The sequence below is a fragment of the Typopeltis vanoorti genome, chromosome 17, assembly GCF_054136105.1.
Source record: "Typopeltis vanoorti isolate ZY-2024b chromosome 17, IOZ_Tvanoo_1.0, whole genome shotgun sequence".
NCBI classification, from domain to species: domain Eukaryota; kingdom Metazoa; phylum Arthropoda; class Arachnida; order Uropygi; family Thelyphonidae; genus Typopeltis; species Typopeltis vanoorti.
Genome location: NC_143565.1, coordinates 107,103,713 through 107,645,560, shown reverse-complemented (window position 1 = coordinate 107,645,560; position 541,848 = coordinate 107,103,713). Strand labels below are relative to the sequence as shown.

At 34.9% G+C, this 541,848-nt stretch overlaps 2 protein-coding genes across 10 annotated transcripts; both read right to left on the bottom strand.

Annotated features, from left to right (window-relative positions):
• Positions 1-60,626: 60,626 nt before the first annotated feature.
• Positions 60,627-355,514, bottom strand: LOC150097752 (RNA-binding protein 4-like). 6 transcript variants are annotated; one of them, XR_016549641.1, is made up of 12 exons: positions 355,364-355,514; positions 319,815-319,858; positions 303,124-303,246; positions 283,756-283,839; positions 264,153-264,232; positions 251,051-251,074; positions 227,336-227,656; positions 221,844-221,864; positions 192,107-192,289; positions 178,108-178,165; positions 108,581-108,689; positions 60,627-61,272 (listed from the first exon to the last, which is right to left on the bottom strand). XR_016549641.1 is itself a non-coding variant. In XM_090406763.1 (10 exons), the coding sequence occupies exons 2-9, from the start codon at positions 319,821-319,823 to the stop codon at positions 108,629-108,631; spliced, it is 723 nt and encodes a 240-aa protein (XP_090262889.1). In that variant the 5' UTR covers positions 319,824-319,858; positions 355,364-355,514; the 3' UTR covers positions 60,627-61,272; positions 108,581-108,628. The 6 variants fall into 6 exon arrangements, 4 of the variants coding, with proteins under 4 accessions (XP_090262889.1, XP_090262891.1, XP_090262890.1 ...); XR_016549642.1 differs by lacking the exon at positions 178,108-178,165; XM_090406763.1 differs by lacking the exons at positions 178,108-178,165; positions 192,107-192,289.
• A 16,087-nt stretch (positions 355,515-371,601) lies between these two features.
• Positions 371,602-503,784, bottom strand: LOC150097751 (RNA-binding protein 14-like). Of its 4 annotated transcripts, none has more exons than XM_090407581.1 (9): positions 503,716-503,784; positions 492,737-492,770; positions 485,757-485,876; positions 482,214-482,297; positions 480,195-480,259; positions 472,105-472,530; positions 466,019-466,051; positions 383,308-383,406; positions 371,602-372,031 (listed from the first exon to the last, which is right to left on the bottom strand). In XM_090407581.1, the coding sequence occupies exons 2-9, from the start codon at positions 492,743-492,745 to the stop codon at positions 371,992-371,994; spliced, it is 876 nt and encodes a 291-aa protein (XP_090263707.1). In that variant the 5' UTR covers positions 492,746-492,770; positions 503,716-503,784; the 3' UTR covers positions 371,602-371,991. The 4 variants fall into 4 exon arrangements, 3 of the variants coding, with proteins under 3 accessions (XP_090263707.1, XP_090263709.1, XP_090263708.1); XR_016549704.1 differs by having other exon boundaries at positions 372,012-372,031; positions 466,012-466,051; XM_090407583.1 differs by lacking the exons at positions 371,602-372,031; positions 383,308-383,406 and adding an exon at positions 461,494-462,024 and having other exon boundaries at positions 466,012-466,051.
• Between the last annotated feature and the right edge of the window lie 38,064 nt (positions 503,785-541,848).

The window sequence follows — 541,848 nt, the reverse complement described above, 5'->3', positions numbered from 1 at the left end:
AAGGAGATAGAAATGATTTGGGAAATTACAGAGGAAAAACTTTATTAAATACAAACGACAAAATTTACAATAAAATTCTGAATAATAGACAGAAATATTGCAAACAATCTACTCTCAAAAGAAGAAAATGGCTTCAGAGATGGAAGATCATGTATAGACAATATTTATATGCTAAAACAAATTATTGAAAAAAAGACGAGAATTTAATTTAGAGAGTTATCTGTCCTTTATAGTTTATGATAAAGCTTCTGATAAAATACATAGAGAAAAAGTATGGAATATAACGATAAAACAGTACCAAATGTAATGGGTGTCCATTATATTTGGTACAAGTCAATGGCGACTCGTGGCTTCAAATAGTGGGGGGAGGGGGGGGGGGGCTGCAACTTTCTAAATATACATACACACTATAAGTACAGTGTATACGTGTTGGGATAAAATATCAAAATTATGGTAAAAATTAAAAAAAATTAAATGAAACAATATTGTTTATTATCGATAAAATTATACAGTTTGGTATAATTCAAAATTACTTAAAAATAAAATCCATTATTATAACCCCAATAATGTTCTAAAATAAAAACTATAACAAATGTTGTCTTTAATTGTAATGTCCAAATATTTAAAGAGACGGAGTAAACACGATAAGCACTACGAACACTCTACTACTGGCGCAAACTGCATATACGCAACAGTGGAACTGCGCGACGGACAGTGCCGCAGTACGGTAATAGCTCGCATCTCACTATGACGTGCATATGCTTGCGCGCGTAGCAGTATGACACTGTGGTAAACACAGTGCTGCTTGCGTCCTTCGCCCTCCTAAGTGCTACAAGATGGATTTTTATTATGTTTTATACAAAATAAGAGAATTGTGTGGGATTGTTGATGATAAAATTAAATATTACAAGCAAATATAAATAAATTAATAAATATATTTATGTATCGAGAAAAATTAGGGGTGCTGCAGTTCCGCAGTGCCTATGCGCGAGCCGCCCCTGTATATATATATATATATATATATATAATAATATGTATTAAATATATATATATATATATATATATATATATATATATATATACAGGGTGTTCGGGATAAATTTGACAGTTTCGTAAGGAAAAAGAAAATCTTCTTTGTATCTATTAAATTTAATGAATTGACAAAAAAACATTACAGGCAGAGTTAATTACAATACTATCAACAAGATTTACTCAAAATAACCACCATTAGCATCGATCACAGCTTCAATTCTGCTTCGGAACCTCGAACAAGCTGATGCTACAGTCTCCCTGGGAAGGGCCGCAAAAACTGTTTTAATTTTATCCATTAACTGGGCTTTTGTATTACTGGAAGTGCGATTGGTGTCTTTTTCAACTGCGCCCCATACAAAATAATCCATGGGGTTAAGGTCTGGGGAGTTTGGAGGCCAAACATTTGGACTGGTGAAGTCGTAGAAATTTTCAGACAACCATTTTTGACTTTTCCCAGAGGTGTGGCAAGGGGCCGAATCCTGCTGCCATACATACGGCCTACCATTGGCTACCCTTGTTATCCAGGGCTTGACTACAGTTAGCAACTCCACGAACAAAGCCCGAATTCCAATGCCAGGGTTCTTCAACACCTGTTCCTGCAGATTTGCGAGGAATTCTGCTGTACGAACGCAATCAGATCGTCTGCTAGGGATCTTTCTTCTTGCTACATCCTCGTAGTCACCATTGCAAGTCTCTAGTTCATGCCTGATTGTTTTTACTGTATTCAGGGAGCATTGGGCAGCAGTCGTAATATCCTTATTTTGATGGCGGGCACGAATCATCATGATACAAGTTATTCTCTTCCATGATTCAGGTGGGTTCCAGCTATCCATCCTTTCTGACATCTTGTATATGAATGAAGAAGGGTCCAAACTTTTAAATGAAGAGAAGTGTGTGTTAATACATGTAACTTACGGAAAAATATAATTAATTATAAATATGTCAAATTTATCCCGAACACCCTGTATATATATATAATTTAATTACAAGACAATGAAGATGACCTTCAAAAATCAGTTAATGAATTAAACACAATTAACTAACAATATAATTTAGAAATGTCACGAAACCAAACAAAATTCATTCTATTGAAATGTCGAGATCATGTTAGATCAAAAATAGTTATAGAAAATAAAATAATAGAAGAGATTACACAGTTTAATTATTTAGGCTGCATAATAACATATCTAAAAGATAAAGATATAGCTGAAAAAATGTTAAAAAATGCAGAAAATCTGTGGAACAATTAAAAGAACTCTGAATTTTTTTTAAAAAAAGGACAGATGAGATTTTTATGAACAATTAAAGAATGCACAAAATTGAAACATACGAGAAATGAAGACATGAGAAAAGCATTAGATACTCACGACGTAAATGAAAAGATCAAGAATAGAGAGAGAGATGGGAAAAGCATCTATTTAGGATGGAAAGATATCGGCTACCAAAAGAGGTGGATAAATATAGACTATAGGGAAGGCGAGAGCGAGAGAGAGAGACCGGAAAGAGCAGTAAAGCAGAAACAGGTAAATGCCTAATCCTTGAGGAGACAAAAAAAAAAAAAAAAAAGGCCTTGCTACAATCCAGGAAGCTAAAATCTCAAATACTTAGGCTTGCAATATGCGATGGAACACACATATTAATTACGGGTATATACAAAAATCTGCGTATTACTCTTTAAATTTACTATTTAATCTCTACTTGCAAGAATATTATCTCCAAATACTGGAAAAATCATCTACAAATCCTTAGATTAGCCCGAACTGAGATATAGTATATCTTGCTACAAATCTGCACTAGAGTATTTAATGAAGCAACCAAACGCATTATAAAACAGGCTGTGGCAACGACATCCTAGAGTACCAAAATGGCACGTCTCTTTCCAATCATCAATATATGCAAATGAACAATCGACTTCTGACTTTATCAAATTACACTATCATGATAAGACTAATTTTCTAGAAAATATCGAACGACGATAATTGATCCATATCAAATTAGACCTCAGCATACATTACAAGTAATTATAATAATGCAAATGGTAAAACGATGCGGTAATTGTAGCTCCCAGATCTATTAAACAAATGTCTGTACAATATAAAACCTAACTTCACGTACTGCCGTAAAGAGAACTGTATGGTCCCTATACTCAACACACGGCAATAATAATGCCTCACATTATTAAAATATTAACTACGTGTTTAAAAAAAACTTCCGAGACTGGTAACCCTTATAATTTAAATAATAACACTCTATTTAATTAATGACGCACTTGAAATCCCTTCATATAAGGCAAACACTGTCTTCGAAAATTGTGAATAAAATAAACAATAAAGATACTGCTAATATTACTATTATTATTATTTTGCCAATCCTTGGGATCCTGTAAGACTAAATGTTAAGAAACAAACAGGGGTGGCTCGTGTATAGGCACCACGGAACTGCAGCACCCCCAATTTTTCTCGATATATAAATATATTTATTAATTTATTTACATTTGCTTATAATATTTCATTTCATCATCAACAATCCTATACAATTCGCTTATTTTGTATAAAAAATAATAAAAATCCATCTTGTAGCACTTAGGAGGGTGCTAGCAGCACTGTGTTTACCACAGTGCCATATTGCTACGTGCGCAACCATATGCAGGTCATAGTGAGATGCGAACTATTAGTGTAATGCGGCACTGTCCGTCGGGCAGTTCCACTGTTGTTTATATGCAGTTTGCGCCAGTAGTAGAGTGTTCGTAGTGCTTATCGTGTTTACTCCGTCTCTTTAAATATTTGGACATTACGATTAAAGACATAACATTTGTTATAGTAATTTTGAATTATACTAAACTATAATTTTATCGATAATAAACAATATTTTTTCATGTTTAATTTCTTTTTTTTTTGTTGTTGTTGTTGTTTACCATAATTTTGATATTTTATCCAAACACGTATACACTGTACTTACAGTTAGGGCCAACGTTACCATTTAGGCAACCGCCTAGGGTGTAAGCCATGAAGGGGCGCAAAACTTCAAGCTATGCTTCATCCATACTTTTCTAAAATATCAAAATTAAATAGTGATATATCATTTATGTATCGATTCTTTTTCCTTATCCCTCACACATCACATTATTTTTCTATTTAACTCTTGGTTCTTTTTTGTTCTTTACGTAAATGATTTGAACTTACCGGTATTTAAAATTCAGCTAAGATAAATATTTTAAAACGTTAACATTTTAAAATATTAAATTTCGGTATTTTATAACATTTTTTTGTAAATGAATTATAACAGAAAATTTTCAAATTAATTAAAAAAATTATATTTAAAATTTCGTTTAAAAAATATCCAACTTGTGAAATAAGGGGCGCACTTCTAAACTTTGCCAGGGGCGCAAAGTAACCTGGCAACGACAGTGCTTACAGTGTGTATTATATTTCGAAAGTTGCAGCATCCCCACGATTTGAAGCCACGAGCCGCCACTGGGAACAAATTATATAAACAACTAACAAAATAAATATCTATCAATATAAATATACTAAAATCACTATGAAGGGTAGAAAATCACCTTTAAACTAAAATTAAATATTTGCATCTTTAATGAATTATCCGGTTTTCAGGATCGTGTAAAAATAAATTTTAAAAAAAATTACAAAAAAAATGTATTTAATTGACAAAAATGGGAAGGGGATATGGGATAGAAGGATTTGCTCTTCAGAAGCGGTTTTTCTCTTCGCCCTTACAAAAACAATACAGTGTCATCAGTATTTTCGAAATAATCTTAAACAACCAACAACCACTGAAATGTTAATTTTGCTTCATTTTGTCAATACTTTTCAAATTCCTCTTTGGTTTAGGTTATTATGAAATTAAATGCGATTTTAACTTCTTCTAGCTTCCAGAAAGCCAGATTCGTTCGAATCACTTCGAGCACTCCTCCCTGCAATATAAACCATTAACGTTTCTAACAGCATATTGGTATTAAATCTTTTAAAGTTGTTTCAAAATTATGATGTCGAAAAATTTATGTCATTATACATAATTGCTGTAATATGTGATTGTCCAATGGGGTGTATGTCACGTGGTTCGGATCGCTTTCCTAAATGTCTTTATATGGCTATTGTTAGAATGACAGTTGATCCAGACATTGGTTTTAGAAGATGGATTGACAAACGGTAAAGGAGGATGAGAAACAAACTTATAATATTTATTTTCAAATTTTAATTCGTATTCCATAAAATAAAAAATAAAAACAGGTTTATATTTTGTTATTTAGCGGAAAATTCACAAATTTAGTGTATTTCTTCTGGGATAAGGAGGGTATCGTCCCTTTTGCCAAATTCGTCCATAACTTACTCTATTACTATACCATAATCAGTTTTAACATTCTTATAACAACCAATCTAACCAATCGTCATTCGTGTTTCTCTTCCACATCACCATTTTTATCTCAAATCTTGGGTGCTGTCGTGCTACTTCTCAATTCATTGCTAGTATGTGTGACAGTTACCATAGTAACGTGTCAAAGCTTACATAAACAGCGCACAGCATTCCTTTTTCCACAATCTGGATGTGCGGGACTATTCTGGCATCCATTAAACGCTTCCTATCAAATCTTGACGAAAGGGGAAGAAAAACAGAGTAATGCACTTTTGTTCCAGTTTTCCATTGCGCCTAGACGCCTAGCAAGCAATTTACTATTACAGTAAGGTCATCTGCCGTCTTGCCAAAACAGAAGGGAAAAAAAAAACAAAAAAAAACACTCCCATAACTAGGTCACTCAACATCCTTTGCATCAGAGATGACGTCGATATCTAGAGTAAGTATTGTTCCATCGAGGTCAAAACATGTTTTTACGAAGCAGTTGAAACATATTACTCATAATCCTGTCAACAAAAGGAAGAGTGTGTACCTAAATACAGTATACATATATACGTGAATTATTATGTGTGAAGAATTTATTGTTTTTGATTTAAAATACATATTTTTAAAATTTATGAAATAAATAATATAATTATTTTCCAGTAATGGAAATACTTCATTGAACACCAGAGGGAGTTTTGTTAAGAAATTTTCTAATAATGAGAATTATTATTCGCTATCAATAATATTAATATATATATATATACGGATAATTTAATAATAATAATAATAATAATAATAATAATAATAATAATAATAATAATAATAATAAATTGTGTTTTAATTGTGTCTATCTTTTTCAATATTTCATTTTTAAAGAAAATAAATTCGATACCAGAGGTCGCTTCCTTTTTAGATATAAATATAATAAACATAGCTTAATTACAAATTTCAGTAAATCCCATTTAAAAAAAGTTTAATATCATCGCCGAATATTTTAAAGTCAAGTGAATAAAAAAGCAGACGAAATAGAGTTTATGTATTTAAATCCGTGATCAATATTTCCGTTTTTTTTTTGCTCTTTTGAAAATGGCATACGATAAATGAGAAACTTGTCTTTGTCCAGACCTAGAAGGCGCCACTGTATCTCTTTACCTCGCAGCTACTGTGATCTATGATGTAAATGTCCCGGATGAAGTCAGCAGTAGAGTGAAATGTATAACAAACATTTCCTTTTCAGCGAGTATCACAAGCGTCAGCACGTGGACACAAAGCTAAGCTATTACGCGAGGATTATGAGCGAGACGTCAAAATTTGAAAGTCAATAAAAGAGTGAAGCCTGCAGAACACTTTTAATAAACCTTAGCTTTGCCTACGTGACTCGTACGTACAAACATTCGCGTAGTGAGGAGATTTAGGATTGTCATTATAGTTCTACTATCGAAGTCCGAAGCTTTTCAAGTAAATGTCTCTTTTTCTGCTTGGCAACAAACTACTAAGCTACAGAACTTCTTAGCGGGTCCACAACGAAACTAAACCTGCGGGTACGAGTTTTCAACTATGTTACACGTAAGCTGATTTAAGCTTTCCCAAAGTTACAACTGTTTCCTAAGATCCTTTAGCAGCTGTTACTAGGCGAGGGATTTAGGGTCTCATTTACATTTGAAGAGCTTTAAGATTAATGGAAAATTGAGGCCATAAGAGACCGATAAAAGCATGTTAATGTCCATAGTGATAAAACACCTAGGGACAAAAATCGTCCTTAATTCATAACATCTGCCTATTTATTTTCCTTAGCGGAGTTTATTCAGCGTGAAAAAGACCGACACGGTAGACGAGTGTTGTCACGTGATTATCCATAGCTGTGCTTTGTTTGATACAGAAAAAATTTGATACTTGGTTAACTTATCGTGCAGTTTTTACCGATTTTATTGTACTTGCATTTGTAGCTATAAAGTCATAGCTGGAGTACTTATTATTATTATTATTATTATTTTATTCACATAATTGATACACATTCAAAACAAGATATAATTTAAACAACAATTTGACTGGTGATTCAGAACAATTCAGATTCTGCCCAAGAATCTAAGAATAGTCCGTCAGGTAGCGTCGTAAAATATAGACTGTTCCAAGTAATGCTGTTTTTTGTAGGTCATATGGGGTCACTTCGTTGATGTTTAACTGCTGTAAATAGTGGGATAGCTTCTTTGAAGTTGCACCAATAACTATTGGAATGATTTTGGTGTGTTTAAGCCACAGTCGGCCAACTTCGATTGCCAGATCTCGATATTTAGTGATCATGGCGGTATTTATAGTCAGTTTGAGCTCTCGTGCTGCAGGCACTGATTAGATGTTCGACAGTCTCATCTTTCTGATCGCATAATCTGCATTTGCTGATATTATTGATGTTCAAAATTTTTGTTTTCATTGCGTTAGTTTGTGATGCCTGTTCTTGAGCTGATAGAATAAATCCTTCTGTTTCTTTTTTAATATATCAATATTGTAGCCATTATCACGTCTTGTTCACATCAATTTTGTCCTCAGTACCCGAAGAGAAAATCTTGTCATAGTTCCTTGATAGCAGTATTTATTTATCAAAACAAATTACATTGAATGGTAGTAGACTGTGTGTTCAAAAATTTCTTAATCAACGCGGGGACCCACACACACACACACACACACACGAAAAAAGAAAGAGAAAATAGGTCATTATCGAATACAAGGATAATATCTCAGTCTTTCGGACCGATTTTATTTTTTTATGGGACTCCCATCTGGTTGTAAACCCATAATACATTATTACAGTGACTGGGCTAAGGAGTTTTTTTTTTTCTGATTTTTTTTTTTCATAACTTTTGTGTGTTTTTGTTCATTCGTACATAGTCCAGAAACCTTGCTCTAGCGGAGTAATAGTCTCATACCACTCGATGAAATTCATCTACCACCATAAAAAGGAAAATAACCCCTCTTGCGCCACCCGGGAATCTTCCACGATACCAGCACACCAGGGTGCGCTTGTCAACAATCCTCTAAAGACACTGACTTGTGTATTGTCGAATTTTTCTTTTTCCTTTCTGATAATACAAATAATATGATGAGAAACTCAATGACTACGATAACTAAAACGAAATTGAATGACAAATCGCCAACGGGGAAGTGTAAACTTAGCTGCAAGCTATAGCATGACACAACAACTGTGGTGTCTATTTTATAATACAACTGTTTTTTTTTTTTTTTCTGTTACTGTTTTCCTCTTGTACTTTTTCTACATACGTTCGGATGGACAAACACTGACTGGCAACTAGCACTTGATTAAACACAAAATCAAGATGGACCCTAATTACGACAATATCATTGCCATAAAGTGTACAAAATGATGCAGAGCATCTCCAGGAATACTCCCTACCCCTCCACTCCACTCATGACTGACTGACTCGGACGGTTATTATTGAACTAGTGTGTGTGGGGATAATTGTTTTCTACAGGTTTTTTTTTTTTTCATTCATTAAAAATTAGGTATCTATAGGATATATTTTACCTGCTAATCATACGACCTACGACTGAGCATCTGCAGTGATCGCTAATTCATAAGTAGTATAGAAATAGAAGACACGACACAACATAAATAAAAAAATAATAAATTTTAATTAGGAAAAGATTTTTGGAAAATTTTCTAGTGTTTTTTCTTTTTCTTTGGGGATGCCCGGGCCCCTTTCCCCCCCCCCCCCGGGTGCGCCACTGCACACAAAGATCGCCCTATGCATATATTGACATAGAGCTAACCACCGCATCCTGGATACCGTTAGTAGCAAGTGTTTCAAGTGAACCTAACCAATGTGTTTTTAGTACTAACCTTTAAAAATAAATATAATAAATATAAGCCTTATAAACTCAAAGAGTTATACCAAATCATTCAGAACAACTTTTACAAGCACAAACTCGCAGCTTTTGAAGTAAGCAACCAGTGACGTTTACCAACTGGGCCACTAAAGCCAATTTCAGTTAGAGTTTACGATGCCGCATTCTTTGCTGTTGGTGTTGTAGTTGCCGAATTCTATACCAGAGGCGCTGTTGTGATCAATGTAATTTTATGGAAATTATCGGAATAAATTTCTTAAATCACACACATATTTGTACTGTTTATAATATAGTAGATTATAAACAGTAAAGCAATGTTTATATAATAAAAGAAAATAATATATATATATATGGGATAACTATACTATTTTTATTGATCAAACTCTTATTGTACCGGGGCGTTTTGGGTTATTTGTTATTGCTTCATTATGTGTCAAATTTTCAAGACATAAGTGAAAAAAAAAAAAAAAGGCAGTGATTATCCACCCCTGACTAAAACATCATCATTACAGTAACAATCACGAGCATCAATGATTAAACCAGGAGGGAACAAACGCCAAAATCCTCTATTTCCTATCTTCTACACATGCGCATCTACTTGCCAACAATCCAAACTCGGTCCATTGAGCTTACCCAGTGGAGTAACATTGCAGCTACTTAACTGAAAGGCGGAGCTATAACCTCGTGCTATTAAAACTCACTTGTCGTTCACTCCATCATGGCTAACGGCTTCCGGCCAGATAGTCTCATTAACGGGCTTACAAGTACCGCATACTAACCACCACTCGCCACGCACTTTTCTGTTGACCCCTGTTGGTATGACAACAGAGATAACACTTAATTCATGCAGGCACCCCCTACTGGAAGCTAACAGCCACGTGACACGTCACACACACATATACACATCGTTAAAGTGATGTCTTCAGTGTGTACCAACATAGCATGAAAGGCGTAGATGTAGCGAATCACATGGCCAGAACATATCCAATGATAGCATTTAGCCATGGAAATTGTTAAGTGAGATATTTAACTTCTTCTGAATGTTATAACTACAGGAATGAGAATGACAATAGATGGAATGAGGCCCTGATCCATTTCACATAAAATATTAAACTAGTGAAGGATGACCTAACCGGATTCGAACCTTCCTATTCTTCATAAGAACAATCTCTGTTGCCAACCGAATGCTGATAAAAGAATACCATAATCATCAATTTTAATTTAAAATTAATCAATGATGTAAGTGATAAAAGAGCCTACAGTTGAATTTTTCTTGGTTTTGGCCTCAGTCAAAAGCAGGGACAGATTTCGAAGCAACACGGTGTAGTTTTTGATGGGGGGGGGTTATTTTTTTCTTGCTGAATTGATTTTTTTATGAATTAATAACAGTATATGAGTATAAAATGACACACGATGGGGAATAAAAAAAATCGATTCTAATAAGTCAAGTTAATGCATAGAAAACACTTGGCTCTACCTTTAGGCAGAAATTTCTGGAGAGTGATACCGACAGAGTAGCTCGGGAACTTGTTCCACCTTTGCCACTAGTTGCCCCCAGCATGCACTATTATAATTAAAAGATTCGATCATGAGTAGCACGGCTGTATTTTGCCTTTTTTTTATAACATATATTAGAATTTTTAGCTTTTTTTTTTAATATGTACCCTGCACACGACATGTCACAAGACCTATATCATAACAGAGTAGTAAGGGCAAGTGTTAAAGGAGAAAAAAAAAAGAGATCTATTCACAGGTAATTGAAAAATCGGGGGTTTGATTCATTAGGAAAACAATATAGGGAACGCTGTACTAAGAAGTAGTGAATCAAGGAAAAAAATGAAAAGTTGGTTCGGTATGCTGGAGTTGAACTGTGTACGGATGTTGACATATATATATATATATATATATATATATATATATATATATATATATAAATCTTAGTATTTCTAGCCTAGCTCCCACTGATGAGACCTCAATAAAGGTCGAAACCGGTCTGGGTAGTGGCCCCTTGCCTTTAATACAAAACATCATACATCCCCTTCTTAGAGATGTGTTTTGGCATTAAGGGTAAATATTAAGATTAGTGATCGGAGCTTGTTCCACCTTTACCACGAGTTGCCCTGGTCTTGCACTACCTGTGGGATCAGTTAGGCTTGCATCAACTGAAGGCGCAAACTTGACTTTTAGTCTGTTTGCTTACTTGGGAAATGGAGTAAAACCAGGTTTAAAATTGCTTGGTATCCTTAACATATTTATACCCAAGGTAAAAATACTTTCTACATATATATATATATATATATATATATATATATATATATATATATAATGTATATATATATATATATATATATATATATATATAATGTATATATATATATATATATATATAATGTATATATATATATATATATATAATAGGATAACCAAGCAATTTTATATGCTTGGTTATTTTAGCACCTAATCCCAAGTATGCAAACAATTAAGTTTGCGCCTGAAACAAAGTTCAAGTCTAAAGATGGTACAACACCAGGGCAACTCATTGTAAAGGTGGGTAAAGCTTTGATCACTATTCTTAGTATTTTCCCATAATGTAAAGCACATCTCACTAGAAGATGTATACTGCAATGCATTATGGGTGGGGTCACTACCCAGACCTATTATCCTAATCCTATTATCCTATTATCCTAATATACAATATACCCAAGTTAAAAATTTATTCCCATATATATATAATGTATATATATATAATGTATATATATATATATATATATATATATAATGTATATATAATGTATATATAATGTATATATATCTATATATCTATATATATATATATATATATATATATATATATATATATATATATATATATATGTCAAGTTATTTGAAACTCAGGGTAGCCCCTGAGTTTTGACAAATAACAAATTGACAAATAACTTGATATATATATCAGGGGCGAATGCTGGTCTTGAAATTCACGCTTGCTCTTGTTATCATTCAGGGAGTGAGAAGTGTGATTGAGGTCTGATTAGTGGAATAATGAATTACTGACCATTTCAAACTATATATTTAGCTACTTGAATACAAATTCTACCCTACGGTTCTTCTTTATGAACTGGTCAATAACATCTCATAACAAGTTGGTTGTAACTTAATTTTCCCAAGCGACATGCGCACTTTTAAAGGCTGGCTGAAGCTCACTGGCTAGAGCTAAGTTGACTGCGTATGGCCTGCGTTTAAGCAACAGGGTGAGACGACGTAAAATGGCTATGCACGCGCATGAAATCACAGTGTTGCTGCGAGGACCTGGAAGCTCCTACAACCGAGCAAGCCAAGGTAGCTTTGAATAGACGAGCAAGCATCGGCCTTCGATACACAACGCAAATCTAAATTATTGCCGCGCAAGCTTAAGACGTCTTCTGTGTACAGAAATAAAAGCCTAAATGGAATGCTTATAAATGCATGCATTTATTAACAAATAAATATTATTTCTTTCTCAATAAGCTTGTGCAGCAAGCATAGCAAGCATGGAGAATTCGTCCCTGATATGCATATATATACTAGGGTGTTCTGTCCCCTGACGCCTACGGCTCCCAACCCCCGTGTTCCGGACTGATAGGCCGATTCTCCTTGAATTCTGATGACTCGAATTTTGAAGACTCGACACTCAGGGTAGCCCCTGAGTTTCAAATAACTTGACAAAAACGTTAAACAAAAACGTTACAGCCTACATCCGTTTCAAGCCTACGTCACATCCGTTTCCAATTTCAGTTTATCATTTTATAGTATAGAGTAGATATATATATATATATATTCTAGAATATATACTTATTCTAGTGACTCGTTTTCTCCATGCCGAGCATATCGAGAACAGATATCAGATCAAATGATATCCAGATCATGTGAAGAAAAAGAAAAAATGGCAAAAATAATTCAGAAGCTCAGAAAGCAAAAGAGTTCGTGTGAGGGTGTGATGACAGGATGAAAAAACGAAGATATACGAGGTGATCAAAAAGTTTTCATGTTGACCACTAGATAGCATTATTGCAGTTAACGCGAAGCTCCTCCACCAGATGCTGTCGAATCATTTAAGTCATTAGCAGGTTTTTTTTTTTTTTTTCAAACTTGTGATTGCGTTACTGAGAAAAATGCACCATGAAGTTGGCATACAGGAGACCGGTCTCCTCACCAGGGCATTAATCCTGCTGATTTTTTTGAAGTGAACAATTTTTCTAGTCAAAAAGGACGCGATTTTTAATAATCTTCATACTTCTTCAAAATATCTGGAAGCTTGCAATTTTTTTCTCTTTTCCAAACTTCCGTTGACCATCAGAGGGAAGTGTTGATGCAATTATGGCAAATCAGTGCATTTAAGGCTATGAAATATAGTTAACTGTATCATTATCCATAATGATATTTATGTTTGTGGCTTAATCTGTTCCAGTTGATGATCAATGGATAAGAATACGCTATTAGTGAACTCTACTGATTTCAGTCTGTTCATTTAGCGCATTTCGATCTTCTCTCATCTTGAGTTAGCTTTTAGAGGTGTAAAAAAATCAGCTAACGCCTTTTATTCCCCTTGTAGGGAGTAGCCGAGACCTTTATACCCTATCTAGCTTTTGGAGACTGAGTGGGCAGTTCAATCTCCACCGGTAGCCAATCAGAGATAGCTGGCCCATGTCTATCACTAATTACAGCAGCCACCGATGAAGAGGCTGGCAGACAAGTGCTGCCATCTCTTGGTACCTAACCCTAACAAGATATGTTACTGTCTGAAATAATGTGGGTACTACGGTCGATTTTCTTGAGTTTACGGGATAAAAAAAAAACCTAGTTTCAGGGAGAAAAAACCCACTTGCCCGTGCCAGAGATCGACTAACTCGGGAATCGGTCGCAGAAAGGCTTAGAAATGGTTCCTCCAGTCGGCGACTAGACTACAACTTAAGTCTGACTTCGAGCGACCAAGCGCAGAGGAAGCAAGCGCCACTTCCACTGAGACCATTGAGGTGGTTAGGAGTTTCGTTTGTCCTCAGAAACGATATTATCTTTTCAAGATTACACAATAATAGATTTGTGTAAAGTAGAGTAGAAATTAAGCGATATATATGTTTGTGTGTGCGTGTGTGGGTGCGCAGGGACACTCACTCATATGCATAGGAGTTTTCTTCAGCCATCTTGTGGTCCTAAACCCTTCGATATATATTACTGCATGAAATATTGATAAAATTCAAACTATTTCTAAACCTGACATAAAAAAGAAGTGAATACTAAAATTACTTTCGTTTGTCTTTTCAACTTGAAGTGTGAGGAGAAATTAGTATTTTATTATAATTTAGTGTTGTAGTAAAAATACGTCAGTAAAAAAAAAATCTAAAGTTCAATAAAACCCTGAGGAACTAAAAGATTATTTGAATTACTTGATTTATATTTTTCTGACCAGGAAAATAATGAGAGTTTAATTCGCAGATGGCGCTGGATACTGTTCTTCGCTTTTCAGCGCAATTTGCTTTTTTTCGTTAGGAGGAATTTGAATTTTTTTTTTTTTTTAACCCGTAAAAATGCTAATGCTACCATTGGTTAACACACAGTTAGCTCCATGACCAAAAGTTGGTTTTATGCGTTTTTGCAATAATAAGTGAGCACATCGGGATCGCTTCAACTACTTGCACTAATATACACAATAGACTATTGAGCATTGATTGTATTTAGTGCTAAACTATGTGGGTCGGGAAATTAAAAAAAAAGTATCAGAATTACGGGAGAAACACCTTTTTATGATTCTGGTATCGTTTTCAATTGCTTTTTTTTATAATTTTTTTATTTACTGCTTTTTATTTAAGCATTGTTCTTCCATCATTATCCATTCGCGGACAGTGCCCCACTTTCAACTTATCAGCTTTCTTCTGTGTAAGATAAAGTTTGAGTTTTTTTTTAACTTTCTGCATGTCGAACTTATCCGCTGAGCTCGGTATTTTCTTTAACTGACTGCATCGTATACTGTATTACAAACATGGAACAATGTTCTGTGAAAAAACTTAATTGATATTTAATTTGATGTGACACACACACACACACACACACACACACAGAGAGAGTCATAAACATTATGACTATCTAACTAGTAGCGTGTTAGACCACCTTTAGCTAAAATAACCGCTTGCATTCTGGCGATAACTTTACTAAACCACTTAGAAGATATCCTGAGATATTCTAAACTCTATAAGAAGACTCAGTGATGTTCATGAGAATAATTCCCAACTAGGACTGCTGACACCGTTATTATTATTATTATTATTATTATTATTATTATTTATTGAATTTCATCTCGTCTATTATCAGCAATTTTTTGATATTTCTTTAGACTAAGATGTATTCCTACAAAACGAAGTCTCAATGTTTTTCTTAACTTTGAGCTTCTTCCTTCCTTAGTTATTTTTCGTAATTATCACGAACTTGGAGGTTATCTCACGCTACCAGCATATTTCGCGCCAACTCTATCGAGCAAAAAAATACTTGTGGATTTTACACCAAACAGCTTCATGTACAGACATCTACTTTTAGGTTTTCATTGAAGTTTTATTGCTGCAATTCCACTGAAAGAGTTTTTTAATAGTTTGGCAAAACATTCTGACCTATTTCTTCTTCTCACTTCGCTGGAGTGTACGGCATTTACGTGTCCTAATTTGTAAAGTAACCATTAAGGCATTTGTAGAATTACTTTTGTTGTTCGTTTTGTTTCCCCATTTCTATTAGTGTCCTATTATTTGTTTTGGTGTATTCTATTTCACACGTAAAGTGGCTGTCAATGATCTGAATTGAATTATAGTTGTGACTCTATATAACATAGACGATAAAGTACAAAGATTCATATTTTTCAAGATTAAAACAACTAAATTAACAGAATGACGATAATTATTTAATTAAAAGTATTATATCTATCACTGATCACCAGGTGGCAGAAGTTACAATTTCATATTTGTGGTGATTTAAAATGAAATACACTACTCAGTACCAGCATGTCACCTCCAAGCGACAAATAGCTCTATCTGTTTGGCATTTCAGTGTTGCCATGACAACCAGCGTATCACACGCTGAAATGTTACAAGCATATGAATAGGCTGTAGTAAGACCAAAATTTTGCGCTTTTCTGCAACACCCGTACATTTCTTCGGTTTTCTTCCTGTCGTTTTAATTTGAATAATCAGAACATGAAAGCCTCTGCTGTTAAATCGATATTGACTTTTAAGAAAGTTTTTCCTGGTGTTTCCCATCCTACGTCAAGTTCGTCGGTCACAGGTGGAGAGTGAACGACTTTTTTTGGGGGGGGGGAGAGGGGGAACTTCGGTTTTTCTTTTACCTCCGTCCCCGACAGACAAAAAAAAAAAAAAAAAAGGCGTAGAACAAGGCTGTTATAGGCAGCGATTAGAATCTATCTACAACAGTCTAGTTGTCAGGATATCCAAGCACCTTTATATCAAAATAAATTGAAAATTGATGTAAATTATATTAATAAAATAAATAATGTCAAAACAAATCTAAGAATTATTTATCCATCACAGTTCACGTCTCTTAAAACTAAAGCAGGACCTGTCACTGCTGGGGAAATGCTTGCAATTTAATTACGACAAAGTAAACTCAAAATTAATGCTTAAAATTTTATTTAATTGATTCATTTAAGAACTGTTTTGGGAAGATACATTTATCTATTCAATTAGGGTAATTGCAAACGTACAAAATTACCAGAAACTTAGTTTAGTTAAAAAATAAAAAATAAAAATAAAAAAAAAAACATATTTCATAGGAAATTTGCATTTTGTTTTGTATTGATTCAAACGACGGCGCTGCAGTTCCACATACCATATAATTATGACGTCAGAGCATTGATTACAATTAGAAAAGCCATCGCGTTTGCAATGAACAGGAAAGAAATAATCATTAACCTAACACGTGATCGTTTACCCTATCAGCTAAAATACTGCAGAACGATATTAAATTTGGGCATTTCAGTAATTTTGTAATCTTCAGTAAAATGTCACATTTATGAGTCAAATAGATAAAAGCGAATATTTTTATTATGAAAAAGGTTTTTATTTACTTATTTATTATATAAATAATTTATTTATTTATTATATAAATGTATTATTTATTTATTTATTTATTATATAAATGTATTATTTATTTATTTATTATATAAATGTATTATTTATTAATTTCTTGCTAAAATATAATATTTAATCATGCAAATTGCAACACATCTTTATTTGCAATTATAAAAGTAATTATAATGTGAAATAAAGTGAAAATTGGTGTCAAAACAAATCTGAGAATTATTTGTCACGCCTCTTAAAACTGAAGCAACGTCTGCCAGTACTGCCAGGAAAATACTTATAATTTAATTGCGACTAAATAAGCTCAAAACTAAATTAAAAGAGACAAAATTTATTATCAACCTTTAAGGAAAGAAGGACGGGGAAAGACTTCTATCCATCGCCTGTTATATGAGATTATACTTTCAGGAACTCACTCCCCCCCCCCTCCCACTTCCCTTCAACGTAAGAAGTGTAAACTTTGATTAACAGAAGCTACTTTTTTTTTTATCCATTTTGTGTTATGAAGCAGAGACATGGACACTAATAAAAGAGATGTGTAATTATAATACAAGCAATGGAAATGAAATTTTTGAGGACAAACAATGTTGGCAAACACAAGAGAATAAAAAATTTGAAAGTTGGAAATATTTTGGGAATAGATAGCGTGAGTTCTCGCTTGAAATGGCATCTAATGACAATGAGAATGAATTGAGAAAAAATACCAAGAAGAATGCATGAAAGTCAAATTGGGGGTTGGGGGGAGAAGGTCAAGAGGAACAAGCGAAAACGTGAGAGAGAGAGAAGGGGATAAGGGAGATAAGAGATGTAGAAAAAAGAAACTTGAGTTGTAATAGTGTTCATGAAGAAAGAATTTGAGGAGATAGAAAGAAAAGGAAAGCTTTGATCGCCAGACCTGACAGTTTCTATTGGAGCAGTTGCTGGGGATCTGATCTAATCTATGACACTCCCCTTCAAAAAATACACCTCTCACAAAGTTAGAAAACTTCAGACTTGCCTCCTCGTATGATATATCACAGTTTGAAAAAAATGTAAATCATAGATTCTGCTTATAAAATTCTAAAATAATGTCATCCTTTTGAATATATAAAATAAATCAATGACTTGCTGGCTCTTGATAGCATACAAATAGTGAAATCGAAGTTTTTTTATGACTAAACAAACACACGTAATAACCACAGTAATAATTTTTAATAAGTAAATATTTCATCCTAAGTATCACAGGACATCGTCAGTACAGTTAATTCAAACAATACTACGAATTACATACAGTTAGGGCGCATGATTACAATGGAATCCCAATATGCGTGCAGTAGCGTGTTATATAATTAAATTAAAATATATCTGGAGGGGAAAAAAAGATTATAAGATAACTTATATAAAAAAATTATTTTACACAATTTTGTATGACAATTTCCCATACTTTAGGAATAGCAAGAACGTCATTACGGTTTAGATTTGGTCTGTGAAGTAGGGCTTCAGCACTTTATATAAACATTCGTGTTTAAATAAAGATCTATGTAGAAGTTTGGTCTTTTTCCAATGGATCCTGTGGTTTGGATTATCAACTTCGTGTTGAGCGAGGCCAGATCTCTGCGGTTTGATAAGACGGATGTGATCTTGATGTTCCGAAATGCGTTCATGAACAGATCTACCTGTCTGTCCATAGTAAGACAATTTACAGGAGCATGGAACCTCGTACACGCCAGGCAGCATCAGAGGTGAGAGAGGGTAAGGTAACAAGTTATAGATCTGGTTGATTGGTTTGTAGGTAATAGCAAGTTTATATTTCTTCATAATTTTTGAAAGACGTTCGGAGATGCTTTTGACATAAGGTATGGGAATCCTACGGGCTTGTTCTTGTCAGTACATATTGTTTTTATTGTCAGTATATTTTGTTATAATAAAATACAGAATCTGGACTTCATTTTTAATTCGCATTTTAACCCCTTTCTTGACTTATGGGCCACCCTGTGTAATAAAATACTTCTGTTGTAGGGTCACGTGTTCTCGAAGTCCTCCCTCAGCAGAATGTGACATCATTTAAGGCTGAATCCTTTTAAAACAAGAGCCTCTTTAGCTCTGTTGGTTTCAACGATTCTTTTTGGCTGCAAAGACCTGTTTTTCAAATCCCGTCTAGACCCCATTCATATACATCATGAAATCACAAACAATTTTATGCTTACAGTTTATCTTTATCAGTTATCCTTACCTACAATTCCAAAAAAAGAAAAAGAAAAAAAATTCAAAAGATTTTGCATACTTTTCACAATCAAATTAAGGCATATTTATCACTAACATGTTGTTTATCTTGGATGAAAAAAAAAATCGTTTAGTACTTGTAAAGTTACATAGATGGCACCACTATAAATATATTCATCAGTCTTCGATAAGTGAATGTACAATTGGAAATTAATCAACATGACGTAAATGTAAACTTATCTGTCTGATTTGTAACAATCTATAGTTAGTTATGCGTATTTAGGCCATTTATATACTGGTACTGTGAACTATAATTGCCAATAAAGATATATTTTATTCAATTTTTCTCTTAAATAGCGAAAATAGAGATTATTGCATATATGATAACAGTACATCGATCATTTTTATTTGCAATCTCTTTCCATGAAATACACATATCGTATATAAATCTATATAACCAACATATATGCTCGGATTTCACATTAACTACTATCTCCATCTATTGGTAAACACGTGAACTATTATTCGCACTGATTTTGCTGTAAGGAATATTTTGCGAAGTTTTTTATTATTTTATTGTTTTTTGTTAAATTCATCAATATATCGCGGCCAGCAATGGATCATTTTTTTGTTGTTTTGTTAACGCGGTAATATCACCGCGCACTTCGGTAACGTCTCATACTCATCCATCTAAATTAAATCGACCTGGATGCATCTGTCGGGAGGATTTCTACATATTAATTTGCAGCCAAGTTTTTTTTTAATTCATTTTTACTGCATCCATCTAGAAAGAGAAAGAAGGGGGAGGGAAAAGGACCTAGATAATCAATTAAGGAGATAATGCGGCGAAGGAAAGTAAGCCAAGGCATAAACACAAACTGCTCTCAATCAAGGCAGGAATTAAAAGTTAATTAACAAGTCTGAACACCCCGCTTTATTGATCTGACATGTCTTCTTAACGGAAGCATGATTTAATAATTTGGAATTCTATTGTTACTTTTTTTTTTTGCTTTATTATGTGTCATTAGGTTTTAATACTTTTTTTCCCTCGAAAATTCCTTTTTTTTTCTTTTTTTTTTTTTTCGATCCGTCCTTGATTATTAGGATTCGTCGTTTCTTGGCGGAGGGAATTATATTTAATTTATTATGAATTGATTGATCGTCCTATTCAGGCGTGTCGTATCAATAAATACAGAAATATGCGAAATCATGTGTTAATTATCATTCTTATTCTTCGTTTTTTACATGTATTCGTGAAAAATTTTAACTTAAATTTGTCTATTTCGAGGACTATAACAAAAAAATGTATTAAAGCAGCGCCATCTTTTTATATAGATGGCGCCGAGGCAAACAATTAAATATTGCCCTTGATGGATTACGAGATAAAAATATAAGAAAATCTACAATTGCTATTTTGTTTTTATTACAAGAGAAACATTAATGCAAAACGATTACATAATAATATTAATTAAATGTTTGCTCTACGGGGATATCGCACAATGAAACTGTTTATAAACTCTTCTAAATTTAAATTGTAAGCTATGTCCGCCTCTATCGATATAGTTGCTAGACCAACCAATCTTTCTTGGATCATTGCTGTTCGCAAATAATTTTTCATCAGTTTAAGCCTGAACAAACTTCTTTCCGCACTTGCTACGCTAACAATTCTTGTTAGCGTAGCAAGTGCGCAGTTTTTTTTTTTTTTTTTTTTTTTTTTTTATACGAAATTTCTGGAAGGAAAAGGTAAGAAATTTCTAGAAATTTCGTACTTTTTTTTTTTAATCTTCCCAAAATACACAAAATGGTCAGAGAACTGTATATTAAGATATAGTATACCAGCTTCTTAACTAACGAAATTTCAGGGATTCATGTCAGAATGTCTCATTTTGCTAAGTAGGTTAATTTGGAGTGCTGAACCAACTATGTTCTATATGCGGTTTGCCTATTCTGTGGGCTGAAAAACCCTGTTACCTCACCTTCATCTGAAAAACCTTGATAAAATTTCTTTCTTTGCGTCGTAGACTGATTGCGGAGATGGTATTGAGGAAACCAGAAAATGTAACTGTGACTAATGTGTTGCAACCGATAGAACAGATGAAGCCAAAATCAGCATCGTCTTCACGTTATTAAGTTTTTATCTAAGTATTTTACGCTCGCAAACATCGTCAATCAATTCACAGCTCTTTGATCTTGGGAGAATGGTAACTGCATTTCATGTAACACGACTCGATGCCATCTGAATCTTGACCTATGGGCTTGTTCAGTGGTAGCAGAATTTGTTTCCATTGGTCCAGTAGTATAGTATACTTGAAAATGAATTCCATTATTGATTTCATGCATATGATTACCTTAACATAAGCAAACAAGAAGTGTATGCTCATTAAACAACTTCCCGACGTCTTGGGAATAACTTGTGATGAAGTCAACTGCTTTTAGTATACAAACAGCAAGTTGAGAAGTCAGTTCTTGAACATTTTTATTTATTTTTTTTTATTACTATAATTAAGTTTATAAAATTGTGAGCAAATAAAATAGCATGTCCATTGTAAACTTAAAATAAACTTTAAAGAAATACTTTTTTTTTCTCTTATTATTTTTTATTCACTAATGAAATCAGAAAGTACAACACCCATTGATTTATCATTCTGGGTTCACTGCCATAAATGGTATTAATAATAATAGTAGGAGGAGGATTAATATAAAATTAAATATTGTTCGTCGTTGCTCAACACAGAAAAGTTCTGATGTAAAATAAAAAAAATTAAAAAAAAAAAAAAGCTGTCGAACTCACAGTACTTTCCCAGTTGAAAAGATCCGGGTTTTAATCCCATCAAAGATGCGAAAAAACTTTATAAGGGATCACACACATTACTTATTTGGTTGGATGAAAAACCAGAGTTTTCGCGAAGTCTTCAGATAAGTTTAAAACCTTATCTGAAGCGAAAGTAAGCTCCAGGCCTTTTTATGTAATGTAAAGCTAAGTCGTAACGTGTTTCTAGTAGCTTGGATTTTACTTCTCACTAAGATAGGCAAGCGGCTTTAAGCATACAGGCTTTTATGAACTTACCTAATAGGATCGCTGCTTCACATCCGTTGAGGTAATTTTAAATAACCAAATCTCGGGTTTCACTTACATCCAGGTCTGGTGAATCACATTTCATAAAGTAATCTATTAAGAAATTTCTTTTAATTCATAATTAAACTAGTTACAGCACTGTTAATATTACAACAGAATCTTGTATTTGTGCCATTCAAAAAAAAAAAAAAAAAGTTGTGCTTTTTTTAGTATCGTGTTAGGGTTTTGGTTTAAATCTCGGCGACATACTTTAAATAGCAGCCAGACGCCATTTCTCAAACTTGGCATCCAACTTCGCTAAGTGATGAGTGATAAATGAAAAGTCGATAACCTTGTCTAGCACCGTTTTGTTTCTTTTGGTTAGCGTTCTGCTAGTGACGTCAAGCTAATGCAGAAATACACGCTTCATTGTCTGTTCACATTGTGAATCTATTTTGTATTTGCCATTGTCATCGTCCAAATATAGCATTTCTACCAAAAACTACAAAATCAAATCAAGATGACGTCATCTTCGAATGAAGACTGATTTTTTTTTTTTTATTTATTTATTATTATTTTTTTTTTCAAAAGCATAAAAAAACTAGTAAATGCAAATTGAAAGGAACATAAAAACGTTGTAAACAATCTAGTAGCTAAGGTTACACGTTCGCGTGACAGAGACTGAACGGACTTATTGTTCTTATCATTATCACGCATGCGTGTTTGTTGTAAAACGCATAATGTGATTACTGGTTAGCTGTAGTTCAGATGGATTTAGAGAGAGGATCAGGTTTTTCCACGAACTGTTCAGAATAGTACCGTGATTTCTGTTGAGGTTTCCGCCGGTTATTAACACTACTGTGGCTTCTTTGAATAAACGATGTCTATAATCGTCGTCTAAATATGGCATGGAGCTATTTTGCCACTCTAGCGTGTGGTTAGACGTACAGAAATGATGTGCTAAGCCGGAAGAAATACTTCTGTTGTGGTTTACATCACCAACATGTTCTTTTTGTCTGATCTCTAAACTCTGTGAAGTTTGTCCGACGTAGGCAAGACCACAGGAGTAAGGAATGTAATATACTCCTGGATATGTGTAGAAAGGCACCTTCTCTTTTGGGGATCCTAAAACTTGTCTGATGCTGGTGGTTGGTTTGAAGACTACTCTGATATTGTAGGCTCTTGGTATTCTGGCTATTTGATAAGAAATTGACCTGATGAAAGGGATCACTACAGTAGAAATGTGCTGGGATCTTGATTCTTCTTGTCTGGGGTTGTCACCGTATAGATATTTTTTGATGATGTTCGGAGGATATCCATTTTGTGATAATGTGTTGGCTATTAGCGAGAGTTCAGTCTGTGTATCCTCCTCTTCGGATTTAAACTTTTTGGCCCTATATTTCAACATGTGGATAATGTTCAGTTTGTGTGTCCTGTGATGGTTTGAAGTATAATGAAGATATCTTCCAGTGTCTGTAGGCTTTCTGTAAATAGATAGTTTTGATACTATTTGATTGTCACTTTATCAAAATATCTAAAAAATGCAGTTGGTTGTTGTTTTCTACTTCCAGAGTGAATTTTATCTTGTTATGTATTGAGTGATTTTATTCACAAACGATTTTAGGTTTTCTAACCTGTCTTGCCATATAATAAAAATATCATCTACATATCTCCACAATCTCCTCTACACATAGATGGTGTAGAGGAGATTGTGGAGAGAATTTCTTTTTCAAGTTTTTCCATGAAAAGGTCTGCACAAAATGGTGATAGTGGGCTTCCCATTGCTAGACCTTCTAATTGCTGGTATATAGTGTTGTTAACCTTGAAGAAATTAGACTGAAGACAGTGTTTAAACATCTGTGTGATGTCTAGAGGAAAGAGATCTTGGATGATGTTTATTACCTCTTCTACTGGTACATTGGTGAAAAGGGATGCAACATCTAGACTAGCTAGCATGTCTGTCGATGCAATGTTAATGGCTTGGAGTTTATTTACAAAGTGCTGACTATTCTTGATATATGATTCTGTTGATCGTATTTTATTATTTAATAAGTTAGCAAGATGCTTGGCCAAAAGGTAAGTTGGGGATTACCTTCCATCAAGATGATATTTTCATTATATGGCAAGACAGCTTAGAAAACCTAAAATCGTTCGTTAATAAAATAAACTCAATACATAACAAGATAAAATTCACTCTGGATGTAGAAAACAACAGCTAACTGAATATTTTAGACATCTTGATAAAGCAACAATCAAATAGTGTCAAATTATCGATTTACAGAAAGCCTACAGACACCGGAAGATATCTTTATTATACTTCAAACCATCACAGGACACACAAACTGAACATTATCCACGTGTTGAAGAATAGAGCCAGAAAGTTTATATCCGAAGGCCAGTCAATTGCTGATATATGGTTTTATTCCATATAAAAAAGTTTGATGTTAAACAATGACGGAACATACAAGTAATATCTCGTGGGAGCAAACTTCCTAAAATGTTGATGACTTCCTCCACAGGGATGTTAGTGAATAGAGATGTAACATCTAGGCTGGCAAGTAGATCCGTATTGGAGATTGAGATGTTGTTCAGTTTGTGTACGAAATATTGCGAATTTCGTATATAAGTATCCGAATTATGGACGTGTGGGTTGAGAAGGCCAGCCTGGTGTTTAGATAACAGATGAGTGGGCGAATTGATGCCATCTACAATCGGGCGTAGTGGTATTCCATTTTTGTATACCTTAGGATCACCATATAGTCTTGGTGTTAGTGGATGCATAGATTTCAATCTTCGTTTTAAGTCTATAGGCCAGTTCACCATGTGACGTATTAAATCGTTGGTGTCATTGTGATTCTTTAGTGTTGGATCTGTGGCTAAGACACGGTAGGTTGATGTATCCGATAGTAAGCTGTTAATCTTATCTTCGTAATCACTGTGGAATAATTTCCCTTATCTGCCTTTAATATGATAATATCTTTCTTTTTCTTCAAACTATAAAATGTTCTTTTTCCGGAGGAGTGATGTTTTTGTTAGGAGTTCTGGAAGATGAGAGGATGATACTACTTTTTAATCTAATATCATTAGCTATGGGTTCGGGTAACGACGAGACTGCCTTTTCTATATTACAGATGATATCCACTTTAGGGACATGATCAGGTGTCATCGCAAAATTGAAACCTTTTTTTAAGTATACTGATCTCTGTATTTGTTAATACGTGATCCGATAAATTAAAAATAACTTTGTTATCTGGTAGAGAAGGTTTTGACTTAAAACGTTTTGTATAAAGATCGTTGAATTTTTTGATTTGGTTTCGTTTGCTTGTTGTAAAGGCTTTATCATAGCTATTATTGCCCATTCTGTCTAAAAGTGAACATATAGCTTGGTCTAAAGTACTAGAGATATCGTCATAAATCTTATAACATTCTAAATCTATTTGGCTTAAAAGAAATCTGGTATGCTGTATCCGTTCACGTAGAAGTGTCAAAGATGTTTTAAAATAAATATATTTCGGTCGTCTTGAATGGAATTGTTCTTGTAAAAATAGAAACTTTGGAATAATCTGGTTGTTCCAAAGAATAACAAGATTATTGTTGTTCTTTGGTGGAGATACGTGAACGATATTTTTATTGTTTGGAACTACACAAAAAAGGACCTGTTCGACTTTCTAAACAACATCAACTCTTCACACCACACAATCAGATTCACTCTAGAACTTGAAAAAGATAACCAATTACCATTTATGGACACTTTAATTAAGAAGCTAACGAATGGTGGTATCAACCTCTCAGTTTACCGCAAACCTACCAATACAGGACGTTATTCACATTTCACTTCCTCCCACCACATTTCTCAGAAACTTAGCATTGCACACATGCTGAAGAACCGTGCCTCTCTCCTTACAACAGATCAACAAGACATCGAGGAAGAACTATCCCTGATATCTAACAACCTTATCATGAATGAATTTCCTCGAAGACTCGTCCACAAGATACTTTTCTCTGACCCTCCCACAAAGACAACGAGATGACATACGTTATATTTCTACCATCGTCATTAGGGACAGTTTCGAATAAGATTGCAAGACTCCTTAAACCATATAAAATAAGAGTGGCCTTTAAACCTACAGAAACGATTAGGCAATTCTTGAGATCTCCAAAAGATAGCCATCCTTTCTTCAAATATGCTGGAGTTTACAACACACCCTGCTCGTGCGGCTTGAATTACATTGGCCAGACTTCAAGGAGCCTTGAAATTAGGCAAAAAGAACATATTGGTCACCAATGTCAATAATAACAGAGAAGAAAAATCGGGGTTAGCTTTTCACTTCTCAAGAACGAACCATATCATAGAGCGGGATCGAAGCACAATTCCTTACATAGAAGAGGACTTCCGCTCCCAAATTTTTAAAGAAGCCACAGCAGTTGCCTGCTGTATACAAGACCTTAACCAAGGACTGATCTTGCCCGTGATCTGGAAGACCCTTATCAGATCTCTTAACCCACCAGAACTGAATTAGAGTGCCAACTATAGAACGTTCCTAAATAACAACAAGTGAGATCATGCACGCTCTATGCATGTTTTGTACGCGCTCTGTTCTTTGTTTAATATAATTGGAATCGGTTGATTATAGTTTGTAACAGTTTTTTTACTTTTTAGTGCCTTACATCAGTTATGTACCCTGAAGATGCCAACAGACTTAGTTGGTGAAACTAGTTGGTATAACTTAGTTGTTTATTATATGCACTTGATCAATATAATCCCCATGAAAGTCATTCCAGAATATGTTTGTATGTTTAATTTTCAAACGACCAAATATGTTTAATTTAAACAGTTTGGCAGAAGAATTGTTATTATTAGCAGGGGCGGCTCGTTCATAGCTACTACGGAACTGTAGCACCTCCAATTTTTCTCGATATATAAATATATTATTACTTTATTGATATTTGCTTGTAATATTTAATTTTATCATCAACAATCCTATACAATTCGCTTATTTTGTATAAAAAATAATAAAAATCCATCTTGTGGCACTTAGGAGGGCAAAGGACGCTAGCAGCACTGTGTTTTCCACAGTGTCATATTGCTACGCACGCAAGCATATGAACGTCATAGTGAAATGCGAGCTATTAGCGTAATGCGGCACTGTCCGTCGCGCAGTTCCACTGTTGTTTATATGCAGTTTGCGCAGTAGTAGAGTGTTCGTAGTGCTTCTCGTGTTTACTCCGTCTCTTTAAATATTTGGACATTAATTTTTTTTTTAATTTATCCATAATTTCGATATTTTATCCAAACACGTCTACACTGTACTTACAGTGCGTATGCATATTTAGAAAGTTGCAGCATCCCACGATTTCAAGCCACGAGCCGTCACTGTTGAAGTGGCAGAAGAATTCTTATTATTAATATTATTTTGTTAACACAGAAATATCGCGATATCTGACTGAGTATTTCGTGGAAGAATTAAGAACTAATAATATGAAGGATTTTTACTACCAGACGACACCTGGATATATATTTTAATTCCAAATTGCGGGATATAATTGTGTAACAGGGTATGTTTAGAAATTATGGATTGTGATCATTCCATATTGGACCAGTTTTTGAATGCTAACGAAATGTTACTGGATAGGCTGATCATACGTATCGTTTTGAACGGGACAGTACCGTTTTTTTCATATTTACCGGCCATCCCGTCGTTTTTATAAAAATGTCAATTTTGTCCCTTTTTTAATAAATAACCTATAAATATACTTCAATATTGGTCAACCATAAATTATTGTTCATAACCTATAATTGTACATCAATATCATGGATACCAGTAATTTGATAACCATGGAGTCGCATTGTTCGATACCAAATATCGATATCTGCAGTGATTTATTTAAAAAAAAAAAAAAAATGCATGTTGGCAACACTTGCGCGTTTCGGACGCGGCGTCTGTTTTGCTGTAGTGTTAGTTTTTGTTTTTCCTGTAGGCTAAGTTGGCTTTGTTATTCAATGCCGGTGGTTTGATTTCTCATTTTTTAAAGTTTTAAGCCTATCCTTGCAATGTCCAAGAGGCGAAACTGCAGGCTTAATGACAATCTCCAGAAAGCATCGAAAATTATTAAACTGGACAAGCTGTGTAGCAATGGAACAAAAGTGGTATGCCAACATTGTATTGTTCATTTTTCCATTGCTCGTTGAGGCAGAAGCAACATCAAACAACATCCACGTAGCCAAAAACACAAGGATGCTGACAAGACTCTGAATTCAGTTAAAAACAATTGGGCGAAGTAATGGAGAATTTGAATAAAACAAGAAGAGCTTAAAGCTCAAACTTTTTTTCTAATGGTTGTGCGATACTTTTTGCCAAATTGTGGTGTTCAAGACAAAATTATAGACTTTATTTCCTTACCTGAAATACAGTCCCCCCCCCCCTCTACGTCTACCTAAATTTTTAAATTCACTTATAATTCAACGATAACCATAATAGCCATCTTTATTTATATCTACGAATTAAGGACAAAAAACTATTATTATCATTATTAGACCCTCCATGGGATCTGCAGACTCGGTGTGAGATTCACTCAAGTGATAACGTATTTATCATAGCTAATCTTAATATCTCAAAGGGAACATAATTTTTTCATTTGCATTTATAAATGTTTGGCCAGAATAGAGGTGGTTGAAGAACCATGCCCGTTCTATGGATAAAAATTTCAAATACAAAACATGGGAATACTTCCATTTCTTTGTTTCTTGTTTTTTTTTTTTTGCTTCATTTTTTGTTTCCACCTTCATGGAATAAAAAATGTACCTTCTATGCAGCTGTTTTTTTCCCTCCTCCCTTGACACTGTGTTCTGGAGGCATATTTTAATATGCCTCCAGAATAATATGCCAAGATGGAAAGCATGAAGGCGAAACAACACTTCAAGTCTTCCTTTTTATTTTTATTTTTTCCAAAAAGTTCTTAACAGTTGGCACTCTGTAGAGTTCGTTGACCTTTCGTGAGTGATAAGAATCCTATAATGCTACACCATTTTGGTTGGAATAGATAGCTATTGTTTTCGTTTATGATTCCAAGCATCTTACCGCAGGCTTTCTTATAAAGTCGATTTTAACAGAACGTTAATGAATATAAACATAAGTGGCATAGCATTAAATACATTTTTTTAATTATTACATATGTGAAATGCATTATAAGATTTCAAAATATATCAATAATGTTTATTTTAAATTTGTTATTAGCAGTATCTTACAGGATTTATTCTTAAATGATTTATGTTCTCGGATATTTTAGAGCCCTTTCTCGCCAGATACCACACAGTTTCGGACCTCTCTCATTCCCTATATCAGGGTTTTCCAAGGTGAATAAATGTTCGGCGAGAAGTTCTCCTGGAATTTGTGATTTTAGTTTTCTAAGCGTTTTTCATGAATAAATATGTTATAATGGAAATATTCTGAGGAGAATAATATTCGAGAATATGTCGAAAAACTCAGACTCAGAACGTCTAAATAACATCTGTGTAGCAAATGTTAGTGACCAAGCCGTGTATTTTTAAACGTGGAAATATTCATGAATTATCGTTAATTTTCACACATTTAAATCTTTCAACATTTGGGAAAGGGAATGCTGCTGTTTATGACCGGTCATAAAAATTGCCTGCAAGCGGGCGTATCCTCTGTTCTCAAAAGTGAACGAAATAACACCTGTATTGCAAATGTTAGTGACCAATCAGCAAGCAAGTATAAAGAAAACTTTTCCACTGAAATTAAAGATCAATAGGCCTACATATTTAAATTTTAATATGAATAAGAGACAAGGGACTTTGTTTAATTTTGGTATTAAGAAATCTCTCATTGAAGGTGTTTGTGACGGAACAGATAGTGAGTCATCCACCTCCAGTCTACAAAGCGATCTCCAGGATGTACAAAACTAGGGGGAAATTACCAGCACACAGGAGAAAAAGTCTGCATTCACTCATAAGTACTTATAATATTATTATAAATGTTTGGTGATCAGAATGGAATATGTCGATGAAAATCGGCACAAATTAATTTAATGATGTTGGCCTGAGGAAACTACAATATGCTACAAGATTTCATTAGTCTAGTGATTGATAACTGATTTAAATGTAATTTTATATTTGTCAACATGTCACACCGTATACATAAGTGTGCTAATACTCTTCATGAGTATGTCATAATTAATTATTAATTCTATAATGTATCAATAATTAATTATTTATTAATTAATAACAATAATCAATTATTAATTATTAATGGATAGTTAATTAATTATTAATACATTACAAAATAACTAAGGTGTTCCGTGAAAATTTCAGAATTTGTGAGGTATTCTGGCGTATGAAAAATGTCTCACATGATAATTACTATGTGTGTGTGTATATATATATATATGAAAAATAGATATTTGATGACTTTAAACCGAGATAAAATATTAAATTTTAATGAAAATAATACAACTAGTTTCAGCCTTTTATAGACTTCTTCAGGTATCCACTAAAGGTAAAACACAATAAAAAAATGAAGTTACAAAAAACTGAGAATTAGAGGCAAAAATGCAATACATAATTGACATAAAAACATTATTTTCTAAGTTGTTCTATCCAACGCGCCATTGTTTATAGCGTGCGTGCTTGTGAGTTCTCGTAAACGTCAGCATTGAACAACTGCAGCATGGCTATCAGGGATGTTGTAACTTAAATTGCTGTTGAAATGTTCAGGATTAAGGAGGATTTCTCTGGATTCCACAATTTTCCTTTCAAACTCATCACTGCAGCAAAAATGTTTTTAGATTTATCCCAGCAAACTGAGTGACTTTGGAGATCATTATGGGGATTGTTTGGAAAAAGAACATGATTGGATAGTGCAGATGCATGTGATCTTTTATAGGAGATGTCTCTCTTATGCTCTTCTATACGTAGTTATTAGTATGAGTGGCTTTTCTGTATACAGGAATTTTAAATCTATCAGAGCATCGTGTAAGAATTACATCCAGGAAAGGAAGGCAGTTATTTCGTTCTAGTTCAGCAGTGAATTTTATATTAGAATACTGGTTGTTAAGATTATGAAGAAAATCCATGAGAGATGTGTGCTCGTGACTCCATATTATAAAAATGTCGTCAACATAACGTCTCCAAAGTTTCGGCTTAAGTAAGAAGGATGATATGGCTTTCGTTTCAAAATCTTCCAGGAAAATGTTTGCTAGAACTGGGGATAAAGGGTTGCCTATTGCTAGGCCTTGGTTTTGTTTGTAAATGGAGTCCCTATATCTGAAGTAGCCAGATTGAATACAATGCTTTAATAAAGCAAATAACTTTTAAGACAATTTGTCCTTAAGTGATGTTAATACCTCCTCGGTAGGGACGTTAGTAAATAAAGATATAATGTCAAAACTTGCTATGGTATCATTTTCGCTGATGGAAATATTTTTGATATGAGAAACGAAATCTCTGGTGTTTTTTGATGAACGATAAAGATTTATTGGAGAAACACTTGAGGTATTTTGCAAGATGTTTCGAAAGCTTATAAGAGGCCATCAATTCTTTCCACAATTGGGCGAAGAGGGGTGTTTTCCTTGTGGATCTTCGGAACTCCATAAAATGCGTGGTATAAGAGGGTGTAGAGAGAATAAAGAAAGGCGAATATTGCGAGGAAGTTCAAATGCAGTCTTTAACAGATTGTTTGTGCGGTTTTGTAGTTCCCTTGTTGGATCATCCTGAAAAATTGAATATGTAATGCTGTCTTCAAGCAATTAAAACATTTTGCTGTGATAATCTTCAGAATTGAGGGCGACTGTGGCATTGCCTTTAGCTGCAGGTAAAATAATGATGTTTTTGTTCTTATTAAGATTCTTTAAGGCCTGTCTTTCTGCAGGAGAAAGATTATCTCTTGCAGATTTTGCATTATTGATAATGAAGACGGATTCAATACGGAGAAGATATGCCAAATGATTAGGAATAAGTGAACTGGCTTTTTCTATTTTAGTAAGTAGAGATTCTTTCGGAATAAACTTAGGTGAGGGAATGAAATTTAGACATTTGCTTAGAATATCTTTTTCTGCAACTGTTAAAACATGTGGCGAATTAATTAAAAACATTATTATTTTAAAAGAATTATTTTAAAAAAAAATGTGACGAATTGTTTACTACAACTCTGTCAGGATTAATACAGCTTTAGTAGGAACAGATGTGTTCTGTACTCTCTTAAGAATCTCAAATTTCTTGAAAAGATTAAGCTTATTATTGTTTTGTGTCCGTGTTGCTTGCGCTTCACTGTTAAAGATAAAATCATGAAAATTATCATTATCCATAACCTCTCCAAGTCTTTGAGTTAAAGACCTTTTTACGTTGAACAAAAAAGCAAGACAGCGTTTTCTATCTGAGATTCTTTCGCTGAGAAGATCTAACTTGGCTTTACGATAAATTCTTTTAGCGCGTTCTGTTGTTATTTTTTTTTTGGAACGATATGAAATTAGAAAAACTTGATTGAATTTACAAACGTTTGAGGAAAACTAACCTGATGATTCTCAGTCCTATTTTCTTCAATGTTTTTTATAATTTCTTATAAAGGAACACATGTCTGCACTATTCAGTCATGTTCTTTTCCCAAACAATCCTCATAATGATCTTCAAAGTCACTCAGTTTGCTGGGATAAATCCGAAAACATTTTTCGCTGCAGTGGTGAGTCTGAAAGGAAAATTGTGGAATCCAGGGAAATCCTCCTTAATCCTGAACATTTGAACAGCGATTTAAGTTACAATATCCCTGATAGCCATGCTGCAGTTGTTATTAAATATCTATTTTTTAAAATGTATCATAACAACCGAGTAGAAGCATAGGAATACACATTTATATATGTATAGAAGTCGGCATTCTGACGAAACTAGTTGTGTTCTAATTAAAGTTTTTATCTTCCCTTTTGTCATTTAAACGATACATATACAGTATATTTTAAAGAATAAGGGGTGCTTAAGGGTCAAAGCTGTATAACTGAGAAGAGACCTCCACATAGTCTTTAAAGGAATGCGGAGAACGACCAGAGCTTCTGACCTAATGTCCAATCCTCACCTTCTCGGGGTGCACCCTGTTGGATATCTACTTGGATACTGAACGGACGAGGATGGGCTGGCAATTTGGGATTTAGCCGACCAAATTGTATTCTTATTGGTTAAACCAAAATAAAAAATGATGGTACAACATGACAAAATTTCATGCCGGCTGGGGCGTCGCCCGGTTAAACAAGGCCCCCGTTGTTTTCGCCAGGTAACCAGGGCGAACAGCGAAAAGTCAGCTACTGGAACAAATCTGAAAACAAACCCCAACTCAACATCACCAGAGTTAAAGATCGGTATTATCAACGTAAGAAGCCTGAATGGCAAAGAAATGGAGCTAGCTGAGGAATTAGATAAGTACCAGATCGACATAATAGGGGTGACTGAAACAAAAAAGACAAAAACTGGTGAGATCTTTCTGAGCAATAAATACAAAATGTTATATTCAGGCAATGACAATCAAGGAAAAGAAGGAGTAGCCATAGTATTCGACACAAAATACGAGGCTAATCTTCTTGAATGGCAGTCAGTCTCAAGTAGAGTAATGTGGGCAAATATGAGAATGGGGAACAGGACAATGAGACTTATTTGTGCCTATGGTCCAACAGAAGGTGCTACTAAGGAAGAAGTGGAGGAATTTTTTGACGCTTTAGAAAAAGCAACTGACATAATGAAAAAGGAAAAGTTGGTCCTTGTTGGGGATCTAAATAACAGAGTAGGAAATGATTGTGAGACATACAAAAATATTTTGGGAAAATTTGCAGAAATGAGCAAAACTAATAAAAATGGCAAATATCTGTTGGATTTCTGCCCAGGACATGGACTGGTTATTAATAACACCATGTTCCAACATAAAAATGTGCACAAATTCGCATGGAGAGAAGAGGCTAGGAATACGAAAAGTCTCATTGACTATGTTATTGTTGATAGTGATGTTTTCTCCCTGGTGCAGGACACCAGAGTGTACAGAGGATTTGAAATTGGAAGTGATCACTATTTAGTCTTGAGCAGGATAAAATTGAATTTCATATTGAAAAGAATAACATGTAAGAAAGTTTTAAAGCGAATAAAAGTTGAGCAGCTCTCAGACGTGAACTGTAGACTAAAATACAGAAAGATTATTGAAAAGAAAGTGAAAGGGTTTGAGAACAGGAATGAAACCTTGGAGATTCAGTGGCAAACTCTGAAGAAAACATTGATTGATTCTGCCAGAGAGGCATGTGGTGAGGTTGTGTGCAAGGATAAAAAAATCAGAACTCCCTGGTGGACCAGGAAGTTAAAGAGGCAGTGAAGGAAAAGAAGAAAGCATATCAAAAGTTCCTGGCAAATAAGTCAGCTTTTACTCTTACAGAATACAGAGACAAATGTAAGAAAGCTAAACAGTATGTAAAACTAGCTAAACAAAAGTCATGGGAGGACTTTGGCAAGAAAATAGAAACTAAATATCAAGAAGGTGGCAAAATATTCTGGTGGTTGTTGAAGAAGCTTAGGAATGGGGGAAAGAGTGCTGTAAAAGGAGATAGAGATGATAAAGGTGACATGAAAACAGGAGAAAAAGATATCCTTGAAGTATGGAGTAATTACTTTGAAAAACTGCTAAATGAAACAAGCAGTGATGACAGCACAGTGATAAAAAACACTGACCAGGCATGCAGTCAGGAATACATATCCATACTTGAAGTAGAAAAATCCATCAAAGGCTTGAAATGTGGAAAGGCAGCAGGAGTAAATGATATTCGACCAGAAATGCTGAAGTATGGTGGTATAAGAGTCTTACAGTGGCTGCACTGCATAGTTCAGAAAGCCTGGACAGAGGGACGAATTCCGGATGATTGGAGTAGAGCTCTCATAGTACCCATATATAAAAAGGGAAATAAAACTGAATGTGAGAATTACAGAGGTATTTCCCTACTGAGTATTCCTGGCAAGATCTATGCAAGTATACTTGAGAAACGGTTGAGAAGAATTGTGGAAGAAAAGTTTGGCGAAGAACAAGCTGGATTCAGGCCAAACAGCATTATCCACAAAGAATTCGTTCCCGCTGGCCAAACTGTCAATGGTGAATTTTACCTTGAATTCGAGATAAAACTCACCATTGACTTCCTCGCGTACAGCATGAATATCATGATGCAGGCAGCTGGTCACTTTTGCACGAAAATGCACCATCTCATCGTTCGAACATTGTGAGAGTTTTTGAGCAAAAACCAAGTTTGTGTGTTGGATCACTCGCCGTATTCACCTGATTTAGCACCCTGTGACTTCTTTCTCTTCTCCGACTTATTTGCCGATGAAAGGAAAGCGATACGACACCACTGAAAACGTTCAAGCGGCAGTAACCACGACCCTCAACAGTGTCCCAAAAACCGACATAAAAAACTCATTTAACGAATTAATTGATAGTGCCAAACGCTGTATCGAAGCTGAGGGGAGTATATTGATTGAAATAAATGATTGGAATAATTATAATTGTCCTGTATTTTATTTTCTATCAAACTTGCGGGTTTTTTTTTTTTTTTTGGACGGAGGGTGTATTTTTATTCTAGCTTCAATTATTCTTTCGTTCCATGATTTATAATGTTTTAACAGTTTTGAAAGGGAATTATAAATCTAAATCATAACACCTGCTTGTGCTCTTTGGTGTCTGTCAACTCCACTATACAGGGTTAGCCTAAAAGAAATTGACAGTTTAAACGCTTTATAAATTGAAATTTGTTTGTTACATCAGAAAGTACTTAATACTGTTTTATGGAAAAAGTCCTCAAGTTTATGACTTCCACTTTTCGTTTGTCTTCGTGACGTCGGCATCACGTGAGCGCCTTTGACGTAAGTCGAGCAGTATGGCTGCTAGCCAGGTGGAGAAGGCTTTCTGCCTGATTGAATTTGCAAAACCAATTCTGTTACTGTCGCGCAGTGTTGTTTTAGAACACGGTATGGTACCATCCACAAGGCAGTCAATCTACGATTGCAACAAGAAATTTAAGGAAACTGTGCAAGGGGAAAAGACCTGGGAGACCACCTGTATCCCAGGAAACAGTGACTCATGTTCGTGAGACTCGCGCAGCCCGAAGAAGTCGACAACACGTGCAAGTTTATAACTTCAAGTTCCACAGAAGACTGTGCGGAACATCTTGTGTAAACAAGATGTTCCGATCTCATACGGAGGTAGCAGGGTTTTTTCTCCCGGAAACTCGGGTTTTTCATCCCGCATACATACAAATCGGCCCTTCAGAACACACGCAATTTACAGACAAAATTACTAGCTGTGGTGGTGTTGGAGGTGGGCGGTAGATGGCGTTGATTCGTAGTAGAGGTAAGGTGTAGAGATAGTTGAAGATGTCCTCCCGCGATGAGTCTTCTGACTCCTTGGAGGTATCAGGAATAATAATAATAATAATAATAATAATAACATTTACGAATGTTCCCTTACCGGTTGCAATTGTTGCAGAACCTCAATGAAAACGACAAAATCCTCCGTCACTCATTCTGTATGGACATGCAGCAACGGAGTGAAGAAAGTGATGATTTCTTTGACCGGCTAATTTCCGGTGACGAATCAACCTTCCACATTAGTGGTACAGTGAACACGCACAACGTTCGTATATGGGGAACTGGAAACCCGAGAGCTGTAGTGGAGCATGTGAGGGATTCACCCAAAGTGAACATTTTTTGCGCTCTATCCCGTAAAAAGGCGTATGGACCATTCTTTTTCCAGGAAAAAACAGTGCGTGGAATAACTTACCTAGACATGTTACGTGAGTGGCTGATGCCTCAACTACAAGAAGATAATGACAATTTCATATTTGTCCAAGATGGCGCTCAGCCGCACTGGCACCTTGAAGTTAGAAATTACCTGGATGAAAATTTGCCTTGGCGTGGATTGGACGTTCAACCGCCCAGAACATGGCTCATACATGTTGGCCACCAAGAAGTCCGGATTTAACACCCTGTGACTACTTCTTATGGGGCTACATAAAGGACAGAGTTTTTGTTCCTCCCCTCCCTACAAGTGCGGACGATTTTAAACTACGCATCACAGTAGCTGCTGCGAGTATTGACATGGACATGCTGAGAAGATTTTGGGAAGAACTGGACTATCGCATTGATATTTGTTGTGTTACGAAAGGGTCACACATAGAACATTATAAGTCACACTTGTAACTTACCCATGTAAACTTCAGGATGTACTCTTCAAACCATGTAAGTATTTCAGTCATGCTATTAAAACTCTTCTTTCTGTAAAACTTTGAATGTGTCTATTTCTTTTAGGCTAACCCTGTATAGTTCCTTTTAATTTATTTTTTGTTTTAGTAATTACGTCTATTTGCAAATTTCTTTCATTTAATATTTGGTCTAATTCTATTTCTTTATATGCTATTCCTCTTACGTTCCAGTTTGCTATATGTATTATATTTTGTCGGTTCCATTTTCGTTTTACCTTTTCCATAGATTCATTCTGATTACGTTTCTCTGTCGGCTTAAAAGTAGAATAATATTCTCCATGTCTGGTGACTAGCCTGGCGATGGATAGTCCAGTGATAGGGCTGCTACCTTAATGCTTCTGGACTAGCCTTCTTCTAAATTAAAACCTATAGGAAGAATAGGGTATATATTGAAGGGGGAATAGAGTGGATCAGTGTTTCTCAAACTTCAGATATCCGCGTACCCCTTGTTAAGTTTTCATTATTGCCAAGTACCCCCTAATTAATTAATTTTAAAAAAATAAATCAATTAATTAATTAAAAAAATAATTAATTAATTTAAATTAATAAATTAGTTTATAATATTAATTAAAATTAAATATCTATTTTATTTGAATTTATATGTTCATGTAAACAAAAAATATGATTTATTTTTAAATTTCTCTAGAGATGTCAGACGACACACTCATCAATTTCATTTGATCCAGATGCAATATCAACGTTTTCTTGTTGCTTACAGCTACTTGTATTTGATATATAGCTCTCTTTTGTGCTTTTTATAAATCCAATCTTTAACCAATGATCCATGCGTAAGAATTTGAAAGCTAAAAAAAAAAAAAAAAATACTGTATAACTCTAACTTTTTTCCCAAAATTAAAGCTAAAAAATTGTGTTGCGTGATACGTGCAGGGATTTTCGGAAACTAAAGTTTTTAGAAAAAAAAACTGAAAATGGTGTGACTTACCAAGAAGCTTCTACACGCTATCGCTACTTTTGGCATCGAGAACAGGATCTTTGTGTGCATCGTCAAAGTCATCTACCCAGATAGCTTCTTCTTTCCCATTATTTCAAGCAAAAATTACCAGTAATTTATAATACTTGAGATAAGTAGAGCAGCGACGAACTGCATATGATTGGTGCGGTATTAACAAATGATCGGGCGAACCAAAGACAAATTAGCATTTCAACAGTTGAGTTGAAATGCTAATTCCCTTCAACTGAATTCCATAATATCTGAAACACATTCACTATATATTTCTTAGTTTTAACACTTTAACAACGGGGATGGTGTCAAGCAAAACCACATGTTCCACCGGCAACACATGGTTTTGCTTGGCAGTTTCTGTTGGAGAGGGGATGTGATTCATTAGTTAGTGCCGTTTTATCTCGGTTGTCTCTAATTGCACTGTTTGTTGAAAAATATAATGACTCCTTTAATTATGCATAGCCAAAAATTGCCATACCCCTAACGACCTTTTGCGTACCCCCAGGGATACGCGTACCACTCTTTGAGAAACAATAGAGTAGATTATAGTAGAATAGAATAGAGTAGAATTATAGTAGAAATTTATACAGGGGACATTGATATAGGCCAGAGATGGAAATACCCTATGACCCTCGAGTACTTTAATAGCATAAGGGTCACAAAATAAGAAGAGTTGGTTGATAAGGCCTTATAGAAAAGTGAGTGTATCTTCCTCAAAGTAGAGGAAGAAGAGGATAGATCCAGTTAGGGGACCATGGGTGTGCCACTTCCCTTACGATCAAGATGATTGCCCCTTATAGCCCTGTTGGTTCACGGGTCGTTATTCAATATATTCGGACCACCCCACCATGTGTGGTGGGCTCCCCTATCTGCCACCCAGGGGGACGCACTCTCTAGAGGTTACAGGGGGTCTCCCGAAAGTCCAACAATCACGCCCCTTTCAAAGTCCTCTCTAGATTCTATTCTAACATGCAATAAACAGTGACAAGATCCGCTTTCCTTTATACACTCGTTCCTAGGAATGTCTGGAGTATATTTGCATATAGTTGCATCTGTGTTTGGTGAATCGAAGAGACGCTGCATCGTAACTACCGATAATATCACCCAATAGCTCAATGTCGCCATTTTTTGTACATTACCTATACATACGACCAGAAACGTCTACAGAAAAAATGACATTTCCACTTCGTTTTAGTGCATTGGATTGAAATTATTCAAAGATCACAAGAAACTATATTCCAAATGTGGATATCGAATGGCCAATGCTACTTGATACACAGAAGTGTCCACAGAGAAAATGATCCCTAATAATATTCCCTTTTAATCCGAATGGGCTGAATTTCTCAAGGAACCTTAAGAAACAAACTCGATCAAAATCGGTGAATAATGCGACTTGTACGACTCTCCGTGATGAAGGTTACCCCATAGGATCCCTTTCACTGGGATTAAGTAAACTTCTGAGAGATCTTATAACAAAAGAGAGATTAAATCCAAATTTGGTAGAAATAAATCGGTGTGTGATACAACTGGTAGAAATACGTGAGCAGGAGAAACAAGAATATTGACCACGTTATTTTCAAAGAGCTCTGCTTCTTTCTTTAAATTAAATCCTATTGAATAACTCTTAAATAAAAACTAGCATATCCATAACATTAGACTTGGCACTGCAATGACAACGGGTCGAATTTGAAGTTAACGTTCTTGTAACAAGAGCAGATATTGACGATCCAGTACTTAGATTAAAGTTTCTGCAGTGACTTTTGTTGAAAAGAATGATCTTTCTGAATTTCTGTGCTTCATTTTCTTGGTTGCATTTATCTTTATTTACGTGTTCTGATCAAATATTTGCAAGATCATTACCAAGAACTCATTCATTCATTCAGAGTTCAGTCATTCAATGAGTGAAAACTCGTTCAATTCCTGAACGAGTTGAAACTCTTTTTCTACTCCAAATTAAACTCGCGTTCTCTTAGATAAGCCTTGGTATATCTGAATCTACTATTTATGTCTCCTTTTAAAACTGGTTGTTATGCAGGTAGCGGGTGCAGAAGAGATCGTTCATCTAACAGGTCCACTTTGCTAAGAACTACACTGGATGACGTGGCTCAGGTGTATAACGGGGTACAAGAACTGTTGTATAAGCTAAACAAGAATTTGGCTATTTGTGTGTGTGTGTGTGGTGGAGGATTTTAGCATGAATGCCATGGTAGTGTCTAGCAGAATTGACTGTGCCCTTGACCTGGCTGTATAAGTCAAGTCTCAATACAGGGATAATTCCACAGGACTGGAGAGACGTATGATAATCTCGTTGAAGAAGAATGGTGCAAAGACTGATGTATCTGACTATCAACCTATCGGTATCTCCGGAGTGGTAGTGAAGATACTGAAAAAGTTGGTGATAGCTCACATACAGAAATGGACAGACAACCTGTACTTTACAATTAACATCATTGGTTTACTAAGGGAAATGTAAGCTTACATGTGATTAGACTTTTAATGGTATCTTTTTGGGGTTATAAGGCAATTTGACTCTTTATTAGGCCTTGATATTACTTCACTTGAACTTCTGTGCAGAAAGCTGGTCTCCTGGTTTGCAAGGCAATGCAGAAATAGCGCAAACTAGGCAGTATTAAAGATGTTATTGGAATTATGGAATGTATATTACTATGAGAGAGAGCGAATGTATGGATTGCAGATGGAAAATAGGAGAAAGAGGGAAGAATGATGTGATAGAGCTACGAACTTCTGAAATGATCATATAACATACCAGCAGCTGGCATTTTTCATTTTATACAAAGTGGCAGAAAAGACAGAGGACATCCTTGGAAGTTGAGTGTTTATGTTGTGGGAGATCTCTCTCTTATACAGTAATGAGCGATTGGAATGCCTTTTTCGAAATGGTGAGTACAGATAATCTGAATTCAATATAACTGCTGTGGGTGATGTGTCCTTCCTCAACGAGTTCCTAACTCCCTGGAAATTTCAAATATCTCCAATTTTGATAACTTGCCTAATACCATTTTGATGTGATCCATACAGACGATGGATAACAGTGGAGGTAACGTACACCACAGTCCCATATTTGATTTCACGTCAGATCATCATCTTCTGTACCTCCTTCAGTTTAACTATTGACTTACAATTGAAATACAGGCCATGTATTGCTCTGTATAAAGTCTCATTCAATGAGCAATACATGGCTATATAACCGTAGCGATTTAAACAGCTTTTCGTATGCCTTTTTCTAGATCTACAAAATGTAAATACAAATCCTTGTTATACTCCTCATGATTTCTTCGTTATTTGCCTTAAAATGAAAATCTGAGCTTGTTCTCTTCCACACTTTTTCTCAGCTCTTCCTCTTCTCAAGTATGTTAGCAGAAATCCTACAAGGAATACTCCAGTCGAATTCTCTAATCCTCACATTAATTTTATATTCCTTTTTTATAGACAGGTACTATGACATCTTTGCTGTTTAGTCACAAGAATTGGACCTTGTGACCAGGAAATTCCAATCACATGATGCCACCCTGAAAAACCCACTCCACTTTATCAATGTTATTAAAGAGTCAAGTTATGCACTTTGGCACAATCAAATTTCCAATAGCATATTACATTTATGAGCCTATGCTTCTAAGCATAATCTCATATGCTTCCGAGGAAAGGGTGCAAAAAGAGTTGCAAAGAACAGTTAAGAAACGGGTGACATAGTTTTCTCACAGAGAACTGAGTGGAACAGTTTGCCTGTTGAAGTGGTGAATGAGTTTAAGAATAGGTATGATAGCTGGTGTGAGCGAAGTGTGGTTTCCCTGAATGAGTCCTTGAATCCCTGGAGATCTCCATTGCGTATTTCTGATCAAATACCATCTACCACATACAATTATATGGTATGTTATTGTTATGGTTATATTTTCTTCTACTTTGTATATTCCTATCGTTGCTGTTGTCTTCGCCACTGTTTTCTACACTCTCCCATACAGTTACTTCCTTTCCGGCTTCTGTATGTTTTCTAATAAGTTAAATAAATCAGCTATCACTTTCTTTTTCTTAAACAAACCATGATTCAGGCCGCTCCCAAAATTTTGTCACGTGTAATCCTTTCATTCATTAGGGTTTTGTCTGTGTATGGGACAAGGCCCCAAATTTATGACCTTTGAGACAGTCCGCATGTTAAATATTGACGAATTTATTTTTATGCTGCGCCAGCCAATACAGAGGATAGATAAGACTCTTATCCAAGGATGCTGTCTCAGAATAATACACAGTAATAAAATTTCAAACTCTAATCTAACTGTTCTCACTTCTCCTTGTTTTACATGCAGTCGTGGCCTGAAAGATTAAACTACCTTCATATGTCCCTCCCGCTAGGCTCGTTAGTAATTTTATGAGTGGATATTTGAATTCATAAAATAGGCTGGATTCAGGCAGATGATATAAAACATATTTATTAAGGCTTAAGAGATATACAAGAAAAATATAAGGTACATGATTAACTTAATCACCTTCCTAGCAAAATTCTGATATCAATACTAACGCTATAATGCATAAATCATAACTTGGACCATAGAGCTCCTATAAACCTACAATTTTCCAGCTTAAATTATTTTATCATCAATCACCAAGGTCACTAATCATCTCTCACAATATATCAAAGTTATATCACATACAGATCCTTTCTAGGGAAAGATTTCTTCCAAACAGGGAGAGGTTACTGTCAAATGGGATAATCACTAAAGTTCTCTACAACTTGTCCATTCATAAATTAACCTACAGAGTTCACTCATATCTTTAATTGGAAATCAGATACTTTAATACTTCTACATTACCATCCCATGGAATGACTTTCTGTTCTGTCTTCAGCCTTGTCTGGACATCAAGGCACCTTTGTAGGCTACCGTTCTTCGGGTCACTTTTGATAACAGCACGAGCAGGTTCTCCGAGTCGATAAGGCGATGTGCCGTTCTGGTCTTTCTCTGGAACCGCAGGAACACATCTATATCATCGGTCACTCAATATAGCTCAGCTATTCTGTTATGAAGAGATAGCTAACTCTACCTCGCGAACCTCAATAAGCCTTTCATGACTTCTACGTCCAACCCGGAATCATCCCGTTGGCGGAGGTGGAGAGCCAACGTCCAAGAGCGCAGGAACCAAAAAAGCCCCGTGTGTGTGTGGGGGGGGGGGGGAGCTGTATCCTTATATTTTCCCTCTCTTTCTCGGAGATTCTCGCGCTTAATTATGTTGATCACCGCACGGCACTCATTCACTTGCTCGTGGCGTTCTTCCGAGAATGCGTTCTATCTTCGCTTTCCTTATAAATTCTCCTTCCCTCAGGCCATACGTTGTACTGGACGGTTAAAGTCTTGAACTTTAGCTTGAGTGTAAGCTCAAGTCCAAGGGTCACACAACTTGCTTTCACACAATACATAGAATGGGATACTCTAATTAAATAATAACCTTAAATAAATTCCTTCATTTGCCTCTGTACCAAACCGGTTAAGTCACACATTTCTTAGACTAGACATTTCTTCAGTTTGCCTTAAATTATAATGTACATTTCAATTTCCATGCCAAAAACACAACATCCTCTGCCTACAATTGAAGGTAGTTGTTCCTGAATACTTTAATTTTTTTTTTATTTTCAATTTTTGCTTATTCAAGACACAACAATGTGGACTGATTACTCAGTAATGTACTCAATGTAAGATGTTGATTTTTTAACATGGAACATTCCATACACTGAAGCATAATAGCCAGGATCCTGCGGTTGAGAATGCCCTCATTCAGTGATCCAATGCTGAAGTCAATCCGGAGCGTTAGCTTTAAAAAAAAAAAAAAAAAAAAGGGTCATAAGAATTTTAAGATAAATGGTTTTCTTGATGGAAATCTAGGCATGATATTATTAATATTCAAAACAACATATGGCAAGGGCAGTGCTGATGCTGTGCGCGCTGGATGGCGAAAATCCACAAAGTGGATTTTCACTTTCTGAACCATCTTGGTTCAGAAATTTGGCGGTGACACGTACAACGTCGATGAAATACTCGTAAGTATACATATCACACACACCAGATGCTTCTTCCTGACCTGCAGACATGAAACACTGCTAAGAGCAGAACACATTAGGAAATGATGTTAATGGAGGTTAATCTTTTACAAGCAGTAGTTTGTCACCGACTTTAAACAAGAAATAAGTAGCGAGCCCATCTAGAACTGCTTCGTTCGTTATGGATTTACGCGCTTAGAAGCCACATACGACCAACTTCAAAGAAAGCATTGGGTTGCATGAACACGTCAGGAACTGATAAACTGAAGTGTTGGTGATTGGGAAAACTACTAAGCCTCGATGTTTTAATGGGCTTAGAATTGCCAGTAATTCTCTACTCTGCTAACAAGAATGTATGTATAGAGTAGTTAATGAGATGGGACTTGGAACTACATTTGCATGAAGTAGTTAACGAGATGGGACTTGAAACTACAAGGGAAGTCAAAAGTTCTGCTGCTTCTTGACAACTTGATGTATCCTCAGATTGTCTGAAGAACGTCAATCTTGGATTTCTGCCTCTAAGACTACATCCTTAGTGCAGCTATCGGACATAGCAATCGTAAAAAATTATGACTTAGTTGAACTATATCCTTGAAGCAAGAAAACCTACTCACACCATCTTCAACAGCCAAGGAAATCAGTGCAGAGGTTAATCTTTTGGCAAGCAGTATAATTTGCCACCGATTATGAGCAAGAAATAAGTAGCAAGACCATACCGAACTGCCTCGTTCATTATGATTTTAAGCACTCAGGCTTAGAGGCTACATGCGACATTGAAACCATTTTGCAATTGTAGCGGATTCAGAAATTATGAAAGTTCTATGCATCGATAAAAAAGGTTAAATGTTAGACTGGAGGACCCAACTATTGAACAAACTGCAGCAAAACACCAAGAATTATCAGATCAGGAGAGCAGAGACTGACACACCTGAGCAAGAACGAGTGTCTTATGAGAATGGCCATGAAAGCAGTCTTTTATATACTAGATGTAAGCACTGATTTTATTCAATTGGATGTAGTCAATCAGAAGAAAATGGCAAGTACACTTGATAAAATTCCTCAACTATGATTCACTTTTAGAAATTATATACATGATTTACTGCATACACGAAACTGGAATTTTCACCATAAGTATATCTTTATAATCTGTGCCATTTGTTTAAAAATTCATTTTTGTAGTCCAGGAAATTATAGTTTATCGTTTTATACAATTTTTTAAGTAATTTCATAAAACTGCACATAATTGATACAGCTGCTTATTTGGGTCAGTGTTTTGTTCCTGAAATTATTCACTCATTATATTCATTAATTTATATAATAAAATGAATTAAAATGAAATAAAAATAAATAATTTTCTTCATCTAACTCTTAAAAATGCCTAAATCTCTTTTCAAGATCTGTTCTTGGGATTAAACTATCACCAAACCTCTCTTGGCATAAGCGCATTAGAACTATTCCTTCCCCAGCATTAAAAAAAAAAAAAAAAAAAATCAGCATTTCTTTCACTCAAGGCATTCCTTTATCTCCAAAGACCATTAACCACCTTACCAGCCATTATGGATTAAATACGCATACTGTCGGTGCCAGGTTATTTTGCACCCTAGCAAAGTTCACAAGTGCGCCCCTTATTTCATAAACTAAAATGTTTCTATCAAAAAAAAAAAAAAATCAGCTAACGCCTTTTTCTTCCCGTATACGGGAAGTAGGAGAGGCCATTTAGCCCTATCTAACTTTTGGAGACTGAGTGGGCAGTTCAATCTCCACTGGTACCCAATCAGAGATAGATGGCCCAAGGCTATCACTAATTAAGCGGTGCTCAGTGAAGAGAGACGGCTCAAATGTGCCGCCATCTCGTGGTCCCTAACCCTAACACAATATATTTAATGTCTGAAAAAATAATGTGGGTTCTACGGTCGATTTTCTTGAGTTTACAGGACGAAACCCGAGTTTTCGGGAGGAAAAACTTGCTTGCCCGTGCCAGAGATCGACTAACTCGGGAACCAGTGGAAAAAAGGCTTAGAAAAATTTCCTCTAGTCGCCGACTAGACTCGAAACCAAGTCTTCCTTCGTGCGGCCAAGCGCCGTGATTGGCAAACGCCACATCCACTGATCTACACATTTTCTAATTGACATTAAACAAAATAAAATTGTCTTCCAGGTTAAATTAATAGGTAAATTAAGAGGACTTTTTTTCTTTTCTTTTTTTTTTAATTTGAAAATTCTCGGTTATAATTCATTTACAAAAAAAAGTTATAACAAACAAATTTAATATTTTAAAATATAACATACCAAAATTTAATATTTTAAAATGTTCAACGTTTTAAAATATTTAACTTAACTGAATTTTAAATAGTAAGTTCAAATCATGTAGGTAAGGAACAAAAAAGAACCAAGAGTTAAATAGGAAAATAGTGTGATGTGTGAGGGATAAGGAAAAAGAATCGATACCTAAATCATATATCACTATTTAATTTTGATATTTTAGAAAAGTATGGATGAAGCATAGCTTGAAGTGTTGCGTCCCTTCATGTCTTGTACCCTAGGCGATTGCCTAAATGGTAGCGCCGGCCCTGAATACGCATCGGATCCATCATATATTTCAATGTAACATCAATGGTATTACAATTTTAATATGCACTTCGCATCCATGATAACCTTGACGTCTTGGCCAGTAGCGTGGTATATATATATATATATATATATATATATATATATATATATATATATATATATATATATTATACAAATCATCAGTCGACCCAATCATTAAATACTACTATTCACACATCTGGGGGTGGTATCCCTAGGAGCCCCCTAAAACACTCGACTCAATACAGAGGAGCCCAATTACATTGATTGACCTATCCCTCTCACACGTTCTCCACCTACTCTGAACATTGGCATTGTTTCTGTTGCTTGCATCTTATATATATATAAATACTTCAGTGATCAATGTTCACCCACTGTCAGCAATAATTCCTCCGCCCTCTTAAATCCACTGAAAATGCAGCACTTGTAGCAAGTACTGAACACCGCAGTTCAACTCCAAATTCACAAAACAAACTTCGCAGTCCTCATCCATGCATTCTACTACTGCTCTGGAATGGCTTCTCATCTTATGTAGTTCCATAGGAGTGCGATTCGCAGTTCATTGAACATAATGAAGTTCCTTCTTGTCCATCAGGGATTGTATGTGCTGTTAGTTGGCCCACCTTCTGTATATGATCCATGCTAAATGTTCATTTTTCAAAAATAACTGTTCCAAGTCCCCCAAAGTCTTCGTTGTACGTTTGTGGTATCGTTAACTTCATGAAGACTGTGTTTACAATAACATACAGGGTGTTTCGAAAGGGGATATACAACTTTGAATGACAATAGAAAGTAAACAGCAATAGTTGAATAATTTTTATTACCGTGCAAATGTAGTGTAACACTTGAAGCTTCAACACAGACAGAAAGTTTAGTGACTGCCTTCAGTAATTCTGCAGAGGTCCGGTGTGTATACAATTTCCTGCCACACGCGGCATATCTGCTGTAACTTCAGCACTGGCGGCAGTCATTCTGAAACACAGATCATCCAAATTTACTGGTAACGGCGATACAAACTCGAACATTCGCAAAAGCACCACAAGAAAAAATATATAACAGTGTAAGGTCGGGGGAACGCTGTGGAGCCCCCTTGCACCAATCTGACTGGAAAACGGGTGTCGAGGTACAATCTTAGTGAGGTAATGGGGGGCTACGTCTTGCTAGAAAAGTCCATCGTCGTCTAATTGTGGTATTTCAGCCACCCAAGTATCATATCCAGATGCACATCGTGTAACAGTAGCCTCCGAAAAAAATTAGGGTACACATTCTTCTTGCAATGGAGTGTTCATTTTTCGCTTCCCCAAATTCTGCAGTTACAAGTGTTTACTTGCCCACTTACGTGAAAAGTGGGCAAGTCACTGAAAACGATCGTGTCCAAAAAGTGCTCATTTTATTCTATCCTGGCGTATCCTCATTCTTTCTTCAAATGTTGTACGAGGGTAATTAAGCATTTTGTGTTTCATAACATTAAGCAATTTCCTTGGAAACTATGAATAGCAAATTAAGGTACCTGAGGTAAATAAGGCCCGTATATATATATATATATATATATATATATATATATATATATATATATATATATATATAAATCATATTTAGGGTAAGTTGCGCCAGTTTAGTTTCTTACACACACACACACACAGAGGATGCAATACATGGCAAATCAGTGGAGGCATATTATCTAGCGACTGTATTTTCAGTTTGACCTAGACCATTGTGGGAAGTGGGTCCCATTTAATATTACGCCGCAATAATTCATAAGTTTTAATTAAAAATATTCTTTTCGCATTGTTTTTATATTTAAATAGTTCTTTCAACATTGTTTTATGATAAAAAATGTTTTGATTTGAATGCATATTTTACGTGAAAATAGATGTTATCTAATCTAGTTCGCGGCGGCTAATAAGGCCCAGTAAATTTGTTGACGAGCCTTATAAAAACTGCTCTAATTTTATTTTTTGGTGATTGCTCATAATAGCTATTTTATTGCTAAAGGCCTCTGAAAATGTCAGAAGTTAAGAAGAAACGGGGTATTTAGACTGATGAAAGACTAAAAGCAGCTATGAAAGCTGTGCAGAGGACAACTATCACAATGTGCATCAAAACGCTATTGATTACCTAGAACATTGAGGAACCATTTAAAGACAGAGAAGATGACGAAAAGATTAGGAAGAAATACTGTGCAAACAAAAAAAGAAATAATAGTAGTTTGCTTCAATTGGCGTCCCTTTAACTTTAAAATCTACACGCAGGCAACTTTTATATTTTGAACAAAATGAAATTAGGAATAAGTTCAATAAAGAAAGTGGCCTCTGAGGAAAAGATTGGTTGAAGTTATTTTTAAAGAGAAACCCAACAATTTCTAAACGTAAAGCTCAATTTTTGAATCCTGCTTGAGCTGTAAGAACATGTCCTAATCTTCCATCTTGTGCTTCAGATAACTCCGATGAGGAGATTCCATTGGCAAATCTAAAAACAAAGAACTCTTTGAAGTCATCGTTTCAGGAGTTAATGCCAACGCCAAATTATGCAGTTGTAAAGGCAACACCACGAAGAAAAGCGTTTAAATTATAAGGGCCAGAGAGTGACTTTCAAAGAAAAGGCTAGTAAGAGTTGGTTGTGTTTTCAGAGAGCTCCCGAAAGCTAAGTACAATTTTGAGTAAAAATTAGAATATAGGTTAAAATCATAACGTAATATTGCCTAATTTTGGTAGCTTGTTGTGTCTGTGGGATTTTGGTGTGAATTCCGTTATTTAATTTAGTATATAACGTTACGTTTCATAGATTTGAATATGGCGCCAATGCGACGTAAGATAATGGCGTCCAAAAATACGACGCCATTGTTCAAAAACTATAATGTGAGAGAGTTTGTCCAATGTGATGTGTGTGGGATGTATGCATTCCCGAATGAGGCTGGAATTTGGATTGAAAGTGATAGTGCTGGGAGAATGTGCAGAAAGTGTAAGCAAAGTGAGGAGTTGAAGTATGTGTCAGGTTGTGAGATAGTTATGGTTGAAGAAAGCCAGAATTGTCAGAATGTGAGTGAAAATAGTGGCTTGATAGAGAATTGCGATGTACAAGATGGCAATGAGAGCGGTGATCTAAGAAAGAGTGAAAGCAACATACAGAGAGAGAAAATGGTTTAAATGATAAAAATGAGGAATTATTTGTAGGAAGTGAGATCGCTAGGTTGCGCGCAGTGATACAAAATGCGCAGCGGCAATTGGAGCACCTGCAAAACTCTTTCCAGAGTGATTCGGCTAACGTAAAAAAACAGTGTTAGAATGAGAGTTTCTGAAATAAAGGAAAGTGTTGTATGGTGACTCATTATTAAGAGGGGTGATAGATGGCAGTGTAACTAAATCGTACTTACCGGGGGCGAAATTTAAGGATGTAAGTGAGAGTATTAGAGTGCAAAAACAGAGAGTGAAAGAATTAATAATTGTGGCGGGTACGAATCAATTGAAAGGTGATAAATTTTTTATGAGAGAGGACTTGAAAGTATTGTTAAAGGTAGCGAAAGAAAAGAGTGACAGATTTAGAATGGTTAGTCTGTTGCCGCGGTATGACAGAGAGGAGTTTAGAAGGAGGGCCATAATCGCAAATGACATTATGCGTAGGTTATGCAGACGGTGCGGTGTGGAATTCGTGGATGTGTGGAATGAGTTTGAAGGGCGAAAGGACTTATACAAATGGATGGCCTGTATTTGAATGGACTTGGTGTGCGGAGACTGGAAAGAGTGTTGCTGAATGAAGTGAAAATGGATGTTGTGCAAAACCAGGGAAACTAGAACTACCAAGGAGGGGGGGGGGGAATGGATATGCAGACATCAGACAGATGAGTGTAAGAATGTATATAATGTACCCGAGCCAGCACTAAGGACAAAAAATGGGAATGGGTCATTTAGAATAACGTATCAATATAGGGGTGGGACTAAGGGATCACTGCATTTCATGCACACTAATGCCAGGAGTATTAGGAACAAGAAGGAAGAATTTTTGGCCTTGATTGGCTCTTCCTGGCCACAGGTTATTGGCATTAGTGAAACATGGCTGACGGAAGATGATATAGTTAGTGGGATAGAATGTGTAGGTTATAGTGTGTTTAGGAGGGACAGAGAGAATAAAATGGGGGAGGGGTATTATTGATGATAGCTGATGAACTGCAGCCAAGGAGAATTGAAGTTGTATCGCAGGATAGTGAAAGGAGCTCATTTGAGGCTATTTGGTGTGAGATTGAGACTGGCAGAATAAAATATACAGTTGGGTGCTGCTATAGACCAGGTGATGGAATAGATGGTGGAGATAGTATGCATAGGGAAATTGATGAAATGAGTGGAAGGAGGGTAATTATTATGGGGATTTCAACTATGGTAACATTGATTGGAAGGTGGAGAGGACACATGTGAGGAAGGAAATGGATTTTATTCAATTATTAAGGGATAACTATCTGAGACAGCATGTAATTGAAAATACCAGGGGTGTGAGAGTGCTTGACCTGGTAATAGCATCTGAGAATTTGATAATGAATATGACCATGTTACCACCTATTGGTGCGAGTGATCATAAGGTCTTGACCTGGGAGGTGGCTAAAGGTGTGGAATTTTCGATTAAGACAGGGTATATGTGGAATTACCGTGCTGGCAAGTATGACAAGCTTAGGAGATTGCTTGGATCAGTGCCATGGCATGTACAACTGCAAGGGCTGGACGTCGATAGAGCATGGGAAGTGGTCAGGGAGCATTTACAGGAGGTTATGGCTGATTGTATACCTAGGGTCCGAATAGTAAAACAAGTAGGGGTTAAATGGATGAATAACACCATTAAGCTTGAGCTGCAAAAAAAGAAACAACTGTGGAGGGAATTTAAAGAAAGGGGTGACCTGCAGGCACATGAACGGTATAAAGTGCAGGCCAGAAAGGTAACGAGCGTGGTAAAAAAAGCAAAAGCGGATTATGAAAGGAAACTAGCTTTGCAAGAAAAAGAGAATCCCAAACAGTTCTTTCAATATGCTGCAAGCAAGAAAAAACTGTACACGGCAAAATGATTTTAAGGAATGACGATGGTAAGGAGGTCACTGAATCAGTCGATATAGTGGAGTTATTGAGCGCGCACTTTGCAAAAGCATATCATCCAGGTGGTGACATTGAAAAAATGAAGGAACCATTAGTTTATACGGGAATAGTGATGAATGAAGTGGAGGTGACTAGTCTATTACAGAACCTTAATGTGAACACATCTGTGGGATTGGATGGTATACCGGCACGGCTCTTACATGAAGCGGCTAAAGAATTATCAGTGCCCTTGACCATGTTTAATCTGAGTCTCAGGTCTGGTTTAGTCCCGAAGGTGTGGAAAGAGGGGAAACTAGTTTCACTGCATAAAGGAGGATCCAAGACTACGGTTGCAAATTACCGACCGATCAGCATATCAGGAATCGTTGTCAAGGTCTTGGAGAAAGTAGTCAAGGGAAAAATACAGGAATGGATTGATGAAAACGAGATACTGTACAGGGGACAGCATGGCTTTGTGAAGGGTAGATCATGCTTCAGTAACTTGCTCAAGTTTTATAACAAGGTGACGGCTGAACTGGATAAGGGAAATGGGTTTAGTGATACTGCTGGACCTGGCAAAGGTGCTTGACAGGATACCACATGGAATACTAATCCGTAAACTACAACATATGGGAATGGATATAGGGTTTATGAGATGGATAGGTGGTTGGTTGATGGAGAGATATCAGAGTAGTTTATTCAGGAGTAGAGTCCAAAAGACGGCCTGTGACTAGTGGTGTGCCGCAGGGTTCTTTTCTTGGACCACTGCTGTTTAATCTGTTCATTAACGATATAGGGAAGGATCTAAGTGGAACAATTCCTTTGTTCGCTGATGATGCAAAGTTGGGTAGGGCAATAGTGAATGCAGATGTCAAAGTCTTGCAGGATGACTTAGATAGATTGGAGTTCTGGGCTAAGGAGAATGGATGTCAATTTAATGTGACAAAAAGTAAGGTTATGCATTTTGGGGTGAAACGATTAGCAGCAGTATACCACATTGGTGGAACTGTACTCCAAGAGATTAATGAGGCCAGGGACTTGGGAGTGTTGGTGGATAGGGAGATGAAGCTTAGGGCGCACATTGCAAAAGTAGCTAAATCAGCTCATCAACTCACTTGGTTGTTGGAAAATACCTTGACGAGCAGAGACAAGCAAGTTATTGTACCTCTGTACCAAGCCTTGATAAGACCTCATCTCGACTAGTGCCCAGATTTGGTCACCTCGGTTCCTTCTTGATGGGGAGTGGATAGGATCCAGAGGCAAGTGACTAAGATGATAACAGGTCTATGGAATGAACCATATGAGAACAGGTTGAAGATTTGTGGGTTGCAGAAACTAGTTGATAGGCGGAGGAGGGGAGATATGATTGAGACATTCAAATTGCTAAAGGGATTCTATAGGATTAATTCAGAGGATATTTTTGAGATCAGGACTGGTGGTGGGAGAACTAGGGGACACCTATGGAAGCTGGGCAAGAGTGTGGTTAGCAGGGATGTTAGAGCTGGGTTCTTTACTTTTAGAGTGGTAAATGAGTGGAATAAGCTGCCAGAGTCTGTTGTGGGTGCTATGACAGTGAACGAGTTCAAGGCAAGGTATGATGGATACTGTGAGAATTTAATCGCATAGTTGTGTGGACATGTTTAGGGCCTCCCTCGATGAGTCTAAGGACTCCTGGAGTTGCCCGAAATAATAATAATAAAAAAAAAGAGAAGGCTGCCACTAAAAAACAGGAAGAACCAAAAAAAATAAAAATAATATAATAAAGGAACAAAGAGTGTCAAAAGAGGGGTGGTATTGCCATGGATGCACACGGTCTTAAATGGTACAATGAAGAGTGTGTTGGTCTCACCAAAGAATGTGGTGTATTTGTATGCCCTTATGACTGTTCTTAAGCTAATAATTATGATTAAAAATAATTATATTCTTTAAATATTTAATTTTGTTCAAGGGCTTTATTATACTACTATGGTTTAAAAAGGCCCACTCAAGGTGTTTTTTAGATTTGGTTAAAATATAAATTACTGCAAGAATTGTTCTTGTTTTTTTTTTTTTTAATTAGTGATAATATAAACTTTAATATGAACACTGTTGTTTCAATTAATCTAAACAATTGTTTAACTTATTCAAATTTTAAATAAGGTGGGCCTTATTTGCCTCAGGTACTATATAACTTTAATAGTCTGCTCCAGCTTATTTGGGAAGCATCCATCTGGTTCACTATCCAGGGCTTCTCTGGAAACTTTCCCGAACTTCTTCCACAACAGCATCGGCCTTCCCGTTGACCTTGGATGACGCACAGAACAGCCTGTTTCCACAAAATCCTTGCCATGTATAGATTGTTCACCTGCTAGGTTTTTTGTCGTATTAAGTGCAGAAATTCCTCTGAACATGTGTTGCAGAGTTCGTTTTCTCAAACCAAAACATGTACTTGCTCTGCACCATTGAAAGTAACCATTTTCATATGGTGTGACATCTATTGATCATTTGGCAAGTTATGTGACCAAAAAATTGATGTTTCACATGATGACACTCAGACTTTGTGCATCTCCAGTTATTCTGTTCTGCAAAGTACACCCTTTTGAAACATCCTGTATGCATAAAAGTATTTTATTTTATATTAAAACGAGTGAAATCCTGTATTCTTACTCAACTGCCTTTGCTCTAATTTTTAAACGATTTTTATCTAATATTTTATTTAGTATACACTGTCAATAATTGTTAAGACACCCTCGTTGTTTTGAAGTTCTGGAACATTACAGAACTTCAAGAAAACTTACAAAACTAAAAAAAAAGGAACATTACAGGATTGTTAACTTAAAAACCAGTGTAGACAGTATTTCGTGACAGTTGAATGCGGGTGGTATGGTAACACGATGTGAACTCAGTGACTTCGAGAGGTGTCATCGTGGGCATATCCATACATCCATTGCCGCTCAACGTTTGGCGATGTGATCAATAAATAGAGACGTTCTGACATCACCCTGTCACTTTCGGTGGCTGTCAAATGTGAACTGGACAATTGACCACTGGAAAACAGTACTCTGGAGCAATGGATCAAGGTTCACTGGTTTCCAGTCTAATGGCAGGATGTGGAGGCAGCCTGATGAATACTTGTTAACAATGTGTTGTACCATACCCACAGTAAAGTTTGGTGGTGGAGGAGTAATGGTTGGGTGCATATAGCTGGTTTGGAGAGTGGGACTACTTGTCATTGTTCATGGCTCCATGAAAGCAGCTCAGTACCTTGATATTCTGGATAATCAGAATATCAATGCCCCATGCCACAAAGCTGCAACTGGTATGGAATGAAGAGATGGCTGTTAAACGACTGCCATGTCCTGCACAATTATGACCTCAAACCCATCCACCTTGTGTGATGATTTGGAGCGGCAACTGAAGTCCAGAGCAGCACATTGTCGATCTATCGCTGAACCCAGTGCTGCTTTGGAAGAATGGAGACAAATTCCACCCCTGATGTCTGCCAGACATTGATGGAAAGCATCCTCAAAGTGTGCAGGTGATCAAAACCAAAAGGTGGACATTGGCATTCATCTGATATCAGCTATAAATTGCTAGTGTATATTACAAAAAAATTTCTGAAATTTTATGAATCAAGTAGGAAGATCCATTAATATTTTAATATATCTATATCCAATCCCTATAAACACATACCAGCCACTGTATTAGAAACCTAATACCATGTTGGACCTACTTCAGCGACTGCAAATACTTATCCTCTTCAATTCCCTGGCCATAGTTCGTTGAGATATGGGTTTGGAACAGCCTTAATTAAATGCTACACAGGAAGTTGTCTGTACCAGCCTTCTCAGGTGATGGCAATCTTGTTCCTTTGACATGCAACAGGGATTATTTTCCACCGACTAAACACCCAGGATCTCACCTTTTGAGAAACTATTCAGCTGTTTTTTAAACCATTGCTCCAGCCAGACAGGCACCAACAACGTCCTTTATCTAACTACAAAATATCCCCCCACACCCCATTATGATCAACACTTGACGTTTATTTACTGACCAGTGGCATTCTTAAAGTTGCCTAGAACCCGTGACAAAGTAGTTTGCATATACGCTGCATAAATTACGTTTATGTATATCTGCATAAAAGTTTCTAATTCAGTGGTCAGTATGTCATAATAAATTCAAAACTGCTGATAATTTTGGATTACCAATGCAAAGTCCATATCCTTCTTTACCCATGATCTCTCTCCCTGGAAAACTGAAGTGCACTGTCTGGCACCAACTATAATTACACCAAAACCTACTACATGGTAGAGCTATGTCAGTTTGGAAGCACAACATTCACTTTACAACAGTTTCGTGTCTTAAATTTATTCAAAACTAATACATACATTTCACATCAGAATGAGAGATGTAGTGTGTATATTTGAACAGAAAGAATTCTTTCAACTGAACTTTTGAAGAAAAAGGCAGAAACTTCTTTTGGTCACACACAACACAGCATGTCAGAGGATTTTCTGCAAGCTTACCCATACTGAATGCTAAATTGATTTTTTCCTTTCATTATCCTTCCCAAAAACTGGATATAATCCCCATCTTAAAGCAGAAAATTATTTTTAAGAGTGGAGGCAAACATTTTTGTTCATAATGAAAACTAAAAAAAACACTCAAATATTTTCTAATAATCCTCCTTGCAAAATCAGGATTATTATTACATAACACCTCCAGGGAGTCCAAAGACTCATTGAGAGAGGGCCCTACTCTACAACTGTCTCCACCATTCAAATCCATCAACTAACGAATTACAACTACCATCATCTACACGAAAGCCATCTCCTGCCCACCACCACTAGTATTTTCAGACAATCACAAAAACATCCATACCCACAGTGAGATTCGAATCTGCAGCCTTTGGCTGGAAAGCAGATAAGTTAACCACTCAGCCAGTACAGGGATTAGATTTCTATCCCATACACTGGTAATCAAGACCAGAATTATAACATTCAAATAGCATTCAAGACAGTCCAAACATTTCTAAAAAGGCTACAATCTGCAAAGTTATGTTCCCTTTTACAAATATCCAAGTAGTTATAGTCTCATGTTCCTGTAGTCTAGCATCTATAGGACAGATTAGCCAAAGTTTTGAATTGAGCCCTGTGTCACTGTGTGTGTAAATAAGTATATAAAACAAAATAATCCACATTTTAAGCATGGTGAGGACAATTAAAGAATTGTTCAAAATGGCAGTTTGAGCAACCTTTGTAATTTGAGGTGTGTGTGTGTGTATGTGTGTGGGACAAGCTTTATGTATTGTACCCTGCCTGGACTTTGTAAGTAGTGTTGTCCTTATCAAAAATTTCAGTATCTTAGCAATAATTCAACCATTTGGTTTTGTTAGATATAAATATGATTTTTTTTTTTTTACCTTCTTTCATAAAACAGTAATACTGAAGTAACATTACTATAAAATAGTAACAAACACACCACTTCATGTTACACCCAGTAACCTGCTACAGACAAGTAATATTTGTATTAACCTAATTAATGTATGATAAGGCAAATAATTCTATCTATAGCATGTGTTATCTCTGACCAGGTATATTCTGTTTTTTTTTTTTTTTTTTTTTTTTTTTTTTAACAGTATGAAGAACCTGAGTGTTCAGGTGAAAGAAAACCCTGCCTCTATGTGGGACTGGCTAACTCATCTTCAGTTAAAAAGCTTCTACATCCTAGTTGAGATTCAAATCCAGCTCATTCCAATTAAAGGGTACTGTCAATGCCATCTGAGCTACAGACAATCTAGTACAATGTCATTAAAAATTATATTTACATTGTGAAACATTACAAAAAGCAGGAATAATATTTACATTAAGATTCAGATAGCTATTACTTCTGGTTTTAATTATAAGTATTATCATCAGCTGGAAGTCAATACAAATGATGTGAAGGAAAATTATTAATTCCAATGCATTGTGTAACATTTGCAAATGGTCAGACACTCTTATTTTATCAAGCATTAAGATTGGCAGGGGATGAAGATTTTTGGAAATGCTACAGATAAGGTCTAATATGACCTAATCTTTAGCACAGCACCAAAAACAAAATTTAAAGAAATCTAGTTCAGAGAATAAGGACCCTTGGTAAGTTTACAGATTCCAGATGAAGTAATTGTTACTTTATCTAGAAAATGAAGACCTTTATAATAATAATTTTAAAAAAAGAAAAAAAAAGAAAAGAAAAACATGCCTCATACTGACATACCACCTGGTTGGCCAAGATTGAGACTATGGAAACTTTAATTCATTAAAAACTTGGATTTTCTTCTTGATGGTATAGTTTTTGCAAACAAAACTTTTTTTTTTTTGCAATAAAAGTACATCCAAAGACCAGTTATAATTCTTTTTATATCTGTCATCTCTGTTCTTTCACTTTTAATAAAGGGAGTCAGTTCAATGGTCAAGTTCCATTAGCTTTCAAGCAAAGGTATGGTTCTTGTTTTCATTGATGTAGTGCAACATTGTCAACAGGAAGTAACCCGATTAATATAGCATACATAAGTTTTATTGAACTGAACTCTGATTTTGGTACTGATCAGATTACACAGTGATCTGAGCAGTACCAGCAGTGTTTTCATACTGGTAAGAAAACATCCTTGTGACTGATCAAAGAATAGTTTTGTTCTGGTAGAACCAAAATGTTGTAACTGCTGCCTAGACTATTTCAGATTATTAGAATGGCCAGCAATTCAAAATAAGCAATGCTCTGAATTTTCAATGGAAGAAACAGACCCCTTACTTTGAATTTTATCTGCCTGGGTTGAAGATTACTGCTGTTTAAGTAGACACTCCTAGGCTTAGAATAAAAGTTTAATGGAGTGAAAAAAATGTTTCCAGCACTTAAGCCTCAACACTCTCCTAGGTCTTTGAATAGATATAGGATTTTCACTGGTGTTTGCTAGTTGCATGTCATCACATTGGATTATGAAGGGTTATTTCATCAGCAAGGCAGTTGTCACCAGACCTGAGTTGTCAATTTCTAACTAAGCATTATTTCTAATTAATTTCTACCCATTGGCATTTCACACATTTAGAGATGCAATTAATGATACATGGCAGAACTATCTTTTCCAAAACAACAGGAAAATTAATTCATTAACAACTTTCTGCACTGGCCAGAAGCTCAATATATAATCAAAAACCACTGCTGTGAATTTCATTACATTTCTAAGAATTCTGAAAAATTCCGTGAAACGTTTTCATGACTACAACCTTTCCACTTTCACTATCCTTGTTTTTAGCTGTTTCTCAATCATAACTTCTTCAAAATAATTACAGAAATTCTTAAAAATATGAGTGGATAGATGTTTAGAAAACAGTTACACACAAAATAGTCTTTTAAAAAGTATAAGTGGCTTTTTCCAATTTTTTCTTCCTAGGATTTTGTCAATGATGATTTTTCCACATGATAAATGTGGAAAAATCATCATTGACAAAATTTTACATTCCCATGTGAAAATTACATTCACATGGAAATGCAATTTTCACATTCCCATGTGAAATCTTTTTTTTCTCTTCTCTCTAAGTTGATTGAAAACAGGATGACGACATTACTAAATGATGTGATCAATACTTCACAATTAAGTAAATACAGGACTTAAAATGACAACACTTATGAAAGAATGCCTTCACATCTGCATCACCACTTTCATTTCAAAATAACTGCCCTATCAATTAAAAAAAAATCAATATTTAATTAAATTTTTCAATGTATTTAGAATGCCTGATATATTTGACAACTTTGTAAGATAAGGCTACAGCTGTAGCCTTATGTTACAAAGATACACTTCCTCCAACACAAAATTCAATGAGTGCAAAAAATTGCCAAGTGAATATACAATTGATATGTATGCTCTATAAATTAAGTGGATAACTAACATGAATAAAAAAGCCCCTGTTGCTTAAATGGTTAATTGTCTGACTAATGATATCCTATATAACTTCTAAGGAAATGATAATGATCCAAAAAAGAAACACGAGAAATACTCTTAGGAAATATATGTTAAATTTGAATACTTACAATAAAATTGACATTCAGAACATCAGATACAATCATTTTATTATATAATGAGATAATGAAGAAGCAAAGGTTAAATAGCTATTTACTTGCTAGTAAGAAATAGCAAATAACCTTTTTCTTTTCTTTTTTTCTTAATCATGAAGCAAATATGATGCAGTTTAACTTCCAAGTCAAAAGTGAATCATTAACAATAATTTTTTTAGAAATCATAATTCTCAAAAGTACATAACAATCATCTTTATATCCATATCTATTTAAAAAAAAGATAAGCAACTAGGTGTAAAATTTAAAACCATTGCAGTTACAAACAGCACAATGATTCCCAATGGCACTTGGTAATTAGTATGTGGAATAAGTTTTTTTAAACTGAATTACCATTTTTTGAATTCAACAGTTACTACCATTTTGCTCATTTGTCCAAAATGGTTGTAAACAATAAAATGTTCTTTTGAGTAACAGAATGTTTATAAACAGAAGTCAGTGATGGTGTAAGATGTCTATTATGAAAAATGTGCTTAAAGAACAGAAGTATTCTAATTTAAGGTTTGCATCAAACAATTTAAAAAAAATGGGATGATGGTTCAATTAATGAATTTGATGCGAAGTTGACTCCTCAGCTACCACCATATTTTTCAAAGTTGGTCCTTTGATTCCACTTCAAAAAGGAACTAGAAAAAAAAAAGACCACTGATTAAAATTGATTAATTTTTTTTTATCAGTTTTAATGTATTACAGATTATTATTATTATTATTGCATAACACCTCCAGGGAGTCCAAAGACTCATCGAGGGAGGACACCTGCTCTACAACTCTGTCTCCAAAACTCCACTAACCACAACTGCCTTCATCATCTATGCCAGCAGCATCTACCGCTGATCACCGCTATTTTCACAGACAGTCACAAACATCCATGCCACAGCAGGATACGAACCAGCGACCTTTCTTTTAGCTGGAGAGCCGATAAGCTAACCACTTGGCCAATCAGGCCGGCATTATTAACATTACATTCCTTTCTGAAAGGCATTTCATAATTCTCGTTATACATTCCAATAATTTCCACAATCATTTGTTCATCTCTCTCTATCTAAAAAAAAAAATCCCAGAAAGATGTAGTTAATGTTTAGCTATTATTTAGACATTTTACACACTGAGTGTGAAGTACTTCATTTGCTGAACACAAAATGGTAGTAAATTAAAAATATATAAACTTTTTAGGATATCAAAAAAAGGTTACTGTAAGATTATAACATTTTAATATAAAGAAACAAAACAAATTAAAATATTCTAACTATGAAATTTGGTGGGAAAAGAGTCAGATAATCCAAGAACCCTGCTCTAGAGACCAAACACTGAACTTTGTCAAGCCAATTTAAGCCAAACTGGTTCATACCAGACAAAGAAAACCATCTATTACCTAAAGACATTCAACAAACACTCAGCGGGATTAAAACTCACAGCTTGTGGTTATTACAAATAGGAGCTACCATCCACTTGGGCCAAACAGGCTAGCATAACTATCACACAATATCATGTAGTCTTTCTGAAATAATAAGTGAACAACGTTCAAGTTTGAAATTATCTGCAATGACATGTATAGTTAAACAGCAATTTTATAACTCATGCTGGAGGCCTAATGAAATAAAACAGCACTGAAAAAGGATTAAACACGCTAAGTGTTCTAATATTTTGTCTCAATTGCAAACAGATTTACACACACAAAATACAAAAACTAAGTGAAACAGATGGATAAAAAACGAGTCCTAATTAAGTGGAATGCTGGCTGAAGGCCTCAGTTGTAATCTGGAATCTCAGAGGATTAATGTTTCCCATATTTTGGAAGCTTTACACATTAATATCTATTCGGATTAGACTGGTTTCTGAGGGCAATTACCTTAAACTTAATTGTAATGGAAGATGTCCATCCCCAAATTGATTCTAAGTGTAGCCTAAAGCACGAGAAGAAATTTGAGAATCCTTTCAAATCGAACTGGATCCCAAACACTCAACTATAAATCCTAGCTAGCCAAGTATGTAAGTGTGAATGCTCAAAACAGCATGATCCTATATAACTCTACAACAGTTACCATATTAATATATTACTGTGTCTATTAGTTTTCTTTTCTACACCTGAAGAAGTCTTATATATATATATATATATATATAAAAAAAAAAAACAATGTGTATTTCATTCAAGTGCAATTCTAGTTTAGAGCCTTATAAACTGTCACATTTATCTATATACCAGAAAAATTTACATTCAAATATATATATATATATATATATATATATATATATATATATATATATATAATGTATGTATTCATGAGCATTGACTCAGTTACTGTGATACATTTAAAAGATATTTAATGACTAACAAACCGAGAAAAAGTTAGAAAAGTTTAATGATACAACTAGTTTCAGCTTATTATGGCCTTCATCAGGTATCTTTGTAGGTAGAAGAAACAATAATAAAAGACTGAAGATATTAAGAAAACTAAGAAGCACAGGTTAATTGTATTAGATAATTAAAAATAAAAAACATATTAAAATTCCAGTTGTTCTATTTACGTTCCATTGTTTATTGTATGTGTGGTAGTAGACTCTCAAGAATGCCAGTATTGAACAACAGCAGTATGGCTCTCAGGGATGATATAGCTCAAATTACTGTTCAAATGCTCAGGATTAAGGACGATCTCGCAGGATTCCACTATCTTTCTTTCACATCCATCCTTGCAATGGATGGATATTTTCAGATCTATCCAGGAAACTGAGTGACGTTGAAAATTATCATGAGGATTGTTATAGAAGGGGTGCTTAAGGGTCAAAGCTGTATAACTGAGAGGAGACCTCCACATAGCCTTTCAAGGAATGCGGAGAACCGACCAGGGCTTCTGACCTAATGTTCAATCCTCACCTTCTCATGGTGCACCCTGTTGGGTATCTACTTTGATACTGAACGAACGAGGATGGGCTGGCAATTTGGGATTTAGCTGACCAAATTGTATTCTTATTGGTTAAACCAAAATAAAAAATAATGGTACAACATGAGAAAATTTCATACCGGCTGGGGCGTCGCCCGATTAAACAATGACCCCGTTGTTTTCGCAAGGGAACCAGGGCGAACAGCGAAAAGTCAGCTACTGGAACAAATCTGGAAACAAACCCCAACTAACATCACCAGAGTTAAAGATCGGTACTATCAACGTAAGAAGCCTGAATGGCAAAGAAATGGAGCTGAGGAATTAGATAAGTACCAGATCGACATAATAGGGGTGACTGAAACAAAAAAGACCAAAACTGGTGAGATCTTTCTGAGCAATAAATACAAAATGTTATATTCAGGCAATGACAATCAAGGAAAAGAAGGAGTAGCCATAGTATTCAACACAAAATACGAGGCTAATCTTCTTGAATGGCAGTCAGTCTCAAGTAGAGTAATGTGGGCAAATATGAGAATGGGGAACTGGACAATGAGACTTATTTGTGTCTATGGTTCCACAGAAGGTTCTACTAAGGTAAAAGTGGAGGAATTTTTTGAGGCTTTAGAAAAAGCAACTGACACAATGAAAAAGGATAAGTTGGTCCTTGTTGGGGATCTAAATAACAGAGTAGGAAATGATTGTGAGACATACAAAAATATTTTGGGAAAATTTGGAGAAAAGAGCAAAGCTAATAATAATGGCAAATATCTGTTGGATTTCTGCTCAGGACATGCACTGGCTATTACTAACACCACGTTCCAACATAAAAATGTGCACAAATTCACATGGAGAGAAGAGGCTAGGAATAAGAAAAGTCTCATTGACTATGTTATTGATAGTGATGTTTTCTCCCTTGTGCAGGACACCAGAGTGTACACAGGATTTGAAATTGGAAGCGATTAGTATTTAGTCTTGAGCAGGATAAAATTGAATTTCATATTGAAAAGAATAACATGTAAGAAAGTTTTAAAGCGAATCAAAGTTGAGTAGCTCTCAGATGTGAACTGTAGACTAAAATACAGAAAGATTATTGAAAAGAAAATGAAAGAGTTTGAGAACAGGAATCAAACATTGGAGATTCAGTGGCAAACTCTGAAGAAAACATTGATTGATTCTGCCAGAGAGGCATGTGGTGAGGTTGTGTGCAAGGATAAAAAAATCAGAACTCACTGGTGGACACAGAAAGTTAAAGAGGCAGTGAAGGAAAAGAAGAAAGCATATCAAAAGTTCCTGGCAAATAAGTCAGCTTTTACTCTTACAGAATACAGAGACAAATGTAAGAAAGCTAAACAGTGTGTAAAACTAGCTAAACAAAAGATATGGGAGGACTTTGGCAAGAATATAGAAAATAAATATCAAGAAGGTGGGCAAAATATTCTGGAGGTTGTTGAAGAAGCTTAGGAATGCAAGAAAGAGTGCTGTAAAAGGAGTTAGAGATGATAAAGGTGACATGAAAACGGTAGAAAAAGATATCCTTTAAGTATGGAGTAATTACTTTGAAAAACTGCTAAATGAAACAAGCAGTGATGACAGCACAGTGATAAAAAACACTGACCAGACATGCAGTCAGGAATACATATCCTTATTTGAAGTAGAAAAAGCCATCAAAGGCTTGAAATGTGGAAAGGCAGCAGGAGTAGATGATATTCGACCGGAAATGCTGAAGCATGGTGGTATAAAAGTCTTACAGTGGCTGCATTGCATAGTTCAGAAAGCCTGGACAGAGGGACGAATTCCCGATGATTGGAATAGTGCCTCTCATAGTACCCATATATAAAAAGGGAAATAAAACTGAATGTGAGAATTACAGAGGTATTTCCTTACTGAGTGTTCCTTGCAAGATCTATGCAAGTATACTTGAGAAACGGTTGAGAAGAATTGTGGAAGAAAAGCTTGGTGAAGAACAAGCTGGATTCAGGCCAAATAGAGGCTGTCAGGATCAGATCTTCACTTTACGACAAATAGTCGAGAAAGCATGGGAATATAACAAAGATCTGTATTTAAGTTTTGTCAATTTGGAAAAGGCATATGACAAGGTTCCAAGAGAGAAGCTATTCAATACGCTGCAGTTAAATGGTGTCAATGGGGCATTATATCAAGCAATACTTGGTCTTTATTTGAGTTGTAAGTCAGCAGTTAGAACTGAAGGAAGTACAGGAAGATGGTTTAATGTTAAATCTGGTGTGAGACAAGGATGTACATTATCCCCTCTGTTATTCATTATCTATATGGATCACATTATGAAGGAAAGTGGTATTAAACCTGATATCAAAATTGGAGATGTTAATGTCAGCTCTTTGCTTTATGCAGATGATGTTATACTTCTAAATAAATCTGCTACAAGTCTGCAAGATTCTCTGACTAAATTCAATTGCTGTTGTAATAGATATGGTATGAAGGTCAGCAATAAAAAGACAAAGACAATGAAAATAGGCAGAATCATTGAAAATGTCAACTGTGTTGTGAATGGACAACCTGTGGAACAAGTAAAACATTTCAGCTACTTAGGCACGATTTTTACTGAAGATGGTAAATTAAATATAGAAATAGACAACAGAATCAGCAAAGCTGGTATGGTGGGAAGTCAATTGAATAAATTCATATGGAATAAGAGAGAAATTAGTCGGAACACTAATTTAGCTGTATACAAGACAGTATTCAAACCAGTTTTAACTTATGGATCTGAGAGCTGGGTCAGAAGTAAAACGCTTGACCAAAGACTAGAGACCGCAGATATGAGAGTCTTGAGAAAGATTAGAGGCGTGAACAGATGGCATTAATGGCAATATCGTATTAAAAATGAGGATATTAGGAAAGAACTTGACATTGTCAGCATCCAGAAATGCGTCAGCAGAGCTAATCTCAAGTGGTATGGTCACTTAAATAGAATGGGAAAGGAAAGATTAGCAAAACAAGTGTTCTCTGCCAGGTTTGCAGCAAAACGACCCAGAGGAAGACCAAGATATAGGTGGATTGATACGGTACAAAGTGCCTTAGACGATAGAAATATAAGATCTGATAATGTTGGAGTCTTGACAAGTAACAGACTGATTTGGAGGAAAATTGTAGATAGGAAGTTAGTAATGATGTAATTTTTTCATGTAGTACTGTCATATCCTGTACACCCCTTGAGGGTACATGGCAGGAATTTGATGATGATGATGATTGTTATAGAAGAGAACATGGCTGGATAAGGCACTAGCATTTGATCTTTTATAGGAGATATCTCTTTTGTGCTCCTCCATGCGAAGTTCAACAGATTTATTAGTTTGACCGTAATAAGGAACATTACAGTCACACCATAGTTTATATACGTCAGGATATTTTAGATTATGATGCTTAGGTTTAGGATGACTTATAAGAGATCTGATTTTTGGAAGAGTGGTGAATAATGTGCTGATGTTGTACTTTTGAAGGACTTTTGCCAATTTTTGGGAGACCGGACTGATGTATGGGATTGAGATGTTACCTTTAAAATTGGTAGTTTCTGTATTGTGGTGCCTAGGAGGATCTATAAGAAATTTCTTAATTGTTCTTTTATGATATCCATTTTGTTTAAAAATATGAGAGGTGATTAATTTCTTTTTGAAGCTCATCTGGATCGTTTAAAATAGAGCGAGCTCTGTGTCCCAAAGTGGAAATAGTTCCGAGTTTCTGTGGTGGAAAATGATGAGAAAGACTGTGACGATATCTATTAGTATGTGTTGGTTTTCTGTACATAGAGATTCTAAATTTTCCAGAACAGCGCGAGAGTTTTATATCCAGGAAAGGAAGAGAGTTATCATGTTCTAGTTCTGCTGTGAATTTTATATTTGGATGCTGGTTATTTAGATGATGAAGAAAATTATATATATATATACACACACTGCTTGGAAAGAAGTCAACAGACATCCATGGCACCCACCTTAATAAAATGTAGGACCTCCTTTTGCTATGACTGCAGCAATCCTACAGGGCATACTTTTCAATGGGAATTTTGGACCATTCTTCCTGTAGACATATGAGGTCCTCGATTGTGTGGGGCAGATGTCCCTAGCCCACCTTCAATGCCCCAGTTTTTCCAACTCAATTTGTTGGGGGTGTGGTGACATTCATGTCCACAAACCATGTGGTTACAACAGCAGCCTTATGAGATGGTGTATTGTCTTGCTGAAAGAGCCAATGGTAAGTTCTGTACAAATGCCACAAAGTAGGAAGCATTGCATTGTTCAGAATGTTCAAATACCTCTGGGAGTTCTGTTTGTGGTGCCATGAACATTGAAGTCCAAAGCCAAACCAGGAAAAATAGGACAATACCATCACACCACCACCTCTGAATTTCATAGTTGTAGCCATGCACCCTGGAAAGAGATGTTCACCGAGCATCCACCATACCCATACATCTACTCATTAGAGGGCGTGGCATGATTCGTCGCCTCATAACATAGCTTTCCGAGCTGCGACGTTCCACTGTACACACTCAATGCACCACTGAAGACGATGAAGCATGTTTCTGGATAATGTGAGACTTGCATATTGCAGTCCTACCTACCTTTAAAATTCATGTTGTGAGCCACGGTTCTGAATGTTTTCATGCAGATTCGTGTTCCAGTCAATGCCTGGAACTCGCATTCAACATGTCAGCCAACAAATGGCGGTTTTAACATATTATCCTTTGTAACATCCTATATATAGCCATGTTCAGTGGACAACCCTGTGCTTCTATCTCAGTATGGTATCACTCGGGATGGACCAATTTTTAAATAATTTGCCAAACAGATAGGCCTGAAACATGACATCCTATCATAACACCTCTTTCAAAGTCCATCAGTTCCCTTCTTGCAGCTGTTTCACTGACCTGGGAGCATCATATCCCACCAATTTATACTGGTTACAAGCAACTCATTACATAAGATGCAACTTGCCCATGGAAGCATCCCTTGACTTTTTTCCAAGCAGAGTGTGTGTGTATTTTACATGATCCAGAAACCCTGCTCAAAAACTAAACATGAGAATTTTTTCAATCCTCTTTTGGGTTTCTATTGGAGCCCTGAGGAGAAGAAGCAGTGGTCTTATACCAGGTGATAATTTCATCTCCCACCTGAAGACAATCAGAAATATTCAAACTTATGGCCTGCTGGAGAGTAGAAATGCTGATCATTTTGACAACAACAGGTTGGTGATGCACAAACTTCAGACACACTTGGTAAATTTTATTTTACAAAAGTGCTACCACATGATCAAGTTCTTTAATTAACAGACAGGATAATTCTCACAAAATTACAGGCAAATCGAATTGGCTAAAGAACATACCATTTACAAATAAAAAATACTATTAGTGGACAGTAGATGGCATTGCATGTGGATTAAGAAGTGAACATGGTGAGTTATATGGTGATGCCATCCAGCAATGATTCCTTGGAGAGGTCACATAGTAATAATAATGGAAAATTAAAAATGCAGCTTCAAACAGATGAGTTATGTAAATAGTAATAATCTTAAGCCCAACATATATCTAACCCTAGTCATGTACAAATAAGTGATTTTAAAAAAAATTTTATTTTTTTAATTATGGGAAGGAGTCAAAAACTGTATATTGAATAAAGCTGCTGTGTTTGGAACTATCTCCCCCCCGGGCGACTGCAACACTTGTTCCAGTACACGCCTGTAATTCTCATTTGTGTTATCAGTTTGTGGTCTCACAGAATGTCTTTGCATTGCAGAACACTCTTGGTACATCGGAACCTCTCAATTAAGGCAATGATAACACCACTGCTTGGGGCACACTTATGGAAATGAACAGACTGCTCACAAACGTGTTGTAGGCTTGGACCATTTGCTCTACCCAACTATGTATGAATGAAAATAATGCTCATCAATAACCTTCTTTTCTTCTGACATAAACACCATTGCTACAGCTAAATGTAATGGCATAGACACGTACTATCCTATTAATGTGCATGCAGTCAAATGCCATATCTCATAGCACATGTATACTGAAAGGGATGTCAAAGTTCAGTACCTTTTTTGTGTGTGCCCATACTATAGAAAGAGGAATCAGGGAATCTCATGAACAGTTTCGAAATCTGGTATTCCAGATGCAACTATACGAAAATACAGTATATGAAATTATACACAGGATGGCCAAAATTAAACTTCCCCTATTCAGAGCTTTATGTAGTTCAATCTAACAACTGGGATGTCATCAAATTTGGTAGGGATAATAATCTAGACATGGAAAAAAAAAAATCATTAAAATGAATAACAAAGACTAAATTGAAATGAAAGATTACCTTTATGCATTCACTTATAACACAGAAATAAAACATATATCAATTAAATATAGCACAGTTAAAAAGGTATTAGTTACTGGAGAGAAAGTGTTCTCAAAAACCTGTTGCACAACTCAAGTACACTGAGCTCACCCATGCAAAAGGGGTCCTGGTTCAATGTGGCCACCATTCTCTTGGATCAGAAATTTCCTCGTATGATCTCATTTCCTCATATGATATCTTTTGGGAGTTTGGGCATGTTTGTTGTACATTAACGTGCATTATTTGTGCAGTGTGCTAATATGACTGCGAGCAGAAGGTATTATTTTAAATACGTTAAACTTAGGGTAAGTTTTCTATTATATAAATTTGTAAAAATGTTTCATTGTATGTCACATTATATTATGACTGCAATATTATTTTCCATTTTTATATGTAATGTAATCAAAAGTGATTACATTACAAATATATAATTTTTCTCTTTCAGATGAACTAATGGCATCAAGAAAATCCAGTGGTGCTGAATATAGAAGAAAATTGAGAAATGAAACAAATCAACAGTGTAATACAGTTGCAAAATTGGCTAGAAAAACCGAGCACTTCAAATACAAGCAGTTCACTAGAGACAATACCGGTCAAGGCTCAAGAAAAGAAGATTGAATTTGAAGAAAATGCTAACATTGAAGAACAAGAAAAGGAGGTATTTAATTCTATTCATTTCAACGATCTTCCGTCATGGCTGCCTATTATGGATAAAATTAGATGTGTTCTAATTGAACATGGACCAGAACAAGGAGAAGATGCAGATTTTAGAGAATCTGCTTCAGAGGATGGCAGGAGATTTTCAAAGGATTGTTTTTTAAAAAATGTTCCAATGGAGAGTGAGTCCATCGTAACTGGCTCATTTTTTCAAAAATATAATGTCGATATTTTGTTTTCCATGTATCCTTTTTGGTAAAGGAGGTAAAACGGATTCTGCCATATGCAATCAAAGACAAGGATTTAAAGATCGGAAAAATCTAAATCCAATTTCCGATCATGAAAATTCTGTATTTCATAACGATGCGTATCTCCATTGGAAATTATTAAATCTAATTGAATGGCTTAATTTATTCTAAAGCATTTCATTCAGGATTTAACTGAGTTACAAAATTTCAAAAGAAAAAATGCTTGTAAATAGGCAAGAATAGTAATTGTAAATATGCTAATAATAATTTTGGTAATTTTTTATGTATTATTTCATAAATGGTCCTATAAACAGCAGACAGGAAACAAAACATTGTTTAGATTGTGTTGTATTAGAAAGTCAGAGCAAAGTATAGATAAATGTAATCGAATTGTAAACATAACCCCAGGCGGTTGCTGTGCGAAGTTGGGACACGTGCGGGGCGCTATCGAACGGAGGTGCTATGTGCAGAAAAGGCTTAAGTGACATCTGCAAGCGCTGACGTAATAGGGAGAGCAGACGCGAGGAGTATAAAAGGCAGCGCGAGCAGAGCTCGCTCTCTCTCTAGTTTTTTTTTTTTAGAAGTTCGGGTTCAAGTGTGGGTTGTAGAGTGGGCGAAAATGGTCAGCACCAACGATATGGTCTAATAGCAGTTCTGTCCGAGAATTTTCTTCAATGCAACGAGATGACCAGCGAACACCAAAGTCAACGAAGCTCCAGCTGTACCTCTCCATTAGAAAAGTTCCGAGCACGAGAGGTTTAAGTGAATCGTGACAGTATGCACAGGAAAGTCGAAACGAAGGACAACCAATCTCAAGACAAGGCACCTACTCGAAGAAAGCCTGAAATAGGATCAGATAAGAGGAATCTCTTGAATGTCTAAGCTGGTTGGTAATGTTAAGTCTTTATATCCTTGTATTGTATTCTTAGGCCACTGTGAATGAAAGTGCTAAATTTCTAATAATCAGACCTGTTGATATATCTTAGGAGTTTAGAGATTAATCCTCCAGTAAGGAATTGTGTTAATTCTAGAAGTAAATTGTTCCTGATATTGTTAATAGTCAAATCTAGAGTGTCATATTTTAACATCTAAGAGGAGAGAAAGATAATGATCTACGAGGTTGAATTAAGTGAATGGGAGTAAGATTGCTTGTCTCTGCTAATGTCTTTCAACATAATATGCTGATTGTAAAATAGACTTTGTCTGCTTGTGTAGTATTGCATTTTTGGGACCAAGCATTTAGTTTGATTAACATGAGATAAGAACGGGCTACGACTGTAATCTAGTCTGAAACAAGTATAGTAAGGATTTATTTCATTTGTTAGATTTTGAAAACGTGAGTCTGTAAGTCAAATCTCTGACAAGAATTTTTCTCTTGCATAGGAATTAAGATGGCACAGCGAAACAAATAAATTTTCTTAATTCCGAAAAGGGTTTGACATTGGATTTTCAATCAGGGAGAATTTGGCTCTAACTCGAAGCATTCTCTTTGAGTTTTTCACGGGTTTCAAAAGTTTGAAGGATAGGCCACGGAAGATTATAGAAAAGGCGCAGTGAATAAGAATCTAATTTGAGTAGTAACAAGACAAGATTTTGATAGATAAGAATAATTAAGGAATAGAATAGAGTTGATCAATAAGTAACAACATATATATAGGAAACCAACGACATTACAAAATGCTTTGAAAAGAAACCTTAGAACTGGTGGTTTTATAGACGATTTGTTGCAAAAAGCAATACAGACAGAAAAGGAAAGATGGGGAAATATTTTATGCGTTGTGTTGGATGTAATTTTATTTTGTGCAAAGAATAATTTACCTCTTAGAGGTACGCAAGAAATTATTGGTAATCCGAATGCAAGGATTTTTCTAAACTTGATTGAATTAATAAGCCGATACAATATGACCATCGCAGAACATGTTGCTAATCATAAGAAGGGGTCTGTTTCATACTTATCTAATAAGATTCAAGAAGAATTTCTTTTACTGTCAGGGAACCATGTTTGAACTGAAATTCTTTCTAGAATTAAAGAATCGAAATACTTTTGACTGTACACCTGATGTATCGCATCACGAACAAATGTGCCAAATTATTCGATATGTAATTATTAGGAACGATTCTATTACGATTGAAGAAAGCTTTTATAGATTTTATAGCGATAAAAGAAAAAACTGGTAGCGGTTTAGCCTATGAAATTGTCAATAAATTAGAAAAAGATGGACTCGATATTCTAAACGTTAGAGGTCAAGGATATGACAATGGGGCGAACATATCGGGTGTTTATAATAGAGTATAAGCCATAATTTCTCAAAAAAATGAACAAGCTGTGTACATTCCTTGTGCGGCTCGCAGCCTTAATTTGGTTTGTAAAAATGATGCTTCTTCAAATGCTAACATGATCACATTTTTCGGAATTGTTCAGAGACTTTATACGCTTTTTGTGAATTCAACGACTAGATGGGATAAACTAATGTCTGTATTAAAAACAACTTTAAAAGGTCATACAGACACACGATGGGCCTCAAGAGCAAATGCCATCAAGGAATTGCACCAACAAATACCACAAGTGTATAAGATATTAACCACGATACCAGCCTGGACATATATATATACGTCCACATTACTATGGATGCGAAGTGCGTATTAAAATTTTAATACCATTGATATTACATTGAAATTGATGATGGATACGAAGCTTTTGAAGATGTGTATTTGATCTTTAATGGCCGGTAAGGTGGTTAATTTATTTGAAAAATGAGCAATCATTGCAATGCGCTGAAATTAAAAGCATATTGAAATAAATAAATTTTAAATTCTTATGTACATGGAATTTAATATTGCAAGAAGTTGATAAAATAAACAAAGCTTTGCAATCAAAAACGATAACTATAATTAAAGCTTCACATTTAATAGAAGGATTATCTAATTCCTTGCAGCAAATGAGAGACACCAAATGGGAAAATATTTTTTCTGAAAATTTGGCTTCAGAAATGGAATTGTCTACAGAGTTCGAAAACAAACGAAGCCAAATTATTAAATTAGATGATCAATCTCAGCAATCCGTTCCTTATAATGATAAATATTTATTTACAGTAGAAATGAAAAGAGTAATAGATATTTTAATAACACAACTTAGATGGAGATATGAAAAACTACATTGGATTTCGTCTGACTTCTAATTTTTAACAGGTGAAAAATTAAAGTTGATGGATACAAAAAAATTAAAAAAAAAACCAGCTTGTGATTTATCTCTTAAATATGTATAAAGAGGGTGTGAGTAGGGGAGTGAGAGGCAGGTTTTTTTTTGTGCAGAGTTGTGAGTGATTGGAATGCCTTGCCTGAGAGTGTGGTGTCTGCAAGGAGTTTGAATGTGTTTAAGACACGGTATGGTGAGATGTGTGAGATAAAAGGACCTCTAGATGAGTCTTTGACTCCATGAGGTCTTGTTTAATAATAATAATAATATACTGTCAGAGGTGGAGGAAATAAGAGATCTTGGGGTGATAGTGGATAAGGATCTGAAATTTAGAGGACACATCATTGCCAAAATTGTGAAGACAACACAAAGAATTCTGGGAATGATGAGGAGGACACTGACTTGTAGAAGTAGGGAGATTCTTGTTCCATTGTATAAGGCTTTGATTAGGCCATACATAAACTACTGAGCCCAGATTTGGTCACCTGATTTTCAGAAAGACGAAGAGAAGTTGGAAAGAGTTCAGAGGCAACTGACTAAGGTAGTTTCTGACCTCTGGAATGTTGAATATGAGAAAAGGTTGAGAAGATGCAATTTAGTGGATAGGAGGAAGAGGAGAGATATGATAGAGACCTACAAGTTAGTAAGGGGTTGTTACTGGATCAATGTTGGAGCGGTTCTACAGAAAACAGTGGGAGATCAGGGAGAACCAGAGGTCATCCCTGGAAGCTGTATAAAGTGAGTGTGAGCAGGGGTAGTGAGAAGCAGGTTTTTTGCATGCAGAGTTGTGAATGATTGGAATGCCTTGCCTGAGAGTATGGTGTCTGCAGAGAATTTGAGTGTGTTTAAAGCATGGTATGATGAGCTGTTTGTATGTATGTGATAAAAGGACCTCCTAGATGAGCCTGACTCCTTGGGGTCTTGGGTAGTAATAATAATATCCAAACGATATAAATTCTGTAGAATTATTATCAGATATAATCAGTTTCAAAAATCAGGCAATGGCGTTAATTCCAGACCTTTAAGTAGCCACAAGTTTAGATCTTTTAAAAACAATTCATGAATATAGTTTAGTTCAGTCCTATCCAAATTTAGAAGTTGCAGTGAGAATAGTCCTAACACCACCTGTTACTGTAGCTTCTGGTGAAAGAGGCTTCAGTAAACTAAAAATTATCAAAACATATTTAAGATCTTCACTTGCTCAGGAAAAATTGTCACATATGGCAATTTTATCAATCGAACAGCAATTTACAAAACAAATTAATTTTGATAAAATAATTGATGAATTGGCTTCACTAAAAGCAAGAAAAGTAAAACTTTAAAAAAAGATTTTATATTGGGCATTTATTTATATAAGTATTATTATTATTTTGTCTCTGTTATTAAATTACTGAAAAATTTGTAATATTCTAATTCATCTCATGTGTAATACTTTTGTTTTTCTTTTGTTTAAGGTTGGTGTGATTTTATTTTTAATATGTGTAATTTTATGTTCCTACTACTATTGTACTATTACTGCATTCTGTGATTTTATTTAATAATTAAATTTATTTTGTACTCAAAATCATTTATTTATTTATTTATTTTTATTTAATAAATATTAGAAATAAAAAACTATATATATAGGGGCAAAAATTTATCCTCCTGCTCCAAGTGAAAATACCTCTAGGCCCGGCTCTGATGATGAGCATATGGAATAGACTACCATTACGTACTGAGTGCATTTTCTGTGAATATATTGAAAGAGAATGGGTATCTAGGCATAGGATTCTTGATAAGTCCTTGGACTCTACTCTTTAGAGTAGCCATAAGAATTCTCAGAGCAACTGGACTTGGGTATTATGAAGAATGTGCAGCAAACATATTACATGAATACTTGGAAAGATAATTTTTAATTTTTTTCTATAGCATCACAACTGGCTACTGCAAATTACCTAACCAGTTGCCAGTAAGTGTTTTGAATTTTTTTAAGAACTTAAGTTAGAGTTAAAGAAAAACAAGTTTGCAGAGAGTAACACACGGTAATTAATATTGCCATATTCCTGCATGCTCAGTCATAGTTGACGATCTGTAAACTAGCCAACTTCCTATCTCATGTTCCTATTTACAATGCCCAATACAATTTTTCTTCACCTCTATCTAGACACTTCCAATATTCTAGGTCCTGACTGAGATCCTTAGATAATCCCCAAGCACATATCTAAATCCCCCCCCCCTCCATGTTAAGAACAACTCAACTCTTCATAATATAGGGCTAACAACTATGGAAAACCTGAAGTTAGTTAAGAAAAGGTTCAGAGTATTGAGAATATGTGGATTATCTGATATTCTAGTTGGTAGATGAACAAGTTGCTAGATCACTAACAAATATTTTGGCCTCCATCAAGCTTGATCTATGAAATGAGAGAAGAAAACTTAAGCCAACAAGTCTCCATGGAAAATGATCCGTTTCGATAAGACTAGACCAACCTTCGGAAATAAATCAGAATGGTAAAAACAGCAAATGAAAGCAACAAAATGAGACAAGGAAATCTTGAGCCAGAGCAGCAAAATCATAAATGAGCAATTCAAAGTTCATCAATTTCTAGTCTGGAATGTCAGATCTGACAAACGTGTAATATATACACTCCTTCTCATGGAAGTAATCATAAAGAATGTAGTTTGGATATCAGAGGTGGACAGTAGCTGGTGAAGGCACCAAGATGATATTTTAATGCATATAAGTGGTGGTGCATGTCATTAATGTTTATGTTGAAACCTCAAAGATTGGTAAAATGGATGTGGAGGCATTTTTCTTTTTTGCATGGAATGAGTTTGAGGGATATACTTGTCTTTTGTAAGTTTGTTATATTTGTATGTAGGATTTTTTTTCTAAAGCATGGTAGCTTATTTTTGATGGTTGATTTTGAAAGCTGTAGAGATGGCACACAGTGTGAGTGGGGGGGGGGGGGGAGAGAAGGTCATGCTCATAAGGTTCCTGTTGTGTGGTTTCAATGGCACCCCTGTGTACTTTTATACTTTTTTTTGGGGGGGAATCACACCCACAAAAGGTCAAACCCATACTACATTAGTACTATGGATGGTTAAATACCCCCCCCCCCCCCACACACACACCATTTGTATTAACTTTTATAATTTTTTAAATTCTTTTACATAATGAAAGCAACAAAATGAGATAAGGAAATCTTCAGCCAGAGCAGCAAAATCATACACAAGCAATTCAAAGTTTATCAATTTCTAGCCCAGAATGTCAAATCTGACAAACATGTAATATATACACGCCTTCTCATGGAAGGAATTTTATTATTCTCAAATGAAGACCATCTTGGCTCTTTACAATGTCATCAGAAAATAGAATGTTTGTACTGAATGTGTCAAATTTTCATCAATGTAAAGGCCTAACCAACTGCAATGTAATATGGGCACCAACATGGAGTCTATAGACTCAAGTGAAGCCCACTAACATTTCATCAAATACTAACCATCATTTGCACAATATCTGTCGTATTTCAGCTTTTCATTCATTCACTGACAAGCACTCATTTGCCACTGGCAACTCATACCACTTTCGAAGCAAAAAATTTAGTTTTACACTCTCACTCGATATCTGGGAATGAGTCCCAGTTCTCTCTACACTAGTACTGAAAAATTTCCTCTTATCAATTCTATAAAAACCTTTAAGAACTTATGTGCCATATCCCCCTACCCCCACATTTCTGCACATCAACCAATTTCTGTAACCCACAAATCTTCAATGTCTCATAAGGAGAATTCCATAGACCTCTGACCATCTTGGTTACTTGCCTCTGAATCCTCTTCACCTCTCTCTCACATCACCAAAAAACTCAAATCTGTATTATTACAGTCCTGAAGAAGCATAATAGGGTCCCTATGTCTGCTCATCAGTAACCAGGTTATCTTATGAGCTATTTTATCCAACTTTATAATATGACCTCAGAACTTTTAAATCACAATCCATCAGCACTCCCAAATCCCTAACCTCATTATTTCTTAATTTCCCGGTAATCCAGTTTTATCGATGTAGCACACAATGATCTTTTCATTCCAAAATGCATAACCCTACACTTTGCTACATCAAATTGATAGTCCATACTATTTATTGCTCATCCCAGTTTACATCAGCAAACTGAATAGAGCATTGGTTCAAATACAGAGCCCTGTAGCATTCTGCTAATCAAACAATCTTCTGGACTATTCCTCTATAAACTATCCATTAGCCACCCTCTTATTCACATCACCAGTTTCATATCCACATTTAAAATGAAATTTTATTTCAATTAATCTTGAGAGAGACAAACAGGATTGTATAATTTATTTGAGAAGTGTTGTCTTAAACTGTTATTTCACTAGAATAGCTAATTCATTAGAAATTTTGAAGTACCATCTTTGCAACTCTATTTTGTAACCGATTTAAACTACACATTTGTCTTGGTTGCCCTATTATTCACCCTATGATTTTTATTTTATTTTATTTTTTGCTTTATGTTCATTCAATCAGATATTACTTTTATCTTTGCTACTCCTCTAACTCTAGAATCCATTATGAATATTTATCAAATCTAGACCTCACTAACAAATATATTTTTTTTTATTAATTTTCATGATTCTTTTCTATAAATGCACAAACCACACTGACAGATGGCAGCATACAATCAATTCCAAATTGTTCTAATCCAGTAGCATTACATATATTAGATAAGCCAAGTAACATTTTCCTTTTCAGTAACCATTCTAAATCCTTGAATGGATTCAGTTGATCGGCTGAAAACATGACCTGCCAAGAGATATTGGGGAACCACTCTCCTAATCCTCGTGCAATTGATCATTAATGGATAAAATTCTTTCCACTTTTACAAAAAAATTATAGGAAGTATGGAACATTTTAAAAAATAAAGTGCTCCTGTCTATGATAACTACCTGTTACACACTGTTCAGTATGGCCAGTTAATGAAACAAAAATAAGTTATATGTTCCTTAAAACACTGTTATATTGCCTTTCAAATGATGTTTCTTTATATATTTAACTATTCACCTCCACACTACACTGAGTGGGTAAAACTTCCATCTTTTTTTTTTAATTATTATTTTGGACCCATATATGAGTGGTTGGTTGGTCAATGTACAGTACATTAGCACATATGGGAAGAGATTTTGGAAAGGAGGAACTTGTTCACTTTAGATTTGAAGGCCTGTTCATTGTATTCCTTGGGAAACTCTGAGAATATGGTTCTTTTTTGTGGGAAATAGGGCAGAACTGGATTTTACAGGTATTGAAAATGACAAGATTATTCAATAATAAGCTCATTTTATTTTTTCTGAAATCTTACGTTATCTGCAAATGGAATTGTTCTCAAAACACCCAAGCAAAGCAGTGATACATGCACTGATAACATGTTAACATCTACATTACATTTTAATGGTGAGATTCTAAATTGATGTAATATTTTTCCCAGCTGAACCTGCTATAAATGCAAAGTTAAGATTCTGTCATTCGCTAAGCATAATGAAATAAATCTGGATATTTTTCATTTGACTAGAATAAAGTCGCATATGTTATTTCATACATAGCATATGCATGAAATAATAAGGAGCATATTCACAGTAATAAAGCAAATCAGCAGGAGATAATGAATTCTTAATTTTTTTAATAAAATAGAAATGTCAAAAAATTCTAATAAAAATTACAAACATCAAAATTCATCAAGACATGGCAATCTCGAAGCTGACCATCTTATGCAAGCCACCTCCTAAAACTGCACTTTCACAGTTTCATTAGGCAGCATTTTAAGATGCTTAAGCTAAAGGAAATACATACCTAGTTTGAAAAATAAACTTTTTTTTTTTCTTAAATAAAAAACTAGCTGAATAATTCATATCTATTAATATTTCAATATACTCTCAATGAGTGTGTAGAGTACTGAGATGGAAAGCAAATTGCATGATAATTGCCTGTTCCCTTTTCTAAGCCAAGAGAACAAACAGAAGTAACAATTTGGAAAGAAATAAAGATAAAATACAAGATTGCTAGAATAGAAAGACAGCTATAATTTTTATTTTAGCTTCAAACTTAGCCATCCTATTCACAGATATCCACTTAATCAAATATGTTTGTGGTTGTTTTAAATGAAAGCTGAAGTGGTGTAGTTTTCTGTAAAATTAGATTAGCAAAAATTTCATCAAAGATTAAACGACCGTCTTGCTCATGAGTTTAATTAGAAATGTATACACATTTTGTTATTTAACTTTAGAATTAATTTAGTTACCCTTTCCTGTTTCATCTCAGACTTACACTGAAAAATTTCAATTAACTTCAATATAGTACTCTCACTACAGTACACTTTTAGGAACCACAAAAATTATTATAGTGGATTGCTATAATGAATTTTCTTTAGTACAGCATTGTTCTTAATAGGCTTTGGTCAGGAGTTTTCAGTAATAATGGCATTTGATAAAGCGAGTCAAATGTCATATTCGTGCTAGCGATTTACAATTATTATTATTATTATTATTTTTTTTTTTGGTAGAAAAATAATTGTTGCTGTCTTTATTTTTTAAAAAAATTAAAAACCCAGTAGTTGAGAGAGAAATAATATCCATCTGTGTAATTACAACATACAAAAATCACATTTTCTGATGCACGCCATCTACTGCATATCATGATCAACTCCACGCACTCCTAGTTATCAAGTTCCCTCCCACATTATTGCTGATGACCTACAGTAGATTATTCAATCTCAAAGGATATGGCCAACTTTATTTCTTAAAATCGTATAACAAATAATAAAATATATAACAAAATGACTTAAAAATTAAAACTGGCTTTAAGAGAGAAATTAATTTCTCAACAACAATTCTATAATGCAAATATTTCTAGCCAGAGTGACTATAACTAAGAGAAGATATCTATTAAATTGGTATTTCAGATCTCTGCCAATTTGTTGTTACATTTCAACTTTGATTAAACAGGGAAAAAAAAAAATTATAAGAAACAGTATAATATACTGCATTATGCTGAACTCTAAGATGGTTAGCAATATCTGCAAGTATATAATGTTTTTTTGTAATCAATATATTTGTACAGACTGCACTGCTGTCTAGTGATGACAAATTAAGACCATAAGGTACTACTACCATTCTTTGTGAGGCAATGACATGAAAGATCAAAATTAGGTATGAGATACACTTTTTTTAATAGTCGGTTCATTCCCTCAGTTTTTTTTTAATGTTTGGATATTTTAAATCAACATATAAACAAATTTTTTAAAAAAAATTTGTTTCTTTCATTTTGTTCAAGACAGTTTCTAATTTCATTTAATTTTTGTATCTCTCAAGGCAATGTGAATGAAGGCAATTTTATAGTTTCAAGCTAAAGTCAATCACAGGATTTGAACTCCTTGTTGAGCAGACATTTCCAATTAGGCCACAAAGATTGTCTAGACCAGCATTTGTCAAAGTACCAATTCTTGAAAACAATTACCAGTCCTCAGAATATATAAAAATTCAAATATGGCATGCGAGCTCTTGATTTTAAAAACTATTGATGATAATTTTTTAAAAATTAAAAAAAAAAATATAGGAAAGAAATGCATATGTAATTACTGTTTATGTAAATTTAATAACATAAGAATGCAAAAATAGAAAATACACTAGCCTAGGCCAGTTGCCTAACTCCTAAGATACCATGAAAAAAATAGATATTTTACTGGCATCACACAACACTACTCATTTAATCAGCAAACTATATACAACTATACATACATATATGTATGTATGTACATGTGCTGGGTCACAAAAGATTATAGGAGATAAATGTATGTATGTACATGTGCTGGGTCACAAAAGATTATAGGAGATAAAAAGTTCACAGCTATGTAAAGTTTCAAAATGCTGTTCTAGACATTTATTCAGTAATTTCCACCTCATATCTGAACTACTACTCAGCAGGATTGTTTAAGTCCAAGTACTTGGACTATGTATGTATAGAAATTTGGTTATATGTTAATTGTCACAAAAAAAAAATTCAATTTTGATGATTTTTACTATTGTATTTCTTCTTGGTTTTACTAATAATGCTTTGTTTAAAATCACATTTATAAATCAAATACTACATATAATATTGAATTTGAATTAAAAAAAATACAAGTAATGGACAAAAAAAATGGAAACACTAAGCTAGTGGGTCATGTTTTCAGTCTTTGCAATGCATCATCTACAATGCACCAAACACAGTTACAGTTGATATGCAAATGTATACTTCTGACATACCTAAGGACGTGTGTTAAAAGGCAAACGGAGGCCTGCTGCCATTTATTGCATATTAGAATGCAATCCATAGAGGACTTCAATGACCTTGAAAGGAATTGTTAGATCCAGGCTGGCAGGTGCATCTTTGATAAGAACAGATGAAATTGCACATGTTAGTTGAGGAACAGTCTCTAAGGTTATATCAGCATGGTAGCTGACAGGATAAATATTATCAGCAATAGCGAACGAAAGCTTACTGTTGAGAAATTGCATGAAAAATTCAACACCATTCAAGAGAAATCCATTTAAACAAAAACAATGCACTGGGAACTACACAGAGTTGGATTGCCTTACACTAGCCTTTGATCACTCCCATCAACGCACATAGTCACATTCAATAGTGCAAAGATCACAGACAGTAGACTACATAACAGTGGAGGGATGTGATATGGTCCAATGAATCCATGTTCACACTTTTTTGCTGAAAACAGTGAATACATGGGTGGTATCAGCCGAAGGAAATTTACCAGCCAGAGTGCTTATTTCTAACTGTGAAAATTTGATGGTTCCTTAATGGTCTGGAGCACATTCTCATGGAGTGGTTTGGATCCAACTGTTGTACTGGAAGGCAAAGTGGATGTTGCATGTTATCTTTCAATCATAAGTGATCATATTCATCACATGTTGACATACTTTTCTCCTAAGCAACCAGCCACATTTTCAACAGGATCATGTTCCCATTCATTGAGAATGTAGTCACCTAGTGGTTTGAGGAACATGACGGTGAGATGTGCTGTCTGCCATGGCCATTCCAATCACCAGACTTAAATCCTATAGAACATTTATGGGACATTTTGGAGTGAGCTCTCAGGCAATGTTTTCCACCTCCAAAGAACAAAGATGAACTGATTCAGTTTGACAGATGAATAGCGTAAAATTCCTCCTGTTGAGTTCAAAGCACTGGCAGAATCTCTCCTTAGAAGAATACAGACTTTACTAGATTCCCATGGCAGACCTATCCTATTCTATCTATTCCCTTCTGCCATACGGCTGGGATATTAAGGCTGTATCCTGTGTGTTCATGGAGCCGGTTTGCCTGCTTGCTGGATGAAAAACCTCAGAAACTGATGGGGAAAACCCTGCTGCACACGCATGGCTAACTTGTCTATGACTGAGGAAGATCCTTAAGCTCCTCATGTCGTCGACAAGAATCGAACCTAGGACACTCCCTCCCCAGGCATATGGTTGCAAAGTACATAGCCACTAGGTTAACTGAGCGAACTCATGGCAGACCAACGCATGTTAATCGAAACGTGTCACTGTTTTCATTCTTTTTGTCCATTAAATGTATCTAACTTTATTTTACTTTTTATATTTTAACATGATCATGATCAATGATTTAAAAAATTCATTGCCTGGGACTAACATTCAGTTAATAAAAATTATTAATTCCTTGAGATTTTTAATCAAAGTTAGCAAAATTAAGCTAATTCATATACATATATATATATATATATGTATAATCAGTGGAGTTTCGGTTTGGTGTGCTGTCATGTGGGTTATGCAACCCATGCTACAAATGTCACGTCAATTTGACCGTATGCATGGGCGTGCTTATGCAGAAAATTTTCGGGGGTGGGTGGGTGTCAAAACTTATTAAATTAAATAATTACATCGATAAACGTACTTTAGCTTTTTATATTTGATGTAATTATTTGTTGATGTAAACTACACCCTATGTCCAAAAAGAAATCGAACTTTTCGAAAATAGAAGAAACTAATGGCGCCACCTGTTGTATCTTTTTATGTTGTCGAAAGCGACAACCTTCATTAGTGTTGTGTCAACTGTTTATGCCATTTGTTTCATTAGAAGCCGAGTTATAGTGCAAAGAGTGACAGTATGTTTTGACGAACAGTTGGTGGTCACGACATTCATGCCATATGCAACGAATTCTCGTAATCAATTGCTTCAAAACTTTGAGATAAAACTCACCATTGACCATTGGCCAGGCGGAACGAATTCTTTGTAGATAATGGAATCGTAGAAACAAATCAGCATTGTCTTTACTTTTGACTTTTCCAAGCGACTTTTTTTTTGGATGCCCCTTCTTCTGGTGGTCTCCACTCAGCACTCTGTTTTGGGCTCATACCCAAAACACCACGTTTCGTCACCAGTAACGATCATTTCAAAGAAGTTTGAGTCCTCACGAGCAGTTTTAATGAGGTCTTTGCAGTGTTCAATTCGATACATTTTTTGGTAGTCGGTTAACTTGTGGGGAACAAACCACGAATTCAATTTACGAAGGTCCAAACTCTCGGTCAAAATGTTGCACACAGTTGATTTTGGAATCTCCAATTCATCTTCAATCAATCTCACGGACGATTTCAGGTTTGCTTTGATGAAATCACATACTTTTTTGATGTCAAGTTTGCTCACTCCAGATTTTGGATGGCCCAGCTTTTCATCGTCCTCAGGCATCTCACTTTGAAATCACTTAAACCACTCGTAAACTTGAGTACGGGATAAGCATTCATCGTTGTATGCTTTGCTTTTTGAAGCATTTGATGTGTTTCCGACCGTTCAAGACACTGTCACTCTTGGCATTATAACTCGGCTTCTAATGAAACAAATGTCATAAACTGTTGACACAACACTAATGAAGGTTGCTGCTTTGGACACCAAAAAGATACAACTGGTGGCACCAGTAGTTTTTTCTATTTTCGAAAAGTTTGGTTTGTTTTTGGACAGAGGGTGTATAAATACATTATGATCTTTAATTCTTGGTGAAAAAAAAAGTATTCAGAATTAATAGTTTTTAACACAATTTCATATATAAAAAAATTGACCAGCATATTTTATTAAAAATCAATTAATTAAACCTAAATTAAATTATTTCAGTTTAAAAGCCATAAAATCATAAAAATAACAAATAAATTACATACACTTACCTTTTAAAAATGTATTTTTCTGTTTAAATTTGTTTCACTATAAATTTACAATTTACATTTCACTCAGTGACTCACTAGTCTCGCTGTTCACAAATCAGAAAAAGATGAACCAAAAACAGGAACATGTGTTTTATTGCTGCAATAAAACATGTATTCTATGGCTACCCCACTGTGGGTCGAAACAAGCCAACTCGTAAGAAAATTTTAAGACGGACAAAGCTTTCCATGGTCGAGGAAATCACTTTTATGATTATAATTTGTGGAATTTTTTACAAGTTCAGAGGGGTGGGGGCCCCTTTTTCCCAAATTCATTTACAGATGCGCATGATTGCATTTTATCGAGGTATGAAAGTTTTGAGAGGGCATAGTGCATCAATCATTAATTAATGATTATGCCATAATTAATTATTATAATGTATTACTAATTAATTAATACATTATAATATTAATAATTAATTATGGCATAATCACAAAGAGTATGGGTACACTTATGTATACGGTGTGACATGTTGATAAATATAAAATTACATTTAAATCAGTTATCAATCACTGGACTAGTGAAATCTTGTAGCATATTGTAGTTTCCTCAGGCCAACATCATTAAATTAATTTGTGCTGATTTTCATTGACATATCCCATTCTGATCACCAAAAACTTATCATATTATTATAAGTACTTAAGGGTGAATGCAGACTTTTTCTCCTGTGCTAGTAGTTTTCACCTAATTTTGTACATCCTGGAGATGCTTTGTAGGCTGGAGGTGGATGAATCACTATCTGTTGCATCACAAACACCTTCAATAAGAGATTTCTTAACACCAAAATTAAACAAAGTGCCTCGTCTCTTATTCATATTAAAATTTAAATCTATAGGCCTATTACTTTTAAAAAATCATGGCACTACAGTTTTGAAAGAAGCATTTTCACCCTACAATATGAATTTGTGAAGCAAGTATTCAGTGAGAATTGGATAGAGACCACCTTGATCTTCAATTTCAGTGGAAAAATTTTCTTTATACTTCCTTGCTGATTGGTCACTAACATTTGCAAAACAGATGTTATTTCTATCAGTTTTGAGAACAGAGGATACACTGACCATTGTTGTAATCGGCTTGCAGGCAATTTTTATAACAGTGGTATTCCCTTTCCCGAATGTTGAAAGATTTCAATATGTGAAAATTAATGATAATTCATGAATATTTCCATGTTTAAAATTAAATATGCGGCTTTGTCACTGACATTTGCAACACAAATGTTATTTAGTCCAGTTTTGAGAACAGAGGATAGGCCGCCCATTGTTGTAATCAGCTTGCAGCCAATTTTTATGACCGGTCATAAACAGCGGTATTCCCTTTCCCAAATGTTGAAAGATTTCGATGTGTGAAAATTAACGATAATTCATGAATATTTCCATCATCATCAAATTCTGGCCAAGTACCTGCAAGGGGTGTACAGGATGATAGTACTACATGAAAAATTTACATCATTACTAACTTCCTATCTACAATTTTCTGCCAAATCAGTCTGTTACCTGTCAAGACTCTAACATTATCAAATCTTATATTTCTTTCTTCTAAGCTGCTTTTTACTGTATCAATCCACCTATATCTTGGTCTTCCTCTGTGTCTTTTTCCTGCCAACCTGGCAGGGAACATTTGTTTTGCTAATCTTTCCTCGCCCATTCTGTTTAAGTGACCATACCACCTGAGATTAGCTCCGCTAACTCATTCCTAAATGCGGACAATGACAATGTCAAGTTCACATTCCTAATATACTCGTTTTTAATATAATATTGCAATTGATGCTGTTCATGTGCTTGTAATCTTTCTCAGGAATCTCATATCTGCAGTCTCCAGTCTTTGGTCAAGTGTTTTACTTCTGACCAGCTCTCAGATGAATAAGTTAAAACTGGTTTGAACACTGTCTTGAATACAGCTAATTTAGTGTTATGACAAATTTCTCTCTTATTCCATATGAATTTATTCAATTGACCTCCTACCATACCAGCTTTGTTGATTCTGCTGTCTATTTCCATATTTAATTTACCATCTTCACTAAAAATTGTGCGTAAGTAGCTGAAATGTTTTACTTGTTCCACAGTTCTCCATTCACAAGGCAGTTGACATTTTCAGCCATTCTGCCTATTTTGATTGTCTTTGTCGTTTTATTGCTGACCTTCATACCATATCTATTACAACAGCTATTCAATTTAGTCAAGGAATTTTACAGACTTGTAGTGGATTTATTTAGAAGTATAACATCGTCTGCATAAAGCAAAGAGCTGACATTAACATCTCCAATTTTGATATCAGGTTTAATACTACTTTCCTTGATAATATGATCCATAAGGAGATCATGTACATCCTTGTCTGACACCAGATTTAACATTAAACCATTTCCTGTACTTCCTTCAATTCTAACTGTTGACTCACAATTCAAATAAAGACTAAGTCTTGCTCGATATACTGCCCCATTGACACCATATAACTATAGCATTTTGAATAGCTTCTCTCTTGGCACCTTGTCATTTGCCTTTTCCAGATCTACAAAACTTAAATACAGAGCTTTGTTATATTCCCATGCTTTCTCAACTATTTGTTGTAAAGTGAAGATCTGATCCTGACAGCCTTTATTTGGCCTGAATCCAGCTTGTTCTTCACTAAGCTTTTCTTCCACAATTCTTCTCAACTGTTTCTCGAGTATACTGGTATAAATTTTACCAGGAACACTCAGTATAGAAATACCTCTGTAATTCTCACAATCAGTTTTATTTCCCTTTTTATATGTGGGTACTATGAGAGCTCTACTCCAATCATCTGAAATTCATCCTTCTGTCCAGGCCTTCTGAACTATGCAGTGCAGCCACTGTAAAATGTATATACCACCATATGTCAGCATTTCTGGTCAAATATTATCTACTCCTGCTGCCTTTCCACATTTCAGACTTTTAATGGCTTTTTCTACTTCAAGTATGGATATCTATTCCGGAATGTATGCCTGTTGAGCATTTTTTACCAAAGTGCTATCACTGCTTGTCTCACCAACAATTTTTCAAAGTAATTACTCCATACTGCAAGGATATCTTTTTCTCTTGTTTTCATGTCACCTTTATCATCTTTAACTCCTTTTACAGCACTCTATCCTACATTCCTAAGCTTCTTCAACAACCTCCAGAATATTTTGCCACCTTCTTGATATTTATTTTCTATGTTCTTGCCAAAGTCCTCCCATGACTTTGGCTAGAACTTTTTTTTAGCTAGTTTTACACAGTGTTTAACTTACATTTGTCTCTGTATTCTCTAAGATCACAACTGACTTATTTGCCAGGAACTTTTGATATGCTTTCTTCTTTTTCTTCACTGCCTCTTTAACTTCCTGTGTCCACCATGGAGTTCTGATTTTTCTACCCTCGCAGACAACCTCACCACATGCCTCTCTGGCTGAACCAATCGGTTTTCTTCAAGGCTTGCCACTGAATCTCCAAGGTTTGTTTCGTGTTCTCAAACTCTTATATTTTTTCTTCAATAATCTTTGTGTATTTTTGTCTATGGCTGTGGGAATGGATGACATATCACCATGTATTCTTAAAGATTTTGAAAAGAGTTAGCCATGCTCTTGTCCTGGTTATTTAATGACAGTCTTGCAGTGGGGAAGGTCCTAAGGAGTTGAAATAAGGCCAAATAATACCTCTCCACAAACATGGTTTGAGAAAAGAAATTTCCAATTATAGACCTGCCTTTATATCTGCAGTTATGAACAAAGTGTTGGAAAAATTGCTGGTTATATATAGAATCCAGGATTGGGTTGAAGATCGTAAGATTGACTTCTGTCATAAATCACAGATTCTATTTTCCTAATGCATCTCCATCTCAAAAGTATCATATCAGAAAATTTTTAATGTCTAGATAAGAGAAATTTATAACTAGACCTGTGTAAAAGTTTGTTATTATTGCCCTGGATCTGGTTATTCTCATATTTGCCCACATCACTCGACTTGAGACTGCCTGCCATTCAAGATTAGCCTCGTATTTTGTGTTGAATACTATGGTTATTCCTTCTTTTCCTTGATTGTCATTACCTAAATATAACATTTTGTATTTATTGCTCAGGAAGATCTCACCAGTTTGTCTTTTTTGTTTTAGTCACCCCTATTATGTCGATCTGGTACTTATCCAATTCCTTAGCTAGCTCCATTTCTTTGCCATTCACGCTTCTTATGTTGATAGTACCAATCTTCAATTTTGGTGATACTGAGTCGGGGTGTGTTTTAGGATTTGTTCCAGTAGCTGACTTTTTGCTGTTCTCCCTGGTTCCCTGGTGAAAACAACAGGGCCTTGTTTAACCGGGCGACACCCCAGCCAGCATGGAATTCTGTCATGTTGTACCATCATTTTGTATTTTGGTTTAAGCCAATAAGAATACAATTTGGTTGGCTAAATCCCAAATTGCCAGCCCATCCTCATTCGTTCGGTATCCAGGTAGTTACCTAACAGGGTGCACCACAAGAAAGCGAGGATTGGACATTAGGTCAGAAGCCCTAGTTGGTTCTGCGCATTCCTTTAAAGGTGTGGAGATCTCCTCTCAGTTATACAGCTTTGACCCTTAAGCACCTCCATGAATATTTCCATGTTTAAAAATATGCGGCTTTGTCACTGACATTTCCAACACAGATATTATTTTGTTCAGTTTTGAGAACAGAGGATATGCCGTCCATTATTGTAATCAGTTTGCAGGCAATTTTTATCACTGGTCATAAACGGCAGTATTCCCTTTCCCGAATTACTTCCATGTTTTAAAAATACACGGCTTGGTCACTGACATCACGGAACACAATTTGGGAAATCCTGGTGTAGAGGCTCAAATCTATTAACAGTATTTGTACTAAATTACATAAAAGAGATAACAGCCATTGATATAATTACCATGCTATAAAACTCTGGCACTCACAAAGGGAGATAAAACTTTCCCCCTCACTTCTGGATACAAGATTCTTGCATCATAGAGAAAATCATACAATTATATTTGCATCACTGTGATACATTTGTCAAACTAAATATAATCAAATTTAACACTTAAGAATTTATATTTTGACAGTTACCAAACTAAAAGCAAAATGTTTCTTAAAAAACAAAGTAGAATTCCATTTGAGAACTGATACAAAAACTTCTGTTATAACAGTTGACTCTTGCCTGCTTGCCTTTGCTGGATATTAAATAATTATTCTTATGTAACTTCATTGAAATTAACTAATTACATAGATGCTATTCTAGGTTTTACTACTTGTGAAAGTATATATTGTCTGTCAAGGAAAAACAAATACAGAAATAAAATGAAATAATAAAAAAATAAATAAATAAATGTAGTTTTTCGAATAGATATTTTAAGTGTTTAGTACTTGCTTTGACTTCACTAAAATATTTTATTTTTATAAATAAAAACAAAATATTATCATCAATTCAAATTAATAAGAGTTTTAATACTGATTTTTAAATATTAATAATGTAAATGAAAAAAAATATTTTTTTTAATGCCTGAACATTGATCAAACTGGTCTGATAATGCATGAAAAGGATCAACCTCTCATAAAACCAATCATGCTTTAAATGAAATGAAAGAAACAGCAACCACTGTCATATGGCATCTCCTACATTACAAGTTTCGTCCAGCCTTTCACCAGTTTTCTTTTAACTCATGTTGAGGTTTAATGTACACCAGGGTCAGTTTTATCATCAGGCGAACCTAGTCAATCGCCTAGGGGCGATTATTTATTTTTATAAATATCCACATGTGTAGGTGTACGTGTGCTTGTGTGAGTATGACAAAATATATATAGAGAGATAATATATAGGGTGCCACAATTTTCTTTGCCTAGGGGGCATCAGATACTTTCGGACCAGCACAGAATTACCCACTTTTTTTTTTTTTTTAAACTGTTTTCTCTCCATTAAAAGTCAACACGAGCTTCAACTCTATCCAAGGCTATATACGCAATTTTCTTTCAAAATTAGTTCATCTTTTCATGCCATTTTTGCTTTAAAAATGGTAGCAAAAGACTAGCTTTCTGCTAATCTTTCCCTTCGATTTGTAATGATACCAATTCTTGTGTGCGTGTGTACACATGCACACACAAATGATACCACTTTCTAACATCATTTTTCACACAATTTAGAAGATTAAAATACTTGTTTTGATGTGGGTACCACCCACAAAAGGTTGTAAATTTAATATATATTTAGTACTCTACATATATGAAATGTAGAGTACTAAATGTACTCTACATGTGTATATTTCCAAGTTCCTATAAGCCACAATAAGGATGGTAGTCTCACAAAGGCAACAAAAATCATCTGTCAGCTAAAAACATTCATAAATGTTCATGTCATAATCTGATTCAAAACCACAGCCTGATGGTTGCAGAGCAACAGCCAAGACCAGTAGCTTTAATCTTACCACAAAAATGTGATTAAAAACACATTTCAGCATTTTTATTTCTCTTTTGCTCTTAATATATGCAAATATTTTTTAAAATCCTTGAAAAGGATAATTATTTCATTATCCTTATAATACAAGTCATGTATACTCTTTTTATAGAGTGCATGCTCTATAAAAATGACTCAACTGAGTCATATTTATAGAGCATGCAACCCAAACTGTAAATGATGTTCTCTTAGCTGTTATCATCCCCGAACATGTCTGTCTGATGTGAAAAGCTATATGATTCAAATCTCCTTAGAACTTTCCAGTCTATTGTCCAATTACATTCGGCTCTTCACTATGCATAAAATAGTGTTTTTTTAGGTGGTGGTGATGGTGGTTAGATGGTAAATAGCAAGCCTTCCATGGAGTTCAGTACATATTATTACTGGGGTCATAAGAGAGTTAAGGATAAGTTTTCATTCTCCTTTATAAAACTTTAATACAACCACATCTGGATTACTATGCTCAGATCTAGTCACTTGGGTTTCTTGGGGATGAGGAAGTGGAGAGGATCCAGAAGCAAATGACCAAGATTGTGAGTGGTGTGTAGAATGCTCTCTATGAGGATAGATTGAAGGTTTGTGGGTTGCAAAAGTTGGTTGATAGGTGAAACGGGGACGGGGGATATGATAGAAACATTTAAGTTGCTTAAAGGATTTTATACGAATACAAAGGGAAATATTCCGGCACATGACTAGAGAGGGGGGGGTGGAGAGAACAAGAGTTCATCCCTAGAAGTTGGATAAGAGAGAGAGTGGTTAGCAAGAACATGAGGATTAGATTTTTTTGCTTAGAGAGTGGTGAATGAATGAATGGGATGCCCAAGTCAGTTGTGAATGCTTTGTCTGTTAATGGTTTCAAGGCAAGGTACAATACATACTGTTGATAATTTGGGTCTCCCATAAATTTGTCATACTACTCTGTGGAGATGCCAATGCAATAATGATAATATCATAGTTGTGATACCCTGAACTCTCAGGGCAAGTACAAAAACATTATAAAAACAGGCCAAATACAAGAACGTTATTCTAAGGTTGAGCAGATTTTGGATATATAGTATTGGATTTGTGCCAGTCAATGCTAGTGGTGCATGTCAGCAAAGAGAAAAATCAGATCTCATAGAAGTATTAACAAGAAATGAAGTGAGTTCTGTCTTGCAAGACAAGATTGCATTTTGGTAACAGTGAGGATCACAAGAATGTTCTGATATCACTGCAAGGCAAGGGTATCAAAGTTTCAAAAGTTACTTGGAACAACAGACATCAAGTGAATACAGGTAACCTCAGTAGTAACAACAAATTATTTTAAAAGACTGCAGATATTTGGACTGAATCTTAATTTGTCTTCAATGTAAAAAAAAAAGGGAAATTTTGAAGTAAAAATCAAAAAGGAGAGAGATTCTATGTTTGATACCCTCAGACATATGATGTCAAGATCTGATGGATGTTACCCTTGCAACAGAAAAACTTGGGAAAGTGTTAAAAATAAAGGTCAGATTTAGATGTTGGTAAATGGTGGTGTATATTTTATGAAGGTATTAATGCAAGAATGTTGATGACATGGACTTTGATGGCAACTTTTTCACATTTGCTGTTTTTTGAGAGCTTTTTTTTTTTAATCTGATCAACAAAATATCCCGTATTCTTATGTTGTCTTCCACAGCTTATAAAAGAAAAGAGTGCAGGCATGAAAATGTATAGAATGAAATATATGTTACCTACAAAGATGTAATAAAAGGTTCATTATATTTAATTTATGAAATAAACTACCATTTGAGATGAACATCAAGACAAACACTTTGAAACTTTGAGATTACCTTTAATATATGTTTAACAATTTTAAAAATGGATATAATAAAAAGATAATAATATACTGGACTAATAGAAATTAGACTCAAGACATTAAGAGGCCACATAACAATAATTGGTGCATATGCACCAGAAGAGGGAAAAGAAGAAAACAGTAATATATTTTATAAAGAATTACAGAATGCCATAGATAAAACAAACAAAACTGACTATTTACTACTAGCAGGAGATTTAAATGCCAGAATAAGAAATAAAAAATACAAAACAAACATAGGTAAATTTGGCGAAGATACATGTAATCAAAATGGTATCAGATTGCACGATTTTGTCATTTATAATAATATGAGAATAATGAATTCAATGTTTAAACACAAGGAAATACGTAAATATACTTGGTCAGCCAGAGGATACAAATCAGTAATTGACTATGTTATCACAAATTTTAAATTAGCAGAGTTAATTTTAGACGTAAGAGCATATCGAGGCTTTGAATTAAACTCTGATCATTGTATGGTATCAGCAAAAATTCGTTTTAAACCACAGTGGCTAAAAACACATAGAATTGAAAATTCTTACCAGCCAAGCTACAAAATTTCTTCATTACAGGATCCTCAAGTTAGACAACATATCAAAAATGCACAAACTTAAAAACAGAAACCACACATGAATCAAGTGACATAGAAGATGAATGGGAAAATTTCAAACAAATTCTGACAAAAGCAGCAACAGAAACTATAGGAATAAAGCACAAATGGATTAGAAAAAGAGGACTACGAGACTGGAACAAAGAAATAGAAATTATAATAAAAACCAAAAAGGACAGTTACCAGAAATGGCTAAATTCCAAAACAACAGAAGCAGAAATAGAGTATAAAAGAAATAGTGCAATAGCAAAACGAGAAGTAGGAAAAAACATAGAGAAAGATGGAACAATTTCGTAACAGAACTAGAAAAGGATTTATTTAAGCCACAACCCAAAACTTATAAAGTAATAAAACACATGAATAAAGAAATAAAAGAAAAGATAAAAATACAAACAATAGATTTAGAAAAACGGGTGACCTATTTCCAAAATCTCTGGACAGATGAGAACAATGAAATAAAATTTTATGAGACAAAGAGTGCCGAATAGAAAATATCACAATGTTAGAACTGAAAAATATAATAAAGAAGATGAAAAATAGGAAAACACCAGGAGAAGACAATATAATATAGAAGTATACAAAAATGCAGGTGAAAAATTTAATGAAAGACTTCTGAAAATTTTTAATATGGTTTGGAAAAACCCCTAACTCTTGGAAAAAAGCACTGGTTATCCCAATCTATAAAAAAGGAAATAAAGACAATTGCAATAATTATAGGCGAATTAGCCTGCTAAATACAGGATATAAAATATATGCAGGAATATTAAAAGAGAAACTAAGCAGCATTGTAGAAACAAATTACTAGAAGAACAAAATGGTTTCCGAAAAGGACGATCGTGCATAGATCCAATTTTTACTTTAAAATTATTAATAGAAAAGAGAAGGGAATTTCAAAAATAAACACGTGGCATTTATTGATTATGAAAAAGCCTTTGATAAAATTAGTAGACAAAAATTGTTTAAAATATTAACCGATTTAAACATACCAAACCAACTTTTACAATCTATTCAAGAAATATATACAGGAAATAAAATAGCAGTTAAATTAGAACTGCATCTCAGAATGGAAAGATATATCAAGAGGAGTACGACAAGGATGTACCCTCTCACCTCTTCTTTTCAATATATATATATAAATAAAATTATAACAATCTGGAAACAGCATAACCCATTTGGTATACAAATGACCCCGCAAATGAAGATAAATACACTACTATTTGCAGATGATCAAATAGTATTAGCTACATCAGAAGATGACTTACAAAGATCATTAAAATCATTAAATGATATCTCAAAGCAATATAATATGACAATATCTAAAGAAAAAAACAAAAATAACATTCAAAGGAGAAAACCCAATAAGAAGTAAAATAGTGATAGATGATAAAATATTAGAACAAGTAAATACTTTCAGATACGCGGGATGTGATCTATCATACGAAGAAAAAAACAGACAGACACTAAAATATCAAACTTTGTCAAAGTAAATGGCATAATAAATAATATATTTAAGCCATCCCTAGTACAAAATCACACTAGAATCAGACTATATGATGTCTTGTCAAAATCAACTCTACTATACGGAAGTGAAACATGGACCATGAAAAGGAAAGAGGAAAAACGAATTCAAACAGCAGAAATGAAGTTGCTCAGAAAAACAGCTGGATATACCAAGTGGGACCACAAAACAGGAAATAAAGCTAAATACAGGATATATACCAAGTGGGACCACAAAACAAATGAAGAAAGCTTACAATCCCTGAAAATAAAATCAATTAATTACTACATAAGACAGTATAAATAAAAATGGCTAGAACATTTAAACAGAATGGACAACAGCAGACTACCAAAAATATTATCATCATCAAATTCCTGCCATGTACCCTCAAGGGGTGTACAGGATATGATAGTACTACATGAAAAAAATTACATCATTACTAACTTCCTATCTACAATTTCCCTTCAAATCAGTCTGTTACTTGTCAAGACTCCAACATTATCAGATCTTATATTTCTATCGTCTCAGGCACTTTGTACCCTATCAATCCACCTATATCTTGGTCTTCCTCTGGGTCGTTTTGCTGCCAACCTGGCAGAGAACTTGTTTTGCTAATCTTTCTTCGCCCATTCTGTTTAAGTGACCATACCACCTGAGATTAGCTCTGCTAACACATTCCTGGATGCTGACAATGTGAAGTTCTTTCTTAATATTCTAATTTTTAATATGATAATGCCACTGATGTCGTCTGTTTGTGTCCCTAATCTTTCTCAGGACTCTCATATCTGAGGTCTCTAGTCTTTGGTCAAGTGTTTTACTTATGAACTAGCTCTCAGATCCATACTGGTTGGAACACTCTTGTATACAGCTAATTTAGTGTTCCGATTAATTTCTCTCTTAGTCCATATGAATTTATTCAATTGACTTCCTACCATACCAGCTTTGTTGATTCTGTTGTCTATTTCAATATTTAATTTATCATCTTCATTAAAAATCTTGACTAAGTAGTTGAAATGTTTTACTCGTTCCACAGGTTCCCCACTCATAATGCAGTTGACGTTTTCATGATTTCTCAACTATTTGTCATAAAGTGAAGATCTGATCCTGACAGCCTCTATTTGGCCTGAATCCAGCTTGTTCTTCACCAAGCTTTTCTTCCACAATTCTTCTCAACCGTTTCTCAAGTATACTTGCAAATATCTTACCTGAAACACTCAGTAGGGAAATACCTCTGTAATTTTCACATTCAGTTTTATTTCCCTTTTTATATATGAGTACCATGAGAACTCTACTCCAATCATCGGGAATTCGTTCCTGTGTCCAGACCTTCTGAACTACGCAGTGCAGCCACTGTAAGACTTTCATACCTCCATACTTCAGCATTTCTGGTTGAATATCATCTACTCCTGCTGCCTTTTCACATTTCAAGCCTTTGATGGCTTTTTCTACTTCAAGTATGGATATTTATTCATGACTGTATGCCTGTTGAGTGTTTTTTTTTTTTACTACAGTGCTATCACTGTTTGTTTCAATTAGCAATTTTTCAAAGTAATTACTACATACTTCAAGGATATCTTTTTCTCCTGTTTTCATGTCACCTTTATCATCTCTAACTCCTTTTACAGCACGCTTTCCTCTATTCCTAAGCTTCTTCAACAACCTCCAGAATATTTTGCCACCTTCTTGATATTTATTTTCTATGTTCTTGCCAAAGTCCTCCCATGACTTTTGTTTAGCGAGTTTTACACAGTGTTTCACTTTCTTACATTTGTCTCTGTATTCTCTAAGAGCACTAGCTCACTTATTTGCCAGGAACTTTTGATGTGCTTTCTTCTTTTCCTTCACTGCCTCTTTAATTTCCTGTGTCCACCATGGAGTTTCGATTTTTCTATCCTTGCAGACAACCTCACCACATGCCTCTCTGACTGAATCAATCAGGGTTTTCTCCAAAGCTTGCCACTGAATCTCCGAGGTTCGGTTCCTGCTCTTTTATTTCTTTAACTCTTTTATTTTTTCTTTAATAATCTTTGTGTATTTTAGTCTACAATTCACATCTGAGAGCTGATCAACTTTTATTTGCTTTAAAACTTTCTTACATGTTCTTCTTTTCAAAATAAAATTCAATTTTATCCTCCTCAAGACTAAATAGTGATCACTTCCAATTTCAAATCCTCTGTACACTCTGGTGTCCTACACCAGGGAGAAAACATCACTATCAACAATAACATAGTCAATGAGACTTCTTATTCCTTGCCTCTTCTCTCCATGTGAATTTGTGCACATTTTTATGTTTGGACATGGTGTTAGTAAGAACCAGTCCATGTCGTGAGCAGAAATCCAACAGATATTTGCCATTATTATTAGCTTTGCTCTTTTCTCCAAATTTTCCCAAAATATTTTTGTATGTCTCACAATCATTTCCTACTCTGCTATTTAGATTCCCAACAAGGACCAACTTTTCCTTTTTCATTATGTCAGTCACTTTTTCTAAAGCATCACAAAATTCCTCCACGTCTACCTTAGTAGAACCTTCTGTAGGACCATAGGCACAAATAAGTCTCATTGTCCAGTTCCCCATTCTCATATTTGCCCACATAACTCTACTTGAGACTGCCTGCCATTCAAGAAGATTAGCCTCATATTTAGTATTGAATACTATGGTTACTCCTTTTCCTTGATTGTCATTGCCTGAGTATAACATTTTGTATTTATTGCTCAGATAGATCTCATCAGTTTTTGTCTTTTTTGTTTCAGTCACACCTATTATGTCCATCTGGTACTTATCTAATTCCTCAGCTAGTTCCTCTAATTCCTAGCTCCATTTCTTTGCAAGGCTTCTAATGTTGACAGTACTGATCTTTAACTCTGGTGATATTGAGTTGGGGTGTGCTTTCAGATTTGTTCCAGTAGATGACTTTTTGCTGTTCGCCCAGGTTCCCTGGTGAAAACAACAGGGGTCTTGTTTAACTGGGTGACACCCCCAGCCAGCATGGAATTCTATCATGTTGTACCATCATTTTGTATTTTAGTTTAAGCCAATAAGAATACAATTTGGTCGGCTAAATTCGAAATTGCCAGCCCATCCTCGTTCGTTTAGTATCCAGGTAGTTACCTCACAGGGTGCACCACGAGAAAGCGATGATTGGACATTAGGTCAGAAGCCCTGGTTGGTTCTCCACATTCCTTTAAAGGCTATGTGGAGGTCTCCTCTCTGTTATACAGCTTTGACCCTTAAGCACCCCCAAAAGGGGTTGAGTTCATTGCTTTATTGAATACAATGTGGCCTAAGATATTTGGCATTAGTGAAACCTGGCTATGAGAATCAGATGTGATAACTGGGAGTGAGTGTAATGGGTGTACTATTTTTAGGAAAGACAGAAGTGTGTGTGTGTGGGGGGGGGGGGTACTACTAATGATATCAGATGACTTAAGTCCAGTTAGGGTAGAAACACAAGAAAACAATGATCGTAACAATGTCCAATGTAGCAGTGAGTTTGAGGCTATCTGGTGTAAAGTGGAGGCTAACAGAATGAAATGGTGGGGTGTTGCTACAGACCCAGTGGTTCACTTGCAGGAGACAAAGAAATGCATCATTCATCACTTTAGCCTTGTGGGTACTAAACGAAAGAAGAAAAATCTCATGATAAGAATGAAGAGGAATCTATTGAATTGTTGCAAGGAAATGTTCTCAAGCAGCATATGAAAGAATAAAGTTGAGGTCAAAGAGTATTAGATTTGTTCATAGTGTCAGAAGGAGGTCTTCTGTTAAAAATAACTATTTCACCACCAGTTGTTGAGAGTGATCACGCTGCGTTTTCTAGGGAAGTATCTAATTATATTGATATTCCCATTAGGAGAGGTTACATGCTGAAATACAAAGCTGGAAATTATGATCTTTGGTTTCATGGTATCAGTTACTGAATGGGAAAAATGTCAGCAATGCATGGAAATCTTTGAAAAAGTGCTTAAATGAGGCAGTATATGATTGTATCCCTAATGTTCAAAGAATAAATAGGTTGGGAGTGAAATGGATGTGTAATTGTATTAAGCAAGAGATCCACAAGAAGATAGTGTGGAAAGAATATCGTGAGAATAAGAGCAAGAGGAATTATGAAATGTATGAAGGGCAGGCCAGAAAACGAGTATTGTGTGTATCGGAGTACAAAAAGAAATTGGCTATGCAGGCAATCCAAAAAACTTTTATCACTATGCTGCAAGCAAAATAAAGAATGAACACAAAAGAATAACTGTACTGAATAGATGGTACTCCAGTGTAAGAAGCTAATGAGATTATTCAATTAATGAGTGCTCACTATGCTAAGATATATCAACCAGGTATAAAAACTCGATTGTAGCTTAAATATTCTAAAGCACATTGCATTGATTTTTTACATAGGTCAAGTCCCATGAGAATGTTGTAAAAATAACTTGTTTGTCTCTGTATATTTTGTACTACATATTTTTGTAAATAACTCTTCAGAAATTAACTGTATATACTCCTTTAATAAGAATATTTCAGAGTGTTAAAAAACAAGGCAGAGTTTTGCTGCCGGAGCTGTATGTAATAGATTTACATGGCAGCATAAGAAAGGTTGTTTATGAAATTTTGTGTGTATGTGAAAGGCTTACAAGCTCTGCACGTAAACACCTCCGAAGTCTGTCAGAAAGGTTCAAACAACTTTCCAATGGCAGGCAACTTACAAAAAAAAAGAAAGCAGAGGAGAACAGAAAGCGGGCCGAACTTGAAACTTAAGATGAAAGAATCATACCGAATTCTTCGGGGGTTACAAACTTCGTGTGAGGTCTCAGAGAAGGATAATAAAAATGGACTGAGCCTAGCATAAAGGGCTTCCCAGATCCAGAGGTCGCTAGAGAGAAGAGGCTGCCCAGTTTCAGACATTGCCAGAGAGACAGAGAGCTTCCAGTCATTTCGGCGATCCCAAGCCAGAGGAGAAAAGCGGATGTAAATTCCCGAAGCAGAGTTGGCAGCAATTTCAGTTTTCGGAAGAGCTTCCAGTCGCCAGGAAGAAAAAGGGATCCCATTTGAGAGTCAAAAGAGACAGTTGGCGGCAATTACAGTTTCTTAAAGGCAGGAGTTCAAGCTACTTGAGACAGCAGTCATTCAGGTATTTTCAGCGAGCCAAAGCAGAGGAGAAAAGGCGATGTAAATTACACGAAGTAACTTCGCTTGGAAGATTTTCTTTTTCGCTGGTCGTAGTTCACAGCCCACTATTTTCCCATTGAGATATATTACTGAAGCCAGACATTCCTGAGGAAGCTCAAAATCTGAGAATGAAAGAAATGCCATAAGACTGTAGTGAAAGACTTTTGACTGAATGTGCGATGCAGTCTTTTGTAAGTTAAAACCTTTTGTATATTCCCTCTCATAGTAGGTTATAGATGAACTTTTAAGAGATAGTTCAATAGTAGTAAGAATTGTCATTAAGAGAATTGATTGACATATTGGAAGTTGATATAAAATTTGTAAAGATAACTTAACAGAGTTAGCTAACCTCTTTGCAAGTAAACTAGAAGTATAATAAGTTGAATTTGTAAGCAGAGAGTAAATAAGATTGTGAGTTAAAGAAGTACATTAGCATTAAAGTAAATAGGTTATAATTTATGCTAAAGATTTTATAAATGAATAGAGAAAGCAATCTCCCCTAATGTTTAAATTCATGTATATTTCATAGTAATGTAAATAAATTGTTTTGTTCTTTTTGTTAAAAGAGTGCTGCCTGTTTGTTTATTTTTACAACTGCACTGTTCCTAAATATATCGGACTTGTGAGCAGGAAACTAAGTGAGACAGCCAAAGCGTAAAGTTAAGTAAAAGAATAGACCACGACCGTTTGTGTAAAGTTTTATTGAAGGAATTTGTGTTAGCGAGAGAAATCTGCCTGCTGTATTATTGAGTTTTATGCTAATTAAATGATATTAGTGGTGCAGTCTAAATTAAATAAATTTTCTAGTATCTCAGGCATAAGACCCATAGTGCAAAGGGTAGATAAACATAGTACATGATAATATAAGCAAGAATGATTCAGAGAGAGAAAACGCACACAGCTAAATTAGAATAATGGCATATAAACATATAGATAATATAGAAAGTATAGAGCAAAAGACATTACAAGTAATAAATAAATAATAACAGCATATTATTACAATGCCGCAGCATACATTTACACAGGTATAGGTAACAGGTGTACAGTGCTTCTGTTATATATGATGAAGAATTAGAAATGCATGAAAATGAGGTTGAAGAGCTGTGGCATAAACTGGATAAGACTTTGTCAATAGAGACAGATGGAATATCAGCACATATGCCAAAGGAATGTTCAACAGAATTGGCTACACCGTTTCCATGTTTGTATAACTTAAGTCTTGGCTCAGGAATGATACCACATGAATGGAAGGAATGTATGATAGTTCCATTGTACAAGGGTGGTGCACAATTTAGCATATTTAACTACCAACCTATCAGTACATCTGGTGTGGTAGTGAAGATTTTCGAGAATCTTCTGTTCATACTTCTCTAAAATACAGAACTCTCATACAGAAATGGGTAGACAAACAAGCTATACTCTGCAAGGAGCAGTATGAGTTTACTAAATGAAATTCATACTTCTGAGCAATTTGCTCATATTTTATAACAATGTTACAGCTGAATAGGATAAAGGGAATGGATACACTATGATAATGTTGGATTTTTTAGCATATCACATGAAAGACTGTTGCATAAACTGGAGAATACAGAATTGGAATGGATCAGTGGATGGTGGTTGACAGACAGACACATCAAAAAGTGATATACAGTGGGTGTGAATATGCCAGATTTAAGGTGGCCAGTGGTGTACCTCAGGGTTCAGTCCCTGGGCCATTATCATTCAATCTATACATTAATGACATTAAGAAATGTCTAACAAGAGATGTGCAATTGTTTGCTGATGATGCAAAGATAGGCAGGGCAATCAGGGATGCTATTGATATCTAGCACTTACAAAATGATTTGCATAGGATGCAAATATGGGCAAATGACAATAGCTATTACTTGAATGTTAGTAAGTGTAAAGTTATACACTTTGGCATGATGAGATTTCCAGTGGCATATATTAGTGGGATTATGCTAAAAGAAACTGATTAGGCTAGAAATCTTGGTGTAATGGTGGATAGGAATTTAAGTTGATAGGAAGGTGGATATGAAGTTCAAAGTCACATAGCAGAAGTTGCAAATACAACTCAAAGGATAATTGCAATGTTGAAGCAAACCTTGACATATAAGGATAAGGAAGTTATTTTGCCTCTTTATAGGGCCTTCTGGATCATTGTGTGTAGATTTGGTCTCCTGGGTTCCAAGGAGATAAAGCTGTGGAAAGGGGTACAAAGAAAAGTTATAAAAATTATATCCAGATTATGGGATTTAGATCATGAGAACAGAATGTGAGCAAGTGGATTGCAGACTCTGATTAACAGAAGAAAGAGGAGTGATATATAATAGAGGTTTATAAACTTTTCAATGAGAGTCATAGGATATCGACTGATCATATTTTGTGCATCTAGACTAAATGAATTTACAGGAAGGTATGACAGCTGGTTTGGGTGATTCATAGTCTCTTGATGAGTCCTTGACTCCCTGGAGGTCTCAGATAATAATAATAGGCATCAGAACAAGCTTATAATTTGCTACTATTTCACTTTAACTTATCTTTTTGAGATATGTACTATACATCCCTGGTTGAAACTATTTTTCTATATTCAAAGCTAAAGTCAAATAAAATCAACATTCCTCGGCTTCCTAAATAATATTTAACATCAAATAATTGCTGAAGTATCGAATTTTAAACTAAAATGTCAGAATTAGTTATTAGAACTGATGAGTTTGAACAACCTAGTGATCATGAAAAATACAGTATTCGTATGAGAATTATTTTTTCTTTTTCACTATCACCACTTAATACAGTAGTCTTTCAACAATGTCTATAATAATGCATTCACAAGTTATCACAAATAAACTACATGATGTAGAAATCTTTTTCTTATTGGTTTTATAAAAATTTGGATTACATCTTTACAACTTAATTTCAAAATTTCATCTTAATTTTACCTAAAAGGCATGCATTTATTAAATGGCATTGCAAATTGTCTTAATCTCATATTTCTTGATTGGCTTGAACATTACTTGTTTTGCGAATCTTTCCTCGCCCATTCTGTTTAAATGACCATACACCTGAGATTAGCTCTGCTAATGCATTCATGGATGTGGACAATGTCAAGTTCTTTCCTAATATTCTTGTTTTTAATATGATATTGCCATTGATGCCATCTGTTTCATGCCTCTAATCTTTCTCAGGATTCTCATATCTGTGGTCTCTAGTCTTTGGTCAAGTGTTTTACTTCTGACCCAGCTCTCAGATCCATAAGTTAAAACTGGTTTGAACACTGTCTTGTATACAGCTAATTTAGTGTTCCGACTAATTTCTCTGTTATTCCATATGAATTTATTCAATTGACTTCCTACTATACCAGCTTTATTGATTCTGTTGTCTATTTCCATATTTAATTTACCATCTTCAGTAAAAATCGTGCCTAAGTAGGTGAAATGTTTTACTTGTTCCACAGGTTCTCCGTTCACAATGCAGTTGACAATTTCAGCCATTCTGCCTATTTTGATTGTCTTTGTCGTTTTATTGCTGACCTTCATACCATATCTATTACAACAGTTATTCAATTTAGTCAAGGAATCTTGCAGACTCGTTGAGAATTTATTGATAAGTATAACATCATCCGCATAAAGCAAAGAGCTGATATTAACATCTCCAATTTAATACTTTCCTTCATAATGTGATCCATATAGATAATGAATGACAGAGGTGATAATGTACATCCTTGTCTGACACCAGATTTAACATTAAATCTCCCTGTACTTCTTTTCAATCCTTGAGGGTACGAATAAGGAACTGGATGAAGATAATAAACATATCATTTTTTTGTCATTATCATACAATTAGTGCTCAGTTTTCAATCACTTGATAATGGATCCTTAAGTGAATTAATAGCAATGGAGTGGTATACTTTACTGATTTTTTTAAATAGCTGTTTTATTACAAACATCACTTCTATCAAGTGGCCTACGGTCATGGGTTCTGTGAAGGAAATATGCATCATCACTGCTGTGGATTGTTTTGAATAGACTGCCTCCTTTGTAGTGTAAATACAAACAATATAAATAGATCAAGGCAACAGTTGTGGGATCTCTCCTTTCCCCAACTCTAGCCAATTACTTTATGGGACATTTCGAACAACATATTCTGGACGATTTTTCACCTAAACCATCGGTTTGGTACAGATACGTTGATGATGTGTTTGCTGTATGGAACTCTTTTGTGTGATTTTCATGAATTAGAAAAATTAATTCAATTAACCAAAGAATCAAATTTACCCTAGAAGTAGAAGACAATTGTATTCCTTTTCTGGATGTTCTCATTTTACGTCAACCAAATGGCAGTTTAGAGTTTTGAGTATATAGAAAACCAACTCATTGATTCTAACTCTCATCATCACCCTTGTCAGAAATATGGTGTAATCAAATCCTTAGTTGACACAACTCATAAAATTTGTTCTACAAATTCTCTTCTAAACAAAAGAACTGTTTCTTATCAGAACTACCATTAGTGCAAATTGCTATAATGCAAAACTATTGAAAAAATAATCTTATAATTATGGCTGTTGTGCTAACTCTCCTCAAGAAGAAATTACCAGAATTTGTATTCCATATGTTAAGGTACTTTCTGGAAAAAAGATTACTTTTACAGATTAATGTACAAGTTGCTTTCCATCCAGTTTATAAACTTAATACATTCCTTATCTCACCAAAAGACAAATATCATCCTCTATCTTATCCTGGAGTTTATAGAATCCCCTGCTCTTGTGGCTTATGTTATTATGGACAAGATGGTCGATCTGCACAAATCTGCCTGCAAGAATATCAGAAATACATTTCTCTTAATGAACCCAACAAATCCAGTTTAACAAACCATGCTTTATCTACAAAACACAGGATTCAGTGGAACAAAATCGAAGTGTTACACAAAAATTACTTTCTTCTAGAAAGACACTACAAAGAAAACTGAAGTACACATTATTCACAACCCGAATCTGAACAAAAATGATTGTCTAAAAGTTTCTCAATTTTGGGAAGGTTATATTAACTAATACTCAACCATTCATGTGTCTATAATTGTAATTAAATTTTGTTTATAATTCGAAAATAAATTACAATAATCAATTTATTTTGAATATTTATTAATGCAGGTGAAGCTATTCTCCTACAGTCCATATTGCACATATCATCACGTGCTTTCAATTTCTTTGAGTTTTCCTACAACTGTATTGACAACGGCCATGAAACTTAGGTTTAATATTTTTATTGTAAAATTTTTGGCTAAGTGCTTCTTGTATTAATATTTTATGATGAATTATTCTGCTTACGTCTCAATTTTCAGATGAATACGTTCTTCTGGAAGGTTGCGAAATATGTGGCATTCTCTATCAAGAAAGGGTTTATATTGGACTATAAAACTAATAATTATGACAGATTTAGGAGGTATTGAGGAGCAAAGCCATAGCTTGATAAGCTACAAATGTCAGAAAAAATATTGTCAGTCATGAGTGGGTGGGGGGGGGGGGGGGGGGGGTCAGGGAATGTTTGACAGAAGCAGCATCAGACTACATACCCACAACCAGTAGGATAAACCAAGTAGTCATTAAGTGGATGATTAGGAATGCAAAGCAAGAGATGAAAAAAAAAAAAAAGGGGGGGGGGGGGGAAACAGAGGGAATATAAAGAAAAAGTGATCAGCATACTCATGGGCAGTACAAAGCACAAGCAAGACAGATTAAATCTGATTATGAGAGAAGTTTACCTAAAAAGGCCAAAGAAAATGAGTTTTTCATTATGTAGCAAGTAAGAGGAAGAAAGACTATTGAAATCAATGGTGATGGTAGAAAGGTGACTGTGAAAGGTAGGTGGTCATGCCTCATTAATTTGTTCACATTTTACAATAAGGTAACAGCAGAAATGAATAAAGGAAATGGCTACACCATGATACTTTCCAAAGGCATTTGACAGAATACCACTTAAAAAACTTACAAAAGATGGAGCAAATAGGAATGGATATGAAGCTGGTGGCATGGATAGAGGGATGACTGACAGACACCAGAGCGTAGTATATGGTAGAGTGGAATCTAGGAGATTAAAGGTGACTAGTGAAGTACCTTAGGATTCTATACTATAAGCTTCTCCCATGCACCTGTGAAGTGATCTAGGCACAGTGACCCCACAGTGAGAAGTTTTTTTAACTCTAATATATATGCAATATTTTGTGACATAAAAATTACTGATTAAAAAACCATGCTGATTCACTGATTAGAAATCATTTATACTAATTAAATGTTTTATTCTTGGTTGTATGCTATAACTTGTTCAGTCAGCAACCTTGGGTAAAAGGACACATCCTAATGCCTCACTTCTGTGGTCTGATTTCATACATTCGTAATAGAAAACTTTTATCAGTTGTAAAGCAAGTGCTCATAAAGCAGAGGTTTACAATATATACAAAATCATTCAATATACGGTTCATTATCTTCAATGAACTGATGACATTGGTAAGTTTTGGAGAAATTTGCAACTGTATTATTCCAATTTAAGGAATAGTTATCCTACAAGACCAGAGAATCATACTGGTATTATAGGCAGTCAGGGAACAATTAATTAAGAATAATATATTCATGGCATCCCTTAAAGTGATACTTCAGCTGCAGGTACAACGTTTAACGGGGGGGGGGGGGGATGAGAGATCTCGTTACTTTATATGACAATACCACAAGGGAAATAGACTAAGATAATGGCTATGATGAAGTTTATTTGTATTTCAGCAAAGTCCTTGATAGTATTCTAAAATAAGAACTTTCAGATTTAATATTTGCTAAATTGTTTTAATGATTGCATAGTGAGATAAATAAGCAATTGTTGACAAAGATGACATGAAGTGGGGTTTACCAGGATTATTCCTTATCAGGGTACTTAATAAAGCTGTTGTATAAACTGAACAAGAATTCAGCAATAGGGCAATTGGTGCAGATTTGGTCTGGTGCTTTCTGTGGTGATGCAAACACAGTGGAGATGATTCAGAGGAGAATGTTAATGACATCAGGACAATGGAGTGTAGATTATGAGGAAATTGAGAATTCGTGCAGACACAAACAGGAGAAAGAAGGGCAATATTATTAAGATCTACAAAATTTCAAAAAGGAACATAGTATACCAGTATATAGAGTTTTTCATTTCACAGAGGGTGAGGAGAGAAAAAGGGAGCTGAATTGAGAATGAATGCAATCAAGAAAGTGAGAATTAGATTTTACTCTCATAGAGAAGTGTGTGAATGGAAGAGATTGCTTTTTAAGGTCATGAGTGCAGGCAGCATGAATGAATTCAAGAAAAAAAGCATGAAAGACAGTGTGAGTGATATATGTGGCCTACCTAGATGAGTCTCTGACTTGCTGATGATCTCTCATAATAATTAATTGTGAAATGAATTAGGTTCAAATATTAAAATTTTGTGCTAATGAAGTTAAGCTGGTTAGTTAAAAGAAATATTTTTCTCAACTGAGCAAATAACAAGATGAGGAAATTATTGACATAAAAAATGATTTGGCAACAAAGAAGTATCAGCTTATGTAAATATGCCTGTATTAATCTGTATATTCGTAAAGGATAGTTCATTATATAAATGTAAAAATTATCATGCAAGAGAAAATGTAATGGAAAAATTAATTCAGAATCATGTCTAGGTTTTCCTGGGAGAAAAACTGTTGAGCAGGGAACAACATGATCTCAAACCAAATTTGTTCTTTAAACAAAGATGTGCTTTATTTTTTTATGACTACACACAAACATTACTTACCATGAAAGTAAAATGCCAATCAATCCTTTCTTGAAAAACTTTTAGTCTTCACTGGTACCCGCCCATTGCACTGTTAGCCATTCCTCTGCCCATGTAACTGTTCATGTATCTGTGCATTAATGAGAAAGAAAAAACAATTTCAAAGATCTCACTAATTAATTTAAAGCAATTAAACAGATTCAGATGCAAAACAGTTCAAAGTAATTAATCTTAAATATAAACTCATGTGATGTTTAAAGCAACAAGTCAATATGTTTGGGATTTGAGAATTGATTTTTTTTTTTTTCCATATGCTTCAGTTTATCCCTCAAAAAAACAAAACTAGTTTTGAAGGTTACATACGCTTAGATAAAGTTTAGTTTGGAACATGGCAGAAGTTTTGGTAATGTACAAAATTCACGAACAACTCTAAATGAACTTATGTCTCTTGGTGGAACAAATAAAATATACTTGGAGTACACGTTAATACTATATTTACTTGAATATAACTCACACTTTTTCCCCAAAAATTAAAGTTAAAAAATCGTGGTGCGAGACATATGCGGGGATTTTCAGAACCTAAAATTTTTCAGGAAAAAAATAAATCGACATTTATAATTAAATCCGCAGTATTTATAATTGCTTACATTTCTGAAATGAATGCATTTAAATTTTAATTATCAATGTTATTTATGCGATCAGCTGTTCACCTTCATGCGATATATTTGAATTGTTTAGCAACAATGCACCTGTAATTAAATTAATCATTTCCAGCAAAATAAGGAACCAAGTTATCAAAATCCAGTTACACAACAGTTCTAAAAATGGTCTTTTAACGGGGGGGGGGGGGGTGTTAAAATTCCCCACGCAATCCAAGATCAAATAGAAGTCAATGCTCTTACTCAATATTTCCTATACTGATTGCATCAATCTCTATGCATATGATTGGTATGGTATTAGTAAAAGAACATGCGACCAACAACAAAGGCAAGCCAATGATTCTTGAGTTGAAATGCTGATTCTCTTCAAATGAATTCCAAAATATCTAAAACTGCCATAATATTATTAAAACTTTTTTTGTGTGCAAACTATATGAGAAACTTTTTAATTTTTTTTGTCAAGTAAAATCAGGGATGCAAGATATACACGAGGACAAGTTATATTCAAGTAAATACGGTATACTGAATTCTAGTAGGATCTATGTAGTTTAGGTCAGATAAGTGGCTTCTCATCAAATTTCATTATACTGGTTTATGTGAGTGATCCTAGTTCAAAGACAAATCAACAGATTTGAAAAATGCACTATAAAATCTTAAAACCATATGGTTTTAAGATTTTATAGTGCATTTTATACTGTTTCATAAAAAAAAAAAAAAAAAAGATGAAACTAACTTTCACTTATGAAACAAAAATAAGGATTTTTTTTTTCTATCACAATGACAGCTGAATTTTCTAGTTCTATTCTTCCGTGTTTTATGAATCACCAAAACAAAGATTTCCTAGAGCTAAAGTCTTTCTGAAACTCCTGACTAAATGAACATGAAAATTCCCTTCAACTACCCAAATCAGTGACCAAAGAACATACCAAAATAAGACTTCTGGTTCCAGTGTTATTTCTCTAATGAAAAAAGTAACATGTGATGGGGCTAACTTAACAGTTAGCCCCATCACATGCTATTTTTTTCCTACATCCTATTTTAATGGATCACTGTACATTGAAAATAAATCTATATACAACTTAAGTCAAAAGCAAGAAGTAATGATAGCATTCAAACATAAAAAAACTTCTTATTTAGAAGGACATTTCAAGCAGAACTATAGAATCAAGTGAGTTGAAATGCTGATTTATTATGCAGATATTTCATTTTATGCATTGTAAGATGTCATTGTAATATAATAATCATAGCATTCAACACGAAAACCTTCTTGATTAAACTGCCATTTCAAGCAGAACTATAGAATCACACGTGTACCATGTTAAACATTCGATTTATTATGCAGATATCACTTTATGTATTGTAAGACATTTTCAGTACAAACAGTGAAAAACAATAAGGAATTTGAATAAAGAAACAGAGTGCATGTGTTAACCTGAAATCCCTCTATGCATACAGTTGTATGTTCATGGGTTAAAACTAATGAGCTGAAAATAAAATGATTACTTAAAATATTACAAATTTATTTAATACAGTTCAGGATAACAATTTCTCACATTGTTAGAACAGTAAAGCAGTCATTACAACTGATGTTAGGTCAAAGTAGTGCTTCAACACTTTCTTTTTTTTTTTTTTATATATAAACGTTCATGTCTATACATGGATATAAGTAGCAGCTTGGTGTTTGCCTTGAATCCTGTGGTTAATGTTTTCAATTCTATGCTGTGCCAGGCCAGATTTGTGGGGTTTGATAATCCAGATGTGGTCTTGATATTCAGAGATACGTTTACTGATAGATCTTGCTGTTTGTCCATAGTAAGACAAGTTGCAGAAACATGGTACTTTGTATATGCCAAGTAGTATCAGTGGCGAGAGTTAGTCTTTTGGAGAGGTAGTAAGTTAAGAATTTGATTGATTCGTTTATAAGATAGTGATGCATTTATATTTTTTTTTCACAATTTTCATTATTCATATAGAAATGCCTTTAATATATGGTATAGAGGTCCTGTGAGCTTCTTGTGTGAGTTGCTGTATAGAAGTCATAATTTAGGAATAAATTATGACTCTTCTAATTTAGGAAGGGTATTTCTTTGATAGTTTGTAGTTCTTGTTTTAGAGATTCTTCAGAAGAACAAATCTTGTGTGCTCTTGATACTAGAGATTTTATACAAAGCCAGGGCTGAATCCCTACCTTGACCTAACCTCAACCGTAATGACTATCTTGCTATTCCAAATGTGTGGGAAATTGTTATCATCAATTGTGTTGAAAGTTTTAATTCACTTGGTTATACTATAAACTAAAGATGCTAAGAAATTATATTCTTGGTTTCATCCTTTATCAAAGTGTAACCAAATAAAGTTTGCACATGAAGTAACTTCACAGCTGGGCCACATCAATTGCCTTAGTATCTCATAATGCAAAGCACATATCCTTACAGATAAGGATAATGCTATGCATTATGGGAAAGGCTACCCAGACCAGTTTTGACCTTTATTGAGGTCTCATCAGTGGGAGCCAGACCCCATAAGTGATACCAAGGTTGAAGTAATGCCGAAATCATATTTCCATATACAAGTAGTCAAAGGTGTCACACCTTATTACTAAAATACTCTGGATTAAAGAAAAATAGGCTCCCAGTGATGGTTCAAAACCAGCCTGGGTAGTGGCCCTTCCCACAATGGATAGCACTAAACTTGTCCATAAAGATGTGCTTTGCATTATGGGCCAGCCTAGTTGGCCGAGTGGTTAGCGTATCTGTTCTCCAGCCAAAAGGCTGCAGGTTCAAATCCCACCATGGGCATAGATATTTGTAATTGTCTGTGAAAATACTAGTGGTGGTGAAAAAGCAGATAGCATTGATGTAGATGATGTGGTTCGCTCGCTGCAGTTAGTGGATTGAGTGGTGGAGACAGTTGTTGAGTGTAGGTGCCCTCCCTCGAGTCTTTGGACTCCTTGGAGGTGTCATGTAATAATAATAATAAACAAACTGATGTGAAGTCATTAGCCTCTATATACAAGTAGTCCAGTTGTGAAGTTACTTCACACACAAACTCTGTTTGCTTACACTTGGATAAAGGATGAAACCAAGAATTTCTTGGCATCTTTAATTTATATCCTCAATATCTGCATAATAAATTTCATTTTTACTGTGGTACACATGTGATTCTATAGTTATGAATACTCCACAGATCTCATTCCTTCACGGGAGTCAACAGCAAAGGACAACTTACTAGGAAAGGTTCAATTTAAACAAGGTAAGTTGTGTGCCAGAATCTCATTTTTGAAGAAGTGTAGGCCTGCGTAACTAATACTTTCGCTAAGTTAAAGGAAATCATTAAATCGCCAAGAGCTCGTAAAATTTATCTGGACTATTCACTTCCGCTTAATCAGTTATGGTTTTCAAAAAAAGGAACTGGCATTAAATATCATAAAAACAACAGAATTTGAAACTGATCTGTCAAATACATTAAATCACATATGGTCATTAATATATCAAAAACATGCAGACTAAATCCTTTGAAAAAAAGTATCGTATATCTAAAAAAAATACTCAACCTTACTAGAATGATCATGGAAAAATACAACCAAATTACCTGTGGACAATTGGGATAACTTATACAGCCATCCTCTAACTGAAGATGAACTGAATGTACTAGCACAGGGCCACAAGATCGCGATTTACCCCAAATTAATTTCCTACTTATATTTCATGCACAATATTGAAAAGAACATCTGTCATCTCTCTAGTAATGATGCTATAAACTATGCTTTGAAGTAGCCAAGGTGATCTATGATGCAAAACCATCAGAACTGAATATCTCACTATCAGAATTAAAAGAACTGAAGTCCTTAAAAGAAAATAATAGTTATAAAAGCTGACAATACCAAACTATATGATTAAAAAATGAAATTACTTCATGATTGCAATACATACCCCAGCTTAATACAGATCCTACCAAAAACAGTAAACTGGCAGGTATACATGTTGGTAAGCTTTGACATTGTCTCTCTCTTCACAAATATCCCTCACAAAAAGACAATAAATTTTTAGCACAAAACTTTTCACTGGACATAATGGATTTATTCAAATTTACAATTAAATCTGGTTACCAGTTTTAATTGTAAATTTGAAAAGATGTGAAAAGATATAATACATAAACAAGAGGACTGAACGAGGAACTGCAATGGACTCATCTCCATCACCTAACCTAGACAATTTTTATTTTGAACACTTAGAAGAAAGAATCTTTCCACGTGACACAAAATCAACAATCTGACTGTGTACATTGAAGAAATCTTTGCAGATTTGAGTCACACTGAGTCAGAACTCCATTTCTACAAAAAATCAACACCCTACAAACTGATATTAACTCCACACTAGAAAAAGAAAAGGTGTTGCCTTTCTAGATGTACACATCCAACATACACAAGATGGATCCATTTCCATTTCAGTCAACCAAAACCAACTTTTACAGGTCATATGTACCATCAGGCTACCATTCAACTCAAATTAGGACATCATAAAATCCCTAGTACCAGGAGCACACATTTGTTCTTCTGAAGAATCTCTAAAACAAGAACTACAAACTATCAAAGAAACAGCCTTACTAAATTGCCATAATTCAAGAATAACTCAACAAATAATGACTCTCCTACAGGATCCCTATACCATATATTAAAGGCATCTCTGAATGGGCCATGAAAATTTTGAAAAAATGCGAAATCATCGCATCTATAAACTCATCAATCAAAATCATAACCTCCTACCTCTCCAAAAGACTAACTCTCACCACTGATACTATTTGGCATATACAAAGTACCATGTTTGTGCAACTTGTCTTACTATGGACAAACAGGAAGATCTGTCAATAAACATATCTCTGAATATCAAGACCATATCCGGATTATCAAATCCCACAAATCTGACCTAACCAACATGGAATTGAAAACATTAACCACAGGATCCAATGGGAAAACACCAAGCTGCTACATATATCCATATATAGACATGAACATTTATAAAAAGAAAGTGCTGATGCACTACTTCATTGACCTGGCATCAATTGTAACGACTGCCTTACTATCCCAAAAGTGTAGAAAATTGTTATCCTGGACTGTATTAAATAAATTTGTAATTTGTTATATTTAAGTTTTAACATCTATTTTAAATTATTTTCAGCCCAACAGTTTTATCAATAATTCCCTAATACTCTATATCCTAAAACTTTAGGATATAGAGTATTAGGGAATCTGAAGTTGGAAGTGATCATTACTTAATTTTAAACAGGATAAAAATACATAACACAATAAAAACAATACATAAAAAAAGTTTTAAAAAAATTCTTTACATAATAGAATTAAAGTTCAGCAGCTTTTACAGATAAAATGTAAACTCAACTATATAAACATTGAAGAAAAAATGAAACAGTTCAAAAACAAGAACAAAACTTTTGAGTGTCAGTGGCAAACTGAAGAAAACACTGATTCAGTTAGGGAGGCATGTGATGAAGTTATGTGCAAGGATAGAAAAATAAGAAAACCATGGTTGACACAATAAATTAAACAAGCAGTCCTAACAAAGAAGAAAGCATACCAAAAGTTCCTAGCAAATGACAGAGCAAAATGCAAGAGAGCTAAGGTATATGTAAAAGTAGCTAAACAAAAGTGATGGGAAGACTTAAGAATATAGATCATAAATATCAGAAATGTGGCAAAATGTTCTGGAGAAAAGAGTACTGTAAAAAAAAAAAAATAAAGATGAAAGATTGCTAAATGAAATAACCACTTAAAAAAAAGCTATCAAAAACCTGAAATGTAGAAAGACAGCTGAAATAGATAATATTCAATGAGAAATGCTCAAATATGGAGGTGTTTATATCAAGTTAGCTATGCCAGTTATGTTGTAATCAGCTGCGCCAATTATATTGATATCTCTCAATTTAGGTAAATTGAAAGATATCAAGATACAAGAGTTCAATTGATTGATGCAATGACTGACTTGACTAAATAAGAAAAAAAATATTTAATGGAGCTAAATAAAACTATATGCATGGTTAATGTAATTAAATATCCATAAAAACTATGTGGATTCAAGGCCCTCTAAATTAAAACTGTACTTTTGAGATCTCTATCTTTAGAGATTAAATTCATTCTCACAATGAATGATTTTGTTACTGGTTTAACATGTACTTAATCAGACTTCATACTGAGCATTTTGTTTTCACAACAAATTCCTTCAAATAAATAAATGTTCATTTTGAGTCAGTTCTTTAGCAAGGCTATTCTGAAAATCTATAAAATTTCTTAACTTCCTTGGGACTATGCAGTGTTTCCTTATTTAGCATACAATGCTCCAATCATCCTTTCTGTTCACTGATTTTAAATATTCTTACCTTAGACAATTTTATTACAAGAATCACAAATTATAAATTCTTTACCAACAATAAAATTATTACGATGATTGATGGCAAGCACATAAAATCTCAAATACTTCACATTATTTCTTTAAACATAAATCTCAATTTCTTATCAGGCACAGTGCAAGTAAAGATTATACATAACAAAATCAAAAGTAATAAAATATTAATGTAGAGAAACAACTATAAAAAAATTCATAATTATAAATTATGACTATTTTTACATTATATGTAAAAGTAGCTAAACAAAACTTATGGGAAAACTTCAGTAAGAATATAGAAGTGGTGGCAAAATGTTCTGGAGAAAAGAGTACTGCAAAGGAAAGAATCAAAGCTGATTAAAATGACACATTGCTAAATGAAACAAGTACTTAAAAAAAGCTATCAAAAGGCTGAGAGAAAGGCAGCTGAAATAGATGATATTCAATCAGAAATGCTCAAATATGGAGGTAGGTAAGATTCAGAGGGCCTGATGAAATGGGTGAATTCTAGATGATTGGACTTGAGCTCATAGTTCCCATGTATAAAAAGGGAAATAAAACTGAATGTCTGAATTAAAGAAATTTCTCTACTAAGTGTTCCAGGTAAGATTTATGCAAGCATACTTTAGAAAAAATTAAGAAGAGAAATTTGAAGAACAAGCTAGATTCATGCCAAATAGAAATTGTCAAGATGAGATTTTCACTTAAAAATAGTTGGGAAATCGTAGGAATATAAAAAATGATCTGAAATTAAGTATTAAAAATGCGACAAAGGCATATGACGAAGTGCCTAGAGAAAAGATTTTCAAAATGCTACAAATATATGGAGTAAAAAATCTTCCTTGTTGGTCAGCATTTTTCTTAGAATCAAAGGGTGATTGCAGCTGTAGAGAAGTATTTTTTATATTCTTTCAGAAGTTCTTTCTAGAATCTTACATGCTAGACATTACTAGATAACAATACACAGTCTATATTTAAGTTGTAAGTCAGCTGTTAGAATTGAAGGAAATACAGAAGATAGTTTGATATAAAATCAGATGCAAGACAAGAGTGCATGTTATCTCCAGTCTTATTCATCATCTATACAGATCACATTATAAAAGAACACGGCATTAAACCTGATATTAGAATCAGAGATATCAATGTTAGCTCTTCACTTTATGCAAATATATTCGAGAGTATATCTGCATAAAGCGAATCCTGGAGACTTGCACTGGATGTGCAAGTCTCCAGGATTCGCTAACTGACTAACCTATAACAAATTATGGCATGAAAATCAGTAATATAAAGACAAACTATAAAATAGGCAGGAACACAGAAAACTCCAGCAGCATTTTGAATGGAGAACCTACAGAATATAAAATATAAATAAAATAGAATATAAAATATTTCATTTATTTAGGCACAGTTTTTAGTCAAGACGGCAAATTAAATATGGAAACAGACAACAATAAATAAAGCTGATAAGGTGAGGAACCAGTTGAATAAATTTATATAGAATAAAAAGGAAATTAGCTGAAACACTAAACTAGCAGTATACAAGATTTCCAAATGATCAAATATTAGAGGCCACAGACATGAGAATTATGAGAAAAATTAGTTGTGAAACAGATAGCTTCAATGGAAAAATCATTAAAAATTAAGATAATAGAAAGGAACTTGACAAGAATGTGTGAGTAGAGCTAATCTAAGGTGCTATAGTCAATTAAAACAGAATGGGAGAGGAAAGGTTAACAAAACAGGTGTTTGATGTCAAGATGCCAAGGAAAAGATTCAGAGGAAGACCAAGATCCAAGGGGACTGATTTAGAAATTTGTTACAATACCAAATGCTACATGACAATATTGGAGTGCTAAGGAGAGCTGAGCAGAAGAGCGGTGATATTGAATGGCATAATAGCGAGAATGTATGACAAGAGAGGACTGGTATATGTGGATGCTTGGAGTGCGTTTAAGGAAAGAGGATTTGTATGCGAGAGGCCGTTTACATCTGAATGAGGAAGGACGTAGGCATCTGGAGAGATTGCTGTTCTGAATGAGTCAGTGTGTCCCAGGGAGGATGATAGCAGGGGTGGCCTCTTGTGGGAATGGATACTTGGGAGCAGGGAGATGATGTCAGGTAACAATGAGCCCAGTGGAGTCTAGAAGGGATAATGCTGGATATAGAAACAATGGCATTTATATGCTTTATACTAATGCCAGGAGTATCCGGAATAAGGGAGAGGAATTGGTGGCGCAGATAGCATCAGCCTGGCCAAAAATTATTGGGATCACTGAGACGTGGTTGACAGAAAGGGATATAACAACAGCAATAGAAGTCGCTGGGTATAGCATTTTTCGTCAGGATAGGAGGGGAAAGCGTGGTGGTGGGGTACTGTTTATGATAAGTGATGACCTATATCCTCTAAGAGGCTTTGGAAGGAAGTGAGACAAATGATTTTGAGAGCGTATGGTGTGAGGTAGAGGTAGGCAAGACAGGATATTTAGTGGGGTGTTCCTACAGACCCAGGAGCACAGAGGATGGGGAACAGGAGATGTTTAGACAGCTAAGTTTGGCAAGTGCAAGAAGAATGATTGTTATAGGAGATTTTAACTATAGTAGTATATAAATTGGAGAGAGGAAGATGCATGTAGCAATAGGGGAATGGAATTTCTAGAATTCTTGAGGGACAAATGTCTTAGGCAACATGTAACAGAGGGAACAAGAGGTTCAAGAGTTTTGGATTTGGTTATAGCATCAGAAGAGTTGAAAATAACTGAGATGACATCTCTCCCACCAGGGAGAGATGTCATCTCAGTTATTTTCTCAGTTATTTGGAGAGAGTGACCATATGGTTTTAACTTGGAAAATGAATAGACATGCAGGTGTATCAAAGAGACGGGAATTTATCTGGAATTATAATGCAGGTGATTATAATAGTCTTAGACGTCAACTTCGGGAAGTTTCATGGAGGAAGGAATTGGAAGGCCGGGATATCATTAGTGCGTGGGAAATTGTGAAAGAATATTTGTTAGCAGCAATGGTAAGTTGTATACCACGAGTGAAGAAGAGGACACAATTTGGAGTAAAGTGGATGACAAACAATATTAAACAGGAATTGCATGTGAAAAAGAGGCTATGGAAGAGATATAAAGAGACAGGTGAAGAGAAGATGCATGAAGAATATAAGACACAGGCCAGAAGAGTGACTAGTGTGGTAAAGAAAGCGAAACTGGAATATGAGAGGAGATTGGCCCTAAGATCCAAAGAAAATTCTAGGGAATTTTTTTAGCTATGTGGCCAACAGGAGGAGAAATGACTGTAGAGGAATGATATTGTGGGATAAAAATGGGAATAGAGTGACTGATGCAGAGGACATAGTGGAATTGTTCAATGAACACTTTATTGGAGTATTTCATCCTAGAGGAGTCAGTTTTAATGCTAGAGGGATAGGGCTGGTTCGAGGTTTAGAGGTACAGGAGGAGAGTGTGTTTCAGATACTGAGTACTCTGGATGTCAGTAAAGCTTTGGGACTGGATGGTATTTCACCACGAGTTTTGAGAGAATGTGCTAGGGAACTGACAGTGCCTTTAACCTGGCTTTTCAATGAAAGTCTGGCTTCGGCAAAGGTGCCCAGGGAATGGAAGGAAGGTAAGATAGTGCCATTGCATAAGGGTGGTAACAGACTGGAAGTGTCTAATTATAGGCCAGTCTGTGTGTCATCAGTAGTTGTTAAGATCTTGGAAAAAGTAGTGAGGGACCGTATACAGCATTGGGCAGATGAGGGTAATGTTATCTGTGAGAGCCAACATGGGTTTGTGAAAGGGCGCTCTTGTTTTAGCAATATGCTAGCCTTTTGTAATAAAGTTATAAGAACATTAGATGAGGGAAAGGCATATACTGCCATTTTCTTAGACTTAGCAAAGGCATTTGACAGGTTGCCACATGATAAGCTGATATTTAAGTTGTTGCACATGGGTCTGGATGTCAGATTGCTCAACTGGATTCAGGATTGGCTGTCTGATAGGTAACAGAGTTGTGTATGGTGGAGCAGTTTCAGGGAGGCAGAGGGTTACAAGTGGGGTCCCACAGGGCTCAGTACTAGGACCTATACTGTTTAACCTTTATATCAATGACACTGCAAGGGGATATTCAGTTGTTTGCAGATGTGGTAGCCCTGCAAGAGGATTTAGATAAGCTAGATAGATGGGCAAATGAATGGGGGTTTCAGTTTAATGCAGAAAAATGCAAGGTCTGGAGGTTTGGGAAACATCGATGGGATGCTGCATACTCTATGGGAGGAGTTATACTGGAGAGACAAGAGATCTGGGGTTGATGATTGATAGAAACCTGAAGTCTAGGGGACATATTGCAAAGGTGGTGAAGGTAACACAGAGGATTGCTACAATTATGAGAAGGACACTAACCTGCAGAGATAAGAGGGTTATCATTCCATTGTATAAGTCTCTGATCAGACCACAGTTGGACTATTGTTCACAGATTTGGTTCCCAGGATTTGAAGGGGATAAATTACCTGTGGAAAGGATACAGTCCTGAAACCAAAGATGGTTTCAGGCCTGAATAATAATAATAAGTAATAGACTAATTTGGAAGAAAACTGTTGATAGGAGATAGAACACTCATGTAAACTTAATCATGCAGTCCTGTCATTGAGGGTACATATCAAGAAGTTGATAATTATGATGAAACTTATGTTTAAAAAAAAAAAAAAAAAAAAGGTGGGATGGGGGGGGGGGGAACCGTAACAATACCATCTAATTATCAACCGACTGCTCATGCCATTAACCTTTCTAAAATAAGTTACAAAATTAACAGTCATCTTTGGCCCTTTCTGGAAGATGCTCCGCAAAAAATCTGACTTGCAAGTACCACAACTATATCTACTACAAAACAATTTTCACAGTTCTTGTGTTGCCTATCTTTCAGCAAATGGGGAAGATTTATAGAAAAAAACCAATGCTATGGCTCTTATTATTTTCAAGGCATTTAAAACTTCAAGGTTCTAATTCTGAAATGATCTTTCAGGCCCATGATGCCATACTCTTACATGCTACTAGAAGTACAGTTCCTTTTCCTTTTGTTAGTGATTACATGTAAAGATGCATGGCTTTTATTTCCAATATTTGATATTAATTTCAGAGCACCTCAAGATTCTCTTTATTTTCTCAAGGTGCTATTTTCTCCATGCAGAACTAATTCTCTTCAATGATATCATTCAAAGAACAACCTAGTGCTACAGTTCAAAGAAAATCCAAAGGAATTGTTATGTGACCGGTAGGAGGAGAAATAATTAGACGAATGACCTCGCACATAAATGGGATCAAGTGACCAATGCAAATGACAGAGTGGAGCTGTTCAATGATCACTTTATTGGAGTATTTCATCTCAGAAAACCAGATTTTATTCCAAGAGGAATGGTAAAGTTGAAGGTTTAGAAGTGGATGAGGAAGATGTGTTTCAAATACTAAGCATTCTGAAAGTGAATGAGGCAATAGAAGGGATTTCAATGCATATCTGAAGAGAATGTACTAGGAACTTATGGTTACAATGATTCTGGCAGTTCAATGAAAGTATAGCTACTGGGAAAGTGTCCAAAGAGTGAACAGAGTGAAAGATAGTGCTGCCATTGCATAAGGGAAGTAGTAATATTTCTTCTATGGTTGTTAAGATTTTGGAGAAATTAGTGAGAGATCATATAAGTGGCGGCTTGTATATAAGCACTGTGACACTGCAGCATCCACAAGGGAAAAAAATGAAAAAATTACATTTTGTGTGTTTATAAATAATAACAATGCTTACATTATATAAATGCAATACAACATGTTAAAGGTTATAGCTTATGTTTTGACATTGATTGAATAGTTAATAACTGGAATAGTTCACATAACGCTTTAGATTATGACACAAATGTACTGCGATCTAACACAGTGTCGGAATTATCATATTCGGTCAAGTGCAGCTAATCTCTCCGATATTCATTTGCGCTTATGATTGCACATTACAAGTGATTCCGACACTGCTTGTTTGTGCAGTGTATCATATGCTTGCACACATTGTTTCTGTGAGATACAAAACTTTTATTATTGGTGTTTGTTCGTGGTGAGGGTGAAATATTTTTCATAAAGCAATTCCTTTTAATATGTAAATAAATTGGTTACTGATTAGGAAAAAAAAAATTTTTTTTTTAAATTTTTATTTTGTATATGCAGCACCCCCACTTAAAACTTTCACTGGCCCTGGATCATATACAAAAAGTGAAATAAGATTAATATTATCAACAAAGGTCAGCATAGATTTGTTAAGGATACTCTTGTTTCAGTAATCTGCTTGCTTTTTATAATAAAGTGACAAGAGTAGTTGTTGACATGGAAAAGGCATATATTGCATTTTTTTTTTTGGCAGCGGAGATTTGAAATAGCATCTGACAGGATGTCACATAAGTTCATATTTAAGTTGCAACACATATCAGACTAGTAAATTGAATTGGAAATAAGTGATCTGATTGATGTCTACAGAGCTGTGTATAGGGAGAAGTATCAAAGAAAAAGGTCACAAGTGAGGGCCCACAGGGATGTTTGCTTTTTAAACTTATGTCAATAATATTGTCACTGGGCTGCAATGAGTATTGAATTATTTAAAGATTATGTGATGCTTGGAAAGGTTATTAGTAACAGTGCCAATGTGGTAGCCCTTCAGAGAAATTTGAATAGGCTGTCCAGGATGAGCAAATAAATGGGGATTTCAGTTTAGTACAAATAAATTTGAGATTCACTGATAAGATGCTGATATTCTGTTGGTTGAACTATTCTAAGCAAGTGGAGGTGGCAAGGAGTAGTAGTCAGTATTGCGAAGGTAGTAAAGGTAACCCAGATGATTGCTACAATACTAAGGACCGACCAGTAGAGATAAGAGTGGTGATTCCACTGTATAAAGCCCTGATCAAATTGAATCTGGAGAGACCAGTGCTAAGCTCTGATCACTGGGATTTTTGAAGAAATTAACCTTGGAAGGTACACAGAGGCAGATAAAAATGATATTAGGACTGTACAAATGTCAGTTATGAAGACAGAATGAAGGGCATACGAACTAGTCTGGTGGATAGAAGATGAAAAGGCAACATGACTAAGACGTTTAAACTATTGAAAGGCATTCAACAGGATTGATAATAGGAAAATTTTTCATACATTAGAACAACTGGAAGGAACAAAGAAAAGAGGCCATCAATGGAAGTCGCAAAAGGAAGTGCTGGGTAGGAGGGCAAGGTAAGAAATAGCTTGTGCACTGAGGGTGCATGGACCATAGAATTCATTGCCTAACAGTGGTGAACATACAGAAGGTGAATGGATTTAAGGAGTAATATGGTAGAATGCCTAAAAACTCCTGCAATGAGTCTTGTGATAATACTGAGGTCTAAATAATAATACTAATTATTTCAGAATCCTTACAATGTTCAAATAAACAAACCTTAAGAACATCAATACAAATAATTCAAGGATACATTTTTCTTTAATGCGAATCCCACATTAAAAAGGTGTTGATATTCATAAGGATATAGGGGGCATTGTGTGTTGGACTGAGGGGCATTTTCCTTGTTAGTTATTATTACGGGCGACTCCAGGGAGTCCTTAGACTCATCGAGGGAGACCCCTAAACATCATGTCCACACAACTATATGACATTCTCACAGTATCTATCATACCTTGCTTTGAACTCACTCACCGTCATAGCACCCACAACAGACTCTGGCAGTTTATCCCACTCGTTTAACATTCTAAAAGTAAAGAACCCAGCTCTAACACCCTTGCTAACCACACTCTTGCCCAGCTTCCATAGGTGTCCCCTAGTTCTCCCACCACAAGTCCTGATCTCAAAAACATCCTCTGATTAATCCTATAGAAACCCTTCAGCAATTTGAATGTCTCAATCATATCTCCCCTTTTCCGCCTATCAACCAATTTCTGCAACCCACAAATCTTCAACCTGTTCTCATAAGGTTCATTCCACAGACCTGGTATAATCTTGGTCACTCGCCTCTGGATCCTCTCCACCTCCTCCCCATCAAGAAGAAATCTAGGTGACCAAATCTAGGCACAGTATACGAGATGAGGTCTTATCAAGGCTCGGAACAATAACTTGCTTGTCTCTGCTCGTCAAAGTATTTTTCAACAACCAAGTGAGTTGATTTAGCCACTTTTGCAATGTGCCCCCTAAACTTCATCTCCCTATCCACCAACAGTCCCAAGTACCTGGCCTCATCAATCTCCTGGAGTACAGTTCCACCAATGTGGTATACTGCTGCTAATTTTTTCACCCCAAAATGCATAACCTTACATATTTTGTCACATTAAATTGACATCCATTCTCCTTAGTCCAAAACTCCAATCTATCCAAGTCTTTCTGCAAGATTTTGACATCTTCTGCATTCACTATTGCCCTATCCAACTTTGCATCACCAGCAAACAAATGAACTGTTCCTCTTAGATCTTTCCCTATATTGTTAATGAACAAATTAAACAGCAGTGGTCCAAGAACAGAACCCTGTGGCACACCACTAGTCACAGGCAGTCTTTTGGACTCTACTCCTGAATAAACTACTCTCTGATATCTCCATCAACCACCTACCTATCCATCTCATAAACCCTATATCCATTCCCATATGTTTTAGTTTAAGGATTAGAATTCCATGTGGTATCCTGTCAAATGCCTTAGCCAGGTCCAGCAGTATCACTATAAACCCATTACCCTTATCCAGTTCAGCCATCACTGTGTTATAAAACTTGAGCAAGTTACTGAGGCATGATCTACCCATCACAAAGCCATGCTGTCCCCCATACAGTATCTCATTTTCATCAATCCATTCCTGTATTTTTCCTTTGACTACTTTCTCCAAGACCTTGACGACTCCTGATATGCTGATCGGTCGGTAATTTGCAACAGTAGTCTTGATTATCCTTTATGCAGTTTAACTATTTGCCCTTCTTTCCACACCGTCAAGACTAAACCAGACCCGAGACTCAGATTAAACAACATGGTCAAGGGCACTGATAATTCTTTAGCCGCTTCACGTAAGACCCGTGCCGGTATACCATCCAATCCCAAAGATGTATTCACATTAAGGTTCTGAAATAGACTATTCACCTCCACTTCATTCACCACAATTCCCATATAAACTAATGGTTCCTTCATTCCTTCAACGTCACCACCTGGATGATATCTCTTCCAAAGTGCTCACTCAGTAATTTCACTATATCGACTGATTCAGTGACCTCCCTACCATTGGCGTTCCTTAAAATCATTCTGCCGTGTAGTTTTTCTTTTACTACCAGCATATTGAAAGAACTGTTTGAGATTCTCTTTAGCTTGCATGGCTAGTTTCCTTTCATAATCCGCTTTTGCTTTTTTTTTTTTTTATCACTCGTTACCCTTCTGGCCTGCGCTTTATTCCGTTTGTGTGCCTGCAGGTCACCTTTCTCTTTAAATTCCCTCCACAGTTGTTTCTTTTTTTGCAGCTAAAGCTTAATGGTGTTATTCATCCATTTAACCCCTACTTGTTTTACTATTCAAACCCTAGGTATACAATCAGCCATAACCTCCTGTAAATGCTCCTTGACCACTTCCCATGCTCTATTGACATCCAGCCCTTGCAGTTTTATATGCCATGCCACTGATCCAAGCAATTTCCTAAGCTTGTCATACTTGCCAGCACGGTAATTCCACATATACCGTCTTAATCGAAAATTCCACATCTTTAGCCACCTCGCAGGTCAAGAACTTATGATCACTCTCACCAATAGGTGGCAACATGGTCACATTCATTACAGTCAAATTCTCAGATGCTATTACCAGGTCAAGCACTCTCAAACCCCTAGAATTTTCAATTACATGCGTCTCAGATAGTTATCCCTTAATAATTGAATAAAATCCATTTCCTTCCTCACGTGTCCTCTCCCCTTTCCAATCAATGTTACCATAGTTGAAATCCCCCATAATAATTACCCTCCTCCCACTCATTTCATCAATTTGTTTATGCATACTATCACCACCATCTATTCCATCACCTGGTGTCTATAGCAGCACCCAATATCAATCTCACACCAAATAGCCTCAAATGAGCTCTTTTCACTATCTTGTGATACAACTTCAATTCTCCTTGGCTGCAGTTCATCAGCTATCATCAATAACACTCCTCCCCCCATTTTATTCTCTCTCCCTCCTAAAAACACTATAACCTACACATTCTATCCCACTAACTATATCATCTTTCATCAATCGCAGCTCTCTGTTTGCAATTCATTTTCTGACCGTTTGTCAAAACACACTATTACTCTTGGCACTATAACTCGGCAACCTGTGGCCAGGAAGAGCCAATTAAGGCCAAAAATTCTTTCTTCTTGTTCCTAATACTCCTGGCATCAGTATACATGAAATGTAGAGGTCCCTTTGTCCCACCCGTATCTTGATGCGTTATTCTAACTATCCCATTCCGATTTCTTGTCCTTAGTACTGGCTCAGGTACATTATATACATTCTTACACTCAACTGTCTCACTGATGTCTGCATATCCACTCCCCCCCCCCTCCTTGGTAGTTCTAGTTTTCCTGGTTCTGCACATCCATTTTCACTTCATTCAGCAACACTTTTTCCAGTCTCCGCACACCAAATCCATTCAAATGTAGGCCATCTATCTTGTATAAATCCTTTCGCCCATCAAACTAATTCCGCACCACACCGTCTGCATAACCTGCACATAAAGTCATTTGCGATTATGGCCCTCCTAAACTCCTCTCTGTCGTACTATGGCAACAGACTCACCATCCTAACTCTGTCACTCTTTTCTTTTGCTACCTTTAACAATACTTTAAAGTCCTCTCTCATAAAAAATGTATCTCCTTTCAATTCATTCGTACCCACCACACCTAGATGCATTGGATTATGTATGCATTGGAGGCAAAGTGAGAAACCAGAAGATTGGCTTTCTTTGTGGGTGATGCAATAGAACCATCTGGGTATGGGAGCAGGGGAATAGTGTTGGACAAAAGTTATGAGCAATTGCTTTGGTGAGAGACCTGAATGGTTGCTATTTGGACAAGATGCATGTTTCCTCTTTTTGCTCTTTCAAACTGTTTTGGAAGCATTCGGTTTTCTTGCAGCTATTGCAAGTTGAGTAATAACCGCTAAAGTAAGACTGGAGACCGAGTTCTTAATGTAAACCAATTGTGTGGTAAACCTGATTTTTTTTTTTTTTTTGTACAGCTTTGGCACATCTTTTGTAAAAGCAGGGCTTAGTCAGGGGACAGCAGTTCAGATAGTGTGGGGAATGTATGTTTCCATGCCAGTAAGGATTACTTCAGTGATACGTTCACTGCATACGTTTGAGTTGAAAGGGCAGAAATAATAGTCCAACCATGGGAATGAGGAACAGAAGTCACCGAGGCTGTCCCACATTGTCACATGTGTGTGTGTGTGGGGGGGGGGGGGGTTGAGCACTACATTGTGGCCAGAATTACCTAGGGGGCCCCACTACATTCACTGAGTATATTTGGAAGGATCACTTATGAGGAACAGATCTAGGGTATTTTGGGAGTTAGGATCATCCAGTATTCTTGTTGGCATGTGAACAACTTGTGTACGGTTGTTGGTGATGGCTAATGTTTCAGCATCTCTCCTGCTAGATCAGTACAATTGGAGGAGGGAAGCCAGTTGAAGCTGTGGACATTAAAATTGAGTGGGGAAGGGAGATTATCAACCCAAGAAGGTCAAAGTTTGGCAATTTTAGGTTGGATACTCTGTAAGGTATGTCAGAGCAGATATATATGTGCAGATGCTGCCACCCTTAGGTCAGAAGAGTGTGTATTTTGAAAAGTTGAGATGAATAGTGCTGGGAGGAGGTGAAATTTGAGTTTCTGCCAAAGAGTTGATAGGGTTTGATAGACTGGAGATGGTTGTGGACACTATTAACGTTGGAGTTGAGGCTATGGATGTTAGTGAAGTGGATATGCACAGTTCTGCAGGGCATATATTTGACCGCAAGGTTCTTGCATGTTTCCTATACAGTGCTTGCACACTGGTCTCAATGGTGCGTACTAGTGGTGTCACTTGATTTCTGCACTAATATTCCTTGTTTGCAGTCGATGACCCAACTGTGGTCTCCATTTTGGCATTTTTCTTCAAGTTGTTTTTGAACTTGATGTCCTTGTTCTCTCTCTCTGGGTGAAAGTTAAGTCTTGTTGAGCACTTGTGCACGATTGGGGACAAGCAACCTTGAATTTATTAATTGCTGTTATTTAGATGTGCTTGTTGGTGAGTCACAAGTCACTTTCACAAGGCATGGAAAGTTCGTTTCATCCTTTCTTTTATTTGCGGATCTGAAACCATGGCGCCTGATGATATTTCTAGAATGAAAGTTGCATTCTGCTACTAATTTGCTGATGTCATCTTTCAGTGATTTGCCACTTTCCATCCGAAAGTTCAGAATAATGGCATCGAATTTCTTTTTTCGGCCTCGATTGAGTCATGTACTGTTGAACTTATTATTGTGGAGTTCTTTGGCATTGTCAGGCAAGGGTGAACTTGCACTGCAGCACTGATTGTTGAGTATTTCAAGCTTAGTTTCCAGCATTTGGATTTTGGAGAAAATTTTGTTCATAGCATTAAGGTGCTGTTTGAGGTTTTCGAATCGTTTACCTAAATTCTGAAGCTGCTTTACAGAGGAGAGGCATGGCGAACAGAAGGGCTGGTTGAGGTCGATAAATAGCTTGTGCAATGATTCCTCTAGTTTGCACAGAAAGCATGTAGCCAGTGGCAACAGTTAGAATTCCAACACTGTTAGAATTAGAATAGAGTGATAAGTTTGTAGGCTTCAAAAATTAGCTGATAGGCAAAAAAGAGGAGACACATTAGAAGCATTAAGTTATTAAAGGGATTTTATAGGACTAAGACTGAAAACTTTTCAGTATATGGCAAGAAGAGGTCACCAGTGAAAGCTGTGTAAGAGTGTGGTTAGCAAGGGTGTTAAGACTAGATTTTTTGCTTGGAGGATGGTAAATGGATTGCCAGAGGTGGTTGTGGGTTTCATCAGTAATGAGTTTAAGGAGAGGTATACTGCCATCTATGCAATCTCTAAATCTTCACTGACTGTCACTCTTTCCAGTTTTGCATCATCATCAGCAAAGTGAATATTTCCCATCAAACGATTTCTTGTATGTACAAATTAAACATACCACGTACTGAACCCTGCAGTACACCACTAGTCACTTGCCTTCTCTTAGACCGAACTCCTCTAAACCACTACAACTATCTCTAATCCAGTGCATTTTAATAATAAGGTAACACACCTTTTATGTGGGAAATATGACTTCTACTTTAATTCAATCTTGGTATCTCTTCTGGGTCTGACGTCCACTTATGAAACCTCAATAAAGTTGAAAACCAGTTTGAGTAGTGGCCCTTCCATAATGCATGGCAATACATACTTCTGAAAGAGTGCTTTGCATTATGGGATACTAAGGCAACTGATGTGCAGGCATCAGTAACCATATACAAGTAGACTAGTTGTGAAGATAGTTCATGAACAGTTTGCTTACATTTGGCAAGTGTAATTTAATCCATCAGCCACCTACTAATCCAAATCACCAGCTTCATAGCGATCATTTGTTCAAATTTATAGAACTAACTTTCATGTGGAATCCTGTCAAATGCCTCTGCAAAACCAGCATTTAACTCATCTGCCATTTTATTATAAAAAGTAAATTGCTAATGCAAGACCTATCCTTCACAAAACCACATTGCCCCTTATAAATTATATTCCTATTCACCAAGTGATGCTGACTGGCCTTTAATTTGCTACTTTTGTCTCAGAATCGATCTTGAGGTGGGACTATTTTGCTCTCTTTCCACTCCACTTCACTGTGGCATATTCCCAGTACTCAGGCTTAAATTAAAAAACTTGGTCAGAGGACCTCATAATGCCCTTGCACATTCTTGTAGTGCATGGGCCAATATGCCATCTAATCTCACAGCAGTGCTCACATCAAGGTTCTGCAATATTTTAAGCACCTCCCATTTCTTCAACCTGTATTCTACCATCAGTCAATGTCACAACTTGTATTGCAACATCACTACCCAGATGGTACACCACTTCAAAATGCTCACTTAGTGATCCAGCTATTTAGTTTGCTTCTGTTACTTCCCTACCATCAGCACTTATTGAAGTCATCCTTCCATAGTCATTCCTCCTTTCATTTGCAATAATGAAAGAACTCTTTAGGATTTCTTTTGGCCTCTCAGATAGTTTTGTCTCATAATTAACTTTGGCCTTCCTTACCATACAGGTCATCTCATTCTTGCCTATGCCATGAGTATGCTCAGATTATGCAAAATTGAACGCATCACAAAAAATGTGAAGGAAAAGAAAATATTTCCTTTGTGTGAAAACCATTCCAAGAAGGAAAAGTCAAATAATTCAAATACAAAGAACAGTAAAAACAAAATTGATTTGGGGGGAAATATAATTTGTGCATCAGTTTTTGTTACTAGAATGGCCTTTTGTATTACACACATTCTTCTGCATTTATCAAGTTAAAAAAAAAAGATTGTTTAGAAATTACTTTCTATTAAATAAAAAAAATATTCTATTTTGTCCAGCCTGCAACTACTTACCAACTGATAAAATCACTCACCATGAACAAGTAGGCAAGCATATTTGTTGAGCCCTGAGTATGCTGATCTTTAAATTTATACTCCTTCCACAACTTTTTTTATGCAACATCTTGTTTAATCATGCTGTTGATCTAACTCCTGACACTGGGTATACAGTCCAATCCCGTTTTCTTCAAATGTCCCTTGACCACCTTCCATGCACCACAAACATCTCTTTCCACCAAATTCTTATGCCATGACACTAGTAAAAGCTAACTCCTCAGCTTGTCATAATCACAATTCTACATGTTTGGAAATCTACCAAATCAGGACTATGATCACTTTCCCCAGAGGTAGCATAGCTAGACTGGATACTGTTAAGTTCTCTGATGCTATAATCAGATCTAGCACTGCTGAACCTTAAGCTCCTTACATTTACCTGCTGTTTCAAGGTCATTATTTCTTTGCAGCTGTATAAATTCTATTTCCTTCCCTCCCTGTGACTATTCCTTCTCCCAATCTGTCCCCATAGTTGAAATCCCCCATAATGATGTGACCTCCAGTCATCATGCTAATTTGCTAATGCATGCCATCTACATTCTCCCTTATACCTCAAGGTTAAAGCAGATGGTCTTTACATCACACCAGATGGGCCACAAATGAAACTTATTCCTTTGCATCCCTGTTCTCCTGATGTACTTCTCTTTGGCTTCAATTCTTCTGCTATCATTAGCAAAGACCCTCTCACATTCTGTTTCCTTTGTCCTCTCTAAAAATACTATAATCCCTTACATTCTATTCCTATATAATTCTCAATCAACCAAATCACACTAATGCCTATAACTTTTTAACCATGTTGAGTTAATCAATGACAATTCCCATATTCCAAATACTTCTGGCATTAGTATACATAAACTGCAATATCCCTACCCCATTCATCATACAGCCTCCTTTACACTATGTTGATCACTTCAATAAAGTTAAAAACCTGGGAAGAGATATTTCACATCATGCGATCACGATCATTCATCCATTATGTCAATCCTTCTTTCCATCAAACTCACTCCACACCATTTTCCCGCACAACCTGTGCAACAATTTATTTGGAATCAGCTTTTTGCCTCAGCTTGCAACGTACTTTTTCCAACATACTGTTGGTTTAAGAGTAGAAGTACCTTGTGAAGTTTTTCAAATTTGCTGTTTTATTTTATATGCATATTTGAAAACCAGGTTCTTCTGCTCTTTAAGTTCAAGAGTATCAGTATCAACAAAAGTGAAGTTTGACTTTTTACCAGATTGGTAAAAAGAACAGGATAAATCAAACTATTTATTATGAATCAAGTAGGTTATGTATTTACATAAATAATATATGATATGAGTGAATTAAAAGTTTTTTCCCCACTTGATTAGACTATAATAAACTTAGTTTAATCCTTTATCCAAGTGTAAGCAAACAAAGTTTGTGCCTGAATTATCTTCAGGACTGAGGCAACTCGTGGTAAAGGTGGACCAAGCTCTCATCACTCCTTGCCTTAGTATCTCCCATAATGCAAAGCACATCTCCTTGCAGACATGTATAATGCTATTTCATTATCCTTCGCTTTTCTCTTTTACTATTTGGCCATTTTCTACTATTCTTTGGGGACTCGCCTTATGGCTCATCGCCACCTTTGCCGAGTGCATGCTCCTGTTGTAGGTCACTCCATCGACGAGACAAAAGTCTCAATCTCCTCCATCCTACAAGAGGACCTCTCCTCGAAGCCAGTAAAGGTTGGTCGATTGACGGAGCCTCTGCTACTAATGGCTCATGCAAAAAGTTAAGTAAATTTGAGAGCAGTTAGTGGTTGGAAGGGATTCAATCGTTCGATGCTGCTGGCACACTCTCCCTCAATGAGTCTTTGGACTCCCTGGAGGTGTTACATAATAATAATAATGCTATGCATTAAGGGAAAGGCCACTACTCAGACCGGCTTTGACTTTTATTGAGGTCTCGTCAGTGGGAGCCAGACCCAGAGGTGGTGATACTAAGGTGGAAGCAATGGAGAAGTCATATTTACCTATAGGAGTTGCTAAAAGGTGTCTCACCTAATTATTAAATTAGTCTGGATTTAGAGAAAGACGTTGAAAGTTTGTTTTTTTTCCTGACTCCCACTGACAAGACAAATAATAAATATGACATGTATTTGACAGTATATATGGTTGATGATAAGGGACACCAATTAACAAAGTTAATAATTCAGAATTAAGATCTAAGCTATGCTAGATTGTTTAGTAACTGGAATAATAACTATATAAAATAAACAGATCCTACTTCCTTTGAGAACAGCTTATATGGATTGGGTGAAATAAACAAAGATAAGTTTACCTGTTTTTAAACAGGAAAACTTATCTTTATGTGAATACTAGGAGTATGATTAATAAATATTGTGGATTTGAGTTAATGATCGATAGGAAACATAGATTAACAAACATGGTGTCATATTCAGGAATTGGACTTTGAATATGAAACTTTGCAACTTATGGCAATTAATGCAACTACTTAGTAATTTATGCCTAAGTAAATATACACATCGCTTGTAACACAAGAGAATCGACTTGAGAAAAGTTGTTATATTCTGTTATATCAAGCAAGAAAAGATGATCAAACCTTAGCTATGATGATGATTGCTTCATAGGTGACAAGGTGAATTTGTTATAACTAATGAATTTTATATTCCTTTCTTGAGTAAGAATGCTATAGTTTATTCATCAGAATAAACTAGGGCATTTTCACTCAAATTCCATGACTATAAGCTAGAATTTTTGGAATCAATATACAACTGACTGTAGGTATGAGAGGAATACCATTTATGGTAATTGTGATAACTGGCATGAAGTAAGATACAAAAACATCCATATGTTGTTGATAAAAAAAAAAAAAATTGAATTATGCAAGAACAGCACAAAAAAAAAAGGCTTAACGCCTCAACAGGCCCAAAAAAAAAAACTATTCAATATTACTATAAGCACTTTCTGACAGAAAAAAAAACTCAGTGCACATATATTCAAATGTATATTCAAGGTAGATATTATTCTGTCCTAGCAGTCTTCATCCATTCTCCATAGGATTATTTTATCCTCCTGAACATCATGTGGCATGGCATATAAAGTTCCATGCACCTTCAATTTGGTCCACTTAGAAAGACCAATGACATCTGCCATGAATGTAAAAACTATATTTGCAATGATCTCTATAACCAACCATGCTCTGGATTAAATGGAAGAAGACAACCACTGCAAAGTGACCGTCAGAATTTTTGGAATCAACATCAGTTGCAAAACACTTCCGTAACCTAAACATGCATTAATGTGCCAAAGATACGGCATAGTCATGCTAAAGCCACATTTAGCCTGACTTCTCCAAATTAACTTTTTAGATGGTCCCAAGAAAGAATTACCTTGATGAGATATTGACATTTTTGTGTTTCTACAAGCTTCTCAGTGGCAGGGATTCTTCTTAATGGGGGAAGTGGAGAGGATCCAGAGACGAGTGACCAAGATGATAGCAGGTCTATGGAATGAACCTTATGAGAACAGGTTGAAGATTTGTGGGTTGCAGATATTGGTTGATAGGCAGAAAAGGGGTGATATGATTGAGACATTCAAATTACTGAAGGGTTTCTATAAGATTAATTCAGAAGATATTTTTGAGAATAGGACTGGTGGTGGGAGGACTAGGGGCCATACATGGAAGCTGGCAAGAATGTGGTTAGCAATGGTGTTAGAGCTAGGTTTTACTTGGAGAGTGGTGAATGAGTGGAATAAGCTGCCAGAGTCTGTTGTGGGTGCCATGACTGTGAATGAGTTCAAGGAGAGGTATGATAGATACTGTCTAAGTGTCGAATAGTTGTCCTTGACATGATGTTAGGGCCTCCCTCGATGAGTCTGTCGACTCCTTGGAGTTGCCCATAATAATAATAATGCAATGCACATATCCTTATGGACATGTATAATGCTATGCATTATGGGAAGGGCCACAACCTAGACCAGTTTTGATTTTTGAGGTCTCATCAGTGGGAGCCAGACCCAGAAGATATAGCAAGGTTGAAGTAATGCAAAAGTCATATTTCCCATATACAAATAAGTTAAAAGATGTCAGATGCCAAGAAACATCTATATGGCATCCTTAATTCACTGCTGTTTTATTTTACCACAGTTGCAATTTGTACTCTGAAGATTCTAGTTAGAAATCCAGTGAAATATTAGCTCAATGAATTATTTTCTTCTGGCATTCTTTATACAATGAAGCAATGTTATGTAAAAGCACTTTATTTTAAACATGGTGTTTATGTTATGTTATGTTCAGATACAACACCAAATAATCTGGTTTCCCTCCATATGATATTCCTCAATAGTAACTCACTATGCCCTACAAAAACTATAAACAACGTAGACAGCAATCTTCCTTTCCCCCATTTGAAACTCAGCCAGCATTTTTTCAGTAAGAACAGTGCTAAACTTTGCAAACCTAAGAAAACTTACTGTAAAACTATTTACAGTAAGTTTCTCAGCTGCAAAAATTAATAAAACATAAAAACCATAAAACAAGACAATACATACAGTTAACCAGCACTGTAATTACATAATCACACAGCTTCCTGTTTAAAATCACTCAAAGAAATCAAGTCAGATTTCCTCTTTGGAAATCTGTCATCAGGCAAAATTTTGAAATATTTGTATTTACATTCCTATTAATACTCAAGTTCAAAAAATGTTTTAGATTTGAAAGCCTATGGTATGGCAGTTATTACCAGCACTAATTATTCATGGAAATTGTCTTGATGTAAGAAGTTGTCATGTGGAACTTGAATATAAGAAAAAACCAAATGAGCAAAAAAATAAGTTTGATTCATTCTTAGACGTGTGAAATAACTATTACTACATTATGTTGATATAGATGTTTTAATATCCTTGATCTTGACATGTTAGCAGAGCTAATCTCAGATGGTATGATCACTTAAACAGAATGGGAGAGGAAATATTAGCAAAACAAGCGTTCTTTGCCAGGCTGGCAGGGAAAAAGACCCAGAAGAAGACTAAGATGTAGGTCGATTGATATAGTAAAAAGTGCTTAGAAGACAGAAATACAAGATCTGATAATGTCGGAATGTTGAGAGAGATAAGATTAATTTGGAGGAAAATTAGAAGTTAGCAATGGCGTAACTTTCACACATAGTACTGTCATAATATCCTGTATATCCCCCCCAGGGGGGATACATATCAGGAATATGATGAAGATGAGATATTTTTAAAGAAACAAGCTAGAATTTCATACCTAACCTGCTCTGTGTGTGTGTGTGTGTGTGTGTGTGTGTGTGTGTGTACAATTAAACACAGTGTTTAACTTTTTTTTTTATTATGAAAAACAATTTATGTAGAATAAATGTTAGATACAATAACTAGCATTCTTATTTGTTCTATTTTCATTGAAGCTAAATTTATCATTCTTCCATATCATGAGATGTCAGCTTTATTAATGAAGTTAGTCTCTGCCCACAACCTAATAAAACAAGTAAGAATGCTTGTTTTATTAGGTTGTGGGCAGAGACTAACTTCATTAATAAAATGCTGATTCCACCTCTTTAAATTCAGAAACATCTGAATGTATTGAAAAAATTGCATCTAAATAACTGTTTTAAGCAGATGCATAATGTATACTTAATTTTTTGTAACTTTTCGTAAAAAAAACTGTGGTGAACTCATTTGTTATTTAAAGAAAATGAGATTCCTGTAACTGATAAGCTAGACAAGGCTAGCAAATTTGCTTCTCTCACACTGCAAAGCTACACACTAAAACTTTGAATCAGTACTGAAATTGATGGATAAGAGATGCACAGTTCTGCGATGAATACAATAAAGGAATCATTGCATTATGTCAAGCATAAGCATTCTCACATTGAAAAAAAAATAATAATTCCTCTCATCTCAGATAAGACTGAATCCTTAGCTACTTTCTAAGACTGTTAAAATGTCAAACCACTGCAGCATAAAATGAATCCACAAACTAAACAAATATTACTTCATCTGCTTAAACACATGTAATCAACTATTTACCAACCACTAACAAGCAGGCAGTTGTTGCTTATAAAGTTGTTTATAAAACAAAGAGGCTTATGTGGGATTTAACCCACAACCTGTTGACTGGAGAGTGGGTATATTAATCACTTGATGAACAATTATTCATGACTATCCCAATGGTTCCCAACCAGTATGCATGCTGCCATGCTCATATTAAAGTTCTGCGAGATTTTTTTTAAATATCAAATACAGATATACCTGATCTTGTAAAAAAGAATATAATGAAAAGATAAAACAAATTTCTGCCACTGAAGACACTTGGCATCATCCCACATCACTTACCAATCTGTGCAAATACTCTTTCATTTCCTTCTGTGTTTGTACTGTTATTTCAAATGGAGGAATGTTATTTTGCTGTTATATGTTAGAAGAGGGGTGGCATAAAATTTTTCAAAAATTCCTTTTCAAAATTTTCAAAAGTCCTTTTTCAAAAATCTCGAAAATGAGATTTTTGAAAAAGGCACTTCTTGGATTTGGATGAATTTTTTTCCCGCCCACAGTTACAAATCACATGCAAACACCACATTTTGTCACCACAATTTTGTTCCAAAACGATTCGCCTTCTGCCATTCTTAAAAGTTCTTGATGTGAAACAACCTGATCTTGTCTCTGCTCCCCACTCCATCAATTAAAAACCTTCACTCGCAAAATGCATATTAACAATTACCAAACACAGGCTACCTAATACTTATGATAGTCAAAGGTTCAACTACAAATATTTCAAGTGTCAGCCAACAGATAGTGCATACAATGCACTCATGATAATATTAGTCTCAAAATGTTTGACCACACCTTGTATTCTGCAGCACAAGGGTGAGATCCTTCTCCATTTACTCAGTCTTTTGCAACAATCTCTCTATCTCTCCCAGCTAACCAATCTTTCCATTTCCATTGTTCTTTGTCAATTAGTTAAACCCCTTCCCTTTTTTCTTTCCAGGATCCATGTCAAAGCTATCCTTAGAATTTTTGCTCTCTACCACAGGAATTTTCGCAGGTTTGTTTTTATTGAATTAGTTTTTGCCTAAAAAATATTAGACATCAGAAAAACCCTCTACATAAATAATCTATTATAACGAAAAGCATCTAAAGTCTAATGGTAGTTATTAAATTTCAAAAAAGTAATTAAACAAATTTATGATTCAGACATGTGATTGATACATTAATAATCATCATTTCACATCCAAAAGAAACAATTTATTCTGAAAACTTTATACCAGTTGTTACTGAGGCACTCAAGGTAGATCTACTTCAGTGTAATTAAAGGCACAATAAAGAAATAAGGGCAAGAAATAATCAAGTTAATATCCTTGCATCCTGATTCAGTTCTGCGTGAAGATGATCGAGTGCAGTTTTTGGCATAAGATAAAGCTCCCAAATTTTCCAACTGCTTGTTACAGCTAAATTTTTCTTCCACTTGGGAATCACCTTTGTATAATGTTGTGCCCCCCCCCATTATCAGTTCATGAAGTATTGAATACATGATTTACCTGCTTTTCTCTGTAACCATTCATAATTTAGTTTTGTTGTTCTCCAATTTTGCTGATTGTTTTTCAGATTGCTTAAAATAGACAACAATGAACATTCATACAGCATGCAGACTCAGACAGGACATCGAGTTAACTGTGCATCTTATCATTGTACTTGCAGCATTGGAATACAAGTGAATGCGAACACTAAGTACACACATTACTACTAGAGCATATTGTACATGTTGTATGGAAATTTAGAGTAACAGCAGATAATGAAATGTGGAATTTTTTCAATCAACCCAAGAAGTTGTAAGACTCCTAACAACATGTGTATGCAATTTGAACAAATTGTTCATATTGCTCTAGATATGTTCAATATATAGTTAAATAACTATATTGCACAGGCAATCTCAACATCCAAATGGAGCACCTTTGCTAAAACTTTCAGGTTATATCTGAAAATATACTTATGTATTATTTCAATGAAGAAATTCTAAATTTCAAACTTGATCTATTAATAACAAGAGAATATAAGAAAGATTAGAAAAAAATAAGACCTACCTCGAAACTGGAGATGAATAATGCTTGTCTGCATCATGACCATCTGTAGAAGCTAAGCATTAGGCTGACAAAAACATGAAAGGTTTATAACAACACAGAGAATAATAAGACAAAATGAAGAGAGTGGCAGACATTAAGTAAATTAAAGAAAAATTCCATAAAAGTATAATAAAGCAGTAAATATAATGAACAAATAAACCAAACCATAACAACATTCAAACAATAGGACGGAATAATCAGCAAAGGTAATTTGAAAATAGATTTGCCAATTTTTTGAAAGATGTCTAAAAGAACAGGCCAAGAAATAGTGATAGATTGGGATAAGAATAAAATACTGTTAAGGGCATTAAACAATGCATCTTTAACATGGAATGAGTGAATTAAATGAACAGAATAGTATATGGTACTTCTTATAGATGGTATTAAGGTTAAGACTTGCTGTAATTATTTGTCAATTTTGAATCTTCTTTTACATTTTTTTTTAATTGCCAATTTGTTATTACATATGGTCCATGGAACATTCATGGCTATGGAGTTGGTTTTTATTGCTAAAATTTCTGAAATGCATAACAGTTCATTACTCTGAAAATACATAATGGAATTTGATTCTTGGTGTGTGTTTCTGCTGTATAAAATGAACAGCAATTAATGCTTAAAAACCTTTTGAAAATGTTTCAGACAGAAGAGAATTGGAGTTGTAAAGATTAAAGGAACTAAGGAAATTTATGATTCAGATTTGATTCATGGTATAAAGAGATGTGGAAAATTGTGTTAATGAATTGAATAATACTTTTAATCAGTATGAGCATACACTTCATAGTATAAATATTTACTGTTTAATTTATAAATGTTGGTGTGTGCATATAGCAAGTATTAAGATTTAAAAAATTTACAGGTGTTATCTTTTTCAAGATAACATTCTTAAAGATCCAGTTAATGAAAAGTATAAGAGTATTATTGAAGCAATAAACATAATATCCAACAAGATTCTTGGAAACAGCAACAAAAAAGACTCGGAAAAATGGATTACCCCTGAAACTGAAAAATATATAGATCAAAGAAATAAAGCAAGGAAACTCTACCACTTAAACAGGAATGAAATAAATAAAGATAAACTAGACATTTTAAATAACAAGGTCAATGAACTAATGATCAGAGACAAAGAAAATCAAACAAATAAATATTGTGACAAACTTGAAAATTATAATAAAACTGGAATTAATAAATTTAGTTTAATCCTTTATCCAAGTGTAAGCAAACAAAGTTTGCGCCTGAAAATATCTTCAGGACTGGTGGTGCAACACCAGGCAACTCCCAGCAAAGGTGGACCAAGCTCTCATCACTCCTTGTTTCAGTATCTCCCATAATGCAAAGCACATCTCCTTGCAGACATGTATACTGCTATGCATTATGCATTAAGGGAAGGGCCACTACCCAGACAGGTTTCAATCTTTATTGACATCTCGTCAGTGGGAGACAGACCCAAACGTGGAGATACTAAGGCAGAAGCAATAGGAGAGGTCATATTTACCTATACGAGTTGCCACTTCCAATAATAAAACTGGGGATACTAGAAACACTTTTCAAATGATAAATTATATCTGTCACAATAAAACAAAAAGACATGAAATATTGTCACCCATGACAAAATCGGTACACAGCTATCAGTAAATTCGAACTTGATGAAAGAATGATGAAACTTTCAAGAATTACTGAATGTTGATAATCCCCAACATTCAAGTCAACTAGCAGACCTACATCTAACCACTGCTCTACCAATAAATTGTGAAGACTTCACTGAAAAGGAACTAAAAATAGCAATAGATCAAACCAAACAGGAAAGTCCCCAGGAATTGATGGAATTAGAACAGAAGCTTTCAAAAATGCTGGGTATAATAAATATTCCAATTTCCTTGCCATAATGAATCAAGCTTCAAACATTGGAATAATATCTCCAACAATAGAAACAAGGCCTTATTGTCCCTTTACCCAAAAAAAGGGCAGTCTTAATCGAATGGATAATTACAGAGGTATTACTTTGCTAACAACCACAGTTAAAATCTACAATAGGATGATACTCAATAGAATTGAACCTTACTTAACACCACTTTTAATAAAAAAACCAAGCTGGATTTCTAAAAAAAAACAATGTACAATAGAACAGATACATTGCATCAGAAGAATCATAGAAGGTTCACGTGATAAAAACTCACCACTCAATTTTAACCTTTATAGACTTCAAAAAAGCCTTTGACTCCATTAATAGAGAAGCAATGTTTAAAATACTCAGCTTCTATGGTCTACCCTCAAAACTCATACAAGCAATCTCAGCACCTTATAAAGATTACAATGCTACAGTAATCTTTAAAACAGAAACATCTGAATCTTTTCCAATAATAACAGGAGTCCTGCAAGGCGATGTACTAACACCTTGTTTTTAATATGCTTGGACTACATCTTCCAGACCATCAACACAGAAGATCTTGGTTTAACATTAAAACATCCAGCCACCATGCAAATAACTGATCTTAGCTTTGCTGACGATGTTGTACTTATTGATACAGAACCAACAAATGCACAAAAACATCTGTCTACTAGAGGCACAGGCTAAACTTATTGGTCTGCAGATCAACATCCAAAAGTCCAAAGTATTCTAAATAGGTTGTGAAAACTTTATACTTCATATCAACAATTAACCCTTGGGAAGAGTAAAGGACTTTCAATACCTTGGATCGTACATCAGCAATACAGAAAATGATATTAGGAAACGTAAACAGCTGGCTCTAGTCTTCCATAACAAACTCCGCCCCATCTAGAAATCATCATTAAAGACAAAATTAAGACTATACCATGCAACCAGTAGATCCATCTTCTTGTATGGTTCTCAAACCTGGACAATAAGCACCAAAAAAACTACAGATCTAATTAACTCCTTTGGAACTATGTCTCAGAGTGATCCTTGGATACACCTGGATGGACCGCGTCACTAACTCTGCTGTGCTAAATCTGGCTAAGCAAGAACTACTTGTCAATACAGTCAAAAAACTACAACTCAGATGGCGTGGGCATCAAACATCCTGAAGTCTCGCCCTTTTTGGAATCCTTCATCCCATACAAACTAGAAAATGGCAAACGCAGTAGAGGAAGACCATGTAAACAATTTTGGCAATACATATGTGAAACCATCAGTAGGCTGAACTGTAAAACTCCAGCTGACATCTACCAGCTAGCTCAAGATAGAGAGACTTGGAAGACCATAATTTGCAATATTTAATTTTTAATATAAATCTCTTTTCCCTTCTCACATTGTATCATATTATGAATAAACTATATATATATCTTTTTCAAATCCTATTATACAATTTAGTCTGGTAAACAATTACATAAGTCCAATAATGAAATTATAGCTTCTTCAATACACAAGATGCCATCTATGTACAGGGTGTTCGGGATAAATTTGACATATTTATAATTAATTATATTTTTCCGTAAGTTACATGTATTAACACACACTTCTCTTCATTTAAAAGTTTGGACCCTTCTTCATTCATATACAAGATGTCAGAAAGGATGGATAGCTGGAACCCACCTGAATCATGGAAGAGAATAACTTGTATCATGATGATTCGTGCCCGCCATCAAAATAAGGATATTACGACTGCTGCCCAATGCTCCCTGAATACAGTAAAAACAATCAGGCATGAACTAGAGACTTGCAATGGTGACTACGAGGATGTAGCAAGAAGAAAGATCCCTAGCAGACGATCTGATTGCGTTCGTACAGCAGAATTCCTCGCAAATCTGCAGGAACAGGTGTTGAAGAACCCTGGCATTGGAATTCGGGCTTTGTTCGTGCAGTTGCTAACTGTAGTCAAGCCCTGGATAACAAGGGTAGCCAATGGTAGGCCGTATGTATGGCAGCAGGATTCGGCCCCTTGCCACACCTCTGGGAAAAGTCAAAAATGGTTGTCTGAAAATTTCTACGACTTCACCAGTCCAAATGTTTGGCCTCCAAACTCCCCAGACCTTAACCCCATGGATTATTTTGTATGGGGCGCAGTTGAAAAAGACACCAATCGCACTTCCAGTAATACAAAAGCCCAGTTAATGGATAAAATTAAAACAGTTTTTGCGGCCCTTCCCAGGGAGACTGTAGCATCAGCTTGTTCGAGGTTCCGAAGCAGAATTGAAGCTGTGATCGATGCTAATGGTGGTTATTTTGAGTAAATCTTGTTGATAGTATTGTAATTAACTCTGCCTGTAATGTTTTTTTGTCAATTCATTAAATTTAATAGATACAAAGAAGATTTTCTTTTTCCTTACGAAACTGTCAAATTTATCCCGAACACCCTGTATATCTCCCAGAGATGGTGATTCTGGAAGGTAAATAAAACATGACTAAATGAACCAAAAAATTTGCTCAGTAAGTTGCTAACATTTTAATCCACTGGAAGTCCAGATGGAAGTAAAAGTTATTTTCAACAGGAAAAAATTAGATGAAATTATCAGAGGGAATGTCAAGAGAGATAATGGGCCAAAATATTAGCTTGAGACCAAATTTTAAAACTTAGTTTTTGATCAGAATGAAAAACTCACATTTTAGCAAGGGTGCTTCAGTGGATCTTAAGCTTGCTATTTAGCAATGCTGTGAGTGAGCAAAGTCCATACTGTACATTGTCATGGTTATAAAGACATCATAATAGATTACTGCATTAAATTATTTGACCTTATATAAAATGCTATCTTATTCTCTTTAGTATGAGAGATGTGACTAAAATGATTGCCATTTCATAAAACACTCAATATGATATACACAGATTTCATGACCCTAGATTTCAGGGAAATGAGGAAACCAAATGTTTCCCAGACAGGTGATTAAAGTAATCTCATCAATACAAGATGTTTATAAAAAGGAAAAAAATTCTCATCACTCAAGAATGTATTTCAAAGTATGATTTTATCCCATGAGAAATATTCTGGGATTGCTTTTAAAGGGTCCAAACTAGATAACTGGGAGACCAGGAATAGCCCTTTTTTTAAGCAATTTGCAGAACTGATCGGAGAGGGTTCTGACCTAATGTCCAATCCTCACTTTCTCAGGGTACACCTTATTAGTAGGTATCTACCTGGATATGAATGAATGACAATGGACTGATAATTTAAGGTTCAGCTTAGCCAACCAAATTGTATTCTCTACTGGCTTAAACCAAAGGAATAATGGCACAACATTTTTTTTTTTTATTAATTGATAATGGAACACAATTAAAATGCAAAATAACAAGTATTTTAATTCTTGTAGAAAGGAACTCGACCTCTGAACCAAAACTACCACTCAACACTGTAGTCAACCTTTCTTCCATGGATTTGAAGACTGAGGCTCTCAACTTTCTTACATGTGGCCACAATTTCACCATTGCTCCAAGAAAAACACCGGCAGAAGAAATAATGATTAAGATCGAACATGGTATCCGCCACCTTCCAAAACCACATTGCCAACAATATTAGACTGGATATAGCCTTCGTTCTCACTAAAGCAAGACCACCAAAAACCAACATAACCAATAGTGAATACAAAGCTCTACAGGAAATAAAGAAAAACAAAGAAATAGTAATCACCAAGCAGATAAGGGGAACGCCACCATGGTTCTCAACCAAACTGACTACACAGATAAGCTTAATGTTTTATTATTAGATCGGGCTACCTACCTCCCTATTGAATATAATCCAACCAACTCACAAATCAGAAAACTCCATAGGCTCCTTACAAAGGTCACTTCTTGGCCTGTGGAAGTTACCAACAAATTAAAACCTTTTAACTCTAGACCCCCCCCCCGTATATATGGACTTCCAAAAATACATAAACAAAATGCGCCATTACGTCCCATAGTGGATGGCATTGATTTCCCCACGTACGAATTAGCCAAACATTTAGTCAAAGAGCTCACAACACTACTGGCAACACACCTTCACACATAAAAACTCAGCCCACTTCAATGCCAGTATAGAAAACCTTACACTCCAACATACTGACATAATGGTCAGTTTTGACATCTCCTCCCTATTCACAAATGTCCCACTCAAGGCAAGGAAACCTCAGAGCTCATCCAAGCCAAATTTCCTCAAGATATCTCAGCCCTATTTCAGTTCACAATGAACTCAGGCTATTTCATTTGGCAGGGAAAATTCTACAAACAGAGAGGACAGCGATGAGTTCACCACTCTCTCCACCCTTGGCCAACTTTTTTATGGAGACTTTTGAAGAGAAAGCCTTAAACTCTGTCCCACAAAAACCTACTATATGGATGACAATGCCTTCGCTATGTTGATGTGTTTCACTATTTGGCCACATGGCTCAGATACACTCCTCTCCTTAACACACAACAACAACCAACACCACAGAATAAAGTTCACCTTGGAAAAAGAGGATAACAATAGCCTGATGGAACCTTGGTTCTCAGTTTATAGAAAACCCACCTATACAGGCAGGTACATTCATCAACAATCCCCCCCACACACACACACACAACAATATGGTGTTATTAAGACACTATAACAGGGCTAAACTAATCTGTTGAAATGACAATGCCCTAATTACGTATTAAGGATGTGAACTAAATCACATACTTAATATGTTCTCAGCCAATGGCTACAACCCCCCAAAATATACTAAAACCAGTAAACCACTCCCCCCCCTCCTCAATAAAGATTACTCTAAATCAATCACTATTCCCTACATCTGCGGCACCTCTGAAAAAATAACCAAAATCCTAAAAAAATATGACATGACCTCTTGTTACAAACCATATAGAAGATTAGCATCTCTTATCTGCTCCACAAAAGACCAACCACTTCCCCTAGACCTACCTGGTGTTTACCAGGTCCCTTGCAGCTGTACGATGTCCTATTTTGGCCAAACAGCGAATATCAGAATTTCAGAACATAAGGACTACATCCGATTTCACCAGTACAGTTGGTCAGTGAACAAAATCAAACTTACTCTTTCTTCTGTCAACTGACATTTGAAATGCAAATTTTCTTAAATTCCAGCAGCAAGAACAGTGTTATTATGCCATACAGAAATCCTTAACGTTACAATGTTTCAAATAACTTGTTTTCTGATGTCCAGATAAAACCTCTCAGATTGTCCTTTCCCATGAGACAAAGCACAGCATTATCATATCATTAAATACAACATAGTAATTAATAATTAGTGTAATTAAAGACGAATGGAATAAAAATGTCCCTGTAATAAAAAAATACCTTCCCTCCCACAAACACTATATCGCATACATGCAAACAAAAGAAAGTTTAAATGTATCTCCAAACAAAAGATGTAACTAAAATAAATTGTCCCAAACATCTAATTCAGTAAATGTTGGAAAAATTAAACTCGCATTCAAAAGTAGAAATTTGAGTCACGGTCAAGGATTGTTTGAGTGAGGCAGCATCAGAGTGCATACCCAGGGTCAAGAGGATAAACCAAGAAGGGATTAAGTGGATGACTTGTGATATAAAGCAAAAGCTGCAAAAAAAGCATTGTGTAAGGAATATAAACAACAAGGTGATCAAGCATGCCCATGAGCAGTATAAAGCACAACCAAGAAGGGTAACTAATATGTAAGTAACTAAATCAGATTGAGAGAAAATTAGCTAAGCAGACCACAAAGTAAAATCTTTTTCACTACATAGCAAGTAAGAGAAAGAATGATTACGAAAGATAACTTTACTTGGTGCTGATGGTAGGAAAGTCAGAGGCAGAAGAAATAGTTCAGTTACTATGTGATCACTTTGCAAGGGTATATATCATCCAGGTGGGTGACTTTGCAGTTACTGAGATGACAGTAACTGATGTGAGCATTGAGGTAGATGAATTGGAGGTATTCAGTATATTGAAAAATATAAATGTGAATAACAGCAGTGGGCACGGACGGTATGTCTGCTTGTGTGCTACAAGAATGTGCAAGTGAACTGGCAGTGCCTCTGACGAAGTTGTTTAATCTAAGTCTCAGCTCTGGCGAGGTTACAAGGAAATGGAAGGAGGGTAAAATAGTTCCATTATATAAAGGTGGCTCCAAGACAGAAGGTAGTAAATTACAGACCAATTAGTAACTCTGGAGTGGTAGTTAAAGTATTGGAAAAGTTGGTTAAAAGTAAAATTCAGGAATGAGTAAATAGGAATATGATACTCTGCAGGGGACAGCATGGCTTTGTAGAAGGTAGGTTTTATTCACATTTTACAATAAGGTGACAGCAGAATTGGATAAAGGAAATGGCTACACCATGATACTGCTGGACTATGCAAAGGCATTTGACAGAATACTGCATGAAAAACTATTGCATAACTGCAGCAAATGGGAATGGATATGAGGCTGGTGGCATGGATAGGGATTGCCGATAGACATCAGAGGATGTACGGTGGAGTGGAATCAAGACAAATGAGGATGACTAGTGGAGTGCCCCAGGGATCTGTACGAGGACCACTACTCTTTAATTTGTATATTAATTATATAGCAAAAGATTTGAAGGAGAACATTGTTGTTTGCCAATGATGCAAAACTAAGGAAGGCAATAGTTTATAAAGGTGATGTAGATATCTTACAGGATGATTTAAATAAATTGGCAGTGTGGGGCAAAGGGTCAATTCAATGTTGTAAAATGTAAGGTAATGCACTTTGGGATGAAAAGATTACACACTTCGTATCATATTGATGGTACTAGTTTACAGTAAATTGATGAGGCTAGTAATCTGGAGGTGATGGTGGACGGAGATTTGAAATTCAGAGGATGTATTGCAAGAATTGACAGAGGATTAATTAGATAACAAAGGGCACATTTGCAAGTAAAGATAGGGAGGTCATTATTCCTTTTTATAAGAGGCTATGATTTGGCCACATGTTGACTACCATGCACAGATTTGGTCACCTGCATTTCTTGGGGATCGGGAGATTGTGAAGATGATTCAGAGACAAGTAACTAAGCTGGTGACAGGTCTGTAGAATGTTCCCTATGTGGATAGATTAAGGGTGTGTCAGTTGCAGAATTTAGCTGACAGGCAGAGAAGAAGGGATATGATAGAAACTTATAAATTACTAAAGGGACACTACAAGATTGACACACAAGAAATTTTTCAATAGAAAACATGGGAGCAAACTTGGAAGCTGTCTAAGAGTGTGGTTAGTAAGGATATGCAGACTAGGTTCTTTTTTTGAAGAGTGGTGAATGAGTGGAATGGGCTGCCATAGGTGGTTGTGAGCACGCCAACAGTGAATAGGTTTAAGGATATGATAGGTATTGTGTTAATGAATAGAGTGGATCTACTGAAATAGCCTTATGACTCCATGGGGTGCCCATGTAAACATGACCTCATTAATATCAATGAATGTGCATATGAAGAATCAGATGATAGCAATGCAGAAGGAAATGTACCATTGAAGGACATAACTTTAAACAAATTTGAATCATTGTTTTCAGCTATCTGTAAGTTGTTTTTAAAACTTAAAAACAACTTACAGATACAGACACTAATCTCAAGTCTGCCAGAATATGTACAAAGCTATCAGCTGTTACTACAAGATGCACACACAGAAAAAACACCAATAAGTCACTGCAAAGTACCTTCTCCAAATATTTCATAATTTTCCTTTAAATCTTTCAAAAACATTTTATCCTTTAGTTACATTAGCAGTAAAAAAGGTAAAAACAAATGTATTTAAAAAAATAAATTAGAAAGATTTCGAAGCCTGTGGAAGTTACGTTTTTTTGCTTATTATATATGATTAATTCAATTTCACTTACCACCGTTTTTGTGGGATACCCATGTAAAGAGAAGGATTCCGTATAATTTTTAAAGATTTTCACCTTTGTTCTACTGCAAATGGTTTTGATTGAAATAAAAACTGAGCTTAATTTTTTTGTAAAAATTCCAAATTCCAGTAAAATCCATCTCAAATTCAAAACTTTTAATGCAGGAAAAAGTTACAATTCTAGTTATATTTATATTTTTTGAAAGAATGTTAGAGAGCTTTTTTGTTGTTGTTAATACTGATTGTGTTTCGAGATTCATACTGCCTCTTGCTTTAGAGCAGTGACTGACAGAACACTTGTTCTGCGAACTGGTTACAAGTGTTCCACTGTGAAAGATGTCACATGGCATAGTTCTGAGTGTAATCGGCTACTCTAATCCTAACAACTGAAGAATATCATTTATAGGTCATGTGCTTGCAAGAGGGGCAGGGAGGAGCGTTTCTTTTATAGTCATTCAGTGATGTGTGTTTGGTTTGCGGGTTGTCTAACATCGTAGTGGCACACAATGGATAAATTTATTATTAATTTATTAAACGAGACAAATATTAATGATGGGGCAAGTACAACTGGAAGCAGCAGTAATGACATTGCTGCAAATATGTCTCATACAGAAGACAGCATTATACTTAGTAAAATAAGAAAAATTAATAGACAATATTCAGACGAATATTTAAGTTGCAGTTTTACATGGACCAGTGAGGAAGAATGTCTTATTCCCCAGTGGCTTGTATGCATGGGGAAAACTATCTAATAGCACAATGGTTCCTGCTAAGTTGAAATGCCATTTTACTACAAAGCATGCCAATCTTGCTTCAAAAACTAAAGATTATTTCATGAGATTGTTGGACATGCAAGTTAAACAAGTAAAATATTTTGAAGACTTAAAATTTCCAATAAAGAACAACTTGCATCATATAAGGTAGCTGAATTAATTGCTGTTAAATTAATAGCAGTCTATTTCACAACAAGCATGCTGTGAAAATAGAACATTATATTTGGCAACGAAGCAAAAAAGGAAATCGTGAAAATTCCTCATTCAGACTATACAATAAAAAATAAAATTAAAGATATGTCAGATGATATTGAGAAAACATTTACCAATAAACTTTCCAAACAACATTTTGCTTTACAAATTGATGAGTCCACTGACATTAGTGGTAAAGCTCGTATACTAGGATTCGATCGTTTCATTAATGAAAATGAAATAGTGAATTAATTTCTATGCTGCAAAGAACTTACCAAATGTACAACAGGAGAAGATATTTTTTGACTCTATTACGCCATATTTAGAAAATTTTAAAATTTCATGGCTGTGTGTAGGAATTTGTATGGACGGTGCTCCATCAGTGGTAGGCTCTATTAATCTCCCTAACAGCAAGGTGGATGAAACAGTGAGACTAAATTGCACTTCTTATCCATGTTATTCAATGGGTGTTACAGAATCGTATCCAGATTTAGTTGGACATTTATAGATGTCATGGGCGGTTGGGGGGGTTAAAGGATTTGTTACCCTTGCAAAAAAAATAAACTCAAATATTATATCTACGCACTGTTTTTTTGCACAGAGAATCCCTAGTTTCAAAAACATTACCGGCAATATTAAAACCTGTACTAGACCAAGTTGTAAATATGGTAACAGGTCAAGAACTTTAAAAGCACGCCTTTTTAAACAACTTTGCACATCTATGGAAACCAAGTACGAATCTTTGCTTTTGCACACTGAAATAAGATGGTTATCCAGAGGGTAAAGTGCTATTCTGAATTTTAGAACTTAAGAATGAATTATTGGTTTTTTTCTTTAAATTGAAGGTACAGATGCATTTGTAAAATGTCTTCAGAATGATATTTGGTGTGTTAAAATGGCATATTTAGCCAATATTTGTAATTATTTAAACAGTGTTAATACAAGTATCCAAGGGAAAAATGAAAATATCTTGACATCCACTGACAAACTAAGCTTTTCATAAAAAAGTATCTCTTTGGAAAAACCACGTCAAAAAAAAAATACAGTAGATATATTTCCTTCGCTCCATAATAAAAATGTCGAGGGAATTATTTCCATTATAACAGAACATTTAACAATATTGGAAGAAAAGATTTCAAGTTACTTTCCTTCCTTAAATACACACAATTATGACTGGATACGAAATCCATTTGGCATAGTTAATACATCGAGGTGTGAATTTTCGTTACAAGAAGAACAATTAGTTACCTTGTCAATGGATCGTACTCTAAAAATGAAATTCTCTGGAATAACTCTTGAGGAATTTTGGATTTTTGTCCAAACCAAATACCCAGCTCTCTCTACAAGAGCACTGAAAATTTTGTTACAGTTTTCAACATCATATTTGTGTGAGCTCAGTTTCAATGTCAATATTAACCAATATAAAAACTAAAAAGCATGAAAGACTTACTAATATATACAAAGAGATGAGGGTAGCTATATCATATTTACACCTGATATTGCTGAAATCTGCAAAAGCTGACAAGCTCAAGTATCGCATTAAAATAAGTTCCATTTTTCATAAAATATGCAAGTTCATGCATATTTTTATTGTTAGTTTAATGATCCCAATGCTTTTGGTGTTCCCTAAATTTTTCTTATAATCAAGTGTTCAATGACTTCGAAAAGGTTAAGAACCACTGCTATAGAGTATCAAACTTACAGGCGTCATCACTGGCTTGCATATCTCAGTGTTTACTTCATTTACTTAATGCCATAGTTAGATATACTTAGTATGGCTGATTTCATGTTTAAAATATGATTTTACCATATTTACATAATATAATACTGATTATGTAAAATTTCATTTTCTATTTATTCACTGCACTATTGAAAATTCTCATTAAATGTACAGTAATATATTACAAAAGATGAACATGTCAAGGAAATCCAAACAAGTCTTCAGTCAGCAAGAGAATATGAATAATTTAGCAATATGATTCAAAATAACTTACTGTGGTAGGGAAGAGAAGGGAAAATTACTTGGTCTAGTAATGGAAAGATTCTGTTGTTACTTTTTTTGGTAAGAAAATGAAGTTACAAGAAGATAAGCTTGCAATAAACATTGAATATTCAGTATTCAATGAATTCACAAAACACACATCACTAACAAACAGTATTCTTGCAAGCTAAGAAATTTGTGTACAAAGAGTACTTTCATGTCAGGTTCACCAAATGAATAATAAAAGCTGTGAAAATATTTTTTCTTACTAGAAAAAAAAGAATTATTTCATTCTTTTATGTCCACCTAGGTGCCAACAAAACTATTGAAACTAAACAACTTGTCCTGTCACTAATTCTGACTGCATAATTTCTAAGAAAATTAATAGTATCATGCTCATAGTTTGGTTAAGACTAAGAATGGCAGTTTTATAATTTAACCATTTTGATTAAATTGAGCGCTAACAGTAAAAATCATGTCACCAAAAAGGAAACTAAGTAGCATTATAACATAATCTCAGTGAAATATCCATGTTAAAATGGTAAACATTCAGAATAAAGAACCAGATCTGAGAGTACACTAATGATTAGCTATAATAAAAAGTCAGCTTATAACTTTTGACACAGCAAAAACTTAACTACTAATAGCCTACTACCAGAAGCCTTACCGATAACATAAACAGTCTATTAACACATTTTATATGGTATGTATGTATATATACAGGGTGGGCCAAAAGTCACGAAGGGGGTTTCAATATTTAAGAACTCCTTTATTTTTTTGTTTTAAATTTATAATACCATAACATTATGTACAGTATATACAGGAAATAAATTTACACTAGGTGTGAAAAATCAAAAATTGTAAATGGCATCCATTTTCTGCTTTGCACAAACGTGCCCCTTTCTAAGGCATTTTTCATGACACCTCTTAATGTTTCAGGTTCCAATGCTCTGATTTCGGCCCGAATATTGTTCTTAATCTGTTGGAGTGTCGGAGGCATGTTAACATGAAACGTTTTCTTTGAAATAGCCCCATAGGAAGAAATCAAGAGTTGTCAGATCTGGAGAACGTGATGGCCAGCTTATGTCGCAACTGCAGGAAATTATTCTTCCCTCAAAAATTTGCCTGAGCAATTGGATTGTGGCCCTTGCTGTGTGAGCTGTCGCTCCATCCTGTTGAAACCACATCATGTTTATCTTGAACTGCTGGGAGTAAGAAATTTTCGAATCACAAACCAACATTCATCTCCCAACGTGGTCTTCAAAAAAGTAAGGTCCAATCACTTCTTCTGATGTCACCCCACACAGACCATACACTTAAATGGGGTGCAATTCCCTTTGGTGAATTGCCCTACGATTTTCTTAATCCCAAATCCTGCAGTTTTGTTTGTTAATGAAGCCATTCAAATGAAAATGTCTTTCATCTGCCATTATCAGCTTGTGCATAAATTTGGGCTCTCTCCTTGCTAATTCTTGAAATCTGTGGGCATAATCTGGTGGTTTCAGTTGTTGCACCAACTGGATTTTATGCAGAAACAGGTTCAAGGTTTTCAGAATACACCAGTGACTTCCGAGAGACTCCAACCAGTCCAGTCCACCTTCGAGTTGATGTGCTCTGGTTGTCTTCTGTAACACTCTCCCTTACACGTTCAACTGTGGCTTAATTCCTAACCGAGAGCGGCCTGCCTGTTTGTGAAAGGTTGCTACTGAACCCTGTTCCTCAAAACAACCAATCAAACATCTAATCATCGATTCGCTTAGAGAACCTCTCACGCCGTAATGGCGACTATATGCTCATTGGGTCAGAATTATTGATCCTTGGTTTTGATAGCAGAATTTCGCAATTTGTGTTTGTTGTTCGGTCGTGAATTTTTCCATGGTTAATCTCCAAGGTCTCCTTTATGAAATCTGTAAAGAAAAATTTAAAAAAAATTAATTAAAACTTCAGACCCCCTTCGTGACTTTTGGTTCACCCTGTACTACATTCTTATAATAAAGTAAGGTAGAGGAAAGAAAATGTTATTCAAGAAAATCATAAGGAAGTGAAAATACGTTTATGGTACTGTACTGTATTTATCGATACTGTACATTTACATCGCCTGTTTGCAAGATGAATGTCTGTCAGCACCTACATCAATATTGTCTTATATGATATAAAACACTGTAGATGTTATACATATTACTAACACTAGACATCAAAAATGAGAAGATAACATGAAAAAGAAATTATTCATATTTATTTACAGGTATAACGATTCATGCACTGATGATGAAGCAGCAGCAATATGATTGCTTTATGGTAGTCTAGTGTAATCGATATGAATGCTTCACAGTATCCTAGCCTATACACTAATGAATGAATCAAAATTTTTATTGCTAATTAATTTAACTAATTAATAACAGTTAATTTTATGCAATTATGATTTAACACTACATGTTTACGTTTCTCTTGATGGCAAATGGCCACGTATGGTCTGTAAGTGTTTGTGTGTGTAAGTTTTGATAATTTTTAACTTTATAATAGATTTGTGTATACTTTATGGTAGTAAATGATAAAATAGAGTGGTACCTATTTATTTTAGGCATTCAAAACACACCTAACTTTTCTTAATTTATTCGATAATTCTATGCTACACGGTTTGTCTGCAAGTATTTTTTCCCCCAAATTTTGTCTGCAAATCTACAAAAAATTTTCCCATATATTTGTAAGTGGATCCACACTGTCAAACCTGCATTCTTCAAGGGCCATCTGTAGTTCCTATATCATTTATATACAAATTAAACAGCAGTGATCTAAGCAGAGAGATCCTACAACACACAACTAGGCACCTGCCTTCTGGATTCTGTTCCTCCATATACTACCGTTTTAGTATCTGGCCATTAGTCACTCCATGTATCCAATTTGTATCCACCTTGTTTCATATTGATCCCATTTGTTGCAGTTTGCATAATAGAGTTCTATGTGGTATCCTGTCAAACACTTTTGCAAAATCCAGCAGTATCATCATGTGGCCATTCCCTTCAGCCATCACTGTTACAAAAAGTTAGTAAATTACTAACACATGACCATCCTTTTGCAAAGATATGCTGCTCTTCCTTAGAGTATCATATTCTTATGCACTCATTCCTGAATACTCTTTTTGACCAACTTTTCAGTACTTTTTTACCACCACTCTTAAAATACTGATTGGTCTAAAATTTGCTACCACAGACTAAGATCCTCTTTTATGTAAAAGGAATTGTGTTACCCTTCTTTCACTCCTTTGGTGCTTTGCCAGAGCTGAGACTTAAAGTGCCTAGTCAAACGTACTGCCAGTTCTCCTGCACATTCTGATAAAACATGAACCAATATCCCATCCAATCCCACAGATTTATTTGCAGCATCCTAAGTACCTCCAATTCATCAGCCCCTGTCACCTCTCCCACAACAATATCCTCACTTGGATGATATACCCTTACAAAGTGGTCATCAATTAGCAGTTCAACAATTTCATCTGCTTCTCTTACTTCTTCTCTACCATAAGTACTTATTAACATTATCCTTCAATAGTCTTTGTTCCTCCTACTTGCCACAACAAAAGAACTTTTTGGGATTTCCTTTATCCTGCTTGACTAATTTGTTCTCATAATTTAATTTTGACTTCCTTTCCATGTTGGTCACCTTTCTTGCCTGACCTTTGTACTTTGTTCATGAGCTAGCTGGTCACCTTTTTTTTTCCCTTTTCCACAACATTTTCTTTTTTTGCAGCTCATGCTTAACCCCTATCCAATTTACCCTCCTGCCTTTGGGTATACAATGTGATGTTACTTTCTCAAGACACCCCTTTCACTAACCAGAATGCACAGTGAATATCCTCCCCTTGCAGATCTTTATGCCATAGTACTGCTTCAAGCTGCCGCATAAGTGTGTCATGATCTGCCTTGTAGGCCCATAATGTACCACTTAACTGGAATTTTCACGTTTTGCTATCCCCAAGTCAAGACCACAAAATCACACACCCCACCCCTAATTAGGGGAAATGTAGTTATTGGGTGCTTTCACCTTAGTTATTGACAGGCCTTTGGATCTTATAACTAGATCTAACACTTTCACATCCCAAGTCCTCTCCATTACATGCTTCAAGTAATTATTTTTCATTTAAATGTATAAATTCCATTTCCTTCCTGCCGTGTGATCTTTCCTTTTTCAATCTATGTCACCAAGGTTAAAGTCACCCATAATAATTACTCAACTTGCACTCATTATACTGATTGGCTAATGCATGTCTTCCACATTATCCCTGCCACCCCATGGTCTATAGCAGCAACCAATTTTATATTTTATCCTATTGGCCTCAAATCTCACACCAGACTGCCTGAAAAGACTGCTATCTGTCTCACTGACTCCAGCTCTTGTTGGCTGCAATTCATCTATCAAACAGTAACCACAATACGAAATCCATCCCATTCTATCCCTGTAACTATCATCTGCTGTTATCCATGTCTAATGCCTAACTTTTTGGGAGGTTGCACTAACCTAATATATACAGTAGCAAACAAATTAATCCAAACACATAATGAAATATTTTAATTTTGCAAGAAAATAAGTACAAAAATTAAACTCCAACTTTACCTAATAATTTATATGTACTCTTCTGTTTCTAATAAGTTCATTAATTCACTCAGGCATGGACTCGACCAACATATAATACATTTCTTATTTCTGCATCTCGAAACCATACTTTTATAATAGACTGTATTAAGTTATCCTTTGTATCAATTTACAAAGGTCCACAAACTCTACATCTTTCTGGACAACTTACATCTGGATTCCTTAGCTATCACTGTCCTCTTTCTCAGTTTATCATAGCATGGCACTTCTCACTCTTCACCCTTAGGCCTCCAACTGCCTTTACATCCTGAATTGACTACCCCATTCGATATTGTAGACAAAAAGATATTGAAGACTAAATTCTGCATTTTTTGTTTCCTTCACACATTCATGTGTTTCATGGGTGCTTTCACACACTCACCTGCATCTGTCCTAATTTCTTTTAGTTTTCCTGATTTTGCACTTCCACATTCAATGAACAAAGCTCTCTCTTGACACCTAACTCCAAATCCATTCAAGTGCAGTTCTTCAGTCCATCAAACTAAGACAAGAATAATCAGGTCCACAAACTCTACATAATTCTTTCTGGACAACTTACATATGGATTCCTTAGCTATCACTGTCCTCTTTCTTAGTTTATCATAACATGGCACTTCTAACTCTTCTTTTTCAATTCTTCCAATAACTCTGTCACATCCTCCCTAATATAATACTTCTCACCTCAAAGGTTATTGACATTAGCCAAAACAGAACAGATACCAGGAAGGTGACAATATGTTCTAGGCTACTACTGAAAAAAAAAAAAAAAAAATGAAGGAAAGTACTTCTTAAAAAAGTAATTTTTTTAAAGTACTCAAAGGAATCAGATTCCTCTAATAAAGGTGACATAAAATCCTTAAATATATTCCAGAATCTGGAGTTAATTACTTTGAAAGATTTAAATGAAACAAACAGTCAGAACAGTAAACAGGAAATATTTAAGAGGAATGCAAACAGAAGCACACATCAATACAGTAAAACCTCGATATAACAGACTAATTCAAGCAAGGGGGTGTCTATTAAATCTGAAAGTCTGTTATACAATAAAGTAGATTTTCCGATGTTAAAGAATTAACAAATTAGCTAATTTACATGTTTTACTTATGTAGAAACTTTTATGTAATTAAAATTAAGTACTGTATCTACAAAAAGTTTAATTTCACAGAAACGCATTCTATATGTATTATTGCTTATAACCTCACCGTGGTTTTGAAACCTAAAAAACAAGCCTGCGATCTACATCGAAATAAATAAACAAACATCACATATTATCACTAATTTTGTTATTTTGTTTTTGTTATTTTTAATGTCCGATACAATTTGCCGTTCATGCCATATAACTCACATATACTAGACACTCCTGAATCCAACTTGTGTATGACTTCTAATTTTTGATTTAATGTTAAATTAGCTCTTCTTCATTTGTCCATATTTTAAGGTTAGGATTACAAAGATGTGTTTTACCATTCATATACATCTAATTTTAAATTTATATTGAATAGGTCTATAAAATGCATAAGTACATAAACCATTCAACAGGAGTAAACAAATGCACACCACTGGGCGTGACTTAGCGAATGTTGGAACATCAGCGGGCACACGTTAAAACTGCCGCAGAAAGTCATGCCATGTGACAAGAGAACTAATTACAGTGCAATTCGCTTGATCAATTGCTAATCATTCGCCGAACATGTTTTATGAGCAGTGACTCATTTATGTCGGCTAAATTACTACAGTAATTTAGCCAACATCATGTTTTTCCAACATATGGCCTATTCGCCAAAATTTGATAAAAATAACAGGAAATTAATAACAAAAAATAACCTGTTAATTTAATTATATGGGTGCTTAAGGGTCAAAGCTGTATAACTGAGAGGAGACCTCCACATAGCCTTTAAAGGAATGTGGAGAACCGACCAGGGCTTCTGACCTAATGTCCAATCCTCACCTTCTCGTGGTACACCCGGTTAGGTATCTACCTAGATACTGAACGAACGAGGATGGGCTGGCAATTTGGGATTTAGCCGACAAAATTGTATTCTTATTGGCTTAAACCCAATATTAAATGATGGTACAACATGATAGAATTTCATGCTGGCTGGGAGTGTCACCCGGTTAAACAAGGCCCCCCTTTGTTTTCATCAGGGGAACCAAGAAGAACAGCGAAAAGTCAGCTACTGGAACAAATCCTAAAACACACCCCACTCAGTATTCTTATTTCAATCTAACAATCTAATTGTATTCTTATTGGCTTAAACCCAATATTAAATGATGGTACAACATGATAGAATTTCATGCTGGCTGGGAGTGTCACCCGGTTAAACAAGGCCCCCCTTTGTTTTCATCAGGGGAACCAAGAAGAACAGCGAAAAGTCAGCTACTAGAACAAATCCTAAAACACACCCCACTCAGTATCACGAGAATTGAAGATTGGTACTATCAACATAAGAAGCCTGAATGGCAAAGAAATAAGATAAGTATCAGATCGACATAATAGGGGTGACTGAAACAAAAAAGACAAAAACTGGTGAGATCTTTCTGAGCAATAAATACAAAATGTTATTCTCAGGAAATGACAATCAAGGAAAAGAAGGAGTAGCCATAGTATTCAACACAAAATACGAGGCTAATCTTCTTGAATGGCAGGCAGTCTCAAGTAGAGTTATGTGGGCAAATATGAGAATGGGGAACTGGACAATGAGACTTATTTGTGCCTATGGTCCCACAGAAGGTTCTACTAAGGTAGAAGTGGAGGAATTTTTTGAGGCTTTAGAAAAAGCAACTGACACAATGAAAAATGAAAAGTTGGTCCTTGTTGGGGATCTAAATAGCAGAGTAGGAAATGATTGTCAGACATACAAAAATATTTTGGCAAAATTTGGAGAAAAGAGAAAAGCTAATAATAATGGCAATTTCTGCTCCAGACATGGAGACTGGTTATTACTAACACCATGTTCCAACATAAAATGTGCACAAATTCACATGGAGAGAAGAGGCAAGGAATAAGAAGTCTCATTGACTATGTTATTGTTGATAGTGATGTTTTCTCCCTGGTGCAGGACACCAGAGTGTACACAGGATTTGAAATTGGAGCGATTAGTATTTAGTCTTGAGCAGGATAAAATTGAATTTCATATTGAAAAGAATAACATGTAAGAAAGTTTTAAAGCGAATCAAAGTTGAGCAGCTCTCATATGTGAACTGTAGACTAAAATACACAAAGATTATTGAAGAAAAAATGAAAGAGTTTGGGAAAGGAACCAAACCTTGGAGATTCAGTGGCAAACCTTGAAGAAAACCCTGAGTGATCCAGCCAGAGAGGCATATGGTGCGGTTGTCTGCAAGGATAGAAAAATCAGAACTCCATGGTGGACGCAAGAAGTAAAAGGGGCAGTGAAGGAAAAGAAGAAGCATATCAAAAGTTCCTGGCAAATAAGTCAGCTTGTGCTCTTAGAGAATACAGAGACAAATGTAAGAAAGCTAAACACTGTAAAACTAGCTAAACAAAGGTCATGGGAAGACTTTGGTAAGAACATAGAAAATAAATATCACAAAGGGGGAAAGATATTCTTTCCTCCATTTCTCAAGAAGCTCAGAAATGGAGGAAAGAATGCTGTAAAGGGAATTAGAGATGACAAAAGTGATATGAAACTGGAGAAAAAGATATCCTTGAAGTATGGAGTAATTACTTCAAAAAATTGCCAAATGAAACTAGCAGTGATGACAGCACAGTAATAAAAAACACTGACCAGGCATGCAATCAGCAATACATATCCATGCTTGAAGTAGAAAAAGCCATCAAAAGTCTGAAATGTGCAAAGGCAGGTGGAGTAGATGATATCAGACCATATCATCTACTCCAGATAATATGGTATAGAGGTATAAAAATTTTACAGTGACTACACTGCATAGTTCAGAGAGCCTGGACAGAAGGACGAATTCAAGATGATTGGAGTAGAGCTCTCATAGTACCCATATATATGAAAAGGGAAATAAAACTGATTGTGAGAATTACAGAGGTATTTCCCTACTGGGTGTTCCTGGTAAGATGTATGCCAGTATACTTGAGAAACAGTTGAGAAGGATTGTGGAAGAGAAGCTTGGTGAGGAACAAGTGGATTCAAGCCAAAATAGAGGCTGTCAGGATCAGATATTCACTTTACGACAAATAGTTGAAAAGTCATGGGAATATAACAAAGATCTGTATTTAAGTTTTGTAGATCTGGAAAAAGCAAATGACAAGGTGCCAAGAGAGAAGCTATTCAAACCGCTACAGTTGTATGGTGTCATTGGATCATTATATCCAGTAAGTCAGCAGTTAGAATTGAAAGAAGTACAGGGAGATGGTTTAATGTTAAATCTGGTGTCAGACAAGGATGTACATTATCACCTCTGTTATTCATTATCTATGTGGATTACATTATGAAGAAAAGTGGCATTAAAGCTGATATCAAAATTGGAGATGTTAACGTCAGCTCCTTGCTTTATGCAGATGTTATTCTGTTATCAAATGATATTATGATGTTATTCTTCTAAATAAATTTGCTGCAAGTCTGCAAGATTCCCTGAGTTAATTGAATAACTGTTGTAATAGATATGGTATGAAGGTCAGTAATAACAAGACAAATATAATGAAAATAGGCAGAAGTGTTGAAAATATCAGCTGCATTGTGAATGGAGAACCTATAGAACAAGTAAAACATTTCAGCTACTTAGGAATGATTTTTAGTGAAGATGGTAAATTAAATATGGAAATAGATAACAGAATCAACAAAGCTGGTATGGTAGGAAGTCAACTGAATAAATTTATATGGAATAAGAGAGAAATTAATCAAAACACTAAATTAGCTGTATATAAGACAGTGCTCAAACAAATTTTAACTGATGGATCTGAGAGCTGGATCATAAGTAAAACACTTGACCAAAGACTAGAGGCCGCAGATATGAGAGTCCTGAGAAAGATTATAGGCGTGAACAGATGGCATCAATGGCAATATCATATTAAAAACTAGGATATTAGGAAAGAACTTGATATTGTCAGCTTCCAGAAATGCATTAGCAGAGCTAATTTCAGGTGATATGGTCACTTAAAAACAGAATGGGCAAGAAAAGATTAGCCAAACAAGTGTTCTCTGCCAGGTTGGCAAGAAAAAGACCCAGAGGAAAACCAAGATATAGGTGGATTAATATGGTAAAAAGTGCCTTAGAAGATAGATATATAAATATAAGATCTGACAATATTGTAGCTTTGACAGGTAACAGATTGATTTGGCAGAAAACTGTAGGTAGGAAGTTAGTAATGATGTAAATTTTTCATGTAGTACTATCATATCCTGTACACCCCCTTGAGGGTAAATGTCAGGAATTTGATGATGATTAATTTAATTATAAGCAAATCGGACCGGAAATTTTGTCCGTTAAATCGAGGATTACTGTACTTGCAATAGAAAGCACTATCAGTGTTTATTTAGATACTAAGATTAAAATGATTAAATTTCATAATGATGCTGTATCGAACATTGAGATAAGCAGTAGATTAAACTTACCATGCAGTACTCTTGTTACAGTTGTTAAAAACAAAGACAAAGTGAATAAGTGCTACACTAGTTAATACTACAATTATCTGTAATCAAGATAATCTCAACGAAATGGATAACTAAGTGGTGTAGATTAATAACCAAACTGATTGACATATTCCCTCAAGCCCAGATGAATATTCAGAATAACTGATGGTAAAAAATTATTCCAAATTTTTGTTGCCATAAGTGACAAATTAATGCTTTATTTACATCATTCATGCACATGTAACTGAGTAAAAACATGATTAAACCGTTACAGCATCTGCAAGTGAAATATAAGTAAATGGATGGTAAACAACCATCCCTTTATTTATATTGGAATTTATTGGTCATTAAAATTTGAATTGTTTCATGCATGAAAAATAACTGGTGGCTTTATCTGGAACAACTAGAGTATGCTTGTATATATTTTTTTTTCATATTTCAATTCATCAAATATAACATACCACTCAACAAAAACTAAGGTAGCTAAGGTTTTTTGGTGGATTTACCAACAAAAGGTGGTAGTGTCATGGGTAGACTAAGAGTTAAATGCTATGGACACCTGCACTACATACAAAATATAGAAATTTTAAGCACTTCAGACTTCTTAACTAATTTATTAGTTCAGACCTCTGAACTTATAAATATTGCAAAGTATGACAAGGATGATTTATGCATATATGTTGATATGAATGTTAGTGTTAATGTTTATGTGGTGTATAATATACTACATAAACATTCAAAAATTATGAGTCAGAGAACTTGCTTTCACAAACTTTTTTAGAAACTTATTAGAAAATAAACTAGAAAGAGAACATGTATAATGGAATTGCTACAAGTGAATATATCATTTCATATGAGCTATGAACCATATTAATAGTCAATGTTGTTTAAAGTAATCTTATCTAACTTGCGGACTAAAACAAAATGCAGATAGACATATGGAATGTAGTTTGTTAAATCGCAAACCTAGTATAGCAAATACATTCACATAAGAGGGCTAATAGAGTTTTGAAATAAATTCATTTTATCCCAAATGACATCACATGCACCTTAATATACACAAACTTAGGAATAATATTGTGTCTACCATCTTCAGCAAGGCCTTTTTTGCGTTTTAGATTTTCATAATGGCAAACTTGTCTTTTAATGTCTCCTTACAGACTGTTTGTATTTAAAGAGAAAATGTTTTACAACTAAAGAACATTCAGTAATAACAAGGAATTTATTAGTCATTAAAATTTGAAAATTACAATAGTTTCATGCACGAAAAAGAACTGGTGGCTTTTTCTGAGCTTAATTATATACTTCCGAAATATATAAACAGATAATTGTATAAACATCGAAAAACCATTACAAGAAAAAAAATTTAAACTAACAAGTAAATGTGAAGTCACATGTAATGCATCAGCTATCTGCAGTTAACAATAGAAGGTGATTGTTAGCAAAATTGGTATGATGTTAAGACATTTAATAAGCAATTTCCATGTGACTTGACATCAAGTCCTTGATTTAGCAATCTGTGTGAATGTATTACTATAACTGAATCTTCCGGAAGTCTGGAATAAAAATTTTCTAGCATGTCAAGCATGGTTGACATGTTCCAAACCAGATTAGAACATAATCCAAACCAAATACTGACTAGACCAGATCTACCTTTGATGCTTAACATCAACAATAACTGTAGATGCAATAATTGAAATAATTGCAATATCATTCCATTGCAATTATTTCCCATCTTTGACTGATACATTTTTTAAATGTAAATCCTACCAAAAAAAGAGCTTCAGTTTAAAAACTATAGTATACTGGCATTAGTATTGTAAGTGGGAGTAAGTTATATAATGCAGAAGCTCTACTCCGAAAACCAAATATGAAACTTTCTCAAGCCATTTCACTCCAATAAGTAGGGTGATGCTTTCAAACTGGGTGATGAACTTCATTAACCACCTAAAGACAAATCACAAATATCAATGTTCACAACCTGTTAGTTGGAGGATAGATACTTATCCACTCTGCAAACAAGAAAGGCATAAACTGAATTAATAGTGAAGGGAAAAAGTATCCGTCTTTAGTCCCTTACAAACTACATGAACTGAAAAATTTCTACTAAGCAAAGGCTAAATGATTACATAATAGGATAAGGGGAAAATAGAAATAACTCCATTAACATAACATTCTTCTATGTAATGACATCATTATAAAGATTTACATTATTTAACAGTAGGAAAATTCCATTATTTTAGATCAAATACAAATTTATTGTCATGTTGCTCATGAAGTACACGTGCTGTTTAAAACAACAGTGAGTGTACTTCATACATTAACCTGTGATAAAAAAAAAAAAAACATTCAAGAGTAAGACAATTTAAATATGGAATGCACAATGTCGATTTGACCAGCTTTGGAAAATGAATGACCAAGTTAACTATAAAATAATTAGAACTTTAACTTCTATCTGCATTTACATTCAGGAAAAGCAATTTTTAAAAAAAATGAAAAGTAATGAGTGCAGATGCTTGAATAAGACTGACCTATAATCTGATTGCATATTTTGGAAAAATTTTTCATTCTGGTACAAATTTCAACACTTCTTTCTCTCTAATGCACTATTATAATTATTCTCTGGCATTATTTTATATTTTACTGGATGACATGATTAGTGTTTTATCTCATAATTATCTCTTTATGAATGACCTCTGCCATTTTACAACGTACATGTTACAAAAACTCGGATCTTTATTGAGTAGATAAAGCTGAATGAAAAGCTAAGTGTTTGGCTTAGTATACTTTCTCCACTTTCTAATCATGCATCTTGTATCTTTCTTCCATGTATTGACACTTCATTCACTTCTGCAGGATATCTATTAAAATTCAGATATCCCACAAATTAAAAAAAAAAAAGAGTTGAACTTAGTCAAGAAGTAAATAACATGATAATTATATTGTAAAGTTGTTAAACATTTGTTTCATTTTGTATGTTGCAAGCAAAATTTTTAATTGTGGCTACTGAAGTCTTGCTTAGTTATAAACTATTGTTAAAATTAGAAGATTAATGGATAAATGTGTTTCTATGATTTGTCTAATTTTATTGTATGCCATTACTTACAAATGACAAGTATTACTGTATTCATATTGTAAAAATACTTAACTCATCTTGCTTCAATACAAAAAAAAAATTGGTAAATGAAGAAATGTTATCTACACTACTTGCATCTCAAAATTATAAATAACTTTCCTGATGAACTTACAATATGTGTAACTTTCATAAAGAAAAATAAAGTATCTAATATAAAACCCTTATATTTCATGATGAGCAACTATCACATCAGGGTGAGAAAAAAAAAAAAAGAAGAAAACTGACAGTTACATGAAGTGAGAAAGGAATGAGAGACATTATCAAGTGCTTCTTTTCTCTGGCTAGTCGCATACCATCAGGAACCCATGGAAAACAGCAAACAGTCATTAAACATGGCAATAAACAAACTTAGCAAATGGGCAAAGGAAGGAATGACTCATTATATGTAAATTACAGAGATAAAAAAGAAATTAGTAAATTTAAAATAAAATAAATTTAAAAATTAAATTACAGCATTTGCATTAAAATTGCATTAGAGTATACATACATTTAGATTCATGTAAAGTGCATGCAAAAAGAATGAAAAAAAATCAACTATGAACAAATAACATGCATATAAGTATAAATATCCATATATATACACATGCAGCAATAATATACGAACACTATATAAGTATAAAACCCTAATATATCATAGTAGTGTGTGTGTGTAAATGTTTGTGTAAGAAATGAATATGCAAATAAGAGCTTTCAGTGAGTTCAAAGTCACTATTGTAAAAAGCTTCATAGTATTCTTTAGAGTCAAATTTGAAGAATTTAATAAACAATTTTAAACATGTCTGAAGACTCAACTATTAATGAGATACATGGTTATTAGCCTAATTTAAGGGACAAATTATAATCTCAGACATGAATCTGTGAGCAAGTTAATTGACAGTTTTAAAATAAAATTAAACTCAAGATTTAAACCCAGAATAAAGGGAGTGCAAATGACGAGATTGCATGCACAAAAACCTTTACAACTTTTGCAACTCGCATTGTTACTGTGCACTGGAAGTTTTGAAATTCAAGTTTTCTCCTTTTCATATATTTCAATCGTATTTTCTGATTCAAATTAACCTCATTCATTTCACTATCACCTACTAACAAAACCCTGAATTCCAGTGCTGTTTATTCTATTTCTCATGTTTTACATCACTGCTTTCTATAAGCAATGGTTACATATACTCTTACAAATTTTTCTCCTACAACCCACACACTTCAATTCCTATGTTGCGAGTTAGTACCGACATTGAATACATGGCAGATATACCTGGAACAAATAACATCCTTACAATAGACAAGACTTAGAATACAATCCAGAGTGACCAAAACATGGAATATTTACTAGACAAGCAAGTAGATAGAGAGTGATTTTCCCATCTCTCTTAAAAGGAAGCTAGACTCCATTGGGCATTATTAATCTATAGCACAAAGACAAAAAGAGCTTGGAATATGCAAAATATGGAAAGAAATATTTTGGGAATTAAAAGAGAACAGATGGTAAATAATGCAGACAAAATACAAAGATAAAAACTGTTCATGTTATTCACAGAGTCAAACAAAGCAGACGAACTAGGCTAGGCTACAGCCAGGATGAAAGATGGCATTAGTTAGAATCCTAGAGAGAGAGAAATTGAAAACTTGCAAGTGGAAAGGAGGAAAAAATTGGAAGCATTCCCAGCAGTGGGATGCAACAGGCATTCAGATAATGTATCTAAAAAAGAAAGTTTAAAATCTTAAAACACTCAGATTATTAAATATTTTGTAAATTATTTCAAAACTATGTTTTTGAATGCACCAAAACGCTTTGGAACTGGCATTACCAATTTAAAAAATAAAAAAAATCCTAAGCAGCTTGTATTTATTTCTAATAATTTTTTAAAGTTACAAGTTTAAAACAAAAATTCTCCATGATAAGAATTTCAAACTGTTTTTGGACAGATGTCATGCATTAGTGAAAATTCTTGATTTTCTAGAATTTTCCTTTCAAGGTCATTCAGCTAACATCCAATCCCCCCCCCCCCCCCAATGGGGAAAAAACTTCTATTAACACCAGTTACTGTTAGTACTTCAGCATCTTATTTTTTAATGCTCACTGACCCTTCATTGAATAGCTATGGATCTAAGTTTGCTTCTTTTTTTATTTTTTATTTTTCTGTGTTCATGTAATATTCCTTTGGCACTTGTATCTAGGCCATAATAGTTGGAATATGGTTTGCCAGATAGTGCTGACAAATTACAGTGTGTGTATATATATATATAATGACAAGTTCTTTGAGAAAACTTTTCAGCACAACGATTGATATAGTATTTCAGTGAAATTAATCATCCTCAAAATACGTACAGAATGCTATGATAGTAATGCAGCCTTCTGTGTAGCACTTCCATTCAACGGTTTGCCTCCAAATTATTTATATTACGATAATCCAATATTTTCTGATTCAATATTTCATTCCTCTAAGCTGCTTCTACGTGCATTAATCCACCAAGATTTTGGACTTCTCTGGGTCTCTTCCTGCCATCGAGCATCTGCTTTAATAATCTTTCTTCCCCCAGTGACCATAACACCAGAGATTAGCTATATGAGCTATTATTATTATTATAATATGAGCAATGCTCATACGTTCCTGAATGCTAACAATGGCAAGTTCTTACCAACATGCTCATTTTTTAATATGAAGCTGCCATTGATGTTAGATATCTAATTTTTCTCTCAAAGTTTGTGGTTTCCAAACTTTGATCATGTATTTCTAACCCAGTCCTCAGATCTATAAGTTTTAAGTCTCCGTTTTAAGTCGTGTAAGTAACAGTGATGAAAAGTGGATACTTTACAAGAACGTTAAGCACTGAAGACAGTGGGTATATTGGGGGGAGAACAGGGTAAACCTCAGCCAAAACAAGACCTTTACCCACAGAAGGTTTTTGTTAAGCATTTGGTGGAATATGGCTGGTATTGTACACTTTAAACTCTTGCCACACTGTGAACAACTCGATCAATTGAATGAAAAACTGAAAGAAAAGAGTATACTCTGGTCAATCGAAAGGGTGTTGTTTTTCACCATGACATGCATGCCCTCATAGTGCAAGAAACCAAGATTGAGGAACTTAGCTGAGAAAAGCTTCCACATCCTCCATTTCACTTGATCTTGCACCTTCAGATTAGCACTAATTTTAAAGTTTGCAACATTTCATTAATGAAAAACAATACGATACATTAGAGGCACTGAAACTGAGCCAAACTTCCTGAATTCTATAGAAATGGCATTATGAAGCTTTAACAACGTTGGAAGAATGTTACTGATTCAAATGGAGAATATACAGTTGATTAAATTGATTTATCAATATATTAATGCTAAAAATGAAATTACTTTTGGGATGACTTGATAGATTACAAGCTATGTATCACATTGATGGCACTGTACTCCAGGAAATAGATGAAGCTAGAGATTTAGACATAGTGGCAGAGAGACAGTTCAAGTTTAAAGGACATATTGCTAAGGCTGCTCATAAGATTACATGGTTATTGAACAACGTATTAACAAGAAGAGAAATGACGTTATTCCTCTTTATAAGGCCTTGATATGTCCACATCTGGATTAATGTGCTCAAGTCTGGTCCTCTAGGTTTCTTGGGGATGAGGAAGTAGTAGTGGAGAAGATTCAGAGGCAAGTGACCAAGATGACGAGTGGTTTGTGGAATGTTCCCGATGAAGGCAGATTAAGGTTGTGTGAATTGCAGAAGTTGGTTGGTTGATCAGGAAAAAAGAAAGGATATGATAGAAACATTTAAAGTTGCTTAAAGGGTTTTATAGGTTTGATACAGGAGAAATGTTTCAGCACTTGGCTGGAGAGGCTAGAACAAGGAGTCATCCCTGGAAGTTGAATAAAGGTGTGGTTAGCAGGGGTGAATGAGTAGAATGGGTTGCCAGAGTCAGTTGTGAGTGCTTTATCTATTAATAGGTTCAAGGAGGGGTGTGATAGATTGTGTGGGTCTCCCACGATGAGTCTTCAGACTCCATGGAAGTGCCCGTACAATACTGATAATAATCCAGCTTGTTCTCCAAGTTTTTCATTCTACAATTTCTTAGCCTCTTCTCAAGTATGCTTGCATGAATGTTATCTAGAACAGTAATCAATGAAACTCTTCTATAATTCTCACATTCAGTTTTATTTTCCTTAGTTTAATTACCCTACCTAGTTACTATAAGAGCTATACTTTAGTTATCTGGATTTTGACTTTCTGAATTATGCATTGTAGCCAATATAAAACACAGTTCCATCAAATATGAAAATGTTCAAATAGCATTTTGAGTCATATGTCATCTATTCCAGCTGCCTTTCCATGTTTCCGATTTTAGATGGCTTTTTCTACCTCGATGTGTACTACTGATTGAATTCCTCTTGAATATTTTCGACCACTGTTCTGTCATTTGTTTCATTTAACAGTCTTTCAAAGTATCTAGGAGATATCTTTATTTCAATATTCAATTTTTCTTTATTCAATTTTCATTTTACTTTTATCATCTGATTCTTTTTTACAGTACTCTATCCTCAATTTTTAAGCTTTTTTTCAATACCCTATAGAACATTTTACCATCTTCATGATATTATCTGCTATGCTCTTCCCATGATTTTTGTTTAGCTACTTTTAAGAACTCAGCGTGGCTTTCTTATAGTTTTTTCTGCATTCTCTCAGAACACATGTTAACTTGTTGGGAACTCTTAATTTGTTCTCTTCTTTTCTGTGATTTCCTCTAACTTCTTGAGTCCACATGGTATTACTGAGTTTTGTTTTGTTTTTAATCCTTGCACAACTTCGCCAAATATCTCTCTGTCCGAATCAGTTTTCTTCAGGAATCTGTGAATCGTGTCCAAGATATAATTGTTTTCAAACTCTTTCATGCCAACAACCTTCTCTCATTCTTGTTCCTAATGCTGAAGTTCAATATCCCCTTGAACCTAGATAACTTTGCATCTTTTAATGACTGCCCCATTCATATTTTGAACTTCAAACTATGTTTAGCTACTTTGATCATTCCAATTATCCCACTCATCTTCCAGACATGAATAATGCATAGCATTGTACACATTTAGAAGGATTTGTGATTTGTATTATGGATACTAAGGCAATAATGTGAAGTCAGCCTCTATACAGGTATCCTAGTCGTGACAGCTTACACTTGGATAAAAGATTAAACAATATAATTTCTTGGCAAGTATAATTTACTCATCTTCAGGGTGCTCTCACAGTTCCCTTTTGAAAGCTGTTCCACTTTCTTTTAAAACTTGCTTATATTTTTCAATACAATATTCAATTTCATCCTGCTCAAAACTAAATGGTGATTGTTTCCTATTTCAATTCCCTATATACTCTCAAGTCCTGAATCAGTATGTGAAATGTTGCTATCAACAATAAGTATTTTCTACATGGTCATGCACATCTTTATGCTATGTGAACATGGTTAGAAATTACAAGTCCATGCCCTGAAATCCAGCAGGTACTTACCAAATATTAACTATTTTCTCCAAATTTTACTAAAACATTTCTATGAGTTTCAAGAAAATTCATTTCCTATGTTCTTTAGATCCACAACAAGGACCAAGTTTTCCTTTGTTTATCAGCTGCCTTCCCTAATAATTCAAAAAATTCCTTCACTCTGTACATTCTGTGGAACCAAAAACACAAATAAGTCAATGTCCAATTCCATATTTTGTTGTCTGTCCCCCATTACTCTGCTTGCCATTCAAAATTATCCTCTTGTTTAGTGTTGAATACTACAGCTACTCCTTCCTTTACCTAATCATTGTGGCCTGAATATATAATGTTATTTAGAAAAATTTGACCTGCTTTTCTGTCATAAGACCTATCATGTTGATGTAATACTTCCCTAATTCTGCCAGTTCTGCTTCCTTTCCACTGATTCTTATGTTGACAGTGTTCTTTAATCTGCTGATTTTGAGTTTGTAGAGTGTTCCAGTAGTTGATTGTTGATCATTTGCTTTGGTTCCTTGATGTTAAAAAAAAATAGCAGTGGTCTTGAATAACTGATCAATGATCCATCTAGACTGAATCAGTTTATACCACCATCTTTAAGCCAGTACAGAATGCAACATGGTGGCTAAATCTCAGACTGCTATACCATCCAATGCAGTGCACAAAATACTACCTACTATTAGCTCTGTGAGGATTGAGTATTAGGTCAGAAATCTTGATCAATTCTTTGCATTCCTTAAAATGGTGAAGTATGCCTCTCAATTATCTAGTTTTAACCTTTATGCGATACTGTCAAACTTTTTTAAGTACACAACATGCACTAACTGATATGCTCTGATAAGGCTCAATAAATATATTGTAAAGTTGTTAGATTAATAACTTTACTGAAGTTAACCAAGTTAACTATGCAAAAATTTAATGCTTTTTAAACACTGCTAACATTTTTAAAATTAGGAACGCTAATTTTTAAAAGAAATTATAAAAAGTAGAAATGGCTACTTTTTAAGGTGGTTTATTAGAGAAAACTTCATTACATATTCCTTGAATCCATATAAATTCATGATACTAAACTTATTAGGACACGGAATATTTTGAGTTGAATGCATTTTGTTTTATTATAATTACCCACCGTAAGTGTTAAATGTTTTCTGTTATAATGTGCTGTAAACAACTGATTGCTTTTCCTATGCATACTCCTGTTGTACTTGCACAAGGAAAGGATGCAACAAATAGTTTTGCACTTATGTTTTTTTAATTTTTCTTTTTTTTTTTCTAAAAATATACCTAGTGAATATCACCTTCACTTCATCACGACCAAGCAACTTGGTTTTCTTAGAAAGCCAGACACTGCATATTTTAGAGCAGTTAATTCAATATGTGCATTATCTACCATGACTGTAAATTGCATATTCTGATATTTCACAGGATGATAAACCAGTTTCTAGAAGCAAAAGCTCTTATATGAGATTCAATTCCAAGTCTTTCCAACCAAAGAGTTTTGTCTATACTAAATGAGCTATGGTGGCTCTATATAACCGATAAGAAAAATTAATTTAAAAAAATTTTCAAAGTTATAGGTATTATTTCTGGGAAAATTCCCATGTCATTTCAAAGATTATCCTTATATTCTTCAACACTTAAAAAGAACACCTTAGTTTTCAGAGTATTTCCATGGAGAGACTAATCCTTTTATCTCTTATTTTTTATTAGAAATCACCTGGAGGTGAAAATGTGCAAATAACTATGAAGCTTTATTCAAATATCTGCATTTCAATTATGTGCCAATGACTATTTTATACAGAATTTATGATGTCATATTACAGGATATAGCATTTAATAAATGAAATCAAAGAAATATATTTTATAAACGTAATAATAACTGGTGCTTTTTATACAATGATTGTATAAAAACTTAAAATCCCCCCCCTCCCACCCCAAAAAATAATAATTACAGCAGAATGCCACACACAGCTAATTCTCTTTATACACAGCTTTTTTTTTTTTTTTTTTTTTTTTTACACGATTTCGAAATAACATGGTTTAGTAAACAAAGGCAATTATATTTTTTACACTGTATATTTTGATTCAACATGGTTCAATTGCTACTTATTTTTAAAATTTCTTTTGAATTAAGTTCTGTTAAAAAGGGTATTTCCATTATAATTATCATTTTCTAGTACAGTGCATACGTACTTAAACTTGAATTTTGGGGAACGCCCTTGATGTTTTAAATATCAGGGATTACTCTACACTACAGAATGTAGACAAATGCCAAGTAGAACTTATATAGCAAAATCACAAAAAAAGTGTTGGTGGCTTTAAAGCAGCTAAGGATCGTGTGACTATTATTTTGCAGCAATGCTTCAGGAGATCACATATTAAAACCATTACTCATTAATCGATAAGACCGCAGGCAATGAAAGGTGTGGATTTTAACAAATTACCAGTGCACTGGAAGGCAAATAAAGAAGGTTGAGTAACAAAAGAAATTTTTAATGAATGGCTCCATCAATGTTTTGTTTTAGAAGTTAAATGCTATTTGATGGGGGGGGGGGGAGACAATGTGCCTGTCCATCCTGTTTTAGAACACCTGAATGTGGAATTTTGTTTTCTGCCACCTAATATAACATCCTTAATACAACCAGGTGTGATCGCTACTTTCAAAACTTACTATATAAGAACATTCCAATACATTCTGGATAAACTAGATAAGGATAAGTTACTGACAGTTATTGATGTAAGGAAGAAATTTTCTATTTTGGATTGCATCAAACTTGCTAAGCTGGCGTTAGCAGAATCGAAACCAACTTTAAATGCATGCTGGAAAGCTACTTGGCCAGAATGTGTGAAACCCTGCACCTTTGCATACAACTGAATATTCCAATATCATCAGATTAGCACATGCAGTTACTGACGACGAAATAATAGAAGCTGTCCTTGAGCACCTCGAAAAAGAAAGAAAGTGATGATGATGAAGAGATTATGCTCACTGCAGGATTAAAGAGCTTCAACTGGCTAGTAAAATTGCAGTCATTTTCTTACACATAATTCAAATACTGAACAAGCTGAACAGTTTAAACTTGAAGTGAACTCATATATGGTGCGATATGAAGAATTATGCAAAAGATCTCATCAAAACAGGATTTCAACGATTAATTACAGAGTTTGTGGTATAAAAAAAAAAAAAAAAAAAAAAAAAAAAAAAAAAAAAAAAAAAAAAAAAAAAAGAAAAGTCACCTCCAGAATTATTGGATATTAGTGCTAATTTAGTTCCTTTTACTGAAGAAAACGTTTCACCATCACAGTATGAACAGGACAGCCAATGTGTTTCAAATGATGGAAGTAATTTATTTCCAGTCTCATACAAAAGAATGCAGCTACTGTCAGAAAGTGACGGAGAGTGTATTTCAAACTTTTCGAATTTGTTTTATTAGTAACACACTATTTTCTTTAAGAGATGCATATATATATATATATATATATATATATATATGTGTTTTGTTTGAAAATAACTCATTGTTCGTATTAGGTTTTCACATCTGGAACCATTCTATATTTTTCATATCATATTCTTTTTTACACAGTTTTCATTTACACAATTTTTTCTGGAACCAATCTACTGTGTAATGGAAGAGTGTGTGAGTGTGTGTGTGTTGGTCATTTGTAAAAATATGCCCTCTTCATGCAGAAGAGTCATGATATGCAGTCAAGCGAGTTGCCTGCAAATGCAAGTGCAAGACACAAACCAACACAAATGTGTTAATAAAGTAGTGATTGTCTTTTCACTCTGAACTTCTGCTTCTAATTACTCTTATGAATCAGGATATGTATTTCTCAACATCAATGAATCATTATCACATTCTATAATACATATCATATTAGACCCTTAGAACACTTTCAATCGAAATTCAACTGAAATCCAACAATCCTGAGTATCAAGAACAAACAGCTACATAATATCCTATATCGTTGGCAACAGCTAAAAAAGCATGCAACTGTTGCATAACATTACCAATCACAGCAAGCTATACAAGAATGTGGTCACTTTTTATGTAACTCCTATCCATGAAAGATGGGTAAACTTGTGGTAGACTATTACTGTGGGTGGACTAAAGATTTATTTTATTTATTTTTTTAACAATCTAGAAATCCTCTACAGATCAAACACTTAACACTTCAAAGCCACTTCAGGCCAACAAATTGGATAATCATATCACACTAAGCAATGAAATACATCACCTGAAATTTAGAATACATAGGAGCCCAGTTAAAGTACAACAAGCACCCCCCCCCCTTAATTGACTAGTTACATCTTGCTGTTTCTATATTTCTATATTACCATGTCACTCCTCAATCTTCTGCAATTATACAATGTGCCATCCAGTCATTTCTGACTCTTGGTGATCCTGTGAACAAAGGCTCTCCATCCCACTCAGCCTCTTGTCCTTTAAGTAATTGTAAATTCAAGTTGGTAAGTTCTTTTATATTGTCCATCCAAGTCTTTTGTAGTCTTCTTCCCATTCCCTCAATCTTCCCCAACATAACTGTCTTTTCCAATGATTCATCAGCTCGCATAATATGACCAAAGCACATCAACTTCTGTTTAGTAATCATCGCCTCCAAGAAGCATTCTACCTTTATGCTCTCTAAAACCTTATTGGTCATTCTTACAGTCCATGGGATTCTTAATACCGTATTTACTCAGAATTAGCATTTCAACTCAACAATTGTCAGCCATAAGATTTTGATGATAAAGTGATGGATTTTCATTAATGTGCAATTCAACTTAGGAAGACTATATGTTACCACAAATAGCCAATGCTGATCAAATACCCCCGCCCCCCCTCAATTTCGGCATGCCACACCAAACAAGAACAGAAAACAGTGAAAAAAAGTGCAACAACAGGAAGTGGAAAAACAATAATGCAGAGATTTGCTTGCAATTACTGCGGATGGAAGAAAGTTGCCTCTTTACGTAATATTCAAAAGGAAAGCAATGCTGAAGGGGAAATTTCCCCTGGAATTCATGCAAAAATACAAGAAAAAGAGCAAATGGATGCTACATTCGTTTGAGATTGAATTAGAACAGTTTGGAACAAACGGCAGGGGGCTTATTTTGATGCCTGTCTCTCCTCGTGTGAGATAGCTTCCGTGAACACTTAGGACGTGAAATAACAAAATGACTTTTGGATGTGAAGACTGATGTGGAGATTATTCCTGGTGATCTTACACCTTGTCTATACCCTGGGATGTATTGGTTAACAAACCATTCAAGGACTGTAAGAAAATTCTACACTGGAGTGGATGGCAGCCGGTGGCTACGACCCGACTCCAGCAGAGAAGATTAAGACACCATCATTAGTACTATTGTGCAACTGGATTTTTCAAGCTTGAGACATGATTTTGCCAGAAATAATTGCCAAGAGTTTTTTAAAAACTAGCAACAGTTAAATATCATTGATAATTAAAATTTAAATGCATTCATTTTATAAATGTGAGCAATTATAAATTATAATGAATACTGAGGATTTAATTGGTGTAAACATAAACTGACGTTTACATTGTTCCTGAAAAACTTTAGTTTCCGAAAATCCCCTCACATATCTCGCACTACGATTTTTTAAGTTTAATTTGAGTAATTCTTAATTCCAATAAATACGGTAGTCTCCTCCACGCCCATAATTCAAACGACTTCCTGTCTTTTTTCTTCATAATAATCCAGCTTTCACATCAATACATCACTGCTGGAAATACCATTATGCTTCAACAATTCTAACTTTCGTGGCCTAATTCACACCTCTATCTTTCATAATTTTTGTCAGGTGTTTAACATCGGTTTTTCTCCCATGTCAATCCTCCTTTTAATTTTATCTTCACATTTACCATCATTTCTAATTCTGGACCCCAGTAAATCATAACTTTCAATGATTTCTATTTTATCTCTCTCTATTATAAATTCATTTAATTGCCAGAAGCCATCACTTTGTTTTTCTGATATTTAAATTAAGCCTGGCTTTATTACTTTCCATCTTAACCAATAGAATCAACTGCCCCAGATCTTTCTTAGTTTCTGCTCTGAGGGTCGTATCATCTGCATATCTTAAATTATTTTTCTGCCACCAATCTTAATTCCAGCTGAATCTTTGTCTAAATTAACCTTGCCCATAATATATATTCACTATAAATATTAAAATGGTAGGGCAACAGTATACAACCCTACCACACCCCCTTTTCCCATTCTAACACCTTTTTTCCAAATTTTTACTAAGCTTTTTGGTTGTCATATGGCTCTTCAAGAGAATTAGATGTTCAGGTTCCCATTAATCTCATTCAATCCACAGTCTATTGTGATCCATGCAATCAAAAGCTTTCTTATAATCAATAAGAAATCTATAATATAGAGAAATTCAAATATAGCATTATGATGGATGAACCTGTAGAATGTTGTTTTATAAAAAAAAAGTTTATTTAGATTAAGTAATTAATAATTAAAAAATCAATATGCAGAAAATATCCTTAAACATATACTTGATTTTCCTTCACTAAGTAAAAATTCAATTTTCTTTTAAGCAAAGAATTCTTCCTGAATGCTATCTTCTGCTATTTTTGAAAACTGTCACATGGTAGCAAAATGGTGTTATTAAACACCATTCCTACATTCAATTCTTAGCATACATATTTGTTAATTTCTGCTTTAATAAAATATATGACAATATTTAATTTACAAATTTATAAATAAAAACTTCATTTGAAAAGTTTAAATGAAGTAAACTGAAATTGTTTCTACTATCCCAATTACATATATTAAGAGGCACCCTGTATAAAACAACCAAAAGATCCATATGTTAAATCGAAATGGTTCAAATTATATTTTTTTAATTTTATTCAACAAAATAATATCAGTACTCTGTAGAATAAAGTAACCATTATGTCAATATGGGATTGCATATGGGAGATCTTCAAGATACCCAAATATTACAAATGGACAACACAGCAACCCAATAAGAATGTTGCATTATAATTCTTAGAGCAGCACAAATCCTTTGCCAAAGTACAGAATTGATACTCTGCATAGAACTGAGACTGCATTTATCCAATCATCCCCAAGGATGTAGGGAAAAGTTCACAAGGCAAATCTTGACATCCCTAGTGTGAAAATCAAATGATATAATGTAATGGTACCACAGACAATAATGAAAGTATATGTTTAAATGCTTGACCATTCCAATTTCTCTCAATGACAAATTAACAATTCCAGATTGGATACAGCAGCTTGTTTCACTTTCCTTACAATAGTGCGATATATATGCTATTCAACAATACCTTATTTTACTTCCTTCTTTACTTTACTGAAAGCATTCCCATTTACCTGTCTCAACACTAAATGCGAATGTTTAATTCCTCACAAACTGTCCTTGTTATTGTAGTTTAAAAAGCTCTGAATGACATTTGTAGAGAATGTTCTAATTCCTGCCAAATATGGTGCACCAAAACAGATTGGAATGCTTCAGAGTTAAGGCCTGTTATGCATATACAAGTTTATTTCAAGTGATCTGAATGCAGTAGAAGAGGAAATTTCAACTATGGAATAAACTTTATTTCAACCTGAAAACACTTTAAATGCCACTGAAAATTTTCCTAACATAATCATGTGAAACTCGTATCCTAATTTCTTTGCATATCTTCAATGGACTAAGACATTATCATTCAAGATAAACTGGTAGGATTTAGGAGAAAGTTTCAATTTTTTATTTCATTTGTCTGTTCAAACTGTGGATTCAATTAATTTTATCACAATTTACAGGCACACCTGCTTACATGTACCATTCATAAGATAAGTCAACATTCTTTTTTATCCTTATTATTTGTGGATTTTGACATTCTGATGTGAATAAGGAGAAACTACTTCAAACTAGTAATTAAGATATTCTTCAGGTAACAAAAGTTACAACTGCTGTTGCTGGAGAAATATTACTACTCATATTTTTCAGTTAATATACACATACCAGTATACCAAATTGTTTAAAATTGATATGCCAGACATTTTGATATGGTAGTGTGCACATATGCAAAAAACAGAAGAATGGAAAGTTTGCTTTAACCATAATTCCAGCTAATAAATTAATGTATCATTAATTACCGAATAAAAGTCAATACCTGGAAACAGAGTAAGGAAGATCATCTTCACTGGAGACCTCATCTTCAGTACAGTCAGCTGAAATACCAACAGAAAGTGTCAGAACATGTCTTCCATGTTCGAACTCTTAACTGCTGGGCTATTAAAACTTTGACCCTTTGACCAGTTTGTGCAAGAATTTTATAATTTTATACTGATATATAAGAACTTATTTTGAAAAAAGGGATAATGGAACAGTAAATTCCACTGCCAGTGGTTAATTTCACTGGTTTAAATAAGCATGGGCAATGCCAAAGCACAGCTTTCTAAAATTTCTCCGCAGAGATGTGTATCATCACATTTATTATCAAAATGGAAAATGTCATTGAAATGTAGCAGACAGAAAAAAACAAGTACTGACAAATTAATGTCAAAAAAATAAAATTAAAAAAAATTAGCTTTCTAAAATTTCTCCATATAGATACACATTGTTTTCTTGGAGTAGAAATTGTCACTGAAGCAGATAAAGATTAGGAAGGTATTAAATTTAAAAATGGGTCAAAGGGTCATAGCCAGTGAGGGAAATATTACTGACTACTCATTGTTTAGATTATATTTGGTCATTCAAACACATAATTAAAATGAAATATATATTGATCTTTAATTGACCATGATTTATAAACATTAATACCAACAAATTTCACCGACCGAGCCTCCCTGATGAAAAATGATTTTTACCCTTTCGGACCATATATTGACACAACCAGAAACTGAAATACTTAAGAAAAGATGCAATTTCGCCATTGCCCTAGATAATATTCCTAAGGTCGACACCATCAGTAACATAGAGAAAGCACTCTCATTCTTTCCAGAAACAACGGCAAATGATCCGAGATTAAAAAGTGCTTTTATCCTTTCAACTTCAAAGCCACCTAACCTAAACATAACACCCAAAAAAAAAGAGCTCTCTCAAACTTGAAAAAGGATAAACAAATAACTATCTTAAAAGCAAACAAAAGTAATGCCACAGTCATTTTAAACATGAAGGACTATATAGCCAAGATTGCAGAATTACTATCAGATTCATCAACGTATTACATATAAGAGCCGGACCAAACATGGAAATACCACAAGGACACTAATAACTTATTACGGAACATGACTAGTTGGTCCACAGACTTGCAACGGAATCTGAAGTCACTACACCCATTGAAGCCACAATTGTATGGAGCCCCGAAAGTCCACAAAAATGGAGTTCCGCCACACCCTATCGTTGACAGAAGAAATGCTCCCACATATTTATTGTCCAAACATCTCCAGTCTCCTAAATGGACATATCAGATAATCTGACACTTACATTAAGAATTCAAAGCACTTTATTGAAAAACATCTCAATCTTAAATTCACGCTAGCTTGGACATGGTATCTTTCTTTACCAGCATCCCAGTAGAAGTTATCAGTATCCTATACAATCTCTTCACTGAAGATACGGCTCACCTTTTTCATCACTGCCTTGAATCTAATTATTTTAAATGGAATGAAACAATTTTACCATATTTTAAATGGAATAAATGATATATGAGCAACTAAATGGCTTAACTATGGTCAGTCCCCTTTCGCCATCCTGTGCAGATATGTTCATGGAAAAGCTAGAAACAGACATCCTCACAAAATTAGACCCAAAACCTTGAGTGGTGGAGGTATGTAGACGATGTCCTTATAATTTGGAGGGACACAAAAACAGTTCTTTTAAACTTTTTAACCAAAATTAATTCTTTTCATCAAAAAATACAATTCACTTTTTAATTGGAAAAAGATAATCAACTACCATTTTTAAATACCCTAATCAAGAAACTAGCAGATGGACATATCAAACTAACAGTCTACCAGAAACCAACACACATTGGATGCTACCTTCATTTCAAATCAACTCACCATATTTCCCACAAGCTCAGCATAATACATATGCTCAAAAATAGAGCCACGAACATCATCAGAAGAAAAAGAACTCTATGATGAAATTACTCACATATCAGAGACATTAATAAAAAAATGGCTATCCAAAGAATTTAATCAACAAAATTCTTCATAGAACTCCCCCCCCCCCCCCCACACACACACACAACAACAACATCCTACCATCACTCAATACAGTTCATCCATAGTTATTCCTTATGCAGGTACAGTGTCCGAAAAGATCCTAACACTTTTAAAACCTTTCAACATCAGAGTTGCATTCAAACCGGTCAAGCCTGTCTGTCATGTTTTAAGATCACCAAAAGACATTAATGCTTTTTTCAAACACGCTGGAGTGCACAACATCCCAATGTGCTTATGGTCTAAACCAGCGGTCGCCAATTAGCGGGACCACTAACCTCACAATTTTGAATCCCGGGGGACCACTAACATGAATTTTTTTTTAGAGTACAAACATGTATAAAATAAAAGTTGCATTTTTTTAATATGAAATGCACTTGTTTAATTATATCAAAATTATTAGTGTGATAATGGAAAAGGGATAATGGAACAGTAAATTCCACTGGATAATGGAACAGTATTAATTTCACTGGTTTAAATAAGTACGGGCAATGCCAAAGCACAGCTTTCTAAAATTTCTCCAGAGATGTGTATCATTTTTATTATCAAATGGAAAATGTCACTGAAATGTAGAAGACAGAAAAAAACAAGTACTGATAAATTAATGTCAAAAAATCAGCTTCCTAAAATTTCTCAATATAGATACACATTGTTTTCTTGGAGTAGAAAATGTCACTGAAGCAGATAAAGATTAGAAAGGTATTAAATTTATGTTGCTGCTCATTTGAAATAAGTTTATGGATTCTTGGCTCCAATGACGCCACTGCAACAAGAGCCGTTTCTATTTCAAGCCGACAGCAGTACTTGTTTTTAATTGCCGAAAAAGAAGAGAATGTCTTTTCACAAATAGGTTGTTGCAAATGGAATCAAAATTTTGATGGCTTTTTCACTCAGCACCGGGTATTCACTTTTTACGGAGAGCCAAAAATGATGTCTTGATGAGGACGAGTGAAATTTAGCTTTGAGACTGTCGTCAGATGATAGATCGATTAGGCTTTCTTTTTCATTCATGCTCAATTTGCTATCTTCAATTTTCACCGAAAATGGATCAATTATCCACATATTGCCATGTCTGGGGTCTTCTTCCTTTGGATAATAATGACCAAAAGATTCTGTGAGTGACTGTAAGTGCTGTCAAACAATGGTTATTACCTGTCTGTTAACATCCTCTTCTTTCATATACACAGCAAGATTCAGGAACATATGCAGTTCTTCTTCAGCCAACCGCATCTGCCACAGCAATATTTTCTTTTGAAATGCATCCATTTTACCTCGCAGTGTGAACACGTCCATAAGCTGTCCTTGCAAGGGCATGTTTAGCTTGTTTAACAGTGAAAAAATATCTGCCAGGTATGCAAGCTTGGCTATCCAATCATCATCGGACAAGAGATCTAGGAATTTCGATTTATTTTGTTGCTGGAAAAATAACTAGACTTCTTGGCGCAAGTCGAACAATCGGGTTAGTATTTTGCCTCTCGACAGCCATCTCACCTCAGCATGAAGGAGATGAGTATATTGAGAGCCCATTTCTTCACAAAGTGCCTCAAATATTCAAGAATTCAGCACTTTGTGCCAAATTTCATTGACAATTTTAATTAGATCAGAGAGTACTTCGTGCAGTTCTGAAGACATTCTTTCCACCGCAAGTTGTTCACGATGTAAAATACGAGTAAACAAGATGTCTGGGTGTCCAACATCTTTCACTTTTGTAACAACTCCTGAAAGATGCCCGGTCAAGCTTGCAGCACCACCTGTGCATATCCCAATACATTTCTTCCATTCAATACCGTGTCTCAGTAAATAATCATTAAGTGCATCAAAAATCTCAGAGCCAGTTGTTCTACCCGGCAAGTTGAGCGAACAGAGGAGCTCTTCCTTTAGCTCTACTTGACACTCAAACCTCACAAAACAAAGGAGAACTGCCTTTTTTAGTTATGTCTATTGATTTGTCGAGTTGAATTTTTCACCATTTCTATCACTTGATTTTCAATATCTTAGGCCATGTCTTCGATTCTGCGCTTCACAGTGTTAGCGAACATAGGAACTACTTTCAGTCTCTGGACAGTCTGTTTCGACAAAACCTCTTCACAAGCTTGTAACAAGCAAGGCTAATTCTTCTCCAATTGTATACAGCTTTTTACTTTTCACGATTTGAAGTGCTATCAAATAAGAAGCCTTTACTAGGAACTTATCTTCAACAGTCATTTCTGCTAATGAACTTATTTGCTTTTGCATACTTTCACGCATCCTTTGAAAATATTCAACTGGCTTCTTAGCTAAATCTGAGTGTTTTGACTGCAAGTGCCTGGCAAGTTTTGAAGATTACATGGCATCATTGCATAAACTCTCAGAACACACGACACAAAGCAGCTGTGGGTCCAGCTCACTTCCAGGTTCTTGAATAAATCCAAACTTCTTGAAACCTTGAACTTTTTCTTCTCTCCACCTCCAGTTGTAATGTCCTTCCTGTGGTGCTTGGCAGGGGCTGTGGAGGCTCTGATTCATTGATCAACTGATAGTTATGCAAAGTATTACCAAACAAATGCAAAAATGCTTGGTTGCTTTTTCTCACTCATTGTGGGTTTATTTTATTTGAATCTTAAACCAAACAAGAAATGACAGTTATAAAACTCAAGCTCTTCAATGCCATTAAATATCACACTGTGCACAGTTAAAATAAAAACATCACTGGTTGCTTACCTAAGAAGAGTATCGTAAAGAATAAACACAAGTATAGTTGTGTTTATTCTTCACGATAACAGACGACAATTCGCTTCAACAAAATAAAACAATCGGACGAGAATTGGGATTCTCGTCCGTTGTGACAGTATGCATGCGCCACTGAAGCCTGGCGCATTCGTACTAGCGTTTGCAAGCCTCGCCACTGGTGGGTTGATTGTGACAACAAAAGCACCCCTAGACAAAAGTTGTCAGCAATCCTGTGTCAGTGTCCAAATTTCTCCATGGACCATCAGTGATCTGCAGACCACAGATTGGTAACCTCTGGTCTAAACTATATAGGACAGATGTCAAGAAGCCTCGAAATCCAAAAAAAAAGAACATATATGAGATGTTAATAACAACAGAAAAGACAACTCAGGTCTAGCCCATCATTTCCCGATTACTAATCATACCATTGATTGGGATAGCAGCTCCAAGCCTTACCTAGAAGAGGATTTCCATTGTAGAAATTTCAAGGAAGCTGTTGTAGTCCTCCATTCTGGAGAAAATCTTAATACCAGGGAATGATAATAGCTGACATATGGAAAACCTTATAAAGATCACCAAGTCTGCCAGAATTTAATTTCTCTCAAAACTACAGAACATGCTCTCATAACAGTGACTAACACAACATGCATATAATGTTACGCATTCTGTTTTAATGCTTAATTTATATGATATTGTTACTCCATTTTCTCTGAACTAGCCACTTTGAGTTTTTTCTCTAACTGTTATACCCTGAAGAAGCCGGACAGCCCTGTCAGCAAAACTTGCTGGTATTAGATGTTTATAAATCATGGTCAATTAAAGATCAATATATATATTTCATTTTAATTATATTACTGACTACTCTCATTTTTACACTTAGTTGATTTTTAAAATTAGTATAATCAAATTTAACATTAATATAAATAGGCTACAAGTAACTCAGAGGTCTGGTGATATCCAGAATCATAACATCCAGGAATCAAATGAAACAATGAAGTGTTGTTAGCCACCTAATTAAATTGGTTAAGAAACTCATTCTTCAAGTCCAAGCATCATTTTTGTAAATTATTTATTTTAATAAATTCTTGGACAATATTGGTCCTTTTAAAAAAATTACAAATGTACCAATTCAGAAAAAAATTTCTCCAAGAAAAATTAATTGGACTCTGTTTAATTGGAGGGGGGGGGCATTTGCAGAGCAGTGCCTCAGAAGTCAAATACTGACAGAACTAATATTCTGGATCTTCAGTGAAGTCTGTTTAGTCTGCAGCAACTAACTTCTCTGCAAACACCTTGACACTGATAGGACCATTAAATGCTTTGGATATATCTTATTCCCATACAACAAGCATTAGAACACTAATTGGAGGAACCTATCTGGGTATGAGCTAACATTGGAATGGGATCAAGGTGCTACACTTCCACCCTTCAGAGAAACTGCAAAACCTCTGTTAGTTGGCAGCACAATGTGGATGGTAGATTATTAATTACATGGTATAATACCATGACTTTGTTAACAAGTTTGAAGCAGCCAAAAAATAGTGTTTGGATTCCGGAGCAAAGTCATGATTTACTTTTTCCCAATTTCTTCTTGAATACAATGCAATACTTTCTGAATTATATCAAACATAAAAAACATTTTCAAGATTAAAATGGTTATTCTGCAGCCCAATCACTAAACAGCATATTGAAGCAAACCTAACATTAATGCTCTTTAGGAGGCTTTCCACTATTCTACCTAGTGTGTGTTTGGAGGGAAAAGAAGTGGTATATTGTGTGTGGGTGGGGCATATTGTCAGGGCTGCAAGTTGCAGGAGTTAGATGAATTATTCACGTGCCTTCCAATATCAATTAAACTTAAAACAGCAACCATGAAAAGTAAAGGAAGAGAAACAGACTTGTGGATAAAGGCAAACCTACCAAAGCTTTCCAGCTTCACTTCAAAGATGGATGGTGTTAGTTCTAACCTCAATGTTCATTTTCCCTACAGCATGCAAAACAAATACTTTTCCTAACAAACTAATTTTCAGCTTCAAAGCTATGATACTCACACCTCAATTGTCCTAATTCCTCTCTTTGACTCTTTCATCTCAAAAGGTGGTATTAGTGCAAGTCTGCTGTGAAAAAACATGTCCGAGTTTCCAGAACTCCTCTTTTTGACTTCTGAAATCTCTCGGCTCATTCTATCAGATTCGTTAGATTTCTCCACTGTGTTCTCCTACTTCCACCAACTATTCTGCACTTTTTGATTTTTAAAACACCAATTTTCTCCAGTCCAACTTATAATCCTCTTCCTTGGAAATGTAAATGCTCACAATTCTTCCTGGCTTTCATTTTCTAGCTGCACAGATCAAACACATAAAAGTGCAAAGACATTTGATATCACCAGTGACATTATACAAACTGTTCACAAGCCTACAAAAGTACTGATTAAACCAAACTACTTTTCAAACATTCAATCTCTTCTTCTCTAGTAACCTTTCTAGATATACTGTGGATATTTGTCCTCTAGGCAATTCAAGGCCAGTCTAGTAATGAATACTTCTCCCATAGAGCAACAATCATGTATTTGCTCTCAACTGGTATTATAAGAAAGCCAAATGGAATGATCTTTGTGACCACTATATCTCATTTCCTTAGCTGAAATGTTTTCAGTCTTCTGATCTAAACATTTGCAATGAATGTATCACTGAAGAAATTCTTAAAAGGTATGGAAACATTTATTCTTCATCTCACTTTAATTTTTTGATCATTATCTATACCTTAATTCTCCAAGAAGTGAGCAAGATTATAAAAGAAACAGGCATATTGCAATTGACTTTCACTGAAATCTCCAATTTTCTTTCCTGTTTATGTCGATTGTTGAAATAACTGTGAGCAAGCTATCAGCACATCCAAAAATAATTTTGAAAGAACTAAAAGCAGGGAACTTGAATCATCTCCAAATGGCAGTTGTGTGTTCTGGTTTCTTGCCAAAGCTAGTGGCTGCAACTTTTGTTCATTATTACTTGCACCTCTTCTGCCCTTCAATGGTTCCATAGCATTAACCACAAAAAAAAAAAAAATAATAATAATCTCCTTGCTTCTTACTTTGCCTCTAATATTCTTCCATGAACAATCTTTGTAAATATCATCCTACAATTACAAACACAGAACAATATCCATTTGGTTTTTAATGAGAGAGAGAAATCCAAAATGGATACCAAAGTCTCTTCATCCCAATGGCTTTTCTCAAATCGTATTTAAAGTTTGAGCGTCAGAAATAATTCTGTTCTGTTGCCTTTTTATTCTCTCATATTCAAGTGGTATGTATCCTGCAGCCTAGAAATTAGCCCATATTCAATCCATTCCTTAATTCAACCCAAGAAAGGCACCAAACTTTTGTCATCTAATTGCCATCCAATTTCACTCACTTCATTTCCTTCTAAGGTAAAGGAGAAAACTTACTTCAGAATACTGAATTTATATGGTACCACAAATCTCTCAATAATAAATGATTGCCAATATGGATTCCATCACACCACACTATGTTACCTACTCTTAGGCATGGATAGGTTTGGAAATTTTCAAGGATTGCTTCTGATATCTAATAAGTAGGTATCTGATTGGGTTTAGCACAAAAGCTTGTTACATAAGCTTTTGTGATTAATGGATCCTTATCCTAACTTTACAACTAATGCTAGTGTTCAGCAGACTAATAAAACTCAATCCTGCATTTTTTAATTCAAAATTTATTTTTGATAACATCCTCTCTAGACAAGATGAGATTTCTCTTCTGAGGTTTACTCTAACTTCAAATTTCTGAGCACCAATCTTCAACAGTACCAGAATATATAGAAGCAGATCTGACAATTTTCGGTACTGTTAATCAAAACTGGTTTCTAGGTAACCAATCCAATCTAGAAAATTAAATATTTTCTCTCTCTCATTATATATATATATATATATATATATATGAGAGAGAATGCTTTGGAGTGAACACAATAATTGGAAGGACGTGACGTGTGTGTGTGTGTGTGTGTGTGTGTGTGTGTGTGTGTGTGTGTGTACACACATATATATATATATACAAACACACTCGTAAGCAGTTGAATTAGAGATACCTGCTGTGTTGGTGAAATGGTACTGTGGTCGCCGTAGCAAATGGAATAGTGCCATGTAGCGTGTGATGGGGATATCGTCAGACCTTGTACTGACTGTCTGAGTAAAGTCAAGCACAGAATGGGGAAGACATGAGGTCTCTGCAAATTCAATCGCGGCCAGATAGTCGGAGCCAGACGTATGGGGCACTCCAGTTCCGAACATGCAGGCACTGAGCTTTTCACGGGCCACTGTGTCAAGAGTGTACCGTGAGTACATGGAATCAGGTAAAACCACAGCCACAAGGGAAAACTGCTGTGGTGTACAACATGTCAATGACAGGGGATGCCGTTGCCTAACTCGGATGACAACAGCGGATAGATGGGCCACAGTGTCACAGATCACTTGCCAATTCGATGCTGAACAACAACGACATGTGAGCAGCCACACCATCCAGAACCATCTCGCTATGGGGTACAGAAGCCACTGCCCAACTAGGGTACCTCTTCTCACCGCACGTCAAGGCACAACGATTAGCATGGGCGCAGGAACACCACCATTGGACCCTCGACGCATGGAAAAAGGTCACCTGGACTGATGAGTCGAGGTACACGTTAGTACACTCCGTTGGCAGGGTATGAGTGCATCGGCAAGCACATGAAGCGATGGATTTTTCGTACCAACAGGGTACAGTTCAAGCCGGTGGTGGTGGTATCCTTGTATGGGGACTGTTTATGTGGGATGAAATGGGTCCCCTGGTACATCTACCATCGTCCCTCACCGGCGAACGATACAGGGACCTGCTGTCAGATCATGTGCACCCATTTCTGTGCCTACAGCACCCTGCAGGAGACCTGTACCTACAGCAAGACAATGCACCTGCCCACCGCTCCCGAATTGTGGCCGAGTGGGTGAGTGATTCCACAACTCAAGGAGATCTCGGGGCCAGCAAGCATCCTCATGTCCGTGGAGTGTTCACTGGCCCCCCCTTAGGTCCCATGACCTCAATCCTATTGAACACATCAGGAATGCTGTCGAGAGAGATATACGTGCCCTGGACCCTGCTCTGACCAATCTCCATGCATTGTGGGAGGCTGTGCAGCAGTCATGGATCAGTTTGGCTCCCCAACGCTACCGGTGCCTTGTGGAGTCCATGCTACGCCGCATCGCTGCTGTCATCAAGGTGAAAGGGGGTGCTACCCGCTACTAGGCAGGTATCTCTCATTCAACTGCTCAGGAGTGTATATATATAAAGGACATCAGCTTTATCATTAGGATTTTTTCCTGTTGCCATCCAGGTTAAGAAAGATGCACAGATGAACAGAAATTGAACCAGGTGGTTTTTGCAAGGAGCAGAGAAGTGCAGCTGCCATTTGTACACTAGGCAACTTTTTTTCTTTTTTGCATGCTTTAGCATCATCTGAGGATAGGGTTAGTTCTTGTCTCAAACCACTTGTAGTATACTGAAAATTCTGTTAAATGGCCTTAGCACACCTGTTATTAAACTCTGGGAGACAAACCACAGTCACACCATGATTGTTTGACTGTTTGTTTGTAGTTGACTGTGTAGTGTATGAATGGCACCTTTGTAAGGAACACCTTTTGGTGACAAAGACTGCTGGGTGCAATTTCTTCTTCTCCATGCTTTGTCTTTCTCACTTGTGTAGCACATAAAATCTAAAGATAAAGTTGATCTCCTGGCATCATTCTTCCACACCTCCCCGATCTGTACAGATAACCAGGCAAATCACCTACTACCATACTAGAAACAGTGCATTGCATGACTCAGTCTTTTTGTCAGAAAGACAGACACTAGAAGAATCATAACCAAAGTCTTCCGATTTTGATATCTTCCCAATGTCACATCAAGGTTGTGCTCCACTAACACTTGTGTGATCTTTCCACTCTTCTATACTTAAATGGCATCTACTCCAACACATTGGAAACTAGCCAATATTCAGTCTATTCTGAAAGAGGAGATACATCTGGAGTAAATTACCACCCATGTCCTTACTTCAGTCCTCTAAATTAATGAAGTTCATCAACCTGGAGAACTACAGTTCTCCACCACCACCACCAGTGTGCATTCCACAACTCAAGATTCACAGCAAATATCCTATTCTACATTTGACCCACCTCTGGTCAAATCTCCTGTCAGGTGGATGTTTTGCTTAAATTTGTTAAACTATGACTTGGTTAGCATGTTGAAATTTTGAACAGCATTAGAATATTACTCTCTAGAATGAAGGCCTTCCAGTAAGAATAATTTCCCAAGGGGATAATGTCAACAACAACAGCACAGTTTTCTACAAGACATTCCATAGCATTTAACATCAAAGCCTGGTCGATAAACTGTCCTTTGGTGTATTTTCAACTCCGATTTATTATCCAGTTTCTCTATATTTGCTTACTGCAAATGTCATGCAGATAGTTTCCTCTCTTTGCACTTCCGACCAATGCAGTAATGTTCCAGAACTATTCTCTCGCCTCCTTTCCTACACATAAGTGACCTCTAATTGATTAACATCTCTATTCATTGTTTTGCTGACACTCCAGTTCTCCTAATTATTTGACAAACCTGGAAGAGAGATCCCACTAAAACTTTCGGTGGGACCATGGATAAAGTCTTAATGTCTAATTTCATGTTTTGCAATTTGCCCACAATTGCTATCTGAAACTGCTTACAAAGCAAATTTATTTTAAAGCACTGAATTCTGTTACATCTTCCTTTCCCTGATCCGTTACCAGAATATAATACATCTGACTTTTCACTGCATGTCAAGGTTCCATATACAAAACAGAATGGGAGAAAGCTTTGTTTAACCAGATACTGACTAGCCATAAACTGATCTTGTACTATCTTATTTGGCTCTGGTTTTTAAGCCAAGCCCAAAATACAGTTGTCAATTAATTCCCAGACTTTCAGTCAACCCTTGCTTGTAAAGCATCCCAATTACATAATACAAAATAAATAAATTAGATAATGAATAGATTACAAAAGGTGGAGTGCATTAAAACTGGACACTGAGCCAGAATCACCAGTCAGCTCTTTGCATTCCTTATAAGCTATGCTGAGGCCTTACTCTGGTTATTTATCTGTGATTCTTAAACAATTCCTGCTATAACACCTATTGATGAAAGAATGTGCAAAAAGTGAAAAACCACAGAATGAACAAAAATACCAAATTAAATTCTGATTAACTACGTACAGTAAAACCCCGAAGTTATGCGGTAGGTGGGACCAACATTGGAAATATATTTATTTTTTAAGAAATATAATCATAATTGTAGTTTTTCATACATAAAAAAAAGAAAGTTATTTCGATGTCAATGGTTTCACATAGATTCGGCTGATGGCATAATGTCCTTTTCTTGTCACTCAAAATTTCTTCATAGCAAGCTAATGATTTTTTTATTCCTTGCCTTGTGGCTACAATTCGTTTCTCGTTAGAATCTATGTCCTCCAAAATCTGGAAACCTTTCTTTTATGATTGTTCTTACTGCAGATAGTTGTAGATCGAACTTCTTTGCTAACTCACAAATTTTCATTCCGCCTTCAAAATCCTTAATAATGCTGAATTTTTTTCTGAAGTCAATGTTTTTCTTTTCTTGCTAGCTGTAGAAGAATCAGACTTGCTTCTTTTGGACGACATTATTATTTTTTATGTGATAAAATTTTTATCAAGAACATAACATTAAACAATCGCAAGGTTTGTAGACTATAAAAATCGTGTATGAATGGAGACCTCGCAAAACACGTCAGTGCTTGTTCACAGCATGTGCAACACTGGCGAATGCAGCCAGTGCCTGAAAGATACGACTAGTGGTGGGGCATGAAGCAGGACAGGAATACGTACATATAAGAAACTGCGCGATTCCGGATTCATGTAAATCGGGGTATGACTGTATATATAAATGGAGATTTCACAAGGATCAAAACACATTAACAAAGCAAGGAATACAGATCAAGGTAAGTGATACATGGATAGAATAAACTGATGCATATCTTAATTGATTAGATGGCTAACAATATATTCATTTTATTTAGCTCTTGAACGATCTTACACTATGCTCAACAAAATGAATAAGTAACAAAATGAGTTTACTGTATTCAAATGTTGGTTAATAGCAACTAAGATTATCACTGACTACTTTTATAAAAAGATTTTAAAAGTAAAAAATTCATTAGTGTATAAAAATGAGAAGGTAAAAATTTAATCTGGTTAGAAAGCTTAAACATTTAATAATAATGCGATTCTTCACATTAACAGACACGAATTTCATTTCTCACCTCGCGTAAACAGCCAAGTAGACGACGCGTAGTTGACTTCATCTTCTAGGAAAAGTCGGGCTTCCACCTGCTATTCATCCGAAATATCAAACAACGTATTTACAGTAAACAAAAAAAATACTACTGAAGTCGCGTATGTTAACCCGCTTTTATTGAAAGCTTAACAACAATTACAGAAATTATACGATAAACCTCCATAACGACACACACATTACTAGTTATAAAAATTATTCTAGTAACAATACCGATTTTTCACGTTTCGACAATTCACATTGTTACAAATTACAAAGAAAAGGAGTGTTAGATGTCTTCTTTCCGCCTCCCATGTTGTGGTGGTCAGCACGTTCACATCACAGCGCGAGATCCAATCGACCACTGTAACACGAGCGCGTCTCTGCAGCTTCCCGTTTTAAAACACCGGTGCGCGGCGTGCAGTAGATGGAGTAAGTCGTCCCGTGGCAAAAGTGCTTTAAAGAGAAAATCGGAAAGTCTGTTGAGAATGAAATGTAATAATTTTTTTTTTCTCACAAGCGATAACTATTTCCGAAGTTAAATCTGCTTACAATAGTATCTTTTAGTGTAAAACTGAAGCATTATGGAAAATAACCCATTTAAAACTGCATTGCAGCAAAGGTGGGATGCACAAAATTAACTAAAATCAAATAGCCTAACCAGAACATGTTTTTTTTTCACACAGCAACTTTGCAAAAATATTTGAAAATTTTGTGGAAGAAACATCTTAACATGAGTAGAGTAAAACAGTTAGAATTCAACAAATTTTAGTACACTATTTGGGACAGGGAAACATCAAGTATATATTCAATGATGAAACAAACAGCTGATTGTTTCATTTTCTTGCTTACATGTCAAACCTTTACTGAAGAATCTTAAGGTTCCAAACTAAACTGTCTGACTTGTGCCAGGTGCTGACACGTAACAGCAGGAATATCCTTTCAGAATGGAGTTCTGGTCAAAAGTACATGATGCTGAGTGAAGATCTATTGAGTAAACTGCTACCTTGAATTCCATGAAGATGCACTTCATCCCTGTTCATATTGAAATTAAAACAGATCACATTTAATCTGCTAAGATATATGAACTCTTACACCTAATTACAATGCCGTATTTTTTTTCCCTTACACACAATATACATATATACTAACAAAGAAATAACAGCTAATCACCTATAAGCATTTTTACAGCAATAAGCGAGTAAAAATTATATTCATTAAGTTTCAAAGGTCAACTGACCAATATTATTGTTAGAATAATAAACAATTAAAAATTACTTATTAATCTCTCATTTCAGAAAAATGTGTAAAATAATTGTAATAAAAATGTACGTTTTATCTAATTTTATCTGACAGTTAAGTAAATCATAAAATTAAGTAGATGAAAAAATGGTAGCACTTTTCTTGCAGAAGTAAAAGATCAATCCTTGCCTGTTTCTGCATACAGAATTTTCTTAAAGAGATGAGATTCAGGTGATCTCATTTTCTTAAAATGAAAACAGAACTTTTAAATCTTTTAAATGCTAGCAAACCAATATAATAAATAAATAAAAACTTTGCCAAAGTGACAGAGGAATTGTCATTTTGGAATACTGATCTTCCAAAAGAGGTATATAAATCTTTTCACTGTGGGACTAGATCATGTTTTGGAACTGTGGCCAAAGCAACTACAACTAGAGTGTCCATAGATTATGTTGCAATATGTTCTCTGGCCAGTCTGTTATTTTGCAAGATGAAAGACCCAAGTTTCTTGGATGAATTTTGGAAGAATTTGGAAATCAGTCCTAAACCCTTGGGATATATCCTGATAATTCATGTTATACACACTACTGTCTTCATGTGTTAAAAATGATTTTACATATAAAATTATAGTAATTTATAAAATTTATGTAATATTTACCTAAAAGTTTAATAGTATGTATTGTATATTATAAAGGAAAAATACAAATAAAATACATAAAAATATTAATCTAATACATCACAGAATGCATGTAATATGAATAACTCAAAGGTAAATGTTATGACTTGTTATTTTAAAGTGGTTGTGGATAAAAACAAAAGTTGAGCTATGGGCTTATGAATAATTAAGTTGCAATTCTGATCACACTCAGCATACTTTGGGATGATCCTTTATTTAAAAATATTAAAGAGAAATATTTAATAGCACTTAATACTGGTTAATAAGAATTTTGTAACTAGGATTTAAAATAAAAATAAAATAAAAGGGGGCAGATTCTGTCAAGTTTTTGACATAGCATTTAAAAATTGAACTTTTTTTCATTCAGCACAGCAGACTTCTTTGTCACAAGTATACCAAAACATTATACTTCTGGTATTAACAATTTTCTCCAATATCTTACAAAGACAGATGATTAGGTGAATATAATTGACTACATGTGTTGTATTCTTTTCCTGGATAAAAAAGTTGGTTCTAAGCATTTTTAGGAATGCTCAATTGGCGGGGGACTCCATTTTGTAAAATTAATATAAATAGCCAAAATTTAAGTACCTGCAACCCCTGTAGCAACAATAAGTAAGAACATAAAATCATCAAGTGGTGACTGGCCCTTAAAGTAATTTGGAGCCACCCTCTGAGGGAGGTTGTGATAAAAGTATTGAGTTTAGAAAAGCAATATATAAGAAAATCCTTGCAATCCTGGATTTCAAATTATAGATTTTTCAAGACAAGAGGTGAGTGACCAGATGAGGGTATGTACAGAAATAGAAAAAAAAATCAGTGGTAGAAAAAGAAAATGTATTATGCAGAGCATATATGAGAAATTAAATTTAGTAATTTAATTTCCATTTATAAAGCTTCGTTTGTAAAAACCAAATAAAATATTCTAAAACTGAAATTACAAAGACCTAATGTTTGAGCTCCATTAAGGAATGTTGGGCATTTTGAAATAGTTCTCTGGATGTTAACATGAAAAGAAAGATATGGGCAAGAATGTTGTAGCCTTAAAAAAGAATTCAGCTAATTTTTGTTATATGCAATTTCATTATCTAGGTTTTTGCATATACAGTTTCATTTTAGTATAAGGACTATTGCTGTTTCCTGTCCAAGGTTATGGAAACTTCTGCAAATGTGCTTTGTTTCATAACTCCATCCACTGTACTCAGTGTCTATTTTGTGTTCCTATTGCCATATTGGTCTACATGGTATTCTTTTTATCTGTCATACACTTCAGGAATGCATCTCTTAGATATTTCCAGACAGATTAAATGGTTCAACGTCTATGAAAGCCACACTGTGTGTTGAATAAAAGATCTCTGCTTTGTAAATATCAGAAAGTCTGGTATTAACCATTTTCTCCAATATCTTACAAAGACAGATGATTAGCACATTAGGTGAATATAATTGACTGCATGTGTTGTATTCTTTTCCTCGATTTGGGAAGGCAATGACAACTTGACTTATGCCATGAATCCAGATACTCCTCGGTTATATAAATAAGAGACGCAGATCCGCAAAAGATGAAGGATGTTTTATCTCTCAATGAATGTCATCACACCTTACTACACTAGCATGAGAGCTACTCTTTGAAGTACTCTTTTCAGTTTCTCCTTTATAAACTGTTGATAGTATAGCTCTAGCCCATTAGAAGAAAAGTTCAGCCAACATAATGAACGTGTAGTTGCTGAAACAAAGCATTTATAGACACTTTAGAAGAAAGCTTTGCTAGAAGATACCTCCTTCTAGCAAAGCTTTGTATCTTCCAGAATTTTTGTTCTCTCAATATCAGAAATTCTGGAAGATACAAAGCTGTTGCAAGATATCTTCTAGAAAAGTTTTCCTCTAAAGCGTATGTAAATACTTTGTTTCAGCAACTACACGTTCATTATGTTTCAGGGTAGATGAATGTTTTGCTCTATACCTATTCTTCATTTTACAAAATGGTATGGTTAAAAAGATTTTTAAAGGTTTTAATCCTACAAATTTTGCGCTGGTTATATGATTGATGATGTAAATTGAATCCAAAATTGTTTTTGATTTGTAGCATGCTTTGGCCTGAAAATGTTTAAAAGCTATGAGATTTGATGCAGTTGGGTATCTGTGAAATACATGCCTCCTCTGTTTTGATCTTTTTTGGGTTCTATCATTGCATTGGATATTGTAGAAATCAAGATGTCTTTGGAATTAGTTGTTGCTACCTGGAATCTGTATGGGTTTCACTGATAAATGTCTGACTGACTGTCCAAGCATTAAATTTTACAAGATGGGAAAATGTATTTCAGCCAGCCAGGTCAATTTTCCACAATTTACAGAGAGCATAGTTGCTGTGAGGATACAGTGGAAAGCAGAGAACTGATCAATTGCATCCATACATTTTCTCTTTGATATCCCACAGCGGAACATGGCAGAGGAGCAGACTAAGATTTACAGCAGGTAAGCATATAAAACAAGATTATTGCACAACAGGTAAGCATATAAAACAATGTACCAACTGCATTATTAAGAAGAGATTCATACTATCAAGCATACTTAATCTGGCCTCGCCAATTTGTGTTAGCACTACCCTACAAAGCATTGTATCCATTAGCCACCCATAAGAAATATGAAACGAGGCAGTTGCAATATGAGATTATCAACGTTGATTCAAGTTAACACAGAACCTGGCAGCAAATAAATGGGCACACTGTAATAAGAAATCCAACCAAGAAGAAGATGGCTACCATTTCCAGAGAAGTGTTAAGCTGGACGCACTGAAAAGCAGTAAAGCCACTAGGATAGTAAACATCTCCATGAGCAGGTTCATCTCCTGTTTTGTCCTTATGAATATTAGTGAAATGCCTTAAAGGTAGAATCCTCACTAGATTTTAAATGTCTCCTGCAGACAAAAACTGATAGGTTTGTGTTTCTGGAGAAGAACCTTGATATTACTGATAATTTACATGACAGCTCTACTGTAAGAATTTTGCTATTGTTTTGGCTTTGACTTATCCAATTTTCAAGAGGATAAGATTTTGAAGAGGTACGGATGGCTTGTGTCCATTTCTTCCTCTGAAAAATATTTCCATCATCTGATGTTTTTTCGATCAGTTCTTGTGCTTAATTTACATACAAAGGATATGCAAGTATCCAATTTTTCTGTGGAGAGATCTGGGGTTTTCTTTTACTCGTAGTGATGTCTCTGATAATTTTCCTGATAAGTCAGTTCTCATTGAGAAAGATAATTTTAGTTGTTTCAGGAGTAAGACCATAAGTTAGGTGATTAATGCATTCCAAAGTAAAACAATCAAAGTTCAGGTATGCTAAAATTATCAGAAGGCGGAAACGTAGACATTCCCGTTTGTGTTACTTTTAATATTTTAACTACTACCTTCTGAGCATAAAAGAGATTTCAGGACAGGTGTTGAGGTAGCTAGCTTCCTGTTTACATCCTGATGTCAGTTTTTATCTTTGGTATTTCTTTTTCATCCTTCCAACCTTTGGCACACAGAGGAGTAGGGTGAGTGGTCTCCTTCACAATGACAGTTAAGTTTCTTTATAGAGCAAAATTTATTATGCTCTTTTACTACCACATCGGGCACAAATGAAAGAGGTACAACAGGCTGAGCATGCCCACATTTCTGCATTTAAAGCAATTCAGTGTATTAGGATGTAGAACCTAACAGGACTGTTCAGATCTCCTGCTCTTACCAATGCTGGTGGTTTGGGCATGTCGATTATAAAGACAATATTCCTGGTCAGAACCAGGTGACCATCCTTATATATATATATATATATATATATATATATATATAAGAAGGTACCTCATAGCTGTCACTCCTTAATCCAAGCACTGAACATATCAACTTATATGGAATATCAAAGAGATTCACAATGGGTATCATATCTCTAGTTGTGCATTTTATGAGTTACGATAATTGGTATTCTCTCGAGTGATGTTACTTACAGTAGTTGGAATATTGTTGACATGATGTTTCAGCAAAATTTCTTTCTTTTTTTTTTTTTTTTTTTTTTAAATGGTTTTGAGAGATCCTGTCACTCCTAAATCCTTCTGAAGAAAGAAGGTTGACATTTTCCCTACTAGGCTTTCATCTATTGCATGGAATGAGAAACACTGTGTGTCTGATGTCTTTTTGTTTCTTCTTCTTTGTTATAAAGTGGTGTATCTACGGTATCAGTACTTGGTCGAGCCACGTGAAAGCCTGGAAAATTTGAGATGGGATTCATACTCAAAGGGGATTTTTGGTTCAATGTCAGAGATCCTCACCTACGATGGGTGCCCAGTATCTGGCAAAACAATAAAAGTGTCTCATAAGTGGAATGCCATGGTTACTCCAGATGCTTGTACCAACAGTGCAGCAAGCCTTGGGCCCTGTCCCCAAAACCATAGGGTAGAGGACTAATTGCAACACCTGACCAGAAGGCAAGTCCACCAGTTGAGTGATCCTCGATGGGCCATCCAGGACTACCCATTGTGCAGAAGTGCCAAAGTAACTACCAGTATCTCCCTTTCCTGATGTCCACATGTCACACCAAAGACCAACATGGCAAATACAAGAAATACAAAAAGGAAGAATGAAAGGATGAATATCACTGGGAATACACTAGATGTCCAATATGAAGGATATTTAGTGGGAAGATGTTCTAGTGAACTTCAACATTACTAAAATGCAGTATTTTTTCTAGGAGCTCTCACTTCACTCCCCTTTAGTTTTAATAATGCTTTGGTGTCAACTCAAGCTCAGACTTCTCTTTCAGGAACTAGAGAAATATAGAGTAAGAAATATCTGGAAACTCCAAAATAGATTAAAAATTCAGCTTACCTTAGAAAAGACCGATTGAACCTTTAAGCCCAATGAAGATGCTTCATATAATGTAAAGTAAGCTGTGTGAGTTATTACAATTAAGACACTGTTCTAGGTTTATTAATTATAGTTGACCCTTGAACAATGCAGGTTTGAACTGCACAGGTCCACTTATATGTGGATTTTTCCAATAAATATATTGGAAAATTTTCTGGAGATTTGCGATAATTTGAAAAAAAAACTTACAAATGAACTGCGTAGCCTAGAAATATCGAAAAAATTTTTAAAAAAGTTACGTATGTCAAGAATGCATAAAATATATGTAGATACTAGTCTACTTTATCATTTACTGCCATAAAATATACACAAATCTACTATAAAAAAAGTAAAAATTTATCAAATTACGCACACAAACACTTACAGATTGTACATGGTGCCATTCGCAGTCGAGAGAAATGTAAACAAATGTAAAGATGCAGTATTAAATCATAACTGCATAAAATTAACTGTTATTAATTAATTAGTTAAATTTAATTAGCATAGAATAAAAATTTTATGATTCATTCATTAGTGTGTAGGCTAGGATACCATAAAGCAATTATATTACTGCTTCATTATTAATGCACGAATTGTTATACCTGTAAATAAATATGAATTTTTTTTTCACATTATCTTTTCATTTTTGATGTCTAGTTAGTAATGTACAACATGTACAGTGTTTTATATCGTAAGACAATATTGATATAGGTACTGAAGACAGACGATTCATCTTGTAAACGGATAATGTAAACTTACCGTATCGATAAATACAGTACAGTACAGTACTGCAAATGTATTTTCTCTTATGATTTTCTTAACATTTTCTTTTCTCTAGCTTACTTTATGTAAGAATAAAGTATATAATACATACAACATACAAAATATGTTAATCAACTGTTTATGTTATGGATAAGGCTTCCAGTCAACAGTAGGCTATCAGTAGTTAAGTTTTTAGGGAGTTAAAAGTTATACATGGATTTTCGCCTGTGTATGCGTGTGTGTGTGGGGGGGGGGGGTCTGCAACCTTAACCTGGCATTGTTCAGGGGTCAACTGTATCCTTAGGCTTGCTTGTCAGTTTGGCAAAAACAGAAACCTGCCACTGTATAAGACCAGATAATTTACCGACATTTGAAAAACTTATAAGAGTTCCTCATAATCCCAGACTGGATTAAAACATGTTTTTTTTTAACCTAATGGCAAATGCTGACATCCCTTGTACAATATCAAAATATGAAATTTACAGACAGTTGGGGAAAGATAACAAGATGCACTATCAAATACCTACCAGCAGCCACAGAGACTTAATGACAACCGATAATTCAGACATTAAAGAGTGTCAAAATTGGAAGCCTGAATGGTCAGTGACCTTAAGTAGGTTATGTTTTTATGGGGAACAAAAGTGATGGAGAAAACAATTTAGTTTGACAAGCTTATAGTTGAACAATGAATCACATTTAGAAGAAATGAACAGAAACAATGCTCATTAATATATGTGCAGAAAAGCATACCATGCAAACTCGTGTAGATTATTTATCCCACCCCAAATAAAGTGAGGATGGGATAAATGCCAACACATGAACACAAAGATGTGCAAATGAATCCCACTATGACATTAAGAAATGAAGATTAACTCGGCTTTGAATGTTTATTTGGGTTGTCTGGAAAAAGGCACTATAAATTATTTCTTAATCATCACTTTCAATGCCATAAACACCCAAGCTAGAAACATTTTAAAGGCATTTCAGGGAGGTTCAAAGAGAGAGAGAGAGAGAGAGAGAGAGGTACTTTGTGTTAAGTAAATGCATCTGAAACTAAAAAATAGCTATTCACAAGAAAATTGAGAAATTTGGATGCTAGACAATAGATGTGTTATTGTTTCACAAAGACAGGGAAGGAGGTTACTCATTATAAGAAGCTACTGTGTTTGATAATATAATGAGGCAAATTAAACCACAAAATATTACATGCCAATTAACTGCACGTTCTCTGGCCAGTTTGTTTTGCATGGTGAGGGGGGAAGGGATGGTGACCACATCCATAGAAGGTCTAACTCATTTTCAGCAAAAATGCTCTCATAACAGTTCCTTAATATTGTGGACAGGATTCCAACCAAAGGGCACAGTAGTTCTAACTGTAGTATGAAAGGCTAAAAGATTAAATTGGTTATTCAATATAATAGGCATTTCAGGAGTCAGAGTGCAGTTGGTGATACTAGAAACAAAACTCAAGCAATCTGAATGAGATATGTGTAACACTAAGAGAAAAGAGGGGGGAGAGGCATAAGCTACTTTAAACCTTTTCTTCAAAGTGCAAGATAAAATACTCAATAGCTAAGTTAAAAAGGAATGAATCAAACCTAGCTTACCTGCTCCTTACTAAGAGAAATGCTGTAATTGGATGAAATCAATCACATAAATAAACAGGTCTTATAAGAAGTAATTATGTAGTACAGGTTACATACAGAAAAGTATATGATTTACAGGGAAGAATGCAACCTGAAAAGACATCTCAAAAAATAAATAAAACAGCAATGTTTTTGGCACATTCAAATTGCTAGTTTTTACTGACTGAATCTGAAGCTGCAAAACTCAGAAGTTATGTCCTGTTAAATACACTTATCATAGGAAAATTGAAAGTCAGTTAATATTCAATAAGAAAGTAGAAGTTACCTGTTGAATCCAGCCTTATACTCTGCTCAGAATCACTATTATTATGTGATAAAGACAGCATAAAAAATACAATGACATTACAACAGAAGATCAATTTCCTTTATCTTTCTTCATATAAAAAAACACTTAAAAGTAACAAAGACAAGAATAATGCTGAAGTGCTTGTTACACACCTACAAGTTTTTTAGTGAAATGCATTCAAGTCAACTCTTACTAATAAACACAGTGACCAAAAGAATAAACCAAAAGGAAGCACCATTTTAGTCACTCATCCTAAATATCGTTGCTTCCCATTTAACAATGTGCTACAGTTATGGGTACATCTTTAATGGAAAGATGGTAGCACATTCAATGCACACATGCCATGGAAATATAATGGAGCTAAGATGCTTCCTTAATAACATTCTTAAACTTTCAAGGATGTGCTTGAGTTCTACTCCCACCTACCATAAACTGCAAAAATAACACGTATCCATACTGTACAATCCCTCTTACTAAACTCATCTTTATCCAAAAGTTATAGGCATTAGTGAGACTTGGCTAACAGCAGATGATGTAATTACATCGATAGAATGTGAAGGGTTTAGTATTTTCAGGGAAGATAGAAAAGATAGGATGCGTGTGGGGAAGGAGGTACTGCTGATGATAGCAAATGAATTGCAGCCAAAAAGAACAGGAGACAGGTAGGAAGGTGGCTATTCATTTGAAGCAGTCTGGTGGATTAAGGCCAGTAAGAAAAATATACAGTTAGCTGTTGCTGTAGGCCAGGGAATTCTGTGGATGATCTGGAAGATGGGCATTGGCAAATTAGAACAATGAGTACAGGTCAAGTGATTATTATGGGGGACTTCAAATATGGAGATATACAGTGGGAGGGAAAAAGATCACACAACAAGAAGGAAATGGAGTTTATACACTTACTAAGAGATAATTACTTGAGGCAGCATGTAATGGAGGGGACTAGGGGTGTGAGAGTATTGGACCTGGTCACAGGATCAGAAGAGCTATCCATAACCAAGGTGACCATGCAGTCTTGACTTGGGAGTTGGCTATTTGTGGAACTACAAGGCAGGTGATTATGACAAGCTTAGAAAGAAGCTTAAATCTGTGCCATCCCATAAAACAATGCTGGGTAAAGTTAAGGGTCATCTAGAAGAAACAATATTAAATTATATACCTAAGGTAATGAGGGTTAATCAGGCAGACATTAGACGGGTGATTAATATCATTAAGCACGAGCTGCAGAAGAAGAAAATACTGTGGAGTATATAAAGAGAAAGGTGGGTATATAAAGAGAAAGGTGACCAGCAAACTCATGAACAGTACAAGGTTCAAGCAAGAAAGGTAAAATCAGATTATGAGAAGAATCTAGTCAGGCAGGCCCAAAGGAAATCCCAAAGAGTTCTTTCATTATGTGGCAAGTAAGAGGAAGATTGACTATGGAAGATTAACCTTAATGAGTGATGACGATCATGAGGAGACAGAAGTGAATAAAATAGTTGGGTTACTGAGTTACCTCTTTGCAAGGGTATATCATCCTATTAATGTTACTGCTTAGCCATGTGTGACAGACACTAATGCATGAACAGAGGTGTATGAATTGGAGGCTCTTAGGATATTGCAGAATCTCAATGTAAATACAGTTGTGGGATAAGACTGGATATCAGCTCGGGTTTAGCAAGAATGTGCAAGGAAAGTGGTAATGCCTCTGATTAGGCTGTTTAATCTCAGCTCTGGTACAGTTCCAAGGGAATGGAAAAAGAGGGCAAAATAATTCCCTTGCATAAGGGAGGTTCTACGACTGCAGTAGCAAATTATAGACTAGCCAGTACTTTTACCAGCATGGTGGTAAAAGTACTACAAAAATTGGCTAAAAAGAAAATTCAAGAATGGTTAGATAAAAATACGATACTTATCAGGGTCAACATAACTTTGTGAAGGGACAGTCATGCCTTAGTAATTTACTAACTTTTTATAATTGAGTAACAGAAATTGTAACTTGGATAAAAGAAATGGCTACACAATGATTTTGCAAAAGCATTTGACAGAATGCCACATGGAACTTTGATAAGTAAATTAGAACAAATGGGAATGGATATGACACTGGTTAAGTGGATAAGAGGGTGGCTGCTGGATAGATATCAAAAAATGGTATATGGAGAAGGCAGAATTGAGGCATAAACACGTGATTAGTGGTGCCACAAAGCTCAGTGCTGGGACCATTGCTGTTTAATTTATACATAAATGATATAGGAAATAATGTCAAAGGAAATTTTCAATTGTTTGATGATGATGATGCAAAATTACCTAATTTCGCATCAGTAATAGTTAATCAAGTGATGTAGAGAGCTTGCAAGATGATTTAAATAGGCTGTCAGTATGGGCAAAAGACAATAGGTATCAGTTTAACGTGGAGAAATGTAAAGTTATGCATTTTGGGATAAACAGATCAAAATGCCATGTACCACATTGATGGAACTGTACTCCAAGAAATAGATGAAGCTAAAGATTTAGAGGTGGTGGTAGACAAAGCGTTCAAGTTTAGAGGACATATTACTAAGGCTGCTAAAGTAGAGCATAAGATTACTTGGCTATTGAAGAATACTAACAAGTAGAGATAAGGAAATTGTTATTCTTTTTCATAAGGTCTTGATACACCCAAATCTGGATTACTATGATCAAGTTTCTTGAGGATGAGAAAGCGGTGGAGAGGATTCAGAGGCAAGTGACCAAAATGGTGAGTGGCCCGTGAAATGTTCCCTATGAGGATAGATTAAAGGTGTGGATTGCAGAAGTTGGTTGATAAGAGAAAAAGAGGTGATATGATAAACATTTAAGTTGCTTAAAGGGTTTATAGGATAGATGTAGGGGAAATATTTCAGCATGTGGCTAGAGGGACCAGAACAAGTTGAATAAAGATGTGGTTAATAGGGTATGAGAGTATATTTTTTGCTTGGAGAGTTGTGAATGAGTGCAATGGGTTGCTAGCAGTTGTACTTTGTCTGTTAATGGGTTCAAGGAGAGGTATGATAGATTGTGTAGATAGATTGGATCTCCCACAATGAGTCTTCAGACTCCATGGAGGTGCCTGTATAATATCTCCTCTCCACCATCTATTCCTCATACTGAAGACCATATTCCCTCACACTTAGATCTCCTATGTGGTCATGTTTGTTAGAGAACCTTAATGGTTTATTCACAGAAAGATAAAAAACTCATCAAATATTTCAATAATAGCATAAGTGCTGTCAAGGATAATGATAATTATGATCATTTGAATAAGAATGCAAGATATCAAGCAGGCATACAAATATGTTGATAGGGCAATCAAAGTTGGGTATTTTACTGGATTTACATGCAGAATTAGTCTCTCCAAACCTCTGGGAGAGATTTGGAGTTTTTATCCAAACTGCATTTCCATCTTCAATTCAGTGTATCAAGCACATCGTTTGCTAATCCACTTTGTCCATTTTGGTTCCTAACTATGTAATTCTGGTGCTGTTATGTTGATGATCTGCCAGGCTATCCATGATGTGAGAGTTTAGACTGGTAATGTATCCTATATATTCTAGGTACTGATGATGCATAAACATCTTTTGAATGACAAAAATGATAAAGTTAGATTGAGCAAAGAGCTCTAGTTCTGTGTGCTTATATTTTTATTATACCATGTATCTGTATGGGCAGTAGTGTGAATTAATGTTCAAATGTCAGTTAGTATAAGAGAAGCATCTCTCTCCATTTTTAGACACACAACATCAGAAGTCAGTAGTTAATTATAAAGTCCACTTACAACCAAATTGGATTAACTTTATAAATGGCAATAAAAATCATTTAGTCCTTAAATATTCTAAGTTTAAAATACAGTACTTCATAACTGCCAACTCTTGACACTTTAAATTCTTAATGCATGAGGGGTAAGGCAATTAAGGACCAATTAATATGCTCCAGGCTGGATGAGTAATGATTACAACAGACCAGAACACTCTGTGTAAGAAATTCAAGGAGCAATAGCTATCCAAACAAATGCCAATACCTTCTTGGGTATTTATTTTCTGGAAATGGAGAGTAGTTTTGTTCCACTCTTCCTAAATTCTCTATAGCATTTATTATAATGGAATCAGCTTTTGAGTTGCCCTCTGTATGTCTAGAACTGACTGCAATAATATTTATCATACCATGTTATTTCATCATCTGTGTACTTGCAGTAATCTCTGGCATTCAAGCACTGGTTATCCATTGTGTAAAAATGCACTTCTATCTCCATTTTTGACACCTTTATATAGCTTCTAAGAATGGCTCTCTAGTTCTTATTTTTACCCTTCCTTGGATACCTTTGTTCTTTAGACTTAGCAACAGACACTATACAGCGATGCTTGCTAAGTCTAAAGAACAAAGGTATCCAAGGCTGTGGAGATAGGCTGGGAGAATGTGGTCAGCAGAGCTTAATGCAATGTGACAAACTGGAAGGATACCACTTCCAAAGGGTAAAAATAAGAACTAGAGAGCCATTCTTAGAAGCTATACCAAGGTGTCAAAAATGGAGATAGAATTACATTTTTACACAATGGATAACCAGAGCTGAATGCCAGAGATGATGAAATAACATGGTATGATAAATATTATTGCAGCCAGTTCTAGACATACAGAGAGCAACTCAAAAGCTGATTCCGTTATAACAATACAGTAAAACCCCTCTTTTACACTTTTCAAGGGACTGATGGGAAAAAAGTGTAAATAGCAGGAAATGTAAAAAAACGTTTAAATAAGGCTAAAAGATGACTTACTGCTAGTATGTGAGTCTACATACCAGATTACAAAATTCAATAACTGAAAACAAATGAATTTACAATTACTTACATTTATCTATTTAAAATAATCTTTATTTGTTGATTGTTTTTTTGCTTTTTTTTTTTTTGACATCATGCCAGATTGCTTTGCATTGAGTTCAGTGCTTGACCTGTTTTTTTACTATCATGTTCAAAGTGGACACGGAGAGTCCAAGATCTTTTGCTAAATGCACACGTGTTCCGGAATGCCAATCTACACGTCGCAGAATTGCCATCTTTTCTTCTACTGAAATACATTTTCTGTCTTTTTTCTCCATGTTACTAACATGGATAATCCACCACTGCAACTTGAAAGCAACTTTCACACGCTAAATTACGTAGCAGAAGTTCTGCAATATCAATTCATACTGTGATTGAAAAATCACGGTATCGCTCATTACTACGGCAAGCATGCAGGTCACCGTGATTGCGGAAATGAAACTATAGTCGAAAGTAAGTAACGCCATCTGGGAACAGAAATGTGCAGATTTCCGCAGCAATCGATTCGAAAATCAGTATTGCCACCCGAGAAAAAAACGCAAATCACAGGAAATGACGTCCACATCAAGTTGTTAATGGCGGGAAAACAATACATCATAAGACTAGGCCTTAAGACGGGACCAACGGAAAATGACGTAAATGGTAGGAAAACGTAAATTGCGGGAACGTAAAAACGGGTTTTACTGTAGTTTGTTAACATGTTTCTAGATACCGAATTACTTTTATTTCAGTTTAATTTTAAATGTCATATTTGCAAGCCAACACTGATATTAAATTTAATAACAAGAAATCAACAATTTTCAATGTGTATTATGAATTGGCACATCAGCTGACTCATTAGAGTCAAACTTGTAGGGCCTACAAGAATAGTTTGTTATAATGAATTATAACAAGCCATTCTTGTAGGCCCTCATCTTAGTTTCAACATGGGACTTATGAGAAATTCTCTGTAATTTGTTATAGTAGCATTTGCTATAATGAGACCTGACTGTAGTTATTAGCCTGTAGTAGTAAAACTAGTTGTTTCTCCTATTTGTATGAATTTTATTGGCAATTTGCTTTGGCTACATAATCCCAGTTTTGAATATGGATCATGTCTCTGATCACTTCTGATTTGGCTCAATGCTCAAAAAGGTTAGACACCACTACTAATTAAATGTAAAAAAAATCATCTTTGATACTAGAATAAAATTTCAATCACTGAAAAAACTCAGCTAATATGAAGGTTTACATTTGGCTGTTAACCATTCATTGATTCTCATCTTAGTAACTCAATGGGAAGAAATGTTCAACAAGAGGTGCATATGAAATTACAGTTATGAAAGGAAGAATTGATAATTTTAATAAATATTGATGGTAAGATGACAGAGGCAAAAGAAATACTTGAGTTGCTGAGGGAGCACTTTGCAAGAGTATGGTCCTTAATTTCCTTACCCTCATGCATTAAGAATTTAAAGTGTCAACATCAGAGTTCAAGATCAGTATTATCAGCATAAGAATCCTGCCACTGTATTATATTCAGGTAGATATAAAACAGTGGCAGATTGTGCAGACAGAGCTAGATGAGCTGGAGGTGCTCAAGATACTGCAGAATCTTAATGCAAATACAGCTATGGGATATCAGCCTGTGTAGTATAAGAATATACAAAGGAATTCACTGTACAGCTGCCCAGGGAAGTCACAGCTCTGGCAAGATGCCAAGAGAAAAGAATGAGGAAAAATAATTGTTGCATAAAGAAGGCTCAAAGATAAATGTAGCAATTTAGAGACCTATAAGTATTTCAAAGGATCAGTGGTGGTGGAATATGAGAATAATGTATTATTCTCTATTAATTGCATATACTGTTCTGTTTTGGGGAATGAAAAACCTCAGAATGAGACTGGCTAACTCACCTTCAAATGAGAAGTCCTTATAGTCACATTATATCCTACATGGAATTTGGACACAGGTCTTCTCAACCAAGCACATCCAAAATACTGACAAAATACAGAAGCTCACCAGAGAGCAATATTGAAGAACAAGACCAATAACCTATGTGGGGAAACATTGTTTTGTCAAATATAGGTGTTATCTTAGTAATCTATTCAATTTCTGTAATAAAGTAACAGTGCATAAAAAACTGCTGCAAGATACTCTGGACTTTGCAAAGATTTGACAGCATAGCATGGAATTATTACATAAATTAGAGACAATGGAGATGAAGATATAGATAAGATGATATACACAAAATTAATACATGGAGAAGAATCCAAAAAGCAGATGACCAGCAATGGGAAGCAACTATTTAATTTGTATATTAGCTGATACAGAAAATGATTTCAGGTGGAACATCCAGTTTTTGAGAAGAGACCTCCAGATAGACTTCAAAGGAATGCAGAGAACCGACCACGGATTCTAACCCAATGTCTGATCCTCACCTTCTTGTGGTGTGCCGTGTTAGGTATCCATCTGGATACTGAACAAACAAGGATGGGCTGGCAATTTGGGATATAACCTATCAAATTGGATTCTTACTGGCTTAAAACAAATAAAATGACAACATGACATTTTCATGGCAGCTGGGGTGTCACCAGGTTAAACAAGACCCCAGTTGTTTTCGCCAGGGAACCAGGGCAAACAGTGAAAAGTCTCAGCTACTGGAACAAATCCTGAAACACACCTCAAATCAACATCAGAGTTCAAGATCAGTACTATTAGCAGAAGCCTGAATGGCAGAAGAATTCGATAAGTACTAGGTCGACACAATATGGGTGACAAACAAAAAGAGACAAAAACTAGTGAGATCTTTCTAAGCAAAAAAATACAAAATGTTATATTCAGGGCAATAACAAACAAGGAAAAGGAGTAGCAGCATCAAGTTAGAGTGATGTGGGCAAATATCAGAATGGGGAAACTGTACAATGTTACTTATTTGTGTCTATGGTCCCACAGAATATTCTACTAAGATAGAAGTGATGGAATTTTTTTGAGGCTTTTAGAGAAAGCAACTGACACAATGAAAAATTGGTTCTTCTGAGGGATCTAAATAGCAGAGTAGGATATGACTGTCAGACATACAAAAATATTTTGGGAAAATTTGGACAAAAAAGCATAGATGATAATAATAATAATGGCAAATACCTATTGGATTTCTGCTCAGGACATGGACTGGTTATTACTAACACAATGTTCCAACATAACAATGTGCACAAATTTACACGGAGAGAAGAGGCAAGGAATAAGAAAAGTCTCACTGACTATGTTATTGTTGATAGTGATGTTTTTCCACTAGAATGTACAGAGGATTTAAAATTGGAAGTAATCACCATTTAGTCTTGAGTAAGATAAAATTGAATTTCATACTGAAAAGAAAAACATGTAAGAAAGTTTTAAAGTGAATAAAAGTTGAGCAGCTCTCAGATGTAAACTGTAGACTAAAATACGCAAACATGATTGAAGAAAAAATGAAAGAGCTTGAGAACAGGAACCAAACCTTGCAGAGTCAGTGACAAATCCTGAAGAAAACATTGATTGATTCAGCTAGAAAGGCATGTGGTGAGGTTGTCTGTAAGGATAGAAAAATCAGAACCTCCTGGTGGACACAGGAAGTTAAAGAAGCAGTGAAGGAAAAGAAGAAAGCATATCAAAAGTTACTGGCAAATAAGTCAGCTTGTGCTCTTAGAGAATACAGAGACAATATAAGAAAGCTAAACACTATGTAAAACTAGCTAAACAAAAGTCATGGGAAGACTTTGGTAAGAACATAGAAAATAAATATCACGAAGGTGGCAAAATATTCTGGAGGCTGTTGAAAATGCTCAGAAATGGAGGAAAAAGTGATAAAGGTGACATGAAAACTGGAGAAAAAGATATCCTGGATGTATGGAATAATTACTTCGAACAATTGCTAAATGAAACAAGAGCTGACAGCACAATGGTAAAAAACAATCAACAGGCAGGTAATCAGAAATACATACTTGAAGTAGAAAAAGCCATCAAAAGTCTGAAATGTGGAAAGGCAGCAGGAGTAGATGATATTCGACCAGAAGTGCTGAAGTATGGAGGTACAAAAGTCTTGCAGTGGTTAAGCTGCACAGTTCAGAAGGTCTGGACAGAAGGACAAATTAAAGATGATTGGAGTAGAGCTCTAGTAGTATCTATATATAAAATGGGAATAAAAGTGAATGTGAGAATTACATGAGGTATTTCCCTACTGAATGTTGCTGGTAAGATTTATGCAAGTATACTTGAGAAACGGTTGAGAAGGATTGTGGAAGGGAAACTTGGTGAAGAACAAGCTGGATTCAGGCCAAATAGAGGCTGTCAGGATCAGATTTTCACTTTATGATTAGCTGAGAAATCGTGGGAATATAACAAAGGTCTGTATTTAAGTTTTGTAGATCAGCAAAGGGCATGTGACAAGGTGCCAAGAGAAAAGCTATTGAAAATGCTACAGTTATATGGTGTTAACAGGGCATTATAGCAAGCAATTTTATTTCAGTTCTAAGTCAGCAGTTAGAATTTAAGTACAGGAATGTTTAAAGCTAAATCTGGTGTTAGACAAGGATGTACATTATCCTCTCTGTTATTTGTTATCTATATGGGTCAACATTATGAAGGAAAGCTGTATTAAATTTGATATCAAAATCGGAGATGTTAATTCTTTACTTTATGCAGATGATGTTATACTTTTTAAATAAATCCAGTGCAAGATTCCCTGACTAAATTGAATAACTGTTGTAATAAATTTGGTATAAAATTCAGCAAAAACAAGGCAGAAACGATGAAAATAGGCAGAAACATTGAAAATATCAACTGCACCGTGAATGGAGAACCTATAGAACAAGTGAAACATTTCAGCTACTTAGGCTCAATTTTATGAAGATTGTAAATTAAATATGGAAACAGACTATAGAATCAACAAAGCCAGTATGGTAGGAAGTCAACTGAATAAATTTATACGGAATAAGAGAGAAATTAGTCAAAACACTAAATTAGCTATATACAAGACAGTGTTCAAACTAATTTTAAGTTATGGATCTTCAAAGGTTTGCTGATAAGGCAAAGTTAGGTAGAATTATGAAGAGTATTATTCCTGATGTTAATTCTCTACAAGATCTGAATAGACTTTTAGCCTGGGTGTGTTAATAATGTTAACACACTTTTAATGTTAATAAATGCAAGGTGCTACACTTTGAGTGTGCAAAGATATAAGGCTACTTACTGTATTTGTTGAACTGTGCTTGAGGAAGTGGACGAGATTCAGGATCTTGAGTGATGGCAGACAGTAGCCAAGTTCAGAGGACACATTGCAAGTGTTGCAAAGACTGCACATTGTATTGATGCTATGATATAAAGTACACTGACATGTAGGGATAAAGTGGTGGCAGATTCTCTATATAAGGAGTCTCTATATGTGGTCAGACCACATGGACTGCTGTGATGAGATTCAGGATCTTGAGTGAATTTGCTCACCTAGTTTTCATTGTGATGTGGAAAATTGAGACTCTGGAGTTGGTTATGCAGAGCAGTTAAGGAAATGTGGATTAGAGTTTGGAGGATAGGAAGAAACAAGAAGGTATCATAGACCTGCAAGGTGATCAAGGGATTTTACCAGATTAATACAGAAGGAATTATAAAAAAGAGCAGACAGTAAAATGGAAAGAATAAAAGACCATCACTGAAAGTTGTATAAAAATTGAAGTAGTAGATTTTTTACATGGAGAGTTCTTAGTGAGTGGAACACATTGCAAAAGTGCATTGTGTAAATGATTTCAAAATTCAATATGATAAACATGTTGCTGGTTGAGCAGAACTCCCATGGTGAGCAAAGATTACTGTAATTATAATAACACTTAAACACAATTATACACTGAAGTTTAATAAATGCTTGTAAATTTTAACAAAAAAAAATTAAATGGAAAAAAAATGTTAGCATGAAAATGCCGACATAAAGTAATCTATCATTTATCCAACCCCAACAGGAAGGCAATCTTCTGTTCAGGTAATTGAAGGGTCGAATAATTGAAATACAGTTACACGTCAACTTTAACAGAAATCAGTTGACATGAAGGTTAACTATTTGAAGAATCATTGTTTTGAAGATCAGATAAATGATATATTACTGTATTCACTTCTTTCAGCTTGTTCAATTATATGAAGTTTTATATTCAAATCTGAAAATATTTTAGATCGACTCTTTGCCTTTGTTTAAAACATTTGCTAACATTACTTTTGTTTGTGGGAAACTCATGATATACAATTCACCAATTCAAAAAATTATATTAAAATCAACAGTTTGCTTTTAATAATAAAAAAAAAACTTTCAAATTTTCAAAAATCACAAAATCAGCAAAGCAAGAATATCTATGTTCTCTATGAATGCAATCATAACCAACAGTGTCATGCATAATGTATCTTTTTCACTTTGTTGCTTCCTGTGTGACACGCACACACAGGCAGTCCCTGACTTATGCAGATTCTCCTGAAAGAGCTATGGGAAAAAATTCTTGCTATGAAAATTTCCCTTCCTGCATGTACATCACTCGCACTCCACCTAGCAGTGGTCATTTGGAAAGCTGACAGCCTAAGCAGTCAGTGCATTGTGGACCTTTCTGAGTATCAAACACAAAGTTGTATTTGTATTCATGTGCATTTGTAAAAATCTCACAAAAGTTTTGCTTATGTTTGTTTTTTTACAGTTTATATATATGTTTGGCAAGAGCCTCTGTAGCTCAGGCGGTACAGATGAAGCCCTTCGAGTGGAAACACCTGTGTTTGATTTCCATCCAAGACGTGAAGGACCTTTATCTGGTCTCTTTTAACTAAAGGTGAGTTAGCCAGTCTCATGCAGAGGTGGGTTTTTTCCCATCTGGTAACTTGGGTTTTTCATACTTTGAAACAGGCAAGCCAGCCCCATGAACACATCTACAGACATAAAATACATTTCTCCCTCAAAGTCAGGCCTTGTGACAAGTCAGTTGGAATTGCTTAAAGTCACATCATGTAAATGCCTTTTCCCATCTATTTGGGGTTAGCCTTTTACATGATGTGACTTTAAGCGATCCCAACTGACTTGTCGCAGGGCCAAGAAGAACAACATATATGTTTGGTGAGAATCTTGTTTAATGACAAATATGTTTTTTTCCTATAATAAGCTAATCTAAAAGTATATTTATTTGTCATTTAGTATTATCGGAGCTGACATGTGGTTAAGCAGTAGCGACATAAAATAATTTAATTGTAGTTATAAGTAAGGAAACTTGTTTAATGTATTCAAATCCTTAAGGAATAGTGTAGAAATGTTATTTGTAGATTTGTGTTACAGTAGTATTAATATGTCAGTATTACTGTACAACATGTGAGCACTGTAGTAATGGCAACCATGTTGTCACTTGAGTTTCTCTTTGAATCTTGATAATGTACATGTGGATTAGTTGTTTTTCAGAACAACTGTCGTGTAGTAACAGGATGACTGGAAAGTAAAGAGTAGGCAAGCAAGGAAGCAGAGACGAAGAGGTTTCACAAACTACCGAGTTAAGTTCTCAAATCTCAGAAAAGTTTTTATACCCGTTTTGAATTACTTTTCAAGGATATGGAACTGTGAAACTAATAACTGAAGTACAGTATGATGTATCAAACCTTTCCATGTGAAAATATTTTGTGCTTAATTAAAGACAAGTGATATATATTTCAAGGAGCAATTGGGAATCTGCAGTGACAATTCTAATATTGGAATACATTTCGAACTGCTCAATTACTTTATTCCTGTTGTTTGTGAAATTTTTCTTCATGCCTATTTTGAAAAATTGAAAGATGGATGCATTAAAGTTCTATATGGCTAAGTGAGACTACAGAACCAGGAAGATCAAGGAATAATACAGAGAGAAATGGAAAGAACATCTATCTTGGATGGAGAGACCAAAAGAGGTGGATAGATATAGACTAAAGAAAGAGAGAGGAAAGACCAGCGACAAGATGAAAAGACCAGTGAAGCCGGAACACAGGCAAATGCCTAATCCTTGAAGAGAAGACGACTATAGAACATTTAATTGAATGCTACTTTCAGTTTGTTTTTGTATAAATCTCAATATTGAATACAGTATGAGAAAATTGAGCTATTTTGCTATTTTAAAAATGGCCATTTAATTATTCCTTGTATGTATTATTTATTGTATATAGATATATATTTAAAGTGAATATTTTAATTTTTTTATAACTGAGCTTCATTATTTAGAAGACAACATATTGATCCTGAAGTCAATGCACTTTCATGGATATGAATCTAGAACATTCTAACCAACAAAAAATAAAATTAAATATATTATTTTACTCCACGATTGTCTTTAAATATAGGTTGGACATAGGTGGGGAATAACATGTGATGCAAAATCAAGCTCACAATCTTGCACATTAACAATATAACAAATTGGTACAGCTAGTAAGATGTGAGAATGAAGTCTTTAACATAACACTTTCATAATTTTCAGTATCTGTGTGTGCTAGAGTAGAGTAAAATTATGACTGGGAAAAAAGAAAAAAAAAAGAGAGAGAAGTGGAAAAGTGAACACACTAATAAACAAACCAAAATTTATCTAAAGAAAATGAAAAATTTAAAGAAAATATTATCTGGTATTCATCTGATATTTATTGATAACTGATAATTAACTAGTGATAGTGGAAGATAGATAGCATTGATAGCAATTGTGTAGTTGGAGGAGACAGGTGTAGTGGAGTAGAGTGCCCTCCCATGAGTCTGACTCCAGAGGTGTCATTTAATAATTATCTTTTAAAACATTCTGTAAGAGATACATAATTTGTACTACTACATATTTAGAAATTTCTGAAGTTGCTTTTGAAGAAAGCATATCAAAAGTTATTGGCAAATAATTCAGCTTCTGCTTTTAGAGAACACAGACAAATGTAAGAAAACTAAACACTGTGTAAAACTAGCTAAACAAAAGTCATGAGAAGACTTTGGTAAGAAAATATAAAATAAATATGAAGAAAGTGGCAAGATATTCTGGAGGTTGTTGAAGCTCAGAAATGGAGGAAAGATCGCTGTAAAAGCAATTAGAGATGATAAAGGTGATATGAAAACTGGAGAAAAAGATATCCTTGAAGTATGGAGTAATTACTTTGAAAAATTGCTAAATGAAACTAGCAATGATGACGGCACAATGATAAAAAAACACTGACCAAGCATGCAATCAGGAATACATATCCATACTTGAAGTAGGAAAAAACCATCTAACATCTGAAATGTGGAAAGGCAGCTAGAGTAGATGATATTTGACCAGAAATGCTCAAGTATCGGGGTATAAAAGTCTTACAGTAACTGCATTGCATAGTTCAGAGGACCTGGACAGAGTGGCAAATTAAAGATGATCGGAATAGAGATCTAAGAGTATTCATATATAAAAAAGAAAATAAAACTGAATGTGAGAATTACAAAGGTATTGGTTCCTGGTAAGATTTATTTAAGTATACTTGAGAAATGGTGGAGAAGGATTGTGGAAGGAAAGCTTGGTGAAGAACAAGCTGGATTCAGTCCAAAAACAGAGGCTGTCGGGATCAAATTTTCACGTTATGATAAATAGTTGAGCAATTGTGTGAATATAACAAAGATCTGTATTTAAGTTTTGTCGATCTGGAAAAGGCGTATGACAAGGTGCCAAGAGAGAAGCTATTCAAAACGCTACAGTTGTATGGTGTATTATATCAAGCAATACTTAGTCTTTTATTTGAGTTATAAGTCAGCAGTTAGAATTGAAGTACAGGAAGGTGGTTTAAATGTTAAATCTAATGTCAGACAAGGATGTACATTATCCCCTCTGTTATTATCTATATGGATCACATTATGAAAGAAAATGGTATTAAATTTGATATCAAAAATGGAAATGTTAATGTAATAGTAGATGAAGAAATCAATAAATCAGTACTAAATTGGATTCCATTTTCTGAAAGGATAATGCTGTTACAACTTAAGGGAAACCCCGTTAACATAAATATCAAGATGTTGAAGAGTTTTATGAACACCTAAAAGAGATTAAAAACCTAACAAAGAAACATGATATAAACATAGTGATGGGTGACTTCAATGCAAAAGTAGGAAGAGGGGGTGATGGAGAAATTGTTGGCGAACATGACTTAGGCACCAGAAATGACAGAGGAGATCACCTAGTCCAGTTCTGTCAGGAAGAAGATCTAACAATAGCAAATACCTGGTTTAAACTTCCACCCAGAAGACTGTACACTTGGAAATCGCCTCAAGATAACCAACATAACATTGTCCGAAATCAAATTGATTATATACTGATAAATAAAATATTCCACAGTAGTATAAAGAGTGCAAAGACTTATCCTGGAGCAGATATCTCATCAGACCACAATCCCATAATTGCAGAAGTACGTCTTAGATAAAAAATCAGCTAAAATATCACAAAAGAAGAAAAAGAAAATTGATGTAGAAAAACTGAAAGACCTGAACATAAATAAAAGTGCAAACACAGCTTACAACAGCCTGCGATTACAACAGATTAACATAGAAGAAAATAAAAGTGTGGAATCTCTTTGGAATAGCTTAAAGAATGCCATCGTAACAACAAGTATTGAAGAAGTAGGTTATGTGAATAATATAAAACAACAGGAATGGATGACAGATGAGATTCTTTCTCTTATTGATACAAGAAGAATGTACAAAAACAAAGACCTAGCCAGGTATACAGAAACACATATCAAGAGAAAAATAAAAGAAGCCAAGGAAAATTGGATGAAAAATTTATGTACTGAAATTGAACTGCTTCAGAAGAAACATGATAATTTCAATCTGTATAAGAAAATCAACGAAATTTCCGGAAAACTGAGGAAAAAGCAAATAGTGTCTCTAAGAGACGAAAATGGAAAAATAATTCTAGAAGAGAATAAAGCACAGATTTGGATAAAATATGTAACAGAACTTTTCAATGATACTAGACAGAAGCCTATAAATATAAAAGATAACATTCAAGGACCAGCAATCATGAAATGCGAAATAGAGAATGCTATACGAACAAGTAAAACAGGAAAAGCCAGTGGACCAGATGGTGTGCAAACAGAATTTTTAAAATTAATAGAACCAGATAACATCAAACTTCTTGAAAAACTATTTAATGAAATATATGAAAGTGATGAATTTCCATCAGATTGGCTCAAATCTACATTTATCACTATCCCAAAGAAACCCAAAGCGAATTCCTGTGGTGACTTCCGACTTATTAGTCTAATGAGCCAAACATTAAAAATATTTTTGAAAGTAATTCAGAATCGCATTTATAGAAAAAGTGAAGAAACTCTAAGTGAAACACAACTCGGCTTTCGGAATGGTTTTGGTACTAGAGAGGCCCTTTTCTGTACCCAAACATTGATACAAAAATGCATAGAAAAACAGAAATCTGTCTTTATGTGTTTCATAGATTTTGAAAAAGCATTCGACAAAGTCAGACACACTAACTTAATAGAAGTCCTTCAAAAAACAGGGCTAGATGAACAAGACATAAGACTAATAACAAATCTGTATTGGAATCAGTCAGCTACCGTTCAATTAGACAACATTACCACCAGTGATATTAACATCAAAAGAGGAGTGAGACAAGGATGTGTGCTCTCACCACTCCTGATCAACATATACGCAGAGGTAATCTTTAAAAAAGCATTGGAAGAATGTCCAGAGGGAATCACAATAAATGGAAAGATTGTTAACAACCTACGATATGCAGATGACGCCATGCTAATTGCAGATAACATTATGGAGCTCCAAAAACTCATTGACAGAGTATACATAGAAAGCCAAAGAATGGGAATAAATATAAACATCAACAAGACAAAATATATGATCATCAGCAAACATCCAGCCTCATCAATGAAACTGACACTCAATGGGAAAAATATTGATCAAGTGTCAAGATATAAATATCTTGGTTGTTGGCTTAATGAACGGTGGGATCCAGAAATAGATATAAAGACAAAGATTGAAGTTGCACGGCAGTCCTTCATGAAAATGAGAACACTATTCTGCAATAAAGACCTAAACATGGAAGTCAGATGCCGAATGCTGAAATGTTACGTGTGGTCTATTCTGCTCTATGGAGTTGAAACATGGACATTGAAGGCGACAACCATCAAGAAAATCGAAGCCTTTGAGATGTGGCTATACAGAAGAATGCTAAAGATATCATGGACAGAAAAAATTACCAATGAAGAGGTCTTAAAATCCATTGGCAAAGCTAAACATCTTGTACAAATAATCAAGAAACGAAAAACATCATATCTTGACCACATCATGAGAAACAGCAAATACCAACTTCTACAAACTATTTTGGTAGGAAGAATTGATGGCAAAGGAACTAGAGGAAGAAAAAGAATATCATGGTTTGACAACATCAAGACATGGGAAAGAGCAGTGCACAACTGCTCAGATTAGCACAAGACCGCAGTTTGTTCGCCAAGATGGTCGCTGACCTTCGATAGAAGATAGCACAATAAGAAGAAGAATGTCAGCTCTTTGTGTTTTACTTCTAAATAAATCTGCTACAAGTCTGCAAGATTCTGACTAAATTGAATAACTGTTGTGATAGATATGGTATGAAGGTCAGCAATAACAAGACAAAGATAATGAAAATAGGCAGAAGCATTGAAAATATGAGATGCATTGTGAATGGAGAACCTATAGAACAAGTAAAACATTTCAGCTACTTAGGCATGATTTTAGTGAAGATGGCAAATTAAATATGGAAATAGACAACAGGATCAACAAAGCTGGTATGATAGGAAGTCAACTGAATAAATTTATATGGAATAAGAGAGAAATTAGTCAAAACACTAAGTTAGCTGTATACAAGACAGTGTTCAAACCAGTTTTCGCTTAACTTATGGATCTGAGAGCTGGATTAGAAGTAAGACACTTGACCAAAGACTAGAGACAGCAGATATGAGTCCTGAGAAAGGTTAGAGGCACAAACAGATGGCATCAATGGCAATTATCATATTAAAAACGAGGATATAAGGAAAGAACTTGACATTGTTAGCATCCAGGAATGCGTTAGCAGAGCTAATCTCAGGTGGTATGGTCACTTAAACAGAATGGGAAAGAAATGATTAGCAAAATAACTGTTGTCTGGCAGGTTGGCAGGAAAAAGACACAGAGGAAGACCAAGATATAGGTGGATTGATATGGTAAAAAGTGCCTTAGAAGAAAGAAATATAAGATCTGACAGATGCCTTGATAGATAATAGATTGATTTGGAGGAAAATTGTAGATAGGAAGTTAATAATGATGTAAATTTTTCATGTAGTACTATCATATCCTGTACACCCCTTGAGGGTAAAGAATTTGATGATCAAGTTGATTTTTGTGTCATAGTAGGCATTAAAAATATCTTCACCATAAGTTCCCTTGCTATGCATGCTTCATGACATAACACTTGTTCATGATGAAAATTTCTGATAAAAAAAGTTTTTAAGATCAATATGCAGTTGTACAAAGAAGCTGCAAGATGGATCCTAATGCTCAAGAGAAATATGACTTAGTTGGTCATCAAGAGCTTAATGAAAAGAAGAAAGATGCCACTGTACAGTCATCTTTTGATAATTTCATATGTAAGGGGTCGAACAGTAAAGTGAAACATTTGTTTTTCATAACCATTTATGTATTTTATTATATTAGTTTACATTAATAATTACATACTGAAATTGAATTTCTATGTATATCCTATGAATGAAACTAACAGAAATAACCTTTAAAATATGTTAATACACTAAACATACATAAATAATACGGTGCGATTAATGGGTGGGGGCAAGAAATCTGACTTACGTAAAATTTGAGTTAGGAAAAGTTTCCAAAACATAAATCAGTCATGGACTGCCCTACATGTGTGTGTGTGTCTGCACACATCTTGCTATCTTGCATAAGATGGGGGTGGGGGGGTAGATTGTTTTGTTATGACTAACTGGAAACTAAACCAAATCTAATACTTGGTGGGCTTCAAAAATACATTGAATGCACCACCAGTTAATATCTATTCTAATGTGACATTTTATGAGTTCAGTACTTAGCTCCCAAGCACAGTCATCAACTAACAGCAGTATTAAATCTCATTTGTTTAAGCAGAACCAATAAATTTTTACACCTCAGAATATCAGTCAAGCAGATGACAGGTTTTTTTTTTAATACATTCCAAAAGGGAAAAAACACAGTAAAGCAGATGTCATGGTATAAGTACAGACACTCACTGTATCTGCATTTTAAATGGTACATTTTAAATGGGTTTCTGCATACCATGATACCATTTACCACGATTTCTGTACTGCCATACTTTTCTTTACAAATATAGTGTTGTAATTAAAGATGTGATCTGTATGGCGCAATGCGAGTTTACACACATGTGCATCTGCATATAGTAATGAGAAATCATTGCTACACTACTTTCTAATGTCCAATGAAAGTAACTTCAAAAATAATTTTATAAGTCAGATCTGTAGTGAACTATCAAGTATTAAAAAAAACTTGTTCAAAGAATGAAATGAGAACAGATGACACTAATTTCTAATCTGTCATACTTCTTTGTGATGAATAACGTGATAAAAATATAATGCTTTTTTTACTCCTAGTGAAAAATTGTTGCAAAAGTTCATTTGGCATAATTATGAACTTTCAATAACATGATATTTCTACCCACAAAAGGTTATACACATGTAGAATATTAGTAATGGGTAAATACACATGTAGTAACAGGTAAATATAATGCCCTGTTTGGTACTTAAAAGCAGTACCAAATGTCTGGTTTTAGAGCCACTTTATGAGAGCAATAAGCAAGGTGCTAATATCTACCACCTGAAGACATCCATCATATCAAGTGTATAAGTGAAATACAAACAAAATAAAGATAGGGGCTAATTTTTTTTTTTTTTTTTTTTTAAACAAGCAAATCCACAGCAATATGAATTAGTGTTTCCAGACTAATCAAAATGATGATAATTCTAGGTCTTAATAAACTACTGTAAAGATATATATATATATATGTGTGCACATTTATTAACTAAAATATTTTATGGAAAGAATAATGTAAGCTTTTAAATTTAATACAAAACAATGCTAAAAAATGAAGTGAAAGGGAAAAAAATTTTGAAAACCAACTGTTAAAAAAAAATAAAGTCAAAAGATTTTCACCTGTCCCAAAAATTGCAATAAAATTTGTAAAATAATAACTGATGTGTTTTTAATACCTTAAGCAATACTACACCAAAATGTAGATGCTTAAGCTATAATATTTATGCAGCATTTGAACAACCTGCTATTCTACACAATTGAATATAGCTTATGATTAATCCTTTCAGGTGTATAAGTAGCAAAATTTACTGATGGGAAGCTAAGTAAATTATACTTGACAGAAAATTATATTTTGATAAACAAAAATGCACATGAAATATCTGGCTATTTTGTTACTTATATACAGAGGCAGTTGATTTCACATCAACTTGCTCTAGTATCCCATAATGCACAGCACTATCAAACATGTTTAATGCTATGTATTATGGCAAAACTACCCAGAAATGTTTTGACTTTTACTAAGGCATCAGTAAGAGTTAGATCTGTGACAATAGTAAGAGTTAACTCAAAGGTAGTAGTCTTATTTCCACCTATAAAAGCAAAATGGTTTATTATGTATAAAGTGCTATACCAAGAGAGTATGCCACTTCATGAGATACTGTATTATGGAATAGCAACTTGATCTAAGGTTAACTGCATCCATATACAAGCAGTCCAGTTACCAAGATGCTTCATGTGTAAATAAGGACAGAAACAAAAAATATAATTTCTTGTAAAGTACAATTTACAATCCTTTAAAGAGCAAGAGAACATGTGTATACATAATACATACTTTTTTTAATGCTCAGCATGTATAAAATGACTCATTTATTCATTCATGTTGTAGAAGTATAACATTAATTTGGAGAAAAATTTTATTTCATGAAACACTTATGGTTTAAAAAATAATGATAATCAGAAATCACTGCTGATTTTAGATCAATATCAGGAATGTTCAAGTTTTTAAAATGAATTCTCCCCCCTCCCCAGGAAACAAAATGTATCCTGAAAGGATTAAACAATTAATTCTTTTTCTCTCATTACTAATGTCAACACAGAAAACAGAAGAAAGCCAAAATTCAGTAAGAGATCGCAATTATGTAATTATAGATCAGTAAGCAAAGCTAATTCTGACTACTAGGTTCAAGTTTCACAGATTTTACCTATATATAGAAGAATACTTACGGATCTTCTGTGAAGTCATATCTGCAAAAGTGGAAATATAAATTTAACAATATTTGTTAAATTTATATCTTTAAAATAAATCATCCATCTAAAGTGCTTTAAAGTATTAAGAAACATAGCGAATCATGCACTGCTAAATACAGGCATCCAAAAATAAAGATATATAAAACTGCAAAAAAACTAAACTATTAGCTTAGTATTTCTGTGTGCTATTCAACAATCTATTTTAAAGAACTATTAAAAGCTAATGGCAACAGTTCCAAATTCTTTCGCACAAAGAAAAACAAAAATAGTAGGACAACTCATGGGTTATCTAATGAAAATTTCAATAAACTTGACACTTCCATTTAACATTCTTCCAGAATACTAAGGGAATGAATTTAAATAATTTGAAGATTTGATAAATGAATAATTTGAAGTTATGGCCATGCAATGAAATGTTTATCAGTCAAATCCTCCCTCTTTCTCACCATTTCCAGCTAATTCTAGCTTTCTGAACATCAGAGAAATGAATAAAGCCAATATGCTGATATAAGAATTCTTACATTGTTCCAAAATGTTATATGTACCATGACAACCTTTCCATCAAAAGAAGGGGATAATTGTCTCAGAATTCAGTGCTAATAATCAACTATGTGGGAACATTACATTACTAGAGACCCTGCCTAATTTCTGTGGCACAAGATACAAGAGGAGGGATTAATTTTCAATCAAACCAACACCTGGGCAAGTATCACATGCAGAGATAATACAGGATCCTTAGATGGATCTTTTGCTATCTGCTGGTATTTTGAATGAACAATGATAATATTCGTATTTTCGAAATGTTTATCAGTCTATGTCTCACTGTTGTGAAAATTTTCTCTTCAGCAGTATTGTTGTAATAGACTGATATTATACATTTTGCATCATTAATTACAGGTTCAAGGTAATTCAAAAAATGAGGTAAATAATTAGAGAAAACATGACAGGTACCTACCTACCCAATGTAACACTAGCCCATAGATGAAATGGTGATACCGTGAATAAATAAGTGAAGTGACTTTACCTGATCATAGCATACACCAAAACATGTGCACTGTGCAAGCATAAACATAGGGAACTGAGAAGGTTCCAGAAGGAAATCATGTGAACACAATTGACAATCAAAATAAATGTTAGCTTTGTGGTGATGCATATGGAATCCTGAATATTCATCTATGATCTTATTCAAACCTGGCATTTAACATGAGCTTATTCTGCTTTAATATCACATAACTGTAAAAATGTGAGTTAGCGTGGTCCTGTGAAACTAATTATTAATAAGCTACATCTACAGAAGTTATTTTGACAATTCTTATCTTCAGCAAATTTGACAGTATATAACGGCAACATCCAAAAACTGTCATGAAGTAACAGCTGATGCATTAAGTCCTCCAGCATATTTTAAAATTTACTGCCATTTACAACGAGTGCCTCAATGATAAGGAATAATTTTACTCTGACTATCAATAAGTCTGTCTCTCTAACATTATGAGAAAATGAAGACAGCTAGTTGAAAATATATGCTGAACACCAACTGTATGGCTCAGTTCATTCCAGCTTCCCAACTTTTAATGGCACATCAAACCATCGTTAGTTGGTTCTGTTATTTACCTAAAAATAAAATGCCATGTGAGGATACTATTATCAATAGAGTGAACAAGCTCACTTTAGTCTCATAGTATCAATGTCATAATAAACCAAATTAATTACATCAAGCCATCAGCAATAAACTATTTCAGTATTCTATACAAATTTGTTCTAGTGAGAGCTGCTAATTAAATCATAAGGAGACTGCTTAAAACATACGTATAGCTGTAAAAGAGAAGGAAAGTAATAGGGAGAAAATCCAGAGAGTATATTGAGACACACAAGGTACCATCTATGTCAGTTTTACTATGCTAAGAGTTGAGATTAACTATGAAGTTATTGCTACTGCTTAAAGTAATGGAAATAATTTTTCACTACAAGTTGAAATAGATACCATTTATTTTACCTGCACCAGTAGTAGAGTACTTGTTACTTCCATTACATGAGCATTTGTATAATCTATATAAGAGAATCTATAAGCTGACATCAAGAAAGCATAAATAAGCTCTTCTGATGGTGCAAATTCGCCATAATTTTCACAAAGAATCATAAAAATGATACAAGTGATAAGCTGCTAGCATCTAAGACAGCAGATGCCAATCTAATGAATATGGAATTAAAGTTAGTGCTCTGCTGATTGCAGAAAATTGCTCCAATGTTACATATAAAAGCATTAAAACATAACAAATAGCAATCTAATACTATTTGAAATTATGTTATGGAAAGGTCATTCACTATTTTCTCCTTCATTTTCGTGATAATTGTAATTACTAGTATAAATTAATATCACTTTTTTTAGTGTTATTTCTATCTATACTGATGGAGTTGTACCTTGTGGTGGTAGTATGTTCCTACATCTCTTCTAGATGTTTCTTCTGCAGTGTTAAAAAAAAACGGTCTAGTCTTGCAAAATGAAATATTTAATTTATGATGCTGTAGTCTACTCCTTGTGATGACTTTAGTCAGAATTAAAGAAATGCAAGCCATTACCTATCATCCAGTGGTGGCATATCTATAAAGAAGCATTGCAGCAAATTCAAAGAAACAGTCATTGTACCCAGTATGTTATATTGTTATATGAATGTAGGTTAATGAATAGTAAAAGGTGGTTGATTATCAGAAAATATCTGATTTATAAATAATTATTGCAGTATTGCTGCATTTGTTCTCAGGTAGTAAAGATATCTTTTGAAAAAAATTTTGTAGTGGTAACATAACAATGTCACCAAATTACATGTGATGCAAGAAAAAAAAAAATGAAAAGGTATAGGCTATGAAAACCTGCAATTACTGCAACTTGCAAAGCTTAAAGATTTAATTAGAAGTTGACACCAACAACTGACCAGTCAAAATTAAACGAGAAAGTAAGTTATTACAAACAAAAGCAGAACAAATGAACTGGAAGCGAATGGTTTCGCTATGCATTGCTAGGTAGCAGCACAATCTAGGATAAGTACACGTAGTAAACATGCATGCACATTTTGTAGCTTTTCAGCAGTTAAAATGGTGACCGTACTTGAAGAGCATAAAACTCTCAAACTGCATGCTATTATAGCATTCACATTTTCACCTATGCACACAGTGCTGAAAATGTGAATGCCACATGTGAATACCAGGAAAATTTATTGAAGCTTTGGAATGGAATTCACCGAAAACATCCAGGCCTACTGATAGGAGAAGTTACTCCTGCATGACAATGTGAGATACCATACAGCAGTAACCCTGGAAAGAATTTAAGAACACCTTCATTGGGAAGTCCTTAGATATTTACCTTACAGCCCCAATTCTGCCCAAAGTGGCTCTCACCTGTTTAGCTCATTGGATCAATTTCAGTGGCATATGAGGTGCAGAGTAGGCTGACACAACATATGTTCAGTACTGCAGCAATCTCCCACACTGTTTGTGATGGATTTTTGTCGATGATATCCTTCACAACACTGAATCAACATCAGTCAGGTGACAGGCGCATCACTGATGTCGAAATCTCCACAACGGAATTTGGCAAACCATTTTTGGCATATGCGTTCTGTTAAGGCACCATCCCCATATACGCTGCAAATTTTTTTTTTATGGGCCTCCACAACTCGTTTGCCTTTTTTGAAATAAAAAAGGCAAATATGCTGGTAATGTATGTTATTTCCTTCCATTTCTAAAAATATGTTACACGCACACAACTGAAGTAGGCTGAATGAAAATTCACCGAAAGGTTATGTTAAATGTCGCCTTTCAACTGTGCAATAACGTTGCGTGGTAGCGCAACAATAGCGACAGGCGAAGGGGCGTAAACTTGTACTAACGCATAAACCGAACGAACTTATTTGTCAACCCAACATTTTACTCGTTTTATTTTTTATAACCATTTGTAACTTACTTTCTTTCTCTTGCATGAAGTATACAACATTTTGCATTCAAGTGATTTGGCATGTCAAAATATTAAAATGCTTGCAAATAAGCATGTATGTTTGTATTAGGGTTCAAAATTCTTGTTTATTATGACAACAGTTTTACTAGTGCTGTTGATTGCTGATAAAAATGCTCTTATAATGGGAGGTCAAAAAACTAGGAACCATATAGTGAGTCTACATGTATATCTCAAAAGAGTAAGAATTACAAAACTACTCAAAGAAAAAAAAAATTACTATGGACAAAAATCATCTGAAGTATAAAACAAACGTGATTACATTCATATTATTTGCAAGTGTTTTCATATTTAATTCTCTTATTTTCTTCCTCATATGACAAATGAAATGATATTTATAACAAATGTGATATAATTTGGAGATTCTTTAACAAAATCTCCATTTATGTTTCTATGACAAAATGAAATGCTCAACTCACACATTATTAATCACCTAAATGTGCATGTGGATGAAATATATTTTGAACTTCATATTCATGTTACTTCAATGAATACAAATGGTATTGCAATGGACACTTTGCATCTGTGGTAACCTTGACACATATACACATCAAGACCAATTAGGTTAGGCTAAACCTGAACCAATTTTCTGATAATACTGGCCAAAAAATGCCTAATTTTTTAATTTGTTTATTGTGCCTTAATGATGCTTGTTCAGAAAAACAAATTCCTGTTAGAAAAGGATTTTATGTATTTATAAATGAATCTTTTTCTATAAGACATTTGCCCAAGTTATTTCAGGAGTACAAAAATAACTATGCCATTCACACCCCACCAAGAGGAATCTAAATAACTTAAGCTGTGCCAAAACCATAAAATAAACAAATGGGAACAGCCATATCGGTATTTTCATTTAAATTCTTGAAATTATAAGAAAAAACAAGGCACACAAGTAAAGGGAAATTATTTTTTGGTCTTATGGGCATACTCAAATATACATGGGCAAATATGTTAAGTGTTAAGAACATGGTGTATGACAAAACTGTTGGCTCATGTAAATAAAAAAAAAAAAAAATCGCATATTTTGAAAAAAAGGCAGTGTAACTGTTAAACTATTAAGGTGTCAAAAGGAAATTATATGTGGGTCAGATATATCATATGGTATAGCAGATTTAGAAAGCATACAAATACAAAACATAGCTGAAATAGCTTTAACTACGTTGAAACCTCTTCTATCAAACTTGGAGACAACTAGTGGATACTTTCTTCTTGTTGCTGCTGCTCCCATATTAGTGAATGAATGTTAAAATTGTTCATTTGAATGTTACCATAAAGAAAACAAATAAAAATGAGGCTGTTCTGAATTGAGTACAATATATAATAATTTTTAAGAAAATGAAACTTATAACAAAAATTCTTGAAGTGGCGGGGAAAAAAAGGCATACTCTGTAGGGAAAAAAAAAAAGTCCAAGTGCAAGCCGTTTAAGTATTTACATTTCTACACAAAGAAACATTTATTTACCTTCCAGGAAATCTTGACTGAGGTGGGGGAGGTGGTGGAGGAGGTGCAGGAGGTGAATGGCGTGCAGGATAACTGTAATCATCATAAGGTCTTCTGTAATACATGTAATCATCCCTGGGAGCAGAAGGTGGTGGTGGTGGTGGTGGCGGCGGACGGCGTTCATAAGGATCAGGATAAGGTCTCATTCTTTCTACACCATAACCCCGTTCTCCAGGAAATCTCTCTCCAGTGTAAGGTCTGTCCAAAGAGTATCGAGATAATCTGTCACCATAAGTTGAAGGGAACAAAGGAGGTGCAGCGGCTACAGCCATTCGTGCAGAGCTGGAAATTCATGCTTGATTAGAATATAGTTTTAAATTTTACTGCAATTAAAAAATAATGCTTATGATTCATTAATGTTACACAGAAAAAAGATTTGGTATAGATATTTCACTTAAATATAATAAAAGGTTCATTGTTCAAAATGGAATTTACCTGTAAATAACGTGTGTAATGTATTGTTTGTGGCATAAATGAAGGCAGCAGCTTCACTCAGGTTCTAACCTGAGTGAAGATGTGTGTGTGTTGGGAGGAGAATTCCTACAACATTAAATGACATCTCTGCACTGATGCAAAAAAATTGTTTTAAAAAATGTTTTCTATTGTACAAGCTGTAAGAAGTAGTACAAAATGGTTATTGAATTAAATGAAACATCTAATGAAATATATCTCCCACTTAACAATCAACTCAATGCTTGCTTGAATGCGAAATTCAGTAAAATCTGAATGGGAATTGTTTAACTAGAAAATCCACTGTGATGTCATCAGCTAAACATCTTACTGGCAAGCATCCCTCATCAGATACACTGCTGCTATTCTCCATAACAGTTCTTGTTCAGAATGAATAAATGAATGCCAGCAAAAGTTATTTTGTATGAATACCACCCACAAAAGGTTGTAAACTTATACTACACTTATATATGAATTCATGTCTAAGTGTGGTATAGTTCCTCTTAACTGTAAGAGGAACTGAAGAATTAGCTTGGTTCTACATTTTCACATCAAATCAACATCTTTCAAATTTATGTTGCATAAAAATTATAAAAGAATTGGCTATATTTAAAATTCAAGTTTACAGTGCACTGATAACAGCAACTGAAGACCAGAAGCAGATTTATTTTATTCATGTTCACATAATACCTGATGAATTGTAACCACCCTGATTACTAAAACTCTGAAGTAGGGAATGCTATGTTTGGTCTCCAGAGCAAGGGGTCTGGTTTCCGCCCTCCCCTCCCCACTCCATTACCATGCAGTGTGATACCCTTCAAGGGCATGACAAACATACTTCGACGAAAACATCCTGTTTCAAGGATTCATCATTAAAAATATACCACAAGCCAGCCATAAGACTGTACATGTGTGTCTTGAAAGTAGCAGGTTCCCAGTGAGCCAGTGAATATTTCTGATGTCACACTCTGCTAGGTTGTGTCTGGAGATGTGTGTGGGGGGGGGGGGGGTCTCCATAGTAATGTGAGAAGCACTGTAAAGTGCCAAATGTCCCAACTCTTTCATCTAACCAAGAACCAAAATGAAACAGTGACATTGAGATTTAAATAGATTTCCCTCAAAAACTAGTCCAAACAATAAGCCAAACCAAGCACAATATGCTAAGCATATCAGAAACTCAAAATCACTTTCACCAATTTAACAACACCTGTGACTTCGTACTTTGACAGAAACCCACATTGCAGCCGCATCAACCATGGCCCACTTTCAATGTCCGAATTACATACCACGGTTCATTTTGCCACAAGGGTGGCACATCTGTGAGATTTGACAGCCTGCTGCTAGAGAATGACTAATTTAGAAACCCTGCTTTTGACTTCCTCTGGTTCAATGTTTCCTTGCCTCATCCAGTAATTCATCCACTGTATCCTTCTGCAATCTAGATATCCAAATAGTAAAGTGCCATCTTCTTAGTTGGCTAATGTCACTAATTGGCTCCCTTTGCAAACACCACTGATGAAGCAGGATGTGATGCAGAAGATTTTGCTACAAGCAACGACCTAACACAAATCTTACATCTACCTACGTACCCATTCAAATTCCAAGTACTCCTCTTAACTCTCTCAACATCCTTGATCTTTTTTTTAAACCAGTTCACCTTCCAGATCCACCATGGAAGTCACCTCTCCTGGTAACTCACATAACAATTTGTGCATGCTTTCTCCCAACCAGAATACCTTCCTCCAATCATTCCCAACCTTCATACAACAGTACAAAGTGGGATGACCTCCACAACTTCTCTTCCTTTTCATAGTGACTATTGTTTCCTCTCTTCAGATATTGTCTCCTCACTTGCATGAATACTTCATCCCCAATTCCTCCAAAAATTCTCATCCACTTTCCAAGCCCTGGCTCAATAAAAGATGTACAAAACAGTTGAAGAAAGAAGTTCTACTTACCACTGATAGCTCGCAACAAGAACTCCAACTTCATACTCAGCCTATGCTGAAGGACACAATAAATAGAAAGTAACCATCAGCAAATCCAAATGGAAGCTGTGTCTTCAAGTCCCTTGAAAAAAAAAACTATTGAAGACAACTTCTGCTCAATTATGCTTCACCTCTCTCTCTCTCTCTGATCCAGATGGTACAATTATTACAGTTCTCAAAGATAAAGTTGACCTCCTGGCATCACTCTTTTCCTTTAACTCAGCAGAGATAAACCAATCTAACGCCTGTCCTTTATCATCTACAACCTTCTTTGCTCAGCTGATATTTATCCCAAAGAATGAAAGCAAATGTGCAATCAACCTATACAATAAAGAGGGAGATAAATCTGTCATCCAACTATTGACCAATTGCTATTACCTCAGTCTTCACCAAACTAAGGAAGAAAGTAATCAACAGTCAACTTCATCACTTGGAGGGCCAGCATTTAATTAGTTACTACCAGTATGGATTCTGCCGCTCTAGATCCACAGCTAACCTCCTTATATCATCCACCAGTGGACATATGCCAAGTAAAGGTACAGAGAAACTTGTTGCTGTTGATATTTCCAGTTTTAATAGTGTTTGACATCAAAGCTTTCTAAGCAAAATACCCTCCTGTGATCTATTAATTTTGATAAAATTATGGAGACTACTGCTGTGGCAAGAATAATCCTGACATGTCAACCTTCATATTAAAGTCATCTGGAGTATACATATAAATACAGGGGTTGGACAAAATGGACACATTAAGGTCTTTAGAAATAGAATTTAATTATATTGGCTACACTTAAAAAACTTGGTGGCAGCACTGAATGTTCAATGATAATTCATATTAAAAATAGGAAAATGAGAGAATCTGACTTTGAAAGAAGACAAATCATTGGCACATGTTTAGCTGGAGCATCAGTGACAAAAACAGCCACATTATTAAGTATATCAAGATCAACATCACAAGAGAAATAGTGGACAAAAATCAAAAATGACAGATTGGTGGACACTGAGAAGGATTGTTTCAAAAAAATTACAGAACTACTGAAGCACAGGTAACAGCAGAACTGAATATTTATCTTGCAGAACCTGTTTCCACAAAAACTTTATAAATCAAATATTCACAGTACAGCTGTAATTACTAAACTCTGATTATTAAAAAGAATGTTCAGATGCGTAAGCAATAGTGTCACGATCATCAACCCTGGATATTAGAAAACTGGAAACAAGCAATATGGTCATACATTTGGAGAACATCCAAGGGAGCCTGCAATCCAGAACGCATTGTTCCAACAGTAAAGCGCAGGAGCAGTTGTGATGGTATGGGCAGCAATAGTGCAGTACTCTGTTGGTCTCATAATTACTCATGACAGAATTCCTACAAGTCGTTATTTGGAGATTTTGGGTAATCAATAGGCATCCAATGATCCAGACCCATTATTTCCAAACAATGCACTATTCCAAGATTACAATGCCCCTATTCACATAGCTTGGACTGTACAGTAATGGTTCGAAGAACATAAAGGTGAACTTCAAAAAAGTAAAGCATTAATTTATGTAAGTTATGCAAACAAAAATTTTAGAATAATTTCTGCAAACATAAAAGTTAATCAGAATAGCTTGGCTTAAGGAAACATACCAATCAGGTTGGTCAATCTACAACATTTCACTACACTAAAAGTTTTCGTATTTCAGCAATAAGACTATCACAATTACAGATAAATGTAGAATTAACTGTAGCTTTTCACTATCTTTATTTTAAACAACTGTTATAACAACAATAGTAGTGCAAGGTAAGTTTAGATTGCAGCCTATCTCAGTGTTTGATAGATCCTCGTCACTAAATTGTATGATTTTAATCTTAGTATCTAACATAATATAGTTTACAAGTCTTCATGTTTTCACTGGAAACAATAGAACCCTTACTGTGAATTTTATCTGCAATTATTAACAATAAAATAAAATAGTTATTTTTTTTTTATTTATGCTTATGGCTACATGAAACTGGCAAGTGAAAAATACAATCACAGTTTCCAGAAACAAATACATAAAAGGCACAACCTGCTTTCTAAGTCTTTCTTTTTTGATTAAAATAAAGCAAAAGTAACTTGTCAGAATCAAGCCAGGGGCAATTATTGTCCTGCTGAACCAAGTATAACAAGGCTGCATGTTCTCACAACATAAATGTAGCTGTATCTGAGGTTTAATTAGAGAGCGGCCCATTTCACATTGCATTATCATCTTCTAACACGAGGAGGAGTTGTGTTGATACTATGACGAGGTCATAGTATCAACAGTTACTATATATTGAGTCTTATTTCAGCAATAAGACTATCACAATTACAGATAAATGTAGAATTAACTGTAGCTTTTCACTATCTTTATTTTAAACAACTGTTATAACAACAATAGTAGTGCAAGGTAAGTTTAGATTGCAGCCTATCTCAGTGTTTGATAGATCCTCGTCACTAAATTGTATGATTTTAATCTTAGTATCTAACATAATATAGTTTACAAGTCTTCATGTTTTCACTGGAAACAATAGAACCCTTACTGTGAATTTTATCTGCAATTATTAACAATAAAATAAAATAGTTATTTTTTTTTTATTTATGCTTATGGCTACATGAAACTGGCAAGTGAAAAATACAATCACAGTTTCCAGAAACAAATACATAAAAGGCACAACCTGCTTTCTAAGTCTTTCTTTTTTGATTAAAATAAAGCAAAAGTAACTTGTCAGAATCAAGCCAGGGGCAATTATTGTCCTGCTGAACCAAGTATAACAAGGCTGCATGTTCTCACAACATAAATGTAGCTGTATCTGAGGTTTAATTAGAGAGCGGCCCATTTCACATTGCATTATCATCTTCTAACACGAGGAGGAGTTGTGTTGATACTATGACGAGGGCTATGAGAATGAGTTATAAACAGTTTATAAATCAAAATGAAATAACAAAACTCAGAGATCCAGTGAGCAATGATGTTGAAAACAATTTATGACACTGTGCATCAAATGATTCATAGAAGCATTCTTGATAAAACCGTCGTATGAATGAATGCAGCATTACATAAATGGGCACTGGTCATAACTGAAAAGCGTTATATGGCATGGATCAAGTTTCTCGTACAATACACAATTGCTCTCTAATTAAACCTCAGATACAGCTGCATTTATGTTGTGAAGTGTTGTGAGAACATGCAGCCATGTCATACTTGGTTCAGCAGGACGATAATTGTCCCTGGCTTGATTCTGACAAGTTACTTTTGCTTTATTTTAATCAAAAAAGAAAGACTTAGAAAGCCTGTTGTGCCTTTTATGTGATGAACTTTTATATGTTAAGATTTTCATCATTTGTTTCTGGAAATTGTGATTGTACTTTTCACTTGCCAGTTTCATGTAACCATAAGCATAAATAAAAAAAAAAAATTTTATTTTATTGTTAATAATATTAGCAACAGCGGTAGCCTAATCACCGTTTGACAAAGTATAACTTTTTTTTGTTTCTTTTCCAGCTATGTGTGATTATTACTCAATATCTCATGCTGATTTCAAATGTTTAATTTTTTTCTATCACACAGTTTTTGAGAAACAACTATACATTATGATATAAACACTATTAAAAAAAGCATACATGCAGAATGAAAGTCAACTAGAATGACTGTCCTGACACCTTCCATTAATAAGATGAATTTGGTGTTTCCTGCTTCAGACTTCAACAGTAACCAGTTAACATAACGACTCCACTTCCCCTTATACCTAGCCTTCCATCCTCATAATCTGCTGATGAAACCTCTTGCCATGTTCAACATTTACGGACTTTCTGGGGAAAGTCTAGATATGAGTCCAGAAAGTGTATTTTCAGAGATATCTTGCATCCCACATCATGATATGCTTTTAACAAATAAACGATTTCTTTGTAATCTGAAGATTTGTGGTTGCCCAAAGAGTTTTCTGCAACTGAACTTAAAATGTGTCCATGCATTAGTTTTCTTTTGGATTCAAATTTGAGATCAATCATTATCGATCGAATTTCCAGCCCAAGGAAAATGCCTTCCTTTACTTTTGCATCACTTATTTTTGGAAATTGTTTCAAAAATTGAGACCCTGCTTCTTCCTGATTCGTTGCTTTCACAAAGCTTTTCATGGTTGATGTGGTGGCAAATAGATTTTTTTAATTAATCTCTACCAATGGTGCATGTGTAACATTCTTTTCTCCAGGTGTGAAATGTGTATACAAAAGCCACTGTTTGACAACATAATGATTATTCCTGGTCCTGCAGTCCTATTCACATAGGAAGCAACAGTATTTTGTGCCTATTTATAACCCAAGCAAAATGACAATGGCTTTAAGATCAGCACAGATGTTCTACTTGTAGGCATCAATGTCTCCCATCACTATTTTCATGTTTTTGTATGTTTCCTTCATATAACTGAATGAGCTATTAGGATGGATGGATGGATGGATATAAGCCCCATTGTGAAGAATGGCTTTCAGACTGGATTTTGATGAATCTGACAATAGTTACAAACATAGTGTCATCTCTTGTTAACTAAGCACAGTTGATGTAATAACATCAGAATGCGATTGCATCACAATAGGAAACAATAGCTCATATTGTTTCCTATTGTGATGCCATCGTTTTTCTCCAGAATTATCGGTACGTGATAGAAAAATTTCAAAAACATTTGAAATCAGTGAAAAACTGTTTCAGACATACTTCTTCTTGCAAAGGAAACAAGATGTGTGCCGGATGTTTAATTTAACATTAAGGGTTCTAGGTCTGCGCAGTTAGCCTAGTAGCTGTGCACTTCGCAACCACATGCCTGGGGAAGGAGTGTCCTAGGTTCGATTCCGTCAGTGACGTGAGGAGCTGAAGGATCTTCCTCAGCCATAGCCAAGTTAGCCAGTCTTGGGCGTGGACAGTAGGGTTTTCCCCCCTGGGATTTATCCTGGGGTTTTTCATCCCGTAAAGCAGGCAAACCGGCTTTGAGAACTCAACATTATGGACATAGGATACACCGGGGCATAGGGCTGACCACCTTATCCTGTGAACGGCTTGAGGTCCGATGATTAATTAACCCTCGACACCGCTAGGTAAAAGAGGGAAAGAAAGATGAGACGAGTGGTTGTTCTATTAAGAATAAGATCATAGAGTACTATAGTTCTAATTATAATTTATAATGAACTCACATAACCTTTTGTTCTAAGAGTTCATTATAAATTATAATTAGAACTATAGTACTCTATGATCTTAGTATTAATAAAACAAACACTTAATGTTAAACATCCAATATACATCATGTTTCCTTTGCAAGAAAAGGTATGTCTGAATCAGTTTTTCATACTAATTTCAAATGTTTTTAAAATTTTTCTATCATGTACTGATAATTCTGGAGAAAAACAATAGGCCCTATATGAGCTATTGTAGGCCAGGAGGTTTGGCGTTAGTCTCCATTTATGAAAGTATTCCCCAATGGCTCTAAGGTCATTTGTAAGAATATCTTTAGTTACTTCAATGTTCTTATGTTGGATGGCAAGGTTATATCATCAGCATAAGCAAATTTTCTCAACCTAGTTGTCAGTAGATCAGATGTATGTAAGTTGAATAAGATTGGTGCTAATACTGAGCCCTGCAGCAGCCCATTGTTCAGCTTTCTCAGTTCTCATTTTGTTTCCCAGTACCAAAAGAACCTGTCAGAAAGCATGTTACCAATAAGTCGTATCACGGATTGGCATGGTATGACTTGTATCAGATTGTATAGCAGCACCTCTTTCCATACTGTGTCGAATGTGGCAGTAAGGTCAAAAAACAAAACAGAAGTTTCAAACATCTCTGAAAGCCTGCCTCGATATGGGTAGTAAGGCTTAGTACTTGATTCGAACAACTACATTGAGCTCTAAAGCCTGCTCGCTCAACAGGGATAACTTCAGATATTTTGGGCCCGATTCTGTTAAGGAGGAGTCTTTTGAGGAGCTTATAACAACTGAGGAGCACAAATGGGCAATGGTTCTCTGGTTGATCTTGAGGCTTGTTGGGTTTTAACATGGCTATTATTTTGGTTCTCTTAAAGGCTGTTGGAAGGTTTCCTGTCCTTAAAATGTGAGAAAAGAAGATTGTTAGCCATTGATGAGCATTTTTTCTACAGTTTATCAAGAATTCAGGATGAATACCATCAACGCCTACTTCCGTATTACACTTGCTCCGTGAGAATGTACCGTCTACCTAAGATTCATAAGGAAACCATACTGCTTCAGCCGATAGTTGAAGATATGATGATCCCAATTATCACCTAACCAAGAAACTAGCACTGGCACTCTGAGTTGGTACATCATTCTGTTTCCTACATAAAAAGCAATTTGTAAACACAAAATTAAAAATATCACACTTCATAAAAGTGAAGTATTAGTTTTGATGTATCTGCACTGCTCACAAATGTTCTAATCAATGTCAATGGATACTCCTTCACATAGGATCAGATAGAAGAAAAAAGTGCTATAGTTCGCCCACCGATTTGAGGTCCCTCGACACTTCTGTGCATGTCAGAAAAAGGAGAACCCATTCCGATAATAGGGTAATCAGTCTGTCTTCTGGGATGTAATAATAAACAAACTGAGTTTGTTTATTATTACAGGTCGGAAAATGTAGCTTTTCTTTTACGAACATTGCTGTTTTTAAAGTGCAACTATTTTGCTTGCATAACAGTTGGAAAAATGTACGTAGAGTGTTAATACGTGCAAATACTACGTTCTACATAAAACAATGTCACTTCGCTCCATGATAAGTTTCCTTTTATTCTGGGATTTTTTAAAACAAAATCCGATTTCATGAAGTATTTTGCTTAAAGTTTCTCTTTTCCAAGGAAAATTAATTTTTTCTTTAAGCACAGGAATCAATTTCGGAACAGTTGGCACTCTTTTCTCGACCACATAAAATTCGTGAATAGCTCTTCTTATAACGTCTACATCAAAATCATTCAAAGCTATGGTTTCGATGGTTTTCTTTCTCTGGCGCTTTTTTTAGGAGATTTAAATTTTGGCTTACCTTCACCTTTTGATTCCCTACGAAGTCTTTTAACAGTCGACCCCGATACGCCCGCAATTGCACTTGCACGTTTTATGACTTGAGAAAGGGGAACAAGAAGACGGCCTTCTGACGATTCTTTTTCGCAGAATGTCAGCACATTATTCAATATTCTTCTGCAAGCGCTACTGAAATTTTTAACAACAGAACTTGTTGACTGTACTGGATCCATCATACAAATTAATAATAAAAAAATAATGCAAAAAGAGAACAACAAAAATTAAGCTAGTACTAGTACAGCGACAGACAATAAAGCACGTGATTTCGCATGTTGGCGACCAATTCGTACATCCTTCATTTCTTTCTCCCCTTCAGCATGAATCGACTATTCTTGGCACCAAGCCAAGAAGGGATCTAGAAATGGTGGGCGAACTATACACAAAAGTTATTTTATGTCATATTGTTTTTGGGATCAGCAACAGCTTTAAAACATTTCCCAAACCTCAACAAGTATGGCTATATTAATTTACCAAAAAATTTGGGAGAGTCATTTTAAGATCAAATTAATACTTTTTTCTCTCTCTCTCTATCCAACAATAGATGGCACTAATGGACGTTAGTTCCTTATGCTGTCTACTACAATCTTTAAAACTTGTCCCACTGCTAATTAAATTGTTGCTGTCTGTGTAATGTGAAACTGTTTTTGTGTATGCTGAATAAAATATCAGAAAATAAGTTAAATAAATATATTCTTATCATTCTTGTGTTGTGAATTAATACTGTTAAATAAATTAGCATGAACTGCCAACACAAGCCTTTCAAGTCCATTTAATTTCTGAGAATCAGAGCTTAGCTTATAGTATATTTTCTTTGGAGAAAATATAGGTAGCAAGTGTCAATGTCCTCAAGAAATATTCATCACATCTGTTACTTCTATTACTTTTTTTTGTTTCAGTGAATAAGTATCTAGAGGCTTTATTTGGTATTCTTGCTACTATTTTGACTAGAGTATTCTTATTAATAGGGATCATTTTTAGAAGTAACTTCAGGAGTGACACCGTAATGGTTCACAGTTATGTACTCCAAAGAAAAGTAGGTGAGATTGTTTTATTCAGTTGTGCTATAAATAATTCCTGCTTATGAAGTACAGTATATTTCATAATTAAGTTTTGTAGCTAGCAATAACTAAACTTAATTCGAAATTATCTTAAGTTCAGTAAAGAGCTGCAATTAAACTTAACCAAGTATTGTTCAGTTTAATATAGTTTGAGAAAATCACAAATATACTACAGATTTATGAGAGAATATTTCCTAGGATAAAATTGACAGTAAATTCTATCAACACAAAAAAAAAAAAAAGTTACAGCAAATACCATAAATGCATTATATGACAGTTACTTTCTTCTCATCCTTTGGATAATTTGTATTTTAAACATGCCACTGCATTTTTGTTTTTGATTTCTCAGCATGACTTCATCATCATCATCAAATTCCTGCCATGTACCCTCAAGGGGTGTACAGGATATGACAGTACTACATGAAAAATTTACATCATTACTAACTTCCTATCTACAATTTTCCTCCAAATCAATCTATTGCTTGTCAAGACGCCAACATTATTAGATCTTATATTTCTATCTTCAAAGGCACTTTGTACCGTATCAATCCACCTATATCTTGGTCATCCTCTGGGTCGTTTTCCTGCCAACCTGGCAGAGAATACTTGTTTTGCTAATCTTTCCTCTCCCATTCTATTTAAGTGACCATACCACCTGAGATTAGCTCTGCTAACGCATTCCTGGATGCTGACAATGTCAAGTTCTTTCCTAATATCCTCATTTTTAATATGATATTGCCATTGATGCCATCTGTTCATGCCTCTAATCTTTCTCAGGACTCTCATATCTGCGGTCTCTAGTCTTTGGTCAAGTGTTTTACTTCTGACCCAGATCTCAGATTCATAAGTTAAAACTGGTTTGAACACTGTCTTGTATATAGCTAATTTAGTGTTCCGACTAATTTCTCTCTTATTCCATATGAATTTATTCAATTGACTTCCCACCATACCAGCTTTGCTGATTCTGTTTTCTATTTCTATATTTAATTTACCATCTTCAGTAAAAATCGTGCCAAAGAAGCTGAAATGTTTTACTTGTTCCACAGATTCTCCATTCACAACACAGTTGACATTTTCAATGATTCTGCCTATTTTCATTGTCTGTCTTTTTATTGCTGACTTTCATACCATATCTATTACAACAGCTATTCAATTTAGTCAGAGAATCTTGCAGACTTGTAGCGGATTTATTTAGAAGTATAACATCATCCGCATAAAGCAAAGAGCTGACATTAACATCTCCAATTTTGATATCAGGTTTAATACCACTTTCCTTCATAATGTGATCCATATAGATAATGAATAACAGAGGAGATAATGTACATCCTTGTCTCACACCAGATTTAACATTAAACCATCTTCCTGTACTTCCTTCAATTCTAACTGCTGAATTACAACTCAAATAAAGACTAAGTATTGCTTGATATAATGCCCCATTGACACCATATAACTGCAGCGTTTTGAATAGCTTCTCTCTTGGCACCTTGTCATATGCCTTTTCCATCCTGCATGCACATGCCGAAACAAATTCCCTCTAATTTTCTATTAGCAGAAGTATGAAATGAACTGGAATAGTCTAGTCTCTCAGAAGATGGTTATCTCTCAAATCCTAGAATATTCCAGCCCATTCACTATCTTCTATATAAATGACCTACTCTCACTAATCTCCAATCCCATCCATTGCACTGCTGACAACAGTATACACTCCATTTTCTTCAACTGAAATAAGAATCTTTTAGAGCATTATCATTTGGAGCTTTATGATCTTCCATAACTTATGTCTCAAACTATCTTGCCATTCTTCAGTGGCAAGATAGTTTGATGAATCCACAGAATATACCCTGCAGATTCATCAATACCAAAACAGTCCTATTTCCTGCAAAAAAAAATATCCTGCCTTGCTTCCACCTTTGGTAATATCCAGATCAACAAGATCAGATATCTTCTTGAACTTACATCTATAACTTTTTAAACATAAACACATTACACGTATAGCAACTTCAAAAAATTATGTCTCCAAATAAACATATCCTTTTCCAGCAATACATTATTTCTCACCTGTACAACTCTAATATATATTCCAAAGCCTCCTACTCCCTATAAGGGAATAAAAAGGTGTTCACTTTTGTTAGCTGATGAACTGAACTTTCAAACACTGCTCACAATTTTGGTAGTTGTGCACCAGTTCTTAAGAATGCTCGATGCTATCCAGAAGAATCTTATTGATTCCAACCCTTCCCCCCCCCCCCCATTCATAAAATCATTCCAATCACAGATTCTGCTGCCATCTTCTCTCCACTCTTTTCCAATAATGTAAGAAAACCAGCAGCTACTGGTGAGTGTCCATTTATTATTGCAGAAATTAAAGCCTATTTTTTTTTTCCCTTTGAAACAGTCTCTCTCTCTCTACCTCTAAACCTACAAATTCTAAGCTATTCAAGAAACACATCAACAGATTCACCTTTCTGCCATAACCTCCTTGGCCATGTACTGCACTTATGAAAAACAAGATACTGTAAGCCAGTAAAGCTACCTCTTCCCTACGAATGAATGAATATGAACCAAAATTAAAATTTTACTTATTTGAAAATTTCTAATAAAACAACTTAATGAAAATTTTCTATAAAAGAACCAACCAACCGAGTTGAAAAACTTATTCAAATTTATCTCCCCTCTGTCCTCAAAAAATCCCAACATTCTATAAATGTTAAAGAATTCACTAAAATGAGTTCTGGTTAATAGAGAAAAGATGCAATGCGAGCTCAAATAAACTCCAGGCTGATGCACAATGCACCTGATAGCATGAAAATATGTTGTTCACTTTTGTCCTAAATTCAGCATGTCTCATGTTTTTCCTCAACTGTTATGCAAACTACAATCCATCTTGTATTTAAACATTCTGATCAGGTTTCTGAATTATGTAACATAATTAAAGTAAAATGTTTATACTTCCAGATTTCTGACAATTTTTTCTCCTCTGTTCCTCCTGCATATTTTCTATCAATGTAAAAAGATAGCTGAAGCTTTCCACTTTTCAGTTATGGAAAGATGTCAGTTTTTGTTCCTATGTTAGAAGAATATTCACCATATCCTTACACAAACAGTAATACTTTATGTTTGCAGAGTAAGAAATTTGAATTTCAGTTTACAATATAGATTAATCAATAATAATGGCATATTCCAACATAAAAATGGGCATAAATTCACATCTTGGGGCATGGGTCCCATGCTACCAAGTGCGTCCCCGGGTTGCGGATAGGGGAATGGCCTCTGGATACAGAGGTTAGCTGTGAATAAACAGGGAAACCTGTGAATAAGCAGTCGTGGACAATGGGACGGCATCTACCAACAGGAAGTGGTGAGATAGACAGTGGCATGGTTATCTCTATAAAAAGCCACACATTTCCACTGACGGGGATGCGACATGGCGAGATGTAACCGCCATTAAATAAGTTACAGCCTGCTGGAAGATGGGGCAGCAACAACTTTCATCCTGATCAGCGGAAGATCACCATAAGTGACAACGGTGTAAAGGATACTGTGATAGGCGGATAATCATGAGGAATGAGAAACGGCTAGCAAACTGAACCCCTCTAGAAGGCTATTGCTACACAAGGAAGGCAAGGGGATACCACCTTGTTCTATTTTTCCCTAGTAAGATAGCAGTATGGATGGACATTCTAAAAGATAGTAAAGCACACAATGGCTCAATACTTATGCATGGCAGGGGAAGAAGCAAGACTTCCCAGGTCGTAAACCAGCGAAATCCTTGTACATTCATTGGGACGTGGAATGTGAGAACCCTCCTACAAATTGGAAAATTTGAAGAGAGAAATGGATAGATAGAATTTCACTAATTCCCATATTGGGAATTAGTGAAATGAGATGGACTGGAACTGGAGACTTTTGGAGTGGTGATTACAGAATCATTTATTCAGGTGATGAGACAGCAAAAAATGGAGTCGCTGTGGTTCTCAATAAGGAATGGGGAAGAAGAGTAATCAACTCAGTAAAATGTAGTAGCAGATTGATAATGGTAAAACTGGAAGCAAAACCAACAAATATTATAATAATACAAGCTTACATGCCTACTAGTGACCACAGTGATGATGAAGTTGAGAGAGTATATGTAGATATTGAGAATCTAATCAAACTGAAGGAGGAAGATAATTTTATTGTCATGAGGGTTTGGAATGCAGTCATTGGTGAAGGAAAAAGATGGTAGAGGGCTGGGAAAGTATGGACTTGGATGCCAAAATGAAAGCGGAGATAGACTTTTGGAGTTCTGCCACCAATTCAATCTGATCATTAAGAATACCTGGTATGAGGTACCAAAAAGAAGAAGGTATACTTGGAAATGCCAGGGGATAAGGAAGGTTTCAAATAGATTATATTATGACAAGAAATAGATTTAAAAATCAAGTAAAATCATGCAAAAGTTACCCAGGAGCTGATGTTATAGTGACCACAATTTGGTTTTATTGAAATGTAATCTGAAATTTAAAAAGTTGTCACCAAGGAAAAGGCCCAAATGGAACATAAGTAACCCGAAAACAGAGGAAAACCATAGAAACTATAAACAGCAAACTGATGAAAGCATTAAAACTGGAGAGAGGGAAAAGGAAAACAGAGGAAAAATGGACTCATTTGAAGGATACAATCATCAAGGCTGTCAATGACTGCATAGGATTAAGGAAGAAGCAAATAAAAAAACCATGGATCACCCAGGACATTCTAGATCTAATAGATGAAAGAAAATACAAAACCTCCCTAAAGGAAGAAAGCAAAGACAAATATAAACATATAAAAAATATGATAAACAGAAAGTGTAAAGAAGCAAAAGAACAATGGTTTACAGAGAAATGTAAAGAAATAGAAGATCTAACAAAGACTGGAAGAATCGATAAAGCTTATAACATTATAAAAGGAATAAGCCAGCAAAACAAGACACGAAGTACAATTATCAAAAATAAACAGGGGAACATACTTATACATAAGGAAGAAATTTCGGAAAGATGGAAGGAGTACTTAGAAGATCTATACAGTGGAAAAGATAAAGATGCCAAGGGTATAGAAGATGAAACAAGACTTGATATCGAAGAAATTGGTCCAACTATATTAAAAGATAAATTTGAATGGGCACTGAATGAATTGTCAGCCAACAAGGCACCAGGCACTGATAACATCCCCTTAGAATTAATAAAATACTCAGTAAACATAACTAAGTCATACCTTTTCAAGATCATAAAGGATATTTATGAAACAGGGATCATCCGCAATGATTTTACACAATGCTCTATCGTACCCATTCCTAAAGTAAATAATGCAAACAAGTGTGAAAATCATAGAACAAAGAGCTTAATATCACATGCTTCAAAAATACTATTCAAAATTATGCAAAAAAGACTAACAAAGAAGGTTGAACAATATGTTGGCAATGACCAGTTTGGATTCAGGAAACAGCAGAGGACAAGACAAGCAATCCTAGCTCTAAGAACAGTTATTGCAAGAAGATTGGAAAAGAATCAAAATACTCTGATAGTCTTTCTTAACTTGGAGAAAGCCTTCGATAGTATTGACTGGAATGAAATGTTTCACCGCCTAAAAACAATACAAGGTAGATTGGAGAGATACAAGGCTTATATTTAATCTTTACAAGCATCAAGAAGCCCTAATAGAAGCAGCCAGCAATACAACAAAAACTGCAATAGCAAAAATACATAGAGGTGTAAGACAGGGGTGCTCTCTTTCACCCATATTGTTTAATCTGTATATTGAAGATGCAATAAACTGAAAGAACTAATAGAAAATAGAAACCGGAACTAAGATAAATGGAATTGATATTAACTGGCTACGGTTTGCGGATGATATAGCAGTTTTAGCTGAAAACGAAAGCAAACTGAAAGCCACCCTAACAAAGATGGAGGAAATCGTCACACAGTACAGCCTAAAAATTAATTATAAGAAAACAAAATTATTAATTACAAGTAAAGCAAATCCAATGAAAATAAACCTGGAAATAAATAATAGCCTACTACAACAGGTATCCTCTTTTAAATATCTTGGAAGTCTTATCACAGAAGATGAAAGAAACCAATCAGATATTAAAGCACGAATAATCCTAGCCAAAAAAGCATTCTATAACAGAAGAAACATTTTTACCAGTAAAGGACTTAGCAACCAGCTGAAAAAAAGGCTAGTGAAAACATACATATGGAGCATTGCATTATATGGTTGTGAGGCCTGGACTCTAACAAGACATGAAAAAGTTGGAGGCATTTGAAATTTGGTGCTGGAGAAAGATGATGAAAATTAGTTGGACAGAAAAGTAATGAAGAAGTTCAGAATATAGTTCATGAAGAGCGGTCATTAATGAAACACATCAATAAGAGAAGAAAAAGCCTAATTGGACCTCATTTGAGGCATGAGGGACTGATTACAGAAATAATGGAGGGGATTGTAGAAAGAAAGAGGCCACGAGGCAAACCAAGAATTTCATATATAAATAATATAATGATGCTAACTGGTGCTAAGAGTTATGAAGAGATAAAAAGAAAGTCACAAGGCAGGATGTTGTGATGTGCTGCTATATTTACCAATTTTCGGATTGATGCACCAAAGAAGAAGAAGAAATTCACATGGAGAGAACTTACAGGAAATAAGTATTATTGATATTTTCAGAATGATTCAGAATAAAAGAGAAACTTTGAAATAGGTTTTGAAGGCTCGTTTCAAGAAGAATCAAAATTGAGCATCATTCAGATATGAACTACAGACTGAAATAAAAAAAAATATTATTAGAGGAAAAGTGAAAACAAAAATCAAACTACAGGCACTAAATGATAAAATCTCAAGAAATCAAATGACTGAGAAAGGACAAAAAAATTAGAATTTCATGACAGACTCAAGGAAATAAGGAGACCGTCATGGAAAAGAAAAATATCAAAGTACTAGATAAATAAACAGCATGCGATTCCCTTAAAAAAATGTAAAAATAATCAAAAAAAGCTAAGTTGTGTAAAAGCAGTTTGACAGAAGTCACAAAAAGTCTGAAAAAAAATGAAGTATCATGAAAGTAGCAAAATGTTATGGATGTTACTGGGGGGGGAAAAAACCTTAGAAAAGGAGAGTAATCAAAGATGAAGACATTAAAGCTGAAGATAAGGATATTAAGAATGTCAATAATGTTAATTATTTTAAACACTACTTGAAAAACACTCAGTAATAGAAAATATTCAGAAAAAATACTGATGAATACATTTCAGTACTAAATAGCTTTTACTATCAGAAATCTGATACGTAGAAAGGCAGCAAAGATATAACAGCAGAAATGCTGAACTACAGCAGAGCAAGTTCTTACAAGTCAGTTCAAACTACAGCAAACTTAGGGGACTGCACAAATAGTCTGTTATAGTATATAATTTGCCACTATGAATTTCTTTTTGAATAGCATTGCATCTATGGACTTTGGATGGACGTTGTAGTAGTTTACTAAAAAATCATCACAGGTTCCTTTACATCAAAAAGGATTTTTGGTAGTTTGTTACAGTGAGCAAACTTGTTATAGTATTTGCTCAAATGGGAGTTGCACGGAGATAAAGTTTCAAACCATGATTCAGAAGTAGTAAGATCAAATTCCAAACGATTACATAGTATTTGCATTGCAACCATCTTAAAAAAAAACAGTGTGAAAATTAAAGGAATTTGTTAATGAGTGTTCAAATAGAAAAATTCTTCCAAGTAACATGTATGCAAGTATACTTTCCTAAAAAAATTAGGAAAAACTGCTACGTTCAGGTCAAATAGGTTTAGGATTTTTTTTTTAACTAAGAAAAAAAAAAGAGAAATCATGGAATATAACAGGATTTTGTAGATCTGGAACAGATATGATCAAGTGTCAAGAGGAAATTGATATTAAAATTGCTTTAAAAGTATGATACAAGTAGGATATTATAAAAAATGCACCAGAAGAATGATCTGATATAAGATGAGGTACCCACTATTCAAACTGTTCATCTATATAGATCATGTTATGAAAGAGAGTAGCATCAAAATCTGATAAACAGTGGAGTTATATATTAAACTCAGCTCTTTTACAGTGCACATTATACTACTAAATAAATCCATTACAAGTTGTTACCAACTAACTAAACAGAATAACTGCAAGATAACGTTTGGTACAAAAACCAGCAATAAGAATAAACTATGAAAAGAAGCAAGAAGATGGGAAAACTGCTTTCCTGCAGAACAAGTTAAGCTTTCTAGCTATTTAGACACAATTTTTACTGACCAGGCAAATTAAATATGGAACTAAATAATAAAAGTGAAACGTATGGTGGTAGAGAGATAAATACACTTATAACTGAATAAGAGGAAAATTAGCCAAAACACTAACTAATGGTATATAAGATAGTGCTCAAACCAATTTTAAGATAATGGAAGATGAACAAGTTAAACATTCTAACCTGAAAGTTAGGTTAGAAATAAGTTGAAAAGAAGACCACAGGTAAGAGTTCTAAAAAAATTATGAGTGAACAAATGCCATCATCTTCTTCTTCTTCTTCTTCTGCAGCTTCTCCCACTAAAGTGGGGGTCACTGTTGATGATGAGTCTCCTCCACATCCTCCTGTCTTGGGCTGTCACTACATCCAAGTTCTTCATCCTCAAGTCCTCTTCTACCAGCTTCCTCCATCTCTTCTTTGGCCGCCCACGCTTCCTCCTTCCTTGCACATCCATCTGCATGACCCTTCTTCCCACATATTCGTCCTCCCTCCTCATCACATGACCAAACCATCTCAACCTTGCCTCCTGTATCTTCGCTCCTAAGTTCGTAACTTTCACTGTTCCCCTCACATAGTCATTTCTCAGATGATCCTTTCTGGTCACACCGCACATCCGCCTAAGCATTCTCATCTCTGCTACTTCCATCCTGCTGATGTTATTTTTCCTCAGGGCCACAGTTTCTCTAGCATACGTCATAGCTGGCCTCACTACTGTCCTATAGATTTTGCCTTTCAGATTGATCAGTACCCTCTTATCGCATAACACTCCAGCCATCTCCCTCCAACCCGCTTGCATCCTGCATCCCACTTCCTTCTCAGCTCCTCCATCTCTTCCACTGTTGAACCTAAGTATCTAAAGTCCCTCACCTTCCTGATGACATTTCCTTCCAGCTCCCAATCTGTCTCCTGGCCACCGCCCACTGTGCAACACACATACTCTGTCTTACTTCTGCTCAGTCTCATACCTCTCTCTTCCAGTACTTTTCTCCATCTTTCCAGTTTAGTTCCTGCTTCTTCTCTTGAATCTGCACACAGCAAGATGTCATATGCATACAACATTGTCCAAGGTGCATCTTCTCTCACCTCCTCCGTCACCACCTCCATCACAATGTTAAACAGAAATGGACTTAATGCAAGCCAACTGTTACTTGAAAACTTTCTGTCTGTCCCAGACAGGTCCGAACACTTGTCTTCACATTTCTGTACATCTCCCGCACCAACCTGACATATTTCTCCGGAACCTTCTTTTCCCTCAGACACCTCCAGACTTCTTGCCTTGGCACTCTATCGTATGCTTTCTCCAGATCAATAAATGCCAGATGTAGCTCCAGTTGTTTCTCTCGAAACTTTTCCATCATCTGCCGTAACCCAAAGATAGCATCTGTTGTTGATCTACCAGGCATGAAGCCAAATTGTTCCTTTGCAATCTCCACCTCCTTCCTCAATCTTCCATCAAGAACCCTTTCTAGGATTTTCATTGTGTGGGACATCAACTTTATTCCTCTGTAATTTTTACAGTCTTGTGCATCCCCTTTACCCTTGTAGATGGGGACAAGAGTACTCTCCCTCCATTCCTCGGGTATATTTTCCTGTTGGCAAACTTTCATGAACAGGTCCCACAGCAGGTCAATTCTCTCTTGCCCCAGTGCCTTCCATGCCTCCACTGGAATCCTGTCGGGGCCCACCGATTTTCCATTCCTCATCCTCTTCATGGCCTCCGTCACTTCCACTCTACTCATGTTCTACACCATCCCCTCAGAAGGCTGCCCATCTTCTCGTGAGTCCTTGCATTTTCCTCATTAACAAGTCCCTGAAATTATATTCTCCATCTGTTTCTTATGTCCACATCCCTCCATAATACTCTTCCTTCAGCGTCTTTGATCTACCTCATATGTAAGATGTCCTTTGCTGCTTTATTTCTACATTTCACTAGTTGGTAAATTTTTCTCTTTCCTTCCTTTGTTTCTAATTGATCATCATTGGCAGAATTATGTTAAAATGAAAATATCAAAGAAAATCTGACGTCAGTGAATAACATGAGCAGAGCACATCTAAGGTGTCTTCTTCTTTCTCTTCTTTTTTGGTGCATCAATCCGAAAATTGGTAAATATAGCAGCACATCACAACATCCTGCCTTGTGACTTCCTTTTTATCTCTTCATAACTCTTAGCACCAGTTAGCATCATTATATTATTTATATATGAAATTCTTGGTTTGCCTCGTGGCCTCTTTCTTTCTACAATCCCCTCCATTATTTCTGTAATCAGTCCCTCATGCCTCAAATGAGGTCCAATTAGGCTTTTTCTTCTCTTATTGATGTGTTTCATTAATGACCGCTCTTCATGAACTATATTCTGAACTTCTTCATTACTTTTCTGTCCAACTAATTTTCATCATCTTTCTCCAGCACCAAATTTCAAATGCCTCCAACTTTTTCATGTCTCGTTAGAGTCCAGGCCTCACAACCATATAATGCAATGCTCCATATGTATGTTTTCACTAGCTTTCTTTTCAGCTGGATGCTAAGTCCTTTACTGGTAAAAATGTTTCTTCTGTTATAGAATGCTTTTTTGGCTAGGATTATTCGTGCTTTAATATCTGATTGGTTTCTTCCATCTTCTGTGATAAGACTTCCAAGATGTTTAAAATAGGATACCTGTTGTAGTAGGCTATTATTTATTTCCAGGTTTATTTTCATTGGATTTGCTTTACTTGTAATTAATAATTTTGTTTTCTTATAATTAATTTTTAGGCTGTACTGTGCCTCCAATACAGTACAGCCTAAATTACAAAGATGAAGATTTCTTCCATCTTTGTTAGGGTGGCTTTCAGTTTGTTTTCGTTTTCAGCTAAAACTGCTATATCATCCGCAAACCGTAGCCATTTAATATCAATTCCATTTATCTTAGTTCCGGTTTCTATTAGTTCTTTCAGTTTATTTATTGCATCTTCAATGTACAGATTAAACAATATGGATGAAAGAGAGCATCCCTGTCTTATACCTCTATGTATTTTTGCTATTGCGGTTTTTGTTGTATTGCTGGCTGCTTCTATTAATGGATGGTGGTAATCTAAGGTGGTATGGTCACTAAAATATATTGATGATCTGTAGAGTTTTACTAGCCTTCAGCCTATTCTCATAGGCTGAAGGCTAGTAAAAGTGTTATAGGAACTTAAGTTACTGAAAGGATTTTAGTAACTTAACAACAAATGGAATTGGATGCCAGAAGTGATCATGGATACTTCTATCCGTGAATGAAAGGAGATAATGACTGAAATAATGATTAGTGTGGGCCTTTGCAGTAAGTTTGACTTGGAGGCTTCCAAATAATCACATGGAAGAGAATGAACGAAAAGAACAAGAAAAAGATAAAAAAATAATGAAATGAATGAAGCTTTGTGGCTAATGATCACACAATTTAACCAAGTACTTTGAATTAGAAATTCAATTCAAAGTCATACGTTGTGTTTGGTCTCAATGTGCTATGTCCACGTGGCCAGACTTTTGAGATTTAACCACACTACCAGCCAGGACGTATATATACGTCCACATTTCCATGGATGCGAAGTGCATATTAAAATTTTAATACCATTGATATTACATTGAAATTTATGATGGATATGAAACTTTTGAGGGTGCGTAGTTGATCTTTAATGGCCGGTAAGGTGGTTAAAGGATTCAACATACTACTGATGCTCAATATCTCCTCCTCCCCCCAATAGAATACGTCTATCCAAAATAGGTTATAGTACATTCATATAAAATCTGGTAAACAACTAGAGACAGAGGAGCAAGTTAGCCTTTTGTAGTTGGTAAGAAATTTGACATTTATGTTGATATGGAAATATCTATACATCAAGCAAAACTTCAAGATTCTGCCCACAGACAATGCAAGATATATATGTGTGTGTGTGTGTGTGTGTGTGTGTGTGTGTGTGTACGGAATCCTGCTTTCTTTTGCAGTATCCTTGATTGCAGGAATATAGGAGTCTTATCCATGGAATGTGACGAGTCATAGCCATTTGATTCCATTAGTCTTGACAGTGAGAAGCTCTTGTTGAAAGGATGAAGAAGAAAAACAAATGCTACATGCTCTATTGAAGATTTGAGACAATGCCTATTTTCTAGGAAGTATGATGAGCAGAAGTTTGTATTTATTGGCATGTAAAGGTGGATTTGTAACAAACAAGTTGACAAAGTATCAGAAGCCATGGGATAAAGTAAGATGTGTTCAAGAAGTGTCAACTCAGAGCACTATCCTTTTCCTTGGTGAACTGAATACATCGTGTAGACGTGATTCAATGTAGGAAGATAGTTGGTTCATTTTCAGAACGAGGCCAATGGCAAATATATTAAAGTTTAGTGTGTTTTTCTCTCTGAAATCATTTTAAATTTACTAATATTTTACTACAGTAATCTACTGTTTCTCCAGCCTTCAAAATGACTCTTCAATTAACTGATCCTATAATGTCAACCGACTTCTGGCACAGAAACACCATGTAATTATACTTCAATTATCCAACTTTTCAATTATCAGATTAGCAAATTACCTTCCTGACTTGATCAGATAAATGGCAGATTATTGTATTACCAAGTGAGATGGTCATGCAAAATTATCGCTGATTTGATAAGTGATTTAGGCTGCAAGACTAACAGATGTGTATCAAGCAATGTTTTTCATGTACTGAAAGGAATTTTTAATCTGTAGTTCATCAAATAAACACTTTAATATTTATAGGTAATTAAGAAATACTGACAACAGAGTATAGAAAATTATACTATTTTATATTCATACGAGGAGCACTAACTACTATCAAAACTTACGGGTTTCTTGGGCATTCCTTGGACCTGTGGGGAAAAAAAAAAATATATATATATATATAATTCAAGCACACAGATTATAGGATATTTAAAATACATTTTTAAATATCCTATAAAAAATTTAAAAAGCTAATTTCTTTATTTATACTTTCATGGTTTTTCAAATAAGCTATATTTCAAAACACAAATTTCAAAAAAAAAAAAAACAATGTAAATCACAGGATACCATTTTTATAGCCTACATCATTACTTCATTTCATAAAAATGGGAAGGTCAGTGGTAGAATGACATCAAAACTTACCAGTCGAGTCTTACTATAACAAACTCAATCAAAAGAATAATGTGGGAACTTCTCCAGGAAAGTTTAATATTTTAATATATATGAATATGCTATATTGAGCCATAACTGTAAATCTATATGTAAAATATGTAAAAAAAATCCTTGGAAACAGACCAATTTTAACTATTTTTCTGACTCATACCCACTAATGTACCTATACTAATTAGTACTGTGGTAATTTCAGGGTTTTTTTTAAAAAATTTATTTTCATTTTAATATTTTCTTTACGTTAACAGTCAATGCAATCAAATGTAACAGATGTAATTATATTCTTATGTCTTATGTGAACTCCCAAGTATCAAGCTGAATATAAGCAAGTTAAATTTCATATATATCATTTCATTTGATCTTGTGAATGTGACCTTCTACCTCAGGTCTTAGTCCTTGATGCCAGTTAGTTGTTACAGAAACTATATTCACATATCCAATGAGCCTATATACGAAATATAACATGTAACTTATAGGTATGTTTTGCTTCTGAATGTACTATAATTTTGGAAGTTTTCCTTTTTTTTTTTTTTTATTATAGATGTATAAAAAGTAGTTTACAAAAAATGTGAATTAAACACACTTATGTGAAAATTTGTTGAAGCCTGCGAAATATACTTTATTTATGTTACCCAGTGATTATTTTTGGGGAGCTTAAGGGTCAAGGCAGGATAACTGGGAGGAGAACTTCACATGGCTTTTTGGGAGAATGCGAAGAATAGACCAGGACTTCTGACTAGATGTCCAATTCTCACCTTCTAATGGCGCACCCTATTGGGTATCCACCTGGATACTAAACAAACAAGGATGGGCTGACAACTGGGGATTTAGCAGACCAAATTGTATTCTTATTTGCTTAAATCATAACTCAAGCGATGGTATAACATGATGGAATATAATGCCAGCTGGGGCGTCGCCCATTAAACAAGGCCCATGTTGTTTTAATCAAGAACCAGATCAAACAGCAAAAAAGTCAGGAGCTGGTTCAAACCCAAACCCCAACCCAATATCAGCAGATCTCAAGATTGGCACCATCGACTTAAGAAGCTATCCTATTGGTGGTCTTAACAGGCATTTAAGCACCCATGACCTTTCCAAGTATTCTTGGATTTTGCAGCCACAACCGTAAGTCAAGGATAAGATGATTAAGCCCATACCTCCTGATGTGTCCTATGTCTGTAGATGCGAGTGTTCATGGGCCAGTTTACCTGTTCTGGGAGACAAAAAAACCAGGATTATAGGATGAAAAAGCCCCCCCCCCCCCTACCTCTGTATGAGACCAGCTAACCTATCTTTCATCGAAAGAGACCAGATAAAGGTTCTTTGCATCACTGACAGGAATTGAACCCGGGTCTTTCCAACCAAAGTGCTTCATCTATACCCACTGAGCTATGGAGGCACAAAACATAAGAAGCAACAATGGAAAAGAAATGGAACTAGCAGAAGAACGGGACACGTACCAGATCATCATAATAGGTGTTACTGAAACAAAGCAAAAACAGGTGAGTCTTTCTAAGCAACAAATACAAGATGTTATATTCAAGAAATAACAATCAGGGAAAAGGAGTAGCTATAATATTAAACACCAAATATGAGGATAATCTCCTTGAATGCCAGACAATATGAAGTAGAATGACATGGGCTAATATCAGAATGGGAACCTGGACATTGAGAATAATTAGCACTTATGGTCCCACAGAAGGTTACAATAATGAAAAAGTGAAGGGACATTAGACAAGGCAGCTGACACAACGAAAAAGGAAAAGTTTGTCCTTGTTGGAGTTTAAACAGCACAGTAGAAAAAGATTATCAGACATACAAGAATGTTCAGAGAAAATTTAGAAAAAAAGAGCAAAGTTAATAATAATGGTCTACCTGTTAGATTTATGCTCAGGACGTGGATTAATTATTACTAACACAATGTTCCAAAATAAAAATGTATGTCTGATAATCATTTTCTACCATGCAGGAAGTAATCGCCATTTAGCATTGAGCAGGATAAAACTGAACTTCATATTGAAAAGAAGGACAGTATGTTGGTAAAAAACACTCAACAGGAATGCCATCTGGAATATATATATGTACTTGAAGTAGAAAAAGCTATCACAAACCTGAAATGTGGAAAGGCAGCTGAAGTAGATGATATTCAATGAGATGCTTAAATAGCCATGTTAAACTTTTATGGCAGTATAAAAGTTTAACATGGCTACACTGCATGCCTGTTAAAGGGTCAAATTCCAAATGATTGGAGTAGATTAAGGGAATAAAGCTAAATATCAGAATTACAAAAGCATTTCCCTACTGGGTGTTCCTGGTAAGATTTATGCAAGTTATGCAAATATCAATTTATTTGACCCTTGAAAAATGAGTAAGAAAAATTGTGGAGGAGAAGCTTAGAGAAGAATAAGCTGGGTTCAAGTCAGAGGTTGTCTGGATCAGATTTTCAATTTAAGAAAAATAGTTGAGAAATCATGGGAATATAACAAGGATCTGTATTTAAGTTTTGTAGATCTGTAAAAGGCATATGATAAAATGCCAATAGGAAAGCTGTTCAAAACACTGCAGTTATATGGTGTAAACGGAACATTATCTCAAGCAATACATAGTCTCTACTTGAGTTGTAAATCAGGAGTTAGAATTGGATGTACAGGAAGATGATTTGATGTTAAGTCAGGTGTGCAACAATGGCGTACATTATCTCCACTGTTATTCATCATCTATATGGATCGCATTATGAAGGAAAATGATATTAAACCTGATATCAAGATTGGAGATGTTCTCAACTCTTTATTTTATGTAGATGGTGTTATATTCCTAAATAAATCCAAGTCTGCAGGATTCACTGAATGAACTAAATAACTGCAATAAATTTGGCATGAAAATCAGCATTGAAAAGATTTGGAAATAGACAGTAAAATTTAAAAAAAAAAGTTGGTATAGAAGAAAGTCAACTGAATAAATTTATATGGAGTAAGAGAGATTAGTCAAAAAAAATACTGAGCTAGCTATATACAAGACCATGTTCAAACCAATTTTTAACTAATGGATCTGAGAGTTGGGTTAGAAATAAAACTCTTGATCAAAGACTGGAGACCATAGATATGAGTCCTGACAAATTAAATTTGGAAATTTAATTTGTCACCTTCACTAAAAATTGTGCCTAAATAGCTGAAATATTTTACTTGTTCTATAGGTTCTCCGTTCAGGATGCAGTTGTTTTCAATGTTTCTGGCTATTTTCATTGTCTTTTTAATGCTGATTTTCATAGGAGATTGAACAGATGGCATCAATGGTAGTATCATTAAAAACGAACTATTAGGGAAAGAACTTGATATTGTTAGTGAATGCTAACAATGAATCTCAAGTAGTATGGCCACAAACAGAATGGGAGAAGAAAGATTAGCTAAACAAGTGTTCTTTGCCAGGATGGCAGAAAAAAAGATTTTACTGTATCAATCCACCTACATCTTGGAAGACCAATATGTGGGTGGATTGATATAATAAAAAGTGCCTTAGACAGAAATATAAGATTGATAATACTGGAAAGTTGACAGATAACAAGCTAATCTGGAAGAAAATTGTAGATAGGAAGTTAGTAATGATGTAACTTTTCATGTAGTAGTATCATAAGATCCTGTACACCCTCCCCAGGAGGATACATGTCAGGAATCTGATGATGTTAATTAAGTTTATTTTTCACGCCCTCATTAGAAGATAGCTGCTTCTAGTAATTAACATTTCCGGAAGTAGTTTAAAGAGGACCCCTTATTTCATAGGGAAATTTATGGCTTGCTATACATTTCTTATGAGTGTTTTTGCAACTCATGCTACACTGTATTGAAGTATACATAGGATTTAAGCATCATTTAAAGTATTAAACATGACATGGAAGTAATTATTTATTATAAAATTTTCACCCATGAACATCATAGGCATATTTAAATGAAGTGATTTGAAAACAAACAAGTAAATATAACAGATCATGACATTAAGAAGAACAATCAGATAATGTCTTGCCAAATGCAGCATAGAAAAACATGGACAGATTTAAAGAACAATTTCTCTCAAAGAGAATAAATCAGATCGAATGAGATTGGGAGGGATGGAGGAAGATGTAAGATTATGATAAAATTGCCTTTGTCAGCTTTAAGTATTATCTCTTTGTTTTTCTTTAAATTAGCCAGTGCTCCTTTTTCCAAGGGGCTAAAGTTATTTTTTTGGAGGATGAGAAGATGAGAGATGAATCGCAGTCTTCAACCCAATATCACAATAGCCTCAGGCAAAAAGTGAAGGGTCTTCTCGACATTACACATAATGTCTATTTTATTATGTACTCTGGAGTGACTGCAAAATTGAAACCTTTTTTTAGGATTCTAACTTTTGCAGGTGTTAAACAAATCAGAGTTTAATTTCTCAGATAATTATAGGATGCACCTGCTTAACAATGACTGACCAAGTGCTAACATCCATGCTCACGTATTTGTACTGTGTAACGGTTCCTATGAATTTGATATTTTTCAGTTATGTATTGATTCATAATCTAAGCTCATTTATTTTAAGCTGTTATATGTATATTCATCTAATCCAGAAGAAGCCACCAGTTAATGTGGTGAAACTAGTTGGTTACTGGTTGTATCAAATTTCCGACCAATTAAAACCCAATTTTTCAGTTATCTTAAGTATTTAGTGGTAAAAAAAAAACACTGATAATGAAAGAAATAATAGATATAATATTCCATATGGCAGTGACTTTGAGGCTATCTCATGTGAAAGTGAGAGCTAACTGGATGAAATATATGGTAGGTATTGCTACAAAACTAGAGAATACATTGCTGTAGACAATGATATGCAATACCAAATTACCCTGGTAGCAACCAAAAGTAATCATTATAGGTAACCTAAATTATCCAAACTGGCTGTTAACAGAATTCATAAGAATAAAGGATAATTTATTGAGCTGTTGAGACAATTTTCTCAAGTAGTATATGAGGGTACTCATGATCCAAATGTTAAGATTCGATCAAAACATCAGAAGTGGTCTCAGTTAAGGATGTATATCTATATTTCAATTAAGAAAGATTACATGCGGAAGTACAAAACTGTGAAGTGTGAAAAAGTCAAGAGAATAATATTTTCTTAGCTTTCATACATCACTAATATTCTTCTAATTCAGTATATGATATGTGAAAGAGAATATTAGCAACAGATGAAAGCTAAGAAAATATTCTTAAATTATGTAATATCTGAATTGTTCCTAGAGTTTTAAGACAAGGTAGGAGTGAAATGGATGTACAATCTTGTTAAAATTACATCCAAAACATGATCTGGGAAGAATATTGTGAGAATAAGGATGAGAGAAGTATGAAAAATATAAGGGAAAAAAAAATGCTCTGCTAAGCTTCTTCAAAAACCTCCAGAATATTTTGCTACCTTCTTGATATTTATTTTCTATATTCTTGCCAAAGTCCTCCCATGACTTTTGTTTAGCTAGTTTTATACACTGTTTAGCATTCTTGCATTTGTCTCTGTATTCTCTAAGAGCACAAGCTGACTTATTTGCCAGGAACTTTTGATATGCTTTCTTCTTTTCCTTCACTGCCGGTTTAACTTCCTGTGTCCACCATGGAGTTCTAATTTTTCTATCCTTGCAGACAACTTCACCACATGCCTCTCTAGCTGAATCAATCAGGGTTTTCTTCAAGGCTTACCACTGAATCTCCAAGGTTTGATTCCTGTTCTCAAACTCTTTTGTTTTTTCTTCAATAGTCTTTGTGTATTTTACTTTGCATCTAAGAGTTGCTCAACTTTGATTTGCTTTAAAACTTTCTTACATGTTATTCTTTTCAATATGAAATTCAATTTTATCCTGCTCAAGACTAAATAGTGATCAATTCCAATTTCAAATCCTCTGTACACTCTGGGCACATTTTTATGTTGGAACATGGTGTTAGTAATAACCAGTCCATGTCCTGAGCAGAAATCCAACAGACATTTGCTATTATTATTAGCTTTGCTCTTTTCTCCAATTTTTCCCAAAATATTTTTGTATGTCTCACAATCATTTCCTACTCTGCTATTTAGATCCCCAATAAGGACCAACTTTTCCTTTTTCATTGTGTCAGTTGCTTTTTCTAAAGCTTCAAAAAATTCCTCCACTTCTACCTTAGTAGAACCTTCTGTGGGACCATAGGCACAAACCAGTTCCCCATTCTCATATTTGCCCACATTACTCTACTTGAGACTGACTGCCATTCAAGAAGATTAGCCTCGTATTTTGTGTTGAATACTATGGCTACTCCTCCTTTTCCTTGATTGTCATTGCCTGAATATAACATTTTGTATTTATTGCTCAGAAAGATCTCACCAGTTTTTGTCTTTTTTGTTTCAGTCACCCCTATTATGTCGATCTGATACTTATCTAATTCCTCAGCTAGCTCCATTTCTTTGCCATTCAGGCTTCTTATGTTGATAGTACCGATCTTTAACTCTGGTGACAATGAGTTGGGGTGTGTTTTGAGATTTGTTCCAGTAGCTGACTTTTCGCTGTTCGCCTTGGTGAAAACAACGGGGGGGGGGCCTTGTTTAACCGGGCTACGCCCAAGCAGGCATGAAATTTTGTCATGTTGTACCATCATTTTTTATTTTGGTTTCACCAATAAGAATACAATTTGGTCGGCTAAATCCCAAATTGCCAGCCCATCCTCGTTCGTTCAGTATCCAAGTAGATACCCAACAGGGTGCACTACGAGAAGGTGAGGATTGGACATTAGGTCAGAAGCCCTGGTCGGTTCTCGCATTCCTTTAGGCTATGTGGAGATCTCCTCTCAGTTATACAGCTTTGACCCCTTAAGCACCCCATGGATGCCTTAACCCTTACAGGCAAGCCCCAAAAGGATGACAAGTCCTTCATGGACAGGTCCATCCCCTGTCCTGTCCTCACAAATAATGATGACATTACAGAGAATTGGATCATCACTCAATTTTAGGTATTATTACCTGCAAGGTTCGTACCTTGTAAGAGAGCCTTGATGCCACGTTTTGTCAGAATCCACGACAATTCTACTGTAAGAATGTTTTCATTAGTCTTGGATTTTTTTCTTTTTTAGGAATTGTGGATGGCCAGTATCCATTTCTTCTTCTTGTGGAAAAATCTCTACGATGTGGTCAAACTGCACACCCATAAGGGCACTTGGCATAGTAATTATTTTGTCTTCCTAAGGAGAGCAGAGATATCCATGCTATCTATTGACGGGGCATCTAATAAAGGGTCTGGAGGCAACGCTGTTATGTTTGCTGCCACGTGGTGTGTGGCTCACTGGCATTATTATGTATCGCCGTGTGCGCCATTTTAAATATCGTTGCTCTTCAATTATTTTACTTCCCTCATTATTTTAACCTCCCTACTTTACTTACAAGACTTACAAAATCTTCTTGGCTCTAATATCTGTATCACTTCTTACATGTTCATTCTATAAGGAAAGCAAATTCTATATCTCTGGCCGATCCCTAAATTTACTCACATGCACACCCTGACTGTTAAAGGTTATTCCTTACTATAAGAAACGAATCCTCTAATTTCTATCTGGGGCCGTCTCCTCTTCAGATATTGACAAATTTATTTTTTAACGCTGCGCCAGCCAATATCTTAGAATAGAGGGGACTCTTATTCATGGAGACTTTTCCAGACCTTTGGCATACATAGGAGAATAAATTTATTGCTTATACTCATAAATCAAATGCTCTACTATGGCTAAGTAAATTCAGGTTTGCAGTCGTAGCTTCTATAACAACATGTTATACCTTTCTTTCAATTCCTCCCTCTCCCGCTATGGTTCGAATTAATGAGTGGAAGTTTTGGTTCATATCACAGGCGAAACTCAGGCATAAAAGGAAAAAACATATTTATTGGAATCTAAAGACATAATATACATTTTCAATTAGTTCAATGACATGCTAAATCAAACTTATTAATACTCCAATGTACGAACAATAAATCCTTCTCTTGAGTTAGGGATTTAACACACATAATATACACATTATACTCTTCTAATCAATATTCTACCTACTGTGTTAATCTTGCATACTGAACTAGTCACAATCATCTATAATCATTCCTAACAATTTGACTTATGGGCATTAACCACTGCTAAATCACTTAAAGTCCTTAAATACCGTCCATACTCAGTTAATACATTACAAGCACACATAATATACACATTATACTCTTCTAATCACTATTCTACATACTGTGTTAATCTTGCACATTAAACTAGTCACAATCATCTATAATCATTCATAACAATTTGTCTTATGGACATTAACACTGCTAAATAATCACTTAAAGTCCTTAAGTACTGCCCACACTCGATTAATACACTGCAATAATTCTTCCCTTTTTACCGACTGGGTAATCATACAACAAAATCTGTACTTTACCATTTCTTGGGGCAGGGTTTCCAGGTCCATCTGAACTGTCCTTCTTTGTTTGAATTCTCTTTCGATACCTCCATAAACCTACGTCCACGTGGTGGGTCACTACGGTCGTCAGATTAAGCTATGCTCTGCACCTGGCATTTTCCCTCTTCTATTCTCTATCTGTTTCGGACCATCGTCATTTCTACTGCCAGTTCTGGTATACGTTCATGATATTATTCCGTCGAAACTTTCAGCAAAGACAACGTAAGCCAACATCTCATGCTTTAGTACCGACAGAGGTTCAGACATCGAAGGGAAAGGCGCACCCTCCGATATCGAACTATCGCCACGAAGCACCATCTGGAACCACCGGTCTACGAGAGAAGTCAAATCATCATCCAGGAAAGCAGGCAAAAAAAAGCCCCGAGAAAGGGAAGCAAACTCTTTTTATTGTCCATTCACTTCCCCCCCTTTTTGCACCCCCTGTTCCTTACCACGATAGCACCCTCTTACTTTTTTTTTTTTTTTTTTTTTTTTTTTTTTTTGCGATCTTTTCCCGCCCGCTACTTTCATGGACCACGGCAACTTCGGCACATCACGAGATCATAGCAGCGTCTTCCAGAAACCAAATGTGCATAACTTTCCTAGATTGCCAATGCCTCAGGCCCGCCCATGACCTTTAGAACTATTGTTTACATCTGATTTACCCATTCATTGTATACATGATGCATTTCACATAATACTAATTTATACACGAAGTTCTTTACATGGCATTACAATTCTACTAAAAGGAGGTAACTCTATTTCCATTTACAGTTAGTACTTTAGTTCTTCTGCTCCAGTACAAGTTTTTTCTCTCAGCTGAATTTTCTGACTTGTTAAATCCTGAATGAATTATTTCTTTAATAAAGTTCTTCATTCAGGATGTAACAATGTCTTTGATCCTCCATGGTGCACATTACATTTTTTTTTTTGAGAGGATTTTCATGTAGTTGGGCCCTTTTAGGCATCTCTTCAGAAGTGAGTCCATAATGATTTCTCTCTTTCATCTGCTCAAAGGTATAGCAAGTCATATCTTTCAGGGATGTTGTTGGGCAAAGGCAGGATTGATGTCAATGTCCCAACTTACACTTTCTTTACCGTTGCCTTCTCAGCATAAAGAGATTTTTATCAGATGTTACTGTTGTGGTATATTGCCTCTTCTCCTCCTGGTATATGATGCACTGTTCAATTTTTAGCCTTTGTATCTCCTTTTCATCCTTCCACCTTTGGCATGCCTGGGAGTAGGGCCAGTGATATCACTCACAGAGCAATTTGGTGTTTTGCTAGTAGTTTTCATTCTTGGGTTCTGAACTGTACCAGGCATAGCCACGACAAGCAGTTTGAGAAGGACACATTTCTGGTATTTAAAGCAGCATAAGGGATTTGGGATAGAGATATAGTTAAGATATCCAGCTTTGACAGATGGTGGTGGTTTTGGTGTTTGTTAAAGGTAGGGATGATGTTTCTGGTGAGAACCAGATGCCCATCTCTATGTATCAGGATTCTTCTTATGGCTGTCATTCCATGATCCTTGAGTTCAGAACATATCCGTTCATTAGGAACATCAAGGAAGTCCCACTCTGATATTATGCTTCTAAAAAGTTTAAAGTTTTGTGTAGAGTGACTGATTGGTATTCCCCCAATAGATGTTGCATGGAGTATTTTTTCTGATTGTGCTACTGTAGCAGCTTTGATAAGGATACCGTCCTGAAGGCAGTTTCTTTGCAACTTTGGAGATCCTGACAAACCTTACAAACCCTTCTGGATGAAGAATGGTGACATTTTTCCAATTGGAAATTCTTCAGCTGAATGTAATATTAAGAACAGTGGTGTATAAACAAGATGAAGAGGTATTCATTCTCAGAGGAATTTAGTTCACTGCCAGAGCTCCCCACCCACCACGGAACCACACATAGATGCTCACTGACCAGCAAGCGATGACTACCTTAACCCTTGCAAGCAAGCCCTACAAGAGTCAAGGGTGTTGAGTGATCCTGGCCAAATCATCCAGGCCCACCCGTCTTACCAAAGCAAGCAGTGCAAGATTGTGGAGAAAGTGCAAAGAAAATTTAAAAACAATTTGGGATTAGAGAATATAAATGAGGATAAATTAAGAGTATGTGGACTAGAGACACTGCAGGAGAACGAGGAGCGATATGACAGATACCTAAAAACTTTTGGAATAGTATTCTCCTTCCCGGATGTCCACAAGTCACACAGCATAGCAAGCATGGCAGCAAGGCATTGAATCCCAGTGATGGTAGTCTGGAAAATAGGATAGTAAAAAAAGACTGAGGAGAAGCAAAGTGAAGAATATGGGAAGAAATGCAAAGAAAAAGAGGAATGAAAAGAATGAAAAAAGAAAAGAGAAAAGAAAAGTTGGATTGTGATAGAGTGGAATTTTATGAACTCCTATCTTATCACAATCTAACATGCGTTTCCAAGCAAAAAAGGGAGATAAATACAGTAAATTGCCTCTAAGTATAAAATAATTGCTAAGTATATATATATCAAGCATGTTCTGTTATGAGAGGTTAAATAAGTATGTATTTTGTGCCATTCACGAATGAGGTTAAATTAATATTGAAAGTGTAAAACATTAGCAGAGCATTATAAAATAACATATATAAAAGAATTATAGAATGTAAGCACAAATTCAACAGTTGGGGGGGGGGGGGGGGGGTGAAGTCCAAAGGTCATGGAGCGGTGACGTGAGGGAGCGGCTCGCCCCAAGCAAACAGCGTGACGTCAGCGTACGTGCGATAGCGGGGGAGAGGCTGGACAGCGTGACGTAAGAGCACGTGAGAAATGGCTGGACATCGAAAGGGGCGAGAAACGCCGAGAAGAAAAGAGGGAAATATAAGGGTCATGCAACCCTGAAACAAGGCTTTTTGTTCCTGGATCTCCTGGTGTTCGTCTCTCGCAGTGGTGAAGGGTGGCAGTGCCTCCATACTGGAGGATCCCGATTAAGGCAGTTGCGGGACTCGCCAACCGTATTCTCCGCGGAAAAAGCAAGCCCGGCAGTCCACAGAAGGACTGTTTCCTGTAGACCAAAGATGCAACATAGAACCAAAGGGGAAGATAAGTAGACTTTATTTGTGTTTGACTGAATGTGAATGAGAGATTTGTGCCGCCTTGATATGTTAGGGAAAGGAACATTGATGATATAGAATAAGATTGTATTGCTATTGGTTAGAGAGGGTTGAATTTAATCTTACTATTTGTCGCTGTGTTAAAGATAGTTAATATATAAAAAAAAGCTACGAATATGTTTAGAGTAAGGAATTGATAAATTATAAAGAGATTGTGAAAGATATGAATGTTATCTTGTGTAGTCTGAACAGAACTACGGAGTTTTAGAAAGACTGTGATAATAATACATGACTAATGCATTTGAGAGTGTTAATATAATTCTTACTTTAGAAAGCTACTGCATAATCTGTTATAAGTATATTAGTAGTATTTGAATATTTTAAACTCTGTCTGGAACTCCCTTAAGATGGGATTTAAACTAAATATTGAGTGTACCAACTTTTGATATATAATAAACCTTGCTTTTGATTCTAACAAAGACTTTCTGTGATTTCTGGAATCCGATGCACCTCATAAAATATTACGAACCTATGCGGGATATTAGAAAAGGGTAAATTTTTGGCCACGTCTGCAGAGTTGCTAGGTATCATTAAGTACTGTCCTGAGATTACCTCTTGATTGTTAATATTACTAATCTAATAGCACTAAGTGGCGCAGCAAAACAAATACATTTCTTGGAGTTTTACGAGAGGTAAATCTCAGACACTGATACTCTGGTGTTGCCTCGACCACGAGGAAATTCCATTGTCAGAGGTACCACGTGATACCCGATTGAGAGTATAACGGAGATATAACACAAAGATTAAAGAATAGTTGTAACAGTAGAAAGTCGACACAACACAGTACAATCAATGGATGATCCTTTCCACCACAAACAAATGCCTCACAGGAATTTCTGCATCCATAAGCAAAACCATGCGCTTCTATCAGTGCTAAATTTATGAAATATAAAGTTCTAATATTGGTAGTAATTCTAGCGGACATCCTGTACTAAAAGAGTGATGTGTGTAGCAGCCAGAACCATCTTATAAAACAGAGATCCAACCAATGCACAATTTGGAACAAAACCAGAAAATATTACATTGTGAATGATAATAGTATCTGATCTGCTACTACAGTATTTCAGGAATGAATATATATATATATATATATTTATAATTTTTAGGTTATATTTTATAGTTGTCTTTCAATTTACATTTCGAACTTTTCCAGTTCACATAAACTTACCAATGACCTTGCCGTCCACATCTATAACACTGTCCTTTTCCTCCCATGCCAGGTCTAGGTCGAACTTTACTATGTGAGAGCTAAAATAAAGGAATTTAAAAACTGGATTACTTTATGTCCAACTGTGTGCATGTGGTCAACTATATCACAATGCAATGCTAAAGAAAATTCAACATATTAATCCATACATTACAGCAATTTTACATGTCTCTACAAGTTTCACATAATAAGAAGAACCACAGATCATTAAAGCATTATATCATAATTTCACACACAATAGATGCACAATACAATGACCACCACTATAACAAAATGATGCACTATAATAAACTATGGAAAAGACCTGTCCTAAGTCCCATAGAACTAAGGATGTTTAAACATTGGCTGCTGGCTAAGGGATAACTCAGTTGGTAGTCTATATTAGGTCGCCAACTATGAATTCTCATATCATATTTGCAACACAACATACTAGCACTGGTGGAAAGTTTACACTGGTGCCAGTGTAAACTTTCACTTTAAGAGAAAGTTTATACTGTGAGAGACACACAACATTATGACATAATGTTGGATAGAGATCTATCCAATGTGTACAATATTACAAACAGTAAAAGCTGAAACCTTCACTACAATAAACTGAATTTCCTAGCAAATAACATTGCGATCAGGAGAAAGGAAATATAGCAAAGGAAAATTGCAGGAAATAACAAAAGAAAAGACAGGAAATTTTACAGTGAGAGCAAAACAGAAAGGATTGACAGGAACCACACAAATTGACAACATGAAAAATTATAAATGCAAAACAGTAATAGGAGCAAGGAGAAGAGTAGCAAATTATAAAAAATCTAGAAAAGTTAGATTAAATTAATATCACTTACCTGAGATCTCCATAATGAACTATAGTAAATATGTGCAGACTGAAAAAATTGTCTTTTCAGTCTCATTTTTGCCAAATATGTGCAATATTTGGCAAAAATTTAGATCAAAAACCCTAATCAGAAATTTAGAGATTTTTTTTTTTTAACTGAGTTTATAGTCTTTCAAACACAAAATGAGCTGCTACCCAAATAAGCATAACTTGTACTTCAAATTGGAATTTAAGAAATACTGTACAATATTTCTTTAATTTATAATTCTAAAAGAACAGTATCAATTAATGCCAGTATACATCACTGGATCTCTATCCAATCAAGAAGCTAACATTAATACACCACCGTGTATTATTGCTTTTTGTCTTCCCTCAAGGCTGACTAATTTTGATCAATCACTTCTGTTCTTTCTCTTTGTAAGTGGAGATGACTAACTTGATTATTGATGTTTTCAGGATTATATTTGATTTTAATGGTACAGATTACACATATTTAGTTTATCATGAAACTTTCATGAGTTACATTAAGTTAATATATCAACTGAAATTTAAACATTCATTTTGGAATTCCATCTTTATAATTTCATACTTCTCTAATTGTTTCCTTTGTCTCCATTATTGTTTGCATTTGTATTTTTTCATGTTCTCCTGCCAATACTTTGTATTCTGTCCTAAATGTATGACTACAATTTCCTTTGTTATATTTCCCATGATTTTCTTTGTTACACTTTTTATAATATATGGAATTTTTATTCAATTTTTATAATATATAGAATAATTTGCCCTTAGGGGTAGTGAATGCATCTAGTGTAAATGAATTTAAGGGAAGATACGATAGCTGGATTGGGTAATTTACAGCCTCCCTCGATGAGTCCTTGACTCCCTAGAGGTCTCAGATGATAATAATAATAATAATTAAGTTTCCAATGATTTCTTTTATTTCTCACAATTTCACATGATTTCTGCTATTTCATGAGAACTGAGTGCAAGATTAGTATTTTTACCCTAAATTCACTATTGCAAATCTTGTGTTATAACAAACTGTCTCTGGTCCTTGAGGCTTCACTTTTCCAACACTGACCAAGCCATATGATATTTGCAATGACATAATGCAAATCATACATCTCTGATTCGCAAATCATACATCTCTAATACTTGATAACTCTTTCCCTCTTGTAGACAGACTTAGATGTTGGAACTTTTTTTTTACAGTATTAAAACATTAAAAAAAAAAAAAAACACTAAATCATAAAAATATTTATTGATTGGACTTTATTTTTCTGGATTTCAAACTAGAATACCTAAAGCACAGTTATTTTTTTTTAAAAAAATGGCTGTACTCTGGGTATGCTGATTTGAATGTGGAGAACTGGGTAAGTAAACGATATCCTTGATCTTTTCTTACATATTCTCCATTCAGAGGTCACATATTCTATAGAGGTCACCTATCCTCTCCTCTCAGTAACTCTGATCACAATACTGTTGAGAGAAGCAACAATATTGTCCTTCTTCCATTCACTTGCAACATTATATCATTTGGGACCACAAAGATACCAATGATCCAAATACATGAGTGAGTCACAAATTATCCTACCAGCAAAAAGGCTTTCATTCCTTCTATGAAAAATTCCTACCTACTATCCAAGTCATGGTTTAATAAGATGCACCAAAAAGGGTTAAGAAAACAATTTGGCATATTGTAAATAGCTTGTAACAAGAACAGCCTTCTCCAGCATATGCTGAAGCACAGAAAGCCTAAACAACTATCAGGAAATGTACCCTGATGGTTGTTCATGAAGACCAATAGCAGAAAACACTCCTATCCAAATGAAAGTCAGATTATAACAGCACTTAAACAAAGTTGTTCTAGGCAAATTACCTTGTGCCATACCAGAAACTGCTCCAAATGCCTTCCAGCAAAGAAAGAGAAGAATACAAAATAATATTAAACCCTTCTGATTCTGATGGCATCTCTCCAATTATAATGAAAAGTGTGCTCAGAAACACCTGCATCATCTCTGCAATCTTTTATACTCAGCTGGCATTTTGTGAGAATGCAAGCATATACCCAACCTATACCAAACATGAGAGATAAAAGTGCCATCCAATTACTTTAATCTTCCAAAATAAGAGAAAATTAATGGTCAACTTCTCCACTACCTGGAAGCTTACCACTTAAAGACTGACAGTATGGATTCTGCCCATTCTAAATCCACTGCTCAATTCAGCCTAAATCACTGGACATATAACATGGAAAGGCTTGGGCAAACATTGTTACTCTTGACATTTGCAGTGCCCATGTCTAGCATCACGGCCTGCTCAGTACTTTTCATTCTTTGGTCTACCTTTATTTTCTGTAATTGGATAATAGGCTTACCCTCTGGTTGTTAATCATATGTCACGGTGGATGCAGTTGAATTCATAGTATATCTTTTTTGCACCGAATAAACAGGATGAAAGTCAGTGATTTATTAATTTAATAATTGCGTATACAGGTATGCTTAACTGAAGGAATTTGTAACTGCTGTAGATATTTGATTAAACGATTTTTGTTAAATGATGTGATTTCTGATTTGCTAAAAATTAAAGACAAGGAGTTTATTTGTATCTAAGTTTTCCCCAACAAACTCAATGGCCAGTCATGACAAAGGAAACTGACTTTGCAGAAATCTACTTAATACTATACAGATAAGATTAACTCTCCTGTCAAAGTATGTTGGTTAATTGTGTGGCTGGTTTGTTTTGCAGGATGTAAAAAAAAAGTATCAAAAACATGAGACAAGCTAACTCACCTTCAGCTGAAAGCTCACATAAAGGTACTTATTCACATTAAAAGTCCTGGAGAGAATTTGCACCTAGGTCTTTTCAACCAAATGGCATTATCATTAGAGAGTTATATAGGCTTTTTTTCGATTAAAATAGCCTCTGAATAAAATCAGTAATGGCTTTTTATTGAGATGAATCCTGTTAACATTCTGGCATGAAGGGATGGCAATATTAGAGAGGAACTTGACATTAGCAAGAGCATGTAAGCCAAGTTAAGTGAAGTTGGTATGATCACAAACAGAATGGGAGAAGGAGGATTAGCGAAACAGGTGTCTGATAAGAAAATTATCCAGAGGAAGAGAAAAAATCTAGGTGGATTGATGCAGGTAATAGTGCCTTAGATGATCAAAAGTAAAATGAAAATATTTGAGACTAGACAAATACTGGATTATTTTGAAAGATTGATTAGAACTTCAAATTAACAACTGTTGATTAAGAAGCTAGTAGAAATAAAACCATTTCAGATATGTCTGAGTATCTTATACACCTTCTGAGGATAGATCACAGAAAATATTTTATGCTGAATATCATTAGCATTCTTTTTCTCAATTTTCCAACTGCATCATTGCTTGTTGCATATTTTCTACCACTCTTTAACAGCACATTCTATAAAATTGAAGCACCAAGAATTGAAGGCTATTACATTTGATTCATGCACCTCAGGCCACAATTTTCTGGCAGTTATACAAAACTTTTAGAATGTATGTAGAAAAGTAAAGGATAATTGGGAGAAGACATATCCATACCCAATAAGCAATGAAGACATTTGACCACTACTTCTGACCAAAAATCCAATATACTGATATGAACCCACTTGGATATTGAGTGAATAAGGATGGACTGGAATTTTGGAAATTAGCTAAACTACTGTAATCAGACATTATGTTAACTGAAGCTTTTTTTTTCTTTTTTTTTTGTGATAAATGACCAATGCAGATTGGAGTTCAACAGGACAGCATGTTATTACTATGCAGAGACCAGAAATTAGCTTACCACTAATAAATTGAGTAGAGGTGATATACATGTAGACAATGAAAAGCATCTGGTATCTTAAACACTTTCAGAAATATTCAAACTATAACAGAAATCAAAACCACATCTCACCAGTAACAAAGTGATGAATGCTTTTCACATGTCATTCAGGACAGCAAAGAGATCTGAGTGAATAGTCAGCTACTGGAATAACACAACTTCAGCAGAAATAAAAAGGATGATCAAACGGCTAAACAGAGTAGGAAATGAATCCTAGACCCACAGAAACATTTTAGAAAAATTTAAAAATACCTGCTAGATTTCCACTTAGAATACTGATCAGTATGCTTCAATGTAGAAATGTACATAAACTCACTTGAAAAGAACATGAAACAAGCCACATCGCTGCATGCAAGCAGCAAACCAGTTTCTTGTCTTTTTATGCTTTATAACTGTCAATTTGTTTTCATATTGCTAAGCATATCTTAGAAATGCTTAGCAATCTAAGCATATCATAGCTCAGTCAGCAGATGCCTTCTGGTTGGAAAGATCTAGGTTCAAATCCTATCTAATGTGAAAATTATCAGGGCTTTTCAGGTAAAGATTAGCTGTTCTTTGTCTCCAGGAAACTAGTTTTTCATCCCAAAGCAGCCAAACTGACTAGAACAACAATGCCATTTACATCCATAGACAAATTTTAAGTAAGAAACTGTCTTTAATAAGTCTTATTTGGTTTCTATGAAGCCAAGTTACTTGGCTGTGACAGGCCAATGAGTCTACTATGAGAAGAGATGGAATGGATTATCTTTTCAGTCAATCCATAGATTTGCTGTTGTAAAGTGTCAGTACTCATTTAAATTTTCACACATTCCATAAAATAGTATGTAAGCAGAGGACTATATACTGCTATGAAGGGCCACTAATTGTAAGATTAAAACAGGCACATTGGAAGGCAAAAGAGTAGGTCCAAACATGTAGACCAATCTTATTTAACCAACACTGATTTTTACAGTAAAGGATTACTTTGAAAGACAAGCGAAGCATGCAGTGAAAAAACAGCTGTAATGCAAACAAGAGTACAAATCAATACTTGAGGCAGAAAAGGTTATCAAAAGCCTGATATATATGGAAAGGCAGCTGGGGATAGATGCTATCTGGTGAGAAATGCTCCAATATGGAGGTATAAAAGTTTTACAATGGCTATAATACATAATTCAGAGTGCCTTGATCTATTAAAAGGAGAATAAAGCTGAATGTGAGAATTACGGAGGAATTTCTCTAAAGTTTCCTTCCAGGTAAGATTTATACAAGCATATTTGAGAAGACAATGAGAAAACCTGAGGAAGAGAAACTTGGAATTCACCAGCTTGGAAAAACAAGCTGGGTTCAGGCTAAACAGGTTGTCAAGATCACATTTTCATCTTATGACAAATAGTTGAGAAATCATGGGAATATAAGAATGTTTACTTATAAAATGGCTTTATGGAAAAGGCATATGAACAAGTGCCCAGAAAAAAGCTTTCCAAAATGCTGCAATTATATGCAGTAAATGGAACATTACACAGAGAAATACATGGTCTATATTTAAGTTGCAAGTCAGTAGCTGGAAATTAACATACCAGAAGAAGATGGTCTAATATAAAATCAGCTGTAACACAAGGATCCATACTATTACCACTCCTATTCATCAACTGCATTTTGGAGATGAGGTCATAACCAAGTAAGGAATTCACCAATGCATAAAATTAGTGAACCACTAATAGTTCACTTGCAAATGCTCCAAAATCCCAAAACAAGAATATTTATGTACTCAGAAGCAACCACTTAACTGACCACAATGTTTTCTTGCATTTTTCATTATGGTGCCATCTGCACAACATAACTTACCATCTGTCGTAATTGGCAAAAAAAATGATTTGTTCTTTCTCTGAGAAAATGGAAAAAAAAAACAAACCTAACACATAAATACATAAAAAGAGAAATATTTGGTGGGCTTGAAAAAAAAAAAATAATAAATAAATTCAGCAAATTTATTTGTGGAGTGTAGAGCCAAAAGGCATCAGTTTGTAGAGCAAGATATTAAAATAGAGGATATTATGGATCTATCCATATTTTATAGACATATATAGGAACTTAAAACATTTTCAAGATGTACCAGAGCTTATGAGAATATATCCTTCAGAATGGTCTTGATTTGCACTACTTAAAAGACAAGCTCTGCTCAGAAGCCTGTGTGTTTGTTTTTTATTAGTACTTAAATTATGTTTCACTGGCCTAACAAGAAAGGAGACAAAAGAGACTGCAGAAATTACAGACCAATCGATTTACTCTCCCACACCTATAAAATATTCGTAAGAATTATACAAAACAGATTAAAAAACACCTATGAAGAACTGATAGGCATAGAACAAGTTGGTTTCCGAGGAAACTATTCAACAAAAGACCAGATTTTCACATTGCACTAACTACCAGAGCTCAGCTGGGAAGACCATAAGAACTATATTATTGTTTTGTGACCTTTAAACAAGCTTTCGATAGCATCAACAGAGAAATCCTTCCTTCTTAAAGTTCTACTAGAAAAAGCAATAGACAAATATATAATACAGTTTCTGATAAAATATTACTCTAAGACAAATGCAATAATTAAAAAAGGACACACTCACAACAGAACCCATAGCGATCCAAAAAGGAGTAATGCAAGGATGCCCATTATCCCCATGCTTATCTAGACAAAGTTGTAAAGGCAATAGACAATGAGTCTGGAATCAATGTCAATGGTTTAAACATAAATAATATCAAATATGCGGATGATCTCGTCCTTATTGCAAGAACCCCAAATGAACTACAAAGGTTGATAAACAAGCTAAACGAAACCTGTAAAACACGACATGACAAAGATACAAAAGACAAAAAGTGATGAAAATAGGGAGGAACAGACTACCATCTCAGCCACCCTAAATGGGGAACAAATAGAACAAGTAGACAACTTCATATTCTTGGATCAAAACTAACAGAAACAATAAATGAACTCAAAATCAAACACAGAATAGCGATAGGATGGACCACCATGGGAAAATTACAGAAAATCTGGTAAACAAGATATCTAAGCAAGCTAAAATCAAATTATATGAATCAATAATTATATCAACAGTCATATAGAGCAGAACCATGGACAGTTAAGAAAAGAGAAGAGAAAAAAACTGCTGGCATTTGAAATGAAATGCTTAAGAAAAATAAATAGAACAAGTTGGATAGAAAAGAAAACAAGCAGCACATTCAGACAAGAATTATTGTATAAAAAGACAATAATAGAAAAAATTAGAAAACAACAACTGAGATGGTTTGGCCACACTGTACGCATGGATGCAGACAGACTTCCTAATATCCTAATCAATACTTTTCCAACTGAAAAAAGAAGACCTGGAAGACCAAGAATTACCTGGCTGAAATTAATAAAGAACATTTCGGGATGCAGAACACATAAGGAACTTTTTCGAACAGCAAGGAATAGAGACGACTGGAAGATCCTGCTCAAGAAAAGACTCAACCCGTTTTAGACAGAAGAGAAGAAGAGAGAAAGGCCTGACACTATTTCAAACTTTTCAGAAAGCAGATAGAAACCTAAAGAAAGCAAACACTGTTTAATATCCTGTGTGAGGCAAATTCTGTGGTAAATTTCAAAACTAAGTTCCTTTCTATATTTGGTTAGAAAATATGTATTGATACATACCATCTTCTAGTTTAATATTTTAATTATGCCAAATTGAAGCGTTTCAGCTCTACACTTTAGTAATTGATTATGCAACTACTGAGAGTTCACTTATGATGAATTGAACTTTCTGACATAGAATTACTTGCTATTAGTTTTGCTCTCTTTAGGCTATCCTTCTCTGAGAACCAACAGTGTGAAACAACTGTCAGGCCAGTGTAACCTAATTTAAGTACAGGTAACCCTCGTATAATGCAGTACTTACATAACAAGGTTTTGATATAACACAGTCTACATGTCAAATTGTAGTAACCCTTTATCTTTTCATATATTTTTCACCGCGTGACTTAAAAATCAAATTTTACCTTCATTAAATTTGAGTCTGCCCGCCTCACGCACGTAGTGAGTAGCAAATTTATACATATAAGTAGCGAATTTATATTAGGGGAAATACCCTTTAGCACACGTGTACGTCAGCTGTTTACCAAAGTGTTTATTTTGAAAATTGTCTTCATTTTCTTCCAGGGGAGCGCATTAAAAACCATGTGTTAATCTTAAGCTGAGCACTTTATTTTCTGATGAGTTACATACAATATGTAATGCTTTTTTTATGTAAAAAATTTATTTTTTTTATAGTAATGGCCACTTAGAGGGCTTTTGTGATATGGTTGAAAACGAAATTAGTGAATTACAGTATTTCGTGTATAATGCGATCCACGTATAATGCGAACTAGAAATTTTGTTTGAAAACCAGCTCTAAAATGCCATGTCCACGTATAATGCGATCTGTTAATCTTGTTCCCTAACATTATAAATAAAACAATATGAATTAATGAAAGAAATATTTATTTTAAAACAAAATTCTTTAAATTCTTCTTCATCTTTTGAGTCATCAAACATTTCATTTATAAATTCATCTGTAGGCATTGCGTCATCAGTGTAGCAGTTGTCATCATACTCTCCATTTTTTGTGCATCATCCTCGCTTTCGTATCATTTTCCGGCTAGGTTTGTTTAACCCTCCAACCGGCCAGGACGTATATAAACGTCCAGCTAAATCTGGATACGATTCAATACACCTGTTGAAAGAACATGGATAAGAAGTGCAATTCGGCTGTTCTGTCCTTTAGAAGGTGTGATAATCCTTCACGCTGTAGAGAACACTTAAACAGATTATGTTGGGAAGTTGAGTCTCAGTTCTCTGTAACAAGAAATGCAGTTCCTTGTTTTATGCTGAGCAACTTGACTGTTAGTTATATTAGAGAGACTAAAAATATAGAAATTATTTTTCTTTTCTATTTTTATTGTACAGTTTATAATTCCACAACAAAATATAAATTCTTGCATAATTTCTTCACTTAAATATTGCATTACCTTGGAGAACCAATGATTAATATTTTTGTGCTAATTTTGTCTAATTGCTTACTCGACAGAACAGTTTTCGAAGAAATTAATTCACGATAATAATTATTTGAAATATTATTTAAAAAAACGACTGCCAACGTTCTAGGTTATGTTGTCTTTGTTCAAAATCGTATTTCGAAGAATAATTCACAGTTATCCTTCAAGAAATCTGTGAATTATTCGACAACAACTTTGCTTTGTAGAAAATAATATGCAATTCTCATATCACTAATTGTTTTTCAAAATATCATAATTTGCTGTTCTTTGCACTTTCGCCTTTTTTGGTTTCCCTGTATAATCGGTCTTTATAAAATGAAATAAACAGTTATTATTTAAATTGATATGCATATATTTTCTGCTAGTTTATATATTTGTCTCCAATTTTAAAGTAAGTGATACTTTTGCGTATATTCTCTGATACAAAATATGTATATGTGCATGCATCAAATGTGAAATTTCATATTTTCATATTAGAATTGAAGTTTATTTCGACTTTGATAGTTTCACCCCCCCCCCCCTTCCCACTGCAACACTACCACACACATGAAAACTGTTATGAAACATAGGTACAGTTTTTATTTAATTCGTGATTTTTCCATAATAATTATTCCACATAACATTTAATTTTTCGACACGGAAACTAAGTTTTGATTATTATAAATTAGCAATTTATAAATAAGAAAATATACATATTATTTCCTCATCATTATAAATCAGGAAGTTATGTAACATTGGGTAATAGAGGAAATTAATATTTAAAAACACTGTCATCCTACAAATGCAATATCAGAATAATATGTTTCGAATGTCTGCTAATAAATTAGAAAGATGGAAAAACAAAACAAGAAATATCTGCCTGTAAAATATTCAGTTATTGCACGAGGTACTTTGGTATGTTCAAAAGAACATGCCCAGCAGGCATGTTCTTTTGATCTGGTTCCCACTGGGGGGGGGCAGTAATCTCCATTAGTCTTCAACTTGTAACTTGGCAAAAAGGAATATTAGAAAGTATACCCAATACACAATTCATTTGTGAGATGGCAAGCAAGAGCAGGAACATTCAGGGTAAGAAAAGAAAAGTTCGTGAGATGAAAAAAAGTTGAAGCCTTCGCCTTCCGAGCAGCTCTTGTTCTACCAATGAAGAGTGAAATCTTTCTAGCTCTGAAGATAGTGATTCTGCCTGTAATTTAGATATGTCTTCGTGCAGAAAATGGGTGATCGCCACTGAACATACACCAGCTTGTCCATGGTTTCCATTCATAGGTAAGCCAGGAATTACTGAAGATTTACTCCAGCACATTTTAGGCTCTTTTCGTCTATTTTTAAATGATGATATTCTTTCCTTCATAGTGGAACAGACTAACCTTTATGCTTGCCACCAACATCAGCAAGTTGAATACAGTCCGCATTCTAGCAGTAAACTTTGGAGCCCAATAGATATCAATATGCTCCTTACATTTATCGCACTCTTGATTGTGCAAGGCATCGTGAAAAAGCCCACTCTCGAAATGTATTGGTCTACAGACTGGATTCTGAACACACCAATGTTTCGTGATGTTATGACTGAAAAACAATTCAGTCTCATCATGAAGTATTTGCGTTTTCAGAATAATAAGGAATAGATCAGGCAACACTTCCTTGCCATCTTTTGTCCTCAACAAAATTTATGATTTTCTGATGAAACTCCGTCAGAAATGTAGATCACTATACATTCCTGAGAGAGACTTGAGTATCGATGAAAGCCTTATGCCATTCAAAGGTAGACTGAAATGTAAGCAGTATATTCTCCAAAAGAAAGCAAAGTATTAGGTAAAATTTTTATGCTTTGTGAATCCGAAAGTGGATATCTTTATGATTTCAAACCTTATACGGAAAAGCAGACTGTAATCGATGCGTGCAGTAATGTAGTTACTAGACCCTTTACTTGGTAAAGGTTATTGCATTACAAATGCAAAAAGGCGAGATATTCCTCCAGATCAGGCATCAGGAAAACTATCAAAGGGAGAAATCCGAGCTCATCAGCGAGGAAAAGTCTTTGCGCTACGTTGAAAAGACAAAAAAGATGTTTTTCTGCTATCTTCCCTGCACAATCTATCAATGGAATCCGTGGAGAGGCATGGTTTCACGAAAGAAAAACCCACTGCTGTGGGTGCATACAACAACACTATGGGGTGAAGTCAACAGGTGTGATCAGCAGCTATCATTCTACTCTGTAATGAGGAAACAGCATAAAAAATATTATAAAAAAGTGTTTGGACATATATTGGATTTTGTTATTTGGAACAGTTTCCTCTCCCCTTGTTGATGCGTGCAGTAATGTAGTTACTAGACCCTTTACTTGGTAAAGGTTATTGCATTACAAATGCAAAAAGGCGAGATATTCCTCCAGATCAGGCATCAGGAAAACTATCAAAGGGAGAAATCCGAGCTCATCAGCGAGGAAAAGTCTTTGCGCTACGTTGAAAAGACAAAAAAGATGTTTTTCTGCTATCTTCCCTGCACAATCTATCAATGGAATCCGTGGAGAGGCATGGTTTCACGAAAGAAAAACCCACTGCTGTGGGTGCATACAACAACACTATGGGGTGAAGTCAACAGGTGTGATCAGCAGCTATCATTCTATTCTGTAATGAGGAAACAGCATAAAAAATATTATAAAAAAGTGTTTGGACATATATTGGATTTTGTTATTTGGAACAGTTTCCTCCTGCAGAAAAAGAAATGTTTGTCTACCATAACATATCTAGATTACAGAATAGAAATCACGAAAGCATTGCTACATGCATATATGCCTTCTTCAGCAAGCAGGAAAGCAGGCAATCCTTCGAGACTTCTGTGGTTGAACACTGCTACCTCCAACCATTATCCTGAGTCTACCAGCCACTGCTAATAAAAAAAAAAACTTCAACGCAAATGCTATTTATGCAAAAAAAAAAAAAAAAACAATATCAGAAGGGAGACAACAATCTAGTGCCCTGAATGCAAAACTGCTTTATGTGTTTACCCTTGCTTTAGGGTATTCCATACTGTTGAAGATTTTTAAATTCTGAACAGTACGAAAAAAAAAAAAACAGTTTGTTTTCAGAGCCATCAAAACAGTCCTTTTCAAGACTACAAATACTGATAGAGAGATGCCTGACTGTACTGTTTCCATTTCATCTTTCAAGTAAATTATTTCACCAAAAATATGAAAAAATATAAATAATAAAATAAAATAAATAATTAAAATCTATAAATAATAACGTTAACATTTCGCCCTTGCCAACACACTACTACACACCCACAGCATTGATGTGATATAAGTTCACAATTTTTTGTGTGGGAGATTACATATATATAATACCTTAATTATATTTCAAACAATTATGAATAGTAGGTTAAATCATTCTCTGAGATGTTTTATTTCTTAATTTATGAAAGATTCTGTGTACCACAATCTCACCTAATACAACCTTTTTTTCAAATATGCCTATTACAAGATTGTTTTTTTTTTTTGTAAATAAGAATACAGTTTGGCGAAACTTTATCTATTAAATTTTCATAGTGTGTGCCACAAATTAGAATTTTTCTAAGTAGCACGAATATTTTTTTATTATAAAACAACAAAGTTTGATAATAAATATTTGCACTACAATGAAGTTCGACAGATTGACCAATATTATTGCATTATTTCTCCTGTGGGAGAAAAACGGTAAAATGTCACCTCCAGAGGAGACCTCCACATAGCCTTTAAAGGAATGCGGAGAACTGACCAGGGCTTCTGACCTAATGTCCAATCCTCACCTTCTCGTGGTGCACCCTGTTGGGTATCTACTTTGATACTCAACGAACGAGGATGGGCTGGCAATTTGGGATTTAGCCGACCTAATTGAATTCTTATTGGTTAAACCAAAATAAAAAATGATGGTACAACATGACAAAATTTCATGCCGGCTGGGGCGTCGCCCGGTTAAACAACGCCCCCGTTGTTTTCGCCAGGGAACCAGGGCGAACAGCGAAAAGTCAGCTACTGGAACAAATCTGAAAACAAACCCCAACTCAACATCACCAGAGTTAATGGAGCTAGCTGAGGAATTAGATAAGTACCAGATCGACATAATAGGGGTGACTGAAACAAAAAAGACCAAAACTGGTGAGATCTTTCTGAGCAATAAATACAAAATGTTATATTCAGGCAATAACAATCAAGGAAAAGAAGGAGTAGCCATAGTATTCAACACAAAATACGAGGCTAATCTTCTTGAATGGCAGTCAGTCTCAAGCAGAGTAATGTGGGCAAATATGAGAATGGGGAACTGGACAATGAGACTTATTTGTGCCTATGGTTCCACAGAAGGTTCTACTAAAGTAGAAGAGGAGGAATTTTTTGAGGCTTTAGAAAAAGCAACTGACAATGAAAAAGGAAAAGTTGGTCCTTGTTGGGGATCTAAATAGTAGAGTAGGAAATGACTGTGAGACATACAAAAATATTTTGGGAAAATTTGGAGAAAAGAGCAAAGCTAATAATAATGGCAAATATTTGTTGGATTTCTGCTCAGGACATGGACTGGTTATTACTAACACCATGTTCCAACATAAAAATGTGCACAAATTCACATGGAGAGAAGAGGCAAGGAATAAGAAAAGGAAAAGTCTCATTGACTATGTTATTGTTGATAGTGATGTTTTCTCCCTGGTGCAGGACACCAGAGTGTACAGAGGATTTGAAATTGGAAGTGATCACTATTTAGTCTTGAGCAGGATAAAATTGAATTTCATATTGAAAAGAATAACATGTAAGAAAGTTTTAAAGCAAATAAAAGTTGAGCAGCTCTCAGATGTAAACTGTAGACTAAAATACAGAAATATTATTGAAAAGAAAATGAAAGAGTTTGAGAACAGGTATCAAACCTTGGAGATTCAGTGGCAAACTCTGAAGGAAACATTGATTGATTCTGCCAGAGAGGCATGTGGTGAGGTTGTGTGCAAAGATAAAAAAATCAGAACTCCCTGGTGGACACAGGAAGTTAAAGAGGCAGTGAAGGAAAAGAAGAAAGCATATCAAAAGTTCCTGGCAAATAAGTCAGCTTTTACTCTTACAGAATACAGAGACAAATGTAAGAAAGCTAAACAGTGTGTAAAACTAGCTAAACAAAAGTCATGGGAGGACTTTGGCAAGAATATAGAAAATAAATATCAAGAAGGTGGCAAAATATTCTGGAGGTTGTTGAAGAAGCTTAGGAATGGAGGAAAGAGTGCTGTAAAAGGAATTAGAGATGATAAAGGTGAAATGAAAACAGGAGAAAAAGATATCCTTGAAGTATGGAGTAATTACTTTGAAAAACTGCTAAATGAAACAAGCAGTGATGACAGCACAGTGATAAAAAACACTGACCAGGCATGCAGTCAGGAATATATATCCATACTTGAAGTAGAAAAAGCCATCAAAGGCTTGAAATGTGGAAAGGCAGCAGGAGTAGATGATATTCGACCAGAAATGCTGAAGTATGGTGGTATAAGAGTCTTACAGTGCACTGCATAGTTCAGAAAGCCTGGACAGAGGGACGAATTCCCGATGATTGGAGTAGAGCTCTCATAGTGCCCATATATAAAAAGGGAAATAAAACTAAATGCGAGAATTACAGAGGTATTTCCCTACCGAGTGTTCCTGGCAAGATCTATGCAAGTATACTTGAGAAACGGTTGAGAAGAATTGTGGAAGAAAAGCTTGGTGAAGAACAAGCTGGATTCAGGCCAAATAGAGGCTGTCAGGATCAGATCTTCACTTTACGACAAATAGTCGAGAAAGCATGGGAATATAACAAAGATCTGTATTTATGTTTTGTCGATCTGGAAAAGGCATATGACAAGGTGCCAAGAGAGAAGCTATTCAATACGCTGCAGTTACATGGTGTCAATGGGGCATTATATCAAGCAATACTTAGTCTTTATTTGAGTTGTTAGTCAGCAGTTAGAATTGAAGGAAGTACAGGAAGATGGTTTAATGTTAAATCTGGTGTGAGACAAGGATGTACATTATCCCCTCTGTTATTCATTATCTATATGGATCACATTATGAAGGAATGTGGTATTAAACCTGATATCAAAATTGGAGATGTTAATGTCAGCTCTTTGCTTTATGCGGATGATGTTATACTTCTAAATCCGCTACAAGTCTGCAAGATTCTCTGACTAAATTGAATAGCTGTTGTAATAGATATGGTATGAAGGTCAGCAATAAAAAGACAAAGACAATGAAAATAGGCAGAATCATTGAAAATATCAACTGTGTTGTGAATGGAGAACCTGTGGAACAAGTAAAACATTTCAGCTACTTAGGCACAATTTTTACTGAAGATGGTAAACTAAATATAGAAATAGACAACAGAATCAGCAAAGCTGGTATCGTGGGAAGTCAATTGAATAAATTCATATGGAATAAGAAAGAAATTAGTCGGAACACTAAATTAGCTGTATACAAGACTGTGTTCAAACCAATTTTAACTTATGGATCTGAGAGCTGGGTCAGAAGTAAAACACTTGACCAAAGACTAGAAACCGCAGATATGAGAGTCCTGAGAAAGATTAGAGGCGTGAACAGATGGCATCAATGGCAATATCATATTAAAAATGAGGATATTAGGAAAGAACTTGACATTGTCAGCATCCAGGAATGCGTTAGCAGAGCTAATCTCAGATGGTATGGTCACTTAAATAGAATGGGAGAGGAAAGATTAGCAAAACAAGTGTTCTCTGCCAGGTTGGCAGGAAAACGACCCAGAGGAAGACCAAGATATAGGTGGATTGATACGGTACAAAGTGCCTTAGACGATAGAAATATAAGATCTGATAATGTTGGAGTCTTGACAAGTAACAGACTGATTTGGAGGAAAATTGTAGATAGGAAGTTAGTAATGATGTAATTTTTTCATGTAGTACTGTCATATCCTGTACACCCCTTGAGGGTACATGGCAGGAATTTGATGATGATGATGATTTCTATTGGCAATACAAGAGCGAAAAAATCTGTAAATTGTTTACATTATAGCTGATAGAGAATTCATGCCAGAAAAAATATTCCTATAAGAGCATCAGCAGATATAACGACATTCTCTTCTAGTTTAGATACGTGACATTATTGAAGTAAAATTTTTGCTACTATTTTACACTAAACTGCATGAGCATGTTCTTGAAGTGATTTACGTCTGTAACAATTGCCTGCAGATTGAATAGGTGTACTCCCCCCCCCCAACGCAAAAAAATAAATAATTATGTAACAGATATATGCCTTTTCTCTTAAAAAATTCAAATCCTTTTTTTCAAGATAATTGTATCAAATAATTTAGAATTCTTCGATAATAAAAGTGAAACTAATCACTATAAATAAAGAGATCATTTTTGGCATAAATACTGCACCATAAACCTATATTGTCAGTAGAGTGAAGAAAATCTACTGTTACTAAATGAAACGACATTCTTGCTTGAGGCAATTTAGTGCAACTTCTTGGAAGCTTTCTTTCTCTTGTGTTTCTCAAAAGAATAATCTAAGACTTTTAGCTTTTCCTCCAGCTAAGAGGATTATTGTCCAGCAATTCTAAGATGTATTTCAGAAATAGCAATCAGCAGCAATAGAAGTAGTAATATTTAGATTTTAAAAAAAAATATGCTCTTAGAGAATACAGAGACAAATGCAAGAATGCTAAACACTGTATAAAACTAGCTAAACAAAAGTCATGGGAAGACTTTGGCAAGAATATAGAAAATAAATATCAAGAAGGTGGCAAAATATTCTGGAGGTTGTTGAAGAAGCTTAGGAATGGAGGAAAGAGTGCTGTAAAAGGAGTTAGAGATGATAAAGGTGACATGAAAACGGGAGAAAAAGATATCCTTGAAGTATGGAGTAATTACTTTGAAAAACTGTTAATGAAACAAGCAGTGATGACAGCACAGTAGAAAAAAAACACTGACCAGGCATGCAGTCAGGAATACATATCCATACTTGAAGTAGAAAAAGCCATCAAAGGCTTGAAATGTGGAAAGGCAGCAGGAGTAGATGATATTCGACCAGAAATGCTGAAGTATGGTGGTATAAGAGTCTTACAGTGCCTGCACTGCATAGTTCAGAAAGCCTGGACAGAGGGACGAATTCCCGATGATTGGAGTAGAGCTCTCATAGTACCCATATATAAAAAGGGAAATAAAACTGAATGTGAGAATTATAGAGGTATTTCCCTACTGAGTGTTCCTGGCAAGATCTATGCAAGTATACTTGAGAAACGGTTGAGAAGAATTGTGGAAGAGGTGAAGAACAAGCTGGATTCAGGCCAAATAGAGGCTGTCAGGATCAGACCTTCACTTCACGACAAATAGTCGAGAAATCATGGGAATATAACAAAGATTTGTATTTAAGTTTTGTCGATTTGGAAAAGGCATATGACAAGGTGCCAAGAGAGAAGCTATTCAATACGCTGCAGTTATATGGTGTCAATGGGGCATTATATCAAGTAATACTTGGTCTTTATTTGAGTTGTAAGTCAGCAGTTAGAATTGCAAGAAGTAGAGGAAGATGGTTTAATGTTAAATCTGGTGTGAGACAAGGATGTACATTATCCCCTCTGTTATTCATTATCTATATGGATCACATTATGAAGGAAAGTGGTATCAAACATATCAAAATTGGAGATGTTAATGTCAGCTCTTTGCTTTATGCAGATGATGTTATACTTCTAAATAAATCTGCTACAAGTCTGCAAGATTCTCTGACTAAATTGAATAGCTGTTGTAATAGATATGGTATGAAGGTCAGCAATAAAAAGACAAAGACAATGAAAATAGGCAGAATCATTGAAAATGTCAACTGTGTTGTGAATGGAGAACCTGTGGAACAAATAAAACATTTCAACTACTTAGGAACGATTTTTAGTGAAGATGGTAAATTAAATATAGAAATAGACAACAGAATCAGCAAAGCTGGTATGGTGGGAAGTCAATTGAATAAATTCATATGGAATAAGAGAGAAATTAGTCGAAACACTAAATTAGCTGTATACAAGACAGTGTTGAAACCAGTTTTAACTTATGGATCTGAGAGCTGGGTCAGAAGCAAAACACTTGACCAAAGACTAGAGACCGCAGATATGAGAGTCCTGAGAAAGATGATAGGCGTGAACAGATGGCATCAATGGCAATATCATATTAAAAACGAGGATATTAGAAAAGAACTTGACATTGTCAGCATCCAGGAATGCGTTAGCAGAGCTAATCTCAGATGGTATGGTCACTTAAACAGAATGGGTGAGGAAAGATTAGCAAAACAAGTGTTCTCTGCCAGGTTGGCAGCAAAACGACCCAGAGAAAGACCAAGATATAGGTGGATTGATACGGTACAAAGTGCCTGAGACGATAGAAATATAAGATCTGATAATGTTGGAGTCTGTTACTTGACAAGTAACAGACTGATTTGGTGGAAAATTGTAGATAGGAAGTTAGTAATGATGTAATTTTTTTCATGTAGCACTATCATATCCTGTACACCCCTTGAGGGTACATGGCAGGAATTTGATGATGAAAAAAAAATAAATAAAAAAATAAAAAATAATAACACAACTGAACTTTCTTTTGTGAATTTTGCAGTCACTTTGCAAATAAATACAACTCCTTAGCTTTTCAAGATGCACATTAACAGATTCTCTCTGACCACTTTGCCCATACCTTTAATACAGCATCATAGACTTAGTTACCTCATGTGAGAATAGATATAAAAATAAATTATTTCTCTGAATTTATTTTTTTGTTTTTTAAAAAAATTTCCAAAACTGTACAATCCAAATACATATACGTTAAACTTACCTCAACTGTTATTTTTGTACCCATGAACTCAGAATTATTCAGCCCCTCAATTGAAGCTTTAGCATCATCCTCTGTAGACATGTGCTTAAAAAATGAAAGAAAGTAATCAAAAAGCTGTTACAAATGAAAGATCCTTATCACTACCACATTTTTTAGGTATCTTTGATCAAACTAAATAAAAATCCCTTATTATATACTTTATATTTTAAGTGGAACCATCTAAAAATCATCACCTTGCTTAGAGAAAGTTTGAAGTAGTTTAACAAGTCTCTTGAGCAAGGTGCTCAGATTATTCCAACCTACAATACTAAATGTACAACAGGTTTACACAACTTCAGTGCATTAACTAAGTAGTCTTAATATTTTTTACATCTTAGATTGCAAGGGTACATTCTGTTATGAATCTATATGATGCCACAGTATATTTGACAAAGGTTTATTACAAAATTTCAGCATTTCATCAAAAGAAATTTCTTGGATATTCATGGCTTCACTTTCCTTCCACTCCTACAGTAGAGCAGCTACTACTATATACAAAACAACTTAGAGCATGCCTCCACTGGTCATTAGCAGCCAAAAGATATCAGAAAAATAATTGTTTAGATAGCAGTAAGTCCACATCATGATGATATTCCAACATAAATTGTGCTTGATTTGTACTATAGAATAATTTTTTTATGATTATGTAGTAGTAAATTTATTTTGACCAATAAAAATTAATTGTAAAAGAAAATACAATGGGTTGATTTTGGTTGTAACAATATAAAAATGAAACCTATTAGTTTCGCCACAGATACTTGTGGCTTCTTCTGGGTAAGTATAAACAAAAAATATAATAGAAGACTAACATGAACCAAAACATCACAAGAAATGAAGAAAAACTGCAAGAAGAATTAGTCTCTTCTCCAACTAGATGTGTGCAACAGATATTCTAAGAAACTCATACAAAAATTACTAATCTCTACACCTGCTCCACAGCAAAAACCTGACTTTTACTATAGTACTTCAGTTTCCATCCCTTACTTTAGTAGACTTTCACTTAAGATTGCTAGTTCCCTCAAATCTCATGAGCTAAGAGGGACTTTCAAGCCCATTTTAACTATATGAGATTTACTTCATTCGCCTAAAAAACCACAACTCTTTCTACAAACATCCTGGGGTTTATTTTATTAATATTCCATGAATCTTATGGCCTTTCTTATATAGGGCAGACATCTAGAAGTTTGGAAATAAGAAAGAATATATGGTGATATCAATAACATTATAGAATACAATTCTGGCCTAGGTTTTCATTTTTCCTATGCACACAACATTGAATGGAATAAGAGCTTCATGCCTTACATAGAGGGCAACTTCCCTGCTCATAACATAAAAAAATATACCATGGTCGACACCATATCATTCACAAGGTGCACTCAATAGGAACAAGGATTGATTCTGTGTGAAAGATCTGAGTGATATTTGAAAATCGCTCAGTTCTTTCTGCATGCCAGACTAATTTTTCAGCCAACTACCTGCATACATTACTGAACAATAACCAATTCATGTCAGCTCCCACTTTTCGAATATAAGTCAAAAAGGTTTATTTTGACTTATATTGTAACAGTCCACATGTTTATGTTTTTAGTAATGTTATGGTTCATTTTATTGTATTGTATTGTATTTTTTTGTCCATCACTACCCAGAAGAAACTGCAAGTATCTGTGGCAAAACTAGATTTTCTTTTACTTTAGTAGGTTTTCATTTTTATATTGTTATGACCGAAATAAATCCGATGTATTTCCTTAACCAACTTTTTATCTTTATGATCTTACATAATTCATTTTAACATTTACTATGCAGCACAGAAATAAGCTTACTTAAATACTATCCTAGAAATGGGAGTAAACAAGTCAGACAAAGCTAAAAGGTCCACTGCCCTCGCCTCAGTTCTTTTAAAAATAATGAAGTCAGTCAATTTCTTCACCGAGTGGAAACATGGCAATTACCACATTTCAGCATATAAGACGCACTTTTTTTTTCTTTAAAAATAGGTCTGAAAAACAGGGTGCATCTTATACACCGATATTCAGTTTTTTATTACTTTCATTTCTGGAAATTTTCTCTGTTCCGAGTTACATGAATTCTTTCTTGCTTCCTTGTGGTGTGCGAGAGCATTCCAGTTACATAGAGTTCAGTGGATGCGCTTAAAACTGCTTAAAGAAGTGATTGTACATGTTCACGCATAAGGCTGGATGGATGAAGGAGGAATGAAGTTATGGATAGATAAACTTTGGTCTAGGTGCTCTGGCAGACTATTGAAGAAGCCTGCCCTGCTAGTATGGGATTAGTTTCGTTCTCACAGAACAGAAGATGTTAAAAATAAACTCAAGGAATTGAAAACTTAGCTGTAATTCCAGTAGGTCTAACTAGTCAGCTTCAACCTTTAGATGTCTGTATTAATAAATCATTTAAGGGATTTATGAAGGAGAAGTGGAACACTGCATCCAGAAGACTGCTGGATGCAGTCTTCAGATTTTGAGGTTATGGCAACAGGAAGAAGCCTAGCATTTCACAAGTTTGTGAATGGGTCAAAGCTACATGGGATGCTGTGAAAACTGAGACAGTGGTTAAATCATTTAAGAAGTGTGGCATTAGTAATGCACTGGATGGTACAGAGGACAATTTGTTGTATGAGGACTCAGATTCTGATTTAAAAGAGGTTTCAAGTGTCACTTCGTTTAGCTCTGGAGAAGAATATCTGGGTTTTGACGAAGAAGATTAAAAGATGGGTACTCTTTCCTAGTTAGTTAGGTATTTGTTGAAAGTAGACGTACTTATTACTTTATATTTGAAATACTGTAAATTCATTATAATATTCAGTGATAAAGTTTTTTTTCCTAAAAAATGTGTACAAAAAGAGGGTGCGTCTTATAGGCCGGTGTGTCTTGCCGGCAAATACAGTAATTAGAGACTCGTAGTCTCTACTCTCGATTCAGATCTCCTGGATAAGAGACCATTAGCAAATCTTCAGATGTAAATCATGGAATGATTTCAACTCATGAGTATATTTCACATTTCAAGAGCATCTGATAAGATTATTATTACTACTTGACTTTCAGGTAGTCAGGGACTCAGAGGCAAGCTACATATCACCTACACTAGCTGTCAATACCTTTCCTTCAATTAATTCACATTACCTATACTCACCAAAAGCAAGTCATTCCAATCACAAGCTACTCTGAGAAAGATGTAGTTCTCATACCTCTGCATTCATTCTCAACTTCCATGGTTGCCCTAACATCTTCTCCCCACCCTCCATAATATTAAAAATTCCATATACTGGTGTCCTGTATGATTCTTTCACAACTTCATTATATATATCACCCATTTCTGTTTCTCTTATTTGCTGGTGCCTGTAATCCACAAAATGACTTCCTTATCCTTTCATGTCACTGTTTGTTTTAGCATTGCAATTATCTTGAGTTTGTATTTGCAATATTTGCTATATGGTCCCTGATCTTCAAATTCCTATTTACTAAAACTCCAAGATTCCAAGCCCAATCACTTTTTACTTTGCTGTGATAAGATATCCAGTGGCATATATAGGAAGATTATGCTAGAAGAAACTTATTTTTCTTCTAGATGAAAGGAAAATGTAAAAGAAATGTTACATTTACAAACATAGAACAGTCGTTTTCACATGCCCACAATTTCAGCCTATTTAAGTCATTGCAAGTACTGCAATGTCAGTTGCATTACTGATTATCCTGCCTATCTTTACATCAGCAAATAGCTGTATGTCTCTTGTCAAATGCATCCCAATATTATCAATGCAGAGATAACAATGGATGCAAGAATGATCCTTAAACAGACCAGTGGGCAGCTTAAATTTTGCAGATTCATACCTCCATACACTACTTTCTGATATCTGTCAGTTGGTCATTCTCTTATCCATGCTAACAATTTACAATCCAAACCCACACTCTCCATCTAAAAGCCTTCTATACCAAATGACATCAAACCAATAGCAAAGTCCAAAGTGTCGTGTATCCATTCCCCTTTTCTAACTCAACCATCATATTAGAAAATGTAAGTTCCTTAAACCTGATCTTCCCTTAGTAAACTCATATTGTTCATTTCAAAGTATAGATTCTCTATCAACCCATTTCTATATGCAAGCTCTCACCAACTCCAAGGATACTGATAAGGTGACAATGTGCATCAATCTTGTGCAATGAGGATTATCATATATTCCATTTTTATGGCATCTTCTCTGAGACTCCAATGATTTACTTGCAACATAATGATAGAATTCTTTGGTCTTTAGCTTGCAGATCCAGGTTTTTTTTTCATACTCTCACTTAGTTTTCCATACAATATTTTTTAACTATTCTGGTTTATGCCTTATAATTTTCATAAGTGACATCATTACGCGCATGGTATTCCTTCCATAATTTTTTTCCTTCAGAATCTCTTGCTTAATAAGAATGCATGCACATCCATTTCACTTCTATACTATTTAATCATTGGCCTCTAGAGAGACATTCCAATATTGCATCATTTTTTTTGTTTTTTTTAAATATTTCCCATGCACATGCAATATCCTTCCCATCTAGAAACTGATACCGTGAGATTTTTCTATTGGCCATATTTCAACCTATTCAAATTTACTGCTTTGCTGTTCATCATATATCCTTTTCTGAACAAAATATCTATACTTACATATTTAGCTACTTCTCCAGTCAATAATACATGATAGTGTCACCAGCCAAAGGCAGAACAGTCGCCTCTAACTGAAATCCCCCCCCCCTCTACTCTGACACTATAATCAGTGAAATGTTTTTTGATCTTGAGCTTCTGTCACAGTCTGCTTGAGGAAGTTATCTCCCAGCAGCTTAATAAATTCAGCTTTATTCTCTTAACCATACAGTTACCTTCATGGCTTTATGTATACTCACCTATGCAGTCTGCATGGCCTAGTTAGACATGCTTTTTGATCTCTATTCATATCTATTAATCCATTTACACAGACAATCCTACATATATTTAGTCAAAACTGGACAAACACACAATCATCCTTTTGTTTATTTTATTATTTTTTTATTATTATTTCTTTATCTCTGTAAAGATTTTGTTTTACACCGAGTGGTAAGTAATTAGACAAGAGTTCATTCCAACTGATGCAATGACTTAACTCTATTTCTTTTACAGTCCGGAAAAATGACTCAAGTACCAAATAAAAAATATATACATTTAATGAAACTAAAACACTATATACATTTGAATATATAACTACAAAATTAATTAGATCCAAGGCCTTCAAAAATAAGTCTACACTTGATAGATTTTCGTATCGAAAAAAATTAAAATCATTAATTCATTCTCTGACTCGTTCTATTATTGGATTGTTTAACATATACTTAATCACATCTACCAGACTAAACACCTTGTTTTCACAACAAAAAATTTTCAGTCAGTTTCTTTGTTAGGTCCTTTCCAAAAATAAAAAATAAAAGCATTAGCAAGGTCATCTCTACTTATAGGAGTTGCCAAACGGTGTGTCACCTTTTTATTAAATTACTCTGGATTTAGAGAAAGATGTTGAAAGTTTATTTTTCACTTGGTTAGATTATAATAAATTTAGTTTAATCCTTTATCCAAGTGTGAGCAAACAAAGTTTGCACCTGAAAGTGTCTTCAGGACTGGGGTAAGGTGGTACAACACCTGGCAACTCATTGCAAAGGTGGAGCAAGCTAACATCACTCCTATCTCAGTATCTCCCATAATGGTTTATTATAGTCTAACCAAGTGAAAAATAAACTTTCAACATCTTTCTCTAAATCCAGAGTAATTTAATGAAAAGGTGGCACACCGTTTGGTAACTCCTATAGGTAGAGATGACCTTGCTAATGCTTCTGCCTGTTATCTCCACATGGGCCTGGCTCCCACTGAAGAGACCTCAATAAAGGTCGAAACTAGTCTGGGTAGTGGCCCTTCCCTTAATGCATAACATTATACATGTCTGCAAGGAGATGTCTTTTGCATTATGGGAGATACTGAGATAGGAATGATGTTAGCTTGCTGCACCTTTGCAACGAGTTTCCTGGTGTTGTATCACCTTACCCCAGTCCTGAAGATAATTTCAGGTGCAAACTTTGTTTCTTCACACTTGGATAAAGGATTAAACTAAATTTATTATAGTCTAACCAAGTGAAAAATAAACTTTCAACATTTTATTCTATAAGAACTTGATTCATCTCATCCATCCCTTTAGGACAGGTAGCGTCGCCTAATGAGGAGTTCACGACAAAATTAATGTGCGGCCAGTTCATCACCTCCTTGCTGCATCCCCTAAGGGATGTGTTCATGACTGTAATCTGTGTGCATTCACGGGGATGGTTTGTCTGCTTGCTGGATGACTCCTGATGGCGGAAAAAACCCTGCTGTCCACGATGAAGACCGGCTAATTTGGCTATGGCTGAGGAAGATCCTTAAGTCCTTAAGCTCCTCACATCGTCAACAGAAATCGAACCTAGGACACTCCTTCCCCAGGCATACGGTTGCGAAGCGCAAAGCCACTAGGCTAATCGTGCAGACTTTATAAGAACTTGATTCAAGATAATTATTTGTCAAACAATTATTTTATAAATTAATGAAAATCTGAATCTTAAAAAAGTACAGCCACCATCTGGTTCCAAATTAAGTTTTCTTAATTTTTTATTCATAATCATAGTTCGAAGAATACTTCATATTGTGTAAAAGTTTGCGCTTTTCGATTCTGCTTTATCATATCACATAATGTATAATCTTTATAATGTAATCTGCAGTTCTTTGCGATTCAAATTCCTTGGTTTCCCAGAATTGCTCATTACAAATCAAAATAATGTTATAAAGTAAATTGTTATGTATATATTTTCTACTATAGTTTAGATATTATGTGGCAATTTTGAAGAAGAGACTTTTGCTATAGTTTATCATTCATAGTGCCTCAAATGTGTTATTGCAATACCAAATTTTTCATTACAGAATTAAAATTACATTTCATCTTTGACAAAACTTCCCTCTCCAACAACACTATCATACATTTTTTGAAATGTGCCCATTACGAGACTGTTTTTTTTTAGTAAATAATTGAATAATAACAATGAAAACTTCATAATAAAACTTCTTAAGGTTTCATAATGGGGTGCTTAAGGATCAAAGCTGTATAACTGAGAGGAGACCTCCACATAGCCTTTAAAGAAATGCGGAAAACCGACCAGTGCTTCTGACCTAATGTCCAATCCTCACCTTCTCGTGGTGCACCCTGTTGGGTATCTACGTGGATACTGAATGAACAAGGATGGGCTGGCAATTTGGAATTTAGCCGACCAAATTGTATTCTTATTGGTGAAACCAAAATAAAAAATGATGGTACAACATAACAAAATTTCATGCCGGCTGGGGCATCGCCCGGTTAAACAAGGCCCCCCGTTGTTTTCGCCAGGGAACCAGGGTGAACAGCGAAAAGTCAGCTACTGGAACAAATCTCAAAACACACCCCAACTCAACGTCACCAGAGTTAAAGATCGGTACTATCAACATAAGAAGCCTGAATGGCAACGAAATTGAGCTAGCTGAGGAATTAGATAAGTATCAGATCGACATAATAGGGGTGACTGAATCAAAAAAGACAAAAACTAGTGAGATCTTTCTGAGCAATAAATACAAAATGTTATATTCATGCAATGACAATCAGGGAAAAGAAGGAGTAGCCATAGTATTCAACAGAAAATACGAAGCTAATCTTCTTGAATGACAGTCAGTCTCAAGTAGAGTAATGTGGGCAAATATGAGAAGGGGAACTGGACAATGAGACTTATTTGTGCCTATGGTCCAACAGAAGGTTCTACTAAGGTAGAAATGGAGGAATTTTTTTAGGCTTTAGAAAAAGCAACTGACACAATGAAAAAGGAAAAGTTGGTACTTATTGGGGATCTAAATAGCAGAGTAGGAAATGATTGTGAGACATACAGAAATATTTTGGGAAAAATTGGAAAAAAGAGCAAAGCTAATAATAATGGCAAATATTTGTTGGATTTCTGCTCAGGACATGGACTGGTTATTACTAACACCATGTTCCAACATAAAAATGTGCACAAATTCACATGGAGAGAAGAGGCAAGGAATAAGAAAAGGAAAAGTCTCATTGACTATGTTATTGTTGATAGTGATGTTTTCTCCCTGGTGCAGGACACCAGAGTGTACAGAGGATTTGAAATTGGAAGTGATCACTATTCAGTCTTGAGCAGGATAAAATTGAATTTCACATTGAAAAGAATAACATGTAAGAAAGTTTTAAAGCAAATAAAAGTTGAGCAGTTCTCAGATGTGAACTGTAGACTAAAATACACAAAGATTATTGAAGAAAAAATGAAAGAGTTTGAGAACAGGAATCAAACCTTGGAGATTCAGTGGCAAGCCTTGAAGAAAACCCTGATTGATTCAGCTAGAGAGGCATGTGGTGAAGTTGTCTGCAAGGATAGAAAAATTAGAACTCCATGGTGGACACAGGAAGTTAAAGAGGCAGTGAAGGAAAAGAAGAAAGCATATCAAAAGTTCCTGGCAAATAAGCCAGCTTGTGCTCTTAGAGAATAATGAGACAAATGCAAAAATGCTAAACAGTGTGTAAAACTAGCTAAACAAAAGTCGTGGGAGGCCTTCGGCAAGAACACAGAAGAAAATAAATATCAAGGTGGCAAAATATTCTGGAGGTTGTTGAAGAAGCTTAGGAATGGAGGAAAGAGTGCTGTAAAAGAAGTTAAAGATGATAAAGATGACATGAAAAAGGGAGAAAAAGATATCCTTGAAGTATGGAGTAATTACTTTGAAAAACTGTTAAATGAAACGAGCAGTGATGACAGCACAGTGATAAAAAACACTGACCAGGTATGCAGTCAGGAATACATATCCATTCTTGAAGTAGAAAAAGTCATCAAAGGCTTGAAATGTGGAAAGGCAGCAGGAGTAGATGATATTCGACCAGAAATGCTGAAGTATGGTGGTATAAGAGTCTTACAGTGGCTGCACTGCATAGTTCAGAAAGCCTGGACAGAGGGACGAATTCCCGATGATTGGAGTAGAGCTCTCATAGTACCCATATATAAAAAGGGAAATAAACTGAATGTGAGAATTACAAAGGTATTTCCCTACTGAAGTGTTCCTGACAAGATCTATGCAAGTATACTTGAGAAACGGTTCAGAAGAATTGGGAAGAAAAGCTTGGTGAAGAACAAGCTGGATTCAGGCCAAATAGAGGCTGTCAGGATCAGATCTTCACTTTACGACAAATAGTTGAGAAAGCATTGGAATATAACAAAGATCTGTATTTAAGTTTTGTCGATTTGGAAAAGGCATATGACAAGGTGCCAAGAGAGAAGCTATTCGATACGCTACAATTATATGGTGTCAATGGGGCATTATGTCAAGCAATACTTGGTCTTTATTTGAGTTGTAAGTCAGCAGTTAGAAATGAAAGAAGTAGAGGAAGATGGTTTAATGTTAAATCTAGTGTGAGACAAGGATGTACATTATCTCCTCTGTTATTCATTATCTATATGGATCACATTATGAAGGAAAGTGGTATTAAACATGATATCAAAATTGGAGATGTTAATGTCAGCTTTCTGCTTTATGCAGATGATGTTATACTTCTAAATAAATCCACTACAAGTCTGCAAGATTCTCTGACTAAATTGAATAGCTGTTGTAATAGATATGGTATGAAGGTCAGCATTAAAAAGACAAAGACAATGAAAATAGGCAGAATCATTGAAAATGTCAACTGTGTTGTGAATGGAGAACCTGTGGAACAAGTAAAAAAACATTTCAGCTATTTAGGCATGATTTTTAGTGAAAATGGTAAATTAAATATAGAAATACATAATAGAATCAGCAAAGCTGGTATGGTGGGAAGTCAATCGAATAAATGCATATGGAATAACAGAGAAATTAGTCAGAACACTAAATTAGCTGTATACAAGACAGTGTTTAAACCAGTTTTAACTAATGGATCTGAGAGCTAGGTCAGAAGTAAAACACTTGACCAAAGACTAGAGACCGCAGATATGAAGAGTCCTGAGAAAGATGATAGGCGTGAACAGATGACATCAATGGCAATATCATATTAAAAACTAGGATATTAGGAAAGAACTTGATGTTGTCAGCATACAGGAATGCATTAGCAGAGCTAATCTCAGATGGTATGGTCACTTAAACAGAATGGGCAAGGAAAGATTAGCCAAACAAGTGTTCTCTGCCAGGTTGGCAGCAAAACGACCCAGAGGAAGACCAAGATATAGGTGGATTGATACAGTACAAAGTGCCTGAGACGATAGAAATATAAGATCTGATAATGTTGGAGTCTTGACAAGTAACAGACTGATTTGGAGGAAAATTGTAGATAGGAAGTTAGTAATGATCTAATTTTTTTCATATAGTACTATCATATCCTGTACACCCCCTTGAGGGTACATGGCAGGAATTTGATGATGAAGTTTTCATAAGAATGTGTGTGCCACAGATCAGAAAATTTGAAGTAGCACTAATAATTATGGCATATTCAAAGAAAAAATAAGATTCTGTATAAAGAGAAGTACAAAAAATTATTTCATGCTGTTCAGCTTTCTTCCTTCTTTTGTTTACTGGCAGAAAATAACATTAACCTTCATATCTAACTTTTATGACTTAAAGGTGACTTCAAGTATAGACAATAACATGTAATCTATTTGTAAAAATTTAGCTATTCCTTAAAGAATTGAATACTGCGACCCAGAAAGAAAACAAGGTAGTGGTCAATAATAAAATTGCAAAGAAATAGTATGGATATAGATAAGAGTAATTATTTCATTTCTAGATGGGTAAAATAGAGTTAGATTTTGGATACTGAAATGTGAAATACAAAATTAAAAAATAGTAGATATTTATAATACAGTTATTGTAAGTGGTCATGGCAGTGGGGGGGGGGGGGAATACTTCAAAGCAAACATAAAATTTAAAATAATGTCTCAGATAATTTCATTATATTTTAGTTGAGTAACAGAATTAGTAGTTAAATGAGCACTCTACAATAATAACAACAATAACAATCTGTTTCATTTTTCTGATTTCATTTGAAATATTACTGGATATACATTTGTGATATTTTAAAAATTAGCTACAAAACAAAAATGTAATGCAATTGAATATAATTTCTTGTTCATAAAAGCAGAAAGTTGTTCACGAACAACAACAGTATCTAAACCTGTAAGCATACTGATGACATTGCCATTAATATGAATAGTGCAAGAAAAAAATAATAATGTTCAAACCATATTTATTTAAATAAATGTTGCTTGATAGCATTTCCCCCCCCCCCTAGAATATTTTAAAATAACTGTTCAAACACAAACTTTGGAAAGCAGTGCAAAAATAATTTCCACAATATTTTCAGTAATACAACTTCCAAAGTGAATATACAAAATGATGACTGGGAATTTCCAAATAGAGGAAATTCCAGGTAAAACATTTCAAGAGGTCATAAAGGTTGCAACTCCACTACAGTTAATGCCATTCTTATAATTATTTCAGATGTTCAGTCAGCAAATAAGAGAAAAGTTCGTCAAAACACTAAATTACCTGTATTCAAACCACAGTGTTCAAACTAATTTTAACTATTAATTTTAATTATTTTTCTGCTTTGGTATAGGCATAGGCAGAATACGAAGCTGGAGTTCTCGATGCTAGCCAAATGCAATAAGCTCAATTTTTTTCTTTGACTGCTTCGACACATTAATCTGTCAAGACTAACATTATCAGATCTTATTTCTATCTATTAAGGCACTTTTTACTGTATTAGTTCACCTATATCTTGGTCTTGCTCTGGATCTTTTCCCTCCAACCTGGCAGAGAACACTTGTTTTGCCAATCTTTCATCTCCCAAAGTGACAATACCATTGAGATTAGTTCTGCTAACACATTCCTGGATGCTCACAATGTCAAGTTCTTTCCTAACATCCTTGTTTTTAATATGATATTACCATCTGTTCACGCCTCTAATCTTTCTCAGGACTCATATCAGTGGTCTCTAGTTTTTGGTCAAGTGTTTTATTTCTAACCCAGCTCTTATGGGTTAGAAATAAAACTCAATATCTATGGTCTCTAGTCTTTAAAAGCTATCAAATGCCAGAATTGTGGAAAGTAAGCTGGAATAGATGATATTCAACAAGAAATGCTCAAATATGGAGGTATAAAAGTTTTGCAGTGTAGCCACTGTAAAATTTAAAAGGCCTGGTGTCAGGTCAAATTCCAGATTAGAGTAGAACTCTCACTGTTCCCTTTTATACAAAGGGGAATGAAAACTGAATATGAGAATTACATAAAGGAATTTCTCTGCCACTAGGTATGATTTATGTAAGCGTACCTGAGGAGGCTAAGAAATATTGTGGAAAAGAAACTTGAACAACAAGCCAGGTTCAGGCCAAATACAGGTTGTCAAAATCAGATTTTCACTCTACAACAAATAGTTGACAAATTGTGGGAATACAGCAAGGGTCAGTACTTAATTTGTGTAGATTTGGAAAAGGCACAATGTGCCCAGAGAAAAACTTTTCAAAATGCTACAATTAGATGGGATAATTATAGAGCCATACAAAGTCTATATTTAAGTTGCAAGTCAGCAGTTAGAAATGAAGGAAATACAGGAAGATGGTCTGATGTAAAATCAGGCATAAAACATCACTATCTCCTCTCTTATTCATCATCTATATCGATCACATTGTGAAACTGGCATTAAACCTGATATTAGAATTTAAGATATCAAACTTATCTTCACTTTATGCAAGATGTAATCCTAAACACATTCAGTACACGTGTTCAGGATTCTCTATTTTTTTTTTTTTATTCATATAAATGGATCCCATAGATCAATATAAATAAAGAGGTTGAAGAACTTATAAGCACATCAATGCCATTTGGTGGGGGTATAGTCATAGGTTGTAGTTGTTTGGGAATACTTCATGAGAATGGCTGTTTCCCATAGAGGTGGATGGAATGAAAGAGGAAAAGGAGAAGCAGGTACGGTGTGTGTTCGCAGTTGCACAGTAAAGGGATGCTGAACAGCTGCTGCTTTTGTATTAATCATCTTAATGTATTAAGATGATTAATACATAATTCATTAATACAATTAATATCTATTAATTGTATTAATGAGCTGACAACCATCACTTCTCCACATGAAAGTGGAGAAGTGATGGTTGTCAGTTCAGCAGAGTAATGACCATTGAAGTACTTATAGAATAGAGCTGAAACATTCATTGTACCTGTGAGAGAGAGCTTAAAGTAAATCTGTAAGAAAGGGTCAATCTATGAGCCTAATTTCTCTCCTCCAAACAGCATCAAGGATTTTTATGGAAGTTTTACGTGCACCTCCCCAAACATGTGAGCAATATTCTAAGCATGGACAGATTTTGAATTCATCTCTAGTTAAGAGTTGGTTGAATGTAAAATAGCATCTTGAACAAAAGAGATGCCTAGTTTTTTTTGGATGCTGAGGAAGCTATTAATATGATGTATTTATTACAGGAGCAACTGGAGGTAAATGTTAGTTTAAGCAGAGAGAGAGAGATCTGATCCTTGTCTGGTGATTGGTGTATTCACTGAAGATAAGTGAACTGAGAACTATTTTATGAATGAAAAGGCAACACTGTTTTGGTGACAATGCAAATGACAAGAATGTCCCGAGCCAATTAAAGGATAATATGTAGATCAATATTTAAGGCACGAGTTGCAGATGATTAGGTAGCATGGGATGTCAGAATATTGTAATTTAAAGTAATTTAAAGCTGGTTTGAACACTGTATTGTATATTGTTAGTTTAGTATGCTGGCTAATTTCTCTTATTCTATACAAATTTATTCAGTTGGCTTCCCACCATACCAGCTTTGCTTATTTTGTTGTCTGTTTCCATATTTAATTTGCCATCTTCACTAAACACTGCCTAAATAGCTGAAATATTTTACTTGTTCTATAGGTTTCATTCAGTAGTTTTCATTAAATTTCATTCAATAGTCTTCATTCAGCAGGATGAATGAAGAGTTCTATTGTCTGCAAAGCTGTGCATAAAATTAGTGGTGATTGAAAGTAGGTCATTTACATAACGGAGAAAGTAGGTGATAATACTGAGCCTTGAGGTACTCCTGCATTGGTGTTGAAGCTCAGATAATAGCTATAATAAATTTGGCATGAAAATTATCGATAAAAATACCAAAACTATGGAAAATAGACAGGCACATAGAAAACTTCAGATGCAATCTCAATGGAGAACCTATAGAACAAGTAAAATATTGGACTGCTGAAAGCAATAACTAATGCAATATTGATAATAATATAAATAATCAACTGCTGTTATAATAGCATGCACTCTCCTTGAGGGTTGATCAAAGGATAGTCTTTAATCAACTGGCTTATTTCTAACAACTCTAATTCATAAATTAAATTAAAAGCTGGTTCGAACACCAACTTGTATATTACTAATGTTTTAGTTAATTTCTGTCAATCTATATAAATGTATTCAAATGCCTTCCAACCAAAATGGATTTGCTTATTTTATTATTAATTTCCATACATAATGCTGTTCTTATTAAAATTGTACTGAAATGCCTGAAATGTTATTTGTTCTATATGTATTACATACTACATTCGGAATGCACGTGATGTTTCTATATTCCTGCAGATTTATATTTTTGAATTTTTAGTGCCAATTTTCACAGCAAATTTGTTTTAGAAGTTATTAAATTTAAATAAACAGTCCTAAGTCATGCAGTGGATTTATTAAGAGTATAACATCACCTGCATCAAGTGAAGAACAGTTGAAAATCTTCCAATTTTACTAAAAGTTTAATCCTGTTTTCAATTATGAAATAATGTGATCATGCAGAAAATGAATAACAATTGAAATAGTATGCACCCTTATCTTACATGTGATTTTACATAATCATGTATAATCACTGGTCAACTCACAGAGGGCAGGACCTAGAAGCTGTAATTCCATGTACCTATCATTTCTTTTTAAAGACATTGATGAATGAAAGATGCATTCAATGTCTGCTGAAAGCTCATTCCATTCACTCACTAGATGCCATATAAGGAGTTTCTACAGCAAGAGCTCCTTACTAGCTTGGTTCTATCATATCTCCTCTCCTATTTTTCAAGCTTTGGAGATTGAAGACACTCCTTTATCTTCACATGCAAGGTCCCAACAAGGCAGATATAATTTTGGTAAGCTGGATCTTTACCGCTGTTTCCTAATATCCATGTAACCCAGGTAATCATATCTAAGTACAGTAGTGGAAATGTGATCTTATCATGGCCTTGTAAAGTGAGAGAATAACTTTCTTATTCCTACAAGTTAGTGATCTTTTCAACACTACAGTTACCTGCCAATGTCTTAACCACCTTGGCAACATAACTAACTCAACGCCCACCATTATCCTTAAGTCTCTAGCACTTAAACCACTTACAGCAAAAATGGACATTCATTAGCATTTACCTATAGAATAAGTCTATTCATGTTAGACCCAACTAAACATAATTTAGCATCATCCACATATAACTAAACATTTCTTTCCAGACTATCACGATAAAGGGAATGGATACAGTACAATACTGGTAGAATTTGTTAACATTTTTGATAGGAGACTACATGAAAGGCTTTTGCATAAATTGGAAGATATATGATTGGAATATGAACTAATGATGTGGATAATCAGGTGGCTAACAGGCAAATATCAATAAGTGGTGTATGGTGAATGGGTGATTTGCTATATTTAAGATGACCAGTGGTGTACTACAGCGATCAGTCTTTGGACTATTGTGAAATCTATACATTAATGATGTTGGGAGGGATGGTGATGATGCAGAGATAGGCGGAGCAATCAGGGATGCTACTGATATCTAGAATTATTTGAATAGGCTACAAATGTGGGCAAACAATGGATGTTAATTCATTGTTAGTAAGTGTAAAGTTATGCACTTCGGTGTGATGAAATTTTCAATGGTTTTTGCTGTGTGACCTTTGAAGTTCAGATAATGTTGAGACTAAAATTAAACTAGCAGGTTGTGGGCACAGCTAATTCTCGAGCACATTGCTTTTAATATACGTGCTGAAATCTCATCCAAACCCACTGCAAACTATTTCTGTATTTTTAATCCATCTACCTCTATCTTTTCATCCAAATTCATCTCGGTATCCTAAGAAACTAATGGATACATCAGGCATATACTTTGACAAAATGATTACTTAATAACTCAACTATTTCCTGTGCATTTGAAATTTACCTGCTATCTGTATTTACTAAGGTATTACTACTGTGATCATTATTCATTTTATTCACTACAGAAAGAATTCTGATTATGTTTAACTTGTTCAGCTAAGTTCTTTTCACAGTCTGGTTTCATCTTCCTTCCTCACTTGTGTTAGATATATGCCATTGTTAAATATACGTGATTATTTTAAATATGTTATTTACTTTACTTATTTTCTTTGAATAACTCTTAATTCCTCTCTTCAATCTCTCTAGCTTAGTTTCATCTAAATAATATGCTCTATCTTAAGATTCCTTCAGGACCATTACTCACTCTTAAGAATGGTGCACATGGATTTTGAAGACAAAGGGGTTACTACTGGACAATGCCAATCCCGTTTATTTCAGCACTGTTCTGATTCCTTCTTCGGATTCAGGGAAAATTTCTATTATACTGCACCACCCTGAATCCTAGATTATTCAACAGCACAAAATCAAGGAACCAGAACTCAGTATAATTAAAATATAATTTGTAAATTATATTTTAATTATAAAAAATATATTAAATAATTTACTTATTTAATTTACAAATTAAATAATTTACTTATTTAATTTACAAATTAAATAATTTACTTATTTAATTTACAAATTAAATAAGTAAATTTAATTTGTAAATTTACAAATTAAATTTACTTATTTAATAAGTAAATTTAATTTAATAAGCAAATTAAATATAATTTGCTTATTATATTTAAGCAAAATAAGCTTAAATCACTTAAGCTTATTTTGCAGTCGTAGCCTCCCTAACAATTTATCTCCCGCTGTGGTTCGAATTTTACGAGTAGGTGCAACAGAAATATAAAATCAGGCAAATCACTAGTTAAACTTAAAGAAAAGAACATTTAATTTCAACTCGGACATTTACATATTGTAAATAGACAACGACATTATTTCACTAATATCAAAGAATGAATATAATAATCAAAACCTAAATTTCTCATAGCATGCAACACACAACAATTCAAGTATGTAATTCTATCTATGAACAGACATGCACTTATACACTTCACTTCAAGGCTAAGGATTATTCACTTATCAAATCACAAAGTAACCTCCACGTGCTTCTGCACTAATTCCTTCAAATTTTCATATATTATCACTACTTCAAAATCTAACCATCTCTAAAGTCCTTATCATAATTAATAATCTCAAAAAAACTTATGTCCTTCCTAAATTTTACAAGCTTTCTCCCATAACAGTTACTTAACAAAATATAGGTTTTACATTACCATTTGCTGGGGGACTCTTCTTGGCCATCTCATTCATCACGACTGAACTTTCTCTTCTTGATTCCTGGCTCATTCTATATTATCTATAGCGTTCCACTAGTGGTCCGGACAGGACATATCTCTGCTGTCGAAAGTAATTGCCCGTTGTTTTCTCGTCAACCGGTTCAAAATGGCTCAACTATTTCCTGGGGAATCGGAAACTGCCTTCTGCTGGACTAAGCGTTGACCAGTAAGCTTTCATGAACATCATGGCATGCTCCTTCAGTCTTTGTCTCGATGACCTCGTCGAAGCATGGGGCGAGAAGGTGCCACAAGGAGGTTCCAGAACCAAATGAAAAGCAACCAAAAAGCCTTCTCTTAGGCGCTGCTACAGTTTTTAAATGGTGCACCATCCTTTCTTTCTACATCATTGCTTTCCCCCCTCCCCTCTGCCTGAGTCACCCTATGTCTCCCAGTACGTAACGGCACACTCTCCCCTAGCGTGTTCTTCGATGCGAGTGTGTGTATGGGGGGGGGACATGCGTGCTTGCCTTACTCGGTGGACACATACTTGTTTCACGTGTTCAGCTTCTGGCCATCTGCACCTAATCCGATTAACTAGTCTCCCAGCAAATTTACAAGCAATAACACAAACGTAACATAGCTTAAATCACAGACAATTCACAATATTTATATTACAACATGAATTATGGATAAATAACCTCAATTTAGTAATGTTTCTGGTAAGTCACAAGTAATTTAGCACATCTGATATGTCAATATATGTTCAAAATTGCAAACACACGTTAAGTCTGAAGGAAACGTAAATTAATAAATTTTCAGTTAAATTTAGAACTTAACACTTGCTTGAGCTGTTCTTTGTACTGCATTTCACATTTTGAACAATACAGGTTCCATAACCATCTTTTTATCTAGCTGATACTTGAGTAATGTTTAAAAGCTTTAGTCATCCATTTCACACAATTCTCGACTCCAGAATGAATTCAGTTATAGCTTCCTTGGAAGCTCCCTTTACCACTTCCTATACACTATTAATTCTGCTACCAAGATTCTACACCATGGTATAGATGCAAGCTGCCTTTGCAATTTATCATAATCAGCTGTTTTATAGTTCTTTATAGTACCATAATAGATAGATATGTATACATATTTCCTTCTTAGAAAAAGCTCTTACATTCAACATCACTTCTCAAAACAAATCTCTGATCCCTTTTGAAATTCATTTGTCTTTTCAATAATTTATAACAAACTCATAAGGACTACAGGAACAATTTGTAATATTGAAAAGTCTGTTATAGTGAATTTCTTTTCACACAGTACCTGTAAAGCTTTGGTCAGGACTTTTCAGTTTTGTGAGTTTTAGCAGTGTTTGCTTTAGTTGAAGTCAACTGTGCATGGATATTATCAGTACAATTTTAGCAGCACATGAACAAGAAACAACTGGGAGTTGTGCATTGCTGAAGACAAAAAAAAAAACGTGGAAGAAATTTGCCTTGATCTTGTTTTGTATTTATACTATTTGTAGGTAATTTTAAACATGAAAATGAGCAAATTATTTATCAATTAATAAATCAGGTAGTAATAAGGAACACTACCAATGCTAATTAATAAATTACTTCAATCTCAATTACAATAAATCAGTAATGTAGTCTGAAATAAATCTTTACAATAATTATTATTAAGGCAAATTTTTTCTACAGTTAAGTATATTTATTATAAGAATGATTCATAACTATAAAAACCAGAATATAGTTTTATAAACTGGATATAGAACTTACCACAAAACCATAATTTTTGACAACATCACACTCTTTCACTTCTCCGTATTTCTCAAATAACTCCTGAAGAGTAGATGCTTGACAGGATTCTGGCAAATTGCCAACATATATCTTTGTAGCTTTCTAAAATAAAAATAAACAAGATAAACACTCTTGAGAGAATTACAGTTTCATTCATTGAAATAACTTCCAACCAAATCCCATCCCATGTTGCAAAATACATTATGCAGTAAACAGTTAAATAATATCAAACTAAAACTGAGTAAAAAGGCCAAAGTGTTGATAGTTCATTTTTATTTTTTAACTCAGTTGAACGGTTTAACTCACAACACAAGATAAGAAAATAAATATACAATAAGTCAACTTATGCAGATAATTTGATTAAATTTTCATGATCAAGATGAAGCTAAACAGGTTCTGCTTATGAAAAGAAAACTGAAAAAATGAAAATTTACTCGGTATCTCAATTGTCTATCAAATACTTAAATATAAAAGCAATGTGTAATGGTAAGAAAACTAATAAATGGTATTACATACTCTTGTATTTGTTAAGTGTTTCTGAAAAAAAAGTCATTCTACAAGAATTCCAGTGTTCTATTTCCTCTTCCCCAATTCAAATCTCTTCCTTTTTTCTTCTCCAAAAGACAAGTTGCACCCCTGGGTTCTTCCTGCAGACTATTATATTCCTTGCTAATGTAGTCTCATTCTAATGAAGTTAGGCACGAAAGAGCACATAGATTACATTCATTTCTGCCTACTTCGTTTGACCAGATTGGATGACCATGGCATTTAATGACAGGATATAACACTTAAGTTTTTATATTTGTGAGATTCAAGAATTCTGGAGGACTTGCGACATCAACCAAATTTTAACAAAACTGATTTCAAGTCAATTTCTTGTATTTGGAAAACAGTTATCTCTAACATGATATAAAACTGTTTTTTGTTACATGATACCTCCTCTAAAAGTCCAAAAATCGCATCGTATGAGACCACTCTTCAGCACATGGTAATACACAATCCACTGTCCACACTATATCATGCATCACTCAACTGCAAATTAATTCGTCTGTTGTGTTATTTGCTGAACTGCTCCAAATTTTCAGGAGGGAAAGCACTGCTATTCAAAATTTCAGAGATTCAAAGAATCCTGTGAGGACTTTCTACATCAGCCAAATCATGGAATGCTGATTTTCTCTCTCTCTAGATTTGTATTTTTTTAAAAAAATACACTGTTTTCAGTTTGTGGCCAGAATAATTAAGGCATTGAAGCCAGTATACTATGTCTGTAAATAACATGTTTTTCTGGCCAGTTTGCCTGTTTTCAAGATTGAAAAATCAGAATTTCTGGGAGAAAAACCCTGCCACCTCCATTTGAGACTGCCTAACTAACCTTCAATTTTAATTAGAAAATGTCACTTTCAATTTAGATGTGATTAACTAAATGATTCATTTTTTTCATTAATTATTTAGATTTAGTCAATGTTTTGCTCTAATGATACGTTTTAAGAGATAAGGAAGCTTTTTTTAATGTAGTTTTAATCCATTTTAAACCTATGTCACAAGAACACAAGCTTGAAATCCAAATCCTAATAGTTAAGCTCAGATGAAACAAGATAACCAAGCTGATCATCCTCATCAGCTTTGTCAAACTCAAATGGATTTCTCTAATGTGAATTCAGGACCACTTACAAAGGAAATGGGAATAAGTTAAGTCTAGCAGTGAAAGCAAATTCTAGCTGAATAGTGTCATATCAAAACTAAAAGCTGAGAGTTTAACTGCAAGAAAAAACTTGGACATTACCACAGGTAGTTTTGTCCTACCTGTGGTAATGTCCAAGTTTTTTTCGGCAACAGAAATTAGAAATTGTTGTCAGATCAAGAAATGACAATATTTGGTAAATATTGTATTGCATGAATTTTTTCAAAATATGCTCTTGATCAGTCTGGTTTGTGGTTCATTATATAAATTGTTACTGAGTAATAACTCGATATTTTACTCAATCTCAGATTTTTTTAACAGCTATGTGCTCTACCTGAGCTGCACCTTAAATTACAGAGCCTAGTCAGAGGCACTGCCAGTTCTCTTGCACATTCTTGCAAAACCTAGGCTGATATCCCATCTAATCCCACAGCTGTATATGCATTGAGATTCTGCAATATCCTAAGAACCTCCAATTCATCCACCTCTGTTCCCACATCAGTGTCTGTCACATGTTACAGCAGTAACCTCACTTGGATAATATAGCCTTGCAAGGTGGTCATTCAGTAACTCAACTATTTTATCTCCTTCTGTCACCTTGTGGCCATCACTCATTAACGTTAACCTCTCATAGTCATTCTTCCTCTTACTTGCCAAGTAACAAAAGACCTCTTTGGGATTTCCTTTGCTCTGCTAGATTCTTCTCGTAATATGACTGCCTTCCTTGCCATGCTGGTCACCTTGTATTGTTCATGAGTTCCATTTCCTTCCTGCCATTTGATCTTTGTTCCTTCCAGTCTATATCTCCATAGTTGACGTCTCCCATAATAATCACTTGGCCTGTACTCATTATACTAATCTGACGATGCATGTCTTCCAGATCATCCGTGAAACCCTAGACTACAGCAACAACCAACTGTATATTTTGTCTTACTGGCCTTGATCTCAGACCAGACTACTTCAAATGAATAGCCACATTACCACCTATCTTCTATTCTTTTTGGCTGCAATTCATCCACTATCATCAGTAGCACACATCCTATCTTCTTTGAAAATACTAAACCCATCACATTCTATTCCAGTAACTACATCACCTGCTGTTAGCCAAGTCTCACTAATTCCTTATAAGTTTTGGTGAGGTGCATTAACCAACCCAAAAAATCCTCTCTCTTGTTCCTATACTTCTGGCATCAGAATAAAGAAGTTGCAACATTCCTTTAGGTCCCACCCACCTTTACTTCCTGAAATGATTACTCTATCAAATATTTTTGCTTGAGAGACTAGTTGCACTTAAGTATTATCACTTGCCTCATGGGTGCCTTCACACAAACTCACCCGCTCCCACCCTAATTGTTTCAATTTTCCTGAATTTGCACTTCAGCATGCTCGCTGAACAAAGTTCTCTCTGGACACCTTGCACCACTACCAATTAGATGCAGTCCATCAGCATTATACAAATCCTTCTTTCTGTCAAGTACGAACCACAAATCTTAAATCATTCCTTCTGAACAGCCTGCATATTGATTCATTTGCTACCAATGCCCTCCACCTAGGTTACTTCTATCATAGCATATCAGGAGACTTACAATCTTCACCTTCTCACTTAGATCTTCTAACAACTTCACCTCTCAAAACATTTGTGCCAACCAAGACAATTAGTTCTTGCACATTACCTTTTTGCATCCAGACGGCGTGATTAATATTGTGAATTTCTGCATCAGGGAAACCAATATAACTAATGCTACGTGCACAAAGACAAACAGATGAGAGCCTGCTAAATAATAAATATAGGGTCCTTTCCTTCATGTTTACACGGTGATCAGGATAAATCATGAAAATTATGGAACCAAAAAACTTTAGTTAATATAAGCCAAAATAAACACTCGATGTTTCAATCTGCAAATTAAGGTCATCATCTGGAGTATACACATATATACAAAGAAATAAGCTGCACTACGATGTACATGGTATGCCAAAGTTACTGATCAACCGTTAAAACTACTGGCCTGATTTCTGGTGGGTGGAAAAAAACTTACTACAAAGATAGAGTCCTGTTATTATTATTATCTATTAGGTTACGAAATTAAATTAAGCTGGAGAACAACATGTTCACACAAAAAAAAAATACTTATATAAGTATACATATAAATTACAACAAACCAGTATGGATAGTGACCAATAAAAGCTGAAAAATTGCTTAGAGCCCTAAAGTCAAGGTTTGCTGGAAAACTAAATGGGCTTAATGTGTGCCATCCAAATTTTTGGGATTTTTATGCCGCCAGATAACAAAAACATTGTCATAGGGTCTTGACCTGGGAGGTGGCTAAATGTGTGAAATTTTCGATTAACACGTTGCACGTGGAATTACCGTGCTGGCAAGTATGACAAGCTTAGGAGATTGCTTGGTTCAGTGCCATGGCATGTAAAACTGCAACGGCTGGATGTTGATAGGGCATGAGAAGTGGTCAAGGAGCATTTTCAGTAGGTTATGGCTGACTGTATACCTAGAGTCCAAATAGTAAATCAAGTAGGGGAAATGGATGAATAACACCATTAAACTTGAGTTGCAGAAAAAGAAACAACTGTGGAAGGAATTTAAGGAGAAAGGTGACCTGCAGGCACACAAACGGAATAAAGCGCAGGCCACAAGGGTAAAGAGTGTTGTGAGAAAAGCAAAAACGGATTATGAAAGGAAATTAGCCATGCAAGCTAAAGAGAATCCCAAACAGTTCTTTCAATATGCTGGTAGTAAAAGAAAAACTACACGGCAGAATGATTTTAAGGAACGCCGATGGTAGGGAGGTCACTGAATCAGTCGATATAGTGGAATTACTGAGTGAGCACTTTGCAAGAGTATATCATCCAGGTGGTGACGTTGAAAGAATGAAGGAACCATTAGTTTATATGGGAATTGTGGTGAATGAAGTGGAGGTGAATAGTCTATTACAGAACCTTAATGTAAATACATCTGTGGGATTGGATGGTATATCAGCACGGGTCTTACGTGAAGCGTAAGACCCGTGTTTAATCTGCGTCTCGGATCTGGTTTAGTCCCGAAGGGGGTGGAAGAAAGGAAAAATAGTTCCACTGCATAAAGGAGGATCCAAGACAACTGTTGCAAATTACTGACCGATCAGCATATCAGGAGTCGTTGTCAAGGTCTTGGAGAAAGTAGTCAAGGGAAAATACAGGAATGGAGTGATGAAAATGAGATACTGTGTGGGGGACAGCGTGGCTTTGTGATAGGTAGATCATGCCTCAGTAACTTGCTTAAGTTTTATAACACAGTGACGGCTGAACTGGATAAGGGCAATGGGTTTACAGTGATACTGCTGGACCTGGCTAAGGGCTTTGACAGGATACCAGATGGAAGTCTAATCCTTAAACTGCAATATATGGGAATGGATATAGGGTTGGTGAGGTGGATAGGAGGGTGGTTGATGGAGAACTACTCTCTGGTATCTCTCCATCAACCACCTTCTTTTGGACTTTACTCAGGAGTAGAGTCCAAAAGAAGGCCTGTGATTAGTGGTGTGCTGCAGGGTTCTGTTCTTGGACCATTGCTGTTTAATTTATTCATTAACGATATAGGGAAGGATCTGAGAGGAACGGTTCATTTGTGCACTGATGATGCTAAGTTGGGTAGGGCAATAGTGAATGCTGAAGATGTCAAAATTTTGCAGGATGATTTGGATAGATTGGAGGTCTGGGCTAAGGAGAATGGATGTCAATTTAATGTGGCAAAATGTAAGGTTATACATTTTGGGGTGAAAAGATTAGCAGCAGTATATCACATTGGTGGAACTGTACTCCAGGAGATTGATGAGGCCAGGGACTTGGGAGTGTTGGTGGATAGGGAGTTGAAGTTTATGGGGCACATTGCAAAAAGTAGCTAAATCAACTCATCAAATCACTTGGATGCTGAAAAATAGTTTGACGAGCAGAGACAAGCAAGTTCCTCTGTATCGAGCCTTGATATGACCCCATCTTGATTACTGTGCCCAGATCTGGTCACCCTAAGTTTCTTCTTGATGGGAAAGAGGTTGAGAGGATCCAGAGGAGAGTGACCAAGATGGTAGCAGGTCTATGGAATGAACCTTATGAAAACAGGTTGAAGATTTATGGGTTGCAGAAATTGGTTGATAGGCAGAATAGGGGAGATATGATTGAGACATTCAAATTGCTGAAGGATTTCTATAGGATTAATTCAGAGGATATTTTTGAGAACAGGACTGGTGGTGGTGGGGGGGACTAGGGGACATCCATGGAAGCTGGGCAAGAGTGTGGTTAGTAAGAGTGTTAGAGCTTGGTTTTTTACTTTTAGAGTGGTGAATGAGTGGAATAAGCTGCCTGAGTCTGTTGTGAATGCTGACAGTGAATGAGTTCAAGACAAAGTATGATAGTCACTGTGTGAATGTCGAATAGTTGTGATGGACATGATGTTTAGGGCCTCCCTCGATGAGTCTAAGGACTCCTTGGAGTCGCCCGTAATAATAATAATTGTTAATGTATCTATGTCAAACTGTAGGTTTTAAAGTAATATGATGTTTAAACGATGTTTTCATTATCTGGCCACATGGCCGCCAAATGTCAAACACATTCCTTAGCCACCTGAACTAACAACATGAGTGCATACAATTTACTAGTGAAATTGAAAATAATAAACTCGCTCCCATTTCTAGATACACTGGTCACACATCTTCCTTCAGGCTATCCTTCACTGTTTACAGCAAGCCTACACGTACTGGCCAATATATAGTAAGCAATACAAATTTTTATATTTTTATTAACAAAATATTATAGTAAAGGATAAAAATATAATTATGATTTAAATTTATTGTAAACAAAGTCAGAGTAGACAGAGGGCAAAATAAAAAAAAAATACTAAATATCATACCTGAAGGTAAAGACTGGCGAAAACATCTTTGTCTTCCGAAATATTTTAGTAGTATAGACTGAACTGTTTTCTTTCTTAGAGATGCAAGTTCTGGAAGGCATCCTTTTCCAGAATAAACCAGTTAAATATTTGTTTAAATGTATCCAACCATCCTCAATTTTTTTTTTTTTTTCTTAAATATCATGATATTTAGATGCTTCACCCTCATTCTCACTGGCTACCTCACTGGTGATTTTAACATTATGCAGTTGAACTCCATTTTAAATCGATCATACCAACCAACCAACAATTGCATTACACATTTCTTCTACTTCATTATGTTTTTCTTTCACTCTCTTAAACAAATTTAAAGCTTTTGCCAGAATGGCTGATGCTGAGGGGAATGCATTTGAGTGCAATTCTCAATCCATACAGTTAAAAGATTATTTCTATCATTGCAACACTTCTATTTGTTGTAGATGTTTGCAAACAACAAAAACCTTATGCAATTTTACTTTTATTTCCTCTGCATGTTTAAAATATTCCATTCTATAGATTCAGGCATTCTGACATCTCATATTTGCTATGATCACATTCATGTCATTCAATCACATGACATTTTTGTTATAATTTTTTTTTTTTGTAGTGTTTTTGCCTGAAGAAATTTTCCTTTTGTCCATTTTGTTAAGGGAATATCTTAAAAATAATTAAACCAAATTGCAAAAACTACCATGCAGTCTGAAGTAGCAGCGTCTAAAACTCTAACAGTAACTCTGCATGCACTAGCCTCGCATTAACTGAATTTTGGATTGCATTAAATGTGACCTGGTATCATTGTACAATTCACACTAAATCAAATCTTACATTATTCAAATGCATTACTCACAACCCAGCTGTATGTTAATTTTCTTTCCAAGTACTTCAGAGGCTGCCTTATGAATTAACTATTAGTTTTCCCATTCTTCCGTATCTTCTTTTATACATTCTATATCTATTATTTTTACTGACATTTCTAAAAAGTCATTATTTGTAATACGTTTTCTTGATTTCCTTTCCAAATTTATGAAAATTTTCATAGGGGATTCTATAGAAAAAAAAAGAAATATGCACAGTTCTGCAGTCATGAAAAGTTTAAGAAACACTGACCTAGAGTATTGATATAAAATGCATTTCTATTGAATATTTTTGTACCACTGTTTTGTTACTGCTTATCTTATTTAATTACCAAGGTAATTATTCCAGAATATCTTTCACATCTTAAGTCAACTTTAAAATTTGTTTCTTTTTACAATCCACTATTTCTATTCTTTTTCAATAAGTCTCAAATTATTCCATGCTTTTAGTTACTTTTACATGTAACTTTGAGAATATATAGAAAAATGTAATTAACTTAAGGGCATCTGCATACCTCCTTCCTAAAAACTTTTCATATGATTTCTTGTTTTCAAGTACATCTGGCTTTTAAAATCATTATGAAGTTGCAAATTTTCTATCACGTTCAACTTCACAACACCTCCCTGGCTGAATCAATGAAAACATTGATTCAGCCAGAAACTTATAATTCCAGTTTGGCCACTGGAATTATAAGTTTCTGTTATAGTTTGCTATCTTTTCTCCAATAATTGTATCTGAGTCTGCAATTCACATCAAAAAAGTTGCTCACAGCTAGAATTCTTTTTAAAACTCAATACAATACTCTTATCCAGCTCAAAACTAAATGGTGATAATTTTCTATTTCACATCCCTTACATATTCTTCTATCCTAAACCAGTGTTGAAAATATCACTAAAAATAAATTTCTTTTTTTTTTGTTCTCTCTATGCAAATTTATGCACATCATTAATGTTGAAACAATTTGTCAGTAATGACTAGTCCATGCCCTAAACAGAAATCCAACATGTACTTTCCATCATTATTAGCTTTCTTCTCTAATTTTCCCAAAACATTTCTGTGTACATCCATCTCTTCTTCTGCTATTTTAGGATTCTAACAAGATCCAGCTTTTTTTTAAGCTGCCAATTCCCTTTCTTATCTACTTACTCAGTAGAACCTTCTGTACAAACCATAAGTCTCAGTTTCCAATTATCCATTCTGAAATTTACACATCACTATACCTGTGAAATACCTACCATTCTAGAAATTCTTGTGGATAATATAGCTACTCTTTCCTTTCCTGATTATTAATACCAGAATACAACATCTTATAATTAGTTTTTAATATTTATCTATTTTAACAGTGCTCAATTTTGTAAGCAATGCATTTAATGATTATTCAGCTCATTCAGAGCAAATTGAAAAATTTCACTGAATTCTGAAATGAGATTTGCATTTTGCTATAATTTCACAACACTAATTTATTTCATACTGCTTTATTTTCAAAAGCAGCTCAAAAATTGTTCTATCAATATAAACTTATCTCAGAATGTAAGTCAGACTATCTTTCAAGTTTGGCTTCAGCAAGTGCAAAACAACTGGGTAATTTGCACTAATGTACTATGGGTGAGCTAAAGATGAGTTGAATTTTCTAGATTCTATCAAGAAATCTAGCTTGAAAGACTAAACATGGAGTTATTTCCAGCCACTTCAGGTATACAATAAGCAAGGTGATGGTCTAAACTAAACAATGAAATTCATCTTCCACCTCAAGGATATGCAAAAACAGCCATGCCTATACTGACATTTGAACCCTCAAGCAAACCAAGTCAATTAAATATTAAAAAATATCACATATATGCTGATTTTCTGGCTTATATTATAAAAATAAATAAATTTTTTAAAAAATCACAATTTACAATTCCTTTTGTATGTTAGAATTCTGATAAGCTGGTTTCAAAAACACACACAATCAGCACTTGCCAAGTGCCTAATTAAAGATTGAAATGTTTTTAAAAATTAGTATTTTTGAATTAAATTGCACTTACAAGAGACCTGATGTTTGTTATAATTTCAATGGCATTTAATGTATAGGATTTGTTACAATGTACACTAGTAAAGTTGTCATTTCAGTTTTTTTGTTTTCACTAACGGCAATGTGGGAGCCATTTGAAAAATTTTGCATGCACAGTGAAGAGATTTATGAAAGAAACAGGAATCCCAAAAATTATTTTAAGTAAAGGTGAATCCAATGGCCAATGAATTAATAACTTAAGGAAAATTTTTTTGCAATGAATATTATTTAAAAACAAGTTATACCATATGAACAGCAAAGAAACAAATGAAGAAGAGTCCTATTTCTCTAACTTTTTTTTTTTTTTAATATCTGATGACTGTAATCTTTCTGGGAGGAAGAGTGGGGGAGACTGTTCCAAAGTAGATGGAATAAAAGAGGAGGCAGTGAAGTTGGTTCAGTGAGTTTCAAGATTGACTGTAAAAGGGTGTTGGTTAGCAGTGGCTCTTATTTTAATGATTTTGTAGGAGAGTAGAAGAATAATAGTGGACAATTCAACAGAGCACCGTTCATGAAAGTATCTGTAGAAGAGGCACAGCAGAAACTGAACATCTATGAGAGGAAAGGGATTGAAGTGGGTATGTGAGAGAGAGAGAGAGAGATCATTAATTTGCCAGACTTCCCTCTTTTGAATAAAATCTAGGATTTTGATAAACTACCCAAATATGGGAGCAATATTCCATGGCTGGGCAGATTTGAGCTTTGCATAGTCAGTAGTTGTGAAGGGAAGTAAATAGTGTCTCATGCAAAAAAAAGTACACCAAGGTTTTTGGCAACTGCAGAAGCTATGGTTGAAATGTGGTTGTGCCAGAAAAGATCAGAGGTGCAGGTCAGTCCAAAAAGAGAAATCTGATTGTGTTTGGATATATCTGCTGAATTACTGAAGGTAAGGAAGGGGGAGAGAGGGATGCGAGCTCTTTCTTGCGACAGATAAAGACAGAACTTAGTTTTAGTAGAATTGAAGTTTACAAGGTTGCCCTTTTCCCACTGAGATGTAGCTAGGAGATCTGAGTTCAGGTCACTGGTCATCGTAGGTCATGAAGATTCTAATACTTGAGCACTACAAGGTTTGTCAAATGAAAAAGAGGAATGGAGTATACTGTCATCAGAAAATCTAGAAGTCAGTGAAAGAAGGTCATTTATATACAAAAGAAAGAGAGTGGGTGAAAGAACAGAACCCTGGGATACTCCTGCATTGGTAAGGAAATCTGAGGAGAGGAAACTGTCCACCATGACATGTCGTAAGCAACCAGAGTGAGGAAAGCAGACCATAAGGATGGCAGTTTGCAAAGCAAGTCCCTGTGCGAAACCTGATCAAACAACTTTAAAATTTCGAGGGCAACCACATTCACCAAATTTCTCAATGGTCTGAGTCCAGAGGTGAGTGGTGAAAGCAAGATCAGCTATAGATTGCAAGTGGTGGAATCCATACTACTGGTCACTGATTATTGTATCTAGGTGGTTCAAGAGTAGGTTGTTCTTCTCCATAATTTTAGAGAAAACAGAGGTGAGAGCAACTGGACGGTAGTTTGTTGGTACTTTTATCGCCTTTCTTTGGGATGGGCTGGATGTGAACCTGTTGTTGGGTAGAAGATGCCAGAATGAAGAAATGATACAGGATAGGTGTTAGTTCTGGAGCACAATTTTTTAGCATAATAGGTGGTATTACCATCAGGACCGGATGCCAAGTTTGTGTTCAGGTTATTAAGGATTATTCAGATTTTTTTCTGTTGGAAGACTGGCAACATGAAGGTAGCTGTTCTTGGTGGAGTGTAGAGAACTTTGCCCAGTTCATCAATGCAGGAATTAGAAAAGTGATGACAGTAAGTTGGCCTTGTCTATTATAATACCATTCAGATTTGAGAGAGTGATGGAAACCTGGGTGGGCAGAAGTTGTGCCCAATGGCCTTTGCAAGGGACCAGAAGGAATGATTACCATTTGCGCAGGAGGATAGTTTGCAGCATTTGGGCCTTTCAAAGTCTGACTTGGACTTGGTGATGATTCTTTTACAACTATTTTGAGCTGAAGTATTGGCAGAGTGGACAGCTGGAGTATTGTCTTGAGCCATTTGTGGTAAGCAGAGGTTTTATCTTTTATAGCATTGGCACACTTTTTTGAGAACCAAAGCTTGGTTGGTGGCTGAGAATTTAGAGATGGAATAAGGGATGAAAGCCTTCATTTCTGCGAGGATGATTTCTGTTATTCAATCTCAGCAAGTGTTTTGATCAGAGTAACTGAAGGAGTAGTCAGACCACAGGAAGGAGGAAAAGAAATCATGGAGGTCCACCCAGTTGGACCTTCATGATTTGGCACTAAAGGACCTCATGTCCTTTAGTGCCAAAGGACATGAGACTGAGGGTGCAGATTGTTCTGTGGCAAAAGAGACGTGTATGAGGTTGTGGTCCAAGTTACCAGAGGAAAACCCAACTACAGTATACCTGGAAGGGGAGCTTGTTAGGAAGCAGTCAAGTGTTAGCAAATTGGAGGTGGTTGTCATGTATTCTGGTGAGAAGACTGATGATCAGAAATAGGTCATTGCTGATGGCAAACACCTCAGCATCCCTGCCTACTTGATCAGTGAAACTGGAGAATGGTAACCAATATGAGTTGTGGACACTGAAGTCTCCAAGAAGGATGACCTCATTATTGGGATATTTCAACTGTAGAAAGTCAAGCTTTAGGGAGAGACAGTCGAAGAGGTCAGAGTGGTTAACAGTTTGGAGGGTAATTGAAAGAGCACATGAAAAGGGCAAGTTGATATGGCAAAGAAATTTTGAGCCAAAGTAGATCAAACAGTGATGATTCGAGGATTTGCAATCTCTGGCATAGTATGTCGGTTCTGATGAATGCAGAAAGAGCTGTGTAATGTGCAGTTTAGGCTGTTGAAATCCAGTTGGGATTCTAATAGGAATAGGAATTCTGGATTAGATGACGGTAGGTGGTGGTGCACATCATTTATATTGCTGTTTAGGATTTCTATTGTTTATTTTATTTTATTTTTTTTTTAGTGGGGAATTTAGGGGATGCATTGAGAGGAAGTAGGGGATGCATTGAGAGGTGACAGACTTGCAAACATACCACCAACACAGAGGGAACTGGTCTCCTGTCCATGTGTGGACTCAATAGTTATCCCCTGAAGCCGCAGTATTTGGTCACAAACTGGCAAAATACACGGTTGCAGGATTTCACGCTAAGTGCTAACCAATCGGGAAGCCTCCAGATATGTTACCAACTGGTTCAATCCTGTGAAGTAACAGTGGAAGGCCTGTGCATTTTAACGCTGTACCCTCAAATGGTAAGAGTCCAGGAGCCCCCTACAGTGACACTGGTATGTCATTGAGGGTATCACTCTCACTTCATGTGAGAAGAATAGGGGTAGAGACAATAACCAGAACCAATGCTATGGCAACCAAACATGTTAAGTTAAAACTGGTTTGAACATTGTTTTGTATACAGCTAATTTAGTGTTTTGACTAATTTCTCTCTTATTCCATATAAATTTATTCAGTTGACTGCCTACCATATCAGCTTTGTAATTTCATTGTCTATTTCTATATTTAATTTACCATCTTCGCTAGAAATCGTGCCTAAGTTCTATAGGTTCTCCATTTACAATGCAATTGATATTTTCAATGTTTCTGCCTATTTTCATTGTCTTTTTAATGCTGACCTTCATACCATATCTACTACAACAGTTATTCAATTTAGTCAAGGAATCTTGCAGACTTGTAGCGGATTTATTTAGAAGTATAACTGCATCCGCATAAAGCAAAGAGCCGAGTTAACATCTCCAATTTTGATATCAGGTTTAATACCACTTTCCTTCATAATGTGATCCATATAGATAATGAATAACAGAGGAGATAACATACATCCTTGTCTGACACCAGATTTAACATTAAACCACCTTCCTGTACTTCCTTCAATTCTAACTGCTGACTTACAACGAAAATAAAGACCAAGTATTGCTTGATATAATGCCCCATTGACACCATATAACTGTAGCGTTTTGAATAGCTTCTCTCTTAGCACCTTGTAATATATGCCTTTTCCAGATCTACAAAACATAAATACAAATCTTTGTTATATTCCCATGATTTCTCAACTATCTGTCCTAAATTGAAAATCTGATCCTGACAACCTCTATTTGGCCTGAATCCAGCTTGCTCTTCACCAAACTTGTCTTCCACAATCCTTATCAACCGTTTCTCAAGTATACCTGAGAAACGGTTGATAAGGATTGTGGACGACAATCCACATATTTCAAGGATATCTTTTACTCCTGTTTTCATGTCATCTTCATCTCTAATTCCTTTCACAGCTTCTTCAACAAACTCCAGAATATCTTGCCACCTTCTTGATATTTATTTTCCATGTTCTTACCAACGTCCTCCCATGACTTTTGTCTCTGTATTCACTAAGAGCACAAGCTGACTTATTTGCCAGGAACTTTTGATATGCTTTCTTTTCTTTCGCTGCTCCTTTAACTTCCGGTGTCCACCATGGGGGTCTGATTTTTCTATCCTTACAGGCAACCTCACCAAATGCCTCTCTGGCTGAATCGATCTGTTTTCTTCAAGGCTTGTCATTGAATCTCCAAGGTTTGGTTACTGTTTTCAAACTCTTTCATTTTTTCTTCAATCATGTTTGTGTATTTCAGTCTACAGTATATTTAGATATCAGATATTAATTTTAATAAATCAGAAGATATGGGATTCCAAACTAGTTTTATATTTATTAATTTGAAAGTACACTGTATATATCTCTTTTGTGTAATACTATTAAATATATATATATATATATATATTTTTTTTTATTTTTTACTTGCTCTTGAATGAATTATTTCCTGGGTTTTAAAAGAATTAAGTGTGAAGTCATTCCACAAATCAGATATTTCTTGTGATTTTTCCTTATCACTCAGTAGCTACACAATTTAAAGAATAGACAGATAACGTCACACTGACATATTTGAATGAATTTCATCAAGTGAGCATACAAGGTTGCTGAGTAAGTAATGATACCATTTGGGTTTCAAGGTGACTTGACTCCCATCTTCCCTTCTTTGTTAGGCTCAATGACCTCCCTCTCATGGCCAACTTGGCTTCTTAGAAACTGCTTACCACTATGATAGGGCACAGTTAATCCTATTTGCCAATCTGCAGGATGTTAAACCCAAGTGCCCAAAAGGACCTTCTCACGCTGTCACTTTCATGTGAAAACTTCTGACTTACCTTCAATTGAAAAGACCCTGATAAAAGTTCTTCACATCCTAGATGAGATACTAAGCCAAGCATTTTCAACTGAAAGGCATCAGTGATACCAACTGGGCTACAGAGGCTCTTTTCAAGGTGAAAGCAATTTCAAATTGTGACTGAAGATTCAAATTTAAAATCATGGACAAAAAAGGTTTAAGTATTAGAAGACTGTTGTTTTCACAACCAGTCAAGTTGAAGAATAACCAAGACAAAAAAGTAGCAAAAAATATTGAATCTTGTGTTATACTGCTACAGTAATATGTGCACCCTCTGTCCAAAAATAAACCGAACTTTTTGAAAATAGAAGAAACTAGTGGTGCCACCTGTTTTATCTTTTTGTTGTCGAAAGCAGCAACCTTCATTAGTGTTGTGTCAACTGTTTATGATATTTGTTTCATTAGAAGCCGAGTTATAGTGCCAAGAGTGAGTGTGTTTTGAATATCGTGATGAATGGTCGGTCGTCACAATATTCATGCCGTACGTGACGAATTCTCGCTATAAATCGCTTCAAAACTTTGAGATAAAACTCACCATTGACCATTCTGGCCAGGCAGAATGAATTCTTTGTGGATAATGCCCTTGGAATCGTAGAAACAAATCAGCATTGTCTTTACTTTCAACTTCTCCAAGCGACTTTTTTTTCAGATGCCCCCCCCCCTCTTCTGATGGGCTCCACTCAGCACTCTGGCGCTTTGTTTCGAGCTCATACTCAAAACATCACATTTTGTCACCAGTAACGATTGTTTCAAGGAAATCTGAGTCCTTACGAGCGGTTTTAATGAGGCTTGCAGTGTTCAATTCGATACATTTTTTGGTCATCGGTCAACTTGTGGGGAACAAATCGCGAATTCAATTTGCAAAGGCCTAACTCCCAGTCAAAATGTTGTGCATAGTTGATTTTGGAATCTTCAATCAATCTCACAGGTGATTTCGGGTTTTCTTTGATGAAATCACACATTTTTTGGTTGTTAACTTTTTTGGACAGCCCAGCTTTCGTCGTCCTCAAGCGTCTCACGACCACTTTGAAATTGCTTAAACCACTTGTAAACTTGAGTACGGAATAAGCATTCATCACGATATGCTTTTTGAAGCATTTGATGCATTTCGGCAAAACGTTTACCAAGTTCAACACAAGTCAATCGCATCCTGTTCGAAACTCATTTTCCGACTGTTCGTCAAAACACACTGCCACTAGTTTCTTCTATTTTCGAAAAGTTCGGTTTCTTTTTGGACAGAGGGGGTATGTTGCTTAGATTATCACTATCTCAGTCCAGAAAAATGGTGGTAAACAAAAATATGGTCTCCAATTAAATAGTAAAAAGATAAGTTGCTTTTATTAGATCTAAAATGCATCGACATACGAGTTAAAACCCAGATTTATTATTCAAGCAAATCTACTTACAGTAGATGGCATATAAATGCTTTGCATAGTTCATAAATTTACTTTTGCAATTAAGTATCTTCACAATGAATACTAATTTCTGCACATCAAACTTTTATATTTAAGACTGAAATCAGCTGCCAAATTTACAAAAACATAAGTTTAATTCACAGTAACATACTTCTGATTTAAATTTTATTTTGCTGATAAGACTAACAGGAATGATTATCATGGTACATGCAGTGAATAAGAAATGACATATGGAAAAAAAACATAAATCCAACAAATTAAACCATCCTACTATTTCATATAAAGAAAATGTGAAACCAAATGTGTGTGCACACATGAATGCTTTTCCTGAAAAGTAGAGCTTCACAGGATCCTGACACTCCAATAGGCAACTAGTTACATATATAATATGCCAAAAGGACTGATAAATCATTGTAACATCTGCCATTTTGGAACTAATCGTTGGTTCGGTTATTTTTAATTCTCATAAGTAGATAATATCTAGCTTAAAAATTCTTACCTTTACCATTTCTTAATATCTTCTGGCATGAAGGCTACCAGCACCTTAAAAAAAAAAAAAAAAAAAATTACTGATCCTTTCTCATTTCACTATTATAACAATTAATAATCATTTATCAGCAGAAACTATGACAGAATATTCATACTTATTACCTACAATTCTAAAAGGGGGGGATAAGAAAATCGTAGTGTGTTTACGTTAGGTGCTGGTTAGAACTCAAATATTTAATGAAACAAAGACACAAGTGATGAACTAAACAGTTTAATGCTTCCACTATTTCATTTATATTGTGCCCTCCAAAGAGACATCTCTGGAGGACACAATATAAATTATAACACACAAAGCAACAATGGATGCAACAGGCTTTCCCTCTCAATCTATTGCCACTTTTCTCTAGGGTAAAGAGCTCTATATACCAGTTCTTTGTGTATAGGATTTGTTGTTCTTGCAAGTTGATGTACCAGATCAGCCAACGTCCATTACTTATCAGGAATAAGTAATTCATCTGTAATTATAATTATACAAGTCTAACAGACCATACCTCAGACACCACACAGCAATCAAAGGGGGAAAACACAATTCATCACAAGTTCAAATGTGAGGCTTTTAAAAATAATTTCCCAATTGTCAATAATGTTGATAATTAACAAATGTTATAATTACTGATAATTATCAATAATTAAAACTATTCGTGTTGCCCCCCATTTCTGATCCTACAGTTAGATTACAAGTAATTTCACTGATAATGTTACTAGTTGGGATGATTTAAAAAACTTCCAAAGCTTTTCCACACATCCCCCAGAAGCTATATGGATTCCCCAAGATCCATCGTCATCAGGCCCTTACAACCTGCAGTTGAATATATTGTGTGTTTAATGCATAAAGTGAGTGTTTCTCACCATTGCTTTCTGCTTTCACAGAGAAGTCCACATCTCGTTAAGAACACACTTATCTGATCATTGCACGGATCCATCTGACATTATCATCAGTCTGGTTTTGCTTTTTAGCAACATGGCTTTAAAAGATAAAACTCAATTAATGAAACAGATTTTCCAGCCAATACTGTTAAACTTTTTTGATTTTGCAATTCTAGATATTTTAATGCTTCAGCACAAAGTGTACCAAGAAACTTAAGGTATCACACATTGGGAAATCTCTATTGCTCACTCCCTCCAAATATTTTATGGAAAAAATATGAACGTCTCCTGAGGAATCTCTCTCAAACTTGTGTTATGGTACAGATATGCTGGTAACTTCATAGTTTGGATTGGTTCCTCTGATTTAGAATATTGTCGATGATTAAGGCAATTTTCCTTAATTGTTTTCCTAAAATCCTAGAAACAAAATAAAGAAACTAATAGTTTTAGGTCTGTTAATTCTTGAACATGGTGGCATTCTTCACCTCTGTATTTCAAACAAAAAAAACTGATAGTTACATCCATGCAGTTACATCATCCTTGTCAAAAAACTGAGGCTATTAGAGCCTTACATCATGTCCATACTATGTTCATCAAGAGTTATATTACACAAGACAACAGAAGCAGGCAAAATAGCCATAAATATAATAACACAAGACAACTTTTCTTAAAAGATGACAAGATAACAAGACAACTTTTCTTAAAAGTTGTCTTATGTACTATGATTAATAGTTTCGTGAAACATTTATCAACAAAACATTCAACAATTATAAGATTCTTGCTTCACTGACCCAAAAAAAATTGCTCGCATTCCACTTCTTTATGTGAAAGGAATATCAGAATGTATTGATAAAATTCTCAAGCAGCTTAACAATCATGAAGCATTTTATCCTGTCCAAAAAAAAAAAATTAAAAAAAATTACTACCTTTTTTCTTTCTTTATCTAAAAACAAACTTCCTGCATAATTTTCCCAGGCATCTAAGTTTAATGAATCTGAACAATCTGGCAATGAAACATGCATCTCTACTAAACACAGGATCCTGTGGAAAAGCAAATTCTGCACAAAAGTAAAAAGCTCATGAAAAGGCTTTATAAAGAAAGCTGTGGAACAGTATGTCATCGTATTCTGATGTTTTTTAATTAACTAAGAATTTAATGATGTTACCTTACTATAGCTGTTGTGGCACTCTGAATTTTGTTAAGCTGTATGCTATGTTAGTATGTTTGGGGAAAGCAATAGTGAACTACCCTATAAAAACCTCACCAGGAATACTTTGTGGGCAATGCTTACAAAGTCACCTATGGTAGGTAACGACTGAAAGGGAAAATCAGTCAGTCAGTCAGTCTATGTTATTATCAGAAATTTCCTGGAAATCAAGGACTTAATGAGAGAAGCAATACATTACCCACACCAGTTATACCTTAAACTCGTTCATGTTAGATGCACTCACTACTTCAAGAGGCAAGTTGCTCCACTCACTGTGCTGCGAGATAAAAAAATCTAGCTCTTTCCCTTTCTTAACTACACAAAGTCAACTTTCACAAATGTTCCATCTCCTCTCTAACTTCCATATGGAGAAAGAAAAATGTCATAACATGGTATCTCATTAACATCCTTTCAGAAGTTTATAAGCTTATATCGATCCTCTTCCTGTTTACCAGCACCTGCAGCCCACACATTCGCAATTCCATAATCCAATTTATTTTTCTTCTTTGCAATCTCTTGATAACTTCACCCCCCCTCAGAATGCAAAAAACCAAATATGAATACAGTAGTCCAGATGCAGTTGTATCAAGGCCTTGGGGGGAAAAAAAATAAATAAAATAAAAAAATAATAATAGCATTGCAATTATCGAACAAAACATATTTGCAATCTTTGTTATGTGAACTTTGATCTTATCCACCATAACTCAAAGATGCTTGCATATCAGTTTCTTCTTGCATAATTCCGCCAATATAATATGCCAATGGAAATCTCATCACAAAAATGCATAACTTTACACTTGCTAACACTGAACTAACCATTATCATTTGCCCATTGTTCAGGCCTACTCAGTCATTCTGTAAGTTCACTAACAATAAAAACGATGATCCCTCCCTATCTTTACAACATCAGAAAACAACTGAAAATCTGCTGTTAGCTCCTTCCCAATATCAATGTATAAAGTGAACAAGCAACAAGCCAAGAACATACACTAGTGGCCAAAATTGTGGAAACCTTTTTTTTTTTGGTGTAATACCATAAAATTATATATCAATGGAAAGATAATTTAATCAAGAATGTAATGTAATAACTTTTATGAAGGATTTTTTTTTATTACAACAGCAGTTATTAAAGAAGAAAAGTGAAATACATAGGAAAAATGAGATATACAAAAATTCTCACAATGTTTGTGAGAATTTTTGTATATCTCATTACGGCCTTATTATTATGTATATTATTAATTACGGCTTTACAACACCTTCCCATGGAGCGAACCAAATTTTTTAGTTCTGCAGCTGTTATAATGTGAAACCAAGATTGAATTATTGCTTCTATTGGGTTTTATTGGTGGGTTGCTTCTGACTAACAAGTTTCTTTAGTCGGCTCCATAGAGTTTCGATTAGGTTAAGGTCTGGGCTATTCCCAGGCTATTCCAGCAGTGGAATATGATTATCTTGAAACCACTTTTTGCACACAGCAGCAACATGACATGGAGCTGAATCCTGTTGAAATATAAATGCTTCATTATCTTGGAAAAGAGCACGTGCAAAAGGCTTCAGTTTAGGCTCAGGTATTTCATTTATGTATTTTGGGGCATTTATATTCCCATTAATCATGCAAATTCTGCCCACACCTTTAGATGTCATACAACCCCAGATCATATAACACTAAGTGGGTTTCTCACGGTAGGTGTAATGCAATCAGAATACAAATCTTCTCCGATTCTTCTCCTTACGTATTTCATGCCATCACTACCAAAAAGGGAGATTTTGGTCTCATCACTGCAAATAACATTGTCCCATTGTTCCGCTGTCCAGTTAACATGGGTTTCAGCCCAGTTTAATCTTTTCAACCTTTGTTTGAGAGATAAAAATGGCTTTTTTTTCGTGGAATTCTAGCATTTAGAGCAAATTCCTGCAGTTTGCGCTGTTGTAACTTGCACTCAACTTCACATTGTGTTGCGCCATTTCATCTTGTATACACCCAGATGATTTTCTTCTGTCCCACAGGCACAGTCTCTCAATTCTTCTATCATTTGCTGTTGTGCACCTTTTCCTGCCTTTACCAGTCTGGTTTCGTAGTGACTGAGTCTCCTTAAACCTCTTCAAAAATTTAGAGATGCAACCTTTGATTAAGTTTCCACCAATTTTTCTTCTAATTTCTTCATAACAGTAGCCTTGTTCACTTTAATAGTACTATTTTACATCGTTTTCTGGGTGACCAGTCAACTCTTTGTGCCATTTCTTTAATTTTATTACATTTTACAAATTCACTAAATGAAAGAACACAAAAAAATCCAACCAACTTGATAAACAACTTGAATCACATAACACACTGACAAATGTCCTCCTCTCAGCTCCAATACATGACATCAATAGCTGAATCCTACTGTGACTTTATTGGCTCATTGCCAAAATAACATGACACCTGATTGGCTCTCTAAACACTCATACTCATTGACTACATTCAAATGAAGGAAAGCTACTTCATATCAACCTAAGCAAGCTGTGCTTCTTTTTTCTGGTTATTTGGCTGTAACTTTTCATAGAATACAGATAACTGAACAAACCTTTCTTTTAAGCTTACACGGTGATCCGAATACATTTTTTAAAATTATGGAGACAACTACCGTGTTTGAATAAAAACTTAGTTTAATATAACTAAAATCTACATTCGACGTTTCGACCTTTATGTCAAGGTCATCTTCTGGAGTATACACGACATACACAGAAAACAAGCTACACTACAATCACACTGGTTTGTTAAAGTTACTGACCAACCACTACAACAATTTTTGGCCTGACCTCTGGCAGAAAAAAAAAAAAAAAAAAAATATATATATATATATATATATACACACACATCAACACTAGAGTCCTATTATTAGTGTTATCTGTTGGTTGTAGAAATACATTGGGCGCAACAACAAGTCTATGCATCTATTTATATGCATATATTAACATCATGATTATACATGTACATTCCAGTCAGTTGGAATGTACATGGAATGGTTTTTAATACTAGCTGAAGATTGGCTAGAGTCCTGACATGCTGGATCTTTTTTTTTTTTTTCACCAGAGGTCAGGCCAACAATTGTTGTAGCGGTTGGTCAGTAACTTTAACAAACCAGTGTGATTGTAGTGTAGCTTGTTTTCTGTGTATATTGTGTATGCTCCAGAAGATGACCTTGACATAAAGGTCGAAACGTCGAATGCAGATTTTAGTTATATTAAACTAAAGTTTTTATTCAAACACAGTAGTTGTCTCCATAATTTTCAAAAATGCATAATTGAACAAATTTTGTTGCATTACATTCTTGATTAAATTATCTTTCCATTCATATATAATTTTATGGTATTACACCAAAAAAAAGTGGTGTTATGAGCCATCAAAATCTCAAAAATACACTTTTTCCAAAAGGTTTCCACAATTTTGGCCACTAGTGTACATATACCTGCGGAACATCACTGGTCAAGTCAAATCTGGCAAATTTGCACATTTCATATATGACTTTACCTATTATCTGTATTCTTTTACATGTCATCAACTCCTCATCCGAATCAATAGTTTATATTCTAATCCATCATTTCTCATTTTCCTACAATGGAACACTTCACAAATCCTGAAATTTTAATGGAACACCTTGGTTAGAGTCAAGTATCATCGGTCTTGTATTCGATGTAAAGCTAAACACACACTATCGTCAAAGCAGGCTATATCGCATCGCATCGCAAAAATGCGACAGCGCACACTACAGGTGTGCTGGGCCACATCACATTGACCTTGCTTGTGACCACACATTTCCTAGAATTGATACTGCTATCCTTCACTCGTGCTCGGAGGCGTTGCCAACCGTGGGTAGGTGAGTCAAGGCCAGCACATACTGGCCTTAATAGCACAATCCACATGCAAAGTGAGGAGCACCTGATTTTCAAATATGTTTGAACTTATCGCAGCATTTAAAACCATTCCAGGCTCATATCAATTTTGATAATTTTTCACAGAACACTTATTCACTTTCCATGGAACATACTTTGGGAAACCCTGTTCTAATCCTATATGTTCCAATTCATGCAAAAGCCTAATGAAGTATCCTGTCATTGAGCAAAGTCAAAAAGTACCACAGTATATCCATTCCCTTTTCATCCAAAACAGATGTATTATAAAATATGAGCAATTTACTCAGACATGTCCTCCCTTTATAAATCCATGCTGTTTCTTGCAAAGTATAGCTTATCTATCTCTCTATGCAACCTCTTACCAATTTCTCTAAAATCTTCACCCAGAGACACTAATACATCAGTAGTTCAACAGGATTATCATGCATTCTTTCCATTCCTGTGGGATCTTTTCTGAGCTGAGACTCAAATTATAAAACCAGATAAAGGATTTAAACAGTTCAGCTAAATATTAATATTCTTTTAGCATACGTGATCTCCATCTGACCCTATTACCAAATTCTCATCAAGGTTATGCAACAGCTCTAGATCCTCCTGCAGTCTTCCAATTTGGTAGTAAACATAATAGTGGTAGCACTGTGCTGCACACAGCATTGACTAGGATTGATAGATCACTCTTCTGACCTCAAAGTTCCCTCTTTTATATAATGTGTGAGAAAGTTGTCTCGAAATGGCTCAACGAATTCTCTCAATCTTACGAGTTTTCTCTGCTACCCAATCAAGATTGATAATTTAAGTCACCCATAATGATTACTCATCAGGATAATCTGATGATGCCCTTCATCATCTGCTGCATGGAACATTACTACTTTCACAAGCTTTTTCCTCTAACTGGACTCAAAGCATCTATCATTAGTAGCACCCTCCTCTCCCTTACAGAAAATCCATACCTTTGCACTCAATTCCAGTTACTACACCCAACTCCAAAAGTCAGATTTCACTGATGCAAATAATCTCAGGCCACAGTGTATTTGCCAAGGCAACAAACTCAACCTCTTTCTTCCTAATGTTCTGGCATTTGTATATAGACAATTTACCTCTGGCTTTTTTGTATACTTACATCTATAGTCTGCTTGGCTCAGCTGAGAACATTTTCCATCCCCCCCCCCCCCACATATATTCAAAACAACTGAATCCAATGCATACAGATCAACCCATTCAGCAGATACATAACCATGCTCGTTCGTATTCACATCATTATTGCATTTGTAACCCTTGGTTCTACATTTTATACTAATATTGCCTATGATACATTGGTAAAAATTCTAATAAACAATTTTATGTAAGTCGTGTTCTTTATTCATCCTCTCCAATACCTTAATGACCACACCAGACACTGATCTATAATTCAGTGTGTGTGTAGACTTTAGTGCAAGGACATCATGTTGGAGGTTTGAGTATGAACAGTACTGGTAAAGGATTAAAAACTATTTTAATTCTTCCAATATTACATCTGTCACAAAGACATCAGGGAGTATAAAAACTTGTAACACACACAAAGGCAACACAATACTTAATAAAAAAAATAAAAATAAAAAAACATGGATATAACATAAGTTCTATCTAGGTGTGGGAATCTGTAAGAGGCTCCAGTTGTAAATTGGGATCTCTGAGGATTACTATTTCCAATATTTTGCGAAGTTTCTTACATCTGTATTTAAATTATGCTGATTTCAGAGGGCACCTGCAAATTCTAAAAACAGTATTTCTTTTCTAAATTTACTGTCATGGAGCATGGCATTTTTTTGCAGTTGATCCTATGAGTAACATACAATGCATGATCTGCAAGACCATGACCGTCATGATTGCAGATGTATTTTGTGTTTGTCTGTGCAGATGATGGCTGCTCTACCTGTCTCTCCAAAGTATGCCAACTTAAAGGAAAAGGGAACTTTATATATACCAGGAACTGAGAGAAGAGAGCTGATTTTAATAGAATGGATAAAGATAGCAGTTTCAGGTGGGGGCTTAAAAGCTAAACAGAGGTTATATTTCTTTAAGGACTTTGCTATTTTTTGGATGTGACCAAGACATAGGAGTTGGCATTTCTGAAATCCCTCTGAAGAAATGGTCATGGATTGGGGGGGATCGATATTTTTTTTTTTTTTTTTGTAATTCTGTAGGTACTGTAACCATCAAATAGTGAAGTGTCATCTATATGGTTCTGTTGAAAGAAGCTAAACTGGAACTAAGACTGTAGGCTCTACTGTTTATAGTCTCAAACTCTACAATCAGAGTTTTAATGATGTGATATGGCTGAGAGAAGGTAATGAGAAAGTTCATGAATGGATTTGCCTATGTGAGTAAGTTTCCTGTATACTGTGAAGGAGAGGTTACCACAGGAAGGCATGGTAAGGTTTTCAGGAAGGTTATTACACCACTGTTAGTTTCCTTTTCCATAGTAAATTTGATTCTTGGATGTTGACTACTGGGCCATGAGACCAAACAGAGAGCACACACACCATCTACACAGCTTAGTCAGATGGGCTTGGCGAGGGGGCTGAGTCTATAGCTTGTTTTTCAAAATTTTCTGTGTAAAAATTGGCAATGGAGATGAAAGGAAAGGGGAGAATCCATAGTAGTTGACTAAAATTTTGTTCTTCCAAGAAAAATATCCAGAATGGATGGCAAAGGAAAAGAGATCTACGATATTAGAAGGAAAAACATTTTAAGAGTGTTAAGGTGTCATTCAAAGGAATATTAGTAAACAGAGGTGATGTCAAAGATAACCAATATATCTATTATTTAATAGTAGATTCTCAATAGAAGTTTTAAAATGGATAGTATTTATATAAGATCTGATATGACCAATGAGGGAGTAAGAGCTCTCTAGTTGCTTTAATAATTTATAGCATGGGGAATCAGTGATATCTACTACAGGTTTAGAGGAATTGGATTTCTAATAAACCATATATCTGAGGGAACAAGAACAGAAGGATAATTTTATTATTATATTTTTTTTATTTATTATTATTATTTTTATTTTATTTTATTTTTTTTTTTTTTGTGTGATACTGGCAGATCAGGAAGTTCCTTGAGTAACTTTTATATTTTAATCTGAGTTTTGGTGGGATCATAATTAATGGGATGTAGGTGGAGTGATTTCCGAGAATATCTAATTTAAAATTGTATTCAGTGATCTGCTCTAGTGATAATTATACTATTATCTTTTCAGTCTTCCGATGGCACTGAACTGGCCACAAGATAGATTTCCATTCAGAGGCAACAACTGAGAAAGAATATTGGCAATGTCCAGTTTGATGTTAGCTATTTCAGGTGCTAAGATATTAGATGCCACATTCTATATTGACCATTAAGTCTAGTACTCATATTTGCTTTGGTGCTGCAGCAAAACTGTAGATGAGGCTTAGGGCACTGAAGGCATCTTCATTAAGCCTTTCTGATGTCAGATTCACTATAGTATGAAGAGATTGAATTGAAGCTGGGGTTAAGAATTGCACGGACCATTGTACTTTTTGAAATGCTTATTTCTTATTTTTAAGATTTTTTTTTGAGAAGAAGCTTCTAAAGTACACCCTCTTTACACTGCTTTTAAGCCCCACCTGAAACTATTTATCCTTAACCATTCTACTAGAGATCAGCTGCATTCTCTCAGTTCCTGGTGTATAGGAGAGTGAATTTAGATTAAGAGTGACTGACCTGCAGCGGGAGATAGATGAGTTGAAAGAGGAGGTGGAATGTCTAGTGAATGAGAGCAGAAGTATGAAAGATAAGATTAGGAGAATGGAAGAGATGAATGCAAGGCGAATCAGAGTAGGAGAGAGAGAGAATTTAAGGAGTATGAGTGAGAGGTATGGGGGTGCTAGAAGAGGAGAGATTGGAAACAGTAGAAGAGAAGGAATGAGAGAGAGGTATGGGAATGCTAGCAGACGAGAGGATGAAAACAGTAGGAGAGACGGAATGAGAGAGAGATATGGAAGTGCTAGAAGAGGAGAGAATGGAAACGGTAGGAGAGATGGAATGAGAGAGAGGTATGGGAATGCTAGAAGACGAGCGGATGGAAACACTAGTAGGAGAGACAGAATGAGAGAGGGATATGGAAGTGCTAGAAGTGGAGAAAATGGAAACAGTAGGAGAGAGGGAATGAGAGAGATGTATGGGAGTGCTAGAAGAGGAGAGAATGGAAACAGTAGAAGAGAGAGGTATGGGAATGAAAGAAGAGGAGAGAATGGAAACAATAGGAGCGATGGAATGGTAAGAGGTATAATGTATGGTGACTCAATGATCCGTGGTGTTCAGGATAGGATGCGTGAGGAGTGTTTGCCAGGAGGAACAATAGAAAGGGTGGCTATGGCAATTAAGAGAAGTGAAAGGGTGGATGAGATGATTGTGATGGTAGGAACGAATGACTTGAGTGGTAATGTAAGTCGGGCAGCGAGAGATATGAGATTTTTGCTTGAGACTGTACGGAAGAAGACAGAGAGAGGAAAAATAGTGTGCGTGTTGCCTAGGTATGATAATGATGAGCTGAGCAGAAGAGCGGTGATATTGAATGGCATAATAGCGAGAATGTGTGACAAGAGAGGACTGGTATATGTGGATGCTTGGAGTGCGTTTGAGGAAAGAGAGGAGTTGTTTGCGAGAGACCGTTTGCATTTGAATGAGGAAGGACGTAGGCATCTGGAGAGATTGCTGTTCTGAACGAGTCAGTGTGTCCCAGGGAGGATGATAGCAGGGGTGGCCTCTTGTGGGAATGGATACTTGGGAGAAGGGAGACAATGTCAGGTAAGACTGAGCCCAGTGGAGTCTAGAAGGGATAATGCTGGGTATAGAAACAATGGCATTTATATGCTGTATACTAATGCCAGGAGTATCCGGAATAAGGGAGAGGAATTGGTGGCGCAGATAGCATCAGCCTGGCCAAAAATTATTGCGATCACTGAGACGTGGTTGACAGAATTGGATATAAAAACAGGAATAGAAGTCACTGGGTATAGCATTTTTCGCCAGGATAGGAGGGGAAAGCGTGGTGGTGGGGTGCTGCTTATGATAAGTGATGACCTATGTCCTCTAAGAGTGGAAAATTTGGAAGGTAGTGAGACAAATGATTTTGAGAGCGTATGGTGTGAGGTAGAGGTAGGCAAGACAGGATATTTAGTGGGGTGTTGCTACAGACCCAGGAGCACAGAGGATGGGGACCAGGAGATGTTTAGACAGCTAAGTTTGGCAAGTGCAAGAAGAATGATTGTTATGGGAGATTTTAACTTCAGTAGTATAAATTGGAGAGAGGAAGATGCATGTAACAATAGGGGAATGGAATTTCTAGAATTCTTGAGGGACAAATGTCTTAGGCAACATGTAACAGAGGGAACAAGAGGTTCAAAAATTTTGGATTTGGTTATAGCATCAGAAGAGTTGATAATAACTGAGTTGACGTCTCTCCCACCAGTTGGAGAGAGTGACCATATGGTTTTGACTTGGAAAATGAATAGACATGCAGGAGTATCAAAGAGACGGGAACTTATGTGGAATTATAAGGCAGGTGATTATAATAGTCTTAGACGTCAACTTCGGGAAGTTTCATGGAGGGAGGAATTGGAAGGCCGGGATATCACCAGTGCGTGGGAAATTGTGAAAGAATATTTGTTATCAGCAATGGTAAGTTGTATACCACGAGTGAAGAAGAGGGCGCAATTTGGAGTAAAGTGGATGACAAACAATATTAAACAGGAATTGCATGCGAAAAAGAGGCTATGGAAGAGATATAAGGAGACAGGTGAAGAGATGCATGAGGAATATAAGACACAGGCCAGAAGAGTGACTCGTGTGGTAAGGAAAGCGAAACTGGAATATGAGAGGAGATTGGCCCTAAGATCCAAAGAAAATCCTAGGGAATTTTTTAGCTATGTGGCCAGTAGGAGGAGAAATGACTGTGGAAGAATGATATTGTGGGATAAAAATGGGAATAGAGTGACTGATGCAGAGGACATAGTGGAATTGTTCAATGAACACTTTATTGGAGTATTTCATCCTAGAGGAGTCAGTTTTAATGCTAGAGGGATAGGACTGGTACGAGGTCTGGAGGTACAGGAGGAGAGTGTGTTTCAGATACTGAGTACTCTGGATGTCAGTAAAGCTGTGGGACTGGATGGTATTTCGCCACGAGTTTTGAGAGAATGTGCTAGGGAATTGACAATACCTTTAACGTGGCTTTTCAATGAAAGTCTGGCTTTGGCAAAGGTGCCCAGGGAATGGAAGGAAGGTAAGATAGTGCCATTGCATAAGGGTGGTAACAGACTGGAAGTGTCTAATTATAGGCCAGTCTGTGTGTCATCAGTAGTTGTTAAGATCTTGGAGAAAGTAGTGAGGGACCGTGTACAGCATTGGGCAGATGAGGGTAATGTTATCTGTGAGAATCAACATGGATTTGTGAAAGGACGCTCTTGTTTTAGCAATATGCTAGCCTTTTATAATAAAGTTACAAGAGCATTAGATGAGGGAAAGGCATATACTGCAATTTTCTTAGACTTGGCGAAGGCATTTGACAGGGTGCCACATGATAAGCTGATATTTAAGTTGCAGCACATGGGTCTGGATGTCAGATTGGTCAACTGGATTCAGGATTGGCTGTCTGATAGGTATCAGAGAGTTGTGTATGGTGGAGCAGTTTCCAGGAGGCAGAGGGTTACAAGTGGGGTCCCACAGGGCTCAGTACTAGGACCTATATTGTTTAACCTTTATATCAATGACATAGCCAGTGGATTGCAGGGGGATATTCAGTTGTTTGCGGATGATGCGAAGCTTGGAAGGATTATTAGTAATAGTGCAGATGTGGTAGCCCTGCAAGAGGATTTAAATAAGCTAGATAGATGGGCAAATGAATGGGGGTGTCAGTTTAATGCAGCAAAATGTAAGGTCTTGAGGTTTGGGAAACATCGATGGGATGCTGCATACTCTATGGGAGGAGTTATACTGGAAGAAGTAGGGGAGACAAGAGATCTGGGGTTGATGATTGATAGAAACCTGAAGTTTAGGGGACATATTGCAAAGGTGGTGAAGGTAACACAGAGGATTGCTGCTATTATGAGAAGGACACTGACCTGCAGAGATAAGAGGGTTATCATTCCGTTGTATAAGTCTCTGATCAGACCACACTTGGACTATTGTTCTCAGATTTGGTCCCCAGGATTTGAAGGGGATAAATTAACCGTGGAAAGGATACAAAGACGGATGACAAAGATGGTTTCAGGGCTGTACAAGGATAGTTATGAGGATCGGCTTAGAGAATGTGGACTGCAGAGTTTGGTGGATAGAAGAAGGAGAGGTGATATGATTGAGACTTTTAAACTGTTGAGAGGTGGTTACAGGGTTGACACTGGGGAGTTCTTTCGCTTGGTTGATCAGCGGGAAGGAGTGATGACAAGAGGCCATCCCTGGAAGTTACGAAAGGAAACTGTGAGCAAGAGGGTAAGGAGTGGTTTCTTTGTGTGGAGGGTGGTTGAGCCGTGGAATGCATTGCCTGATGGAGTGGTGGGAGCGAGAACGGTCAGTGGGTTTAAGGAGTGGTATGATAAACTTTGTGTTTCTCAGGGGGGGACTTCCCCTCGATGAGTCTTGACAGACTTTATGTCTTAGAAAGGACCTCCCTCGATGAGTCTTTTGACTCCTTGGAGGCCTGAATAATAATAATAATAATAATAATAATAATAATATAGTCTCCTGTTTCTGCAAGTTGGCATACTTTAGAAAGAGAGGTAGATCAGCCACCATCTGCATAGATGAACATAAAAAATACTTCTGCAATCATAACAGTCATTTTGGTCTTGCAGATCATGCAGTAGATAAGATCAATTGGGAAAAAAAACTACCATGCTCTATCAGAGTAAATTTAGAAAATAAACTGTTTTTAGAATCTGCAAGTGCCCTCAAAAATCAGGCCTAATTTAAAAATACAGATTTCATTGTGAAGAATTTATGGAGACAAAAACACATGTGCTGGAGTAATTACTTATGATTATGAAAATAACACTTGCTGTCTCAACCTCTGTATTGAGGTCATCAACATATATATATGCACAGGACACAAGCTACATGACACTATATAAAAATAAGAAATATAAATGTTTTGTTAATCGTTTACCCTAGCCTGACCTTGGGTGAAAAAATAATAATAAATAAAAAATTATATATTATAAATTAAAAATTCACAAAATGAAATAAATTTTTTATATATATAAGCATAATAATACACATATGAAAAAAAAAAGTTTTATAGCAGAACTATATTAAACACATCTCTACAGTAATCTTGTATTGGGGTTCTGCCTCATGTTCTGGATGCTATCTAGATTGCAGATGGGTCCTCCAGATTCTTGGAATTACTAATCCATCATTCTTGTTTAGGTTCTGATGATGTTTCACATCTCACAAGCATCCTAGAACTTTCTTTCAAACCAGGTTTTTGTGCTGACTTAGTACCTTTCTAGATGATTCTATGATTTGTTTGAAGTGCATGGTCTGACAGACCTATTTTACCATAGGGGAGGAATTTAATGTGCCATTTATATTAGTCTTTTCTTATAGGGATGGTGCACCCTGTTTCTCCTATGTAAAGGTAGGTTGCAGGTGCACTGAATTTTGTAAACCACTGGGTGGGCAAGGTAAGGAAGGGGAAATCTTTGGATGAGCCAAGTATACCTTTTAATTTTGCAGTAGGTTTGAAGGTTGCCTTAATATTGTATTTATGTAGTGTTCTATTTTTTCTGATATCCCCTTAATGCATGATATGGCTATGGCATTCTTGTAATCTTTTTTTTTTGCTTTTAGTGGTATTATTGTGGAGGAACTTGAACTGTTTTTTTTGATGTAGCCATTTTTTTTTTCATTAGAGCAAACTGTGTTTGAGGTGACCCCTAGTTTTTGTGCATGGATATATGTATTGGCCTGTGTGTGTGTGTGTGTAGGTTTGCAGTGAATGAAAGGTTTCTTCAATTAACATCTCTTTACAGAGTGTGTAAACCCCAACTATGAAATCAGAGGTGATAGTATGGTTTTTCCTGGTTTAACCTCTGACCTTTGTTTTTGGTGCCATGAACATTTGAACGCCAAGAGGTAACTGAACATTCTGGAGAATGAAATGCTTCCTACTTTGTGGCATCTCTACAGAAGTGAGAAGTAATACTATTTATTCAAGGCCATATATTTTAGCTTGAATAAGATTAGGTAAAGTCTTATTCTAATCATACATCAATATTTTTTCCTAAGAGCTAATGAATTATCAAATATTGCAATATTTCCTCAGTTACACCATTGCATTATGTATAACATCATGTGGCTTACTTTTTCAAATCATCTACTATTTGCATTCTATTTTGTAATCAACTGTTGTCACCACTGATGATAGTCTGTAATATTCAAGCTGAAATACATGGATTTAAATAAATAGTATTACTTATCCCTTGTGATTTTCATGTTAACTGAAGAAACCTCTCATGGCACAAGTATCTCTTAAACAACACGAATGAAAGACAGCCTGAGAGAAGACATCTGACAAGTGCATCTAGAAAAGGAAGAGAGTTATTGTTTACAATCTCGATGGTAAATTGGATACATTTGTGTTGTTTGTTCAGGTGGCTTAGAAATGTATTTAATGTTTCAGTAACAATAAGAATTTATCATCATTCATCAAATTCCTGATATGTATACTCTGGGAGTGTACAGGCTATTATGATAATATTACATGAAAACATTACACCATTACTAACTTCCAATTGCCAATTTTCCTCCAAATTCATCTGTTATCTGTCAAGACAATATTATCACTCTACCTACATCTTGGTTTTCCTCTGGGTCTTTTTTTTTTTTTTTTTTTTTTTTTTTTTTTGCCAACCTAGCAAAGAACACTTGGTTTGCTAATCCATTCTGCTTAAATGACCATACTACTTGAGATCAGCTCTACTAACACATTCCTGAATGCTAACAATGGCAAGTTTTTTCTTAATATATTCTCATTTTTATTGATACCATCTCTGTTCACTAATCTTATCAGAATTCATATCAGAGGTCTCCAGTCTTTAATCAAGTGTTATTTCTAACCCAGCTCTCAGCTCCATAAAATAAAATTGATTTGAATACAGTTTTGTAAACAGCTAATTTAGTATTTTGATTCATTTCCCTCTTATTCTATATAAATTTATTCAGCTGACTTCCTATCATATCAGCTTTGCTAAATCCATTGTCTATTTCCATATTTAATTTACCATCTTCACTAAAAATTGTGCCTAAATAGCTGAAATGTTTTACTTGTTCTATTGGTTCTTCATTCAGGATACAACTGATGTTTACAATGTTTCTGCTTATTTTCATTATCTTTGTATTGCTGATTTTCATACCAAATTTATTACAACAGTTATTCGATTTATTCAAGGAATCTTGCAGACTTGTACTGAATTTATTTCCAAGTATAACATCTGCATAAATTAAAGAACTGAGATTAACATCACTAATTTTGATATTTTGAACTTTTCAACCATGCCATATGTAGAAAAGAACTTTTATTCAAGACTCCTGAAGGAATCAGTTATGCTCATCCATTCACACAGATTACTGAATAAAAACCAAAGATTAAGTGACATGGAAGTCACTTATTAAATCTTAACTCTCTCATATTTCATTTTGTCAATCCCCACACACCGTTAGATGTAGACAGATAAAGAATGGCACATGATTATGTTTAATGGTTAACATGTTTGCGTTTTAATTTTTTTAGCATTCAGTCAACTTTGTGACATTTGTAATTATATTTTTGATGTTTAAATCTTGAAGAGGTCACCAGTTCTATTTTTATGTGATGGAACTAGTAGGTGTATTTTACATAATTTAACAACTAATAGATTCCTGTTGTTACAAAATGTATACTCTTCTAAAGTGAAGAGTATACACTTGGAAAGTCAGCTATTCTGGTGCATCTGACACTTTCCTTAGATATGCATTCACTAAAATTCTCTCATTTAACATTCTTCCTTTAAGAGAACCAGGACGTCCTATTAAGAGATTCAACAATGACTTCTAGGGCCAAAACAGGCCACTCTAGGCCTAAATCCTTGACAGATATGATGATAAACTTAGTACAAAGTAATTCTCTCAGATTTACTTTCGTTTCAACTTCTTTACATAATCCAATTCTACCTTCCTGACCATGGATGCTCTATACTGCTTTCAAACCTCAGTCTTTTCCCAATGTTCCACAACATTCTCTTTATCAGTGGTGCACTCAGGATTTAATCTTGGGGAGGGCTGAGCACTCAAGAATTAATTTTGGGGGGGGGGGGGCTAGTTGAGTAGATGATTTGAAAATACACACTACACATTGCATACGACCTATGACTGAGCACCTGCAGTGATCGTCAATACATGATGCAGGTGATCTCCTCTGGCCCGGCTCAGGCAAATGAAGTAGCACTCAGGCACCCAAGCACTACTTCATTTGCCTTGGGTTCACAGCGGCTGTGATTCCTGAGTGCTGTGACCACTAATTCATAAGTAGCATAGAAATAGAAGACACAACACAACATAAATTAAAAAAATGAATTTTAATTAGGAAAAGATTTTTGGAAATTTTTCTAGTGTTTTTTCCTTTTACTTTTGGGGGGAGCCAAGGCCCTTTGTCTCCTTCCTGGGTGCACCACTGCTCTTTATTCTTGCTTAAAAGTATTATTCATCTCTTTAACTTCAATGTGATTTATTCTCCTAATGCTGGTATCCTGTAATATTGCGTCCTTCAAACTCCTCTGACTACTTCACATTTATATATAAACTATGCTATTTGCTATGATGAAGCAAACCTTGACATATAAGGATAAGGAAGTAATTTTGCCTCTTTATAAGACTTTGATAAGACCACACTTGGATTGCACAGATTTGGTCTCCTGGGTTCCAAGGGGTAAAGAAGTGGAAAGGGTGCAAAGAAGAGTTACAAAGATTATATCTGGATTATGGGATTTAGATTATAAGGACAGATTGCAAGTATGCTGATTAACAGGAGAAAGAGGGGTGATATGATAGAGGTCTATAAACTTTTGAATAGGTGTTATAGCATTTCAAATGATGAAATTTTTTGTTATATGAAAGGCAGGGAGAGAACATGGGGGCATCCATGAAAGTTAAGGTTTTTCTCAGTCAAGAATGGGTTAAGAGCTAGGTTTTTCTCCCAGAGAGCAGTGAGTGAGTGGAATAATTTACCCTTACAGGTAGTGAGTGCATCTAGTATGAATGAATTTAAGGGAAGGTATGATAGCTGGGCTGTGTAATTTACAGCCTCCCTCAATGAGTCCTTGACTCCCTGGAGGTCTCAGATAATAATATGTTATTATATAAAGGACACTTGACTTGTAGAAGTAGGGAGATTCTTGTTCCTTTTTTTTTTTATAAGGTTTTGATTAGGCCACACATGGACTATTGTGCTCAGATTTGGTCATCTGGTTTTCAGAAGCATGAAGAGATGTTGGAAAGGGTCCAAAGGTGACTGACTAAGGTAGTTTCTAACCTCTAGAATGTCGAGTATGAGGAAAGCTTGAGAAGATGTAATTTGCAGAGTCTGGTGGACATGAGGAAGAGGGGAGATATGATTGAGACCTACGAGTTAGTAAGGGATCTTACTAACTCGTACTTACTATAGGATCAATGCTGGAGTTCTACATAAAATAGTGGGAGATCAGGGGAGAACCAGAGGTCATCCCTGAAAACTGTATAAAGAGAGTGTGAGTAGGGGAGTGGGAAGCAGGTTTTTTCGAGTTTGGGTGTGTTTAAGACACGGTATGATGAGTTGTGTGTGATAAAAGGACCTCCCAGATGAGTCTTTAATTCCATGAGTTCTTGGGGTAATAATAATAATTAATATATATATATATATATATATATATATACTATTCATCCAAGCTTGATTTGTTTCCTCAGCCTTAAGTAAATGGCTGGTTATATTCCACTAATTCTAGCCCTACCCAAGGGCCTATGAGTTGTGGAAATGCCTTTGAATATGAATGCTATGCCGAACAAAGTGGCCTTTTACAGCTGCCTGGTTTTTAATCCATCTAACTCGAGTGCTTCCAGATGTTTTTTTCAATGTTTTGGGGATGCATCTAAAGCACCTATTATTATGGGAACAACTTTTGTTTTCTTTTGCAAATTCATTCAACTTCGACTTGCAACTTATGATACTTGGTAATTTTTTCAGTTTCTTTTTTGTCAATTCGGCTATCTACTGGTACTGATATTTCAATAACCTGAACACCCTTGTATTCACTTTTTTCAACCACTATTATATCGTCTGTATTACATTCCAAGATTTTGTCTGGATTTTGAAATTCCAGAGTATTTTAGCTTTTTCATTCTCAATCACTTTTTTGGTCAACTTTATGCTTCCGACAGCCTTTAGATACTTTAAACCCATATTTTTTACATAAATGCCAGTGAATTATCTTAGCTACATTATCATACCTTTTATGGTACTCAATTTGTGCGCTTTTGCTGCACCCACTTATGTGGTCTACCGTTTCTTCCTTCTCTTTGCACAATCTGCATATACTGTCTTCTTGAATTTTTTGTATTTTTGCCTTCATAGCATTAGTTTTAATGGCCTGTTCTTGCAGTGCAAAAATTACCAACTGCTTCTTTCTTTAGTACTCCATTTCTCAACCATTGCTAGGTCAAGTTGCTGGCAGTGATGTCCTCTATGCTGTGAAGGCATTTTCCATGAAATGCCTTATTTTTCCATCTTTCAGTTCTCACTTTTACTTGGTTGGTCTTTTAGTCCAATTTTGTCTCCATGGGTTTAAATAAAACCTCTTTCCTTAGCTCAATTAGAAATTTTTCTGTTGTTTGCTCAGATAATCATTCATTTTTCTTCAACAACTTGCTTTACTTGTAATAATCCTCTGCCTCCTTTTTAGCATGATAGGTAGAGACTATCAATGTCACTGCGAGGATTGAGGGCATGGTGCATTGTCATTAATTTTTGAGTTTTTCGGTCTAAATTTTCCATCTCTAGCTAGGTCCATTCAACAATGCCTACCGAATATCTCAGAACAGGTATGGCCCAGATGTTAATCGCTTTTATCAAATTTCCACCGTTGAGCATTGACTTAAGGAGTTTTCTTAGTCATCTTATGCATTCTGCTCTAGTTTTTTCTTTGATCTTATTGCCCAGAAATTATTCACAACTGGAATAACTTTCCTCTTGTTATTCCAGTTGTGCATTTGTCTAAGCCAAAATCCATCAATATCTTGATTGAATATGTGCACAGTATTAAGCAATGATCCAAGTTCATTCTCTGATTTTGAGTACAGTTTCAGATTGTCCATGTATAAAAGGTCAGATATTTTTGCACATTTTTGAGCAGTTTGGTAACCATGAATAGTAGTTAAGGGGATCAATGACAAGATAAACAATAAAGGAAATAATGAGTCTTCTTGAAAGATACCTTTTTATGCTTACCTCCACAATTTCTTCTCTATTCAGAACCGGTTTCCCAATTCTTCATGCTGATTTGCAAGAATTTTTGTACGTTTTTGCTAATACTGAATAGTTCTGTGCATTTTAAAATCAAACTATGAAGCATTGAATCAAATGCTTTTTTATAATCTATCCAACCCATATCAAGGCTAGTTTTTCTGTTTGCAATTCTGAAAAATTGCAAACAGAAAAACAGAAACATTTTGTCAATCAGCAATTGGTATTTTGTGCCTCTTGAATTTTTGCTGCTACCTTTTTGTTCAATTGGAAAAAGAGAATATGCTTTAAGATAGCTGTATATTTTGTCAGCTAGTATGCCTGTGAGTAGCTTAAAGTTGTTGGCAGGCAGATTATTGGTCAAAGGTTTTCTGGCTTTGGACCTTTTTTTTGGACCAAGCCACATATTTTTAAATGTGGAAATATTCATGAATTATTGTTAATTTTCACACATCGAAATCTTTCAGCATTCGGGAAAGGGCACTGTTTATGATCGGTCGATCATAAAAATTGCCTGCAAGCCGATTACAACAATGGGTAGATTATCCTCTGTTCTCAAAACTGTACTAAATAACATCTGCGTTGCAAATGTTAGTGACCAATCAGCAAGGAAGTATAAAGAAAATTTTTCCACTGAAATTAAAGATCAAGGTAATCTGTATCCGGTTCTCAAATCTAGTAATACTGAATGAATACTTTCTTCGCAAGTTCATATTGTAGGGTGAAAGTGCTTCTTTCGAAACCATAGTGCCGTGAATTTTTAAAAGTAATAGGTAATTCATATGAAATTTTAATATCAATAAGAGACAAGGGACTTTGTTTAATTTTGGTGTTAAGAAACCTCCTTAACAAGAAACCATCACAAACACCTTAGTGAAAGTGTTTGTGATGCAAAAGATAGTGATTCATCCACCTCCAACCTATAATGCGATCTCTGGGATGTACAAAAAGAGGGGAAAACTACCAGCACACAGGAGGAAAAAGTCTGCATTCACTCATACTTATAATACTATAAATTTTTGTTGATCAGAATGGGTGATCACCAAATCAGCACAAATTAATTTAATGATGTTGGCCTGAGGAAACTACGATATGCTACAAGTTTCATTAGTCTAGTGATTGATAACTGATTTAAATGAAATTTTATATTTATCAATATGTCACACCATATACATAAGTGTATTAATACTTTTTATGATTATTCCATAATTAATTATTAATCTTCCTACCTACAATTTTCTGCCAAATCAATCTATTACCTGTCAAAGCTAAAACATTGTCAGATCTTATATTTATATATGTATCTTCTAAGGCACTTTTTACCGTATCAATCCACTTATATCTTGGTCTTCCTCTGGGTCTTTTTCCTGCCAACCTGGCAGAGAACACTTGTTTGGCTAATCTTCCCTCGCCCATTCTGTTTAAGTGACCATACCACCTGAGATTAGCTCTGCTAATGCATTCCTGCATGCTGACAACGTCAAGTTCTTTCCTAATATCCTAGTTTTTAATATGATATTGCCATTGATGCCATCTGTTCATACCCCTAATCTTTCTCTGGACTCTCATATCTGTGGTCTCTAGTCTTTGGTCAAATGTTTTACTTCTGACCCAGCTCTCAGATCCATAAATTAAAATTGGTTTGAACATTGTCTCGTATACTGCTAATTTAGTGTTTTGACTAATTTCTCTCTTATTCCATATAAATTTATTCAGTTGACTTCCTACATACCAGCTTTGTTGATTCTGTTGTCTATTTCCATATTTAATTTACCATCTTCACTAAAAATCGTGCCTAAGTAGCTGAAATGTTTTAGTTATTCTATAGGTTCTCCATTCACAATGCAGTTGATATTTTCAATGTATCTGCCTATTTTCATTGTCTTTGTCTTCTTATTCCTGACCTTAATACCATATCTATCACAACAGTTATTCAATTTAGTCAGGGAATCTTACAGACTTGTAGCAGATTTATTCAGAAGAATAACATCATCTGCATAAAGCAAGGAGCTGACATTAACATCTCCAATTTTGATATCAGGTTTAATACCAGTTTCCTTCATAATGTAATCCATATAGATAATGAATAACACAGGTGATAATGTACATCCTTGTCTGACACCAGATTTAACATTAAACCATCTCCCTGTACTTCCTTAAATTCTAACTGCTGACTTACAACTCAAATAAAGACTAAGTATTGCTTGATATAATGATCCACTCAAACCATACAACTGTAGTGTTTTGAATAGCTTTACTCTTGGCACCTCGTCATATGCCTTTTCCAGATATACAAAACTTAAATACAGATCTTTGCTATATTCCCATGATTTCTCAACTATCTGTCGTAAAGTGAAGGTCTGATCCTGACAGCCTCTATTTGGCTTGAATCCAGCTTGTTCTTCAGCAAGTTTTTCTTCCACAATTCTTCTCAACCGTTTCTCAAGTATACCAGAATAAATCTTACCAGGAACACTCAGCAGAGAAATACCTCTGTACTTCTCACAATCAGTTTTATTTCCCTTTTTATATATATGGGTACTATGAGAGCTCTACTCCAATCATCTGGAATTCGTCCTTCTGTCCAGGCTCTCTGAGCTGCAGTGTAGTCACTGTAAAATTTTTATACCTCCATACTTGCGATTTCTGGTCTGATATCATCTACTCCAGCTGCCTTTCCACATTTCAGACTTTTCATGGCTTTTTCTACTTCAAGCATGGATATGTATTCCTGATTGCATGCCTGGTCAGTGTTTTTTATTACTGTGCTGTCATCACTGCTAGTTTCATTTAGCAAGTTTTTAAAGTAATTACTTCATACTTCAAGGATATCTTTTTGTCCAGTTTTCATATCACCTTTGTCATCTCTAATTCCTTTTACAGCACTCTTTCCTCCATTTCTGAACTACTTCAACAACCTCCAGAATATCTTGCCACCTTCATGATATTTATTTTCTATGTTCTTACCAAAGTCTTCCCATGACTTTTGTTTAGTTAGTTTTACACACTGTTTAGCTTTCTTACATTTGTCTCTGTATTCTCTAAGAGCACTAGCTGAGTTATTTGCCAGGAAAGTTTGATATGCTTTCTTCATTTCCTTCACTGCCTCTTTAACTTCCTGTGTCTACCATGGAGTTCTGATTTTTCTATCCTTGCAGACAACCTCACCACATGCCTCTCTGGCAGAATCAATCAATGCTTTCTTCAGAGTTTGCCACTGAATCTCCAAGGTTTGATTCCTGTTCTCAAACTCTTTCATTTTTTCTTGAATAATGTTTGTATATTTTATAATAAATTTAGTTTAATCCTTTATCCAAGTGTGAGCAAACAAAGTTTGCGCCTGAAAGTATCTTCAGGACTGGGTTAAGGTGATACAACACCAGGGCAACTCATTGCAAAGGTGGAGCAAGCTACCAACACTCCTATCTTAGTATCTCCTATAATGCAAAACGCATCTCCTTGCAGATATGTCTAATGTTATGCATTAAGGGACGGGCCACTACCCAGACCGGTTTCGACCTTTACTGAGGTCTCTTCAGTGGGAGCCAGGCCCAAGTCGAGATATCAGGCAGAAGCATTAGCAGGTCATCTCCACCTATAGGAATTGCCAATTGGTGTGCCACCCTTTTTTTTAATAAATTACTCTGGATTTAGAGAAAGATGTTGAAAGTTTATTTTCCACTTGGTTAGAGTATAATAAATTTAGTTTAATCCTTTATCCAAGTGTGAGCAAACAAAGTTAGCTCTTTGCTTTTGCATTATAGGAGATACTAAGATAGGAGTGTTGGTAGCTTGCTCCACCTTTGCAACGAGTTGCCCTGGTGTTGTATCACCTTAACCCAGTCCTGAAGATACTTTCAGGCGCAAACTTTGTTTGCTCACACTTGGATAAAGGATTAAACTAAATTTATTATACTCTAACCAAGTGGAAAATAAACTTTCAACATCTTTCTCTAAATCCAGAGTAATTTATTAAAAAAAAGGGTGGCACACCAATTGGCAATTCCTATAGGTGGAGATGACCTGCTAATGCTTCTGCCTGATATCTCGACTTGGGCCTGGCTCCCTCTGAAGAGACCTCAGTAAAGGTCGAAACCGGTCTGGGTAGTGGCCCGTCCCTTAATGCATAACATTAGACATATCCGCAAGGAGATGCGTTTTGCATTATAGGAGATACTAAGATAGGAGTGTTGGTAGCTTGCTCCACCTTTGCAACGAGTTGCCCTGGTGTTGTATCACCTTAACCCAGTCCTGAATTTACTTTCAGGTGCAAACTTTGTTTGCTCACACTTGGATAAAGGATTAAACTAAATTTATTATACTCTAACCAAGTGGAAAATAAACTTTCAACATCTTTGTATATTTTAGTCTACAGTTCACATCTGAGAGCTGCTCAACTTTTATTCGTTTTAAAACTTTCTTACATGTTATTCTTTTCAATATGAAATTCAATTTTATCCTGCTCAAGCCTAAATGGTGATCACTTCCAATTTCAAATCCTCTGTACACTGATGTCCTGCACCAGAGAAAATATCACTATCAACAATAATATAGTCAATGAGACTATTCTTATTCCTTGCCTCTCCTCTCCATGTGAATTTGTGCACATTTTTATGTTGGAACATGGTGTTAATAATAACCAGTCCATGTCCTGAGCAGAAATCCAACAGGTATTTGCCATTATTATTAGCTTTGCACTTTTCTCCAAATTTTCCTAAAATATTTTTGTATGTCTGGCAATCATTTCCTACTCTGCTATTTAGATCTCCAATAAGGACCAACTTTTCATTTTTCATTGTGTCAATTGTTTTTTCTAAAGCCTCAAAAAATTCCTCCATTTCTACCTTAGGAGAACCTTCTGTGGGACCATAGGCACAAATAAGTCTCATTGTCCAGTTCCCTATTCTGATATTTGCTCACATCACTCTACTTGAAATTGCCTGCTATTCAAGAAGATTAGCCTCGTATTTAGTGTTGAATACTATGGCTACTCCTTTTCCTTGATTGTCATTGCCTGAATATAACATTTTGTATTTATTGCTCAGAAAGAGCTCACCATTTTGGTCTTTTTTTGTTTCAGTCACCCCTATTATGTCAATCTGGTACTTATCTAATTCCTCAGCTGGCTCCATTTCTTTGCCATTCAGGCTTCTTATGTTGATAATACCGATCTTCAATTCTGGTGATATTAAGTTGGGTTGGTTTTAGGATTTGTTCCAGTAGCTGACTTTTTTACTGTTCGCCCTGGCTCCCTGGAGAAAACGAGTCCTTGTTTAACCGGGCGACTCCCCAGCTCGCATGAAATTCTATCATGTTGTACCATCATTTAATATTGTGGTTTAAACCAATAAGAATACAATTTGGTCGGCTAAAACCCAAATTGCCAGCGCATCTTCGTTCGTTCAGTATCCAAGTAGATAACTAACAGTGTGCACCATGAGAAGGTGATGACTGGACATTAGGTCAGAAGCCCAGGTCGGTTCTCCACAGTCCTTTAAAAGCTATGTGGAGGTCTCCTTTCAGTTATGTAGCTTTGACCCTTAATGTTTAATTATAGAAAGTTCCAGGGTCTTATTGCATCAACCCAATTTCTTTCATCAAAAATCTTTCATACTTTTAGTAATGATTCTCTTCTTTTTTTAATACCTTGATAACTGTTATTTCCCCACTCTCCAGTAACATCACTATTCAGGTTTAAATTGTAATATCACTGAAGATATCTTTCTGCAAAAAATTTGATCAAATATAATTGATTGATTTGCGATTTTATGGTGCAAAGACAGCAAAGATCATATTGCACCAGGAACGCAGGTTACAGCAGTACACTGGATATTAATGAATTACTTATATAGAGATAAATTAGTGAATAAGATAAAATCTATGTGCATAAAGTGTGAAGTACCTGCATATAAAGATAATATGTATACAAGGTATTAATAATAGTTCTATACAAGGTATAAATAGTTACAAGATAAATGAGTAAATAAAATGTACAAGATTTGGTATGTATATATAAACCAATTTGTAATCAAATGTGTTTGAATAAATTAATTATTTGTAAAAATTTAAAAACGTCATCCAATTTGTTCGAGTCTGATAACAGCTGCATAAGTGTATTGGGGCTCAGCCAGATAAGGAAAATTTCATTCCTCTCTCATGTGAAGTGCTGGTACTCTACGAGAATACGACTAATGGTGAGACAGTTGTTGCATTCTGATCACATAGGTGGGTCATCAGCCTTCAGTAAATAGGAATATGTCGGATGACTGGCCTATACAGAGCCTAGCGAGAACAGCTTCCACCCTTCTGTTCCTATGTTGACTAGCCTGCAGTGCTTAATTTCAGGCTTAATCTCATGCAATTTGTTTGTCAGTGCTTCCTGCCAAGAATAATGCCACTGGGCAATTAACTTTGACTTTATAAACTGTAGTCAAGTACGTGGTACTGTCAAACAGTACATCAAAAAAGTATCAACTGATCTAGCAGCTATATCTGCAATGCCATTTTTCTTAATCCCAATGTGGCTGGTAATCCAACACAACCAAACATCAAAATTAAGTCTTCATTTTGTAAACAAGTCATAACACCTCACCAAGCACTGGATACAGATTAAACACTAGAGCAGAGTTAGCTTGAACGAACTCAGTCCGCATAAATTACACACTTTTGGGAGGAGTTTCTTTTTATGTGCACAAGTGTGAGCTGAATGGCTTAACTGGACTACTTGTATATACAGGGTGTCCCAAAATTCATGCAAGAAGGAAGTAATTTTGATAGAAAACACAGATTTTTAATTAAAAATTGTAATTTCTTATTGATTCATAAAGTATACAGTATAGGGTTATGCATGGAATAGCATATCTGGTAAATGGCCTCCACGGCTTTGCTGGCACATATGCACTCTTTTGTCAAAATTTTTCATAACCGTTTTGCATAAACGTGGCTGAATTTCGTTGATACAGTGCTCAATTTCCTCCTTCAAGGCGTGGGTGGTCGTGGGCTTGTTGACATAAACCTTAGACTTCAAAAAAACCCCAAAGAAAAACGTTCAACGCCGTTGAGTCACATGATCTGGGAGGCCAATTCTGATCACCAAAATGGGAAATTACACGAATTGAATTGTTTCTCGGGCTGTATGGCATGTGGCACAGTCTTGTTGAAACCACGTCGTCCACATCCATATCTTGCAATTTAGGCACAAAAAACTGGATTATCATGTTGCGATAGTGAGCACCATTAACTGTTATTGTCTTACCAGCTGCATTTTCGAAAAAGAATGGACCGATGATGCCTCCAGCCCAAAATCCGCATCAAACAGTGACACATTGTGGATGCATTTGTTTCTCAACAATCACTCATGGATTTTCTGAACCCCAAATGCAACAATTTTGTCGATTAACGAAGCCATCAAGATGAAAATGAGCCTCATCGCTGAAGACGATTTTGTTCGAAAAATAAGCATCCACTTGTTGTTGTTGTTCCATAATCCATTCAACGAACTCTTCGCTGTGTGTGGTCAGTAGGCTTCAGTTCTTGAGTCAATTGAACTTTGTAAGCATAAAGATGCAAATCTTTCGTTATTTTTAAAATATTGTTCAACAATGAAAATGCGTTGTTCTCTCATGTAGCGCTCCATTTTTAATAACCCTGAACTGTCAGCTGTCACGCTGTCTTTTTTTTTCTCATTGGCAACACTTTACTGCACAAATGGTGCTAAATTTAAATCTTGCATGAATTTTGGACACCCTGTAGAGCTAATGACTACAATTACCTTAGTATCGCATAATGCAAAGCACAGATCCTTTTGGGTGTATATAATGCTATACATTATGAAAAGGGCCACTACCCAGATCAGTTTTGACCTTTATTGAAGTCTCATCAGTGGGAATCCGACCTAGTTCTCAGAGGTAAAAATACTATGGCCATAATGGAGATACTTTGTAGGTAAAGAAAATGAAAGACTTTTTTTTTGAAAAAAGAAAAACTTTATTAAATAAAAAGTCAATATTACATACCCAACAAAGATAAAATCACAACATTTTAAAATACGAATCTAGAGTTGATTGTTTATGCTTTTTCTCTCTTTCATTTAACAATTGCCTATACAGATTTATTGCATTTAACACTGATTGCTTAACAATAACACTTCTTCCTAAATCAGGATCATTTTCACTGAAAAAATTTTAAAGGTTTTTAATGTCCTTCAAGCACCTTTTTAAATCTTCGGTTGCTAACACCTTTTCAGTAGGAACTTCTTTAATTTTGTCTTCGTTTTCTTTGGCTTCGTCATTAACAAGTTTTTCTAAATCTTCTACTGAAAAACCATCATCTTCTGGATTTAATAAATTTCTTACATCCTCTTCATTGACATTGTTGAAACCTATTAATTGAGTCATCTGAATAACTTCATTTCTAATCTCTTGAATGTTATTTTCTTCTTCTAGTACAACTTCTGGCAAATAATTTGTGCAAAACTCCATTGAAGTATTTCTGAGTGACTTCTTTCCAAGAGCTATTAATGTTTTCAATTGCATTTTTAATGATGTAGTTTTTCCAAAAAGTTTTAATTGACATTTGCTCTTTATCTTCTAGTTCAATTAAATTGCTTAATGTAATAAGCTTTAAATGTTGCTATTGCTCCTTGATCCATCGGTTGAATCAGGGAAGTTATTTACTGCAATGTACCACATTGACACATACACACACACTACGAAGTGTAAGCAATGACTAAGTTACGCTGATGACATGCAAAACTGTTAAAACAGACACACCCACAGCTTGGGAGTACATGATGAGTCGCCGTCATTCGCTAATTAAATGATTGCCTAGCACTGACCTTAAATTTTTTTTCTCATAAAATGGGGCTTGAAATTGTGGACTTCGTTATATCAAGGCTTCGTTACCAGAGGTAACGTTAATTAGAGGTACCTTATTATTAAATTACTCTGGATCAGATTTCATTTCAGACAAATTATGGCAACTACAACTGTTAGAAATAATTACTTTAATTTCTCGATGTTTCTACCTTCACATTAAAGTCATCATCTGGAGTATAAACATATATATATACAGACAAGCTATATTACATTTCAAGCAGTAAGCCAAAGAAACAATGATTTGATCAACTGTTATTCTACTGGCCTGACCTCTAGTGGGGGAAAAATACATCAAAGCTATATTCTATTTATAACATCAGAGAACAAATTCATATAGTTTTATTACAGCAAAAGTGGTGTCCTAATTTAACATGAGTTGCTATATTAGTTAAGATCCTAGATTAACTAGTCCTATTTATAATTAACTCTTGGATGAAAAGGTTACATGTGTAGAATATGTGTCTTCCATATTCTTGGAATTTTTAGACTATCATTATTGTTAAGATTAGGGTGGCTGATAAGAATTTCACAGGCCTCCTTAAATTTATGTTCATATGTTTTGGTGTGATGTAAACAACAGGTACTTTCCAGTAAAATCTATGTAGAGTATTCAGCATGATCAGAAAGACTAGATTTGTGCCGTTTACGTTTCTTTTTTCCCGGATAGGAATTTTGCATCTTGTTTCACCTGTATAGGACAAATTACAGGTGCAATGAATACGGTACACTACAGGGTGAGCCAGCAGAGGAAGTGGATCCTTGGATGAGTTTAATAAGTTCTTTAATTTTGCAGGAGGTTTAAAGGTGGCATAAAGGTTGTATTTCTGTATATACACAGAAATTCTTATCAACCACCCTAATCTTAACAATCATGATGGTCTAAAATTCTCAACAATATGGAAGGCACATATTCTACCCACATATTCTAACCTTTTCATCCAAGAGTTAATTATAAATAGAATTGTAAGTAATCCAAGATATAACAACTCTCATTAAATTTTTATTATTATTACACCCTCTGTGGAGTTGGCAGAATCATCATGGGAGGTTCATTTAACTGACAACATATCATATAGAATCTTAAAATCCTTAACACTCCTTGAATTAATAACACATTCTGGTAATGCATTCAATTCACTGACAATTCTCCATGTAAAAAATATGCTCCTCACACCTCTCCTCAACCACACTTTTACACAACTTCCAAGAATGACCTCTGGTTCTTCCCCTCTCACCATCTACTCGTTTTATAATCCCCTCTGGATTAATCTGATAAAATCCTCTCACTAACTCTTCCTCCTATCCAATGTGGATTGCAAACTCCACAATCCACATTTCTTCAACCTCTCTGCATAGCCAGTATTAAGATATTATTAGGAAAGCACTTTGCTGTAAAAAACTATATAAATTTGTTCTCTAATGTTATAAATAGAATATAATAAATAGGTCATTATCTCTTTGGCATCTTGTTTGAAATGTAATATAGCTTGTCTCTATATATGTGTACATCCAGATAATAATAATTTAATATGAAGGTCAAAATGTCGGGAATAAAGTAATGCTTTCAAATACTGTTGCAGTCTTCATAATTTGTCTGAAATGAATGCGGATCACAGTGTAACACTAAAGAAAAGTACCCTGGATCAGAACATAGATGTCATCATCAGATTCCTGACATAACCCTTGGGGGGGGGGGGGTACAGGATCTTATGGTAGCACTACATGAAAAGTTACATTACTGCTAAATTCCTATCAACAATTTTCCTCCAGATTAACCTGTTATCTGTGAACATTCCAATATTATCAATCTCATATTTCTGTCTTCTAAGTCACTTTTTACTGTATCAATCCACATGCATCTTGGTCCTCCTCTGGGTCTTTTTCCTGCCATCCTGGCAAAGAATTACTTGTTTAGCTAATCTTTCCTCTCCAATTGTTTTAGTGGCCATACCTCCTGAGATTAGCTCTGCTAAAACATCAATGCTAACAATGTCAAGTTCTTTCCTAATATCCTCACTTTTAATATGATACAGCCATTGATGCCACCTATTCAGTCTCCCTACTCTTTCTCAGGACTCTCATATCTGATAAGGACTTATTTCTAACCCAGCTATCAAAACCATAAGTTAAAATTGGCTTGAACAGTCTTGTACATAGCTAGTTTAGTGCTTTGACTAATCTCTTTCTTATTCCATATAAATTTATTCAGTTAACATTCCTGCCATACCAGCTTTGCTAATTCTGCTGTCTATTTCCAAATTTAATTTGCCATCTTCACTAAATATTGTGCCTAAATAGCTGAAATGTTTCACTTGCTCTATAGGTTCTCCATTCAAGATGCAGTTGTTTTTTTTTAATGTTTCTGCCTGTTTTCATTGCCTCTGTGTATCTTTAATGCTGATTTTCATACCAAATTTATTACAACAGTTATTCAATTTGGTCACAGAAGATTATCTTTATATTAATGTTTCATATTATAGCTGCTCCTTTTCCCTGATTGTTATTGCCTGAATATAACATCTTGTATTTGTTGCTTAGAAAGATCTCACTTGTTTTTTTGTTTCAGTAACACCTATGTCAATCTGGTACTTATCCAATTCTTCTGCTAGTTCCATTTCTTTTCCACTGATGTTTCTTATGTTGATGGTGTCAATCATGATCACTGCCAATGTTGAGTTGGGATGTGTTCCAGTAGCTAACTTTTCACTTTTTACCCTGGTTCATCGAAAAAAAACAACAGGACTTTGTTCAACTGGGAGACAATCCAGCTGGCATGATACTTCATGTTGTACAATCATTTGAGTTATGGTTGAAGTCAACAATACAATTTGGTCGGTTTAAATAAACCGACCAAATTGCCAGCGCATACTCGTTTATTCAGTATTCAGGTGGACACCCAACAGGGTACATTACAAAAAGATGAAAATTGGACATCAGATCAGAAGTCCTAGTCAGTTATCCACATTAGCCAAAAGGCCATGTGTAGAGGTCTCCTCCAGCTATCCAGCCTTGATCCTTTAAGCATCCTCAGGAGATGTTTCAAGATTTTTCACTTCACATCTTTATTATAGAATAACCAAGATGTGAAGTGAGCCTCTATAAACAAGTAGCCCTGTCGTGAAGATACTTCACACACAAACTGTTTTGTTACACTTGGATAAAGGATTAAACCAAGAATATAATTTCTTGGCATCTTTTAATTTATAGTACAATCAAGTGATAAAAACTTTCAACATCAGTATAGTTTGGCAAGAAATCAACGTGGACTGCTGTGTACATTAAACAGCTGAAGGTAGACAGATGATGGCATATGGGACTTCTGTAGTTGACAAAATGAGAAGTTGCAAGATGGGATGAATGCCTGTCATGGAAGAATGCTATTTTGTTTGGTGCAGGTAATGCTAACAATGTTCATGCTTTGTCATTATTATGTGAACCCTATCTAATGCACACAATGGCCTAATGGACCAAAAGGATGAATGGCAGTCTGACACGTGCGATATTGGACCTACCAATGTAGAAAAAAGAGACTAGTCCATGTAGCAAGATCTGGAAGGGACTATTTTTAGGGAATAATTAAGAGATTGTTTTTGTCTAAGTGACAGAAGGAGGTTCATTTTATTTAATATACACTTTCAATGGGTGATGTGCAGAAATCCTCATAGCCATCCAGATATCCTGATAATGGATTGGGTCCAACCACTAGAGTTTGCTCTCCCTTGCAGAACCGTAAACATGGGAACCATAATCAAGCTTTGAATATATAAGTGCACAATAAATGCGGAGCAAGAAACATTGATTAGCACCCCACTCTGCAGAGGATAGTGTGAAGGATGTTCAATGCTTTTTTTTTCTTTGGACTTTTCCCAAAAAAGATGAATGTGCTTAAAGAATGTTTACTGTTAAAGATGAGTCCCAAGAACTTGGCCTAATAGTTTATCCCATTCTTAAATCAGGATTGGCATGAAAAGCATGTTTCTGACAGAAATGTACAGCTTTTTATGCACAGAACCTGAACCTTGAAAGTAAATATATAACTTAAATTAATTATGCCTATTATTACTCATCCACACATTGCCAGCCAATCAACATGCATAATAAACAAATTCTCATGTTTGATATTTTGCTATCATAAAAACCATAGATTTACACATCTTCCAGTTTTTGCTATGAAGGTATATTCGTGAAGGTATGATGATAGAGCTTATTTTATTTAACAGTTTGTTGGCTTGATTTATAACTTAAATATTTATACCTTTTCCCCAGGCATGGTTGAAAGAATGAAACTGGAATAAGGAAAGTCCAGTCCAAAACAAACTAAAAAGTGTTACAGCAAAATAAAACAGTAAACAGTTCAAATTGTACATGAACAAATACACCTTGCTGGAAAGAAAATGCAAACAAAAGTTTCATAACAGTTTCAGAAAACATTTAGATAACTGATACTTTTATTATTATATCAATTTTTATTTCAAAAAAAGCAAATGGTAGCAAGTAACACATGATTGCAAAATGTCACTAATGTAAACCTCATCCCAAACACATGTTAAACACTGTTAATTAAAGTGGCATAATTCATAAGACAATTATCAATTTAACACTTCAGGATTACATTTATGAAATATCATTTGAGATAGAAAAATGAATGTGCATGAAAAGAGTATACTATACACACACACACATTCCTTATATTAACATTACATTCAGGTAGTGGGAAAATAGAATACTTCCTTTTTTATTTATGCTGCTATGTACCTTACAATCTGAGGTCCTTTTCTTACAAATTACAAGTGGCATCACAATTAACCAACAGGTCCAGGTAATATTCAAATAACTGAAAATGTGGATTGTAATAATTGATTTTGTGCATTAAGTGAGGGTTATAAATATGTGATTGGATTTTGGGTTGCTGAGAAAAAGAAAACCATTATAGTTAAATGTAAGCAAAGCATCTCAATTATATGCAGCTGTTATCCATTTCTGCTGTGATGTTTGGGGTCATTTTGTTGAGGTGGTTTGGGGCATGTAGCCAAACAGAAGACAAAACTTAACCAGATTCTCTCTTTTTGATTGTAAAAAGAAGTCGGGAACTACCTGCTTGGAATGTTTCACGAAGATTGCAGGTTAGATATTAAAACTGACTATTCATAAGCATCTGATTTCTAGTTTTGGGTTGGTTGACCAAAGTATGTTGAAAAATGTTTAACAGAATTATAAACAGTTTGCGAATATAAATATTATTACTGTTAATGGATATCTCTCCATGGAGTCCAACGAGTCATCACAGGAGGCCCACAACATAGTTCACAGGGATATACGGTAAAGGTGAGTTCCAGGAGTGAGTGTATTGAGTACAAGATGAGTACCAAAATAGAGAAGATATAATCGAGATCTTTCAGACTTATCTGATTATAACCGGTACGTCAAAGAACAGATGTAGGGTGACTATTACACACATTCGCGAATGAGAAAGTATAAGCCGTATCGAGGTATTGCAGAGACAGGCAGTAGGGACACATGCTAAAAGAGAAATCGAGATTTAGTAAAATGAGTTATTTCTGTGTTCGAATGATAAAATTTATGTACAAAAAAGGTTAAACTGGATTGCTTAAAGCTGTTTCTTTGAAAAAATAAAACTCCTTCACTGGCAGAGAAGAAAGGAAAAAAGTCGCAATTCATGGCGTTAAAACGAAATGCCAGTCGGCCGACTATAATATTATCCCGTGGTTTATTATCCTACGTATTACACAATTCAACATGAAAAAAAATGATGCATATTGATGCCTTCGGTAATCTCGAAAAGCCAATTCCTTTAAATAACAATAAAATAGGTGAATATATGACTTTCGACAGCGTTTCACTTCATTTCAAGTACCTGATCCTGATTCAAGTAGAAAGCATTCGATTTAAAAGTAAGTCAGATTAATAATTATCTCAGCGCTAATGAGCATCAGATAAATGTAATCACTCCATACATATTTTTATTAGTTTTTATTTTAATGAGTTTTTATTGAGATATTTAGTCTGAATAAAAACATAAAGGAAAGGAATAAACGGCATCTTCTTGCCAGACATGTGTCTAATATAAAGAGAACTATTAACAATATACACACTTGTAACTTACAGAAAAGATTTTTTTTTTCTTTTCCCCGCGGATTTTACAAAATCCAAGTCTTGTATCAGGAATAAATATATTACAAACACCCAACCACAACAAACTCAGTAAGATGGCGTCTCTTCTACGAACATACTATGCATACAGAAGATAGTTTTCAAATAAAATTTGGATTGATATATTCCACCGATTTGGCGAAGAGAAACGAAATTCGCCACCAAGTTAATAACAATTCGCCATAAAACCGCCAAAATATATTTCGGAAAAATTTGACGGTTTTATGGTCATAGCGAGTTATATATATTTCCTTGGAGAAGTTAACATCATAAACTAGGAACAGAAAAAAAAAAAAAATATATAAATATGAAATTTTGAATATAATATAACAATAATATCACTACTGATTTCTTGTATTTTGATTGATATTGTTTCTCAGAATGAAGGTTTTCGAGATGCAGACTGTCTATATTTTACTGCAGTCCATTAGACCCGTGCTGATACTTTTTATACATTTAACACAACAGCATTTTAAAGGTATGTCTGTTGTCTACAAAGCAAAAGGAAACAATTAAGGATCTTGTTGAAAATCTATACAGCACCATAGGAAATAAATACTAGACATAGAAATGTTTTCAAAAAATTCGGAGAAAAAAGCAGTAAGCACTTCCCAGATTTCTCTTCAGCACACAGAATAGTTATTAAAAACACGAAGTAGTAACAAAAAAAAAGTCGGACTATATTTATTACAGATTGTAATCGCTTCACTGTAGTCCATGATAAAAGAATATAGAGTGGAAATGATATTGTAAATGATTACCATGTAGTTTTGAATAAACAAATGCCCTAAAGCATTTGTTTCTTCAAAAAGAGTAAGCGAGCTGCCTTAATCCTAATTAACTTCTTTAAGTAAGGCTGGATGGGCCTGTGTAGCTCATTAGAAGTGGCGTTTGCACTCTACGGCTCTTGACAGCAGGAAGAAAGATTTATAAGTTCGAGTCTAGTAGCCGACAGAATGAACATTTTTCTAAGTATTTTTACGACCGGTTCCCGAGTTAATCGATCTCTGGCACTGTCAAGCGGGTTTTTCGTCTCGTAAACGCAAGAAAATCGGCCGTCGAACTCACACCGTATTCAAACATTTAAAATATTGTGTTAGGGTTAGGGACCAGAAGATGGTGGCACTTGATAGCCACCTTCTTTACTGCGTACCCATTAATTAGTGATAGCCTTGGGCCAGATATTGCTTGATTGGCTACCAGTGGAATTTGAACTACCCACTTAGTCTCCAAAAGTTACATAGGTCTAAAACGGCCTTGCCTACTCCCTATATGGGAACAAAAAGGTGATAGTTTTTTTTTTTTTGAAGTAAGGCAGGCAGAATGCACAGATAGTGAACTCAAGCCAATGAGCCAAGGATTTTGAGAATGAAATTGAGAATGATAAATGCCGACATCTCTTAGCTGCAAATACTAGCACTGGAATGATTGTCTGTAACAGTGTAAGTTTCCTGATTGATGTCTATGAGACCATAGATTAAAAATCCTAGTTTCCTGAAGGAAAAAAACTATATTCAGGAAATGTCCAGATTAAGGAGCTGGCTGACCCGAAAATTCGCGCGGGGTACCCAAAACTACAGATATTTAAACTAAACTAATTATCTTATTTTTTTTAAAGGAAACTAGTTCTTATCTAAAATAGTAGTGACATTGATGAGAATGAATTCTTTAAAGAAATTAAATCTCTAAACAGTTTACTTCTGGAAAACATCAGTACAATTTTTAAAAGCAAGCGATTTGCATGATATAGTTCGAGATATGTGGGCCGCATTGAGAATTTTGCTGACAACGCCTATAATTGTAGCAACAGCTGCAAGAAGTTTTAGTAAAAACATATTTGCGATCGATAATGGAGAGTGAGAGATTAAGTCCTTTAGCCTTGTTATCGATTGAAAATGGTGTTGCTCAGAAAATAGATAGTATTGAAAGAATAAAACATTTCGCAGATTTAAAATTAAGAAAAAAATATATCTAATGGATTAAATTAAAAGTCGACTGTAAAATCAATAATAAAAAAACATATAAATCAGCTAATGCCTTATAGGGAGTATGCGAGGCCATTATACCCTATCTAGCTTTTTGAGACTGAGTGGGCAGTTCAATCTCCACCGGTATCCAATCAGAGACAGCTGGCCCATGTCTATCACTAATTATAGCAGGCACCGATGAAGAGGTTGGCAAACAAGTGCTGCCATCTGAAATAATGTGGGTACTACGGTCGATTTTCTTGAGTTTATGGGACGAAAAACCCGAGTTTCCGGGAGGAAAACCCGCTTGCCCGTGCCAGAGAATCGACTAACTCGGAAACCGGTCGAAAAAAACTTAGAAAAAGTTCCTCCAGTCGGCGAATAGATTTAAACTTAAGTCTAACTTCGAGCGACCAAAAGCAGAGGAGGCAAGCTCCACTTCCACTAAGCTACACAGGTCTAACAAAGCAATAATTTTTGTTTGTAATCATTTTTATTTGTTTCTTTTTTATGTAGAATATCTGAGTGAATAAAAATAAGTACAAATAATGAAGTTATGAAATTATTTTGAAAAAAATACACTTACAATTAGAAAAAACTTAAGTATAAAAATAAACAAAAACTTAGGGAAATTACACACAAAGTCTGCCTGGGTCACGAAATTATCTTGGTTCGGCTCTGTATTGAGCTGTATACATAACTAACTCTTGACTGTTGGAAGAAAGGCCAACAAAAAGATTCACGAGCTGGCCAATAGAATAGGATAGGATGTAAGATGGTTTTTCCTTTAGGCAACCTAGACCTATGTAAGCAAGAACCTTTTTCAGTTTTACTCAGGCATCGTTTCGTTTTAAGTCAGATAAAAACTAATATCCTTTTGAAAAGTTTTATAAAAGTATCAGAGTAGAGATATTTCAGAAATCGGCTGTGAAACCAAACAGAAATATTATTTGAAAAAATAAGGGATTTTAAAGTTATTACAAACATTGGAGACTCACAAGAAACATATGGAGAAAAAATTGAGTGACTCAACTAGGTTTCTTTACAGATTCGGAAAATCTGTAAATCCAGACTTTTATTTAAAATTCTTTATTTTTGAAAATAGTTATTATAGGATAATTAACTGATTTATAAGTTATTAGCAGGCGACACCTCAAAGAAGCCTAAAGTCTCTTCATTACAGTGTGCCCCACTGTTGACCACCATCTATACTACTTAATCCTCCATCTACACTGAAAAGTCACGGTCCTATATTTAGTCACAACGCCATGCATTGGTAAATAATCTGATAGATTCTATACAGATTAAAAAAAAACACCTTTCAAGGGGGGGGGAACACCCTTCTACCCATATGAGATATTTACTACCTCACCATCACTTGAGAAATCATGGCAGAAAATAGAACGAATGTCTTTTCCATTCGAAGGGTGCAATCGTTCTGGAAATTTTGGGGTTAAGGCTCATAAAAGTATCAAGGTAAAAGACAACCGAAATGCCAGTTAAAATGAAATAAAGGCGATATTTTACGAAGCTGTATGCGTACCGCTTAAATTTAAGTTCTGAATTCAATGATTAGAATTAAAGAATATAAAGAAAAATGGCATGATATTAAATATGTTGTAACACAATGATGCATGATATGCCCATTTTATACGTTATGGGTATAGGTCAAATTAAACAATGTGTCATTGCATCTGATATCAGAATTGGAAATATCACTCAGATTACGCTGTACTCCTAAACAAATTCAGATCACCTCCATCCTACTTTGCTTAAATTGAATCACAGCCTTCACTCATCCAAAGTAATGAGGTGAATATATAATATATTGACTTTATGGCAATATATTACTGTCTGTAGCAGAGTAAATTCTATGGTATATTTCCTTAAGTTTCTTTAAGATTAAAAATTAGATTTTCCTAGAAATAAACCCGTTCAAGAGATCGACTAACTTCAGAAGCCTCCAAAAATGATTAAAAGAGTTCCTCCAGTTGGATAATAAATTCCAATTTACTAAGAATAGATAAATATATATGTGAGACCAGTGTAGCCCAATGGAAATATCGTTTACATCCAGAACCAGTGGCGCACTCAGAGGGGGCCCTGTCAACCCAGCAAAAGAGGAGCAAAAAACACTAAAAAATTTTCCAAAAATCTTTTCCTAATTAAAATTCATGTTATTATTTATGTTGTGTTGTGTCTTCTATTTCTATACTACTTATGAATTAGCAACCAATGCAGGTGCCCAGTCACAGGTCGCATGCGATACATAGCACGTATTCTCAAATCGTCTACTCAACTGGGCCTCCCTACTCCAAGATTAAAGATTAAATCCTGAGTGTGCCACTGTCCAGAACCATAGACTACCCAAAGAAATACCATACTAAGTTTCCTAGTCGCCGACGACAGCAACATCTCTGTCTTTCTTAGAATGGCTCAAATAATTTAATCTCTAACATGCCCAAAAAAAACGTTTTCCTCTGAAGAAAAACGTTATTTAATCCCATTTACAAAAAAAACTCAACCAAAGAAATGACGTTATTTCAGACAATAATATATAGCGGTGGGGTTATGTGCCACAATGGTGAAAATTGTCTCAAATATTCTCCATATACGCCAATTAAAATATCCCTTACATTCTTGAGCCATTTATCAAATGCCAGCTAGAGATGGAGGCTATTTACTTACCTATTAATCTTCAAAAAAATCGTAACCGGTAGCAATTTCGCAGCAACCTTGTGCGTGGTCACGTGACTTTGTGCGCGTACCGCTTTGACAAGGCGGCATCGTGCTGCAGGTCAGTCTCATACAGAAGGTGTAGAACTAGTAAGTTCCATTGCTTTAGTCTTCTGCAATGCAAATAGTGGAGCTTACTAGTTCTACACCTTCTGTGTGTAATGGAAAAAAGACGTAATTTTGATAAAAAAAAAATTCCAAGACTAAAAAACAGAGAAAAGCTATAACACTGGAGGAAAAATTAGAAGTTATAAAGGTGTATGAACGTAATGAGAGCACAGTCAACATAGCTGAAGCTACAGGAATTTCAGAATCAACTTTAAGAACAATACGAAATCAAGCAGAGAAAATAAAAGAAAGTTCTAAAAGGACAACAAGAATGTCGACAACTAAGATAACATAGATAAGGCACCAATTAAATTGGATAGTATGTTAGCCCAATGGATTTAACATGAAATTCAGCGTGCTGATCCATTATCCACCTTCATTATCAAGGCTAAAACGAAAGTTTGTTTGATGATTTGAATGCTATAGATCCTGATCCTAAAGTGCAATGCTTTGTTGCAAGTGCTAGGTGGTTTGATCGTTTCATGGTGCGACATGGATTCCACAATCTCAAGCTAACTGGCGAGGCTGTGGGAGCTGATAGTGTTGCTGCTGAGAACTTTCCAGCAAAATTTCTAACTGTAATTCAGGAACATAGTTATTTGCCTCAGCAAGTGTTCAATGTCGACGAAACGGGGTTTTCTGTATGCGTATGCCTAGTTGAACATTTCTATTGGTGTAAGAAAAGAGGGACCCAGGTTTTAAAGCTTCCAAGGACCGTCTCACCTTGTTGTTAGGAGGAAATGCATCTGTAGATCATAAAACTAAATCACTGATGATTCATCACTCCGAAAACCCATGCACACTCAAGGGCTACTGAAAGGAGGATTTGCCAATTGTATGGCGATCAAATAAAAAAGAGCATGGATTACTGGAGTTGTGTTTGAGTCCTACTTTTGCAATTAACTGCGTCGTGAATTGAAGGCTTATTGTGTCAAGATAAATGTACCCTTCAAAATTCTTCTGCTTCTGGACAATGCACCAGGACATCCTCCAAGCATCACTGAAATTGATGAGAATATCAAAGTTATTTTTCTGCCAACAAACACAACATCCCTCATTCAACCCATGGATCAGGGTGTTATTGAAACTTTCAAGAGTTATTATCTCTGCAGAAGTATTTTTAGGTCTGAGGCAACTCATGGTAAAGGTAACATAAACGCTTGCCTACGTATCCCTTCATAAAAAGCACATCTCCTTACAGACATTTATAATGCTATGTGTTATGGAAAGGGTCACTACGCAGACTGGTTTCCCTGTAATAAGTGCGGCGTTACTACTCCAAAATGTCGTGGCATTCCCGGATCACCCAATAAGGTGCAATCCACAGAATCAGCGTTGTTCACCTCAGTAACAGGCTCACCCTGTCACCGATAACTCTCAGCATTGGCTAAGAGTTCCGCCAACGCTGAGATGTCAGTTGGTCTACGTGTGTGATATCAAATGTTGAATCCACCGATATGGAATAATACTTTCAGTGACAATAGTTCCATCAATTTTACTCCCATAATTTGTATGAATTCTTCACAAATTTCACAAAGAGTAGCTGGTAGATATGATGAGACTCCTTTCCTGTCACCATACGTATATGTTCACATAAAAGTGGATCAAACTGACTGATCGGTTCCTAAATGCCAAAATAATTGCCATTCCTAGGCGAGCCTATGGTTTGGTTGTCTGCTCTTAGCGGCAGGCCTATAGACACTAAAAATGTTATAACTGCAATCATTCTTTTCAATACTTCTATCCAGTACTGACGCTTACTGTCGAACTGGATTAACAATTGTGTGTCTATACGCCCGTGCACTTTTAAACGACTGCAGTATGCCATCGTGCATTCTTTGTATTCTGCCACAATTTCACGATGTGAAATGTCATTTATTACGTGTTTACATCATTGAATCCGCTCATTATAAATGGGGAATCGGAAGTTGGAAACAATTTACAAACAAAACAATATACTTTTCCTTTTGTTGGAGAATAAATAAGCCAATCTTGAAGTTGAGTTCCTCCATTCGCCAACGGTGAAAACATTGCAGGTGTTAAATACCTAGTTTCTTTATCTGAGTTGTTACTTCCTACAATATATTCTTGGGATAACTGACTAAGGCTGCACTGATTATTTTGACATTCGGATGGACCTTTTTGAACCCAGTACTCCTGTGAGATATGATTTGCCATTGGCCATAGTTCGGGATCTGAACTCTTATAAATGTCATTATTTGTACTTACGTTTGCTGTAGCACCAGCGGAAGTTGTTTCTTCCTGTACACTATTATTGCACAAGAACTTGCTTGAAATAGAATTTGCTGCCGATTCCGTATTTTCCCTTTCCTTACGCGCTTCATTCTCCCCGACAACAATTTCATTTTCACTGCTCTTAAAAAATGTTAGTTTTGGAAGTTGTTGAATAGCCTTTGCCTGTTCTTTCACTTTCGCAACGTTTCATACTGACGGGAAGTGTGTTCTCCTAATATCCCTATGACTCGCCTATAACTTTTAACTATTTTCAAACTAGACCAAGACAATAACACAATATACTTATCTACTAGTTTAAATTTGTAAAGCAGAAAGCGGAACATGAACTGCGATGTATATATTATATATATATATATTACGGTTGGTACTCAACAATCACCTGCAAGCCGCACGAGAAGATTCATTCATTGTTGCGGCATTCCAGCTATGAAAGTTGCTCGAGATTTAAAAAAAGTTTCTATTCATTTATGTATTATATTTTGCACTGCTCGAAATAGAAATTTAGAAGTGCCGGTATACTTTCCAAGGTTCGATTTGCGCTATATCGGCTTTGGCGCGCAAAACTTTTGCACATAAGCATTATCAACAATGCATTGGTCAGAAACTCGTGACTGTCGACGTAGGATGCACCAAAATATAAAACGAAGTTTAATAGCAGTTTTTGTTTAACCGGATTTCTTATATAACCGGAGTTTGAAAACAACAATTGACAAAATGAAATTAAGCTTTTCGATGTAATTCTAAGTACTGTCCTCATAGCACTTTCATAAAATATTTTGCATCAAGTAATATTAGGGTTATGTAATATTTTAACCGGCTCATGTCGAGCACTGAAAATTTTTTTGGTATCTCTATTTTAAAAAATAAGAGAATGGGGCCCCTAAATAGCGGGCCCATGAGGCCGCAGGGTTTGCCGTTACCTTAAAACGGACCTGTGTATATATACATACACACATATAGCAGAATAAACATTAGAGATACATATATAATATAATATATATATATAATATATAATATCGTGTCGATCCTCCACTAGTGCCAATAACGGCTTACTCTCCAAGACAATGACCACACCAGATGCTGGAAGGTTGCCAGAGGTAATTCGATGCCTATTACAGCATTGTCCACAACTGCACCTTAGTCGTAGGTCCCGGATACATGGATCTGATATCTTGCTCTATAGCAACCCAGATAGATTAGAACGGATTAAATCTGGAGACCTTGAGGCCACTAGAATGGTCCAATCGCAGAGGAGTGTTCCTCAAGCCAGGTTTGGTGGTAACGGCCGGTGCGGCGGCGCATTGTCGTGCTGAAACAGACCATATATATATATATATATATATATAATATATATATATATAATATATATATATATAGTGCAGGATGCTCACAGAGCCACCACCTAGTTGAACTGAGCTAACCTGGCATGAAGGAGCTATGGTCTCATGCTGTCGACACCATGCCCTCTCCTCAGTTAGGTAGAAATAAAACCGGATTCATCAGACCATGCGACTCTGTTCCACTCGGCAGAAGACCGGTTTTGATTGTTATGACACTAGGCGAGAGGAACACATCTGTTGTTGAGCTGTCGAAATTAGTATTCGATAATGGTGGTTCCCGATGCCCATGGTGCAGGGTTCGCTATAACGACGATATTGAAAATATATGTATATATGTATATGTATATATGTATATGTATATGCGATTTATGTCGCCCTCGCCTTGAGCTTTGTCTGAACGGACTGGACAGTCTTTGTCGACGCTGGTCATCAATGGCGTGTGACCCGCCACCACTTGCTCGCTGGACGCTAGTACGTCTGTTGATGATATATATATATATATATACTTATATATATATATATATACTTATATATATATATATATACTTATATATATATATATATATATATACTCGCGGTAGACCCTCGATACGGGTGCCCTCGTGAACTCTAATATTCTTACTACTTGGGCAATAGAATGACATCTGTCTTGCGCTGATAATACGTCCAGGATCAAAGTCGCTAAGATCGCCACGTTTACCATTTCTTATAACCCCATCTTTAACGTAGTGTGTGTGTTATGTATAAATATGTGTTTATAAAATTATGTATTTATATACCGGTATAGTCCAACCAGAGAATGGAGAGCTCTCGTTGGCAGACTGCCAAGAAGAGTCAATTAATGTTGAAGGGGAGAAATAAATAAATAAAGCGATGAACGAATTGATCAATAACATGCGAAATCACGCGTTTTATATAAATATAAATAAAGCGATGAACGAATTGATCAATAACACGCGAAATCACGCGTTTTTTAGGTAACATTTACCGACTGTTATACAAGCAAAATAGTTACCGCTTTAAATATATATACAGGGTGTTCGGGATAAATTTGACAGTTTCGTAAGGAAAAAGAAAATCTTCTTTGTATCTATTAAATTTAATGAATTGACAAAAAAACATTACAGGCAGAGTTAATTACAATACTATCAACAAGATTTACTCAAAATAACCACCATTAGCATCGATCACAGCTTCAATTCTGCTTCGGAACCTCGAACAAGCTGATGCTACAGTCTCCCTGGGAAGGGCCGCAAAAACTGTTTTAATTTTATCCATTAACTGGGCTTTTGTATTACTGGAAGTGCGATTGGTGTCTTTTTCAACTGCGCCCCATACAAAATAATCCATGGGGTTAAGGTCTGGGGTGTTTGGAGGCCAAACATTTGGACTGGTGAAGTCGTAGAAATTTTCAGACAACCATTTTTGACTTTTCCCAGAGGTGTGGCAAGGGGCCGAATCCTGCTGCCATACATACGGCCTACCATTGGCTACCCTTGTTATCCAGGGCTTGACTACAGTTAGCAACTCCACGAACAAAGCCCGAATTCCAATGCCAGGGTTCTTCAACACCTGTTCCTGCAGATTTGCGAGGAATTCTGCTGTACGAACGCAATCAGATCGTCTGCTAGGGATCTTTCTTCTTGCTACATCCTCGTAGTCACCATTGCAAGTCTCTAGTTCATGCCTGATTGTTTTTACTGTATTCAGAGAGCATTGGGCAGCAGTCGTAATATCCTTATTTTGATGGCGGGCACGAATCATCATGATACAAGTTATTCTCTTCCATGATTCAGGTGGGTTCCAGCTATCCATCCTTTCTGACATCTTGTATATGAATGAAGAAGGGTCCAAACTTTTAAATGAAGAGAAGTGTGTGTTAATACATGTAACTTACGGAAAAATATAATTAATTATAAATATGTCAAATTTATCCCGAAAACCCTGTATATATACATACATACACACAATCTCTTTTTACACGGTTTAGAAAACAAAAGCAGTTCTATTTTTACGCGGTACATTTTGATTTAACAGTTTCCTTGAGCTACAAAGCTTTTGGATTTTTTAAAAAAATATTAGCTCAGTGGAAGTGGTGTTTGCACTCCTCAGCTCTCAATAACCGCCAGAAAATAGACTTAAGTCTAGTCGTCGACTAGAGGAATTATTCCTAAGACTTGTCTTTTTTCGACCGGTGCCCGAGTTAACCGATGTCTGGCACGGGGAGACGGATTTTTTCTCCCGGAACTTCGGGTTTTTCGTCCCGTAAACCCAACAAAATCGATCGTAGAACCCACACTATTTCAGATTTTAAAATATTGTTAGGGATCATAAGATGGCAGCACTTGTTGAGACGTCTCTTCACTGAGGGCTGCTTAAATTAGTAATAGCCATGGCAGCTTTCTCTGATTGGCTACCGGGGGATACCGAACTGCCCACTGTCTCAGAAAGTTACACAGGGCTAAAATGGCCTCACCTACTTTCTATACGGGAATAAAAGGCGTTAGCTGAATTTTTCTTTTTTTTGAATATTTACATAATGTAGTCTACTGATCAAACATTTTATGGGTAGTGGTGGTCTGAAAAGAATTGAAGAAATTCATCTATCAACTAAACAAACAAAAAAAAAAAAAAAAAAATCACCCATGGTGAGATTCAAACAGACTGAAGGATCGAAAACGCGTATGTTAACAAATCAACCAACTAAGCCAGAAATCTCTGATCTCTGAAGTTTCAGAATTTGTTACTAAGAGCACTAATAACAGTAATATAAGTAAATGAATTATCAACAATTAATGAAATAAAGAGCCAAAAGGCTTCACTTCGAAATTATTTAAATTAAGGGGATATTTAATCCCACATTATTTCAAAGCCGAATAAGAATCTCTAAGTTAAAATCAGTTTCATGCCGAATACAGCAAGCTATAAAAGTTCGGCGAGTCCAAGCGTAAACAAACACCTGGGTAGTACAATACCGGGAAACTCGTAGTAAAGGTGGATAAAGCTAGGATCACTATTCTTAGTATTAATATTAACCCTAATATAAAACTCATCCCCTAGGAGAGGTATGTTGTTTTACATTTAGGGAGATAGGTTGAAACCCAGACCGGTTTCAACCTTTGAGGTCTGATCAGTGAGTAGGTAGACCAATAAATACCAAGATTGTAGTGATAATAGCTTTAATACTTTACAGTACGAGTTGTTAAAGAGGTGCACAAATAAATTAATGAAATAAAGAGCCAAGAGGCTTCAATTCGGCGTATAAAAATTATTTAAATTAAGGGTATATTTAATCCCGCATTAATTTCAAAGCCGAATAAGAAACTCTAAGTTAGAAATCAATGTCAATGTGGGATTAAATAAAATAGAATTAAATTAAATTAAAAATAAAATATAGAAATAATGTGGGATTAAATATCCCATTAATTTAAAGAATTATCAACAGCTTTTTCTTTCTTGATGGAAGTGAGCTGTGTTCTTCTAGGCCGTCACTGTTTTCGGAAATTGTGGTGTGCCTTAGTTTTACCATTCCTGTTCAATGTATACATTAATCACATTATTAGGAAGAATCAGGGACGATACTGATATTCCGCACTTATAGAATGATTTGAATAGGCTGAAACTTTTGGCATTTGAAAATGGCTGTCAGTTCTATGTCATAGAAAGAAGTGTCTCTAATTCAATTATTATAATAACTTCGAGTAACTTTTACTGATATTAAAGGTTTAAAAGGTTTTATTTTAACCGTTTAAAATAAAAAAGGAAAACAACCGCAAAAGAGGCACGATCAGCAAAATGCTACGTAATTAGCAGATGACAAATTTTGGAACATAGTTTACATGGAAATAGTGTAGTGTCGCTAAAAGCCAACTTTGTAAAATGCTTTAAATCGATAACTAAATTATTTCATCCTGGTGAGTGGTTTTTTAAAATAGCCATAAAAAATGTATAGATAGAAAAATTTTTAAATCTAACATTTACTTTTAAGATGTAGGCGAACTAATCGAATTTGCGTATAGAAAAAAAAAATATGACGCACTAATCGAGAGGTTGCTGTGATTTCTCTTACTCTCAATAATAGCCATTAAAATATAATTACTTAGCTCATACCTGTTTTTCTTCTAAAACAACGTAAAAATAACATTTCTTAAGAAATAATTAAGGGGATACAAATCCCCTTAATTATTTCTTAAATTGACCAATATCTAAATAGATAATTTTCATTAATCTTTGTGGTCAAGAATTAACAATTTCTAATAACATATTTCTTCTTTCATATCTTCTTTGCAATATTAGTTCCTTTATTTCCTTGATAATTATTAGTTCCTTGAAATACAAAGATAATTTCAATTTCAAAGTTCCCTTTTTCCTCATGGAACTCAAAGAATTAATCTTTCAGGTTTACATCGATTAACTAGAATATCTTTGCTGCATAACGTATCGAAGGAACTGTCAGGGTTAATTATCACTTTCACCTGTCACAACTCAGCTTCATATAAAAGAAATTCGGTTAATTATGGGATAACCATTTGTTTCCCTCTTTTTAGCTTAAAAATGCTTTTAAACTCTATTTCTACTCTAAACTTCGAACTTTTTTAGAAAGTCATCTGTTCTGTTTCCTCTTCGTAAGTACAATCCATGCAAGCAATAGTGCTTGCGTGGTAAGCAATATGGTGGTGAGATGAAAGCTGCTTGTTGTAAACAAGACTGCAGTTCTTCGTTGTCAGAAAGTTCAATATTTTCTTATATTTGTTACAGAAATAAAAATAAATAAGAGGAGAGTCCATTTTGCAAATAAACATCGCAATTTTTTTGACAGCCTATAAGTATACAAACATTTATCTATAAAAATTTTCAATTATTACAAGAAATAATGCTTTTTTTTTGGTTACACATTTAGAAAATGATTACATACCAAAAGTTATCCTTTCCTTTTTTATTTATAATTAACACATTTTTAAGTTACAATTTTTTTTTTTAAAATAAACTGATAACTAGTCTACTTTTTTTTTTAGGGTCTGCACAGTTGGCCTAGTGGTTATGCACTTTGCAACCATATACCTGGGGAAGAAGTGTCCTAGGTTCGATACCTGTCGACGACGTGATGAGCTTAAGAATCTTCCTCAGCCACAGCCAAGTTAGCAGGTCTTGGGCGTGGGCGAAAAACCTGGGCATTTTCCTCCCGCAAAGTAGGCAAACCGGGCCGGTGAACACATGCTTCGACAGACGTGGGATAATACCACGAATAAGGAGCAACCAACCTATTCCGCGCGATTATTGGTTAAGGAAGCATACACAATAAAACGTGTAGGCCTGCACGAAAGCGTAACATACGATGCTGACTTTCTTAGGATTGTTAAGGAACAGGGATGTCAGATAATTAAAAATTTCTCTTATCAATTAATCTGGAATGGTTTTTGGGGTATTTCAGTGTATTTTCTGCTACAGTAAAGCATTTAGCTGTTTTTCATGCACCTGTGCAGTGGCATACAGGTGGAGGTTATTAACTATATATATATATATTCACGTTTTAACAAAATGCATTACAAGTTTATAAAATGACGTGTAATTCATCCCCTATTACAGCAATTTACTGCACCGCCCATAACACTACAACTGTAAATTAAATATTACATATTTATAAATATGTAACAAATTATTTATATTGATGATTTTTTTCCATTAGACATTCTAGTCATGTGCAAATGTTTTATATCCTTAATACAGGTTGAAATATAATTACCTATATTTCTGAAAAATGTAAACATACTAACCAACTATAAAAATTCTGACCATCAATTACATACTTAATACAATTTTTATGGCACCTGACATGAATGTGTTGTAATGCAAACACAAATAAGAAAAAGTTTTTTGATAACTGCATGAAAGTTCTGCTTGCAGATCAATGATTTTGACAAGAGAAGTTTTGTTCTTAAGGAACAGTTAGTAATTAAAACAATTTGTCTAAAGCAAGTTTGAAGCAAAGCTCCTAAATTCTCTCTTGTTGCTGAATCTAAGTATTTGCATTCATCCGTTTTTGGGAACATTTATTCAATTGTTCAGATTAAGTGGATATTGAATCCAACATTATTTCAAAGCCCAATAGAAACTACAAGAGTTTCATGCCACATATATAGAATATATAGAAACTGAGTTTCGGCAGATTCAAGCATAAGCAAACCTTTCGTGACAGGGGCAACTCATAATAATACTGATCACGATCCTTAGTATTTCCCATAACACATGTCCTAGCAGACATGCATGATGTTATACATTATGGGGGGGGGGGGTGACACTGCCCAGATCGATTTCGACCTTTGTTGAGGTCTTGTCGGTGGGAGCCAGACCGAGATGTAAATACTCAGGTTGAAGTGATGCAGAACTTATACTTTACCATACGAGTTGCTAAAAAAAAAAAGTGTCACATCACAAAAGGCACCAATACTTTATTCAATTAAGTATTTAAAGTGTAAGCAAGGGGTTGAGATGTAAATTTTTTTTTTTTTTCATTCATCCAATTATTTTATTTGTTTTTCTGACTTTTGTGTGTGTGGGGGGTGGGGTGGGGTGGGGACTGCAAAAATTAAAGTTATTCGAGTTTTTTTATTCCCCACTAACATTTCTTTTGGATGCGAAAATATAAATCAAGAATAGACTCATTACTTTCAGAGCATTCTTATACGATCCATAACACTTCCTTTTCCACCTTATCTACACCAGAAAAACAGGAATGGAAAAAGACTCAAAGCCACTTTGATTTTCTCAAATGGCTCTCATCTCAACTAGGCTGCTCAGATCTCCCTGGGCACACTCCATGATAACTTCTACAAATTATGCTGTTAATTTAAGGCATTTCATTCACTTATCTTACTACATCATAAGGTCTACTCATCAGATACAACCTTATGATCTCCCACCTATCATCATGTGAAAATTTCACATGGCAGATGAACTATTGCTGTTCACAACTTTCACATTGGACAGCTTCCTCTATTCAGGTTGCTGTTACTAATGCATGTGTTCCCATAATTTTCCTTCTGTACCTTATCAACTTTTTCAATGACCTCAAATTCTATTTATAGTTATAAGAAACAGTCCTGAAAGAATTTAAGGAATCCAATGCTTGACACATTTAATCAGGATCTTTATAGCTGGTTCACTTAATTTTTCTCAGATCATTCATATTTGTAGTGTAGTATTTAATCAGCTATTTCTAATCCAATTGTCAGAACCATAAGTTAAAATTGGTTTGGATACTTTTTTAATCTATTACTTTAGTATTTTTCTTGTTCCATATAAATTTATTAAGCTAGCTTCTCACTATAACAGATATATTAATTATCTTTTTTTTTATTATTTATTTATTTATATGTGTGTCCATGCGGTTAGCCTAGTGGCTGTGCACTTCGCAACCATATGCCTGGGGAAGGAGTGTCCTAGGTTCGATTCCCATCGGAGACTGAGGATCTTCCTCAGCCATAGCCAAGTTAACCAGTCTTGAGTGTGAACAGGTTTTTTTCCCCCATTTATCTTGGAGTTTTTCCTCCCGCAAAGAAGGCAAACCAGCCCCCGTGAGCACACGCCTTGACAGACATGGGATACCACCGGGAATAAGAAGCAACCAACCTATTCCACAGGATTATTGTTAGGATGTGTAAGCCTGCGTAAAAGCATAACATACAATATATATATTTATATATATATATATATATTCATATCAATTTGCTTGTTGAGCAAGCCACACTTGATGTATGAAGGCATGTAATCAATGCACACAAGTGTAGCTTTCTGGCAACTAGATTCCTTCCATTTATTCAGAAATATTTGTACATTGGGCTTAAAAACATAACTACATAGTATATAAATATATCAAAATACAAAACATGTAAGATTTAAAAAAAAAATGATTCTGATGACAAAATAAAATAAGGAATGCATAACTCAAACTACAGCAGCCAAGAAGCTACTGTTCTGCAATTCTTTCATGTGAAATAAATATACTGTTAAGATAAAGAAGTTAAGATGTCAGACCATCACAGTAATGCAGTGTTGAGCTGTCTTGGTTGTTAAAATGAGTCGAGATCTTCCTTAGTTTTCTGAAGATGAAACTTCACAACAATGATCTGCATGATGATCTTTAATCGCCGATGCTTACCCTAGTTATTTTTTAATCAATTCATCTTCTTCACATGAGGAGGTGGGTGTGGTATTCTGAAATTATAATAAAAGCTCAAACTTTGTAAATATGTCAACATTTCAGATTAATTATCTTTTGCATGCCATACAGATGCAGTAATAAAAATGAGCTAGTGCTCATGGCATAAATTTTACTAAGTTTATTTTTACAATTGCTGAAATGAAAAGTATAATATACTTAAATCATATTGTAAAACATCAAGATAGCGATTAAAAGAAATTTAGTAGAGTCAAGGCAGCAAACTTTATTGGGGTTTGACAGTGTTGCAAATTATTGTTAACATTCATTAACTTTAGAAAACACACACACACACACACAAAAAAAAAAATGTTCATAGATACGAGTGACTCATCAAAACTATTTGTGAAAACCATTTTAGGCAAAAATAAAATTCTCAGCAACTGTCCGAAGAGAAACCAGGTAGAACAGACTATACTATCGCACTGCTACTAACGAATGTCATAGTTGGGGTTATGCATAAGAGACGTTCACTTGGCATCCGCCACACCCATTCTTCTGCTTAGTAGATGGGCGGATTGTGATTCGTCACTCCTTAAGACACTTTCCAAGCTTCCACATCCCACTGTGCATGCTCTATGCACCAATGAAGATGATGCTGCATGTTGATTCGGGTAAGGTGGGGCTATGCATAAGTTTGTAAACTGTTTGCATATTGTGGTCCTAGCATGGAAACCCATGTGAGCCTTGGTTCTTAATGATTTGTGCATATTTGTTCCAGTCAATGCCGGAACTCCATATTCAACGTGTAGGCATACGAATAGCAGTTTCTGCATATCCTTCATAGCACCCTAATTGTGGTGCTACGAACATTGAACTCAGAGGTATCTGAATGTTCTGGACAATGCAATGCATCCTACTTTGTATTCTTTCATGTGAAATAAATATACTGTTAAGATAAATGTCGAGATATTAATTTTAAGATAATGTCAGTAGGTGTCGCACTGATATGATCGCCGGCTTGTCAAGAGCTCCTGAAAAGATCAGTAATATTTTATGTCATCATTGGCAATTTTACTAGAATTTTACGTAGTATTGTTTGCTTTTCGTATCTTAGTGTGTCTGTGCGATTATTGTGTGTTTTCTGTGTTATTTTAATTATTATTTTTAAGATAAGATAACATCCACATGGCACCGATTAAAAAAAAAATGGCAGCCATGTTTGTTTAAGAATTTTAATATAAAAGAGTTTATGCAATGTGCTGTCTGTGAGATGTATGCTTTGCAAAGAGCGGTTGGAGTCTGGTTAGATGGTGATAGTGGAGTAAATGTGCAGAAAGTGTAAGGAGAATGAGGATCTAAAGCACGTTTCGGATGGCGAGAGTGATATCGTTAAAGAAAGTCAGAATATAGAAAATAGTGATGTAATAAGAAATTGCGAGGTAGTACCAGATAGGTGTGAGAGCAACGTTGAAAGTGTAAATGAAGGTAGAAATACAGAACGAATGGATGATTTAAATGATAATGAAAATGGTGAGATAAATGCAAGTAGTGAAATGGCACGATTGAGCAGAGCAATACATAGAGCAAAGCGGCAACTGTAGCGTATGCAAAAATGTGTACCGAGTAATAAACGGCAAAAGCCTAATAAGAGAATGTTCGTAAACGTAAATAAAATGAAGGAACGAGTGCTGTACGGAGATTCGTTATTAAGAAGTGTAATAGTTGAGAATTTGACGAAATCGTACCAACTGGGTGCGAACATAAAGGACATCAACAAGTCTATTAGAGCACAAAAACAGAGGGTGAAAGAAATTATAGTTGTGGCAGGAACAAATGATTTGAAAGAAGACAAAATGGAAATGATAGAGGATGTGAGGGAATTACTTGAGGTAGCAAAAGAGAAGAGTGAGAGAGTTAGGATGGCGAGTATTTTTCTGCAGTATAACAGTGAAGCGTTTAGAAGGAGGGCCATAATTGCCAATGACTTTATGTGTGGGTTATGCATGGGGGAGTGGTGTGGAATTTGTGGATGTGTGGAGTGAGTTCGATGGGCGAAAGGATTTATATAAGATGGATGGTTTACATTTGAATGGATTTGGTGTACTGAGGCTTGAAAAAGTGTTGATGAGTGAAGTGGATGTACAGACTCAGGAAAAGTAGATTTATTAAGGGGGGGGGGGGGAGTAGATATGCAGACTTTGGGGAGGCAGTTGAGTGTATGAATGAGTATAACGTGCCCGAGTGAGTACAAAGGACAACAAATCGGAATGGGATAGTTAGTATAAGGCATCAAAGTAGGGATGGGACTAATGGGCTTCTGCAATTCATGTACACTAATGCCAGGAGTATTAGGAACAAGGAGGAGGAGTTTTTGGCCTTGGTTGGCACTTCCAGGCCACAGGTTGTTGGTATTAGTGAAACATGGCTGACAGAAGATGATAAAGCTAGTGAGATTGAATGTGACAGGTAGAATAAAAAGGAGGGGAGGAGTGTTACTGATGATAGCTGATGAGTTGCAGCCAAGGAGTATAGAAGCTGAACTGCAGGATAAAGAAAAGAGCACATTTGAGGCTTTTTGGTGTGAGATAGAGGCTAGCAGAACAAAATATACAATTGGGTGCTTCTATAGACCAGGTGATGGAATAGATAGGGGATAGCATGCATAGGCAAATTGAAGAAATGAGCGGAAGGAGGGTAATTATTATGGGTGATGTCAATTATGGTAACATTGACTAGAAGGAGGAGAGGGCACATGGGAGGAAGGAATTGGATTTTATGCGGTTATTAAGGGACAACTATCTGCGGCAGCATGTAATGGAAAATACTAGTGGTCAGAGAGTGCTTGACCTAGTAATTGCATCTGAGAATGTGGTTGTAACGAACATGACCATGTTGCCACCAACGGGCGAGAGTGATCATAAGGTCATGATTCGGGAGGTGGCTAAAGGAGTGGAATTTAAAATTAACCTTCCTACCGACTGAGATCGATGAAATATCCAGCCCACCATAGCATTCTGCATGGATCAAAACTTCATCGGCATTGTACCTTTCATCATGCCATTACCTCCCTCTGCCGTTAATCCCTTTACGGCTATTTAAAGCCTCGTGGATTAACTGTTAGTGCCTGACTAACAGTTTGTGTCACCTGTCTTTACACACACTGTTTAACTTGGAATTTTCTTTACTGTCCTAAAATATTTGACTTTTTTGCCTCTAAAATGATTTATTGTGTTTCTTCTCAAAAATTGAAACGAATTTCACATGTGCGAAAATAATCAATCTTGAAATGACCATCAATTAGCCTTTGCAATGAATCTATTTAGTAGCAAATTTGCTGTATTATAAATTTATTCTTCAAATCACTGCAACGGACCAGTTGCACTGTTGTTCCAATATAGAAACAACTTTTTTCGCGAATTTTCAGATGTTTGCATTGAACATATCACATATTTATATTTTTAAATAATATTTATTGAAATAAATGACCTTTTGCTTTCTTTCCTAGCAAAATACCGTATATGGATTATCACATTTCAGTTCTAGAAATGAATTTTTTTTTTGTTTTATGAACAACAAACGATGTTATATTGCATAACTCAGTTTCCGATTGTGAATCTTTTTAGTATCAAAAATTTATATCCAATAATGTTTTAGGGAATTCTTCACCTTTTTTTTCTTTCTTTCTTTTTTTTTTTTTTGTAGGATGCACATTACTATAATATCCAGTGTGTAACCACCGTAGATATGTTGAAAATATAATATGAAGGCTATCATATACAGAATAATTCAAAATTTATGCTCATTTTGAAGATTTGCTAATGCTTACTCCCCCTCCCCCATCCTTATCCTCTCCTGGAATTCAATTGCATAACCATTCTAAATTTCCACAGGTTCAAAAATGTTTCCAGACAGTATTCAAAATCTATTACTTCATTTTACCGTTTTGATAAAAGAAATAAGACAATAATACTGTTGCACCCTGAAGCTTCTAATTCTGTACTATTTCTTTGCAATCTAAAACTAGCTGTTCTACTGTCTGCTGAAATGATTTGAAATTTTAGAAATACTATGCTATATTTTCACCACATAAAATTGTTTATATGCATACCACACACAAAAAAGTTCAGTAGTATTATTTTAGTTTATTTTTCTTAAAATAATCTAAATATTTTTGCTTCTACTTATGCTTCTGGTTGCTATTTCTGAAGTAATCTACGTCTTAGAAATACTTGTAGTAATCCTTAGCTGGAGGGAAAGGTAAAGGCTTAGATTACGCTATTGAGGAAGAAAATTGAGAACGCTTAGCTAGAAGGGACACTAAAGTGCCTCAAGCTATAGTGCAAGATACATCGAGAATGTTGTGTTTCGTTTTCAGTTGTTGATTAGTAGATATCCTAACATCGAAAAAAATAGACATTTCTTTTACAGGCTGATACAGTATGTATGCCGAAATAAGTTCTTAATTTATAATGATCAGTTTCATTTTTATTATCGAAAAATTATAAATTATTTCATATAATTATCTTGAAAAAAAAGGACTTGAATTATTTTTAAAGAAAAGGAGCATATACTTCACATAATCTTATTTTTTGGGGAGGGAGGGAAGGAAGGTTATATTCAATTCAATTTAAGACTTATTCAATTTGCAGATATTTCAGAGAATTTATTTTATAAATCGTTCAGAAGACAACTGTTACGAACGTAAATCACTTGGGGAATATGCCCATTCATTTTAGTGTAAATAGTAGCAAAGGTTTAGCTACTTCACGTATCTAAACTAGAAGAAAATGTCGTTATATCTGCTGATGTTAGAACTCTTACATAAATAATTTTTTTGGGATGAATTCTCTATCAGCTATAATGTAATTAATCTACATATTTTTGCCCTCTTGTATTCTACCATCTTATGCGCAGTGATTACTTCTTTGTACTACATGAAAAAAATCAGATAACACAAGAAAAATATGGAGTATTTTCTTTTTCATTGGGTGAATTCACAATGTTCTCTCTCTCTGTGTTTTGAAAAGAAAGTACAAATGATTTTTTTTCCCTTACTATTTTTGCCATTATAACATCTGATACAATTACAAGAGTGGCATTTTACTGTTTTCCTCCCACACGAGAAAAAGAAACATGACAATAATATTGTTGATTCTGGCGAACTTTTGTAGTGGAAATTTTGAATATAAAGCTTTGTAATTTATATATATATATATATATATATATAAGCAAAAGTATTGCTTATTATAAAATTGGAGCATAATATCTGAACTAGCAGAAAATATATACATATCAATTTAAATCATAACTGTTAATTTTATTTTGTAATGACCAATTATACAGAGAAACCAAGAAGGTGAAAGTGCAAAGAACAGTAGATTGCAATATAAAGAAAAAAAATTTATTGATAGGTTTAAAGAATTTCATTATGCTCTATAAAGCAAAGTCACTCAAGCAGGTCCCTCAGGAAATCTGTGAAGTATTCTTCGAATCATGATTTTGAACAAAAATATAACAATCTCGAACGTCGGCAGCCGGTTTTTTTAAATAATATTTCAAATAATTATCGTGAATTAATTTCTTCGAGAACAAAGAAAATGTTTTGTGGAGGAAGGGATTAGAAAAATTAGCAAAAAATTAAAAATTAAATTGGTTCTGGAAGGTAACGCAATAAGTGAAGAAATTAGGCAAGCATCTTATTTTGTCTAGGCATTAAAACTGTATTGTACAATAAAAAGAGAAAATAAAAGTAATTTCTATATTTTTAGTTTATCCGATATAACTAAAATTCAGTTACCCAGCATAGATCAAGAAACTGCATTTCTTGTTATAGGTAACTGAGTCACAGTTATGAGCCTGAGATAATCTGATTAAGTGCTCTCTTCAGCATGAGGGATTATCACACCTTCTAATGGACATGTGGCCGAATTGCATTTCTTATCCGTGTTCTTTCAACAGATAGCATGCATCTTATCCAGATTTTCCTGGACGTCAGATGTCATAGCCGGTTGGGAGGTTAAGATGGGGTACATGTGGAATTACCGGGCTGGTAAGTATGACAAGCTTAGGAGTGTGTTTGGCTCAGTGCCATGACATGTAAAACTGCAAGGGCAGGATGGGAGGCAATGATTGGCTGTATACCAAGAGTCCGAATAATAAATCGAGTAGGGGAATGGATGAACAACACTATTAAGCTTGAGCTGCAAAAAAAAAAAAAAAAAAGAAACAATTGTGGAGGGAATTTAAGGAGAAAGGTGACCAGCAGGTGCAAGAACAGTATAAAGCTCAGGCCATAAAGGTAACAAGGGTGGTAAGAAAAGCAAAACTGAATTATGAAAGAAAATTGGCCATGCTAAAGAGATTGGATAAGATGCATGCTAAAGAGAATCCCAAACAGTTTTTTCAATATGTTGCAAATAAAAGGAAAAATATTCATGGCAGAATGATTTTAAAAAATGCTGAGAGTAGGGAGGTAACCAAATCAGTAAATATAGTGGAATTACTGAGCGAGCACTTTGCAAGAGTATATCATCCAGGTAGTGACACTGCAGGAATGGAAGAACCAACAGCTTATACTGGAATTGTGATGAATGAAGTAGAGGTAAATAGTCTATTACAGAACCTCAATGTCAATACATCTGTGGGATTGGATGGTATACCAGCTCGTGTTGTACGTGAAGTGGCTAAAGAATTGTCAGTGTCCTCGACCATTTTGTTTAATCTGAGCCTCGGGTCCGGTTTAGTCCCAAAGGGGTGGAAGGAAGGAAAAATAGTTCCACTGCATAAAGGAGGATCCAAGACTACTGTGCAAATTACCGACCGATCAGCATATCAGGAGTCGTTGTCAAGGTCTTGGAGAAAGTAGTCAAGGGAAAATACAGGAATGGATTGATGAAAATGAGATACTGTATGGGGAACAGCATGGTTTTGTGAAGGGTAGGTCATGCCTCAGTAACTTGCTCACGTATTATAACACAGTGACGGCTGAACTGCATAAGGGTAATGGGTTTACAGTGATTCTACTTGACCTTGCTAAGGCCTTTGACAGGATACCACATGGAATTCTAATCAGTAAAATGCAACACATGGGGATGGATATTGGGTTTGTGAATGGATAGGAGGGTGCTTGATGGAGAGATATCAGAGAGTGGTTTATTCAAGAGTAGAGTCCAAAAGATGGCCTGTGACTAGTGGTGCGCCACAAGGATCTGTTCTTAGACCACTGCTGTTTAATTTGTTCATTAATGATATTGGAAAGGATCTGAGAGGAACAGTTCATTTGTTTGCAGATGATGTCAAAATTTTGCAGGATGATTTGGATTTCTCGGCTAAGGAGAATGGATGTCAATTTAATGTGACAAAATGTAAAGTTATACATTTTGGGGTGAAAAGATTAGCAGCAGTTTACTACATTGGTGGAACTGTACTCCAGGAAATTGATGAGACAAGAGATTTAGGAGTGTTGGTGGATAGGGAGTTGAAGTCTGGGGGGGGCACATTGCAAAAGTGGCCAAATCAGCTCATCAAATCACTTGGTTGCCGAAGAATACGTTGATGAGCAGAGACAAGCAAGTTATTGTTCCTCTGTATCGAGCCTTGATAAGACCCCCATCTCAACTACTGTGCCCAGATCTGGTCACTACTGTTTCTTCGTGATGGGGAGGAGTTTGAGAGGATCCAGAGGCGAGTGACCAAGATGATAGCAGGTCCGTGGAATGAACCTTATGAGAACAGGTTGAGGATTTGTGGGTTGCAGAAATTGATTGATAGGCGGAGGAGGGGAGATATGATTGAGACATTCAAATTACTGAAGGGTTTCTATAAAATTAATTCAGAAGATATTTTTGGTTGTGGGAGGACCTCGAGACATCCATGGAAGCTGGGCAAGAGCGTGGTTAGTAAGGGTGTTAGAGCTGGGTTCTTTACTTTTAGAGTGGTGAACGAGTGGAATGGGCTGCCAGAGTCTGTGGTGGGTGCTGTGACAGTGAATGAGTTTAAGGCAAGGTATGATAGATACTGTGTGAATGTTGAATAGTTGTGATGAACATGATTTGGGGCCTCTCTCGATGAGTCTAAGGACTCCCTGGAGTTGCCCATAATAATAATAATAATAATAAAGAAGTTAGATCTCAGACCACTAGTCTGAAATCTACACCAGTGGCAGCCAGACCACAAAAATAATGTTGAAATTAGCCTGGATGGTGGCTCTTCCCATAATGCATATTCCTATGAGACCTCAATGAAGTAGCCTAATTGTGGAGATATTGCATGTAAACTGTTTGCTTACACTTGGATAAAGGATTAAACAGAATATAATTTCTTGCCAGGTATAATTCACTAACTCAAATTATTTCTTCACACAATCATGAATGGGATCGCTTAGGATTCATAACTGGGAGAAGACCTCCACATAGCATTTTAATAAATGTGGAGAACCAACAAGGTATCAGACCTAATGTCTAATCTTCACTTTCTCAGTGTATTCCATTAATAGATATCCACCAGATACTGAATAAATGAGGATAGGCTGCAATTTGGGATTTAACCAATCAAAATTGCATTCTTATAGACTTAAAGCAAAAAAGAAATTGAACTATAACAAAAAAAAAAAAAAAAAATGGAGAAGTAACAAATAAGCATATTAGGAGATTCAACAGTGTACACATGGATATAAAAGTGAGTACAGTATACTGAACATGCACTGGAACAAAATTAACATGGGTAGGATTCACAAAAATATTCTTTCATATAAAGTAAGTCAAGGCGGTTGGCCTAGTGGTTGTGTGCTTCACAACCATATGCCTGGGGAAGGAGTGTCCTAGGTTCGATTCCCATTGGTGACGTGAGGAGCTAACGGATCGTCCTCAGCCATAGCCAGGTTAGCCGGTCTTGGGCATGGACAGTAGGGTTTCTCCCAGTTTATCCTAGGGTTTTTCATCTTGCAAAGCAGGCAAAACGGCCTTGAGAACTCAACATTACGGACATAGGACTGACCACCTTATCCTGTGAATGGTTTGAGGCCCGATGATTAACTAACCCTCAACACCGCAAGGTAAAAGAGGGAAAAGGAAGATGAGATAAAGTAAAATATGAAAAATAAAATTGAAACTAAAACAAATTCTAATTTTTTTTTTTGCTAAATTCAGCACTCCACAATATTCAATATTTAAATACAGTTGAATATTATTGTAACAAGCACAGAAATAACGAGATCACGACTGTAATGAGCAAAAAGCCATAATGATTAATTTACATATTGACATATAATTGCTCACAATGAGCATACTACACATGTGCACTGTAACTATGCGAACTTCTTTAATTTTCTTCAGCAGTTCTTGGAATAGACAAAAATGAAAGGAGTGCCTTCGCTGAAATTTAAGACCGCATGCATTGATTGTAAATTGGTCATACGACCACCAATCCAATTATGTGAATTAGAATGGTGGGTAAAATGTTGAGGCATGTAAAAAGTTCTCTTCAACAGTGGAAGAATAAAGATGTTTACATGTCGGCAGTGAAACAACACAATCAAAACTTGAGAAAGTGTGAGATTATAAATGTTTAAACTTTAAAGAGAACAGTGATTCAATGGTTTACTACACAAAGAAGTGCTGTCTCAGTAGACAGTCCAATCTTGAAAATTCAAGGAGAAAAATTTGCTCAATAATTTGAAAGTGACAATTTTGTACATATGTAACAATGGTTAGCCAGATCAATTTAAAAACTAACATAACATTGTTTATGCAAAAATTAGTGGAGAATCTCAATCGCAGACCTGATAATTACGATTTAAAGATTCATAAAAATATTAATTGAAATCATTATTAATTAGTAGTTTTAAAATTATGGACAAATAAATTGTGTTTAATATTAAGTGTGTTGTAGTTTATGCAAGCATATTCATACATATAACATCTAGGTATGGAATTAAGTTTTTTTTTTCTCCCTAATACTTTTATTTCTTGGATCTTTTTTATTGCATTTTGAGAATTTAAAAAAAAAAAAAAAAATAGGAGGTAGATTTTAACTTACTGATACAGGGAGTAACAGTCATATCAAAGAACTTTTGTCATCCCAGGTGCTCAGTATAACAAATTCAACTGTATACTAACCCTGAAAGGGGGGGGGGGGGGGGGGCTTGTCTAAATAAATGAAATTGAGTTTCAGAAATTATGGCAGTTTTAGTTGAAACTGCTAGCACCTTTAACTGGTATTTATTTAGTTATTGCATGGAAATTCAGTTTTTTGCTTGCAACACAGCATGCTAGTGAAATTTATATTTACCATGATTTGTTGGTCCATTTATTAATGCTTAATATGCCAACTAAATCACAGCCCAGTAGTCCAAAAATACACAAATAGTTTAATATCTTAATGCTTGCCATCATGTACAACCATGCTACAGCTGACTCTCTCACTATCAGCTATAAACTAAACTACTGAAATTTCCTGAGAGACCCATAGGTATAATAGTATTCTAAAAGAAATTTCTTATAGAAAGTATATCCACTACAGCAAATTGGTCATGTGGTCACCACAAATTAGCTATAGGTATATATGCAGACCAAGGAAATTTGTTATTTGATGGTGAAAAAAAAATTATACAAGGCTCTGAATTTATAATAGGAGGTAGATTCAGTTTTAGAAACTGAATTGTTTTCAAACCTTTTAACAGAGGTTTCAAAACAATTTTCTTCTAAATAAACTTTCAACATGGCAATTCTGAGGCTGATAAAAAGGATGTAGCAGTTGACTAATAACATACTCATAAGAACCAGGAGAAGTTTGTAATAGAGGATAATTTGTTATCAAGAATTTCTTATTAGTACAGCATTGTACCTATCATGCTGTGGTCAGGACAGCTTATTAAAACATGACTGTCAATGGTGTATATGCCCGTTTATGCCCGTTTGATAAAAGAATAAAGCGTCAAGCCTCCAAATCCTTCAACTAATAATAAAGTGAAATGAGAAGATGAGATACTCAGGTAAGGATTACAATACTCGATATTGTAGCAATTATGGCTAGCTCACAATAGCAAAAATCATTACAACACTGTGAGCATGACCCATGAACACAAGGATTTGGAGGCTTAACGCTTTATTCTTTTGTTATCAAATGGGCATATACACCATTATCCAAAAAGCAAGCTATTCAGTATAACAGCACAATTTTGCAGTACCTACTGGTTTGCTATAGTGTGGATCAACTGTACATCGAAGTGCAGATCAGCTATCATTTCAACTACTTATAAATGCAATACATAAAATTAATACTACTTCACACTCTATGTGAGGAAAAATGCCATGCTAAATAAAATGCATACCTAAATCCACCATTTATACTTCTGAAGTGTGCACTGGCAAAAGGCCCACGACGATTCATAAAACTTGCTCCACCCATATTCCTTTTTGGGAAGAAACCACTAGAAGAGAAAGCATTTCATTTTAAAGATTACGTATATTATATTTTTTTAAAATTATATAAGACATTTTTAAGAATAAAAATTTGAAAATGCAAATAAACAATAAAACATCAATGGGTTAATGGACAAAACTTATTGCAGAAATGGGAAGTTTTCCAGATTACAGATATAATATAATATAATGAATTACAGATATTAGAATACGTGCACAAATAAATTTCAGAAAAATCAGTTATCAATAACAGCATAAGCTAAATATCAGTGAACAAATTTATTGTGAAATACCAAATCCTTTATGAGCTCTACCATTGTTCCAACTAGAAACATGTTATATTAACAAATGTTAAAGAGACATTATGCTGCTTAAGTGGTGGTGGGGATGCAAACAATACACTCAAGTAAATTATCACAATTGCTCTTGCTGTGCTGGTATTATAAACAGGCACCTAAACTGAGAAAGAGGTTGGTCAATAGCATAATGACTATCAAGTAAAATCTGGCATATTTGCTATTTATCTTGTAGGAAAACACTGATGTTGTTTGGGAATATTCTCTATAGTATCCATGTGCAAAGTGTTTTTCCTTTTGCAGGATTTTCTTCAGTGAAGTTGGTAGAGCTATATTAAATCCTTAAGTTGGATTTACTTGATGTCACGTTACTGAAAGTGTTTCAGTATTTTCATTGTATATTTTGCAAACAAATTAGAAAATATAAATCAGGAACGCGCCAAATATGGTTATCTCAATGCTAAAACTGTCTCACTAAAATTAAAGTAAATTCAAGTTATTTTAACTTGAATTGGAAAGGGAAACAGTAAATCCATTACCAACTAATAAGTTGTGAGTTCCAATCCCACTGTGATATGGTAACAGTGTTAGCTCATTTACCCATCAGGCAATATTTACAATGATGGTGCTTAAAAAAGTAATGTTCGGTTTCTAATGCAGGGTTCCAGATTATTTTGCTCACCCAATCCACCAGTAGAATGGGTGAGCAAGTTATATAAATATATAACTTGGTATTATATAAAGAATGTTATATAAATAAATGAAACTCAAATAAGCATCAGAATATGAAAGTAGAAAATCACAGAACATTTGTCAAGAATGTAATAGTCACCCCTCCTCCAAAAGCTGCAACCATAGAAGTTTAAGATCAAGTTAAGCATAGTTAAGCTTTCAGGTGAAATGAGGACTCAAATGCACAAATATTAATGGATGTGTAGTAAACTAGAACAAACCTTGAAAACCGAGTGGCCAAAACTGAAGAAAACAGTGATTGGGAGGCATATTCACAGAGTATCAGCAAACTCATACTCTTTGACCCCGGTAGAAATGAAATGTTGAAAATTCATGACAAGCAAGTCAATATTTGCTCTGTGAAAATAGAGGAAAAGAAAGTCAGAAAATGCAAAAATAGCTAACCCAGTCATGGAAAGAATGTGGTCATAAAAAGGACAAAAATACAAAAAAATATCATGAGGGTGTGCGAATGTCATGTACAGCAATCTGTCGATTAATGAGTCTCTTAGTGTTTTCAATCGGCAAGTTTTTTTTTTTTTCTATACCCAAATGCAATTAATGCACCTCTAAAATTCAGTTAGTGCACCTATATACATCTTAAAAATAAATGTTACAGATTTAAAAAATTTTTTATCTATACATTTTTATAACCTTATCAAAATGAACCAATAGGAGGTGAATATACAGACATGTTGAGTGTTCGTGCTTCCTATAAGGTTCAGCTAGGGCAACTCATAGTATGGCAGAGTGTATTCACACAAACTCTCTGGTCAATTTTCACATGAAGCGTTTATAGTTTCCGTATCTGTATGATGTTGGATTTAATATCCTTAATTTATATAATTTTGCATTGCTGAAGTGAAGCCTTTTGGCTCTTTATTTTAGTAATTACAAATGTTATTTTTTTTTTTAATGGCATACAGTACTACACTATGGCATACAGTATGTACACCATGCTCCAAATTGACTGCCAAAATTTGTCATCTCTAATTACACATTTTGCTGATCATATTTCTTGCCTCCTTTACAATTGTTTTCCTTACGTTTTTTATTTTCAAGTATTTTCACAACCTATAATCATGAACAAAAGAATTAGTGAGCAAAAAAGTGTGTGAAAAAAAAGATTCATATAGTAATCTCATTGGAAGAAAAACTTGAAATAATAAAGAAAAATGAACAAGGAGAGTCCAGAGCTGCTGAATACAAATCAAAATCAAAGTACTATAATGACTATAATAGAGACTTCTTTCTACATGGATTGAATATTGTAACCAAAAATGGATCCAGCTAAGCACTGATCAATGAAACCGGCCTTTTTTTTGGAAGTGAATGCCTTCGAAGACATCTAGGCCAGATCAGAGAAATCTCAGTCAGGTCATAAAGTCATAAAGGTTAGAATGACTCTTCTATTAGGTGGCATTGTGTTTTATTGTCTTTCAGCTTCATGGGTCGATTAAGGATCAAAAGAGAAATTAATTATTTTTCCCATAGGTTATTATATTTGATTAGTGTGTTTTCGATTAATACACCCAATTTAAAGAATGTATTTAGTGCATTAATCGATGGATTGCTCTACTTAGAAGTGGAAATCTGATATCATTATCCAGTTCAGAAACTAATTCTCTGTAACAGCCAGTTACAATTATCATACACAAGACAAAGTGAAAAGGTTTATGTATCAAGTACCACTTTGATCTATGATGCATTTTGGTTCAAGATTCTACCTGGCTGCAGAAAGACTCAGTCAGACAGTGCAAGTTCAATCAATAAAGTTGATCATTAATTGATCCACTATAGCTCCAACTAATCATATCAAGGATTTGTCCAGAAAAGAAAAGGGGAAAAAAAATACTAGTTGAAATATTGGGATAAATGGCACTCAACCAGAGAGAACAAAAAGGCAAGTGCCAAGAATAGGTTACAAATATCTATACATGTATTTAGATGGTTATCTTTAATTCAATTAATATATCTATATATCTAGGTTTATCTATTTATCTATATATCTAGGTTTAAAAGTTCAACAATTTTCAGTATAATCCAAATGGAATGATGAATGTTTTAAACCACTAAGCACCCTGTTGGGAAGGGAACTATCAATGTTTGATTGATGTTTGTTTGACTATCAATGAATGTTTTGCCAGAAGAAAAAGTTTTCTAAAACTGACAATCATTTTAGTTTAATGATACTTTAGCAGTGAGGTATACAACCTTGATGAAAGGTGTGCACGTCACAAGGAAGAGAAGGGTGAAAAATTCTTGCCCTACATTGCTGTAGTGCTTTAAAAAAAAATGGGACTGTCAGTTGAAAACACTGATCATTAGTAACCATTCTGCACAAATCAACACTCCTTCAGTAAGAATTTTTAGATTTAAAATTTTTTATACTTCTCGTACCAAAAAATTAAAATTTAAAAGTTCATTGTTAAAGAAAAGTTGTTTACCTTTTAAACAAGCCATTCAAAGTTGTCATTTCATTTATGATTATTGTCTTAATTTATGATTGTAACTTTCTAGTTTGTCCCAGTCCACAAAGTATGTACAGCTGGCCCTGCAGCCATGTTCCAACTTCTCAGTAAAGCTATTTGCATATTCTGTTACTGGCAACAGCTCATAGACAACCTGTCGTAAAATGTACGACCAATTAGTAATTAATTTTTTTTTCTAATGATTTAAGTTTGCATTCAATGTTTTCAGTTACCAGAAAAATATCTTTAGCACTTCAGAGGGGGATCCCATTATCTCAATTTTTTTTATAACCTGTGTCCAACATTTTTAACTTTTGGCTGCAGTTAGAAGTTCAAAGCCCAAACAAATGTGATTTTTTTGCAACTCAGTACCACATACCAAACAACCAAAAATCAATTAAGCAAATTTTGTGACCACAATTTTTCTCATAATAACAAGCTCTTTAATTTGGTCAAATCCAGAAGATATAAAAAATATTAGACACCCTTCAGATGGTGTAATATCTGTCATGACAGAAACATGTATTTCTGTTTGGTCAACACACAATATGTAGGGAGCAAAATTTTGACACTCCAGAATACATGGCATTTTTGTAGATAAGAAAAGCATAGTAACTCCTTTAAGTTGAAACTGGTAATTAATTTTTGAAAACACTTTTCAGACAAGAAATACAACATTTTCCTGAAATAAATCCAGAGTGGATGACTACATTGCCATTCAGTTTCATGCAGGTCAAAAATGGGTGACACTATTTTGCTAGAGGATTACAGATTAAGAAAGGATTGCATACCGTATTTACTCGAATGTGTAACTCACAATTTTTTCCCCAAAATTAAAGTTAAAAAATCATGGTGCAAGATATATGCAGGAATTTTAGGAAACTAGTTTTTCAGGAAAAAAACTAAACTGATGTTTATAATTAAATCCTCAGTATTCATTATAATTGCTTACATTTATAAAATGAATGCATCTAAATGTTATACATGTGATTGCCACTCACCTTCATCACACGATATATTGAATTTAAAATAAACAGTTTCATTATTGCATTATTACCAGAAAAATATCTTTGGCACATCGGAGGGGGATCCCATTACCTCAATTTTTGTAGAACTTCTGTGTCCAACATTTTTTACATTGCATCATTTAGAAAATCATAAGATCACTATGATTTATAAAAACTGATAATGGGTATGAATTACCAAGAATCTGCTATTCGCTATTGCCACTCGCAGTCTCCATGTGATTGGTGCAGTATTAACAACAGATTGCGTGACACAACAAGACAGACTGAAGATTGTTGAATGTTGAAATGCCGATTCTATTCGACTGAATTGCAAAATATGAAACTGCCGTAACAACATTCACAATCTATTCCTTAAAGTTGTAAGCCATTTTTGTGTGATGTTTTAATTTCTCTTTTCATAAAGTTAGGGATGTGATATACAGCGAGGGTGAGTTATATTCGAGTAAATATGGTAAGTATATTTAGCTTTCAGAATCTGATTGTCCAAGGATGTGTGGCAGTATTATGTCAAAATTTTTTTGACGGCATAATTTTGTGCAGGACAAAACATATGCCATCTAAATTGCTTAACTAGTGCATTCATAAACAGATCAAATTTCTTTGTACATTTTTTTCGACTGTATGAATTTCACGCAAGCATTCTTTAATAAGTGGACAGAAATCAGCTCTTATTCATAAGTACAATGCTTTTCGTTATATTTAAGGATTCTAGACATTAGTTCTATAACCTCCAAATCAGAATTTGGGGGGACTGCATACAATTCATAAAAATACACATGGCATAAAATGCTGTCACTTAATATTTTTTAGCTTCAAAAATAGACCACACGGCCTACACTTTTCATCGACTTAGTAATTAAAAAAAATCTGATTTCAGATAAACATTCATTTTAAACACAATTCTTTTCTGCAAGAATGAGCAAGGAATTTTGATTCAGTTAGTTGTTTTCACAATGTATTTTTGAAAATCATGCATATCATTTTGTAATCCACAAAATAACTGAATGTTTTGGCAGTATGGGTACAAAACAATTATTCTTTCACATCAAACTATTTCACATGAACTGTACCTGTTTTTTGGCTGTGATGATTTGGAGAAGAAATTAGATCCTCTTCCATGCAGAAGAATGAGACCTGCTCAAGTCTCATAACACCTTCAAGATAGCATTTCATTAATGATGAAATGCTATCTTGAAATGATGAACTTTACCTTAAATCAATTAATCCCTACAATGAACATTTCAATACAAGACAATACAAGATTTTTGCAGGTCATTTGGCTTGCCTAAAGTTTGAATGAAGCTTTATCACTGATTACTGGATTAAGCTTCTTCAGCGTCATGAAAAAAATAAAAGCTAGTGAAATTTCATCTTTTACTGTAGTAAATTTTGTTCAGCATGTCATTAGCATTGGTTGGGATTGTCGGTTATTATGGTAAGTTTACTATAGCAGCATTTGCTAGTTGAAATTCAGAAGTATTTTTCTCACATTGAAAGTGTGGTACGGTACTAAGGTAGCACTTTACCATTGGTGGATTAAAGGGCTAAGTAATCTGACACCAGGCGCTACACATCAAACATGAAACTTATTTCAACCTACTTCAGGATTCAGAAATAGGATGACGTTGAGTGATGGTGTTACATTCATGCCAGTGAATCAACCCACTTGGCAAAAAAAAAATAAATAAAATAAGTACTGTGGTAACGAATCACCTATAGAAAATAAGTACTGTGGTAACGAATCACCTATAGAAAAGACCAATGATTTTAGAAATACAAGTAACCAGCATCACCAATCTTGCTGAAAACAAGTTTGCCTTGTCAATGATTTTAACAACGCATAAAAAATATATTAATTAAAGGCAACTTTAATGAATAACTTCAATATTTCTTAAAAGATTTTATAAAGGATATTAATTAATATCCTTTTTATGCGTTATTAATTCCGTAAGCTAATTACCAGTTATGTATGACCAGCTTTGCCACTAGAATGCCAATAATTTTATGGAGTAAATGAAACTATGACATAAAATCCACAAACACCTATATATCTTAAGTAGAAATGAAAATTATTTAACCATAACTAACTTTTGAAAGTCAGTAAGCAACCAGTCTCCAACATTGATCACAATCTAGTCAAATTTTAGCTGATTATTTTGAAGCCAAGTTTTCTGAAATAATGCAGGTCAATTTTTTGGGTTGCAAAATTAAAATTTGGCATTGATTTTTCATCCCACATGTATCCATACTGGCAATACATGATCTTTGGCATGATCTAATAATTATATTATATCAGATCAATGTTGATGGCTTCTGTCAAGTGAGTTATTTTATCAGAAAAATATCTGGATTTCATTTAAAGCGTTTTAAAATGATTAAAAAGTTTCTGAAAATATTTCATCTAGCTCCTATAGTTGTGAAGTGCAACTAGTTAAGCTTATTTATATAAAAGGGAATAAAGTTTGCAATAGGCAAAACTTGACTCTCACATACAAAATAAGAATTTACGAAGTCCGTAACTTCTTTCAATATTCATGTGATTTTGGGGGAGGGAGTTATGAAATAAAATGAATGTGTACTTTTGGCTACTTGAAAAAATATTCTCATCACTAAAAGTAATATTCTATCTTCACATAATAATAATGCAAAGTTAGAATTATATGTCAGATTGTTTACTAAACTGGAATTTTCTTAATTCTAGATGATTTATACATATGAACCCAAGGGAAACAAAACTTTGGGGAGTGTTGTGCATTGTAAAATGATCTCTTCCACATTGGGCAGGGGCTCGTTTTTATGAACTGATAAATATATGGCATGCTAGTTTTAATTTTCTTCATGCTTATTCTAAAATTAGTATTTTGTGCAGTATGGTTACCACTATGGATTGTAATACCAGTAAATCGGTTTATGAGTAAAGAAAGACACCCTTTAAAAATTTGCTGATATTAGTATTGTAGTAAATATAAATACATCTTTACTGTATGTTGTAACAATTTTATTCTGGACTAATTTTCAAATTATAGTTCCTTGTTTGAATAAACTGCTCAAGTCTCATGGCTGCATAGCCACATGCTTATGTAAGCATGAGCTGCTTGCATTGTTACCAAGTATTTTGTGATTAACTTTTTATTTTGTGATTAACTTTTTACTACTAGGAACTCATTAACATTCAAGTCAGGCTGTGTCAGGTGGCAATTATTTCCCTTGGACATCTAATAGTAAAATATATACCACATGTCGGTTTCAATTAAACTTATTTCTAAATGGTCTTTGTAAAATGGTATATAGAAAATCCCAAATGTAATATTGTATTATAAAAGTTAGGGTTATATATTTATAGTACAGTAAACCCTTGACGAGCGCGGCTTTGCAGGACACGATTTTGCACATTTGCGTTATCTTAATTGTTTCCATTTAATTTGTCCAATTTTAGAATTTCATTCATACGCGGTACACTGCAGAGCGTCGGCCGACAATCCTGCTTGGCGCTGCCCGCTAGCTGAGTGACCCAGGCCAAGTTGCAATCATTTCACTCATGTTAGCAGAGCTGTAATCACGTATTTAGCAATGTTTATCCTCTTCTCCATTTGCATTTCTTTTAATTTCAAAAATTCAATATGACATCTAAGAAGAAGAATGAAGATGATAAATCAGCAAAAAGATGCAAAGTTTTGACATTATCTCAGAAAATTGAAATTTTAGATAACTTGAACAATCTCACAAGTGTTTCATCGCTTGCAAGAGAACTAGCTATAAACGAATCAAGCATAAGAACAATACGGGAGAATGAAGAAAAGATTTGGTCTAGTGTCAAAGCTTCACGCAATACTTCAGCAAAGGTTGCTCAAGTTTCAAGAAGAATTCTGCAATTGGAAAAGATGGAAAAAATATCAATAGCTTGGATTGTACAAATTAATCGTGCAAATTGCAAAAGCAATTGACAGTGAAGGATTTTATCAGCTCTCAATATATCAGCTCAGTGGTAGAACATTCCAACAATAGCTGATATATTATTCTTATTATTAATATTAACTTCTTAAAGCATTTCCTCTGCTCAGTAATAAGATGAATTTTCTGTAATATCAACCAGTACTACTGAAGAGTGTAAACAATTTGTGCATACCATACTTTAATACTATACTGTACTGTACTTGATTCAACCTAGTGCATGAAACTTCTGCATTATGATAAAATTACTATTGTAACATTTTCAACACCAACTTATTTTTTAACAATATCTTCATATATATGCGCACAGGGACACTGCCATGGCACTTTTTTTTTTTTTTTAAAAAAAAAACAATTATTCTAACAGAAACTGTGGTCTCTTTCCATCACATTTCATACATTATTGGTTTTCTTACTGTTCGTTGGATTCCCAAACCACTTCAAGCAAAAGTTCATAAGCATTTCCTTCAACACTTTTTAGTTCCAAACTATTCCTAATATTACATTTCCTGTTTTTGCCAACATAGTCCTTAAAACTTTGATTTCCATTGCTTATATCCTATTCATGTCTCTTTTTGTCAGTGGCCATGTCTCTACTCTATAGTACATATCTGTACTGCATACATCAAAATGGAAAAACGAAACTTGTGTTAATCAAAAGCTTGCTCTTCAATGGACCTAATTTTCCGTTATTTATTGTGTATCAAAGTAGACTACTTATATTGTTAAGAAAGGTTTCGCCTTTCTTAACAATATAAGTGAAAAATTTAATATAAGTAGTCTCATCATCACCTCATTATATCCTGGTCTAAACTTTCAGCACTAGAAAATGTTACTTGGGATACTTTTTTCTCAAGTAACATTCTCAAGGTACTTAGAGATAAGTTTTCACTACTCATACCAACTGAGTCACTAACACAATGCACATTTACATTTCCACTACAATTTAAAACCATGCTCACTCTTCCTGCTATTAATGTTACCATAGTTCTGTGTCACTGTTCCATGTCTAGTTTTTTCTATAGTTCGTTTGAATTGCTCAAATCATGTCTACAAACAGCGGTTTCTCCTTTCTGTACATTTAAAAACTTATCTAGGACACTATTCATTCCCATGGTGAACGGCAATGGCGATAAGACATTTTCTTGTTTCAGTCCATTTTTAAGTGTACACCACTGCAATTTCCAAATTTAGTCTTCACAGAGCTCTTAGACTTTACATATTCTTTATCATTTCTCTTTTTAAACCCCTTTTTCAAACTTTCCTAGTGAACCCAATCAAAAGGGTTTGTTTTTTTTCCAAATTCCGAGTATCACTCCATTTTTCTTGCAGCACAAATCAAATCAATAGTTGATTGACCTTTTCTAAATACCAAACTGCTCTTCTCTTTTCCTGTTTTATCTTTTCTTGTCAGTATCCTTTTTCTTTATATATTCGAACAATAAGTTCCCTTATTGTTCGAATATATAAAGAAAAAGTCCAATTATCAAATATCACTTTCTTTCTCCAAATCAGTTGACAGATGTCAAATGACCGTTTCGATTCTGTACTACCAGAAGCTCTTCAATTAAACGCTTCAACTACTTCTACTAGATAAGGGGCAGATGTTCTGAGGTGGTTAAGGCAATGGACTTGAAATCCATTGGAATCTCCCTACACAGTTTCAAATCCTGCTGTGTTGAGGTTTCTTTGTTGGGCCAGTGGTGCAACAGATAATGCATCTGACTACAGATCAGAAGATTCCAAGTTCAAATTCTGGCTGAAATTTGAGTGTAGTAGATAGACATTTAGAGAGGATATTGATAAAGTAACCAGAGTAGCTCACAGGATTACTTGGTTATTGAAGAACACATTAGCAAGCATAGATCAAAGTTTTATCAAGCCTTTGATACTACCACATCTGGATTACTGTGCTTAGATCTTGTCATCTGGGTTTCTTGGGAATGAAGTGGTGGACAGGATCTAGAGGCAAGTACTCAAGATGATGAGTGGGCTGTGGAATACTTCATTTTGGATGCAAAAGAAAGTTGATAGCCAAAAAAGAGAGGAATATGATAGCAACATTTAGTTACTTAAAGGATTTTATACAGGGAAAAAGTTTCAGCACTGGGCTAGAGGGAGCAGAACAAGACAGGTAAATGTGGTTAGCAAGGATGTGAGAACTAGATATTTCAATTGGATAAATGGAATGTGCTGCCTGATTCAGGTGCAAGTGTTTTGTCTGTTAATGGTTTCAAGGAGAGGTATGATAGATATTGTATCAATAGTTTGGATCTCTCATTATGAGTCTTAGGAATCCATGGTGTGCAATAATAATGATTTTCTTTATCTCTCTCATCGCTATATTCATTTATATTTATTTCGCTATACCTTCCACCTTTAACAGAGCTCTTAAAATAATATTGGTAATTCATCCTAATCTCTTCCAGTAGTCACAAGATTCTATTTCCATTTATTACAAAAAATTGGTTCTATATGTACCATTTGCTATTCCCATATTTTTCCAACTTATGTAAATTCAACAACTTCTCACCTTTACCCCTATTATTTATCTATTTTTTTTTTGTAGCACTCTTATAAGCCCACAGCTTTTTTTTTGCCAAATTTATCTTCTATACACACCTTAAAAGTAGTTGTAAGCTTATGATCTCCATCTAGAGCAACTGAAAGAAAAAACTTTGTCCGTGACTACATTGCGCAATCTTTAACAAGCATGAAATAATTATTACAATTTTTGCTCACCATCCCAGCTATTTCAGTGGTAGTCTTTTCGGATACTGGGTATTTCTGATTTTGAGATAAACAAAGGATAAAGATTTAGGTTGTGTAACAACCTAAATCTTTGTCCTTCGATCCTTTGACCAAAACAAAATGGGTGCAAAATCCTACAATTAACATGTAAGTTGGTGATGGTTGTGGTAGAGATGTTACGACATAGACAAGCAGAGGAAGATCTTGGTGTCATCCCTAAACTGCATAACAGAGGTTGGGAAACACAAGGAAAGTACAAAAAAAAAGATGCTGCCACTTGATGTGTGCATGTCTTCAGTGAACACATTCAGGAAGATACATATTGCGTGAACAATCCTACAGGCACCCAATGTTTTTTTTTAAAATCAGCTACCTGAAGAAGGAAAAAAAGAAATTAACATTTTCAAAATTGCCTGAACATCCAATAGGTCTGATAATACCAAACAGGAAACAGAAAAAAAGTAAGAGTGTACCATGGTGGTGACCATAAATAAATGACAATGTTTTGGAAGAACTGGTCTTACCAATTATTAGGAGAAAGGCAGGGTAATGGATGGAAATAAGATGCCAAACAAAAGTAACAAGTATAAATAAAAACTGAGCTGAAGAGAACAAAAAAAAACCTACAATTCTTTATTGAAGGTAGAATGGTTAAGAATGACCTTAAGCCCATGTATACTACAGATGTAATAGAATAATCACAATCCAATTGAATGTTGTCATTTGTCATGAGTTGCTGCTTTCATTTTCGGTGTTTCATCTATTTTGCACATGTGAAGTGATGTGTTTAGGACACTGATATAGACAATTTTTTAATATATAATTTTCTATAAATAATTTATAACTTTTTGCCCATGTTTACAATGGGAAACACTGTTAACGATCTAATGAATGTCTTGTTTTCTGCCAGAGCTTTTGCAGATTGTATGATGTAGTTGAAGGAAGTAAGCCTCATCATTCTCTTCCAAACTTGCTATTATATTTATTTCCTTCAACTTGGTGTATTTGAATTACTAAAGTAATTCAAATACACCAACCAAATATAGCATTCTCCATCGTCTTCTAATATATCTTAATACAAACACATTGTCCTCCACTATTCACAGATTTGGTTAAAATTAATTGATAAATTGAAGTATTGAAATTATCCTATAATTAATTGCATTGCACAGATTAAGATGAGTGCTGTTGCACTATGCACTCGTAAAACATGATAAAAATGCAATCATACAGTCAAATTGGCATGAATTTTATAGTACGACAACACACCCGAAAAAAGGGGCATGCATTACCACTGGCTTTAAGGCAGATCACAAATATAGAAAATCTCAAGTACAATTCAAGCTGATTTCAAGTTATACGTTACATCACAGGTGTTTATAATGAATCTTCTAAAATCAAAAATTTGAAAGAGGATATTAGGACAATGTATTTAAGGGTATGCAGTATAGTGTCTATGGGAGAGGATGGATGTTTTTCATTATGTACAGTCATTTTCTTTCGAGGTGTGCTACACTAGTTGCTGCTAAAATATACTACACTGAGAGTAAATGTATCTGTCCTATAATTCAGTGATACAATGAAACTACTCATTTTTCTTTTTGATGCATCAAGCAGTATAGTGTCTGATAAAATTTTTTTACCGTATTGGACATTTTCATTGAAATCTTTAAAGAGTAAAAATTCATCTACCGTATTTACCCGAATATAACTTCCATCCTTGATTTTACTTTACAAAACAAGAAATTAAAGTTTCACATATGCCTCGCACACACAAAAAGTTCACATCGTGGCGACAGTAACTCACTCCCTGTGGTAAACAACATGCCCTCCCGAACAGCTACTATGCTGCAAGGACAAGAAAAGCAAGTTGCTTTTTTTGTATCATTGAATAAGGTACATTGACATTTGCAGTCTTTGTAATGTTTCTCAACAAATAATTAGAGATGCAATTAGAGACAACTGGGATAAAAAAAAAAAAGCACTAATTAATGAATCACATGTCCCCTCCCACAGAAACTATGCTGTATAGACTCAAGCAACACCATGTATTGCACTGGCAACAGTATCTAACGAAAAACTATTGTCCAATTTTTCAATTACATGAAATAAGTGTTTGATTGCTTGCATTTGAAATTTTCAATGTCATTAAGACAGATCAAAGGCTAACTTCAAATGAAATTCTACCGGAAAATTGAAACATGTGCATGTGAGAATCCACCTGCCAGCTTGACATGGAAGTGGTACACAAACAAATAGGAATAAAATTCAATCGAAAGGTTGAAAGTTTGTGCAAGTTGAGCTTGCCCATGCGACGTTGAAGGCAGTACATAAACGGTAATGGAAGTTCCGTTGGAACAATAAATGAGCAAAATACCACCCTGTAGTGAACATGTTAAAACTAAGAAATATATGTATAGTGAATGTTGTTATGGCAGTTTCATATATTATGGAATTCAGTTGAAGAGAATTAGCATTTCAACTCAATTGTCAGCTTGCTTTTATCTTTCGGCCATGCAATCTTTGTTAATACATCACCAATCATATGCACATCTTCATAGCTGTTCTATCTCTACTGGCCTACAATTGCTGTCTGTTTCGCACTCTGTTTTCACTTCTCATTAATCATTTGTAAAGGACTGTTCATTACGTATCTCAAGTCTTGTATATTACGGTTAATTTACAAGATTGAAATATGGAGAAACGTTCAAGTTACAGAGCTGGTTTTAACCTCAAAGTTATTGATAACAAGAAAAACGTGTCAATCAAGCCAGGCTGAGTTTGCAGTGAGTTTACTGTGCAATATTAGTGTAAACAGAAACTTGCATTACAAAGCACCAATAAGTCAAGAAAAGCATTCCAAGACCTACAAGTGGAAAGTTTCCTGAATTGGAGGAAGAGCTACTTAAATGTGTTAGGTTTGCATAAAGATGGTTGCTTTTTTGCATGAAATGCTATATTTCAAAGAGCACAAGTTAGCTACAAAACAAGGCATCAATTATAGACTTGAAAGTGAGACAAGGTTGAATAACAAGATTCATGAAGAGGAAAAGTCTTACCATTCGTTGAAGGACATCCCTTTGCCAAAGAATGCTGAAACATTGAGCATGAACTGACTTAGGAAGAGCACATAACTATATGTTAATCACAAAATAGCCAATCAGACAACCCTCAATTTTGACATGCTGCACCAAACAACAACAGAAAATGGTGAAAAAAGTGTGATAATATGCACAACTGGAAGTGATGCACGATCATGCTCAATTACTGCCGATGGAAAAAAGTTGCCTCCTTACGTAACATTTAAAAGGAAAACAATGCAGAAGGGGAAATTTCCTCCTGGAATTCATATTCATAGTCCAAGAAAAAACGATGAACTGATACTACATTGGTTCAAGAATGGACTAGAACAGTTTGGGACAATTTGGGTAGATAACTTGACAATACACACACAAGGAAACTGCTCTCAAGGCAGGAAATAGCGATAGCAAGTAGATTCTTGGTAAATCATACCGATTATCAGTTTTTTTCCCTGAAAACTTTAGTTTCCAAAAATCCTCTCATATATCTCACACCACGATTTTTTAGCTTTCATTTTGAGGAAAAAAGTGAGTAAACATGGTATTCCAAAATAAAAATAAATTTTATATTTTATAATAGGAGAGCATCTGCTGATATCCAACAAAACATGAATAATTGATATTTTTTGCTTTCTTTGAGGCTTATATGGTGATCAGAATATATTTTTGGAAAATTATGGAGACAACTACTGTGTTTGAGTAAAACTTTAGTTTAATATAAACCAAAATCCACACTTGATGTTTTGACCTTTATATCAAGGTCAACTTCTGGAGCATACACACTATATACAGAGAAAGAAGCTGCACTACAATCTACATGGTTTGCTGAAGTTACTGACCAACCATTACAATTATTGGCCTGACCCGGCCAATACATTAGAGTCCTGTCATTATTATAATCTATTATCCAGATTCTTGGAATTTTCATGCCACCATTATTGTTGATATTTGTATGGTTTATCAGAATTTCGCAGGCTTCCTTAAATTTTCTTTCATACCAGGTTTTTGTATGGTGTAAGGAGTGGGTAATTTTCCAGTCGATTTGGTGTAAGATGCTGAGAGTGTGATCTGAGAGGCCTGCTTCACCAAAATTGTTATATTTAATGTCTTATATGTTCTTTCTTACGTATAGGGATTGTACGTCCAGTTTCACCAATGTATGGTAAGCTATAGGTGCAGTGGATGCAATAAACTCCAGGACGGTGGCGGCCAGTGAAAATTTTAAGTGGGGGTGCTGCTTATACAAAAAAATAGTAACGAATTTATTAATAAATAAATTTACATATTAAAAATATTTCATCCTCACCACGAACAAACACCAATAACAAGTTTTGTATCAATAGAAATGACAAGTGCAAACGAATATGGGCGTTAGATTGCAGTGCATTTGTTTCGTGTAACGATAATTAAAAAAGTATAATTCTTTTCATATTTTCAATAGCGACACTCGTCATAATTCAGTCTTGTATCTATAATAAATAAATAATTATGTTATTTTAACAAAATAAAATAAGATTTACAAAAAAATAGTTCACCATGAACACACGCCAATAATAAATGTTTCATATCTCACAGAAATAACGAGCGCAGCCATAAGATACACTGCCGCTTGGGCAGTGTATCTGTTGATGTAACGTGTAATGTCAACAAACGAATATCGGCGTTATATCGCAGTACATTTGTTTCTTGTAATGATAATTGAAATAATATTATTCTTTTCATATTTTCAACCGTGACACTCGTCATAATTCAGCCTTGTATCTATAATAAATAAATAATTATGTTATTTTAACAAAATAAAATAAGATTTACAAAAAATAGTTCACCACGCACCAATAATAAATGTTTCATATCTCACAGAAATAAGGTGTGTAAGCATACTAAAAATACACTGCTGTTTGAGCAGTTACAGTTGGGAATGATGTAACATGCAACGACAAAAGCAAACGAATATCGGCGTTAGATCGCAGTGCATTTGTTTCGTAATCTAAAGAGTTAATCGAACAATGACAATTATTAACCATTCAATCAATGTCAAAACATATGCTGTAACCTTTAACATGAAGCATTGTTATTATTTATAAACACAAACAAAATTTAATTTTTTTCATATTTTCCTTGCGGGTGCTGCAGTGTTGCAGTGATTATGTACGGGCTGCCACTGGGAGGAGAGGATCCTTAGGGGAGTTAAATATGTTTGTTTTATAGGAGGTTTAAAGGTGGCATTGAGATTATAATGGTGTAGGATTCTGTTGATTTTATCTGATAACCCTTTAATGTATCGGATGGCTATGATTTTACTGTAATCTAAATTCTTTTTTATGATTTTTATGAATAACTTTATTAATAGTATTTTTGTTATAGCCATCATTTATAAATGTGTCGCTGATGATTTTTAGTTCTTGTTCAAGAGCTTGCTGGTTAGAGCCAATTGTTATAGCTCTGTTTTTAAGGGTGTTGATGACTCCATATTTTTGTGATGGGTGGTGGTATGAATTAGCATGTGTGTATCGGTTTGCGGTAACCATGAAGGATAGACTGCCTGAAGGAAGACGTGTGACCAGTGTATCCAGGAACGGGAGAGAGCTCTGATTTTCAATTTCGGTAGTAAATTGTATGAGTTCATGTTGTTTGTTCAGGTGACTAAGGAATGTGTTTAATGTTTGTCGCCCATGTGGCCAGATAACGAACACATCGTCAGCATATCTAAGCCACACTGTAGGTTTTAGTGTGAAGGAATCAAGCACTTTGTTCAAAAGCCTCCATATAGAAGTTAGCAATGAGGGGTAGTGGTGAGCCCATGGCCGTACTTTAAAGTCGGGCGAAAATTTTGAAAAGGGCAGAAACGTCGAAACTGACTAATAAATCATCTTTGTCGAGTGTTGTTTTTAATTTTGTTTATAAAGTGTTGTGTGTTCTTTATAATATAAAGGTCGAAACATCGAGTGTGGATTTTGGTTTTTATTAAACTAGTTTTACTAACACGGTAGTTATCTCCATAATTTTCCAAAAATGAATAATAGATATTCTGCATATGCTAATAAGATAAAACTGCAGGCAAAAAGAAAAAAAAAAAAAAAAACGTGATAAAAGTAGAATTGTTAAAGTAGATAAAAAAAATTCTTAGAAAACAGTTATGAATGAGTGAGCAGAAATAAAATAAAGGGAGATAAAATAGTAGGGTAATAAAATATGAGGGTGGTCTGAAAAGTGATCGGCCTCGACCATAGATGGCAACACTATGGGTAAGATTTTTTTTTGTAAGCTGGTACATCTGTTTACAAGTCATTCTATCAAGTAATGTTTTATACAGCTGTTTGAAACAAAAGTGTTGTCTGTATTTCTTGAAATGGATAAAATTGAGTATCCTGTAGTTATATAAAATTCTTTGTGAAAGAAGGCCAAAAGAAATTCATTTCAAGTTCATAAAAGTTTATGGGCACTCATCTCCTTCTCACTCTCGGCAGACCATTTCTCAACAATTGAGAAATGGACTGCCAAGTTTAAACGTGGCCGTACCAGCCTTGAAGATGTTCTGCGTGAAGGACGTCCAAAAAGTGTAACAACACCAGAAATTGATCAAGTGCACAATATGATATTGGATGACCAGCATGTCAAAGTGTGTGAAATTGCTGAGACTATAGGCAAAATTTGTGAGAAAAGACCAGGTTGGCAGAAGAAAAAAAAAAAATCATCTTCCATCAGGACAATGCAACTACCCACAAAAGTGTTTTGGCAATGGGAAAATTAAGGGATCTGCACTATGAATTGTTGTAACATCCATCTCCAGATTTGGCTCCCTCTGACTTCTCTCTTTTCCCGAAACTAAAAACTCTTCCTCGCTGGTCAGCGTTTTTCTTCGAATCAAGAGGTGATTGCAGCTGTAGAAGGGTATTTTTCAGATCTCACTGAGATCCGCCACAGGAATGGGATAATGGTGCTGGAGCAACTCTGGAATAAATGTATTAGTCTTAAGGGAGATTATGTTGAAAAATGAAAATAATTTTGAAATTATAAATTCGTTTTTTCATTGTTAGGCCGAGAACTTTTCAGACCACCCTCGTAAATGCTGCAAAGGAAGTTCCCATATAGTCAAGCAAAACTACTGAATGCTACATTCAGGTTTATTGTATATGATATGGTATCTATCAGAATTGAATTCGATAGTCAGAACATTGCAAGTCTACAATGGCCATATTAGTTATCTTTTCTATTAAATCAGAATTTACTGATTGTAATTCTATAAAGATCTCCTTGGAAAGAATTACTAAATAAATATAATCATATCTATTGTAGGGTGACAGATGTCCCCCCCCCCCTTTTTTTTAACAGGATTGTCTCCTTTTTTATACTCTCATCGTCTCGACAAAACTTTAATGAGATGGTAACTGTTCCTTTTTATTAACTTTATCCTATTTTGTCCCTTTTTTGTTGTGGCATGACTTCATTCTTGTATGTTCGAATATGGAAAGGATAATATCTCTGCTGGTGATATATGATGGCTTGAGAACAAAAACATGCATGCATGCATGACAATTATCAACCATTATGAACTCGCTCTCTCTGCGATAGGACGAAAATGCTGCAACTAGTGGCAGCACTGCTGCATCCAGGCGGTAACAAGATTACTTTGTCTACCATACCATTGTTTCATGCTTCTTATGTCAGTCTGTTAGTAATTGTGAAAGTTAAAGCAAGTATATATTTTGAGTGGCGATATTTCATCCAGATTTTATCATGCCAAAAGGGAAGTGTAGTTTCACTCGGGATTTAAAAGAAGAATATTCCTTCTTGAAAGTTGCAACATACTGTGTGTTGTTCGGTTTTTTGGACGTTCCGATATAAAACAGAATTTGATGAAGCACAAACATAAATTGGTAGCCGCCACTCACAGATGTTACAACATTTTTCACAAAAAAATTCAAAAGGGAAATTAATTGATGAAAGTAAACGACTTGTAGCTCAAGGTTCGTTTGCGTTTCATGCAGCGAAACATAACCTTTCTTTGCAATAGTGAGGAATTTATTTCAAAGAAATTTACGTGTGTATCAAACAAAGTGCCAATCAATCTTAGTGAATGTCCTGGCACCTTATGCAATACAAGAAATTTCAAATGAATTGAAACACGCCAAATGTGTCAGTTATGGTAGACACATCAAACCACAGAGATCTGAAGTTGGTGCCTGTCCTTGTTAGGTACTTCATCCCAAATAAAGGTTTTTAGGTTAAAGTGATAGATTTTCAAAACATAACAGGGGAAACAGCAGCAGTGCTTACAAATCATATATATATATATATATATATATATATATATTGATGAAGCACAAACATAAATTGGTAGCCGCCACTCATAGATGTTACATCAGTTTAAACGTGGCCGTACCAGCCTTGAAGATGTTCTGCGTGAAGGACGTCCAAAAAGTGTAACAACACCAGAAATTGATCAAGTGCACAATATGATATTGGATGACCAGCATGTCAAAGTGTGTGAAATTGCTGAGACTATAGGCAAAATTTGTGAGAAAAGACCAGGTTGGCAGAAGAAAAAAAAAAAATCATCTTCCATCAGGACAATGCAATATATATATATATATATATATATATATATATATATATATATATATTGGATATTTTGCAGAAACAGCAGCTGATTGGAGAAAATTATTGCATTTTCTGCAGATTTAACCACATTTAACAGATAACCACCTTTGGTGGATACAAACAAGGTGGTTCCAACAATGTATTTTCAAGACTCAACAAAGGGTCGAGTCTTTAAAAATGGATGACATTCATGCTATTAGCTGTAATTCTTGTAGAAAGGCTTATACACTGGTTATACATAATTATTAATTGACTTAAAGAATTCACAACGTACAATAGAATGTAAATTAAATTAAACTTTAATATGTATTTCCAATATTTTGGAAACGTCAACGTTGCCATTTTCAAAGGAACTTACAATAAAGACACTTGCACGCACTCCATACAGTAAATGAGGACGAAGCAGGAAGCTATGATTTCTCCTAAAAGTCTTGATGGTGCCTCCTAGCAGGCTATGTAAGTATTCTTGGCCATTATGCTGAAGGTCTCCTGATGTATGTTTCCCAAATTTGGGGCAGTCTCATGCAACCAAATTTGTTGAGGTTTGGCATGTTTCTAAGGGCTGAGTCTGATTCCATAAGAAGTCTTGGTGGGATTGTTGGTGAATGTACCCATACAGGCAGATGCATTCACCAACCCAACAAACTCCCCCCCCCCCCACCCACAACAATATGGAGTTACTAAGACACTATACAACAGGGCTAAACTAATCTGTTCAAATGACAATACCCTTACCACTGAACTAATCACATCTTTAACACTTGATTAGTAAATGGCTACCCCCCCCAAAAAAATATTGAAACCAGTAAACCACCCCCCCCACCTCGCAACAAGGATTACTCTAAATCCATCACCATTCCCTACATCCGAGGCACCACGGATGTAGGGAATGGTACCAAAATCTTAAAAAAACATGACTTGACCTCTTGTTACAGATCATATAGAAAATTGGCATCCCTTATCTGCTCCACTAAAGACCAACCACTTCTCCTAGGCCTACCTGGTGTATACCAGGTCCCTTGTAACTGTAAGCTGTCCTACTTTGCCCATACAGGCAGGACAGTGAATATCAGAATTTCAGAACACAAGGACTACATCCATTTTCACCAGTATAGCCATAGCCACTCGAGTCTTACAGACCATGCTCTGGATACATGCCACAGAATACAGTGGAAGAAAGCCACAATAATACACCACAGCAAGTTCAAATTTGAAAGACTTTTCATGGAATCAGCCTCAGCCTAAGAACATGCCAAATTTAGTTGCATGAGACTGCCCAAATTTGGGAGACATACATCAGGAGACCTTCAGCCCAGCCAAGAATACTTACATAGCCCGCTAGGGGGCACCATCAGGACTTTTAGGAGAAACGATAGCTTCCTGGTTCGTCCTCATTTACTGTATGTAGTTCTTGTGTGCACGTGTCTTTATTGTAAGTTCCTTTGAAAATGGCAACGTAACACTGCCGAAATATTAGAAATATATATTAAAGTTTAATTTATATTCTCTTGTATGTTGTGAATTCCTTAAGTCAATTAATAGCTATTGGCTGTGCTGCTCATGTTCATAATGGTGCACAGACAAGTGCTGATATTTTGCCTATTGATATCAAAATAATTGTAAATTAGTTCAGTATTTACACCGTAAGAGTAGAGGAATTGAAGATTTTCTTCGCATTTACAGAAATTGAATACAAGCGTGTTCTAGGTAGTGTACAAACAAGATTGTTATCATTAATGCCATCTGTGAATAGGATTATTACATGTACGATGGACTCAGATCTTATGTTTTATCACAATATAAATGCCCTACATTGTTGAAATCATTTGTAAATGAAATGAATCACATCAAAATGCAAAAGTTAACCATATTAGTATTATTTAGAATTAAATGTTAGATTAGATTTTAAGTGGAATTTTTTTATATAAGAAAGTATCGCCAGTAAAGGAGGATGTTAACATTTAGCTAGTTTAACAGAGCATTGGGTTAATGAATTTTAGGCAAACTATAACTGGCAGGAGGTGTTTTTTTTTTTTTTTTTAAACTATAACATTTTAAAAAATAATGTATTTTCTAGAAATTAGTGGTGTTTCCAGGAATTAGGTACATGGCGTATTCTCTGCATAAATTTATTTTTCGAGTACTGCAGATCACAGTAGCATTACCCATCAGTTATAGTAACTGTCATTTGACTGCATAAGTTGAAGAAAACTAGCTGTTGGATTTAATTGGCAACAATTGCATAAAGATGTTAACTGTGTCAAGACATGTTTGCACATATATATATATATATATACAAAGCAGGGTGTAGTTACCACATTCGATATGCACCATGAGGTCTAATGTCAGAACTTAAGACAATACCTCCAGTCATGATACATTGAGTTCCAGACTGTTATCATATAACAAAGCACCCCCCACCCTCAACTTGCATGTAATGGTTTAACAATGTAAGCAGTCATATGTCAGAAAGACAAAGCATTTATGTACTACAACAGTCACAGAAACTACTAAAAACAAGTTATTCTAAATAGCTTGGCTTAAGAACACACCAATCTTGTTTCCATTTGGCAATAAGATTGTCACAATTACAGTTAACTAGCAAAGAACTTTTTTTTTTACTTAGAACTTACACTTCATTACAAGTTATTACAATTTTTATGTAATAACTTGTGTCTTAGTGACAGAGAAAATAACTACAAAACCTGTAATTAGTTGTTTGTGCTGTTTTCATTCAGTTAAACCCAATGAGCCTAACCCAGTAGCAAGGCTTCAATATGTTTCACAAACCACAAATCCATTGAAGTTAGAGCGATGCAGAAAAGCAATTATGAAAGTTGAAAGATAAGCTGGTCAAGTCAAATTTTTGATTACCAAACTGAACACTTGTTGAAAAGCCCTTAGGCAGTACAAAACGGAGAAAATGTACCAGCCATTTACTTCATTGTCAGAAATGTAAAATATTATTAGAAGCTAAACTAGCCAGCAACAGCATACATCATACGATACAGCAAAATTCTTTCCCCAACACTAAAAAAAGATGGCCCAAGTGCTGATGAACTATAAAATACAGTGTCAAACAAGCTGGTTAAATATCTTCATATTCACAAGACTGTTTTTTTTTTAATAGGTAAAATGACATACCAGAATAGAAACTAGTCATACTTAGATGAATTTCAAAAAAAAACTTATTGTTTCAATAATTTAAATGTAATCAAAAATCTGCCACAGATATCAGAATAGCTTGATTCACATAGGGTAGTTGCCTAAATACTACTTTTTGTTGCATTTATGCTACATTCTAATTTCATATTAATTTTATGGATAAAATATAATTCTACAGCTGTAGAATTATATTTTATCTGTGTTAAATTAGTATTTCTGTGTTAAATAATACTTAAATCATTGTTTGTACATAATTTGCTGCTAGCTTGGTTAACAAAGTGGATAACAATTTTGCTCCACATGCAGTCATAGGTTTGAATACCAGTGCTGAGTTATAAATTTCATTTAGCAGTCTCATCTAGCTTGAAAGTTCAGTGCATTTGCTTTCATGTATAGAATTTCCAGATCTAATCCTTGTTCTACAGTACTAATATACAGTGTACTAAACATGCTTAGTCTTATGGGTAGGATTCACATAAGTTTTATGCCAGGATACAGGGATCAGAATCAGTCCTCATTTGCACTTCAAGTGATACACCATTAGACAATCACTTGTGGCACATTTTCTTCCCTTTTCTGAAAAACAGAAATCATCCTCATAAACACACAAATGGCAGACGAAACATCATGGTAATAACTATCTCCACACTAATTTATATTACACCAGGTCTGGTCGGACAGGTTGATAGCATCTCTGCTTACCACTCAAGGCTTTATTATTATTGCATGGGCACCTCTATGAAGTCTGAAGACTCATTGCAGGAAACTCAAATTCTCCACACTATATCTTTCATACCTCTCCTTGAGCCTATTAACATAAAGCACCATAGCAACCCATTTCATTTATTCACCACTACTAAAGCCAACCATACTCTGTTCTGCCTCTGTAGTAGCCAAATGCTGAAGATTTCCTCTGCATCAATCATATAAAACTCAGTTAAATGCATCTATCATATTCCCTCTTTTTTACCTATCAACTACCCTCAGCAAGCCACAAATCCTCAATCTACCCTCAGACAACCATCTTGGTCAATCACCTCTGAATTCTCTCCAAAACTTCCTCATCCATAAGAAACACAACCAACTAGACCAGAGTAGAGCACAGTAATCGAGGTGGATGTATCAAAACCTTATAAAGAGGAATACAACTTCTTTATCTCTACGTGTTCCTCAATGGCCAAGTAATCTGATGAGCTACCTGGGAAACCTTATCTTAAAAAGGTGCATCTAAATTTCAATACTACCAATCCCTAGCTTTATTTCCTGGGATACAGTTCAATGGTGATACCCAGCCTTGAATCTATTTATCCCAAAATGCATAACTGTACATTTCTCCATAGTAAACTGACACACGTTACCTATTGTCCATAGTGAGAGTATTTAAATCATCCTGCAAACTCTCCACATCATCTTGATTAATTATTACTCTATCCAATTTTGTATCATCAACAAACTGAATATCTCCATTCAAATCATTTTGTATGTTATTTATGTACAAATCAAACAGTGGTGATCCTAGCAAAGCACACTAGTCACTTTATTTCTCCTGGATTCTGCTCTTCCACATACATCTGTCTCTCAAATACCTCATATCCATTCCCATTTGTTCTCAGTTCCATGGGGTAATCCTCATGGAACTAAAAATCCAGCAATCATTGTGTAGTGATTCCATCATCCCACTCAGCTATCACTATTATAAAATAGTAAATTACCAAAGAAAAACTGACTCTCCACAAAGCCATACGTTGCACCCTCATAAATCACTTATCCACCCATTCTTGTATTCTCTTTGTGATTAAACTTTCCCATTACTTTTACCACTACTTCTAAGGTAGTGGTAAAAGTGTGAGTGGTCTATAATTTGCTACTGCAGTCTTAGAATCTTTCAAAGGAATTATTTTGCCCTCTTTCTTTCATTGAGTTCCCTTGCAAACTTATATCCCATCTAATCCTACAGCCATATGTATACTGAGATTCTGCAATATCCTAAGAACCTCCAAATCATCCAGTTTCCATGTCTTTATTCCAATACAAATCAGCAATAGGCTCATTTCTAATGCTCCCCTCCATAATAATTTTAGCATAAAAATAAAAAATAAAATAAAAAAAAGAGGCTTTTGAACTGGTAATAAAACCTGCAGCCTACTTATTTATAGCTTGTATTAGGAGGTTTCACGTTTGTTCTTCAGAATTAAGCCCGATTTCGTGCAGAGTAATGTCTAGCAGTTTACATGAAACTACCATGTCAGAACAATGTTATCGATTTGTTCTTATCCCTTTTTTTTGGTCATTTAAAATATCCAAATTAGAAAACATTTTTGAAAAGTGGATTAAGCAGCTAACATTATGAAGAATCTTATTTTTCAACAGTTGAATTTAAAAAGAGAAACAGGAGAATATACATAAATTGTTTGGGCATTTTAAGTGGTTGCCTGTTGACTTCCAACCTATGAGGTGTGATCATCTAACCCAGCATTTCCAAAAACTGTTCTGTGGATAAGTGTTCCATGAAAATTATCAAAATTAACATGAGCCTGGAATGGTTGTAAATGCTGCACCAAGCTCAAACAGGTTTGAAAATCAGACGATCCTTACTTTGAGTGTGAATTGTGCTATTAATACTAGAGCATGCTGACCTTGACTCAGCTGCTGGCTGACAGCGACCCACAGTTGATACTGCGAGCATGAGTGAAGTATGGAGGTATCTATTCTAGGAAATGTGGTCACAAACAAGGTCAATACGATGCACTGCGATCCAGCATGCTGTAGTGTGCGCTGTCACGTTTTTGTGATGCGATACAGCCTGCTGTGGCGATAGTGTGCACTTAACTTTACATTGAATACGAGACCAATGGTACTCGACTCTAATCAAGGTGTTCCATTAAAATTTCAGGATTTGTGAAGTGTTCAGTCATAGGAAAAGTTTGAGAAACCCTGATCTAACCGGTAACAAGGTTGGAGACCATAACACAACCACATACAGTTATTCAAAATCTGAACTTCAACTGACATCATCAACCATCCAAAAGATTTTGAGAGAATAAGAGTGAGGAGCTATGAAATATACAGAGCGAAGGCTAGCAGGTATGTCATAACCCCTTCAGAATCTGCTGCCCCAAAGCAATAAGTGGTGCAAAATGTTAAATTAATAATTGGATATGCTTTTAATATAACATTCAGACTGGTTTAATAATGCAATCACACACTCATGAACATTTGGATAGTCATTTGTTTCAATCACTTCTACAATATCGGAGTTTGAAAATAGTCGTTATCCGATTATGTACATCAGTGAGGTGGCCTTGAAAATAAAATATTTTCTATAGTTTTTGCAACTGAAAGTATTGATAGCAAAAGAATAATAAGTTCAATAAAATCAACAATAAATGTAAGTCTGTAGTAAATAGCTGTTACAAATTCACATGTGAGCCTCATAAGTAAGGAAATCCTCACATGGAATGAAAATAAAAGCATTTAATATGAAATAATTATATTTTGTGACGTGTATCTAATCAGAGCAAAGACAAAGAACAACAAATTACATGAACTCAGAATGGATGAAACCATGCCTTTTCTTTTAGCAGTAGCATTGCTATAGCTTTTGCCACCCAGGGAAGTCCCTGAGTTTCCTGTCCCTTTCAATACACACCAAAAATACTACAAAAAGTCAAAACGACATATAGGGTAGGTTCAAAGTGCCACCCATGGCAGACCGCCCACCCCCTCAGCTATGCCACTGTCTTTTAATGACAATTTTGATAATATATATATCCTGGTAATACATCCTCTCACTGGCGACTTTGAAAACTGCCCAACTGTGCAATAGCAGTTTATGCAACTGCATAAGAAACAGTAAGCACTTAACACACAAACTCAGCCGATGGGAAATGCAGTAGTTTTCTAGGATGCAAAAGTAGAGACAGCTTAAAAAGAATTTAGTAATTAAACAAAATCTGCGAACAGGCTTCCACCAATCACTAGCCTTTGCTAACTGTCGATTGACGTCATTAACAGCTGATTCTGAATAAATCAAAACTATTTCAGAACAATCAGAAGCATTCATACGTCTGCAACTCATTGGCAGCATAAGTTAATGCATTAACAATATTTTCAGCACGAGCCCATAAAAATGTTTGAAAATAAAAAACGTTGAAGAAAATGATATGCCCGGAACTGAAAGTGATGCACAATTTCTTAGTATTTATCTTTAAATTATTATTACCTAATTACTAAATATACTTTGAACATTTAAAAAAATATCAAACGTGTGTTCTGTTTTATGTTTAAAATATTGATTTCTTAATTTTGGGTTCGAAAAAATAGGGTTCATCTTATACATGGAAAAATACGGTAATTACGTATTTCACTTTGGGAGCATGCATGTACTGTATTTTCCAGTGTATAAGATGCACTTTTCTACCTTAAAAATGGGGTGCGTCTTATAAACGAAGTAAAGATCGTTTCCTCTTTTCAAAGTCATGCACACTCCGTTTTATGTTCCAAGATCTTTGTTGGCGTTTAATGGTGCAATCAAATTGATGATTGACCTTCACCTGACTTCTAGCGTGTCATTGGCTAAGAACGGGGAGTCCCTATTTTTAAGTTTCATAATATCTTATCCGAGTAATCAGTTACCGATGTTTATCAGTATTGAGTTGACCTGTTGAGATATTTTGTGTTAGGTTTTAGGTTTTTTCCAGAAAATTATATTAAATTTCTTGGGTGCGTCTTATACACCGGAAAATACAGTATATATTTTCCAATAAAAAGGACTAAATATAAAATTTCTTAGCATCATAAAATACTAGTATTGGAGGAAAAGGTAAAGACTAGTATTGAGACTGCGGATAGCAATTTAGCTTATGATGATTAGATAATGATGATAGCATTTATGTAATTTTGTTATAGTTTTCTTTAATATAATTACTCAAAGTGCACCTATGATCTTAACTAGCTCTGCAAACAATAGCAGCATACAAGATATCATTACTATGCAGTCAAAGTGCAGTGATTTTCAAAATATATTGAAATCTTCAATAACTGACACGTCACCAGTTCAGATAAATTAACTGAACGTCATCAGTTCATATAGTATATCTAAACTGATATACAGTGGTATCTCGCTAATCCGAACCCTCCAGTAATTCTAACTGCGGTTTGAAAGAAAAAAGTTTTATTTATTACGTATTATTATTTTAACTATTATTTATTTTATTATTATTACAGTACAGTATTTGTTTTCATACTGTCGATTGTACGGTTATACTGGAGGCCTATTTTGATGTGTTCACATTTGCTTTTTTTATAGTGTGTAGCACGTATTGTATTGTCGGCATGAATCGCAAATATACACAAAAAGAGGAAATTCAAAACGTGCATAATTTGGTTATAAATCTAGATGTTGAAATTTCACAAACAGATGTTACGAAATAGATTACAGGTAGAACCAAAAGTGAATTTGTAATCAAATCAGATGCTGAAATTATAAATATGATGCTACAGAATGAATTAGATGATGACAATAAAGAACTCGAAGAAAAAAAAGTAAAACACGAAGAGGTAGGTGACAGTTTTAATGTGTGTATAGAATGGGCTAAGCAGAATGATATGCCATTCCACAAAATTTTGTTACTAATGCAACTCCGAGAAAAAGCATTTGAAAAAAGTTTAGCTTCTAAGAAGTAAAAGAAAATCGGTGACTTTTTTTTACAAAGAAATAACTTTTGTGTTGTGTACAAGAAAGTGATTTTTTTTATGCAAATTAAGTTATGTACTGAACTATGCAGTTTTATTAACCACCTTACCGGCAAGATCAAATAAGCATCCTCAAAAGCTTTGTATCCATCATAAATTTCAATGTAATATCAATAGTATTACAATTTTAATATGCACTTCGCATCCACGGTAATGCGGACGTATATATAAGTCCTGGCCGGTAGCGTGGTTAAATCAGAATTCTCAACAACACAGGTACATACAAATAAAACTTTTTACTAAAATAACTTGTGTACCGTATTATTTTTTGTTTTACATTACAGTAGCCTTTTTTCTATCAGATACTTCATTTATTTACAGAATTAAATTGATGTATCATTATAATCTGATTAGTTTTGTCTTTTTGTCTTAGAGATAACAATAACGCTAGTTATTGTTATCTCTTGGGGGGGAAATTCGCTAATCCGAACATGCAGTTTATATTAGTTCAAATTACCAAGATATCAGTGTATATTTGCTCAGATAAAATCCACCACACTTGATGGATGTCTAAATGCACAAAACAGACGTAGAAGAATAAATATTCTTAAATATTATGTCCTTTCTCCCTAACAATTCTTATTCTCCCTTAATATTGAGTAGGAATATGTAAATAGTTAACTATAAATATGAGTTGAAAATAACTATCATCCTTGAATATTCTTAATTATGGTCCTTTCTCTCCTTTCCCAGTTTTGTAAAAATTAATATTCCATCTACAGAGCCTGTAGTAAGAAAGAATATTAATAACTTTATATGAAATAAAAAATTTCAGAACGCTAAATATATAAATAATCGAAATAAATAAAATATTTCTTTTTTTTTTTTTTCATATGAGAATGACATGAACACAGGATACAGTTAGGATATGAGGATACATTGTAAGTGGTCGGTGAATTTAGCACATGTAAAATTGGTGGTTTGTCTGTTTTATTGTGCAATTTATATTAGTAATTTATAATATATTAGTGTAGATTTTAGTGTTTTGTAACATTCCAGATTAAGTTTAAAATGGTGCAAAAAACACAAGAAACATAATGCTAAGTAGGGGAACAAAAGGTGAAAACAAGGTTAGCCCTACTAACGAGGTTATTGGAGATGTTATTATTTGAAGCATCCAGGGAGTCCAAAGACTCATCGAGGGAGAGTGTGCCAACAGCATCGAATGATTGAACCCATCCAACTACTAACTGCTCTCAAACTTGCTTAACTTTTTGCGTGAGCCATTAGTAGCAGAGGTGTAATCGACCAACCTTTGCTGGCATATGAAGTTAATGAAAATGAATTAATCTCCAAAATAGCAAAATTAAAGCAAATCATCAGAGAGATGATGCAGGAATTGCAAAAAGTTGAGGCATTTATATGAACATAGGGAGGCAAAGAAAATTAAGCAAGAAAATAAGAAACAGGTAAGTCAGGAAGTAATGGAAATCAGGTAAATGACATTGTTTGTAAAAAGAATTATGTTATTTGGTACAGTGACTCTATAATAAAACATGCTATTTATGAGCGAGTTATAGCTTCGAGTTTTCCCAAAGACAAAATTAAGAATATAAAGGAAGCAATTCAAAAACAGAAAAGTAAATGAGACTATAACTTTAGTACATACTAGACTTAAGTTCGGTATGAGAGGACACAAAAGGGTTGTGGAAGAAGAAAGTGAAAATTGTCAGTATATTACCTCGATATGATAAAAATGAATTAAGACGGGCTATAATGGCAAACAATTCGATGTATGGCTGTGTAGAAAGAATGAATGAGAGTTTTTGGATATGTGTAGTGAGTATGAGGGAAGACTGGATATGTATAAGAGGGATGGCCTACACCTGCTCTACACCTAATCTACCTGCTGTCATGCAGGTAGATATGTCTGCACACAAATGCTAGGCATATCAGAAACAAAGGGGTAAGGTTTGCTGCCTTGATCAATATGTTGGAACCTCAGCCAGTAGGCATTAGTCAGACTTGACGATCAAAATCAGACATACTAACTGGTATTGAATGTAAAGGGTACAGTATTTTTTAGGAAGGATAGAAGAGCAGGGAATATGCTGCTAATGATATCAGATGCCTTGAATTCAGAGTTGATGCATATGATTGTAGTACTACTACTAACAGTATTTCATGTGGCACAGTCAGGGAAACTAAATTATAAAGGGAGGAATGATGAGAATGTGAATATGAGTGACAATGTTATATGACTGCTTGTGATGGGAATGGGCTATCATGGAAATGTTGACAAGGGGAAAATGATTTAGACTTTCTGTTCATCCAGTTCAGTCCCATTAAACGTGTGCACAGATGTCTATATATGAATAAAGCACTAAAGAAGAACAGAGATCTGCAAGTTATCCAACTGTGTCATGCAAGTAGATTATGTCTGCACACAAATGCTAGGGGTATCAGAAACAAAGGGGTAGGGTTTGCTTCCTTCCTCAATATGTTGGAACCTCAGCCTGTAGGCATTAGTGAGACCTGGCGATCAAAAGCAGACATACTAACTGGTATTGAATGTAAAGGGTACAGTACTTTTAGGAAGGATAGGAGAGCAGGAAATATGCTGCTAATGATAATAGATGTAAGAAAGTTTTAAAGCGAATAAAAGTTGAGCAGCTCTCAGATGTGAACTGTAGACTAAAATACAGAAAGATTATTGAAAAGAAAATGAAAGAGTTTGAGAACAGGAATCAAACCTTGGAAATTCAGTGGCAAACTCTGAAGAAAACATTGATTCTGCCAGAGAGGCATGTGATGAGGTTGTGTGCAAGGATAAAAAAATCAGAACTCCCTGGTGGACACGGGAAGTTAAAGAGGCAGTAAAGGAAAAGAGGAAAGCAAATCAAAAGTTCCTGGCAAATAAGTCAGCTTTTACTCTTACAGAATACAGAGACAAATGTAAGAAAGCTAAACAGTGTGTAAAACTAGCTAAACAAAAGTCATGGGAGGACTTTGGCAAGAATATAGAAAATAAATATCAAGAAGGTAGGAAAATATTCTGGAGGTTGTGGAAGAAGCTTAGGAATGGAGGAAAGAGTGCTGTAAAAGGAGTTAGAGATGATAAAGGTGACATGAAAACAGGAGAAAAAGATATCCTTGAAGTATGGAGTAATTACTTTGAAAAACTGCTAAATGAAACAAGCAGTGATGACAGCACAGTGATAAAAAACACTGACCAGGCATGCAGTCAGGAATACATATCCATACTTGAAGTAGAAAAAGCCATCAAAGGCTTGAAATGTGGAAAGGCAGCAGGAGTAGATGATATTCGACCAGAAATGCTGAAGTATGGTGGTATAAGAGTCTTACAGTGGCTGCACTGCATAGTTCAGAAAGCCTGGACAGAGGGACGAATTCCCGATGATTGGAGTAGAGCTCTCATAGTACCCATATATAAAAAGGGAAATAAAACTGAATGTGAGAATTACAGAGGTATTTCCCTACTGAGTGTTCCTTGCAAGATCTATGCAAGTATACTTGAGAAATGGTTGAGAAGAATTGTGGAAGAAAATTTTGGTGAAGAACAAGCTGGATTCAGGCCAAATAGAGGCTGTCAGGATCCCATCTTCACTTTACAACAAATAGTCGAGAAAGCATGGGAACATAACAAAGATCTGTATTTAAGTTTTGTCAATTTGGAAAAGGCATATGACAAGGAATGAGAAGCCAAGAGAGAAGCTATTCAATACGCTGCAGTTATATGGTGTCAATGGGGCATTATATCAAGCAACACTTAGTCTTTGTTTGAGTTGTAAGTCAGCAGTTAGAATTGAAGTACAGGAAGATGGTTTAATGTTAAATCTGGTGTGAGACAAGGATGTACATCATACCCTCTGTTATTCATTATCTATATGGATCACATTATGAAGGAAAGTGGTATTAAGCCTGATATCAAAATTGGAGATGTTAATGTCAGCTCTTTGCTTTATGCGGATGATGTTATACTTCTAAATAAATCCGCTACAAGTCTGCAAGATTCTCTGACTAAATTGAATAGCTGTTGTAATAGATGAAGATGGTAAATTGAATATAGAAATAGACAATAGAATCAGCAAAGCTGGTATGGTAGGAAGTCAATTGAATAAATTCATATGGAATAAGAGAGAAATTAGTCGGAACACTAAATTAGCTGTATACAATACAAGACAGTGTTCAAACCAGTTTTAACTTATGGATCTGAGAGCTGGATCAGAAGTAAAACACTTGACCAAACACTAGAGACCGCAGATATGAGAGTCCTGAGAAAGATTAGAGGCGTGAACAGATGGCATCAATGGCAATATCATATTAAAAATGAGGATATTAGGAAAGAACTTGACGTTGTCAGCATACAGGAATGCATTAGCAGAGCTGATCTCAAGTGGTATGGTCACTTAAATAGAATGGGAGAAGAAAAATTAGCAAAACAAGTGTTCTCTGCAAGGAAAACGACCCAGAGGAAGACCAAGATATAGATGGATGGATACGGTACAAAGTGCCTTAGACGATAGAAATATAAGATCTGATAATGTTGGAGTCTTGACAAGTAACAGACTGATTTGGAGGAAAATTGTAGATAGGAAGTTAGTAATGATGTAATTTTTTTTCATGTAGTACTGTCATATCCTGTACACCCCTTTGAGGGTGCATGGCAGGAATTTGATGATGATAATAGATGACTTGAATTCAGTTCGAGTTGTACATATGATTGTAGTAGTACTACTACTAACAGTATTTCATGTGGCAGTGACTTTGAAGCCATCTGGTGTAAGGTAGAATCGAACAATGTATCAATGGATCAGTTACTAGCGATGAAGAAATGCTTCACCAAATAGAAAAGAAGAATGAATAAAGTGCAATCATAATGGGAGATTTTAATTATCCAAATAATGATTGGGCAGGCAGTATAATCTCATGAGAAGAATGAAAATGCATTTATCGAGCTGTTGCGTGACAACTTCCTCAGGAAGCATGTGATAGAGAACTCTAAGTCAAAGAATGTTAGATTTGATTATAGTGTCAGATGGTATTTTAGTTAAAGACTTAACTATTCTGCCTCCAGTTAGTGACAGCGATCATGCAGTACTCACTTGGGAAGTGACATGTAATCTTTTATGAATGTAGGCAACAACACTGAGCTAACTGCTACCTCTTCACTAGATGAAGAAACACAGGTGTGTGAGGCCGAGGTATTAGAACTGGTGCACAAATTGAATATGAATTTAGCAATAGGGACTGATGGAGTATCAGCTGTGTGATAAAAGAATGTTCAGCTGAACTGGTTATTCCCTTGGCCAGGCTGTTTAATGAGTTTCAGAACAGGGAAGATTCCACAGGAATGGAAAGAACATATGGTAATTCCATTGCACAAGGGCTGTGCAAAGACTGTATCCAACTATCAACAATTAGTATCTCAGGAGTGGTGGTGAAGATATTGAAAATATTCGTTAGGACTCTCATTCCGAAATGGGTTGACAGACAATTTCTACTTTGTAATGAGCAACATGGGTTTACTAAGGGAAGGTCATATTTTAGCAACTTGCTCCCAATCTATAATGATGTTATCACTGAATTAGACGAGGGGAATAGATACAGCATAAACCTCAAATCTTGCAGAACCACAAGGATCAGTGCTTAGTCCATTCAATCTCTACATTAATAATATTGGGAAGGATTTGACAAGCGACATACAGCTATTTGCTGATGATACAAAGATGGGTAGGATAATCAGGAATGCTGCTGATATGCAATAATTACAGAATGATTTGAATAAGCTGGAATTGTGGGCATATGAAAATGGATGTCAGCAAAGATTGCAATGCTGAAATGAACATTATCATGTAAAGATAAGGATGTCAATTTGCCTCTTTAGAAGGCGTTGATAAGGCGTCATTTGAATACTGCGCACAGGTCTGGTCTCCTGGTTTCTATTGTGATTCTGATATAGTGGAGACAGTGCAAAAGAGAATGTTAAAAATTATTGCCTTCCACCTCCCACAATAGTATTATCTGTAAATTATGTACACCTAAACCTCTTTTTACGTGATAAATACGTTCCTAAAAATTATGTGTAGATAAAATTCATGTAAAAAGAACTACTGACTCCATAGAAAAAGTGAAGATTGGTTCCAAACCTAAAATATAAACAAAATATTGAAAAAAACAAACATTTAATTCGTTAGGATCATAAGATTTTTATTCACATTTCACGGAGAACACACGTACATAATGAATTTTAATAACTTTAAAAAAAAAAATATTCATTTCAATTGTTTGCTAAGGATTCTATAAAAAAATTATGTCATTCGCTATCAGTTTCTGACAATAAACGCAAAAGCTTTCGTTTTCGTGAGACTAATATAACTAGAATTACTAGATATGTTATTATCATCATTTACTTCCAACTCAACTTGTGGAATTCTTGTCATGTCGTGAGCAAAAGTACCACTGGTTGTTTCAGTAGTTTTAGGCATGAATTTAGTTATTAATCCCTGTGTTGATGCTTTAGATAAATCGCGATATAATTCTCTGTATGAAGACATTAACTTAAGCTCACGTAAAAACTTCCCAGCACATTCTTCATTTGGATCATGTCGGGCAAAATAATTGCCTAAATTACTGGCCAGTTTAAGACCTTTAATAATATCAGCAGTAAAAGTAGGATTATCTTGATTATTATCATTAACGTCTTTGCTTTCAGGAGTCTCAGAAACAATCTCCACTATTTCGTCTTCACCAAGAGGTTTATCAATTAATAATTCTTCGACATCTACCGAAGTAAGATCATCGAATCATTCTCCGCCAATTTCACATGCCAAACTTATTATATTGGGGAATTCTGCAGTATGATTGAAGGGAACAGGAGCATTCTCTTTAACACATGCAGGCCAAATAGCTTTCCAGCATGCATTCATAGTTTCTGGTCTCAATTCAGATAACGATAATCGAACCTGATCAATACAATCCATAATTGAACATTTTTTCCTCACATCCATAACTGACAGTGTTTCATCACAATTATATCCTGATCTAGAGGTTGTATCAATAATGTGGTATTGGGTGGAAGAAAAAAAAAATTGCACATTTGGGTGTTCTATGACAGGATGACCAGGTGCATTATCAAGAATCAAAAGCACTTTAAATTCAAGACCCTTGTCATTGAAATAGCATCTAACTTCTGGCACAAAATGTTTGTGGAACTACTCAGTGAAAATATCAATGGTCACTCAAGCTTTTTTGTTGGCCATCCAATGAACTGGCAATTTTTGAAAATCTATGCCTTTCATTGGCCGTGGTTTTAATGATCGACTTATGAGCAGTGCTTTTAACATCCGATCTCCTAAAGTGTTCGAACAAAATAGGAGTGTTATGCGATCCTTTGCTGCTTTGAACCCAACAGTTTTTTGCATTTTTGATACGCAAGTTCTGTTTGGCATATTTTTCCAGAAAAGGCCGGTTTCATCCATATTCCAAACTTGTTCACGAGTGTAACCTCGTGAACAAGTTTGGAATATGGATGAAACCTCCATCTTCAATTATTTTAGCAAGTTTTTGTGAAAATATTTCACCTTTAATTTTTATATTATGAAGAGAATATCTTTTAATAAACTTAGCCAGCCAACCATTGCTTGCATGAAATTCATAGTTTTTCCTAGATTAAGATGAAGTATCTGGCTGAAATTTTTTAATCTGTTCATAAAATCTCAATGCTGATTGCTTGATGGAATCTCCATCAACTGGCATTCTTTTTTGTACATTATCTTCTATACACATCACTAAAGGTTTTTCAGCCTTTTCTAGAACAATATCTCTTGTGTATGATAATTTCACAATTGATTTTGTACCAGAACATACCGCTTTTCTAATAGCCTCTTCATTTTTCTTTATATACCTGACAATTGATTCACAGACTCCAAAATGCTTACCCACAGCCGTTGCACCTTCCCCACTTTGAAAACTATCTAAAATTTGAATTTTTATCAGCAATATCATGCAAGGGCTGGATTAAAATCTTTGGTATATGTAGCATACCATTTATTATTTTTTGGCAAAATTATTAATTTTATAATGCAATTTTTATTTTGATTTCACTTAAAATATGCAAATACAAAAATACGGTAACTGTGTTGTCTACTCAAACATCAAATGCAACTGCTAAGTTCCCAATAAATGAAATTCGTAAGAATTTAGAATTTTAATTGAAATAAGAATGCAAAAAAAAAAATAAACCTCAGAATTTTCTTGAATTACGGATTTTTTCCTAACTTTAGGTTGGTTGCGCAAACTGTTTTATTGGGTTGTTAGTGAAAGAGCTAAAGATATGAGAATATCTACTGTCCGTGTGTTGCAGGAATCTAAAAGAATTGCGCATAACGATTTTTTGGATTTGAATAGTGTAATAAAGTCGCATAAAAAAAGTTATTTTTGATATCACAATTCGCATAAAAAAGAGGTTTAGGTGTATTGTCATGGCCAACGTGTTTGTATGCCAGATGAAAAACCCAAGTTTCATGGAAGAAAAAAACCAAAATATGAGATCGTCTAACTCACCTATTATTATGGTATAGTATGCCCACCGTTTGTAGGTCTCTCCTTGGCATATTGCCAAGAATAGTCGATTCATGCTGAAGGGGAGAAAGAATGAAGGATGTACGAATTGGTTGCCAACATGCGATATCATGTGCTTTCTTGTCCGTCGCTGTACTAGTAGTAGCTTGATTTTTGTTGTCGCTTTTTTTGCATTTTTTTTTTTATAATTAATTTTATGATGGATCCAGTACAGTCAACAAGTTCTGTTGTTAAACATTTCAGTAGCTCTTGCAAAAGAATACTGAATAATGTGCTGATATTCTGCAAAAAATAATCGTCAGAAGGCCGTCTTCTTGTTCCACTTTCTCAATCATAAAATGTGCAAGTGCAATTGCAGGCGTATCGGGGTCGACTGTTAGAAGAATTCGTAGGGAATCAGAAGGTGACGGTAAGCAAAATTTAAATCTCCTAAAAAAGCGCCATAGAAAGAAAACCATCGAAACCGTAGATTTGAATGATTTTGATGTAGACGTTATAAGAACTATTCGCGAATTTTACGTGGTCGAGAAAAGAGTGCCAACTGTTCCGAAATTGATTACTGTGCTTAAAGAAAAAATTAATTTTCCTTGGAAAAGACAAACAAGGAAAATACTTTGTGAAATCGGATTGTTTTGAAAAGCCCCAGAATAAAAAGAAACTTATCATGGAGTGAAGTGACATTGTTTTATCTAGAACACAGCATTTGAGAGCAATATGATGTTTCAGGGAGGATAAAAGACCGATTGTGTATCTAGATGAAACTTGGATTGATAGCAATTTAACTTATGGAAAATGTTGGCAGTCTAAAGAAGAATGGGGAGTGCTACAGACCGGAAATGCCTCGCAGCACATAATTTTGTGTGCGGGTGGAGAAATGGTTTTTTTACCGAATTTAAACTTACTATACAAAGCCAATTCAACTACTGGAGATTATCATGAGCAAATTAATTCTGCGATCTTCGAAAAGTGGGCAGAAGAAAAACCGATTCCAAACGATTAAACAAAGTTCAAGAAGCAAGTTCTTATGGATTGGCTCCCTGCAAATAACATTTCTCATTCCCCAGATATGCAAAAAATTGAATTGCTTAATTTGGTCAAAAGAAACTCGCCCACAACTAAACTAATTAAATTCGACATGCTCAAAGAGCATGGATTTCTAGCTTTGAGGCTACCACCATATCATTGCAATATTAATGCTATTGAGTATGTTTGGGCAGAAGTGAAAAGTTTCATTCGCCATCGCAGTGTAACTGGGGATGTTGACATGTCAAAGCTTTCAGAAGAACAGGCGATTGAAAGTATTATAGTTCAAAACTGGGGAAAATATTGGTTTCATGTCACCTCATTGGAAAATATGTATTGGGACAGAGACGGAATTATTGAAGAATTATGCGAACCTTTGGTGATCAGTTTAAGTGAAAGTGATGGCGATTCGACACCGATTCAGATGACTCTGAAGATTAAAAGGATTTGATAATGGTATTTTTTTCCAACTTTTTTTGTTAAAAGAGTCACAACAAGTCAAATAATTAATTGGTTTGGGACATTCAAGTGTCTCAGTTCTCTCAACTGTAAGTTTAGAATATCATTTTTTCAAAGTTCATTTGAAAAAATGTTTTTCGGTATAATTATTTTTATTTTATAGAAATTTTATAGAAAACTTTCTTAAAAATAAATTCGTTTTATGCTATACTTTTTTAATTTTGTTAATACTCTATGTACATTTTTGCAATTATATAAGCAAAATATCAAAATGTTATATAAGCAAAATAGCTGCACTTTAAAAACCGCAATGTTCATAAAAGAAAAGCTAAATTTTCCGACCTGTAATAATAAACATCCCAGAAGACAGATTGATTACCCTATTATCGGAATGGATTCTCCTTTTTCTGACATGCACAGAAGTGTCGAAGGATCTCTAATCGGTGGGCAAACTATATTATGCACACTTCACTTCTCTGCAGTTATATATATATATACAGGGTGTTCGGGATAAATTTGACAGTTTCGCAAGGAAAAAGAAAATCTTCTTTGTATCTATTAAATTTAATGAATTGACAAAAAAACATTACAGGCAGAGTTAATTACAATACTATCAACAAGATTTACTCAAAATAACCACCATTAGCATCAATCACAGCTTCAATTCTGCTTCGGAACCTCGAACAAGCTGATGCTACAGTCTCCCTGGGAAGGGCCGCAAAAACTGTTTTAATTTTATCCATTAACTGGGCTTTTGTATTACTGGAAGTGCGATTGGTGTCTTTTTCAACTGCGCCCCATACAAAATAATCCATGGGGTTAAGGTCTGGGGAGTTTGGAGGCCAAACATTTGGACTGGTGAAGTCGTAGAAATTTTCAGACAACCATTTTTGACTTTTCCCAGAGGTGTGGCAAGGGGCCGAATCCTGCTGCCATACATACGGCCTACCATTGGCTACCCTTGTTATCCAGGGCTTGACTACAGTTAGCAACTCCACGAACAAAGCCCGAATTCCAATGCCAGGGTTCTTCAACACCTGTTCCTGCAGATTTGCGAGGAATTCTGCTGTACGAACGCAATCAGATCGTCTGCTAGGGATCTTTCTTCTTGCTACATCCTTGTAGTCACCATTGCAAGTCTCTAGTTCATGCCTGATTGTTTTTACTGTATTCAGAGAGCATTGGGCAGCAGTCGTAATATCCTTATTTTGATGGCGGGCACGAATCATCATGATACAAGTTATTCTCTTCCATGATTCAGGTGGGTTCCAGCTATCCATCCTTTCTGACATCTTGTATATGAATGAAGAAGGGTCCAAACTTTTAAATGAAGAGAAGTGTGTGTTAATACATGTAACTTACGGAAAAATATAATTAATTATAAATATGTCAAATTTATCCCGAACACCCTGTATATACACACACACTCACTTTTATTTTTGTGTATATATCTGTTTTACACACATGCACATTTATTCATAACTTGATTTTTTTAGATACACTTCTCATTCGCTTTAGAATAATATATTATATTAATTTTATGTGTACATGCAAATGTTATGAAATGGTAAATTGTTAAATTTTATTTTTAAATGACTAAATTCATTTTAAAGTATTTCTTTGCTTTTTTGTACGCTAAAGGAGCAATGTGCTCTTTTGGCATTGGCAAAGTTTATTTATGTTAAGTTTATATTTGTATTAATGCCTGTCAGTTCACCAAAGACCCTTCACATGATTATTCTACTAATTAATGTGAGAGGCCAGAAAGTGATAAAATACCCATGAAATTTTGAAATATTTACATTTCATGGGTATTCATCACATCACAGTTTTACATTTTGCATGTTTCAACAAATGCAAAATGTATGTTTACAGGATATGATAGTACTACATGAAAAATTACATCGTTACTAATTTCCTATCTACAATTTTCCTCCAAATCAGTCTTAAATGTCAAGACTCCAATATTATCAGGTCTTATGTTTCTGTCTTCTAAGGCACTTTTTATCAATCCACCTATATCTTGTGCTTCTGGGTCTTTTTCCTGCCAACCTGGGAGAGAACACTTGTTTTGCTAATCTTTCCTAGCCCATTCTGTTTAAGTGACCATACCACCTGAGATTACCTCTGCTAACGCATTCCTGGATGCTGACAATGTCAAGTTCTTCTATAATTTCCTCGTGTTTAATATGATATTGCCATTGATGCCATCTGTTCATGTGCTTATCTTTCTCAGGAATCTCATATCTGCAGTCTCTAGTCTTTGGTCAAGTGTTGTACTTCTAATCCAGCTCTCAGATCCATAAGTTAAAATTGGCATGAATACTGTCTTGTGTACAGATAATTAAGTGTTTTGGCTATTTCTCTCTTATTCTATATAAATTTATTCAGTTGACTAACTACCATACCAGCTTTGTTGATTCTGTTGTCTATTTCCATATTTAATTTACCATCTTCACTAAAAATCATGCCTAAAGTAGCTGAAATGTTTTTACTTGTTCCACAGGTTCTACATTCACAACACAGTTGACATTTTCAATGATTCTGCCTATTTTCATTGTCTTTTGTCTTTTTATTGCTGACCTTCATACTATATCTATTACAACAGTTATTCAATTTAGTCAGAGAATCTTGCAGACTTGTAGCGGATTTATTTAGAAGTATAACATCGTCCACATAATCTCCCTGTACTTCCTTCAATTTTAACTGCTGACTTACAACTCAAATAAAGACTAAGTTTTGCTCGATATAATGCCCCATTGACACCATATAACTGTAGCATTTCAAATAGCTTCTCTTGGCTCCTTTTCAAGATGCCTTTTTCAGATCTACAAAGCATAAATAGATCTTTGTTATATTCCCATGATTTTTCAACTATCTGTCATAAAATGAAAATGATCCCAGCCTCTATGTGATCCTTTATCCAAGTACTTATACGTGGATAAAGGATTAAACCAAACATATAATTGGTAGCATAGCCAAGTGAAAAAACTTCATATCAACTTATCTCAAATCCAGAGAATTTTATTAATAACGTGCGACACCTTTTGGCAACTGGCATATGGAAACATGACTTCTCTCCATTACTTCCACCTTAGTATCACCACCTCTGGGTCTGGCTCCCAGTGATGAGAACTCAATAAAGGTCGAAACCAGTCTGGGTAGTGACCTTCCCTTAATGCATAACATACACGTCCACAAGGAGATGTGCTTTGCTGGGATACTAAGGCAAGTGATGAGAACTTTACCACCTTCGCTACGAGTTACCCAAGTTCTGAAAATACTCAAACTTTGTTTGCTTACACTTGGATAAAGGATTAAACCAAATATATAATTGAAAGCAGAGCCAAGTGAAAAAACTTCTATAAAGAATTTACATTTATATATCGACTGCACCTCCAGAAGACCAGTCAGGAAATCTAGCACAGAAAAGGTAAAAGAAGTGGAAATTCTGCTCAACACGAATATTCGCAACAACTAGAAGTTAAAAATATTTCGGACCCATATTTCCAGCCATTAATTAGAGAATATCTTTTGTGATCATTTAGCTAAAAAAAAAGTGGGGAGACTCTTCAGGCAAGACATTTTTTTCTGTTGATCAACATTTCCAAAAAAAAAAATTCTGATGGGTATTACAAACATTTTGTGTAACAGTAGTGGAATTCAGTTGGTCGATTTATTCTACAAAAAATGCTGGCAAGAAAATGAAAACTATTATATAAAAGCACCTATTATATTTAAGCGCCTCCGTTGCACAACTGGAAGCACAATGGCACGTTGTGCCCTCCTATCAATTCTAGTCATGGTGGGAGAAATCTTTAGATTTTTTTTAATTGAGGGCAAGTTAGCTGATCTAGCAGAGCTTTTTCTCCCAGAAACTCAGGTTTTTCATCAAGCATATAGAAAAATCGGCCCTTCATAACATATGCAACTTACAGACAAAAAAATACTACTAGTAATGGCAGTGTGCAGTAGATGGTGGTGGAAGTCTGATATAGTGAAATCAGGATAGAGTATATATATGTCCTCTCTCGATGAGTCTTCAGACTGCTTGGAGGTGTCACAAAATAATAAAACTAGATTTTAAACAATGTCTAACTGAAGAAAGTTAATGCTGGAGAGCCATTCTTATGCAATAATTCAAGCAATACTAACTCAGAAGAGGATCGTGATCAAAATGGTTCATACCATTACAAAACAATATTACTTAAAGCAGAAATTCAAAATGAATTTCTAACATTAATACTGCAAAAAAATTAGATATGAAATAGTGAATTAAAAGAGGCAAAATATTACTCCGAGTACTGGACCGTACTCCCCGCTGCAATCACCAGGAATAAATGTCCATTATTTGATTCATTTCTAAAACTTGATTATGAATATTTAGGTTTTATTGAAATATTCAAAAAATCTGGACTAAGTTACAGAAACGTGAAACCTCAGTATAAATGTAGATAAGTGAAGGTGTGCTATGATAATTCCACAAATATGCATGGCAAAAATTCAGAATATAAAGGCATCTATTAAACTTAAATCCACATCCATGTTCCCCACATATCACATTCGTTAAATCTAGTTATAAATGATGCAGCTAAAATAATTTAGAATTGATTTTATTTTTCAGTATAATCTAGTTTTGTTAATTCAACAGGTAGATGACAAATTTTTTAAAAATATTTACAAAATTTAACGAAATATTTCATATACCATGGGAATCATGGATACTGAATTAGGTGATTATATATGAATTAGTTTATGTTAAAGACAATGATTAAGGAGCAGTGATTTACAACCTGACATTCACTACTTACTATCTCAGGAAGTACTTATTATATAGATGTTTCAATTAGGACAGGTTACGTGCAGAACTACAAAGCTGAAAATTATGACCAGCTCAGTAGAATACTTTGGTACCATTGTATCAGTTACTGAATCACAGACATCAGTAATGTTTTATTATCTTGAAATCTTGAAAAAATTACTGAATCAGTAATTTTTTCAAGATTCAAGGGAATCTTGAAAAAATTCCCTTGAATAAATTGCTTTGTTTAAGTGCCTTAAACAAGGCAGTATCTACATGTATCCATTCAAAGAATAAATAGGATGGAAGTGAAATGGATGTGCAACCTTATTAAACAAGAGATCGATAAGAAGATGAACTATTGTGAGAATGAGGAGTTATGAAATATAGTCTTTCTATAAACTGTTATACCTTCCACACACCGCGATGCTGCCCGCAGAATTGTGACCCCAGTTCCATTAGTGGCACTGTTCGCAGCCAACATTCGTGTTCGGTAGAGTTGTTTAACTGTACAAGTTAACATTGTTAACTCATACATGTTAGCTTATTCTTAAGTATTATCTTTTTTGGAAATAATGTATACCAAAATGTTAAAAGCTTTAATACTTTCTTATACTTCAGCAACGTTACATTGCCATCATCAGAGATCCAGAAAATTTGCATACAGGCACTAACAGTGGGCAAATGAGACTTAAGGCAACCAAAATTAGGCCTAGTCCTAAATGAGACCATCCCAACGGGCTAAATTGGGTAGTCTTGGCCAATGGGCTGAAGATCTGAGGATTAATGCTTCCAAAATTGGGGAGGCTCCTGATGCACCCAAATTTGTTGGTCTTTCAGGGCTGTGGCAGATATGAGGAACAGCCTTTCATATTTGTATTTGTTGCAGTGTAACAGTGTCCGTCTTCCAGCACATCGTGTGATGGGTATCTGCACAGCATGGTCAGCAAGTCCTCAGTGGCTGTATTGGTGGAACCAGATGTAGCCCTTGTGTTCAAAAATTCTGATATTGGAGTTTGCAACTGCAAGAGACTTACAGTTGATCTATGGAATGTGGCTGGCATTTGGTGGAGCAGATAAGTGATTTCTTTTATGTGGTCTGCAAGGTTATATTTTCTTAGGATTGTTGTAGATTTTTTGGACATGCCCCAGATGTGGAATGGTGATAGATTGAGGTTATAGGGTTTTAATATTTTCTGGGAATTGTAGCAATTGGCTAAGTGTTGAGAATATGGTCAAGTTCAATAGTTAGGGTACTGCTGTCAGAACTAGTTAATTTTGCCCTCTTATATAGTTTTTATAATCCCATATTGTTGGGAGACTGTTGGTGAATGTATCTACCTGTATGAATAAGTTTCTGTAAATGCAGAATGCCAGGGATCCATCAGGCTGGCACGTGATCAGTGTCTATAGGGAGATGTTTTCTTTTTCTAAGAAAAACTGAATTCTGGGATGTTGATTGTTTAGATGTGTAAAGAAACTGGAGTGTGAGTGTATCCAGGTGATGTGAAATGACCAAATAATGGCCCAGCTGGTCGCACAGCATTTGTCATAGCACCTAGGTTTCAAGAAGTCATCATCCTGTGTCAGTGATGGTTTGGTTGGGAGTATATCGGGGATATCCAAGTTGCATTTTTGCAAAAAAAGCCAAATCTTTACCAAAGTGTATCAAGACACCATGCTAGAACTGTGGTATGGCCCCTGACTATTTTGTTTCACAGTAGGCAACGGACCTTTCAACAGGACTCATCCCCTGCACACAAGGCAAGGACCACACATCTGGTTGGTCATCTGGAAGACCCTATCTGAATCCATCGGACTAAGTTGTGAACAGATTCAGATTGCAAGAAACGACATCCCAGCACTGCCAGCATTTCCATTGGATGTGCTGCCATTGATACATGGCCTGACTTCGCAGGTGTGCATGAAGGGAACATTTTGACCACTGAGTGCTACTATATGACATTATACAGGTGGTTTGCATGTGCTGAAAGCTGTAAATTATTTATTGATAGCTTAGAGGTTTATGCACTGTTTAAGTTTTATGGATAGAGTAACAGGATTTATGAATAGATTATCTAAAGAGCAGGCCAAAGAAAAGTTATGTTGTGAAGTAAGCTGAATTGAGGTAAGAAAAGTAGCTGTCTATGCAAGTTAAGACAATCCAAAAGAATTTTATCATTATTCCACAAGTGAAACAAAATGTGGACGAGTAACTTTTATTAAATACAGATAGTACCCTATGTCAGCCACTAATGAGATTGTTCCATTAATAAGTGCTCCCTTTGCTGAGATACATTTATCAAGTATATGAAACATGATGCATTGCTACTACTACATTGAATGAAGAGGTGCATGAAAATGAGGTTGAAGTGTTGTGGCATAACCTGGATAAGAATACAGCAATAGGTGAGCTGAAATAACAGGATTATGCCAAAGGAATGTTCAGCCAAATTGGCTAGGCCTTTCAATAATTAACTCTCATCTCAGGAAAGATACCACAGGAATGGAAAGAATGTATGATAGTTTAATTGTACAAGGATGATGCAAAATCCGATGTATCTAACTATTGACTGATTACTTTCTCTGGAGTAGTAATGGAGGATTTTAGAGAAGTTGATAAGAACTCAGATAAACGGTTGATAGACAAACTATACTCTGCAAAAAACGGCAAGGATTTACTAAAAAGGCAATCATGTTTTAGCAATTTGCTCATGTTTGATAGCAGTGTTACAGCTGAGTTGGATAAAAGTAATGGCTATATTATGATACTGCCAAGCCATTTGATACCACATGAAAGGCTGTTATATAAACCATTGTTATCAACCAATATCCTATATAATTGCCTCTCAAAGTTTATAATCTATCATATCACACCTCTTTTTTCTATCTACAGTTTATCTTAATTTATCTTTGTAAATTCTTCTTCGCAGCCCTTTCCACAGCTTCTTTCTTAGGTTGGAACTAAGCAGAATTCAATCAATGCACTAAATCCAGGTGCAGTTGCATCAAAAAAGGTTTTCATGTGATAAAATGACTTTCCACATCCTTCATATGTCAATGTCTGTTTCAACGGTGCAATTATCCTGAGCTGTATTTGCACTTTTTTTGATGTGAACTTTTAGTATCTAATCTGAAAAAAGAAAAAAAAAAAAAAGCTGCGACTATAAGTCTTCTCATTCAGACATTTAAAGTAGTGATGACCTTCAGAAATGCTTTAAGTCTGCATATACCTACCTATATATCTGTTAATGCTGTGGGAGCTCACTACACTAAAAATACCAAACCTTCAATTTTTGTATAAAAGAATCAAACATACTAATTTGTCGATATTAAATCCAGCATTATTTTAAATTAAAGCCGAATGTAAAACTGAAAGTTTCATATGAAATTTAACCAGAGTTTACAGGAATACACTCGCCAGGAATACATTTATGAGTTGCCCTAACGTAACTCATATAGGAGACATGAATGCTGCCCAAGCATCCATATATTTACCTCTATTGGTCCTTTTTGATATGGTTTCGCTGGCCTAACAGCTGTTTCAAACTGATCGGTTCTGCTCAGAGACTAGGAAGAAACCTTAAAACAAAAGTTCTCATTCAGCACTAAGGAACTCGAAGTGTCAGAGGCATTTTTCATAAACGAACTCAGTCGGTGCATAAAGTATTAAAATAAAGAGCCAAAAGGCTTTATTTTGCCAGTCAAAATGATCAAATTCATTCCAAATTTCATTCATTCATTTCAAAATGGACCAATAGAAGGTGAATATATGGACACTTGGACAGCATTCATGTCTCCTCTAAGGTCCGTGCTAGGGAAACTCATAAATGCCAGCAAGTGTATTCCCGTAAGCTCTCTAGTCAGATTTCTAACAAAACTTTCAATTTCTGCATTCGGCTTTGAAATAATGCTTGATTTAACATCCACTTGATTTATATCATCAAATACTAATACAGTCATACCCCGTTACGTGGTAGGTGGGACCAACAAAAAAGCGTGCAAGTCGAATTCGCATGACTCGGGTATAATTTTGCATACAAACATACAAAATATTAGTTAATTGGGACCAAAGGTTTATAAAAACACCTATATTTTTTAAGAAATATAACCATAATTCTAGTTTTTTGTACATAAAAAAAAGAAAGTTATTTCGATGTCAATGGTTTCATAAAATCTAATAGATTCGTCTGAGAGAATAATGTCTTTTCTTGTCACGCAAAATTTCTTCATAGCAAGCTAATGATTTTTTTTTATTCCTTACCTTGTGGCTACAATTCGTTCCATTAGAATATATATCCTCCAAAATCTGTAAGCCTTTCTTTTATAATTGTTCTTACTGTGGATTCCTGTAGATCAAACTTCTTTGCTAGCTCACAAATTTTCATTCCGCCTTCAAAATCCTTAATAATGTTGAGTTTTGTTTCCAAAGTCAGTGTTTTTCTTTTCTTGCTAGCTGTAGAAGAATCGGATTTGCTTCCTTTGGATGACATTATTTTTTATGTGATAAAATTTTTATCAAGAACATAACATTAAACAATTGCAAGGTTTGTAGACTATAAAAATCATGTATGAATGGAGACCATGCGAAACACATCAGTGCTTGTTCACAGCACGTGCGACACTGGCGAATGTGGCCGGCGCCGGAAAGATACAACTAGTGGTGAGGCGTGAAACGGGATGGGAATACGTACATATATGAAACCGCGTAACTCCAGACTCGCATAAGTCGGGGTGTGACTGTATTCTATTTGCATACTGTAAACTTTGGCTGTTTAATATTTATTTCCAATATTCCTGTTATAATTTACATTCATAATATTAAATCAATTTCAAAAGATCAATTAGAACTAGTATATTACTGAATTTAACACATTAATATTAACTGCTATGGCAATATATTAAAAGTTTACATGAAAAAATTGTTAATTCTCAACTTTCCATGAAATAGAAATGTAGCTTCACATACTGCATTTTCAAAACAATATGCAATAACCTATGTACTATTAAATACAAGCATGATAACAGGCTGACATTCCAGTCTAGTGAAATTGCACTTTCCTTACTAAAACTGTGGAATGAAAGAGGGAATCCATAAATTGCCTCTGCTCTCTCAGGGTGCATGTTACTCCCAGTAGACCCATCAACCACACGTATTAAATTTCACTTGAATGGAAAGTTGTTGTAGGTCAAGGGTTACCATAGGTGTTAACTTTTCCCATGATTGATACTAGTTGGTAAAAACGACATCTGCCTATTGCTATTCCTACATTTCTATAGCTGCAATAGTTTTTCTCTGAGGATGGTTAACTTACTGTAGTGCATGTGACAGGAACATGCACTTTTGGTAATCAGAAATATTATAGTAGCTATTCTAGCGACACAAATTGAGTATTTATTTCGATTTGTGTAGCTATTATGGCAGTGTGATAATTATACTTACCCAATCATATGAGGCTATCAAATCTTACATTGTTATTTTAATTTTTTTAATTTTGCTTAAAAATTACTCCCATGTTCTTTAGCACTCATTGGTTACTTCTAATTTCCAGGTCAAAAATATTCATGAATAAAGTTTCAGTATAGATTATGATAATTTGATACTGCTTGTCAACATTACTGATTTCCCACTCAAAGTTTAATTCACCAGTCCCAATGCAATTCTGTGAATAAATAAATGTGAATAAATATTTCTAGTAGATGACATTTCCTATTGAGATAAGTCCACCCATTGTACTAATGCCCAATTACTTGATTTCATTCTTTCTCGATTCTAAAAATAATTAACTATAAAAACAAGCTTTCAATCTAATTTTTAAAATGTGGACAAATAAGATATTTGTCCATATTTTAAAATAATAAGAGAAATCAGTGCATATCTAACTTAGTGTACTCACAGTAGCACAAATTTTTATTAATCTTAAAATTTCAGAATAATTCTTTCCATTCACATTAATGGCAAGAAACCAAAGACATAGCAGGAAATCAAAAATTGTACTATTGTCAGTGTACATAAGGCAGGACAACAGAAGAAATGAAAGAAAAACAAGTGACAGAAAATCTTAATGATAACTGAACACAAAGGATGACACATGTAGAGAACAGAAATGAAAGTACAAATGAAACTACGAAAGTATGAAAATTCAGAAATGTCTGAATTTAAAAATATGATATTAGCATAAGTTAATCACTAACCTGAATGCATGTAGGTAATAAAATTCATAATAAACTAAATATGACTCAGAACTTCACTCAATTCAAACTAGTTGCATTTAATTATAGTGATGCACATTAGTCTGCCTGCATTCAACTAATGGAAAGGTAAGAAATTGGCTGGCACACAATCAATGTGAAAATGAGTGCTTCCTAGCCGGACAAAAACTAATGACTGCTGGCACTGAGTGTTGTAACAGATCATTGTGTACACCTGACAGATGAAATAAATAGTTCTGCACATATTCAGTTCATTATGAAGATTTAAGTGACATTTATTTCAAAACATCATTTTAAACATTAATTCTACATTGTTATGTTATATAAACATATATAATTTCAGACTATTTTAGTTCTGTTTTCCAGTGTTTGCATTTTTACTTTTCATGAGCTATGTAGTTTTGGTTCCTGCCAATCTTTCATGTTCTGTCAATATATGATTTACTGCCAATTACTTTGTGCATGGCCAAACATTTTCTGTCAATGTACAATCTGCTGTCATTTCTCGCCTAGATTGACAATTGTTCACTTTCAGTTCATTATTATGATTTTGGGTTTTTAACTATAAAAGTGAGGTGAGCTGGTTTTATAAGAGAGGCAATTTTTTTTTGTAGTTTATGATTGTGTTCAATATAGTATTACTGAACACACATGCATCTAATGTATTAGAATGAATCCTTTTTTGACATTTAAAAGTTATATTTTTGAAGCCATGCTGAATTCTTACTTCGAACAATGGAATAATCAGGACAAAAATTTTGGCTATTGAGCTGTTAGTTATAATTTCCACCACAATGTTTGATATTTGCATTTTAATAAGTTTTAAGAATAATTGTAATATTTTGATAATCTGATTAAAACTAATATAGTTTAATGTAACTAAGAGTTAACACATATCCAGAAGTTTCCTTATTCTTCAAGACTGCCAGTACTGTAAAAAAAAAAAAAAAATATATATATATCCAATGTTCTTCAGTGATATTACTTGTCAGTTCTCACACTATGATCCAGGGAAAAATTGGCACAAGTTCAGTAATTCTGGGATGCTCCATTCTATGATGCACATCAATGGGATTATAGCGATGAACCGACCAGCACATTAGGCACAATGTGCTAGTCGGTACTTGGTTGAATTCGAAAAAAGCTGTGTAGAAACAATTTTCAACCAAAGGAATTTAGGTACAATAGTAAGGATAATGTTGGACAGATTTTTCTTTTACATTTTGAACCACCATGAAATGGTTAACTGGTAATTAGCTTAAGGAATTAAGGACGCATATAACGGATATTAATTAAAGAAACTTTAATGAATACCTTCAATATTATGCAACGTCTAAATATTGCATTTTTATGACAATATGACCTAACTTTGTGTTATAGACCATATAAAAAGTTAGCATCCCTTATCCGCTCTACCAAAGACCAACCACTCCCTTAGACCTACTTGGTGTATACCTTGCATACACCAGTAGCCTTGCAGCTGTAAATTGTCCTACTTTGGCCAAACAGGCAGGACAGCGAATATCAGGATTTCAGAACACAAAGACTACATCCGGTCTCACCAGTACAGCCACTCTGCGCTGGCAGACCATGCCACAGATACCTGCCATAGAATTCGTTGGAAGAAAACTAAAATAATACACCGCAGCAAGTTCAAGTACGAAAGATTATTCATGGAATCATCAGCAGCTCTAAAAAACGTTCCAAACCTCAACAAATTTGGGGTTTGTTGAGGTTTGGAAACTACCCCAAATTTGGGAAGCCTATTATGAGAACTTCAGCCGAACGGCCAAGACAAGGCACCATGACTTTAGGAACAATATTAGTTTCTTGCCTTCTTCCTCATTTGCTTTTGTTGGTGCCGGCATGCACATACCATATTTGTATGTTCCTGAAGATGGCAACGTGACGTTGCTGAAATATTGAAGGTATTCATTAAAGTTTGCTTTAATTAATATTATATGTGTTGTTAATTCCTTAAGCTAATTACCAGTTATGTATGACCAGCAGATAAGCCTTGCTACAAGAAACACAAAATGGTTATAACACATAAGCAGTATATAATATTAAGGCAAGAACCCAAGCTCTCAATATCTCAGTGTAAATTTGACTAATTGCAGAAAATTACACTGAGGTAGTCACTCTTACAGTGAAGAGAATAATACCTAAATCTTAAAATTTTAAGATCTGCCTTCACTCCTTTTATATTTCAATACGGGGAAAAAAAATTTTCTCAAACAAGCATAAAGAACTGCATATCAGGAAAAGCTTATATTAACATGGGAATATGGTAATTCAACAGACCAAGATTCATTCATTTAATCATAGCTACATTAACACTAATACCAAGTTTGAGATAATTCAAGCAATTTAATTTACATTTCAATTATAGTCCTAAAGGTGCTAGAGCAAGTAGCTTGATTTAAAATTCATAAACTTTGTTTTACGAGGCAACATCTCATACTTCACGTTTAAACCTATAATATCAGGTATAAAATATTTTCCTAAAGCATCAATGGTTTTTCCAAACCAATTCTCTGTCATAAACACCAGTGAGATGAAATGTTCTAATTACCTAGAGATACAAATGAATAACTAATATGCCCATTGAGAAGGAATATTTGATATTTTCACAACCAATGCATTATCTGTAAACAGAAAATGAAAAAATTGGAAGGAGAGATTCCTACCAAACAGGTAGTCTTCCCATGTGCCATATACACTGATAAAATATAAAATACACCCTGTCCAAAAAGAAACTGAACTTTTCAAAAATGGAAGAAACTAGTAGCACCACCTGTTGCATCTTTGTTGTCAAATGCGGCAACCTTAGTTAGTGCTGTGTCAACTGTTTAACATTTGTTTCATTAGAAGCAGAGTTATAGTGCTTTGACGAACAGTTGGAAATGAGTTTTGCAAAAAGTGCTGTGATTGAATTTTGTGTTAAACTTGGAAAAAGTTTTACCGAAATGCATCAAATGCTTATCCCATACTCAAGTTTACGAGGGGTTTAAGCGATTTCAAAGTGGTGAGACACTTGAGGATGATGAAAAGCAGAGCCGTCCAAACACTGGACTGAGTGAAGTAACATCCAAAAATTGCATGATTTCATTAAAGAAAACCCAAAATCGTCCGTGAGATTGATTGAAGATGAATTAGGGATTCCAAAATCAGCTGTGCACAACATTTTGACCGAACGTTTGGGCCTTCGTAAATTGAATTCTTGATTTGTTCACCACAAGTTGACCGATGACCAAAAAATGTATTGAATTGAACACTGCAAGGACCTCATTAACACAGTTCATAAGGACTCAAACTTCCTTGAAACAATAGTTACTGGTGATGAAACATGGTGTTTTGAGCATGAGCCTGAAACAAAGAGCCAGATTGCAGAGTGGAGACCACCAGAAGAGGGGCATCCGGAAAAAAGTTGCTTGGAGAAGTCAAAAGTAAAGACAATGCTGATTTGTTTCTACGATTCCAAGGGCATTATCCATAAAGAATTCGTTCCGCCTGGACAAACGGTCAACAGCGAGTTTTATCTCTAAGTTTTGAAGCAACTGATGGTGAGAATTCATCTTGTATGGCATGAATATCATGATGCAAGCAGCTGGTCACTTTTGCACGATGAGGCATCTCATCGTTCAAACATTGCGAGACAGTTTTTGAGCAAAAATCAAGTTTGTGTGTTGGATCACTCGCCGTATTCACCTAATTTAGTACCCTATGGCTTCTTTCTCTTCCCCCCAACTTAATTTGCCAATGAAAGGAAAGCGATACGCCATTGAAAACGTTAAAGCAGCAGTAACCATGATCCTCAACAGTATCCCAAAAACCGATATAAAAACTCATTTAACGAAGTAATTGACCATGCCAAATGCTGTATTGAAGCTGAGGGAGAGTATATTGATTGAAATAATTTGAATAATAATTATAATTTAATTCGCCTGTTTTATTTTCTATCAAAAGTTTGGTTTCATTTTGGACAGAGTGTACAGTAAATGCTTAAGGTTTTATGATCTACATAGAAAAATATGAATAGCTTAGGAGAATTAGAAATTATTGTTCCGACTAATTTCTCTCTTATTCCATATGAATTTATTCAATTGACTTCCTACCATACCAGCTTTGTGAATTCTGTTGTCTATTTCCATGTTTAATTTACCATCTTCACTAAAAATCGTGCCAAGTAGCTGAAATATTTTACTTGTTCCACAGGTTCTCTGTTCACAACACAGTTGACATTTTCAATGATTCTGCCTATTTTCATTGTCTTTAATGCTGACCTTCATACCATATCTATTAGAATAGTTATTCAATTTAGTCAGGGAATCTTGCAAACTTGTAGCAGATTTATTTAGAAGTATAACATCGTCCGCATAAAGCAAAGAGCTGACATTAACATCTCCTATTCTGATATAATGTTTAATACCACTTTCTTTCATAATGCAATCGATATAGATAATGAATAACAGAGGAGATAATGTACATCCTTGTCTCACACCAGATTTAACATTAAACCATCTCCCTGTACTTCCTTCAATTCTAACTGCTGACTTACAACTCAAAGACTAAGTGTTGCTTGATATAGTGCCCCATTGACACCTGCGTATTGAATAGCTTCTCTCTTGGCACCTTCTCATATGCCTTTTCCAAATCGACAAAACTTAAATACAGATCTTTGTTATATTCGCATGATTTCTCCACTATTTGTCGTAAAGCGAAGATCTGATCCTGACAATCTCTATTTGGCCTGAATCCAGCTTGTTCTTCACCAAGCTTTTCTTCCACAATTGTTCTCAACTGTTTCTCAAGTATACTTGCATATATCTTACCAGGAACACTCAATAGGGATATACCTCTGTAATTCTCACATTCAGTTTTATTTCCCTTATACGAGAGCTCTACTCCAATCATTGGGAATTCGTCCTCCTGTCCAGGAATTCTGAACTATGCAGTGCAAACACTAACTTTTATACCACCATACTTCAGCATTTGTGGTCAAATATCATCTACTCCTGCTGCCTTTCCACATTTCAAGCCTTTGATGGCTTTTTCCACTACAAGTATGGATATGTATTCCTGACTGTTCAGGTTTTTTTTTTTTTTTTTTTTTTTTTTAAATCACTATGCTGTCATCACTGCTTGTTTCATTTAACAATTTCTCGAAGTAATTACTCCATACTTCAAGGATATCTCTTTCTCCCGTTTCTTTTTCACCTATAACTCCTTTTACAGCACTCTTTCCTCCATTCCTAAGTTTCTTCAACAACCTCCAGAATATTTTGCCATCTTCTTGATATTTATTTTCTATGTTCATGCAAAAGTCCTACCATGACTTTTGTTTAGCTAGTTTTACACTGTTTAGCTTTCTTATATTTGTCTCTGTATTCTGTAAGAGCACAAGCTGACTTATTTGCCAGGAACATTTCATATGCTTTCTTCTTTTCCTTCACTGCCTATTTTAACTTCCTGTGTCCACCATCAATCATCATCATCAAATTCCTGCCATGTACCCTCAAGGGGTGTACAGGATATGACAGTACTACATGAAAAAATTACATCATTACTAACTTCCTATCTACAATTTTCCTCCAAATCAGTCTGTTACTTGTCAAGACTCCAACATTATCAGATCTTATATTTCTATCGTCTAAGGCACTTTGTACCGTATCAATCCACCTATATCTTGGTCTTCCTCTGGGTCGTTTTCCTGCCAACCTGGCAGAGAACACTTGTTTTGCTAATCTTTCCTCTCCCATTCTATTTAAGTGACCATACCATCTGAGATTAGCTCTGCTAACGCATTCCTGGATGCTGACAATGTCAAGTTCTTTCCTAATATCCTCATTTTTAATATGATATTGCCATTGATGCCATCTGTTCACGCCTCTAATCTTTCTCAGGACTCTCATATCTGCGGTCTCTAGTCTTTGGTCAAGTGTTTTACTTCTGACCCAGCTCTCAGATCCATAAGTTAAAATTGGTTTGAACACAGTCTTGTATACAGCTAATTTAGTGTTCCCACTAATTTCTTTCTTATTCCATATGAATTTATTCAATTGACTTCCCACGATACCAGCTTTGCTGATTCTGTTGTCTATTTCTATATTTAGTTTACCATCTTCAGTAAAAATTGTGCCCAAGTAGCTGAAATGTTTTACTTGTTCCACAGGTTCTCCATTCACAACACAGTTGACATTTTCAATGATTCTGCCTATTTTCATTGTCTTTGTCTTTTTATTGCTGACCTTCATACCATATCTATTACAACAGCTATTCAATTTAGTGAGAGAATCTTGCAGACTTGTAGCGGATTTATTTAGAAGTATAACATCATCCGCATAAAGCAAAGAGCTGACATTAACATCTCCAATTTTGATATCAGGTTTAATACCACATTCCTTCATAATGTGATCCATATAGATAATGAATAACAGAGGGGATAATTTACATCCTTGTCTCAGACCAGATTTAACATTAAACCATCTTCCTGTACTTCCTTCAATTCTAACTGCTGACTCACAACTCAAATAAAGACTAAGTATTGCTTGATATAATGCCCCATTGACACCATATAACTGCAGCGTATTGAATAGCTTCTCTCTTGGCACCTTGTCATATGCCTTTTCCAAATTGACAAAACTTAAATACAGATCTTTGTTATATTCCCATGCTTTCTCGACTATTTGTCGTAAAGTGAAGATCTGATCCTGACAGCCTCTATTTGGCCTGAATCCAGCTTGTTCTTCACCAAGCTTTTCTTCCACAATTCTTCTCAACCGTTTCTCAAGTATACTTGCATAGATCTTGCCAGGAACACCATCATCATCAGCATCAAATTCCTGCCATGTACCATCAAGGGGTGTACAGGATATGAAAGTACTACATGAAAAAATTACATCATTACTAACTTCCTATCTACAATTTTCCTCCAAATCAGTCTGTTACTTGTCAAGACTCCAACATTATCAGATCTTATATTTCTATCGTCTAAGGCACTTTGTACCGTATCAATCCACCTATATCTTGGTCTTCCCCTGGGTCGTTTTCCTGCCAACCTGGCAGAGAACACTTGTTTTGCTAATCTTTCCTCTCCCATTCTATTTAAGTGACCATACCACCTGAGAACAGCTCTGCTAACGCATTCCTGGATGCTGACAATGTCAACTTCTTTCCTAATATCCTCATTTTTAATATGGTATTGCCATTGATGCCATCTGTTCACGCCTCTAATCTTTCTCAGGACTCTCATATCTGCGGTCTCTAGTCTTTGGTCAAGTGTTTTACTTCTGACTCAGCTCTCAGATCCATAAGTTAAAACTGGTTTGAACACTGTCTTCTATACAGCTAATTTAGTGTTCCGACTAATATTTCTCTCTTATTCCATATGAATTTATTCAATTGACTTCCCACCATACCAGCTTTGCTGATTCTGTTGTCAATTTCCATACTTAATTTACGTTTTCAATAAAAATCGTGCCTAAGTAGCTGAAATGATTTACTTGTTCCACAAGTTCTCCGTTCACAACGCAGTTGACATTTTCATCGAATATGCCTATTTTCATTGTCTTTGTCTTTTTATTGCTGACCTTCATACCATATATCTCTACAACAGTTATTCAATTTAGTCAGGGAATCTTGCAGACATGTAGTGGATTTATTTAGAAGTATAACATCATATGCATAAAGCAAAGAGCTGACATTAACATCTCCAATTTTGATATGAGGTTTAATACCACTTTCCTTCATAATATGATCCATATAGATAATGATTAATAGAGGGAATAATGTACATCCTTGTCTCACACCAGATTTGCCAGGAACACTCAGTAGGGAAATACCTCTGTAATTCTCACATTCAGTTTTATTTCCCTTTTTATATATGGGTACTATGAGAGCTCTACTCCAATCATCGGGAATTCGTCCCTCTGTCCAGGCTTTCTGAACTATGCAGTGCACTGTAAGACTCTTATACCACCATACTTCAGCATTTCTGGTCGAATATCATCTACTCCTGCTGCCTTTCCACATTTCAAGCCTTTGAAGGCTTTTTCTACTTCAAGTATGGATATGTATTCCTGATTGCATGCCTGGTCAGTGTTTTTTATCACTGTGCTGTCATCACTGCTTGTTTCATTTAGCAGTTTTTCAAAGTAATTACTCCATACTTCAAGGATATCTTTTTCTCCTGTTTTCATTTCACCTTTATCATCTCTAATTCCTTTTACAGCACTCTTTCCTCCATTCCTAAGCTTCTTCAACAACCTCCAGAATATTTTGCCACCTTCTTGATATTTATTTTCTATATTCTTGCCAAAGTCCTCCCATGACTTTTGTTTAGCTAGTTTTACACACTGTTTAGCTTTCTTACATTTGTCTCTGTATTCTGTAAGAGTAAAAGCTGACTTATTTGCCAGGAACTTTTGATATGCTTTCTTCTTTTCCTTCACTGCCTCTAACTTCCTGTGTCCACCAGGGAGTTCTGATTTTTTTTATCTTTGCACACAACCTCACCACATGCCTCTCTGGCAGAATCAATCAATGTTTCCTTCAGAGTTTGCCAGTGAATCTCCAAGGTTTGATTCCTGTTCTCAAACTCTTTCATTTTCTTTTCAATAATATTTCTGTATTTCTGTCTACAGTTTACATCTGAGAGCTGCTCAACTTTTATTCGCTTTAAAACTTTCTTACATGATATTCTTTTCAATATGAAATTCAATTTTATCCTGCTCAAGACTAAAGTGATCACTTCCAATTTCAAATCCTCTGTACACTCTGGTGTCCTGCACCAGGGAGAAAACATCACTATCAACAATAACATTGTCAATGAGACTTTTCTTATTCCTAGCCTCTTCTCTCCATGTGAATTTGTGCACATTTTTATGTTGGAAACATAATTTTTATGTTGGCTGTGTCCACCATGAAGTTCTAATTTTTCTATCCTTGCAGACAACTTCACCACATGCCTCTCTAGCTGAATCAATCGGGATTTTCTTCAAGGCTTGGTTCCTGTTTCCAAACTCTTTCATTTTTCCTTCAATAATCTTTGTGTATTTTAGTCTACAGTTCACATCTGAGCTCCTCAACTTTTATTCGCTTTAAAACTTTCTTACATGTCATTCTTTTCAATATGAAATTCAATTTTATCCTGCTCAAGAATAAATAGTAATCACTTCCAATTTCAAATCCTCTGTACATTCTGGTGTGATGCACCAGGGAGAAAACATCACTATCAACAATAACATAGTCAATGAGACTTTTCTTATTCCTTGCCTCTTCTCTCCATGTGAATTTGTGCACATTTTTATGTTGGAACATGGTGTTAGTAATAACCAGTCCATGTCCTGAGCAGAAATCCAACATGTATTTGCCATTATTAGCTTTGCTCTTTTCTCCAAATTTTCCCAAAATATTTTTGTATGTCTCACAATCATTTCCTACTCTGTTATTTAGATCCCCAACAAGGACCAACTTTTCCTTTTTCATTGTGTCAGTTGTTTTTTCTAGTCTCAAAAAATTCCTCTACTTCTACCTTAGTAGAACCTTCTGTGGGACCATAGGCACAAATAAGTCTCATTGTCCAGTTCCCCATTCTCATATTTGCCCACATTACTCTACCTGAGACTGACTGCCATTCAAGAAGATTAGCCCCGTATTTTGCGTTGAATACTATGGCTACTCCTTCTTTTCCTTGATTGTCATTGCCTGAATATAACATTTTGTATTTATTGCTCAGAATGATCTCACCAGTTTTTGTCTGTCACCCCTAATATGTCGATCTGGTACTTATCTAATTCCTCAGCTAGCTCCATTTCTTTGCCATTCAGGCTTCTTCTGTTGATAGTACTGATCTTTAACTCTGGTGATGTTTAGCTAGGGTGTTTTCAGATTTGTTCCAGTAGCTGACTTTTCGCTGTTCACCCTAGTTCCCTGGTGAAAACAGGGCCCCCTTGTTTAACCGGGCAACGCCCCAGCTAGCATGAAATTTTGTCATGTTGTACCATCATTTTGTATTTTGGTTTAACCAATAGGAATACAATTTTGTCGGCTAAATCCCAAATTGCCAGCCCATCCTCGTTCGTTCAGTATCCAGGTCACCCAACAGGGTGCACCACGAGAAGGTGAGGATTGGACATTAGGTCAAAAGCCCTGGTCGGTTATGTGGAGGTCTCCTCTCAGTTATACAGCTTTGACCCTTAACCTTTTCTTTTTGAACCATGAAGCTAAAAATATCCTATCAAACTTATTTTGTCTATGACATTTGTAATATGAATCACTTTAAATGATTTTTCCACTAACTTTTCTTATAAAGTATCTTCTTTGGAGATGTTTACAAGTCCAAATGGCTTTGCTCTTCAATTGCCTTGAACAGGTATAGAGAAAACAGAATTTTGCTATTATACTAACATGCCCAACCAGAGTACCAGAACTCTAAACACTCTCCACTCAACTATTATTACTCAATTACAACTTTTCTGAGTGCCCAATGGACAGACTGCTGTAGACAATTAGGCCCACTGCGTTGTCTGACATAACATAATGGTGCAATTTCTTTGCCTCATATGACCAAGTGAGGCTTCAGTTTTTTCATGTAAGCATTATACTGAACACAATCATTGAAACAATTTAATTGGTAATGAGACATTCTCAACAGTTCTTGAGAACCAATAACAGACATGTTAAGAGTCACATGTGGCAGGATCACTGATACTTTCTGGTCATGCCAAAGTTATGGACCATGTATTTTGTTCAATCCTGTAATACTGATTGTTCAATTTCAGTATTGAAAGTGAATTTGAATTTCATAATGAATAGAACATGTAAGAAAGTTTTAAAATGATTAAAAAATGAGTTTGAGAACAGCAACCAAACCTTGGATATTCAGTGGCAAGTCCTGAAGAAAACATTGATTTAGCCAAAGAGGCATGTGGTGAGGTTTGTCTGTAAGGATAGAGAAATCAGAATTCAGGAAAGTTAGAGACAGTGAAAGAAAAGAAGAAAGCATATCAAAAGTTACTGGCAAATAAGTCAGCTTTGCTCTTAGAGCATGCAGGGACAAATGTAAGAAAGCTAAACAGTGTGTAAAACTAGCTAAACAAGTCATGGGCGGACTTTGGTAAGAACATAGAAAATAAATATCAAGAAGGTGACAAGATATTCTGGAGGTTGTTGAAGCAGCTTGGAAATGGAGGAAAGAGTGCTTTAAAAGAAATTAGAAATGATAAGGTGATATCAAACTGGAGAAAAAGATATCCTTGAAATATGGAGTAATTACTTTCAAAAATTGCTAAATGAAACAAGCAGTGTTGACAGCACAGTGGTGCAAAACATTGACCAGGCAGCAGATTTTATATGGAGGTATAAAAGTCTTACAGTGGCTGCTGCATAGTTCAGAAGGATGAATTCCAGATGATCGGAGTAGAGCTCTTATAGTACCCATATATAAAAAGGGAAATAAAACTGAATGCGAGAATTACAGAAGTATTTCATTACCGAGTGTTCCTGGTAAGATACATGCAAGTATACTTGAGAAACGGTTCAGAAGAAAAGCTTGAGGAAGAACAAGCTGAATTTAAGCCAAATAGAGGCTGTCAGGATCAGATCTTCAATTTAGTACAGCCTCTATTTGACAAGATTCCGTGACTAAAGTGAATAACTGTTGTAATAGATATAGTATGAAGGTCAGCATTAAAAAGACAAAAACAATGAAAATATCAACTGCATTGTGAATGGAGAACCTATAGAACAAGTAAAACATTTCAAACAAAACTAACACTTAGGCACGATTTTTAGTTAAGATGGTAAATTAAATATGGAAATAGACAACAGAATCAAAGCTAGTATAATAGGAAATGAACTGAATAAATTTATATGGAATAAAAGAAATTAGCCAAAACACTAAATTATCTGTATTGCCTGTATACAAGACAGTATCAAGCCAATTTTTTTTAACTTATGGATCCGAGAGCTGGGTCAGAAGTAAAACACTTGACCAAAGACTGCAGATATGAGTACTAAGAAAGATTAGAGGCATGAACAGATGGCATCAATGGCAATATCATTAAAAATGAGGACATTAGGAAAGAACTTGACATTGTCAGCATCCAGGAATGCTTTAGCAGAGATAATCTAAGGTCATATGTTCACTTAAACAGAATGGGAGAGGAAAGATTAGCAAAACAAGTGTTCTCTACCAGGTTGGCAGGAACAAGACACAGATATAGGTGACTGATACAGTAAAAAGTGCCTTAGAAGAAAGAAACATAAGATGTGATAATGTTGGAGTCTTGACAAGTAACAGACTGACTTAGAGGAAAATTGTAGATATTAAGTTAGTAATGATGTAATTTTTCATGTAGTATTATCATATCCTGTACACCCCTTGAGGGTACATATATCAGGAATTTGAAGAGGAAGTCAATATCCTAGGTTCTACTTGTTCTGCAATAGTTGAATTCGTAATCTTTTCCCACCAATGAAAAATGCTGGCTTTTTATAAAACTGTCGAAACACATAGAAGAACTTAAGCACCCTTGCCTACGATATATCCAAGGGTTGGGAACCTATTTGATGTTTTTCTGTAGGTTAAGACAGATGGAATAAGAAAAAAGTACTCGTTCAACAAGTAACGTGAAAAAGTATAATGAGAAGCTAGTGCTCAATGCTAGTGCAATAACAATCCCAATGGAAATGAATGAATGATATATAATCTCATCTTTCCCTAGAATCAATGGAAGATGGGATCTATCAAACCAAGTCCCCTACAGCAAGAATTTTAAGCTAGTTTTTTAGTATACAACACCAACCACGTGAACAGTATCCTAAGGCTGGGAAGATTTGGGATTTACACAAGGGATGGATAGATGAAGACTAGCATCTCAAAAAGGATGCCTAAAACAAGACTGGTATATCCCGGTTATCCAGCTCCCTGGAGCTGCTTAACATGTTCAAAGCTATTATAGCTTGCTTGCCACATATGTTGACGCGAGTGGATTTACATGCAATTTCGTTCCTGCTTGTCAGACTTTTTGTTTCTTCGACTGTAACTAATCCCACACTGAGAGGGGGATAGATGAAAAGGAATGTTCTTTTCAGAGTGCATTTCGTATGCAAACAATGAAAGAATGATACATTTGATTATTTATTACTATACTTGATTTACTAAAAGATCTCAAGAATAACAAACAAGGAAGATAAACTTCTAAACGTGAATGAAAACCTTTCAATACTGTAAAATGGATTATGAAATTTACATCTCATATTATGTACTTGTGTTATAAGTATCTGGGGATGTAGTGAAGAATGATCCTACATGAACTAAACTTTCATATTTGCATTAATAACAAGCACAATTTTTTTCTTTGAAAAACTTATGAATGGATGGAAAGGGATTTGTTGCTATATATACACATACATACACACAGTCAGGTCTCTTTTTATGCAGTAGATACGTTCCACAGAAAACCGCATATAAAAAAAAAAATGCCTAACTTATGTTGAAAATTAGGGATACGTTCCATAAATTTCTAAATCTGCATGAAACCGAAGCAATGAATTAAAATAAACTTAAAATCACAAAAAGTTTATGAAAATAAGGATGCCTAAGTTTCTTTTAAAGCTTTATTGATTTAATTTTTATTGAAAAGTAACAATTTTTTTTTTTTTTTTTTAGTTTGTCATCAGAATTATCGCTATTAAACAATATTCGGCAACATTTGAACTGGTGCAAAATAACTTTCACCAGAAGAGATACTCAGCACATCTAAAGGCAATGGTTCTTCACAAACAGAATTAGCTTCACTCTCGTTCTGTGCTGATTTTTTTTTCTGACAATTTAATCGGTGATTAAACTTTTCACTAATTTTTTTATACAGCTCACTATATTCAGACATACAGTTCTTCAGCTCATGTTGGAATTTAAAGGCTTGTTTAGAATTTGTGTCATTAACAAGAAAATGATTTTCCAATTTATTGCAGTTCAAGACCTTCGAATTATATTTGCAGTAAGGGGGACAGATTTTTCTTCTGCTTTACTATCGTTTTATGGATCTTCCACGATATCCAATAATATCATCACTTAAGGCATTATCCATAAGCAATTCTTCTACATTGTTCTCGCTAAATGTATCAAAACCTTGTCCACCAATTTCATGTGCCAAAGTAATGATTTCAGCTGATAACGTAGATGTTTGCATGGTTGGTTGCACTGTTTTGCAATAATCCAGGCCAAGCTGCTTTCCAGCAGGCATTTAAAGTTTGTGGTCTTATTTCAGCAATAGCAGATGCAACATGATTTAAGCAGACCAAAATAGAAAATTTTTTCCAAACGTCAGTTACTGTTAATGATTCATTTTCTAGTTTATCCAATATAAATTGAAAAGTGTGCTTAACATAATATTTTTTTAAAGTAGAAATTTTGCCTTGATCTAATGGCTGAATAATGCTTGTATTCGGTGGAAAAAATGCTACCTGCACATTTCGATGTTCGAAATGCAGATGACTTGCCGCCAATTAATAAAACTTTAAAATTGAGAACTGTCTGCTTCATGTGTTTCCACTTCTGGTACAAAACAATTATTGAACCATTCAGTAAATACAGTTGTTACCCAGTCCTTTGCATTAGCCATCCATTGCCTTTCAGAGCATGTGGTTTTAGAGATCTATTTACTAGGAGGGGTTTCAACATTCCATATCCTGATGCATTGCTACAAAGTAATGTTACTCGATCTTTGCTTGCTTTAAACCCACTTGCTTTTTTTTCTCAGACTTCATGATCAAGTTCGACTAGGCATTTTCTTCCAAAAACAATCCTGTTTCATCAGTGTTAAATACTTGATTGGGACAATATCTTCAAGAATTTTGGCTAACTTATCTTGAAATTTTTTGGATACTTCTTGATCTGTTGCTGCAACCTCACCTGTAATCTTCACGTTATTTAGTGTTCTTTTTTAAAAATCCAGTTAACCATCCTTTGCTAGCCAAAAACTCTTCATCAGCCTGTGAAGCAGAAGTAGACGGCTCCAATTGCTTCATATGTTCATAATAAAACTGAAGAGCTTTTTGTTTAATTAAATAACCACTTATAGGAATTCTGTGAGTTAATACTTCAATCCAAATACGAGCACTTATTCCGTGTTTTCTAATAAAGCATCTCTTGAGTTCGATGATAATTTGGCACTTAGTTTTGTGCCAGATTTTCTTATTGTGACTTCATTCTTTTTAATTGCTCTTATAGTAAATTCACCTAAATTAAAATGTTTACCAATTGCTGTAGATCCCTCCCCTTTTGTTAAGCAATCTAAAATTGCAATTTTCATTTCCAAAGAAAAGCAATTTCTTTGGTGCTTTTTTTCTCCGTTGGGCCAAATTAAATTTTTAAAATAACAATTAGCAAAATTTAGACTTTCGATGATAAAAAGACACTTAATTATATGCAAAATTAAACTTCGCGAACACTCACTGCAACACTCTGTTCATCATGTCCAACGGCGATGAACGAATTGGTCAAAACATGCGAAATCACGTGCTTTTTATTTATATTTATAAAAATATTTATACAATATGTTATTTATACAAATAAAATAGTGGTAACTATTTTATTTGTATAAATTTTCCAACTGTTATACAAATAAAATAGTTACCACTTAACTACAATGCTCATAAAAGAGAAGTTAATTTTTCACACTGTGTAATAATAAACAATATATCCGACAATACGGATTGATTACCCCAGGGTTTCCCAAACTGTTCCACGGAAGGTGAATAAGTGTTCGGCAGGAAGTTCTCCTGGAATGTCATTTTAGTTTTTTAAGCATTTTTCATGAATAAATGTTATAGTGGAAATATTCTGAGAAGAATAACATTCGTGAATATAACCACTTATAGGAATTTGAGTTTTTCGAAAACCTCAGACCCAGAACGTCTAATTAGCATCTGTGTAGCAAATGCTGGTAACCAATGGAAATATTCATGAATTATCGTTAATTTTCACACATTGAAACCATTCAACATTTGGGAAAGGGAATACTGCTGTTTATGACCGGTCATAAAAATTGCCTGCAAGCTGATTACAACAATGTGGGATGCTTCCTCTGTTCTCAAAACTGAAAGAAATAACATCTGTGTTGCAAATGTTAGTGACCAATCAGCAAGGAAATATACAGAAAATTTTTCCATTGAAATCGAAGATAGTAATCTGTATCTGGTTCTCAGATCTAGTAATACTGTATACTTTCTTCACATGTTCATATTGTAGGGTGAAAGTGCTTGTTTCGAAACAGTAGTACAGAGATTTTTTTAAAAGTAATAGGCCTATAGATTTAAATTTTAATATGAATAAGAGGCAAGGGACTTTGTTTAATTTTGGTATTAAGAAATCTCTTATTGAAGGTGTTTGTAATACAACAGATAGTGATACATCCACCTCCAGCCTACAAAGAAATCTCCAAGATACAAAAGGAGGGGAAAACTATTAGCACCCAGGAGAAAAGTCTGCATTCACTCATAAGTACGAGTAGCTAATTATAAATTTTTGGTGATCAGAATGGGATGTCAATGAAAATCAGCACAAATTAATTTAATGTTTGTTTAATTAACCACCTTACTGGCCATTATGGATCAAACGCATCCTCATACGCTTCGTATCCATCATATATTTCAATGTAATATCAATGGTATTACAATTTGAATATGCACTTCACATCCATGATAACCTTGACGTATATATAGACGTCTTGGTCGGTAGCATGGTTAATTATTAATTAATAACAAAAATCAACTAAATTAACAATTAATTATTACATTACAAAATAACCAAGGTGTTCCATGAAAATTTCAGGATTTGTGAAGTGTTCTGTCGTAGGAAAAGTTCGGGGAAATGCTGGCTTACCCTATTATCGGAATGGATTCTCCTTCTGTTGACATGCGCAGAAGTGTCGAAGGTCTCGTATCTGTGGGCGTACTATATATGTTTTGAAGTTATGTACCACATAAAAAGAAATCAGAGTATGTGTATATACATACACAGGTAGCCCTCAAATAACGCAGATGTTAGGTTCCATAGAAATGCCGAGTTATATAAATCATGTTACGCTAGACTCTGATTACATAGCAAAAGTAGGGTTATGTTTCAAAATCGTCTTTTTTTAAAGTTATATAAACAACAGTGGCATACCCAACAAAAATATATTTTTATTTAATTCTTGTAATTCATGTAAGTTAAGAAAACAAACATATAGTATAAACTTATAAAATTACAAATTGAACGTAAACTTCGTTGCACATAATAAAGTGTATATTTCAATCATCTCTCTTCAAAACTAATTTCGTAGATATTCTTTATTTACGAGTGGTCGAACGTCATCATTTGTATAATTGATTTATTAAGTTCATAATATGGAGTTAAACAAATATTCAAGTGGATTTATCTTGCAAATTGTCTGGAGTGCCCCATTGAGGAATCATTATCCATAAAATAGCTTCCTAACTTTCTTGCTAAGTCCAATCTTTTTGCTAATTTCTTTAAACTGAATTTTTTTTTTTTTAGCAGATTCATCACAATCAGGATCTTTGGCAGAACTTTCCCCGTCATTTGGTTCGACATCATCTATTAATTATTAGTCCTCTTAATTTAAATCTATTTCCCCATCAATTAATTCGCTAATTTTGTTTTCAAAGGTATCGCAAAAGCCCTCTGTGGCCATTACTATAAAAATTTTTTTACATAAAAAGAGCATTACATATTGTATGTAATTACAATACGAAAATAAAGTGGTCAGCTTGAGATTAACACTTGTGATTTTTAATGCGCTTTCCTGGCAGAAAACGAAGACAATGTTCAACAATTGTTTATACGGTAAACAATTCACGTACATGCGGTGCTAAAGGGTATTTCCCCTAATATAAATTCGCTACTTATCACTACATCCACAATACGAGCAGACACAAATTTAAGGAGGATAAAATTTGATTTTCAAAGTTACGAGGTGAATATATGAAGATAAAGGATTACTGCAATTTATAGACCATGTTTTTAACAAATGTTGTATAAGTACCACGTTAAACAAAGGTTTCTACAATTTGTAGACCGGTGTTGTAGCGAAACCACGTATAAGTACTGAGTTATACAGTGGTTAACTGTATATACTTGCAGCAAATTGTCAGCTAGGCCACCCATCAGCCCAATGTGAGAGAGCAGCACAAAAATTCTTTCGAAAGGGTTGTAACTAACAAGCCTACACAAGAAACGGCACAAAAATGGTAATGAGAAGTCTCGTCAGTGCAATAAACATGGGAAACACTTCCTAACTTTAATGTGTTAAAGAGCAGAGATGCCAGAAGGTTTCTGGTATGCTGGGTGAATTGCCTTAGCATGATCTACGTGCAAGGTGAAGATGCTAGATATAGTCAAGCTTATCTTTAGCTACTATCACAGCAATACTACGCAGAGAAGACAGCAAAAGCACAGGTGAGAAGTTGCGCCTAATGGCCCTTGGCAAAAAACTAGATTTAAATGCCATTTGATGAGATGAATTTTTTTGCTTTTGTGTCTTTCAAATTCAGATTTCATGCTTTGCATTTGTTGACTGCACTGATGTAAGCTGTGTATGAAGCTGCAGTTATCACAAGCTACCTAATGTACTGAACGTTTGAGCTCATTGTATCCTTTGTTCAACAAGTATCTATCCTGCAGATTAGAAATTAGTCCATATTCAAGCTATTTTCAAGAAAAGCAACAGATCTTTACTGCCAAAATTACCATCCACTTGCTCTCACCGACTCCAATTAGTATAAAAACAAGTTCTATGCTACCTTTAAACCTTTCATCTAATAAACCACTGTAATATGGATCAATGGTGACTAAGCGAGTTAACTATTTTGAGCATCTCTGGACAAATGCAATGACTAAGTTGTAGGATCTGAAGCAGTTGCTCTTGATATCACAGGCACCTAACCATGTCTGAAACAAAAGTTTATAACAAGTAGTGAGAGCTTCCATGTTATCGTCAAATTTCTCTATTATCTGTTTATAAATTACTGTATTTTTTTTGGACGATAAGACCCCCCCCCCCAAATTTATGCGACACTTTTTAGAAAAAATATAAAATTATTCACAAACCTTAAATTTCATTTATTACCATAAATTGTACCAGCAGCATTCAGTTCGTCTTCACTCGTCTCGTTACTGACTTTTTGTATTATTGTCTGAACTATTGTTATCACTCTTCAAAAACTAAGTTCATCTTCAGTACATCGCGTTACTTATACAGTATTTTTTTTAAAAGACTTAATGTCTCATCCATTCAAAACCGCATACGCTCGCCCACTAACTACTATTAACACTGCTAAAGTTTTCTTATGTAAATCAGGGATTCTCCACATTTGTACCGAGATATGTTCGGCTCACATCGAAAACGTGGGAATCCAAGACTTACCTGGTATCATCTACCTTCAAGACCATAAGATGCATTCCATTTCTAAGTCTATTTCTCTATGTAAAAAGTCAAGTCTTATGGTCCGAAAAATAAGATATATAAATATGTACGTTTCTATTTCTGTTGAACAGCTTTCTCTCGTTGTACATGTAATGTTGCATGGATGATTATCCTTGTGCATCACTTTCCCTACATACTATATTACTCAAGTTATCACTTTTGGTAATATACACTACACTGACTCTAGAATATTATCTACAACTCAAAATTCTGATCTCAAAAGGCAATACTCCTGAAAGTAGCTGCTTCAGCAAGTGCATGTTTGTATTTTTTGCTGCCTCTGGCGACAGGGGGAGGGGTATTCAGAAACTGGTAACAACTGATGAAATGACATTTTATCTTCTCTACAACAAATTAGAAGGCTTGTTTCATAAACAAAATGATAATTTTTGCAGGTAGAACCTTGCAAAGGTTAGTATGTATGCAAGTCATTTGCCCAAAATATTGCTCTCTACTATGAAATCTGCTATTCAATAAAAGCAGGGAGTCTTAAAAATACTAGCCTACATGAAGTTTCATCAAGTCAATGAAAATCAAAGAACTCAAAATAAACCCAGATCAGTCAAAATTTCCACTTGTTAGCTTACTTCTATTCTAAGAAGTCATTTAAATACTTGCCAGAAATAATGAACTTGTTTTCTCAATGTTTCAAATTGTAATTTCAGCTATAATGCCAAAATTCCAGTATCATTATTTCTTATCCAGTATTTTTTTTTCATTTTGTATTATTTTCCTCTTTAGCTAGTATCTGTTGTATCACTATCACTTAAAATACACTCCCTCTATGAAAGAATCCTCAGACAATCAAACTGCCAAAAACTATTTTATCCTTAAAACAAATCAGTTTCACTAGCTGTGACAATACTATCAATAAAATTTAAAATCTGCATTTTAAATTATTTTGAACAAACTGCAACATTAACCAAAAAATTTCTGTTTTTTTTTTTTTTTTGGCAATGAAATTCCAGAATTTTTGTGCTGAGATTAGATGCCAACACGCAGACAAATTATCTGTCTGCTCTTGATTAAACTTTGGTCAAGTTGCACAAATGACAAGAAGCATTTTATTCTATTAATTCTACATTACTCAATCAGAGAAACAAAAGTGAAGAGAATAATCATAATGAACGTTTATTCTCTAACAAAGGTATAGAATATTCCATATTCTATTCTCACTATAGAATAAAATTTTGCACTTCAGTGACAAGGTGCTTCTCACAATTGAGACGTAATGTTCATAAACCAGTTTCCAAGAATTTCCTCCACCATATAAGCAAGGGAAATTGTCTAATGAAAAAGTAATTTTTCATTTTTCCCTATAGTCCTTTTAACAAAATTTAAAAGTTTAAACTGGATAGCTACATAATTTTCTAAAGAATGTTTTAATTTGCATTTTCTTTACATATTTATAACCAACATGAAGTTACTAAATTCACTGCATTTCAATTTGCAATGAATTAAAATTGAAACTACATTTTGTGTAAACCTAACTCCCAACTCAGATACAAACCAGCAGCAAATAGATATCCCAGAATTCCCCAGGTCACTTTTCTCATAGAATTTTAGTGAAATATGAAGTATTTCAGTTAATCATTATCAGCTGAAATTTAGTGGTATACAAGTTTCATATACAAAGATATCTTGGAAATCTAGAAGAACAACTATGGAAAAGTTTGATCTATTTTAATATAGATCAAAGTAGCCCTCCCCGCTTATCCATGGGTTCGCTTTCCACAATTTGTTACCCACAGTCAAACCCTGGTCCTAAATTAAATGGAAAATTCTAGAAATAAACAAGTAATAAGTTTTAAATTGCATGACATTGTGAGTAATGTGATGAAATCTTGCACAGGGATGCGATTTACGTCCTTTTTTTCCAGTGTATTCGCACTGTACTGTATACAATACCCATTTGTTAGTCACTTAGTAGCCATCCAAAAATATTCAATGAAAAATTCACGAGTTTTAAATCGCATGCTATTCTGAATAGGTTTCAGATTGACTGTTGCAGCACTAGTGTTCGAGTAACCCTTATTTTACATAATGGCCCCAAGTGCAAGAGAGTAGTGATGCTTCAGATATGCCAAAGAGAAGCCATAAAGAGCTTCCTTTGAGTGAAAAGGTAGAATTTCTCAACTTAGAAAAAAAAATCATATGCTCAGGTTGCTAAGCTTCTATCCACAACTTTTATTGCGATAAACTCTTTAATGATAAAATAATTGTTCTATTTAATTATTAGTTATTGTTAATCTCTTACTGCACCTAATTTATAAATTATACTTTATCATAAGCATGTATGTATAGGGAAGAACACAGCCACCGTGGATAAGAGAGAGACTAGTGTACATTGATACATATTGGCAGCTGTTCTCTTTGCATAATCTGGTGTGAATAAAATTTCGAGATGAACCATCTTAATTTCCAGTTACCTTCACGCTATATAAAAGAAGCAATGATACACCTATATATATTTACCACTGTTATAAAATGGGATAAAATTAGGTATTGAATTTTTAGGGTTTTCAAAATAACTCAAATACTTAATATTGCATGTCAGTTTAAGGTAATTGCATAAACATCCATGAACTACAGTTCACTAAGGTTTAACATCACCTCTCAATACTGCCGAATTCAAATTACCAAAGTTTCTAATGGATCACTGACTCATAAAAACAGAACAAAACAGCACTAATCAAAACACCCAAAATAGGGTAACTGTAATTAGGTCAATAAAACTTGATCAGTCAGGGGTACCTTATTTGCTTTTAAAAACCGGGTGCCTGTGTAGTATCTTCTTTTATACCAATTCCATAAGGTACATATAACAGCCATGTGAGTGACGTAGGTAAAGGATAAAAAAGAAATAAATAAAAAATAACATTTCTTGAAGAATTTGAAGTCAATTGTGAAACTTTACAAAGAAAGCAATTTTAAAGGACAGAGGCAGGTGGAATAAAACAAGGAAGAGAAGTTCAGTGAATTTCCAGTTGGCCTATTGGCCAAATGCTACAAAACCTGTCTATGAGAAATGAATTGGTTCAGTAGAGCAGTGTACCTATAGCAAAGAGCCAAAAATGCTTCAGTAAGAGAAGGATCATCTGACAGCCAAATCCAAATACAAGAATTTTTGGGGTTGTTTTAAATCCACAAACAAATGAAAAATATTTTACAATTAAAATGTTAGAATCTGCACAGTACTTGAGCAGAAAAGAAAGAAATCATCTTCTCTGAAGATGTGTACTACACCAAGGATAAGAGATCCTTATGAGAAAAAAATACTGCACTGTGATAGCATAAAATAGTGTACTATCATCACCAGAACCGATGATAGAATTAATGGTGGCTGGACAGGTCATTTATGTGTGATTAAAACAGAGCCCTGAGGCAGTCATTTCCTTTTCAAGCCTCTATTTTCTCATTTCAGCCAACTAATAGAAACATTGTTATGCCAATAATTTTATTGATATGTATCAAAGTTGTGCAGCAACATACTACGCCATGTTTGCTATCTTATTACTATTCCATCTAAATTTCAAGCCAACTTAAGATGATTTCCTAACAAAAGTCTGACATGTATATCATTAAATATTTGAGATACTCACCCATCAATTGTCTAAATTGCAATAAGTGAATCAGCGACAAAACAGCTGGTCAGTCTGATATAGGATTCACAAACATGCCTTCTCCCTACACAAAGTTAAATAACTGCAGTAGAAGCAATAGTTAAGTAATCACATTTACTTCTATACTTCTAATTCAATCTTGTCCAGATCCATTTTTATCCTCTTTATTGGAACTTGAGTAATAAGGGTCAATAGACAATGATAAAAGATGTGGATGTTATGAATACATGATCAATAACTACCATGCCATTACAGTAACAATCAACAATCTAGCATTTACTGAAGCTAATAATCTACTTAGGTATATCCTACACATGAAAGGTAGTCCTGTGGGCTATAATCTCTGCAGTAAGAATACAAATCCAAACTATTTTTTAAGCTACTTCAGACATGCAATACATTAGATAACAGCTCCACAGCAGACAAATATCACCAAGATTCACAAAATTAGATTCCAACTCAACCTGCTAAGAAGTAAAATCACTACTTTCACAATAAAACCAACTCTTACATTATAAATCATATAATCCAGTTGGCCAGTCATGTCCAGATGAAGTGAATAAAAGTATATACAGGTGATTTAAATACCATGTTTTTCAACTCAGTGTTATGTTCATAGTCAAATCTTGGCTTGAGATGGAGTAGAGAAAAAAAATTCTCAATTAGCTTAGCTAAAATCATGCTGAAAATTCATTGTGGCAATCTACATAACTGAAATCTTATTTACATTTTGTAAAATGCAATTTTCATGGTGCAACTCAAACAATCAAGAAAAATCACATACCTGCTACTAATCTTGCACACGATTAGCTTATTAAAAATCAGTATTTCAATGCAAAAAATGAGGCTTCATAAATAAATTGGAGACCAGCAGTCCCACAATTAGTATATCTCCAATAACCATTCCTGAAGTCACATTTCCAACATTTTCACATTTTCCAACAATAGAGATAAAGTATAATATTTCAGGTGTTTGCAGTTTTTTTTTTTTTTTTAAACAGCCAAAGGCTAGGATGTCTGTTAAGGCCAGTTGTCTGTTTTGAGAAAATGAAAAAACAATCTTCTTGGAAAGAAGCCACCTCCATATGACATCACACAACCATGGTACAAATAGCTTTACCAAACTTTTGTTCATACAAAAAAAATCTGGAAATCTAAACCTCTAACTTCCTTCTCATTTGGCATCAATGAATATAATTTAAAGGTTATGTTTACTGGCATTCACATGCTGTAATTGATCAAAATAAGCAGTTTTATTTTTGTTTCAAGATCATTATCTATATATAATAGCCTCCTGCACAGTACATAATATTTGCATGCTCCTCATAAATGTATTGCCCATATGCCAAATTTGTTAATACCTCTCTCTGCGCTTTCAAAAGTTAAAAGAACTACTACTCACAAGTTCTAAAAAACTTTTGATTTATTCACGAAATAAAACAAATGCAGCATACTAATCAAAGAAAATTCAAATGGTAAAACTAAATTTAGTTGTATTTATTTCTTCACCAAGAATAAAGTTCAGAAATGCCAATAAAAATGAAAAAATTTTGGAAGTGAAATGACCTATCATCTGGTCATTTCACTTGTCAATTAGATGAGATGACCATGTAACAATTTTAGATGGACCCTTAATTGTAGAAAGGAAATCTGAAATGACCTTAGCTCAAAAGATGTACACATCAAAAAAATTACCTCAGAACAATTTAGTATTGTAGACATCCACATAAGAAAAATAGGAAATCTGGCATACAGAAAAACTGTGTCCCAGATATTCTATGTTCAACTCATACAAAAGCTAAAGCAGAGATTAGATTGCAAGTGCTATTACTATCGGCTACAAAGTAGCCAGAATTTCTCCTGAATACCATAAAAATTCGTCTGAACCCAAGGATATTAATCCTGCAACTCTGGTATTATAAATGATTCTTGATAAATAAGGGATCATTTCAATGTGAAAATTCATTCCTGATACATTCTTATTCTGAACAATGAAGCATTTATGAATACAAATCACTGCTAGATTCAGCCATGCAATATATGAATTGTGGCCTACAGGACAAGTTTACTCACTTAACCATTGTAAAGAATGAATCAGTGGAGTAAGCATGAGCTACTATACAGCAATTCTCACAGTAATTAGGTTCGACTATAGTGCACAGAATCTGAAAATTACATGCCACTTATCCAAGTACCGCTTGGATAAGTAGCTTATCAAAGGCAAGTATTCTATCTACAAAGCCTGACCATGAATTTTTAAATAGTTGGATTCTCCTCTGACAAGTGTTCTTGCAACACACAAATCTGTTAAGATCCATAAACAATGTAACGTGAACCAGCAGTCTGCTTTTTTAGAGACATCCCATTTGGTTCTTTTTCATATCAAATATAGCAACTGTGCTTGTTATACCTGCCAACACTAATCTTTACATAAAGTAATTATAAATATTTGGTTTCAACAGAACATCAAAACATTGTTACCATAGTAGCACATTTATCATAGAACAAAGCTAATGAAGGTAAAGATTCTCGCTGTCAAAGATGCAACATTTTATTACTGAAATTACTAATGCTAGACGAGTATAATGCTGCAAGCTTTCAGAAATATATCAAATAGCATTTCCATCAATGAAGTTTTACTTATGCCGTGATCTGATAAACCTATGCAGAAATCAACCTACATTAGCCAGTGCTTGGATTTAGAATGTGCAATACAGGGAGAATAAATCAAATCTGGATTCTAATGTATCTACATCAATATACAAACTGATTCAAGACTATCATTCCATCCTAATTTTTAGAATTAAATAGGATTAAAGAATATAGAAGACAGCTATCATGAAAATTCAAATGCTCTTAACCTTTTAAACGGAACTGCTTTGCTTCAAACCTACAGTATCAGTCAAAATCAAAACTGGCAAAAACCAATTCTAGATAAAAACAAAGATCATGTTTTGAATACAATGAATTTTCAGTGTAGAAGTGTTAAAACACAGTCTAACATAAAAACAGTAATGTTTTAATAAGATCCTAACCTAAATCTACACATTTGCCATATATGAATCTCTTATACTAACTCCAAATATCACTTATTTCTCTGTGATATACTTTCACATACCTTGATTTTGCAATGTTTTTTAAATGTTGCTTTACATCAAAATGCAATAAATTCAATCTGAAAAAGTAAGCACTTTTGCAAAGAATTGAGAGAATTAATTATGAAAATATTTGGTTATGTTGATCCATGATCGTTTCTCAAGTGTTCAGCTAACAAAAATCACTTGAATTGCATTAAGGTTCTATTATGTTCTAGATCCAAGAAATCAAAATAAAATTAAAAAAAAAAAAAGAACTCAGAAATAAGACACTAAGAATCAGATATAAACCGAGTTTACTTACACAACTGATGACTAAGATTTAATGCACAATCAGTATAAAATTGTAATGTTTGGACAAACTCCAAATTAGTGATCTAATCAATCCTTTAATTATCCATTGATAGACAAGAATGTAATTATAATGTAAAGTACAGTTTCCACTAACTTTCTTTAAAATCTAAGTTTGCTTTAGCACAGCTCCAATGAAATGAGACCACGTAAGAATGAATTTTCTAGTGCTGTCAGTTATTTTAAATCGAGTATCATACCCATTTGTTCATGACAACAGTTATAAAACTTCAATTAAAGAGTCATTTGTTCCCAATTTGATTCCAAACACCTGATGTTTAAGACACCCAGATCACTTGGATGTTTAACAAAAACAATGTTTTAATAAGATCTAACCCAAGTCTACACATTTCCCATATATTACACTTACACTAACTCCAAATATCACTTATTTCTGATATACTTCTTTCACATACCTTGATTTGCGAGGTGTGAATGAATGAGTTGTAATGAGGTATTAAGTGTTTATTTTACAATGTACAAACTGCAAGTACCATAAACTTATGTTCTTTACTAAAGAACTTGTTTGAGTAATGCACCTTACACTGATTTGAATTCAAATTATGAACTTAAAAGACTGCATCCAAATTGGAACAAAACAATCATGAAACAATTTAAAAATGTATGGATGCATTGTAGTGCTGTATCTGATGTACCAATACACAAATTTTTGCAGCTTAAAAACAGGACTGTAGAACAGCCCTTGCTATATCAATACACAAAACTGATTTTCATGGAAAAAATAATGAAAGTGTATTTAAAAACTTATTAGGAAGAAAATAATTTCAGATATTGTCAAGTTTTTAATTATAGCCAGTCATTTATGTGCATAAAATTATTAAAATATTCTTGATACAGACGAATGGCATATTAGCATTGTAGGTTTAAAACTATTCTAACAATCTAATATTTAATTCCACATGCTGTAGAAGAACAAAATGTTAGAATAATTATGAGAAATTAGAAGGAATAAGCCTTGTCACAAGATTTGATATTAGATATCTTGCTCAGAAAAAAATCAGTAATCAGTCCAAAAAAAAAAGTCAACCACCAATGTTAACCTGTTTAAACTCAGTCAAGTTGCAAATTTTAAGGGGTTGAGAATTTCCAGCTATTTCCATATTAAGGTGAATTTTAAAAATTCAATAAAATTGCTGTTCATTAAATTAAAAGGCAGAACATGACAAATCTAGATGACAAGTTTAAGATATTGCACATACTAAAAGTTGATTGTTTTTAATACTTGTTAGCAAGAATTTAATTCTCCCACAACCTTTTCTGTAATCTGGACAACAGTTAATCATTTTTCTAGAGTATAAAATAAGCTTGTAATGAGATTCTCTCATTATAATGGGAGAAATCAGACGTTTAAACTGCATAACAAAATTTTACACCAAGAACATAAAATCTGCTGTTGTATTCATGTTAATACGTGTATCACTAACAAAACATTCAGTGAATAAATGCCATTTCTTGCTTTTGCATCTGTTCATAACAATTAGACTTACAAAGCTAAAAATACGCAAAAATCTATGGGAAGACAATTTATTATGTTCTAAAAAAAATGGTGGTTGCAACAAATGAAAAAACAGGAACTAACAAAGATTCACTGATAAAACGGTTGTGTTTTTCGAAAATAAATTCCATGGGCCACGAACGCATCAGGTTAAACGGACTTTATTGTCTTAAAAAATGAAATGACAATGTTTAAGATCAGCATTACTCTACCGCATGCTAACAATGATATATGAAAACATTAACAGAAATGACGTGCTTTAATGTATGCTTAAGTAGAGTACATGCGACAACACTAAACTAATCGCAATGTCCACAATGTTACGCAGGTATGGAAGCCTGAAGTTTCTAATATATAAACACATATTAATATCTGCATTATAAATTGATCGAAACTATTGCATGGATTTTAAATAGAGAGCACAAAAATGACGTTAGTAAAGTTAAAACTACAACTAGTTATAATCGCCATCAAGGAAATAAAACAGCGAGTTTTAAACACTTCCGGAAGAGCTATACGAATTCACTATTGTTATTGTTGGGAAGTTTGAAGCACGATGATGGGAAAATCAATCGAGTGGGTTCTCTTCATCAGCATCGCGATCGCTCAGCGTAGGAGTACTCAGAAATAAACGGGCCTTCGAGCGGCTGTTGGTATGGGCGGAGCACGGCCGTTGCTGTGGAAAATAAAAGAGACGAGATAAGTGCTATCGTTTATGCTTTCTAACATAATTTGCATACTTAGCTGGTTTCCTTCAATTCTGTAGAAGAACGAAGTATACAAAGAGGCACTAATTCCCCCCTTAAATAACTGCACACTGATCAAAGTCAGCATAGCAATATTATAACTAATAATTAACACCCATGTTCCATATTCTAAAGTTTTATATTAAGATTTCTGAAGAGAAGGGTCCATAAATAAAAAGCAATAAAACAGGTTTATCATTTATTTCAAAAGCAGAAACGCAAACAATTATTGAACAGTAGTAGTATGCAACTACTTTTTGCCACTAACCTACGTTTTGGTTCGACAATTAAGCGTTTTAACAAATTTTATATTTTTGTAGAATTTTAGCTAGACCTCTTCTCTGATATATACATTAACTGGTCTACTTTAAATTAGACATTAAAAACAAAACATGAACCGTTATGAATTTTTCTCAAAACTTCTTCAAAATATGGATTAATATGGGCAGTTTTACATAAATTTATAAGAAAGTTCACTTTTACGGATTAATTACAAATAAATGTATAACATTAACATGATATAGCTGATGTTAATCCATCTGCCCTAGAAAGAAAATAGGGCATGTAATGAAACTTTAGCTTGGATAAAACCTAAGGTCTAAAAAGTACTCAAGGGTCATTTTTCAAATTCCATGGGAACACGTGGAAGACAAATTTTCGTATTCCTTTCATATTGAAATATTAACAGAATTACCACACATTTGCCTAAAATCAGTATATAAATATCTGGTAAATTTCTAATAATCAGATAATTGAACATATTCCTACTTGAGAAATCAATGTTTCTACATACATAGGATATATACCAGGAGGCATAGGGATAACCACCTTACCCTTGTTTATGGTTGCAGTTAAATTAATAGAAAACCCTCGACACCACAAGGTGAAAGAGGGAAAAAGAAGAAAAGAATTCCTACTAGCAATATTCTTAAACAATATAAGATGAATATATATTACAAGAATTTGAGCTTGGCTGAAAGTGCTAAACTTTGCAAGTTTTCACATTCAAAGGCACAGACTAAAAATATATCCTAATATCAGCAGATGTCGAATAAATTAAGGAGTCTACTGATCTGAAGCAGAACAAGCTTACTAAGCTCAAGTTGATAATGTCCATTCCAGAAATCTTTATAGAGAAATGTTCTCACCTTGTTAGAGGTAATACACATTGCAGTGGGTCAAGGGTATAACCTCAAAACTTCACGATTTAAAGAAAAGCACATCTAGTTGATGGGCAAGCAGAGTATCGACTTTCCAATGAATCTTATAAACAACCTGAAAGAATAAAGTGGACAGATATTTCATTAACTTAGTACATTACAAAATATACCCAAAAGCTCTTTCCAAGATTAGTGCATAAAGCCAGAGGAAATTATAATCCAAGATTCAACTTATTCTGTCCTGCAATCTCCAATTCTGACCAATCTTAATTAAGACTTTCTAAATAGTTAAGTAAAAAGAGCAACTGCTCAACCTTATCTTGCACTTTTATACTGAAGTGTATCATGACTCAATGACCTAGATTGTTTAATGGCAAAGGAAACATTCATTTTAAAGCATGAAGGCACAGACCTTTAGGACCTTTTATACCTTAAACAGTTCGAGCGCATTCACTATTATAATGCAATATTCCAACGTGTTGTTTAAAATCTATTAAAACAACACATCAAGAAATCAAATATAATGGCTAATTATTAACTGAATGTAGTCACTTATCAAATAAGTTACTTGTATGATAAGTTAAAATTTTATGTGAATTTAAATTTTCATAGAAAGTTTAGACATTTCTAAACTATCAATACATGTTAAAAAAAAAAAAATTCTTAATGTGTTATTTAGCCAGGTCTAGAAGATCAGACTAGAAGAACACCCCCTTTCAATGATGGGCTAGTTACAGCAAAGATGAAATCAGTAGCCAAGTCTCAGGTTGCAATCTGGCAGGATAGAGATATACATCTATGAATGAGACCAGTTGGACAGAAAACACTACGAGCCCATAATAAACTTATTCAATTTCTGAGCATAGAAACAGCACTGAAGCTGATTCCCAAATTAAAAGTGTGGCTACATTAACCAAAATTTAGGGAAGCATTTCTAACTCCTTCAGCATAAAGTTTTGATATGCTAATAGCTCTAGCCCCAGAAAATGCTGTAGAACATTACTTTTTTTTTAGTTGTGATTAGTGTTTATGTGCTTTTGCGCAGCGTTCAAATTTAGTGAAATATCAGTAAATTTTGTCGAGTTAAACTTAAAACGTAATGATAGCACTAAGTTATGTTACATCTGAAATGGATAAAGGTTAACACAATGAATGTATGAAATACCAAAACATAGGCATATTTAAGTTCTTAATTCAGTACAAAATTTTAAAATTCAGTATCAAAGTATTAAAATATGTTAAACATAAAATGTTAATTTTGACACTGAAGACATGGATGTGAATTTGCATTTCCCACTCAATCTTTTGTCATAACTTTGAACTCTTATCAACATAACTAAAAATCATCAACAAAAAAATAAAATAAAAGAATATGCCAGTGTGATAAGGCATTTCATACATCTACAAAAAAAATGGCATTATTGCATTTTTTTGAACAGGACAAGCAATTACCAATTCTCACTTAAGATTATCAGTGTACTTTATAGGTTGGATTGTTTTCCTAATTTTTTTTATAAGAAGCCTATGCTTAAGATCCATTGATATCATAAATTAACTTCTTGGCCAAGAAAAACAATCAAAAAATGCTAAACCTGTTCTAAAAACAACTGAACTTTGAAGTTCAAACTGGAATGTTTGTTATTTTCAGATTAACAAGATATGTATCCATTTCAAACAAGTGGTATTTTATGAACTGCTGGAACTTTAAGGAAAAAACATTTTTTTAATAAAAAAAAAAATAGGATGTTGCAGAATGAGCACTGCCTCAGTCAAAATGAGACTTATATAAACACATGCTACAAGTTTTTGTGTACCATATTTTCTACAGATATAGATGGAAATATAAACATTAAACTTATCTTAGCAAAAAAAAAAAAAAGTTAATATTAGGACAGTCTAATTCAGAGCAGAACGCACTGCATTATGTTTAACAGCCAAGGGGATTCGTAATCTTTCAGAAATCTGGAATCTTGGTTTCAAAATGAAGACTTTGAAGACTTTCAAAAATTCTTAAAATTGTATGTTTCAGAGATATGTAACATGACAGAATACATGTTACCTAAAAGACAACAATGACATGCTATAAGGATAAGCACCTTTCATTATTAAAATAAATACTTCAAGGTCTATTTCAGGTAATGCAGAGGTTTATCAAAAGAAAAGAATTTTTCAGCTCAGTTCTTCAAAATAATCTGAATGTCTCCATTCAGAAACAATTTTCAGCATATGACATGACCAATTTCTCCAATTAAAAGCAAACTGATAAAGGGATTCACCTAATAAGATCATATATTTTATACCTGCCAAACTCTTATGGAAAAGACAAGCAATCAAATCAATTACTTTCCTAATTTCAATATCAGGATTCACTATCTCCAGAGCAGAGTGCATTAAAAATACCAAATACATGACAATACAACCTCAGTCCAAATGAAATACTAGGAATTCGATATTCTTTCCTCAGCTGAACAATACAAAAAATTGAACTTAACTTTCTTCACTCAGTAAGAATGAAGTTTTTCAATGTACAAGTAAAACAAGGAATTCAGAAACAAAGTCCAAGAAAAATATAAAAAAGTTATAATATAGAAGAAAAATATAAAAAAGTTATAATATAGAAGAAAAATATAAAAAAGTTATAATATAGGAGAAAAATCCACACCAGCATCAGAAATATAAAAATGGGGACCTTAAGTTAACTTTAAAATTGTTCTGAAATATTTATAGGGGGATTAGGAGGTTGCATGCAGGACTTACCACTTACCAGTCCCCAACAGGCTCATCATACCAGTAGGATCTGCAAAGAAAGCACACAGTAAATAAAATCATACCAAAATTCAATAATTTATAAGAAAATTCAAAGACCATTTCTATATATCTACCTTGATTTTAATCAAGAGAAACAAACCCCTGCAATGTTTACCTGATTTAAATAAAAAACCTCAGCATGTTTTAATTTGGAAAATTAAACGTTCCATCCACCAAAAAAATATATATATATACAGGTAATCCTCATATAACGTGAATGTTAGGTTCCATAGAAATACCGTGTTATATAAATCGTGTTATGCGAGACCCAGATCATATAGAAAAAGTAGGGTATGTTCCAAAATTGTAAACGACATATCCAACAAAAAATATTTTTATTTAATTCAGGTAATTCATTAAGTTGAGAAAACTATGAAACAAATACATGGTATAAATTATAAATTAGTTATTAATAATTTTATAAATTAATTATGAAAGTGTAAATTATAAATTTACAAATTGAACATAAACTTCATTGCACCATAATGCATGTTTTAATCTTTCATAGCACAAGGATTTGAGGATTGGTTAATGATCGCCTTTTTTTTCATGTAATCACCTGTTGCATTACTACAAAACAGTAGAGTAATTCTATCTTTGGAAACTTTGAATCCAGGAGCTGATCTTTCATTTTTCGAAATATAGGTGCATGTTTGTATTTTATTTTTATTTTTTTATCAATATAACCCGGATTTATTCGCATTGAATACCTGCTCTGTACTATAAATGTTTATAAACCGAGAGCTTTTTGTTTAATAAGATTTCCATTCAAAAAAAATTTTCTTTTGAGTGCAATCTTCTATCCAAATCATTAGATTTCTCAATTTTTCCATTAGAATATCGTGTATACGAGCAGTGCACTTTGCACTTACCGTTGACCCAGCAATAAACACTTTCTCGAATTTTCTTAATTGTGTTTGATTGTTCAAATTGTTGATTTTAAAAATTTAAATTCAAAGTCCTTGCAGCAACTGCTGGTTTTTCCTCCATTTTTCAACCGATCTAAGATTTTAATTTTTTCTTCGAGTAATGAATTTTCTTTTCAACGTTGGTTTTTCCCTTTCGTTACAGTTTGTGGCAATTACTAAAAAAAATTATTTTACATAAAAAACCATTACATATTAATTATGTAACTTACCAGAAAATAAGATGCTCAGATCGAGATTAATGCACTTATGATTTTTAATGCGCTTTCCTGGCAGAAAACAGACAATTTTCAACATTAACACTTTACACGGTAAATAATCTACATACTAAAGGACATTTTCCCTAATATAAATTCACTACTTATAACTACATGCGGGATATAGGGAGAGACAAATTTAACGAAGATAAACTTTGATTCTTTAGTCGCGCAGTGAAAAACATGAAAAGATAAAGGGTTACTACAACGCGTTTTTATCGAAACCACGTTCGATTAGAACGAGAGTTACCCGTATATACAGTAAAACCCCATTTTTACATTCCTGCAATTTACGTTTTCCTGCCATTTGCATCATTTTTCCCCATTGGTCCCATCTTAAGGCCTATTCTTACAATATATTGTTTTCCCGCCATTAACAACTTGATGTGGATGTTATTTCCCGTGATTTGCGTTTTTTTCTCGGGTGAGAATACTGATTTTCAAATAGATTTCTGCGGAAATCTACACATTTCTGTTCCCAGGTAGCGTTGTTCGGCTGTAGTTTCGTTTCTCCCATCACAGTGACTTGCACGCTTATAGCAGTAATGTGGTGATGAGCAATACAGTGATTTTTCAATCATAGTACGAATTGACATTGCAGAATTTCTGCTACGTAATTTACCGTGTGAAAGTTGCTTTCAAGTTGTGGTGGTGGATTATCCATGTTAGTAACATGGAGAAAAAAGACAAAGTGTATTTCGGTAGAAGAAAAGATCTGGCATGCCAATCTGCGACATGTAGATTGGCATGCCGGAACATGCATGCATTTAGCAAAAGATCTTGGACTCTCAGTGTCCACTTTGAAGACGATAGTAAAAAACAGGTCAAGCATTGAACTCAATGCAAAGCAATCTGGCACTATATAAAAAAAAAAAAGCAAATACAATCAACAATTAGATTTTTTTAAATAGATAAATGTAAGCACAGGTAGGCATTCAAAAATCCAGTTCCTTCAGATCTCTGGCATGGATTTCGGAGGGCGCATTTTCAAATTTACCATGCTGGTGTGCCACTGTTTCTGTTTAGATGGTGCTGTAGTCGATAAGCATGCGATAACCTGCAATAAAAGAATTAAGGATGCAGTCTACTGTGTTGCCAATGCGTGGAAGTCTGTGAAAACATGAACACTGAAAAATGGATGGCATAAATTGTGGCCAAGTTTAATGTGTACTTCTCATTCTAACAAAGACACTGAAAATAATATTGCAGGGTTTAGGGTTCCCAAAGAAAAGCAGCTTATACAGGAACTTCTTGCTTATGTCAAAGATGTACTAATCCTGATGCCAAGGAGCTTTCATCAAGGATAAATGAAGATGTTTTAGCAGAATGAATGAATGTGGATGATAACGTGCCTACAGTTCATCATTACACTGATTCTGAAATTGTAGATATGGTTAAAAAATCTGGAGAGAAATGCCTCTACAGGTAGTGATGAAGATGAAAGCAGTGACAAAAATGAGGAAGAGGTGACAGAAAGAATCTCTATTGACAGATTAATTACGTTGACAACTGAACTGCTGGCTGGACTAGAGCAAGAAAATTTTGTAAGTGAACAAGAAATCATTAATGTTTACTTGCTCCAAGATAAACTTATTAGAGAAAGACCCAAATATATGAAGCAGCAGACACTGCACGATGTATTCAAGAAAATAGCTAGGAAGCAGGAAGCAGCAGCAGTGGTGTCCACGCTTGATAATCCACTGCCATTAACTTCAAGTCAACAGATGTGCTGTCACCACCATCAACATTTTATTAATTAAAATTCTGAGGAACTATTTTATTCAGTTGAACTAAAATTCTGTAGAACCATTATATTTAGTTGAACATTAAAATTTTGTAAGCTTTTCATTTAGTGTTTAATTTTCTTTAAAGGACTGTACACGTAGTCATTTTCTGTTAAAAATATACAGCATATATAACCATCTGAAATCCGGCACCCTTCAGGTTGCCAGATTTTTGAATACCTGCAATTGTAAATTCATTTATTTTCAGTTATTCAATTTTGTAATCTAGTATGTAGGCACTATATAAAAATCACATACTAGCAATAAGTCATTTTTAGCCTTTTTTTACATTTCCTGCTATTTACACTTTTTTCCATCAGTCCCCTGAAAAGTGTAAAAAAGGGGTTTTACTGTATATAAATATTAGTACAAATCACTACAACACTTAAAGTGAATTTTTGACCAAGAGCCAAAATATCAATGAGAATTCATTATAGCAAAACCCATACGAAGAGTATCTTTGTTCCCTATGAGTATACAAACAACAGAAAGTTTGAACTTAAATTTGAACTAGTTAGACTGCCAATGGTATGAAGAAATGCAAAGATTGCAAGTCAATATCTTATTTACCAATGATCTACATAAATGATTCACATAGAAATACTCATTCTGATTGATATAAATTAACCTGTATACCTCAGTATTATCCAATTCAAATTATCAAATATCATATTGTCTCAGTTAAGTGAGAAATGATCAAGGAAACCAGTGGAAAGTAAAGGTCACCCTTAAAGTATTGGTTACTTTTATATGCTTTCCATTTATTTCATTAGAAAACCTTCACATTACTGTCTAGAAATCAATAAATATGCAATAAATAGTACTCTTCAAGATAATAAACTACCTAGTCCTACTTTAGGATGGTCTGAATTAAATGCAATATGTAGCAAACCAGCCAGAATTTTCAGAAACCATTTCTTAAACTAAAAAGATACACAAGCAAATCAGATCAATACTTCAGAAGCTGAAATCCCATGTTACTACTGATTGCTTTTCATCAAATTTTGATCAAACCAGGTTTGGCATGTATAAAGACAGTCACTTCATTTCTCTGGAAAAAGCCTTGCAGACCAGTCAATTAGCCCTGTTCTGCAGAGCATCTCAAATGTCTATTCTTCAAAACTGAATACTATTTCTTAATTTTAATACTTTCAGCATCAATAGTTGGACATCAATATCTATCTCATGGGTCAGATACTCCATATTAAGCAGGCAAATTAAGGTATAATATTCAAAAATAATTGTTAGCAGAAAAAACACTGTTAGCAGAGAATCTCAACTGATATGTCACTTAAACAGAATGGAAGAGGAAAGATTAGCAAAACAAGTGTTCTCTGCCAGATTGGCAGGAATAAGACCCAGGGGAAGACCAACATATAGGTGGATTGATACAGTAATAAGTGGCTTAGAAGATAGAAATATAAGATCTGATAATGTTGGAGCCTTGATAAGTAATAGATTGACTTGTAGGAAAATTGTAGATAGTGATGTTAGTGAAAATTGAAGTTAGTAATGATGTAAATTTTTCATGTAGTATTATCATATCCTGTATACCCCTTGAGGGTAAATGTCAGGAATTTGATGAAACAAAAAGTTCTGTAATCAAACATAGTGACATGGGTGTATGCAATTCGATCTTATACAAAAATGCTGCGAATTTCCATTTCTGAACTGGTTAGAGAAACTGCTTTGAATTATTAATCAGCTTTTTTCTACTTTGTTGTATTTTTGAAACATATAAATTAAGTACAACATATCAAAACAATGTTCAATATGAAGTCAGTCTAGGATGGTATCACCTTTTGAAACCATTGTGTTAAAACATTAACAACATATAAATAGATAAATTTCTATGTTCTTGTGTAGACATACAAGAACTTGAGCTATAACGTTATGTTATCTACAAGATAACTTGTAAATAATTTATGTTGGTTACACACGACTTTCAATTTTTCAGGAAATGACCACATATACTAAAATATTAATTAAAAAAACTTTAATCCATACCTTCCTATATTTTAGCAATGTTACATTGCCATCTTCTGGGAACATAACTATGATATGTGCATGAAGCACTAACAACGAGTAAACGAGGCTGAAGAAGGCAACTGAAGTTGGTCCTAGAGTCCAAACGTTGTCCCCTAGCAGGTTAAATTGGGTTGTCTTGGCTTTTGTTCTTAGGATACATGCTTCCTAAATTTTGGGCAATCTCATGCATCCAAATTTATTTGTTGGGGTTAGGAAGTTTTCTTTTTTTTTCTTCAGAGCTGAGTCTGATTCTAGGAATAATTTTTCATATTTATATTTGCTGCAGTGTTGTAAAGTGGCTTTCTGTCAGCACATAGGGCATGGTCAGCAAGTCCCGAGTGGTTGTATTGGCAAAATCTGATGTAATCATTGGGTTTGGATATCCTGATATTAGCTGTCCTATCTGTTCGGCCGTAGAATAGTTTACAATTGCAAGGGACCTGGTATACTCCAGGTAGGTCTAGGTGAAGTGGCTGGTCTTTGTTGGTGAAACAGATAAGGGACGTCAATTTCTTATAAGGTTTGCAACAAGCAGTCAGGTCAGTTTTTTTTTAGGATTTTTGTTAGCTTTTCAGACGTGCCTCAGATATAACAAGTGTAATCCTTGTTATGAGGGGGGGGGTAACTGCTTTTAATATTTTCTGGATTTTTTGGGGATTGTAGTAACTGGTTAAGATGTTGAGGATACGGTTAAGTCGGTAGTTAGGGCATTGTTATCTGAACAGATTAATTTAGCCCTGTTATATAGGATTTTTATAATCCCATAATCTTTAAGTTTCTCTGGTTTAGTAGTTTTGTAGAAAGCTTCCAGTATTGAAATCAAATTCTTAGATAAAAAACGAATTTAATAAAATAAATATAATTTAAGTTTCACAAGTTGTCTATTCTCCCCCACCAGATAATCCAAATGGTTCGAATCTACAAAAACCATTGATAATCATTCATCGAATCCCCTACCAACCATTGAGGTGACCATGGTGGCAAAGGAAAAAAAAAATAAATGACAATCAAATTAAAATTTAACAGTGGCTTTATGAAGAAAAATACCTGTGAGTCATGGATCCAGGTGGAGGTGGAGGTGGTGATCGACGAGAATACAAGTAATCATTTCTGTCCCCCATGGGTCTTCTCTCATACAAATCTTCTCTAGCACCCATTGATGGTGGAAGTGGTGGGCGTATATAATGGTCACCAGCGTTTGGAGGTGGTGGTGGAGGAAGGGGTCTGCGACCAAATGGGAGATCGTCTCTCATAGGTGGAACTGAAGGACTGCGACGCTCGTATGGTGGTGGATAGGGTCTTACACGATCTCTACCATATGGAAGTGGTCTATCAAAATAAGGATCAACAGATGGTGATCCAAATGGTGGTTCAAATCTACGAAATCCATTGCTAAATCCTCCATTGAATCCTCTACCCACCATTGGTGGTGGCGGTGGGGGTGGTGCAAATCCATTCCTTGGAGGCATTCCCCTTCAATATAAAAAGTGAGCAAATTAAAAATGAGAAAATAAACATTCTAATCAAAGTGAATTCTCAAAAGCATTTATACTAATCTGAAAGTAAAATCAAAGTCCACATGGAACCAGTAATTTATGCTTTGTTTCCATGTTTTAATTTAATCGACATTTTAAACCTGGGCATTTGATATGTCAACATGTTGCTATGAGAACAAATGCTTGTAAAAAAAATTAGTATTATGGCAAACTATAATGAATTCACTCGCTTTCACAAATAAACTAAAACAAATCAAATCTCAATCTATTAATACTAAAGCATGTTACTTAAAGTACCACAAAGAAGTACAGGTATCTTATAAAAACTCAGCTGCCTATTCTACTTAATGTTTAAGTTGAATTAATCAGTAATATTCAACTTAAAACTAAGGTAATTTTAATACTGCCACTTATAACATGAAACACTGGATATAATTTTTTTAAAAATCCAGAAAACAAAGTATCCAATCAATTTCCTTCAACCTCTTCCTGAAACACTTAAGGTTATGCTGTTCAACCAATGGAAGATAAGGTACCCAGAAAAATTCTGATCACTAAAAGCATTTGGGAGATAGGTCAGTGCAGAACTTGTAACATTACATTTCAACTCAGATGGGATATTCAAATGTCTAAAAAGCACGGATCCATCTATATAGGTCATGTACTAAAAGTAATCTATTAAGGTAATTGTTTCTTATCTTCAAGTATTCTGACATAATTGAAGGCAGTTATAAAGGAAAGAAAATGCATGCAAAATGATGTAGATCACAGATTTTTACTAAAGCCAATATGTGCCAAGAAGTTGCAACTTATTTACTTGCCAGACTTGTTTTCCTATAAATTTCAGTACCAACAATAACTGCAATATTTCCAAATTCTTGATGTACCCTCAAACATTTAAAATTAGATCAGATTACATTAACCAATTTTCCTCCAATTCAGTCATTTGATAGGACTCCAAAGATTGTCAGATCTTAATGCACTTCTATCTGAATCAATTCACCTAGACCTTTGTAATCTATTGGTTCCTTTTTTGCCATTAAACACGTTTTTCTAACTTTTCCTCTTGTATTCTGTTTATGCTGATTATACTGCTTTTAGACTAGCTCTCCTCAGATTCTTGAATGCTAAATCTGAAGATCATTTTCTCTCCAGATCTCATCATCATCAAATTCCTGACATGTACCCTCAAGGTGTACATGATAGTACTACATGAAAATTTTACATCATTACTAACTTCCTATCTACAATTTTCCTCCAAATCAGTCTATTACTTGTCAAGACTCCAGTATTATCATTATCAAATCTTATATTTCTATCATCTAAGGTACATTGTACGGTATCAATCCACCTATATCTTGGTTTTCCTCTGGGTTGTTTTCTTGCCAACCTGGCAGACAACACTTCTTTTGTAATCTTTCCTCACCCATTCTGTTTAAGTGACCATACCACCTGAGGTTAGCTCTGCTAATGCACTCCTGGATGTCGACAATGTCAAGTTCTTTCCTAATATCCTTGTTTTTAATATGGTACTGCCATTGATGCCATCTGTTCACGCCTCTAATCTTTCTCAGGACTCTCATATCTGCGGTCTCCAGTCTTTGGTCAAGTGTTTTACTTCTGACCCAGCTCTCAGATCCATAAGTTAAAACTGGTTTGAACCACTGTCTTATATACAGCTAATTTAGGGTTCTGACTAATTTCTCTCTTATTCCAAATGAATTTATTCAATATGGAATAAGAGAGAAAATCGTGCCTAAGATAAAATCGTGCCTAAGTAGCTGAAATGTTTTACTTGTTTTAAAGGTTCCCCGTTCACAACACAGTTGACATTTTCAACAATTCTACCTATTTTCATTGTCTTTGTCTTTTTAATGCTGACCTTCATATCTATTACAACAGTTATTCAATTCAGTCAGGGAATCTTGCAAACTTGTAGCGAATTTATTCAGAAGTATAACATCGTCTGCATAAAGCAAAGAGATGACATTAACATCTCCAATTCTGATATCATGTTTAATATCACTTTCCTTCATAATGTGATCCATATAGATAATGAACAGAGGGGATAATGTATACATCCTTGTCTCACACTAGATTTAACATTAAACCATCTTCCTGTACTTCAATTCTAATTGCCAACTTACAACTCAAATACAGACTAAGTATTGCTTGATATAATGCCCCACTGACAACATAACTGTAGCGTATTGAATAGCTTCTCTCTTGGTACCTCGTCATATGCCTTTTCCAAATCGACAAAACTTAAATACAGATCTTTGTTATATTGCCATGCTTTCTCGACTATTTGTCGTAAAGTAAAGATCTTATCTTCACAACCTCTATTTGGCCTAAATCCAGCTTGTTCTTCACCAAGCTTTTCTTCCACAATTCTTCTCAACCATTCCTCAAGTACACTTGCATAGATCTTGCCAGGAACACTCAACAGGTAAATATCGCTGTAATTCTCACATTGTTTCATTTCCCTTTTTATATGGGCACTATTAGAGCTCTACTCCAATCATCGGGAATTTGTCCCTCTGTCAACCTTTTGAAATATGCAGTGCAGCCACTGCAAGACTTTTATACCACCATACTTCAGCATTTTTGGTCGAATATCATCTACTCCTGCTGCCTTTCCACATTTCAAGCCTTTGATTGCTTTTTCTACTTCAAGTATGGATATGTATTCCTGACTGTATGCCTGTTGAGTGTTTTTTTTTTTAACCACTGTGCTATCACTGCTTGTTTCATTAGGAATTTTTCAAAGTAATTACTATATATTTCAAGGATATCTTTTTCTCCTGTTTTCATGTGACCTTTATCATCTCTAAGTCCTTTTACAGCACTCTTTCCTCCATTTCTAAGCTTCTTCAACAACCTCCAGAATATTTTACCACCTTGATATTTATTTTCTATGTTCTTGTCAAAGCCCTCCCATGACTTTTGTTTAGCTAGTTTTACACAGTGTTTTGCTTTCTTACATTTGTCTCTGTACTCTCTAAGAGCAAAAGCTGACTTATTTGCTTTTAATATGATTTCTTCTATTCCTTCACTGCCTCTTTAACTTCCTCTGTCCACCATGGAGTCCTGTTTTTTCTATCCTTGCAGACCTCACCACATGCCTCTCTGGCTGAATCAATTAGGGTTTTCTTCAAGGCTTGCCACTGAATCTCCAAGGTTTGGTTCCTGTTCTCAAACTGTTTCATTGTTTCTTCAATAATCTTTGTGTATGTTAGTCTACAGTTCATATCTGAGAGCTGTTCAACTTTTATTCGCTTTAAAACTTTCTTACATGTTATTCTTTTCAATATGAAATTCAATTTTATCCTGCTCAAGACTAAATAGTGATCACTTCCAATTTCAAATCCTCTGTACACTCGTGTCCTGCACCAGGGACAAAACATCACTATCAACAATAATATAGCCAATGAGACTTTTCTTAATTCTCTGCCTCTTCTCTCCATTTGAATTTGTGCACAGTCTTATGTTGGCACATGGTGTTAGTAATAACCAGTCCTGAGCAGAAATCCAATAAGTATTTGCCATTATTATTAGCTTTGCTCTTTTCTCCTAATTTTCTCAAAATATTTTTGTATGTCTGACAATCATTTCCTACTCTGCTATTCAGATTCCCAACAAGGACCAACTTTTCATTTTTCATTGTGTCAGTTGCTTTTTCTAAAGCGTCAAAAAATTCCTCCACTTCTACCTTAGTAGAACCTTCAGTGGAACCATACGCACAAATAAGTCTCATTGTCCAGTTCCCCATTCTCATATTTGCCCACATCTACTTGAGACTGCTTGCCATTCAAGAAGATTAGACTCTCATTTTATATTGAACTATGGCTACTTCTTTTCCTAGATTGTCATTTCCTGAATAAAACGTTTGATATTTATTGCTCAGAAAGATCTCACCAGTTTTTGTCTTTTTTGTTTCAGTCATCCCTATTATGTTGATCTGGTACTTATCTAATTCTTCAGCTAGCTCTATTTCTTTGCCATTCAGGCTTATGATGATAGTACAGATCTTTAACTTTGGTGATGTTGAGTTAGGGTGTGCTTTCAGATTTGTTCCAGTAGCTGACTTTTCGCTGTTCACCCTGGTGAAAACAATGGGGGCCTTGCTTAACCAGGCGATGCCCCAGCTGGCATGAAATTTTGTCATGTTGTACCATCATTTTTTATTTTGCTTTACCCATACAATTTGGTCGGATAAATCCCAAATTGCCAGCCCATCCTCGTTCGTTCAGCATGCAAGTAGATACCCAACAGGGTGCACCACGAGAAGGTCTGATCGGTTCTCTGCATTCCTTTAAAGGCTATGTGGAGGTCTCCTCTCAGTTATGCAGCTTTGATCTTTCATTTTTAATGTTTCTGATGCAATCTGTACCAAATCATTTTACTTGTAACTCAACCCTAATCCATAAGATGTTTTGAACACTTGTATATATTGCCGGGTTACTATTCTGGTTAATCTCTTACTTCATATAAATTTATTCAAATGATCCCCTGCAACACCAGTTTTGCTAACTATTTTTCTATTCAGATTTGCTATCTTTACTTAAAATTGTGAATAGATAAAATGTTAACGTGTTCAATAAGTTCTCCATTCAGAAAGCAGTGATATTTTCAATCTTAGTGCCATTTTTCAGTTTGTCTAGTGATTTTGCAAATATGCTAACGACAAATGAGGTCTTACCCACAAAACTTCATAACTAAAGGAACCGTACGGCCATTTGTTCAATTTGTAGGTCTAAAAACAGTAGCAATTTATGCCAGGTGTCAATCATCCAATGAGGAAAATCACATTATCAACAGCTGTGCCAATCACTTTTTCTCCTCCCCTTAACTGGATGCCAACTAACTCACCGTTCTCTCCCTGTCATTAGAAGTAACCAATCCCCACTTTATTTTGTGTCATAAAAATCCAACTCCATTCATCAAATGGAAGAAAAACTTTTTTTTTCTCTTAAGTCACTATAGCAAACATTACAATATTTCTCTCATGCAGTTATAGCTCACTTTGTCAATATGGTATGGTTCATGAAAAAAATTAATTTTCTCCTTTATAGTTAAGTGGAAATCTCAATTTGACAAAAGCTAATACAAAACAGCAAGTACAGAAGTGAAATTTCTGATCATATTCCGAATATTTCACTTACAAGAAAATGTCAACATTATCCAATTCCTTTTATAGTCACTCACTACAGCAAATTCTTAGCAACAACAGGTTAACAGTAGAAAATTGGTTGTAGTGAATTTAATATAACATTCATAATGGATGTTTGTTTGGAACTTACTTATACTGATCAAGTTTATTATAGCAGTTTCCTAATATTTTTTCCCCCAGTGTTAAGATTATTCAACAGCCACCACATTTTTCACCTAATTTTCTTACCAGTCTAATTTTTTTTTTATACATAGCTTGACTTCTTACATTTCTTTGTATTTGGCTTTATTCACTAAAAAAAGTATTGCCTCAAATCTCGAATCCACCCATGAAATGCAAAGTTTTCTATCCTAACAAACCATCACAGTTAAAATTAACATTTCAACTCTTCCAGTCATTCTCAAACAGAGGAGTCTTTGAAACATCTCCAATGTGTATATTGAAGTCTATAAAGGTCTTATATTCTGGTAATAATAAAGAGAGAAATATTCAACAATAAATGAGGATAATCTTGAACAGCAGACAATATCAAGTAGACTGATATGGGCAAATATTAGAATGGGAAAGTCCCATTCTAATATTTAATAGAAATAAATAATAGAAATAAATTCACCTTTGGTTCTATCTTGAACCTATTTGCAATATAAGAGTTGCAATAAAAATTTATTATAATTAGTTTCATTCACTTCAATAGTCTCACTAAGTATCATTAGCAGGCTAATGATAATTAGTGAGACTAACTGCAAAAAGATTTTCCAATTATACTTAATGGTGATGTAAATATATATTGAACATTGAAATTCTACAAACCATGCACATTGAAGCATTGATGTCTAAAATACTTACCGGACCACTGTTCAGGTATACCTCACCTAAAATTCAAGAATATATGCAAAATAAGTTTTTCTGGTTACCGGTCTACCATCCTTCAAATAATGCCTCAATTGCTTGAGAGGTTGCACTAGCTCTGATTTCTACTGTTTGATGTTTGATAATTAATGCAATTCCTTGCTTCATTTAGAGAAACACAACAGCCTACATAAGACCACATGCAAAGTTTGTGTATAGCATAGCAACTATGAATGGATTGCTTAGTGATAGACTGGAGTTATATCAATCTGTTATACAGATATTAGTTTTTAAATGATCTATTAGGAAATATTATGGTATTCGTGTCAGGTGAACTGACATTTTTCCCCAAACATAAACAATGATTCAAAGTCTAAGAATAACCAAAAAAGGAACATCGTGATGGCCTAAACATCTGTTCAATTTCATGAGAAAAATTTCACACTGAAAGTGATGTACAGTGACAATTAAAAATTGCCTTTGCTATAACTCAGCAAATTCTGGATTCATTCACTACTGAGATAAATTGTAAAAAATTCATTCATCTATCAAGACAAGTTTTTTGCAAAATACACTAGATTTTGCATCATTTATTCATGGATATTCTTGGGAGTAGAGGGAAAAGGTAATCATAATGGACAACTAGATGAACTAATCCATAAGTCATTGGCTCTAAACTGAATGCTTAACAGTTAACCATAATAAGTAATGTACAAATAGCTATTTAAAAAAAATTTTTAAAAAATGGGAAGGTTTGAAAGGGTATGCAGCAAGATGTTGGAAATGTATAAAATCTGAAATTGAAGGAGCAACAAGATCAGTAATTTAAGATTCTAGAAAATTGGAATTTCTTTAAAAAATTGAATGAGAAAATGAAAAATCAAGAATGCAATCAGGATTTAGTATGAGGAAGACAAATCCATTAAATTACATACAGAAAGGCAACTGGATTAGAAACTGGAATATTCTGAAATACAGAAATACTGCTATAATTAAGAATGCATGCTCATAACCAAATCCTAATTTGTAGTAAAGTGAAGACAAATTCCATGTTCTAGGCATTCACAAATATTCTTATAGGAGATTTTAGACCAATGTCCCCCAAAGCCAGAATTTTATATTATGACAAAATACAGAAATCATAGGACTATCATAAGAATATATAAATAAGCTTAAGCAATCTTCAGCAAAACTAAAGATAAGTGAATAATTATCAACAAAAGTGGTTACATATTGCATATTTCAGCACAAATCCACTGTAACCTTTTAGGAAAACAGGAATATATAGTGAATTACATTAGAATACAAAGCAATACCAATTCAGTTCTAGTCAGTACTTGAGTGGCTTCAGTGTTAAAACTGTTTGCTATATAAAGATTCAAATGTTATCCTGGCAATAAGACTAGCTATAAAACAAGTGTTAGAAGCAAAAAAATCCAGAGAAACCAGCTAAGAATAAAAACTAATCTAATCATGAAATATCACTCAAAATAATGAGCACGCTTCCTTATATTCATCTTTACCTGCAACAATCCAGAAAGCTTTACAGTAAATTGATAATTTATATACAAAATTTGACACCAGCATATTGTGTTGAACAAAAACAAAAAAGTGCTCACCTCAGAGGACCTCCCTTTGCTCTTCCAGGTGCTCCAGGTTCAGGATGAAGTTTACTTTTTGATGGCTATATAATGTAAATACCATATGTATAAATATATAGATAAATTTTGATATAAACAAATTGTGTATTTTTGATATTCTGGTGATAATATTCATTAGGAAAAAAAAACAGTACAGCCTAATGTCAAATAAGAGCCCCAAAAAAAGATGAATTTAATTAAATTCATCTTTTGGTTAAATATTAGATGGACGTGTTAGAAATTAAGGTTTGCTACCATTACCTAGCTGTAAATTTCTATAGCCAGCTAACAGCAATTTCAGCATCAGAATCTAGACAAACAATATGATGCTATAGTAATTACAATCTTGTGCATAGGATTAATTTAGATTTTAGGGAATGAGGTATTTACCTCATAATAAAAATGTGAATCAATTGCACTATTCTTGTTAAAAACTAGTCTATAATTCAAAGATTTTTTTAGAAAATTCACACCAAATCAATAATGTGCGATATGAATCACTTGTTACTTATATTACCCAACCCATAGTTCTGGAACACTGCTAGAAAAATTTAGGTCTTCTGGCATTTGTGTAATCAGTTGATTCACTATAACATTCATTTTTTATCTGCTAAAATATATTATAACAGTTTATTTTAGCAGATAATTCACCTTGTTGATAAATTTTAGTTATCCCTTCAATCTATGAAGCATTGGTTTGCAAGTTTAGTATAGTGGTGTTAACTAGTGAGAGTCAACAACTACTCGAGTATATTACATAGCCATTTCAGGTATCTAATAACAGGTCTTACATTCTTCTTCTCTGGTGCATCAATCCAAAAATTAGTAAATATAGTAGCACATCACAACATCCTGTCTTGTGACTTCCTTTTTATCTGTCTCACATTAGGCAATGAAATTCATTTTACACCTGGTAGTTACCAGGTTTTGTTGCTGTAATAAATGTAATATTGACTACTCCTTTCAACATTCCTCAATCATCTAATCTAATGAAAATAATAATCTTAAAATTTTTCCAGAAATAATGTTTTATTTCTGGAAAAATTTCCTTGTTACTCCTCTAAATAAAAATTATGTGTAGTTTATTTAGATCAATAAATTTGAAAACCTTACAATAAATAAAAAGACTATTTTTGCCAATTTTTGTTTAGGAGTATCCCCTTTTTGTCATTAGACAATGAACAGTGTGAAAAACATCAGCAATAAAAATGGAGTAAAAAAGCCAATGACATAAAAAGGGGTACTCCTAAACAAAAACAGGCATAAAAATTAATCTTAGCATGTTTAGTTCTCTACTACTGTTCGTCCCACAGATTTTTAGTTCAAATTAGGTCACTGTTGGCAACTAGACTTGTTGCAATTAGTCATTGTGTAGTATGAACAAACATGCGAGTGCAAGACCAACACAATTCTGTACTGTACACAACACAAGCAATAAATTTTAATGAAGCAAGAATATTTCATTTATTACATTACCATGCTATTACAGGAAATTTTTGTCCATATTCAAGTAGCCATTCAGAATGAAAAACAAAACTATCACTAGAATGCAATATACTTCAGGTTCTGTATGCCTTAACCAGTTCCAGTGAAATGAAGATGTTTTTAGTAATCATTCATGGTGGGCACACCTGTTATGGGAAGATTTATAGGATTGTGCCATTGTTCACATCAGATATTCCAAGGATCATTTCAAATGTAAGTCACCTCAAAATATTAGCTATCAATACCCTAGTACTACATAACTACAGATTATGTCAGAACTTCACTTTAGCTTTCTAACTATGGGATTGCAATTTTTACAACATATGTCTAGCCATTTCATTTGGATAAAATGATTACAGCTAGTTTATCCTTAAATGGTGTTTGACATTTACAATCTGTGTAGTTTATTTAGATCAATAAATTTGAAAACCTTACAATAAATATAAAGAACCATCCACAGGCTTTTTTAAATTTGGAAACTCTTAATCAAATATTAATGCAATTTAGTCTTACCTCAACACTGATAGAGGATCCCATCAACGTAAAGTTATTCAGTGCTTTTATTGCTGCATCTGCTTCTTCAGGTGTACTCATGTGCTGAAATAAGTGAAATTTGATTTTGTACTGAATGAAACTACAAGGCAATATACAATGCAAAACTAACCAATGTAATACAGAGATTTAATCATTAGTGCATGCTAGAATTAAATTCTTCTTGCATAATGATCTAAACAAAGTATCAAGATTTCTTTTCCAAAAGGGACTACCTCTATAAGAAAAGTAATACCTCTGTAAGAGGATCTTGATATACGTTTTTGACTAAATCCATAATATCATTGTAAAAATGCTTTCGTGGATCCATCTGGTTTCCAATTGGTCAAGTTCTTGATTGCTATAGCTCTGGATTTTTTCTCCTTGGAAGGAAAAGATAGTCTGCATCTATTCCTTCTTTGGGAAAATTATCCACAACAAACTTAACTCTATCCAGGGCACTGGTTATTTTAATGGTTTTGTTTTCTTGTGATGAGAGACATCTTTACTCACATTTTTTAACTGGTTCTACCTTTTTAACTAAAAATGTTTAGGGTCCTTTTGCCATTTTAATGTTTCCTTCTCAGCATAAGGTTTACCACTAGGTTTGTTTTGGTATAAACAAATTTGGTAAGAACACAGAAAATAAATATCAGTAGATGGCAAGATATTCTGGAGGTTGTCAAAAAACCCTCAGAAATAGAGTAAAGATTGCAGTAAAAGGAATTAGAGATGATAAAGGTGACATAAAAACTGGAGAAAAAGATATCCTTGATATACTTCAAAAAACTGCTAAATGAAATAATCAATGACAGCAAAGTGATAAAACACTCAAACAGGCATGCAATCAGGAATATATATCCATACTTGAAGTAGAAAAAGTCATTAAAGGCCTGAAATGTAGAAAGGCAGCTAGAATAGATGATATTCTATACCAGAAATGCTCAAATGAGTTATAAGTCTTGCAATGGCTGAACTACATAATTCAAAAGGCCTGCACACACAGATGAATTCCAGTTGATTGGAGTAGAGCTCTCATAGTAGTACACATATACATACAAAAGGGGAAATAAAAGTTTTATTTCCCTACTGAGTATTCCTGGTAAGATTTATGCAAGTATATTTAAGAAACAATTGAGGATTGTGGAAAGGAAACTTATTGAACAAGCTGGATTCAGGCCAAATAGAGGCTTTTGGGATCAGATTTTCACTTTGCAACAAATAATTGAGAAATCATGGGAATATAACAAAAGATCTGTATTGTAGTCTTGCAGATCTGAAAAAAGCATGACAAGTGCCAAGAGAAAAGCTATTCAAATCACAGTCAGCAGATAGAATTGAAGTATAGGAAGATGGTTTTATGTTAAATCTGGTGTCAGATAAGGATGTACATTATCCCCTCTGTTATTCATTATCTATATGGATCACATCATGAAGGAAAGGGGTTTTAAACCTACTATCAAAATTGGAGATCTCAGCTCTACTTAGTGTGGATTATGTTATACTTATAAATCGAGTACAAGATTCCCTGACTAAATTGAATAACTGTTATAATAGATTTGGTATGAAAGTAAGCAATAATAAGACAGACAATGAAAATATGCAGAAGCATTAAAAGTATCACTGAATTGTGAATGAAGAACATATAGAACAAGTAAAACATTTCAGCTACCTAGGCACAAGAGAAAGTTCAAGGTTTTGTGGGATAGGTCAGTTTTATTTTAACACCAATTTTATATGGATAAAATTGGTGATTAATATTTTATTCCCTGGTGTGAGACCAGTGTCCCCTTATTGAAGGCCTGAAGTGATTTGAAAGAAGTTCATGTTTTGTCTCTAAAGCATTGTTGCCACAGTATGCAAAAATAAATTAAAAATACAAAAAAAAGTATACAATTGATAAAAAATAGAAAAATCCTTAGCCCATCCATGGTACCAAATGTACTAGAAGTCTGCAAATTTTGTGAGTAACAAAAAATGCTGAAAGGATGCTATTCCTGATCAGAATTAGACAAATTCCTATACATATTGGCGCTCTCTCGCTCCGTCTGTTGCTTCAATTCAGAACAAATCTCATCAGAAACATCCAGGAGATACTTAGATATTACTCCATGAGTAAGTTCAAGGTTGTGGGGTAGGTCAGTGATTAGTATTTATTCCCCAATTACACAAAAAAACTGCTGTTTACAAGAAGCTGTTTTGACAAGGATACCTTATAAACAGAGTTCAGAAAAAACATCACATCTGGAACCTTCCAAATTCTAGAAAAAGGGTGGCATTTTTCACAGGAAGATGGTCACCTGTCAAATGAATAATTAAGCAAGATGGTATTTTCTCATAGCAGATGTTTACTGCTTGTTTTCTGTCAATGTCCAAATGGTTTCTGTACTGGGTTGGAACTTGAAGATCCTTGATAAACATGAGGATAAATTGTTTTGAAAATTCAAAGGTTCATCCACAGCACAGCCACATCATGGATGCCCAAATGTCTGGCAAGCAATGAATGCTCTCCAGAGTAGAACAGCAACACCCCATATCAGCAGCACAGCAAAGCCTTGGTACCCAAGTGTCAATGTCCTTTTAGGCAAGCTGCTAGCCAACTATTGAACCATCCAGGAATGCCCGTTTTTCCTAAAATAGGCCACAAAGCTGAGGACCCCTTTCTGGATTTCATAGGTTGTACTACAGTGCAAACAAGGCTTTCAACAGTGGTCTGGAAGACATTGAAAAATGCTCAAGATAAATAGGACAAGAATATGAAAGAAAAAGATATAGAAAGAGGGAAAATTAAACAGTGCCAATACCATCAGCAAGAGGTACCCTCCACTAGTCACCTCACATGTAAGGATGTACAGCTTGGTAATTAGCCCATTAGCTATTGGCACTAAAGGCATGATTTTTCAAATAAAAATCTAGTTTTTCTGTTTCAGAAGTAATGTAAAAACAATTAACTCAAATCTACCAATATAGAATTTACCAATGGTTAAAAGAATTTCTGCAACCATTCGTCTAGACAAAAATCCAAGTTAAGTTGTTGAAATTGAAACAGGTATAAATCCAGGTTATTCTTCCCTAACATGTTTGTCGAGATCAAATTTTTATGTTACTTAAATGTTAAAAAATAAATAAATGTTCCTTAAAACAGTAACATATGCTTAAGTTGCGTCACCAGTTGTAAGTGATGCGCAAAGATAGTTGAGATAAGATTAAGTGTTAAGATGGTCCATTATTTATTAATGTTCTACTCAAAATTTAATAGAACAGTAAAAATGTTGAAAATGAAATTGAAGTACAAGGCATGGATATGATAAGTTGATATCTTCCCCTTTAAAGCTAAATGAAATCCTTCAAAAACAATTACCTTAAATTCACTCGTTAAACATTAAAATATTTCAAAAATTTAAATGTATTTAATACAATTGATTTTAGTTTATGATAGAAATAAGCATGCAAAATACGTTATACTTAAAATAATTATATGGAAATCATGTAGGAATTTAGAAGTTACTGATCAAAGTTACTTACAACAAATCCATACTTATTGATGACATCGCACTCTTTCACCGTGCCATACTTTTCAAATAGTTGTTGTAAATCTGATGACTTGCATCCATCAGGCAAATGCCCAACAAATATTTTAGTACGCTGAATAAGAAGAAAAACTAACATAAGGTATATAAGCAAAATCAGGATACATCAGCACAATTCAAACTTTTTAACGAAATGCCTGGAGTTTATGTTTCAAGAAAACAACTTTGAAAAACTGCTAATATTAAATATTTAACCAACTGCATAACAAATTGTTCAGCTAGCCAAAACAATTTCACTTAAATTTACTAGGAACAATGAAAGCAATAGGCTAAGAGTAAACCATTTCAACCTAAAATGGTTAATGTTGTATCATTAGGTAATGAAAAATATCAAAGCTGAGCTATGAACTCAAGTATTAAATACCAATTGTTGCTACATCAAACCAAACTTTCTTGATGGATAGCTTGCTGTAGCGAATTTCCTTTCAAGCAGCTTTCTGGTGATCTGTCACATTGACTTACACACAAGTGTCTGCTATAGTGAGTTGACTACGTGGAATCATTTATGCAGTCAGACGATGTGAAGATATCTAAATATTTTATATAGGACATTTGAAATATTCATCCTTTAAACATCCCCCATAAAACAAAGTCCCCTTCCCAAGAAGTGTCCATTCACTGTATAAATGCCTAATATATAAAAAAAAACTGAAATACAGGACAGGATAAAGATGATTCCACTTTCCACTTTACATACATTCCATTTGAGAATTATACATTGCTATTTTATATTAATCTACTAGAAATTAGACATTTGCTATATTAGTTGAGATAAGCTAGCTTCAACAGAATTCACCCAAGGCTGTAATTACTGCTTATAATATGCAGCAAACTATATTAAGTGCTAAAAATGTATTCAATGCTAAATACAGACTTTTGACCAATAAATATAATTACAAAAAGCAGAAAAACAATAATGGGATAAAAATCCCTTATTGTTTTTCAGCCAGTATGAGAAACTAAGATCGAGAACTACGATCTAAGAGTTTCAATGCCAAAGAACTATCAGCGAATCCAAGCGTAAGTGACCACCTGGTAGTACAACACCAAGGCAACTCGAAGCAAAGGTGAAGCAAGCTCCCTCACTATCCTTGATATTTTCTCATAATGTAAAAACACAGCTTCTAGGAGATGTAATACTGTCATTACATGAGGTCACTACCCAGACCTCAATGTAATGTATTACATCAGTATTACATCTCCTAGGAGCTGTGTTTTTACATTATGAGAAAATATCAAGGATAGTGGCGGTAGATGGCGTGGGTGTTAGATGATGAAGGTTGGTAGAGTAGTGGGACGAAGAGTTGTAGAGTTGATGCCCTCCCTCGATGAGTCTTTGGACTTCCTGGAGGTGTGATATAATAATAAATGTATAAATTTTCCAAAGATTTGGGAGACAGTCATCTTCAAATTAATGTGCTTTCTATCTTTTTTTTTCTCTCAACACAGATGGCGCCTAATTTGGACTTGTGTTGTACGTTACAGTTGTTCAAACTAATCCCATTGTTATATCGATTGGTTGTCCCACATACTGTGACAAACTTTTTCTGGGCTCTGAAGATGCTGGATAGAATACTAGTGAAATCAGCACTAAGTAATTTTCTTATCAGTCTGTGTTCTCATCTATACTGTCAGAATTAATTGACATGTACGATGACGTAAGCCTTCCCACATTTCTTTTGTTTTTGCATAATTCTTGTTTCCTTTGTATGTCTTTGAAAGAGCAATTTGTATGCATTTGCTTTTTTATTGCATTTTCTATATCTGTTCCAGATTTTTAATGTTTTTCATTTTAATAGTTTATTTTTCTTTCCAAGTACTTCATCCACAAAGCAGCCTCTGATCTTTATTAAAATTTTTCATTCTTCTATATCTTCACTGATTTGGGCTTCTTTTAGATAATCTGTTAATCGTGATTGATATAGCATTTTAATGCTTGTTCTAATTGTTTTTTATTATTTACTTTCTCCATTACTAGTATTTCTGTTTTAGACTTCTAAATTTGAAATTTCGCTTTCTCTGTAAACATGTACATATCTTTCATGTGGAGCTAGTTTCTGATGATGTAATCAATTATAGATCTTGTTCCTCTGCCGTTCCAAGTATATTTATTTGTTATTTTTTGAAAAAAAAAAAAAAAAAAATTGGTTATTTTAAAATTATTGAAAGTACAGAAGTAATAGTTCTTGACCGTATGTTTTTCATTTGTATTTCTCCATATTTTCTTAAGAAATCTGGAACTGGATTATTTCCAACATTGAGATCTGTTATTAATATATAACAGTTATTAATTTAATTGATTTTTTTAGTTCTTCATAAAACTACTTGGAACTTCTTTCTTGCCTTCTTCAGGAGCATATACTTATTTGATATTTAAGTATCTTCTGTTTGTTTTTAACTGCTGTAATCTAATCATTTACAAAATTGTACTTGCATATTTCTATTTTTCCATTTATTATTGGTTAAAATGGCTATGCCACTAGAAGCTCAATCATCTATATCTTTTGTTCCGTTTAATTTTTTTTTATGACTATATTAGCATTTTTAGTTGTTTTACTAATTCTGATTCCTTTGTTATGCTTCACATTCCATGTTGCTACTTTTAAAATGTCCAAGATTCATAATTGGTTACCTTTATCTTTACTTGTCCCCAGCTCCATGACTTACATTAAAGACAACTACTGCTTGCAACATAATCTGTGGACGTCAAGAGTTAACCGTGTGACATTTGTAAATCACTTATCAGATCTTTTCATGTTGGGATTCAACTGATCAGGATCCAGATGGTTTTTGTCTCCCTAGTTTTAGTAATGTCTGCCTTTTACATTTATTTTTTATGTATTTCTTACCCATAAGAAGAAAAGTTTTAGTGGCAAAAACTAGGTTTTATCCTATAAATCCTATAACTATAATTACCATTGCCAAATAAGCTTTTTGTAAGCTGAAAAGCCAAATGGCTATTTTTTTATTTAATTTTTTAGGCAAAGTTAATTAAATTAAGGGGATAAAAATTCCTTATTGTTTTTCAGCCAGTATGAGAAATTCTAAGATCGAGAACTACGATCTAAGAGTTTCGTGCCAAAGAACTATCGGCGACTAGTGCTTTCAAAGACAATCACAAACATCCATGCCCATGGCAGGATTTCAATAGTTATTTTCTTATCAGTCTGTGTTTTCATCTATACCATTAAAATTAAAAAAAGAAATAGCTAAATCTATAGTACAGAAACCGCAAAATTTTTGGGACAGATTAATAAAATAAAAGACGACCTACAAAATATTAAGGAAATTAAACAAAGAAAGAGACAGCACAAACAAACATAATATAAGAGAAACAATGAATAGAACATCATACAAATTTATGGTATGATCCAAATTCAATAACGGAAAATAATAATGAAGAAATCAATACTGATATAGAACGAATAAAATTCGAAGAACTAAAAGAAGCAATAAAGGTATCAAAATATAGAAAATCAACTGAATTAGATGGCATAAATAAGAGCTTTGTTATGTAAATATTCTCTGCCATATTTCCAAACAAATTAATAACTTATAACTGCTAAGGAATTACAGAGGAATAAGTTTATTTACAAGTTACAAAATTTACAGTAAAATCCTGAATAAAAGACAGAAATATGAGATGAGAATTTAATTCAGGCTCATATGGCCTTTATAAATTAAAAGAAGCTTTTGATAAAATACACATGGAAAAACTATGGAATATAATGAAAAAACAAGAATATTCATTACATTGGATACAAGCTATATAAAGTTTATATAAAGATACAAAAATAGTTAGGTAATAAACAGATGAGAATGAAATAAATCAAGGTGTCAGACATATATTTGATCAGATTATTGAAATATGGAAAATAAAACAAGGTATCCAAGTTAACCAAAAGAACTGTCATCAATACAATGTTGTATGTAGATGATCGGATTATAAGAAAATGAAGATGACAAAAAAATCAGTTTACCAATTAAACAGAATAAGCAAACAATATAATTTAAAAATCTCACAGAAGAAAACAAGTCATGGCATTTGAAGGTCAAGATCGTGTTAAATCAAAAAGTTATAGAAAATAAATAATAGAACAGATGACAGTTTATTTGGGCTACATAATAACTTTTCTAAAAGATAAAAATATAGGTAAAAAAAATAGAAATAGAAAGGACACTGAAGAAAAAAATAACAAGAAACAACTAAAATTTTACAAAGTAATGGCCATTATATGGGTTCAGAAATATTGAAAGAGAAAGATGAAAGTAAAATATAAGCTGCAGAGATGAGCAATAAAAGGATGCACTAATCATATAAAAAATGGAGCCATCCAAAAAGAACTGTTTATAATGTAAATGAAAAGATCAAGGAATATAGAGAGAAATGGGAAGAACATCTATTTAGATAGAAAAATATTGGCCACCAAAAGAAGTGGATAGACTAAAGGGAGGGAGGGGGAAAGACCAGTGAAGACAGAACAGGCAAATGCCTAATAATCCTTGAAGAGAAGATTCAGAGTGACAGTACTGCTGAATATATATATAAAAAGCCAAACCATATAGCAAGTTCTGTATAAGAAATTCCTTTTTAGAGGCTCTGAAAATTTTAAGCTACATCTAACTAGATACTGCTGACTAGATTTGTCCTCTAGCACCTGAATAGTACAATTAGCATTAGCTAACATGTCTGTTCTCGTAAAGAAGCAAAACAAGTATGACAAATCCAAGAGACAGTTTGCTTGATTTTAACAACACACCAATCACAATCATTATTCTTCCTAATCTGAGTTTGCGCTTGACAAATCACATACTTTACATGCAAGTCATTTCCATGGAAGGTGACAAATCTGGTATAGATGCTTAGATTTTCAGTAACATTTAGAAAATAAACATCTCGGTGAATTAACCAAATTATTTAGCTATTAAATTACACCAATATTTTGCTTTGGTCACAAGGCATGGGCACATTATCTAAGAAAGTTCCTGACAATCGTTTCCTTGGCCTCTAACACAACTGCTCTTTTCTCCTTACAAAGAAAACTTGTCCATGAATGTTGCTTCACTAAAAGGAATCCATTCATCCATTTCGGTATAGTATGCCCACAGGGATCTTCGCTTGGAGACTTGCCAAGAATAGCCAATTCATGTTGAAAGGAAGAAAGAAACCAATTCGCATGAAGGACATGCGAATTGGTCGCCAACATGCGAAATCACGTGGTTTATACCTATTTTTGGAATGGATTCTCCTTCTGTTGACATGTGCAGTATGTGTCGAAGGGTTTCGAATCTGTGGGCATACTATATAAAGCTATAAAATGAAATTATATGGAGTGAGTGCCCTAGGTTAGTAATCATGTGGAATATAAAGACTAAGATGTGTTTAATTTAAAGCTTTTGATCAAGAGAAAGATTCAATAAATCACAATTTTCATTATCTTGCATCTTCTCACAACTCACCATATTCCACTACATAAAGGTAGTCTGAAATTATGAAATCATGTGTTCTCTCCAGTCTTTATAGGATGAGAAACCAGGTTTACAGGAAAGAAACCTCAACCTTCATGTGAAACCTTATCTGACACATATATAGCAAGTAAAGAGCCAGTGTAGCTCAGTAGAAGTGGCATTTGCACTCTACAGCGCTTGACCACGAAGGAAGGATTTGGTGGTTCGAATCTAGTCACCGACTAGAGGAAATTTTTCCACACTATTTTCAGACATTAAAAATAGTGTTAGCGGCCACGAGATGGCAACACTAGCTTGCCGCCTCCTTCACTAGGTACCGATGAATCAGTGATTGCCCTGGGCCAGCTATCTCTGATTGGCTACCAGTGGAGATTGAACTGCCCACTCAGTCTCCAAAAAGTTAGATAGGGCTCCCTGTACGGGATCATATGCGTTAGCTGATGATGATATATAGCAAGTAACAAAAAAAGTTACTCTGTACATGATCTGAACTTAATTTCAAGTACAGCAAGGATACACTCACATTATGGATAATATCCTCATCTGTAACTTATTTGATGACGATTCAATTTTTTGTTGACAAATGAAAAAAAAAAACATTTTTCACTGTATTTTATATATATATATATATATATATATATATATATATATATATATATATATACACACACACACACACACATATACATACACACACACATTAGGGGGACTCTCCCCCTGGCACCTATGGTGCTCAAACCCCCCCCCCCCCCAGAATTCCGGGCTGGTAGGTCAGTTCTTTATGAACCTCACTTTAATTATTCAAAATCGCGAAACAAAAAATAAAATATTTACTATACAATCAGTCATGACATACACGTTATGCTAATTTCAGTAAGTAATACTAACACGTACTGTTCTAATGATCAACAATGAGCTTGATTGTTGTAATCCTGAAACGATAAAATTGTTGTCTCAAAGCAATCACATTGTTCGATGTTTCAAAACAATGAAGACGTGACAAATTTTGGCTTAACAAATTGTCTCATGAAGGCAAACACATTGTTGGACGTTTCAAAATGTGACAAAAACGTTTTCAAATTTCGTATATTAACATTAACGAATATGAAAGGGTACCAACTGTTCAATAATTTATTGTTCTAATTTGAATTAGAATTCAACCATTTAACCCAGCATTAGTAAGGTGGGAAAATGTAACAAAAATGATAAGGTGGGTCCCACACTAAACTTGCTTGCACGCAACAGCTTGTCATCTATGGCATCGAGTAGAGGATTATGGGAGGGGAGCTATACTGAGGTATGACTCACTGCTACGCGTTGTTAAAAAGTTAAGTCAATTTAAAATCTTTGGGGTCTGTGACACCCCACCTTACTAACACCGGATTAAAACTATGGTTATAAAAATAATCTAGAATTCCTTAAAAATGTTATATAAAAGTTACTTACAGGAGCCATTTGATGTAGAATTGCTCAAAAAACCCTAAAAAAGAAATATTCAAATGTCTTAATGCCACACTTCAATAACTAGAAAATAAATTGATAAAAACAAATCATTTACCAACTGAGATTTCATAAAGAGAATGCACGTCAGAAATTAATATTCACAAAATGATACTATACCCACAACTAACCGTGCTGCTTTGGAAAGCAGTTTGGTCTGAACAAAATGAAATTTGTATGCCAACAGTTTCAATTATGTAGCAAGTCACTGAATGGATGCTGCTTCAGAAAAAAAATAGGCAAATAGAATCAATTATAACTGAATGGGAAACAACTTCCATTCTACATTCAAGTTAATTACATACATTTAACTGCATGTGTTAGAAATTTTGACATATACAAGTCAAAATTTGAAAAAATGCATGGCAGGTGTACTAAACATACCAAAGTTCTAAATTAGCATTCATTTATTATTACGGGCAACTCCAGGGAGTCATTAGTCGAGGGAGACCCCAAATCATATTCATCACAACTATTCGACATTCATACAGTATCTATCATACCTCGCCTTAACCTCATTCACTGTCACAGCATCCACCACACTCTGGGAGTACATTCCACTCATTCACCACTCTAAAAGTAAAGAACCCAGCTCTAACACTTTTACTAACCACACTTTTTCCCAGTTTCCATGGATGTCCCCTAGTCCTCCCACAACCAGCCCTGTTCTCAAAAATATCTTCTCTGAATTAATTTTATAGAAACCCTTCAGTAATTTGAATGTCTCAATCATATCTCCCATCCTCCGCCTATCAACCAATTTTTGCAACCCACAAATCCTCAACCTGTTCTCATAAGGTTCATTCCACAGACCTGCTATCATCTTCGTCACTCGCCTCTGGATCCTCTCCACCTCCTCCCCATCAAGAAGAAACCTAGGTGACCAAATCTGAGCACAGTAGTCTAGATGGGGTCTTATCAAGGCTCGATACAGAGGAACAATAAACTGCTTGTCTCTGCTTGTCAACGTATTCTTCAGCAACCAAGTGATTTGATGAGCTGATTTGGCCACTTTTGCAATGTGTCCCCTAAACTTCAACTCCTTATCAACCAACACTCCTAAATCTCATACCTCATCAATTTCCTGGAGTACAGTTCCACCAATGTAGTAAACTGCTGCTAATCTTTTCACCCCAAAATGTATAACCTTACATTTTGCCACATTAAATTGACATCCATTCTCCTTAGCCCAGACCTCCAATCTATCCAAATCATCTTGCAAAAATTTAACATCTGCATTCACTATTGCCCTACCCAACTTTGCATCATCTGCAAACAAATGAACTGTTCTCTCAGATCCTTTCCTATATCATTAATGAACAAATTAAACAGCAGTGGTCCAAGAACAGATCCTTGTGGCACACCACTAGTCACAGGCCATCTTGTGGACTCTACTCCTGAATAAACCACTCTCTGATATCTCTCCGTCAACCACCCTCCTATCCATCTCACCAACCCTATGTCCATTCCCATATGCTACAATTTACTGATTAGAATTCCATGTGGTATCCTGTCAAAGGCCTTAGCAAGGTCCAGTAGACCTCACTAGAATTCTAGTTGAGAAAGCAAACATGTTGTATAGGTGAAAACTAGACACCAAACTATCAATGGCATAGTTCCAGTTATCCTTATTTAAGACTTCTAATGATAGTGATATTAAAACAGAATTGCAGCTATAAAGCAAACTGCTATAAAAAACATGTTCATTCTCTTGTCAAACAATTCATCTGGGGGGGTAATCAAAAATTAAGAACACTACCACCTTAACAAGACTGGTTCACTATGATCAAATAAATTTCCATTAAAAGACGAGATGTTAAATCCATAATTACATTAAGCAAGTTCCCTCATTAACAGCTATTAATACTTACGTATGAGATTTAACGCAGCTAATAATTGGCTAAATTCAAACAGCATCCTAAGATATGCAACATACTTGCATATCTGAAAACGAATAACTACATCTGAATGACTTAAATTGGAGTAAAATATTCAAATGCAAACAAATCATTTTCCTAAAGTACCCATGATTTATTGAATGCTTAGGGGTTACACAACAGCAGTTTGCATATTGAGATAGTATAATAAACCACAATGTGCATATTCACAAATGAACATATTTTAACAAATTACTCTTGTATTTTCAAGATGCTTTTCTATGCATATTCATGTTGAGAATATAAGAGTATTGTCTTCAGTTACATTGTAAAAATGGCAAGCACATTGCCAGTTTTACAATGGCAGTGTGCTTGCCATTGTAAAAAAAAAAAACTGCTGTTTTGTGTGGGACATTGCTATGACTTACTGGACAGATGTCAGTCACAATGCCCCACCCCACACAAAGCAGTTTTTTTTTTTTTCATTACAAAAAAGCAATTAAAAGAGACAGCCCATTCAATGGCCTAAGATGTTTTGGCAATCCAGGAAAAGGCAAAAATACCTAAAAAGTTGAAAAAGCACATTATGGACAAAGAGTAGCGTGTATTTGCAGAATGGGAAAATCCTAGATCAAGGCAGAGAGATATGGAGAAAATGGGAAGTACACACAGGACACTTGCAAAGAAAGAAGCAGAGAAATGGGAGGAAACTAAGAAAATTTCTTTCAGCAGGCCAAATGCTTGATGTCTTCATGAACTGAAGTGAGGGAAATGATTCTAGTAATCAAGTCAAGCCATCAATTTTGGAAGCCTTGACAATTAGTAACTAAAAGGCACTAATCTCATCAATTAAGAACGTGGGTCACAGAATAACATCAATCCCGCCTGCATTCACTGACAGTGTATGGAAAGGAAATTTTCTGAAAGCTAAAAGCAGAATTTAAATCAGATGCCTCTGTACTGCAATTGGAAGAATGACAGTGGATTGCACCCTTCGAGTGAAAAAGGTCTAAATTCAATTCTTGTCATAACGAGAGAAATACGGTTTTTTTTTTCTCTCTAATTGAAGGCAAGTTAGCCAATCTCATACGGCAGTAGCAGTTTTTTTTTTATTAAGGGAAACTTGAGTTTTTCATCTGGTATCAGGTTTGAGAAAATATGCAATTTAGACCAAAAAACACAAGTGGTGATGGTGGGCAATAGATGGCTTTGGTGTAGATGGTGGTGGTGGTAGTTGCAGTTCCCTGTGGTGGTTGGTAGAGTTGGTGTTCCCTCGATGAGTCTTTGGACTCCTTGGAGGTGCCATAACATACTGGGATAATAAAATGCTGGAGAATATTTTGAAGGATTAAGTGGAATTGGTGAAGATTGAGTTGAAGACTAGATGATGAGTCTTTAGACTCCTTGTAATAATAATCTCCATATCTTGAAATAGTTCTGGAATCTAGTACCGCTCTGAGTTCAGCCTTCCATAGTCCAGAAATACTTCTGTTCAAGGTTTCAAAAATCATGGTTGGCCTTGGTCTGTTCTAGCTCCTAAATTAATGTGATGCAAGAAAAGGCCACAGCATCTCTCCTTGACATTGTCAGCATCAACTCCACTATGAAAACTATCCAAATGTTAACATCCCTGTGGGGATGTTAACATATGAACACCACAAAAAATTATCAAAAATATCCAAAATAATAGCAACATTTCATCTAACTTCCATCTATTTCACCAACATCTGGGGGCATCACAATGCAAACAAAAATATTTACCACTTATAGGCATCAAAAACATCTATTTCTTAAATGGATCCTAGTTTGCATCCTGCACTCTGCTTTAGCCATCCCAATTACATCTTGCATGTCCTGCAAAATGAAAAGAATGTACACTTGTGACACTCCCTTGCCAAAAGCTATCAAACCAGAAATCTCCACTTTTCAATTTGCTCCAGCTCAAGATTCCTTATCCAATTTATATCTTTTATTCACTACCCCACTCTAAGATGGCCATGCTGCTTTTTTTGATAAATTGATTTCATAATTTAATTATCCCATGAGATTATCTTAGTTAAAAACACTCGCAACACATGATAGACCCTCTTCTCTAACTTCAGTTGTACCTGAAAGGGAACTAAACATTTGCTATCGTGATTAACACAAACAGTTAACCTCCAACCAAAATACTAGGCAATCCTCATTCTTCCAACACTCTGAACCTTTTAACACATTCAGTGCCGCTGCTGTTTTGAATCATATTGGTATTTCTATGTGCCACTGCCACACTTCAAAGCATTGTAAAACATGTTTCTATGCTGCATAACTCAGTCTAGCCTAAGTAGTCAAATCATGTGGATGGGTAGGAAAAGAGAGGTTGCTGTCATTCTGAATGGCCCAGGGATTGTCATAAATGAGTGGTAGCAAACATGTTAACCAGCTCTTCCTCCAAATATATACTTCAGGTGTAGTCTGCTCTCGTCTTGGCAGCTGACACATAACCACATCTTTACTCCAGGTCACTATCTTCCCTAATATCCAATGGCATTACAATGTGCTAATGGATTCCATTTAATTTTGCCAACCTGGTTGGCCAAGTGGTTTTAGGTTACCCACTCTCCAATCAAAATGCTGCAGGTTCAAATTCCACCATGGACATGGATGTTTGTTTTAGGTGGGTGATGAATGCATCATTGCCTGGTATAAGACCAGGCAATGATGCATTCATCACCCTGCTTATTGGAGGCATGGAATGGCTTGAGAAAGTTCCATATTTCATCTCTCATACTATGTAAAAAAATAAATGAAAAATACAAAATATATAAAATTGATACAAATAGAAAAATATATATCCCTATCCTGCTCACTACAAAATGTACTATAGGTTTACAAATAACCTATCATGGCTGGAAGAAGGAAAAATAAATTTTGGAATGACCCCAGAATTTCTATGGGCAGATCCTGCTCTTAATTCAAACACTGTTTGGAACTAAAATAGCCCTTAATGGAATAGGATCCTTCATTCTGACTTCTAAGCCAGGGTCTCTAAAATGTTTGCAGCTGGCTGATACAAAAATACAGCTTCTGTTGTAGTGCTCCAGTCAAACTCTGGTTCTTCACTCAGCTTACACTATAGCCTGAAACAAGTTAAAAAATCCAAGGACAACTTTGTAAGGGTAAAAAGGCAATAGCTTGCCTCCTGCTCCAACTAGCAGTCTAGCCTTGTGGGTCCATCAACTGAGGTACATAGCATCCATCCTTGTTTCTGCCTTTCACATCCTGATGGTACTATAGTAACATCATCCAAAGATAAGGCAGACCTCTTGGCAGTCTTTTCTTAACTTGTTTCAATGACTCCAATATTACTCGAGATAATTTGAAGGAGACATCAAGTGTGTTCTGATGCTGCTAATTTGGGAAGAGCTATAGTAAGTAAATCATTCCTGCAGGATGACTTGTCAGTGTGGTCAAAGGATAATTTTTCTTTAAATGCAGCTAAATAATTTAGTTTGGACCGAAAAGTTTGTGTATTCTACTGATGAAATTCCATTAATTTCCACTGCAGGAAATTAATGAGGCCAGGGTGATATTATTACGGGCAACTCCAAGGAGTCCATAGACTCATCGAGAGAGGCCCTAACATCATGTCAAGAACAACTATTCGACATTCACACAGTATCTATCATACTTTACCATGAACTCATTCACTGTCATAGCACCCACAACAGAATCTGGCAGCTTATTCAACTCATTCACCACTCTCCAAGTAAAAAACCTAGCTCTAACACCCACGCTAACCACTCTTGCCCAGCTTCTGTGTATGGCCCCTAGTCCTCCCACCACCAGTCCTATTCTCAAAAATATTTCTGAATTTTAATCTTATAGAAACCTTTCAGTAATTTGAATGTCTCAATCATATCACCCCTTTTCCACCTATCAACCAATTTCCGCAACCCACAAATCTTCAACCTGTTCTCATAAGGTTCATTCCATAGACCTGCTATCATCTTGGTCACTCGTCTCTGGATCCTCTCCACCTCCCCATCAAGAAACCCTGGCACCCATATCTGGGCACAGTAGTCTAGATGGGGTCTTATCAAGGCTCGATACACAGGAACAACCTGTTTGTCTCTGCTTAGTCTTTTTCAGCAACCAAGTGATTTGATGAACTGATTTAGCCACTTTTGTGATGTGCCCCCTAAACTTCATCTCCCTATCAACCAACACTCCCAAATCCCTGGCTTCGTCAATCTCCTGGAGTACAGTTCCACCGATGTGATATACTGCAGCTAATCTTTTCACCCCAAAATGCATAATCTTACATTTTGCCACATTACACTGACATCCATTCTCCTCAGTCCAGTCCTCCAAAACTACGAAATCATCCTGCAAAATTTTGGCATCCTGTGCACTCACTATTGTTCTACCCAACTTTGCATCATCAGTAAACAAATGAACAGTACCTCTCAGATCATTTCCTATATTGTTAATGAACAAATTGAACAGTGGTGGTCGAAGAACAGAATCCTGCGGCACACCACTAGCTACAGGCTGCCTTTTGGACTCTATTCCTGAATAAGCCACTTGCTGATATCTCTCCGTCAACCACTCTCCTATCCATCTCACCAACCATTTATCCATCCCCATATGCTGCAGTTTACTGATTAGAATTCCATGTGGTATCCTGTCAAAGGCCTTAGCAGGGTTCAGTAGAATCACTGTAAACCCATTAACCTTATCTAGTTCAGCCATCATTGTGTTATAAAACGTGTTACTGAGAGATGATCTGCCCTTCACAAAACCATGCTCTCCCTCCCCCATACACTATCCAATTTCTATCTATCCACTCCTGTATTTTGCTCTTGACAATGACTCCTGATATGCTGATCAGTCGGTAATTTGCAATAGCAGTCTTGAAGCCTCCTTTATGCAATGGAACTATTTTCCTCTCTTTCCACTCCCTCCGGACTAACCCAGAGCTGAGACCTAGATGCTGTCCCCCATACAGTATCCCATTTTCATCTATCCAATTCTGTATTTTCCTCGACTATTATCTCCAAGACCGGTTGATATGGTTGATAAGGAACTAAAGTTCAGAGGTCATATTGCAAAAATTGCCAAGATCACTTGGATGCTCAAAAATGTTGACTAGTAGGTAATAAAAAGTCATGCAGATACATCCACATCGGAACTTATCAAGTTTGGTTTCAGGGTTTCTTGATGGAGGTGATTGAAGATTCAGAGGAAGGTTTTGGACATGTGAAACGTTCTATACAAAGAGTTTGAAGATATGCAGGTTATAAAAATTGGCAGAAAGAGGCAACATTATTATTACTACTACTTTAAGACCCTGTGTTGTCACTCATTTAGGAGGTCCCTTTGTCAAAAGCGCCTCCGTAGCGCAATTGGAAGAACGACGGTACATTGCGCCCTTCGATTGGAATAGGCCTAAGTTCGATTCTCGTCGCGACGGGAGGAATCTTTATCTGGTCGATTTCAATCGATGGTGAGTTAGCCGATCTCATACGGAGGTAGCAGGGTTTTTTCTCCCGGAAACTCGGGTTTTTCATCCCGCATACATACAAATCGGCCCTTCAGAACACACGCAATTTACAGACAAAAATTACTAGTTGTGGTGGTGTTGGAGGTGGGCGGTAGATGGCGTTGATTCGTAGTAGAGGTAAGGTGTAGAGACAGTTGAAGATGTCCTCCCGCGATGAGTCTTCGGACTCCTTGGAGGTATCAGGAATAATAATAATAATAATAATAATACACACAGCTCATTGTATCATACCTTAAAAACAATTCAAATTCTCTACAGACACCAAACTCAGGCAAGGCATTCTAATCATTCATAACTTTGCATGCAAAGAACCTGCCTCACTCCCTTAACATATTACCCCCCCCCTCTTCCTGATAGAAACATTCAAGTTACCAAAAGGATTTTATAGAATGGAAGTGGGAGAAAATATTTATTATATTGCAGGTGAGGAAAGAATAGGTCATCATTGGAAGTTGAATAAAGCTTCAGTTAGCAAGTATGTGATGCAGAGGTGCAGATTTTTTCTACCAGGATAGTGAAAAAGTAGAATCGGTTATTGTGGTGATTGTGAATTCATCACTCAAAGGAGAAGCATGATAGGTACTGTGTGAATAAGTTAGCCTCTGTCTCCCATTGTGAAAAACCTGTTTGGATTGTAGATACTATGATAGATATATTATGAACTATGCTGTAGGCCTCCTACAATGAGTCTTCTGGACTCCATGGTGACACCTGTTAATTCAACCACCACTGGCAACCCTTTCTACCCATTCACCACACTACATGCAAAAATCTAGTCCACACCATTGATAAGTACCAAATTTTTAGAATGAACATGTTCTCTCATTTCCTGCCACATACTGAAAAGTCAATCCTATAAAATCCTTTCTGCCTATCAACCTAACCACATGCTTTTGACCTATCCTCATAAGAAGAATTCCATTGTCCCATCTCTGGATATTCACATCATTCCTAAGAAATCCAGGCAGTAGTCTTATTAAAAAGGAAAATAGCATATCTAGGATTTGATCTACAACAAATTTTGAAAACTCCATGGTGTCGCAGAAGTAAAACTGATATCAGCTTATCTGAGAAATCTTTTGTTTCATTTACAAAAAAAAAAAAAAAAAGAGAGGAGCAAATGCCAAACACTTTTGGTACTTCTGTGATAGCTGTCCAATATCCTTTTTTTCAATACACATCAAAACCCATTCAAAACAAACTTTTTTTCTCTTTCTCATTTATCTCTTTTGGAACAACTGCTCTCAAAATGTGTTTTATAGTTACTTCAACCTCCAGTTCTAAAAAGAAAAAAATGCCAATTTTCCTCAATCCATATCTGACCCTACACAAGGCACTGGTGTGTTATAAGTTCTTGTACCACTTGTATAGGGTAAACGAAAAAAAGAAAAAAAAAATACAGCAAGCACATTGCCATGTTATATTGAATTACTGAATAATGTAGAAAAACTACAGAATGAAAATTCTGAAGTTGAAAATTCAAAAGCTACAATCAGAAGTAATTTTCATTTGCAGGTGTTCACAATAAGATGAAGCCTGATGGTTAGAGAATAAGTACATTACCCACTCAGCCAAATCATGCCAGCAATTTTTATTGATATTAATAACCAGAATGAATGTTGCTGCACTTTAATCATCTGTAAATCAGGCAACCTGAAGTCTAGTCAAGATCATACTTATGAAGACCTTCATGCCAGCTATTGTTTGCCACCTTCACAACATCTGAATCTCCATCTACTCTTCTATTGAGGGGCAATCTCAAGCAGCGTGATACAACCTCCACATAAGGATACTCCACACAGTACAGAAAATACCATTATATAGTCTGACAATCATCAGCTAAAAAAATTCAACTGCAAATGAAGCTTAAAATGAAGTTCCATACAAGCCAGGCTGGCCAAGTGGTTAGCGTATCAGCTCTCCAGCCAAAGGGCTGCGGGTTTGAATACAGCCATGGGCATGGATGTTTGCAATTATCTTTGGAAATACTAGTGGTGGTTGGCAGTAGATGGCGTTGGTGTAGTTGTGGTCAGTTGGTGGATAGACAGTTGTAGAGCTGGTGCCCTCCCTCGATGAGTCTGTGGACTCCATGGAGGTGTCAGATAATAAAATCAGCACTGGTAACCTACCTAGTTATGATTCAATTACCTCCAACAGTCTTGTTTCAATTTAAAAAGTTGTGCTTTGAACCACAGCACAGAGAAGTCATTTATATAAATAACCAGGTACTAATTTTTGCTGATAATTCATTATGTAGTAGTAATCATTTTATATTCCTTAACGGAAAATGGCAGACAACCATGTGAAGCAGTATTTGTTGGCTTGAATATGAAACACCGAGCAACAAAGGATTGAATGGCAATAGTTTCTATGAAGGAACTAACAAAACCGATTGTGCTGTAAACTATACAAAGTTTAAAAAATAAAGTCAAGAATCCAAAGGTTTGGATTCTTGAGATTTCCACTATACACATACATTTTTCATATATAATGATAGCGCTTCCATTTTGGAACAAAACGAATTATAGAAATTATAAGACTCCACTAAGTTATTTTAAAACACTAGACAAATGAGGATGCCAAATAAACACGTAGAAACGTAATCCTGAAAACAAAGCTGAAATGCGTTTTTTTTTAAATCTACATTTATTTAACAATGACTAGTCAAATGGTAAGCAAAATGAATAAATTAATGTATATTTTGTGGAATGTATAAATTTTCGTCAGTCAAAGGACCCTATAAAAGCTGCTGCAATTACAGCAAAGAGCAACACTGACAATGGCAAGCAACAAAGAGCCATTATCCAAAGCGAGTAGTCCCGTCGCAACAGTCGAGCTATCGTAGCGTGCCACCGAAAATGTATTGGTGGCATTTTTTTTTTTTTTACATGAAAAAAAAATCAAAATCTATTTATACAATTATATGAAATTTCAAGTGTTCGTAACAAATGCCCAATTAAAAAGTTAACGCACGCGCACATATAAACGTAAAGAAAGGAATTGCAAATGGCCGAAAAGAACTAATTGGGGGGTGGGGGTAGCAGCGGTATTATTTCACATAAAATTACTTCCTGTGCTTATTTAGGAAGGGAAAAGAAATTAATCGCTTTCCATTTTTTTAATCCGTAAAGTAAAACAAAAATCTTATCACTTATGTTCTTTTATATGTAATTTTTAAAATTATAAATTAATTTATTTCACTAAAACCGCACTTGAACAAACGTAAGTAAAATCTTCAAATAGACAGAGAACACTAAAAATACAATCGAGATTTTTGTAGCTCCGCTGGAAGTACATACGCCTCAGAACGAGAACAAAGAAGAGGCACTATTGATCGAAACAATCATATACATATAAACTAAAGAATTTAACAACCATAACAACTGACAATCACAAATATGTGTCTAAGGAAATAAAATTTACTTCATTAATATACTGCTAAAACTGCGAAACATACAGAAATAAAAGCAATTAACAAAAAACTAAAAAATGACGCCACTCACCTTGACAATATACAAGTCCGTTACCTCCCTCGACAAAAATGGCGCAAAATAAGGAACACACAAGCTATGAAGGACAAGAGAGAGAAATACACTAGCGACACCTTCTGGAAGGTAGTTTAAAGTTTTGAAATTTCATCGTCTACAGTTTTAGCTTTACTTTTTTCTCCTATGGAGTAAACAAAAAAAACTCTTCAAAAGATAATGTCATTTCTTGGAATGACGTTAGATAACTTCTGAAATCATTAAGATAATCTCTATTCTTAGTAATTTCTGAAGTTTAAAAATGAATTTCTTTAAACCGATTTTAGTCCTGTGGAAATGACATTTGCATCTGCGGCACTAGGACAAATGAAGAAAAATCATCGATTATAAATGTGATTTCTAGTAGACGACTAGAAGAAAACTTTCTAAGCCTTTCTTGGGCCAGTTCCCGAGATGGTCGATTTTTGGCAAAGACAAGTAGTAATTTTCATTCAGAAAACTCGGCTTTTAATCCAGCAACTAAAAAAACAGTATTACTCACTATTTTACACAATAATATATAGTCATATGGACCACGAGATGGTGGCAGATGTCTGCTGCAGTCTTCCTCCGTGAAGGCCCATTAAAATCATTCATGGCCTCTGGCATGGTATCTTTTATTGACTAAGGGTGGAGTACGACAGGTCCTCAGTATTTATAAAGTAATTAGAACTAAACAACATTGCCTACTCCCTTTCGAGTGCAAAACGAGTTAGCAGATTTTTACTTTTTTAATTCTTCGACTCACACTTCCCAAATTAAGACCTAATATCACAAAACATCCTAATTTGGAATTTCACATTTTTGTTGCACATAAATCTGATGGCATTTCGGTATCGCCAATACCCTTTAGTTGAAAAGACCTGGATTCAAATCCCATCTAGAATGCGGAAAAAACTTTACAAAAGCTTTTTTTTTTCAACTAGATGTGATTTAATAAGTCACATACTAAGGTGAAGAGGTTTTTCACTTGAAAATAAAAAATGGTGCACTTATCTTGAAAAATTACAAGTCCGTTATCTCCCTCAAAAATGGCACAAAGTAAGAAACAATTTTTATTTTTAGATCAAAACAGGCACACGGCTAGAAAAACATGCAATTAACAGAGGTAATGCACTGGTATCATAGCCTTAGTTGCTTCAAATATAATAACATTTAACAATAAGAACATCAACATCACATTTTCAGTAGCAAGTGAGGTACGTTTGCGGAAAATCGATTTTCCACAAACGTACTTTATGCCATTATAAGAAAATCACCTATTTTATGTGTGTTCCTCTGGTTGCTTTGCCTGTTTTCAGAATGAAAGATTCAAATTTCTAAGTGGAAAGCCTCACTACCTCCATATGAGACTACCTAACGTTCACTTTAAAGGTTGAAACAAATGTTTCTCTTGCGTTAATGTCTCCATATGAAGCTGATATCTCACTTTCACTTTAAATGCTTTTACAAATGTTCCTTTTTTTAACTGAATTCACACTCACGTTATTCAACTAAAGTACATCATTGCTGCCAATAAAGATCATGATATAATTTTTTTTCATTTCTCAGTCACGTCAGTTTAAGTCAAGAAACTTTAAAAATAGTAGAACTTAAGTTATTGGTTAAGAACGTAATGCCCGTATACCATGTGTAAATTGCTTTCCTTCCATAGTTCTGGAATGCCAAAAGAAAAACCATTATAAATGCTATTCTAGTTCCAAGTTAGAGGAATTTTTCTGCGTTTTTCTTTGGCCGTTGTCTCTGGTAGTTGATCTTGGGCAGAGGCAAATATGGTTCCCTATGAAAGAAACTCAGGTTTTTAAATCAGTAAAGCAGAAGAAATGACTGTAGAACACAGTCACTAACATTTCAGACATAATACATACCTGAAGGGTTTAAAAACATGAACAACGCCCATTCTTTAAGTAATTTCTCCTCTGAAAGCCTTGATTCTTTGAGAACACTATGAATAACGGCTGATTAGCTGTCCACTGATCTTCAAAAAAGTAGCATACACTAAAGTAAGGTGATCAGTGGTTTACCACAGATCTCTGAACTTGGAGCGACTGCTGCTTAATTTCTCATGAGATCGAGCAGTATGCAACTGTTTCCTCATGATGCTAAACTAGGAAGGGCACAGTTGCCATTCCAATATGTCATAGTGGAAAGCTGTATGCATTTTGGGATGAAAAATCATATTATATATTAAAGACTCTAGATCAGGCATGTCAAACGCGCGGGCTGCATGAGGCCTGCCGACAAGTAACATGAGGCCCACCAAACTTTGTAACCAATATTATTATTATTATTATTATTATTCCTGATACCTCCAAGGAGTCCGAAGACTCATCGTGGGAGGACATCTACAACTGTCTCTGCACCTAACCTCTACTACGAATCATCTCTATCAACGCCATCTGCCGCCCACCTCCAACACCACCACAACTAGTAATTTTTGTCTGTAAATTGCGTGTGTTCTAAGGGGCCGATTTGTATGTATGCGGGATGAAAAACCCGAGTTTCCGGGAGAAAAAACCCTGCTACCTCCGTATGAGATCGGCTAACTCACCTTCGATTGAAATCGACCAGATAAAGATTCCTCCCGTCGCGACGAGAATCGAACTTAGGCCTATTCCAATCGAAGGGCGCAATGTACCGTCGTTCTTCCAATTGCGCTACGGAGGCGCTTATGGTTATTTAACTTTTGACAACACCGAATTAAATAAACATATTTAAAAAAAATTAACATTTCCACTGAAGATTATTTTATACGCCAAACTGCTCTGCAATTTCTAAAGGAAATAATGTTCTATTTGTCATTTCAAAAAATCTTGTTACACCACTGCATAAATATCGAATTTTACGAATTTTAATAAGCAAGTCTACGTACGCGGCTACAACCGCTGACCAAAGCAATCGGAGGCTAGCCGTTAGCGATTTTCAAGTCATAAGAAAGTGTAGTGTTTTCTTTATAATAAATAAAGAATTTATAAAAATAATGGCGAAACCAGTATGAGTAAAAAACGATTAATCGAAAAAGAACATGGTACTTTTCAAGAAAAATGGGAGTTCCAATATTTTTGTATTCAAGGGAAAAAAAATTATGCCTGATATGTAGAAACTCTATTGCAGTTTGCAAAAAATATAATATTAAAAGGCATTACGATACAAATCATAAAGAAAACTATGACAAATATGTTGCGAAACTTCGTGAAGATAAATTGTCAGAATTAAAGTTGACACTTCAAAATCAACAAAGTGTATTTACCAAACCTATTAAAGATAATAGAGCTATGATAAAAACCAGTTATTTGCTATCACATTTAATTGCAAGCAAGTCGAAACCATTCACTGAAGGGGAATTTATTCGCGAATGTATTATTAAAGCAGTTGAAGTGTTGTGTCCTGATCAAAAGAAATTTAAAAATATAAGCTTATCTCGAAATACCATTGCCTAGCAGAATTGATGATATAGCTGGGAACTTAAGGAATCAACTAAAATCAATCATTCCAACATTTCAGACCTATTCCCTTGCAATTGACGAAAGTACAGATGTACAGGATATCGCTCAGCTGGCTGTTTTTATTCGTGGTGTGATATGAACTTAAAAGTAAGTGAAGAACTTCTAGAAAATATTCCTATGCACGATACAACCACTGGAGTTGATATTTTTGACATCCTTATGGAAGTTTTGAATGAATACAATTTACCGTTAAAAAAAGCTAGTTTGTCTTGCAATTGATGGTGCTCCTGCCATGACTGGTGTTGTTAAAGAAGTTGTAACAAATTTAAAAGAAAAATGCTAAGAACAAGGTAATAATAATTTTCAACATAATTTTCAGAATATGCCAATCAAATTAAGTTATTAGAAAATGAATTCGAAAGAAGATTTTTAGATTTTAAGAAATATGAAAATCAGTTTCACCTATTTACTTCTCCTCTATCGATTGATGTTAAAACTGCTGATGACAATTTACAGTTGGAATTAATCGAAATTCAGTGTGATTCCGTATTGAAACCAAAATATATGGATGTTGGAATTCCAAAGTTCTATTATTATTTATAAGTCGATCGATATCCCAATGTGTTATGCGCAATTAGGCGTATTTTATCTATGTTCGGTAGCACATATTTATGCAAACAACTATTTTCAACTTCAAAGAATAATAAAACTGCGGAAAGATCAAGATTAACAGACCAGCATGTGCAAGCAATATTGAAAATAACTACAGCTCAACAAATTCAACTAAATTTTGAAGATTTCGTTAATGAAAAACGTTGTCAAGTTTCTTCAAAAAAATGATATGTGTAATTTTATTTAAATATATAAACTTTATATTTGATATGTATTTTTGTAACATGGTTGTATTTTGTACTTATATACTCTAATGTTAATATTAAAAAATCTGTTTCCGATTTATTTCGAGATTTTTTTCTGTTGCGGCCCGCTGCTTGATGTATATGTACAAGATATTTTTACAAGATATTTCCAAGCAGCGTATATGTACAAGATAACATGTACATATACACTGCTTGGAAAGTAGTCAACGGACACAGCCATGGACAAGATGCATCATGCCATGTAACGAGTCATTAGCGTGAAATGGCTGCGAGAAGGAAGGGCACTGAAGAAGTGTGAAAGAAGCATTCCATGTTGCAGGCCTATCTGTTCAGCAAACAAACTTTACACCATCCCCGTCAACAATCAGTGATACCATACTTAGATTGAAGTGCAGGGAGTCAACTGCAAGTGTTACCAGCAGTGGACAATCACCGAACGTGGCCGTAGAGTGCTACGCAGGGTGGCATGCAAAAACCGCCATTCTGCTGACACGTTGATTTAGGGGTTCCAGACATCGACTAGAACACGAATCTGCACGAAAACATTCAGAACCCGGACTCAGCATGGGTTTCCGTACTAGGACCACAATATTCAAGACCCACATTACCCGAACCAACATGCAGCTTCGTCTTCAGTGCTACCGTAGGACGCAGAAGCTTCGAAAGCTGTGTTATGGAGATAATCACGCTACACCCTCTACCGAGCAGATGGACTGGTGTGGGTGTGGTCGATTCCTGTTGAACGTCTCTTACTAGAGTGCGTAACCTCAAGCAAGAAAAGCAAAAAAAAAAAAAAAAAGTGTAAGACAAAGTTGTCCATTATTGCCTTTTTTTTTTTTTTTGAGCAGAATTGAAATAGATATTATTTAGAATGGGTGATAACTGATGCAATAGACTGCAAAAATGTTGGCATGTTCAAAAGAACAGAATGAGATAAATAAAATAATAATCAGGGATTAGAACATTGAACAAGTAAAACCAGTATATACTTGTATCTTGGAGGAACTATTCAAGAAGATATAAGGCGTAAGGTGGACATACGAAGAATTGTTATTGGGAAAAAAAATATTAAAGAAAAAGAAGTTTAAAACAAGTAAGATAAATAAACAGATATGATAAAGATTTATAGAAAAAAAAATGTGTGGATTTATTGTTATATGATTGCGAGATCTTGACTATCAAAGCAGAAGACTGGAAAAGAATTGAAGCATTTGGTATAACTAAGAGTAAACGAGAAAGGAAAACCAAGAAAGAATCTTATGTAAAATAAAAGAGAACCGAGTATTAAGAAGACAATCATAGGAAAGAAGATGAAATTCATGGGACATATATGGATATATAATTATTTTATTTTAAACATATAGAAGGAAAGATATCAGAAGAAAAAAAAACATTATAAATCCGTTTCTGTTGGTAAAATCATTGGAAATGGTTTGATACTTTTCAAAAATAATAATAATAGTGATGATAATTCCTTTTATATATATATATATATATATATATATAGCTGGGCTGTTTTTTTTTTTTAATGTGAATCACACTCACGAATAGTTGTAATCGTTCTTTACATTAGTACCACTGGTTGGCTAAGGGATAGATAATCTAAATCCCCTGCTACAAAGACCAAACATAAAACTTTCCAAGCCACTTGAGAGAAGAGTTATCCACTAGAAGCAAACTAGGCTTAAAAAAAAAAAAAAAAAAAAAATATATATATATATATATATATATATATATATATATATATTCGAAAGGATAATGAAAATTCCTTTCTTGATGGATCATAACGAATTTGTTGGACTGATGGATCATAACGAATAGCAAATAAAATTACTATTAAAATTTGTCATTTCAGTTGGATCAGGTTATTGGCAAAATTAGATTAAAAAAATGTCTACTGTACATATTCAAAAATTATCAAGTTATACCTGTAAATTAACAGCTGGAGAGCTTGACTACGCTGCGTCGATTACTGGTTGAGAACTAAGAGTTGAGTAGATTCATGAGGATTAGCTCAGGACAAGGTTACACCAGTTATACAAGGGGATGAACTGGTGGACTTTGTACGGGGGGGGGAAATAGAGATCAAGCTGTTAACGTAACACTGATAGCCGTCGACCCCATAGAGAGTGTAATGATAATAATAAAATCCAGAATTAGTAGCATACGAAGGGACAAAACGAAACACCCCTGAAAGGAATCTTTCATTTTTGAATTTACGAGTGCTTGATGAATGAAAATTACTCCACAACAACGCATCTACATGACCAATTAGCCATCGCTTTAGGAAGCTATTATACGTACTTTTTACATACAATGCACTTTGGAATTGTTCGGGGTTGAATTTTCGATTATCCATATTTTCCTTTTTGTCAAAAACTGACAGGTGTGTCAAAACTTGATCCTCATTGTTTTATGTAGTGTCGTCTCTCATTCACGGAGGTGGGTTTTTTTTCCCACCCGTAAACTAGGGTTTTTTTTTTTTGTCCCCCAGAACAGGCAAACCGGCTCGTGAACACACGTATCTACAGACATAGGACCGGGAGTCATGGGGCTAACCACCTTATCTTCGAATTATGGTTGCGATTGCAAAGTCTAAGAATAACCTTAACACCGTAAAAAAAAGATAAAATAAAATAAAGGTAGAAGAGGAAAAGATTAAGTAAAGTAAGTATATATATAATTATTTAAAATGGTGGAAAATTTTTTAGCCCACACACGATATGAATGTATTATAGATTTACAATAGCCTTCATGTATGAGAACTCTGTATAAAAATATATACGTGCGATAAATTTTATTAAATATTTCAAATACAGAATATCAATCCAGCTAGGATTTAAGACTAACTTGTATACGGACGAACGAACATGAAGAATCTAGTAGGCAGTTACGAACTGGTGGAATGCTCCAAATGCAGCCTACAAAAAAAAAAAAAAAAAAAAAGTCTGTTTCTTTAGTAGTAGTAGTACGAAAAAGTGAATCTGTTCCACCATAGCCCAACACTGATTAAATTACTCTTGTTTTGTATAAATGAATAAATAAAAACTAGAAATTAGAAATTGTTCTTGACGGAACAGGAACGAGAATGTAGGTCTCCGACCAAGTGGAATGGCAATACATATCATACAAGCTTTATTTGCATGGCTCAAAGTAAAACTGCTAATGAAAGTTGAATTAGTATCAATACACGAGTAATCTTCGTTATTGACACTATCTACTATTAATAGATATCATCGGGGGGGGTCACGCTGATGTTCTAATGTTGTTGGTTCCCCCCTCTCTTTTTTTTTCTTTTTTTTTTCTATTTATCGCTAAATAAGGAGAAATATAGAGTTGACAGCTATAAAGAATTGAGGACAAAATCAATAGATATTATTATTAGTTGCATATTGTATATTTACCTTATAAAAGTCATCATTAATTTTCAGGACTGTGCATTATCTGATATGCACGGCTTGATTTTAAAATAATTTCTGCGAGAACACATTTTTGAATAAGGTACGAAAAAATTCCTTAAGAATGGTAAATACTGTATATGTCGCACGATTCGAGGAAGCAGTATAACCGTTGCATTACCAACTGCCTTTCGCAAAATTTCTATTCCGTGCTTTAAAATATTACAATGTTATTTATTTATATAATGACTGGATTTATTGCCGATTTTATATATGCATGTGTTTATTTCACATTTTCTATGCAAAATGAGTTCTGATTCAATCAGAAATCAAAAATGAATGAAATTTGTTCATTGTATAGTCGTACGCGGAAGTATTTTATTTGAGACACATTTTTCAAAGCGCGATAAATTAATTATTGTTGCGTGCGTGCTGAGTGATTATAATCATAATGAGGTATTCAAATATTTTATCTTGTCATCAATATAATATAAATATCTGTTTTCGTCACTCATATTGAGTGAGTCTGCGCAGTAATGAAAGAAGTTTGTTCATGTAAATAACATTAATTTGTGTGGAATTATGTATCAAGGAAGCAGCTGTGTTTTGTTTGCATAGCCAGGAATGAAAAAACAGTTCGTTGTGTAGTCGTACTCGGAAAGATAGGTGGGAAAGTATTTTCGTATTTGTATAAGTTGCACTTTAGTAATAAGAATTTTATTATTAAGATATATGAAGTTATATTAAGATATATGGAGGGTACACGATGATCAAGAGTATTGGATTTGATCATCTCCTCAGATGATGTTATTATAAATGAGGTGTCAAATCTTCCGCCAGTTGGTGAGAGTGACCACGAGGTGATCACGTCCAGGGTGACCAGTCATTCGATGACGTCTGTTAGAAAGGGATATATGTGGAATTATAAGACTGGTAATTACGAAAATCTCCGGAAACAGCTTGCGATAATAAATTGGAAAGAGGAACTGGATGGAAAGGATATCAATGCTGCTTGGGCCATACTCAAGAACTATTTGGTGGAGGCAATATCAGAGTGTATTCCAAGGGTCAATAGGGTAAATAGAGTGGGTATAAAATGGATGAATCAAGAGATAAGGTATGCAATCTGGAAGAAGAAGGTATTATGGAAGAAACACAAAATGAGTATTTATAACAACCAGTTGCATGGGAAGTACAAAGAGCAGACGAGGAAGGTGACTAGCTTGATAAGAGTAGCAAGAATGCAGTATGAGCAGCAGTTAGCTAAAGCGGCCAAAAAAAAATCCTAAGGAGTTTTTTCGATATATCGCCAGTAGAAGAAAGAATGATTATGGTAGGATGGGATTGATTGGTGAAAACGGAGGAATGATAACCGCTGCGGAGGATATAGTTGAGATATTTAGTGAGCAATTTCTAAAGGTATTTCATTCTTGTGAATGTGGCATCATGCAGAACTTGAAAACAGTGGGAAAGGAGGAGGAGGAGGAGGAACTGTTAGTAAGTGAATAGGAGGTATATGAGGAATTGAATAAACTTGATGGAAATAAGGCTGTGGGACTTGATGCTATTTCACCACGAGTCTTGAGGGAATGTGCCAGAGAGTTAACAACAGCTTTTGTATATCTTTTCACCATGAGTCTCTCACTGGGTCAAGTTCCAAAAGAGTGGAAAGAGGGTAAAATTGTTCTAATTCATAAGGGAGATGATAAGAGTAAGGCTTTGAATTATAGACCAGTCTGTGTGTCTGGAGTTGTGGTCAAGGTATTAGAGAAGTTAGTTAGAAATAAGATTCAGAATTGGGTTGACAACAGAAAAATACTCTTTGGCGGCCAGCATGGATTTACTAAAGGAAGATCATGCTTTAGCAACCTGCTTACTTTTTATAATAAAGTGACAAATGCGCTGGATAAGGGTTTTGCATATACAGTGGTATATTTAGATTTTGCAAAGGCGTTTGATAAATTGCCACATGACAAGCTGGTAATTAAATTGGAACGGATGGGGCTGAGCAGTAGATTAGTTCGCTGGATTGGAGATTGGCTGTCTGATAGGTATCAGCGAGTTGTCTACTATTTGCTAATGAGTGGTTTGACCTACATACCCTCTACCGAAAAATATGAAGTATACGTTATTCTATTATTGCGTTAACACGCTTTGAGCAGCTATAAACTTGTGTATATATATTTTTTTCGTCATAGCGAAAATCGCTAATTCAGGTCTGATGTTCTGTGTAATACCACATATATATCAACGGCAAAAAAGATCAATATAACAGTAAGAACGAGTAACAGCACTTCACTAATTAGATGAGCTTTAATTAGATCTTGAACATAGTGTCCAGATGTCGAGACGCATGGCTCATTGTTGCATTGAGTTGTATAATAACTATCGAATCCTAAATCAGTTATGCAGATCTTTGACAAGAAACATTCTTACATTGCTTGTCAATTGAAGGAAGAATATTTGGTAATACCATCGCAATTTTAATAAATAAATAAATAAAATCGCTTGTCGAGTTCGAAGCCAAGACCTGTGTAAACAATTTCAACAAATGAACGAAAAGTACGCTCGCTATATTTCCCTTGCGATAGTTATATGAGAACTACTTCTGATAAGATACCACTTTGCTAGTAATTAGCATTATCTTAAAAAGAACGGGAGAAGGGGTGGGGTGGAGAGCAGCGGCGCACCCAGAGGGGACAAGGGGTTCCGGCATCTCCCAAATCACGGACACTGTGAACACAAGGTGAATGAAGTAGTGCTTGGGAGGACCGAGCGCTACTTCGTTTGCCCAAGCTCAAGTTGTGGTATAAAAAATTTTGAAAAACCGAATGTGCCACTGGGGGGGGGGGGGATGTTCTGAAAAATTAAGGTGATTCACAACTGGTATAAATGAAGATTAAATTATATTAACAATTCACATTTTACACTATTTGAGAGACAATTGCACCTTCAATAATTTAAAATACGAGTCAAAAAAGCACTGCACATAAACAGAAGAATCGTGACAGAGGATCTGGATATATAGAGGATTTCTAAACATTCTGATTATTATTTATTTATTTAGTATTAATTTCGATTAGTGATTATATTATTGATTTAGTGGAAAAGGACAAACTGAACAATATGTATTTTGTATGCTGTTTTATTCTTTGATATTTAACTTTATTGATTCCTATGCTGATATCCAGAGGGGACGGGATTCTGTCCTGGGCAAATGTCTCAATTTTGAACAGTCACTTACGCTATTCACCAGGTTAAGCAACCTATTGGAAACAAAGTGGCCTGGTCGAGTCCAGTTTGTGAGGTCGCTCGCCATCTTCCCCATGGAGTGCAGATCTAGCGAGGGCCTTAACCGCAGACTGCTTCTCAAAACTTCATTACAATGACCTAGGGTCCGACAATAGATTGAAGGATTTCATAGATTACAAGAAAAAGAGATTGCCATTAATGAGACTACAGTACTTAGGGATGCAAATAATAGCAACACCATTGAACGAATTCTACCAGTCTTCGCGCTAAGATCATTAGAAATTAAAATGCTGTTAAAAGTGGGAAAATTAACTTCTCCAGAGCACTGGCGTAAGAATCTGCATCCAACTAGAGACGGTAATGGATTTCTATAAATTTTTCTTAGGAAATTGGAATTCGGTAAGGAAATTGGATTTCTTATAGAATTTTAGATAACATGAATGCACCATACCACGCTTTCGTCCTCCAGAGCAAAAGGAATTTGAGAGGGATCTTAATGTTAGTTTTTATGGATGAAATAAATGTAGACTTACAAAGCAAAGAGCTGGGTGACTTAAAAGTCTGCTCTATGTACTTATTTCCCATGCTATTAGCGCTAATAGAGATTAGCAAATAGCAGCGAAATATATGACATTAAGATTAGTTGAAATCTGGTGGTGAAATCACCAGGACAATGCCACCGCTGTCAAAAATTGGGTCATGCTCAGAACTACTGCAAAGCAGAGTAAAAAGTTATAAGAATTACAAGCACATCTACCTAATCAGAAGACTGCAAGGGTTGAACGATGAATCCCGCTGATCACCTGGCCATAGGAGATTAGCAGCAACTCAAACTGAAGTCGCCTCAATGGCAATCAAAACAACACTAATAACCAGATGATATGCAGATGCAGCAGACTCGAGGAAAACAACTCATCTTGAGCAACAAGTTGCAGTCGTACCTGCTGTACAACAACTTACAGTCATACTTACTGATAGAATTCACCAAGACAAAGCCCACTCAGAAGTCCACAAATAGATTGGTGAGACATACTCTAGTAATTCTCACTGCGGAATAAAAAATGACTGATCAACCCAATCCACGAACTGCAAAAATTTAGAACACTATTGATTTATTTAGAACACTTTATCTATTTTTATTTTTTACGTTTTGCATCCCAAACCTACTTGCGCCCGTGGCGGACACCTCTTTCGCCACGCCCTCGTTACGGCACTGGTTTTTAGTATGTATGCACCACAATGACAACTTGATATCTTCAAGAGAAAGAGTCAAGGACTTGGATTCGCTTCAAGGCAGCACTGCGTCTTTCCCCGTGTTCCAATCGGCCAGTCCATACTGATAATAAAAGCTTACAATAAGAGCCAGAGTTAAAGAATCTCCGAGGTACTGCAGTAAATAAATAAAGTGTTCTAAATTGCAGTAGTTATGGCTACAGAACTGATTATGAAATCCAGTCAAACTCGCTTAGCTGCACTAATTTTTTTGGTGCCTCAGGGAAAACTAACTTTGTTTACTTAAATTAAGGGGATATTAAATCCCACATTGTTTTAAAACCGAATAAGAAACTCAAAGATCGGAATCAAAGAGTTTCATGCCGAATATAGTAAACTATAAAAGTATCGGCGATTACTAGCATAAGCTAAAACATGTAGTACAAACTAGGGCAACTCGTAGCAAAGGTGGAGAAAGTTCTGATCGCTATTCTTAGTATTTTCCATAATGTTAAACCCATCTCCTAGGAGATGCATGATGTTTTACATTATGGCGGGAGGTCTCTACCCAGACCGGTTTCGATCTTTGTATAAGTGAAACGGGCTCTAAAAATAAGACGATCCCGAGAGATCGCCCAACTCAGCGTTGTTCCAATCAATGACAGGCTCACCCCGTCACCGAGAAGAACTTCTTAGCATTGGCTCTACCCAGTGGCAGGCTCTCCCCACCACCAAGCAGAGCCATAATCTCAGCGGTGGCCCCACTCAGAGACGGGCAAAAACCTATTCTCAAGCAGAGCCTCTCAGAGCCAGCCCACCACCGGTTTCGATCTTTATTGAGATCTCATCAGTGAGTAGCTAGACCAAAAATTATACTAAGGGCAGAACGCAGAATGCAGAACGATACTATTTTGATGGGTGAAGCATAAATGCTTTTCATATTCCCCTCCATCTGAAAAGGAAAGTTCTTTGGGTGGAGAAATATTGAGCTTTAAACTCGCCCTGAAAGGGCAGTGAGATTAACTGTGTTCAGCTGAGCATAGAATTGATTTGGGTCTCTTGTATTTGCAGAAATCTGCTTCATTATAGTCTGAAGCTTGCTTGATCAGTGGGTTCGGATGATTAATTGTCTTGATGAAGAACTTTTCAGCTAGGTCGTGAAGGAGAGATGTGATGTAGGGAATGTTAACTTCTCTGTGAATTTGGAAGATTCTGATAAACCACGGAGCATCCAAACACCTTCTCAGACATTTGTTCTGTATTCTCTGCAGCTTTTGAATATTTGTGTTCGAAGTATGACTCCATGCAGGAGATGCGTAAGTGATGACTGGGCATATTACCATCTTGTATATGAGTAGTTTGTTCTGAGTATCGAATTTACCTTTTCTGTTGATCATGGAGTAGAACTGCGCTATTACTTTGGATGTCTTTGAACTTATGTGTTTCATATGATTGGAGAATTGTAGTTTTTTATCGAGAATTACTCCGAGTTATTTGATTGTTTTCTGCCATGGGATTTTAACACCTAGTAAATGTATATCTTCCTTGATTTGAGGCTTTTTTCTAGTGAACAGTATGGCTGAACTCTTCTGTGGGTTGACTTGGATTCTCCATTCCATCAACCATTTCTCTAATGTGTGAATACTGTTTTGGAGTCTTTTGATAGTTAGTTTGGGGCTGAGAGATCTTGCTAATAATGCAGTATCATCAGCATATAATGCAGTGATTGTTGAGGTTGGGATTTGAGGGATATCAGCAATATAGATAGAAAACAGCAAGGAGGCCAAGAGTGAGCCATGCGGCACTCCCGCCAGAACCTTGCACCTGGTTGATACAGTTTCATTTATTTTGACTTGCATGTATCTGTCTCAGAGGTAAGAGTAAATTATTTTAACTAGATTAGTAGGCATATTGAATGTGATGAGCTTGTAGAGAAGACCCTGATGCCACACCTTATCAAAAGCCTTTGCAGCATCTAAAAAAAAAAGACTGCAGCTGTATGAAGGTTCCGGTTAAAGCCTTCAGAGATGTATTCGATCAGCCTGTGGATCTGCTGAACGGTGGAGTGGTTTTTTCTAAATCAAAATTGCTCATTTGAGATTATACATAATTGGTCCGTTTGTGATTGAAGCCTAGTAAGGATTACTTTTTCTGCGATCTTTCCAAGGTTAGACAGAAGACTGATGGGTCTGTAGCTTTCAGGGAGTTGGGCGTTTTTTCCAATCTTTTCGATTGGTGTGACATCTGCTATTTTCCATGTTAAGGGGAAATACTTGAGTCTGAGGATAGCATTAATTATGTTGACTAGATGAACAATGGCTTTTCTGCGGAGTAGTTTAATTATTTTGTTTGTAATTCCATCTGAACATGGAGCTTTATTGTTGTTCAGGTGGGTTATAATGTTTATAACTTCTGCTGGAGAAGTGGGTGTGAGAGGTTCTAGGTCATCGTTTTGTTGTGTTATGGCCTGCCTAACTCGGCGGTGAATCTTGTAGATGAGATTGATGTTCAAATTTTCATATGAGGAGTTGCATTGAGTTTCCAAGCTGTCAGCCAGAGCCTCTGCCTTTTCCTTGTCAGTATGGGCTGTTCCTTTCGTGGTCTGAATTGGGAGTAAAAGTTGTCTTTTAGTGCGGAAGGTTCTCAGAAACTTCCAAATGGAGTTGTCTTCTGGGTTTAATTTCGTTAGCTTAGATTCCCATTCTTGGTTTCGATGTTTTTGGAGGGCTTCTCGGACTTGTCTGTTTAATTTATTCAAATTTGTTTTATCTTTAGGGGATCTTGTTTTATGATACCTCCTTCTGGTTTTGTTTTTCAGTCTGATTAAATCCATGATTTCCTCGGGGATCCAACCACTTGGGTCAAAGACTGTGTTTTGGGTAATTGACTTTATTGCATTTTTGATTTGACTGGTAAGGTTGTTTGCAGCCAATTCTATCTCCTCTTTAGTGTGAATAGTAGGGACTGGGCCAATGTGATCAGGAAGGATTCTGGAGAGTTTGTCCCAAGATATGAAAGAATGGGGAGGAGAGAATTGTTCTTGTGTACCGAGTTGAAGCCGAATAGGGTTGTGATCGGACGAAAGTTCATTTATTGTTTCCAGCTGATATTGGTATCTGATGTTTTTGAGGACGACTATGTCAAGTACATCTGAACTTCCAGTTGAGCTGTAATGGGTGGGCTCCGTGGGTCCAGTTACAACAATAGAATGTTGCGTTGAGTAATAGTTTAGAGTTCGACCTTTGCCGTTGATTGTGGAGCTATGCCAAGCTGTATGTTTGGCGTTAAAGTCACCAGCCATGATGATGGAGTCTGTGAAGCCGAGAATGGAGTCCAAGTCAGATACCAGCAATGAAATGCTGGGTGAATTATATACAGCATAGATTTTGATACTGGCGGTATTGTTGGTATGAACTTCAATGCCTGTTATCTCTAGGTTCTTGGTTTGGGGATTGGTCAGAACATTGTGGCTTAGGTAGTTTTTAATGTACATATATAGCTGTTCCTCCTCCGCTGCTGGTGAGTCTATCTGTTTTGTACATAATATAGTTCCGTAATTTGGGATTATGAGTTGGCCTGAGATGTGTTTCATTTACCAGTATTATGTCAGGATCGTGTCTCTGAGTGAACTCTTTTAGTTCTTGGATTTTGTTCATCAGTCCATTGGCGTTCCATGCAGTGATCATGAGAGAGTTTTCTCTCATGATCACTGCATGGATGGAATTTTCTTTCATTATTGAGGGCAGTCAGAATTCAGTGGGATACCTTGTAGGAATCTTTTCGTGGAGGATGGCGAAGGATTTGTCACACTGAATTCTTGTAACATTGTAGCTAGTGAGGCAATTAGTACGATGTTGGTTTTGAGTTTGTTTGATCATGAGATGGAGCAGCCTTTTTTCGTGCTGCCTCTGCATAAGTTTTGGGCATTTGTTTCCTTTCCTGAGTTGTCGAGCTGGAGATAATTTGGACGACTTGCACGGCTGTCTTGAGCATCGCTGAAATGTGTTGGAAGGGTAGTTTTTGCTGATCCTCGGTTATTTGGGTGTGTAGCGCATCCCTTGTAGTAGGCAGGGTGAGATCCTCCACAGTTGGCGCATTTAGCTGGTATGGATCTTGGCTTTGTGCACACGAGGGTCTGGTGGCCCTTGCCGCTTTTTAAACACCTGTAATTTGCCTTGCAATTTGGCCATGCCCAAAAACTTGGGCATGGCCAAACCTTTGACTCTTATGGCACTGCCCAGCTGTCGACTTCTTCCTTAGTGGTTCAGTACAAATTCTGAGGCCACATATCGTTGTCAGTTCATAAATCTTTCTGTGTCTGATCAATTTCTACGAGTACCAGTGGCATTGGTCGTTTATCTGCCCTGAGCATCCTGACCACTTTCACTGGTGTTAGGCTCCGACTCATAAGATCAGTAGTGATTTCTTCACAGGTGACAGCCTCGGTCACTCCTCAAAGCACCACCTTGAGATTCTTCTCACTGGGTAAAGCAAAAGTGTGATATGGAATACTTTTGTTATCCATTAATCTTGTCAGCTGTCTGTAGTCAGTGACTGAGCTTTTTTAGCCCAGGAATATGAAATTTTATGTTCTCTAAGGGCTGATGTGACAGTGGTCCATCTGTCCTTGTCCCTTAGTATTACTGATGGAACCTTTTCGGTGTTCCTCGAGACATCTGATATTGGTATGTCTTCATCTATCTGGTCTTCTATAGTTCTTCTTTTGTTAGAGTGCTCCCCTTAAGAGATGTTTTGACAGGGGGATTTTGGTGACAGAGCAGCAATGAGTTCATCTTGTGAGATCTCATTCTCCTCCTCCTCTCCATCCTGATCATTAGAGTGAATATATTGTTTTATAAATCCTGGCCAGTCAGATTCTAACTTGCCTATTATGACTTTGAGTACCTCTAGGGACTACTCCTTATTAAGGATCTGGATCTGTTCTTTGATGTTTTCCATGTCAAATTGGCGATTTCCTGCCAGCAGAAATTGGTTAATAGCAGTATAAATAATCCCACAGGGCCAGGGGCCTGCCAGCAAAGTATCCTGTAGAACTAGACGAACTACTAGCAGTGTATAATCCCGCAGGGCTTGAAGCCTGTCAGCAAATGTCCTATAGACTGAGTTGGTCTATTAGCATAGTCTTGTTACAACCTACTAATTGGGGAAAAGAAGTATCAATATCTCACAGTTTAGAAACCTACCTCCCTATAAAAACCTTAATTCCACCACTGGTTCTCACTGCGGGCCTGCCGGCCATTTGATCTCTTGCACATTTCGTGCAGAGGGGGAGACAGTAGGAATCACACTGTGTTAGCACCAGTGCAATGTGAGATTGCTGAGAAACCTTCTATGCAATGTAATCAGGCTCAGTCTAAAATAACACGTCCATTCTCATCAAAATCTGCGACGTGCCTTTTCGCTATACCCTCCTATACTAAGGGTATAGAGAAAAGAACTTATATACTCTGCTATACGAGTTGTCAAAAAGGTGCACCCATAATTTATTTAAAAATAAAGAGCCAATAGGCTTCATTTCGGCGATGTAAACATTATTTAAATTAAGGGGATATTAAATCCCACATTGTTTTTAAACCGTAGTACAAACTAGGACAACTCGTAGCAAAGGCGGGGAAAGTCGCTATTCTTAGTATTTTCCATAATGTAAAACCCATCTCCTAGGAGATGTATGATGTTTTACATTATGGTGGGAGGTCACTACCCAGACTGGTTTCGATCTTTATTGAGATCTCATCAGTGAGTAGCTAGACCAAAAATTATACTAAGGGTATAGTGAAAAGAACTTATATACTCTGCTATACGAGTTGTCAAAAATGTTTTTGACAACTTTTTGACAACTCGTATAGCAGATTTCTTATTCGGTTTTAAAACAATGTGGGATTTAATATCCCCTTAATTTAATTAATGTTTACATCGCCGAAATGAAGCCTATTGGCTCTTTATTTTTAAATAACTTTTTTTAAATTAAACTTTTATGAATCATCATTTGGTTAATATGTTACTAGCGAAAAATTGTATTTCTATATACTCGTATACAGTGGGGCACTCAGGATTTAATCTTGGAGGGGGGACTAGCACTCATGATTTAATCTTGGGGGGAGCCAAGTTGAGTTACGATTTCAGAATCCACACTACGCATTGCATACGACCTATGACTGAGCATCTGCAGTGATCGCCAATACATGTTACCCGTGATCTGTGGACCGGCTCGGGCAAACCAAGAATTGCCCGCCCACTACTTTGTTCGCCTTGCGTTCACAACGGCTAATTCATAAGTGGTATAAAAATAGAACACACGACACAACATAAATAATAATTTTTTTTATTTTTTTAATTTCCTAGTCTTTTTTTCCTTTTTATTTGGGGGGGGGGGGTCTAGGGCCCCTTATCCCCCTCCCTGGGTGCGCCAATGCTCATATATAGAAAGAAGAACAAGAATCTAGCCAACTTTTCCCTGATGAAGCTGATAGAATCATCAGAAAAAATCTTAATATAAATCTTAATAATTATACTAATAAAGCTCATGGGTATGTATATATTTTTTTTGTTAGCGTTCTTTTTCACAGCAAACATTAGCTAAATTAAAATTTAATATTGCTTAAGATCAATGAGTGTAAAATGAATGTAAAAATAAAATATATTCTTCTTGTTTTGTTTTATGAAAAAATATTGTTTATTATCGATAAAATTATACAGTTTAGTATAATTCAAAATTACTTAAAAATAAAATCTCCTTGAATTGTAATTAAAGGAATGGATTTACAATTTTTAGACATCACAATTAAATCATTTAATTGTAATGTCCAAATATTTAAAGAGACTGAGTAAACACGATAAGCATAAACTACGAACACTACTACTGGCGCAAACTGCATATAAACAACAGCGGAACTGCGCGACGGACAATGCCGAATTACGCCAATAGCTCGCATCTCACTATGACGTGCATATGCTTACACGCGTAGCAATATGACACTGTGGTAAACACAGTGCTGCTAGCGTCCTTCGCCCTCCTAAGTGCTACAAGATGGATTTTTATTATTTTTTATACAAAATAAGAGAATTGTATAAAATTGTTGATGATAAAATTAAATATTACAAGCAAATGTAAATAAATTAATAAATATATTTATATATCGAGAAAAACTGGGGGTGCTGCAGTGCCTATGCACGACAAAATGATATCTATCACTTTGTCGTCTTTGTGTTAAATGAAGCGAATGATTTTTACTATGTAATATTCTATGCCTGCCATAACATACCAGCCACTGAATTAGAAACTTTCGAATATTTTATTGGAGCCAACTAGAGAAATTTTAGCCATTTCGGTAGTTTATTCATCTTTTGCTTATGAATGAGTTTGTAATTTGACTTCACATATTAGAATTATATCTGAAAGCAACTAAAGGAAGGAGACTAGTGTATTGTCTGTTAATTGCTTGTGTTTTTCTTAAAAACAAACAAACAAAAAAAAAACTTAAGTTTGAAAAAAAAGCCACGTTTATTATAATTTTATTTATATTTTATTTTTAGTTAATGCTGTTTTTTTAAACTAGGATGCTATTGTGGATTTTCTTCTGTAATTAAGCACAAAAGTAGAGACATTTTATCGCATACTTTGTCTTATGTCACAATAATTTACGAATTTTATCATCAAATAAATAACAGTGACGATAACATATATAGTATGCCCACGCTTTTGAGATCTCCACTTGGAAACTTGCCAAGAAGAGTCGATTCATGCTGAAGGTGAGAAAGGACTCAGCTGAGTAAATCCATCACACACACATTTGAAATGAAGATTAGATTAGATTATTCTTAATAAATTCAATGATCGGCAATTCTTCAAACTGACGTATCCTAATGGAGATATTTGAATAATAATAATAATAATTTACTGCGCAATAACGTTTTGCAAGTCATACTATCCGACAAAGCTCTTCGGATACCGTTATTCTGTCGTGTCACATTATTTACCTTTCATTACGAGAACAACGGAAATATCAACAGTCGTAAGTTAAAATCACAACAAAGTGGAGTAGCACATACTACGTAAATAGTTACGACGTTAGAAGCAAAGTACATTTGATCATATGCATGCATTCAGCGCTGGATTAACCATTAAGCAAGATAAGCACCTGCTTATGGAACGAAGAGAAGGAGGATACCACAGTTTTCCCCCTAATTATCATGTCTTTAACTTTCAACTGTCACACTCGATTTTATTATTATTATTATTATTATTATTATTATTATTTTGTAATTGTCTTTATTTGACTTTAATCTGGATTGTAAAAATAAAGAAAAAAAAACCTTTGTCTTTGGCATGGTAAGGGATTCAAGTTTAAAAGTTTGAAGGTACTGCCGACCACAGATGCGAGATCCCCTTGACACTTCAGCGTATAGTAGAAGGCGCCATTTCGATAATAGAGCAATTAATGATGAGTGTTAATTATTATGCGTTGGAAAATTTTACATATAAAGCACGTGATTTCGCGTGTTGGTGGCGATTCGTACATCGCCTCATTCTTGCTCTCCTTTAACATGAATTGATTCTTCTTGGCACTGTGCCAGCCATGGTTCTCGCATGTGTGGTCGGACAGTATTGTCAGACATAGAGTTCGGATAATCTTCTTCTTCTTTTCAGCCATTTTCTGTCCACTGCTGGACGAAGGCCTCGTCCAGTTCTTTCCACCTTCCTCTGTTCTTGGCAATGGTTGACCAATTTTTCCCAACAAAATTTGACAGTTCATCACTCCACCTTCTTTTAGGACTTCCTCGGCCTCGTTTCCCTTCTTTTGGAATCCAGTTCACTAGTGGTGGTCCAGATTCAGATAATATCAGACCTAATTTCGTCTTTTAATCTTTGGGAGGTTGATTGAAAATTATTTTTATTTTTTTTTTATATATAACAATGTCATTAAGAAATGCATAAAAAAAATTGCATTTTTTCTGTTGCCTAGTTACAAGTAAATAATTTGATTATATTGCTTACTGCTATTTAATATTAAATATTTTAAAAAAAAGTTTTTATTTAGTAGAGTTGGGTCTGTCCTGAAAAAAACAACAACTGAAGTTTTAATCTCTTATTTCACATTCAGCACTTGTTGAGTGTGAATGTCTTGTCAGTTAAGCAATGGAAGGCTCAAATGGGAGGAAGGCGGGGGGGGGGAACAATTCTTGGGCGGTGCTTAGGACATCAGCTGGCCTAAACCCGGCCATACATGTATTGCATTTAATATGGATATGACAAAATAAAGTTTTTATTCTAAATTTGAAACGAGTCGTAAATTATAATAATAATTCCTCTAGATGGCTCGATCGTGGAAACTTAATAATAAATTTCAGTAGAGATCCAAATAAACAATTAAATTCTATCCAGCCCGAGAGGGATTGTTACTATCATTTCGAATAGTTTTGCTTAATTTGGAACAAAAATGATCTGACTGAAACAAAATTGACTCGATCTGGTATTAAATCTTTCACAGAATGAAGGTGTGACGAATTTTCGTAATGTAAGGTGTATCCCGGTCATACGACACATTAGCTTCGAAATATGCTTCGTAACTGAATTTAATCATTTTCATCTTAGTATCTAATGTAATAGGCTTACGAATCTTCGTCTTTTCACTTGATGCAACAGTATCATTACTTTCATTTTGATCTGTCATGATCAGTGGCGGCTCGTGGCTTGAAATCGTGGGGGTGCTGCAACTTTCGAAATATACACACACACTCTAAGTACAGTTGGATAAAATATCAAAATTATGGTAAAAATTAACAAAAAATATTAAACATGAAAAAATATAGTTTATTATCGATAAAATTATACAGTTTGGTATAATTCAAAATTACTTAAAATTGAAATATATTCTTCTTGTTTTGTTTCAGAAAAATATTGTTTATTATCGATAAAATTATAGTTTAGTATAATTCAAAATTACTTAAAAATAAAATCCATTATCATAACCCCAATAATGTTCTAAAATAAAAACTATAACAAATGTTATGTCTTTAATTGTAATGTCCAAATATTTAAAGAGACGGAGTAAACACGATAAGCCCTACGAACACTCTACTACTGGCGCAAGCTGCATATACACAACAGTGGAACTGCGCGACGGACAGTGCCACATTGCGGTAATAGCTCGCATCTCACTATGATGTGCATATGCTTGCGCGCGTAGCAATATGACACTGTGGTAAACACAGTGCTGCTAGCGTCCTTCGTCCTCCTAAATGCTACAATGTGGATTTTTATTTATTTATTTTTTATTTTTACAAAATAGGAGAATTGTATACGATTGTTAATGATAAAATTAAATTTTACAAGCAAATATAAATAAATTAATAAATATATTTATATATCGAGAAAAAATGGAGGTGCTGCAGTTCCGTAATGCCTATGCACGAGCCGCCGCTGGACATGATCAACAACAGTTAAATCAAATAAGTTACTAACAGTTTATGATTGACAGCGAAATACGGAAACACAGAATCTGCAGGGAGCAATGAAATCATAAACTGGGTTGACGAAAAACTGCTCATTGGTTGAAAACCGTCGTATGCGCGAATGCGACTTCGTATAAATGGGCATTGGTCATAATTGAAAAGCGAAAAGAAGCTAATAATTACGCAGTTAGTAAAAAAAAAAAATCGTTTAAGTTAAATCGAAAGTTCACTACGTGGTTGCGATACCTTTATTCTGTTTAGAAACAGATCTACTTTTATTTATTTACTTTTTTTCACTGAAAAGCTTATTTTTTAAATTCAGATTATATTTTCACAACTATACCGAATAACACACGTACTATCAGAGGTGTGCTAATAAATTTTTAACAACCGGATCGCTTAAAATAAAATAATAAATTAATAAAATAAAAACGGGGCTGGCTCTCCCTATAAACAAATGCTATTATCAGCAAAGCAAAGATCCGTTTATTTTGCTCGGCCGCTTCTTAATAAGATAATAACCGTATTAGGTTCACGACAATTCTAGAAATGCGAAATTGTTCGGTTTCTAGAATTGTTGAAAAATAATATTCCAGTGAAAATTCTAGCAGAGATTATCCGTACACAGACTGCCGTGTACTAAAGAGGAATGGGAGCACAATAAGCCGAAATAAATACCCCCCCCCCTTCCCTGCTGGATTTTCCATGTCACCATATACAAGCTTATCTCTCAAATGCCTCTAGCCATTGTGAATTTGAAGTGCGTGCCGCTCTACAGTTTATAGCCATTATCGGTTTAACAACCAGCTCCCAAAATTCTTGAAATTTTAACAATTGGCTCACGGAACCAACTCGAACATACCACTGCATATAACTTAAGACAAAGCTCGTTTGTGCTTTGCTCTTAAGAGATTACACACATTATTACTCAGAACATTACTAACGGATTTTCAAAGATTATGACGGGGATTCCCACCGAGGTTGATCTATTTGAAAGATGTGGTGGAGGGCTCCATATGTTTATTTTACAAGAAATTCAAAACAATAAATATCCTAAACACACTTAATGCTAACAAACCACAGCCCTGCATCATTTCACACACAAAAAGAATCCTGTTCTTTCAATATTATTCTTAACAATATTCAAGTCTCTATTCAGCATGAGATTTACTTTCTTGGAATAACTCTAACCTCAAATCTCTCTTGGCACAAACATATCACAACTATTGCCTCCTCTGCATCGAAAACATTAGGCGTCTTCTTTCACTCGATGCGTTACTTTAACTCTAAACAGCTCCTAGCCCGATACAAATCACAAATCCGCCCGACAGTTGAATACTGTTCTCACATCTGAGGTGTGCTCCTAAAAATACTGGATTCTATAAAGAGAAGAGCAGTTTAAATTGATCGATGACTCCTTTCTCACCAATACACTCCACTCACTTTCACACAGGCGTTCGGCTTCTAGGGCCTGCATCTTCTATAAATATTTCTATGGCTACTGTTCATCAGAATTGGAATCCACAATTCCTCCCATCCACCCTATTGCAAATCTCTCGCAGCACATATGGCAGCCAACAACACCCTATCACAGTTCAACTCCAAACCCACAGAACCAATTTCTCCTCCTCTTCTACTACCCTCTGGAAGAGTCTCCCAGCTCATATCTTTTCCAAGGAATACAATCCACAGCATTCAAGTTAAATGTGAACAAGTTCTTTATTGCCCATGCTTGGCTCTAGGTTGACCAATCTCTCGTGATGGGTTCTCCATTCTTCTTCTTCTGCAGCTTCTCCCACTTAAGTGGGGTCACTGTTGATAATGAGTCTCCTCCACACCTTCCTGTCTTGGGCTGTCACCACATCCCAGTTCTTCATCCTCAAGTCCTCTTCTACCAGCTCCCTCCATCTCTTCTTTGGCTTCCATTAAAAAAAAAAAAAAATTTGTGAAACAGCATCAGTGAGTAGGAAGTTCTATATTGGTTTCGTTTTTCATTCAGAGGATAAAACTATTAAAGATTTTTAGGGTCAAATAGTCCAGTATTTATGTATCATTTCTTTTTCGTGCTTTTGAGATTAAATAATTACATGGCGCATTCAGTTTTAGAAGCAAGGTAAGGTATACTGATAACGGTATGTTTACACCAGGGGCAGCTCGTGCATAGGCACTACAGCGCCGCCAATTTGTCTCGATATATAAATATATTTATTAATTTATTTATATTTGCTTGCAATATTTAATTTTATCATCAACAATCCTATACAATTCTTTTATTTTGTATAAAAAATAATAAAAATCCATCTTGTAGCATTTAGGAGGGCGAAGGATGCTAGCGGCACTGTGTTTTCCACAGTGTCACATTGCTACGCGCGCAAGCATATGTACGTCATAGTGAGATACGAGCTATTAGCGTAATGCGGCACTGTCCGTCGCGCAGTTCCATTGTAGTTTATATGCAGTTTGCGCCAGTAGTAGTGTTCGTAGTTTATGCTTATCGTCTCTTTAAATATTTGGACATTACAATTAAAGACATAACATTTGTTAAGGTTTTTGTTTTAGAATATTATTGGGTATACTATATTTTATTTATGATACTATATTTTATTTTTAAGTAATTTTGAATTATATCAAACTGTATAATTTTATCGATAATAAACAATACTTTTTCATGTTTAATTTTTTTTTTAAATTTTTACCATAATTTTGATATTTTATCCAAATACGTATATACTGTACTTACAATGTGTATATATATTTCGAAAGTTGCAGCACCCTCACGATTTCAAGCCACGAGCCGCCACTGGTTTACACACAATTATCAGATTTAAAATCTGATTTCTTTTTCGTCAGTAATTTTATTAGAGGTAAAAGGTTTATGAATGGGTCTCCCGCGATGAGTCTTTTCACTCTGAAGATACCGGTGTAAATAATAATAGAAACAGCGGCATTAATTTCAGATCTGAAATTCTATTTGCAGAATCTGTTCTGCTGCGAAGATCAGTGCAGTATGATCTACAAAGGTTGTAGTGGATGATTGTACCAGTCATGTACCCGCTTCATTGTCATAAACATCTCAACTATGACACATTTAATAAAACTATACTTACCGAACGAGTTATGATAAACATTTGGGAGCATAGTTCGTTTGGAAAGCAATCACGCACTCGAGTTGTCCCCTATCTACCTCATTATGCAACCCGTTGGTGATTACCTGTTGGGTGGCATTGGACTTGCAACGAACGTATTATTGCTGTTCTCACATTCGATGTACTGGGATATTATCATTAGTTTATGTGAACACTTTTGAGAAATGGAAAAAATTCTTTAAACACAAACTTTTTTTTTTTTTGCTAGTTCCTTATTCTTGTGAGAAATAAATTAGCTCATATATATATATAAGCTGAAATTGACACAAATGAATATAAAAGATATATTTCGGATATTAAACCACACTTTTTATTATTCAGTTATATAAAACACTAAAATAATAGTTCCCGACAAGTTTCGTAAATCGTAGGATTTACATCTTCAGAGGGTAAATAGTATAACTTAAAGTTTAAACAAGAGAATTAATAAATACAAATCATAACCGTCTGGCTATTCATAAAACTCAAATAACAGAATGCAGATATATAACGTTATTGACGTTGGACAATACTGTTCAGCCATGGCTATTGTACGCATGGCTGAACACCAAAACGACGTACAATACAAAAGAGAACAAAAAACGGGTCTTGCTTTCCATACCACTTCCACTAAACACGATGTACTCTGGCAAAAAACGACGATGTCATACATAAAAAACAGTTATATAAGAAAATTTAAAGAAGCTGCTAATATGCTAAAAAACCCAACCCAATGCAATAAAAATCAAGGTTTAATTCTCCATCAAGTGTCGTCAGCTCTAATAAAAAATCTACCCCAATCTGAGCTCGGACTGTATGAACGAGAACAAGAACACGTGACATCGTCCAGTATTGTTCAACGTCAATAACGTTATGTATCTGCATTCTGTTATTTGAGTTTTATGAATAGCCAGCCGGTTATGATTTGTATTTATTAATTCTCTTGTTTAAACTTTAAGTTTTACTATTTACCCCCTGAAGATGTAAATCCTACGATTTACGAAACTTGTCGGGAACTATTATTTCAGTGTTTTATATAACTGAATAATAAAAAATGTGGTGTAATCACCGAAATATATCTTTTGAACCAATTAGCCACAGAAGTCTACGCCTGCAACAATTGAATATGCTTGGTAAAAATACTTTTTTTTTTTTTTTTGAAATGAGATATATAAGTAAAAGGAATATTACTTGGTTTAACTCCATCATCAGAACGTTCGTTTTTAAGGGATAATTCAAAATGTTCATACGAAACTACTGTTCTGAAAAAGATAATCAACTCTTAGTAAACAACGAAAGCCTATAGTCAATAAAGACAATGTTATCAGGGTTACTATTACAGAACTAATAGCAGTAAATTTTGAGTAATGCATGGTCAAAACTGCTGAAAGAGTTTGCTATGATAATGCAAGCTTTTAAAGAACATTCATTGCCTATCACGCAACGCAGTTGCGTGTTAAAGGAATATTATATATATATATATATATATATATATATATATATATTTTTTTTTTTTCTGATATATATATATATATATATATATATATATATATATATATATATATATATATATATATATATATATAATATATATATATATATAATATATATATAAATATAATATATATATATATATGTTAAAAATACCAAGCAATTTTAAACCTGGTTTTACTCCATTTCCCAAGTAAGCAAACAGACGAGTTTACCATGAGTAGCCTTGGTCTTGCACTACATGTAGGATCAGCTAGACTTGCATCACTTGCAGGCGCAAACTTGACTTGTTTGTCTGTTTGCTTACTTGGGAAATGGAGTAAAACCAGGTTTAAAATTGCTTGGTATTTTTAACATTTATTATACCCAAGGAAAAATACTTTCTACATATATATATATATATATATATATATATATATATATATATATATATATATATATATATATATATATATATATATATATATATATATATATATATATATATATATATGTATATGAATATATACATATATTCCATATAAACGAAATCTTTCTCCGTTGCAATCGATGACAGCACAGCTGTTAATGACATCGCAAATTTTGCTGTTTTTAACGGTGCATGTGTTTATCTTTTTCCTCTTCGTGATACAACTACTGGCGAGAATATTTTCAACTAATGTTTTTAAAAGGAAATGTGATCTTCCATAGTCAAAATCAGTCTATTATACTATCATGGTAGCATAATAGATTTGCGGCTAAAGTGACTAAGCACAATGAAACAACATTTGATAGCAGCTTTTCATTGTCTTCATTGTATTATACACCAGGAAGCTGTGCTCAAATTGTATAAATGGAACATGCAATAAAATTTGTAAACAAAACCGTAAATTCCATACGTTTAAGTGGACTGAAGTGGCAGTTACTTGCTAACTGAAACGGAGAACATGAAGGAATGCTTTATTGCCCAGAGGTTCCTTGGCACTCGTGTCAATATTTTAAAACAATTGCTATTACGTCAAGAAATTGAAGTGTTTTCTGTACTAAAAAAAAATAAAAAAAATAATACTTGACAAAGAAGCTAAACGATATGGCTTCAGACTTGACTCTTATGGTAGGTACATATCACGGAGTATTTCAATGAATTAAACTCTGAGAGAAAGAGATCGCATTGTGACTAAATGTCCGACTATATTAAAGCCTTTAAATACAAAAGATAACTGAATAGTGGGAATTTGGTTGATCTCCCTACATACCAGGAATATCAACAGTCACACACAGTGCTTCTGATTTCAGTTATTATTCCTCTAACTTCAAAGAGTTAATTCAGATTTCAAAAGCAGGTTTGAAAACTTTGAAACATGTGAAGACGATTTCTCTCGATTCAATGCGCCATCTGATTGGTTATAAACAAACGTTCAAGCATCTAATCCTGGGAACCGTAATTTAACTCAAGTAAATTGCAACAATTTTAGATTATTCTGAACTGTGATCTCCATGTTAAATAGCTTTTAAACCAGTCAAGAGTATTACCCCTAATTCCTATAGGCCTCCAGCTCTTTTATTTTATTTTTTCCCAATATCACTGGCTGCATGTCAAAAGCTTTCTGTAAAAATCGTTAATGTATTAATTTATCTTATTCTTGCGATGAATAAATGAGTTCAACAATGCGTGTCCGTAACATGGCTTATAAGCAGTCAATTTAACCTTATGAATAATGCCTTTCTCAAAGCAAATCAATACTATTCAAGTGGCCAATTAGGATAACGTATCATAGTAATGTCACACAGAATGTTGTCTACTGCCTCTAAAATATCCTCACCAGTCCTAACTCTGCATCTCATCTTTGCTTCCCAAATTTTAAATCTTTACACTTTACAACATTAAACTGAAATCCCCACACACTCACCCATTCAGACAATCTATTTAGGTCCTCTTGCAATGCTACATCTGCTTTACTTTTCATAACTCTCCCCAATTTTGCATCATCTACAAACAACTGTATTTCACCATTTAAGCTTGCTCTTTGTACTCCTCGTGTAACTGACTATCTCCACTCATCTTGTACCGCCTACGCAACGCCTTTTTCTTCCAGATTGCACGCTTCACCTCTTCAGTGATCCATTTTGCACCTACCTTATTTAATCTCCATAATCACTCGCCTTATAGTTCCGCATATAACCCTTTCTCACAAAAGTACTGATATGGCTGACCACCACCCAAGTGATCACTTCATGGTCACTTTCACCAATTGGAGGAAGATGTGACACTTAATTTACAATATTTTCTGATGAGATAATCAAATCCAAAACCCTCAATACACGAGGGGTCTCTGTTACGTACTGCTTAAGGTTGTTATTCCTTAGGTAGTTATCAAGAAATGCATTCTTTTAGGGTCCTGATGCTGTCTGCATTCCAGTTGTATATTACCATAATTGAAATCGCCCATAATGACTACTCTTTTCTTATTAGTCAGACCAATTTGGCTAAACATTTCCTTCTTACTGCCTTCCACATCACTAGCAATACCCTACTAAACATTTCATCCTGTCCGCCTCCACTTCATACCATACAGCTCCAAAACCACTGTTAGTATTTGTTCCTTGTATCACCATCCTTGTACCACCATTGATGAGCACAACTCCTCTGCCATCGTCAATAACACTTCTCCTCCCTTTTTGCTTTGTCTGTTCTTCATGAAAGACTACTTATCTCTCCATCTCTATTCCTATCAGAATGTCATCCTCATTCAACCATGTCTCACTTATTCCAACAATTTTTGGGCGAATGAACTCTCACGCAAAAAGTTAAGCAAGCTTGAGCGCAGTTAGTAGTTGGAAGGATGCAATCGTTCGATGTTGTTGGCACACTCTCCCTCGATGAGTCTTTGGACTCCCTGGAGATGTCACATAATAATAATAATAATAATAATAATAATAATAATAATAATAATGCTACAATTTCATTCCTATTTTCGAATACTTCTAGTATTTCTAAACATACACACTGATTTATATTCTATAACAAGTCCCACTAATTTCACTTCTTGGACATGACTCCTCTACACTCTCCCCTGTCCATTCCCATCATCACTGATATTACACCCCTCCCGAGACCTAAATATCACCTCCACATCCTGGACTGTCTTAATCCTTTCTTGCGCACTCACACATCTATTCCTGAAACTATCATCTACACATTTCACCCAGTTTTCCCATATGTTGACATTATAGGCTGTTTTCCTTATTGTACTACTTAAGAGGATTAACTGTTAAAGACCTGCGAACGAAGACAATTAATTTCCCAGATATGCTCAATAATCTCCCGGAACTAATATTTTTAAAACCTTTCAAGTGAGTTAGTGTCTGTCTCTTTATTCCATATAGCTGTAAATACAGTATTAAATATCTAAATTATAATCAAAGTTATTTATATTAGCGCTAAGTAAGTTATATTTGACAAGAAATTATATTGTTTTTTTAATCCTTTACCGAAGCGAAAGTAAACAAAATTTGCGTGCGAAATTACTTCACACGCAAATTTTGATACGATTAGCTCATTGACGCACTCATGATTTAACCTTTGAGGGGGCCGAGTTGAGTAGACGATTTGCGAATACACACTACGCATCGCATATGACCTATGACTGAGCATCTGCAGTGATCGCTAATTCATAAGTAGTATAGAAATAGAAGACACGACACAACATAAATAATAAAAAAAAAAGAATTTTAATTAGGAAAAGATTTTTGGAAAATGTTCTAGTGTTTTTTCCTTTTCTTTGGGGGTACCCGGACCCCTTGACCCCCCCCCCCCTCTGGGTGCGCCACTGACTAGGCCACTTGTATATAGAGATTGCTGATTACATCACTTGAGTCGAAAGACCACTATCCAGACTGGTTTCGCCCTTTATGGAGGTCTTATCAGTGGGAGCTAGACCCAGAATGATAAGGTTGAATTAATGCAGAATTCGTATATATGTGAAATCAACAGCCTGTACACATAAAAAAAAAACACCCTTTTAATACTGTTAGATCATTACAAGTTATACTATACATTTAATGAGAATAAGTACGCAAATATCCGTGTTCTCGATATCCATCACTGTCAGGTAATCAATGTATGTTTTGAATGCCTCAGAACAAAGCCTGCGCCATACTCTTTTTTTGAATCTCACCATGCCTTCTCTCTTTTTGCAGGAAAAAGAAAAGCAAACTATTTAATTAGAACGGATAAAAATATCAATCAACGGAACAACCCGACATCGTGGAAGACCACAGTCAATGATATCTAGTTAACTAGATATTTCTGCAACTGGGATAAATGCTAATCATGCTGTCCCTCCAAATTAAGACAATAATGTGTAGTGACAGTTAACAGGCATAAACATATTAGCTTCAAAGCCTTAGTTGCTTTAATCGTATTTCTAATCAAATAAAGAAAATCAAAGAATGGCTTACTTTTTAAATTTTATGTAGAGGACGTTTCTTCAAGAGCTTCAATAAAATATTTCTTCCAATTCATCAATAAACATGAATATGTAAATAATAAAAAGTATTTTTTTTTCACTACGTACATGAAATTATGCGCAATGTAAAAAAAAAAAAAAAAAAAACTTGCATCCCGCCCCCCTACGCAGCATATGTACAGAAGTGAAAAGGAGCCTCCATAGCTTAGTCAGTATCAACGATGCCCTTTGGACGGAAATACATAAGCTTGAATTCCGTGATGAACCTGATAAAGGCATTTCAACTAAAGTGAGTTAGCCAGTCTCACAACGGTAGAAGATTTCTTCTTTTCTTTCTCTTTCCCGTCCCGATTTTTAATCGAGCAAACAAACAAACCGACGAACACACGCAATTTATAGATAAAATATATATCCATCTTATTCTAATAAATTAAGGTTAGGAAAGCCAAGGATACTTGTCCGATTGTGGGCCGTAAAGGCCAGTAAGTACCAGCGATAAGGATACTAATGATAGAAATGAAAAAAAAAATATATTCCTTCACACACACACACGCGCGCGCGCACACACATTAAAAAAGCAAATGGAAATAAAAGCACTCGTTGCAATCCAGCCCACTTTTCGTTAGATATCAATCAGATCCAGAGTTCATTGTTTTTTTTTTTTCGTCATAAAAATTACACTAAAAGAAAGAAGGCCCTCATCCTGTCATTCTAAAATACCGCGTTCTTATCAATTTTCGCGAGAGCAATTTGTTTAATTCATAAGAATAAAGTTATGTTTATTTTTAATCAAATACGATAAACCAAAACTGCCAAATGTGAAACAAAGGTAATGAACATTATCTAAAAAATATTTTTATACTAATAAATATAAAAATATTTTTTATTTAACAAAACTGAAAACACCAGGAAGAAGCAGTCAATTTAATTACTGCGTAAGTGCGTGCACGTGTGGGCACTTGTTATGCACTAAATACATAATTGTAAGTTCGGCTTCAATTGGTTTTCCAAGTACTGTCTGTATCTGTCATTCTGCAATCACAGACTTCGAATCATATGTGAAATTGTTGATTCAACAGCAATCGTATCGTATTGAAAACAACAAAGATTATACTCATATTGATATAGTCGAGAGTACTCGGAAGCATTTTATATTTCAATACGTTTCTTCTTATTATGAAAGCAAGATGATCTTCAATGACATCAACCAGACATATCCGAAAAACTGAATGTGAAATCACGATTCTTAACATCTTGAAACTTCATGTAAAAAGTCAGGAGCCTATGTATTCCTTAATAGCCTACTTTTGCAACCATCATAGTATGTTAGATTACAAAAAAAAAAAAGTAAATAGAGTCTTTGGATTCCTTGGAGGGGTCACGTAATAATAATAATAATAAGTATAATAATAACAATAATTAGTATTACTTATGAGTCATTATTTTAATTTTTATATTTCAAAATCATTTGCTAAGCTGGCATTCAAATCGAGTGTTTCGTATTTTATAATCTTATGCGTTTGCGCACACAATCTACTACTGCCGTGTTTCTGTATTTTCAGACTGACAGTGTATCTCCACCTTCTGATCTGTGTATCTGTATGAGCGCATATTAAAAACGTTTACATTACAAATTATTAATAACCATGACAGATACAACGCTGAAAAATACAAATTTAAGAATAGCTAAAATATTCGCTGTAATTGTACATTGTGTATATTTAAATGTTTTTGAAGATTTTTTATTTTTTTTTATTTTTGTTGATTTTTTGTAATTATGTTTCAGGTAGTTTGCTTTTCTTATATCGTTAGTACTACGTGTGCGTGTCTTATAATTTAAATAATTAAAAAAGTGTAATATATATATATATATATATATATATATATATATATATATATATATTGTTTGTTTGTTTCATTAAAATTAAGTAAAAAAGAATCGGCCAGAATCACGATTTTGGCAGTTCGCAATCGACTATCTCTGTGGTTAATAATAATAATAATAATAATAATAATAATAATACCAAAAGTATACTTTTTTAACAAACATTTACAAGAGCTGGATTTTTATTTTACTGTTATAATAGCTCGTACTTATTATTATTATTATTTAACACCTCCAGGGAGTCCAAAGACTCATCGAGGGAGAGTGTGCCAACAGCATCGAACGATTGGTTCCCTTCCAACTACTAACCCTGAAAGCGAAATAAAATAATAATAACTGAATAATAACAAAAATAGGTCGGGATATAGTCTTGTTTCGGGAGATGTCTCTGAAAATCAGGATGATATAGGCTTATGATAAGGACCACCTTACCGTAAGCCTATATTTACTTAGTTATCAAAATTTCATTTAATTTCGTGTTTATTCAAACCAATGCGCAAAACGTCAGGAGTTCTTTATACTTAGTCTAACACTACAAATCCGCGGTACTAACGTGCAATAGGGTTATAGTGTCCATGGTGAGATTATAATATATATATATATTTTTTAAATTATTAGTACCGAGTCTACAAGATGAGATGAGAAGCAAGGAATATATTCGCTTTTTACCCCCCCCCCCCACTCGTGTTGTTTTCCTAATCTGCAATGACAATACGAAACCACCATACCGCTAAACAACACAATACGGGTTTTAAAAGTAGAGTAGGAAAAGAGTCAATGAAAGATTCAGAGGACTTTGTAGAGGTTGTATATACCCAGCAATCGCAGTTCACCACTGAATTATTAAAAATTTCACCCACATGACACAGTATACCTTTTCCGTACTGATGATACAGTACCACTGTACCTTAAGGTGTAAACTTTTCCCCCATTGTGCAGCTTGTTTATTTTATGGATGTGGCCAGACTATAACACCGAGAGAAGGACAATTGGTTTTGACCTAATTTTTCAGGAGACCTTAAATTAATGAAAAATTACGATTTTTTATGAAACTGAATTAATTTTAAGAAGTTCGAAAGCTCCAGTTCCATGTTTACATCTGAGATCTAGGCCTCCGAGTAAAGTACGTACTTTTTTTTTTATTCGCATCAGGATTTCGCGTATAGAAGCACTGCGAAAACATCCTCGTGACGCTATTGGTATAATATCATTTAAGGATGACCCATTTGCAAAAAGAAAAACGAAATGTTTTAGTGCATTACACAAGAGCCTATCTTTTAATCTTTGATAAGTTTGAACTTTGTATTAGAGTATTTTATTTCTGGAATTTACTTTACCCAGTTTACAATATATAGCTACAGATAAGTTTCATTACAATCAGGAAATATAAAAATTACTTTATATCAAAATTATGACGAAAATGTAAAATGTTGCCAGTAGAATTACCTTGAATGAAATGCCACCGGTGTTCCGTTCACACTTGAGACAACAGCCACTTGGCGGCGGCACGAAAACATCTTGCTTTAGTTTAAAATATTGTATAATTAAAAAAAAAAATTATACATATACAAGTATAATAAATGTAAACATTTAAAAACTTTATTACACCCGAATAGCGTATAATTATTATATTAAACAAATAAAATAAAATCCACACTAATGCCTTTAATATTTGATTCAAAATAATATTTAGTTACAAATAAAACAGAACTTGAGTTTGTAATTAATTGTCAATCGTAGTGTTTACATATTTATAGTAAAAACAATCACCTAGCTGAGTTACTCAATGATTAATTTATTTGTTCGATGTGGGTACCGTTGTTTATTCATTTAAGAAAAAGTTATACTAGATGATATTTTTTATTATTACAGGAGACAAACATCGAAATATCGTGTCAATACCCACACTGAATAATTCAGGACAATAGATAACGTGAACATGATAGCAAAATCCCGTTTTTATAAGCAGTTTCCTGGAATTAGTTTTGGGATGACTGGCAAAACCCGGTACAAGCCTCTGATTACGTTGACCTTTGCATTGATCAACGGAAACCAATATTTAGTCCGGGATCTTTACATGTAGCGATCCTGCCTAGAACGTAAGATCCTTTATAAGATTCTTTGAAATGGTGAGAGCTGGTTTCATACAATAGTAGCAGAGTTTTCCATTCAGGAATTTTCTCCTCTCTCTCTCTCATCCCGCAAAACAGGCAAATCGGCTAATAAGAACACACGTAATTAACAGATAAGCCACTGGCCTCATAGTAGCCCCTTAATTGCTTCGGAAACTTTTGTAGCATAAACCTTCCCTTTCATTATTGCTGTTATTTTGAATTATCGCCGAAGTCTATAATTCATGTGTTCATAAAATTCATATAAATATATACATGTATATATTTATTTATATATATGAAAATAGCACCTATGATGACAAAGCTGAGACTTCATTCCTATGGTATTCAATATCTCGAACGTGTTCTTCAATACGTTATTCAATTGATTTCAGAACTATTACACCGTTACTATGATACAATGGAGAGAAAAATCTTGGAGTCTTTGAAAATGGCATTAGATGCTAAACATCTAAACATTAACCCAAGTATTCACTTTTCTGAGTACATCCTGGCCTTCATTAGTCAAACATGTTCATGTGAATGTGTAAACATGCACAACATTCTGAACTATTAGAAATAGTTTAAAATATCATCAGTCGCTTCCAGGCGCGACTCGTGCATAGGCATTGCGTAACCAGCACCCCCAATTTTTCTCGCTATATAAATATATTTATTAATTTATTTATATTTGCTTGTAATATTTAATTTTATCATCAACAATCCTATACAATTCTCTTATTTTGTATAAAAAATAATAAAAATTCATCTTGTAGCACTTAGGAGGGCGAAGGATGCTAGCGGCACTGTGTTTTCCACAGTGCCACATTGCTACGCGCGCAAGCATATGCACGTCATAGTGAGATACGAGCTATTAGCATAACGAGGCACTGTCCGTCGCGCAGTTCCACTGTTATTTATATGCAGTTTGCGCAGTAATAGTGTTCGTAGTGCTTCTCGTATTTACTCCGTCTCTTTAAATATTTGGACATTACAATTAAAGGATTTAATTGTAATGTCCAAAAAATTGTAAATCATTCCTTTAATTACAATTAAAGGAATGATTCCAAGCCACTTCTATAACTGCATAACAGTTGTCGCCTTTTAGTCTTTGCTGTTTTGTTTACTAGTTTGCATGTTTAAACCTGAAGAAATCCTGGGCATTAAGATGAAATGTCGTGTTGTCAATTAAAATAAATGTTATCTTATTCTGGTGTTCTGCCTTATAATCTCTTAGTCACGTACTAATGAATCAGCAAAGTGTGCATACTTTATATATATATATATATATATATATATATATATACACTGCTGGTATATATATATATATATATATATATATATATATATATATATATATATATATATATATATATATACACTGCTTGGAAAGAAATCAACGGACACCATAGTGTGTCTTCTGGCTTCTTTCCAAGCAGTGCATATAAAGGTTTTTCAGGCAAGACGGGATTTGAACCAAAGTCTTTCCAATCGAAAGGCATTGTCAAAACAGTTGTCCCCCCCCCAGTCACGTTCGGCACAATACTATTCATATTGTGTATCAGTGTTCGAAACTACGTAAGTCAACTAAAAAGGAGCGTCTCCCTAGTAATATTCTTCAGTAGTGCGATTGATAGGGAAAGAACCTTGGTTGCGCGGTGATATTCTCTGCATTAATGTTTATTAAAATTACTCTTTATCTGTTGTATTTTGAGAACATTTATCATAAATTATTACATAATCAGGGGCGGCTCGTGCATTAAATAAATATTAAATTAACGAGTCCTTGGACTCCCTGGAGGTGTCAAATAATAATAATAATATCAGAGCGGGTTTTTATTATACCATATATTACCAATGATATGCATTTAGTTATAAAATCTGTACTTGAACACTCGCTTAGCTTGCTTCTGACAACTCATTCAGTCGAGTTTACAATATCTCAAAGTCATATCAGCAGTGTTTGTTTGTTGTATACGGCAGTTTGAGGCAAGATAGATTATGTATGTTTAGGTAGGTGTTGGCCAATTCTCTGCTATATGAAGTGAATTTAAAACGGATCCTTTATTACTCTGGCCATCTAACGCCGCTGCTGGTTGTATTAATTCTAATAAGGCTTAGAAGCGATTTCCTAAAATATTTATCACCAAGTGTATTCTTATTTAAATAGGCTACTAAATTATGAAGTGGTCTGTTTCTCGTAGTTACTGATAGGTGGTGCTCGAAGCTAGACGAGAAGCTGCCTTGCTTCTTTCCAAGAAAGCGTTGAGCTCCTCCCTCCCACCACTTCTGAGAGTACCACTACCTTTCCCAAACCCATCCCATTTCCGTTTTTTTTTTTTTTTTGCCATTGGATTAATCATTCCGCTTCAAGTCTAACTGTTTTTTTTTTT

Bases quoted from the DNA above. Each gene is read 5' to 3' on its own strand.
- LOC150097752 (XM_090406763.1), bottom strand. The intron at 221,865-227,335 runs GTAAATAAATGT...CCACTTTTGCAG, and splicing joins CAGTCAAGATTTCCTGGAAG to ATATGACTTCACAGAAGATC. The intron at 108,690-221,843 runs GTAAGTATTCTT...ATTAATGCACAG, and splicing joins TATGACTTCACAGAAGATCC to ATACATGAACAGTTACATGG.
- LOC150097751 (XM_090407581.1), bottom strand. The intron at 480,260-482,213 runs GTAAGACTAAAT...TACATTATATAG, and splicing joins GATCCTCTATCAGTGTTGAG to CCATCAAAAAGTAAACTTCA. The intron at 383,407-466,018 runs GTAAGTGGTAAG...TTTCTCTTCTAG, and splicing joins GATGAGCCTGTTGGGGACTG to TGGTTTCTTCCCAAAAAGGA.